We start from the raw sequence: 576716 nt of genomic DNA, 5'->3' as shown, positions 1-576716 counted from the left end.
ACTTTATTGCCTCCTACCTTCAAATCCTGAAAATTACCTTGAATGTTGTTAGCCAAGTGTCACATCACACATTATAGGTAAGGTCAGACTTGTAGACTTGGATAAATATTAGGTATAGTAATTGTTCTCACACCTTATTGCCTCTTAGTGTAGACTCAACAACATTTCTCTGTTCAGTCTTCCCTCAAGTCGACCATTCAGCCATAATCTTTACTAAGGAAAGGAAAAACAATAATCCCAATTACCATTCCAGCAGAGACACTATCATTGGCTATGACTAACACCAGTTAATGGGTGTTAGTGAGAAGCCACCAGATGGACTTTTGACTTGGATTGTATTCCCGCCTAAGGTAAGAAAGACAACATGCATTTGAAATTGTAATCTGTTCACCTGGAACTATCAATGATTGATCTCAAGTTGACAGATTCATCAAGCAGACACTGAAAGCATAACTCTACCCCCACTTGTAATGAAACTCCAACCATGGCTGTCAGCAGTTAATCCTTCAATGTATCTTGGGAGGAAAGCAGAGAATGTGCCGTCTTGTTCTATTGACTGACAGGATGGACACTTCACTAGATAATGTACACAGAGACTGAAATAAGGTGCAACAGCATATAAATGTTTAAAAAACACAACCAAACCAAATTTTAGGTCTTAGGCTACAGATTTTTCTGCTGTTTTGGGTGAGTTAAAATTAGTTATTCCTTCAAATATTTACCTGCAGGATTATCACAATTTTTTTAAAAAGGCACCATTAATGAAACAGTACTTTGCAATCGTTTTGTTCAGAAATGCAAGAGACATCAGTATAAATTTCATGTAAATGCAACATTTAATGTAACAAAAATGATGCTCAGCTCCTTAACTTTTTTGTCTTTCCACCTGAGAACATTTTAATAAACAATATTGATGACAACTTCACACCTTTAAAATCACACTTTTGAAGATGACTGTCATTCGTCAAGGTGACGGATATCCATCCAATAGAATGCAACATGTTTTCACTTTTGTCAGACAGTATCAGCATCAAATATTCCTGGCTCAGCTATAGCATGGACAGAAGCAGAGTAACGGTCCCCTTATGCTGCCACAGTAACTGGATCTTTGCCTCAGCCTTAGTGCAACGCATCAGCATCATTCCCCAAGTAGCTATTCTTGTTCAATCAAAAGTTGTCATTGGGCTTCCTTCATTGCTACCCACCTCCAATACCAATATGGATGGTGATCTGTTCAGCAAGAATCATGTAAAGCTGTGTTGGCTTACCGATGCTATCATGCTATCCTCACTATTTAAAAATGAAGGAGAGAGAAAATAAGGAACTACTGACCGGTTAGCCTAACATCAGTAGTAGGGAAAATGCTAGAGTCTATTATAAAGGATGTGATAACAGGACACTTAGAAAATATCAACGGGATTAGACAAAGTCAACATGGATTTATGAAAGAGAAATCATGTTTGATAAACCTACGCTGTTTTCTAAGGCTGTAACTGGTAGAATAGATAAGGGAGAACCAGTGGATGTGGTGTATTTGGATTTTCAGAAGGCCTTTGATAAAGTCCCACATAAGATGTTAGTGTGCAAAATTAAAGCACGTGGGATTGGGGGTAATATACTGGCATGGATTGAAAATTGGTTAACAGACAGGAAATAGAGAGGAGGAATGAATGGATCTTTTTCGGGGTACCAGGCGGTGACTAGTGGAGTACCACAGGGATCAGTGCTTGGGCCCCAGCAATTCACAATATATATCAGTGATTTGGATGAGGGAACCAAATGTAATACTTCCAAGTTTGCTGACAACACAAAACTAGGTGGGATTGTGAGTTGTGAGGAGGATGCCAAGAGGCTCCAAGGCGATTTAGACAAGTTGAGTGAGTGGGCAAATACATGGCAGATGCAGTATAATGTGGATAAATGTGACGTTATCCACTTTGGAAGGGAGAACAGAAAGGCAGAGTATTATTTAAATGGTGATAGATTGGGGAATGTTGATGTACAAAGGGACCTGGGTGTCCTTGTACACCAGTCACTGAAAGCAAACATGCAGGTACAGCAAGCAGTTAGGAAGGCAAATGGTATGTTGGCTTTCATTGCAAAAGGATTTGAGTACAGGAGCAAGGGTGTCATACTGCAGTTATACAGTGCCTTGGTGAGACCACACCTGGAGTATTGTGTGCAGTTTTGATCTCCTTACGTAAGAAAGGATATACTTGCCATAGAGGGAGTGCAGAGAAGGTTCACTAGACTGATTCCTGGGATGGTAGGACTGTCGTATGAGGAGAGATTGGGTTGACTAGGCCTGTATTCACAAGAGTTTAGAAGAATGAGGGAGGATCTTATTGAAATGTATAAAATTCTGACAGGGCTAGACAGACTGGATGCAGGGAGAATGTTTCTCCTGGCTGGGGATCCAGAATGAGGGGTCACAGTCTCAGGATACAGGGTAGGACATTTAGGACTGAAATTAGGAGAAATTTCTTCACTCAGACGGTGGTGAACCTGTGGAATTCTCTATCACAGAAGGCTGTGGAGGTCAATTCACTGAATATATTTAAGAAGGAGCTAGAAAGATTTCTAGACACAAAAGGCATCAAGGGGTATGGGGAGAGAGCGGGAATATGGTATTAAGATAGAGGTTCATCCATGATCATCCATGTAGAGTACTGCGTTCATGTTTGGGCACTGCACCTCAGGAAGGATATATTAGCCTTGGTAGGGTAGTGCAGCACAGATTCACTAGAATGATACCATGGTTTAGAGGGTTAAATTATGAGGACAGGTTTCATAAACTTGGCTCGTATTCCCTTGAGCTTAGAAGATTAGATCAATGTATTTAAAATGTTAAAAGGATTCGATAGGGTAGATACAGAGAAACTATTTCCTCTGATGGGGGAATCAAGAACAAGGGGGCATAATATTAAAATTAGAGCTGGGCCATTTAGGAGGGAAATCAGAAAATACATTTTCACACAAAGGGTGGTAGAAATCTGGAATTATCTGCCTCAAAAGGCTATGGATGCTGGGGCAATTGGAGCTTTCAAGACTGATGTTGCTAAATTTTTGTGAGGTGATGGTATCAAGGGTTATGGAGCTAAAGAGGTTAAATGGAGTTGAGGTACAGATCAGCCATAATCTAATTGAATGGCAAAGCAGACTCAAGGGGCTGAATGGCCTACTTCTATCCCTGTATTCCTAAGGCCATGCTATTTTTCATGCAAGTTGGCCAAATGGAGGGTCAGCTCAAAAAAGCTAGCATTGGGACACTCCACAGACTGGGAGCAGTTCAAAGATACAAGCAGCAACCAGGTATATAAAGTTTCTAAACCCGCCCCCATCTTTCCCCATCTACCCGACAATGTGGAAAATTGCCCAGGTATGTCCTGTCCGCAAAAAGCAGGACAAATCCAATCCGGCCAATTACCGCCCCATCAGTCTACTCTCAATCATCAGCAAAGTGATGGAAGGTGTCGTCGACAGTGCTATCAAGCGACACTTACTCACCAATAACCTGCTCACCGATGCTCAGTTTGGGTTCCGCCAGGACCACTCGGCTCCAGACCTCATTACAGCCTTGGTCCAAACATGGACAAAAGAGCTGAATTCCAGAGGTGAGGTGAGAGTGACTGCCCTTGACATCAAGGCAGCATTTGACCGAGTGTGGCACCAAGGAGCCCTAGTAAAATTGAAGTCCATGGGAATCAGGGGGAAAACTCTCCAGTGGCTGGAGTCATACCTAGCACAAAGGAAGATGGTAGTGGTTGTTGGAGGCCAATCATCTCAGCCCCAGGGCATTGCTGCAGGAGTTCCTCAGGGCAGTGTCCTAGGCCCAACCATCTTCAGCTGCTTCATCAATGACCTTCCCTCCATCATAAGGTCAGAAATGGGGATGTTCGCTGATGACTGCACAGTGTTCAGTTCCATTCGCAACCCCTCAGATAATGAAGCAGTCCGAGCCCGCATGCAGCAAGACCTGGACAACATCCAGGCTTGGGCTGATAAGTGGCAAGTAACATTCGCGCCAGATAAGTGCCAGGCAATGACCATCTCCAACAAGAGAAAGTCTAACCACCTCCCCTTGACATTCAACGGCATTACCATCGCCGAATCCCCCACCATCAACATCCTGGGGGTCACCATTGACCAGAAACTGAACTGGACCAGCCATATAAATACTGTGGCTACGAGAGCAGGTCAGAGGCTGGGTGTTCTGCGGCGAGTGACTCACCTCCTGACTCCCCAAAGCCTTTCCACCATCTACAAGGCACAAGTCAGGAGTGTGATGGAATACTCTCCACTTGCCTGGATGAGTGCAGCTCCAACAACACTCAAGAAGCTCGACACCATCCAAGATAAAGCAGCCCGCTTGATTGGCACCCCATCCATCACCCTAAACATTCACTCCCTTCACCACCGGCGCACTGTGGCTGCAGTGTGTACCATCCACAGGATGCACTGCAGCAACTCGCCAAGGCTTCTTCGACAGCACCTCCCAAACCTGCGACCTCTACCACCTAGAAGGACAAGAGCAGCAGGCACATGGGAACAACACCACCTGCACGTTCCCCTCCAAGTCACACATCATCCCGACTTGGAAATATATCGCCGTTCCTTCATCGTCGCTGGGTCAAAATCCTGGAACTCCCTTCCTAACAGCACTGTGGGAGAACCATCACCACACGGACTGCAGCGGTTCAAGAAGGCGGCTCACCACCACCTTCTCGAGGGCAATTAGGGATGGGCAATAAATGCCGGCCTCGCCAGCGACGCCCACATCCCGTGAACGAATAAAAAAAAAAAATCATCTCCATACCTTGGGGCCTTCTGGCTACTTCTTCCAGGAGCAGCCAGTAGGCCTCAATGTCTCTGGCCTTATAAAAAATCCAGGAAAGGAAAATTTAGGGCACTCCTCCCCTCATAGGCACAGCGCTCCAGTGGGAACCTGGAGGAGCAAATCGTCCCTTAAAGATCAAATGACTGCATTCAAACAAATTTTATTGAAGTATGAAATAGACTTAATTTAAAACAGAAATAAATAATTTATGTCTCAAAAATTGATCCTTAATTACGGCTGCATGAAATATACTGGAAGAGTCATAGGTTCTGCACATGTAAAGTCCCAGGAGATGTAGCCCACACTAAGTCATAATTAAAATTCTTCACTATGCCTGGGGAATGAATCTTTCCCAGGCACAAAGAAGAGCAAAATCTACCCTTTACTGTTTATCTTAATAGGCAGACAGGGCCTTGATTTCATATTTCATCCTTTGCACCTCTGATATTACAGCACTCTCATTGTACTGCACTGAAGTGTAATTTTAGATTATGTGTGCAAGTCATGGAGTGAGATTAGAACCCACAATTTTCTGACTTAGCTGTGTGATGACCACCAATTGCACCAAGCCAATAAATTTATTATTTCATGAGGCACTGCGGGCCATCATCAGCAGCAGAATTGTATTCCACCAAAATCTGTATCCTCATGGCCTGACATAATCCCTCACTCTACCATTACCAACAAGCCAGGGGATCAACCCTGGTTCAATGAGGAGTGTAGAAGAGCATGCCAGGAGCAGCACCAGGAGTACCTAAAAATAAGGTGCCAAACTGGTGGAGCTACAACACAGGACTACATGCATGCTAAACAGCAGAAGCAACATGCTACAGACAGAGCTAAGTGATCCCACAACCAACAGATCAGTTCAAAGCTCTGCAGTCCTCCACATCCAGTCGTGAATGGTGGTGGACAATTAAACAACTAACGGGAGGAGGAGGCTCTGAAAACATCCCCATTCTCAACGATGGTGGAGTCCAGCACGTGAGTGCAAAAGGCAAGGCTGAAGCATTTGCAACTATGTTCAGCCAGAAGTGTTAAGTGGATGATCCATCTTGGCCTCCTCCCGATATCCCCACCATCACAGAAGCCAGTCTTCAGCCAATTCGATTCACTCCACATGATATCAAGAAGCAGCTGAGTGCACTGGATACAGCAAAAGCTATGGGCCCCGACAACATCCCAGCTGTAGTGCTGAAGACTTGTGCTCCAGAACTAGCTGCACGTCTGGCCAAGTTGTTCCAGTACAGCTACAACACTGGCATCTACCCGAAAATGTGGAAAATTGCCCAGGAATGTCCTTTCTGCAAAAATCAGGACAAATCTAAACCGGACAAATGCCGCCGCATCAGTCTACTCTCAATCATCAGCAAAGTGATGGAAGGTGTCGTCGAAAGTGCTATCAAGCGGCACTTACTCACCAATAACCTGCTTACCGATGCTCAGTTTGGGTTCCGCCAGGGCCTCTTGGCTCCAGACCTCATTACAGCCTTGGTCCAAACATGGGCAAAAGAGCTGAATTCCAGAGGTGAGGTGAGAGTGACTGCCCTTGATATCAAGGCAGCATTTGACTGAGTGTGGCACCAAGAAGCCCTAATAAAATTGAAATCAATGGGAATCAGGGGGAAAACTCTCTTGAGGCTGGAGTCATACCTAACACAAAGGAAGATGGCAGTGGTTGTTGGAGGCCAATCATCTCAGCCCCAGGATATCACTGCAGGGCAGTGTCCGAGGCCCAACCATCTTCAGCTGCTTCATCAATGACCTTCCATCCATCATAAGGTCAGAAATGGGGATGTTCGCTGTTGATTGCACAGCGTACAGTTCCATTCGCAACCCCTCAGATAATGAAGCAGTCCGTGCCCGCATGCAGCAAGACTTGGACAACATCCAGGCTTGAGCTGATAAATGGCAAGTAACATTCGTGCCACACAAGTGCCAGGCAATGACCATCTCCAACAAGAGAGAGTCTAACCACCTCCCTTGACATTCAACGGCATTACCATCGCTGAATCCTCCAACATCAACATCCCAGGGGTCACCATTGACCAGAAACTTAACTGGACCAGCCACATAAATACTGTGGCTACAAGAGCAGGTCAGAGGCTGGGTATTCTGCGGCGAGTGACTCACCTCTTGACTCCCCAAAGCCTTTCCGCCATCTACAAGCCACAAATCAAGAGTGTGATGGAATACTCGTCACTTGCCTGGATGAGTGCAGCTCTAACAGCACTCAAGAAGCTTGACACCATCCAGGACAAAGCAGCCCACTTGATTGGCACCCCATCCATCACCCTAAGCATTCACTCCCTCCACCACCGTGGCTGCAGTGTACCATCTGCAAGATGCATTGCAGCAACTCGCCAAGGCTTCTTTGACAGCATCTCCCAAACCCACGACCTCTACCACCTAGAAGGACAAGGGCAGCAGGCACATGGGAACAACACCACCTCCACGTTCCCCTCCAAGTCACACATCATCCTGACTTGGAAATATATCGGCGTTCCTTCGGTGGGTCAAATTCCTGGAACTCCCTACCTAACAGCACTGTGGGAGAACCTTCACCACACGGATTGCAGCGGTTCAAGAAGGTGGCTCACCACCACCACCTTCTCAAGGACAATTAGGGATAGACAATAAATGCTGGCCTAGCCAGTGACGCCCACATCCCATGAATGAATTATGTTTTAATGGTGTTCAAATTGTTCAGGATTTCCTAGATTCTCCAAACTTTATGCCAATAGTTATAATGCTTAAGGCCTTAGAGGTGCAGAAGAGATTCACTAGAATGGTACCAGCGATGAGGGACTTCAGTTATTTGGATAGATTGGAGAAGCTGGGGTTTTTCTCCGTAGAGCAGAGAAGGTTAAGAGGAGATTTGATAGGGGTCTTCAAAATCATGAGCGGTTTTGATAAAGTCAATAATGACCAACTGTTTTGAGTGGCAGAAGAGTCAATAATCAGAGGACACAGATTTGAGGTGATTGGCAAAAGAGGCGACATGAGAAAACATTTTTTTAAGCAAAGAGTTGTAATGATCTGGAATGCACTGTCTGAAAGGGTGGTGGAAACCAATTCAATAATAACTTTCAAAGGGGAATTGGATAAATACTTGAATGGCAAAAATTTACAGGGCTATGAGGAAAGAGCAGGGGAGTGGGACTAATTGGATAGCTCTTTCAAAGTGCCGGCACAGGCACGATAGGCTGAATAGCCTCCTTCTGTGCCGTAACATACTATGATACTATGATTAAAAAATTCAAAAATATGCTTCAGAGAGCCCCTTTCTCTCCCACCGAAAATAAAAGAATTACATCTTAATTGTTAAATTCAACAAGATAATTCATAAGACCATAAGACCATAAGAGATAGGAGCAGGAGTAGGCCATTTGGCCCCTTGAGCCTGCTCCGCCACTTAATGAGATCATGGCTGGTCTGATTTTTACCTCAACTCCACTTTCCTGCCCTTTCCCCATATCCTTTGACTCCCTTGCTGATCAAAAATTAGTCTAACTCAGCCTTGAACGTATTCAATGACTCAGCCTCCACAGCTTTTTGGGGTAAAGAATTCCAAAGATTCACAACCCTCTGGGAGAAGAAATTCCTCCTCATTTCCATCTTAAACGGGCGACCCCTTATTCTGAGACTATGCCCTCTAGTTTTAGATTGCCCCATGAGGGGTAACATCCTCTCAGCATCTACCCTATCGAGTCCCCTCAGAATCTTGTATGTTTCAATAATATCTCCTCTCGTTCTTCTAAACTCCAATGAGTATCGACCCAACCTGTTCAATGTTTCCTCATAAGACAACCCTTCCATACCTGGAATTAACCTAGTGAACCTTCTCTGAACTGCCTCCAATGCAAGTATGTCCTTCCTTATATAAGGGCACCAGAACTGTACGCAGTACTCCAGGTGTGGTCTCACCAGCACCCTGTACAGTTGTAGCATGACTTCCCTGCTTTTATGCTCCATCCCCCTAGAAATAAAGGCCAATATTCCGTTTGCTTTCCGGATTACCTGCTGCACCTGTATGTTGACTTTTTGTGTTTCATGTACGAGGACACCCAGATCCCTCTGTATCGCAGCATTTTGTAGTATTTCTCCATTCAAATAATATTTTGCTTTTTTATTTTTCCTCCCAAAGTGGATGACTTCACATTTTCCCACATTATATTCCATCTGCCAAATTTTTGCCCATTTGCTTAACTTGTCAATATCCCTTTGCAGACATTTTGTGTCCTCATCGCAACTTGCTTTTCCACCTATCTTTGTATCATCAGCAAATTTGGCCACAAGACACTCTGTTCCTTCATCCGAGTCATTGATATATATTGTAAATAGTTGAGGCCCCAGCACTGAGCCCTGCGACACCCCACTAGTTACAGGTTGCCATTTTGAAAATGACTCTTTTATCCCGAATCTTTGTTTTCTGTTAGTTAGCCAGTCCTCTATCCATGCCAGTATATTACCTCAATATCATGAGCTCTTATCTTGTGCAGTAATCTTTTATGTGGCACCTTATCGAATGCCTTTTGGAAATCCAAATATACTGCATCCATTGGTTCCCCTTTATCCACCCTGCCCGTTACTTCCTCAAATAACTCTAACAAATTTGTCAGACATGATTTCCCTTTCATAACACCATGTTGACTCTCCTTGATTGTATTATGAGTCTCCAAATGTCCTGCTATTACTTCCTTAATAATGGATTCTAGCATTTTCCCAATGACAGATGTTAGGCTAACTGATCGATAGTTACCTGTAAACAGAAGATGGCCTTGTGAATTTAATTCTTCATCCCTGCGACAGGAATTAAATTTTCAAGATAGATTGTCTAACTTCGAAAGTACACTTTAAGATAGCATGAATGAAATACCGAGGAGTATTAAAGCAGCTTTTATGCTTATGACAGTCCTCATTATAGCTTTCTCAACTAGAATGCAATGGAAGAAAAATATACTCAAGCTGGAAAAAAGAATGATTCAACAGCAACTAGTTGCAAGAGGCGAATGGATTGTGAAAGACCAGAAGAGTATGGAGTTTAGCTTCAGCGGGAGTTCACTTGATTCTTATGAGAGTTTGCTGCTACTGGGAGCTCAGTTTAACACTATCTGCATTTTTTGTTTGCTACAGAGGGATGGTGTTGCAGGAAACAATTGTGATGAGTGTGGAGTGTGATATGTGAGACTTTGTGAATCCTCAGTATATTCAGTGGCCGGATATTAGCACCAAGTGTTGGCAAATTGAGTCTCTGGAACAGAGGATCTTTGTGCTTGAGTAATTCAAAGGTATACAATAGTATAGTGTTTATGGTACAGGATTAGTAACCCAAAGGTCGTGAGTTAAAAATGAGGTGCCAACCTGGTCAAGCTACAACTTAGGACTACATGCATGCTAAACAGCGGAAGCAACATGCTATAGACAGAGCTAAGCGATTCCACAACCAACGGATCAGATCAAAGCTCTGCAGTCCTGCCACATCCAGTCGTGAATGGTGGTGGACAATTAAACAACTAACAGGAGGAGGAGGCTCTGTAAACATCCCCATCCTTAATGATTGTGGAGTCCAGCACGCGAGTGCAAAAGACAAGGCTGAAGCATTTGCAACCATCTTCAGCCAGAAGTGCTGAGTGGATGATCCATCTCGGCCTCCTCCCGATATCCCCACTATCACAGAAGCCAGTCTTCAGCCAATTCAATTCATTCCACATGATATCAAGGAACGGCTGAGTGCACTGGATACAGCAAAGGCAATGGGCCCCGACAACATCCCGGCTGCAGTGCTGAAGACTTGTGCTCCAGAACTAGCTGCGCCTCTAGCCAAACTGTTCCAGTACAGCTACAACACTGGCATCTACCCGACAATGTGGAAAATTGCCCAGGTATGTCCTGTCCACAAAAAGAAGGACAAATCTAATCCGGTCAATTACCGTCCCATCATTCTACTCTCAATCATCAGCAAAGTGATGGAAGGTGTCGTCGACAGTGCTATCAAGCGGCACTTACTCACCAATAACCTGCTCACCATTGCTCAGTTTGGGTTCCGCCAGGACCACTCGGTTCCAGCCCTCATTATAGCCTTGGTCCAAACATGGCCAAAAGAGCTGAATTCCAGAGATGAGCTGAGAGTGACTGCCCTTGACATCAAGGCAGCATTTGACCGAATGTGGCACCAAGGAGCCCTAGTCAAATTGAAGTCAATGGGAATCAGGGGGAAAACTCTCCAGTGGCTGGAGTCATACCTAGCTCAAAGGAAGATGGTAGTGGTTGTTGGAGGCCAATCATCTCAGCCCCAGGACAATGCTGCAGGAGTTCCTCAGGGCAGTGTCCTCGGCCCAACCATCTTCAGCTGCTTCATCAATGACCTTCCCTCCATCATAAGGTCAGAACTGGGGATGTTCACTGATGATTGCACAGAATTCAGTTTCATTTGCAACTCCCCAGATAATGAAGCGATCCGTGCCCGCATACAGCAAGACCTGGACAAAATCCAGGCTTGGGCTCATAAGTGGCAAGTAACATTCGCGCCAGACAAGTGCCAGGCAATAACCATCTCCAACAAGAGAGAGTCTAACCACTTCTCCTTGACATTCAATGGCATTACCATCACCAAATCCCCCACCATCAACATCCTGGGGGTCACCATTGACCAGAAACTTAACTGGACCAGCCATATAAATACTGTGGCTACAAGAGCAGGTCAGAGGCTGGGTATTCTGTGGTGAGTGACTCACCTCCTGACTCCCCAAAGCCTTTCCACCATCTGCAAGGCACAAGTCAGGAGTGTGATGGAATACTCTCCACTTGCCTAGATTAGTGCAGCTCCAACAACACTCAAGAAGCTCGACACCATCCTGGACAAAGCAGCCCGCTTGATTGACACCCCATCCACCACCCTAAACATTCACTCCCTTCACCACCGGCGCACAGTGGCTGCAGTGTGTACCATCCACAGGATGCACTGCAGCAATTCACCAAGGCTTCTTCGACAGCACCTCCCAAACCCACGACCTCTACCACCTAGAAGGACAAGGGCAGCAGGCACATGGGAACAACACCACCTGCACGTTCCCCTCCAAGTCACACACCATGCCATCTTGGAAATATATCGCCGTTCCTTCATCGTCGCTGGGTCAAAATCCTGGAATTCCCTACTTAACAGCAATGTGGGAGAACCTTCACCACATGGACTGCAGCGTTCAAGAAGGCGGCTCACCACCACCTTCTCAAGGGCAATTAGGGATGGGCAATAAATGCTGGCCTCGCCAGCGACGCCCACATCCCATGAACGATTGTTGATACAGGTGGAACTTCAACCCCCACATTTGTTTCACCATTTCCCTTAGAATACCAACGGACAAGGTCATAGTCCCTTAACATATCCGTGACTTCAGCTCGCATCAAAAATCTGCGCTTGATCAATGATCAAAAGCACGTGTTCCATATACTGTACAAATGCTTGCCCATCCTATTATCTTTGCTCGCTCGTTTCCCTTTTATATCATTTCATTTATTTTATCCTACGTCTGAGTGAAAATTTTGGCAATGTTGTACATGTTATAGACGGAATATTGTGTCTTTTTCTGTTGTTGGGTAGTCAAGATGGTTATTAATTTATCTAATTTTTGTTCCACCCCTCCTGGTTTTTGAAGAGTCCTGGTTATTAATTTATCTAATTTTTGTTCCATCCCTCCCAGTTTTTGGGGAGTCATGGTCCGATTTCCCTCATTGTTTCTCCACCAGGAGGCGCTACATTACTCCGGCAGCCTACGGCGTAATGACCCATATTCTGACATTGGAAACACATGTCGTTACGATCTTCTGTTCCTCCCGTGACTCCTCGCGTTACTGCCACCACAGCCCCTTGTCGGCCCAATCTACCCGTAACTCCTGAATCATTAATTTACACCGTGTGTGGTCTACTGAATTCATGTGTCGGCACATAATCTCCCTTAAAGCCCCTCTACAGTCAATAAGTTCTGACTCTAGTCTTCCATTTTTCTCTGTAAATCTATCTCTCTCTTGTAATATTTTCTGACTCCGTAGTCCCTGTGCTGACGCAGTCATAGCCACCAACTGTGAGCTCTCCAGCATCGTAAGGGCATCAGTCACACGTTTTTTCAGCCTCTTGTTTTCTTCTGACTGTCTCTTAATTTCCTTTAACTGCTTGCGATTTTCCCCTTCTAATGGTTTATTACATTCCTCACTCTTAAGTGCACACAAATTTGCTGCACACAGATATCTTTTTATTTCGAACTTGCTCCTCGACCCATTCTATGGCTGTCTCATAAGCCTCATCCTTCTCCATTATTTTGGAGATTAATTCGACAGGTTCCTCGGTCCCCTTTAGTTTCTTTATTCAGTTTCTATTCTAACATTTCGTGGACACTTGCCATGATCACTTATACTAAACAAAACCCCACTTCCGGAAGTTGAACAATTTGCGACTGTTGTGGTCGAATTAAGACTGTCGCTATTTAAATATATTTTCCTCTAGATGTTTGACTCTATGCCAACATGAAACATTGATTAGTCACCTCCTGCCTAACTCGCCAATTTGTAACAGATTCAGAGGTGACACCAATTGGTAATCAATGTTTCATTTATTAATAGTCAAATCAAACATGTAAAGGTATCAAATATTTAGACAACAAAGATCAAAACAATATTACCCCATTTGATCTCTGGGCAGAGGTCATAATTAAGTTGGCGACGTGGTCATCTCGAGTTTTCCGACAGTAAGGTAGTCTCCTGACAGTCAGATGTCCTTCTGACTGTGTGTCATCTTCAGACAGCTAAGTGTTCTTTTGACAACTGGTGGTCTGCGCTTATTCCACTGCCCTGAGCTCAAAAGACGTTGGGTTTTTATGTCCCCCCTGGCGAGAAACTCCTACCATATATAGAACAATATTCATAAGACCCTTGTAGATTAACAAAGTTGTTTTTCAAAGAATTCAAGATGGTCAGCTTGTTTTAACATTACTCATTTAACTACAAGATACATTTCAAGATAGTATTGTTTAGCTAGCTAGCCATGGCCCTGGTCTTCTTGCTATCTTTAGATTATTGTTCTGCTTTTTTGGTTCTTTGTTCCTCTTTTATCACCTGGCTGCTCTGTCTAGCAAGGAGAATGACTCGGGTCAGTCACTAGTCAAAGGTTAACAGTTTACAATTCAGCAAAATGTGCTGTACACTCAGCAAAATATGCAGCACAGCCTGCAGAGCATGGTGGTTAGTAGCTTTAAGAAAATGATGTCAATCTTTCCCTATTTCCAATATTCTTATATTAGGAACATAGGAGTCGACCATTCAACCCCTCGAGCCTGTTCCGCCATTCAATGAGATCATGGCTGATTTCTATTCTAACTCCATCCACCTGCTTTGGCTTCATGTCCCTTAATTCCCTTGGCTAGCAAAAATCTATCGATCTCAGATTTAAAATTACTATTTAAGCTAACATCTACTGCTTTTTGTGGGAGAGAGTTCCACACTTCTACCACCTTTTGTGTGAAGAAGTGTTTCCTAACTTCTCTCCTGAAGGTCCTGGCTCTGATTTTAAGGTTATATCCCCTTGTGAAATGGTCGTGGTAGTTGGAGGCTAATATTCACAGTCCCAGGACATTGCTGCAGAGTTCATAAAAACATAAGAAATAGAAGCAGGAGTGGGTAATACAGCCCTTTGAGCCTGCTCTGCCATTCAATCAGATCATGGCTGACCTTCGACCTCAACTCCACTTTCCTGCCCGATCCCCATATCCCTTGATTCCGCTAGAGTCCAGAAATCTATCCATCTCCGCCTTTAATATATTCAATGACTGAGCATCCACAGCCCTCTAGGGTAGAGAATTCCAAAGATTCACAACCCTCTGAGGTAAGAAATTCCTCCTCATCTCAGTCTTAAATGGCTGACCCCTTATCCTGCGACTATGCCCCCTAGTTCTAGACTCTCCAGCCAGGGGAAACAATCTCTCAGCATTTACCCTGTCAAGCTCCCTCAGAATCTTATATGTTTCAATGAGATCACTTCTTATTCTTCTAAATTCCAGAGAGTATAGGTCCATTCTACTTAATCTTTCCTCATGGGACAACCCTCTCATTCCAGGAATTAATCTTGTGAACCCTTGTTGCACCGCCTCTAAGGCAAGTTTATCCTTCCTTAGATAAGGAGACCAAAACTGCACGCAGTACTCCAGGTGAGGTCTCACACCAAAGCCCTGTACAATTGTAGTAAGACTTCCTTACTCTTGTACTCCAACCCCCTTGCTTTCCTAATTGCTTGCTGTACCTGCAGGCTAACTTTTTGTGTTTCTTGTACAAGGACACCCAAGTCTTTCTGAACACCAACATTCACTAGTTTCTCAGCATTTACAAAATATTTTGTTTTCCTATTCTTCCTACCAAAGTGAATAAGCTCACATTTCCCCACATTTTCCTCCATCTGCCACCTTCTTGCCCATTCACTTAACCTGTCTAAATCGCTTTCCAGACTCTTTGTGTCCTCCTCACAGCTCATTTTCCCACCTAGCTTTGTATCATCAGCAAACTTGGATACATTACACTCGGTCCCTTCATCTAAGTCATGAATATAGATTGTAAATAGCTGAGGCCCAAGCACTAATCCTTGCGGTACCCAACTAGTTACAGCCTGGCAACCTGAAAATGACCCATTTATCCCTACTCCCTCTTTTCTGTCCGTTAACCAATCCTCTATCCGTGCTAATACATTACCCCTAACCCCATGAGCCTTTATCTTGCGTAACAACCTTTTATGTGTCACCTTATCGAATGCTTTTGAAAATCCAAATATACTACACCCACTGGTTCCCCTTTATCTACCCTGCTAGTTACATCCTCAAAAAACTCTAATAAATTTATCAAACATAATTTCCCTTTCATAAAACCATGTTGACTCTGCCTAATCATGTTTTGATGTTCTACGTGTCCTGTTACCACTTCCTTAATAATGGATTCCAGCAATTTCCTGACTAATGATGTTAGGCTAACTGGCCTGTAGCTCCCTGTTTTCTCTCTCCCTCCTTTCTTGAATAGCGGTGTTACATTTGCTACCTTCCAATCTGCTGGGGCCGTTCTAGGATCTAGGGAATTTTGGAAGATCATAACCAAAGCATCCACTACCTCTGCAGCCACCTCTTTTAGAATCCTAGGATGTAGGCCATCAGGTCCGGGGGATTTATTGGCTTTTAGTCCCATTAGTTTCTCAAGTACGTTTTCTCTACTGATACTTCAGTTCATCAGGGAAGCCTCCTTGGCCCAACCATCTTCAGTTACTTCATCAGTGACCTTCGCTCCATCATAAGATAAGGAGTTGGGCTGTTTTTGATGATTCCACAGTGTTCAGCTCCATTCACAATTCCTTCAATAATGAAGCAGCCCCTACCAGGACTTGAACAATTTCCAGGCTTGGTCTGACAAGTTGAAAATGATATTCACGCCACATAATTGCCAGGTATGGCCGTCTTCAACAAAAGAAACAAAAGAAAAATACTGCAGATGCTGGAAATCTGAACTAAAAACAGAAAATGCTGGAAATATTCAGCAGGTTAGGCAGGCTCAACAAGAGAAAGCCCACCCACCTCCCCCTGATCTCCAACAACACCACCATTGCAGAGTCCTCCACCAGCAACATCATGCAGGTCATAATAGACCAGAAACTTAACTGGACCAACCATATCAACACTGTGACTACAAAGCAGGGCAGCAGTTGGATATTCTGTGATGAGTGGCTCACCTCCTGACCCATTAAAGCCTCTCCACCAGCTACAAGGCTTAAGTCAGGAGTGTGATGGACTGTTTGTACCAAGTGACTTTCATCATACTTGATGTTCTGCCTGTTTTGTTTACTATAAAATAAAGCAGTTTATGAACAAAAATAAATGACATTTTCCCTAGTATTGACTCGGTCTACCTTCAGAGGGAGATTAAAGAAGTATAGTTGCTTAAAACACGGACATGCAGCCCAGATCACAAGGGAGTTTTATTCTTACACTTCCAGGTTCCATTACTGCAATAGTAGATATACTATAAAAAAGCAGGCATACTGCTATAAAAAAGCAGGCATAGTTAACCAGATCACTTAGTAGAGTAACTGACACTACAGGACCCAAGTAAATACTTATATCAGACCCGAATTTGTAACACGTACCTAACGCCATCAGGGGAGTATCATCGCCTCAATGATTGTAGCAGTTCAATGAGAAGGCCCACCATCACCTTCTGAGGGCAACTAGGAATGGGCAATAAATGCAATCTTGCCAGTGTTACCCAAATCCCAAGAACAAATAAATTAATAACGAATTGTCCACATTCCACAGCATCAGATAGGATGAAGGGTGTTTGGACTGTACTCTCCAGAATGTGATCACTAAAGAGGCAATGCGAGACAGTTCTGGACACAGTGTAGAAAGAGAGTAGTGGAATTGACAGCAGTCATGATTGGGAGTCCCAAATGGTATGTTGTCTCCTTTCTGCCAGGGTGAAGGACATTACAGAATGGATGGAAAAGTGTCTGTGAAGGGACGAGCAGCCAAAAGTTATGATCCATGTTGGAACCAATGACAGATCGAAGTGCATTTGAGGTCTTGCAGAGGGCATTTAAAGAGCTAAACATTACATTGAAACATAAGACCTCAAGGGTAGTAACCTCTGGATTGCTTCCTTTGCCATGCATTGGCCAGGTTAAGGAGAGGAAGATTAGGAAGGTCAATGTGGGGCTCCAGGGCTGCACAATGGAAGGATTCACATTCTTGGAGCATTGGAATGAGTTTTGGAAGAAGAAAAGACTATATTCAAGAAATAGCCTTCACCCGAAGTAAAACAGCACCAATGTCCTTGTGGAGAGGGTAAATAGAGCATTGAGGGAGGATTTAAGCTCAAAAGGCATGGGGTGGGGAAAGAATAGGTTTGAGACTGGAGAAAGAGAGCAGGGTTAATCCATTGGAACAGAAGCAGTAGGTTTAACTAAGATAAATAGTGTGAAAATGCCAGAGATGAAAGAGGTTTTGAGGTAATGAGAGATAAAAACACAGTTGTAGAACGGGCCAGGGTATCAAAAAATTAAATCAGAAAACTAGAAAAATTAATAAGGATCAATATTTCAAAAAGCTGAAGTCAGGATTGAGTGGTATGTAAGTGAATGTACTAAGCATTTAAAAAGCAGACAGCTTTAATTTCTCCGCATTAATAACAACAGAGGGATATGATATGTTTCTATAACATGTGGCTTAGGTTTGGACAAGACTGGGAACATAATATTCTTTGTCATAACATTTTTAGAAAAGATAACGAGGGAAAAATTGAGGGTCGGTGGCAGTTCTAGTAAAGGATTATAGGGAGTATATTGGATAACCCCCGAAACCGGGCACAGAGGTCACAGTGCACAATTAATCAGCGCCCGGTTGTTGAGATGCAGGCAGCACGTAACATTAGTGCTGCTTGGTTATTTACCTGATAGCTGCAAGCGGCCAGGCCTAGTTGCGCTGTTGAGTGGCTGCTCACCAGCAGGGAGGACCCAGATATTGTGAGTGGCTAGCATCACTTAAAGGCAGCCTGCACCTCTTATTTGCAAAATATAAGATACGGGTCCGCATGGAGTCTGAACGGAGATCAGACATCGCACACGTAAAACACAGATGCAGGTCCCGTTCCTATGCTTGCAAACTGCTGAGTTATGTTAAAACATTGAATAAAGATTGCACACTACTAAATCTCACATCCTCCAATCTGCATGCCAGACCTCACCAATTTGTCGATCTGGAGTTTGTATCAGGCCTGCAAGAGAGCGTACACCGAGGTTCTCTGACGATGCACCAGAAGCCTTGGTGCAAGAGGTGGACAGAAGGAGGGGCATCTTATATCCGCAGGTGGGGGAGGGGCAAGAGGCCCTCCAGACACATGCTCCCGTGGCAATGGAAGTTAGTTGGGGACTAAATCAATTCCAGGCGTATAGCACCACGGGCATTGATGCAATGCAGAAAGAAGTTCAATGCTTTGACATGAGTGGTCAAGGTGAGTGAGGTCAACTGTCAAGTAGATCTCCTACCAATTGCATCACTAGCTGCATCCACTGCTCCATGTAATACAACCCCCATCACCCACATACCAACAAACTCTTTCAATCAGTACTCAACTCTTCCAATCACATGCTTCCTATCACCCTCACACATTACCACCCACAACTCACAGGTCACACACACTGGCAGCTATTTAACCTTGACAGGCACATCACCCAATCATCTTGCAGGACACTAGCCAACACATGTCCCTCTTTCTTGCAGGAGAAGATGGCGTAAAACAGGAAGCAGCGAGTGGCAATGGCTCCATGGAACAAGAACCTGCTGTCCTCTCTCAGGATGACAGCATTCCTGTCCCACCTCTGCCACTCTGCCAGTGCCCTTGCTGTTGCCTGTCGGCTAGCCAGCCCAATCTTTGTAAAGTATTGAAACTTTATTATAGGAACATAGGAACAGGAGTAGGCCATTTAGCCCTTCGAGCCTGTTCCACCATTCAATGAGATTGTGGTTCTTCTGTGAACTAACTCCATTTACCCGCCTTAGCCCCATATCCTTTAATACTTCTGGTTAACAAAAATCTATCAATCTCAGATTAAAATTAACAATTGAGCTAGCATCAACTGCTGTTTGCAGTAGACCGTTCCAAACTTCTACCACCCTTTGCATGTAGAAGCATTTCCTAACATCACTCCTGCAAGTACTGGCTCTAATTTTTATGTCCTGATGCCAGGAGTGGGAAATTATAGTTACTAAGGGAAACTTGAGATACTTAGTGGTGAAGGTTATTTGGGTCCTCTTTTGTGAAGACAGAACCAAAGTATGTGTTTAATTGTTCTGCCATTTCTTTGTTCCCCATTATAATTTCCGCCATTTCTGACTGTAAGGGACCTACATTTGTCTTCACTAATCTTTTTCTCTCGACATATTTATAGAAGCTTTTACAGTCAGTTTTTAACATCCAAACATGCACCTCTGGCAAGATTAATTGGCTAGCAATTAGAAATGAGAACCTAGTCTGATATTTACCCACTCTAGCATAAGGATGATTAAACTAATTGTAGCATCCCTACTGCCACCCTGATTGAGATCAGCTAGGTCAGTACAGACCAGGCAATTGGTCTGTATGGCTTAGAACCACAGGAAGTGTTTACCCCCTAAGTCATTGCAAGAGATACATCTTACTCATTGACTTTGAAAAGGTTGCTCTTGTTTATTTTTCTACAATAATAAATTAATACTTCTTGTCTTTTTGTATAATTTTTGTATAATATGTAGATTGTATGGTATTCCCCTACATCAACAACTTGCATTTATATTATGTCTTTAATGTAGAAAAATGTTCCAAAATGTTTCACAAAAGTGTATTCAGCCATAAAAATAAATGCTGATATTACTTCTGAGCTGATCACCTAGTATTATAGTAATCATATGATAGAAAACCAAGAGCAAAGTATCTATTACTGTCTAGGAACATAGGAACATGAGTAGGCCATTCAGCCCCTCGTGCCTGCTCCGCATTTGATAAGATCATGGCTGATCGGTGATCTAACTCCATATACCTGCCTTTGGCCCATATCCCTTAATACCTTTGGTTGCCTTGTCTACTATGATGCAAAACAAATAGAAACATTAAAATACAAATTACGCACTGAAAAGGGTAAAAGAAATCATTATAATTTCCTTATATTATAAATTATATGAAAAATGGTATGATATTGATATACAATTCATGAACTGTTTGGCTAAAGAGACAATTACGTTTCTGTAAAAACTAGATTACTAATATGATCTCAACCTTGAGTTGAGTTACTGCCTTGGACCACAATTCCCAGTATGTTATTATTTAATATATAATTTATGTATAAACACCTATTCTATTTTCATAGATGTACCCATCTTTATCTATGCTAAGTGTAACTTCATATGCTGCTGGCAGTAGAAACAGTAAAGGTGCAAAATCATATCAAGATGGAGACAATGACGGCCACATCTCACAGACTCTGAATTGTTTATTTTAGTCAAACGTTACTGGGGAAAACCGCAGTAAAGCTACTCAAGTTGGATAGTGAGAGGAACCTCGGTCCCAGAGTTCCAAAATACACTTTTCTCTGCTAAACAACCCGACAATACAGTAACAATAGTCGGAATGCATTGTGCTTAATCTTTTAGTTAAACAAAAAACTGGCCATTTGTGAAGACTCTACCACACATATGGAAGATCTGCTGTAAATATTCCATTGCATATCATAGTCTGCCCGCATGGCATCCGCAGCAGGCCTTCATCTTGTCTCAAATTGCATGAAATCCTTTTTTCCATTCTATTATGGGGTGCTAACAATCTTGTTGGACAGCGACTAGGCACAGGGAAGCATTGAATCCACTGGTGATGGATGGTCATCCATAGCCACTGAATAGTTATTATCCCTGGCAAGAGACAACTGATTTTTACACTATACTACCGAGTCGGGGAAAAACAGATGTTTCTTGTCAGATTCTCCACATGGCCTTCTCTGAGCTATCATAAATATGTAAGATCTGAAATAGCAGATGAGGGAATGTGTCAGCCATGCCAGGCACATGTTGACTCTTTTACAAACCTATAACATGCCAGAGTCTTGACAAAGAGGATATATGGCTGCATAATCAGACTATGGATAATGCCCTTGTCAGTCTGAGAACATGCAAATGCACGTGACATGCTAAGACTGCATAATATTTTGAAGTTGGGTTGGGCACATTGAGCAGATAGACTCTCTAGTCAATCTGCCACCACATTGGTGTAAAATCAGCAATTGTCCTGCTCTAGGATGTAGCCCATCCAGAGCTCCATTGAATCATCTTAAAGCCTTTCTGCAGTGGCTTTCCATTCTCACTGAAATTAAGGTTCCTCCCTATGTCTAAAGTACCACCTTGTGGACCATCCTGCAATAGTTGGGCCCTTCAAAAGTTTGCCATATAATTATTCATATAAACATAAACAGAAAAAGAATATCAAAATTTAGTTTAGTAATCATGCACACTTACATGTGCACATTCAGTAATACACTCCCAGTGTGGAGCAGACATTAATATCATGTTATTGCTGTTTTATTATCACTTTTTATCTTTCCACATAATGTTTATGCCTTGCACAAAATTACTGCAGTACACAGATTGCTTTTTTCATATGCACCATTTAGTCATTTTAAGTTACCACCTCAGATTGCAATAGAGCTAACTACAACTGATCACATATTACTTTCACACTCTATTAATATTTTATTTGCCTGTAATATTTCTCAAGTTGAAATGAAAGTCATTTATTTTTCTCACTTATTTCTCTAGTGTTTTGTTTTCCTCCTCTAAGCCAGTCTTTTAATCTAATTTTATATGCAAAGTCAATCCTGCAGCTTTGTGGATGTTCATCCTCCTCCTTTTAATTGCAACACTTTCTGAAATGTTCGTTCCCACGTGTTGCACCAATGGGATTAATATATTGATGTCAAGGGTAATATTTTGTGCCAGTTGCTACAGCAAACTTATTTTTCCCCATGTGTTAAAATTTCATCCATGCATGAAGAATTAATTCATAAAAATATGTAAATATTACACAATGAATAGAAGATTCATTGCAAATATTATAGTGGGTACCAATGTGCGATAAAGGCATAGATCAGAGAGCTACATACATTCCTTTTAACTGAAGTATGCAAAACTGTTCAAAAAATCAACTCCCATTGTACTAGAATCATAGAATCATAGAATCATAGAAGTTACAACATGGAAACAGGCCCTTCGGCCCAACATGTCCATGTCGCCCAGTTTATACCACTAAGCTCGTCCCAATTTCCTGCACTTGGCCCATATAACCTCTACACCCATCTTACCCATGTAACTGTCCAAATGCTTTTTAAAAGACAAAATTGTACCCGCCTCTACTACTGCCTCTGACAGCTCGTTCCAGACACTCACCACCCTTTGAGTGAAAAAATTGCCCCTCTGGACCCTTTTGTATCTCTCCCCTCTCACCTTAAATCTATGCCCCCTCGTTATAGACTCCCCTACCTTTGGGAAAAGATTTTGACTATCTACCTTATCTATGCCCCTCATTATTTTATAGACTTCTATAAGATCACCCCTTAACCTCCTACTCTCCAGGGAAAAAAGTCCCAGTCTGTCGAACCTCTCCCTATAAGTCAAACCATCAAGTCCCGGTAGCAGCCTAGTAAATCTTTTCTGCACTCTTTCTAGTTTAATAATATCCTTTCTATAATAGGGTGACCAGAACTGTACACAGTATTCCAAGTGTGGCCTCACCAATGCCCTGTACAACTTCAACAAGACATCCCAACTCCTGCATTCAATGTTCTGACCAATGAAACCAAGCATGCCGAATGCCTTCTTCACCACCCTATCCACCTGTGACTCCACTTTCAAGGAGCAATGAACCTGTACTCCTAGATCTCTTTGTTCTATAACTCTCCCCAACGCCCTACCATTAACGGAGTAGGTCCTGGCCCGACTCGATCTACCAAAATGCATCACCTCACATTTATCTAAATTAAACTCCATCTGCCATTCATCGGCCCACTGGCCCAATTTATCAAGATCCCGTTGCAATCCTAGATAACCTTCTTCACTGTCCACAATGCCACCAATCTTGGTGTCATCTGCAAACTTACTAACCATGCCTCCTAAATTCTCATCCAAATCATTAATATAAATAACAAATAACAGCGGACCCAGCACCGATCCCTGAGGCACACCGCTGGACACAGGCATCCAGTTTGAAAAACAACCCTCTACAACCACCCTCTGTCTTCTGTCGTCAAGCCAATTTTGTATCCAATTGGCTACCTCACCTTGGATCCCATGAGATTTAACCTTATGTAACAACCTACCATGCGGTACCTTGTCAAAGGCTTTGCTGAAGTCCATGTAGACCACGTCTACTGCACAGCCCTCATCTATCTTCTTGGTTACCCCTTCAAAAAACTCAATCAAATTCGTGAGACATGATTTTCCTCTCACAAAACCATGCTGACTGTTCCTAATTAATCCCTGCCTCTCCAAATGCCTGTAGATCCTGTCCCTCAGAATACCCTCTAACAACTTACCCACTACAGATGTCAGGCTCACCGACCGGTCTGATTTTATTCCAATATTGGAAATTAAATGCTGATCCATGTATGAATTATAATTCCATTTGAGTGTACCACATATCTATTTTGAATTTGCAGCATGTCAGAAATTGATTTTGCTTCGCACTCCCGTCACATAATTGGTATAACCTTCAGATTGTTGGCAGCTGCAGAAAGTTCCTGGCTTACTAGGTTGGCCATTTTGTTATTTTCAGTTTAAAAATTCAAATATTACCATGGTAATCAGATGTTAAGAGTATCTGTATTACTTTATTAATAATAATTATGATACAAATTAGTTAATTTGAACAATTTTAAACAATTTGAATATTTATTTTGCTTTACCTTTTTGCTCTCTGCTTTATTGTCTTTCTTATGCTTACTGTTATTATTTTACATTTTTATTAATTTTTAAAAATTCATTCTTGGGATATGGACATCGCTAGCAAGGCCAGCATTTATTGCCCATTGCTAGTTGCCCTTCTTCTTGAACAATCTGTGTGGTGAAGGTACTCCCACAATACTGTTAGTTAGGGTGTTCCAGGATTGTGACCCAGTGCTGATAAAGGAACAAAGATATATGTCTAAGTCAGGATGGTGTGTGACTTGAAGGGGAACTTTGAGGTGATGCTGCTCCTGTGCACCTGCTGCCCTTGTCTTTCTAGGAGGTGGAGGTCTCTGGTTAGGAAGGTGCTGTCGAGGAAGCCTTGGTGAGTTGCTGCAGTGCATCCTGTACATAGTACACAGTGCAACCATGATATGCCAGTGGTAGAGGGTTTTATTTTACTTATTTTTTAAAAGTTTAACTATATTTCTTCTATGTTCTGGTTTTCCATCCTTTCTTTCTGGATCCAGCTCTAATCCATCTATGTGTAAAAGAGGTCCTGATGGGATAATAATCCAGAGGGTAGTTTTGAGGCCAATCAAGAGACTATATTTTGCCCTGTTCATATCATTGGAGTGACCAGGTCAAAATATTATTGGGCTGACATTTGGAACACCAAATGAACACTGGTGCCTAATATAGAGTGTTGACAGCATTGTAGCTGAGCATCATTGAAACGAGATATCGTGTCAATGGATTAATTGATATTTTATTCCACCAGCATAAAATATTTACTGCTGCGTTAAATTTGCTGGGGAATTCATGAATAGGCGTAAATACTGCCGAAAAGTGAATTATCACTTTGACTGCACCTTTGCGCCTGGTAGTACGAGAGTATTAAATTATCACCAGATAGAAAATTATCTCCTTAATCATTTATTCAATCTCTCAGTGCAAACAACATTTCATAAAATATAGTTCATACAAAATTAATTAGACTTCTAGATTGTGCTGTTGAAAATATCAACCAATCATTTCTTTGGTCACTCCAACATCACAGCAATAAAAAAATTACATCTCACTAGGGATTCCATTGCACATCACTTGAGAGAACTGGAAAAGATGTCATATATAATTTTGTGTAAAGAAAAACAAATATACAAACAATAAAAAGATTAATTGTAAGTGTCAGCAAGAACATGGGAGTTCATTTCACTCACGGAAAATCAGTAACTTACCCCTGTGGGAATAGTGGAATATTAATCTATAAATAATAGGTTCCTGCTGTTCCTGTGAGTTATTCTTTGTAGTCTAACTAAGGGATACGGGCGATATTAAAAGCCGTGATGAATCTTGAGCAATTTCTAATTGACCCAAACTCAGAATTAGCTCGTAGTTTTTAAACATACTTGGCTGGTAGCATTCAACTCTGCATTAAGAATACTTTCTCAAATCTTCCTCTGTGCTCTGGAACTGTGAAGCATTCTCAGTGCAGAACTACATGCTTAGTAGTGCTATTGCAACATTTTACACATCATGCGAAATTATTTGTTTGAATAGCTGTATTTTTAACAATGCAAAACTATTTTATGATTTAAATGTCTACATTTTGCTTTATTGTTTTATTGTACTAGAACAGTTCTTCAATTTTCTGGATTATTCTGGAGTTTGGAGTTAATCTATTATTGTCCATTGAATGTACAGTCGGTCGTGAAGTGTGCCTTTGCAACTTCATTACTAAGGGATTATCGGGATAATCAATTCTAAGGAGATTCCACAGTCACATATTTCTAATCTTCACTGCGTTTGGGGATCATTTCAGAATCAACAGGCACAGAAATTCACATCTAACTTTTTCTACTAACGGAAACGACTAGTAATTTATAAATTTCTTCGGATTACTTGCAATCTTAAATCAAAATAATTTATGACTCCGGGTGTAATTCACAATTCTATTGCTTGAACTGAACTTTATTTCCATAAAACGAAACGTAAGAACAGCTGGAAATCAGAGATTCTGTTAACTCTGATATCTGGTTGATAGAGAATGTGCAATATTTTAAGAACCTTAAGAGGGAAACATAACATACTGCAGTACTAAAGTTAGACGTGCGTAATAGAGGTCTCGGTTTGCAGGCGCTGACTAAATGAAATATCGCAGCGCCAATGGAGTATCTGACTCATTGCAAGTCTTGAATCTCTTTAACCAGCAGATGGTGTGTGTCCGCCTTCTCTATAAGTAAGTATCCATAATTAATATCCATCCAATTTCCCTGATCAATTGCAAAATGCTAAATTAATGCAAACACGATAGTGGAATGGTGGGTGAGGGGAGGGGGGTTACATCCCTTTTGGAGACATGTTAATGTACAGAGTTCGTCTCGAAATCCAAGCGCAGGTCGATTGATCTTGTTAATTTCCCCCAAAACTTTAACATTAACAAGGACTAAAATCAGATGCCAGTGATTTACGCCGTTCATCTGAAATGCTTCGATGGCGTTGCTTTATTTTATTGTGCTAACAATAGTGCACCAGTAAGGTGACGGTGGTGTCTGTTTTGTGCAGACACCATGCTCCCACGTTTTGCAGATCTAATCCAGTAGACAACGTTGACGACGTGAGTCAGCCTCTCTCCCCCCCCTCCAACGCCGTTCTTCCTGGCCATGCGAATTTAAACGACGCAAAAAAGTCCCTCCTATTCCTGTCCTCCGAGCTGATAGTGTTCAGACTTCACTCGTTTAACATAACTGATGGTCTGAATTTAAATACCTCGGGGAGCAAAAGAGCTCAGTTCAGACAAGGCTTCGTCAGAAAGACGTCATCCAGCCATCCACGTCTACAGTATTTGCGACTCCTCAGACCTGCAGCAGCCGGAGTCAGAGCCGGAGTCAGAGCCGGAGGATTCAGCACATTTCCAGTACAATATAATCTCCACCACCCCCTTCATTTCGTGTCTGGTCTGTTTCCAGGAAATATATATTTTTTAAAGAGTGAAAGTAATAAACCAAGCCATCAGCCTGGGAGAGGAGGAAAGCTGTGGGCTGCGTTACTCGGACATCTGGTGCCTTTCAGCACCGCGGACAGAGCACGGATCGACATGGCTCCGATTGTGGTGAGCGGAGCAGGCTTTGGTAAGCTCATCCCTCGGATGGATCCTTATTGATAAGCTTTCTTGTTCCAGATATGTAGCTGCCACTTCTGATTCTGTGCTTACTGATGTTTCCGGTAGAGTATTGCCACCTTTGGGTGTTTATTTATGGTTTGCTGGTGCTCATAGCATGCCTCCTGCTCCGGCTCAGTAAAGCCAATCTGATGCACAGCACTTTGCTCATGAAACATAGAAATGACAAATATTAATGTTAATAACTGTCTAACTGTATTCTGATCGTAACACCTATTCTCCATTCTCGCACCTCACTTGTATGTCTGAATTCGCAGACTTCATTTGCTCTATGCTTCAATTACCTATTCCCCTCTCATTTCTCTTCGCCTCTCTCTCAAAGTTCTGTATTTGTTTGATTCTCATCGCTGCCTTTCCCGATCGCCCGTTCACTTTTCTCGATCTTGCTTACTTCCAGCTTGCTCACCTTGCCCAAACGTTTTTTTAATCTATAATCCATATCTGTATTTTTGCAATCTGCGTATTGGTTAATGTAGGTATGAGGGGCAGCACTAATTGGAGTCAGGCTAATCGGATTCACACCGATTCGTCTTGTTAATTAGACATTAAGTAGAAATGCCGCTGTTTATCAGTTATAATGACAGAACAATGTGGTAAGACGACATTGATATGAATTACCCTATCTATAGGCACTTTGGGAACACGTTTTTTAAATTCTTTACTTCAAACACTGCGAATCTCAATTTAGCCCAGAAGGACTATCGAGAGCCAATATTCTATACAAATCGTGCAACATTGCAAGCTTATTTAATCTGCTTCATTGGACTGCGATACGAAAAAAATAATTCAAATAAAGAATATTTGGCCAGTGTAATGTGAGATGGTCGCTTTAATAAGGCTCTTTAAAATTGAAGTTTGTAAAATGCCCCTTTAACTGTAATGAGATTCATAATCCTATTGAATATATTTGGTTTTTTCCTAGATGATGTGCCGGCAGTTATAGGGATAGTCAGTGCTTTTGGCCTAATATTTACAGTGTCCATGTTTGCATGGATCTGCTGTCAACGCAAGTCGTCAAAAGCCAACAAAACCCCTCCATATAAATTCGTGCACATGCTGAAGGGAGTTGACATCTATCCCGAGAATCTTAGCAGCAAAAAGAAATTCGGGGCGGATGAAAAATCGGACCATAAAGATAAGGACTTCTCAAAAGCCAATATGCCAAAGAACTCTCTCCACTTGGATCTGGAGAGTCGCGATCAGAACGGAAATTTCACCAAAACTCACGCCAAAGTCCGTAGCTCTCCAGAAATCGAGAGCGTCCCACCCAAGATATTCTCAGAAGGTGAGAAAGACAGTATATCATCCGAGACTTCAATTTCAGACAAGTCAACGGCACCTTCTGAAGGACAAAACAATGAGCCCAAACTGGGATCCTTGATGTTCTCCTTAAAATACAACTTCGATAAGAAGGCGTTACTTGTGAACATTATAGAGGCTCACGGTCTGCCTGCCATGGACGAACAGTCGATGACGTCTGATCCTTACATTAAAATGTCCATCTTGCCTGACAAAAAGCACCGAGTGAAAACTCGCGTCCTCAGGAAAACTCTGGACCCAGCTTTTGACGAAACGTTCACGTTTTACGGCATCCCCTACAACCAAGTGCAAGACCTGTCTCTGCATTTTCTGGTGCTGAGCTTTGACAGGTTTTCAAGAGACGATGTCATTGGAGAGGTCCTGGTGCCCATGTCAGGAATCAATCTATCGGAAGGCAAAGTGCAGATGAACAGGGATATCACCAAAAGAAACTGTCGGGTAAATGTTTGAACTGTCTTCTTGCGGGCGGGGGAAGGCGCTCTGCTACTGCCCACACTATTGATGCGATGTGTGCTTTGCGGGGTTTACTTGAGAAAGATAGCTCATCAGTTATTGATGGGAATAAGGGAGAGGTCAGGTTAGTGCTGAAGGCAGCTCTCTAGTGTGGTGCACAAATGAGAAGATTGGATTTTGAAAGGATTAACATGGAGACTGAAACTGGACGAGCTGCATAAACACAAAAATCGCGTTAGACTTTGATAAAATGTAATTTTAGAAACGATTATGCATCTTATAGGTAGAAAATATGCAACCTTTTGTAGCATACAGGAGGAATAGTTTTGATTTTTAAAGTGTACTATTAGTGAGATATGCACTTCTTGGAGCATAATAATTACAATAGTTCCAAAAAAAAACACGTTCTATTGGAAATATGGTCCACAATGAAATTCTCAACTAGTGAGTGTCCCAACTCCAGAACTGAGGAATTTTAACTGATCTTTATTTCATTAAAAAAAAACAAAAGCAAATCAAAAACGAAAGCAAATAATTACATAGAATTTTACAGCACAGAAACAGGCCATTCGGCCCAACTGGTCTATGCTGGTGTTTATGCTCCACAGGAGCCTCCTCCCACCCCTCTTCATCTCACCCTATATTTCATTTCCAGTATGTGCCTGCCTCAATTTAGTACCATTCCAACTCAAAGGCAGCTGTTACTGGGGAGGGAGGGCTTATTCTGCATACTTCTCAAACAAAAGAAAGGGCTTGGCTATATTACAGCAGAGTAATTACTTTAAGGTAAATTCATACTGTATAAAAATATATAAAATAACACTAATGTAACACTGCTCCCAAAATATGTTGAACACATTGATTATAGTATTAGTATCATAAAATAAAAATAACAAAGTAGATTACTAAGAAACACAGCTTTAATTTTCTAGATGGAAATGTTATCCAAAAGAGAATTTATCAGTACTAAATGTTTAAAATATATAGTCTATCATTTTAATGATGGGTAACAAGGTACCAGATAGATGTTGGATCATCTTTTTGTCTCCTGCTGTGTTGGTGTTATCACAGGGGGCACTGCATCTACTGTGCAGTGATAACAGCATGTCTCTGAAAGCCTATTCATATGTGTTTTCTTTTGTTCATTCACAGAAATCAGTGGGTCGTGGAGAATTATTAGTGTCCCTTTGCTATCAATCCACCACCAACACCCTGACTGTTGTTGTACTAAAAGCACGCCATCTGCCTAAAAATGATGTGTCTGGATTATCAGGTAATTATCCAAATAGGGTGACCAGTAATAGTACAGCTGGAACTAAGCAAAATCACATTGATACCAATCAGTCTATCTATGTACCTATGTGCCTATCTTTCTATCCATTTATTGTCTTCAATTAAATCAAAACAGTTACTCACTGAATTATACATATATATAAAGAATGTTTTAAGATTTTGAATGTATTTGTACAATAGTTTCCATTTGTGGGATGCATAGCCTCATTATAATATAGTTTAATCAAATGATTATTTGTATTTTGTGTCTGAAATAAGTAAGTGCAATTCAAATCTACTATGAATATAAAAAATGCAAACAGTTTCAAATGAAAGGGTAGAAAGTATAATTAGAAAAGTTGAAAAATGGTTTTGTCTTGCTTTCTTGCCAGCTGCTGACCCTTATGTGAAAGTCAACTTGTACCATGATAAGAAACGAATATCAAAGAAAAAGACCCATGTTAAGAAGTGCACTCTCAATCCAGTGTTCAATGAGCTGTTTGTCTTTGACATTCCATGTGAGGGGATTGAAAACATCAGCGTTGAGTTTCTGGTCATCGATTTTGACAGAATGATGAAGAACGAGATCATTGGGCGCCTAGTGCTGGGAGCGTCAGCGGAAGGGACAGTGGGAGAGCACTGGAGGGAGATCTGTGAGCACCCAAGGCGACAAATTGCCAAATGGCATTGCCTGAGTGATGGTTAGCAGCCAAACCAAGGGTTGGACCTTATTGTTTGATAGGCAAGGAACAAGCTGTGCATTAACCAACCCAAAGCCTTTCAGAAGAATTTTCAATTTATACTAAATATACATAATTTGTACATTTGATTGTGGTATAAATCGTGATCTGTACTGTATAAGATGAAGTGGCGTTGTTCTCTTGTTTGCTAACAATTTAAAGACATTCAAAGTAGCTATTAGAATGGGTAGGCAAAATAAAACTATTAAATGTATGTTTGCATTTTGTGTGGCTGTTCAAGTTGGGGAAATTGTTTCTGGGGATTAAACTTTTAGGATGTAAGTTTAAAGGAAAAATTTAGAATTCACTGAAAGGTTTTACAATGGAAACCAGTAACACTTTGAGTGAACTAAGAAATATTTGAAGCAAAGCCATTTTAATGTTTATAGCTCGAAAAGCTGAAAAAATTACAAACAGGTCATATGTTGCCTTAACGTTGAAATATATTGGAGGGGAGGGGTCTAGGTGGCACAGTGGATTTGATATTGGCTTTTTATCTCTGGGTTCAAATCTAGCCTATATTGATTAGCTGAAAGTCTCCTCCATTGGCTGACTGTAAAAGTTCTTCATAAAATGAGTTTTGGGAGTCACAATCCAGTTTCCAGTCAATATGGGCCCAACATACAATACTGCTTCTAATTTGGCACTAGTTGAAACCAAATTGTCAATGTCATTCAGAGAGGCTGTAGGAATAGCTGGATATATTGCTGGTGTGGGCAAAGGAAAAACACCATATTGTTGCAATAGAAGGTGCTTTCCTGAGATTGAGGCTGAGGTAGGGTAGAGGGAACTTTACTACAAATTTAACTGTGCTGTACCTGATCTAGAAATGTTTGATATTGATGCTCCATATCTAAAATTGAAAGTGTTCCATTTCCAGCACTAAAATCCCTCACTGCAACAAGCACAGAGTTTACCAAAAAACATTGTTTTTAGATGAGAGTTGAGATATCCTAAGTGACTAGCAACATGAAAAATGGAAAATCACACTGAGAGAATCCATATTATAGTCACATCAGTTTTAAAGTTATTTCAACATGTAGTTTCAGAGATTTTAAATTTACTTGCATTTGCACATTTTGGCATTTTGTGGATGTCTATCATGTGCAAATAGTACCGATTCTTATTAGCAGCTGTAACTGGGAGCTGTTGCAGACTAAAACTTTAACATTGTTTGTTTAATTATGAAATCCTTCACTGACATTTTCATGATGCCATAGAAAAAAAATGGTGACCTTGAAGGAATCTGCTAAAAATGGGGTGTAAAAAAAAGCTAAAATTCACTCATACTCTTAGAAACAATTTAACATACAAAGGAGAAATATAACAGTATTTGTTTTCCCAAGCCTTTGCCAATGCTGCATATTAGTGTGAAATACATGAGTACTTGATGAAGATCAATGGGATGTGGTTTATACCCCAAGAGTGGCTGACCTGTAAATTCGTGGGTAGAAAAAAATGCAAGAAAGGTACAGTCAACACCATGGTCGGTATATATATCCCGTTGCACCTCATATATTTTATTTATATCACATATTAGATAAGCAGCTACAATAAAAAAATATGAATTTTAAATGGAAATTATATAGATTATGGAATGATTTCAATGACATCATGATGATTTTGTGTTCATATTAGTGTCTGTTATGAATCGTAACTAATCATCTCCATTATTCTTTGGAGATAATGCCATTATGTATGATATAAATGAAGTTTTAGGGATGAGGCAAATTTGGTTTAAAAAATAGGCTGCTGAGACAGCAGAATAACCTTGTATGTTTTGCCTACCCTATCTTCTATAGCTTCAGGTTGAAGATTTTGCCATTAATATGAATTTATTTTACTCTATTCAGAAACTACATTATACAACCAACTAGCTTGTGTAAACCATGCTGTAAATGCATTGCAAACCATGCATTTTTTCTGCATGTTTGCTTTAAACTAGATCTCAGTGACAGGTGTAGGAACGCTTGTAATATATTCAATGATTAAAAGTACTATCGATGCAACCCTAAAAGACGCAGGAACAGACTGCGACATTAAAGTCATTAGTCACCATAAAGTAAACCAGACAGAAGAAAAAAGTGATTATAGCTTTGAGAATGCTATTTGATCTCGAATGTCAGTGCATTTAGTGAATTGGATTTTTCTGTCACTGATCCTTATGGTTCCAGGAAAAATCATTGCTTAAAACATTAATGAGCACTCAGTAACATTATTGATCCATTCACTTTGGATCTTAATGGATCATATTTTGAGTTGCCATATGTTGCCATTTATGTTTACTATAGATGGTTTACCTCATATTTTTAAGTTTAGCATTTATATTTTTGTGCTTTTTTTTTAAAAGGAAAAGGGCTCCAAATATTTTTATGCTGCTTTTGGGCACAGACACTGCCAGAGACCAAATTTCTTATCTTTTAATGGACAGATCAAGCTAGGCTCACTTTGGGGATTAGGAATACTTTGTGAAAGGATGATCTGTAGGGTAACATTATATGCATTTTATAGAATGAAAGTAGGGAGAAACATTAGATAAAATATACTTTTGTAGGATAGGAGTAAGTGATAGTGAGTTTACAATGGTTCAAGTGGACATTTTAGCGCAGGTGAATTTGTCTTGGCAAGACTGAACTGGTGAGAACAAATCAGACTGAGTCTGTTTCTGGGTCAATGCATAAAGAAATGTTACCATATTCCAGCCATCTGGAATTATTTTATGAAATGCTGAAAATCTAATGCTAGCATGCCAATTTCATTACTATGCAGGATGGGATTGAAAGTGTCACAACATGGGAAAAGATAGAGCTGCCTGAAGCCACATTAGTAATCATGAGTTCTATTGGTGTTTGTGCAGCTGAAAGGATTCCTATCACTGTTGTAATTTCTCTACTTTCACGTTTAAAAAGTCAGTTTAGAATGTAACCAAACCACAGTATTAGCCTGTTTCCAGTCCCAAAATTAATGGGTATTTATTTGTTGGTTGTCGAATTGGGTTAGATTTTTTTTTACTTCAAATGTCACAGACCCATCAATAAACACACAATTGTGGCAAAGGTCTAATATGTTCAAACACACAAAGTATTGGTATTTTCAATCAACATAGTAAAGAACTTCTGAACACAGTATAATGTTACTTATGGGCAGAATCATATAATAGCAACTTATGAACAACTAGTAACCACAGAGCTGTTTCAGCTTTGGATCTGAGAACATATCTAATCTATGTATAAACCATATATACAATTTGTTTCAAGTTGCCTTTATTTTTCAAAAATGCATAATGTATTTTTACCCCAATTAATTAGTAAATTTTCACGTCATCAGATTTTCAGTTCACAACACTGTTCAAAGCATTGCAATTGCAGTTGTAATTTTTGTAAAATAGTTTTGAATAATCCTGAAAGATGTAACTGTGTGGTTTGAAATGTTGATGTGCTGCAAATTACATACTCAGAAACTCCAGCATTAAATGGTCACAGCAGTATATATAATTACACTGTGTAAATCTGTACACGTAATATGTTTTGTATGTTGCATTACAATGTGTTTACAATCAATTAAATAAAAGAATGCACACATTTGCATCATGTGGTAGTAATGTAAATTACTGGCGACAATTGTATTTAATAACTTCTTTGTGCTGTTGATGTAAGAGTATGGTGCACAAGTATTTTTTTTCTTTAATCAGAAGTTTAAATAATATTGAGAAAAAATTACCATTCTGCTAAGGTCTTGTGCCCATGTGTTTTGTGTGTGTTAACAAGAATAAAGCACTACATGAATTGATTGTTTTATTGCATTAGAAATGTTATTTTTCCATGGATTTCAAATGTTTCAGAACACAATGTTAAGACAAAATGCTGTTCAAATTATTTTGAATACTTGCACAGTAGGTATTAAATATCCTGCTACCAAATACACAAGACATTTACATGTCTGATAGGATTTCTCCATAACTGTGTGTGAGGATTTAAATAAGATTAAGGAGTTTTAAAAAAAATTGCAGTATTTCTTTTAAAAAATGTATTTATAAACAGCAATACAAAATAGGGTGATTAATAGACAAGCAGTATGCTTAATCTTACAAAGATTTAAGTGCATAACAATAAATATTCACAAAGTTTAAACTAATTCTCTTATCCTATCAATGGGTAGGACACTTAAAAATAATGTAGATATATACCACAATATCCGATCTTCCATTTCTGAAGGATATTAAATATTAAGGTTGAAACTAATTTTGTTCCCACTGACCTTGTTATTTCTTAGAATTATAATATTAATAGATACTTCTGGAAATTATTAGGTTTAGTATTACTGCCTAGCCCTCTGAAATGTTTATAATTAAAGCTGATGATATCGTCAGCAAATATTTGTGCATTAGCACATTTTCTTTTCAAATTTTACTGCGCTTCCCATGATAAATGACTTACTCCATGAGAACTGGCTCATAGAAACAGGAGTAAGCCATTCAGCCCCTTGAGCCTGTTCTGCCATTTAATTAGATCATAGCTGATCTGCATCTCAACTCCATTTATCCGTGTTTGATCCATATCCCTGATACCCTTATCTAATAAATATCTGTCGATCTCAGTCTTGAAAATTCCAATTGACTAAGCATCCACAGCCATTTGGGGGACAGAAGTCCACATTTCCACTGACTTTTGTGTGAAAAAGTGCTTCCTAATTTCACTCCTGAATGGCTTAGCTCTAATTTTAAGATTGTATCCCCTTGTTCTGGATTCCCCCACCAGAGGAAATAATTTTTCTGTATCTACTCTATCCAATCCTTTATTATTTTAAACAGCTCAATTAGATCACCCCTCAACCGTCTAAATTCAAGGGAATACATTGCCAAGTTTATACAACCTGGCCTTATAATTTAACCCTTTAAGCCCCAGTATAATTTTGGTAAATCTGCGCTGTACCCCCTGTAAGGTCGATATACCATTCCTGAGGTATGGTGCCCTGAATTCAACACAGCTCTCTATGCACAATTACAGCATAATTTCCCATCATTTCAGAATTCAAAAAAATAAATGAAAAAATGTAGGTCCCTTACTGTCAGAAATGGGGGAAATTATAATGGGGAACAAAGAAATGGCAGAACAATTAAACACATACTTTGGTTCTTTCTTCACAAAGGAGGACACAAATAACCTGCCAGAAATGTTAGGGAACCAAGGGTCTAGTAAGAGGGAGGAACTGAAGGAAACCAATATTAGTAAAAAAAATAGTGCTAGGGAAATTAATGGGGCTAAAGGCTAACAAATCCCCAGGGCCTGATAATCTACATCCCAGAATACTAAAGAAAGTGGCCCTGGAAATAATGGATGCATTGGTCATCATCTTCTGAAATTCTATAGACTTTGGAACAGTTCCAGATTGGAGGGTAGCAAATGTAACCCCACTATTTAAAAAAGGAGGGAGAGAAAAAACAGGGAATTACAGACCAGTTAGCCTAACGTCAGTATTGGGGAAAATACTAGAGTCTATTATAAAAGATGTGATAACAGAACACTTGGAGGGCATTAATGGGATTGGACAAAGTCAGCATGGGTTTATGAAAGGGAAATGATGCTTAACAAATCTACTGGAGTTTTTTGAGGATGTAACTAGTAGAATAGATAGGGGAGAACCAGTGGATGTGGTGTACTTGGATTTTCAGAAGGCTTTTGATAAGGTCCCACACAAGAGGTTAGTGTGCAAAATTAAAGCACATAGGATTGGGGGGAATACACTGGCATGGATTGAGAATTGGTTGACAGACAGGAAACAGAGAGTAGGAATAAACGGGTCTTTTTCCGGGTGACAGGCAATGACTAGTGGGGTACCGCAGGGATCAGTGCTTGGGCCCCAGCTATTCACAATATATATCAATGATTTGGATGAGGGAACTAAATGTAACATTTCCAAGTTTGCAGACGACACAAAACTGGGGTGGAATGTGAGCTGTGAGGATGCAAAGAGGCTCCAATGTGATTTAGACAAGTTGGGTGAGTGGGCAAGAACATGGCAGATGTAGTATAATGTGGATAAATGTGAGGTTATCCACTTTGGTTGTAAAAACAGAAAGGCAGATTATTATCTGAATGGTGATAGATTGGGAAAAGGGAAGGTGCAACGAGACCTGGGTGTCCTTGTACACCAGTCGCTGAAAGCGAGCATTCAGGTGCAGCAAGCAGTTAGGAAGGCGAATTGTACGTTGGCCTTCATTGCAAGAGGATTTGAATACAGGAGCAGGGATGTCTTACTGCAGTTGTACAGGGCCTTGGTGAGACCACATCTGGAATATTGTGTGCAGTTTTGATCTTCTTATCTGAAGAAGGATGTCCTTGCCATGGAGGGAGTGCAACAAAGGTTTACCAGACTGATTCCTGGGATGACAGGACTGACATATGAGGAGAGATTGGGTCGACAAGGCCTATAGTCACTAGAGTTTAGAAGAATGAGAGGTGATCTCATCGAAACATATAAAATTCTAACAGGACTAGACAGACTAGATGCAGGGAGGATGTTCCCGATGGCTGGGGAGTCCAGAACCAGGGGTCACAGTCTCAGGATACGGGGTATGCCATTTAGAACCGAGATGAGGAGAAATTTCTTCACTCAGAGGGTGGTGAACTTGTGGAATTCTCTACCACAGAAGGGAGTGGAGGCCAAGTCATTAGATGTATTCAAGAAGCAGATAGATATATTTCTTAATGCTAAAGGGATCAAGGGATATGGGGAAAAAGCGAGAACAGGGTACTGAGTTAGATGATCAGCCATGATCATTTTGAATGGCGGAGCAGGCCAGAAGGGCCGAATGGCCTATTCTTGCTCCTATTTTCTAAAAAAGAAACAAAATTAAAAATTCTCATTAGTCCTATGAAAGTTCAGTATTGTTGCTGTCAACTCTCAATATCTGGAAGTGAGGCTATGGTTTTCCTACAGCTGCTAGCCTTACATTAATAGCTGTGGAGTGCGATACTCAATTGGCAGATCAGAGTTCATCTAACCATTATGCAGTGCTGCAGGTCACACAAAAGTCAGCCATGAGAACTTCACGTGTGTGCATGCCTGTTTTCTGGGCGGCTAATTTTTAATACTACTAAGTAGACAGGCCTACTTCTAGCTTTAAAGAGATTACATACAAAATTTGGAATGTTCCCAGAAGGAATTTTTCCAATGTAACTTCAGACTGAGCTGGATTTATACTGTAATGAAAACTCAAGTGGGTGTGATATCGTCTCCTCGCCAGGGTCTTTCACAGTTTGACTTTAGTGTGTCTGGGAGTTAAAATCAGGACTTGACTCCTGAGATATATTGCCACTTTTATGTTGATGCTTAACTGAAAATGCTTTGCATCGATACAAAAGTTTCAGTATAGCTGTGCCCTACAATGCAGCAAAGCCAAGTGTGACATTACACTGTGTGTGACATTACAGCCCAGTGGTCCTACTCATACTGATTAGCTGTTATGCTTGTATTAATTCATGCCTTCAGGACTATATGTCCATTTAAAGGGATATTGTCCTCGTTTAAAAGTGTGTGGTAAACTTTTGATTTCTTTAGTTTGTGTAGCAGATAAGTGACTCTGCCACCATCAAAGCACTCCTGCCTTTCTTGTCATCGAACAAGGCTACATAGTGTCTCCTTTAACACTTGAGCATTGTATGAATGCATTACCTATGGTATACTAATTCCGTTTGTGGATTGTAATTAAATTAAAGCCTGTAAGGATTTAATTTTATATTTCTAATATTAAGTTATTTGAGTTTTATTTGCTAAACTAAACACAACCCTTGCAACTTACAAGAGAAAACAGGGAGAAATTAATTAAATCCTTACCATAATTTGCCGCAACTTTTGAATGGCTCTGGCTCTAATGTTGCAGACTTAACAGAGTGCTAAATCTTAATAGATATAGCACAAGTAAAACCCAAGGAGGCATTTGCTGCACATTTTATCCCTCATCTGTTTCAATTGAAAAGTTGGTGATTCAGCCTGCAGACATAAATCTCACCCTTCTTATTTTTGCAACTAAAACCATTTAGATTCCGGAGTGAACACAAAGTTGAGGATATGTGGAAGAGACACATTTTTAATAGACCATTATAAAACCAGGCCATTGACATTTAACTAAGAAATTACAGGCGTGATTTTAGCATGGCAGCGGGATGTCAGCAGGGGATGGGGGCAGGAGGGTCTATGGCTGCATGAGAAACCCGGAAAAAAATTTCCTCGATCGATTGCAACGTAATTGAAGGCCATTAATGTGGCTTCTGGGTTTTGCGTCACCAAGCTGCGCAGCGGGCTCGCTGCACTCCTGAATGACGTGCTGGGAGTTGGATTATTTAAAGGGCCATTGCAAGAATGGCTTTTGAGGGAGAAAGAAGAAATTGAACGACATGGAGCAGCTGAGGAGCAAGCCAGCACCCAGGTTCAGTGATGTCTCACTTGAGGCCAGGGTGAGGAGGAGGACACTGTACCCGGCAGACAGGGGGATGTGCCCTGCCACTGCCACCAAGAAGGCCTGGCTCGAGGTGGCAGAGGAGGTGACCAGCAGCAGGAACATCTCTCGCAGTTGGATTCAGTGCAGGAAGCGCTTCAGTGACCTAACCTGGTCAGGAAAAGTAAATACAATTACTGATACACCTACATTCAGTAGTGTACGTTAACCCTCACACTCTGCCCTGTGAAGACTACTCCATCACATCACTCCTCACACCCACTTAAGGCTCATCATCAACTTACCTTCACCATCTGGAAACTTCCTCCCTTCCCCATTTATGCACCCTCCACTCTCACTCACCCCAATCCTGATTCAATGTGATGAATCTGTCTGATACTCACCCTTTAATGCTCCCTTTCATTGTCAGCTTCACCCAAAGCAATTCATCCATTGGGTGACCCCGTCACCCTCACTCACTCACACATCTGTACTTTCTCTCCTTGTAGGAAAAGAAAGTGCAGAATGCAAGGGAGAGGATGAGGACTGGAGGGGGATCAGCACAAATAATGGCCCACACGGAGGCGGAGGAGGAGATCTTGCAACTCAGTCGAACGGTGAAGTGCCTGGCCATCAGGGATGCCGAGACCGACACCCCACAAACGTCTGGTGACAGAACTTTAACATCCCTCACACACAACATGGATTGATGTTATTAATGATTGACCTGTTGCACACCTCAGTATGCTCATCGCAACATTACTTCTGCGATGATTCTTAATATTGCTGTATGTTCTCTTCCAGGCCCTTCAAGGAGTGAAGAAGCGGACGAGGGTGATTCTTCAGAGGAGTTCTATGCCTTTGAGGGTGCACCGTCACATCTCAGTGAGCCATGCACCAGTGCAGATACTCACACCTCGGTTGGTCCTATTAGAGAGTTAGTCGGACTCAATGGGCCGAATGGCCTCCTTCCACACTGTAACCTTTCTATGATTCTAGTTGGGTTGTCACCTGGTGATTCACCACACACAAGTGAGCACGAGCAGATACTGGTGGCAGGGGCAGCTGTGGAGAGTCCACACGGAGGGCGCACTCGGCTCCAAGCTCTGCTTAGCTTGGCACAAATGTTGAACCCTGGGGGCCATTGTTGAAAAGGAGAATGATCAAGGTACAGCAGCACCTTTGCAACATACTGGAAGAGGTGTCATGCTCAGTTCCCACATTAGCGCTGAGGATGGAGAAGTCCACTTCCAACATTATTGGACCAGTGGCGCAGGTATGTGTGGGAATGTCTGTGATGGAGGGAATGGCAATGTCCATGGTACTTCATGCACAGGTCATAAATGAGTCCATTCAGGCACTGGCAATGGCAGTGTGGACTCTGGGTGAACAACATCCTGCTGCCTTAAACAGGCAGACAGATACATTAGAAGTGACCTTACAAGGCATTACGTGTGTCCTCCAAGCTGTTGTCCAGCGGAGTGGTAGGAGTGATGTGGCCAGGGCCCAGGAGAGGGATGATGGCAAAAGGGGACATGGAAGGAGGAACTCCACTCAAAGCCCTCCCATATCTCTCCCATTGCCCCCCGCAACCAGTACCCGCAATACTACCTCCTCTCCAGATGGCCAAGTCTGTCCCTACACAGGTGCAGGTGGAGCAGTCTTTGGAGGGGCCCTCATGGGCTCCAAAACCCAGACAGCATAGGCCGAAAGTATCTAAGCAGTCAGGGCATGAACATGAGCAACCTGCAAGTACCTCTGCTGCAGCCATAGGGGATGCACCACGTAGAAGTGCCAGGAAGAGAAAGGTTAAGTTTTTGTAATCACCAATCGCCAAGGATGTCTGACGGAAAGTCATGTTTTTCATTTATATTTGGTTTTTGCTAAATTCACATTAAATGTTATGATTCTCACCACCACTGCCACGTCTTGCCCATTCTTGAGTCCCTTTTTTGAAAGCACCCTTTCATGTGCTTCATCATGAATGGCAAGCCTTGATGCCGCCCAGTGGGTGCGTTTACAATGGATGTATGTGTGGTTGCAGGAATGTTTTATGCAAACGGAGTGGGGGGGAGGGACTGGTGTTGGTGGTGCTCGTTCCAGGTGGTCTGAGGACTTGATTATCTTCACTTTGCAGGTCTCCTTATGAGAATCTATCAAATATCAGTGACTCCCTGACATCACGAGTAAGCAGATATGCCGCTGTTCTGCTAATGGGTTCCCCATCTTCCTCCTCCTCCTCCTCAATGTTGATGGCAGACATGGATGCTTCTTGAGCGCATGGGACCTCAGCCATCGGTAACCCTCTCTGTTGAGCGATGTTGTGCAGAATGCAACAAACAACTATTATTCTACACGTTCTTGCTGGTGCGTACTGAAGGGCTCCCCGAGATCGTTCCAGGCACCTGAAGTGCATCTTGAGCATTCCTATGGCTTGTTCAATGACAGATGCGGTGGTGATTTGACTGTCGTTGTACCGTTGTACATCACCGCTGCAGTCCGTGTGGTGAAGGTTCTCCCACAGTGCTGTTATGAAGGGAGTTCCAGGATTTTGACCCAGCGACGATGAAGGAACGGCGATATATTGTCAAGTCAGGATGGTGTGTGACTTGGAGGGGAACATGCAGGTGGTGTTGTTCCCATGTGCCTGCTGCCCTTGTCCTTCTAGGTGGTAGAGGTCGCGGGTTTGGGAGGTGCTATCGAAGAAGCCTTGGCGAGTTGCTGCAGTGCATCCTGTGGATAGTACACACTGCAGCCACAGTGCGCTGGTGGTGAAGTGAGTGAATGTTTAGGATGGTGGATGGGGTGCAAATAAAATAGGTTGCTTTGTCCTGGATGGTGTTGAGCTTCTTGAGTGTTGTTGGAGCTGCACTCATCCATGGAAGTGGAGAGTATTCCATCACACTCCTGAATTGTGCCTTGTAGATAGTGGAAAGGCTTTGGGGAGTCAGGAGGTGAGTCACTCGCTGCAGAATAGCCAGCCTCTGACCTGATCTTGTAGCCACAGTATTTATATGGCTGGTCCAGTTAAGTTTCTGGTCAATGGTGATCCCCAGGATGTTGATGGTGGGGGATTCGGCGATGGTAATGCCGTTGAATGTCAAGGGGAAGTGGTTAGACTCTCTCTTGTTGGAGATAGTCATTGCCTGGCATTTGTCTGGCGCGAATGTTACTTGCCACTTATCAGCACAAGCTTGGATGTTGTCCAGGTTTTGCTGCACGTGGGCACGGACTGCTTCATTATCTGAGGGGTTGCGAATTGAACACTGTGCAATCATCAGCGAACATCCCCATTTCTGACCTTACGATGGAGGGAAGGTCATTGAGCTGAAGATGGTTGGGCCTAGGACACTGCCCTGAGGAACTCCTGCAACAATGTCCTGGGGCTGAGATGATTGGCCTCCAACAAACACTACCATCTTCCTTTGTGCTAGGTATGATTCCAGCCACTGGAGAGTTTTCCCCCTGATTCCCATTGACTTCAATTTTATTAGGGCTCCTTGGTGCCAAACTCGGTCAAATGCTGCCTTGATGTCAAGGGCAGTTGCTCTCTCCTCACCTCTGGAATTCAGCTCTTTTGGCCATGTTTGGACCAAGGCTATAATGAGGTCTGGAGCCGAGTGGACCTGGCGGAACCCAAACTGAGCATCGGTGAGCAGGTTATTGGTGAGTAAGTGCCGCTTGATAGCACTGTTAATGACATCTTCCATCACTTTACTGATGATTGAGAGTCTGATGGGACGGTAATTGGCCGGATTAGATTTGGCCTGCTTTTTTTTGTGGACAGGACATACCTGGGCAATTTTCCACATTGTCGGGTAGATGCCAGTGTTGTAGCTGTACTGGAACAGTTTGGCTAGAGGTGCAGCTAGTTCTGGAGCACAAGTCTTCAGCACTACAGCCGGGATTTTGTTGGGGCCCATAGCCTTTGCTGTATCCAGTGCACTCAGCCGTTTCTTGATATCACGTGGAGAGAATCGAATTGGCTAAAGACTGGCTTCTGTGATGGAGGGAATATCGGGAGGAGGCCAAGATGGATTATCAACTCGGCACTTCTGGCTGAAGATGGTTGCAAATGCTTCAGCCTTGTCTTTTGCACTCACATGCTGGACTCCGCCATCATTGACGATGGGGATGTTTACAGTGCCTTTTCCTCCCGTTAGTTGTTTAATTGTCCACCACCAGTCATGACTGGATGTTGCAGGACTTCAGAGCTTTGATCTGATCCATTGGTTGTGGAATCACTTAGCTCTGTCTATAGCATGTTGCTTCTGCTGTTTAGCATGCATGTAGTCCTGAGTTGTAGCTTCATCAGGTTGGCACCTCATTTTTAGGTACGCCTGGTGCTGCTCCTGGCATGCTCTTCTACACTCCTCGTTGAACCAGGGTTGATCCCCTTGCATGAAGGAGCCTGCAGATGTCTGCAACCACCTGGTGACTCAATCTGAACCCTCATAGGCACTGCTCCTCAGAGAGGTCCAGGAAACTCAGTCTCTGTCTGTACACCTTCTCACATGCGTAGTGCATCCTGCAACTTTGGCCACTTCGTTCTTCCTCTTTCTGCTCTTCTGCAGGTCCTTGTGACGCACCTTTATCTTGCGGAGCTGCAAGTCCTAGAACTGCACGTCGTGCCTGCCGCAGATGGTGTTGTGTCTTCTTCTCAGGTGTACTGCTGAATACATCCATTGCTCCCCTCATCCTGATGGAATCAGTTTGAGGTTGTCCAAAATGTAGGTAAATATGTGTGAACACAAGAATTCTGAGTCTGAGCAAAGAAATCTCAGACTTAGCACAAAGAACTCCCAGCTAAAAGTTTGTATGAGAGAACTGATTGCCCTCCTCCAAAAACTCACCTTTTCTTCACCTGGGTCAATCACTGGTTTAAAGGTCCAAACGGCTGCCGGCTGCAACTCACCTCAGTTTCCATGGCGTGTTTCAGAGGCCACGGGAAACACCTTGAGGCAAAGTTAAAATCGTTTCCCTGCCTCAACAAGCTAAAAATTAAACCCTTAACTAGTTTAAGTATCTTAATTATCACGTTAAACATCGGTCAGCCAGCTTTAATTGCCAATGGGACTTCCGGCTTCCGGGACCGCACGCACACCCAGATGCGTCTGAGTCAAACCCGGAAATCGGTGGCTTGGACTCATTGCCACTCCGAAAATCATCGATTTTCATTGCCTCCCTCCTGTCCCCAACCCACCCGATCTTGAGGGCTAAAATCATGTCCAACATCTTTTTACCTCTTACTTGATTATAAAATGAAGAACATGGAATTCTAATTTGGTTGAATTACCAGTTTCAAGTTAAAAAATATTAAGAAGCGCGGTGCCTGTGGTTTTAAGAACCCGAAATATTGACCCAAGGTGACATCACGTTTCACTGTACTTATGCTGGTGCCTGTAGATGGTGCTAGAAAGAACCTTTTATTAATGCATGTTCATCCTACTTTACTGCACAATAAAATGACCTGCCCTCAAGCACATGAAATATTTATTAGTCAATTTTGCTACTAAAGCTGATGATGGTCTGAATTAATGGATTCGGAAATACAAATATAACTTATAAATCTAATAGGTAGACAATTTCTACTGGTACATCAAAAGTGGTGTCTCAGAAGCATAATAAGATCAAGGGGACAATGTTATTGCATACCACTGACCATTAATTGCATCTAAAAGTAATGTGCAGGACATTAGATAATTTTCTAATGTGCTTATATAAAAATCACAAATTATTTTTAGATTCAGTAATTTGTGATTTTTATATAGGCTTATACATAAGTTTTATGAATCTACCAAATTAAAAACAATTGCATTATCACTCTGTAAAGCTAAAGAATGTTTTTTAACTAAACTGTCATTATAAACCTCCAAATTTAGTAAATTAATTCAACTTTAAACACAATTGCAAAGTATATCCCTCCCCAAGGTATAATGAACTCAGATTTTTGAATTTTTAGAAATAACAAAGCAATAAGAGGCAGAAATTGCGCTGAGCAATATTAGTAACAAACACATGTGTGCATTAGTATGAAGCTTCTTAGTCTGCTATTGTAAAAAATGCAATAGTCCTTTTGAAATAAATGGTTTGATGTCTTTGTTCAAAAAGTACAGAAAGGAATTTCATACAATGCCTTTGTTGCTAATATTGCACAGCATGATTTTACCCCATAAGTAAAAATATAGTGGTGGGGAAAAATAAATATTAATGAATAATAATAATTTTATGATATGCATATTACATTAAATCTTAGAAAAATACAACAGCATGCTGCACTGAAATAAATTTATGACGGATTAAAATATTCAGAGAATGTTTTAAATTAAGAAATAATCAAAATTTCACTGGGTAATTGGCAAGTAAACAAAAACAGAATTAAATAATGAACACTAGATATGTGTAAGTATTTTTTGTAAAGCAGGATGAAGCTATCAGTGACCATAGGTAGATACCAGTGCCTGGTTATATTGTCATGATGTGGAGATGCCGGTGATGGACTGGGGTTGACAATTGTAAACAATTTTACAACACCAAGTTATAGTCCAGCAATTTTATTTTAAATTCACAAGCTTTCGGAGGCTTCCTCCTTTGTCAGGTGAACGATGTGAAAATTGCTGGACTATAACTTGGTGTTGTAAAATTGTTTACAATGGTTATATTGTAGCATGGTAGGTTTAATTAAATAAATCTTCAAAGAAAGAATTAAGTCGGTACAACATGACTTCAAAAACAGAGTGATCAGAGGCATGATGGTGGAGTATATTGGTGCTCCAATGGTCTTTGCCTTGGATTAGTAAGGCAATACGAAATAGGCTCCCAGACAGTGAATTATTGAACTCAAACATACTGCAGGAAGAGTAGGTGACAACTAGTGGATCAATCTCAACTGCAAGGAGTGATCATTTACCAATTCCATTTTGTAACCAACTGCTAGAAGGTATACAAGAAAGCTTACTGTTAGATTATGCAGGTGTGTGCTACAAGAGTAACAGATATCAAAGAATTGTTCTTACGCAATATTTATTTCATGAAATACATTTAGTATGTAACCACACATATTGTACAAATTATAAGTCTGTATCAGAGACTTTTACTGCGGATAGCCACAGATACTTAGTATATTAAGGTAAGGAATCTTACAACACCAGGTTATAGTCCAACAGTTTTATTTGAAAATCACAAGCTTTCGGAGGCTTTCTCCTTCGTCAGGTGAGTGTTGGATTTCTTGAAAGTTACCGCATTTATAGTCAGAGAACAATGCCTGGTGATTACAGATAATCTTTCCAACTGCCCGTTATCAAGGCAATCAAAGGAATTGAATAGTGTTCAGACAGAGAGACATTAGATACAAGACTACTGAATATACAAACGGCCAGAACCAAAGACAGAGAGAGAGAGAGAGAGAGAGAGAAACATCCGAAAGGAAGAGAGAGAGAGAGAATGACCCGTTGTATTAAAAACAGGTAACTTTTTTTTCCGCTGGTGGGGTTACGTGTAGCGTGACATGAACCCAAGATCCCGGTTGAGGCCGTCCTCATGGGTGCAGAACTTGGCTATCAATTTCTGCTCGACGATTTTGCGTTGTCTACGCGTAATCCCACCAGCGGAAAAAAAAGTTATCTGTTTTTAATACAACTGGTCATTCTCTCTCTTTCTCTTCCTTTCGGATGTTTCTCTCTCTCTCTCTCTCTTTGGTTCTGGCCGTTTGTATATTCAGTAGTCTTGTATCTAATGTCTCTCTGTCTGAACACTATTCAATTCCTTTGATTGCCTTGATAACGGGCAGTTGGAAAGATTATCTGTAATCACCAGGCATTGTTCTCTGACTATATATGCGGTAACTTTCAAGGAATCCAACACTCACCTGACGAAGGAGAAAGCCTCCGAAAGCTTGTGATTTTCAAATAAAACTGTTGGACTATAACCTGGTGTTGTAAGATTCCTTACATTTGTACACCCCAGTCCATCACCGGCATCTCCACATCATAGTATATTAAGGTGATTAGCTTGGGGAATGTGTATTGTAGACCCACAGCTCACTCTTTGTTTGAGACGGCTGGGAACGGGTGGGCTGCCTTCTCCCAGAGAGATAAGAGCCCATCTCCTCTTGATGAGATCAAGTACCTTGCCATTGTCCCATGTCGTTAGCATCACTAGCCCATCTCCTCTTGATGAGGTTAAATGCCTTGCTATTGTCTCAGCAAGTCGATGATGTCAGGTCAGGTGCCGGACCAGTCAGGATGTCTTTTAGTAAGCTGATGGACTACGTCTGGCCCCATCACATTCTGTGCTGAGGATGTTTAGTCAGCTCACCACAGGACTTCCTGCTAAACAGTGTATAAAAACACAACTCAAACAAAAGTGCAGCGTAGAGGATCTCTCCAGAGACAACAGGCTAGGTTTGTTAAGGCGGACGAGCTGGCAGGAGCCCAACACCCATTTCGGAAGAAGGCAAGAAGTCTGCAGAAGGCAGAATCTGCGTGATCCAAGAGGGTGGGGGCCGTGAGGACCATGAGAGGTGAGAGGCCAAGGCGTGAGCTCCCCAGATTGGATGCAGGTAATATATCTCCAGTTTCCATTCTGTAAACTGCTGCTTAAACACTGAGTGTTTTAAACTGTTCTTCGTAATAAAATACGTGCCACCATAACCAATTGGGGTCGACTCGAATCTTTTAGAACTAAGAAGTGAATAGCGGAGCAGGGGCTCCCTAAGACCATATATAGATTCCCAATAAGCTTAAGTGATTCAGTGTCTGTGTATTTCTCCCTCCAGTTGATGATAACTCTCTCATGGTTCTGTTGAGGCAAGGAACAATATGTTGGGAATCTTGAACCAATTTGGGGCACGCACATGTGAGAGGGAGTCTCACCGCCAGTACTCCTTTTAAAAATCAAAGCATTGAAAAGAACTATAAGTTACACAATTATTCTATTTGTTATCAAATTTTGGGACGTATCTTTCAACTTCGGCTGGGGCATGATTGCTCGTTTTACGCCTCCCACCAACCCCCCGACCGAAGTTGAAAGTTCTGCCCTTGCAGATAGCCTTTAGCTTTTGGGTGGCCGATCAGCAGAGTGCGTCAGCTGCCCTGCCGTTCTGCGAGAGAAGAGGCCAGAGCCATTTTGAAACGCGTGCCTCATTTAAGTTGAATCGGTAAGTTGTGGGTGGCCAACGATGTTCAGGTGCAGCTCACCGGTTTAGGGGCTTAGGAATTCTAGCCAGCTCTGATGCCGAGCTGGTGCACAGGTAGGTCCTAGGAAGGCGGAAAGGAAAAGCAGAAAGGAGCGAGCCTGAAACAGCAGTGGCCCGCAGCATTTTTGTGGAGTGAGGTGGAGCATTTCTGCTCCTTCTGATTGATAAAAATATAACTTGCAAAACATTTTGGGGCCATTTTCGGAGTAGTCAGCAGCAGTCCCTTTAAGGACCACTGCTTAGAGCACTCAACACCAGGACACATAGGTGAAGGTACACTCTCCACTCATGTGTCCCATAAAATTGCAATCGTGGTCCTAACTACATCGTAGGACCCCAATTTGCATAGTAAAGATGCCTACTGCCTGAAACAGGTGGGCGTTCCAGCTGCCCATGGGAAACCCCCTTAAAAATGGCAGTGACATTGATTTGGTGGGTGTCGGGACTGGGTCAAATGAAAGGAGGGTGTGTTGGTGCTCAGAAGAATCTCTCCTCGATAACCTGCTGCCTTACAGTTCTGGCAGCTCACTATACTGCTGCACCGTGCTCTTCTTCTATCATTGTCTGGTTCCTCATCCCCTTCTTCATCTTTCTGCTCCATTTCTTGTTCCTCAGGCAGCTCCAAGGCAACCCCTCTTTGTATGGCAAGATTGAGGAGCATGCAGCAAATGATAACAAATCTTAAGACTTCATCTGGGCAGTACTGAAGGACTCCTCCCGAATTGTCCAGACAGCAGAACTGTCAATGGTTTGCTCAATGAGAACCCCTGTTGCTGCATGGCTCTCATTATATCAGAGTCTGTACCTGGTTTCCCAAAAGGAGTTATGAGCCAGGTGATGAGGGGATAGCCCTTGTCTCCCAGCGGCCAGCCTGCCACCTGATGGTCTGGACGGAATGGAAGGGGTATTAAGGGCTGGCGTAGTATGAAAGCATCATGATTACTGCCAGAAAACCGAGCACAGACCTGTATGTGTTGCTGCCTATGGTCACAAAAAAGTTGAACATTGAGTGAATGGTAGCTCTTTCTTTTCAGAAACAGAGCTGGTTCCTGATGGGGAGCACACAGGGCTGTGTGCATGCAGTCAACAATGTGGGCAAATCTCAGTGCTCTTTCTTCCTGTTTGTCAGCCTCCATAGGGAAGGTAATGAACTGTTGTTGCCACGCAAACAGTGGATCAGTGACCTGCCAGATGGCTGCGGGCACAGCAAACTGACTGGTGCTGCTGATGTCACCAGAAGTATTTTGGAAGGAGCCCGTGGTATCAAAGTTTAAAGCCACGGTGTCCTTCACTGCCACAGGTAGTGCACTGCATTCCCTGGTGATAGGCTCCAATTCTTGCTCCAACAGATGGCATGACTGGTACATGGTACATGACCGTCTCCCTGTTGAAACGCAGCCGCCTAAAACACTGCTCCTCCGTGAGGTTCATAGTATGTTACAGCACAAAAGGAGGCCATTCGTCCCATCATGCCTGTGCCAGCTCTTTGAAAGAGTTATCCAATTAGTCCCACTCCCCTGCTCTTTCCCCATAGCCCTGTAATTTTTTTCCCTTCAAGTATTTATCCAATTCCCTTTTGAAAGGTGTTATTTAATCTGGTTCCCTTTCAGGCAGTTCATTCCAGATCATAGCAACTCTGTGTAAAAAAATGTTTCCTCATGTTGCTTTTGGTTCTTTTACGAATCACTTCAAATCTGTGTCCTCTGGCTACCAACCCTTCTGTCACTGGAAATAGTTTCTCCTTATTTACTCTATCAAAACCGTTCATGATTTTGAACACCTCTATTAAATCTCATCTTAAACTTCTCTGCTCTAAGGAGAACACTTCTCCACTCTCTCCATATAACTGAGTTCCCTCATCCCTGGTATTATTCCAGTAAATCTCTTCTGCACCCTCTCTAAGGCCTTGACATCCTTCCTAAAGTGTGCTGCCCAGAATTGAACACAATATTCTAGCTGAGTTATAGTGTTTTATAAAGCTTTAGCATAACTGCCTTGCTTTTGTACTCTATGCCTCTATTAATAAAGCCCTGGATCCCATAAGCTTTTTAACAGCCTTCTCAATTGATCCTGCCACCTTCAATGATTTATGTACCTACACCCCCAGGTCTCTCTGTTCCCGAACTCCTTTAAAATTGTACCATTTAGTTTATATTGCCTCTCCTCATTCTTCCTACCAAAATGTATCTCTTCATACTTCTCTGCGTTAAATTTCATCTGCCATGTGGCTGCCCATTTCACCAGTCTGTCTACGTCCTTCTGAAGTCTGTTACAATCCTCCACATTGTTTACTACGTTCCCGAGTTTTGTGTCATCTGCAAACTTTGAAATTATTCCCCGTATACCGAAATGCCGGTCGTTAATATATGTCAAAAAGAGCAATGGTCCTAATACCAAATCCTAAGGAACGCCACTGTATACTTTCCTCCAGTCTGAAAAACAACCGTTCACCACCACTCTCTGCTTTCTATCTCTTAGCCAATTTTGTATCCATGCTGTCACTGTTCCTTTAATCCCATGGGTGTCAATTTTGCTTACAAGTCCATTATGTGGTACTGTATCAAATGCCTTTTGAAAGTCCATATACACAACATCAACCGCACTACCCTCATCAACTCTCTGTTACTTCATCAAAGAACTCAATCAAGTTAGTCAAACATGATTTCCCTTTAACAAATCCATGCTGACTTTCATTTTTTAACCCATATTTTTCCAAGTGCCAATTAATTTTGTCCCTGATTATTGTCTCTAAAAGATTCCCCACCACCAATGTTAGGCTGACTGGCCTGTAATTGTCGGGTTTATCCCTCCACCCTTTTTTGAACAGGGGTGTAACATTTGCAATCCTCCAGTCCTCTGGCACCGCCCCCATATCTAAGGAGGATTGGAAGATTGTGGCCAGAGCCTCCATAATTTCCACCCTTATTTCCCACAGTAACCTAGATTACATCCCATCTGGACCGGGTGACTTTCCTACTGTGAGTACTGCCAATCTTTTAAGTACCTTCTCTTTACCTATTTTTATTCTATCCAATATTGCTACTACCTCCTTCTTTACTACTACATTGGCAGCATCCTCTTCTCTAGCGAAGACCGATGCAAAGTATTCATTTAGTACCACATCCATTCCTTCTGCCTCCACAAGAAAATTTCCTTTTTGACCCTAATCGCCCCCACCCTTCCTTTGACTGCCCTTTTACTAATTATATGTTTATAAAAGACTTTTGTGTTCCCTTTTATGTTAGCCGCTAATCTAGTCACATACTCTCTCTTTGCCCTTCTTATTCCCTTTTTCAAATCTCCTCTGTGCTTTCTGTATTTAACTTGGTTCTCTACTATTTTAAGAACCTTACACTTGTCATAAGCCTCCTTTTTCAGGTATGATGTTCTGTTCCTGAAGATCTGCATCCTGTAAGACCTTCTGTGCCCTTGCCTCCTTCGCCCTCTTACTTGTTCCTCCTCCTCCTCCTGATTTGGGAAACTCAATGGTGAGCCCAGCAATATGCCCATGTTCAGTGATTCAGAACAAGCAAATTCTGTGAAACAGTTCTTGCCCTCAACAAACTCACACTGCAAAAGTATTAAACAGACAAACACTTGCGCCATAATAGCCAAAATCCTGGCCCGATAGCACCCTAGAAGCCTATAGCGACTAACATGAGACTTACCCTAATGAAAGTGAGGATCCTTTTAAGTACTGCTTGTGAAAGCTGCTTGTCAATTGCTCCCGCCATTGATTTGCTGGGCAGGTTAAGGAAGTGAAGTTTCAGGCATGCACGGACACCAATTTAATAAAAGGGCCTTGATTCAACTGCAAGACCCTTATTATCATATTTAAATGATGCCTGCTGTTGTTGCAGGCTGCCGCCGTGGATGCATATTAAGTAACCAGACCAATATGGCATTGCACGCACGTCTGACAATGAATGTCGCACTGCTGATTTCAACTTCATGGTGCCCGTTTTGGACCCCGAAAACGTGCGAGATGCTTTGCAATTTCTCCCCCAACATATTTTGTCTATAAATATTTTTCTTGCCAAATTTATCTTCTTTCCTCTTCTCCTGAAGATGCCTGCTCTTGCTGAGGTTCAGTTCTATAGGTGCCTCACCTAAGTGACCATTACTAATGTATGAGCATTGACACTGAATGTTAATATCTGAATGCATAAAGCATTCGTAACAAGATAGACGAATGAATGGTGCAGAGATAAATGGGTTTGATCTAATAGCCATTACAGAGACGTGGTTGCAAGGTGACCAAGGTTGGAAACTAAATATTCCAGGGTACTTGATGTTTCAAAAAGACAAGCAGAATGGAAAAGGAGGGTGGGGCATGGGGTGTGGGTAGCCCTGATATTAAAGGATGACATAAGGACAGTAGTGAGAAAGGATCTTGGCTAGGAAGATCAGGAAGATCTAACAACCTTTTATGTGGCACTTTATCGAATGCCTTTTGGATAGAGGATTGGTTAACGGACAGAAAACAGAGAGTAGGGATAAATGGGTCACTTTCAGGTTTGCAGGCTGTAACTTGTGGAGTGCTGAAAGGATCAGTGCTTGGGCCTCAGCTATTTACAATCTATATTAATGACTTAGATGAAGGGACCAAGTGTAATGTATCCAAGTTTGCTGATGATACAAAGCTAGGTTGGAAAGTAAGCCGTGAGGAGGACACAAAGAGTGTGGAAAAGGATATAGATAGATTAAGAGAATGGGCAAGAAGGTGGCAGATGGAGTATAATGTGGGGAAATGTGAGATTATTCACTTTGGTAGGAAGAATGGAAGAACAGAATATTTTTTTAAATAGTGAGAAACTATTAAATATTGGTGTTCAGAGAGATTTGGGTGTCCTCGTATAAGAAACACAAAAAATTAGCATACAGGCACAGCAAGCAATTAGGAAAGCAAATGGCATATTGCCCTTTATTGCAAGGGGGTTGGAGTACAAGAGTAAGGAAGTCTTCCTACAATTGTACAGAGCTTTGGTGAGACCTCACCTGGAGTACTGTGTACAGTTTTGATCTCCTTATCTTAGGAAGGATATACTTGCCTTAGAGGCGGTGCAGCAAAGGTTTGCTAGATTGATTCCTGGGATGAGAGGATTGTCCTGTGATGAGAGATTGAATAAAATGGCCCTATATTCTCTGGAGTTTAGAAGGTGATCTCGTTGAAACATAAAAGATTCTGACTGGGCTTGACAGGGTTTCTCCTGGCTGGATCGTCTAGAAATAGAGGGCGTAGTCTCAGGATAAGGGGTCAGCCATTTAAGACTGAGATGAGGAGGAATTTCTTTACTAAGAGGGTTGTGAATCTTTGGAATTATCTACCCCAAAGGGCTATGGATGCTGAGTCGTTGATTATATTCAAGGCTGAGATCGATAGATTTTTGGACTGTAGGGGAATCAAGGGATATGAGGATCGGGTGGGAAAGTGGAGTTGAGATCAAAGATCAGCCATGATCTGATTGAATGGCGGAGCAGGCTCGAGGGGCCGTATGGCCTACTCCTGCTCCAATTTCTTATGTTCTTATGTTGAATATGTTTAGCAGCCCATTTTCCATGGGGGCATCACAACTGAGTGCAATCTTTTACTGACTTGCCTTCCACATATGTGAACTTCCAGAAAAGGGGTGCTGGATGAAAAGCGAAAGTTATAACTCTGCCTGATTTTCTGCAGGACCATTCAGTAAATTGTTGCACCCCTACTTGTAGATCAACTAACTCAGCAGAGACCAAGGATCAAACTTGGAACCTTTCTGCTCTATATCCTCAGCTACACACCGAATAAATTCACTGAGCCATCAGAACAGAAAATCATGGGCAATGAGCCTGCAATTTCTCAATATGCAAGTCTGGTAAACAGGGGTCCCCACCAGTACCAAGATCTCATAAAATCAGCTTCACGGAACACACTTTGCTGATGAACACTGGACAATTAAATATTTTGAATAAACAGAACATAATGGCCCAGAAATTGTGCTGAGCGGCAAATGAACATCGCCCGCTGCTCGTTAGTTATAAACTCACTCACAACCTATTTGCGGGCTTTCGTGCAGGAACTTCCTCTAATGGTGAGATGCAAAAAGTAGAGCATCCTTTCCCGGGCTTCTTTGAGCTGTGAGATCGGGGAAAGGATCTAACTGTCCCTTCAACCAATCAGCTTGAAGCATCCTTGACAAGCCGTGCAGTCAGAACCAGGAAGTGAAAGCTACAACAGCAAATTCAATGTAAAATCAGTTAGAGAAAGCAAAATAAAGAGAGAGCAAGAAATATTGAATTAAAAAACAGATAAAAGAGACAGACAGAAAAAGTTTTTAAAAATGTTTTAAATGCTTTAAATTTTTTAAATTAACGTCCAACAACAATTAAATTGGAAGTAATGAGACTCCATATTTTTAAAAGTTACTTTTCAGTGCCAGGGTGCTTGTTTGGCAGTCATTAAGATTTACAATATTAAAAGTTAGTTTAGATCTAAAAAATCCAGCGTACCTTTTTTATGGAGAGATCAGTTTGTTTCCACCTGGGCAGGAGAGCAAGTTTGCGCTGAACCTTTCATTTCAGCTGGCAAGCTGTCCTTCCAGCACAGCTTTCAAACAATCAGAGAAAATAGGAGACAATTTCTGGATCTCTGCATTTGACTCTGCATGTTCGCTCACTGGAACTTGCTCTTCCATTTGCCCTCAAATAACGGTGAGCCCCTTTAGCGTCGCAGTTATTTTATGAGCAATTTCCAGGCCAATGCTATTGGAAGCAAAACACAAATACAACAGCCATTGAGCAAAAAAAATTGTTTTTATGTCAAGCATGACTCACCACAAAACCAAAAGTACGCACAATGTATTCCATGAGTGTGAAAAGCCAGGAGCTCACGCCCCCCCCACCCCTACCTTGTGGGTGAGTTAGTAGTCCATTTCTTGAAGGAGAACCTATTACAAAAGTGAGCTGCTGCCTACATTGCAAAGCTGATTCTTGTCAAAAACATTTCTTTATAACAGTTGCACCCAACAGAAATTTGCCTCGCCACTACAATTGGTGGTAATGTACAGGCGAAAATGCTTTTACGTAGGAAAAACAAAAACATGGATCATTAGCCACTACAAAATCTGGTTGACAGTTATCAGTTGCATATCTCAAAGAAAAAAAATGCAGATTCCTTATCTTCATAGTTTCCACACTAGGACATTCCAAGAATATTGCAATTTTATCACAATCTTTATTTTCTTCAAGCATTTTTGGACTCAGAAATTTGAAACTATTTAGATGACTTGTATTTTCCGTAAATGATAATATGGAATGAACAGCACAAAAATATAAACTTTGATGTAAATGAAAATGAAACTTTAGGAAAATGAACAGGGATGAACCTTGAGTGTTTTAGTTTTACTTGTGGAATTCTGGAACAGGCATACACTATCCCTATTCTTGTAAGGAGCTGTATTTATCTACTTCATGGATACAAGTAGGCTGTCAAGCACAAACTCACAAGCATCCATTACCTAAGTAATTGTGCATTTTACCACCCAGTCCCATTACTAAAATGTGATTTAAAGGTTTTAGTCCAAATTATTACTCTTCTAATAAAAAAAGTAATTTCCAACCCATTTCATTTTCATCAAACTGCTATATTAAGGCTAGACACTCCACTGGCAAGGCAATTAGAGTGATAAGAATCATAAATTATGCAAATAACTTAAAATACCCTGACCTGATACATTTGCTAAATCCTAAAAAAAGGCATTTGGTGGAGATTTCTGTTTATTCCGAATTAGAAAATTTAGGGCTGACCGATGGGAACTGGGCAGGAGCTTCGAAGTCACATCTGAGGGCTTCCCACACCGTTCCCGTCCCGCACCATTTTAACTCACCAGTTTCTGGCTGTTTCATGCACCTGTCCCTAGCAAGCGGGATCCTAATTAAAAGGTCAAAATCATGCACCAATGATGTCTTTCCTGCCGCCACTGCATTTTAACTCCAAATGACAGATGCCCCGCCCAGTCTAGAACCCGCCAGCAAAGCCTAACGGGAATTGGTGTCTCAGCGCTCCCAAAGCAGTACAAAAGGGGGGACTCAACTGCAGCTCACTGGATCACAGGATCTTTTGCTGTCTGGTTTCCCATATTGGAGGTGCTTTTAGAGCAAGAAAGCAGCAGGAAGAAGGTTCTCTTCCCCTCCAATGGGCGAAGGGTACCAAGAAAAATTAGTCATCAGCAATGGACAGAGGTGGCTGAGCAAGTTAATGCTACCAACATAGTCCCCAGGACTTGGCTGCAGTGCAGGAATAAAATAATAATGACCTCACCTAGCCAGCCAAGGGAAAACTCCCCTCCACATTGTTCTTAGTCTCTGCATAGCCCTGCACCACCCTACTTTAGCCCCAACATTAACAATCCTTCCCTCTCCCACTTCAACTACTTCCCATGCCTCTTGGCAAATCATAGAATGGTTACAGCACGGAGGGAGGCCATTCGGCCCATCGAGTCCATGCCAGCTCTCTGCAAGAGCAATCCAGCTAGTCCCACTTCGCCGCCCTTTCCCCGTAGCCCAGCAATTTTTTTTCCTTCAAGTACTTATCCAATTCCCTTTTGAAAGCCATGATTAAATCTGCCTCCTCCACCCCCTCAGGCAGTGCATTCCAGATCATAACCACTCGCTGTGTAAAAAAGATTTTCCTCATGTCGCCTTTGGTTCTTTGGCCAATCACCTTAAATCTATGTCATCTGGTTACTGACCCTTCCGCCAATGGGAACAGTTTCTCTCTATCTACTCTGTCTATACCCTTGATGATTTTGAGTACCTCTATCAAATCTCCTCTCAACCTTCTACTGCTCTATGGAGAACAACCCCAGCTTCTCCAATCTATCCACGGAACTGAAGTCCTTCATCCCTGGAACCATTCTAGTAAACCTCTTCTGCACCCTCTCCAAGGCCTTCATATCCTTCCTAAAGTGCGGTACCCAGAATTGGACACAATACTCCAGTTGTGGCCAAACCAATGTTTTATAAAGGTTCATCATAATTTCCTTGCTTTTGTACTCCAAGTCTCTATTTATAAAGCCCAGGATCCCATATGCTTTTTTAACCACTTTCTCAACCTGCCCTGCCACCTTCAAAGATTTGTGCACATATGCCCCCAGATCTCTCTGTTCCTGCACCCTTTTTGGAATTGTACCCTTTAGTTATATTGCCTCTCCTCATTCTTCATACCAAAATGTATCACTTTGCACTTCTCTGCATTAAATTTCATCTGCCACATGTCCGCCCATTCTACCAGCCTGTCTCTGTCCTCTTGAAGTCTATCACTATCCTTCTCACTGTTCACTACACTTCCAAGTTTTGTATCATCTGCAAATTTTGAAATTGTGCCCTGTACACCCAGGTCCAAGTCATTAATATATACCAAGAAAAGCAGTAGTCCTGGTACCGACCCCTGGGGAACACCACTATATACCTCCCTCCAGACCGAAAAACAACCGTTCACCACTACTCTGTTTCCTGTCATTACTGCCAATAACAACTAAATGCTTCATTGTGCCTCCTCCTGTTTGATTCACACCTTCAAGCCTTGCTACTGCCCTCACAATTACTTCCCCCTCATGATCAGAATGAGTGCTTTTTCTTTTCATCATGCACATTGGGCTCGATTTTGGGATCGTGTTTCCGGCGGGTTCCCAGCGGGGTGGTCCCGAAAATCCCGATATCCGGTCATGTGACCGGATCGCGACGAAATCCCGGCCACTTCCGGGTACCGCGCTGACGTGCGGGGCTGCGCGCGCAAGCCCCGCTGGTGGGAATCCCGCAGGCAATTAAAGCCAGCGGGGTTCCACTTGAGAGTACTTACCTTGCTCGTTGTGGTCAGTTAATGAGCTGAAGCAGCTGTCAAAAGAGGAAGTGTGGGATTTTCGGTTCAAGGCAGTGAGTTTCCCACACTGGGGGAAACAGTCCCTCCTCAACCAGGCGTGTTGCAGCCAGCAGCCTGTGGCAGGTGCCAAGGTGCGCTCCACGGGGGAGAGCCCTCACCCACGCAGGAGGCCACCGCGTCACATAGGGCAACCCCTGCCCTCCACCACCCCCCGCCAAGCCAGAGGACAGACCGACATGAAACCGCAGCCCCAGTCCGAGGAACCACCCACCTACCCTGCACAACCCCTCAGACCAACACCTGCCAGATGGGTGGTGTGTGGACACCCTCGGAGGACGAAGAGCATGACCAGCCCCAGCAGCCTCGCAGTCCACGCCGTCCGCCGCAGAGACGTGGATCCCCCCAACACGGTGTTGTTGCATGCCCACCTGCACAGCAGGAGGGAGGGCTGCCGCAGAGAGAGACGCATCGCAGAGGGCACTACCCTCGCCACAGGGTCCACAGACCGAGGCGCAGCTCCCCGGACCTCTCCGAGCAGCAGTGCACAGGGAGGCGCAGATTCGCTCGACATGTAGTCGTGGAGATCTGCAGCCTCTTTCATGCCGAGCTGCTCCTGGCTGGCCCCAGCACCAACTGCTTACCTGTCGCTGTCAAAGTCACCACTGCCCTCCACACCTTCTCCTCCGCATCCTTCCAGGGTGCAGCCGGCTACACAGCCGATGTCTCTCAGTCGTCTGCGCGGACGAGCCCTGCAAATACACCTGCACCTACTCTGCAGTAACACGATGGGTGGCATCAGTGGTGGGTCCTCATAGTGATACCCAGGAGCGGCCATTATTGGACACAACGGACAGGATTCGCGGAGACATGGCAGTGGTGGTGTCAATATAATGTGTGCTGTTTGTTGCTCTGAAATTCAATATAGGTAACACCCATGACAAACCCTCAGACACCCTTGTGCACCCCCTTCATGCTGACGACACGTTTGCCTTACGCTGCCTACTGCACATATGTGATGCATGCCCTGTGGCTGCAGCACAGGTGGTGGCAGGTTGAGTGAGGCTGGCCGTGAGGGAGATGCACGGGAGGGTGAGTATGGGATGGAGCAATGGGATTGTATGAGGATTGGGTTGCGTGTTAGTGGCAGGATGAGTACTGGCGAGGTGAGTAGGTGGAGGTAAGATGAGGATGGGGTTTGAGTGGGTATGAAGGGTGATGTGACAGAATAGTGTTGGCGGTGCTGAAGGAGATGTGGGGTGGGGGCAGTGTTGTGGCAGACGGAGTGCAGGGGAAAGACTTCATGTTCTCACTGCGGCTGACCTACTGCGGTCATTGCAGCGCCTCCTGCACTGTATGCAGGTGGGCCATATGTTGGTGGCGCAGGTGACCCCCTCTGCCACCTCGAGCCAGGCCTTCTTGGTGGCAGAGGCAGGCCGCTTCCTCCCGCCCGCCGGGGGGAAGATCTGTGTCCTCCCCCTCCTCCTCACCCCATCTGATGATACCTGGGGTGAGGCATCATTAAACTGGGAGCAGCCTTCCCCCTGGGCTGCTCCATGCTGCAATTTGTTCCATTGGTTGCAGCATCTGTCAGTGGAGGACTGCCCCTTTAACTAGAGAGCCTCCAGCTGACAGATCGTACTGCGCATGCGCAGCCCGCCCGACGCGCAGGCCAGCGCCGTGGACCCCGGAGGAGCAGGTAATTGATTCCGATTAGTGTGTTGCCTGCTACGATCGCGTGGGCAACCCACTAATTTCGCCGAGCATGTTGACCACGCTCCCGGAGGACCACCCGCTGGGAACCCGCAGGCCTGCTAAATTCGAGCCCATTATGTTTAGCTGCCTTAAACATCCCTTTCTTTTCTCTATTTAACTCTCTTACTCATACCCTCAGCGTGACAACCTGCCAGTCATTGGCTATTGCTTATCCTTATCGCTATGTGTTAAGCCTTATCCCTTTCTTTTTTCTAGGTCCATCAGACATCTCGGGCCTTGCAAGCATCCACTCCTGAAGATACACTATCACTCACGCTCACTCTTCCAAACACTAGCACAGAAATCAACACCCCTTTGGTATAGATGGTGAGTTACAGGGGCCTGCACTGGGTGATTCACTGAGCAAAGTGAGCAGGAACAAGTACAGATAGAAAGGACGGCCCGGGAAACAGCTCACCAGAGAGTACGTTTGCACCTAGCTGAAGAGGACAGAGATGCAGAATTAAGGGGCTCAGCCTTTTAAAAGAAAGATGCTTTCTGTGTACCACCAATTGCTCAATGCATTGCATTGCCTCGTAGGAAGCTTCCTCAACCTGGTCTAAGAGTGTGGAGGAGTCCTCTTCCAACTTGTGTAGGGTTCTGATCCACAGATACTTAAATTTTCAGAAAGCCTTTAATAAGGTACCTCCCAATAGGTTATTCTATAAGATAGAATCTTGTGGAATTGGTGAGAAGTTGCTACAGTGCAGCGGGCACAAAGTGAGTAACTTGAGAGGTTGGTAAGTGTGGGAGTTTTAAGGGTTAATCTCTTTTAAAATCTAGTAGTAATTGCTATTAGCTTTTAAGTAAGATCAACTGTTTAAGTTACATTTTAAACTTTAAATTTTTAAGTTTCTGTCAGAGACAAACAAGCAAGCTCCCCTACTGAGAGCTGCTGCAGATAGTTAACCAGTTAGCTGGATTAAACTGGTTCCTGTAGCAGAGCAGTGCTGACTTATCTGAGTCACAAACAGTAGAAATACAGGGGCCTGTGAGTGCAACCGGCACTGAGTGCAGCGGGCACAGAGTGAACAACTTGAGAGTTTGGTAAGTGTGGGAAGTGGGGGAAGGAGGTGCTGCTTTGTCTTGCTTTTCCTAACTTTTGCCACAGAGCGGCGGCGGCCCTGAGCAGCAGCAGACCGAGAACGGGGATAAAAGCAGCAGCAGACCTGCAACAAGAGAAAGCTGCAGTGTGACGTCACAGGTGAGACAGGTAAGTGATTGGTAGTGACTGTGGGCTAAGTTTTAAGTTAACATATAGCATATAACTAAATTTTAAAAACTAAACTTAATTTAGTTAATCTAATAAATTAAACGAGGTAAATAATTTGATTAACACAAAATTCATTAATTAAATAAATAAAATAATGGGAGAACAGGAGATGTGTTGCTGCTGCAATATGTGGGAGCTTGTGGACATTTTTGTCCAGAGCGACTACATCTGCAGTAAGTGTCTGCGGCTCGAGGAACTTCAGCTCCGAGTTGAGGAGCTGGAGTCCGAGCTGTGGACATTGCGAGACATCAGGGAGGGAGAAAGCTACCTGGACCTTTTGCTCCAGGAGGCAGCCACACCCCTTAGATTAAATACTTTGGAATTGACACGTGGTCTGGGACAGGAGGGTATGACTGCGAGTGAGGCAGGTACGGGGATCCAGGAGGTAATATGGCAGGAGCCTCAGTCCTTGCACTTGTCCAATAGATCTGAGGCTCTTGCAACCCTTGTGGACAAGTGCAGGGACTGCGGGGAGGATGAGCAAACTGACCACAGCACCATGGTACAGGAAGCCGTTCAAGTGGGGGGAATAAAAGGGAAGGTGATTGTAGTAGGCGACAGCATAGTTAGGGAGATAGACACTGTTCTCTACATCCAGGAGCATGAGTCCCGAAGGCTATGTTGCCTACCTGGTGCCAGGGTTAAGGACATCTCCCCTGGGCTGGAGAAGAACTTGGAGTGGGAGGGGGAGGATCCAGTTGTTGTGGTCCACGTAGGTACCAACGACATAGGTAGGACTAAGAAAAAGGTTCTGCTGAGAGAGTTTGAGCAGCTAGGGACTAAATTAAAAAGCAGAACCACAAAGGTAATAATCTCTGGATTATTATCTGAGCCACATAGGGTCAACAGGATCAGGGAGATGAATGTGTGGCTCAAAGATTGATGTGGGAGAAGTCGGTTTCAATTCATGGGGCACTGGTACCAGTACTAGGGAAAGAGTGAACTGTTCCATTGGAACGGACTACACCTGAACCATGCTGGGACCAGAGTTATGGTGAATCGAATAATTAGGGAGGTAGATAGGACTTTAAACTAAATAAGCGGGGGGAGGGTCCCGGTGGAGAGAAACCTAGACTGCTAAAGAGAAAAGACAAGGAAGCAGTGCAGGAAAGTGAATGGGGTAAGGATAACCAGATTGTGTCAGGAAGGGACAGAGCGTACAAACAAAAGAGTGTACTAACAAATAGGGTCCGGGTAAGGAAAAATGGTAATAAGACAAATAGGGCCATAGTATGAAAAAATATTAAGATGTCCAAAAATGTTAATAAGACAAATCTAAAGGCACTGTATCTGAATGCACGAAGCATTCGTAATAAGGTAGAGGAATTAACAGCGCAAATAGATATAAACGGATATGATATAATTGCCATTACAGAGAAATGGCTGCAGGGTGACCAAGGCTGGGAGCTGACTATCCAAGGGTATTCGATATTTTGGAAGAACAGGCAAAAAGGAAAAGGAGGTGGGGTGGTGTTGTTAGTAAAGGATGAAATCAGAGCAATAGTGAGAAAGGATATTGGCTCAGAAAATCAAGATGTAGAATCAGTCTGGGTGGAGTTAAGAAGCAGCAAGGGGTAGAAAACACTAGTGGGAGTTGTCTATAGGCCTCCAAACAGTAGTGGTAATGTAGGGGATGGTATAAAACAGGAAATTAGAGATGCATGTAACAAGGGTACTACAGTAACCATGGGTGACTTTAATCTACATATAGACTGGCTAAACCAAATTACCAATAATACTGTGGAGGATGAATTCCTGGAGTGTACGACATGGTTTTTTAGAGCAGTATGTTGAGGAGACAACTAGGGAACAGGCTATCACAGATTGGCTATTTTGCAATGAGAAAGGGTTAATTAATAATCTTGTTGTGCAGGGTCCTTAGGGAAGAGTGATCATAACATGATAGAATTCTTCATTAAGATGGAAAGTGAAGTAGTCGAATCCGAAACTAGGGTCCTAAATCTAAACAAAGGATCTTCGAAGGTATGAGGAGTGAGTTGGCTATGATAGATCGGGGAGCTTCATTGAAAGGCATGATGGTGGATAGGCAATGGCTAACATATAAGGAATGATTGCATGAATTGCAACAGTTATAAACTCCTTTCTGGCGCAAAAACACAAAAAGAAAAGCGGCCCAACCATGGCTAACAAAAGAAATTAAGGATAGTATTAGATCCAAAGAGGAGTCATATAAAGTTGCCAGAAAAGGTAGCAAGCCTGAGGATTGGGAGCAGTTTAGAATTCAGCAAAAAAGGACCGAGAGATTGATTAAGAGGGGAAAAATAGAGTATGAGAGTAAACTTGTAAGGAACATAAAAGCGGACTGTAAAAGCTTCTTCAAGTATGTAAAAAGAAAAAGATTAGTGAAGACAAATGTAGGTCCCTTATAGTCAGACACAGGAGAATTTATAATGGGGAACAAGGAAATAGTAGAGCAATTAAGCAAATACTTTGGTTCTGTCTTTACGGAAGAGGACACAAATAACTTCCCAGAAATGCTAGGGAACCGAGGGTCTAGTGAGAAGGAGGAATTAAAGGAAATTAGTATTAGCAAAAAAATAGTGCTGGAGAAATTAATTGGACTGAAAGCCGATAAATCCCCAGGGCTTGATGATCAGCATCTCAGAGTACTAAAAGAGGTAACCATGGAAATAGTGGATGCATTGGTTGTCACCTTCCAAAATTCTATAGATTACAGAACAGTTCCTGCAGATTGGAGGGTGGGAAATGTAACCCCACTATTTACAAAAGGAGAGCGAGAGAAAACAGGAAACTACAGACCGGTTAGCCTAACATCAGTCGTAGGGAAAATGCTAGAATCTATTATAAAGGATGTGATAACAGGACACTTAGAAAATATCAACAGGATTAGACAAAGTCAACATGGATTTATGAAGGGGAATTCGTGTTTGACAAACCTACTGGAGTTTTTTGAGGATGTAACTGGTAGAATAGATAAGGGAGAACCAGTGGATGTGGTTTATTTGGATTTCCAGAAGGCATTTGATAAAGTCCCACATAAGAGGTTAGTGTGCAAAATTAAAGCACATGGGATTGGGGGTAATATACTGGCATGGACTGAAAATTGGTTAACAGACAGGAAACAGAGAGTAGGAATAAATGGGTCTTTTTCGGGGTGCCAGGGAGTGACTAGTGGGGTACCGCAGGGATCAGTGCTTGGGCCCCAGCTATTCACAATATATATCAATGGTTTGGATGAGGGAACCAAATGTAATATTTCCAAGTTGCTGATGACACAAAACTAGGTGGGATCGTGAGTTGTGAGGAGGATGCAAAGAGGCTCCAAGGCGACTTAGACAAGTTGAGCTAGTGGGCAAATACATGGCAGATGCAATATAATGTGGATAAATGTGAAGTTATCCACTTCGGAAGGAAAAACAGAAAGGCAGAGTATTATTTAAATGGTGATAGATGGGGAAATGTTGATGTACAAAGGGACCTGGGTGTCCTTGTACACCAGTCACTGAAAGCAAACATGCAGGTGCAGCAAGCAGTTAGGAAGGCAAATGGTATGTTGGCCTTCATTGCAAGAGGATTTGAGTACAGGAGCAAGGATGTCTTACTGCAGTTATACAGGGCCTTGGTGAGACCACATCTGGAGTATTGTGTGCAGTTTTGGTCTCCTTACCTAAGAAAGGATATATTTACCATAGAAGGGAGTGCAGCGAAGTTTCATCAGACTGATTCCTGGGATGGCAGGACTGTCGTATGAGGAGAGATTGGGTCGATATTCACTCGAGTTTAGAAGAATGAGAGGGGATCTCATTGAAACCTATAAAATTCTGACAGGGCTCGACAGACTGGATGCAGGGAGGATGTTTCCCCTGGCTGGGGGGTCGAGAATGAGGGGTCACAGTCTCAGGATATGGGGTAGGACATTTAGGACTGAGATGAGGAGAAATTTCTTCACTCAGAGGGTGGTGAACCTGTGGAGTTCTCTACCACAGAAGGCTGTGGAGGCCAAGTCACTGAATATATTTAAGAAGGAGCTAGATAGATTTCTAGACACAGAAGGCATCAAGGGGTATGGGGAGAGAGCAGGAATATGGTACTGAGATAGAGGATCAGCCATGATCATATTGAATGGCGGAGCAGGCTCGAAGGGCCGAATGGTCTACTCCTACTCCTATTTTCTATGTTTCTAATGGTTGTCGATCTGCTTGGTAACCGGTTACCAGTAATGTCCTGCAAGAATCAGTATTACAACCGCTGCTATTTACTATTTTCATTAATGACCTGAATGTAGGCATTGGGGGAATGGTGGATGATACGGAGATTTGTGCGAGTGTTGGGATTGTGGACAAGAATAAACTATTACAAGCGGATCTTGATGCAATGGGGGAATGGGTCAGGCTTTGGCTATTGGTGTTTACCTTAGATAAATGCAGTATTATGCACGTGCACAGGAGCAACATTAAGTAAGTATACTTACACCCTACAGAACTGAAATCATTTGAAAAAAGAAAAAGATCTTGGTATTATAGTACATGATTCTCATTAAGGTGCACAACCTATGCCGTGAAGTGATAGCCAAAGCAAATAGGGAATTAGGCTGCATTGGCAAGACAATTCAATATGAAATGAAACACACCATTGTGTCCATGTATAAGACTTTGGTTAGGACTCTCTTAGAATATGGTGTTCAGTTTTGGTCCCCTCACCTGATGGGTGAGGGGACCAAAACATTGTTCTGTGAATTATAAATGCGACTTCATTTCGAGGATTTCATTTCCAAATCGTTCACCTGAGGAAGGAGGTAGCCTCCGAAAGCTTGTGAATTTAAAATAAAATTGCTGGACTATAACTTGGTGTTGTAAAATTGTTTACAACTGATGGGTAATATACAGGCTTTGGAAAGGGTTCAGAGGAGACCGACAAAAATGATATCCAGTGTAAAACACTTTCGTTACCCAGATAGGCTTAAAAAGATGGGTCAATTTACTTTTGAGATGTATAGACTCTGGGGCGATCTAATAGAGATGTTTAAAATAATGAAAGGGCGAGACTATGATCACATTGACAGGTTGTTTTAATTAGATAACCTAGGGAGGATTAGCGGTAATGTGTATAAGTTATGCAAGGGCAGAACTAGGTTAGATGTTAGGCGGTTCTTTGCCCAGAGAATAGTACACCTATGGAACAAGTTGTCAGCTCATGCAGTGAATGCTGATTCACCACATACCATCAATTTTGTACATTCTGTTAGACAACTATGCTGAGGTCCATCCACATATATACGCTCCTTTCTCAAGTCAGACAGAAGACAAAATTGTAGACAAGTATAATCAAGATCTTATAAGAAAAGTTGAGTAGTTGTGAACTAATCTAATGATGATACAAAGAAAGGCGGAAAAGCAAGTTGCGATGAGGACACAAAGAGCCCGATATTACCAGGGCGGCGGGTTCGCGGCGGGGGGTCAATTGGGTGCGTGGGTAACGCGCCCAGTGAAGTCAGTCTGCCCCGCGCGCAACCGCAGGCTAATTGGATCCACTTACCTGTTGTTCCGGGTTTCCCGCTGCTGAGCTGCACGGTGGGCGGACTGCGCATGCGCAGTAAGGTCTGTCAGCTGGTGGAGCTCTATTTAAAGGGGCAGTCCTCCACTGACTGATGCTGCAAGAAATAGGAAAAATTACAGCATGGAGCAGCCCAGGGGGAAGGCTGCTCCCAGGTTAATGATGTCTCACTCCAGCTCTTATTGGATGGGGTCAGGAGGAGGGGGAGGACAGAGATCTTCCCCCCGGCGGGCGGGAAGAAGCGGCCTGCCTCTGCCACCAAGAAGGCCTGGCTCGAGGTGGCAGAGGAGATCACCTGCACCACCAACATATCGCGCACCTGCATACAGTGCAGGAGGCACTCCAATGACCTAAGTAGGTCAGCCAAAGTGAGTACACTTACTCATTCCCCTACACTCCGTCTGCCACATCACCGCCCCCACCCCACATCTCCTTCAGCACTGCCAACACTACTCTGTCACATCACTCCTCATACCCACTCAAAGCTCATCCTCATCTTACCTGCACTTACTCACCTCGCCTGTACTCGTCCCGCCACTACCACTCAACCCAATCCTCATACAATCTCATGGCTCTATCTCATACTCACCCTCTGATGCATCTCTATCACGGTCAGCCTCACTCAACCTGCCATTACCTGTGCTGCAGCCACAGGGCATGCATCACATATGTGCAGTAGGAAGCGTAAGGCAAACGTGTCATGAGCATGAAGGGGATGCACAAGGGTGTTTGAGGGTTTGTCATGGTTTTTACTTATATTTAATTTCTGATCAACTCACATCCCATATTATATTGGCATCACTACTGCCACGTCTTTGCGAATCTTGTCTGGTTTGTGCAATAATGCCCTTTCCTGAGGATCACAATGAAGACCCACAACTGATGACACCCATTGTGTCACTGCAGAGTGGGTGTAGGTGTATTTGCAGGGCTCTTTTGTGCAGATGACTGAGAGACGTCGGCGATGTCCCCGATGGCACCCTGGAAGGATGCGGAGGAGAAGTTGTTGAGGGCAGTGGTGACTTTGACAGCGATAGGTAAGAAGATGGTGCTCGGGCCAGCCGGGAGCAGCTCGCCATGAAGGAGGCTGCAGATGTCCATGACTACATGTCGAGTGACTCTGAACCTCCATGTGCACTGCTGCTCAGAGAGGTCCAGGAAGCTGAGCCTCGGTCTGTGGACCCTGTGGCGAGGGTAGTGCCCTCTGCGACCCATCTCTCTCTGCGGTTGCCCTCCCTCCTGCTGTTCAGGTGGATGTGTCACAGCATTGTGTTGTGGAGCTCCAAGTGTCAGAGGTGGACGGCGTGGCCGGCGAGGCTGGTGATGCTGTTCGCCCTCCAAGGAGGTCATGACTGCAGCTACGGCGGCCCCCATCTAGAAGATGTACATCTGAGGGGGTCCGCAAGGTAGGTACATGTCTCTGGACTCCGGCGTAAGTGTGCAAGTTGGTGAGTTTTATTGTTCGGAGGAGGGTGGTGGAGGCCAAACTTTGTCCAAGGTGACAGATTGGCCTCCTGCAATGTGTGATGGTCTCCCCCCCCCCACCTATCAAATGGACCATTGCAGCTGCCACAGGCTGATGGCTGCAACACGTCCATTTGAACTGGGAGTGTTTCCCCCAGTACGGGAAATAGTCCCAGTTGTTTGCAAAATCAGCGTGTCAGTGGGGAACCAGGAAATGCGGCGGGTTGGAGCCAGGCTCCCGACCCGCCCCAGGAATCCCCGATTTTCATAGCCCCCCCCGCCAGGAACGCACCCCATTGCGGGTGCTAAATTCGAGCCCAAAGTGTCTGCAAAGGGATATTGACAGGTTCAGTGAATGGACAAAAATTTGGCAGATGGAATTTAATGTGGGAAAATGTGAAGTCATCCACTTTGGGAGGAAAAATAAAAAAGCAAGATAATATTTGAATGGAGAAATACTACAAAATGCTGTGGTACAGAGGGATCTGGGTGTCCTCATACATGAAACACAAAAAGTCAACATACAGGTGCAGCAGGTAATCCGGAAGGCAAACGGAATATTGGCCTTTTTTTCTACAGGGATGGAGTATAAAAGCAGGGAAGTCATGCTACAACTGTACAGGGTGCTGGTGAGACCACACCTGGAGTACTGTGGACAGTTCTGGTGCCCTTATTTAAGGAAGGACATACTTGCATTGGAGGCAGTTCAGAGAAGGTTCACTCGGTTGATTCAGGGTATGGAAGGGTTGTCTTATGAGGAAACATTGAACAGGTTGGGTCTATAGTCATTGGAGTTTAGAAGAATGAGAGGAAATCTTATTGAAACATACAAGATTCTGAGGGGACTCGATAGGGTAGATGCTGAGAGGATGTTACCCCTCATGGGGGAATCTAAAACTAGGGGGCATAGTCTCAGAATAAGGGGTCGTCCGTTTAAGACAGAAATGAAGAGGAATTTCTTCTCCCAAAGGGTCGTGAATCTTTGGAATTCTTTACCCCAAAATGCTGTGGAGGCTGAGTCATTGAATACATTCAAGGCTGAGTTAGACAAATTTTTGATCAGCAAGGGAGTCAAAGGATATGGGGAAAATGTGGGAAAGTGGAGTTGAGGTAAAAATCAGATCAGCCATGATCTCATTGAATGGCAGAGCAGGCTCAAGGGGCCGAATGGCCTCCTCCTGCTCCTATCTCTTATGGTCTTTATGGTCTAATCCTTTAATGTTTAACTGATCCACTGTAGCATACACGTCGGTGATCAAATATTCACACTCAATTTCTTCTTAATAAAATCACTATTATACATTGCCAGTAAATTGCTATTTAAACCTTTAATTCTTATATATTACCACATTTTCATTATCCTGGCATTACCTGGTTTCTTGTAACAAAATTATAAATTACATTTTTTTTCAGAAAGCTTCTCAAACCAGATATCTGCATTTGTCTCTAATTAGCATTCATCAAGCTTAGCAAGAAGATACAACAGAAATTCCATCCATCTGTTTAATTGAATACATAAAAGTGATCCATCTCCTCCAGATTTACATTAATAAAATATCATTTTTATGAACCCAGATCCAGGAACAGAAGATTTGTATATTTTGCTTCGATTAACAGAAAATTGGGAAAACGCTTTTTTGTGGTAAAACAGTACTCGATGAAATTATCTGATGCTGAACACAAACCTTCATTGTCCACTTTTACCCGAACACAATACCTTTCATTTAAGTCTCTGACTACTCACACAGATACTATACATACTCAACATATTGGGACAAATTGTCCTTCTATTGCACTTGGGCATAAAGCATTCCCTGGCCACCTCACTTAGAGGAAAACCGGGTAAGCCCCATTATGGGCGTGCGGTCCTCTCCACCCGATCTTTATGCACTGCACCCAGGCAATCCTTTATATCCTCTTTTAATTGTAGTTTGTGCTCCTTAACGTCAATATTCTAATTAAATATTGTGTCTGAATTTGCTGAAAACGTACACCATAGTAATGGCACATCTACACCATACGCCATTATTATCGTGCCGAAATTCCAGGAAATCATGGTGTGAGTGACTTATGCCATTATGTATGCCATGACATAATTTACTGGGACATTTGTGCTGCTCCACAGAGTCCCTCGCCGAAAAAGTTGAACAGCTAATTATCATAGCTCCAGCAAATTCCGGGTCAATCTTGCTGGAATCAAGGCCTGCTTGTTAATATTTAATCAAGCCTTGAAGCTACTCTTAACAAGTAAATGAACTGTCTTGTAAGATAGTACTCATATCTTTATTTCTTTTGAGGGTGCTTTTAAAAATTCAAGAGGTACTCAGCAGTTTGCAGTAAGTTGTGAAGAGATACTCGCCAGTAATTTCGGCAGGGCTTCTCCGATCCCTCGCTGTAACTTTGGCGGAAATCTTGGAGAAATGTTGTAAATGGCCATTTATACCATTTCACTGGGGTTTATGTCGATCTCCCGCTGAAGTTACAGCGGGAGATCGGAGAACCCCTGTGGAAATTCTACCCCACCATCCTTTCAGATTTGGCTTACAACAATTGGTCAGCATCTGATCTTTTTTAACCTGGGTTGAAAATCCCAAAGAATGTTTAATTAATGTTCTCCATCAAAACTTTCTCCTTTCCCCTCATCTTGTGGATTGATTTTTGGATCCTTTCTATTCAAAGGGAGAGAATAGAATGTCACTAAAATTAGTCAGTTCCATCATACTGGTGGGGTAATTCAGATAGGAGTAGAATTTCTGCAGAGTTTTCCAAATCATCTGCCATTTTCACCGTTTCTCCAGGGTTTCATTCGAGCTCCCGCTAAAGTTCCAGGGGGAGATCAGGAGAAACCCCTGCGGAAATTCCAGGCAATGGCCTTTAATTGCTGGCTTATTAGTAGGTAGTCATATGCATTCCACTGTTAGTTTTAATAATTCCACAAATGAGGCATTAGTGAACATATTTACTAATCTATTAAAACTGATGCACAGAGAATAATTTCAGAGTAGTTGCAGATAGTAAGAAGGTATCCTAATACAAACCCACAAGGGCTGTGAGATTGATTGTATCCAGAACTTGTACTTCTTTGGAGTATTCTAGACAGATTCAACAGGAAGTTGATGGGGTAGGCTGGATGGGTTATTGTTCCTGTGTCCATATAATAATGTGACATCACTCAAATTTAAATTTGAAACTAAAATATTAAATTACTACATTTCAAACATTTGCAAGTAAAGTGGGCTATCAAGTGGCAATAGTACCTGGCCTGATATTAATGTGATTTTATGCTCACCACAGATCTTTGTAAAGTAATAATAAAACTCAGATATCTGTGCACTTAAACTCACACATTCCTATTTTAGCCATGTGAAGAATATTGTTTACCGTTGTAGCTTCTTCACTGCCTTGTCACTGTCCTCACAACCCTGACAATCATTTCATTTCAGCTAATCAATATTCTGTTAATCAGTCTAACCATGTTGGATTTTTTTTTACTGAATTAAAAGTACATGAAATATTCATTCTTTTATCTCAGTTCTTAAATAAAGCTGATGGCATTTTAAAACAAATTAAATCATTGAATAACGCTGTGGGGATTTTCAGTGAAATAAATCAAAGATTATTGCTTGCTATCTGAAGTGTACTGCACAATAGCTGCAAGTCCATCCAGAGAAGTGCTGACATGGATGGTTAACATGGCTCCTTTGGAGGATAGTTGCATCACAGGCCATATTAATGAAACAAAATGAATTTCCTGTCTGCATTAAACGTATCCATTCATTCTTCTCTGTCCCGGTCTTTTCCCAGAATCAGACTTTATCATTCTGGGCTTGGAGCCATTTGCTATGCATAGCAAACTACTTTACAAGCAATAAATAACCTTTAAACATGTCTAAAGTCTTTCCGGCACCTTACACAGACATTTCCAGTACTAATATTTTAAATTTTAGTCAGAAAAGCTGAAAATACAGTTGAGCTACTGATAATCTAGCCCAAAGGAAATTTGAAATTTCTTGGGATTAAAAAGAGCTTTATATTCCTTAAGATGAAAAATCAGAAAAAGATGATAATCTTTCCTCATCCTGGCCATGCTTTTTCCCAACAGTCTCATCTCAACCACTGTGGTGCGTGGGGTGGCCCTCAATAGCAAGTCTCACTTTGGCCTTTTCCATTACCTTCGACACTTCCTCCTCATTTGATTACCTCTTCCTTCCCTCACCCTCCACCTCAGCTTTGTTGCTGAAATATTCTCCCAGCCTCTACACTGAGCAACTCGTTAATTTTAACCTAGTTTTCCCAGATCCCACTGCTCTGACCAACCATCCTTTTCTCCTCAATCTCACCCTCCCTATAAGCTCCCCCACTCCCTCAACCTCTCTATCTCTCACGGCCTCTCTGCATCCAAGGTTTTGATCAGTGACAAGTCAATTTCAGACCATCTTCCCATCTACCACATTTCTCTATCCCACTCCAATCCCACTATTATACTCTACTTCAGCTCTCTCACAAATTACCAACTCATTTCTCTTTGATGAGCCACCCATCACCACACCACTGCTCCTTTTGGCCTGCTTAATCACTCCTTCACCGCTGCCTTAGATACCCTTGTCCCCAGCAAATCAATCACCATCTCCCACTCCTGTCTCTCTCCCAGCACAGCTCCCATCTTCTATCCCTCACGTCATAGAGGGATAAACACAAAAGTACCTGGTACACAACTGGCCCAGTCATAAAACGCCAGATCTCGCTTTGAGAATCCCTACGTGGTCAGTTTTCGGTAAAATATTAAAATGCCTACGTGGCAAAGAAGCAGAATGCAAAATGGTTAGAAAGGGTTAATTAGTTAGTAACTGAGATTGATACAAGTGGCCTGGCCCTCCTGCTGGGCCATATGTTTGCTCAGTCAGCAGGCCTGCATTGTCTTATCAATGATAGGTCTTTGATGTGAGTCAAGGACTGGTCTGAATGTCTCCATGTTTATGGCAGATCAATATAGGGAACGAGCTTAGCCAAAGTTGAAAGACATTCCAGGTTGGGAGATAAGGAACAGAAGGAACAGGGAAGAACATTCCAAGTTGGAAAGTGAGGAAGTTATCCCCTTTGATGTCTAACAGCAGCATGATCAGCACATGGACGATTTATGATTGGCCGGAAATAATGTAACCTCGCATGGCAACCTATGCCCGGCTTATGATTGGTGTTGACCCTCGTTAAGTATGTTCCAACCCTATTGATTTGTATAAAAACGTGTGGATTTCTGTATGTTCTTGTTCTTGCTCTGCCAGCATAGAGGGACTCTATCAGGAGTCCAAATCAATGCTGCAGACTAAGAACCCTGCTATTAAAGATGTGTTGGACTTTAAAATGTATTCGACTTCAGTTATTACTGAACCAGACTGAGGGGAAAGAATCCGGATCGTCATTTGGTGGCAGTGGTGGGATCTTAACGGTCGTTCACAGAGAGTTCGCGGAGTAAGAGGCGGATTGTCTCAGACACGGAGGAAGGAAATGGCGCCCCGATGTAAGTAGTCTTAATTTACTATGTCGGTTTTCCTCCAATCCGTCAGTCTGACGATGAATCGTCCAATCGCTAACACTCGCGTGGTGGCCTTGCAAGATTCAGGTCAGTCTGGCGAATACACAGAAATAGCAGGAAGAGGTCAGTGGTCGAATATCACTGAGGGTCAGCTCCGGCTGAGGGTCAGCGTACGTACTGAGGGAATAACTTGTAAGCGGTAGGTCAGTGGTTAATATCACTGAGGGTAGTCAGGGTTTAAGTTCCTGATGATTGGATATAAACAGGAACTATTGATAAAACTTAGATGCCGAAAAAAAGGCTCAGGAATTAATTTGGAAAAATAACAGAGGTACCACAGCCAAAGAACTAATTGCTTTATGGAGACAGTACTGTTAAAAAAAAATGGATAGAATTAAGTGACTAGACAAATGTTTAAAAGACAGAGACCCGAAAAAGAAAGGTTGTGTTGTTTAAGTGTACTGTCCCTTTAAAAAGCCTGTCTTTGATCAGTATTTTTTTGTCGGTGTTGTGGGCTACGCCCCCTTCTTACTGTGTCTTGTGTGTTTTCTTCCTTTGTGTAATGTATCTGTCTTGTCGTGTGTTTAATTCTGATACTGCTGAATTAAAATTGGAGTTATTGAGGTTAAGTGACCTATTAAATTCTGGTTCTTATAAAGTGTGGGCATGTTAAATTCCAGACATGGGATCTTAAAAAAATTGGCATTTTGAATGTTTATTTTGTGATTGGCTGTGGTTTAAAAAGAGGTTAAAAATTAACGGGATACATTAAAAAACTATCTGGTATCACTGTGATAGGAAAAGTCGGAAAGCTGGAACAGCTCGGAGCGTTGATTATAATCACATCCACTAAAAGTATGTGAAAAAATAGTGTGCAAAAATATAGTATAAAGCAATCCACAAATGTGAGAAGTAAAAAAATCAGTCAAACCTGTGTGAAGTGAAATTTTGAAGGTGGGAACTTAATCTCAAAAGGGAGAAGGATCAAGTTACTCCTACCACAAGAGCAAGTTAATATTAACCCCTTCCATCCCAAGAAGCCAGACTGTCATGCCAAGACCAGTTCAAACAGATAGAAATGACCCAGTCGGTTGAGAACTGTCTGAGGCTTGCCCATTACACAGGTGAACATGAGGTAACAATTGGTATAGGTTATATTAGTAAAATTGTCCCAATCACTCGGAAATGCCAAAGGCTACAATTGACTGAGATATAAGTTTTCACGCGACAGTGAAAAATTGATAAGAAAGGAATGTAAAACAAATCATATGAAAAGGAAGCATAGGTTAGACAATTGGAAGTCCATTACTTGAGCTATGTACTGACACAGGGTACTAAACACCTATCAGTTTTACCCTGCCACAGTATGATAAGGAAGTTCGACAAGTTCTGGGGCTATTCAATTTTATTTGAAATTAATAGTAGAATACAAGATCTGACCAAAGAGGGGAGACCTTCCCTGACAAATTATATAACTCGCATTGAGACTGCTAAGAAAACTCAACAATTAGATCAACAGCTCCTAACTCAAGTGTTAAAACAAAGAGCCACATGGAATGGAGGTGGACATCGTAAAAAGAGATAGGCAAATATGGAGACGTAAAGATCTGTGATAAGTGATATAGCAACTGCCTTTGCCTCCGTTGTTAACACCATTGATTTGACAACATTAGATCAAAAGGTCAGAGATTTAGGGTCTCGCATTAAAGATATATTAAAAGATAAATGAAAATACAGATAAGGAATTGTCTGAGGATCAAATGCTGACCATATATTTGCAAAGGATAGCTACAGTGCTAGAAACACACATGCCCAAACCATTAATAAATTAATGAAAGAGGAATATAACGTATCTTAGTAGGCGGCTACTAATGATATCTGCTTAATGTGGTTACATCTTGAAAACACAGAGATTAGGACTTGGAGTTAGAAATTCCAGTCTGCAGCCCTGCGTACATCTGTATGTGGGAGAGACAGTGTTTATTTCAGACAGGCTGCGTGCTTCAGAGAGCGTGGAACTAGGCAATTTCTCTCTCCTGTTTTGTTTTCTGAATTTGTTTTGGGTATAGGGATTATTCCTTTGGATAAATAAATAATAAATGAAGATTTGACAAATTAATCACTTGGGCTCTCAAGAAGAGCCGCAATGGATTTTCTGTGTTTCTTTTAAAACAGGTGACCCTGGTTTTTTTTTGGGACCACGTGAGTGTTGATGGTGCAGGATTACCAAGAGTAGTTACAAAGTTACGGTGCAACCTTTGCTGGAGAAATTTGGTGCAGGAAACGATCCAGTGGTGTTAAAGATTTAAGACTTTAGCTGCAGACATCAGCGGACACCAAATGTCACAGCGTGGTGATATCAACCTGATTCTCTTCTTTTGAAAACATTTTTATTTGTTTTGTTTTAGCCTATTTGTTGTCTTCCGAGACAGAATGCTCGAGGTGGGGAGATATGGGAATTTCTCTAAAGTCATTGAATTGGGCATGATAAAAAAATCAATCTGGCATAAATATACAATCTAGTGGAAGTCAGGAAAGTGTAGTTGAGAATAGTAAATTGATAGCTTTCTCGTGGAGATATTTGTGTCCTTGCCTATAATGAATAATGAGAAAACTACACTCAATAGCCTGGCCACTACCCTGACATCGGGACCATGCAGGGGGAGATAAGCACTCTAGACACCCCTGATCTTCTTGATAAGATAACCTGAAAACCTAAGAATGGCTACAGTGGACATAAAAGATACAAATATATGTTGCCATCATCTGAAATGGAGATCAGGATGAAGAACATGATTACAAAGGCCTATGGCCTGGTGAGCTATTGCAACCACTCTTTAAACAAACCAGTTGCTTTTACAGGACTGCATCCTACAGGACATATGATGTGTGCCATGGAAAATGTTCGGAAATACCATGAGGAAGAAGAGACTGGCCAGCAGAAAGTTAATATCCAAGAACACTAAGCTCATTCCTATGGGATGCTGCTCGTATGCGGAGATACATGAAGAAGATACATTGAAGAATGAGTCTCAGACAGGCTCAGTTACTTGACAACAGCACAACAGGAAAATGGTTAATGTGGTCCAGGCGAGTGAGAAATCCTTTTAAACGAGGCACTGACACATGGTCCATAGAGAAACCAACTAATTAATGAGACAGTCAGGAAACACTGGTATCAATCAAAAGGACTGAAATTAAAGTAAAGAGGGACACAGTAATTTGGATTTCCAAAATTCAGGGTTAGGTTCCCATCAGTTAACAATAAAATTGGGAGAAACAATATTTAGAAGATATCCGCACGATGGATACAAAATTACAAGATTATGAGGGGCCCAGATAAAGTAGACAGGAAGTACCTGTTTCCCCTCGCAGAGGGTTCAAGAACTAGAGGACGTAGATTTAAGCTGATTGGCTGGAACAAAATTAAAGGGATGTGTTACTAGACATGCTGTCACTGTGTGTCCACATAGTGTTGGACACAGCCTAGAAGCACAGTGTGGGTTTAATAATACTGGTACCAATCGGGATATTAACTGTACCATGGAGGCCCTAGAGGCGGATCTAAAACCCACTTAATTGGTATATGCCGGAGAGGGCGAATACTGTGTTACAACTAATTTGAAAACGTTTAAATATGCCAATCTAACTTGTGATATTTTAAGTCCAGAATTCTACTCCATTTCTGAAGTCCTGGTTTGGATTGGACCTGAGGAACTGGTAGAGATACATCGGCATAACCTCACCACCGTACAAGTTTCTGAGAATGTCAGAAAGGACTTCAAAGCATATCAGGACACATTTGGGTATCTGACACCCCTGTTGTCTAAATACTTGGAAGCATTGCGAATGGAGATACGCCTCTCCCAGAAGGTTTATTATAACCTACAACAGGACAATAACAACATTAAGCATGACATTGACCAAATTAAAGTCACCACCTGGTGAAATGACCTCTGGAATTTGGGACTGAATATACAGATCCATCTTTGGATTAGATTAGTTTCATATGTATTAGTCGTAGTGCAGTTTGTTGTAATGTGCTTCTTGGTTTTCATTGCATGTAATAAATGTAAGCAGAGGATGAAGGGTTTGGCAAAGATAGTAAAACAGAGCCTGGGTGAGAATGTCCCCATTGTCTCTGTGGTTTCAACTAAGAACACATCTTAATGGTACTGGGAGTAGCACCCGCTGGGGTAAGGTGCATGTAAAAGGGAAGACAATTATAGTTCGATAGGATTATCAGATGCTCTGCCTCTCTTCCACCCGGACTGGTGGCCAACACGAAGGGAACCTGGTTAAGATGAGGTACAGCATCTAACGGGATATTGTAGGGAGAATTTGGCTTAAGGGATATAATGGGGAGGGCACCAATTCACAGGTGTAAAATGGTCTGAAAGGTACCATTCAGTCTAGTTAGGCTGGAAACAAAATATAAAGCACCATGGGATATTTGACTATGATAGCCTTTTCAAACTAACATGAATAGGTTTAGCTGACCAAGGACATTCGCAGCTTATTTGAGAGATGTTTAGAAGGAGTCTGTTCCTGAGAACAGATAAGAGTACAAAGGCGTATTGATGAAACATGTCTGTGTTCTATTGGGACTTCTCTAGTTCAAGGGCTAGTTATATTCATTGTTATAATTCTTATAGTTTATTGCTTACTTAAATGTTGCTGCACTGCAGAACCTGCAGAACCAGTGAGCACCGTAATAATTGGTTATCATAAAATGATAAAAGGGGGGAATGAGAATCCCTACGTGGTCAGTTTTCGGTAAAATATTAAAATGCCTACGTGGCAAAGAAGCAGAATGCAAAATGGTTAGAAAGGGTTAATTAGTTAGTAACTGAGATTGATACAAGTGGCCTGGCCCTCCTGCTGGGCCATATGTTTGCTCAGTCAGCAGGCCTGCATTGTCTTATCAATGATAGGTCTTTGATGTGAGTCAAGGACTGGTCTGAATGTCTCCATGTTTATGGCAGATCAATATAGGGAACGAGCTTAGCCAAAGTTGAAAGACATTCCAGGTTGGGAGATAAGGAACAGAAGGAACAGGGAAGAACATTCCAAGTTGGAAAGTGAGGAAGTTATCCCCTTTGATGTCTAACAGCAGCATGATCAGCACATGGACGATTTATGATTGGCCGGAAATAATGTAACCTCGCATGGCAACCTATGCCCGGCTTATGATTGGTGTTGACCCTCGTTAAGTATGTTCCAACCCTATTGATTTGTATAAAAACGTGTGGATTTCTGTATGTTCTTGTTCTTGCTCTGCCAGCATAGAGGGACTCTATCAGGAGTCCAAATCAATGCTGCAGACTAAGAACCCTGCTATTAAAGATGTGTTGGACTTTAAAATGTATTCGACTTCAGTTATTACTGAACCAGACTGAGGGGAAAGAATCCGGATCGTCAGCTTTATACATGAAGTACTACTGTGCTTCACTCTTATCAACTAAAACCGCCTATTACTTCAGAACCATCCTGAAAGGCAACAACAATCCCAGGTTCCTTTTTTCCATGACTTATCAACTCCTCAAATCTCGCCCTTCTACCCTCACTACAAATATTAAATGCAAGGAGCTCAATGATTTCTTTCTCTCCAAGATCAATACCATCCATGCAGCTGCCTCTCCCCCACCTTCTACCCACCTCCACGACCTTCCCCCAGTTTCCCATCTTTTTGTAGTTTCTCACCTATATCCTCCCCTGCCCTCTCCAAGGTCATCTTATCCATAAGACCTACCTTCCTTCTCCCTCCATGCCCTCTCCACTCAATTTTTGACCACTCAACCCCCACTTTGTAAGAATATTGGAAATAGGGAAAAATTGACATCTTTCTCTTAAAACTACTAACCATCATGCTCTGCAGGCTGTGCTGTGCATTTTGCCAAATATGCGGCTTATTTTGCTGAATTGCAAACTGTTAACCTTTGACTAGTAATTGACCCGCGTCACCCTCCTTGTTGAAAGAACAGCTATATGATAAAAGAGGAACAATGACCAAAAAAGCGGAACAATATTAGCAACAAGACCAGGACCTTGACGAGATAGCTGGACAGTGTTACCTTGCAAAGGATCTTGTGGTTAAATGAGAAACTTTAAAGCAAACAGACCATTTTGAATCCTTTTTTTATATTCGGTCACGGGATGTGGACGTCGCTGGTGAGGCCAGCATTTATTGCCCATCCCTAATTGCCCTTGAGAAGGTGGTGGTGAGCCGCCTTCTTGAACCACTGCAGTCCGTGTGGTGAAGGTTCTCCCACAGTGCTGTTAGGAAGAGAGTTCCAGGATTTTGACCCAGCAACGATGAAGGAACGGCGATATATTTCCAAGTCGGGATGGTGTGTGACTTGGAGGGGAACATACAGGTGGTGTTGTTCCCATGTGCCTACTGCCCTTCTCCTTCTAGGTGGTAGAGGTCGCGGGTTTGGGAGGTGCATCCTGTGGATGGGACACACTGCAGCCACTGTGCGCCAGTGGTGAAGGGAGTGAATGTTTAAGGGGGTGGATGGGGTGCCAATCAAGCGGGCTGCTTTGTCCTGGATGGTGTCGAGTTTCTTGAATGTTGTTGGAGCTGCACTCATCCAGGCAAGTGGAGAGTATTCCATCACACTCCTGACTTGTGCCTTGTAGATGGTGGAAAGGCTTTGGGGAGTCAGAAAGTGAGTCACTCGCAGTAGAATACCCAGCCTCTGACCTGCTCTTGTAGCCACAGTATTTATGTGGCTGGTCCAGTTAAGTTTCTGGTTAATAGTGATCCCCAGGATGTTAATTGTGGGGAATTCGGCGGTGGTAATGCCGTTGAATGTCAAGGGGAGGTGGTTAGACTCTCTGTTATTGGAGATGGTCATTGCCTGGCACCTGTCTGGTGCGAATGTTACTTGCCACTTATCAGCCCAAGCCTGGATGTTGTCCAGGTCTTGCTGCATGCGGGCTCGGACTGCTTCATTATCTGAGGAGTTGCGAATGGAACTGAACACTGTGCAATCATCAGTGAACATCCCCATTTCTGACCTTATGATGGAGGGAAGGTCATTGATGAAGCAGCTGAAGATGGTTGGGTCTAGGACACTGCCCTGAGGAACTCCTGCAGCAATGTCCTGGGGCTGAGATGATTGGCCTCCAACAATCACTACCATCTTCCTTTGTGCTAGGTATGACTCCAGCCACTGGAGAGTTTTCCCCCTGATTCCCATTGACTTCAATTTTATGAGGGCTCCTTGGTGCCACATTCGGTCAAATGCTGCCTTGATATTAAGGGCAGTCACTCTCACCTCACCTCTGGAATTCAGCTCTTTTGTCCATGTTTGGACCAATGCTGTAATGAGGTCTGGAGCTGAGTGGTCCTGGCGGAACCCAAACTGAGCATCGGTGAGCAAGTTATTGGTGAGTAAGTGCCGCTTGATAGCACTGTCGACGACTCCTTCCATCACTTTACTGATGATTGAGAGTTGGCTGATGGGGTGGTAATTGGCCGGATTGGATTTGTCTTGCTTCTTGTGGACAGGACATACCTGGGCAATTTTCCACATTGTCGGGTAGATGCCAGTGTTGTAGCTGTACTGGAACAGATTGGCTAGAGGCACAGCTAGTTCTGGAGCACAAGCCTTCAGCACTACAGCTGGGATGTCGTCGGGGCCCATAGCCTTTGTTGTATCCAATGCACTCAGCCGTTTCTTGATATCATGTGGAGTGAATCGAATTGGCAGAAGACTGGCTTCTGTGATGGTTGGGGATATCTTTGAAAAACAGCCTTGTAAAGGGGTATCATGGATAAATGAGTAATGGTAAAACAAGCTGACCATCTGGAATTCTTTGAAAAACAACTTTGTTAATCTACAAGGGTCTTATGGATGTTGTTCCATATATGGTGTGAGCTTCCTGCCAAGGGGGGGATAAAAACCCAATTTCTTTTGAGCTCAGGGCAGAGGAATCATAACGACCACCAGCTGTCGAAAGAACACTTAGCTGTCTGAAGACGACACCGCAGTCAGAAGGACACCCGACTGCCAGAAAACTGCCTCACTGTGGGAAAACTCGAAACGACCACGGCAACAACTTAATTACAACCATTGCCCAGAGATCAAACACGGTAATATTGTTTTGATCTTTGTTGTCTAAATATTTGATACCTTTACATGTTTGATTTGACTATTAATAAATGAAACATTGATTACCAATTGGTGTCACCTCCGAATCTGTTACATCTTTCATGATTCCCATGTTAGTTGACATATTCAGTAATTCCCTTTCGCCATCCCATTCCCATTCAAGACTAATGTAAGGACTTGCACAACACCAGGTTATAGTCCAACAGTTTTATTTTAAATCACAAGCTTTCAGAGCTTACCTCCTTCGTCAGGTGACGAAGGAGGTAAGCTCCGAAAGCTTGTGATTTAAAATAAAACTGTTGGACTATAACCTGGTGTTGTGCAAGTCCTTACATTTGTCCACCTCAGTCCATCACTGGCATCTCCACACCATTCAAAACCGTCATCTTCATGCTTCCTCCATTGTCTCCAAGATTGCTTATGGGAGTGACTGATGCCACTGAATCTGAGAAGATGCCGATGGTAGCTCTGAATTTGTGACAGCTGCCTTAGTGACATCATCAGCAGGCACAGGGGCAACTTTAACATATACAGTGATAATAATGAACTCTATCTCGCCATCACTTCTCTCAATCCCTTAATTGTCTCTATGTCGTCAGACTGCTTGTACAACATCGAGTCTTAGTTGAGTCACGGCTTTTTCCAATTCAATACCAGGAAGACCAAAATCATCGCCTTCAGTCCCTGCACTTGCTTGCAGCTGATTCCATTCCCCTCGCAGTCATTCCATTAGACTGAACCTGACCATTCATGAACTTGGCGTCCTGTTCAACCCAGAGCTCAGCTTTGAACCCCACATTCTATCCATCACTGGGACTGCTTACTTCCACCTCTGTGACATTGCTATTCTCTGCCAACACACCAGCACCTCTCCCATGGAAACTTATTACTGTTACTGAATTCATCATTTCCTACACCTCCTGCCACTTTAAAACCTTCCGGACTCAACACTGATTTCAATAACTTCAGATCATAACCACTGCGCCCATTTTTTCGGACAGCAGGTGCTGGTAATGGTTCTGATGTTGCCATTTCCAGCTACTCCTGACCAATCTTTTGTTTCTTAACCTGTCCCATTACCTGTCCCCCTTGCCTTGCACAATCATCCCTTTTAATTAATCACTCCTGCCCTCCACCCTAGCACAGACCTTCCCTTTTGTTCTTTCCTCCCCTCTTCTACCTCCACCCCACCCCTCCTTTCCCTGGCTTCTTGCTTGCTTAAAAACTTTGGGCACTAAATTGGGCCGTGTAGCACCCGTTGATTCAGTGCTACACGGCCTTTCAAACTTCCAAGATGGTGTCTTGGCTGCGCACGCACGTTTCCACCTTGACGTGCGCCGGAAGCCGTATTGGTATAGGAGTTAGCGCAGGCGCAAATACCAAATGCCGGCTGCATGTAAAGTAAGGAGAAAATGGATACAATCAATGTGCAACGATGATTTAAAGTGATAAACATCATTTTGGCACTTAACGGTCAACTCAACGTACAGTCTTAACCCCGACCATTTGAACGTGTCGTAGAATGCCTGGAGGATCGCCCATCAGCACTATCTAAAGGGGCCATGCAGGATTTACAGGTTGGTGGCTGGATTATTGTTTCTGGCTGCCGAGACATTTGTACCTGTTTTTAGATACTAGGACGTGGGGACATAGCTTAACGTTTAGAGCCAGAACGTGCAGCAGTGAATTTAGGGAATGCTTCTACATGCAAAGGGTGGTAGAAGTTTGGAACGCTCTTCTGCAAAGTGCAGTTGATGCAAGCTCAATTGTGAATTCTAAATCTGAGATTGATAGATTTCTGTGACCCAAGGATATTAAGGGATATGGGGCTAAGGCGGGTGCGCCATGATTTCATTGAATGTTGGAACAGGCTCAAGGGGCTAAATGCCACTCCCACTCACTGCCTTCTGATATGCGCCACCTTCTCCTGCAAGAAAGCAGGACGTGTGTCTGGACGATGTGCCTGTCATGGTTGAATAGCTGCCAACGTGTGTGACCTGTGAGTTGTGGGTGCGCGGCATACAACAGTGATAATGTGTGAGGGTGAGAGAAAGCATCTGATTGGAAGAGTTGAGTACTGATGGAAAGAGTTTGTTGGTATGTGGGTGATGGGGGGTGTAGTGCATGGAGCAGTGGATATGGCTAGTGGTGTAGTTGGTAGGAGATGACCTCACTCACCTTGACCACTTGTGTCAAAGCATTGAACTTCTTCCTGCACTACATCTACACTCATGATGCTGTGTGCCTGGCATTGACTTCGTCCCCCGCTGTCTCCCATTGCCTTTTGGGCATATGTCTGGAGGGCCTCTTACCAGCCCCCTCCTCCCACCTGCAGATATAGGATGTCCCTCTTTCTGACCACCACTTGCACCAAGGCCTCTAGTGTAAAAGCAGAGAACCTTGGTGCACGCACTCTCGCAGGCCTGGTGCAAACTCAGGTCGGCAGGTTGGTGAGGTCTGGCATGCAGATTGGAAGATGTGGGATTTAGTACTGCGCAACCTTGATTCAATGTTTTAACATAACGCAACAGTGTGTAAACATAGGGACGGGACTTGCATTACGTGTGTAATGTCTGATCTCCATTACACTCCGTGCAGATAGCAGACTGTTATTTTCAGCAAATAACAGGTACCTTTACCAGATTTTAAGAGACAATCTCCCTTTAAGAGATTGGGGCTTCCCCCTGCTGGTGGAAAGTGTGAATTGCATTGAATCGACATGCAAGGCCTGGATTTGAACGCAGTTTGGAGGTGAGTACTGAGGCAGGACGAAGTTCTCATCCTGCCTGCGCAGGGGCCACTGGGCACGGGTTAATAGCGAATCACGCTACCTATGGCCAATAATAGGCCCTATCGAATTTTTCCCCTACATTCCTCTGATTCTAGTCTTTTATGCATCTTCCCTCCCTTTCTCCACTTTTCACCCATCAGTGGTGGCAAAGCTTTCAGGTGCCTTGACCCTGCCCTTTGGAATTCATTTCCTACACCTCCTGCCATTCCACTTTTCCTCTTTTAAAAATGTCATCAAAGCCATATCTTTAACTTGTGTCCTTTTATTCCTTACCTGTGAAAACCCTTGGGACATTTTTTAATTAAAGGTGCTATGTGAAGAAAACATGGAGTAAGAAAAGGCCATTCATCCATCGAGACCATTACATTCGATCATGTTCAATTTAACTTATTATGGAGCCCATTTATTTAATCTCTCCAGGGAAAATTCAGCATAAATAGTGCATTAAGTTAATCATCAGAATTCCTGCCTATTTACTCATCCCTACATTTCCTCCAAAGTCTTCCTCTCCCATTCCATGGCTCAACTAGTACATTAAGGGATATGGGCCAAAGGCAGGTATATGGAGTTAGATCACAGATCAGCCATGATCTTATCAAATGGCAGAGCAGGCTTGAGGGGCTGAATGGCCTACTCCTGTTCCTATGAAACCATCCTGTCACATGAATTAATTGGTCATGTCAGTCTATACCCCCCTCCATTTTGTTGGCAGCACTATAATATAAATGAAATGGCATTTGTGCCTCTGATGGCATGAGGTTCAACCTCTGGAAAGGGTTTTCTCTAAGTTAACATGATCAGTCCATTAATACAGATCTGCAGTGCAGGTTTCGCGTTACTGGATGGTAGAGCTCTTCCTCTAACAACAGGGGAGGTCTGCAGTCAGGTGGATTTTTGTCATCACCGCCTGGGCAGTAATCTGGTGGAGCAAATCGTCCATCGTTATAAAACCTGGCTAATTTTCATTCTATTGAGAATGAGGTGGGTTCTATAATGGGTGGCCGATAAACTCTGTCAGATTACCACACAAGTGGTGAAGACAAGAGTCTACCTCATTGTCACAATTACAATGGAACAGAAGTGTTTAATAAAATGCAAGCAATATATCAAAATAATGTGTTCCAATGAGAAAGGTCAGCAAATCTACGAGAAGCAGTTTTGCAATATAAGTTTAGCTATTAATTACAGTGCTTTGTGGAAGTACACATACATTGTCATTTTTCAAAGTATATCTAAAATCTCAATATGTCTTGTGGGCTTGAATTTTATTGTTTATGTTCTTAATAATTATTTTCTTTGTGTGCTTAAGATCATCATTAAGTCTATTTCTAAATGCTAATTTGATGTAAAATTGCTGTATTTTTCCTTTGTCAAGGGGGGTTTCCTGCTGAGGTGTATGAATGCTTCATTTTGGAGTGGTTCATACATCTGATAGATCCTGTGTGTTTGCAGCTCAGTTCAGAGTTGTTAATTGTGAATATTAGTTAGTACACTGAGGGATTGGGTGGCATGCTGAGTTAGAACTTCCACCCCTGGACCTATGATTGAACCTAGTCGAAAGTGATGGGATGAAAATAATCTCTCTCTTCTGCTGTATCATGATGAGATTTACCAGCCTCAGTCTGGTTTCTAGTGGTTACAAGCTCACCGAATTGCCCACTGTTCAATACAAATTGGCAGTAAATTGACATTCTGGCCCCGATATTAGCGGGGAGGCAAGATGGCAGCCAGGGGGCGATTGTGCATGTGGGTAACCCGCCCAATAAAATCTGTCCGTTTCCCATGAGATCGCGCGTCAATTGGAGCCACTTAACATGGCTTCTGGGTTTGCCGTCCGAAAGCTGTGCAGCGGGCAGACTGCGCACCCGCATCACAGGCTGTCAGCTGGAGGAGCTCTATTTAAAAGGGCAGTCCTCCAATGGCTGCTCCTGGAACAAACACCCATACACCACAATGGAGCAGAAGAGGGGAAAGGCTGCTCCAAGATTTAGCAATGCCTCACTCCAGGTATTACTGGATGGGGTGAGGAGGAGGAGGGTTGTCTTCTACCTGGTGGACGGGAGGAAATGGTCTGCCTCTGCCACCAAGAAGGCCTGGCTCAAGATGGCAGAGGAGGTCACCAGCAGCAGCAACAAATCCTGCAGTGGAGATGTTGCTGCTCATTCTCCTACATTCCGTATTTCCACATCACCGCCCCCACCCCCCAACTCATTCTGCACTGCCAACACTACTCTATCACATCACTCCTCACACCCACATAAAGCTCATCCTCAACTCACCTGCACTTTATCACCTCCCCATTACTCATCCCACCACTACCACTCAACCCAATCCTCATACAATGTCATGGCTCTGTCTCATACTCACCCTATGATGCATCTCTTTCACAGTCAGCGGTACCCAAGCCAATGCATTCATCAGTTGGCCACGTCACAAACACTCACTCACGCGTCTGTACTTTCTCCCCTTATAGGAGAAGAGAGGACCGAAGGGGGCCACAACAGATCGTCATCTTCACAGACGCGGAGCAGGAGGCGCTGGAGCTGAGCCACACCCTCAAGTACCTGTCCGTCGGGGACACTGTGACTGGCACCCGACTGGTGACGTCTGGTGACAGAACTTTAACATTCAGCACACACAATATGAATTGATGTTAACATGCCTTGCCATCTTCAGCACCTCAGTATGCTCATCGCAACATGACACATCTGTGATCATGCTTAATATTGCCTTCAGCGGCTGCTGTGACGGCAGAGGGCAATTCCTCAGCGAGCCATCCACCAGCGCAGATACTCACACCTTGGTGGGTCCCAGTCCGCAGTTAGTTGGGTTTGCACATGGTGAGTTACCACACACGTGAGCATGAGCAGACAGTGGTGGCAGCTATGGAGAGTCCGGGGCGGTGGGCGCACTCCTCTCTAGGCTTTGCTCAGCTGGACACAGATGCTGAACCCTGGGGGCCATCCTTTAAAAGGAGAATGATGGAGGGGCAGCAGCACATTTGCGAGGTGCTGGAATAAGTGCCACGCGCACTCTCCACAATCGCGCAGAGAATGGAGGAGTCCAACTCCTGCATGGCACAGGTACAGGAGGAAATCTCTGAGATAGTGTCGCAGGGACGTGAGGGCATCTCTGAGATACTGTCACAAGGGCATGAGGGCATCTCTGAGATAGTGTCGTGGGTAAGTGCGGGAATGTCTGTGATGGAGGGAAGGCTAGCCTCCATCGAGCTTCAAGCACGGCTCACAAATGAGTTCATTCAGGCCCTGACAATGGCTGTTCGGACTCAGGGTGAACAACATTTTGCCGCCTTAAACAGGCATGCAGATACACTAGCACTGGCCTTACAAGGCTTCACATTTGTCCTCCAAACTGTCGTCCAACAGAGCAGTAGGAGTGATGTGGCCCTGGCCCAGGGGAGGAATGATGGCAACTGGAGACATGGAAGTGGGGACGCCACTCAAACCGCCCCCACGTCTCACCCGTTGCCCCCCTATCAACCAGTACCCGCAATGCTGCCTCCTCTCCAGGTGGCCGAGTCTGCCTCTGCACAGGTACACGTGGAGCAGTCTTTGGAGGGGCACTCACGGGCACTGAAACCCAGAGGGCATAGGCCCAAAACATCTAATAAGTCAGGGCATGAACAAGAGCAACCTGCCACAACCTCTGCTGCAGCCACAGGGGATGCACCATGTAGAAGTAGTCGGAAGTGAAAGGCGAAGGTTTTGTAAGCACAAAAGGGATGCACAAGGGTGTTTCACGGTTGGTCATGTTTTTTATTTATATTTGCTTTTCGTTAAACTCACATCAAATATTATTATTGTCACCACTACTGCCACGTCTTGGCCATTCTTGACTGGCTTGTGTAATAAGGCCCTTTCATGAGGTTCACCATGAACGTCAACACTTGATGCCACCCATTGGGTCACTCTACAGTGGGTGTATGTGTGGTTGCAGGACTGTTTTGTGCAGGGAGGTGAGGGGGCTGGTATGGGCTCCTCTCTATCCAGATGGTATGAGGACTGGACTCTTCACACTGTCTGATGTTAGGAGAACCGTTCACAAATCAGTGGCCTCACAAGCAGTCAGGTGAGCTGCTGTTCCACCCATGCATTGCTCCTGCTCCTCCTGCTCCTCCACCTCCTCCTCCTCTTCCTCCTCTTCCGCCTCCTCCTCCTCAATGTGGGTGGCAGATGTGAGATGGGGCCTCCTCAATCGGCACCCTTCTCTGTTGTGCCATGTCCGACTATAATGCATCCTATTCTGACTGGTGCGTATGGAAGTGCTCCCCCAGGATGATCAAGTCACCTGAAGCACATCTTGAGCACCCCAATAGCAATGCTCAATTGTGGACCTGGTGGCGATGTGGCTGTGGATATAACAACGCTTTTGCTCGATGATGGGGTTCCTCAGAGGTGTCATGAGCCACATGTGCAGGGGATTTGCTTTGTCCCCGAGGAGCCAGCCCTTATGGTTGTTCGGTGCATGGAAGAGGGGCGGGATGTTGGATTCCTGGAGGATGGAAGAATCGTGGCAGCTGCCAGGGTATCTGGCGGACACGTGAAGGCATCTCTTGCGGTGGTCACAAACGAGCTGAGTGTTGATGGAGTGATAGCCCTTCCTGTTGATGAACAGTCCTGGCTTATGTGGAGGTGCTCGTCTTGCTATATGCACTCATGGGAAGCCAACCACAGCGTAGATTCCCACTGACCTCTCTGTCTGGCTGAGGTCATCCATGTGGAAGTTGACGTACTGCGAGGCCCTGCGAAACAAGCCTTCGGTGACCTGCCTTATGCTCTTATGTGCAGACGACTGAGAAACCCCGGCGATGTCCCCGGTGGCACCTGGAATGATCCAGAGGCGAAGAAGTTGAAGACAGTGGTGACTTTTACAGCGACAGGTAAGAAGATGCTGCTCGGCCCAGCCGGGAGCAGCTCGGCATGAAGGAGGCTGCAGATCTCTGCGACTTCCTAGCGACTGACTCTGAGCCTCCGTATGCACTGCTCCTCAGAGAGGTCCAGGAAGCTGAGCCTCAGTCTGTAGACCCTGTGGTGAGGGTAGTGCCTCTTGCGACGGTGCTCTCTCTGTTGTTGCCCTCCGTGCTCCTGTGCAGGTGCCTGTGGTGCAGCACTGTGTTGTGGAGCTCCAATGGCGGAGATGGACGCCGTGCCTGCCAAGGCTGGTGATGTTGCTCATCCTCGGATGTAGTGGTGAATGCAGCCATGATGCCCCCCCATCCTGACGGTGTGAGTTTGAGGGGGTCCGCAAAGTAGCTAAATATGTTTGAACAGCAGAGTTTTGAGTGGAAAGTGAGAATTTTGAGTGAAAACACAAAGGTCTTGCAGCCAAAACTTTGTCTGAAGTGACAGAGTGCCCTGCTGCAATAAATGACGTTTTCTCCCCACCTGTCAAATAATCCTTTGCATCTCCCACTGGCTGCTGACTGAAACACGTCTGCTTCAACAGGGAGTGTTTCCCACAGCACGGGAAACACACTGAGGATGCTTCAAAATCGCACCCCTGCCAAAATGTCTAGTCAATCAAGTAGTTTAAGTACCTCAACTATCGGACAAACTATGCAAATTATCATCCTGTTGGCTTTAATTGCCGGTGGGAATTCCACATTCAGGAGAGGCGCGCGCACCCGGACGCATCACTGGGGAACCCGAAAGTCAGCGGGTTGGAGCCGGGCTCCGAACCCACTCGGCATTTCAGCGATTTTCGGAGCCCCCCCGCCCCCAAGGCACCCGCTCCTTCGCCCGAAAATTGGCCCCTCTAACTCTGAAAGGCTTGTTGTTAAAGTGATGTTGTCAAATGATTCAAAAAGTAATTGCAATTAAACACTCGATTAAAAATCTTAATCTGTTAATCTTTGTTTTAATTGTATATTTAATTGATACAATTACTGCATTCGTCTCATTCAAGTTTATTTAATTACTGAAGCTATTATTATTTACATGGAATTACATTAAAAAGTCTCATAAACTGAATTGTTCATTGTGAAAAGTACTTCTGTGATACTGTTTGACAATAGATACAAGTAGCCTTTCTATCCAGTGAACTGTCAGAAAGATTTTTTTTTAAATAAGCTTCGAATTCCCAAATCCTTCACTTTTAGTGCTTCGCTTCATTATGCTTTAATTTACCTTTACTTTCTCTTCTGTCCATTGCTTTCTGTTGAATATCAGTCTATGTTAACTGCGATTCATTTTTTTTGACAGCCCTATTTTCTACTTTTATTTTTAGCTCCCTTATCTTTAGGTAAGGATGGCTCCCTTCCCTTCTCTGCCACATTCGGGCTCTCTGCCCCACCTAACCCAACCTGGTGTCTTTCTGTCTGACCACCCAACCCAAAAAGATACCCCACTCCAACACCAAGTGGCAGCCGCTATTGCTCCCTGACTTTATCACCTGTTCCTATACTTCACGCCACTTGGAGTCGGATGGCTGGTAAGCAGTGGCGATAAGGGCAGGCACCAGAGGATTCATTGTCAGGTTAACTGAAATAATTTTATATTTTTAATTTGAAAACACAAGAGGAAGGTTGGGTGATGTTTGAAAACAAAAGTTGTGAACAGTGGAGCTCCTTTTTTTTGAAACCATAACTACCATGATTAATGCGTTAAAAACATTAATGGCCAAAAAATTTAATGACTTAATTGCAGAAATTCACTGCATTAATTGACAATGCTAGTTAAAAACATAAAACGTCACACTTGTCTAGCAGAGTTTGGCCTTCTTATGTTAAGGTTAATGTTCATTGTTAAGCTCCTCTGTCCCTGGCTATTATATACCTGACCCAGGAATTCTTGATGCTGACATTGGGAAAGTATCCATTCACCAGCACTGACTTCTTTCACCTTTATAGGCACAACAATATACCCTTCCCCTCAAAAAAAATGACAGTATAGAGGCAATCCATCAAACTCATTAACATCTGCAGTGCAAAGGTGTAACATTTTATCATTATGTGCACTCACACACACACACACACACACACACACACACAATTACACTCACACTCACATATACATACACACAAGCAGCTCTCCTATGGCATTGTTCACATAGAATTTTATAGAAATTACAACGCAAAAATGGGCCATTCAGCCTAACCAGTCCTCATTGGTGTTTACCATTCACACGAGCAGTAGTCTTAATCCAGTGTGCCCACCCTGTTCCCATATCCCTTTATCCCCCATTCCTTCAACCACCTAGCTAACCTATTCAAATGTTGACATGGTCTCAGCTTCAATCACTAACTCTCGCATTGCATTCCACAGCCTCATAGCCCTGGATAAAAAAAACGTTCCTTTTGCTTCATGTCCTAAATCTCTTACATTTAATCTTATATCTACTTGAGTTGGAGTATATGCTGTTTTATAATAACAGGGGTGTTTATGCCACATAGGATATAACATCAGGGCCACTGAATAAATCAAATGCTATTTTTACTAAATGGTGTTCTGAGATTTTTGCTGGTGCTTTGAACATTAAATTCCACAAATCTGTCCACCATTCTGTGAAAACAGTAAAAAAGTAAATAAGTCACCTTTATATATATATATATATATATAAATATATTCCTTTACCTATGTATTTCATTTTTATCCCTTACCAGTTTTAAAGCCGAGTATACATATCAAGATGGTATGGAAGATGTACTAGTTGAAGTTAGAAATCCAAGCCCTGAATTCAGGCTTTTGCACTGCATAATTTTTGCGCAGTGGGAGTGTGAAGGAGCAGGAATTTGGGGTAAATCCCATTTCTGCCAGATTTCCACCACTTTCTCACCTCATTCACAAATTCTCATGGAAGGGAGATATGTACATCCCTCCATCGTGACGTCACTTTTAGGGGTGGGACCGTACACCTGCATGAAACAGGCGTACTTGCTGTACAGGTCCATAATGCTGTATTCAAATAGCAACTGATGTAGAAGAAATTACTTGCTAGTTTGGAGAGGCAGACCGGCGAGCAAGCCCCTTGCCATTCATTCCACGTGTTAGGCTGGGTCAGCCCCTTAGGTATTCTTGCCCTCTGTGGTATTCTCTGCCCCTTCAACCCTCCCACTCCAAGCAGGCAGTCAGTGCTAATTTGGGGTTTAACTCTCAATTCTTCACCATTTTCTGATCAACCCCCTCTCCCAGCAAGTATTTATGCAGTCTGCTTGCCTCTCCGTATATAAATTGTCTGATCCCGTAACTTATTGTAGGGTCAGAGCCACGAGATCAGGTAACTCAGCAAAAACCAGGTATCAAACCAAATACCTTCCAGGTCTGTGATGCTCAGTGTCACACTATCTTAATCAACTGAATGAAAATAGCACAAAATACAAACCTACTGGAAAAGTGTGTAAGAAAAATGTGAAGGACTGTGTGTTTAGAGATTGATTGCTATGATTAGTCATCAACTTGTATCATGCGACTACCAGGATGGTAGAAGGTGAACTAAATGCACCGTGGTATTTTTTCGTCTCGCAATTCCAATGCTCCTAATTTTATATAGGGGAAAATCAAGGTACATGGGATAATTGTAGGTTTTTAATACTTGTGTTTATTTCAAATGTGCAGCTTTTCTTGGTGTATTGAGTTCATTTGACATAGAAAGGTTTGCAATGCATTAGAGTGAAAATATTGGGTAATATGATGCAATTTACAATGCATTACATGTCATATATTAGATTTTCAGAGACTAAAGATATGATCCATTGATTTGCTCAATATCAGCTGACAATATTGGCAACTTCAGCACATCTTAGTTCTTTGATACAATTCTCCAGGTCAGATTTTCTTTTTTATTTTGCTGACTAAACTTGGATGGTTCTGAGGCACTGAAATCAGTAAAATGGGGCAATATGGCCTACCACTGCAATACTGCCCCAAAAAACAGGCACCAACATTATCCTCAATTAAAGCCTCCAGTTTTCAGTACTGCCCGCCCAGAGCCAACCCTGCTTCATGTAAATGGAAGCAGGTAGGTATAGCAAAGGTCTGCGCAATATTTTCCCCAATTACTGTCCCAAACTGGACCTCTAGGAACACCACTGTTATATAGGCGGTGTTGTGACTAGCATAGCAATATCTCTGAAGCAGATATTGCACTGCAGGGGCCATTTTAGTTGACGTATCTGAAGTCTTGTGAAATTTTGCCTGGATATTAATTTTTACTTTTTGCTGCTCTGTAGCTTCTCTCGAGACTTATCCTGCTGTTTATTGTGAATGCTGGTGAAAGTTCGTTTTCGGACTGGAGCAATGGATTTCGTAATGTAAATCCCTCTCTTCCTGTGTTATGAAGAAGAGAAGGATAAGGAAATGGAAGAGGCTGTATTGAAGGAACTTAGAGTGAGGTGTCACAGAAACTCAACTGGATCAGCCACGCTTGAAACAATTCTGTAGAATATGATTTCTCTTTAAAGTATGTATTGCAATTGCAGTTACTTATCATAGAATCATAGAAAATTTACGGCACAGAAGAAGGCCATTCAGCCCATCGTGTCCGTGCCGGCCGAAAATGAGCCACCCAGCCAAATCCCACTTTCGAGCACCTGGTCCATAGCCTTGTAGGTTATGGCACTTCAGGTGCACATCCAGGTACTTTTTAAATGAGTTGAGGGTTTCTGCCTCTACCACCCTTTCAGGCAATGAGTTCCAGACCCCCGCCACCCTCTGGGTGAAAAAACCTTTCCTCAGCTCCCCTCTAATCCTTCTACCAATCACTTTAAATCTATGCCCCCTGGTTATTGACCTCTCTGCTAAAGGAAATTGGTCCTTCCAACCACTCTATCTAGGTCCCTCATAATTTTGTACACCTCAATTAAATCACCCCTCAGCCTCCTCTGTTCAAAGGAAAACAACCCCAGCCTATCCAATCTTTCCTCATAGCTAAAATTCTCCAGTCCTGGCAATATCCTCGTAAATCTCCTCTGTACCCTCTGATTGCATCCTTCCTTTAATGTGGTGACCAGAACCAAATGCAGTACTCAAGCTGTGGCCTAACTAGTGTTTTATACAGTTCTAGCATAACCTCCCGCTCTTATATTCTATGCCCCGGCTAATAAAGGAAAGTATCCCATATGCCTTTTTAACCACCTTATCTACCAGTCCTGCTACCTTCAGGGATCTGTGGACATGCAATCCAAGGTCCCTCACTTCCTCTACACCTCTCAGTATCCTCCCATTTATTGTGTACTCCCTTGCCTTGTTTGCCCTCCCCAAATGCATTACCTCACACTTCTCTGGATTGAATTTCATTTGCCACTTTTCTGCTCACCTGACCAGTCCACTGATATTGTCCTACATTCTACAGCTTTCCTCCTCACTATCAACCACATGGCCAATTTTTGTATCATCTGCAAACTTCTTAATCATGCCCCCTACATTTAAGTCCAAATCATTAATATATACCACAAAAAGCAAGGGACCTAGCACTGAGCCCTGGGGAACCCCACTGGAAACAGCCTTCCAGTCACAAAAACACCCGTCAACCATTAACCCTTGCTTCCTACCACTGAGCCAATTTTGGATCCAACTTGCCATTTCCCCTTGAATCTCATGGGCATGTACTTTTTTGATCAGTCTGCCATGTTGGACCTTGTCAAAAGCCTTGCTAAAATCCATGTAGACTACATCAAACGCACTTCCCTCATTGACCCTCCTTGTTACCTCCTCACAAAATTCAATCAAGTTAGTCAGACACGACCTTCCCTTAACAAATCCATGCTGACTGTCCTTGATTACTCCATGCCTTTCGAAGTGACGGTTTATCCTGTCCCTCTGAATTAATTCCAATAATTTGCCCACCACTGATGTTGGACTGACTGGCCTGTAATTATTCGGTCTAAACCTCGGTCTCTTTTAAACAATAGTACAATGTTACCAGTTCTCCAATCCTCTGGCACCATGCCTATATCCAGTGAGGTTTGGAAAATGATAGTGGGAGCCTCTGCTAATCCGCTTAATACTTCCTCTCTCACTATGTTTATCCAATTCAATATTTCACACTCCTACTTAACTGCAATGCCTACATCATTCCTCTCTTCTGCGAAAACAGACACAAAGTATTAATTAAGAACCATACCAACATCTTCCGCTTGCACACATAGGTTACCTTTTTGGTCTTTAATAGGCCCTACTTGATAAAGTAACCGAACATGGGAATGACTTGACCCACGTTCTCCCTTTTAGCAATGTCACAAATGTCATCACCTTATCGGTGGCTGCAAGAAAAAATTATGCCAAATGAAATTGAAAGAAAAGCCGTGATCCTTTCAAACTCAAATATCGTTTGCATTTTATAGTCTGTACTTTTTTTGCAGTGGTAAGTAGAACAATAGTAGTTGCTGACCCTTCTCATTTGAACACATTATTTTGATTTACTGTTTGCATTCTATTAGTCGTCTCTGTTCCATTGTAATTCCAACAGTATGTGTACTCGTCTCCTGTAGAGGATAATTTCGGACAAATGCATTAGAGATAATAAACTGCTTATTCAGCGGCATGACTGATTGCTTCTCAATCAGTCGAGTGTTAAGATCCTGTTAGGTTTGTGGAATGTTTTAAAAAATGATTTGCATTTTATGTAATTCTTTTGAAGATGTGTCAGCAACATAATCCATGTGGGACAGTGCCACTCTTAAAACTAATTCAGCAGTGGCTACTGTATTTTGACCATATTATTTTGTTATGACATTAATAAAAATATATGATTGTGGCAAAAATGATATATACCCTGTTGTGTAGAGGGTGGCATTTTTGTGGAGAGGAAAGTAATAGCAAAGTATTGTAAACATTTCATTATGTAAAATGATAACAGTAAATCGTAGAAATAGCTCATCCTTATTAGCTATTTTTCAAAACATTAACCTTTCTCTTTTAGCAGCTGATTGACTTACTGTGCATTTCCAATATTTGTTTTAAATTTCAGACTTCCAGCATTCACAGTTTTTTTTAAATCTCATTCTCTATATACATGGACTTAGTGCTTCTGCCTATGGTGGTATTAAAACATTAACACATGAACGGCAAACAGGGCCTAATATAATTAACAAAATTTAAGTTCTATTTTAGAATGGTGTTATTGATCATACAGGTATCATAGAATTACATAGAAACTACAGCACAGAAACAGGCCATTTGGCCCATCTGGTCTATGCTTGTGTTTATGCTCCACATGAGCCTCCTCCCACCCTACTTCATCTACCCCGATCAGTTCTAATGATATAGAAACAAAGACATTTTTAGCACTGGAAGAGACCATTCTTGCCTGCTGTGAATTTATAACCCCCTCAGAAACTGATTTTACACAGTTCCATGTTCCTTTCTAAATTGCATAACTTATTTTCCCATTATTTAGCACCCTTGTAAGTTTATTTATAAGTCCTGATTCTGTGATCTGGCATTTCCAGGGGGAACAGCACTCACAGGGAGTGTAACTCAGGAAATCGCAAGCTCACAACTGATGTTTTTCCATTCAGATTGTGGAATCAACCGTATGACACAATCTTGGAGATATTAATGCACATTAATGCACAACTGAGAAGTCAAACAGAAAAACCTGCAGTAATAAGAACATAAGAACATAAGAGCAGGAGTAAGCCATATGGCCCCTCGAGCATACTCTACCATGCAATAAGATCATGGTTGATCTTTGACCTCAACTCCACTTTCCAACCCGATCCCCATATCCCTTGATTCCCTTAAAGTCCAAAAATCTATCGATCTCAGTCTTGAATATACTCAACGACTGAGCATCCACAGCCCTCTGGGGTAGTTCCAAAGATTCACCACCCTCTGAGTGAAGAAATTCCTCCTCACCACAGTCCTAAATCGCCCACCCCTTATCCTGAGACTATGCCCCCTAGTCCTAAGCCAGGGGAAACAGCCTGTCAGCTTCTACCCTGTCAAGCCCTCTAAGAATTTTATACATTTCAATGAGATCACCTCTCATTCATGTGGAACCAACCATTAGCCACTCTTGCAGGTTAGTTGCTACAGGTGACACTCAGTGGTTCAGTCCAGCTGTGGGATGTGCAAATTGCAATGCAGGTTTTTCTGTTTGACTTCTCGGGAACTTATAGCAGATAGGGCCCTTAAAATCATTGTGTATGGAACGAGGGACAGAGAAATGCCTGCTACTGGTCAGAAGAGCAACTCACAACTAAATTGAGGATTTAGCAGAAAGGCAATAATGCAGGAGATGAGTAACAGTTCACCATACACGAAAGGATGTATGAAAGAAGATTTGGAGAAAAGTGCCAAGGCAAGCAAAATGGTTCACTCTCAATTAGCTCACATTGCCACATATGGGCATGATGTCAGTTACATAGAATGTACAGCTCAGAAACAGGCCATTCGGCCCAACTGGTCTGTGCCAGTGTTTATGCTCCACATGAGCCTCCTTCCACCCCTCTTCATCTAAATCTATCAGCATATCATTCTATTCCTTTCTCCCTAATGTGTTTGTCCAGCTTCCCCTTAAATGCATCTGTGCTATTCACCTCAACTACTCCTTTGGTTGTTCCACATTCTTACCACTCTTTGTGTGAAGAAGTTTCTCCTGAATTCCCTATTGGATTTATTGGTGACTATCTTATATTTATGGCCTCTAGTTTTGGTCTCCCCAACAACTGGAAACATTGGGCGCTAAATTGGGCCATGTAGCGCCCGTTGTTTCGGCGCTACACGGCCTCTCTGACATTCAAGATGGTGCCTTGGATGCGCACGCACATTTCCAGCATCACGTGCGCCGAACGCCATCTTCGTATAGGAGTTAACCGTGTGCAAATACCGAATGCTGGAAGCATGTAAAGTAGGGAGAAAATGCGTGCAATCAGTGTGCAACGCTGATTTAAAGTGATAGAAACCATTTTTGACCTTAACGCTCAACTCAATGCACAGTCTTAACCCCGACCATCTGAACGTGTCTTAGAGTGCCTGGAGGACCTCTCACCAGCGCTATTTAAAGGGGCCATGCAGGTGTTGCAGGTTAGTTGCTGGATTATTGCTTCTGGCTATTGGTGGAGCAGGAAGTGTTTTTTGAAGCTCCCTGTTCTTACTGAGAGTTCCTACAGTACATTTGAGCGTGCTTTGGCAGATACTGCCTTACGGGTCGGAAAGTTACAATCGTGGTTGAACAACATTCCTGGCAACCATGGGCGGTCTGCTAGGGCTCCTGCTGGACATTGAGCATGACTGGGAGCGTGCAGAGAGGCCACGCTTAGCAGGTCAAGCTGCGAGGAGACGGAGGACAAGGATGCGCAGGGCACTGAGCAGGAGGCCCTACCCAATGAGGGCCTTCCGGGACCAATTCTCTTACCTCAACATGACCGAGGAGGATTGCATCCGATGCCTGAGGTTCAACAAGGAAGCCGTGACTGAGGTCTGTCAACTGGTGCAGCCACAACTGCAGCCTCAGAGCAGAGCCGAGGACAGCATTGCCTGTGGCTGTGAAGGTCACCATGGCGCTGAATTTCTACAGCTCAGGAGCATTTCAGGCCTCTGCTGGCGACATGTGCAACATCTCTCAGTATGCAGTGCACTGCTGCATAAGGGAGACCACAGACCCACAGTACAAGATGAGGAACAGGTTCATCACCTTCCCTCTCCACAGAGACAAGCAGAACGAGTGAGCACGGGGGTTTGCTTGCGTTGCTGGCTTCCCCATGTTGCAGGGTGCCATTGACTGCACGCATATTGCCCTGCGTGCCCCGCATATCAACTCAGCCGTCTTCATCAACCAAAAGGGCTTCCACGTGCAGTTGGTATGCAACCACATGCATCGAATCATGGAGATCGATGCCCGTTACCCTGGGAGCAGTCACGACACCTTCGTCATGCAGCAGTCCAACGTGCCAGCTGTCTTTCACCCAACTTGGCAAGTCAAAGGCTGGCTACTGGGCGACAAGGGGTATCCCCTCACACCATGGCTCATGACGCCCGGCAGGAACCTACGCACATGCACACAGCAGACCTATAATGAGAGCCATGCTGCCACACGCAACATCGTGGAGCACACAATAGGCCTCCTCAAACCACACTTCCGCTGCCTGGACCAGTCTGGAGGAGCCCTGCAGTACTCCCCTGAGTGGGTGGGCAGATTCGTGGTGGTATGTGGCATGCTGCACAACCTCGCCATCCTGAGAAACCAGCCTTTGCCACCAATGATTGGAGAAGATCCTGAGCCAAAGGTGGAGGAGGAGGAGGCTGAGGAAGATGAGGTTGAGGAGCAGGAGGAGGAAGAGGCTGAGGAGGAGAAAGAGGAGGGGGTGAAGCCGGGAGAGGAAGTGCAGGAAGATGCAAGGGTGCAACAGGAACCACAAGCTTTGTCTGCAAGGGCTCTGCGTGCTCACCTGATCCGTGCCCGCTATCAATAATGTGAACCATATCCCCCAACTCACCGACAGTCCTACAGTCCCCATCTTTCTGCTCCCACAAGACAATCAAATCACCCTCCATCTGATTACACATTGATTTCCCTCTCAGCTCATTGCATAAATATAAACCACCGCATGTGCAGTATGTGAGTCAGAAAATATTATGGGAGGAGGGAGATGTGTGAAAGGAGAAGGAGCATTAGATATGCAGAGACCCCATTCATCAGGACCTCCACGACAGCATTCCAATTGCAAAATCAAACTCTCATTTATCAATGAATAAATGAAATTATGCGAACATAACAGAACTATTCCCCCTTGTGCAGTCCCTTAGTGCCTTTTGTTCGTGTGCCTTTACCTATCCTAGTTTGCCTACGAGGTGCTTCCCCAGTGGCTGGAGCATGGGTATGGGAGGCTGCTGGCCTTCAATGGAGGAGAGTGCAGATGACCTCGAGCAGCTCTGGGCCGGGAGAGCCCGGCTTCAGACTGCACCATCTTAGCATGGACTGCAGCAGTCTGGCCTGGCTGGCCGATAGGCAACAATAGGGGCACTGTCGAAGTGGCAGAGGTGGGAACAGGAATGCTGTCGTGGAGGTCCTGATGAATGGGGTCTCTGCATATCTAATGCTCCTTCTCCTTTCACACATCTCCCTCCTCCCATAATATTTTCTGACTCACATACTGCACATGCGGTCAGCACACACCTGTTACTTGCTCCTCTCCCCACTCCACAACTCAACCTGTTTCCCTTTGTCATTGCAGATACCCAAAAACACGTGGCGGCACCGTCCGAGAAGAAGGAGGAGGAGGAGGACATTGAAGACACACCATCACTCGATCTGACACTTGCTTCCACCAGCTCGGAGACTGCCGTGGCGCCATTGCAACTCGCACAGGGTGGCGCCTCAGCACTCCTGGTGATCAGCTGGAGAACGAATTGCTGGAGTGTTGTGACCCCCTGGAAGCCTCGTTCCACAGTGGTCCCCAGACCCACGATAGCAACAGTCTGAGCTTCCAAGGCAGAGTTTAAGCTTCAAATGCAGCAATCAGACCTTGGATGGCAGATGTTTGTGCTGCAATGGAAGCTGTGACATCATCAGACATTGCTTCATGGTGGGTTCCACAGGTGCACTGATGGGGGTGACCACCTGTTCCATGTTGGAAAGGATGGGCTCCAAGCTCTGCGCAAAGCCCTGTGTCAAGTTGGAGATGGACTCCTCCATGCCCCTTCTCATTATGCGCAGGCTTTCTGGCAGGCTTTCCAGTGCCCCAAGCATTTGTTGGTGTACGCCCATCAGCTGTCTTCTGTGGCCTGGTCCATCGAAGTCCTCATCTGACTCCTCTGTAGCAGAACTAATGAGCGACCTTGCCCTCCGGTGAGCTGGCACCTGTGGTATCTGTTACCCCCGCCCCGGCTCCTGCACACTTGTGCTCGGTGTCTCATCACGTGAAGATCCGGCCTCTAACCTAACCTCTAAAGGACGCACAGTGTCAGTCTCCGAACTGGTGGAAGCAAGTGTCAGATCGAGTGATGGTGTGGCTTCAGTGACCCCCTCTTCCTCCTCCTCCTCGGACAGTGCTGCCACGTGTTCTTGGGTATCTGCAATGACAAAGGGAAACAGGTTGAGTTGTGGAGTGGGGAGAGGAGCAAGTAACAGGTGTGTGCTGACCGCATGTGCAGTATGTGAGTCAAAAAATATTATGGGAGGAGGGAGATGTGTGAAAGGAGAAGGAGCATCGGATATGCAGAGACCTCCTTCATCAGGACCTCCAGCACGGCATGTTGTCATGGCTCCATCAACGGCCCGCCCAATGATCCGAAGCACTGACTCCTCTAGGGGGGTGAGGATGTGTAAGCGTGCCCATCCACCCTCAGGTCTCTCCTGCTGCCGGCTGTTATGCTCCACCTTCTCCTGCAAGACAGAGGACAGTGTGTCAGTGGGTATCCTGCAAGGTGTGTGGTTGATGTGCCTGTCATGGTTGAATAGCTGCCAGTTTGTGTGACCCGTGAGTGGTGGTTGTGTGGCCTGCAACTGTGGTACTATGCGGGTGAGATGCAGCGTGCCGGGTGTAGCATTGCGTTTGGATGGGCAGTGTTGGTGGTGGGTGGGTGACAGGGACTGTGATGCGTGGAGCAGTGGTGCAGTTGGTAGGATGTGCCACTTGACACTTGCATTCACTCACCTTGACCACTCGCGTCAAATCATTGAACTTCTTTCGGCATTACACCCACGTGTGTGGTGCAATGCTTCTGGCGTTGACTTCCTGCGCCACAGCCTGCCAATGCCTGCGGAGCTGCAGACTGGAGGGTCTCCTGCCACCCTGCAGATACATGTTGGCCCTCCCGTACTCCACCCCTTCCACCAGAACCTCCAGTGCATCATCGGAGAAGCATGGAGACCTCTCTCGTGCCGGTCATGCCATACTCGTGGCCATCTTTCCCTTCTCCTAGTAAGCTATGCACCTGCCATTTGAAATGTGCACCTGCACCTTTAAGAGATGCAAGCTGTTGATGACGTGCGTTGTGCACGCCCCATTTCCAACTTCCTCATTCTCCGTGCAGTCTCTCAGCAGCGCGGGTAGCGCTGGCTGCAGGGAGATATGGTAAGTAGCAGGCAGCACGAAGTTCACGTGCTGCCTGCGTAGGGGCCATCGGGCGCGGGGTATGAGCGCATCACACTACCCCCGCCCGTAAACCTGCCCTTATCAAATTTTCCCCGCATCTTCTCTCCATCTACCATATCAAACCCCTTCATAAATTTAAAGACTTATATTAGGTCACCCCTCAGCCTTTTCTTTTTTCGAGAAAAGAGTCCCAGCTTGTTCAGCCTTTCCTGATAAGTATATCCTCTCAGTTACTTTACATTGTTATATATAACTAACAATGCTAATTATCTTTCATTGGTGAAAATACCTATCCAAGGAGGTTGTAATTTGAAGCTGCATTTCCCTGAATAGTTTCACACAAGACTATTGGTAATCTGAATTTAGTCAGTGCCTTGCTGGAAATGGAGCTCAAATGTCAGTTAAGGAAAATATTCCTGAAATGATGACTCCTGACTCTCTTTAGCTTGGGTACATATCTTTTTTGACAAATTTTTCTTTCTTCTACAAAAAATAAAAAAGGAAGAGTTGTATTTATATAGTGCCTTTCATGACCTCAGGACATCCCAAAGCATTTACAGCCAATGAAGCACACACAATTCACACAAGAATACAACAGTCGGTGACACTGTGCCATCACCAAGGTGATTCAATCTATGCTGTCTGGCCAAATCTCACATGATGTTTGAATAAAATGGTGCTGGCAATACCTGACATCGCACAAAAATATTAATGATGCTATTCTCACCTCTCCCAGATACTAAACCCCAGCACTGCCTTAGGCTGTACTTTGTACAGAGACTTGCACACAGAAAGAAATTGTGGATCATAACCTGTCACAAACAGTTTTCATAGAAAAATTAAATTCTGTCATATGTCAAATTTCAGTTAGTGCCATAAGTGAATCCTGTGAAACGAAAATCTCTTGAGTGGCTGCAGGTGATTTTATGCCGTTTCCTTTTCTCTTAATGGTTGTGAGCTTCAGCACTTTAATACATTTAGAATTTACTGCTTGACTAATTCCTGAAATATCATTAAGAGGCTATTGATAAGCAATCATGATGCAGGAAGATAAAACAGCTGTTACTTTACTACTACAGCAACAGCATGATTACCTTGTATGGACTGTTAAACTCTTTATGCAGCTAATGAGTAAATTGTTTTCTTCAGTTGGCCAGTACCTGTGAATTACTCATCTGCCATTCACCCCAGAGATGTGTAGATTTTTTCTGGTGTAACTTAGAATCATTCTCCTTTTGTACTGTGTGAATTAGATACATTTATACCATACTTATTCTACTGAATCTAGAGGTGGCTGAGGGAGAGAGACAACAAATTCAAATTCTTATCCTCATCTATCAGTTCCTCTATGGTCTCGCCTCTCCCAACTCTGCAGCCTGCTCTCCGCTGCACCCAAACTTCTAATGCTCACCCTCTGCTCTTCCAACTCTCGCCTCCTTTTCATTCCCTCCTCTCTCTGCTCCATCTTTTGTCGAAGGGTCTTCAACAATCTTGGCCCAACATTCTGGAATGTTCTCCCTAAACCCCTCTACCTTGCTACCTCTCTTGTCTGCTTCAAAAATCTCCTTAAAACTTACCTCTTTGACTGTGGTTTCAACCCTCCCCACTGCACCCCCCACCAACTCCTTTCACTGTTCAGTGTCTGTTTTCATGGCTGTGATGCACTTTTGAGATATTTAATTGTGTTAAAGGCACTGCATAGATGGCGATTGCTGCTGTGTAGACTTAGTAATCGTCGGTATGTATTTATCCTGTGTACTCTGCAGTATGCCTGTAAAGATATTCCACTTATCCTCAACTGATTTGACTGTGGGTGATAGTGTAAAATGGTTAATATCAATTCAGCCGCTCGTTATAGATCTCTCCCGATTTTTATTTCCATTGGTGTGTGATAATATTGAACCCAGATCATGTCAAACTTAATAATTCCATGATTTTTATCACCTAAGGATACCATGACAACCATGAAATCTCATGGCATCAGGTGAAACATGGGCAAAGAAACCTCCTGCTGATTACCATCTACCGCCCTCCCTCAGCTGATGAATCAGTCCTCCTCTATGTTGAACACCACTTGGAGGAAGCACTGAGGGTAGCAAGGGCACAGACTGTACTCTGGGTGGGGGACTTCAATGTCCATCACCAAGAGTGGCTCGGTAGCACCATTACAGACCGAGCTGGCCGAGTCCTGAAGGACATAACTGCAAGACTGGGCCTGCGGCAGGTGGTGAGCGAACAAACACGACGGAAAAACTTACTTGACCTCGTCCTCACCAATCTACCTGTCGCAAATGCATCTGTCCATGAGAGTATTGGTAGGAGTGACCACCGCACAGTCCTCATGGAGACGAAGTCCCGTCTTCACACTGAGGACACCATCCAACGTGTTGTGTTGCACCACTACCGTGCTAAATGGGATAGATTCAGAACAGATCTAGAAGCTCAAAACTGGGCATCCATGAGGCGCTGTGGGCCATCGGCAACAGCAGAATTGTATTCCAGCACAATCTGTAACCTCATGTCCTGGCATATTCCTCAATCTACCATTACCAACAAGCCAGGGGATCAAACCTAGTTCAATGAGGAGTGTAGAAAAGCATGCCAGGAGCAGCACCGGGCGTACCTAAAAATGAGGTGCCAACCTGGTGAAGCTACAACTCAGGACTACATGCATGCTAAACAGCGGAAGCAAAATGCTATAGACAGAGCTAAGCAATTCCACAACCAACAGATCAGATCAAAGCTCTGCAGTTCTCCAACATCCAGTCGAGAATGGTGGTGGACAATTAAACAACTAACGGGAGGAGGAGGCTCTGTAAACATCCCCATCCTCAATGATGGTGGAGTCCAGCACGTGAGTGCAAAAGACAAGGCTGAAGCGTTTGCAACCATCTTCAGCCAGAAGTGCCGAGTGGATGATCCATCTTGGCCTCCTCCCAATATCCCCACCATAACAGAAGCCAGTCTTCAGCCAATTCGATTCACTCCACGTGATATCAAGAAACGGCTCAGTGCACTGGATACAGCAAAGGATATGGGCCCGACAACATCCCCGCTGTAGTGCTGAAGACTTGTGCTCCAGAACTAGCTGCGCCTCTAGCCAAGCTGTCCAGTACAGCTACAACACTGGCATCGAACTGACAATGTGGAAAATTGCCCAGGTATGTCCTGTCCACAAAAAGCAGGACAAATCCAATCCGGCCAATTACCGCCCCATCAGTCTACTCTCAATCATCAGCAAAGTGATGGAAGGTGTCGTCGTCAGTGCTATCAAACGGCACTTACTCACCAATAACCTGCTCACTAATGCTCAGTTTGGGTTCCGCCAGGACCACTCGGCTCCAGACCTCATTACAGCCTTGGTCCAAACATGGACAAAAGAACTGAATTCCAGAGGTGAGGTGAGAGTGACTGCCCTTGACATCAAGGCAGCATTTGACCAAGTGTGGCACCAAGGAGCCCTAGTAAAATTGAAGTCAACGGGAATCAGGGGGAAAACTCTCCAGTGGCTGGAGTCATATCCAGCATAAAGGAAGATGGCAGTGGTTGTTGGAGGCCAATCATCTCAGCCCCAGGACATTGCTGCAGGAATTCCTCAGGGCAGTGTCCTATGCCCAACCATCTTCAACTGCTTCATCAATGACCTTCCCTCCATCGTATGGTCAGAAATGGGGATGTTCGCTGATGATTGCACAGTATTCAGTTCCATTCGCAACCCCTCAGATAATAAAGCAGTCCGTGCCCGCATGCAGCAAGACCTGGACAACATCCAGGCTTGGGCTGATAAGTGGCAAGTAACATTCGCGCCAGACAAGTGCCAGGCAATGACCATCTCCAAAAAGAGAGAGTCTAATCACCTGCCCTTGACATTCAACGGCATTACCATTGCCGAATCCCCCACCATCAACATCCTGGGGGTCACCATTGACCAGAAACTTAACTGGACCAGCCATATAAATACTGTGGCTACAAAAGCAGGTCAGAGGCTGGGTATTCTGTGGTGAGTGACACACCTTCTGACTCCCCAAAGCCTTTCCACCATCTACAAGGCACAAGTCTGGAATGTGATGGAATACTCTGCACTTGCCTGGATGAGTGCAGCTCCAACAACACTCAAGAAGCTCGACACCATCCAGGTCAAAGCAGCCCGCTTGATTGGCACCCCATCCATCACCCTAAACGTTCACTTCCTTCAACACCAGTGCACTGTGTCTGCAGTGTGTACCATCCACAGGATGCACTGCAGCAACTCGCCAAGGCTTCTTCGACAGCACCTCCCAAACCCGCAATCTCTACCACCTAGAAGGACAAGAGCAGCAGGCACATGGGTACAACACCACCTGCACGTTCCCCTCCAAGTCACACACCATCCCGACTTGGAAATATATCGCCGTTCCTTCATCGTCGCTGGGTCAAAATCCTGGAACTCCCTTCCTAACAGCACTGTGGGAGAACCTTCACCACACGGACTGCAGTGGTTCAAGAAGGCAGCTCACCGCCACCTTCTCAAGGGCAATTAGGGATGGGCAATTAGGGATAGGCATTAAATGCTGGCCTCGCCAGCAACGCCCATGAATGAATAAAAAAAAAATTCCCTGCATTTTATCTGGGCCACCTGCCATTATCAGGTTAAAAGGTGTGCTGTCTCTCATAGCTTCTCTGATGCACTGGGAGATTTATTTTGAGATGGCATATAGTTATTGGGCGGGGGGGGGCAACTAAAATACATTTATCCTGGTGGGCAGTTTATTTTGTGTTGAGCTTTAATATCATGGAATGATACAGTGTAGAAGGGGGCCATTCGGTCCATCGTGTCTGTGCCGGAATATGGGAACAGCAATTCTCTTCATAAATATTGTGAAATTCAGAATATGCTGGGAGTACACAATGGAACAGTCTATATCTATGACATTAGAGAGAAAAATAAGTTAACCTTTTAGATAAGACTCTTCATTAAAGCTTCCTCAAACACTGTCTATAAATAAAGCACAAAAAAAATCATCCTTTGCCTACAAGTTTATACACCTGGTCAAATATATGTTTTCTCCTCCTTTGTTCAGACAGTTCATTATGCTCCCCCTCAGACAGGAAAATGTGCATTGTTATCCAAAGCAAAGATCTACTGAAATAGAAAAGGGAAGCACTGGGGCTTCTGCAACCGGTCTTTGTAGAATGGGCTAAGATTTCATGCAATAGAAGATTTTTACTCACCAGTGAAAATGGTGCTGCTTTGTTCATTTCTAATCAGGTAAATAGTAAAATATTGCACGAGTATAATTTTACTTGCATATGAACAATATAATCTCATTTGGAGAATATGAGAACAAAACATTTATCAAACAAGTTATAGCTCTGTTGCTGCAGTCAATATCTTAGTTCTTGTATGAGGAGCAAGAGACCATGAATAATGTGAAGATTCTGCAATAAGGCCTGATTTTCTGTACAACATAAATTAATTATGAAGTTGAGGGCAATGTAAGTAAGATATTGCTTTGGCAGAACTAATAGCAGGGGTTACTATTATATAACTGAGACCTTCAGGCATTTACTTCTGCAATATTTCTAGGCCAATTGCTGTTATTATTCATGTAACCTTGAGCTACATTTGTGAATTGCACCAAAAACAATAAAAATATATTTCAAGAAGGATAGGTCACATACCGTTTATATGGTAATGTTTCTGCATGTTGTTATGTTCTGTTCTGCTGAGGAAACTGAACTTGCTCGAAATTTGTTTTCACTACAGCAGACATCTGCTACCTAAGGAGCTTTCAGCCAGTTGCTATGAGCACATCACTAAGTGAAAGTGATTTATGTAGCAACATTAAAGGGCAAGTCCTGCATGGGTGACATCATGGGAGAGCAGTATTTCTTCTGCTTCTCATTTATTCACGACAACTATCCTGTGGAAGAGAACTAACTTACATTTGTGAAAAGAAAATTTGTTATATGCCTGCAAAGAAAGGCACATGTGAATTTTTTGCCAAAGGAGGATATTAAATATAATAATAGCAAAGCAGTTTACTGCTTACAAAGGAAGCATGAACCAACGAACATTTACTGTTGTTAAGTGCATAGCACTTATCAAAATCAAACAATTATTTTTATTTTATTTGTTCTTGGGATGTGGGTAACTCGACAGTGCTGCATTTATTACCCATCCCTAGTTACCCTGAGAAGGTGGTGGTGTTAGGTAAGGAATTCCAGAATACTGACCCAGCAATGATGAAGGCGTGACAGCAAGTCAGGATGGGTATGTGCTTTGGAGCAGAACCTGGAGATGATTGTGTTCCCATGCCATTGCTGCTCTTATCCTTCTCAGTGATAGAGATTGCGGGCTAGGAGATACTGTTGAAGTAACCTTGGTGAGCTGCTGTAGTACATCCTGTAGATAGGATTAGGCGAGGTGGCTCATTTCTCAGCCGGCGCAGACACAATGGGCAGAATGGCCTTCTTCTGTGCCGTAAATTTTCAATGATTCTTTGAGATAGTACACATTGCAGCCATAGCATGCCAGTAGTGGAAAGGGTGGATATTGAATCCAGAGTCAGGGCACCGATCAAGTGGACTCCTCTATCCTGGAAGGTGTTGAGCTTATTGAGTTTTATTGCAGCCGCTGGCATCCAGGTAACTGGTGAGTAATACCATCACACTTGAGCCACGGAGAGGCTTTGAAAGGTCAGGAGGTAAGCCACTCAGCACAGAGTTCCCAAACCTCTGCCCTGCTGTTGTAGCCACAATGGAAATGTGACTGGTCCAATCAAGCTTCTGGTCAACGATAACCTCAAGGAAGTTGATGGTGAAGAATTTAGTAATGGTGATGCCATTGAAGGTCTGGGGAGATGGCAGGGCTTTTTTTTTGGTAGAGGTAGAATCATAGAAACATCGAAAATAGGAGCAAGAGTAGGCCATTCGGCCCTTCAGGCCTGCTCCGCCATTCAAAAGGATCATGGCTGATCGTCTAACTCAGTACCCTGTTCCCGCTTTTTCCTCATATCCCTTGATCCCTTTAGTATTAAGAAATATATCTATCTCCTTCTTGAATACATCTAATGACTTGGCCCCCACTGCCTTCTATGGTAGAGAATTCCACAGGTTCACCACCCTCTGAGTGAAGAAATTTCTCCTCATCTCGGTTCTAAATGGCATACCCCGTATCCTGAGACTGTGACCCCTGGTTCTAGACTCCCCCGCCATCGGGAACATCCTCCCTGCATCTAGTCTGTCTAGTCCTGTTAGAATTTTATATGTTTCGATGAGATCACCTCTCATTCTTCTAAACTCTAGTGACTATAGGCCAGTGTGCTGAGAGTTCGGTAAGTGTGGGAGTTGAAGGGTTAATCTCTTTAAATCTAGTGCATATTGCTTCAACTGTTTAAGGTCAATTTAAAAGTTTAAATTTCTAAGTTTCTGTCAGGCTTCAGCAGAGCTGCTGTAGCAAGTTAATTGGTTAGCTAGATTCAATTGGTACCTGAAGGTGGGGCAGGCCTGACTCATCTGAGTCTCAACTGTAGAAATACAGGGGCCTGTCAGTGCGGACTACATGGTGTGCGGATATTACACAGTGTGCTGAGAGTTCGGTAAGTGTGGGAGTTTGGTGAAGTGGGGGAAGGAGGTGCTGCTTTGCCTTGCTTTTCCTGCAGAGCGGTAGTGGACCTGAGAGTAGAAGACTGAGATTGTGGAATAAAAGCAGCAGCAGACCTGCACCAAGAGACAACTACTGTGCGACATCACAGGGACTTAACTCCTGGACCTAAGATAAATAAGAAGCAAAAAGTAATCCAAGTGGGACGTCACCAAGGAAGAGGTAAGTGATTGGCTGGTGAGTATTTTCCTGCTGAATTTGTCTAAGGTTAGAGTTTGTGGATTCTCTGGTCTCTGTTGTGTAGTGGGGGACTGCTGTTCAGCAAGGGCCCTTGAGTATACCTTTTTAATTGAAGTGAAATTGGTGGGATTCATTTAATTTGAATTAATTAGTTAAAGGGTAAGTCATGTCAGGACAGCCCAGCCCTGTGTTATGCTCTTCCTGCTCTATGTGGGAAATCAGGGACCCTTCCGGTGTCCCTGACGACCATGTGTGCGGGAAATGCATCCAGCTGCAGCTACTGACAAACCGCATTGCGGCACTGGAGCTGCGGATGGATTCATTAAGGAGCATTCGCGATGCTGAGAACGTCGTGGTTAGCACGTTTAGTGAGATGGTCACACCGCAGGTAAAGGTTGTACAGGCAGGAAGTAATTGGGTGACCACCAGGCAGAGTAAGAAGAGCAGGCAGGCAGTGCAGGGGTCCCCTGTGGCCGTCCCCCTCTCAAACAAATATACCGCTTTGGATATTGTTGAGGGGGATGACTTATCAGGGGAAGGCAGCAGCAGCCAACTTCCTGGCACCAGGGGTAGCTCTGCTGCACAGGCTGGGAGGAAAAGGAGTGGAAGAGCTATAGTGGTAGGGGATTCTATCGTAAGGGGAACAGACAGGTGTTTCTGTGGCCGTAAACGTGACTCCAGGATGGTTTGTTGCCTCCCTGGTGCCAGGGTCATGGATGTCACTGAGCGGCTACAGGGCATTCTCAAGGGGGAGGGTGAGCAGGCAGAGGTCGTGGTCCACATTGGGACCAACGACATAGGTAGGAAGGGAGATGAGGTCCTGCATCAAGAATTTAGGGAGCTAGGTAGCAGATTAAAGAGCAGGACCTCAAAAGTTGTAATCTCTGGATTACTCCCAGTGCCACGGGCTAGTGAGTATAGAAATAGGAGGATAGAACAGATGAATGTGTGGCTAAAGAGTTGGTGCAGGAGGGAGGGTTTCAGTTTCCTGGATCACTGGGCCTGCTTCTGGGGAAGGTGGGACTTGTACAAGTCGGACGAGTTGCACCTGAACCAGAGCGGGACAAATATCCTTGCGGGGAGGTTTGCAAGCACTGTTGGGGGGGGTTTAAACTAACTTGGCAGGGGGATGGGATACAGAGTGGAGCTACAATAGGGGGTGATGTGCAGCCAAATATAGAGAAAAAAACAAGTCAGCTTGGAAGACAGGGCAAATATGTGAGGGCAAGGCTGGATGGCATCTATTTTAATGCAAGGAGTCTTGCGAATAAGGTGGATGAACTGAAGGTGTTGATAAACACATGGGAGTATGATATTGTTGCTGTCACAGAGACATGGTTGAGGGAGGGGCAAGACTGGCAGCTCAATATTCCGGGGTACAGAATCTTCAGGCGAGACAGAGGGGGAGGTATAAGAGGAGGGGGGGTCGCAATATTAATTAAAGAATCAATTACTGCCATAAGGAGGGATGATATATTAGCAGGTTCCTCTAATGAGGCCATATGGGTGGAGCTTAAAAACAAAAAGGGGGCAAGCACTTTGATGGGAGTGTACTATAGGCCCCCAAACAGTCAGGGGGAGATCGAGGAACAGATATGCAGGCAAATCTCAGAAAATTGTGCAAATAATAGGGTAATAATAGTGGGGGATTTCAACTTCCCCAATATTAACTGGGATACTCAGAGTGTAAAAGGCTTAGAGGGTACAAAATTCTTAACGTGCATCCAGGAGAGCTTTTTGAGCCAGCATGTAGAAAGTCCTACAAGAGAGGGGGCGGTACTGGACCTAATTCTAGGGAATGTGGCCGGCCAAGTGGAAGAAGTGCTAGTAGGTGAGCACTTTGGTGACAGTGACCATAATTTGGTGAGATTTAAGGTGGTCATGGAAAAGGACAGGGAGGGGCCGGAAATAAAGGTTCTAAATTGGGGGAAGGCCGATTTTAATAGGATAAGGCAGGATCTGGCCAAAATGGACTGGGATCAGCAGCTTGTAGGAAAATCCGCATCGGAGCAATGGGAGTCTTTCAGAAGGGAGATTGAGACCATACAATGGCAACATGTTCCTGTAAAGGTCAAGGGTGGTTCCAAGAACTCCAGGGAACCTTGGATGTCAGGGGATATACGAGAATGGATTAGGAAAAAAAGAGGGCTTTCGGCAGATACAAAAGGCTAAAGACAGAGGAAGCCCTAGAGGAGTACAAAAAGTGCAGGGGGATACTTAAAAAAGAAATTAGGAGATCAAGGAGGGGCCATGAAATAACACTGGCGAGCAAAATAAAGGAAAATCCTAAGATGTTTTATAAGTATATTAAGGGTAAGAGGATGACTAGGGAAAAAATAGGGCCCATTAGGGACAAAAATGGCAATCTGTGTGTGGAGCCGGCAGATGTAGGAGGGGTTCTAAATGAATTTTTTGCATCTGTTTTCACTATGGAGAAGGACGATGTAGACATAGAAATACGGCAGGGGGACTGTGATATACTCGAAAATATTAACATCGAGCGGGAGGAGGTATTGGCGGTTTTAGCAGGCCTAAAAATGGATAAATCCCCAGGCCCGGACGAAATGTATCCCAGGCTACTGTGTGAGGCAAAGGAGGAGATTGCGGGGGCTCTGACACATATATTCAGAACCTCTCTGGCCACAGGGGATGTGCCAGAAGACTGGAGAACCGCTAATGTAATACCATTATTCAAGAAGGGGAGTAGGGAAAAACCGGGGAACTACAGGCCAGTGAGCCTAACATCAGTGGTAGGAAAATTATTGGAAAAAATTCTGAAGGACAAAATTAGTCTCCACTAGGAGAAGCAAGGATTAATCAGGGATAGTCAACATGGCTTTGTCAAGGGAAGATCATGTCTGACTAATTTGATTGAATTTTTTGAGGGGGTGACTAGGCGTGTGGATGAGGATAACGCAGTGGATGTGGTATACATGGATTTCAGTAAGGCCTTCGATAAAGTCCCCCACAGGAGACTGGTCAAGAAGGTACGAGCCCATGGAATCCAGGGTGCCTTGGCACTTTGGATACAAAACTGGCTTCGTGGCAGAAGGTAGAGGGTGATGGTCGAAGGTTGTTTTTGTGACTGGAAGCCTGTGGCCAGTGGGGTACCACAGGGATCGGTGCTGGGTCCCTTGCTGTTTGTGGTCTACATTAATGACTTGGATATGAATGTAAAAGGTATGATCAGTAAGTTCGCTGATGATACAAAAATTGGTAGGGTGGTAAATAGCGAGGAGGATAGCCTCAGTCTGCAGGACGATATAGATGGGTTGGTCAGATGGGCGGAACAGTGGCAAATGAAATTTAACCCGGAAAAGTGCGAGGTGATGCACTTTGGAGGGACTAACAAGGCAAGGGAATACACAATGAATGGGAGGACCCTAGGCAAGACAGAGGGTCAGAGGGATCTTGGTGTGCAAGTTCACAGATCCCTGAAGGCGGCGGAACAGGTAGATAAGGTGGTAAAGAAGGCATATGGGATACTTGCCTTTATTAGCCGAGGCATAGAATATAAGCGCAAGGAGGTTATGATGGAGCTGTATAAAACACTGGTTAGGCCACAGCTGGAGTACTGTGTGCAGTTCTGGTCGCCACACTACAGGAAGGATGTGATCGCTTTGGAGAGGGTGCAGAGGAGATTCACCAGGATGTTACCAGGGCTGGAGCGCTTCAGCTATGAAGAGAGACTGGGAAGATTGGGTTTGTTTTCCTTGGAGCAGAGGAGGCTGAGGGGGGACATGATTGAGGTGTACAAAATTATGAGGGGCACAGATAGGATGGATACTAAGGAGCTTTTTCCCTTCGTTGAGGGTTCTATAACAAGGGAACATAGATTCAAGGTAAAAGGTGGGAGGTTTAGAGGGGATTTGAGAAAGAACTTTTTCACCCAGAGGGTGGTTGGAGTCTGGAACTCACTGCCTGAAAGGGTTGTGGAGGCAGGAACCCTCACAACATTCAAGAAGCATTTGGATGAGCACTTGAAATGCCATAGCATACAAGGCTACGGACCAAATGCTGGAATATGGGATTAGAGTAGACAGGGCTGATGGCCGGCGCGGACACGATGGGCCGAAGGGCCTCTATCCGTGCTGTACAACTCTGACTCTATGACTCTAATCTCTCCTCATACGTCAGTCCTGCCATCCCAGGAATCAGTCTGGTAAACCTTTGTTGCACTCCCTCCATGGCAAGGACATCCTTCCTCAGATAAGGAGACCAAAACTGCACATAATACTCCAGATGTGGTCTCACCAAGGCCCTGTACAACTGCAGTAAGACATCCCTGCTCCTGTACTCAAATCCTCTTGCAATGAACGCCAACATACCATTCGCCTTCCTAACTGCTTGTTGCACCTGAATGCTCGCTTTCAATGACTGATGTACAAGGACACCCAAGTCTCGTTGCACCTTCCCTTTTCCCAATCTATCACCATTCAGATGATAATCTGCCTTTCTGTTTTTACAACCAAAGTGGATAACTTCACACTTGTCCACGTTATACTGCATCTGCCATGTTCTTGCCCACTCACCCAAAATCACATAGGAGCCTCTTTGCATCCTCCTCACAGCTCACATTCCACCCCAGCTTTGTGTCATCTGCAAACTTGGAAATGTTCCATTTAGTTCCCCATCCAAATCATTGATATATATTGTGAATAGCCGGGGCCCAAGCACTGATCCCTGCGGTACCCCACTAGTCACTGCCTGCCACCCGGAAAAAGACTCGCTTATTCCTACTCTCTGTTTCCTGTCTGTCAACCAATTCTCAATCCATGCCAGTATATTCCCCCCAATCCCATGTGCTTTAATTTTGCACACTAACCTCTTTTGTGGGGCCTTATCAAAAGCCTTCTGAAAATCCAAATACACCACATCCACTGGTTTTCTCCTGTCTATTCTACTAGTTACATCCTCAAAAAAACTCCAGTAGATTTGCTAAGCATGATTTCCCCTTCATAAACCGATACTGACGAAGGAAATAAGCTCTGAAAGCTTGTGATTTTCAAATAAAACTGTTGGACCTGGTGTTGTAAGATTGCTTACACATATCTGGATCAAGGCTGTGATGAGATCTGGTGTGAGGACAACACAGTGTGCTGAGAGTTCGGTACGTGTGGGAGTTTGGTAAAGTGGGGGAAGGAGGTGCTGCTTTGCCTTGCTTTTCCTGCAGAGCGGTAGTGGACCTGAGAGCGGTGAGCGGCGGGAGAGAGCGAGACCAGAGCGGGGATAAAAACAGCGCGGAGAGAGCGAGAATCCAGTCGGTGAGCGGCGGGAGAGAGCGAGACCAGAGCGGGGATATAAACAGCGTGGAGAGAGCGAGACCAGAGCTTACTCTGAGAGCGAGACTCTGAGACCAGCGGCAGAGTTCGGGGTGACGTCACCAGTCAGAAAGTGATGCGGCACAGGGGAGGCAGCTGATTGGTGAGTAGGTTCAGGTGAGTATTTCTACCATTTTACTGTAAGTAAAGTAATAAGAAAGGGAAGATCTGCAGGTTTTATAGCAGATAGTGTTTTTTTTAGTGAACCTAGGTCCCTAGTATAGTTAACATTTTCTAATTTCAACGTAATTTAAAAGGGGTAACTAAGCTAAGGCAAGTCATGGCAGCAGACCTCGCACCCGTGATATGCCCCTCCTGCAAGATGTGGGAAGTCATGGACACTACCAGTGTCCCTGCCGACCATGTGTGCGGGAAGTGTGTCCACCTGCAGCTACTGACCGATCGTATCTCGGAGCTGGAGCTGCGGGTGGACTCACTGTGGAGCATCCGCGATGCAGAGAAACTCGTGGATAGCACGTTTAGCGAGTTGGTCACACCGCAGGTAAAGGGTATACAGGCAGGAAGTGAATGGGTGACCACCAGGAAGAGTAAGAGATGCAGGCAGGTAGTGCAGGGGTCCCCTGTGGCCATCCCCCTCTCAAACAGATATGCCACTTTGGATGCTGTTGGGGGGGATGACTTATCAGGGGAAGGCAGCAGCAGCCAACTTCCTGGCACCACGGGTAGCTCTGCTGCACAGGCTGGGAGGAAAAAGAGTGGCAGAGCTATAGTGATAGGGGACTCAATTGTAAGGGGAATAGACAGGCGTTTCTGCGGCCGCAACCGAGACTCCAGGATGGTGTGTTGCCTCCCTGGTGCAAGGATCAAGGATGTCTCGGAGCAGCTACAGAACATTTTGGAGGGGGAGGGCGAACAGCCAGCTGTCGTGGTGCACATAGGCACCAACGATATAGGTAAAAAAGGGGATGAGGTCCTAAAAGCAGAATATAGGGAGTTAGGAGGTAAATTAAAAAATAGGACCTCAAAGGTAGTAATCTCAGGATTGCTGCCAGTGCCACGTGCTAGTCAGAGTAGAAATAGGAGGATATTTCAAATGAATACGTGGCTAGAGGAATGGTGCAAGGGGGAGGGATTCAAATTCCTGGGACACTGGAAACGGTTCTGGGGGAGGTGGGACCAGTACAAACCGGATGGTCTGCACCTGGGCAGGGCCGGGACCGCTGTCCTAGGAGGAGTGTTTGCTAGTGCTGTTGGGGAGGGTTTAAACTAAAGTGGCAGGGGGTTGGGAACCTGAGCAGGGAGAGAGAGGAAAGCGTAACAGGAAGGGACAGAAGGTATGGAGTAATAGGTAAAGTGTTAAAAAAGGAAAAAGCAGGAACTAAGCGTCACAAAACAGATTTGAAAGTTCTTTATCTGAATGCACGTAGCATTCGTAATAAAATGGACGAGTTAACGGCACAAATAACTACGTATGGGTATGTCTTGTGGCCATTACAGAAACATGGCTGCAGGGTGACAACGACTGGGAATTAAATATGCCAGGGTATTTAACAATCAGGAAGGACAGGCAGGAAGGAAGGGGAGGTGGGGTGGCTATGTTAATAAAGGAAGGAATCACTGTAATACAGAGAAATGATATTGGGACAAAGCATCAAGATAATGAAACAGTTTGGGTGGAGATAAGGAATAATAAGGGAAAAAAAACATTAGTGGGCGTAGTATATAGGCCTCCTAATAGTTGCAACTCTGCTGGAAGAAGTATTAATCAGGAGATAGTCGGGGCATGTAATAAGGGAACAGCCATAATTATGGGGGATTTTAATTATCTTATTAACTGGACAAATCAAATTGGGCAGAGCAGCCTTGAGGACGAGTTCATTGAGTGCATCAGGGATGGATTTCTTGAGCAGTATGTAACTGATCCTACAAGGGGGCAGGCAACCTTGGACCTGGTCCTGTGTAATGAGTCAGGATTAATTAATAATGTCCTAGTTAAGGATCCCCTTGGAACGAGCGACCACAACATGGTTGAATTCCATATCCAATTAGAGGGTGAGAAGGTTGATTCTCAAACAAGTGTACTGAGCTTGAATAAAGGAGACTATGATGGTATGAGAGCGGAATTGATTAAAGTGGACTGGGAAAATAGATTAAAGGGTAAGACGGTACATGAGCAGTGGTGTTCATTTAGGGAGTTATTTTACAACTTTCAAAATAAATATATTCCACTGAGGAAAAAAGGGTGTAAAAGAAATGACAGCCATCCGTGGCTAAGTAAAGAAATCAAGGATAGTATCCGACTAAAAACAAGGACATATAAGGTAGCCAAACTTAGTGGGAGGATAGAAGATTGGGAATTCTTCAAAAGACAGCAAAAAGTAACTAAAGGATTGATTAAGAAAGGGAAGTTAGATTATGAAAAGAAATTAGCAAAAAATATAAAAACAGATAGCAAGAGTTTCTATAGTTATATAAAAAGAAAAAGGGTGGCTAAGGCAAACATAGGTCCCTTAGAGGATGAGACCAGGAAATTAATGGTGGGAAACATGGAGATGGCAAAAATGCTGAACAAATATTTTGTTTCAGTCTTTACAGTAGAGGACACTAAGAATATCCCAACACTGGACAAACAGGGGACTCTCGGGGGGGGGAGGAGCTAAATACGATTAAAATCACTCAGGAGATGGTACTCAGTAAAATAATGGGACTCAAGGCGGATAAATCCCCTGGACCTGATGGCTTCCATCCTAGGGTCTTGAGGGAAGTGGCAGTAGGGATTGTGGATGCTTTGGTGATAGTTTTCCAAAATTCCCTGGACTCAGGAGAGGTCCCGGCAGATTGGAAAACTGCTAATGTAACACCGTTATTTAAAAAGGGTAGTAGGCAGAAGGCTGGAAATTATAGGCCAGTTAGCTTAACATCTGTGGTGGGTAAAATTTTGGAGTCTATTATTAAGGAGACAGTAACGGAACATTTAGATAAGCATAATTTAATAGGACAAAGTCAGCATGGCTTTATGAAGGGGAAGTCATGTCTGACAAATTTGCTTGAGTTCTTCGAGGATATAACGTATAGGGTGGATAAAGGGGAACCAGTGGACGTAGTGTATTTAGACTTCCAGAAGGCATTCGACAAGGTGCCACATAAAAGATTATTACTTAAGATAAAAAATCACGGGATTGGGGGTAATATTCTGGCATGGGTGGAGGATTGGTTATCAAACAGGAAGCAGAGAGTTGGGATAAATGGTTCATTTTCGGACTGGCAACCAGTAACCAGTGGTGTTCCACAGGGGTCGGTGCTGGGTCCCCAACTCTTTACAATCTATATTAACGATTTGGAGGAGGGGACCGAGTGCAACATATCAAAATTTGCAGATGATACAAAGATGGGAGGGAAAGTAGAGAGTGAGGAGGACATAAAAAACCTGCAAGGGGATATAGACAGGCTGGGTGAGTGGGCGGAGATTTGGCAGATGCAATATAATATTGGAAAATGTGAGGTTATGCACTTTGGCAGGAAAAATCAGAGAGCAAGTTATTTTCTTAATGGCGAGAGACTGGAAAGTACTGCAGTACAAAGGGATCTGGGGGTCCTAGTGCAAGAAAATCAAAAAGTTGGTATGCAGGTGCAGCAGGTGATCAAGAAAGCCAACGGAATGTTGGCTTTTATTGCTAGGGGGATAGAATATAAAAACAAGGAGGTATTGCTGCAGTTATATAAGGTATTGGTGAGACCGCACCTGGAATACTGCATACAGTTTTGGTCTCCATACTTAAGAAAAGACATACTTGCTCTCGAGGCAGTACAAAGAAGGTTCACTCGGTTAATCCCGGGGATGAGGGGGCGGACATATGAGGAGAGGTTGAGTAGATTGGGACTCTACTCATTGGAGTTCAGAAGAATGAGAGGCGATCTTATTGAAACATATAAGATTGTGAAGGGTCTTGATCGGGTGGATGCAGTAAGGATGTTCCCAAAGATGGGTGAAACTAGAACTAGGGGGCATAATCTTAGAATAAGGGGCTGCTCTTTCAAAACTGAGATGAGGAGAAACTTCTTCACTCAGAGGGTGGTAGGTCTGTGGAATTTGCTGCCCCAGGAAGCTGTGGAAGCTACATCATTAGATAAATTTAAAACAGAAATAGACAGTTTCCTAGAAGTAAAGGGAATTAGGGGTTATGGGGAGCGGGCAGGAAATTGGACATGAAGCTGAGTTCGGATCGGTCAATGCCCTGTGGGTGGCGGAGAGGGCCCAGGGGCTATGTGGCCGGGTCCTGCTCCGACTTCTTGTGTTCTTTAGATTTGTGGTTGGGATCAGATCAGCCATGATCTTATTGAATGGCGGAGCAGGCTCGAGGGGCCGATTGGCCTACTCCTGCTCCAATTTCTTATGTTCTTATGTTCTTAAGTGGTTCTGTTGGAAAACAAATTGAGTATCAGTAAGCAGGTAGGTGTCAATGGATGGCATTTTAATGATTCCTTTCATCAATTAGCTGATGATTGGGAAGGGGCTGATAGGGTGGTAATTGTTGGATTAGATTTGATCTTTTTATGGACAGGACATACCTGGGCAATTTTTCACATTGTTGGGTAGATGTCAGTGTCATAGCTGCACTGGAACAGCTTGGATAGTCTGGTGAACACAAAGATATAAAGAATACCAGCGATGCTTGATATCTATGTTGCCTCTGTTTTTACAAAGAAAGGAGAAGGAAGTACCAGAGGCAGACAAAGAGGAACTACTAATGGATAGAAATGGTAATAAAAAGGTTCTTTCAATTTACAGTTTGTAGGTGTTTCTGATCGTGTGAGGGTTGTTCAGCCTTGCTGGTCACAACCGAACTCACTTATTTACGGTCGAAGGTCTGGGCTTACCCTCATGAATCACACTGAGGGATGATGAATAATGCAATCAACACAGGTTTCAGATTTTGAATAGTAAAAGTATGTTTAATATGGGCAGCAAATATCAATGTGGCAAAACCGATGCTAACGTTCCTATATGACTACGAACAAATAGATTACTTCCCCTTGGACTTCTTAAACTAAACCCCTCTGTGTTCCCTTACTCACGGCTGTTAACTCCCAACACCACACTGCTAAGGTTTGGTTGGGACATGTAGAGGTACCTCTCCACACGGCTGTGAGTTGAGTATTCTGCAGGCTGCGGTTGAAATGCTCACCCTGCTGACTTTGGCTGCCGGGTCGAAGTCCTTGGGGCCATACCCGTTCCTTTCTTTGTAAAAACAGAGGCAACATAGTTATTATACCAACTTCCTTCAGTCCTGGTAGTAGAGAGAGCGGCCTGCTCTGCTCTTCTGATGTTGTAGAGCCGTGTGTCTGGTGTCCGTTTGACATCCATTGTTCGACACCCTCCTTCCTGAGGCTGCAACAGTTATACTGTTTTTTCTGGCTGATCTAGTCAGACGGTGCAAAATGCTACGATTGGTCCCCGTAGAGAAAGCTTTGTTTGAATGTGTATTATTTTCCCGCATCTCATCTAGCTGGTATTGGAGGACAATGGGAACAGTTGACTATATGAGGTGTGAACTGTTTTCAGATGGGTTCTGTTGTGCCGACCGACTGACTTAATTATATCAATCGAGGGATTTCATTGTCTCCTTAGCCAACTTGGAGCCGGTGATGATGTAAGGCAATGTCTCTGTTGGGCGGGGTGGGTTTTAGTTCAAAAGCTTGTCCTTTCTGGTCTGGGAACTGTGTTTTAAGCAGGGTCCTTTTCACAGCCATTTTTCCAAAACTGGGGTTTCCCCCTGGCGGATAAAATCTTGGATTCAAAATGATAATCCTACAAGTTGAAAAGTCAACAGGCCTGGATAATCTACAATTCAAAATACTGTAAACAATTTTACAACACCAAGTTATAGTCCAGCAATTTTATTTTAAATTCACAAGCTTTCGGAGGCTTCCTCCTTCCTGGAAGCCTCCGAAAGCTTGTGAATTTAAAATAAAATTGCTGGACTATAACTTGGTGTTGTAAAATTGTTTACAATTGTCAACCCCAGTCCATCACCGGCATCTCCACTTCAAAATACTGAGCAAGGTTTATTTATGAAACAATAAAGGTGCGAACTAAACTTTTCCAAAACTCTTTGGAAACAGGAATTGTACCAAAAAACATGAGGGTGGTGACTATTGGCCAGTTATCCTCATATTGCTAGTAGGAAAACTGATGAATAATATAAAAAGAATAACTAAAAATTTTAAAAATGCAAATACTGGAAATCTGAAATAAAAAATAGAAAATACTGGAAATGCACAGCAGCTCCATCTGTGCCTTTAGCTGCTGGATTATTGCTTCTGAATGCTGATGCATTTGTACCTGTTTTTGGCGGCCTCCTACACTTGAATACCGGAACTAGGGGACATAGCCTAAAAATTAGAGCCAGGACTTGCAGGAGTGAGGTTAGGAAATACTTCGACACGCAAAGGGTGGTAGAAGTTTGGAACGCTCCACTGCAAACAGCAGTCGATGCTAGCGCAATTGTTAATTTTAAATCTGAGATTGATAGATTTTTGTTAACCAAACATTTTAAGGGATATGGGGCTAAGGTGGGTATATGGAGTTAGGTCACAAATCAACCACGATCTCACTGAATGGTGGTACAGGCTCGAGGGGGTAAATGGCCTACTCCTGTTCCTATGTTCCTATAATAAAGTTTCAATACTCCACAGGGAGTGGGCAGGCTAGCTGACAGGAAACAGCAAGGGCACTGGTGGAGTGGCAGGGGTGGGACAGGAATGCTGTCATCCTGAGAGAGGACAACAGGTTCATGTTCCATGGAGCCACTGCCACGTGCTGCATCCTGTTATGCACCACCTTCTCCTGCAAAAAAGTGGGACGTGTGTCGGTGAGTGTCCTGCAGGATGTTTGGGTGGTATGCCTGTCATGGTTGAATAGCTGCCAGTGTGCTTGACCTGTGAGTTGTGGGTCTGCGGTTTGCAACAGTTTTAATCTGTGAGGGTGAGAGGAAGCATGTGATTGGAAGAGTTGAGTACTGATTGAAAGAGTTTGTTGGTAGGTGGGTGATGGGGGGTGTAGTGCATAGAGCAGTGGATGCGGCTAGTGGTGTAGTTGGTAGGAGAAGCCACTTGACAATTGACCTCCCTCACTTTGACCACTTGTGTCAAAGCATTGAACTTCTTCCTGCATTGCATCCATGTTCGTAGTGCTAGGTGCCTGGCATTGACTTCATCCCCTACCGCCTCCCACTGCCTCGGGAGCATATATCTGGAGGGCCTCTTGCCCCCCTGCAGATATAGGATGCCCCTCCTTCTGTCCACCTCTTGCACCAAGATCTCTGGTGCATCATCAGAAAACCCTGATGCATGCTCTCTTGCAGGCCCGGTACAAACACGGATCAGCAGATTGGCGAGGTCTGACATGCAGATTGGAGGATGTGGGATTTAGTAGTGCACAACCTTTATTCAATGTTTTAACATAACTCAACAATTTGTAAACATAGGGATGGGAGCTGCATCTGTGATTTATGTGCGCGATGTCTGATCTCCGTTCAGACTCCATGCGAACCCATATCTTATATTTTGCAAATAAGAGGTGCAGGCTGCCTTTATATAGTGCTAGCCACTCGTGTGTTATCGGGGCCCCCCTTGCTGGTGAGCAGCCACTCAACGGTGTAGATAGGCGTGGCTGCTTGCAGATATCAGGGAAATGACCATGCAGCACAAATCTCATGTGCTGCCTGCATCTCAACGACCAGGCGCAGGTTAGAATCAAAGAATCATAGAAGTTTACAACATGGAAACAGGCCCTTCGGCCCAACATGTCCATGTCGCCCAGTTTATACCACGAAGCTAGTCCCAATTGCCTGCACTTGGCCCATATCCCTCTATACCCATCTTACCCATGTAACTGTCCAAATGCTTTTTAAAAGACAAAATTGTACCCGCCTCTACTACTGCCTCTGGCAGCTCGTTCCAGACACTCACCACCCTTTGAGTGAAAAAATTGCCCCTCTGGACCCTTTTGTATCTCTCCCCTCTCACCTTAAATCTATGCCCCCTCATTATAGACTCCCCTACCTTTGGGAAAAGATTTTGACTATCTACCTTAAGAAAGCACCTCATTATTTTATAGACTTCTATAAGATCACCCCTAAACCTCCTACTCTCCAAGGAAAAAAGTCTCAGTCTATCCAACCTCTCCCTATAAGTCAAACCATCAAGTCCCGGTAGCATCCTAGTAAATCTTTTCTGCACTCTTTCTAGTTTAATAATATCCTTTCTATAATAGGGTGACCAGAACTGTACACAGTATTCCAAATGTGGCCTTACTAATGTCTTGTACAACATCAATAAGACATCCCAACTCCTGCATTCTGACCAATGAAACCAAGCATGCTGAATGCCTTCTTCACCACCCTATCCACCTGTGACTCCACTTTCAAGGAGCTATGAACCTGTACTCCTAGATCTCTTTGTTCTATAACTCTCCCCAACGCCCTACCATTAACAGAGTAGGTCCTGGCCCGATTCGATCTACCAAAATGCATCACCTCACATTTATCTAAATTAAACTCCATCTGCCATTCATCGGCCCATTGGCCCAATTTATCAAGATCCCGTTGCAATCCTAGATAACCTTCTTCACTGTCCACAATGCCACCAATCTTGGTGTCATCTGCAAACTTACGAACCATGCCTCCTAAATTCTCATCCAAATCATTAATATAAATAACAAATAACAGCGGACCCAGCACCGATCCCTGAGGCACACCGCTGGTCACAGGCCTCCAGTTTGAAAAACAACCCTCTACAACCACCCTCTGTCTTCTGTCGTCAATCCAATTTTGTATCCAATTGGCTACCTCACCTTGGATCCCGTGAGATTTAATCTTATGCAACAACCTACCATGCGGTACCTTGTCAAAGGCTTTGCTAAAGTCCATTTAGACCACGTCTACTGCACAGCCCTCATCTATCTTCTTGGTTACGCCTTTAAAAAACTCAATCAAATTCGTGAGACTTGATTTTCCTCTCACAAAACCATGCTGACTGTTCCTAATCAGTCCCCGCCTCTCCAAATGCCTGTAGATCCTGTCTCTCAGAATACCCTCTAACAACTTACCCACTACAGATGTCAGGCTCACCGGTCTGTAGTTCCCAGGCTTTTCCCTGCCGCCCTTCTTAAACAAAGGCACAACATTTGCTACCCTCCAATCTTCAGGCACCTCACCTGTAGCTGTCGATGATTCAAATATCTCTGCTAGGGGACCCGCAATTTCCTCCCTAACCTCCCATAACGTCCTGGGATACATTTCATCAGGTCCCGGAGATTTATCTAACTCGATGCGCGTTAAGCCTTCCAGCACCTCCCTCTCTGTAATATGTACACTCCTCAAGACATCACTATTTATTTCCCCAAGTTCCCTAACATCCATGCCATTCTCAACCGTAAATACCGATGTGAAATATTCATTTAAGATCTCACCCATCTCTTGTGGTTCCGCAAATAGATGACCTTGTTGATCCTTAAGAGGCCCTACTCTCTCCCTAGTTACTCTTTTGCCCTTTATGTATTTATAGAAGCTCTTTGGATTCTCCTTTGCCTTATCTGCCAAAGCAATCTCATGTCCCCTTTTTGCCCTCCTGATTTCTCTCTTAACTCTACTCCGGCAATCTCTATACTCTTCAAGGGATCCACTTGATCCCAGCTGCCTATGCATGTCATATGCCTCCTTCTTCTTTTTGACTAGGGCCTCAATCTCCCGAGTCATCCAAGGTTCCCTACTTCTACCAGCCTTGCCCTTCACTTTATAAGGAATGTGCTTACCCTGAACCTTGGTTAGCACACTTTTGAAAGCCTCCCACTTACCAGACGTCCCTTTGCCTGCCAACAGACTCTCCCAATCAACTTCTGAAAGTTCCTGTCTAATACCATCAAAATTGGCCTTTCCCCAATTTAGAATTTTAACTTTTGGGCCAGACCTATCATTCTCCATAGCTATCTTAAAACTAATGGAATTATGATCACTGGTCCCAAAGTGATCCCTCACTAACACTTCTGTCACCTGCCCTTTCTTATTTCCCAAGAGGAGGTGAAGGTTTGCCCCCTCTCTAGTCGGGCCATCCACATACTGAATGAGAAATTCCTCCTGAATGCACTCAACAAATTTCTCCCCATCCAAGCCCCTAATGCTTTGGCTGTCCCAGTCAATGTTGGGAAAGTTAAAGTCCCCTACTATTACCACCCTGTTTTTCTTGCAGCTGTCTGTAATCTCCTTACATATTTGCTCCTCAATTTCCCGTTGACTATTTGGGGGTCTGTAGTACAATCCTATCAAAGTGATCTCTCCCTTCTTATTTTTCAGTTCTACCCATATAGATTCAGTGGGCGAACCCTCGGATATATCCCCTCTCACTACTGCCGTGATGTTCTCCCTAATCAAGAACGCAACTCCCCCTCCTCTCTTACCTCCTGCTCTATCTTTCCTATAGCATCTGTACCCTGGAACATTGAGCTGCCAGTCCTGCCCCTCCCTTAGCCATGTTTCAGTAATAGCTATAACATCCCAGTCCCATGTACCCATCCATGCCCTGAGTTAATCTGCCTTGCCCATCAGACTTCTTGCATTGAAATAAATGCAGTTTAATCTAGACTTCCCTTGGTCTTTGCCCTGCTTTCTCAGGCCATCTGTCCGGTCATGTTTTGTACACTCTCCCTTACTGCCTTTTGTTTCTGTCACCACTTTACTTCCCACTGACTTCCTGCATCGGTTCCCATCCCCCTGCCACATTAGTTTAAACCCTCCCCAACAGCACTAGCAAACACTCCCCCTCGGACATTGGTTCCAGTCCTGCCCAGATGCAGATCGTCCAATTTGTACTGGTCCCACCTCCCCCAGAACCGGTTCCAATGGCCCAGGAATTTGAATCCCTCCCTCTTGCACCATCTCTCAAGCCACGTATTCATCCTAGCTATCCAGTCATTCCTACTCTGACTAGCCCGTGGCACTGGTAGCAATCCTGAGATTACTACCTTTGAGGTCCTACTTTTTAGTTTAACTCCTAACTCCCTAAATTCAGCTTGTAGGACCTCATCCCGTTTTTTACCTATATCATTGGTACCTATATGTACCACGACAACTGGCTGTTCACCCTCCCCCTCCAGAATGTCCTGCAGCCGCTCCGAGACATCCCTGACCCTTGCACCAGGGAGGCAATATACCATCCTGGAGTCTCGGTTGCGTCCGCAGAAACGCCTGTCTATTCCCCTTACAATCGAGTCCCCTATCACTATAGCTCTGCCACTCTTTTTCCTGCCCTCCTGTGCAGCAGAGCCAGCCACGGTGCCATGAACCTGGCCGCTGCCACCTTCCCCTGGTGAGCCATCTCCCACAACAGTATCCAAAACGGTATACCTGTTTTGGAGGGAGATGACTGCAGGGGACCCCCGCACTGCCTTCCTACTCTTCCTCTGTCTGTTGGTCACCCATTCATTATCTCCCTCAGTAATTTTTATCTGCGGTGTGACCAACTCACTGAACGTGCTATCCACGACTTCCTCAGCATCGCGGATGCTCCAAAGTGAGTCTATCCGCAGCTCCAGAGCCGTCAAGCGGTCAAACAGTAGCTGCAGCTGGACACACTTCCCGCAGGTGAAGGAACCAGGGACACAGGAAGGATCCCCGAATTCCCACATCCCACAAGAGGAACATGACACGGCTCTGGGATCTCCTGCCATGACTTAACCCTTAAGTTAGCTTAACACAACTACAATGTCAAGAGAAAAAAAAAAGGAAAGAAAAACTACTTACCAGTCACCAGCCAATCGCTTACCTGTTGGCTGTGACTTCGTGCCTCCAGCAGCTGCAGTCACGCCCCACAACTCCCACACCCGAATTCAGGGGTTATCGAATTTAACCCCCAGTGACATTAGCAAGTAAGGACATAACTAACAAAGAGGTAGAAACAGAATCCACATGGACTGAGATAACGGATAGAATCATAGAATCATAGAATCATAGAAGTTACAACATGAAAACAGGCCCTTCGGCCCAACATGTCCATGTCGCCCAGTTTATACCACTAAGCTAGTCCCAATTGCCTGCACTTGGCCCATATCCCTCTATACCCATCTTACCCATGTAACTGTCCAAATGCTTTTTAAAAGACAAAATTGTACCCGCCTCTACTACTGCCTTTGGCAGCTCGTTCCAGACACTCACCACCCTTTGAGTGAAAAAATTGCCCCTCTGGACCCTTTTGTATCTCTCCCCTCTCACCTTAAATCTATGCCCCCTCGTTATAGACTCCCCTACCTTTGGGAAAAGATTTTGACTATCGACCTTATCTATGCCCCTCATTATTTTATAGACTTCTATAAGATCACCCCTTAACCTCCTACTCTCCAGGGAAAAAAGTCCCAGTCTGTCTAACCTCTCCCTGTAAGTCAAACCATCAAGTCCCGGTAGCAGCCTAGTAAATCTTTTCTGCACTCTTTCTAGTTTAATACTATCCTTTCTATAATAGGGTGACCAGAACTGTACACTACTCCAAGTGTGGCCTCACCAATGCCCTGTACAACTTCAACAAGATAGGAAGGGATCGGTCACAGTATAGAGGTAAGGAAAGTAAACTGGAGAAAAATATTGACAAAGAGAATTAACAGTAGGCAGTATTTAAAGGAGAGATCAATCGAGTTCAGGAGAAATATATTCCATTAAAAATAAGAACGAACTAGCTAAGCATGAGATGTCATAGATAAATAAAGAGGTGAGGATAAAATTGAATCTAAAGAAAAAGGAGCACACAAAGCACATATAAAATGAAGAAGAGGATGACAAAAGAAAATATGATGAGTTTAGGAAAGAGGTAAAGAAAACAATTAGAAGGCAAAGAGGAAACATAAAATTAAAATATAAGAATATAAAAAGAAATAGTGAAGTATTCTATAAGCATATAAGCAACAAAAGGAGAATTAAGATAGGGATAAGGCCACTAAAGAATGAGTAAGATAAGCTCACACGAGATGATACTGAAATGTCAGGGATACTGAATAGATATTTTGCCTCAGTTTTCACTGAAGAGGTTCGTTGTATCATACTTCACTTTCTTTTCTGCAACAAGGCTACACATGTCTTGGCATTATCAATGTATTTGGCAAGGTCAGTAGCATTATAGGACTTGGCAGCGGAGCAGATGGTCCATCGCTTGCGGCTCATCACCACAGTTGCACATCGCTGAGTTACTGTCATAGAAGGAACGTTCATGCCATGGCCTCTGTCAGAATGTTAATCAGCCTGCGAATCTTTCTACTACTTTACACTAGTCTAATTATTAATGACTGTAGAGGCTAACGAAGAGGTAATCACAATAGTAGAAGGATATTACAACCAGTTACGATACCAGACAAACTAGCCAAACTTAAGGAAGACAAGGCCCCATGTCCAGATGGTTTGCACCAATGGATACTCAAAGAAACTAGGGAGGAGATAGCAGAAGCACTACTATTCAAATATAAAACTTCAACAGAGAAAAGAATAATGCTAGAGGACTGGCGAACAGCAAATGTAATTTCAAAAAGGTAATAGAACTAATCCAGAAAATTATAGTTAGTTTACTGTCAGTGATAGGAAAGATACTAGGATCATTGCTAAAAAGCTGGGGATAACAAAACATCTAGAGATGGAAAATGTAACATGAACAGTCAGAATGAATTTCTAAAAGGAAGGTCATGTTTGACCAATCCTATTGAATTCTTTGAAAAAGTAACAGAAAGAATAAACAAGGGCAATGCAGTGGATGTGGCATACATGAACTTACAGAAGGCCTTCTGCAAAGGGGAAAGTGCAGAAAAGATTTATGAGGATGTTACCAGAATTGAGAAGATGCTGCTATCAGGGAAGATTGAGCAGGCTGGGGTTCTTTCCTCTGCAAAAAAGAAGACTAAGTGGAGACCTTAGAGGTCCTTGAAATCATTAAGGAGTTCAAATGGATGTGGAAAAATTGTTTCCACTTGTAGATGAGTCCCGAACAAGGGGCATAAATATAAAATAGCCACTAACAAATAAAATAAATTTAGGAGGAATTTCTTTACACAGAGAGTGGTGAAAATGTGGAACTTCCTGCCACATGGAATGGTTGAAGCAGATAATATTGATACATTTAAGGGGAGGCTTGATGCATACATGAGGGAGAAGGGAATAGAGGGATATTGGGGACAGGGTGGGAAGAGGTAATTAGAGTGGGAGGAGGCTTGTGTTGAGTATAAACGCCGGCAAAGACCAGTTGGGCCAAATGACCTGTTTCTGTGCTGTAGATTTTATGTAATTCTACGTAATTCTATGATATACAAGTCAGCTTGCCAATAGTTCTTGCCAGACTCTATAGCATAATTGAAACCATTGTATAAGTGGGTATGTAGCTGAGCCATTAGCTAGTACTTCATGTGGTAATATCTTTTAACAAGATCGCTAAAACAAAAAAAAGGTACAAAACAACCTTTATTTCTGTTTTGGAGTTATGCAACACTCTCAGACCCTCATATATACAAACTTATTTCAAGCATTGAGTTAATAAATTGTGTACTATTCAAATACATATGTAGATATATTAATAGGTAACGTGGCACATTTTATATTATAATTTCATGGGAGTCAGAAATAACGGTATAACTTAAAATAATAAAAATGATACTGCTGCTTGACCTATATTGTGAATATAATATAAAATGAAATATAACTCAGTAGTATAAAAGGAGGCACCCTGCTGAGAGAGTTAATGTGTCATCTCTTACACACACATATCAGTTGCTCAGCCTTTCCCTCAAGCTTGTTCTTTTTTTAGGTACTGTATCCTATCTGATACTTTTTTCTACAGGGACATCTTGACATAAATCACTATGGTTGCATAAAGAAGGCCAGCACTTATTGAGTTAATGCATAAGTGCCTCACGGCTACGACCGTCAAGCGGCTTTTTAATTGACAGCAACAAAATGTAAACATAGGAAGCACAGTTTCACAGTGAGAAAGGTTAGTGGCAACATAAACCAAGAAGCAGGAAAGGGACTACTTTCACATTTAGTTATGATAAATTAACTTAGGCTGTTATGCTAAAGTTTAAAGTATGTTGATGGCATTACACCAGTATAGTCACGTCCAGTTCACTTAGCAAACAAATCACAGAAGGACATCCAAACAATAATGACTTGGTCTACATTAAATTAAAATAGTGGTCACACCAGCCAGAACTAAAATAACTGTCAATGACCTTTAACCAAAAGAAAATTGCCCATCTCAATTTTCTTTCACATTTCCTCTTACTTCTCCTGGGAGGAATGACTCATCCTAGGGTATAGTTCCACAGGCCTTTGTCTGCAGGATGTTTGTCTGTTGGACCATTATAAGTAAGTTTGATTATGTCCACAAGGGTTATTGCAACTTTGAATGTGATATGTAAAGGTATCGTTTTTTGCCCCACTAGTTTTTGTTATTTTGAGGAATTTCTATATATTATTTCCATATGTTTGACTTTGTTAAAGTACCTCAGTATTGGGATTGTAATGCTGATTTTAATTTTTGGTGATGGCGGTAAGGAAAAACAGGCAGGGTGTATAGTGGGCATCTGATCCACTATCGCACGTTTTATGCCACTGCTAAAAGTTAAAATTAGCCCTTGCATTTTTTTTCCTTTGACCAAAATTTGACTCTAGACCATGATGGCAACAGAATGAAACCTGTTCACACAGTGCAGCTCACAATGATTGAAAGGAGTCCACGGAAAAGCGGTGTCACTCTGCTCTAAACATAGGAACATAAGAAATAGGAGTCGAAGTATGCTATCTGGCCCCTCGAGCCTGCTCCACCATTCAACAAGATCATGGCTGATCTTCTACCTCAATGCCATTTTCCTGCACTATCCCCATATCCCTTTAATATCTAGAAATCTATTGATTCTGTTTTGAATGAACATAGCAAATCGTATAAGCAGAAGATATTAGCTGGAAAGCAGGATTTTGTGAAATAATCGACAGAGTGGATAAATACCAAGTAACTTTTAAGTGCCAAAGGCACAAGTAACATTCCTGTAATGAGTACTTTATTTTTCATAGACCACCTATCTCTGATGTAGGTTCCATTCATATAAGACTTTGTCATTGAAAAAAAAACTTTTAAGACTGTTTAAATGAACTTTTACTTAGTTTTGTGGTGCTTTCAAGCAGACTTACCAGGGAATGTATTGAGAGGCTGTGGAAGAAAATATATCACAAGATAGGTTTAGATGAAGAAGGCACTTCAGCCCATTTTGTCAGAATACTGATTCGCAAGATTCTCAAAATTCACAGATCCCCCAAAACTCGGAGAAAAACCCTAAAGAAATTCACCTTTTCCCTGAGTATGGAAAACTTTGGCCATTGGCTAAAATCCTAAGATGGAAGGATAGGTGAGAGGTCACCAGACGAATCAACAACACACACACAGTGGAATGTGGGAGAATTACTACTTCAGACATGTCTCTGTTTTAATGCAAAACCTACAGCAGGTAGTCAACACTCAGTACTAATTCGAAAGGCAGTAGGCCATTGAAAGAGGCAACTGCTCCAGACTTGGTGGGGCCATGTCTTTGTTTTAAAGCAAAACCGATCAACACCTAGGACATTGGATACAAAAGGAAGCCTTGTGTGACAAGTTCTAAAAATCGGAATTAACAATGACCCATCGGGAGAAGCAATTGCAGCATGATGAGGGACCATCAAAAAGCCATCAAAGATTCTTAAGGACTTTGTAAGAACTGTTTAAACAGACATGAAGTGTTTTTTAAAGTGACGAAGACCATTGTAAGAGAGGGATATAGAAGTGGAAACTCAAAACCTCTCTTGCTCTCTCTCTCTGGCTCTTGCTTGCGCTGGTGTTCTGCTTCTCTTGTTCTGCCTGTCTCTGGAAGGAAGAGCAGCTTCCAGCTAACAACAAGGCAAGGGGGCAACAGCAAAGCAGTTCGACAGGGAAGGTCAGCAGCTCTAGAAGCAGGCCGACACACAAGAAGAAACCAGAGCAACAGCCCCAGTGACCATCAGATACCTCGCGGCAACAAGGGCCTTACAAAACAACCAACCGAATATTGCCACCAACCAACCGGGTAATATTGGGCCACCGCGACCAAAGAAAGCCAACTCGGGAGAAAACCGAAGATCCACAAAGTTTCCACTCTACAATCTATTTCTGACTTACCTCTGGGTGAATTACTGTCAAGGATTCGTTTGGTGAGCATTATCTCTGGCCCTTTAGAGTCCAACTTAACTAGTACAGTGGGATTGGGAGGGGTGAGGTATCTTTCTACTGTAATTTCCCTCGCGTGTACTGAAGTGTTCCCCATTTTATTAGTGTGTTAAGATTGTTGTGTTGTATTTCCTCTCTTGAATAAAGGTCAAAGTTTCTTGCACCAAAACCAGTTGTCTGCTGCACTTTGTCACAACCCCCAAATAAGTCCAAGGTCTAGAACCCAGGGAGTGGGAGCGATTCGAACCGCTCAGAAGTCAGAGGCGAAGCTGACACACACCACCACCCCCTACACTTCCCATTGCAGCATCTAGTTGTTTTTAAATGAGTTCAGTGTTCTGTCTTCAATTCTTCATGGCAACCCATTTGAGCTGTTGCTCACCTGTCTCTATCCTAAAGTTTCCCTTCACAACCTTGAGCCTGTGCCCTATCGATCTGATGATAGTATACAAAGTGCAGGAAAACAGATAAAAATGCATTTAAATTCTTTCAAAGAATCCAGATGAAAAATGTCAAAGTGAATGGAATATAAAATGGAATGAAAGCTGTTGATTTATGAAAAATTATGCTACTCCTATCCTGATAATTTGAACACAAATGTTACATAAGAAATAGGAGCAGGAGTAGGCCATACAGCCCCTCGAGTCTGCTTCGCTATTCAATAAAATCATGGCTGATCTTTGATGTCAACTCCATTTTCCTGCCCGATCCCCATATCCTTTGATTCCCTTAAAATCCAAAAAATTATCGATCTCAGTCTTTAATAAACTCAACGAATGAGCATCCACAGTCCTCTGGGGTAGAGAATTCCGAAGATTCACAACCCTCTGAGTGAAGAAATTCCTTCTCGTTTCAGTCCTGAATGTCCAACCCTTTATCTTGAGACTGTGCCCCTTCTTTTAGACTTTCCATCCAGGGGAAACAGCCTCTCAGCTTCTACCCTGTCAAACCCTCTCAGAATCTTATATGTTTCAATGAGGATTGTCTGTTAACCAATCCTCTATTAATGCTAATATATCACCCCCAACCTCATGAGTCCTCACCTCTCATTCTTCTAAACTCCAGAGAGTACAGGCCCATTCTACTCAATCCCTCCTCATAGGACAAATCTCATTCCAGGAATCAATCTAGTGAACCTTTGTTGCACCGCCTCTAAGGCAAGTATATCCTTCCTTAGATGAGGAGACCAAAATTGTACACAGTACTCCAGGTGTGGTCTCACTAAAGCCCTGCACAATTGCAGCAAGACTTCCTTTCTCTTGTACTCCAACCACCTTGCAATAAAGGCCAACATGCCATTTGCCTTCGTAATTGCTTGCTGTGCCTGCACGCTAACTTTCTGTGTTTCTTGTACAAGGACACCCAAATCCCTCTGAACACCAACATTTAATAGTTTCTCACCATTTTAAAAAATAGTTCGTTTTTCTATTCTTCCTTCCAAAGCGAATAAACTCACATTTCCCCACATTATACTCCATCTGCCACCTTCTTGCCCACTCACTTAACCCGTCTATATCCATTTGCCGACTCTTTCTGTCCTCTTCACAGCTCACTTTCCCACCTAGCTTTGTATCATCAGCAAACTTGGATACATTACACTTAGTCCGTTCATCTAGGTCATTAATGCAGATTGTAAATAGCTGAGGCCCAAGCATCGATCCTTGCGGCACCCCACTAGTTACAGCCTGCCAACCTTAAAATGAGCCGTTTATTCCTACTCTCTGTTTTCTGTCCTTGAACAAATCCTCTATCCATGCTAATATATCACCCCCAACGCCATGAGCCCTTATCTTGTGTAACATCCTTTTGTGTGGCACCTTATTGAATACTTTCTGAAAATCCAAATATACCACATCCACTCATTCCCCTTTATCTACCTTGCTAATTTCATCCTCAAAAAACTCCAGTAGATTTGTCAAACATGATTTCCCTTTCATAAAGCCATCTTCACTATGCTTAATCCTCAGTGCCCGTTACTATGTCCTTAAAAATAGATTTCAGCATTTCCCAGACTTCTGATGTTAGGCTAATTGGCCTGAAGTTCCCTGTTTTCTCTCTCCCTCCTTTCTTGAGTAGTGGGGTTACATTTGCTATGTTCCAATCCACTGGGACTGTTCTAGAATCTAGGGAATTTTGGAAGATCACAACCAACAGTTACATGGGTAAGATGGGTATGGAGGGATATGGGCCAAGTGCAGGCAATTGGGACTAGCTTAGTGGTATAAACTGGGCGACATGGACATGTTGGGCCGAAGGGCCTGTTTCCATGTTGTAAATTTCTATGATTCTATGATTCTATGATTCAATGCGTTCCCTATCTCTGCAGCCACCTCTTTTAGAACCCTACGATGTGGGCCAGCAGGTCCAGGGGATTTGTTGGCTTTTAGTCCCATTAATTTCTCCAGTACTTTTTCTTTACTAATATTAACTATTTTATGTTCCTCACTCTTGTTAGACCCTTGGTTCCCGACTATTTCTTATACATTTTTTGCATCTTCTTCTGTAAAGACAGATACAAAATATTTGTTTAACGTCTCTGCCATTTCCTTATTCCCTATTATAATTTCTCCTGTCTCAGCCTCTAAGTGACCCACGTTTACTTTTGCTACTCTCTTCTATTTTGCATACGTGTAGGTAGTTCAGCAGAAGTACAAAACACTAAGCAAAAACAAAGCATATCTTACACAAAGGATGAGAAGTTCACAAGATCATAAGATAGATCTGAATGAGGAAGACCATTCAACCTGTCCCAGGTCAACCAGAAAGAAAGATCAAGAAGAAACCCAAGCACTGACCTTCAACTGCGCCATCATTACCAGCATCTTGGGCATCACCATTGACTGGATCAGCCATATCAACACTTCCAAAACAGGGGACAGGGTACTCAGTGATGGGTGGCCGCCCCCGACCCCTCAAAGAATCTCCAAGGCTCAAGTAAGGAGTGTGATGGAGTACTTACAACTTGACAACATTCAGGGCAGATGGGGAGCGCTTTAGTGCAATCCAGCCAAAGTCCCTCGAATCATTCTCATTTGCTGCATGCTGACAGAACTTGCACTATTTTATCATAGTAGCTACAGAACAGGAGGAGGCCATTTGACCCATTGTGCCTGTGCCAGCTCTTTGAAAGAGCTATCCAATTAGTCCCATTCCCCTGTTCTTTCCCCATAGTCCTGTAAATGTTTTCCCTTCAAGTATTTATTTAATTCCCTTTTGAAAGTTATTGTTGAATCTGCTTCCACCACCCTTTCAGGCAGTGCATTCAAGATCATTAAAACCCAATGCGTAAAAAAATGTTTCCTCATGTTACCTCTGGTTCTTTTGCCGATCACCTTGAATCTGTGTCCTCTGATTAACGACCCTTCTGCCACTGGAAACAGTTTCTCCTTATTTACTCTATTAAAACCGTTCATGATCTTGAACACCTCTATCAAATCTCTCCTTAGCCTTCTCTGTTCTAAGGAGAACAACTACTGTTCCCCTCTAAACTGTGTGCATGCGCGGCTGAGCAGCATTCTGTCCGTGCATGTGGTAAAAAGTTCAGCTGAATAAATGCATAATTATATTAACTGTGGTGTGTTCTGTTGTTTAATATTCAAATGGTTATTCTAATTTGTTAGGTGTATGAGACCATGATACAGAATCTAGGCATGCACGTTTATAGGTAGTCTGCATTGCATCGGTTAGACCAATCAGAGTAATTGTTAAGGCAAGGGGAATCATCATCATCATTTACTGAGTTATGATTGGCAGTCAACTGAACAGTGTGTCAGACAAGAACATGTCACATGCAAGTCAAGGTCATTTGGGGCCTGTAGATGTGCTAGCTGATAAGGGCTCAGACAAGCCCATAAGTCACTGCAACACCACACCATCATACCCATGTTTAAGCGGAAGGCAATAGCATCAGCCAACAATGGAGCCAGTACTAAGAAGAAATCCTGTCTTACATTCAAAGAACAGTGGCTAGATGAAATTGTAGAGGCAGAATCTCATGAATCAAGAAGCAAGACCCATGTATAACTGAGGGAGATATTCCAATATAGTGCAGATGTGGGCTTGATCTGCAAATTGTGTGCTGGAGCAAAAATATCAGGTGTTTTCTCCACAGGTAAGAAATGGGCATACGAATGGAAGTTAGATTATATGAAGAGGCATTTATCAAGCAAATCACATGAATCTGCTGTGATAAACAGAAATTCTCACCCACTGGGAATCGGCTTGTGGAATATGTTAACTGAAATTGCTGTTGACAGAGAGAATAGAATGGATCTGATGGTGAGATAGTGATCAAAGCCAGATGAAATAAAGATTCTCATTCTGGAGTACAAATGAACAACAATGATGGTGGATAAGCAGTGGCAAACATTTAAAAAGATATTTTATGACTCGCAACAAAAATATATCCCTGTGAGGAGGAAAGACTCCACAAAAAGGGTGAACCAACCATGGCGAACTAAGGAAGTAAAGGATGGTATCAGGTTGAAAGAAAAAGCTTACAACATGGCAAAGATTACTGGTAAGCCCGAAGATTCGGGAAACTTTAAAAACCAACAAAGGATGACTAAAAGAATAATAAAGAGAGACAAAATAAATTATGAGAGTAAACTAGCAAGAAATATAAAAACTGACAGTAAAAGCATCTACAAGTATATAAAAAGGAAGAGGGTAGCGAGAGTAAACATTGGTCCCTTAGAGGATGAGACTGGGGAAATAATAATGGAAAACAAAGAAATGGCAGAGGAATTGAACAGATTTTTTGTATCTGTCTTCACAGTAGAAGACACTAATAATATACTATTAATAATAATAGAAAATCAAGGGGCAAAGGGGAGGGAGGAACTAAAAACAATCACTATCACGAGAGAAAAAGTACTAGGTAAACTAATGGGTCTAAAGGCTGACAAGTCCCCTGGACCTGATGGCTTGCATCCAAGGGTCTTAAAGGAAGTGGCTACAGAGATAGTGGATGCATTGGTTGTAATCTTCCAGTATTCACTAGATTCTGGAAAGGTCACAGCGGATTGGAGAACCGCAAATGTAACACCCCTATTCAAGATGGGAGTGAGACAGGTAACTATAGACTAGTTAGCCTAAAATCTGTCATTGTGAAAATGCTAGAATCCATTATCGAGGAAGTAGTAGCAGGACATTTGGAGACTCATAATACAATCAAGGAGAGTCAACATAGTTTTCTGAAGGGGAAATCATGTTTGACAAATTTATTAGAGTTCTTTGAGGAAGTAACGGGCAGGGTGGATAAAGGGGAACCAATGGATGCTGTATATTTGGATTTCCAAAAGGCATTCGATAAGGTGCCACATAAAAGATTACTGCACAAGATAAGAGCTCATGGTGTTGGAGGTAATATACTAGCATGGATAGAGGATTGGCTAATGAACAGAAAACAAAGAATCGGGATAAAAGGGTCATTTTCAAAATGACACTCTGTAACTAGTAGGGTGCCGCAGGGATCAGTGCTGGGACCTCAACTATTTACAATATATATCAATGACTTGGATGAAGGAACAGAGCGCCTTGTGGCCAAATTTGCTGATGATACAAAGAAGGTTGGAAAAGCAAGTTGCAATGAGGACACAAAGTGTCTGCTAAGGGATATTGACAAGTTAAGCGAAAATTTGGCAGATGGAATATAATGTGGGAAAATGTGAAGTCATCCACTTTGGGAGGAAAAATAAAAAAGCAAAATATTATTTGAATAGGGAAATACTACAAAATGCTGCGGTACAGTGGGATCTGGGTGTCCTTGTACATGAAACACAAAAAGTCAACATACAGGTGCAGCAGGTAATCCAGAAGGCAAACGGAATATTGGCCTTTAATTATAGGGGGATGGAGTATAAAAGCGGGGAAGTCATGCTACAACTGTACAGGGTGCTGGTGAGACCACACCTGGAGTACTGCATACAGTTCTGGTGCCCTTATATAAGGAAGGACATACTTGTATTGGAGGCAGTTCAGAGAAGGTTCACGAGGTTGATTCCAGGTGTGGAAGGGTTGTCTTATGAGGAAAGATTGAACAGGTTGGGTCTATACTCATTGGAGTTAAGAAGAATGAGAGGAGATATTATTGAAACATACAAGATTCTGAGGGGACTCGATAGGGTAGATGCTGAGAGGATGTTACCCCTCATGGGGCAATCTAAAACTAGAGGGCATAGTCTCAGAATAAGGGGTCGCCCGTTTAAGACGGAAATGAGGAGGAATTTCTTCTCCCAGAGGGTCGTGAATCATTGGAATTCTTTACCCCAAAAAGCTGTGGAGGCTGAGTCATTGAATACATTCAAGGCTGAGTTAAACACATTTTTGATCAGCAAGAGAGTCAAAGGATATGGGGAAAAGGTGGGAAAGTGGAGTTGAGGTAAAAATCAGATCAACCATGATGTCATTGAATGGCGGAGCAGACTCGAGGGGCCGAATAGGAACATAGGAACATAGGAACAGAAGTAGGCCATTCAGCCCCTCGTGCCTGCTCCGCCATTTGATAAGATCATGGCTGATCTGTGATCTAACTCCATATACCTGCCTTTGGCCCATATCCCTTAATACCTTTGATTGCCAAAAACCTATCTATCTCAGATTTAAATTTAGCAATTGAGCTAGTATCGATTGCCGTTTGTGGAAGAGAGTTCCAAACTTCTACCACCTTTTGTGTGTAGAAATGGTTTCTAATCTCGCTCCTGAAAGGTCTGGCTCTAATTTTTAGACTGTGCCCCCTACTCCTAGAATCCCCAACCAGCGGAAATAGAATCATAGAATCATAGAAGTTTACAACATGGAAACAGGCCCTTCGGCCCAACATGTCCATGTCGCCCAGTTTATACCACTAAGCTAGACCCAATTGCCTGCACTTGGCCCATATCCCTCTAAACCCATCTTACCCATGTAACTGTCCAAATACTTTTTAAAAGACAAAATTGTACCCGCCTCTACTACTGCCTCTGGCAGCTCGTTCCAGACACTCACCACCCTTTGAGTGAAAAAATTGCCCCTCTGGACCCTTTTGTATCTCTCCCCTCTCACCTTAAATCTATGCCCCCTCGTTATAGACTCCCCTACCTTTGGGAAACGATTTTGACGATCTACCTTATCTATGCCCCTCATTATTTTATAGACTTCTATAAGATCACCCCTAAACCTCCTACTCTCCAGGGAAAAAAGTCTCAGTCTATCCAACCTCTCCCTATAAGTCAAACCATCAAGTCCCGGTAGCAGCCTAGTAAATCTTTTCTGCACTCTTTCTAGTTTAATAATATCTTTTCTATAATAGGGTGACCAGAACTGTACACAGTATTCCAAGTGTGGCCTTACTAATGTCTTGTACAACTTCAACAAGACATCCCAACTCCTGTATTCAATGTTCTGACCAATGAAACCAAGCATGCTGAATGCCTTCTTCACCACCCTATCCACCTGTGACTCCACTTTCAAGGAGCTATGAACCTGTACTCCGAGATCTCTTTGTTCTATAACTCTCCCCAACGCCCTACCATTAACGGAGTAGGTCCTGGCCCGATTCGATCTACCAAAATGCATCACCTCACATTTATCTAAATTAAACTCCATCTGCCATTCATCGGCCCACTGGCCCAATTTATCAAGATCCCGTTGCAATCCTAGATAACCTTCTTCACTGTCCACAATGCCACCAATCTTGGTGTCATCTGCAAACTTACGAACCATGCCTCCTAAATTCTCATCCATATCATTAATATAAATAACAAATAACAGCGGACCCAGCACCGATCCCAGAGGCACACCGCTGGTCACAGGCCTCCAGTTTGAAACACAACCCTCTACAACCACCCTCTGTCTTCTGTCGTCAATCCAATTTTGTATCCAATTGGCTACCTCACCTTGGATCCCGTGAGATTTAACCTTATGTAACAACCTACCATGCGGTACCTTGTCAAAGGCTTTGCTAAAGTCCATGTAGACCATGTCTGCTGCACAGCCCTCATCTATCTTCTTGGTTATCCCTTCAAAAAACTCAATCAAATTCGTGAGACATGATTTTCCTCTCACAAAACCATGCTGACTGTTCCAAATCAGTCCCCGCCTCTCCAAATGCCTGTAGATCCTGTCTCTCAGAATACCCTCTAACAACTTACCCACTACAGATGTCAGGCTCACCGGTCTGTAGTTCCCAGGCTTTTCCCTGCCTCCCTCCTTAAACAAAGGCACAACATTTGCTACCCTCCAATCTTCAGGCACCTCACCTGTAGCTGTCAATGATTCAAATATCTCTGCTAGGGGACCCGCAATTTCCTCCCTAACCTCCCATAACGTCCTGGGATACATTTCATCAGGTCCCGGAGATTTATCTACCTTGATGCGCGTTAAGACTTCCAGCACCTCCCTCTCTGTAATATGTACACTCCTCAAGACATCACTATATATTTCCCCAATTTCCCTACCATCCATGCCTTTCTCAACTGTAAATACCGACGTGAAATATTCATTTAGGATCTCACCCATCTCTTGTGGTTCCGCAATAGTTTCTCTCTATCCACCCTATCCGTTCCTCTTAATATCTTATAAACTTCAATCAGACCACCGCTTAACCTTCGAAACTCCAGAGAATACAACCCCAATTTGTGTAATCTCTCCTCGTAACTTAACCCTTCAAATCCGGGTATCATTCTAGTAAACCTACGCTGCACTGCCTCCAAGGCCAATATGTCCTTCCGAAGGTGCTGTTCCCAGAACTGCTCACAGTACTCCAGGTGCGTTCTAACCAGGGTTTTGTATAGCTGCAGCATAACTTCTGCCCCCTTGTACTCTCGTCCTCCAGATATGAAGGCCAGCATTCCATTAGCTTTATTGATTATTTTCTGCACCTGTTCATGACACTTCAATGATCTGTGCACCTGAACCCCTAGGTCCCTTTGGACATCCACTGTTTTTAACTTTTTACCATTTAGAAAGTACCCTGTTCTATCCTTTTTTGATCCAAAGTGGATGACCTCACATTTGTCTATATTGAATTCCATTTGCCACAGTTTTGCCCATTCACCTAATCTATCAATATCACTTTGTAATTTTATGTTTTCATCTACACTGCTCACAATGCTACCAATCTTTGTGTCATCAGCAAACTTAGATATGATACTTTCTATGCCTTCATCTAAGTCGTTAATAAATATTGTGAATAATTGAGGCCCCAAGACAGATCCCTGCGGGACTCCACTCGTCACATCCTGCCAATGTGAGTACCTACCCATTATCCCTACTCTCTGTTGCCTTTCACTCAGCCAACTTCCTAACCAAGTCCGTACTTTTCACTCGATTCCATGGGCTTCTATCTTAGCTAACATTCTCTTATGTGGGACCTTATCAAATGCCTTCTGGAAGTCCATAAAAATAACATCCATTGACATTCCCTTGTCCACTACTTTAGTCACCTCTTCAAAAAATTCAATCAGGTTTGTCAGGCACAACCTACCTTTCACAAATCCATGCTGGCTCTCTCTGATCAACTGAAAATTCTCGAGGTGTTCAGTCACCCTATCCTTAATTATAGACTCCAGCATTTTCTCCACAACAGATGTTAGGCCAACCGGCCCATAATTCCCTGGTTTCCCTCTCTCTCCTTTCTTAAAAAGCGGAGTGACATGTGCAATTTTCCAATCTTGAGGTACAGTTCCTGTATCTAGAGAACTTTGAAAGATTATAGTTAGGGCATCTGCAATGTGCTCACCTACTTCCTTTAAAACCCTGGGATGGAATCCATCTGGTCCTGGGGATTTGTCACTCTTTAGTGCTATTATTTTCTTCATTACTGTTGCTTTACTTATATTAATTTTATCAAGTCCCTGTCCCCGATTCAATATTAGTTTTTTTGAGATTTCCGGCATGCTATCCTCTTTTTCGACTGTAAATACTGACGCAAAGTAATTGTTCAACATGTCCGCCATTTCCCCATTGTCAATGACAATATCCCCACTTTCAGTTTTTAAGGGGCCAACACTGCTCCTGACCACCCTCTTTTTCCTAATATAAATATAAAAGTTCTTCCTATTGGTTTTAATATCCCTTGCAAGTTTCTTTTCATACTCTCTTTTTGTCGCTCTTACTATCTGTTTTGTGACCCTTTGTTGATCTTTGCATCTTTCCCATTCGCCAGGATCTGTGCCATTTTTTGCCTTTTTGTATGTCCTTTCCTTATGTCTTATACTGTCCCTTACCTCTTTAATTGTCCATGGCTGTTTTTTTTGGCAAGTAGAGTCCTTGCCCCTCAGGGATATAAACCGATTCTGTATCTCGTTAAATGTTTCTTTAAACATTTCCCACTGATCATCAGTCGTTTAACCCATTAACAGATTTGCCCAGTTTACTGTGGACAATCTCTGTCTCATCCCATTGAAGTCGGCCTTACCCAAGTCTAGAATCTTAGCAGCTGACTCACATTTTTCCCTGTTAAACACTACATTGAACTCGATCATGTTATGATCGCTATTGAATCGATTTTCGAGTACAGTTAAGCCGTTAACTAAATCTGGTTCATTACTCATTACTAAATCTAATATGGCTTGCCCCCCTTGTTGCCTCTAGGACATACTGCTGCAGAAAACTATCCCGGACACACTCAAGAAATTCATTACCTTTCTGACAGTTGCTAGTCTGCTTTTCCCAATCTATGTGAATGTTAAAGTCCCCATTAAGACCACTATCCTTTCTTACACGTTTGTCTAATCTCTGCATTTATACCATCTAGAACTTCAGAGCTGCTGCCAGGGGTCCTATGCACAACTCCAACTATAGTCTTCGATCCTTTCCTATTTCTCAATTCAACCCATAAGGTCTCTGTTGGCTGCTTACCTCTCGTTATATCCTCCTTTATCATTGAAGTGATTTCATCTCTAATCATTAATGCTACACCTCCCCCTCTTCCATTTTCCCTGTCTCTCCTGAAGACCTTATAACCCATTATATTCAGTTCCCAATCCTGACCATCCTGCAGCCATGTCTCAGTAATAGCTATCATGTCATACCCTCCAATTTGAATTTGAACCTGTAGTTCATTTAATTTATTCCTTATTCTCCGTGCATTTGTATAAAGAACTCTTAGTTGGGCCACACACCCTAGCCTGACCTTCAGCTTTGATGCTGGGTTAATCACCTAACGCCTTCTAGTTTTCACTTCATCTGTAGTGTCTGAAGTACACTTTCTTTCTGCTGCTCTACGCTTTTCCCTTTCACTTGTTCTTGAACAACTGCTTGTACTATTTGTATTGTAGATTTCCCCTGGGTCTTCCCCTCTCTTGCTGCTCTCAACTTTACTCCCTTCTGTCTCCCTGCTCAGGTTCCCATCCCCCTGCCACTCTAGTTTAAACCTTCTCCAACAGCACTAGCAAACACCCCTACGAGGACATTGGTCCCAGTCCTGCTCGGGTGTAACCCGTCCCACTTGTACAGGTCCCACCTTCCCCAGAACCGGTCCCAATGTCCCAGGAATCTAAATCCCTTCGTCCTACACCATCCCTGCAGCCATGCATTCATCCGGTCAATGGAACTCATTGTGAGCCAAAACAATGACTACAAGTACTTACTTGCAGACAAGATTGAAACAAAGTAATTGAAAACATTTCAGGACATGATGACTTTCACTCTACAAAATGCAGAACGATACAATGTGGTTTAACAACTCGTGGATATATATGCAATATTTCATGTTCCAAGTGCTGATTATGAGCATGGCTTCAGGCTTATGAATAATATAAAAACAAAATCACCAAACAGCTTGAAAGAAAATCTCCTTGATATGCTTATGTGGATCAAATCTCATCTGTCAAGTGGTAGAGAAGTAAATCTGTACAAAATTATAAATATTGGAAGAGAGGAAGAGACAGAAGAGAAAAACATCCGAACTAGAGACAGTCACTCTCTTCTTTTCCATCATCTGGCCTATCAACTACAGACTCTGGGTCTCAATCAGGATGTCCCCATTCCTCTGGTGACAGTGCTTACTTCTGAAATTTCTACAACCAGTTTTGTTTAATTAAAAATCCTTGACAGCAGGCCATGTTCCATTTATCCATTATTTTGTATATTTGTTCTGTTTGTTATATACCCTGAATAATTTTTTCTAAAAAGATGTTCTATTCAAAGTTGTGATCTTTTTTCACGGTGGCCCACACAGCCCTTTTATTGGTGCACAAACCCAACTTTATTCCGCACATGGCCGAAAAGAATTAGAGGGAACATTGAGAACCCCAGTTTCTCCAGTCTCTCCACATAACTGAAATCCCTCATCCCTGGTACCATTCTAGTGAATCTCTTCTGCACCCTCTCTAAGGACTTGACATCCTTCCGAAAGTGTGGTGCCCACAATTGAACACAATACTCCAGCTGAGGCCGAACCAGTGTTTTACAAAGATTTAGCATAACTTCCTTGCTTTTGTACTCTATGCCTCTATTAATAAAGCCCAGGATCCCATATGCTTTTTTAACAGACTTCTCAACTTGTCCTGCCACCTTCAAAGATTTGTGTATGTGCACCGCCAGGTCTTTCTGTTCCTGCGCCCCCTTTAAAATTGTACAATTTAGTTCATATTGCCTCTCCTCATTCTTCCAACCAAAATGCATAATTTCACACTTCTCTGCATTAAATTTCATCTGCCATGGAGTAAATTTTAACGGGGAGCTGGGAAGAGAGTGGGGGCGGGGAGATTTCTTGACGGGAAATCTGGATATATGAGTTTCCTGGACATCCTTACGATTTTGATGTAAGGACGTCTTTCAATTTTTTTCAGTAGATTTCCTGCCCGTCAGCCAGCCAGATTGACAAGCAGCGGATGCCAGCAGGTAGTTTGGTGCTTGGGCCCCAGCTATTCACAATCTATATCAATGATTTGGATGAGGGGATCAAATTTAATATTTCCAAGTTTGCTGATGACACAAAACTAGGTGGGAATGTGAGTTGTGAGGAGGATGCAAAGAGGCTGCAAGGGGATATAGACAGGCTAAGTGAGTGGGCAAGAACATGGCAGATTGAATATAATGGAAGTTATCCACTTTGGTAGAAAAAACAGAAATGCAAAGTATTTTTAAAATGGTAAGAGATTGGGAAATATTGATGTTCAAAGGGACCTGGGTGTCCTTCTACATGAGTCACTGAAAGCTAACATACAGGTGCAGCAAGCAATTAGGAAGGCAAATGGTATGTTGGCCTTTATTATAAGAGCATTTGAGTACAGGAGTAAAGATGTCTTACTGTAATTATATAGGGCTTTGGTGAGACCACACCTGGAGTATTGTGTACAATTTTGGTCTCCTTACCATAGAGGGAGTGCAACAAAGGTTCACCAGACTGATTCCTGGGATGGCGGGATTGTTGTATGAGGAGAGATTGAATAGGCCTGTATTCTCTAGAGGTTAGAAGAATGAGAGGTGATCTCATTGAAACATACAAAATTCCTACAGGGCTCGACAGGGTAGATGCAGGGAGGATGTTTCCCCTGGCTGGGGAGTCTAGAACCAGGGGTCACAGTCTCAGAATAAGGGGTAGGCCATTTAGGACTGAGATGAAGAGAAATTTCTTCACTCAGAGGATGGTGAATCTTTGGAATTCTCTATCCCCAAGGGCTGTGGAGGATCAGTCATTGAGTACATTCAAAACAGAGATTGATAGATTTCTAGATATTAAAGGCATCAAAGGATATGGGGATAGTGGATTTGAGGTAGAAGATTGGCCACGATCTTGTTGAATGGTGGAGTGGACTTGAAGGGCTGGATGGCCTACTCCTGCTCCTATTTCTTATGTTCTTATGTTCTTAGATCGGGGTGGGGGTGGGGTCGGTCATCGGGTGGGGGGTCAGAAATCGTGCGGGGGGGAGATTGGACATGGGTGGAGTGAGAGATAGTTGGGGGGTGATGTTGGTTGATCGCATGTGTCCGATTGCGGCAGGTAGGCTTGTGGGCCTGGAGGAAACACTCCTGCTCCTCCTGGCCAACAAGCAGTGTGATAAAGGCACTTACCTGTTGACCTGTACCTTCTCTCCTCCTCTTACGTGACGTAAATCAGAAGGCCCGGGTATCCCAGCCCCCAGGAGTTAAAAATAAAAATGCTGTTAAAATGGAGGCCTGCAGCCTCCTTAAAAGATTTTACTGACCGACCCGCTTCCTGAGAGCATGTTGGTCGCCCGCCTCTCAACCCGCCTCTGTTAAAACTGGGAGTGGGCAGGTTGGAGGTGGTTGGGGTCGGGTTATTTTTTTAACAATTTTTACATTCTCACCCGCCCCAAACCCACCCGCTCGTGGGGTTAAAATTTAACCCCATGTGTCTGCCCCTTTCACCAGTATGCCTACGTCCTCCTCAGGTCTGTTAGCATCCTCCACATTGTTTACTACATTTCCAAGTTTCGTGTCATCTGCAAACTTTGAAATTATACCCTCTATATCAAATCCAGGTCATTAATATATATTAAAAAGAGCAGTGGTCCTAATACTGACTCCTGAGGAACATCACTGTATACTTCCCTCCAGTCTGAAAAACAACTGTTCAGCACTACTCTCTGCTTCCTGACCCTTAGCCAATTTTGTATCCACGCTGCCACTGTCCCTTTAATCCCATGGGCTTTAATTTTACTTACAAGTTTATGACGTGATACTTCATCAAATGCCTTTTGAAAGTCCATGTACATAACTTCAACCGCATTACCCTCATTTACCCTCTCCGTTACTTCATCAAAGAACTCAATCAAGTTAAGTCAAACACGATTTTTCTTTAACAAATCCACGCTGACTTTCATTTATTAGCCCATTCTTTTCTAAGTGCCAATTAATTTTGTCCCGGATTATTGTCTCTAAAGTTTTGTCACCACCAACGTTAGGCTGACTGGCCAATAATTGTTGGGTTTATCCCTCTTCCCTTTATCGAAATAAACTTTGTACAGGAATCTGAACTACAGTCATTTCAAACTACCTATGCACCATGATTGGATTTAATGGAATAGTCACTAAGGGATGGGCAATAAATGCTAGCCTTGCCAGTGATGCCCACATCCCATGAATGAATTTAAAAAAAGTGCAAAACTAGGCCAAAATATGACCTGAAATTCCGATTGGGCTTTGGGTGGAACTCGGGCAGATTCTGCTCCATGTTTTCTCTCTGCCATTTTACGGTGGGGGAGCATCGTAAGCAGATCTTCTGTTTGCTTTCCCATGTCAAGGAGACCTGTCTGATGGACTATCCATTATGTGCTTGGTAGGCCTGTCCAAAGCATTCAATGATAAAGACCTTTCTAATCTGTTATGCCTTTGCTTCTAGCCACATCTGTCACTTGTCTTCAAGTTGGATAACTTTTTTTGTATAAGTACCAGATGGTTTTTCCCTAGTTTGTTAAATTTTTGTCTAAATGCTTCAGACATTAGATCATAAGCCCTGACAATACTACACTTTACAATATCATAGTCCATGCTATCGACAGGATTGACATCAACAAACTGCTTAGTGAAGTCGCAAGTCAGCTGGCCCATTCATTTTTGTCCCACTTATGGTGATGGGCTAATAATGCAAATACCCGATAAATCTATCGATATCATCCCCCTTTAAAATTTGGAATTAGATTTGATTTAATCAAACGGTGGACCCTGAGTTCCATGATCTCACTGCAGAAGCATGTTTCTTTCTCCATTTGAGAGCACAACGATGCTCTTTCTCGATCTTGTTGGCCTTGACTTCACACCATTCCCTCTCTTCCTGTGGCCTACGATGCTCCTCCTCCTACTTCCGACGCTCTCACTCTTGCTCTTTCTCAGCCTCCAATATCAACATTTCTAACTGGAATGCCCTTTCGTTTTCTTTCTCCTCGGTCCCTTGCTGGTGCTGTTTCTCCTTAGGTGCCAATCACTCTAACTCAATTTCTGCTTTTGATCTCGTTGATATTTTTAAATATTACTGTTTCTGTTTCTACTTTCATTTCATTGACATTTAAATTTTAATCACTTTGAATCATCTACATCACCAGGGTAATTTAGTATCCCGGGTAACTGCCACCAATTGTTATAAACTTGGGTCTGTTGTAGTTACCTTCTCAGGTTCAGTGGCATCAGCCACTCCCGTAAGCGGTATGAACATATTACTTATATGACAGTTTACTCAATGCCCTATATCTACTTGCACAGTAGTATGATCTAGGAATGTAACGGTTATATCCCCTTGTGATAGGAACTGGATATTTATGTTGTTTTCGCGAATGCTTCCTCAATCTCTCCAAAGGGGGCTGAGCAAATATTTGGTGTGGTAAGGCCTGATAGGAATTGGTAAGATGCTATATTTCATAGTAAGGTGAGCATACAGAATGGCAGTTATGATTAAACTCACTTAATTCAAACAGTACAAGTTATCTTCATGTAATGATGCAAAATAAAGAACATGCCACCCATCAGTGAATCATCTTACAAGATGACTTCTAACTGTTCCTCCAAGCATTTCTGAGTTTCTAGTCTTGGTGAAAGTCCTTGTAGCTTTCTCTTAAAAAAACAGATTGCCTGTACAGCATCCTGTTTCAAACAAGCTGTCTGTCTGCTGGTGTCTGTGACCCTGTGATCTATCTCCTGCTATTAACAGCCAGAAAGAGTACTCTTCCTTACTAAGCACCTGCGACTCATGACTTACCAAAAAAACAGGCGGAATCCCAGTGAAACCAGGTCCTGCCCATTTTTGCAAGCCTCAATCCAAAAGCTGTTGGGTTTCTGCCCTTGCCATAACCAGAATTTCGAGGCCCAACAGTATGTTGAAAAGTTACAAGCCTGTAGAAAATTTATTGGAACACTCTGAAGACTCTGAAGAAAACCTGTAACTTCATTTAAGACATGTATAGCATACTCTGATGTATCTTGCACCTGGCATTTTGCAATAAGAAAAAAAGCGAAAGCTTTCAAAATATCGGTCAACATGCTGATCACAAGCACCACTAGTAAGTTTCCATTAATACACGGGTTTATAAATAACATGCAGAACGCTTTTGATCTGCACATTCTTCTAGTTTTTAAGCAAAACCCACAATAAAGTTGTGTCAGTTATAATTACACAAAGCATTACAGAATATTTTTAATCATTAAGGATTTAGGGATTATCAACTGTGCCTATTCAGACATTCCAAGATTAGCAAAAGAGTGGTGCCAGTAGTTTCTCGATGGCTCAATTGATAAGTGTACAACCTAGTGTGGTACTGAAGTATATAGATCAGGAAGGTTCCAGGTGTGATCCCTGCCCTGGTGATCTTAGCTGGAATTGTGGAAAGAGCATAAAATTGACCTCAGCACTGCTGGATAAGAAGGGGACAGTCAGCCAAGCTTCTGCTCCTGATAGCTGTCATGTGAGCCCTTTCTAACAAGTGTGATTGCACACAGATGATCAAGAGGCGAAGCTTGATGTGGTAGTTGTAGGGGATTCAATAATTAGGGGGACAGAGAGCATCCTTTGTAAGCAGGATCGAGAAATCCACATGGTATGTTGCTCACCTGGTGCCAGGGTGAGAGACATCTCGAATTGGCTTGAAAGGATATTGGAGAGTGAGAGGGAGGATCCAGTCACTGTGGTCTATGTTGGGACCAACAACATAGGAAAGAGTAGACAAGAGGTCCTGTTCAGAGAGTACCAAGAGCTAGTAGCTAAATTAATAAACAGGACCTCAGGGGTTATAACGTCTGGATTATTACCCAAGCCACGTGCAAGCTGGTGTAGGGATAAGCAGGTTAGGGAGGTGAACACATGGCTGAAGGAGAGGTGTGGGAAAGAGGGGTTCCATTTCATGGCACACTGGCACCAGTACTGGGACAGGAAGGAACTGTACTATTGGGACGGGCTTCACCTGAACCGGGCTGGGACCAGGGTCCTAGCGAAAAGGATAAATAGGGCGGTCACAAGGACTGTAAACTAGTAAATGGGGAGCTCAGGTGGAAAAAGTAGTATAAATAATAAGTGTAATAGTCAGAAATTGTGCGTTAGGCACTACAGGTAAAGAGAAAACGAAAAGATGTAAAGTAACTAAATTAGGAGAGAGAAATAAGAAATGTGTGAGAAAAACAACATTAGAGCAGAAGGACAGGTTAGGGTGTGTAGCCCAAGTAGCCGAGACATGGAATATAAGAGCAGGTAGGTTTGCTGGAACTGTATAAAACACTAGTTAGGCCACAGCTTGAGTACTGCGCACAGTTCTGGTCACCACATTACAGGAACGATGTGATTGCACTAGAGAGGGTACAGAGAAGATTTACGAGGATGTTGCCAGGACAGGAGAATTTTAGCTATGAGGAAAGATTGGATAGGCTGGGGTTGTTTTCTTTGGAACTGAGGGGAGATTTAATTGAGGTGTATAAAATTATGAGGGGCCTAGATAGAGTGGATAGGAAGGACCTATTTCCCTTAGCAGAGAGGTCAATAACCAGGGGGCATAGATTTAAAGTAATTGGTAGAGGGATGAGAGGGGAATTGAGGAGAAATGTTTTCACTCAGAGGGTTGTGGGGATCTGAAACTCACTGCCTGAAAGGGTGGCAGAGGCCGAAACCCTCATCACATTTAAAATGTACTTGGATATGTACTAGAAATGCCGTAACCTACAAGGCTACGGACCAAGGGATGGAAAGTAGGATTAGGCTGGATAGCACTTTTTCGGCTGGCACGGACATGATGGGCCAAATGGCCTCCTTCTGTGCTGTAAATTTCTATGATTCTATGATTCTATGAAATAAGCTTTCTTTATACAAATGGACTGAGCATAAGGAACAAATTGAATGAATTGCAGGTGCAAATTCAACTTAGAGGGTAGAGCATGGTAGCCATTACTGAGACATGGCTGCAAGACGGTCAGGACTGGGAACTGAATATAGCAGGTTATAAGGTCTATAGGAAGGAGAGGGAAACTGGTAGATGGGGAAGAGTAGCCTTAGTGATTAAGGATGAAATTACTTCAATGAAAAGAGAGGATATACTGAGAGGTAAGCAGGCATTGGAGACTTCATGGGTAGAATTTAGAAATAGAAAAGGATTTAAGACTGTTGTGGGAGTTTTGTATAGGCCCCCTGGTAGCAGCTGTGAAGTGGCAGAATGTATAAATACAAAGATTAGACAAGCATGTAGCAAAGGCGGTGTGGTTTTAATGGGGGATTTTAACATTCATGTTGATTGTGATAAGTAAACGAGCTCATGTCAGAAAAGCAGAGAAATTCTTGACTGTGTTCAGGACAGCTTTCTGCAACAATATGTCCTAGAACCAGCAAGGGGGCAGGCCATATTAGATTTAATAATGAGTAATGAGCCAGATTTGGTTAACAGCCTAATGGTGCGTTAACATTTATCTAATAGCGATCATAAAATGATTGAGTTCAACATTGTGTTTGAAAGAGAGCAACCCGTATCAGCTAAGATTCTAAATTTAGGTAAGGCTCACTTAAACAGGTTGGGACAGAGACTGTCCACAGTAAACTGGGCAAATCTGTTCATGGGTAAAACGACAGAAGATCAGGGGAGGTGTTCAAAAAAGAATTTAACGTGATACAGAACCAGTTTATACCTCTAAGGGGCAAAATCTACACTTGCCATTAAAAATAGCCATAGACGACAAAAGAGGTAAGGGACAACATAAAACTAAAAGAAAAAGCATACAAAAATGCAAAAAATAGCACAGATCCTAGAGACTGGGAGAGAGACAAAGAACAGCAAAGGGTGACAGAACAGTTAGTAAGAGCTACAAAAAGAGAGTATGAAAAGAAACTTGCAAGGGATATCAAAATCAACACAAAAATTTTTACAATTCTATTAGGAAAAAGAGAGTGGTCAAGGGCAATGTGGGCCCTTTAAAAACTGATAATGGTAATATTGTAAATGAAAATAAGGAAATGGCAGACATGTTAAATAATTACTTTGCGTCAGTATTAACAATAGAGGAAGAGCATGCCGGATACACCAAGGAAACTAATTTTGAATCAGGGACAGGGACTCACCATAATTAACATAAGCAAATTAACAGAAATGAAGAAAATAATGGTATTAAAGAGTGACAAATCCCCAGGACCAGTTGGTTTCCATCCCAGGGTTTAAAGGAAGTAGGTGAGAACATTGCAGAAGCCCTAACTATAATCTTCCAAAGTTCTTTAGATTCAGGAAACAGTCCCTTAAATTGGAAAATTGCACACGTCACTCCGTTATTTAAGAAAGGTGAGAGATGGAAACCACGGAATTATAAATCAGTTAGCCTAACATCTGTTGTCAGGAAATTACTAGAGTCTATAATTAAGGATATAGTGATTGAACACCTTGAACATTTTCAGCTGATCAGAGAGAGCCAGCATGGATTTGTAAAGGGTAGGTCATGTCTGACGAACCTGATTGCATTTTTTGATAAGGTGACTAAAGTAGTGGACAGGGGAATGTCTATGGATGTTGTTTTTATGGACTTCCAGAAGGCAGTTGAGAAAATCCCTCATAAGAGACTATTAGCTAAAGTTGAAGTTCATGGAATTGAGGGCAAATTATTGACCTGGTTAGGAAATTGACTGAGCGGCAGGAGACAGCGTTTAGGGATAATGGGCAGGTACTCAAATTGGCAGGATGTGACTAGTGGTGTTCCAACAGGGATCTGTGTTGGGGCCTCAACTATTCACTGAATTTATTAACGACTTAGATGATGGGATAGAAAGCCACATATCCAAGTTTGCTGATGACACAAAGATAGGCAGCATTGTAAGCAGTGTAGATGGAAGCATCAAATCACAGAGAGATATTAATAGATTGAGTGAATGGGCAAAACAGTGGCAAATGGATTTCAATGTAGGCAAATGCGAGGTCATCCACTTTGGATCTAAAAAGGATAGATCAGAGTACTTTCTAAATGGTGAAAAGCTCAAAACAGTGGAGGTCCAAAGAGACTTAGGGATCCATGTACATAGATCATTAAAATGTCATGGACAGATACAGAAAATAATCAGAAAGGCTAATGGAATTCTAGAGGACTAGAATACAAGTTGGTTGAAGTTATGCTGCAGCTATCCAAAGTCCTGGTTAGACCACACCTGGAGTAATGTGTTCAGTTCTGGGCACCGTACCTCAGGAAGGATATATTGGCTTTGGAGGGAGTGCAGGGTAGATTTACTAGAATGGTACCTGGACTCCAAGGGTTAAATTACAAGGTGAGATTACACAAGCTATGGTTGCATTCCCTGGAATTTAGAAGATTAAGGGGTGATTTGATCGAAGTTTTCAAGATATTAAAGGGAACTGATAGGGTAGATAGAGAGAAACTATTTCCGCTTGTTGGGGAGTCTAGGACTAGGGGACATAGCCTAAAAATGAGAGCCAGGACTTTCAGGAGTGAAGTTAGGAAACACTTCTACACGCAAAGGGTGGTAGAAGTTTGGAACTCTCTTCCGCAAACGGCAGTTGATGCTAGCTCAATTGTTAATTTTAAATCTGAGACTGATAGATTTTTGTTAACCAAAGGTATTAGAACATAAGAAGATAAGAAATAGGAGCAGGAGTAGGCCATACGGCCCCTCGAGCCTGCTCCACCATTCAATCAAATTATGACAGATCTTCAACCTCAACTCAACTTTCCTGCTCGATCCCCATATCCCTTGATTCCCCTAGAGTCCAAAAATCTATCCATCTTAGCCTTGAATATACTCAACAACTCAGCAATCTTTGGAATTCACTACCCTCTGGGGTAGTGAATTCCAAAGATTCACAACCTTCTGAGTGAAGAAAATCCTCCTCATTTCAGTCTTAAATGGCCGACCCCTTATCATGCAACAATGGCCCCGAGTTCTGGAGTCTCCAACCAGGTAAAACAACCTCTCAGCATCTACCCTGTCAAGCCCCCTCAGAATCTTATATGCTTCATTGAGATCACCTCTCATTCTTCTAAACTCCTCAGAGTATAGGCCCTTTCTACTCAACCTCTCCTCATAGGACAACTCTCTCATCCCAGCAATTAATCTAGTGAACCTTCGTTGCACCGCCTCTAAGGGAAGTATATCCTTCCTTAGATAAGGAGACCAAAACTGTACGCAGTACTCCAGGTGATGCCTCGCCAAAGCCCTGTACAATTGTAGTAAGACTTCCCATTAAGTGATTAAGGGATGTGAGGATATGGAGTTAGGTCACAGATCAGCCATAATCTCATTGAATGGCAGAATGGTTTCGAGAGGCTAAATGGCCTATTCCTGTTCCTAGGTTCCTAAGCTTGGTTGGGTGCCCAGAAATCAGGAAATTCCCAGCGAAACAATCTGCTTTTCTCACTGCCTAAACTCACACATGAAGAAAGGGCACTTGAGTGAGTCCATTCAGGAGAGGAGTGGGGGAAAAAATTGGAAGGAAGAATGCTGAAGCACTAAAGGAAGAACTGAACAGCAGTAAGAATGAGAACATTTTAAATTGGCCATAAGTATACAGAGCAAGGATTAAGACTTAAAGACCATGCCAAGATAGATTGAACTAGAGAAGTCGTTTAGCTGCATAATCCAGCGTGGAAATAGTTAGAATACATATGGTAGAATAAATCACTCCACCTTTAAAAATCTTTACAAAATCCACCAAGCTTTTAGTCACCCATTCTGACTCAGTGGCTCAGCATCCGTTCCCTTATCTATTTATAATTTATTTTTCTCCCTCTCTGCGAAGCGCCTTGAGACGCTTTTTTACATCAAAGGCATTATGTTAATGCCAGTTGTTGTTGCTATCCAAAGCATATTTTCTAAATGGCACAGAATTATATGCCATGATACAAGTGAGTTGCAGATTCGTTTTTGTATTTTTTATGTCAGCGCACATGTTGTCAGTAAAAGATCATTGACTGGGCTATCATCTTATAGAGTCCCCTGATGAATCCACAAAGGACATCCAGTTCCCATCAGCACATTTAATTCAATTCTGGCAAGACTATAAATATTGCCCTACAGATGTCTTTGACAGAGAAGGAATACTTTGGCCTGCAGAACAATTACATGTGTCAGGTGACTGGCCCATTTGTGGGAAGTCAATGTGGAAAGAAAGCAGGATGTTAGACAAATGGGATTAATGGTACTGGAGGAGTAAGGACAAAACTACACGTTTGACAAATTATTCCTGTGGTGCACAGCGCGATTGTGCTGATTCCAGTCAATATCTTTTGACCGAGTCCACACCTTTTAGGGTGATCTGACATGACAAAGGACAAACCATCAATTTTTTAGAAATACTGATACAGAGAACTGTATACCATTGGATTACTCAACGTTATAGCATAGAAACATGCCATCGGCCCATCAAGTTATTGCCCCATTTTTTTGTCCACCTGAGCCACCTCATCTAATCCCACTCTTCTGATCGCTCCCCATGCCCTTTAATATTTTTACTTTTCATGCAACTCTCCAAATTATTTTTTTAAAATACTATGAACTCTGCTTTCACATTCTAACCTTCATCTGTAAAAAAATTTTAACTTCCCATTTAATTTTTTTAATGACTATCTTAAATTTATGACTTTTCTTTGATGTCTTACTGGCCGGTAGAAACAACGGCCTCGATATTAACCCCCCTATGATGGACGGGAGAGGTTCGGAGTGGAGAGGTGGGGGGTTAAACTGTCAAATGTGCAAAATGCGACTCCAACCAGTCGCTTACACGGCCATTGCAGTTTTTACAGCAACAGGTTTCGTGGCATCCAAGTGTCCCGTCGTGGAGAGGTGGGACACTTCATTAACATGTTTGAACCAGGCTCCAACAGTGCAATTGGGAGCCCAATTTAAAATTCATTGCTGCTGCACGGGTTTCCCAAGGATCGGGAAACCCAGCAGTGAAAGAGAGGCGAGAGTTGCCGGCTCCAAAAAGTAACTGCTTTTTCCAGCACTCCTTGTGGGCTAGGAGGAGCAGGAGTGCTTCCCCTGGTCTCTCAAGGAAGCCTTCGGCCTCCCCTCTGCTGATCATGGCCACTCTCTCCCTCCCTGTCACGGTGTCCTCTCTTCCCCTTGCAAGCTGCGATCACCGACCTTTCCTCCTCCCGATTGTAGGGGACCGTCCCCAAAGGTCCCCGGCTGCGTCTTTCTGCCACTGGTATTCCCTCCCGGCCGCCGGCCAGGCTGTCAATTTGACCAGCTGCTGGGCGGGAAACGCACAAAAAAAATGATAATGTCCGTTAAGTTCAGCAGGACCTCTGCACTCCCGGCCTTGCCTGGTTCTTCAGCCGATATCGGCCTCCCCAGTACCCTTCCCGCATCCCCGTAAATATCAGGGTCAAATTATCTCCACATACTTTCTCATGATCCTTCAAGATCTTGAAGGCCTCTATCAGGTCACCCTTAACCTTCTTAGCTCAAATAAAAAAAAGTCCTAACCTCAAGTCTCTCTTTTTCATTGTAACCCTACATCCCTGTCAACATTATAGTGAATCTAAATTACAGCATTTTCATTGCTTTCATGTCCTTCAAATAAAGGACAGTGTTAATTGCATGATTTATATCAATTAGTGTTAATTGTATTCAAGTGGTGGGTATCAACTGGGGACTCTCTTGTATCCTTCCTAATAGGAGAACTTAGCTCGGGTATGGTATGTGTGTTTGGGGAATCTCTGTGAATAAAGTCTTGGAAGCAACTAAAGACCAGGCTCTAGTATTCTATCCTTCACCACATGGCTATCCAGTTTTAACAGCCAGAACGGTAAGGAAGCAGGATAATTATATGAAATCATGTTCTCGGAGTGGAGCCTCATCTGTTGGGACCACATGTTGGCAATGTGCTGCCCTTATCCCCAAGATTTGCCATCCATTAATTTTAATGGATGGAACATCGTGGGAATTTGTGCTTCAATTCACAATATGTACTGCTGACAGGTTAGGATCTGCACCTGGAATGTGATTTAGTGCAATTAGACCTGATATGCCAAAAACTGTATCTATGAAGAAAGGTGTTTTTATTACTTTGGCCTAACTATGAAGTGCAAATGATTTTATAAATCAGTTCCAAGTAATGTAGGACCAATATTTATTTTATTTACTTCATGCATTGCAATTGATTGTGGATAGATAGAAGAGAGAAAGAACTTGCATTTATATAGCACCTTCCACGACCTCAAGACACCCTTAAAAGCTTCATGGCTAACAAAGTACTTTTGAAGTGTAGTCATTGTTGTAATGTAGGCAAACATGGCAACCAATTTACGCACAGCATGGTCCCATAAACAGAAATTAGATAAATGACCAGATATTCTGTTTTAGTTATGTTAGTTGAGGGACCATCACAGAACAAAGGGAAAACTTCCCTGCTCTTCTTTGAATAGTGCCGTGGAATCTTTTACATCCACATGAAAAGGGAAACAGGGTTTAACATTTGATCTGAAAGACAGCACCTCCAACAAAGCAGCACTCCCTCAGAGCTGATAGATTTCACTGTAAGTTAATGGTAAATGTATTACAGAAGCAATGAGAATTTTTGTGGTGCTTATTTAGTAGCACAATTTTGAAACAGTTAACATCACTCATCAGACTTTGAAGTATGAGATGAACCATTGTTGACCAAAAAGTTGAAATCTTTTTTTGGCCGATGTCAGGATTTCTTTGGAAACAAAACATTGTCACCTTTCTTCATCAATTTTCTTTCTTTTTTGATCAAGTTTTGTGAAGCAACACATCTGGGCCTGTATTTTCTGCCTCAGACTTCCTAGTGCAAATTAGGAGCATGTACTCAGAAATTCCATAGTACCAGCCTGTGATTTTCCAACCATTAAAATGAATGGTTGAAAAATCATGGGCTGGAGTTACAGAATTTCCTGATAAACACACTTAATGTGAGGCAGCAGCACTGAAATGTAAAATAAAGACCTTGAGGTTCTCGACATGTATTCTCCATTCCTTTGAATTATTTTGAAACTTGAACTACTTTATGGAGCATTAATTGGTCTCCTGTGGTGTTGCTCACAGTGAAAAAGATTGTAATGATAGGATTGTTTCTTCATGAAATACAAATGAATTAAAATATAATATACTTGATGTCCTATGGTATTTCACATGGACATGTAACTGTCTCTGCTTATCTCCCACTCTAATTCTGTCTCTTTCTCTCTATTTGTTGGTCTCCATTCTTTCTGTCTACTTCACTCTCTCTCTTTTCCAGTATGCCTGCCACAAATTTTGCTGTTGTCTTCGTATTCCTGGGTATGACTCCAAATTCTCTTTCTCACTTTATCTCCATTATGTAAGTCTCTCCTTGCCTCTGTGTCATCTCTTCTGCACATCTCTCTGTAAGCTTCTCACAGATAGTGGGCCCTAAAATGGGCCATGTAGCGCCCGTTGTTTCAGCGCTAAATGGCCTCTTGAACATCCAAGATGGCGTTTTGGCTGCGCACGCACGTTTCCAGCGTGATGTGCGCCGGATGCCATCTTGGTTTAGGAGTTAGCACATGCGTAAATTCTGAACGCCGGCAGCATGTAAAGGAGAAAATGGATACAATCAGTGTGCAATGCTGATTTAAAGTGATAGACACCATTTTGGCACTTAACGCTCAACTCAATGCACAGTCTTAACCACGACCATCTGAACATGTCTTAGAGTGCCAGGAGAACACCCGCAAGCGCTATTTAAAGGGACCATACAGGATTTACAGGTTAGTGGTTGGATTATTGCTTCTGGCTGCCGATACATTTGTAAATGTTTTTGGAGGTTTCCTATAGTTGTGTACTGGGACGCGGGGACACCACCTAACATTTAGAGACAGGACGTGCAGGAGTGAAGTTAGGAAACACGTCTACAGGCAAAGGGTAGGAGAAGTTTGGAATGCTCTTCTGCAAACTGCAGTTGATGCTAGCTCAATTGTGAATTCTAAATCTGAGATTGATAGATTTCTGTGAACCAAGGGTATGAAGGGATTTAGAGCTAAGGCGGGTACATGGAGTTAGATCACAGGTCCACCATGATCTCATTGAATGGCAGAACAGGATTGAGGGGCTAAATGCCACTGCCACTTGCTGCCTCCGGTTATGCGCCACCTTCTCCTGAAAGAAAGCAGGAGGTGTGGCTGCGTAGTGTTCCTGTGATGGTTGAATAGCTGCCAGTGTGTGTGACCTGTGAGTTGTGGGTGGGCGGCTTGCAACAGTGGTAATATGCAAGGGTGAGAGGAAGCCTCTGATTGGAAGAGTTGAGTAATGATTGGAAGAGTTTGTTGGTATGTGGGTGATGGGGGGTGTAGTGCGTGGAGCAATTGATGCGGCTCGTGGTGTAGTTGGTAGGAGATGCCACTTGACAGTTGACCTAACTCACCTTGACCACTTATGTCAAAGCATTGAACTTCTTCCTGCACTGCATCCATGTTAGTGGCGCTGCGCGCCTGGCACTGACTTCATCCCCCGCTGCCTCCCACTGCCTTTTGGCCATATGTCTAGAGGGCATTTTGCCTTCCCCCCCTCCACCGCAGATATAGGATGTCCCTTCTTCTGTCCACATCTTGCACCACGCCCTCTAGTGCATCAGCAGAGAACCTTGGTGCATGCACTCTCGCAGGCCTGGTACAAACTCAGATCGGCAGATTGGTGAGGCCTGGCATGCAGATTGGAGGATGTGGGATTTAGTAGTGCACAACCTTTATTCAATGTTTTAACTCATCAGTGTGTAAACTTAGGGACTGGATGTGCATCTGTGTTTTACGTGTGTGATGTCTGATCTCCATTCAGACTTTGTGCAGACAGCAGACTATTATTTTTAGCAAACAACAGGTACTGGCTTACTGTAAGAGATTTGAAGAGACATCCTCTCTTTAAGAGATTGGAGCAATTCCTGCTGTTGGAAAGTTTTAATTTAATTGAATCGATGTGCAAGGCCTGGGTTTAAATGCAGCTTGACTGTGAGTACTGAGGCCGATTGAAGTTCTTGTTCTGCATACGCAGGGGCCATTGGGCGTGGGTTTAATAGCAAATCACGCTACCTACGCCCAATAATAAGCCCAATCGAATTTTTTTCCCCCGTTATGTCTTTCTCTCAGCAGCCTGGAAATCACTGTTGACAAAAATGGTGATGCCAGCAGTAACTGGAAGAGAACTGGCAGGAAAATTGAGAATGTGCCTTACTCCATCATTCTCAAACACTGTACTGTTGATTTGATATTACTGTCAGTTGGAACCCAGTTCTCTATGTTAAAGTGCACTATGCGGAAGCAATATTGCTAGTACTGGTATAATTGCCAGTTAATGGGAGAGTGCACCTTGTTGCTGTCCTGGCGGGTTGCCTATGTGATGTGTTCTTTCCACTCAGATAAAGTGAACACCAGGAGCAGAGGAGTCAGCAGTAGCAATGGAGAGTTCTCAGTTTGCTGTTGTTGATATCAATGGCAGGATAACTAGCACATATTTGGCCAGTTACCGTGGCAATTTTGCTCAAGCCAAAATAATTGCCTCCTTCGGTTTGGGCCACAGATGTGACAGTACTGATATGCTCTGGCAACTCTATCCATGTTCCTTGGGCAGCAGTTATTAATTCTGGGTGGCACTCTATTTCAAATAGGATCTCCTTTTACTGCAACAACTCCTGCAGCAGATCCTCCAGCTCCTGGGGGTCGATTTTCGGATGGCCGAGCGGGTATGTTGGGGGTGGGGGGCTTGTAAAATTGGGGAATCCCGGAGCGGGTCCGGAACCCGGCTCCAACCCGCCCACTTCCGGGTTCCCCAGTGATGCGTTCGGGTGCGCGCGCAGCTCCCGCATGCGGGACTCCCACCGGCATTTAAAGCCGGCGGGATGACAATTTAAATACTTACTTACCTAGTTGACGTACTTGACAGACCTCATTGACAGGAGATTTTGGCAGGGGTGGAATTTTCATGGATCCTTAGCGTGTCTCAGCCAGCAGCCAGTGGGAGATGCAAAGGATTATTTGACAGGTGGGGGGAATATCTCATTTATTGCAGCAGGACACTCTGTCACTTCAGACAAAGTTTTGGCTGCAACGCCTTTGTCTTTCCACTCAAAATGATTAATTTATACCCTAAACTCTGCTGTGCAAATACATTTACCTACTTTGCGAACCCCCTCAAACTCACACCGTCCGGATGGGGGAGGGGGAGCCATGGCTGCGTTCATCGTTTCATCCGAGGACGAGCAACATCACCAGCCTCGCCAGGCATGCCGTCCACCTCCTCCACGTGGAGCTCCACAACACAGTGCTGCGCCACAAGCACCTGCACAAAATAGTTGTGCGACTTCACATACACCCACTGACGGGTGACCCAATGGGTGGCATCAAGTGTGGGTGTTCATGGAGAACCTCATGAAAGGGACTTATTGAACAAGCCAGTCAAGAATGGCCAAGACATGGCAGTAGCGGTGACAATATAATATTAAATGTGAGTTGAACCAAAATCAAAAGAAATAAAAAACATGACAAGCCATCAAACACCCTTGTGCATCCCCTTTGTACTCACAAAACCTTTGCCTTACATTTTCTACTACTCATACGTGATGCATCCCCTGTGTCTGCAGCAGAGGTAGTGGCGGGTTGGGTGAGGGTGACCGTGAAAGAGATGCATCAGAGGGTGAGTATGAGACAGAGCCATGAGATTGTATGAGGATTGGGTTGAGTGGTAGTGGTGGGATGAGTACTGGGGAGGTGGGTAAGTGCAGGTAAGTTGAGGATGAGGTTTGAGTGGGTGTGAGGGAGGGGCCGGAAATAAAGGTTCTAAATTGGGGGAAGGCCGATTTTAATAGGATAAGGCAGGATCTGGCCAAAATGGACTGGGATCAGCTGCTTGTAGGAAAATCCGCATCGGAGCAATGGGAGTCTTTCAGAAGGGAGATTGAGATCATACAATGGCAACATGTTCCCGTAAAGGTCAAGGGTGGTTCCAAGAACTCCAGGGAACCTTGGATGTCAGGGGATATACGAGAATGGATTAGGAAAAAAAGGAGGGCTTTTGGCAGATACAAAAGGCTAAGGACGGAGGAAGCCCTAGAGGAGTACAAAAAGTGCAGGGGGATACTTAAAAAAGAAATTAGGAGATCAAGGAGGGGCCATGAAATAACACTGGCGAGCAAAATAAAGGAAAATCCTAAGATGTTTTATAAGTATATTAAGGGTAAGAGGATGACTAGGGAAAAAATAGGGCCCATTAGGGACAAAAATGGCAATCTGTGTGTGGAGCCGGCAGATGTAGGAGGGGTTCTAAATTAATTTTTTGCATCTGTTTTCACTATGGAGAAGGACGATGTAGACATAGAAATACGGCAGGGGGACTGTGATATACTCGAACATATTAACATCGAGCGGGAGGAGGTATTGGCGGTTTTAGCAGGCCTAAAAATGGATAAATCCCCAGGCCCGGACGAAATGTATCCCAGGCTACTGTGTGAGGCAAAGGAGGAGATTGCGGGGGCTCTGACACATATATTCAGAACCTCTCTGGCCACAGGGGATGTGCCAGAGGACTGGAGAACCGCTAATGTAATACCATTATTCAAGAAGGGGAGTAGGGAAAAACCGGGGAACTACAGGCCAGTGAGCCTAACATCAGTGGTAGGAAAATTATTGGAAAAAATTCTGAAGGACAAAATTAGTCTCCACTTGGAGAAGCAAGGATTAATCAGGGATAGTCAACATGGCTTTGTCAAGGGAAGATCATGTCTGACTAATTTGATTGAATTTTTTGAGGGGGTGACTAGGCGTGTGGATGAGGGTAACGCAGTGGATGTGGTATACATGGATTTCAGTAAGGCCTTCGATAAAGTCCCGCACAGGAGACTGGTCAAGAAGGTACGAGCCCATGGAATCCAGGGTGCCTTGGCACTTTGGATACAAAACTGGCTTAGTGGCAGAAGGCAGAGGGTAATGGTCGAAGGTTGTTTTTGTGACTGGAAGCCTGTGGCCAGTGGGGTACCACAGGGATCGGTGCTGGGTCCCTTGCTGTTTGTTTTCTACATTAATGACTTGGATATGAATGTAAAAGGTATGATCAGTAAGTTCGCTGATGATACAAAAATTGGTAGGGTGGTAAATAGCGAGGAGGATAGCCTCAGTCTGCAGGACGATATAGATGGGTTGGTCAGATGGGCGGAACAGTGGCAAATGGAATTTAACCCGGAAAAGTGCGAGGTGATGCACTTTGGAGGGACTAACAAGGCAAGGGAATACACAATGAATGGGAGGACCCTAGGCAAGACAGAGGGTCAGAGGGATCTTGGTGTGCAAGTTCACAGATCCCTGAAGGCGGCGGAACAGGTTGATAAGGTGATAAAGAAGGCATATGGGATACTTGCCTTTATTAGCCGAGGCATAGAATATAAGAGCAAGGAGGTTATGATGGAGCTGTATAAAACACTGGTTAGGCCACAGCTGGAGTACTGTGTGCAGTTCTGGTCGCCACACTACAGGAAGGATGTGATCGCTTTGGAGAGGGTGCAGAGGAGATTCACCAGGATGTTACCAGGGCTGGAGCGCTTCAGCTATGAAGAGAGACTGGGAAGATTGGGTTTGTTTTCCTTGGAGCAGAGGAGGCTGAGGGGGGACATGATTGAGGTGTACAAAATTATGAGGGGCACAGATAGGATGGATACTAAGGAGCTTTTTCCCTTCGTTGAGGGTACTATAACAAGGGGACATAGATTCAAGGTAAAAGGCGGGAGGTTTAGAGGGGATTTGAGAAAGAACTTTTTCACCCAGAGGGTGGTTGGAGTCTGGAACTCACTGCCTGAAAGGGTTGTGGAGGCAGGAACCCTCACAACATTCAAGAAGCATTTGGATGAGCACTTGAAATGCCATAGCATACAAGGCTACGGACCAAATGCTGGAATATGGTATTAGAGTAGACAGGGCTGATGGCCGGCGCGGACACGATGGGCCGAAGGGCCTCTATCCGTGCTGTATAACTCTATGACTCTATGACTCTATGACTCTATGTGATAGAGTAGTGTTAGCAGTGCAGAAGGAGTTGTGGGGTGGGGGTGGTGATGTGGAAGACGGAGTGTAGGAGAATGAGTAAGTGCGCTCACTTTGGCTGACCGAGTTTGGTCTTTGAAGAGCCTCCTGCACTGTATGCAGGTGCAGGATATGTTGCTGGTGCTGCTGACCTCCTCTGCCACCTCGAGCCAGGCCTTCTTGGTGGCAGAGGCAGGCCACTTCCTCCCGTCTGCTGGGTAGAAGATCTCCCTACCTCCTCCTCACCCCATCCACTAAGACCTGGAGTGAGGCATCATTAAACCTGGGAGCAGCCTTTCCCCTGGGCTGCTCCATGCTGTAATTTTGGTTGTTTGCTGCAGGAGCAGCATTGGAGGACTGCCCCTTTAAATAGGGCTCCTCCAGCTGACAGTTTGTGATGCGGGTGCGCTGTCCGCCCACTGCGTAGGTTTCCAACGGGAAACCCGGAAGCCAAGGTAAGTGGCTTCAATTTACTCGCGATCGCGTGGGGACCCCATCGATTTTACAGGGCAGGGTACCTACGCGCCCAGTCGACCCCCCTTCTGCCAACGCACTTCCCTGGTAATATCGGGGCCCTTATCACTGAATGGGGCCGATCTGCACCAGTCATTTTTTGGTGTACAACCTGAAGTGCAGCTTGCCGGGCTATGGCGAGGGTACAGAAGATATTTACTAAGGTGGCACGGGGAGGAGAAGCTTTAGTTATGAGAAGAAACTAGAGAAAATATCTCTTTTCACTAGAACAAAGGTTAAGCGGAAATCTGATTGAAGTGTTCAAAATTATGCGGAGTTTTGATAAGGTAAATCTGGAGAAACTATTTTCACTAGTTGCTGAGTCAGTCTACTAGAGGGTATGAATTTATGATCATTGCTAAAAGAATTAAGGGAGCAATTAAGAGGATTTTCTTTACAGACAGTTGTTGGGACATGGAATGTCTTCCCAGAAATGGTACTGGTAACAGAATGCAGAATAGTTTTTAAGAGGGAAGCGCATAAGTACTGTAAAAGAAAAAAATTAAAGATATGGGGAAAAAGCACGGGAATGGGATTAATTGGATTGTTCTTTCAGAGAGTTGGAATGGGCATGATGGGCCGAATGGCTTCCTTCTGTACTATAAAATGCTATGAGCCCAAAATTTCACATTTCTTGAGGGGCAAAAGCAGCTTTTTAAGAACTGTTGCCACCAGAAATCCAACCCACATGACCTCTCATCGTGTCCTCGACATTGGAAGCACCATAAAAATATGGCAATCAGCTGGCCTAGTTACAGGGCAAGATCAGTTTATTTGGATTCAGGAGCCACCAGTGCCTCAAGAGCAGTGGTCTTGCAAGTGCAAGTGCAGCAGAATGGAACCCCATCTGCCTGTAGCTGGTCATAGATCTCAACCCAAATTGCGGGGATGGAGCTATTTAAACAAGGCCGGGTTCACCATCCCTGCTAGGGCACATCAGTGTCACTTTCACAGATGTGGAGATGCCGGTGATGGACTGGGGTTGACAATTGTAAACAATTTTACAACACCAAGTTATAGTCCAGCAATTTTATTTTAAATTCACAAGCTTTCGGAGGCTTCCTCCTTCGTCAGGTGATTTTCACATCATGATTTTCACATCGTTCACCTGACGAAGGAGGAAGCCTCCGAAAGCTTGTGAATTTAAAATAAAATTACTGGACTATAACTTGGTGTTGTAAAATTGTTTACAACTTTCACAGAGCCACTGGCCGATATCAGATTGGCACCCAGCCACTCCTACAGTCCTTCCCGGGATAAAGAAATGCTGCCGAGTAATTTATTTTCTTTAAAGGAGCAATACATAAGCATTTTAAAGGTTATCAGTCCTTTCCGAGATCAATTACTTTTCTCTTGGCCGCTTCTGGGAACTTTACTGGGGCCTTGGTAGTTGTCACACCAGCTCTTAGTTGGCATGAGTTCTGCTGAGGCCATTTAAGAGTGGAATGGTCTTAGTGTGAACTTGTTTGCAGTTTCCATTTTCTGTCATTTACCACCAGAACAGTATCACCTTGCCCATCTGCATAGATTTGGTAGCTCATTTCATATTGTTAAAATTTCCTACAAAAGTATAGTTTCAAGACCCTGGTTCCTCCTTTGAAGATCTCCTGAACCAGAAATGTTTCTTTTATTTACACCCCTGAGTCATTTCTATTATTTGTCTTTAAATTTGATGAAATGATTGATTTTAAATCTGTTTTCAAATGAATTCTTTACTTAAAGGCATAAAACACAGGAAAGATCAGATAATGTCAGCCTTTCACTGAAATTATGGATGAATCAAAACAGCTGGAGTAGGGAATTATATGGGTTTTCTAATTCAAACAAAAGGAATTACCGGAGATCAAGTAGTAAATCAATTCAGTGTACATGAACATTTGTAGGACTTAAAAGCTTCAGGGGATAAGAATTCCTCTGGTTTCTATGTGTAGTGACATTGTGGCCTAGAAATTCGATTGCACCTGAAAACAGGCATGCAAGGCGCAGCGGGTCTGTTTACGCGCCTGTTCAAGTGGTTGCAGGGACCATGGGGGGAATGGGGGAATTTTAAACCCTCCCCCACCCCACCTGGTGTCCGCTTTGTGGGGACTTACCCACGCCATTCCCGTCCCAATCTGGCCGACTGCAATTTTAAATTGTAGGCGGCAAGGAGACCCACCCCAAGCTGGTAAGAGTCCTCTTTAATTATAAGATCATGTCATCGGGGCCTGATATGCTATTTAAACCTGAGACCTGAGCAGGGTAGCTGTGGTAGTTTACCCACCAGGTCAAATCTGCCGGGAACAGAAGCCTGGCCCAGAAAACTCCCAGCAAGGTAGATTTTATAAATATCCTTTCCGTTTCCCTGTGGGGCCAGGAGTAGCAGGAGTAGCGGGAGCACTCCTTTTGGGGTCCACAAGGAAACCTTGGGCCTCAGCTGTATCGGGTTTCCCCCCTTTCCCCCTTCCCCAACTGAGATTCCTCTCGCAGCAATCAGATGGTGTTTGTGAGGATGGTGGTTGTAAGGGGAGGAGGGATGGCCCAGGTGAAGTGTCTTGGATGAGTTGTTTGCTGAGAGCTCTGGCAGCAAGGGGAACTGGTGGTCAATACTGCTCCTGCTCTTTTTCCTCTTCATGCTGCTTGGCCTCCTCCACTTCTTCCTGCCCAGGTGATGGTAATGACTGATCCTTCTGTATTGCAAGATTATGCAGTATAAAACACACCATGACAAATTTAGAGACACGGTCAGGGGTGTACTACAGAGCTCGTCCAGAGTGGTCCAGGCAGCGGAACCGTTGTTTGAGAATGCCGATGGTCTATTCAATCAGATTTCTGGTGGTGGCATGGCTCTCATCGTAGGCCAGCTTTACATCTGTACTTGGATTCCTGACAGGAGTCATGACTCATTTCTGGAGAGGATATCCCTTGTCACCAAATAGCCAGCCTATGACCTGATGCCCTGTTTGGAATAGAGATGGGACAGAAGACTGTTGCAGAAAGAAAGGCTGGTGCCAGGAAATCGGGCACAGACCTCCATTATGCGCTGCCAGTGGTAGCAAACAGGCTGCACTTTGAGGGAATGGTATCTCTTTGAGGCAGATGACAGGCTGGTGATGGGGAGCACTGTTAGTGCAGCCTTCGACCCCTTAGACCCTGGGGCAGCCTACTGCATGCGAAGCCTAGTGCTGTCTTGTCCTGCTTCACTTGGTCCATCGGGAAGGAGATGTATGTGTTCCTTCTCGAGGAGAAAGCCTCGGTCACCTAACTGATGCAGCAGTATACAACGACCTGTGAGATACCGCTGACGTCACCTGCTGCAGACCTAGAATGACCCCATTGAGTAAAAGTTAAGGACCAAGGAGACTGTCAAGGCAGTGCTGTTCATGCCCTAGTTTGGGACTGTAGTTGTGGCTGCAGCAGGTGACGCAGCTCTGTTACAGCCTCCTTGTTGAAATGTAGTCACAAGTGGCTCCTTGGTCAGGTTGAGATAGGAAAATTATTCCCTGAAGACCTGCTGTGAGTAGGGCCGCCTGTGCAGTGCCCTCCTCCTCACTCTTCTCCAAGCTGCTCCTGCTCACTCCAGTCTTCTTTTCTGCCTCCCCTCCTCTTTCAGCCACAAAGGCAGGTATACAGACCACTCATAAGTGAAATGGTCACTCATTCCTGCCCTCCACCCTATCACAGACTTCTATCCTTTTTGTTCTTTTCCAGCCCCTCCCCTTTTGCCCTGGCTCTGCACTTGCTTAAGTCATAGAATCATAGGAAGGAGGCCATTCGACCCATCGGGTCCATGCCGGATCTTCGCAAAAGCAACCCAGCTAGTCCCACTCCCCCGCCCTTTCCCCGTAGCCCTGCAAATTTTTTCCCTTCAAGTACTTATCCAATTCCCTTTGAAAGCCATGATTGAATCTGCCTCCACCATCCCCTCAGGCAGTGCATTCCAGATCGTAACCACTCGCTGTGTAAAAAAGTTTTTCATCATGTCGCCTTTGTTGTCAATCACCTTAAATCTATGTCCTCTGGACCCTTCCGCCAATAGGAACAGTTTCTCTCTATCTCCTCTTTCTAGACCCTTCATGATTTTGAATACCTCTATCAAATCTCCTCTTAGCCTTCTCTGTTCCAAGGAGAACAACCCCAGCTCCTCCAGTCTATCCACATAACTGAAGTTCCTCATCCCTGGAATCATTCTAGTAAATCTCTTCTGCACCCTCTCTAAGGCCTTCACAACCTTCCTAAAGTGCGGTGCCCAGAATTGGACACATTGGGCCCGATGTTAGCAGGGCTGCGGGTTCTCAGCGGGGGGGCTATCGGGCGCGTGGGTAACGCGTCCGGTGAAATTAGTCAGTTTCCCGCGCGATTGTAGGATCCAATCCACTAATTGGATTCACTTACCTGCTCCTCCGCGTTCCCCGCTGCTGATCTGCGCGTCGGGCGGGCTGCGCATGCGCAGTAAGATCTGTCAGCTGATGGCGCTCTATTTAAAGGGGCAGTCCTCCACTGACTGATGCTGCAACAAATAGCAAAAATTACAGCATGGAGCAGCCCAGGGGGAAGGCTGCTCCCAGTTTAATGATGCCTCACTCCAGGTATCAATACATGGGGTGAGGAGGAGGGGGAGGACAGAGATCTTCCTCCCGGCGTGCGGGAGGAAGCGGCCTGCCTCTGCCACCAGGAAGGCCTGGCTCGAGGTGGCAGAGGAGGTCACCAGCGCATACGGTAGCATAGTGGTTATGTTACTGGGCTAGTAATCCAGAGGCCTGGACTAAAATCCAGAGTCATGAGTTCAAATCCCGCCACGGCAGCTGGCGAATTTAAATTCAATTAATTCAATTAATTAAATTTAAAAAAATCTGGAATTAAAATACTAGTATCAGTAATGATGGCCATAAAACTACCGGATTGTTGTAAAAACCCATCTGGTTCACGAATGTCCTTTAGGGAAGGAAGCCTGCCGCCCTTACCCGGTCTGGCCTATATGTGACTCCAGACCCACAGCAATGTGGTTGATTCTTAATTGCCCTCTGAAATGGCCGAGCAAGCCACTCAGTTGTAAAATCTCGCTACGAAAAGTCATAATAAGAATAAAACCAGACGGACCACCCGGCATCGGACCACGAGGCACCGGACACGACAATGGCAAAACACCAAGCCCAGTCGACCCTGCAAGGTCCTCCTTCCTAACATCTGGGGACTTGTGCCAAAATTGGGAGAGCTGTCCCACAGACTAGTCAAACAACAGCCTGACATAGCCATACTCACAGAATCATATCTTTCAGCCAACGTCCCAGACTCTTCCATCACCATCCCTGGGTATGTCCTGTCCCACCGGCAGGACAGACCCACCAGAGGTGGCGGTACAGTGATATACAGTCAGGAGGGAGTGGCCCTGGGAGTCCTCAACATTGACTCTGGACCCCATGAAATCTCATGGCATCAGGTCAAACATGGGCAAGGAAACCTCCTGCTGATTACCACCTACCGTCCTCCCTCAGCTGATGAATCAGTCCTCCTCCATGTTGAACACCACTTGGAGGAAGCACTGAGGGCAGCAAGGGCACAAAATGTACTCTGGGTGGGGGACTTCAATGTCCATCACCAAGAGTGGCTCGGTAGCACCACTACTGACCGAGCTGGCCGAGTCCTGAAGGACATAGCTGCTAGACTGGGCCTGCGGCAGGTGGTGAGCGAACCAACACGAGGGAAAAACTTACTTGACCTCGTCCTCACCAATCTACCTGTCGCAAATGCATCTGTCCATGACAGTATTGGTAGGAGTGACCACCGCACAGTCCTCGTGGAGATGAAATCCCGTCTTCGCACTGAGGACACCATCCAACGTGTTGTGTGGCACTACCACCGTGCTAAATGGGATAGATTCAGAACAGATCTAGCAGCTCAAAACTGGGCATCCATGAGGCGCTGTGGGCCATCAGCAGCAGCAGAATTGTATTCCAGCACAATCTGTAACCTCATGACCCGGCATATTCCTCACTCTACCATTATCAACAAGCCAGGGGATCAACCCTGATTCAATGAGGAGTGTAGAAGAGCATGCCAGGAGCAGCACCAGGCGTACCTAAAAATGAGGTGCCAACCTGGTGAAGCTACAACTCAGGACTACATGCATGCTAAACAGCGGAAGCAACATGCTATAGACAGAGCTAAGCGATTCCACAACCAACGGATCAGATCAAAGCTCTGCAGTCCTGCCACATCCAGTCGTGAATGGTGGTGGACAATTAAACAACTAACGCGAGGAGGAGGCTCTGCAAACATCCCCATTCTCAATGATGGCGGAGTCCAGTACGTGAGTGCAAAAGACAAGGCTGAAGAGTTTGCAACCATCTTCAGCCAGAAGTGCCGAGTGGATAATCCATCTCAGCCTCCTCCCGATATCCCCACCATCACGGAAGCCAGTCTTCGGCCAATTCGATTCACTCCACGTGATATCAAGAAACGGCTGAGTGCACTGGATACAGCAAAGGCTATGGGCCCTGACAACATCCCAGCTGTAGTGCTGAAGACTTGTGCTCCAGAACTAGCTGCGCCTCTAGCCAAGCTGTTCCAGTACAGCTACAACACTGGCATCTACCCGACAATGTGGAAAATTGCCCAGGTATGTCCTGTCCACAAAAAGCAGGATAAATCTAATCCGGCCAATTACCGCCCCATCAGTCTACTCTCAATCATCAGCAAAGTGATGGAAGGTGTCGTCGACAGTGCTATCAAGCGGCACTTACTCACCAATAACCTGCTCACCGATGCTCAGTTTGGGTTCCGCCAGGACCACTCGGCTCCAGACCTCATTACAGCCTTGGTCCAAACATGGACAAAAGAGCTGAATTCCAGAGGTGAGGTGAGAGTGACTGCCCTTGACATCAAGGCAGCATTTGACCGAATGTGGCACCAAGGAGCCCTAGTAAAATTGAAGTCAATGGGAATCAGGGGGAAAACTCTCCAGTGGCTGGAGTCATACCTAGCACAAAGGAAGATGGTAGTGGTTGTTGGAGGCCAATCATCTCAGCCCCAGGGCATTGCTGCAGGAGTTCCTCAGGGCAGTGTCCTAGGCCCAACCATCTTCAGCTGCTTCATCAATGACCTTCCCTCCATCATAAGGTCAGAAATGGGGATGTTCGCTGATGACTGCACAGTGTTCAGTTCCATTCGCAACCCCTCAGATAATGAAGCAGTCCGAACCTGCATGCAGCAAGACCTGGACAACATCCAGGCTTGGGCTGATAAGTGGCAAGTAACATTCGCGCCAGATAAGTGCCAGGCAATGGCCATCTCCAACAAGAGAGAGTCTAACCATCTCCCCTTGACATTCAATGGCATTACCATCGCCGAATCCCCCACCATCAACATCCTGGGGGTCACCATTGACCAGAAACTTAACTGGACCAGCGATATAAATACTGTGGCTACGAGAGCAGGTCAGAGGCTGGGTATTCTGCGGCGAGTGACTCACCTCCTGACTCCCCAAAGCCTTTCCACATCTACAAGGCACAAGTCAGGAGTGTGATGGAATACTCTCCACTTGCCTGGATGAGTGCAGCTCCAACAACACTCAAGAAGCTCGACACCATCCAAGATAAAGCAGCCCGCTTGATTGGCACCCCATCCACCACCCTAAACATTCACTCCCTTCACCACCGGCGCACTGTGGCTGCAGTGTGCACCATCCACAGGATGCACTGCAGCAACTCGCCAAGGCTTCTTCGACAGCACCTCCCAAACCCGCGACCTCTACCACCTAGAAGGACAAGGGCAGCAGGCGCATGGGAACAACACCACCTGCACGTTCCCCTCCAAGTCACACACCATCCCGACTTGGAAATATATCGCCGTTCCTTCATTGTCGCTGGGTCAAAATCCTGGAACTCCCTTCCTAACAGCACTGTGGGAGAACCGTCACCCCACATTTCCTTCAGTACTGCCAACACTACTCTGTCACATCACCCCTCATACCCACTCAAACCTCATCCTCATCTTACCTGCACCTACTCACCTCGCCAGTACTCATCCCGCCACTACCACTCAACCCAATCCTCATACAATCTCATGGCTCTATCTCATACTCACCCTCTCGTGCATCTCTTTCACGGCCAGCCTCACTCAACCTGCCACTACCTGTGCTGCAGCCACAGGGCATGCATCACATATGTGCAGTAGGCAGCGTAAGGCAAACATGTTGTGAGCATGAAGGGGATGCACAAGGGTGTTTGAGGGTTTGTCATGGGTGTTACTTATATTGAATTTCTTACCAACTCACATTACATATTATATTGTCACCACTACTGCCATGTCTTCGCAAATCCTGTCTGGTTTGTGCAATAATGCCCTCTCCTGAGGATCACTATGAGGACCCACAACTGATGCCACCCATTGTGTCACTGCAGAGTGGGTGTAGGTGTATTTGCAGGGCTCTTTTGCACAGATGACTGAGAGACATCGGCGATGTCCCCGGTTGCACCCTGGAAGGATGCGGAGGAGAAGTTGTTGAGGGCAGTGGTGACTTTGACAGCGACAGGTAAGAAGATGGTGCTTGGGCCAGCCAGGAGCAGCTCGGCATGAAAGAGGCTGCAGATGTCCACGACTACATGTCGAGTGACTCTGAGCCTCCGTGTGCACTGCTGCTCAGAGAGGTCCAGGAGGCTGAGCCTCGGTCTGTGGACCCTGTGGCGAGGGTAGTGCCCTCTGCGACGCATCTCTCTCTGCGGTAGCCCTCCCTCCTGCTGTACAGGTGGATGTGTCACAGCACTGTGTTGTGGAGCTTCACTTGTCAGAGGTGGACGGCGTGGACGGCGTGGATGGCGAGGCTGGTGATGCTGTTCGCCCTCCGAGGAGGTCATGACTGCAGCTACGGCGGCCCCCATCTCGAAGATGTACATCTGAGGGGGTCCGCAAGGTAGGTACATGTCTCCGGACCCTGGGGTAAGTGTGCAGGTTGGTGACTTTGACTGTCAGGAGGAGGGTGGTGGAGGGTGGTGGAGGCCAAACTTTGTCCCAAGTGACAGAGTGGCCTCCTGCAATGAGTGAGGGTCTCCCCCCCACCACCTGTCAAATGGACCTTTGCAGCTGCCACAGGCTGACAGCTGCAACACGTCCATTTGACCTGGGAGTGTTTCCCCCAGTGTGGGAAACAGTCCCAGTTTGCTCTAAAATCCCACCCCTCCGCACATAATGTCAGTTAATGACCTGAAATACCTAAATAAATACCTTCAAGTGGAACCCCGCTGGCTTTAATTGCCTGCGGGATTCCCACCAGCGGGGGCTGCGCGCGCACGCCGGCGCTTCAGCAGGGAACCCATAAGTGCGCGGGTTCGGGGCGGGCTCCGGTACCGCGCCGGGATTCTCCGATTTTCGGAGCCCCCCTGCCAGGAACGCACCCGATAGTGGGTGCTAAAATAGAGCCCATTATTTCAGTTGTGGCCGAGCCAGTGTTTTATAAAGGTTCATCATAATTTAAAAGCTGTTCATCTCTAACATCTGCCAGTTCTGATGAAAGGTCATCGACCTGAAATGTTAATTCTGTTTCTCTCTCCACAGATGCTGCCTGACCTGTTGAGTGTTTCCAGCATTTTGTGTTTTTATTTCAGATTTCCAGCATCCGCAGTATTTTGCTTTTATATCATCTATATGTTAGCCCACAGTGCTTTCTTAAATGATATAAAGTAGTCCCCCAGTTGCTTCAACATAGGTGGTGTATGGCTGCTGATGACCAGATGAAAGCCCCTGAGGCACTCGTGGATGGCGACATCTAGGAACCTGGGTGGTAACTGCAGCTGCTGGGGGATTCTGAGCCAGATGGCTTCCTGGCACCATGGCGGGCATTGTTTAAGGGATGGCGAAGGAGTAGACATGCTGTCATCCTGAGACAGGGCAATATATGCCAATCCTGTTGCACCACTGCCACTCCCATGGGGCTGCGGCTCATCACTTCCACTGGTGTGTAGTGCGATCAAAGCCCCTTTCCATGCATTACCCCAACCTATCAAAGATGGTGGAGATGGTGGAGTCTAGAGCCATAATAGCTTTAATAAAAGCTGCAAGAAATGGCGACACAGACCCCTGGTGTGAGGGCCCGGCTGCAACGTCCATCGAGCTGGCCACACGCTCCTTGGTAAACTGCAGAATGCTGATACCCTGCAACAGGACACCAACACGGGCTGGATATGGAGTCTTCCCTATTCTCAGACATGGTGCAGCAGCTGCTAGACTCCTAGCTCCTTTCCAATACCTCATATAATTGCAGAGGTGCAGAAAGCAATTTTCTTTTGAAGGCGACATCTCTGTCATCTTCAACAAAGCTAGGACCTGAGCTTGCCCTCCAGCGAGCCTTCTCCTTGGCTGTTCTCTCCACTAGCCCCTACTCCTGCTCACTTGTTCTATGTGATTCATGCTGTGCAGACCCCTCTAACTCACAATCTGTATCACACGGTGCCGATTTCTGTGCCGGTGCTTGAGAGGGATAGAGCGAACGCTGCTGCTTCTACAGGAGAATTGTTCCCTCCGACGGTTGCTCTTCAGGGTCCAAGTCACAGGGAGGACCTAGAAATAGGGAATAAAAATGAGGTTGAACAGTAGCAGATGATTGGCACCCTAATGCAGCACCAGTCTGCCACACTGTTTATATGTGTGATTGCTTCAGGAAAGAGAAAAGTTAAGAGTAATAGATAAATGCCCTGCTGAGTGTGGCCTCTAGCCTCGCCACCGCCGATGCTTCTGGAGCTGCCTGCCCGAATTATCTCTAAGGAATCCTCCTCCATCCGGGTGAGGGCCTGGATGGATGCTGCCCCTCCCCCCATTCTGGTTCGCTCACTAGTCTGGTGAGCCAGCTGCTCCTGCAGAAACACAGGGAATGAGTTAGTCTGTGGTTGTTGTAAAGAGTTCTGCAGATGCGTGAGGCAGCTTCATATAGCGTGTGTGCTGAGAGGAAGAAGCAGGAAGTTGTGAGCAGGTGGCGAGCTAATCATATGCAAGAAAGTGGCTCCAGGGTGAAACGTGAAAGAAGTTAGTAGAGGAGTGAAGAACTTTGCAGTTGCTACCAGGTAAAAGACGGAATGGTGTTTGTGCCTGTTGTGAGGGCAGTAGCAGCAGGTGAGTGTGTGGTCAGAATGAAAAGGAGAATTGGTACAGTGTTTCCTTGTGATTGGAGGAGAAGCATGTGGAGTGGGGGAGGGAAGTGTTCAGAGTGCTGGGTGGGATGTGCTGTGGCAAGGTCTAATACAGGGAAGACATCATTCTCACTCTTGCAGCCTGGGTCAGGTCATTGAAGTGCTTGTGGCACTGAGCCCATATCCTGGGGTTGATGATCTGGGCATTGACATTTTCAGCTGCCACCCTCCAGGCCTGCTGCAGAGTCTGTCTCACCATCATTCTGCCATCCAAGGAGAAGAGGATCTGTCTGCGTGCCCTCACCTGCTCAATAAGGACCTCCACTAGATCCAGGTCACTAAATCCAGGTGTTCTTCCCTGATACATTTTGCAGCCCAAATCTCATGCCTTAAATAGGTGCCGAGCCTGCCACAAATCCTGCACTCTAATCCTGCTGGAAATGCATGGACAGCCCGCCAATGAAATTTAAATGAAGTCTGACCATCAAAATGGCTCGGCTAAAATTTGGATTTGGATATGGCAGGACATGGGGAAAACCTTCAGAGAAACTCGGGGCCTATATCTATTAACTGGATATACATAAAACATAGTTTGTCACCCAGAAATGGATTGTCCGCCATTAACGTTCTGTCTAAATCATAGAATCATAGAAAGGATACAGAACGGAAGGAGGCCATTCAGCCCATCAAGTCCGCACCGGCACTATAAAAGAGCAATCCAGCCAGCCCTTTCCCATAGGCCTGCAAATTTTTTCCTTTCAAGTACTTATCCAGTTCCCTTTTGAAGGCCATGATTGAATCTGCCTCCACCACCCCCTCAGGCAGTGCATTCTAGATCCTAATCACACCTCTAATGATGCAGCTCCTATCTGCATCATTAATTACTAATAAGTTCAAGTGTTCCAATCTTTTTCTAACAGGTTGGCATTGCTGCAAACCATATATAGCAGTAGGTATTAGAAAATGAGTGTCCACTCACCCCCGGGAAAGAATGTATAGCTAATCTTAAGTTTTTTATGATACTTGTACTATTACTGGGCTTTAGGTCTTTGAAAAGAGTAAATGTATGTATATATACATATAGGGTCGCCTCTCCATAGAGGTTCCCCGATCTCCCGTTGCAACTTCAGCGGAAACCCCAGGGAAATGAAGTTTGCACTGATAGTCTGCTGAAGTTACGGTGGAAAATTGGAAAAACCCCTGCGGAAAATCTCCCTCATAAGCCAATAATTGTCGCAGCAGTTCCCTGATCTGCTGCTGTAATTTAGATGGAAGCTTGATGGAAACCCCAGAGAAATGGTGTAAACGCCGTTTATGCGGTTTCCCTGGGGTTTCCACCAATCTTCCACCAAAGTTGTGGTGGACAATCAGGGAATGCCTGTGGAAATTCTACCTCAAAATATATAGATTACTCTGCCTCTTCTGTCTCCCCATCCCCATCATCCATTTTGGAGCTGTGAACAATTTTTTAAAAAAATACAATTTGGAGGCTATTTTTCTAGCCAATGAAGAGCATAGAGGTGGAAACTGAGACCAGTTCAAAGTGTGACATGGAAATTGTATTCTAGTCACAAAGTCTCCTGCTGTTACATAGAATCTATAGCGCAGGAACAAGCCATTCAGTCCAACTGGTCTATGCCAGTATTTATACTTCACACACGCCTCCTCTCACTCTAATTACCTCTTCCCACCCTGCCCCCATATCCCTCTAATCCCTTCTCACTTACGTGTGCATCAAGCCTCCTCTTAAATGCATCTGCTTAAACCACTCCATGTGGCAGTGAGTTCCATGTTCGCACCACTCCATGTAATTAAATTCCTCCTAAATTCTTTATTTGATCAGGTGGTGGCTATTTTTTATTTATGCCCCTTTGTTGTGGACTCATCCACAAATGGAAATGGTTTCTCCACATCCGCTCTACTTAACTTCATAATTTTAAGGACCTCTACTAAGGTCTATTTTTAGTGTTATCTTTTCCAGAGAAATGAGCTCCAGCCTGCTCAATCTTTCCTGATAGTGGCATCCTCTCAATTCTGGTAACATCCTTATAAATCTCTTATGCACTTTCTCCAGTGCTTCAATATCCTTTTTGTAATATGGAGACCAGAACTGCACACAGTACTCCATGTGTGGTCTAACCACAGTTCTATATAAATTTCACATTATCTCTCATTCTATTCCTCTGGAAATGAACCCCAGTACTTCTTTGCACTCTTTGTGGCCTTATCAACATGTGTTGCTACTTTTTGCTCCCAGGTCTCTTTGCTCCTCCACCTGGTTTAATTTCTTATCTTCCAAGGAATATGTGGCCGCCTTGTTCCTCCTACCAAAACGAACCACCTCAGACTTCATGGCATTGAATTTCATTTGCTATTTATCCACCCACTCTGCAATCCTGTTCACGTCTTTTTGAACTTTGGTGCAGTCCTCCATGTTATTAGATATAACCCTTCAATTTGGTATCTTCAGTAAATTTTGAAACCATACCTTCAATTCCTGAGTTCATATCATTTATGTATATGGTGAACTACAGTGGCCCTAGCAGTGAGCCCTGCGGGACATCAATTCTCATTTTCTGCCAGTCCGAGAAACTTCCCTTAACTCTTACTCTCTGTTTTGGAGCCATCTTTCAATCCACTCTGTTACCAGGCCCATGACTTCATGTGCCCTGACGTTTGTCATGAGTCTCTTATGTGGCACTTTATCAAAGGCCTTCTGAAACTCCATGTATATTGCATCCACTGCATTGCCCTTGTCTATTCTTTCTGTTATTTCTTCGAAGGATACAATAAGTTTGGTTAAACATAACCTGCCTTTTAGAAATCCATGCTGACTATTATTTTTATTATATTCTCCATCTCTAGTTGTTTAGTCTTCTGATCTTTTAGTAAAAATTCTAGTATCTTACCAGGTACTAGAATTAGGACGTTAAGCTAATTGATATATAGTTCCTTGGAATGGTTGCATCTCCCGTTTTGAAGATCGTAATTATCAGATAGTAATTTGCACTCCTGCCCCTCTTGGCCTCACAAGGGAAACAAAAAAAGTTATGGCCCCGGCTTCCCTTCCTTGCTGCCTTCAACTGGCAGGAAAGCCACAATAGCTTCCCATTCAAGCCGTGCAGTTAAAATTGCAGACAGATCCCAATTATGTCTTCGGGATCTGATATACATATATGAAGATGGACTCCGCCAGCTTTGGGCTAGTGTCCTTGTCGCCAGCTCAATAGAACAGGTTAAAATTAACGGTCGGCTCCTGACCACTCCAGGGCATGTAAGTAACCTTAGCAATTTTAACTGCCCATTCACCCAGTTTCGCTGGATGGTTAGGGTTAAAATCACTCCCTCTGTGAATAATAGGCAACAAAGAACAAGCAACTTTGAAGAACAATAAACTTTTTACTCCTTGCATTTTATTCAAACTGTGCTAAAGTGGCTAAGAACCATTACATTTAACGTTGCTTATTTCTGTTATCTACACCTAAGTAGTTTCTCAAGGCAATTGTTAATTTGATAGACTTGCTATTTGATGCAGTTACCGATATTGTGGTACACAGACATCAACAGGTAACTTTCTTGTGATTCCTTCCAGGTCTCCTTGCTATCTGAATTCAAAGTGAGAAAGTGATGCTTTAGTTGTTTCATTGGGCCTCGTCTGGAGTTTTGGGCACCGAACCTCAGGAAAGATATATTGGCCTTGGGGGGTAACTCACAGATTCACTGGAATTATACCGGGGCTTAAAGGATTAAATTATGCGACCAGGTTGCATAAACTTTGCATGTATACCCTTGTGTTCAGAAAGTTGAGAGGTAATTTAATCAAAGTGATTAAAATGATAAAGGAATTCAATAGGGTAGGTACAGAGAAATTATTTCCTCTAGTGGGGAAATCCAGAACAAGAGGGCATAATCTTAAAATTAGAGCTAGGCCATTTAGGAAATCTGGAAATCTGAAGCACTTTTTCACACAAAAGGTAGTGAAAATCTGGAACTTGCTCCCCCAAAAAACTGTGGATGTTAGGTCAAGTGAAATGATCAAGACTGAGATTTATAGATTTTTGTTAGGTAAGGGTATCAAGGGATATGGAACAAAGGCGGGTAAATGGAGTGAGGTGCAGATCAGCCATGATCTAATTGAATGGCAGAACACGCTCGAGGGGCTGAATGGCCTACTCCTGTTCTTATGTTTTATACGAACATACAAAATTGACAGGCAGGAAAAGACCAGCTGACTAGCTGGTCCATCAAGCTTGCCCCACACCATGATGCCATATCTTCCCTCCCTCACCCCCCCCCCCCCCACCCCCACCAACCACCAACCCACAACAGCCATGTAATCTCTCGGGAGAAGCAAAAAGGCAGAGAAAAACCCCAGGGCCAATAAGGCAAAAAATACTCTGGAAAATTCCCCTCCAACCCCCTCGTGTGATCAAAACCAGTCCAGAAGATCACATGGACCAAATGTTATCTATAAAGGCCTTCTATATGATGTGATCTCTGGCCCAGTCAAGAACTGGTCCCGCTCCCTTTTGAAGGCATGTAGAGAGTCAGCACCTACCACACCAGTTGGCAATGTGTTCCAGAGGCTCTGGGAAAAGAAAATCCACCTATTATCCAGTCTATTCCTACTCTTACATATATTAAACTCGATATATTGGATCTCCCCAATCTGTTAAACTGGAATCATCTATCATTAGGCACGCTATCCAGCCCTTTAATTATTTTATCGGATAATCAGATGACCTCTAAGCCTATGCTGCTCTAAAGTAAATACACCAAGGTCCTTGAGCCTATCTGAGTAGCTGAGGTTCTTTAAGCCAGAATAAGGTTGAGCTTTCAGCACAAATCAAAGAAAGCAGGATGCGTGCAACTTGCCAAACAACAAACATCTACCCTATCAAAAGGAAAGGAAATAATACAATGAATAGGCTTCTTCTCTTCTGCGCCTAGCAGCATATGAAGCATCCAATTTCTTCCACTGCTTTTACATCCAGCAGGTTGTGCTCTGGGTTGTCTCTGTAATGAAGACATCCCTTTAATGTGGCAAGGTCATCAGCCCGACCAGGGAGGACTGGCTAGATGGGATTGAGTGTCGCCACTCCACTCCGATTGGATGTGGGTACCCCTCTGAATGTCAGCCCAGTATTCAGAGACCGGAACTCTCATCCCCACTCGTTGGTGCAGTAAGAATTGTAGTAATAAGAAATAATGAACTAAAGAAAAAATGCTAATATGCAATACACCATCTGATAATAATATGGTCCTATAGGGTATATAAGTACACAAGGACTTTAAAAAGTGCATTTATTGCATAATGATACATCAAAGGCTAAAACAATCACAGTGTTGCTGTCATGTTAAATATGACCAGGCTAAACATTTGACTTTTTCATTTATCAAGGCTCAGTCATCTGACTCATGAATAATCTCAATATCATCCACTAACAGGTAATACATTTTTGAACTGAAACAGAACTAATGGCTATTGTGACATTAGAGTTATTAATTAAACTTTGTTCAAAAAGCATAGATCAAGTAAAATTTATCTTTAGATCAATATTACAAATAAACAGGGCTGGATTTCACATTTTGAGTTCTTTTCATGTTAATGCAAATCTTTTGATGGGAATAGATTTCATTGTTGTTGGAACATCTATTCGATGATACTGTGCATATGGAGTTGAAACTTATTGGAGTTGAAACTTGTTTATTTTGATGGTCTTGCAGAAATTAAACTGACCCATTTGTCTAATCCTTTCCATTAAGCAATAACCATCAGTGTAGAATTAAACATATTGGAAATCAATTGTTACCTCAGAAAATAATCTCCATAAATATATGGTGCTATTAATCTTCATTATCTAAGAGGAATTATACCATGAGTCTTTATTTTTCTGTCTTGGTCTTACAGATATTTTTCATTAAAATATTTTTTTGATTTTTTTTAAAAATGAGAACTGAAAATGTGACAGTCAAAAATAAAGCATAGTTTTACATTTTAGGTTTATAACAATAATAAATATTTGAATTTATTGTCTAAAACATTCGCCTTCTAGGAATCATATTTCAAGGAATTTTGTGACTGAAAGGCTGTTTCCAGTGGGGTTCCACAGGGCTCATTACTAGGTCGCTTGTTTTTTGTGGTATATATTAATGACTTGACTTAAATGATGAAGAAGCTTGCAGATGTTGCAAAAATTGGCCGTGTGGTTGATAATGAGGAGGAAAGCTGTAGACTGCAAGAAGATATTAATGGACTGGTCAGGTGGGCAGAAAAGTGGCAAATGGAATTCAATCTGGAGAAGTGTGAAGTAATGCATTTAGGGAGGGCAAACTAGGCAAGGGGATACACATTAAATGGGAGGATACTGAGAGGTGTAGAAGAAGTGAGGGACCATGGAGTGCATGTCCACAGATCCTTGAAGGTAGCAGGACAGGTAGATAAGGTGGTTAAGAAGGCATATGGATTACTTTCCTTTATTAGCTGAGGCATAGAATATAAGAGCAGGAAGGTTATGCTAGAACTGTATAAAACACTAGTTAGGCCAGAGCTTGAGAGCTGTGTACAGTTCTGGTCACCACATTACAGGAAGGATGTAATTGCACTAGAGAGGGTACAGAGGAGATTTACGAGGATGTTGCTAGGACTGGAGAATTTTAGCTATGAGGAAAGATTGGATTGGCTGGGGTTGTTCTCTTTGGAACAGAGAAAGCTGAGGGGTAATTTAATTGAGGTGTACAAAATTACGAGGGGCCTAGATAGAGTGGATAGGGAGGACCTATTTCCCTTAGCAGAGAGGTCAATAACCAGGGGGCATAGATTTAAAGTGATTGGTAGAAGGGTTAGTGGGGACCTGAGGTAAATTCTTTTCATCCAGAAAGTGGTGGGGGTCTGGAGCTCACTGCCTGAAAGAGTGGTAGAGGCAGAAACCCTCATCACATTTAAAAAGTACCTGGATATGCACCTGAAGTGCCATAACCTACAAAGCTATGGACCTGGTGCTGGAAAGTGGGATTAGGCTGGGTGGCTCATTTTCAGCCGGCACGGACACGATGGGCCGAATGGCCACCTTCTGTGCTGCAAATTTTCTATGATTTTATGATTCTATGTTGTTTTCATGAATAACCTAATGAATGAGAAATAAGTACTTTACTCAAAGTGAAGTGATGACACCTCAGGGGAGTGCAGTCAGGAGCAAATCCATGGCACCATGGGAGATGCGGCTGCACAGGGGGGCACAAAAAACACAGTTGTTATAGTGGATTCGATAGTCAGAGGGATAATCAGGCATTTCTGCAACCGCCGACGTGAGTCCTGCATGGTGTGTTGCCTCCCTGGTGCTAGCGTAAAGGACATCATTGAGAGGGTGCAAAACATTTTGAGGGGGAAGGTGAACAGCCAGAAGTCATGGTCCATGTGGGAACCAATGGAATAGGAAGGAAAAGGGTTGAGGTCCTGCAGTCAGAGTTTCAGAAGCTAGGGAGGAAGTTAAAAAGCAGGACCTCAAAGGTAGTAATCTCTGCGTTATTCCCAGTGCACGCGTTAGTTAGTATAGGAATAGCTGGATACGACAGGTTAATGCGTGGCTGGAGAAATGGTGCAGGAAGGAGGGCTTCAGATTCCTGGGACATTGGAACCAGTTCTGGGGCAGGAGGGATCTGTTCAAGATGGACGGGTTGCACCTCAACAGAGCTGGGAACAATGTACTCACACGAAGGTTAACTAGCGCTGTGGGGGAGGGTTTAAACTAATTTGGCAGGGGGATGGGCACCAGGATGAAACATTAGAAAGGAGAAACAAGGTACACAGAGGACTGGGAGAGACAAATAGCACTAGAGTAAAGAATAGTTCAGAAATAGGAAGGATCAGCGAGGGGGCAAATGCGAAGCAGTCTAAGATGAGTTTGGAGTGCATGTGCATAAATGCATGGAGCATGGTAAATAAGGTTGGTGAGCTGCAGACACAAGTCATCATATGGGACTATTATATAATGACAATAACAGAGACCTGGCTCAAAGAAGGGGAGGATTGGGTATTTAATATTCCTGGTTACAAGGTATTCGGGAAAGATAGGGAAGGAAAGAAAGGGGGTGGCAGTATTGATCAAAGAAACTATTATAGCACTGAAAAGGGATGATGTAGTTGAGGGGTCAAAGGCAGAATCTATTTGGTTAGAATGAGGGAACAATAGAGGAGCTATTACGCTACTGGGTGTATACTAAAGACCACCAAATAATGGGAAGGAGATAGAGGAGCAAATTTGTAGGCAAATTACAGAAAGATGCAAGAATTATAGAGTAGTGATAATGGGGGACTTCAATTATCCCAAAATAGACTGGGATAGTAACAGTGTCAAGGGCAAAGAGGGGGAGGAATTCCTGAAATGTGTTCGAGAGAACTTTCTTGATCAGTGTGTTTCCAGCCCAACGAGCTGGATCTAGTTTTGGGGAGTAAAGTGGCGCAAGTCAAGCATGTTTCAATAGGGGAGCATTTGGGGAACAATGATCATAATATCATCAGGTGTAGAATAGTAAAGGAAAAGGATAAGGAACAATCAAATGTGAAAATACTTAACAGGAGGAGGGCTAAATTCAGTGAATTAAAAAGGGACCTTACCCAGGCGGATTGGAATCAAAAATTGATAGGCAAAACAGTAGTTGAACAAGGAGGAAATGGCTTCAAGGAGGAAATGGTTCGGGTACAGAGCAGACATATTCCTATGAGGGGGAAAGGAAGGGCATCCAAAGCTAGAGCTCCCTGGATGACTAAAGATATAGAAATTAAAATGAAACAGAAAAAGGAGGCTAATGACAAATGTAAGGTTCATAATACAGTAGAGAACCAAGCTGAATAAATAAAGTACAGGGGAGATCTAAAAAAGAAAATATGAGGGGCAAAGAGAAAGTATGAGAATAGATTAGCAGCTAACATAAAAGGGAACCCAAATGTCTTTTATAAACATATAAATAAAAGGGTAGACAAAGGAAGGGTGAGACTGATTCGGGAAAAAGAAAGGAGATCTTCTTGTGGAGTCAGAGGGCACGGCTGAGGTACTAAATGAATACTTCGCATCGGTCTTCACTAGAGAAGAGGATGCTGCCAAGGTAGCAGTAAAGGAGGAAGTAGTAGTGATATTGGATAGGATAAAAATAAAGTGGAGGTATTTAAAAGATTGGCAGTACTCAAAGTAGAAAAGTTCCCTGGTCCAGATGGGATACATCCTAGGTTACTGAGGGAAGTAAGGGTGGAAATTGTAGAGGCTTTGGCCACAATCTTCCAACCCTCCTTAGATACTGGAGGATTGCAAATGTTACACCCCTGTTCAAAAAAGGGGAGAGGGATAAACCCGGCAATTCTAGGCCAGTCAGCCTAACGTTGGTGGTGAGGAAACTTTTAGAGTCAATATCTGGGACAAAATTAATTGGCACTTGGAAAAGTATGGGCTAATAAATGAAAGTCAGCACGGAATTGGTAAGGGAAAATCATGTCTGATGAATTTGATTGAATTATTTGATGAAATAACGGAATGGGTTGATGAGGGTAGTGCAGTTCATGTGTATATGAACTTTCAAAAGGCATTTGATAAAGTACCACATAATAGACTTGTAAGCAAAATTAAAGCCCATGGGATTTAAGGGACAGTGGCAGTGTGGATACAAAATTGGCTAAAGGGACAGAAAGCAGAGAGTAGTGGTGAGCGGTTGTTTATCAGAAGTATACAGTAATGTTCCCCAGGGGCCGGCATAAGAGCATAATAAATAGGAGCTGGAGTTGCCATACAGCCCCCCGAGCCTGCTCCACCATTCAATAAGGTCCTGGCTGATCTTCCACGTGAACTCCACTTTCCCGTTCTATCTCCACAGAGAATTGTGAACATTTTGGTAGGAAGAATGAAGAGAGGCAATATAAAATAAATGGTACAATTTTAAAAGGGGTGCAGGAACAGAGAGACCTGGTGGTGTACGTACCAAATCGTTGAAGGTGGCAGGACAAATTGAGAAGGCTGTTAAAAAAGCATATGGGATCCTGGGCTTTATTAATAGAGGCGTAAAATACAAAAGTAAGGAAGTTATGCTAAACCTTCATAAAACACTGGTTAGGCCTCAGCTGGAGTATTGTGTTCAATTCTGGGCACCACGCTTTAGGAAGGATGTCAAGGCCTTGGCGAGAGTGCAGAAGAGATTTACTAGAATGGTACCAGGGATGAGGGACTTCAGTTACGTGGAGAGACTGGAGAAGCTGGGGTTGTTCTCCTTAGGACAGAGGAGGCTAAGGGGACATTTGATAGAGGTGTTCAGAAACATGAAGGGTTTTGATCAAGTAGAAAAACTGTTTCCAGTAACAGAACGTTGGTAACCAGAGGACACAGATTTAAGGTGATCAGCAAAAGAGCCAGAGGCGATATTAGGAAACATTTTTTTACGCAGCAAGTTGTTATGATCTGGAATGCACTGCCTGAAATAGTGGTGGAAGCAGATTCAATAGTAACTTTCAAAAGGCAATTGGATAAATACTTGAAGGGAAAAAAATTACAGGGCTATGAGGAAAGAGCAGGGGAATGGCACTAATTGGATAGCTCTTTCAAGGAGCTGGCACAGGCACGATGGGCCGAATGGCCTCCTCCTGTGCTATACTGTACTATGATACTATAATACAATGAAAGGGTGGTAGCTTACCTAACATTGTTCCTCACGCTAGTTAATTGCATGAACAGGCGGCAGAACATCAGGCAATAGCTTAATGTGGAGAGAAGGACACCCCTCTCTCAACCAGTAGGATGGACCTGGCTTTGCTTCAAAAACTGCATGAGCTGAATTAAGTCATAAAAATTCAATGCAGGCAAGGCTTTGTCATTGGATACTCCTTGTGTTAACAGGAGCATTCTTCTAAAAGCATTTGGTGTTCAAAAAAGGCTTTGGAACTTAAAAGTATTCCTAACATTGTGAATACTTTATTGCACCTAGCTACGGTAAGGCAAACTTAAGCCTGTTGTTGGGCAGTACTGCCTTAGCCAGATGGACTGCTGAAGATCAGATTAGATCATGAGGTAAACATGGCTATGATTCAGAAACTGTGGAGTAGATTAATTCATTACAATTCAACATAACCAGGACTCTGATGTGAAATCACCAATATATCCAGAAGGGCAATTGGTCTTATTCAGGTTTACTTCATAGCGCGACAGAGAAGGAATTAATTATTTATAATTGATAATTGAAATACTTTTAGGACAAGCATAATACATGTTTTAGAAGGAACGGCCTTTATTTATATAAATTTAAATGGAAAGTAACACAAAAAGATCCAGAAACCAGCATCAGTAAGACTGTCAATAGGGAGAAGAGCTCTACTTTTGGGATAGGTAGAAACGGGATAGAATTCAAAAAGTGAATATTAAAGCAATCTCAAAACACATCCAGAAAAATAGAGCAAACAAATTATAGAAGGGGAATTGATATAAGTGAGCAGATGAAAGCTGGTACCAAAGAAAAGCAAAAGCTATTCAAATTATACAAAGAATCAGGAAGGGATCATAATTACCTAATTGAACTGAAACTTACCACAAAGTGAAATAGAAATACCAAGATAAAATTTTAAAATAAAATGCTAACAGTGTCGAGGGTAGCATAAGTGCATTGGAGGACAACGTAGTGAGCAAAGCCATTAAAAAAACAAGAGGGTAGAAATTACTTTTGATGATAATAGCAGATGTTTACGCATTGGTATGACATTCCTCTGTTCTCTATTTAACAGAGGAATTAACTTGTTAATGCCTCCATTAAAATGACAGAGAAAAAGTTTTTATCCATTATTATTATCAAAAGTAATTTGTAGCCCAAGAAATGTAACTATCCAAATATACAGAAGCCTGTAGAAAAATAAAGCATTAATTCTTCATTAATTAAAGTGGTGAGACGTGCCAGTGATTACCATATGGTCAAATAGCCCACTAACACTTGCTATTTAGGCTAATATATCAGAAGATTGCTTGAGTGAGGAATCAGAAGGCTGCCAGTAACTATAAAATCCAGCCCAGCAGGAGTCAGCTGAAGAATGGGCAGGCAGCAGGCCCATTGCCCACTCGTTGCCAAAGTAGGCCTTGAGCCATTTTGAGGCCCAAGTTTCAGCTTGCTGGTTGTGGGAGGGCAGGGAAATCAACCGGCTCCAACGTTGAGCTGGCCGATAGTCGGACCATTGAGAAGGGGAAACAATCCTGGAGGAAGCCTCAGATGGGCCAATTGCAGGCCGGAGTTATTTTGTGGGCCTAGGTGAAGCACTCTTGCTCCTCCTGCCCCCATCAAAAAAATCAAACATTTCCTGGGCTGTTTACTGAGTGGCCTCCAGTGGTCCCTGTAAGGAACAATGGTTAGGCTGCTCATCGCCTGGTTCAAATGGGCAGAGCGTGCGCGGAGCATGATCCACCTATTTGTACCTCAAAATTGTAATCGGGGTCCTATGTACGTCCTACCCAAGATGGCGGTGGCCAAAGAAGCTGTTTAAACAGAGCAGTAAGTGACCCTGCACCATTTTCGGGTCCCTATCACTCCTTTTACACTGAGCAGCGTGAGTTAAAATTGGCCCAAATCAGGAGGTGCAATATAAGAAAAATATAATATTGGCAGTGAAGAAAATTCTTAATAGCATTTTATAGTAACGTATCAATATTTATTTAAAGACCACGGCCTTGAAAATCTGCAAGTTTTCCACTGGACTCCCGTGGGAATCTGGCTGATCCCACCATAAAATGGCAGGAATCTTGTTGCATCAGGTTTCCATTGTTTCTGGATTTTTCCAGCCAGCCTTGTAAGGGAGATGCCATTTCACTGGTTAAGTTGGGACCCAGCATTTGGCTAAAGGCTAATACACTGAACGATGTAAGCGCCCCTACCCATATTTACAGCCATCCCCTCGATCTTGCCATCTCACGTGGCGTCTCTACTCCCATCGTGTCAATCATGGATAAGGCCATCTCTGACCACTTCCTTTTATCCCTCTTTCTCCTCCCAACTCCACTTCCTTCTGTGTCCGCCCTTGGAAAATACTCTCCCCAAGTCACTTACAACGGCACTTTCAAATTCCCAACTGTCTAGCCTTTGGCCCTCCATTCACCACATTTCTGCAGCTATCGATCTGCTCAATCACACCCTCAGCTTCACTCTTGATGCCCTTGTCCCCATTAAAACCTTCTCTCTCTCTCACCCTGGTCATTCCCTCCGGTATGGCCCTCATCTCCACTCCCTTAAGTCCAAGGGATGTAGACTTGAACGTTTATGGTGGACAACTGGTTTAGCCATTCATCGCCAGATCTGGCTGGACCACATAAAGCACTATTGGGTCCAGTTCTCCTCTGCCAACACTGCTCACTATTCCAAGATCATCCTGGAATGCAAAAATAACCCCCAGCTTCTATTTTCCAATACAAACCTCTTCTTTGCCCCTTCCACCCTCACCGCCAATGAAAAGTGTGAGGAGCTCATGGACTTCTTTGTCACTAAGGTTGAGACCATCTATTCAACTGCCTCTTCTGCTTCCCTCCCTTCCCCTAGCCCACCAAGCTAAACTTCCCCTAAGATTGCCCCCTGCCCTAGCCTTGAACTCGCATCTTTCTCTAGTTTCTCTCCTTTCTCCCCTCCTGCCCTCTATGAGTTCATCTTAACCAGGAGACCCACCTCCTACCCCCTTGACCCTATTCCCACCAAACTGCTGACCACCCAACTTCCCTTCCTGGCCCCCATGTTAGCTGATATTGTTAACAGTTCCCTCTCTTCAGGTACTGTCCCACTCCCATTCGATGTGCCATTATCACCTCCCTCCTCAAAAAACCCACCCTTGACCCCTCTGTCCTTGCAAACTATCACCCCATCTCCAACCTCCTTTTCCTCTCCAAAGCCAATGAACATGTTGTCACCTCCCAAATACATGCCCATCTTTCCCATAATTCCATGTTTGAATCCCTCCTATCAGGTTTCAGCCCATGCCACAATACTGAAATGGCCCTTATCAAAGACACAATTGACATCCTATCTGACTGTGGCCATGGTAAACTATCCCTCCTCATCCTTCTCAACCTGTCTGCAGCCTTTGACACGGTTGACCACACCATCCTCCTCCAACACCTCTTTCTTCTCCATCATCCAGCTGGGTTGACTGTGCTCACCTGGTTCCTTTTTTTAATTCATTCATGGGATGTGGGTGTCGTTGGCAGGGCCGGCATTTATTGCCCATCCCTAATTGCCCTTGAGAAGGTGGTGCTGAGCCGCCTTCTTGAACAACTGAGTAGCTGAAGCTAGTTTTCTCAGGTGCAAAAGCACCAGTTGGCATGTTTTAAACATTAAATTTAATGTACTGAAACTGACTAGTGTACACCAACATAGGAAGTAAATGCTTCATTATAGTTTTTTTAAGTTAAAGGGTGATTAAGAATCAACCACATTGCTGTGGGTCTGCAGTCACATATAGGCCAGACCAGGTTTCCTTTCCTAAAGGGCATTAGTGAACCAGATGGGTTTTTACAACAATCCAGTAGTTTCATGGCCACCATTACTGATACTAGTTTTTTTTAATTCCAGATTTTTTATTTAATTAATTGGATTTAAATTCCCCAGCTGCTGCAGTAGGATTTGAACTCATGACTCCAGACTATTAATACAGGCCTCTGGGTTACTAGTCTAGTATCAGAACCACTATGCTACCGTACCTGTTCCATTCTTAGCTGTCCTGTCGTAGCCAGAGAATCATCTGCAATGGCTTCTCTGAAGCTCCCGCACCGTTAACTCTGGAGTCCCCCAAGGATCTATCCTTGGCCCCCTCCTATTTCTCATCTACATGCTGCCCTTCGACAATATCATCCGAAAACACAACGTCAGATTCCATATGTACACTGACAACACCCAGCTCTACCTCACCATCACCTCTCTCGGCCCCTCCACTGTCTCTCATTTGTCACACTGCTTGTCCGACTGGATGAGCAAAAATTTCCTCCAACCAATTATTGGGGAGACCAAAGCCATTGTCTTTGATCCCCGCTGCAAACTCCGTTCCCTAACCACCAACTCCATCCCTCTCCTTGGCCACTGACTAAGGCTGAACCAGACCGTTCACAATCTTGGCATCCTATTTGACCCTGAGATAAGCATCTGACCACATATCCATTCCATCAGCAAGACTGCCTACTTCCATCTTTTAACTTCACTTGTCTTCGCCCCGGCCTCAGCTCATCTGCTGCTGAAACCCTCATCCATGCCTTTTGTTACCTCTAGACTTGACTATTCAAATGCTCTCCTGCCCAGCCTCCCAACCTCCATAAACTTGAGCTCATCCAAAACTCTGCTGCCTGTGTCCTAACTCGCAACAAGTCCCATGCACCCATCATCCCTGTGCTCGCTGACCTACATTGGCTCCCAGTCCAGGAACACGTCGATTTTAAAATTCTCATCCTTGTTTTCAAATCCCTCCGCGACCACACCCCTCCCTATCTCTGTAACCTCCTCCACCCTACAACCCTCTGAGATCTCTGCACTCCTCCAATTCTTGCATCTTGCGTATCCCCGATTTTAATTGCTGCACCATTGGCGGTCATGCATTTAGCTGCCTGGGCCCTAAGCTCTGGAATTCCCTTCCCTAAACCTCTCTGCCTCTCTACCTCTCTCTTCTCCTTTAAGACGCTCCTTAAAACCTACCTCTTTGACCAAGCTTTTGGTCACCTGTCCTAATATCTCCTTATGAGCTCAGTGTCAAATTTTGTTTGATAACACTCCTGCGAACGCACCTTGAGATGTTTTACTACATTAAAGGTGCTATATAAATGCAAGTTGTTGTTGTTGTGTATACTGAATCACTTCCAGATTGTGGCAGTGGGGCCCACTGGTGGAGTCCAGACCAGGTGACATAAAGTGACATAAACAAGCGGCTGATGGAAGACTGCATGGGATCTTGAGGGATCTGGGTCATGCCTCCACAGTGTCCAGTGCTGGAGTTCTACCTGCAGTGTTGTTTGCATCTGCCAGCCTCATGCAAGTCCTGTGCCCTCCAACTGACTCCACAAATGCTGGTTGGGTGCAATCCCATGTCACTGCCAGGATTGTATTCCCACGGATTTTCAGGACCAGGAAATGCCATAAAGCTTATTGATCAGAATGTACTGGAATTTGAAATGTACTGTTCAAGAAAGGAGGGAATGATAAACTGGGTAACTAACATCTGTTGGGAACAAACACAAGATCACATTTGTGAGCATTTCGAGATGTATGGGATAATCAAGGACAACCAGCACAGACTTGTTAAAGAAAAATCATGTCACAAATTTAATAGAGTTTATTTGAAGAAGTGACAGGTTATAAATATAAACAGAATGCACAGATGTACAGTAGATGCATTTTCAGAAGGCATTTGATAAGGTGTCAAACAGGAAGATTGTTAGAAAAATTCAGGTGCAGGGAATAAGGGGAGATATAGCAGCCTGACAACTGTTTAGGGTTAATGGGTCTTGCTCAGATTGAAGAGTTGTTGGAAATGGTGTGTTGCTGGGATCAGAGCTGGGTACATTTTTTATTCCTGGTATATATAGAATGGTTTTGGAGCTGGAGAGGGGCAGCACAATATCAACATTTTCTGACGATACAGAAGTAGGGAGTTGGGCAAAAACTGAGGAGGCTCAAGGAGGACATAGACAGATTAATGAATGGGCAGACTGATAGCAAATGCAATTTAAAGTCAAGAAGTGTGAGGTGATGCATTATGGCAGGAAAAGCAAGGAATGGGAGTATACACTCAGTGGAAAGATACTGAGGGATAGGGATGAACAAAGAGAACTAGGGGATCAAATACATAGGCCCCAAAATTCCTACGTTGGAGGAGAGCTGAGAGAGTCCTATAGTGAATTACACATAAAGATAAGGATATGAATTGAGCGAGCTATTGGGATGCTTAGAGGAAGATTCTGGTGCCTGGATAGGTCCCAGGGTACCTTGCACTATGCATGTAGCACAGTCATGCCAATAGTGGTACAATATTCTGTGCTTCACAACTTTCCAATAAGGAAATGGCTGAAGGTAGATGTCCCAGAGAATGTCAGAGAGTTTGATGACATTCCTGATGCTGAAGACCCGGGCCATGATGAACAGAAGCAGGTGGAGTGGCAATAGCTGATAGACAGCTGAGAGACAGATTAATTTGGCCTACCTTCATAGAGGAACATAGTACTATTATTTGGAAGTCACAGACCATCAAAAAGCTGCCTCTTCTCACCAGCTTCTCTATGGTCCAAGTAAAATCCTTGCTCCTCACAGCTAGCCATCACATCCTAATCATGAGCAATAACATCAGCACATTCCTTGTTCCTTATTGTCATACAAGAGAACCAGAGAAACAGTCATAATATTATATATGTCAGTGATTCATTACAACTCTTTACAAAATATTACTTGGTTTTATCACTGCGCACACCCCAGTATGTGAAACACTTCTTTTTTATTCGTTCATGGGATGTGGGCGTCGCTGGCGAGGCCAGCATTTACTGCCCATCCCTAATTGCCCTTGAGAAGGTGGTGGTGAGCCGTCTTCTTGAACCGTTGCAGTCCATGTGGTGAAGGTTCTCCCACAGTGCTGTTAGGTAGGGAGTTCCAGGATTTTGACCCAGTGACGATGAAGGAACAGCGATATATTTCCAAGTTGGGATGGTGTGTGACTTGGAGGGGAACGTGCAGCTGGTGTTGTTCCCATGTGCCTGCTGCTCTTGTCCCTCTAGGTGGTAGAGGTTGTGGGTTTGGAAGGTGCTATCGAAGAAGCCTTGGTGAGTTGCTGCAGTGTATCCTGTGGATGGTACACACTGCAGCCACAGTGCGCTGGTGGTGAAGGGAGTGAATGTTTAGGGTGGTGGATGGGGTGCCAATCAAATGGGTTGCTTTGTCCTGGATGGTGTCAAGCTTCTTGAGTGTTGTTGGAGCTGCACTCATCCAGGCAAGTGGAGAGTATTCCATCACACTCCTGACTTGTGCCTTGTAGATGGTGGAAAGGCTTTGGGGAGTCAGGAGGTGAGTCACTCGCCGCAGAATACCCAACCTCTTATCTGCTATTATAGCCACAGTATTTATATGGTTGGTCCAGTTAAGTTTCTGGTCAATGGTGAGCCCCAGGATGTTGATAGTGGGGGAAATCAGCGATGGTAATGCCATTGAATGTCAAGGGAGGTGGTTAGACTCTCCCTTGTTGGAGATGGTCATTGCCTGGCATGACATGAGCACTGCCAAGTGACTTGATTCTGGTACAAGAAACATGGCACCATGTGATATCCTAAAGGGCAATGCTTGACGGTTGATCTAGGAAATACCCATGTGCTGATCTGTGTTGAGTTACCTGCCCTGTTATTTATCTGAAAATACCCTTGGCTTTGCTGACCCAGTGAGATCATTAAACTTCTTTCGACAATGCAAGGAGGTTGTGGAGGTCTCAATCACAAGCACAGCCACCTCCTTCCATGTGGCCCATGCTGCTACATGTCATGGCTTTTTCTCTAGTACTCCAACTATTCAATCCTCCCCTTTTTCTAATTTGGAATCGCAGCACTTCCACATTAGCCTCACAGAAGTTAGACCCTTTCCCTTGTTTAGCACCGGTCATTTCAATGCCTCTTTGAAGAGTATGCCCAGCCTTTTAACTGCATGCAGCCATTTAAATACTGATGTTGCACCCTTGCTCCACCCCTTTCCTGAATTTTTCAATGTCCCCCAGGTGGGGGGATTCTTGACCTTGCCCCACCAGTATAATTTAAATTAGCTAACCCCTGGATTTCTGACAGGAATTTCAATGGGCATAAGACCCTCTCCACAGCACTTAAGTCACTGGTAATGCAGACCCAGGAATTTTCTGGCCATAGTTTCTTCAAAGTGTGAATACAGGTAGATAAAGCTGTTAAAAGGTCAATGGCATTTTGGGTTTATAAATAGGGGCAGAGAGCATAAAAGCAAAAAATTTGTGACAAATTTGTGTAAGGCAATGGTTCGGCCAAAGTTTGAATAATGCTTATTGTTTTGAGTTTGCCCATTATCGAAAGTATAATAAAGCCATAAAGAATAAGAGATTATTAGCAAAAAGAAAAGTATACAGAATTGGAGGAACCTTGTGACCTGTGTTGGTAATTGGTTAGGAGGTAGGACACAGAGAGTAGGGATAAAGGCAATGTACTCCGATTGACGGGATGTGACAAGTAATGTTCCCCAGGGATCTGTACTGGGACCTCAGCCTATCACCATATATATCAAGGACTTGGATGAAGGAATAGAAGTTTGCAGATTACACTACATTAGGAGGCACAGTAACTTGTGTAGATGGGAGCAGGAAGTTACAAAAGGACATAGACAGATTAAATAAGTTGGCAAAAATGTGGCATATTGACTTCAATGTGGGAAAGTATGAAGTCATCCACTTTGGATCCAAGAAAGACGAATCAGAATATTTTCTTAATGACGAGAGGCTAGGAATTGTGAAGGAGCAATGAGATTTGGTTGTAGATATGCACAGATCACTAAATGCTAGTGGAGAGGTACAAAAAGTTATCTAATGGAATGTTTGTCTTTATATCGAGGGGGCTGGAATACAAAGGGAAGGACATGATGCTTCAGTTGTACCGAGCTTCAGTCAGGCCTCATACGTTCACTTTTGGGCAATGCATCTCATGAATGATATATTGGCCTTGATGGGGTTACAGCGCAGATACACCAGAATGATACCGGGGCTTAAAGGGTTAAATTATCACTGTGTGTTTCAGAAACTTGGTTTGTATTCCCTTGAATATAGAAGGTTGAGGGGTGATCTAATTGAGGTGTTTAGAAGGGTAAAGGGATTCAATAGGGTAGATGCAAAGAAATTATTTCCTCTAGTGTGGGAATCCAGAACAAAAGGGCATAGAGCTAGATCATTTAGGAGTGAAATCAGGAAGCACTTTTTCACACTAAGGGAAATCTGGAACTCTCTCCCTAAAAGGCTGTGGATGCTGAGTCAATTGAAATTTTCAAGACTGAGATCGATAGATTTTTGTTAGGTTAAGGTAGCAGGGCATATGGATCTAAGGTGGGTAAATGGAGTTGAGGTACAGATCAGCCATAATCTGGTTGAATGACAGAACAGGCTCGAGGGATCAAATGGCCTACACCTGTTCCTATTCTCCTATGTTTTCTATGTTACATTGTACAGTGCAGTTTATCCAGAATGATACCAGCTTCTTAAGGCTTCTTAAAATCATGAAGGTTTTGATAGAGTGAAAAGGGAAAAATGATTTTCTCTGACTGGGAAGTCAGTGATGAGGAGTGATCAATTTAAAAGTCTCACTAAGAAAGTGAAGAGGGAGGTTAGGAAAAATGTCTTTATGCAGAGAGTTGTTAGGGTATGAAATGTTTTGTCAGAGGGAGTAATTGAGGCAGAGACCATTGCAGCATTTAAGCGAAAATGGATAAAACTTTGAAACAGAAGAATATGCAGGACTGTGAGGAGAAAGCAGGGCACTGAGCATAGTTTTAGATGGCTGCAGCAAAGAGCCGTTACAGACAAAATGGGCCGGCTGCCTCCTTCTGTGCTCTAAGCTTCTATAGTTCTATGACGGTGTAAATTATGTAGTGCAAGACTTCAAGAGGACATAGACAGGCTGGTGGAATGGGCGGACACATAGCAGATGAAATTTAACGCAGAGAAGTGCAAAGTGACATATTTTAACAGGAAAAATGAGGAGAGGCAATATAAACTAAACGCTACAATTCTAAAGGGGGCACAAGAACAGAGAGGTCTGGGGGTATAGGTGCACAAATCTTTGAAGGTGGCAGGACAGGTTAAGAAAGCGGTTAAAAAAAGCATATGGGGTCCTGGGCATCATAAATAGAGGCATATAGTACAAAAGCAAGGAAGTTATGTTGAACCTTCATCAAACACTGGTTCAGCCACAACTGGTGTATTGTGTCCAGTTCTGGACACCACACTTTAGGAAGGGTGTGAAAGCCTTAGGGACGGTGCAGAAAAGATTTACTAGAATGGTTCCAGGGATGAGGGACTTCAGTTACATGGATAGACTGGAGAAGCTGGGTTTGTTCTCCTTAGAGCAGAGAAGGTTAAGAGGAGATTTGATAGAAATGTTCAAAATCATGAAGGGTTTAAATAAAAAGAAACTGTTCCTATTGAAGGGTCGAGAACTAGAGGGCACAGATTTAAGGTGATTGGCAAAAGAACCAAAGGTGACATGTGGAAAAACTTTTTTAGTAGTTATAATCTGGAATGCACTGCCTGAAAGGATGGTGGAAGCAGATTCAAACGTGGCTTTCAAAAAGGAATTGGATAAATCATAGAATCATACAAAGGTTAAAGCATGGAAGGAGGCCATTCAGCCCATCGAGTCCGTGCCTGCTCTATGCAAAAGCAATCCAGCTAGTTCCACTCCCCCGCCCTACCCCGGTAGCCCTGAAAATTTTTCCATTCAAATACTTATCCAGTTCCCTTTTGAAAGCCACGATTGAATCTACCTCCACCACCCCCTCGGGCAGTGCATTCCAGATCGCAACCATTCGCTGTGTAAAAAAGTTTTTCCTCATATATTTGAAGAGAGAAAATTTGCAGGGCTACAGGGAAAGAGTGGGGGAATGGGACTAACTGGATTGTTGTTACAAAGAGCCGGCACAGGCTCGATGGGCTGAATAGCCTCCTTCTGTGCTTTAACCTTTCTATGATTCTATGGGCCAACCATTGGATATAACGTGTGATTGTACACTGTCGATGGGAATCTGCACTTGATGGGAGTTTAGGATTCTCTGACCCATCCTTCTGTTGAGTATGATTCCCTGCTGGGAATATGGCATCACAGAATCACATTTATAATTTATTTTAGTTTCAAAAGGTAGTTGATAAAGTTTCCCACATGAGGTTTTTAAAGAATGCCATGGTTCATAGAATTAGTGGCAAATTAGCTAACTTGCATGGCAATAGAAAGCAGAACATGATACAAAATGTAGCAGTGAGTCATGGAGTTCTGCAAGGGTCTGGTCTGAGTTCTTACTTCATTTATAAATGATATAAAGAGGTTCTGGTAAGATTACAAAATATGTTGATGACCCGAAACTTTGCAAGTTGGTAACTTGTATAAAGAGGCTAACAGCAATTGAAGAGATAATCAAAATGAAGTAGATCGCTTCAGGAGTGGAAAACAAAATTTCATGTGGATTACTTAAAGGTGATGTACACGAAACAGGTATACAGTGGTAAAAGATTTGCGTGTGACTGTTGGTTAATAAAATCTACAAGGAAATAAATACAAGTGCTAGAGGATCAACATTAAAGGAAATGCAGACCAAAGGGGATCATTCTTTCAGCAGTTAGTCAGCATGTTGGTCAGCAACAGATTCTAATGGACCTTCATTAAGAGGCTTGATCATCAAGAAATGGAAAAGATGGCTAGTTACTGAAAGTATGCAGCAAATGTGAGGCTGTTGACAGCAAATCTAATCGTTAAATGGGATGTATCGCAATGGCATTTCATTGCTCTACCGTAGGCCTTTCTAATCCTGCATAATTCATTTGGAACATTTGGAACCATGTCAATAATTTTAGTGGTCCTTCAAAAGGACGGGAAGTTGTTTTGTTAGAAGGGACAAGTTTCAGGAGAAACATGATTCACATTTCTAATTCTGAGAAGAAAGATCATTATGCATGGAACAGGCTATTTAACTTTGACTGTAACTGCTGCACTGACGTGAATAAGAATAAAATTAATAACCTCCTCTTTGCCGTCGCAGCTGTGGCATGCTAGCTACATCTGCACATGCCAGAGTGAGTGATACCAGCCTGATGTCAGAACCTGGAAGGTCATCAGTTGCAAATAAGGTGTGTGCTGTGGGCTCTTTCACTGCTGCAGGCAAGGCTGTAGGCAAATTTGATTTCAAAACTTACAGTAAATTGTGGCAGATGGCCATGATCATCTCACTTGAATTAAAATCTCCTGACATATTATCAACTTTGAAATAGCTAGGTAGTTACTGTGGGACCCAAATAAATATATTTGGGGTCAGAGGGAGGGATTGAGGGATCGGAGAGGGCCCTGCTTGGCATGGATTCTCTCTTGTTAAGATATGAGGTAAGTCATAATTGCAGCTGCCTCAGCTGTTTCCACGGGGAAAATGATTCTTAGTCTTATTCAACATGGAAACGCTTTATTTATATCACTCACAGCCATTCTTAAATGAATGGAAATTGTGGCCCAGATGTTAACGGGGAGGCTGGGAGAGTGCTGGGGAGCGCGGAAGCACGGGGAAAATGCAGCATGACAGGAGACGTGGTGGCCCAGCCAATTTTAACGGCAGGGCCTCATTTAAATAATCTGATGCAGATTTCCACCCATCAGCTGGCCTAATTGACAGCCTAGGGATGGTCCCCGGTAGTGAGTACAGTATGGAAGCTTCAGGCTGCCATCGGAAGGGGGGCGGGGAAAGCAAACATCGGGACGGGTGAGATGGAGAGATGACCACGATTGGGACATTGTGGGGGGGCGGGTGAGAACATCAGGGCCACAATCCTGACTGGGAGAGGCCGAAGGCTTCCTTGTGAGGCCTGGGGGGAGCACTCCTGCTCCTCCTGGCCCACAAGGAGTGCTAAAAAGTGCTCCTACCTGGGCCAGTCAGCAGCCCCCGCCTCGGATCTGCTGCCAGGAATCCCACAACACGGGTTTCCCCCTCGCTCACTGTTAAATGTAAGTCGTGCCGTCAATTATATCAGCGGGCTGCGATTTTTGAATGTTAATTAGGCCCCCACCTCCCTTTTGCGGGAGCCTCGTCAATGGCCTGATTTGTCTTTGTTACATTTTAAATGGGCGGGAATGGGGTCGGGTTGCTCGATCTCGATATTTTAACCTCCCCCGACCATCTCCTGCCTGTCGGTGGGTGGGGGGAGGGGGTTAAATCGAGGCCAGTAGCTTAATTAAAGCATGAGTGTTTCATTTTAAACAGAGTGGGATGGTATTTAACAACAATTAAAAAATCATAAGACAAGCTTAGGCTAAGGCACAGATACTGATTTGACAGGTAAAAAAAAATTGGTAGAGATGCATCTGGTACTGATGTGTTACCAGTACCAGAAAAATCCTGTACCAGTTGCCGGATTTACCTGACAGCCTTTAAGATGATTCCGATTCAGCTGGAAAATGTGTTACTTGCAATGTGACTAATGAGAAAGGGAGTTGCCATATTTGTATTTCACGTGTGTTCTAACATGTACACCACAGTTACTATGGTGATTGTAGGCTAGGATTAGACAAGTCATCTATTCTTGCAACAGTTAAAAGGTTATGGCTGAGGGCTGCAGTTTCCTAGACTGTCTGCAAATGTACATCGAATTATTTTGCAATTATCATTTGATATTGATTTTTAAAGAAAACAGGTTTTACCTTGAATATGCAAGTATGCAAAACATTTTTTGAGATTGTAGAATTATGGGCTGTAGTTTGCATTTTCACCTTCTGATAACTATGTGCTGAAAAGTGGCAATTGTCCACTGAAATTTCAATATTGGTCTTTTATAAGTGTCTCCATTTTGAAATTAGTCAATTAAGAATGCTATACACATTAACACAGAATACATTATGGATCATGATAAGGTAAATGATACTTGATAAGAATGGAAACAATATAGCTTCTTCCAGTAGTGAGGCTGTTCTCATAACAGCACCAGTGTTGTGAAATAGATTTTTAAAAATCTTTTTATAAACATAAAGGCATATTGCAGTCTAGCCAAGAGCAGAATACGCCCTTTGTAATATTTCCTATTTTAATGGTTTAAAAATAAAATCTTTTTAGCCATATATTTGCCCAGAGTTGTATAAGAAATTTGTATTTTTGCTAAGGAGGGAGAGAGAAAACAGAACTACAGGCCAGTTGGCCTGACATCAGTCATCGGGAAAATGCTGGAATCTATTATTAAGAACGGGGCACTTAGAAAATCAGAATATGATTAGGCAGAGTCAACATGGTTTTATGAAAGGGAAATCATGTTCGACAAATCAACTGGAATTTTTTGAGGATGAAACTGGCAAGGTAGGTTAAGGGGAACCAGGATGTAGTACATTTGGATTTTCAAAAGGTCTTTGATAAGGTGCCTCATAAAAGGTTGTTACACAAGATAAGGGCTCATGAGATTGGGGATAATATGTTAGCATGGATAGAGGATTGGTTAACGGACAGAAAATAGAGAGTAGGAATAAATGGGTCATTTTCAGGTTGGCAGGATGTAACTAGTGGAGTGTCACAAGGATCAGTGCTTGGGCCTCAACTATTTACAACCTATATTAATCACTTAGATGAAGGGACCGAGTGCAATGTATCCAAGTTTGCTGACGATACAAAACTAGTTGAGAAAGTAAGCTGTGAGGAGGGCACAAAGGGGTCAATTTTAACTGTGAAAAACTGGTAGGTTGGGGGCGAGGAGGCATTGAAAATTGCCACCATTTCAGACCCGCCCTCAATCCGCCATTTCCGGTTTTCACCGGGGCGGGAAGAGGGGCGGGCGACCAACTCGCTCCCAGGAGGTGGGTCGGGCCTTAAAACCATTCAAGCAGGCTTTGGGCCTCCATTTTTCTGGACTTCCCGATTTCAACCCTGGGAGGTTGGGATTCCTGGACCATCGATTTTATGCCCCGTGAAAGGAGGCGAGAAGGCCCGAGACTAACAGGTAGGTGCCTAGGAAGGCACAGCTTGTGGGCCCGGAGGAGCAGGAGTGCATCCCACAGGCCCAGAAAGCCTATATGCCCCGATCCCCCAACGATCGCAGACACCCAACCCCCGATCGCGGACCCCCGATTCCCGACCCCGATCCTCCCCCGACCCCGATCCTCCCCCCCACTCCAATCCTCCGACCCCTGACCCCGAATCTCCTACCCCAACCCCCGATTCTCCACCTCGTCGATCGCAGACCCCCGTGATGACCCTCAAGCCGGACAACCCCCCGTGACTGACCCCCGATCCCTCCCCCCATGACTCATGACCCTCATGCCAACCTATGCCCACCCATGCCAACCGATGCCTATCCATGCCCTGAGCCCACCCATGCCCCCATGCCCACCCATGTCCCTTCCCTATCCATACAAACAAAGACTTATCTGCAGACTTACTTGAGCACGTCCACTCCCTGGCTGGTCTCCCATCCGACTGAGACCAGCCTGTCAATCAGGCCAGTCAGTCAGATAGTAAACTGATAAAAAAAAGATGTCCTTACATCAAAATCATAAGGACGTCTGGGAAACTAGTATAATGGGTCCTCATTTCTGTCCGTTAGCCAATCCTCTATCGATGCTAACATATTACCCCCAACCTCATGAGCCCTTATCTTGTGTAACAACCTTTTATGTGGCACCTTATCAAATACCTAGAGTCATAGAGTCATAGAGTTATACAGCACGGATAGAGGCCCTTCGGCCCATCGTGTCCGCGCCGGCCATCAAGCCCTGTCTACTCTAATCCCATATTCCAGCATTTGGTCCGTAGCCTTGTATGCTATGGCATTTCAAGTGCTCATCCAAATGCTTCTTGAATGTTGTGAGGTTTCCTGCCTCCACAACCCTTTCAGGCAGTGAGTTCCAGACTCCAACCACCCTCTGGGTGAAAAAGTTCTTTCTCAAATCCCCTCTAAACCTCCCGCCTTTTACCTTGAATCTATGTCCCCTTGTTATAGAACCCTCAACGAAGGGAAAAAGCTCCTTAGTATCCATCCTATCTGTGCCCCTCATAATTTTGTACACCTCAATCATGTCCCCCCTCAGCCTCCTCTGCTCCAAGGAAAACAAACCCAATCTTCCCAGTCTCTCTTCATAGCTGAAGCGCTCCAGCCCTGGTAACATCCTGGTGAATCTCCTCTGCACCCTCTCCAAAGCGATCACATCCTTCCTGTAGTGTGGCGACCAGAACTGCACACAGTACTCCAGCTGTGGCCTAACCAGTGTTTTATACAGCTCCATCATAACCTCCTTGCTCTTATATTCTATGCCTCGGCTAATAAAGGCAAGTATCCCATATGCCTTCTTTACCACCTTATCTACCTGTTCCGCCGCCTTCAGGGATCTGTGAACTTGCACACCAAGATCCCTCTGACCCTCTGTCTTGCCTAGGGTCCTCCCATTCATTGTGTATTCCCTTGCCTTGTTAGTCCCTCCAAAGTGCATCACCTCGCACTTTTCCGGGTTAAATTCCATTTGCCACTGTTCTGCCCATCTGACCAACCCATCTATATCGTCCTTTTGAAAATCCAAATGTACTACAACCACTGGTTCCCCTTCACCTACCTTGCTGGTTTCATGCTCAATTTGACCCCGCCGCCCCCTTCCCAGCTCGGTTTTAAAATCGAGCTTAAAGAGTCTGAAAGTGATATAGACAGGTTAAGTGTGTGGGCAAGAAGGTGGCAGATGGAGTATAATGTGGGGAAATGTGAGCTTATTCACTTTGGTAGGAAGAATAGAAAAACAGAAAAGTTTTTAAATGGTGAGAAACTATTAAATGTTGGTGTTCAGAGGGATTTGAGTGCCCGTGTACACGAAACACAGAAAGTTAACGTGGAGGCACAGCAAGCAATTAGGAAGGCAAGTGGTATGTTGATCTTTATTGCAAGGGGGTTGGAGTATAGGAGTAAGCAAGTCTTGCTGCAATTGTACAGGGCAGTGCAACAAAGTTTCACTAGATTGATTCCTGGGATGAGAGGGTTGTCCTGTGAGGAGAGATTGAGTAGAATGGGCCAATACTTTCTGGAGTTCAGAAGAATGAGAGGTGATCTACTTGAAAATTATAAGATTCTGAGAGGGCTTGATAGGGTAGATGCTGAGAGGCTGTTTCTCCTGGCTGGAGAGACTAGAACTAGGGGGCATAGTCCCAAGATAAGGGGTCAGGCATTTAGGACTGAAATGAGAAGGAATTTCTTCACATAGAGGGTTGTGAATCTTTGGAATTCTCTATCCCTGAGGGCTGTGGATGCTCAGTTATTGAGTATATTCAAGACTGAGATTGATAGATTTTTGGACTCTACGGAAATCAAGAGATATGGGGAGCAGACGGGAAAGTGGAGTTGAGGTCGAAGATCAGCCATGATCTTATTGAATGGCGGAGCAAGGTCGAAGGGCCGTATGGCCTACTCCTGCTCCTATTTCATATGTTCTTATGTTCTTATTCACAGAGCTTACATGGGGCAATGTGATTTAAAAGATGTCCCCTGTGGAAAACTCTAGCAACCTGTGACTGGCTGTGGCTTGAGAAATGCATATATGTGGTCGTTAATGGGAGTTGGGGGTTCTCAGCTTTCCCAAGGTATGCAACGTGTATGCATGTGTGTTGCAATCTAAACTATCCTGAGGGCTGGAGGAGTTCTCATTTCTCCTGAGGAATGTTTGCATTAAGATTCACACGATGGCTCTCGGATAACTGGAGCAGATCAACTGAGCAGTCAAAAATGATAGAGCGGTTTTCAAATTCTCATGCCTATTTGCTAATTTTCTCCTTTTTATCCACTCTTCTGCTGATGGTGTACATTTCCTTGGGCACTAGTCACCCTTCTGTACCTTGCTCAAGTAGCCATCCTTCATCTGTGAACATTGAGAGGAAAGAGTTGATTTTCTAATTGGCAGATGTTTACAACAAGCAAAATTTAGCTGAACAGAAGCTGGGGAACTGGGGGAGGTAATTCTGTTTAGTCCCTGATGAAAACATACCCCATTGTTAATTCCACTTGGACTGCACGGCCACACTATTCACTCCCACTTATTTGGAGCAGAAGCCTATTTATTCACGTATTCAGCCTGCTAATAAGGTGTTTGACAGGAAAATTTCTGACTTCTTCCCATTCTAATCAGACTTTAAAGGGAAGGGCACCAAAAATCAGCACACTCTTACTGTAACTCCAGCGAGAGGGCACCAGAAAAGTCGGAAATTTGTCCAGGAACCAGATACATTGGGTCCTGGCCTTACATGGGAACTCCTGCTCAGCCTTGAGGGGGTAGATCCTCTGTGCACCCCAAACAAGGCCAGTGGCATAAAGAAAAAAGGAAGACTTGCATTTATATAGCGCCTTTCATGACCTCAGGATGTCCCAAAGCACTTTGCAGCCAATGAAACACTTTTGAAATGTAGTCACTATTGTAATGTAGGAAACGTGGAAGCCAATTTTGACACAGGAAGGTCTCACAAACCACAATGTGATAATGTCCAGGTAATGAAAGGGTACGGTTTTACAGAGTCATGAGTTCAAATCCTGCCATAGCAGCTGGGGAAATTTAAATTCAATTAATTAAATAAAAATCTGGAATTAAAAAAACTCATATCAGTAATGGTGGCCATGAAACTACCAGATTGTCATAAAAACCCATCTGGTTCACGAATGTCCTTTAGGGAAGAAAACCTGCCAGTTTGGCCTATATGTGACTCTAGACCCACAGCAATGTGGCTGATTCTTAATTGCCCTCTGAAATGGCCTAGCAAGCCACTCAGTTGTCAAGAAGGTGGCTCACCACCACCTTCTCAAAGGCAATTAGGGATGAGCAATAAATGCTGGCCTTGCAGCGATGCTCACAACCCATGAATGAATAAAAAAATAATCTGTTTTTCAGTGTTGGCTGAGGGATAAACATTGGCCAGGAGAGAACTCCCCTGCTCTTTTTTGAATTAGTGCCATGGGATCTTTTATGTCCACCTGATAGGGCAGATTGGTCTCATCTGAAAGACAGCATCTCCGATAGTGCAGCTCTCCCTCCGTACTGCACTGAAATGCTAGCCTAGATTATGTGCTCAAGTTTCTGGAGTGGGACTTGAACCCACAACCATAGAATTGGACATGGCCAGGGCAGACACTCCCAATGACAAGAGTTCCCACCTCCCCGACCTCTCAGAAGACTGGTGGATTACAGGCAGTGAAGTATTTACTTTACTTCAATGAAAATATAAATCGGTAGAGATATAAAACGGGCTGTCGATATATTATCACCTGTTTTACACTATTGCACAAAGTCAAAATTACCCCCTTTGACTCTGGCCACTTGTGCATCCCCACTTCTTTTTATACCACCACTGGTAGCTGTGCCTTCAGCTGCCTAGACTCATGCTCTGCAATTCCCTTCTTAAACCCTGCTGCCTCTCCACCTCCATCTCTTCTTTTAATACCCTCCTTAAAACACACATTTCACCAAGCTTTTCATCACCCCTCCTAATATCTCTTGCCTTGGTGTCTAATTCTTTTCCTTACACCTTGGGTTATTTTTCTGTTAAAAGCGCACATAGATGTGAGTTGTTGTTGTTGTTGTTGTTGTTGTTGTGGTGGTGGTGGTGGTGGTGGTGGTGGTGGTGGTGGTGGTGGTGGTGATGGTAGTAATTCACATTGAGTTTCTGAATCCAAGTCATTGATTGGGATTAGAAACAGTTGTGGTCCCAAGTACACCTCTAACATGTACCCATAGTTTTCTATCAATCAATTTCTGATTCAATCCCAAGATTTACCCCGAATCCCCATAGCTTTCAGTTTAACTGATAGCCTTTCATGTGGAACTTTCTCAAAAGCCTTTTGGAAACTAAGGTGCACCACGCAATACGGCTTACCACAATTCATTTGGATGTCACTTCCTCAACGATGTCAAGGAGTTTGGTCAGGCAGAATCGTCTCCCTCTGAAGCCATGCTGACTGCTATTTACTAGATTATAGTTGCACAGGTAATTCTTAAATTTAGTCCTGACAATTGACTCTATCACATAGAAATGAAGTAAGACTAATGGGTTTGTAGTTGTCTGTATCTGTTCTGGGGGTCATCCATCTGCAGCCTGCGACTTCCTGCTGTTGTGGGTGACCTCCTCCTGTGATGGAGTGTTAAAGAGAACAGGACATGAGTTCAACATTGAGAGTAGGGCAGTGTCTTTTGTTCTGACAGCTCCACCCATCGGCTTCTGATAAGCCAGAAACCCACGCAGTTGAAGTGCTGACGTCTAAGGAGATGTAATCACACATGGAACTCTGAAAGGGAGAGTTAACTTTTATGTAACAATTTTTGCAGAGTGTTTACCAGTATGTGTTTTGCCCTCTATCTCAGTGAATGGCAATATTGAGCTTCTCACAGACATTTTAATAGAATGCCAGTATCATGTGTAAACTAAGTGCAGGGAAGGGTTCTAGGTCACAGCTACCTTACCTTTGTTGATCTGGTGAGATCGTTAACATTTTTCTGATACTGTAGACGAGTCCTACTGCTATCTCTCTGCACATTATTTTCACTTCTTGCTTCAGAGGTCTCCTGTCCCTGATCCCAAACAGCTGCTCCTTCTGATTCGGATCTCAGTCAGCAGGACATCGATTTTAGACTCTTTGAAATTAAAAAGCTCATTTTTGGCCTCCATGCCATGGCTGCTGATTCCAGCCGTGTTCCTTCTTCCAGTATCCCCATAGGCCATTTAAACAGGAGTAGGTTTTATATCCTGCTGCTGCATCAGGCCTGCACCTCTCATTCACAATTTCCCTTCCTATCATCGCTCCCCCTCCCCTCGGCCATGTCTTCGAGTCAGGCCATTCTTGGACCAAAATTCTGCCTCACCATATAATTTCATAGTGATCCCCACCCAACCCAGTGTAAATGTGGTGTGCTGCACTTCAGTCCCACGCTCCTGATCTTTGGCCGCCCGGTGGGGAGGGGGACGTGCAGGGCGGCGGACGTCCTCGTGGGCCTGCTCCTGGGCCTGTCCAAGGTGGCCATCAAGAGGTCCAGGTTGCTCGCGGCCCGTGGGGGCGGTCGGTCGGACTGTCTGCCTCTCTTCTGCGGAATCCTCCGCGCCCGGGTGGCCCTGGAGATGGAGCACGCGGTGTCTGCTGGTGCGCTTGAGGCTTTCCGCGACCAGTGGGCACCGGAGGGGCTGGAGTGTATCCTGGACGAGGACAATAAAATTTTAATTTGAGACTTGGTTTTGGTTCTTTTGTTTTTTTGCGTTTAAACACACCCTAAATCCCCCCCTTCTTATAAAAGGGGGGCCTAAAATCACAAAAAAAAAGTCACCCCTGGACTTTTTGTTTGGTTGCATTGAAATTGTTGCTTTTTTCCCCCTTGACACTTTTATTTCTTCATCACAATATTAAACGAAACTGGAACCAAATCACATTATTTGTTTCTTTTTTAGTCACGTTTATTTTTTAGACCCAATGTCACCTTTAATAGTTTAAAAAAAAGAAAAAAAATGTGGTGTAGCAGTTCAGGTTTGGATTGCTTGCCTGTCTCTAATTATTTAAATGAGCTGACCATGTGACATCAGAACAGGGGCAAAAAGCCCCCTGCTCCCCCCTTCCACCTTACTGCCAGCAGGAAAACTGCAGCACAAGCCTGGTAGGGAGTGAGGGGGGCAATAAAATTAGTGGCAGCATATCTGCCTCAGATACTTCCTGTACCATTGCCTCTGGTTAAACGTGAACCACATTTTCTTGTGGAGTAGAATATTTTCTTTGATGATTTGGCATCTGTTCTTTTTGGTAAAGGCATTACAGGTATGTGTTATTAGAGGGCATTCTAAACTTATTGAGTGACAATTTGTTTCCTCATTAGTAATTGTAATAACATTCTGCTGGCTTTACTCCTTATTTGTGCATTCTGTCTGCATTGCCAGAAAGTGCTGCCTTGGGCAATTTTGCACCTGTTAAAGCAAATATTAATGTAGATGAGATTCTAATTAAAGCAATACTTTAGCAACAATCTTAAATCCAAGTTCACTAAAATGGATTGATTGGACCCAATTGATTAGACCCAATAAGTAGAGTTTTTTGCAGTATTTTGAAATGATTAAAAACCTTTTGTTCACTTAATGTCCTTTGTTCCTTTTGAAATCAAACAAATTAGCTTTCAGCAGATTTCTTTATTTAGAAAAAAATATCAGTGTTTATTGGCATTTTAAATCTCAGGGGGAGAAATTCAGGAGCACCCTGTTTTGGCCATCACTCCTCACAAATGGTGAGGTCTGAAGATCCTGGATATTGGGCCTCGGGCCTCATTGGACTGAAGAAGGCTCTACAGTTGTAGGCCATGCAGCTATGTGCTGCAAGATCGGGCCGGCCCACAGATAAGTGATTGGTGGCCGGGGTTGGGATCATGGGGCTCGGGAGTGGGAGGGATCGGGCCTCGCGGGGGGAGCAATTGGGCCGCAGGGGGGAGCAATTGGGGTTTGGGGAGGTAGCAATCGGTGATCAGGGGAGGGAGATCAGGGGTTGGGGAGTGAACAATTGGGGCATCGGGGGGGGGGAACAATTGGGGCATCTGGGAGGGAGTGATCAGGCCTCGGGGTAGCGATCATGGATGGGGAAGTGAACGATTGGTGGTCAGGGAAAGGAAGTTCCGGGGTCAGGGGTGGATCACGATCGGTGGTCAGGCGGGGTCTGTAGGTCGGGGCTGGGGGCAGAGAGATTGGGCCCAGGGGGAGCGATCGGTAGTTGAGGGAGGGAGATTGAGGGGAAGGGAGATTGAGGGGAAGGGGGAGGGAGATTGGGGGTTAGGGAGGGGACCGCGAATGGTCGTGGCCGAGGGGAGGGGTACCGGAGGTCGGGGCCAGAGCCTGGAGGTCAGAGGTCAGGGATCTCAGGGCCTTTAGATCAGCATTCAGGATGGTGATGGTGGTTTTTATGTAGATTGTGGTAAGTAACTTATCTTTTTCTTTAGGATTGGTACCCCTGATGCCTCAGGGCAAACTAATGCTGCAGCGGGGATCTGAAGCAGGTGATAGACCTCTTATTTGCATATGCAAACGGCCTAACGCCTGCTTCAGGTGTGGATAAAGGATGTTTCTTGTTTGTCCTTACCCAATATGGTGGACGGCGGAAGTGTGCATGTGCTTCCTGGCCACTGTTTTGGGGTCTTAAGAGGCCCTGTAGCGGCTGATAGCATTACTCTCACATTAATACACATCCTTAATTTATTTAACCACTTATAAACCAAAAAACACACCTCTAAAAAACATTCCCTTTCCCCAATCTTTTCCACACCTCCTTGTGACCAAAGTTCTCTTCCCTTTCTGCCTCTTTTTCTTTTTACAATCATCCTAATGTATTCCCTATTAGAACGTTTTTGGCACTAGATGCCATGTACCTACACATAATGTAATTAAAGTAATGCAATTGCACATTCTACCTTGCCAACTATACCAATCATTTCTTGTACCTGCATTTCCAGTTGAGCTGTTCCCAGTACTCCACTGCACAAATACTGCAGTCTAGGTTATCTGGACCCATATAATTATGCAAAGCATTTCTTTTTGGCAGTAGCAGTAACCATGATATTAACCTCTCTTCTTATTGAGCTGGACTTCTAATGGCAGGATTTCTGTGATTATCTGATGGGGAATTGGATCTAATTCAATATTTGTTAGTTTCTCGATTTTTGCTTAATACCCATTCCCATAAGGACCGAACAATCCTACAATACAGACACATTACATTCTCCCACCAGCACATCATCAACACAATGAATGCAACACAAGGCCTGCCATGTGCAGCTGCTTGAGTATTAAGTGTCTCTGATGCAGTAACTTTATCTGTATGAGCCTCAATCTTGTGTTCACGCACGTTGAGTATCACAGCCATTTCCATTCTCCCTTGTATCTTTGCTGATCTTTTCCCCATGTTTTGCCCATTTACCCACTGTGAGTTCAGAAGCACAATGTTACTGTGATCTAGTTCCACCTGAAACCTGTTCCCTTGTGCTGACATAATCCTGATTTTACCTGCAAATATTAGTAAAGTTGAACCGCTGACAAGCATGTTCCTGTTTAATTTTCTAAAATTCGCAAATATCCTCTTCCTTCTCCTTCAGATCAAATCACTCCAAATTCTTATATACAAAGAAATGCCCAATTAACTCAAAGAGGGAGGTGTTTTCTAATCCTGATAAGATTTCTCCCAGTCACCCCACAATCCCCTTTGCCTCCTTCTGAGGGTGTTGCAACATTGCGTTTGCTATTTTCTTTTTAGTGAACCCTGCATATTGAATGATTAGGATCTACGGTGCAAAAAGGTTCTGTTCCATCTGCATCTATAATTTTCTATTAATTCTCTTGTCACTCATTCTAGCACATACTGACACACTTTTGGTCTGGTTATGACAATCCTACCTTCCTTTCTTTCAGCACATTTCCAATTCTGAATATTATTAAGCAGAATTAAAATGTATAAAACCATTAATTTTAGTTATGATAGAATCTGTCTTTTATTTGGTTTAGGAAAGTCGCTGATGTCTTCACTGTCATCTCATCATTTTTTTCCAAATAACTATATCAGATCTGTGACTTCACAACAAGACCAGGTCATCAGTGTATCAACAATAACAACAACTTGTATTTATAAATTGCCTTTAATGTAGTAAAATGCCCCAGGGCGCTTCAAAGGAGAGTAATCAGAAAAAAAAATTCACACCGAGCCAAAGAAGGAAACATTAAAACAGGTGACCAAAAGTTTGGTTAAAGTTGTAGGTTTTAAGGAGTGTCATTAGGAAGAGAGGTGGAGAGGCGGAAAGGTTTAGGGAGGGAATTCCAGAGCTTAGGGCCTAGACAGCTGAAGGTACGGCCACCAATGGGACAAAGGAAGTTGGGGATGTTCAAGAGACCAGAACCGGAAGAACACCAAGTCCTCGGAGGATTATAGGGCTGGAGGAGGTTACAGAGATAGGATGGGGCAAGGCCATGGAGTGATTTAAACAAATTACCATGGTGGCTAGTTCTGACGGCGGATTAGCCTGTCTTTTCACTTTACAGATGCTGATTGACCTGTATATTTCCAGCATTTACTGTTTTTGTTACAGTGGTGGTTAATAGTTCGAGTGTGCTACACTCAAAATGAAGTCTTGAACAAACTTAAAACAAAAACAGAAAATGACTATCCTAAACCTGAAATGTCGACAGACTGACTAATTTCTATTGTGGCACAGTGCTGGCTGATTTGCTGAGTATTTTCAGCATTTTCTATTTTGTTTTCAGATTTCCAGCATCTGCGGTATTTTACTTTTTGTTTATCTGGAACAAATGTAGTTACGACTTATCTGTTACTTGCACTGAGAGGTTCAATCGTCCAATACCTTTCTCTATATTACACTCAAAATTACAGAGTAACAGCATCAGAGACCTTCCATAGGATATCAAAAATAGTACCATGCAATATTTTATTACCTAGCTAATTCTAACCTTCATTTGAGCTTAATTTTTAAATGACACAGATGAAAACAAGTAAGTTATTTTGCTTCATTAGCATTTACAGTGAAACATTTGTTAAAGAAAAATGTTTTCTGTAAGTATGAGTATTGTCTGTAAAACAAATACTGATCTTTATTTACCAAGATCAGGTCGTTTCATTTTCTTAGAAATGAACTGTCCATAGCTTGACTGCATAGCACTGGATCTTTGAACATAGTTGATTTAGTTAACAATGTAGTTTTAAGTTTTACTCTATTGGTTAGTATCTGCCACTATTACTGACAGAAAACTCTGCTGGCGAACAACTAAATCACAATCTCCTACCAAATTTAAAGATGCTGATATCTGCAAACATTGGGCACAGGATTTATTCTTTGCCACAAGTGGCAGAGAGGAGAGGCCAGAAACATAAAGCATGAGATTATAAAGGCCATAATAAATATACTACCTTTCATCTCAATCACTCTTAAATATACTGTTTCTCACAGAAGATTCTGCATTTAAAGTAGGTATTCCCGATTGCAAAAACAGAAAATGCTGGACTTCCAACATCTGTTGTATTTTGCTCTTTGCTATTCCTGATCGCAGCCTATATGAACATTTCTTATTGTATGTTTCCATTTTTCATACAATAGCTGCTCTTTTCCCTTTCATCTCCCACACCAGAGTTCAACTTCCCACACCGGCTTTTTTATTTGTTTGCCTGTATGAAATCTCAAGTAGTATTTTTAATTTGCAAATTGCTAACATAATTTTGATAGCTTTTTCCCTGTGGCTGTAAAACTTTGAAGATTCAGCTATGTAATTAAGAATGCAAATACAGGAAATTACTCAAAATCCTTGTAGATTATTTCAAGGATTAATTAATATCTCATCAACAACAACATGCATTTATAAAGCACCTTTAATCTAGGAAAATGTCCCAAAGCGCTTCACAGAGGCATAAAGAAAACAAATGGTGAGCTAAAGGAGAAGAGATTAGGAGGAGTGACCAAAATCTTGGCCAAAGATGTGAATTTTAAATGAGGAGAGGGGAAGGGGTTGAGAGAGGGAATTACAGAACATGGGGCCTAGATGGGTGAAGGTGTGGCTACCAATGGTGGGGCAAAGGAAGGAGACTGCACAAGGCTGAAGTTAGAGGAACTGAGTGTTTAGGGGAGGGTTGTGGGGCCAGAGGAGATTAGAAAGATAGGAAGGGGTGAGCCCATGTAAAGACTTAAACACAAACATGAGAATTTTAAGCTTGAGGCTTTAGGAGACTGGGAGCCAATGTAGGATGGGTGTGATGGACGAGAGGGTCTTAGTACGGAATAAGATATGGGCAGCAGAGTTTGGGATGAGCTGAAGTTTATGAAAGATAGGAAACCACCCAATAGAGCATTGGAATATTCAAATTTGAAGGTGACAAAGGCACAGACATAGGCATAGGTGATACAGGCAACACCAAGGTTGTGAACTGTCTGGTTCAACCTTAGACAGTGGCTGGAAAGGGTATGCATTCAGTGGCAAGGGTACAGAATTTGTGGTGGGGGCTGACGGTCTTCGCAAACTTTAACTGGTGAAAGTTATGGTTTGTTCAACACTGGTGTCAGAAAAGCACTCTGACAATACATAGGCAGTGGAGGAGTCGACAGATATGGTGGAGTGATAGAACTGGGTGTCATCGGCATACATGTGGAAGCTGACCCCATATCTGTGGATGATGTCGCCAAGGGGCAGCATGTAGATGATGAAGAGTAGACGGATCTTTTGGAGACAGTTCAAGGGTAGGAAGAGAAGCCATTGCTGGAAATTATTTGGCTTTGATTGGTTAGTTGAGAGTTGCTTAGCGAGCAGTCCCACAAACTGGACAGTTGAGGAGAGGCGTTGGAAGAAAAAAACATGGTTGACCACGTCCAAGGGTGCAGAAAGGTCAAGGGGGATGGGGGTGGTGAATGCACCACAGTCACAGAGAATGACTTTGGGTAGGGCCTTTTTAGTTCTGTAGGAAAGGTGGAAACCTGATTGGAGAAATTCAAACAGAGTTGTGGGAGAAATGGGCACAGATTTGAAGGGGAGAATATATTCAAGGCCCTTAGAGAGGAAAGAGAGATTGGAGATGGGGCTGTAGTTAGCAACAACAAAGGGATCAGGAATGAGGTTTTTTTGAACAGTGGTTTTGAAAGAGAGGGGAACAGTGCCCGAGGAGAGCGAACCATTTACAATGTCAGCTAGCATGGGGGCCAGGAATGGACAAAGATTTAGGGGTAGATCTTGAAGTCAATGGAAATAAAAACCAGGAGAGACAAAATGGGCTGCCAACTTGCTATCACCCATTTTATACTATCGCACAAAGTCAAGATCCAACCCTTAGTGTTAGGGTGGGGATGGAATTGTGAGGAGGTTAGGCTTAGTGGGCAAGGAGAAGGGGGTGAAACAGCAGAGGCAACTGAAAGGATGGCCTCTGTCTTGGAAATGAAGACATGAGCTTCCCATACTTGCTTTTAGAGGTGTGGGTAGAGGGGACAGGCAAGAGGGATTTAAAGAGATGGGTTGATAGTAGAGATGAATCCTCAAGTTATCTTTGTCAGGATAAGCAATGGCGAACATTTAGAGAAATAATTCATAATTCTCAACGAATATACATTCCCTTGAGGAATAAAAACTCTATGGAAAATGTAATCCAACCGTGGCTAACAAGAGAAGTTAAAGATGGTAATAGACTAAAAGAGGAAGCTTACAATGTTGCCAAAAAGAGTAGTAAGCCTGAGGGTTGGAAAGATTTTGGAAATCAGCAAAGGATGACCAAGAAATTGATAAAGAAGGAGAAAATAGAATATGAGAGTAAACTAGCAAGAAATATAAAAATAGATTGTAAGAGCTTCTATGTGTATGTAAAAAGGAATAGATTAACAAAAGTAAAAGTGGGTCCCTTACAAGCAGAGACAGGAGAAATTATAATGGGCAATAAGGAAATGGCAGAGACGTTAAACAAGTATTTTGTATCTGTCTTCACAGTAGAAGTTACAAAAAACATACCGGAAATAATGGGGAACCAAGAGTCTAATGAGAGTGAGGAATTTAAAGTAATTAAGATTAGTAAAGAAAAAGAACTGGAGAAATGAATGGGACTAAAAGCCAACAAATCCCATGGACCTGATGGCCTATATCCTAAGGTTAAAAGAGGTGGCTGTAGAGATAATGGATGCACTGGTTTTGATCTTCCAGAATTCGCTAGATTTTAGAATGGTCCCCGTGGATTGGAAGGTAGCAAATGTAACCCCACTATTCAAGAAAGGAGGGAGCGAGAAAACAGGGAACAAGAGGCTAGTTAGCCTGACATCAGTAGTAGGGAAAATACTAGAATCTATTATTAAGGATGTAGTAACAGGGCACTTAGAAAATCATAATATGATTAGGCAGAGTCAACACGGTTTTATGAAAGGGAAATCGTGTTTGACAAATGTATTAAAGTTTTTTGAGGGTGTAACTAGCAGGGTAGATAAAGGGGGAACCAGTGGATGTAGTATATTTAGAATTTCAAAAAGCATTCGATAAGGTGCTACACAAGAGGTTGTTACACAAGATTAGGGCTTGTGGGATTGGGGTTAATATATTGGATGGATAGAGTTTTGGTTAATGGACAGAAAGCAGAGAGTAAGAGTAAATGGGTCATTTTCGGGTTGGCAGGTCGTAACTAGTGTGGGTGCTGCAAGGATCAGTACTTGGGCCTCAGCTGTTTAAAATATATATCAATGACTTAGAACAGGGGGCCGAGTGTAATGTATCCAAGTTTGCTGATGATACAAAGCTAGGTGGAAAAGTAAGCTGTGAGGGGGACAGAAAGAGGCTGCAAAGGGATATGGACAGGCTAAGTGAGTGGGCGAGAAGGTGGCAGATGGAGTATAAGGTGGGGAAATGTGAAATCATCCACTTTGGTAGGAAGGATAGAAAAGCAGAATATTTTTTAAAAGATGAGAGACCAAAAAATGTTGGTATTCAGATGGATTTGGTTGTCCTTGTACACAAATCACAGAAAGTTAACATGCAGGTACAGTAAGCAATTAGAAAGGCAAATGGTATGTTAGCCTTTATTGCGAGGGTTTCGAATATTAGAGTAAGGAGGTCTTGCTGCGATTATATAGGGCTCTGGTGAGACCACACCTGGAGTACTGCGTACAGTTTTGGTCTCTTTACATAAGGAAGGATATAATTGCCTTAGAGGGGGTGCATCAAAGTTTCACCAGATTGATTTCTGGGATGAGAGTGTTATCCTATGAGGAGAGATTGAGTAGAATGGGCCTATATTCTCTGGTGTTTAGAAGAGTTTAGAAGAATGAGAGGTGATCTCATTGAAATGTATAAAATTCAGAGAGGGCTTGACAGGGTAGATGCTGAGAGGCTGTTTCCCTGGCTGGAGAGTCTAGAATTAAGGATCATGGTCTCCAGATTATGGGCCGGCCATTTAGGACCGAGATGAGGAAAAATTTCTTCACGCAGAGGGTTGTGAATCTTTGGAATCCTCTATCCCAGAGTCTGAGATCGATAGATTTTTGGACACTAAGGGACCCAAGGGTTATGGGGATAGGGTGGGAAAGTGGAGTTGAGGTTGAAGGTCAGCCATGATCTGATTGAATGGCGGAGCAAGATCGAGGGGCAGTATGACCTACTCCTGCTCCTATTTCTTATGATTTTATGTTCTTATGTAGGATAATCCTAGAGCAGTGGGTCATTCTGCTTGTTGACAGCGAGGCCCAATGGAGCCTGATGTGGTCAAACCAGCTCTGAGAATGAATAACTAAACCAGCTGTTCACTAGCAAGGTGCACGTTAACACCCATTGTACTGGAGTAGTGAAGATGGGATCATAAAAGGGGAAATGACTATAATGGGAAACAATGAAAATTTTGATGGGCACAAATATTGCCAGAAAAGGGATGGAATTTGTTGTAGTGTGTTCAACTGTGATATTGTTTGCTTGACCTTTATAGTAATATGGGGATATTTTCCGGTTGCCATCACTGGTGGTGTTGGAATGGACCTGTGCTAGTTAGTTGGAAAATTGAACCGAGATTGTTCTTGGCAGGATTTTCATCTATTCTGCACCATGTGCAAACTTTTGCTCTAGCCTTAGTGCAGGGCCAAAGGAGATTGCACCAAAAATGGGCAGGAGCTTATTTTAATATTAAGATATATTTTAAAAAAGCATGCAACTTAGCACGTGCAATTTTCATTGATTCTTGTCAGGAATGCTCTGTGTGCTGAGATAACCTTTAGAAAACTGAAATTAAGAACAAGCACATTTTTGGCTGACGGGAAGTCAACATAAATATCTGAAAGTAGAATTGTTTTATTTGTTTTGTGGTCAAGTTGTTTTTGGAGCTGTTAGTGGCCTCTTAATATTATCCATATAGTTGTCATGGCACAATGCTCCTCAGACTTACCTTGGCAGACATCCTGAGGCTATTAACCTTCTCATTTTCTCCACATCCTCTGAATGTCTAGATTGCTCTGACTTTGGTAGCTACCACCCACCTAGCAAACTGGATATTTCCTCTGCTGGGAAGGTGCTCTGGGATGCCAGACAGGACAACCATCCTTTGCTGTACTTGTTCCTCAAGAACCGACAAACATGTCTCAGGAAATGGACATGATAGGTGACTTCCTCCAGTTATTTTACCTTTTGTGCAACAGAAACAGAAGCAGCCCCTTCAAATAAGAGCTGCAGTCTTTAAGAGCAGCAGCTGACCCCAATTCCCCCTCTCCCCCTACTGACAGCAAGCTCCTGCTGGTAACGCCAATTTGGGCTGGAGATTTGCCAATAATAGTTAACGAGGCCGACTTCGGAAAATCCTGTGAGACCATCCCGGTGTGATTTCAGCAGGTGCTACTTTCACTCCTCCGAGGTTCCACTGCTTTAACGCCAGGACTAGAAAAACTGCATTATGATACACAAAGGGCTGATTGAGATGTTAACATCCATTTAACTTCTAGATGTATTAGATGCTCCTCGGTTCTGTAGTTTATCAGGATGCTTTTTTGGAATGCAATGAAAAGAACATTTTAAAATGTTCATCAAGAATCATTGCCCTTAATCTACAAAGCTGCTTATTTTCTTTCCATTTATAATGATCGGGAGCAGAAAAATTTCCCTGGTTGCTATGCAATCATGACAGCAAGATTTCATATGTGAGCTATTTCTAGTGAAATTATAAACATGTTCTAAAGCCTTGCTGATTCATTATTATTCCCTAGATGTTTCATTATTGCTTCCTTCAGGTTGCACGATTTTATGGATGTTGACTACTGATGGGGACCCCATTCTATGGCCGTAAATGTCAGGAAATTACAGACACAATGCCCATGGGAAGCTCACCCACGATTGTTGGCAATGTGCAGCCAGCAGGTAAACTCCATGTCAGAAAATATGTCCTCTAGTGTTTTACATACTATGGATGTCGGGCTTACTAGCCCTGGGTTATCTTTATACTTCTTTTCATGAATTGCATTATGTTCGCCCTCTTCCAATACTTGATCACAACTTCTGTTTACAATGACTTGTCAATGATTCTACCAAGATGTGACCAATTTCACTAGCTACTTCCTCAAATACACGTGAGATTGGGTGCCTTGTCCACCTTTAATGCCCTCAACCTGTCTGTCAGTTCTTTGTTCATTATTTCCATCATTATTAATATTTCATCGTATTGCCTTTGAAGTTCTATTTCTGTACTGGGAAGGCAGCTCACGATTTCCTTTGTGAATAAGGACAGAAAGAATAAATGTTGGAAATCTCCCATCCCTTCAATGTCATGTCATCCATGGAATCCATCAGGGCTCCTTCTGTATTTATGACTGCTTGTTTGCTTCAAATATATATTTATAAAAGGTTTTCATGTTATATTTATATTCCTAAAGCTGAATCTTGTTTTTCATTTTAGCTTTCCTGACCAGTTTTTAAAAATTATTTGTTCTTGCGGCGTGAGAGACACTGGCAAGGTTACATTTATTGCCCATCCCTTGTTGCCTTGAGAAGGTGGTGGTGGGCCTTCTCCTTGAATCACTGCAGTCCTTGTGGTGATAGTACTTCCACAATGTTGTTAGGTAGGGAATTCCATGATTCTGGCCCAGCAGCAATGAAGGAACAGTGATATATGTCCAAGTTAGAATGGTGTGATTTGGAGTTGATGGTGCACTCATGACATTGCTGCTCTTGTCCTTCTCAGTGGTAGAGGTTGCGGTGCGGGGGTTGCTGTTGAAACAACCTTCATGAGTTGGTGCAGTGCATCATGTCCAGCATACATACTGCAGCCACAGCATGCTGATGGTGGAGAGGGTGGATATTGAATCGAGTAGCAGGGGCCGCTGATCAACCAAACTGCTCTGTCATAACAACTGTTCAATCTTTACTTCTTCCAGTTCTGACAAAAGTTCATCGACCTGAAACATTAACTCTATTTCTTTCTCCACAGATGCTGCCTGACCTGCTAAGTATTTGCTGCGTTTTCTGTTTTTATTTTAGATTTCCAGCATCTGCAGTATTTTGCTTTTGACTGTTATGAATGGTGTTGCATTTCTTTAATGTTGTTTCAGCTACACTCACCCAAGCAAGTAGTGACTATTCCATCCTGACTTAAGTCTTGCAGATGGTGGAGAAGAGTTGAGGAATCAGGAGGTGAGCCATTCATTACAGGGTACCCCACCTCTGCCCTATTCTTGTAGCCATGGTCTCGATATGACTAGTCCATTTCAACTTCTAGTCAGTGGTGGCCCTCCTAAGGTACTGATAGCAGGGGCCTCAGTGATGATGGAATGCTTGAAGGTCAAGGGGAGGTGGCTGGGCTTTCTCTTCTTTGAGATGATCATTACTGGCACTTATATGATGCAAATTCCATCTGTCACTTGTCTGTACAGGTTTTGATGTTGTCCAGGTCGTGCTGTAGGCTGGAATGGGCTGATTCATCAATGGAGGATTTGTGAATGGGACTGAAAACTGTGGAATCATCAGCGAACAGCCCCACTCTTCACCTCATGATAGAGGGAACGTTATTGATGAAGCTGCTGAGGATTGTAGAGTCAAGTACAAGTTTCTTAACGCCCTTCACTTTATTCTTATATTCATCTTTACAACTTGTTCTCGGTTTTACCCATAGTTCATTTTTTGTCCTTATCTCTCACATTACTTTCCTTAATGCCCACATAAGTTTTCTTCCTCTGCTACACTCGTTTCCTGATAGTATATAGTTACTTTGTATTCTCAGTAATGTATTCCTGGGAGTATTTTATTATTCCTCTGTATCCTGTCTACTAACAATGTGTTCCAATCCAGCCTTCTTAGTTCCCCCCTTGTCCCCTCAAAACTCACCTTTCTGAAGTAGAGAATTTATTATGCTTCTCCCCTTCTCTATCATAAGCCTGGCTTTAAACTCAGCCATACAGTGATTTATTTTTCTGAGGTGTTTTTCAGCTATAAACTCCTCTACTCACATACACTTTCTAACTAATTGGAGTGGCCTAAATTAGCTCCGCTCCCTGTTTTGCCCCAAGTGTCATTCCCTGCTCTGACCCCCTGTGTTCCAGGACTGTAACACTGCTGTGGGTGGGAATTCTTGTTTGATTGGAAATCCTGATCTCACAAAACTATGGTGAGATTTTCCAACCACAACAGCATTCCATCCCAGAGCAAGAGGAGGAAGGAGCTTGAACCAGGACTGAGAATGGAAGGGAAGAGGAGAGTGTGAATGGGAACTCAGGAAAGGCATGAGGCAAAAGATGCCAGCATGAACGGAGGGAAAGGCAGGGAGGGGTGAAAGGTGCCAGTATAAACTGAGCAGGGGGAAGATTGAAGAGCGTCAATGTGAACTGAGGGTGTTATGGAAGGGTGCTAGTCTGAACAGGGGGGGGGGGGGGGGTGGATGGGGGAGGAGAGTGCTGGTGTGAACCGAAGGAGGAGAAGAAGAAGAATGCCAACATGAATCTGAGAGGTTAGAGGGAGAGAGTATCTCTGAAATATGAAAGGATGGTTAGAGAGTACCTGTGAATTAGGGGAGATAGTTAAAGGGAGTGGAGGGCCTGAATGAAAGGGGGGAGGGAAATTCACTCATAAAGAAGGGGAAAGAGTGAGGTAGCCATTGGGGAAATTATGTTCTGGTTGAATTGGAATAAATCCATTTATTACTTATTTTTCCAAGTTTTTAAATATTAAAATATGTCAATTATTAAGTAAAATTGTATTTAAAATGAATCAGAATGCATCATTTTTAATGTAAAAATTCAATTTTTTGCAGGGGAGCATACCTCTGCCCACCCCAAGGTATGCATGCACCAGTGGAAGTGGAAAGGGGTACCATTTGGCAGAAGTGTGTACAATTTTAATTTCTCTGCCTACACTCCTGCAGATCCAGTATCACCTCTCCTTAACCATTTCAATCATGATGTGGAGTTGCCAGTGATGGACTGGGGTGGACAAATGTAAGGAATCTTCTCCGTGACTGGCCTGTTTGAATAACAACACCTTTTGATTGGTGTGATGCTGTCCCAACATAGTATAAGATATGCGATTTGAGAACCTTTTCACTCATTCATCTGACGAAGGGGATAATCTCTGAAAGCTTGTGATTTTAAAATAAATTTGTTGGACTATAACCTGGTGTTGTAAGATTCCTTACATTTCAATCATGTAATAGCCCAGTATCATGTTTAGAAATGCCGTGTCAGCTTCGTTCTTACCCTTCCTGGCACCCGGGGGCCAATATAATAAAGGAACTCTGGATTGCGGTTACAAAAAAATGGTTGTCCCCTACAAATATCATCTGTCTGATTTTGCAGATAGTCTCACTTTCACAGGTAAACCCCTCTATCCACGGGACTACGGATTGAAAGCCAAATCCAGCCAACATTTACAACCAACTCCCTCATAACTTTCGCACGTCTGAAAAAAGGTGGTGACACTCATCTCGAGGTCTATCTTTTTGTACCTGTAAGCAATCTTACAACACCAGGTTATAGTCCAACAGTTTTATTTATTTTCAAATAAAACTGTTGGACTATAACCTGGTGTTGTAAGATTGCTTACATTTGTCCACTCCAGTCCATCTCCACATCATTTTTGTACCTGATTTGCATTCACAGGGCCCTTCGTGTTATCTAGTTCAAATATAAGCCACTGCCCCAGTAGGCTATATTATTGATTCTTGTGTTTGCAGCACATCGCAGGTACTATCAGGAGCCCTATAGCAGCTGGTTGCTGGGAAACCCGCGCTGCCAAGCACACGCACTCACACACTGTAGGTCCAGTGTCTGCCACCGCTATGTAGTCTGTAGCTAGCAGATCTCATCAGCACTTTGCACTTCTTTTGTCTGTCCCCCCCCCCCCCCCCCGTTTTGGTGACTGCATCACGATGGACGCTGAAAACGACTCGATCAGCAGCAGCAGCAGCTGTCCTTCGGGCGGATCGAGAGAATATAAAGTTGTGATGCTTGGCGCTGGTGGAGTTGGGAAAAGCGGTAGGTTTGAAACTGGCCGATTTGTGCAACTTCTATGTCAGTAAATCCACGTAGAAAGCACGCGGGCGGGCCGGGTTCACTTACTGTTCGCTGGCAATGCCTCTGTCAGGGTCGCAATGATCAATAACGAAGCTTGCAGACGGTAATAGCGGTATTAAAGTCCTGTAAATAAAGGGATTTGCAGTGCGGTGGAACAGTCAGAGAAGCTAATTCAAGTAACCGGCGTGTGTTGTATTGTACAATCCATCCACCTCTTACACAGCGGTGACATTTCAGCTGTGTACTTAGCTCAGAATGATTGTTTGCCATTGCCATGGAAATTGAATACTGGAGCACAGAAACTTGACAGTTCTCTGATGTTTAGAATACGAGGAACTAGTCTGTTCATATTTGTAGAGTTTCTGGTAACCTTGACAAAGACTAAGAAGTACTGTATGTGCTGAAAGAGAAACAACTACAATAGATTTACTCCTGTCCAACCAGTGCATTTTTAGCTGTTGTAAGTTTAATTAGGATATTTGTATTTATGGAGAATTGTAAGTCTATATTAAAACCGAAGCAGAAAACGTCACAGTAGCATTACACCAGTGATGATAGCGAATGATAACGTACAATGTTTTAGAAAATCTACAGACTAAGTTAGAAACAAATGTCCCAATTTTAGCCCGTTCAGTGACATCAGGACATAACTGGTATATAGCCAGTGGGTGTTGTTGAGAGGGGTTCGTGATCCATTGGAATTGGAGTGCTCCAGAGTATATCAAATGCAGTGAGAGCTGCATAGTGGCCTATATTCCTTCTGACAAAGAAAGGATACATTCCTGAAGGACCTCTTTTTATATATAAATTTGGCATTACACTTTCTGCTATGATTTACATTGAACACTATTTCTTATTTCAGAAGTGGTTTGATTAGTTCCCATCAACACATGCTTTATATACTCTCTACTCCTGTATGTATCCTACACAACCTGTCCAAAGATGCCTACCACAATCACCCCAGATAGATGCTATACATGTATGTCCCTTTCACCTATCCACTTAATAACTTCCCACACCTGTACAACTTACCAATGCCTTACTCTTAATGCATTTATTGATGTTTGAATGCATCCCTCACATCTTTCCTTGTTTTTACCTCACGTACAACATTTATATGCTGTCTTGTTCTGAACGTACACTTTTCACCATATGACACCTTGGCCCTGTACAAATTCTGCCATCCAAAAACATTTAGACTAGATATTAGCCTCAAAATTTCAACAAAAATGTATTATTAAAAGTGTAATTTGAATCATGCTGCACAATGACAGTTGGGATCGGAGTGCCTTTAACCTATTGAGCTATTGAGCCAAGGTTGTCAACAATTTCCTCCTCCTCTTTGGACAGAGAGGATCCTGTCCTCCCAGCCAGTGATTGGTTGGTCCAGTTTTCTTCGGATACCTACAATTAATAGCTTCTGTATGGCTGTCTTTGCTGTTAGCCACTCTCCACCCAGCTCCTATATAGGCCTTGATGCTGTCAGTCAACTGGGTCTCTCCCCCCTCCTGATCGTGGCCTTTCTCTCCCCCCACCCCTCCCGATTGCCGGGAACCGTCCCCAGCTGCAGCCTCCTGCCACTGGCTTCCTGTCCAGGTCGCTGGCCAAGCTGTCCATTTGGCTGGTTGCCGGGCGGGAAACGAAACTAAAAAATATTAATGAGATCCTGCTGTTAAGTTCGCCAGGACCTCCACATTATTGGCCTTGCCGGGTTCTTCGGCCATTTTCGGCTTCCCCCGCATCCCTTCTGTAAATATCAGGGCCTAGGTCTCTGACGTAGTGCTTGAACCCATAATCTTCCACATCAGAAGTAAGAGTACTACCACTGAGCCAAGGCTAATAATTGCCTCCTATGAAGGCAGAAAAACCCAAGTTTCTCCAGATTTTTCTTATAATCCGTCCTCTGCTATTTACAGTTCTTCTCTCCTCTGCCTCCACAATTTTAATGTTTCCCTTTGGTCTTGGGCACAGTATCCAATTTTACATTCTGTCAATTTTTCATCTGTCAGTGTTTTGCCCACCTATATATTTCATCTAACTTATTTTGTAGGGCTCCCAACATCAGTCACTAGGCCTCTGGATTCAGCACTCCTCTAATAAATAGCCATTACTTCCCACCTTTCAGACATTTTCTTGTTCATTCCAAGGTTTTACCTTGAATACACATTGGCCCAAATTTTGCTGTCAAAATAATGGTGAGGCCAATGGCACGCACCGTAATTTATACTCAAATAGTGCAGCAACCTCAGGCGATGGGCAGATGCGCAGTTAAACTAAAATATCCAAAAGTTGACGGTGCGCCCTCAGAGGCCGGCAGGTCCCCTGAGGAATTGCCCTCTCCCGTCACTGTGGTCTGTGGGGTGCCAGTCTCGGCATTTCCGACGAACAGGCACTCAAGGGTGCGGCTGATCTCCAGGGCATCCTCCTCCGCGTCTGTGAGGACCAATATTTGTGGTGGGCCCCCTCCAGTCCTTACCCTCTCGTGTGCATTTTGCTCAGTCTTCTCCTAAAAGGGGAGAAAGTACAGACGTGTGAGTGAATGATGGTGAAGTGGCCAACCAATGAATGCATTGCTTTGGGTGAGGCTGACCGTGAAAGAGATGCATCAGAGGGTGAGGATGAGACAGAGACATCACATTGGATCAGGATTGGGATGAGTGGTAGTGGTGGGATCACAAATGGGGAGGTGAGGAAGTGCTCAGGAAGCGACGGTAAGTCGAAGATGAGCCTTAAGTGGGTCATAGAGTCATAGAGTTATACAGCACGGATAGAGGCCCTTCGGCCCATCGTGTCCGCGCCGGCCATCAGCCCTGTCTACTCTAATCCCATATTCCAGCATTTGGTCCGTAGCCTTGTATGCTATGGCATTTCAAGTGCTCATCCAAATGCTTCTTGAATGTTGTGAGGGTTCCTGCCTCCACAACCCTTTCAGGCAGTGAGTTCCAGACTCCAACCACCCTCTGGGTGAAAAAGTTCTTTCTCAAATCCCCTCTAAACCTCCCGCCTTTTACCTTGAATCTATGTCCCCTTGTTATAGAACCCTCAACGAAGGGAAAAAGCTCCTTAGTATCCATCCTATCTATGCCCCTCATAATTTTGTACACCTCAATCATGTCCCCCCTCAGCCTCCTCTGCTCCAAGGAAAACAAACCCAATCTTCCCAGTCTCTCTCTGGGAAGAGGGTGTGAGGAGTGATGTGATGGAGTAATCTTGGCAGCGCAGAATGAGTTGGGGGGGGTGCTGGTGTTGATATGTCCCATGGAATGTAGGAGATTCAATAAGTGTACTCACTTTTGCTGACCTAGTTAGGTCATTGAAACACTTCCTACACTGGACCCAGGTGCAGGATATGTTGCTGCTGCTGGTGACTTCCTCTGCCACCTCAAGCCAGGCCTTCTTCGTGGCAGAGGCAGGGCATTTTCTCCTGTTGGCTGGGTAAAATAGTTCCCTCCTCCTCCTCACCTTTAGCAGCTGAAGTGAGGCATCACTGAATCTTGGAGCAGCCTTGCCCCTGTGCTGCTCTATTGGGTCTTCTTGCTCTTTGCTCCAGCAAAATCCATTGGCTAAATGGGCCTTTAAATTCAGACGCTCCAGCTGACAGCCTGTCATGCAGGTGCGCAATCTGCCCACTGCACAGCTTTCGGACGGCAAACCCAGAAACAAGATTAACGGCCACCAATCGTGTGGGGAAAGGTAAGTTTTTATTATTCGCGTTTGTCACGCACCATTGACCTCCGCACACCCCCCCCACCCCCCCACCCGCTGCCATCCCGCCACCCTTTCAATATTGAGCCCCCTGTTTCCCTCGCTGCAACATTATCAGCTCGCACTTTCAGCAATTACCCATGCAAAAAAATTAAAAACCTAAACCTGAAAGGGCAAGTCTAACTAACGGCAGACGCTGTTAGATGCTCTGCGACAGCAAATTATTGCCCATTGCTTTAAGATCAAGTAACAGCTTTTTTTGCAGAACTTGGTCAGAGGGCTTTAGAAATCAAGTTATACCATGTTATTGCACCTTCCACAGTCCATTTGGGATGTCACTTCCTGAAAAAAGTTAGACAGGATCTTCCCCTTCTGAATCCACATTGGCAACTGTTTACTAAGTTTTATTATACAGGTAGTCAAGTTTGCTTCTGACAATCAATGTTTATAACCAGAATTGCTTCATCTATTACTGATGTGAGACTAATGGGTGTGTGGTTGCCTGTTTCAGGAACATAGAAATAGGAGTAGGCCATTCAGCCCTTCAAACTGTTCCATCATTCAATTATGATGTGGAGATGCCGGTGATGGACTGGGGTTGACAATTGTAAACAATTTTACAACACCAAGTTATAGTCCAGCAATTTTATTTGAAATTCACAAGCTTTCGGAGGCTTCCTCCTTCCTCTTTCCACAGCATTCACCTGAGAAAGGAGGAAGCCTCCGAAAGCTTGTGAATTTCAAATAAAATTGCTGGACTATAACTTGGTGTTGTAAAATTGTTTACAATCATTCAATTAGATCATGGCTGATATGTATCTTAACTCCATCCCTCCACCTTGATTTTTAAAAATTATTAGTTCATGGAATGTGGGCGTCACTGGCAAGGCCAGCATTTATTGCCCATCCATAATTGCCCTTGAGAAGGTGGTGGTGAGCCGCCTTCTTGAACCGCTGCAGACCGTATGGTGAAGGTTCTCCCACAATGCTGTTAGGTAGGGAGTTCCAGGATTTTGACCCAGCGACAATGAAGGAACAGCGATATATTTCCAAGTCGGGATGGTGTGTGACTTGGAGGGGAATGTGCAGGTGGTGTTGTTCCCATGTGCCTGCTGCCCTTGTCCTTCTAGGTGGTAGAGGTCGCGGGTTTGGGAGGTGCTGTCGAAGAAGCCTTGGCAAGCTGCTGCAGTGCATCCTGTAGATGGTACACACTGCAGCCACAGTGCACCAGTGGTGAAGGGAGTGAATGTTTATGAATTACGAACATAGGGACGTACGAATTAAGAGCAAGAGTTGGCCATTCGGCCCCTCGAGCCTGCTCTGCCATTTGATAAGATCATGGCTGATCTGACTGCGACCTCAACCCTAATTTCCCATCTACCTACTATAACCTTTGACTCCCTTGTTAATCAGGAATCTATCTAACTCAGCCTTAAAAAAAAATTCAATGACCCTGCCTCTCTGGGGAAGGGAGTTCCACAGACTCACGACCCTCTGAGAGAAAAAATTTCTCCTCATCTCCGTCTTAAATGGGAGACCCCTTATTTTTTAACTGTAGCCTCTAGTTCTAGTCTCTCCCACAAGGGGAAATATCCCCTCAGTATCTACCCCTTCTAGTCCCCTCAGGATCTTATATGTTTCAATAAGATCACCTCTCATTCTTCTAAACTCCAGTGTGTACATGCCCAACTTGTCCAACCTTTCTTCATAAGATAACCCCCTCATCCCAGGAATCAGTCGAGTGAACTTTCTTTGAACCGCCTCCAAAGCAATTATATCGTTTCTTAAATAAGGAGACCAAAACTGCACACAGTATTCTAGATGTGGTCTCACCAATGCCCTGTACGACTGTGGCAAAACATCTCTACTTTTATATTCCATTCCCCTTGCAATAAATGACAACATTCCATTTGCCTTCCTAATCACTTGCTGGTCCTGCATACTAACCTTTTGTGATTCATGTACTGGGACACCCAGATCCATCTGTACCTCAGAGTTCTGCAATCTCTCTCCATTTAAATAATATCCTGCTTTTAGGGTGGTGGATGAGGTGCCAATCAAGCGGGCTGCTTTGTCCTGGATGGTGTCGAGCTTCTTGAGTGTTGTTGGAGCTTCACTCATCTAAGCAAGTGGAGAATATTCCATCACACTCCTGACTTGTGCCTTGTAGATGGTGGAGAGGTTTTGGGGAGTCGGGAGGTGAGACACTCACTGCAGAATACCCAGCCTCTGACCTGCTCTTGTAGCCACAGTATTTATGTGGCTGGTCCAGTTAAGTTTCTGGTCAGTGGTGACCCTCAGGATGTTGCTGGTGGGGGATTCGCTGATGGTAATGCCGTTGAATGTCAAGGGGAGGTGGTTAGACACTCTCTTGTTGGAGATGGTCATTGTCTGGCACTTGTCTGGCGTGAATGTTACTTGCCACTTATCAGCCCAAGCCTGGATATTGTCCAGGTCTTGCTGCATGCGGGCACAGACTGCTTGATTATCTGAGGTGTTGCGAATGGAACTGAACACTGTAATCATCAGCGAACAACCCTATTTCCAGATTTCCGCTCCCCTTTATGTGAGGAAGTATTTTCTCACACAACCCTTCAATGGCCTAGCTCTAATTTTAAGGTTGTGGACTCTTCCACAAGAGGAAATAATTTCTCACTATCTACTCTATCAAATCCTTTAATTATCTTAAACACTTCAATTAGATCACCCCTTAATCTTCTATTTTCAAAGGAATACAAGCTTCGTCAATGGAACCTATCCTCATAATTTAAACTTTTCAGCCTCTATCATTCTGGTGAATTTACGGGTCACTCCCTCCAAGGTCAATATATCCTTCCTGAGGTGCGATACCCAGAACTGAATGCAGTTCTCCAGATGGGGTTGAACCAGAGCTGTGTGCAGCTGTAACATAACTTCCACCCCTTCGTATTCCAGTTCTCTTGAGCTTAAAGCCAAAATTCCATTAGCCTTTTAAATTATTTTTTTGTACCTGTCTGCTAGTTTTTAGTGATTTTTGTACTTGGATTCCTAAACCTCTCTGCTCCTCCACAGTTCCTAGCTTCTCGCCATTTAAAAAATACTCTGATCTATCCTTCTTAGGTCCAAAGTTGGTGACTTCACACTTTCTTACATTGAACTCTATCTGCTGCAGTTTTGCCCACTCACTTAATCTATCAATGTCCCTTTGCAACTTTCTGCTCCCATTTACACTACTTACTGTGCCGCCTAACTTAGTGTCACCAGCAAACTTAGATATATGGCTCAATATTCCTTCTTTTGCCATAATTTTTGAAAATGAGTTTCAAATTTAGTAATAACTCCCCATTATTCATTGAATCCCTCATAATGACTGTCAACACTTCACAAATGTAATTTTTTGTCTCTCATAGTATAGTAGGATAAAACCCAACCATCTTTCTGGAGTAGGATAAATAACATCATTTGTTTTGAACTCTTTTAGTGTGTCTAGGATCTCCATCTCATATAAGTCAAAGTAGCTATTACGTTTTGGATCATCACTGATTATGGAGGGCATGTTGCTCATCTCTTCCCAAGGAAATATATGTAGCAAGTTATTATTTAGTATATTAACTATGTTATGTTCATCTTCCATTTCAGCTCCATTTACTTCCTTTACAGTTTTCACCTCATCTTTGACTGCTCTCTTATTATTATCATTCTAAAAAAAATTCTTACTGTTATGGTTTGCTCTGCAGCTATGGTTAATTTTAGCTTCCTCTCCAATAACCCCTTTGACATGCTTTTCAGTGTTCTTACAACCATCCTAGTGTCCCCTCTCATGTTTCTCCCTGCAGGATTTGTAGAGTTTGTATTTCTTCCTTATTTCACTTTATTATTTTTGTTGATCCATTTTGGGTCATACTTGTTTAACCTATGCACACTAATCTTTGGTATGCTTTTATCCTGACATGCTCAAATTTAAAGATGTTTAATTTGCCTTCTACTGAACCGTCGTTGAACAATCCCCCCCAGACAATTTGCTTAAGCTCTTCCGCTGTTTCCTTGAAGTTGACCTTTTTAAAATGATATATCTGCTGCTGGTCTTCAGTATTTCTGAATCTTAGATCACCAGAGTAAAGAAACTAGTCAGAAGAGCGAAATAGTAAATGAGGCTAGGATCGCAGGAATATTAAAAGAAATGTCAAGCATTTCTGAAACGATGTTCATGGCAAGCATGTGAAAAAGGAAATGGTGGACCATTGAAAGACCCAAAGGTGACCCGATATCATGTGATGAAGGGATAGCAAATGTACAGAATGAATTATTTTCTTTGTTCGTAAAGGAGACTATTGGCAGTCTCCCCAGCACAGAAGTTGAATTTCCAGGGTGGGGCTGGGGTTTGGAGAAAGCACTAAAAGAAATGGTTAAAGTGATAGGCTAAAGGAAGACAAGGCACCAGAACTGGATGGACTTCATATAAGGTACTTAAAAAGGTGGCCAGTGAAAATTTATCACACTTTATAGTGCTTGTCACATACATGCCATTATCTTTAAGGAATCGTTAGAAATGTCCAAGAATTGGAAGGTAGCTAACATAACACCAATCTTAAAAAGGGGTATGACCCAAGAAACTGCAGGTCAGTGAGTATAAAATCTATTGTGACTTTAGAAGGTATCCTGATGGAGGGGATAATGAAACACTTGGATAGGTATGGTATGCTATGGTAAGAAGGACAAGCATGGATTCATTATTTTAGCTATTGGATTTAGCCCATGCCCCAGTAGAATCCCTTATGTCTGTGTGCACTTCCTTTCAACTTTTTCCATGATGAATTTTTCTGTTCATATTTATAATGGAAAATCCCGATGTAAACATTTCACACTGTAACTACACTGTTCCACCAGTGAAGGCACTGCAGCACTATTATTGGTGGGAGAGTGTAATTATAGTGTGACAACTTTACACAGGAAATTTCCATTACAAGGAATTTATAATGGAATCTAAAATAAGGACAGAATATATGAATTTAAAATGGAGAATGAATTACATCTGTAAACCCTGTTCCAATTAACCCCTGCCCTCTAACTCCACTTCACTTGAAGTCTACACCTAGTCTTGATTCCCTGGGGTAGATTTTCTTCTTCACAATGACCACACACATGGGAAAATGACCTGTAAAGTGCGAAGGTGAGGATCAGAAAGTGGTTAAAGGGCATAAGCGATATGTGCAGTAGATGAAAGGAGACATAATAAGGGATATCAAAGAAATAAGACATATTCGAGACACTGTGTAAGAAGAGCTATAGGGAGCTAGGTATGTAGAATGTAAAGCATCAAAAACTGGCAAAGTGGAGCAGAAAAAAAATACTTTTTATGACTAATGACTGAATTAAGGAGCCTATATATACAAAGCTAAAATTGGCCAGAACTGCTTCATTTTTGTCACAGAGTAAACCAGATACAAAGACAACTGGATAAGTAGGGAAGGTGGGCTCATGGGTGGCATTTGATATTTGATATGGACAAGTGCCAGATAATGAGACTAAGGAACAGAAATAAACTGTAGGAATATAAACTAAATGGCTCTAGGCTATAGAACAGACACAAGAGAGGGATCCAGGGGTATTGATGGATAGCTCATTGAAATCAAGAATGTTGCGTGCAACAGCAGTAAGAAATGCTAGCAAGACCTTTGGCTGGATAGCCGGAGGGTTAGAGCACAAATCTTAGTAACGAGTCTGTTCAAGGCGCTGATACGGCCATACCTGGGGTATTGTGTACAATTCTTGTCACCATAATATAGCAAAGAGATCTAGGCATTGAAGGCAGTACAGAAAAGAGCAACCAATCTGATACTTTGCTTAAGGCATGTGACCTACAAAGAGCTTGAAAGCCTGGGATTCTTTTACTCTGGAGAACAGAAACTATAGGGTAGGTATCATTCAAGATCCTTAAAGGAATAGATAAATTGAACCTCAATAATACATTCTGATTGGATAGATATTTTTAGGGAGGGGGCAATGGAGAATTATTAGTTTTTGGGACTGCAGAGTCATGTTCCTATTTGAACTTGATAATTCGATGATTACTATCAACTAAGGGCGCGATGACTTCCACTCCCTGTATGTTATTTGGATTCTTTACCATTACCAAGTCAAGTTGTGTAGTGCCTATCATAAGCTCCCTTACATTTTGGGCCATGAAGCAGTCAAAGATCATGTACAATAACTTGAACTCTGAACTATTTACATACACGTGAACTGTCATCATTTTGCTTTTTGCTGCCAAAAATCACCACAGAACCGGTGCCGTTTTCCCCTGTGCAGCTCCTACCTACTAATGCACTAGACCAGGACCCACGTCTCTTCTTAATACTGCTCCTAGCATTCATGGCAGGAATTGCAGCCTCTGTATAATGTCGGTGAGAACACTTGTGAGAATGGGAGTGCCTGCCTACAGTAAAAAAGGCTGCAATCCCTGCGATTAGCACTGGGAGCAACGCTGACAGAAGAGAGAGACCTGGTCTGGTGCAGTAGTAGCTAGACTTGAGGAGAAGCAAGACCGTGTGGGTGGGGAATGGATGGCAACGAAAGAAGGCAAATGGATGTCAATGAAAGGGGAAATGATAGCAATGGAGGGGAGAAATGGATGGCATTGAGGGGGAGAGGGAGGGGGAATTAAAGTAATGACAGTGAGGAAAATAGAAGGCAATAGTTGGAAGGGGCAATATACGTTAATGAAGGGGAGAGGGAAAAGGGCAGAGGCTACTAGCAATGTTTTGAGGGGAAGAGGGGAAAAAGTACGAGTGGCACTTTGAGGTGAGAGGGGAAGGAGAGTGCCAGCTTTAATTAAGAGGGAGTAGGGATGGAAAGTGCCAGCATGAACTGGGGAGGAGTGCCTTTGTGAAAGGGTAGGGACTGGATGAGATGTAGCGTCTCTGTGAGCTGGGTCTCTATTGTGTAGAGTGTCTTAGGGTACTGAGGTGACGGGGGTGGGCGGGGGGTGGGTAGATGTGGGAAAGTGACTGTTGAGGTACTTTTTGGATAAATGATGATTTAGTTGGTCTGTTGAAAATCTAAATGCCACCTTGTTTTTCTATTTTTTTAATTTATCAATTGCGAAGTATAAGAGTGCTTAAAATTACCCAGAAAGCATAATTTTTGATGTAAAAATTCAAACTTTTCCAGAGCATTATGCCACCACTAGAAATGCACCATCAGTTTTGTGCCTTCATTTGGATTTCTTCTTCAGACTTTCATGTACCTATCTTTTTTTTGTTCACTATCAATGAAGGAATCTGTTATACCTACAGCTTCAGTCACAAGGCATAGGTGTAACTACTTATTTTGAAATGCGAGGGCTGTTCTTGAGTTGTCAACATTTTGGAGGTTGTGTTAGCTTTTTTTGAAGCTATTGGTCAGCTTTTGCTAGTTTTCTCGGTTGACGTGTATGTACACGTATGCACAACATTCAATTGGTTGAAGTCCCCCATTAAAATAACCTTCCCATTTTCACACATGCTTTCATTCCTTCCTTGGTTTGGTCCCTAATGTTAACTTAGGCATTTTCATATTAAAAAGATCCAATCAAAATAGATTGTTCTGTAGCTTTCCACTTCCTATAGGATAAACTTCAAGTTGCTTGACATATAGGCTACACCACATTCTCAGCTGTCTGCTTTATCTTCCCTGAATGTTGTATATTCCCAGTATGTTGTATTATTACCATCCTCCTGGGTCAGCTATGTTTCTGATATTCCTAATACACTATAATTCCCTCTTGCCATAACAGCTTCAAATTGGGGCACCTCATTGCTAATGCTTCAGACATTCAACTGTATGTACCTTATGGCAAATGTGTCTCCTCTTTTAGCCCTCAGTGTCTGCTTGTTACTGGTAGCTGGTTCCAGTATATCTCTCAATTACTCTGTTCATGTCCACCTGTAATAATCTGCTTTTTGAGCAATCTTATTTAGGATTTAATTTCCTTCCTGCATCTCTTCTGCTGCCTGAACAAGTCCTTGAACGTGTTATCGTCTCCCAAATCCGTGCCCATCTTTCTTGCAACTCCATGTTTGAATCCCTCCAATCAGGTTTCCGCCCCTGCCACAGTACTGAAACGGCTCTTATCAAAGTCACAAATTACATCCTATATAAGTGTGACCATGGTAAACGATCCTTCCTCATCTTTCTCGACCTGTCTGCAGCCTTTGACACGGTTGACCACACCATCCTCCTCCAACGCCTCTCCAGCTGGGTGGGACTGCATTCGCCTGGTTCTATTCTTATCTATCCAGTCGTAGTCAGAGAATCACCCTCAGTGGCTTCTCCTCCCACTCCCACACTGCTACCTCTGGAGTCCCCAAAGCATCTTTCCTTGGCCCTCTCCTTTTTCTCATCTACATGCTGGCCCTCATTGACATCATCCGAAAACACGACGTCATATTCCACATGTACGCTGATGACAACCAGCTCTACCTCACAATCACCTCCCTCAACCCCTCCACTGTATCTCATTTGTCACATTGTCCGACGTCCAGTACTGGATGAGCAAAAATTTCCTCCAATTAAATATTGGGAAGACCGAAGCCATTGTCTTTGGTCCCCACTGCAAACTCCGTTCCCTAGCCACCAACTCCATTCCTCTCCCTGGCCACTGTCTGAGGCTGAACCAGACCGTTCGCAGCCTTGGCATCCTATTTGACCCTGAGATGAGCATCTGACCACATATCCGCTCCATCACCAAGACCGCCTACTTCCACCTCCGCCCCTGCCTCAGCTCACCTGCTGCTGAAACCCTCATCCATTCCTTTGTTAGCTCCAGACTCAACTATTCCAATGTTGTCCTGGCTGGCATACCACCGTCCACCCTCCATAAATGCTGCCCATATCCTAACTTGCACCAAGTCCCGTTCACCCATTACCCCTGTGCTCGCTGACCGACATTGGCTCCCGGTCCGGGAACATCTCGATTTTAAAATTCTCATCCTTGTTTTCATATCCCTCCATGGCCTCGCCCCTCCCTATCTCTGTAACCTCCTCCAGCCCTACAACCCTCTGAGATCTCTGCGCTCTTCCAATACTTGCCTCTTGTGCATCCCCAATTTTAATTGTTCCACCGTTGGCGGCCGTGCCTTCAGCTGCCTGAGCCCTAAGGTCTGGAATTTGCTCCTTAAACCTCTCCACCTCTTTGCCTCTCTCTCTTCCTTTAAGATGCTCCTTAAAACCGACCTCTTTGAACAAGCTTTTGGTCACCTGTCCTAATACCTCATTTGGCTTGGTGTGAAATTTTGTTTGATAACGCTCCTGTGAAGCGCCATGGGATGTTTTACTATGTTAAAGGCGTGAGAAAAATGCAAGTTTTTGCTGTTGTTGTTCCTCAGAAGTCTCATGCTTCCTGCTATGCTCAGGTACAGCCAGCCTCTCCGATACCAGACCTTTTTCTGCCAGAAATTGTCTCAGCTACTCATGAATGTGATTTTTAAAAAATTCGTTCATGGGATGTGGGCGTCGCTGGCGAGGCCGGCATTTATTGCCCATCCCTAATTGCCCTTGAGAAGGTGGTGGTGAGCCGCCTTCTTGAACCACTGCAGTCAGTGTGGTGAAGGTTCTCCCACAGTGCTGTTAGGAAGGGAGTTCCAGGATTTTGACCCAGCTTACTCGCCACTTGGTTATTGCTTCAGATATCTTGGTGAACATCTTGCCTTTATCAAACCCAGGAAGCATATCAGAGAACATTACTTTGCATTCTCTGAAGTTCAGTTTTGAGACAATCCTTGTGTGGCTTATAGGGACATTTTTGTCTTTATTTCATTCAGTGTTCAAATTTGCTAGAGTTAAATTGAACATTGTCTTTCCATAACAAAAGTCAATGTGGAGGACTACAGATACTGATCACAAAAATCCTTCTGGTTCACTCCTGCTGTAAGTTGATCAGTAGTATGGTGGAAGGCTTGCAATGAAGGCCAAGACCTGTACATACCAGGTCCTGAGCTCTGATGTGAGTATCTGCATGGCCTTGTTTGGGGTAGGACAACTGTCTGCCCCAAACACAATCCCCCACATCAGAGGGGGTGTGGTCAGGGGAGGGCACTCCCAAGCTGGGAGTTTTCTCAACCTTGGCCTGGGATCCACCAGTAGGCGAGTACATTGGATGAAATGAGGAATATTGGCTTCCCTGCAAAAGGAAGCGACACCTACCTGGGGGTCCAGGCTTGGGTCTTGACCTAGACCCCAAAAGAAACTTTGAAGATTCTGTCAACAGATTGGCCCCCTTGCCAAGCAGGCCTTTGAATCTTTGGGGCCAATTTTCGGATGGCTGAGCGGGTGCGTTGGGGGCGGGGGGGGGGGTTCCTAAAATGGCGGAATCCCGGAGCGGGTTTGGAGCCCCAAACCGCTCACTTCTGGGTTCCCCAATGACGCGTTCAGGTGCGCGTGCAGCTCCCGCTGCGGGACTCCCACTAGCAATTAAAGCCGGCGGGATGATAATTTAGATACTTCTATAGCTATTCGAGGTACTTGACAGACCTCATTGACAGCAGATTTTGGCAGGGGAGCAATTTTGAAGATCCTCAGCGTGTTTCCGGTGCTGTGGGACAAACACTCCCTGTTGGAGCAGACGTTTTGCAGCCAGCAGCCAGTGGGAGATGCAAGGATTTTTTGATAGTTGGGGGGGGAATACCTCATTTATTGCAGCAGGGCACTCTGTCACTTCAGACAAAGTATTGGCTGCAACACCTTTGTCTTTCCACTCAAAATTATAAATTTATACCCTAAACTCTGCTGTGCAAACACATTTACCTACTTTGCGGACATCCCTGTGACAGTATCTCGGAGATCCCCTCCTGTACCTGTGCCACCATTCCACTCATAGAAACATAGAAACATAGAAAATAGGAGCAACAGTAAGCCATTCAGCCCTTTGGGCCTGTTCCGCCATTCAAAATGATCATGGCTGATCGTCTAACTCAGTACCCTGTTCCCGCTTTTTCCTCATATCCCTTGATCCCTTTAGCATTAAGAAATATATCTATCTCCTTCTTGAATACATCTAATGACTTGGCCTCCACTGCCTTCTGTGGTAGAGAATTCCACAGATTCACCACCCTCTGAGTGAAGAAATTTCTCCTCATCTCAGTTCTAAATGGCATACCCTGTATCCTGAGACTGTGACCCCTGGTTCCGGACTCCCCAGCCATCGGGAACATCCTCCCTGCATCTAGTCTGTCTAGTCCTGTTAGAATTTTATATGTTTCGATGAGATCACCTCTCATTCTTCTAAACTCTAGTGACTATAGGCCTAGTCGACCCAATCTCTCCTCATACGTCAGTCTTGCCATCCCAGGAATCAGTCTGGTAAACCTTTGTTGCACTCCCTCCATGGCAAGGACATCTTTCCTCAGATAAGGAGACCAAAACTGCACACAATACTCCAGATGTGGTCTCTCCAAGGCCCTGTATGATTGCAGTAAGACATCCCTGCTCCTGTACTCAAATCCTCTTGCAATGGAGGCCAACATACCATTCGCCTTCCTAACTGCTGCACCTGAATGCTCGCTTTCAGCGACTGGTGTACAAGGACACCCAGGTCTTGTTGCACCTCCCCCTTTCCCAATCTATCACCATTCAGATAATAATCTGTCTTTCTGTTTTTACAACCAAAGTGGATAACCTCACATTTATCCAAGTTATACTGCATCTGCCATGTTCTTGCCCAGTCACCCAACTTGTCTAAATCACATTGGAGCCTCTTTGCATCCTCCTCACAGCTCACATTCCACCCCAGCTTTGTGTCATCTGCAAACTTGGAAATGTTACATTTAGTTCCCTCATCCAAATCATTGATATATATTGTGAATAACTGGGGCCCAAGCACTGATCCCTGCGGTACCCCACTAGTCACTGCCTGCCACCCGGAAAAATACCCGTTTATTCCTACTCTCTGTTTCCTGTCTGTCAACCAATTCTCAATCCATGCAAGTATATTTCCCCCAATCCCATGTGCTTTAATTTTGCACACTAACCTCTTGTGTGGGACCTTATCAAAAGCCTTCTGAAAATCCAAGTACACCACATCCACTGGTTCTCCCCATTTGTTCTATTATTTACATCCTCAAAAAACTCCAGTAGATTTGTTAAGCATGATTTCCTTTTCATAAACCCATGCTGACTTTGTCCAATCCCGTTAATGCCCTCCAAGTGTTCTGTTATCACATCTTTTATAATAGACTCTAGCATTTTCCCCACTACTGATGTTAGGCTAACTGGTCTGTAATTCCCTGTGTTTTCTCTCCCTCCATTTTTAAATAGTGGGCTGCAGGTGTTGGACTCCTCCATCCTCTGCGCGATTGTGGAGAGTGCGTGTGGCACCTGTTCCAGCACCTCGCAAATGCGCTGCTGCCCCTCGATCATTCTCCTTTTAAAGGATGGCCCCCAGGGTTCAGCATCTGTGTCCTGCTGAGCAGAGCCTGGAGAAGAGTGCTCCCACCGACGCAGACTCTCCACAGCTGCCCCTGCCACCAGTGTCTGCTCATGCTCACGTGTGTGGTGACTCACCATGCGCAACCCCAACTAACTCAGGACGGGGACCCACTGAGGTGTGAGTATCTGCGCTGGTGGATGGCTCGCTCAGATGTGACGGTGCCCCCTCCGAGGCCGGCAGGTCCTCTGAGGAATCGCCCTCGGCCGTCACAGCGGTCACTGAAGGCCCTGTAAGAGAACAGAAGGCAATATTAAGCATGATGACAGATGTTGAGATGCTGAAGTTGGCACGGCATGTTAACATCATTTGCTATTATGTGTGCTGAATGTTAAGGTTCTGTCACCAGCCGTTTGTCGGGTGCCAGTCTCGGCATCCCCGACGGACAGGCACTCGAGGGTGCGGCTCAATTCAAGAGCCTCCTGCTCTGCGTCCGTGAGGACGACTGATGTTGCGGCCCCCTTCCGGTCTTCACCCTCTCTCGTGCATTCTGGGCTCTCTTCTCCTATAAGGGGAGAAAGTAGAGAGGCGTGAGTGAGGGATGGTGACGTAGCCAACCGCTGAATTCATTGGTTTGGGTGAAGCTGACCATGAAAGAGATGCATCAGAGGGTGAGTATGAGACAGAGCCATGGCATTGAATCAGGATAGGGTTGAGTGGTAGTGGTGGGATGAGTACTGGGGAGATGAGTAAGTGCAAGTAAGTTGAGGATGAGGTTTGAGTGGGTGTGAGAATTGATGTGATAGAGTAGTGTTGGCAGTGCAGAAGGAGTTGTGGTCTGGGGACGGTGATGTGGAAGACGGAGTGTAGGAGAATGAGTAAGTGTACTCACTTTGGCTGACCTAGTTAGGTAATTGAAGTGCTTCCTGCACTGTATCCAGGTGCGGGAGACTTTGCTGCTGCTGCTGACCTCCTCTGCCACCTCAAGCCAGGCCTTCTTGGAGGCAGATGGAGTCCACTTCCTCCCGTCCACCGGGTAGAATATCTCCCTCCTCCTCCTCACCCCATCCAGTAAGACCTGTAGTGAGGCATCATTAAGCCTGGGGGCAGCCTTTCCGCTGGGCTGCTCCACGGTCCTATGTCGTTGTTTGCTGCAGGATCAGTCATTGGAGGAGTGCCCCTTTAAAGAGGGCTCCTCCAGCTGACAGCCTGTGATGCGGGTGCGCAGACCGCCCGCTGCGCAGGTTCCGGAAGCCACGTTAAGTGGCTTCAATTTACCCGCGATCGCGTGGGGAACGGACGGATTCCACTGGGCGGGTTACCCATGTGCCCAGTCGCCCCCCCCCCCCACTGCTGCCAACCCGCCTCCCTGGTAATATCGGGGCCTTCGTCTTTGTACCGAGACTTTCGTGGTTGCCCTTAATGGCTAGCCTGTGTTGTGGTGTGGGGAGTCAGCGATGGAGGTTCATGGACGGCAAATCCAGATCTTCAGCCAGGATTGAGTGCCTGCAGATTTTCAAGGCCTCTGTACCTACGGGAAAGCAGCCAATGCTTCTGTTCAAAAACTAATTAACTCGATGTTGCTTTAGGGACTGGAATAGCCTATTTGAAATGTTAATATATGCAGTTAACAGATAGTCAAATAGTCAATTCTAGTCTCTCTGAATGTTGATTTCACTTCAGCCACCTAGACGGAGTTACAATTTCAATTATTATTAGGTGTCAAAAACAAACTTACTATTAGATGAGCAGAATATTTCAGTTCACACCATATTTACTTAAGCTTTAAAATGGTTACCACTGTAATGGCCTGTTCATGCATAAGGGACCATTTGTTCATCAAAAAGGCCTACATTTACATCAAAGAAAGGACATTAATATAATTCACAGACAGTCTCATAGTCCCTCGTTCCTGCCTTGGCTGTGCACTAATGCGAGGGAGCTGAGATGGGCTCTGTTAGTGTCACATCCCATGTAACTTCCATTAGAAACTATTATTCAGAAACTGCTGAAAAGGACATTTGTAAACAATTTTACAACACCAAGTTATAGTCCAGCAATTTTATTTTAAATTCACAAGCTTTCGGAGGCTTCCTCCTTCCTCAGGTGAACGTTGTTCGAAATGAAATCGCATTTATAAATCACAGAACAATGCTTGGTGATTACAGACAGTTTTTTCAACTGCCCGTTGCCTAGGCAATCAGTGTGCAGACAGACAGGTGTTACCTGCAAGGTCTCCGAATATACAAATCACCAAAAAAAACCACAAAAAAAACAGAGATAGAGAGGTAGAAACATAGAAAAGACAGCAACTGACCCGTTATATTAAAAACAGATAACATTTGTTCGCTGGTGGGGTAACGTGTAGCATGACATGAACCCAAGATCCCGGTTGAGGCCGTCCTCATGGGTGCGGAACTTGGCTATCAATTTCTGCTCGACGATTTTGCGTTGTCGTGTGTCTCGAAGGCCGCCTTGGAGTACGTTTAACCGAAGATCGGTGGCTGAATGTCCTTGACTGCTGAAGTGTTCCCCGACTGGGAGGGAACCCTCCTGTTTGGCGATTGTTGCGCGGTGTCCGTTCATCCGTTGTCGCAGCGTCTGCATGGTCTCGCCAATGTACCATGCTCTGGGGCATCCTTTCCTGCAACGTATGAGGTAGACAACGTTGGCCGAGTCACAGGAGTATGAACCATGCACCTGGTGGGTGGTGTCCTCTCGTGTGATGGTGGTATCTGTGTCGATGATCTGGCATGTCTTGCAGAGGTTACCGTGGCAGGGTTGTGTGGTGTTGTGGACGCTGTTCTCTTGAAAGCTGGGTAATTTGCTGCGAACGATGGTCTGTTTGAGGTTGGGTGGCTGTTTAAAGGCGAGTAGTGGAGGTGTGGGGATGGCCATAGCGAGGTGTTCGTCGTCATTGATGACATGTTGAAGGCTGCGGAGAACATGGCGCAGTTTCTCCGCTCCGGGGAAGTACTGGACGACAAAGGGTACTCTGTTGGTTGCGTCCCGTGTTAGTCTCCTGAGGAGGTCTATGCGATTTTTCGCTGTGGCCCGTCGGAACTGTCAATCGATGAGTCGAGCGTCATATCCCATTCTTACGAGGGCGTCTTTCAGCGTCTGTAGGTGTCCATCGCGTTCCTCCTCGTCTGAGCAGACCCTATGTATTCGCAGGGCCTGTCCATAGGGGATGGCCTCTTTGACGTGGTTAGGGTGGAAGCTGGAAAAGTGGAGCATCGTGAGGTTGTCCGTGGGCTTGCGGTAGAGTGAGGTGCTGAGGTGCCCGTCTTTGATGGAGATTCGTGTGTCCAAGAAAGAAACTGATTCTGAGGAGTAGTCCATGGTGAGCTTGATGGTGGGATGGAACTTGTTGATGTTATCGTGTAGTCTCTTTAGTGATTCCTCGCTGTGGGTCCATAGAAAGAAAATTTTGTCGATGTATCTGGTGTATAGTGTTGGTTGGAGGTCCTGTGCAGTGAAGAAGTCCTGCTCGAACCTGTGCATGAAAATGTTGGCGTATTGGGGTGCGAATTTGGTCCCCATGGCTGTTCCGTGTGTTTGGGTAAAGAACTGGTTATCGAAGGTGAAGACATTGTGATCCAGGATGAAGCGGATGAGTTGTTGGATGGCGTCTGGAGATTGGCTGTTGTTGGTGTTGAGTATTGATGCTGTCGCAGCGATGCCGTCATCGTGGGGGATACTGGTGTAGAGTGCCGAGACGTCCATCGTGGAGAGAAGTGTTCCTGGTTCAACTGGTCCGTGGGTACTGAGTTTTTGTAGGAAGTCTGTAGTGTTGCGACAGAAGCTGGGGGTTCCCTGTACGATGGATTTCAGGACGCCCTCGATGTATCCAGAGAGGTTCTTACACAGGGTTCCGTTGCCTGATACGATAGGACGTCCGGGTGTGTTGGCTTTGTGTATCTTTGGGAGGCAGTAGAAGTCTCCCACGCGGGGAGTACATGGGATGAGAGTGCGTAGGATGCTTTGAAGGTCTGAATCGAAGGCCTTGATCAGTTTGTTGAGCTGGTGGGTGTGTTCTTTGGTCGGATCTGCGGGTAACCGTCTGTAGTGTAGAAAAGGACATTGGAAAAGGACAACATGGATTTTGCACTTTTTGTTTTAAAACAACTTGAAGATGAAGTTGGATCTCGTTGCACCTGTTTTCCAGGCAGAAAATGGGGGCCAAGAGGTCCAATTTAGGGGGTCAACCGCCTGCACCTGAACAGCACTTGGAACACGTCCGATGCCATATTGGTTCCGGGGCTATGGAGCTGTCCCTGGTGGCCACCTAAAACAGGCGTTAGGCTTCTTGAATATGCTAATAAGAGCCTAATGCCTGTTTTAGGGCAACACTGTAAATTGGTTTACCCTGAACGTAGCAAGAGTTGGGACTGCTACGTTCAGGATTACCTGGTCTACATGTGGCCTAACCAGTCGTCCTAAAAGGGACCGGTGGTGGCCGCCACCAAAAAAGTAAGTTTAAAAATACTTAACTGAATGTGGAGCCGGGAGGACCCTCCCGGCAACCGGCGAGCTGCCTCTGCGGCTATGTCAGGTGCTGCAGCTAGCCAGTACTGTACTAATGCCTGGGCCACCGGTGGTCGAGGTCGGAGACAGAGAAATCAGTGTTTCCCCACTCTCCCCAATCATTTAAATGTGGCAAGGGTGAGTGGCCGAGCTCCCTGTAATGAGGAAGGAAGGGAATTTTACCACCAAAATTTGGGTGGTATAGCAGGAAAATCCAGTCCATGATCTGCTAAATGAAACTGTCATTAGCTGTGAACACAAGGCAAAGTTGTTGAGGGGAAGACCATACCATAACTCTGCATTCTTCAGAGCCCCTGTGTGAATTGTTATTAACCCCATGTGGACTACCACCACCACCAAATGGCCTGTTTCTGTGCTGTACATGCAATGTAACTCTCTTCCTGCCCTTTTCAGTATCCCTTTTACCCTCCCAGCAATGAGCACCTCTCTAACTCCAGGTAAACTATCATCATCCAATAGGCTGGCCATCTTTCTGAGCACCAATTACCCCAAAAATACAATTTCCCTTTGCCGGGCAAACTTTTTGTCCTAACTCATGGCACAGGTTTGATGGACCGAATGGCCTCCTTCTGTGCTGTAACGATTCTATGATTCTAACTACTCTGAGTTCTTGGGCTTGAATTTCCCGGGAAATTGCGGGTGCGTTGGGGGTGGGGGAGGCTCCGAAAATCGGGGAAATCCCATTCGAGTTCGGAACCTGGCTACAGCCCGCTGACATCCGAGTTCCCCACGGACGCAGCTGTGTGCGCGCAGGCGTCCCGAATCCGGAAGTCCCGCCGGCAATTAAAGCCGGTAGGATGTTAGTTAAAGAACCAAATGTACCTCATTGAGGTACTTAAGGCACTTTACTTGTGACAGATTACGTCGTTAGAACGATTTTTAACTTACCTGGGCAGCTTTCCCACGGCTTCTGATTCACGCCTGGTGAAACCAGACGTGAAGGGCCGAATCAGGGAAAAAGAAACAAAATAAATTAAATAAAAAACCATTGCACGAAGTTAAAACACAAAATCAACCTACCTTTCCACCTTGCTCCGATGTCCGATGTCTCCCTCTCCGATCTCCTCTTCTTCACCCCGACCTCCTCTCCCCCCACCTTCTCCTCTCCCCCCACCTTCTCCTCTCCCCCCACCTTCTCCTCTCCCCCCACCTTCTCCTCTCCCCCCACCTTCTCCTCTCCCCCCACCTTCTCCTCTCCCCCCACCTTCTCCTCTCCCCCCACCTTCTCCTCTCCCCCCACCTTCTCCTCTCCCCCCACCTTCTCCTCTCCCCCCACCTTCTCCTCTCCCCCCACCTTCTCCTCTCCCTCCACCTTCTCCTCTCCCCCCACCTTCTCCTCTCCCCCCACCTTCTCCTCTCCCCCCACCTTCTCCTCTCCCCCCGACCTTCCCCTTTCCCCCCACCTTCTCCTCTCCCCCCACCTTCTCTCCCCCCACCTTCTCCTCTCCCCCCGACCTTCCCCTCTCCCCCACCCCCCCAATCTTCTGTTCCATCGCCAGATGATGTCTCGCTCTCTCTCTTTCTCTCTTTCCCCCCGCCCCCCCCCTGCGTTGCAGCTCCTGACGGCAGTCACCAGCCTGTCAATCAGGAACCTTCACCACCCCCCCTGCTGCCAACCCGCCACCATTTCAAAATTGAGCCCCTTGTCTCAATGATGTGTTTTCCTTTTGCATTTTGGACCAGTATCTGATACCTGTTCGTCATTGGGCAATAATTTGCTGTGGCAGGGCATCTAACGGTGTCTGCCGTTAGTTAGACTCGCCCTTACACGTTTAGGTTTTTACATTTTTTGCGTAGCAAGTTGCTGAAAGTGCGAGCTGATAACATCACAGCAAGGGAAACAGGGCATGTGGGACCTGAGTGAGCAGAGCAAGCAACTGGGTATCTCCTTAACCAGTCAGATTGAAGGATTGTGAAATTAGAAGGGCAAGGACTGAGAAGGAAGTGTAAATTAAATGTCAAATCAATGTCAAATCAGATACTGAAAGAGAAATAAAGAGGGAAAGAAAGATTGGAATAAGAGTGAAAAAAGAGACAGAAAGGAAAAGCAAAACAAAAATGTTTTAATTTAAAATTTTACATTTTTACAATCTCTAACTATAATTAAAACCTGAAGGAATGAGACGCCACACTTGGAATAGTTAATTTTCAGTGCCAGCGAGGTTGATTGGCAGTAATTAACACTTATTTTGTCGTTAAAAGGTACTTAGACTGAAATAGACGAGCCTTAACTTTCTGTGGCGAGTATCGTGTAAATTCAGGAACTTCACGCCGTTCAATGCATTTCAATGGTGAGGCAAACAGCGAGATGCCGTCTTCATGAAGCCAACGGCAGAGCAGTGCCACTCGAACAAGCAACTATTGATACTTGAGTTCAACCGCGCATCTGCCCCTCCCATGAAGTTGCAGTAGCATTTGCGCATAAGTACGGCGAGCACCATTAGCCTCACCGTTATTTTGATAGCAAATTATGGCCCATTATAACTTCCTCATTTTTTTAAGTCATATAGGCTTAGTCACTATCAATCTAAATGTGAAAATACCAATTATCGCATTAATAGAATTTCAGTCCTTTGCTAACAAATAATTGATTCCAACTAAATGTAATTATATTCCTGTTGTTTTTTTGTACCAAAACTAATTTGATAACAGTGGTGCATGAACATTAACTATAGTTTTTCTGATAATTATCGATGTTTTTTTTAAAATGATCGTAGATTGTATGCATTTATTTTAACCAATGCTTGTGCTCTCAATTTGTTTCTGTTTTCATATATGGGCATTTTTTGATGCTTATATACTGCCCTATATACTGTCCGAGAGAAAAACTTAAATACACAAAAATACACAATTACAAGAATGGGAAAAAAATATTCCTAGTATGACCCCTACTCCTTAACGCCCAGTTTCAAAGAAGACAAGAGGCACTTCTTTGAGAAAAAACGACACTCATTGACCTCTGCAAGCTTAACCTACTAGCTTTCTGCAATTGTAAACGATTTTACAACACCAAGTTATAGTCCAACAATTTTATTTAAAAATTCACAAGCTTTCGGAGGCTTCCTCCTTCCTCAGGTGAATGTCAAGAAATCCTCGAACCTCTCGCATTTATAAATCACAGAACAATACCTGGTGATTACAGATAGTCTTTTCAACTGCCCGTTGCCAAGGCAACCAAAGTGTTCAGACAGATAGGTATTACCCACAGGGCCACCGAATATACAAATGGCCAGAACAAAAAAAAACAGAGAGAGGCAGAAACATAGAAACATCCGGAAGGAAAAGACAGCAATTGACCCGTTATATTAAAAACAGTTAACGTTTGTTCGTTGGTGGGGTTACGTGTAGCGTGACATGAACCCAAGATCCCGGTTGAGGCCGTCCTCATGGGTGCGGAACTTGGCTATCAATTTCTGCTCGACGATTTTGCGTTGTCGTGTGTCTCGAAGGCCGCCTTGGAGTACGCTTACCCGAAGGTCGGTGGCTGAATGTCCTTGACTGCTGAAGTGTTCCCCGACTGGGAGGGAACCCTCCTGTCTGGCGATTGTTGCGCGGTGTCCGTTCATCCGTTGTCGCAGCGTCTGCATGGTCTCGCCAATGTACCATGCTCTGGGGCATCCTTTCCTGCAACGTATGAGGTAGACAACGTTGGCCGAGTCACACGAGTATGAACCATGCACCTGGTGGGTGGTGTCCTCTCGTGTGATGGTGGTATCTGTGTCGATGATCTGGCATGTCTTGCAGAGGTTACCGTGGCAGGGTTGTGTGGTGTCGTGGATGCTGTTCTCTTGAAAGCTGGGTAATTTGCTGCGAACAATGGTCTGTTTGAGGTTGGGTGGCTGTTTAAAGGCGAGTAGTGGAGGTGTGGGGATGGCCATAGCGAGGTGTTCGTCGTCATTGATGACATGTTGAAGGCTGCGGAGAACATGGCGAAGTTCCTCCACTCCGGGGAAGTACTGGATGACGAAGGGTACTCTGTTGTTTGCGTCCTGTGTTAGTCTTCTGAGGAGGTCTATGCGATATTTCGCTGTGGCTTGTCGGAACTGTCGATCGATGAGTCGAGCGTCATATCCCGTTCTTATGAGGGCGTCTTTCAGCGTCTGTAGGTGTCCATCGCACGAGAGGACACCACCCACCAGGTGCACGGTTCATACTCCTGTGACTCGGCCAACGTTGTCTACCTGATACGTTGCAGGAAAGGATGCCCCAGAGCATGGTACATTGGCGAGACCATGCAGATGCTGCGACAACGGATGAACGGACACCGCGCAACAATCGCCAGACAGGAGGGTTCCCTCCCAGTCGGGGAACACTTCAGCAGTCAAGGACATTCAGCCACCGACCTTCGGGTAAGCGTACTCCAAGGCGGCCTTCGAGACACACGACAACGCAAAATCGTCGAGCAGAAATTGAAAGCCAAGTTCCGCACCCATGAGGACGGCCTCAACCGGGATCTTGGGTTCATGTCACGCTACACGTAACCCCACCAGCGAACAAAAGTTAACTGTTTTTAATATAACGTGTCAATTGCTGTCTTTTCCTTCCGGATGTTTCTATGTTTCTGCCTCTCTCTCTTTTTTTTTGTTCTGGCCGTTTGTATATTCGGTGGCCCTGTAGGTAACACCTATCTGTCTGAACACTTTGGTTGCCTCGGCAACGGGCAGTTGAAAAGACTATCTGTAATCACCAGATATTGTTCTGTGATTTATAAATGCGAGAGGTTCGAGGATTTCTTGACATTCACCTGAGGAAGGAGGAAGCCTCCGAAAGCTTGTGAATTTTAAAATAAAATTGTTGGACTATAACTTGGTGTTGTAAAATCGTTTACAATTGTCAACCCCAGTCCATCACCGGCATCTCCACATCATAGCTTTCTGCAGTGATAGCTTCATGACTGTCATCCCCCAGTCATCTCCCGTGTACTCTCTTATTGGTTAACTCATTGCCGTATAGGAGAGAGGGGATGAACTCCATATCCTATTGCAGGGAGGATGTTTCCCCTGACTGGGGGATCCAGAACGAGGGGTCACAGTCTCAAGATACGGGGTAGGACATTTAGGACTAAGATGAGGAGAAATTTCTTCACTCAGAGGGTGGTTAACCTGTGGAGTTCTCTACCACAGAAGGCTGTGGAGGCCAAATCACTGAATATATTTAAGAAAGAGCTAGATAGATTTCTAGACACAAAAGGCATCAAGGGGTATGGGGAGAGAGCAGGAATATGGTATTGAGATAGAGGATCAGCCATGATCATATTGAATGGCGGAGCAGGCTCGAAGGGCCGAATGGCCTACTCCTGCTCCTATTTTATATGTTTCTACCTGTCCTATAGGGTTCACAGCTTCCTTTTCACTTCAGCTTCTTTAGTAAATGTAGCCACCAAAATCAATCATTTTGTTACCTCCCTAATCTAGCACATCATCATTCGCTTATTCTGGTTTCTCGTGCAACCTCCTACATAAGGGTTCACAAAAATCTCATCAGAGTACCCAGTACTTTTGATATTCAAGAATTAGACTTCAGTATGGAAAGGATTCAGGCTATAAGTGATATTTGTTTCTGGTAGTCAAGTATCTTCAATGTAGCATGTAGTCAAGTATCTATGCTGAATATTGTCTTTTCTGCTGTTGATCCGTGCCTGCTTTGCCATACTATATGGTATTCTAACTGCTTGTGTAGAAAGAACTGAAGGAAGGTCATCAACTTAATTGTGGCTGTAATCCTCCAAATGTACTATTTTATACCCTGTTTTAACCCATCTCTCTTTAGGAAAATAACTTAACCATCAAGAGATATCAATCCCTATGCACTCAAGGCATGCCGCTAACAGGCTTCCTGTAATTTCATGATTTATTGGATCCCTGTGAGTTACATGTCATTAAATCATCCTCTATATGCCTAGTTTTTGCTGTAATGGTCATATATGGGCACCCTCAATATGAAATAAGCAGATATTGTAAGTAACCGGCGACACTCCTTATAATGTAAACATCTTGCCTTACCTTGCAGGCGGAATAACCCGCTCTGGAGAGTTGGGTCAGTGATTATGCTATTTAAATGAGGCTTTGTTCCTCAGATTTTGGCAGCCATTTGAATTTAGCGGCTGCAGGCTGGTTTTTCCAGGGCTCGGGAAAGCCAGCAGATAAAGCGAGATGGGAGCTGCAGGCTCCAGCAGATAAGTGCTTTTCCAGCACTGCTTGTGGGCCAGGAGCAGCAGGAGTGCTTTCCCCGGCCCTCGTCCCCACCACCGTGATCTGCCAATCACACCGTCCGCGATCTGCCGACCCCCACTCGATCTGCTGACACCCTCGCGATCTGCCGACCCCCCCAGATCTTTATTACTCCTTCTGCTATCTCTATCTCTCCCCCCCCCACCCCCGATCTCTATTTCTCTGCCTGCGATTTGTATCTCTCTCCCCCCCCGAACTCTATCTCTCCCTTCCGCGATCTCTATTGCTCCCTCCGCGATCTTGATCTCTGCCCCCCCTACGATGCCTTCCCTCCCTCCCTCCTCGCTGCTGTGCTTCGAGCTCCATCACCAACCCCGATCTTCTCGATTGCCGGGTACAGTCCCCGGCTGCTGCCTTCTACAACAGGCTTTTCCACCCAGCACTGACCAACCTCTCAACCTGACCAGCTGCCGGGTGCGAAATGGAGTAAAAAAATTCTAATGAGGGCCTGCCGTTAAATTGAGCAGGACCTCTGCCTTCCCGCTATTTCTGGGTTTAACAGATGGTGACACGCTCCTCCGCTCCCTCCTGAAAATATCGGGGCCTTTAACATTATTCAAAACGGAACTGGATAAGTATTCGAAAAGGAAAAATATAAAAGGATATGGAGAAAAGGCAGGCAATGGGATTAGAGTCAATAGTCCTGATTTTAACGTGGGGCAAGAGACGAACTAGCCCTGACTCGTTGGCGTGAGGGCAGAGCCATTTTAACCCCCAGGCCTTGGTAGAAAGTCTCAGGATGGCGGGATTGACGTGGTGACGGGTGGGTGGGAGCAGAAACCCAAGAGAATGGTCCCCAGCAAGGTAAATGATGAGAGGGGCCACAGGCGATCACGGTAGTGAGAAGAAGAAGGGTAGCGTAGGGCAGGAGAGGCCCAAGGATTTCTTTTGGGACCTGGAAGAGCAGAAAACCTTTAAAAAAATTTAAAGCTCATACCTGGGCCTCTTCTGACCCTATATCCGATCCATGGCAGTTTTCCCAGGCACGGTCAGCACTCAGTGTCAGTTCCGTGCCTCATGTGGCCTGAGGTTAAAATTGTGTCGCCATCTGAATTACATCATCGAACCCCAACTTTTAAATATTTATGAGGCCCTCGCCTGCCTGCGTTGAGGGCCTCACATGCCTCCCGAAACTGCAGAGCAAAAATGGCAGTGGAAGGCAGATCGGTACGAAGGTGGAGGTAATGATGCTATTGCGATTTGTACCTCGATGCTGAGAGGATGTTACCCCCCTCCCATGGGGGAATCTAAAACCAGGAGACATAGGGCTCGATCTTTGCACCCGCAATCGGGTGCGTTCGTGGCGGGGGGGCTGCGAAAATCGGGGATTCTCGGGGCGGGTCTGGAGCTCGGCTCCAACCCGCCCACTTCCGGGTTCCCCAGTGACGCGCTGACATGCGCGCACAGCCCCCGCTTGTGGGACTCCCACCGGCAATTAGAGCCGGCAGGGTGCCACTTAAAGTAATTGAACAGGTACTTTAGGTCGTTTACAGTCCTGATTGACCTGATATTTTAGGAGGGCTGGGATTTTGAAATTAACTGAGACTGTTTCCCGTACTGGGAGAAACACTCCCAGTTCAAATGGACGTGTTGCAGCCATCAGCCTGTGGCAGCTGCAAAGGTCCATTTGACAGGCGGCGGGGGGGAGACCCTCACTCATTGCAGGAGGCCACTCTGTCACTTTGGACAAAGTTTGGCCTCCACCACCCTCCTCTTAAAAATAAAATTCACAAACTTGCACACTTACCCCGGGGTCCAGAGACATCTACCTACCTTCTTCGACAGCACCTCCCAAACCCGCGACCTCTACCACCTAGAAGGACAAGAGCAGCAGGTACATGAGAACAACACCACCTGCACGTTCCCCTCCAAGTCGCACACCATCCCGACTTGGAAATATATCACCGTTCCTTCATTGTCGCTGGGTCAAAATCCTGGAACTCCCTTCCTAACAGCACTATGGGAGAACCGTCACCACACGGACTGCAGCGGTTCAAGAAGGCGGCTCACCACCACCTTCTCAAGGGCAATTAGGGATGGGCAATAAATGCCGGCCTCGCCAGCGACGCCCACATCCCGTGAACGAATAAAAAAATGAAAAAAAACCTTGCGGACCCCCTCAAATGTATATCTTCCGGATTGGGGCCGCTTAGCTGCAGTCATGACCTCCTCGGAGGGCGAACAGCATCACCTGCCTCGCCGGCCAAGCCGTCCACCTCTGACACGTGGAGCTCCACAACACAGTGCTGTGACACATCTACCTGCACAACAGGAGGGATGGAACCGCAGAGAGAGATGCGTCGCAGAGGGCACTACCCTCGCCACGGGGTCCACAGACCGAGGCTCAGCTTCCTGGACCTCTCTGAGCAGCAGTGCACACGGAGGCTCAGAGTCACTCGACATGTAGTCGTAGACATCTGCAGCCTCCTTGATGCCAAGCTGCTCCCGGCTGGCTCGAGCACCATCTTCTTACCTGTCGCTGTCAAGTCACCACTGCCCTCAACAACTTCTCCTCCGCATCCTTCCAGGGTGCCACCGGGGACATCGCTGACGTCTCTCAGTCATCTGCACAAAACAGCCCTGCAAATACACCTACACCCACTCTGCAGTGACACAATGGGTGGCATCAGTTGTGGGTCCTCATTGTGATCCTCAGGAAAGGGCATTATTGCACAAACCAGACGAGATTCGCAAAGATGTGGCAGTAGTGGTGACAATATAATATGTTATGTGAGTTGATCAGAAATTAAATATAGGTAAAAACCATTACAAACCCTCAAATATCCATCATGCTCACAACACGTTTGGCTTACGCTTCCTGCTGCATGCCCTGCGGCTATAGCACAGGTAGTGGCAGGTTGAGTAAGGCTGACCGTGAAAGAGATGAGAGGGTGAGTATGAGATAGAGCCATGAGATTATATGAGGATTGGGTTGAGTGGTAGTGGCGGGATAAGTACTAGCAAGGTGAGTAAGTGCAGGTAAGATGAGGATGAGCTTTGAGTGGGTGTGAGGGGTGATGTGATAGAGTAGTGTTGGCAGTGCAGAAGGAGATGTGGGTGGGGGCGGTGATGTGGCAGATGGAGTGTAGGGGAATGAGTAAGTGTACTCATTTCGGCTGACCTACTTAGGTCATTGAAGCGCCTCCTGCACTGTATGCAGGTGCGCGATATGTTGGTGGTGCAGGTGATCTCCTCTGCCACCTCGAGCCAGGCCTTCTTGGTGGCAGAGGCAGGCCGCTTCCTCCCGCCCGCCGGGGGGATGATCTCTGTCCTCCCCCTCCTCCTCACCCCATCCAATGATATCTGGAGTGAGGCATCATTAAACCTGGGTGCAGCCTTCCCCCTGGGCTGCTCCATGCTGTAATTTTTCCTATTTCTTGCAGCATCAGTCAGTGGAGGACTGCCCCTTTAAACAGGGCCCCTCCAGCTGACAGACCTTGCTGTGCATGCGCAGTCCACCCGCTGCGCAGCTTACCAGCGGGAAACCCGGAAGCACAGGTAAGTGGCTCTAATTAGCCTGCGATTCCGTGCGGAGCACACTGATTTCACCGGGCGCATTACCCATGTGCCCAGTCGGCCCCCTGCTGAGAACCTGCCGCAGGAAAGTGGAGTTGAGGTAAAAATCAGATCAGCCATGATCTCACTAAATGGCGGAGCGGGCTCGAGGGGCCAAATGGCCTACTCCTGCTCCTATCTCTTATGGTCTTATGGTCTCTCACTCAACCCATTCTCGTTAGCGGCGGGAGGGGGTGTGAAAATCGGGGCTATTGTTCCTGTTGCAGACTAGCACCAGTTTAGGTGCAATGGGCCATATTGTCTCCTTCTGTGCTTTAATATTTATGATTCTATGAAATGTCAGTGTTCATTGCTTACGTCAATATTTCCTCCACAAGAAAGCTCTGTACCTGTTCACTGACAACTTGTCTAAACTCTAGTAAACAAAGATTGGTGGTTTTTACATCACTGTGATTGAAAGGCTCACTTTGTTGTAGTGAGACTTTTCAGTTTATACTAAAAAAAACTACTTCATTTTAATGAACAACCTCCGCACCAGAGGAGTAGAATGACTCCTCACTAGTAACATGGGATTTTCCAGATCCTGCGACTGGGGCTATTGGAACGACTGGTGCGGCAAAGCAGGTGTCTCTAACAGGGCCTGTTCAATTTACCACCTGTTAGTTTCAATGGATTGCAAAGCAGGCAGGCTCCCTTATGGGTGTACACTCCTCCCAGCCTGATATTCCCATATTTGCTGTGCCCAGGTGCAGGACCAGGAAAATCAACCTCTTACTTTGTTAATGCTTCAAGAAGAATACAAAATGCATGTGGATTATTGCAACTTTAAGGGAAGGCCCCGCCTCTGTGTTTCTTTAAAGTGTAGTAGCTGGCTAGTATTTTAAAGGTTTTTTTAAAAATCCCACAGCGTTATCTTCTTATAAAGTACAGTTTTAATGCAATACTGAAAATTGTCTTCACTGACTTCATCCTGTATTTGACAGATATGACACCAGACATTCATCACCAGTGATTTATCCTAATATCCTTTATCCTTCAGTTTTTTGTTCCCAAGCAAACTTTCAACCTGAAAAACTGCTACAATAATTATGTGAAGGACTACAAAGGTTTAATGGAAAGTTCTACCAACTTAATACACATGAAGAATATTAATGAGGACACCCTGCTGGAAATTAAATCAACTCTACTTTCAAGTCCTGCCTTTATTACACTTGGAGTAATTTGGTACATGAGAACATTGCACCTCTGAAGATATGCGAAATTCAGATGAACTGGTATCAGCTGTACATGATACTAATTGATGTTGATCAAAGACCCCAACATGTTTGAACTAGGATATTGCAGTAAACACAAAGGTTACACTTTTGAAATTACTGCAAAAAATTACTGTAAACATTGTTTTGCATTTTCATCACCAGCTTTGATAATTCCAACTATCTGCAGTAAAGAGCAACATTTGGCTTGTAGCAATTGGCTAACAATTCCAAAATGTAGTAGTGCAGAACCAATGCTTTATTCTGATTGCCCAATGAAGGTTATGCTGATAGGGTTAGATGAAGAGGGGTGGGAAGAGGTTTGCGTGGAGCATAAACACCAGCATAGACCAGTTGGGCTGACTGGCTTGTTTCTGTGCTGTATAATCTATGTAATTCTATGTAATATAATTTAGAGAATTGGCTGCCTTTTCAGCAGCACTTCTGCCAGAAAATCTAAAGGGCCTCTTGGGCTTCCATTGAAAGAGCCAGAGCTGAATTATGACATTTTGGCTTAAATTAGCCTTGCTGCACTGCGGATCCTTCCAAGTGAATGGCTGGAATAATAGCTCATGTGAAGAGATGACATCTAGGTACAGGGAAATTTCGCATGGGCAGTTTTTGAAAAGGTATTACAGATATTTAAATTGTGATTTAAAAAGAGTCAGTGGTACGAAGCACTGTGAGCTGTTAGTTCACACATAATAAGATTACCCTACCTCGCTGAATCTTCTAGGGCCAACCTAATTATTTATTGATGGTGGGCTCACATCCTGGATTGGGCCTGTCACTGGGTGTTTGCTCACTGGGGGACTGATTTCTTGTACAGGGCTGCAGTTGCAATTTAAATGGGAGGGAGTTGCTGTTCCGACACAGAAATGCATAACCTCACAGGAAATGTTGGTGAAAGAATGGTGCAGTGAGCATGAAGAACATCACTATTTAGTCATCTAGTTGTTTAGCTGCAAGAAATGGGAGAAAAGGAATTGCACTATTGGGGCAGAAGTGGACCTTCCACATAGGAGAGCCATTCACAGTCACTGGGAAGAATAGGTTGAAAGGGTAAACATTTTGTCAAAGGAACAGATGAGTTTGCCAAATTCAGGAGATCTGCTAAGGTAAGACTATCCAGCAATTTCCTGGCCAATGTAAATGGATAGAACATGCATGCCACAAAGGGTTTCCTCTCAACCTTATAGCTTGATTGAAGCTGCATGCAAAGCACTCAAACAACCTTGCTGTACTTTCATAGATTTGTATGCATGCACATATTCCTGCAGGACAAACTTTCTAACAACTAACTAAAATCTGAAACTATTTTCACACTTACATTTGTAAAGTTGTGCTCATGAAGGAAGCTTTCAACAAAACCTTTGTGCATGATGTATGTTACATGCTGGCTACTGGGTGACAAGGGCTATCCCTTCAGACACGGCTCATGACTCATAATGTCAGGAACTCGTCACAGCTGCAGAACTAGCCTACAACAAGATCCATGCTGCCATTAGAAATACCATCAAGCAGAGTGTGGGCGTGCTCAAGCAATGCTTCCACTGCCTGAAACACTCGACAGCCTTGGTCGTATTTCCAGATTTGCGGTCGTGTGCTGCATGCTGCATGACTTTGCGATAATGAGGGACCAACCCTTACGACCACCTGGGCAGCAACAAGTGCAGGAGGAGGAGAAAGAGCAGCATGAAGAGGAGGATAAATAAGAACAACATCGATCCAAGAGCACCTAGGGCCCCTGGCTACCACAGCTCTTAGAGAGCAGCTCATCCAAGAATGATGTCTTGATGTCAAGGGCAATGACCCTCACCTCACCTCTGCAATTCAGTTTTGTGTCCATGTTTGTACCGAGGCAGTAATGAGGTCTGGAGCCAAGTGGTCCTGGCTGAACCCAAACTGAGCATCGTTGAGCAGATTATTGGTGAGTAAGTGCCACTTGATAGCACTGTCGACGACACCTTCCATCACTTTGCTGATGATTGAGAGTAGCGCTAATTGGCCAGTTGGATTTGTCCTGCTTTTTGTGGGCAGGACATACCTGCTCAATTGTTCACATTGTCAGGTAGATGACAGTGTTGTAGTTGTACTGGACCAGCTTATCTAAGGGTGCAGCTAGTTCTGCTGTCTTCAGCGCTACAGTCAGGGTGTTATCGAGGCCTGTAGCCTTTCCTGTGTCCAGTGCACTCAGCCGTTTCTTGATGCCACGTGGAGTGAATTGAATTGGCTAAAGACAGGCCTCTGTGATAGTGGGGACCTCAGGGGGAGGGAGGCTGAGCAGGATAATTCAATTGGGGATCCGGCTGAAGATGGTTGCAAATGCTTCAGCCTTGTCTTTTGTACTCATGTACTGGGCTCTGCCACCATTATGGAAGAGGATGTTTATGATGCCTCCTCCTCCCGTTAGTTGCTTAATTGCCCATCCATCATTCATGACTAGATATGGCAGGGCTGCAGGCCTTTGACCTGATCCATTGGTTGTGGGATCATTTAGCTCTGTCTATAGCATGCTGCTTTTGCTGTTTAACATGCATGTTGTCCTGTTCTGTAGTTTCACCAGTTTGGCATCTCATTTTCAGGTACGCCTAATGCTGCTCACGAAATGCTGTTCTGCACTCCTCATTGAACTAGGGTTGGTCATCTGCGTTGATGGTGATGATGACGTTTTTCAAATAAATTTGTTGGACTATAACCTGGTGTTGTAAGATTCTTTACATTTGCCAACCCCAGTCCATCACCGGCATCTCCACTTGATGGTGATAGAGGAGTGAAGGATTTGACAGGCCATGAGGTCACAGATTGTGGTGATATACAATTCTGCTGCTACTGATGGCCCAGAGTGCCTCATAGACGCCCGGTTTTGAGTTGCTAGATCTGTTCTATATCCCGTTTAGCACGGTGGTAGTGCCACATAACATGATGGGGGGTGTCCTTTGTGTGAAGACAGGGCTTGGTCTCCATGAGGACTGTGCGGTGGTCACTCCTACCTTGTTACTGCTTAATAATAAAATAGTTTACACTTGAGGTTGCTTGTATCTCTAGGCTGGAGAAATCTTCTGAAAGCCTATGACTTAGGACATAATTGAGATTGAACCAAATTCTAAGACTGATTGTGGTTAACAGTCACATAATGGTGGTATTTTGCTGAGTTATTAAAGACCTATTTCTTGGTGGGGTTTCCACCTTACTCTGATTTGGTGAATGAATGCCACAATGTTTTGAAGGAAACAGAAGCTTTTCACTGATACCATTCCACTGAGCATGTATTCTTTCCTTTTTGTTTATTAAATTGTTTTGTGTGGTTGTCCACAAACTTCACAGCTGGAGCATTCATCATTCAAAAAGCCAATTGATAGCCATGGATTGGTCTTTTAAGAAGAATCAATGAAAGATAGCAAAATTTTTATTGTTTATCATGAACAACTATGATACCGAATGAGTGTGGGTATAGCAATACAGCAACATTAAAATCCTGTCATTAAAATCCCTTCACATTAAGACATTATATGAATTCTTGTACAACTCTAAGGATTAGTCAGATGTATCTCATAACTTGTAAAAAATGTGTTTTAACTTTTGTCAAAGTCTGAGAGCAAGATGAAAAGGTAATATATACCATTGTAAATAACAGAAAATGCTGGAATCACTCTCGTCAGTCAGCATTTGAAAGAGAAAGATAGGCTACTATTTCAGTTGGGTTTCCCATGGTAACCTGTCTTTTTCTCTCAGATACTGATGGACCTGCTGTGAATTAACAACATTTTCTGTTATTATTTCAGATTTCCAGCATTCATGCTTTTTTAAAATCTCAACAATTAAGTAGTTTCAATTTGAGTGAGCATGCATAACTACAGACCAGGAAATATAATTTTCATTTCACATTGTAATGGATATGAATATATTAAAGAGTCTTTATAAAAATAGCCTTAAAATTAATCTGTGGTATTATTAGCATAATATTCATGTTACAATTTAGCTTTCTTCTCAATATATTTAACTCATGCTAAATGCAAAAAATCAACTTCTGTAGGCAAGCCCACATTTTGAGGGAGAGGTGGCGAGGCGGAGAGGTTTAGGGAGGAAATTCCAGAGGCTTAGGGCCTAGATGGTTGAAGGCACGACTGCCAATGGTGAGGCGAAGGGACTGGGGGATGTACAAGAGGCCAGAATTGGAGGAATGCAGAGTTCTTGGAGGGTTGTCGGTTAGGAGAAGGATCAAGGCCATAGAGGGATTTGAATACGATGATGAGAATTTTAAAATCGAGGTATTGATGGATTGGTAGTCAATGTAGGTTAGCAAGCACAAGGGTAACAGGTGAACGGGACTTGGTGCGGGTTAGGATACGGGCAGCAGAGTTTTGGATGAGCTCCAGTTTATGAAGAGTGGAAGATGGGAGGGCTGGCCAGGAGAGTTTTGGAATAGTCGAGTCTGGAGATAACAAAAGCGTGGAGGAGAGTTTCTGCAGCTGATGGACTGAGGCAGAGGTGGAAATGGACGTTATTACAGAGGTGGAAGTAGGCGGTCTTTGTGATGGAGAGGATGATGAAGCTCACAGATTGTGGTGATATACAATTCTGCTGCTACTGATGGCCCAGAGTGCCTCATAGAACATACAAATAGGACACTGAGGTTGCAAATAGTCTAGTTCAGCCTGAGACAGTGTCCAAGGAGGGGGTTGTGATCAGTGGAGAGGAAATGGAGTTTGTAAATAATGGCTTTGGTCTTCCCAATGTTTAACTGGAGGAAATTGCGGTTCATCCAGACTGGATGTCGGACAAGCAGTCTGACAACACAGAAGAAATGGAAGAGTCGAGAGAGGTATTGATGAGGTAGAGCTGGGTGTCGTCAACAAATGTCATGTCTTCAGATGATGTCGACGAGGGGCAGCGTATAGGTGAGAAATGGGATAGGGCCAAGGCTAAATCATTGGGGGACTCCAGAGGTAGCAGTGCAGGGGCAAGAAGGGAAGCCATTTCAGGAGATTCTCTGACTCTGTCTGGATAGGTAATATCAGGAGAACCCCGTAGAAATTCCTGGGGTGCATGTTCCAAAAAAAATAAAAACTTACAGTCTTCAGTAAATCCCACCAGTAACTTTTGAACTTGAGTCTGTGGTAGAGAAAAAAATATTGAGGAAAGGCTCTCACGGAGATCCTACAAGCTATCGAAACAAATAGCAGCGCAGTGAAATAAGAAACTGAAGAATGTGGTGCACCAGCTGGTTATATTTCTTTCTTTACTTTGATGTCCAAGTTAGCAGAAAGGAAGATTTAAAAAAATATTTTTTTAAATCCACCATCACTAAGCCTTGCCAATATTTGATTAAATTAGATTTGAATACCAGATTCCGAAATCAATCACTTTTTTTTTAACAATACAGCTAACAGGGCCAGTTTAATTTTATCATTAATGCACAGTGCTCCCAGACACTGATGTACATTATGCATTACTTATCTGGCTCTCAAGCTATGATAAAGGTACTTTTATCAATCACATCAGACACTACCATTTGAAACGTTCCCGTGATCAGGTCAAGCTATAAATTTATTTAAAATGTTAAACTACAGGAAATCTTATGAATTGCAACTGGGCTGTTCTTAGGATGGCTTACAATTTGCACAGCACAATTTCAATGCCATAGTGAGTTAATGGTGACACAAGCATAGTGATTTCTCATTGTGAATTGTTACTTATGTTCCCATCAGCCATATATATGATTACAAAGATGCTCTTTACCCTTTCCTTTTATGTGATAGATATTATACTAATGCAGAACATTAAAAAAAAACACCTTTATAATGCCCCTCCTCCTCTTTGTAGCATCCTTTTTTTTGCTGTGGTTCCCAAACTGAGTAATAGAAATAAATTCAATACACTGTGTATAAAAAAGGATCACATAAACAGAATGCATCTTTGAAGTTCTAAAATCAATAAAGTACTCAGAATATTACAGCTAACTGGCATTAAACCATAAGCACATTAAAATGAAATAGATATTTTGATGGATAGGGGCATAACAATAAGTATTTTGGAGCCCTATTTTATTTCAAAGCTATGAGTGAGGTAGAGTACATGCTTCAGCAGTGTTGGTTTTTGTCATATCATATGATCAATTCAGCAGATCCTCAAAGGAAGAACCAGGTTTGTATTGCATAATTTTAAATATAGGAGATGAAATTTTTCTGGCTCATAACTTACCCAGAAAAGATATCACAAGTGCACAGGTGGGAAATCTTGTTTAGAACTCACTCTTATTTTCTTGCTAAAATTGTGGATAACAACAACTTGCACTTCCGTAGTGCCTTTAACATAAAAAAAAACCAAAGTGTTTCACAGAGGCCGAGCCAAAGAAAGAGATATTTGGAGGGGGTAACCATGGAGGTGGATTTTTAAGAGTGCCTTAAATAGTAGAGGGAGGTAAAGGGACAGAAAGCTTTAGGGAGAGGATTTCAGAGCATGGAGTCATGGCAGCTGAAGACACGACCCCCCAATGGTGGGAAGAAGGGAGGGGGAGACACAGAGGCCAGAGTCAGAGGAACAGGGAGTGCAGGGATGGGAGGGCTGTAGGACTGGAGGTAGTTACAGACCTAGGGAGGGGTGAGACCATGAAGGGATTTCTATATGAGGAAGAGAATTTTAAATTTGAGTTAAATTTGGGAGACCAGGAGCCAATGTAGAGGGCAGGGTTGATGGTTGAGCGGAACTTGGTGTGGGATAAGGTACGGGCAACAGTGTTTTGGATGAGCTGAAGTTTACAGAAGGTGGAGGATGGGAGTCTGGCCAGGATAGCATTGGAATGGTTGAATATGGAAATAATAAAGACATGGATGAGGGTTTGAATAGTGGATGGACTGAAGTAAAAGCAGAGGTGGAAAGTGTTCCAGGAGGTGGAAGTAGGCGGTCTTTGAAATGGAGTGGGATATGGCGATGGAAGTTCAGCTCAGGGTTTTAATGAACAGTCTGGTTCAGCCTGAGATAGTGGCTGGCCAAGAAGGTGATTGGAATCGGTGGCAAATATGCAGGAGTTTGTGGGGGGGGGGGGTGCTGAAGATGATGATTTCACTGTTCCTAATGTTTTAGCTGGAAGAAATTGCAGCTCATCGAAGAAGTCAGACAAGCTGTCTGACAACAGAAGCAGTGAGGATTCGAGAGAAGCAGTGGAGAGGTAGAACTGGGTTTTGTCAGCGTACATGTTGAAGCTGATCTTATGTCTGCAGACGATAGTGCCAAGAGGCAGCAAACAGATGAGGAAGAGAAGGCAGCACAGGATAAATCCTTGGGAGACTGTGAGGGTAATGGTGCTGGGTTGACAGGTGGAATTTCACCATCAGTGAGACTTCAGTATATAACCAACAATAATTATTTGTCAAAAATTCGACAAAATTTTCTGCTAGACTTCTGGGCTTGACACATTAAGCTGATTACATTAGGCTTTATGTAGGCTGGTGGTAAAAACCATCTAAGATTTAGTCACAATTATGATCATATGGTTATCCTATTGATCTTATAGTCAATGATACCCAGGTGAGTAAATAGGTCAGAACAGAAAAACTTCTTTCCTATAAACAAATTAAACAGAATTCGAAGCAGAGGAAAATGTTTCTGCTCTGTGGCATTTTAAATGATTTTTTTAAAAAGACTCTTGTACAGAGGCTGATTGACCTGCTGTGTATTTCCAATATTTTCTGTTTTTGTTTGATTTCAAGCATTTCCAGTATTTTTTATATGTAAATGTTTTATTCCTTACAAATGAATTTAATATGTTTTTACACATTTTTCACCAAAAATATATGTCATTGACATATAAATCTGTTCTTTAGTTCAATGTGTAATACCCATTTATAAATCTGGAGTTTAACTCAGGATCGCATTGGATGTAATTGTGAATTATGTGCAATCTGTACTGTGGCTGTAATCTACAATAATTCAAGAGAGTTTCCTAGAACAATACATTATGGAACCAAACAGAGAACAGGATATTTTAGATCTTGCATTGAGTAATGAGACAGGGTTAATTAGTAATTTCACAGTAATGGATCCTCTGGGGAAGAGTGATCATAATATGATAGAATTTCACATTGAGTTTGAGAGTGATATACTTAAGTCCGAAATTAGAGTCTTAAACTTAAATAAAGCCAATTACATAGATATGGGGGCGAGCTGGCTAAGGTAGATTGGGAAATTAGATTAAAAGATATGATGGTAGATAAGCAACGGCAAACATTTAAAGAAATATTCCAATATTCTCATTGAATATACATTCCATTGAGAGATAAAAACTCCACAGGAAAAATGATTCATCTGTAGCTAACTAAAGAAGTTAAGGATAGTATTAGATTAAAAGAAGAGGCCTATAATATTGCAAAGAAAGGTAGTAGGCTTGAGGATTGGGAGAGTTTTACAAACCAGCAAACGATGAACAAAAAATTGATAAATAGGGAGAAAATAGAATATGAAAGTAAATTAGCAAGAAATATAAAAATGGATTGTAAGAGCTTCTACAAGTATGTAAAAAGGAAGAGAGTAGCAAAAGTAAACATTGGTCCCTTAGAGGCTGAGACAGGAGAAATTATAATAGGGAATAAGGAAATGGCAGAGATGTTAAACAAATATTTTTTTTCTGCCTTCACAGTAGAAGACACAAAAAGCATACCAGAAATAATGGGGAACCAAGGGGCTAATGAGAATGAGGAACTTAAAGTAATTAATATCACTAGAGAAAAAGTACTGGAGAAACTAATGATAAATCCCCTGGATTTGATGGCCTACATCCTATGGTTCTAAAAGAGGTGGCTGCAGAGACAGTGGATGCATTGGTTGCAATCTTCCAAAATTCCCTAGATTCTAGAACGGTCCCAGCGAATGGGAAGGTAGCAAAATGTAACCCTGCTATTAAAGAAAGGAGGGAGAGAGAAAACAGGGAACTATAGGTCAGTTAGCCTGGCATCAGTCGTCGGGAAAATGCTGGAATCCATTAATAAGGAAATGATAACAGGGCAATTAGAAAATCACAATATGATTAGGCAGAGCCAACATGGTTTTATGAAAGGGAAATCATGTTTGACAAATTTATTAGAGTTTTTTGAGGATGTAATTAGTAGGGTAGATAAAGGGGAACCAATGAATGTGGTATATTTGGATTTACAAAAGGCATTCGATAAGGTGCCACATAAAAGATTGTTACGCAAGATAAGGGCTCATGGAGTTGGGGGTATCATATTAGCATGGATAGAGGATTGGTTAATGGACAGAAAACAGAGAGTAGGAATAAATGGGTCATTCTCAGGTTGGCAGGCTGTAACCAGTGGAGTGCTCCAAGGATCAGTGCTTGGGCCTCAGTTATTTACAATCTATATTAATGATTTAAATGAAGGGACCGAGTGTAATGCATCCAAGTTTGCTGACGATACAAAGTTAGGTGGGAAGTAAGCTCTAAGGAGGACACAAAGAGCCTGCAAAGGCATATAGACAGGTTGAGTGAGTGGGCAAGAAGGTGGCAGATAGAGTATAATATGGGGAAATGTGAGGTTATCCACTTTGGTAGGAAGAATAGAAAACAGATTTTTTTTAAATGGTGAGAAACTATTAAATAATGTTGTTCAGAGAGATTTGGGTGTCCTCGTACAAGAAACACAAAAAGTTAGCTTTCAGGTACAGCAAGCGATTAGGAGGGCAAATGGCAAGTTGGCCTTTATTGCAAGTGGGTTGGAGTACAAGAGTAAGGAAGTCTTACTACAATTGTACCGTGCTTTGGTGAGACCACACCTGGAGCACTGTATATAGTTTTGGTCTCCTTATCTAAGGAAGGATATAATTGCGTTAGAGGCGGTGCAACAAAGGTTCACTAGATTGATTCCTGGGATGTTCTATGAGGAGAGATTGAATAGAATGGGCCTATGCTCTCTGGAGTTTAGATGAATGCGAGGTGATCTCATTGAAACATACAAGATTCTTGATAGAGTAGATGCAGAGAGGTTGTTCTCCCTGGCTGGAGAGTCTAGAACTAGGGGACATAGTTTCAGGATAAGTGGTCGGCTATTTAAGACTGAGATGAGGAGGAATTTCTTCACTCAGAGGGTTGTGAATCTTTAGAATTGTCTATCCCAGAGAGCTGTGGATGCTGAGTCATTGAGTATATTCAAGGCTGAGATAGATAGATTTTTGGACTCTTGGGGAATCAAGGGATATGGGGATCGGCCAGGAAAGTAGAGTTGAGGTCGAAGATCAGCCATGATCTTGTTGAATGGTGGAGCAGGCTCTAGGGGCCATATGGCTTACTCCTGTTCCTATTTCTTATGTTCTTAATGTTCCACTGGAGTCTATCTCCCCCACTGATAGTCAACCTCTGTTGAATGGATCCCTTCTGTGTTCTTTCTCAAAAGATCCTCTCACGCCTATATTATTTGCCTGTTCCTGCCTTGGTTCCATTTCCCTTCTCAGCTGAACTTGTCATTTTTTGGTTTTCCCTGATAGTTGTGGGGTTTACCACTCAATGATGGAGTCTACCTGCCTCTTCCACCAGTCTGCTTCAATTGAAATTGGTGTATCCTTCTCAGTTGATCAAGTCGCCTTGCCATTTTTGACCTCACGCCTAATACAATAGGCTAATTTCTCTGAAATTTCCCTCAGGAATCTCAGCTTGATTTCTTTTGATCCCTTCCATCACTGAGATCCATGTTCTCCTTACTGGAGAAGAAATGCTAGGTATGTCTGGTGAAATGGGGTTCAAAAACAGAATTACATAGAATTTTACAGCACACCATCAGGCCATTTGGCCTAACAGCTCTTTGCTCCACACGAGCCTCCTCCCACCTTACTTCATCTCATCCAATCAACACATCCTTCTATTCCTTTCTCCCTCATGCACTTATCTAGCTTCCCCTTAAATGCATCTATGCTATTTGCTTCAACCACTGCATGTGGTAGCGAGTTCCACATTCTCACCATTCTCTGAGTAAAGAAGTTTCTCCTGAATTCCTTACTAGATTAATTAGTGACTATCTTATATTTATGGCTCCTAGTTTGGGTCTCCCCCACAAGTGGAAATGTCTTTTCTATGTTTACCCTATCAAACTCATTCATTATTTTAAATACCTCTATCAGGTCACCTCTCAGTCTTCTCTTCGCTAGAGAGAAGAGCCCCAACCTGTTCAGACTTTCCTGATGGTTGTGCCCTTTCAGTTCTGGTATCATCTTTGTAAATCTCTTTTGTACTTTCTCCAGTGCTTCTATATCATTTTTATAATATGGAGACTAGAACTGTGCACAATACTCTAAGTGTGGTCTAACCAAGGTTCTGTATAAGTTTAACATAACTTCTCTGCTTTTGAATTCTATTCCTCTAGAAATGAACCCTCGTGCTTTGTTAGCACTTTTTATGGCTTTGTTAACATTGCTACTTTTAATGATTTGTGAATCAGTACCCCTAGATCCCTTTGCACCTCTATCCCATTTAGACTCTTATTTTCCAAGCAGTATGTGGCCTCCTTATTCCTTCTACCAAAATGCATCACCTCAGAATTATCTATATTGAAATTCATTTGTCATTTGCACACTCATTCTGCAAGTTTGTTAATGTCCTCTTGTATTTTGACTCAGTCTTCCTCAGTTTTAACGATACCCTCCAATTTGGTGTCATCCACAAATTTTGATATTGTACTTATGATTCCTGAATCCAAATCATTTATGTAAATGGTGAATGCCACTTCCCACCTTCCACCAGTTTGAATAACTACCTTTGACGCCCTACTCTCTGCTTTCTGTTTTGTAGCCAGTTTGCTATTCAATCTTCTACTTATCTCCTGACTCCACATGCTCTGAACTTAGTCATGAGTCTACCATGCGGTACCTTATCAAAGGCCTTGTGAAAGTCCATATAAATTACATCCACTGCATTACCCTTGTCAAAAACACTGTGAACTAGTGTAGTGAAACATCTCAAATTCCAAAGTAAGAGTATTTTAGTTGCTGAATTTAATGTTGATTGTCTTGTTTAACTTATTGAAAGGGTGAAATGTTAACATTTACGGATCAAGGAAATGAGGAAGGAAAGAGAAGTCTGAACTTTGGCATCCTCCTGTAATGAAAGGAAGAGGAAATATTTGGTACCAAAGAAAAATTTTGACGAATTTAAAAAAAATACCATCTTGTCATTATTTACTACTTTCCTCCCCAAAGAAGAAAAAATAGTATTTGGGGTTGTGTCGAAACCTAGTTTGAGTTGGTTTTTGCTCCACTCTGTGACTTAGTACAATAAATTCAAAGTAGGTGGTGATCATCACTGAGCCATCCCAACATTCATGAAAATGCCACATTTTATTATGTCTTTTGGGCACTCAACAGAAGCCGACAAGCCACCTGGAAGTAATGAGGCAGTAAATTCATTGTCTTCTCAAAGAAAGCACCATCCCACCCATATATTGAATCTTTTGCCAAACCGCCTGAATCAGTGGAACCAGTATTCATTCACAAGGCAAACCACAAAATAAATGGTAAAAATGGACAGTAATTCTAGCTGGGGCAGCAGATGTATGAAATATATTTACAGCATTAAGCCATGTCTTATTTGCAGTAACTCATCTCCCATATAGAGTTTCAAACTGCCAAAGCCTGAGGCTCCCATAGTGAGTGATTTACTGAAAATTATATGAGCTCCCAGTTGATTGGAACAGTAAATTCTGTAGATGTCCATGAAATGTTTGCAATTTAGCTCCTATTATCCACCATTTCCAGGAAATGCACTGAAATATTACTCAAGCATATGTCATTGGTGAATTGTTGTTTATTGTAAAGTTATTTGTGCCCTTGGTGTATGTTGCACTTTTACCTGAATTTATGGGTTGACGTTAGATGCTGTCATACTGCAGGCAAACAACATTGTTTAGGATCATTTTATTTTCAATCTCTGTGCTTTGTGTAAATTTTACATAGAATAGAATATTAAAAGCCTGAGGTATTTGAGACGAGTCCTGCATTTACAAATTACAAATTACAGTTTATTAGTGCTGTTCAGTCCACAGCATAGAGAAAGACCAAAAGAAAGAAAGAAGGATAGACTTGCAATTATATAGCACCTTTCACAACCTCAGGACATCCCAAAGCGCTTTACAGCCAATGAAGTACTTTTGAAATGTAGTCACTGTTGTAATTTAGGAAACACGGCAATTTGCACACAGCAAGGTCCCATAAACAGCAATATGATAATGACCAGATCATCTGTTTTAGTGATGCTGGTTGAGGGATAAATATTGGCTAGGACACCAGGGAGAACTCCCTTGCTCTTCTTCAAATAGTATCATGGGATCTTTTACGTCTGCCTGAGAGGACAGACGAGGCCTCGGTTTAACATCTCATCGGGACAACCGCCCCCCCGCAACAGTGCAGCACTCTCTCAGGCGTGCACTGGAGTGTAAGCCTAGATTATGGGCTCACATACTCTGGAGTAGGGCTTGAACTCACTGCCTTCTTACTCCAAGGCGACAGTGCTACCACTGAGCTACGGTTGACACTAACGAAATGCAGCAGCTGTATATATGTTACAAGCAGTGGACATTTGGGGCCAAAGATCTAAATCGCTCAGGAAATAAAAGGAAAAATAGTTAAATTTAGAAAGTCGATGCTTGTGTGAAAAATGCACAGTTGTGTGTGTGATGGGGAAAGTCTGGAGCCTCACCTGCCAGGCAAACGCACTAAATCAATAGAGAAAACAAAGTGTAATATATTAGCAAAGAATAGAGATAGGAATACCCTGGATTTATTTTTTGAATGACCAATCTGATGATTGAATGGGCTGGTCAGAGACTTCTGAAATATCGGCTGGATACCAGGGCCTGGTTATTCGGGCATGCCCATTTTTAGGAACGATCCCGGTGCTTGAAAGGTGAGGCCCGAAGCGCACCCGATATTGGTCCTCGGGCCTCGGGCCTCATTACCATCAAGCTGGCAAGCTGCAGTTGATAACTGGCAGCTTGCCAACGAGGCAGGACTGAAGATTGGGCTGCTGCTATGCCAGCAGCGACCCTCAGGTAAGTGAGGAAGAGGGGCAACCGATAATGTGGGTGGCAGAAAATGGGGGTGACTGAGAAGGGGGGGTTGGGTTGGGAAGGAAGCAGTGGCTGGGTGGAGGAGGGAGGTAGCGGCGATGATCGTGGGGGAAGGCAGCGGCGATGATCGGAGGTGGGGGGGGGGGTAGGAAGTAACAGCAGTGATTGGGGGGGAGCGGTGGCTGGCAGCCACCTGTATTCTTTGAATGTGGGGTCAGGAGGAACACTCCTGCTCCTCCCAGCTCCACATTCAAGAGAATGTATTTTAAAAACTTACCTCTTTAAGGACCGTCTGTTAGGCTGCATGTAGACCTGGTTTTCATAAGTGCAGCGTGCGCCGGTTATCTAAAGGTAAACTAATTATTTGCATAGGCCATAATGCCTGATTCTGGGTGGGCACCGCATACTAATTTTTTTGGCCTTTACCAACATGGCGGCCGGCGCACGTCCGTCTCATAATGAATGTGCACTTCCTGTCCACCATATTGGAGGCTTAGGAGGCCGGTTAGCGACCAGAAAATAGGTGCTGCGCGGCCGAACTCCTGGGTGCAAAAGTTGCTATTCTGCTCCTATCCAGTTTGGGAGCTTGGAAATGTGGCAACAGTCAAAAAGAGCTCAGTGGGATAAGTACCCAAACCATGCAGTCTATGACCAGGAGACTCCTTGGAACAGCTCCTGCTCTGCTGGTGTTACTTTGTCGGAAGTGCAGCGGAGATCCCAAGAAACTTCCCAGCCTGTAAACACATAAATAACTTTAAACCTGACAGAATGAAGGACACTTCTAAATATGGCATGAAGTCATTCTTCACACAAGGAGTGGTCACACACAGAATGGATTCCAGGTTGGGTAGTGGAGGTGAAAACCCTGGAACCATTTAAGGAACAATTGGATGCTATGATGAGAGGCCCCTAGGGAATGAGCAAAAATGGACCAAAAGTCTTTGTGATCTTGTGATCTTGTGATGCATTATAGAAGACTAATCCACTGCAGTGAATTTTTACCAAAGAATTTTTACCGTGCATCATGCCCATTTTTGCCCTGCAATGTTTTCCAGGATGTGTTTTTGTACAAGAAGCGCACTTTGGAAGGTAAGCTGTTATCCAGGCAACATGGGCATTCTTTACCTTGTGAAAAGGACCTTTATAAGTCAGCCATGCTTGTGACGCCTGTCAATTATGTGCTTTTTTCATTTGTGAAAGAACAGTTTATTACACTGGCTGGGAATTTCCTCGGAGATGCTCCCATTCCACTACCATAAATTCTGCGGCGATGCGGTGGAAACCCCCTATATGTAAATAGGGTTTCTGCCGCACTTCCACCAAAGTTACAGTAGCAGAGCTGAAACAAATGTAATTAAATTCCTGGCCATTGTCTCTGATACAGTAGCCTATACTTTGCACTATTGCATCAGGTCTAGCATTACAATAGTGCAAAAACCAGCATGTTCTGTCCTGGAATAGATAACAGATTCACCTCAAGCTTTAGAACATAAGAACATAAGAAATAGGAGCAGGAGTAAGCCATCCGGCCCCTCGAGTCCGCTCCACCATTCAACAAGATCATGGCTGATCTTCTATCTCAACGCCATTTTCCTGCACTATCCCCATATCCCTTGATGTCTTTAATATCTAGAAATCTATTGATCTCTGTTTTGAATGTACTCAATGACTGAGCCTCCACAGCCCTCTGGGGTAGAGAATTCCAAAGATTCACCACCCTCTGAGTGAAGAAATTTCTCCTCATCTCAGTCCTAAATGGCCTACCCTTTATTCTGAGACTTTGACCCCTGGTTCTAGACTTCCCAGCCAAGGGAAACATCCTCCCTGCATCTACCCTGTCGAGCCCTGTAAGAATTCCATTAGTTTTAAGATAGCTATGGAGAATGATAGGTCTGGCCCAAAAGTTAAAATTCTAAATTGGGGAAAGGCCAATTTTGATGGTATTAGACAGGAACTTTCAGAAGTTGATTGGGAGAGTCTGTTGGCAGGCAAAGGGACGTCTGGTAAGTGGGAGGCTTTCAAAAGTGTGTTAACCAGGGTTCAGGGTAAGCACATTCCTTATAAAGTGAAGGGCAAGGCTGGTAGAAGTAGGGAACCTTGGATGACTCGGGAGATTGAGGCCCTAGTCAAAAAGAAGAAGGAGGCATATGACATGCATAGACAGCTGGGATCAAGTGGATCCATTTAAGAGTATAGAGATTGCCAGAGTAGAGTTAAGAGAGAAATCAGGAGGGCAAAAAGGGGACATGAGATTGCTTTGGCAGATAAGGCAAAGGAGAATCCAAAGAGCTTCTACAAGTACATAAAGGGCAAAAGGGTAACTAGGGAGAGAGTAGGGCCTCTTAAGGATCAACAAGGTCATCTATGTGCGGAACCACAAGAGATGGGTGAGATCCTGAATGAATATTTCACATCGGTATTTACGGTTGAGAAAGGCATGGATGTTAGGGAACTTGGGGAAATATATAGTGATGTCTTGAGGAGTGTACATATTACAGAGAGGGAGGTGCTGGAAGTCTTAACGCGCATCAAGGTAGATAAATCTCCGGGACCTGATGAAATGTATCCCAGGACGTTATGGGAGGTTAGGGAGGAAATTGCGGGTCCCCTAGCAGAGATATTTGAATCATCGACAGCTACAGGTGAGGTGCCTGAAGATTGGAGGGTAGCAAATGTTGTGCCTTTGTTTAAGAAGGGTGGCAGGGAAAAGCCTGGGAACTACAGACTGGTGAGCCTGACATCTGTAGTGGGTAAGTTGTTAGAGGGTATTCTGAGAGACAGGATCTACAGGCATTTGGAGAGGCAGGGACTGATTAGGAACAGTCAGCATGGTTTTGTGAGAGGAAAATCATGTCTCACGAATTTGATTGAGTTTTTTGAAGGGGTAACCAAGAAGATAGATGAGGGCTGTGCAGTAGACGTGGTCTACATGGACTTTAGCAAAGCCTTTGACAAGGTACCGCATGGTAGGTTGTTACGTAAGGTTAAATCTCACGGGATCCAAGGTGAGGTAGCCAATTGGATACAAAATTGGCTTGATGACAGAAGACAGAGGGTGGTTGTAGAGGGTTGTTTTTCAGACTGGAGGCCTGTGACCAGCGGTGTGCCTCAGGGATCGGTGCTGGGTCCGCTGTTATTTGTTATTTATATTAATGATTTGGATGAGAATTTAGGAGGCATGGTTAGTAAGTTTGCAGATGACACCAAGATTGGTGGCATTGTGGACAGTGAAGAAGGTTATCTAGGATTGCAACGGGATCTTGATAGATTGGGCCAGTGGGCCGATGAATGGCAGATGGAGTTTAATTTAGATAAATGTGAGGTGATGCATTATGTTAGATCGAATCAGACCAGGACCTACTCCGTTAAGGGTAGGGCGTTGGGGAGAGTTATAGAACAAAGAGATCTAGGAGTACAGGTTCATAGCTCCTTGAAAGTGGAGTCACAGGTGGATAGGGTGGTGAAGAAGGCATTCAGCATGCTTGGTTTCATTGGTCAGAACATTGAATACAGGAGTTGGGATGTCTTGTTGAAGTTGTACAAGACATTAGTTAGGCCACACTTGGAATACTGTGTACAGTTCTGGTCACCCTACGAGAGAAAGGATATTATTAAACTAGAAAGAGTGCAGAAAAGATTTACTAGGATGCTACCGGGACTTGATGGTTTGACTTATAGGGAGAGGTTAGATAGACTGGGACTTTTTTCCCTGGAGAGTAGGAGGTTAAGGGGTGATCTTATAGAAGTCTATAAAATAATGAGGGGCATAGATAAGGTAGATAGTCAAAATCTTTTCCCAAAGGTAAGGGAGTCTATAACGAGGGGACATAGATTTAAGGTGAGAGGGGAGAGATACAAAAGGGTCCAGAGGGGCAATTTTTTCATTCAAAGGGTGGTGAGTGTCTGGAACGAGCTACCAGAGGCAGTAGTAGAGGCGGGTACAATTTTGTCTTTTAAAAAGCATTTGGACAGTTACATGGGTAAGATGGGTATAGAGGGATATGGGCCAAGTGCAGGCAATTGGGACTAGCTTAGTGGTATAAACTGGGCGACATGGACATGTTGGGCCGAAGGGCCTGTTTCCATGTTGTAAAAAAAAGAAAAAAAAAAATTTTGTATGTTTCAATGAGTTCACCTCTCATTTTTCTAAACGCTGGAGAATACAGGCCTAGTCTACTCAATCTCTCCTCATACGACAATCTTGCCACCCCAGGAATCAGTCTGGTGAACCTTCGTTGCACTCCCTCTATGGCAAGTATATCCTTTCTTAGGTATTTTAATCAATTGTTAGCGTGCTCTTTAAGCTTCTTCTGTACTATGATCATGAGTTTGTTCCCTTTTTTAAAAACATAGAATGTTGCACTGTGTGGCTTTTCACAAATGTGTCATTTTCAAATGTAAATAAGATTCATGAAAGGTAAGTCTATTAGGAATTATTGTCTGTTCACCAGTCAATTAAATAATTGTATTTTGTTTACTGGCTACTTATCAGAATTAAAGCACAGTTGTATATTTCATTATTAAAGCAAAATGCATTCATTTGAATGGAGAAATATGAATTGCAAAAGAACTTCAAATGTTATAGATTATACACTTAGTGGAATCTCTCAGGAGGCCCTTGTTCCATGTTTTAGTTTCTTTAAAACTAGATTAGAGCCATCCTGCAAGCATGCATTTTGTGTGGAATTTCCTGGCAACAATATGATAAATTTCCACTTGAGTGTCATGAATAGTGTTTGCTGTCAACTGGGGATAAGTATTCAGGTAAACTGCAATCTCAGGGTGGAATTAGCTTTGGATGGTGTGAATTTTTTTACTTTTTGAATCCAGTTCAGATTTTAACACCATAATGACACGGAGGCACAAATTGTCCATCAGATTGACAGAAGCTTGAACATAAACAACATGGCCTGGAAATTGGATTACACCTGAAAGCAGGCCCGCAGGGGATGGGGCACGTGCTGCACACGCCTGTTCATGTGGTCGCAGGGACCATGGGAAATTGGTGCTGGCAGCTCATTATAGTGAGACAGATGTGCAACCATTGCTACCTCGCGCTATTCATTCACTGTGCGCCTGTTTGGAGGAGGTCAGAAATTTGGCTTCATTAACTCCACTTATCGGCAGCCAGCACCTCTTAAAGGGGAGGTGCACTCTGGCTGCAGGCAGCAGGGAATGCTTCTGAAGAAAGAAATGGCTGGAACACCCGCAGATTGGCCCCTAAGATTCTAATTGAGGCTTTGGAGGCCCTGGTCCAGGCAGTGGACTAGAGGAATGAGACCCTGTTTCTCTCCAGGTGTCAGAAAGCCATCCAGGTAACACCTCCATCACCAGTGGCAAGAAGTTGCAAAGGAGGTTAATGCCAGGAACTTAGCCCCCAGAGCATAGCTGCAATGCTGGAAAAAGTTCAATGACCTTACCAGAGTTGCCACAGTGAAAATCTTATCACACACATCAATTACTCTCCTTTCACACCTGCATCCACACTATTCACAACACGCCCTTCCCCACTTCCCTTCACTCTCCTACAATTACTCCATCACACTTTTCTCCACCTTCTTCTTCTCCTACTCACACACGCTGCACCTCCTACTCTCACCACTATTGCAACCCTTACTTCCTCACACCTCACATCTTACACACAACATATGAACTTTCCCACCATGACAGACACATTCTCTAAACACCTCAGAAGGATGTCACTAACACATTCCCTTCCACCTTACTCGAGAAGATTGCGCACAACATGCATCAGGAGGCCACGACCAGAAGAGGCCAACCCTCTTGCACATCCTGGTTCCCGTGGAAGAAAATGTGTTGGCCATCATGGGCAGGGTACAGTCATAGCTATGTTGAGTGGCAATGCAGGAGGAGATAGCACGCAGAAAAACGCTGACGCCCCATGCCACTGCAGGAAGAGGAGGCCAGACCTCATGAAGATGCAGCGTCCCTCGATCTTCCCCTAGCAAGCATGCATACTTTAGAGGGTAGGCCAAAGGAGAAGTCTTCACATGGTGCATCACCGGCCACAAGTGTGCAGGAACCAGAGCAGGGGATAGGATGCCACAGGTGCCAGCTTGTTGGAGGGTGAGATTGTGTATTACCTCTACTGCAGAGGGCTCAGATGGTTTCTTTGAGGGCCCAGGCTACCAAAGAAGGCTGATAGATGTACAACAGGAAATACTGGCTAAACTGGGCAGCCTGCCAGAGCTCTTGCACGCAATAACTCAGATCACGGAGGAGTCCAGCTCCAACTTGTTCTGGGTCTTCAGGCAGAGCATGGTGACCATTCTGTCCAACATGGAGTGAGTGTTCAGCTCCATGAACATGACAGTGGGGCCCACCATGATTGAGCCTCTGCTGACAGCAACTCACACTGCTGCCATGGAAGCTCAGATGTCTGCCACCTTGGCTCTGGGGGCTAGTGTTGACACGGGCTTCCAGAGCTTTACGTTAGTCCTGTACTCTATTGTCATGCAAAGCAATAGGAGTGATGAGCCGCAGTCCCAGGAGAGTGACCATGGCTCCATTGGAAAGGCAACTGCTGTCCTTTTTTTAGGAAGACAGCATGCCTGCTACTCTGCCACCCGCTCCACCAGTGCTCTTGTTAGTGCCACACGGCCAGCTGGGCCAGACTGTCACGGCCCACGCTTAGGTGCTGAAGTCTCCAGCTGGGCATTCAAGGTCTAGATCTGCTCGTGGTCACGCACTACGGCCATTTGAAGTCTCCTCAGTGGAAGCTCAGCAGCCTTCCACCACCCAAACTGTAGCAACTGGGCATACAATTTGTAGGAGCACTAGGATATGCAAACAAGCACACAATGCAGGCACTGAGGGTTTGCATACAGGTGCAGCACAATCAAATTTCTTGGCCCACAAGTTCTAGTCCATGCTCCTTAACATGGGTGAACTATTCTGACTTCATCAATGCTGAGGAATATAGGTAATGGGCCAGAACAAAGGTCACGCAGTTCCTCCCTACTAGGCAATCAAAGATTGGACAGATAGACATTAGGAAGCGCTATGCTATTTTTTTATAAAATTACATGGGGTTGTTTGGAAATACAAACAAAATGAGACAGCTGCAAATGCATAATTTTCTTTAAAAGGGCAAGCACCACCAAAGGCAAATCAAATCTGAATCAGGCTAAATTGTCGTTTTTGCTAAACTAAACGAAAGACGGAAAAATAAAAAAACTGCAGATGCTTAAAATCTGAAACAAAAACAGAAAATGCTGGAGACACTCAGTATGTCAGGCAGCATCTGCCGAGAGAACACAGATCAGTTGACATTTCAAGGATAAACTTTCCCTCAGAACTGAAAGATATTACAGGTGAGGAACATTTAGAAAGGAACAGAAAAAGGGAAAGGAGGAAAGGGGAAAAAATAAGGCACACAATGGCCACACACACGGGAAAAGACTAAGAGGAACTTGTAAGGCACTAAAGTGGAGATCAGAATATAGTTAAAGAGCAGAAATGATATGCTTAGGAGAAAAAAGGAGCCATAATGAGAAATAAAAGACATGTACGAGCCACTGAGTGTGTGAGAAGAGCTAAAGGGGATAACTGAGTAGAATAGGAAGTATGGGGTAAATTTTAGCCCCACGAATGGGTGGGTTGGGGGCGGGTGGGAAGGTAAAAATTGTAAAAAAAATGCAACCTGACCCCAACCCGCCTCCAACTTGCTCACTTCCCATTTTAACGGAGGCAGGTCGAGGGTCAGACAACCAACCCGCTCCCAGGAGGCCGGTCGATCAGTAAAACCTTTTAAGGAGGCTGTGAGCCTCCATCTTAATAGGTTTTTTATTTTTAACTCTTGGGGGCCTTCTGATTCTTGCCAGGAGGCAAGAAGGCCCAGGTCAGCAGGTAAGTGCCTTTATTGCACTGCTTGTTGGCCAGGAAGAGCAGGAGTGCTTCCGCCAGGCCCACAAGCCTACCTGCCTCAATCGGACACACGCGATCAGCCAACCCCCCCCCCCCCCATGTCCGTACCCCACCACGGTCTACGATCCACGACAACCCCCTATGATCTACGCCACCCCCCCACGATTTCTGACCCCCTCACGATCTCCGACACCCCCCACGATCCCTGACTCCCCCATGAGCTCCGACCCCCCATAACTGAACCCCGATAACTACCCCAACTACCGCCGACCCCCATGACTCCCCCAATGACACCCCCAATGACTCCCCCCGACGACACACCCCGATGATCGACTCCCCCGATAACCGACCCCCCCTCCGGATGACCGACCACCTCTTCTCCCGATCTAAGACTTACCTGCTGGCCTCCACTCCCTGGTTGCTATCCCATCCGCTTGACAGCCGGCCTGTCAATCTGGCTGGCTGTCGGGCAGAAAACCTACAGAAAAAAATTGAAAGACATCCTTATGTCAAAATCGTAAGGACGACTGTGAAACCCATACTTCTGGATTTCCTTCAGGAATACCACCAGCACCCCCTCCCACTCCCCACCCTCTTCCCAGCTCCCCATTAAAATTTACCCCCATGTATCTGTCCTTTATTTCTTTTACACCGTTTCTCTGGGGTTTTCGCTGATATTCCCTCAAATGGGAGATCAGGAGAATGCTCACAGAAATTACTAGTGATAAACTTTTTTCTGTGTTCATTAAAGCAAGAGAGGTCAATGCTGAGAAATGCAACATCTTCCTATTTTTGGCCCTTAGTATCATCATTAAGCATCAACAGGTCAGGTGTAGCAAGAGTCAAACACAAGTTAGAGCTCCTTTACTCTGCCAACAATTTAGCTTAACCTGCAGCTTTAAAAGAGCCCTCATCCTTTCTCGCCCCTCCTGTGACATTTCTATTTCTTTAAAGTTATTCTCTTGACCTCACTGTGTGGAACTGCCAATTTAACACCGTGCTGAATTATGGGGAAGTTTTTGCTATGGACCCACATCCAGTAGGATTAGATTGATAATGCCCCAAACCCATTTGTGCTTGCAGCTGGCAGATAGAGTAGATTTCCATGCCTTCAATTTGGCTAGGTTTAATGCCAGATCCCATTGGTGAAAAGACCAATTAACCTACAAATTATCTTCCCAGCTCTGGTTTTGATTCTTATTTTGTTAATGTTTTAACTGGCTTTCTGTAAAATATACTGTAAAGGCATCAAAAAATTGTTTTTCACAAAAAATCCAATGGGCACTGACATATGAATGGATGGATAGATAAATCTATAGACAGACAGATTAAAGGATGGATGGATGAAGGCAGATATGTGAAATGTCAGTGGAGCAAAATGTAGGCCTTATTTATGCCATTTGGGACACTTTAAAGCACTACGGGCGCTAAACTGGGCCATGTAGCACCCGTTGTTTCGGCACTACATGGCCTCTCCGATACCCAAGATGGCATCTTGGATGCGCACCCACGTTTCCTGCGTGACTTGCGCTAGACGCCATCTTGGTATAGGATTTGCGCAGGCGCAAATAAGGAATGCTGGAATCATGTAAAGTAGGGAGAAAATAGCTTCAATCAGTGTGCAACGCTGATTTAAAGTGATAGACAGCATTTTTGGACTTAACACTCAACTCAACGCACAGTCTTACCCCGACCATCTGAATGCGTCTCAGAGAGCCTGGAGGAGCCCCCCCACCAGTGCTATTTAAAGGGACCATGCAGGATTTACAGGTTAGTGGCTGGATTATTGCCTCTGGCTGCCAAGACATTTGTAACTGTTCTTGGGGGTCGCCTAGACTTCAATACTAGGACGCGGGGACAAAGCCTAACATTTAGAGCCAGGACGTGCAGGAGTGAAGTTAGGAAATGCTTCTACACGCAATGGGTGGGAGATGTTTGGAACACTCTTCTGCAGACGGCAGTTGATGCTAGCTCACTTGTGAATGTTAAATCTGAGATTGATAGATTTCTGTGAACCAAGGGTAATAAGGGATAGGAAACATAGGGAACATAGGAACAGGAGTAGGCCAGTCAGCCCCTCGTGCCTGCTCCACCATTTGATAAGATCATGGCTGATCTGTGATCTAACTCCATATACCTGCCTTTGGCCCATATCCCTTAATACCTTTGGTTGCCAAAAAGCTATCTATCTCAGATTTAAATTTAGCAATTGAGCTAGTATCAATTGCCGTTTGCGGAAGAGAGTTCCAAACTTCCACCACCCTTTGTGTGTAGAAATGTTTTCTAATCTCGCTCCTGAAAGGTCTGGCTCTAATTTTTAGACTGTGCCCCCTACTCCTAAAATCCCCAACCAGCGGAAATAGTTTCTCTCTATCCACCCTATCTGTTCCCCTTAATATCTTATAAACTTCGATCAGATCACCCCTTAACCTTCGAAACTCTAGAGAATACAACCCCAATTTGTGTAATCTCTCCTCGTAACTTAACCCTTGAAGTCCGGGTATCATTCTAGTAAACCTACGCTGCACTCCCTCCAAGGCCAATATGTCCTTCCGAAGGTGCGGTGCCCAGAATTGCTCACAGTACTCCAGGTGCGGTCTAACCAGGGTTTTGTATAGCTGCAGCATAACTTCTGCCCCCTTGTACTCCAGTCCTCCAGCTATAAAGGCCAACATTCCATTTGCCTTCTTGATTATTTTCTGCACCAATTCTTGACACTTCAATGATCTATGTACCTGAACCCCTAAGTCCCTTTGGACATCCACAGTTTTTAACTTTTTACCATTTAGAAAGTACCCTGTTCTATCCTTTTTTGATCCAAAGTGGATGACCTCACATTTGTCTACATTGAATTCCATTTGCCACAGTTTTGCCCATTCACCTAATCTATCAATATCGCTTTGTAATTTTGTTATGGGGCTAAGACGAGAATATGGAGTTAGGTCACATGTCCACCATGATCTCATTGACCAGTGTAACAGGTGTGAGGGGCTAAATGCCACTGCCACTTGCTGCCTCTTGATATGCGCCACCTTTTCCTGCAAGAAAGCGGGACGTGTGCCTGGGTGATGTGCCTGTCATGGTTGAATAGCTGCCAGCGTGTGTGGCCTGTGAGTTGTGGGTGGGCAGCTTGAAACAGTGATATCGTGTAAGGGTGAGAGGAAGCACCTGATTGGAAGAGTTGAGTACTGATGGAAAGAATTTATTGGTATGTGGGGGCTGGGGGGTGTGGTGTGTGGAGCAGTTGGTCGGAGACACCACTTGACAGTTGACCTCACTCAGCTTGACCACTCATGTCAAAGCATTGAACTTCTTCCTGCACTACATCCATGTTCATGATGCTGCTGTGCGCCTGGCATTGACTTCGTCCCCCGCTGCCTCCCACTGCCTTTTGAGTATATGTCTGGAGGGCCTCTTGCCCCCCCTGCGGATCTAGGATGTCCCTCCTTCTGTCTACTTCTTGAACCCAAAGTCTCTAGTGCATCAGCAGAGAACCTTGGTGCATGCACTCTCGCAGGCCTGGAACCAACTCAGATCGGCAGATTGGTGAGGTTTGGCGTGCAGACTGGAGGATGTGGGATTTAGTAGTGCACAACCTTTATTCAATGTTTTAACATAACTCATCAGTGTGTAAACTTAGGGATGGGACCTGCATCTGTGTTTTACATGTGCGATGTCTGATCTCTGTTCAGACTCCATGCAGACAGTAGACTGTTATTTTCAGCAAATAACAGGTACAAGCTACCTTTAAGAGATTTCTAAGAAACATCCTCCCTTTGAGAGATTGCGCTCACTCTGGTGGTGGAAAGTGCGAATTGCATTGATTCCACGTGTAAGGCCTGGAGAGGAATACCGATTGCAGGTAAGTGCTCCCTTGGGTCCAGACTTGCGTCTTGCCTGCCCAGGGTCTGTCGGGGGTGGGGTGTTCGCACATTGCGCTACCATCGCCCAGAACGGACCCTTATCCAATTTTTCCACCATTAACCTCAGGGTTTCACTTATGAAGATCAGAAACTCCTGAGTGTGAACACAGAAGCCTGGATAAGGTGCTCAGTACTACAGTGAACATAAAAGAACATAAGAACATAAAAAATAGGAGCAGGAGTAGGCAATACGGCCACTCGAGCCTGCTTTGCCATTCAATCAGATCACGGCTGATTTTCAATCTCAACTCCACTTTCCTGCCCAATCTCCATATCCCTTGATTCCCCTAGAGTCCAAAAATCTATCTATCTCAGCCTTGAATATACTCAACGACTCAGCATCCACAGTCCTCTGGGTAGAGAATTCCAAAGATTCACTACCCGCTGAGTGAAGAAATTCCTCCTCATCTCAGTCTTAAATGGCTGACTCCTTATCCTGCGACTATACCCTCTAGTACTAGACTCTCCAGCCAGGGGAAACAACCTCTCAGCACCTACCCTGTCATGCCCCCTCAGAATCTTATATTTTTCGATGAGATCGCCTTTCATTCTTCTAAACTCCAGAGAGTATAGGCCTATTCTACTCAACCTCTCCTCATAGGACAACCCTCTCATCCCAGGAATCAATCTAGTGAACCTTCGTTGCACCGCCTCTGACGCAAATATATCCTTCCTTAGGTAAGGAGACCAAAACTGTAGGCAGTACTCCAGGTGAGGTCTCACCAAAGCCCTATACAATTGTAATAAGACTTCCTTACTCTTGTATTCCAACCCCCTTGCAATAAAGGCCAACTTGCCATTTGCCTTCCTAACTGCCTGCTGTACCTGCATGCTAACTTTTTGTGTTTCTTGTACGAGGACACCAACATTTAATAGTTTCTCACCATTTAAAAATTATTCTATTTTTCTATTCTTCCTACCAAAGTGAATAACCTCACATTTCCCCACATTATACTCCATCTGCCACCTTCTTTCCCACTCACTTAACTTATCTATATCCCTTTGCAGACTCTTTATGTCCTTCACACTGCTTACTTTCCCACCTAGCTTTGACCTAGTATCGTCAGTAAACTTGGATACATTATTCTAGGTTCCTTCATCCAAGTCATTAATATAGATTGTAAATATTTGAGGCCCAAGCACTGATCCTTGAGATACCCCAGTAGTTACAGCCTGCCAACCTGAAAATGATTCATTTATCCCTACTCTCTGTTTTCTGTCCATTAACCAATCCTCTATCCATGCTAATATGTTACCCCCAACCCCATGAGCCTTTATCATGTGTAACAACCTTTTATGTGGTACCTTATCGAATGCCTTTTGAAAATCCAAATATACTACATCCACCGGTTCCCCTTTATCTACCCTGCTAGTTACATCCTGAAAAAACTCTAATAAATTTGTCAAACACGATTTCCCTTTCATAAACCATGTTGACTCTGCCTAATCATATTATGAAGTTCTAAGTGCTCTGTAACCACTTCCTTAATAATGGATTCCAGCATGTTCCCTACGACTGACGTCAGGCTAACTGGTCTTTAGTTCCCTGTTTTCTCTCTCCCTCCCTTCTTGAATAGTGGGGTTATATTTGTTACCTTCCAACCCACTGGGACTGTTCTAGAATCTAGGGAATTTTGGAAGATCATAACCAATGCATCCACTGTCTCTGCAGCCACCTCTTTTAGAACCCTAGGATGTAGGCCATCAGGTCCAAGGGTTTTATCGGCTTTTAGTCCCATTAGTTTCTCCAGTACTTTTTCTCTACTGATAATAATTACTTTAAGTTCCTCACTCTCATTAGCCCCTTGGTTCCCCATTATTTCTGGTATGCCTTTTGTGTCTTCTACTGTGAACTGTGAATCTGTCCAGTAATTTCAACAGCAAGGGCTTAAAGTGTGCAATCTTCAGACAGTAGCTCCAAATCTACTAGCATTTTAATTTCAGAAGCTGTCCCTTTATTTTGCACTATTTATAACTGTAAAGAAAGTTTAATGGCCACACCTACACATGGCTGAAGTTTTTATAGAGTTGTCCAAAGACTAATTTAATCTTTAATTCCGATATTTATTAGAAATATTTCAACCTATTTTACTTCTTTGGTAGGCTTATTGCACAATTTGTATAATATCCATGATAACCCGTCATGGTATTGATACCTCAGAAGCAGTAATCTTATTGGAGTTACATATATCAATTGAGCTCCAGGCCAGGCTCCTGAATGAAGGCAACATCATAACTACCATTAACCATGAAACTAACTATATTTTCCACCCCCTGTACAAAGACAGGGCTATTTTGTACACTGCTGTGTTTTGAATATTTAAACTCTGGGTAAGGTCTGTCGCACTGCAACAGTAAACCTTTCAAGCAAAATATATTATCCAATTCTGAAAGGAATAGTATTTTCAGGCAGCAGTTGGTGTTAAAGCAGGTGTCTTCTGCAGCTGAGCATGTGATGGCAATGCAATTTGTCAGCAAGTGACATTTTTGCAGATGAATTTACTTTAATTGTCTGAGAGCTTCAGCACCACTAAATATAATGAGGTAGAGTAAATTTGTCAGCAACCTATTGATAACAGTGCTGGCTTCAAAACCAGACAATTAGCTGTCACTCAGAGATCTGCCTACTCAAGTTGTGATAAGTTTTGTCAGTTCTCACACAGTCTTTGGTCTTTACACAATCAGCTGATTTCAATCAGGACAGCAGTAGAGGCACTACAATTACCCTCAGCCCCTATGAGCTAGAGTAGGGAAAAATCAGCCTGGTTTCCTCACTCTTGATCATTATTCAGTGAGCCCTGCTGGAAAGCGTATGCATATGGATGCCAGGTGGAGACAAGATCCTGCTCAGTTATGATGTACTCCATAGTAACATAGCCTGCCAGCATCCATTGTTCAATCTGAGACATGAAGAGTAGCTACTTGGGCCTATTATTGCAAAGTAGCTGGTGCCATTAGAATCGTGCCCTGAGTCTAAATATTAAAAACACAGCAATGTACAAAATGGTCGTGTCTTTGAACGGTGGTGGAAAATATAGCTGGCATCACAACACTATTGCTTTATGATCAATAGTAGTTATGAGTCAACATCTTCTGAAAAGAATTGTGGAGGGAAAAAAGAACATTAGGTTGAAAGTATGTCACATTGGGGGAGGGAAACCCATCTTGCTCATCTCACTCTGCTACTAGTAATATTGTTGATTACAAAGTGATTCAGAGTGACAGTGGTATGGAAAAAGCCACGATGTAAACCACTCCAAGTTTATGGAAGAAGGCAGCATAATGTAAGAGAGATAGGTTGACTTTAAAAGGATGTTACCCATTTTTGTCTTTTCACTATCACTTTTTCTTCCTCTGCCTTTCTTCACATAGCTTAGTATCATGGTTACTCATCTTCAGACCTGAGACTGAAACCAAAAACCTCAGAGAAATAAACTGTGCTTAACCAAAACTGGAAAAAAAGAGAATGAACTGCTCCCCAAATTATACCATTTGTGGTTTCATCCCAGAAAACCCTACATGAAGACGGAGCAAAACATTTCTTTGTCTGAACCATCATTCATTAATGTCAGAGCATGGATTCTAATAACTTGCATCCTCCCACTGCTGACTTTTAGCAAAATCTCATCACCATGATTGGTTGGCCTATCTCCCCTTAAAACAATTGAAAGGGGGATGTTTTCTATTTAACTACCTGTACTGTGGTGGTGAATTTCTGCCAGGGTTCTCCCGCTGATCAACCGTAACTTTGGTAGAAAAGCAGCAGAAACCCTGAAAAACGGTGTAAACGTTAATACTATTTCTGTGAGGTTTCTGAGGCAGATGAGCGCAGAAATTCACCACCATAATGGCTAGAAATTACCGATGCCGATATTAGTGTGCAAACACTTAACACACGCACATGACATTCCTTGTCCCCTAGTTTAATGCAAGTGTTAACTGTTTTTTCCAAGTAGGTTTCACCTCCATTAAATCAGTGGAAAGAGGAATGTTATATACACATGTTAAACTTCCATTATTAATATTTCGCACAATGCTTCCAAGGCTATTATGCACAATAGGCCGTTGTGCGAGCAGCCATTAATCTAGAGTGAGAATTAATCTTTGCTTTGCCAGAAATTTAATTCAACTCTTAATCTTTTGAAAGCTGTTTCTTATTTAAAATGTGCATTTGAAAAGCCAAACTTACAAAATAGTTTTTTTTCTCATCTTCATGTTATAAAGGTTCAATGTATAACTGTTTAAGATTGGATATTATAACCTTTGTGGAAGGGGAGGGGGCGATTTTAATCCTACCTGCCCGGTGGTTGGGAAGTTAAAATCACCCAGGTTACTTACCTGTCGGAAAGCTGCCAAGAGCCTACCATTCCGGATTTTAACCTGCTCTACTGACAAAGGTTCACCAGACTGATCCCTGGAATGGTGGAATTGTCGTATGAGGAGAGATTGAGTAGACAAGGCCTATATTCTCTAGAGTGTAGAAGAATGAGAGGTGATCTCATTGAAACATTTAAAATTCTTACAGGGCTCGACAGGGAAGATGTAAGGAGGATGTTTCCCCTGGCTGGGGAATCTAGAACCAGGGATCACAGTCTCAGAATAAAGGTTAGGCCATTTAGAACTGAGATGAGGAGAAATTTCTTCACTCAGAGTATGGTGAATCTTTGGTACATGGGAACAACACCACCTGCACGTTCCCCTCCAAGTCACACACCATCCCGACTTGGAAATGTATCGCCTTTCCTTCATCGTCGCTGGGTCAAAATCCTGGAACTCCCTAACAGCACTGTGGGAGAACCTTCACCACACGGACTGCAGCGGTTCAAGAAGGCGGCTCACCACCACCTTCTCAAGGGCAATTAAGGATGGGCAATAAATGCCGGCCTCGCCAGCGACGCCCACATCCCATGAATGAATAAAAAAAAATTCTCTACCCCAGAGGGCTGTGGAGGTTAAGTCATTGAGTACATTCAAAACAGAGATTGATAGATTTCTAGATATTAAAGGCATCAAAGGATATGGGGACGGTGAAGGAAAATGACTTTGAGATAGAAGATCAGCCATGATCTTGTTGAATGGCAGAGCGGGCTCGAGGGGTCGGATGGCCTACTCCTGCTCCTATTTCTTATGTTCTTATGTTCTTTACATACATATGTTGGATTGTGATGACATCATCAGAACTCAACTTCAGTTTTAACTGATGGCCTGAGTGGGGCAGCCGCTGTGGCTTTCCTGCCAGGTGAAGACAGCAGGAAGAGGAGCTGGGGCCAGAAGAAACCCAAACAGGTAAGTTTTTTTACTTTCCTGTGGGGCCAGGAGGTGCAACAGTGCTCCTCCAGGTCCCACAAGGAATGCTTAGGCTTCTCCAGCCGCAGACTCCCCTTCCTTTCCGAACACAGGACCTCCGCGAGACGGCCCGGAAGCCGATACTGCCATCTACCTTGTGTCGTTGGGCAGCCTTGGGTGATGCATTGCTGCATCCTGCCAACCTCCCACCCAGAACGGGCAGGAAATCAGTCGGCAGAATTTAATTGACGCTCAGGAGTTAAAATAGCTCGGGCCTCATTTCTGGAACAGCAGGTGAGTTTCCACCTCGCCTCACCACCCATCCCCCCAAAACCCACCCGGAGTTAAAATCGGGTCTCTGATGTTTTTTTGGTTGATGCATACCTCTGTTCATTGGCTGGAGTCCAGCTAGAGTCCGACAGTCCAATCCACTTACCTGCGATAAGTTTAATGAACGCCCAGCAGAACTGTGATTAGTGTGTCCATGCTTTCTGTAATAAAATATTGGAATTTCTGTGTCACTCAAGATGAAATAGCCAATTACATTGTTTGTAGCACTTTAGCCCTTTATTTAACATTGCATTTATAGGGTTATTTTTCATCATGTCCTACTGATTTACAACTTCTACAAATAATAATAGAACATTTAGTCACCAGTAAGTAGACATTTCTTCTCTGTATTAGGCTCTGTAAATTTAGTAAGCTGGAGTTTACTGGGATTCTTATGTAACCTTTAAGGAAAGTAAACAAGGCATTGAATGGAAGAGACAAGGCTAATATAATGATGGAGCATTAGCAATTACACTTAAAGCTTTTCTTTCCTTACTTTCTTTCATCTTTTGACTGAATCATGGAGCATCAAATCTATAATCTAGTTGACCTCTTCCTTGGCTAGAAGACTAGCATCTCTGGAGAAAAGTATATGAGGAATATAAAGACAGTAAAAGTGTAGGTCAAGGATGACAGCTATCTGTCATATTCATTTTAAATTCACTTTGTACTTTTAAAAGTATGACCTTTGCCGGAAAAATAGATTATGAGACTTTGATTTTTCTTCTTCTTTAAAGTGTTAATGGTAGACAGCAAACCACTATCATATGGAATGTTCCTTGTGGGCTGTATTAGAAGTAACCAAAAACCACAATGAAATAGGAACAAAATGTCTTCCAAAACTTTCCATGATTTTAACTGAGAGCAGCTGAGAATCCCTTTAAATACCGCTGGAAGTAGCCTCCTCTCTATTTGTACTGCCCATGGTATGTGGGTGGATTGAGGAGCTGATGGTAGCAATGTGGGCAGAGACGAAAATGGCTCAGGGTCCTGACAATGTCATTTAACCGTGATTTACTTTTATTTATTAGGCCCCCACCTGTTGTGGGTGGGGGTGCTGGTTGCCTAAATCAAAGTCCGCCCAAAAATCAGAATTAGCAGTATCCCAATAGCATGTCAGCTAAAAAAACATCTTATCCAACTACTGCCCTGCTTATTGCTAAAAATGGGGCAGTAGCGAGAGGAAGATTGCCCCCTCCCCCCCATGTATCTAGACCCGATAGCAGATTGCATTATTTTACTGAAGGGTCGATGCATTCAGAAGCTATTCTGGACCTAATCCCTAATAATGATCCAGAAATGGTACCTACAGAAGTTCTAAAAATACTTAACTGGAGGAGAGCAAATTTCAGTGAGTTAAAAAGGGATCTTGCCCAGGCCGGAAACTGCAGTTAAGTGCCTTTCCGGCACAGCTTGTGGGCCCAGAAGAGCAGGAGAGCTTCCGCCAGGGCCAACAAGCTTACTTGCAGCGACCCCCCAATGATCGCGGCCCCTCCCCTCCGATCTCCGAACCCCCCCCAACGATTGTGGACCTTTACCCAATCTCCGATCCACCTCCCAACGATCGCAAACCTCCCCACCCGATCTCGGACCCCCCCAACAATCGCAGATCTCCACCCCTGATCTCCGATCCCTCTCCCAACGATCGCGGAACCCCCACGATCTCTGATCCCGACCCCCAACGATCGAGGATCCCTGCGATAACGCCTGATCCTGACACGCAACAATCGCGGACCCCTGCGATGTCTCCCGATCCCAACATCCCCTGTCTCAGTGACTGACCCCCCATCCCTCCCTCCATGATAGACTTTCCCTCCGTGACCCCCATGCCCACCCATGCCCACTGATGCCCCTGTGCCCACCCATGCCGCCTGTGCCCACTCATACTTCCCCATGACCCCTCCCAATCCATACAATTAAAGACTTACCTGAAGACTTACCTTTTCATGTCCTCTCCCTGGCTGCTCTTCCGTCTGACTGAGACCAGCTTGTCAATCAGGCCGGCCAGTCTTATGGCAAACCGACAAAAATAAAGACGTCCTGACATCAAAATCATAAGGACGTCCGGGAAACCCGTACTTCTGGGTTTCCCATCTGCAATTCTTTCCCCACCCCCCCCTTCCGGGCTCCAGGTCAAAATCATGCCCAATAATCTGGAAAAAAATTAATTGGCACTTGGAAAACTATGGGCTAATAAATGAAAGACAGCATAGATTTGTCAAAGGCAAATCATGTTGGACTAACTTGATTGAGTTCTTTGATGAAGTAACGGAGAGGGTTGATGAGGGTAATGCGGTCGATGTTGTGTATATGGACTTTCAAAAGGCATTTGATAAAGTACCGCATAATAGACTTGTTAGCAAAATTGAAGCCCATGGCATTAAAGGGACAATGGCAGCATGGATATGAAATTGGCTAAGGGACAGAAAGCAGAGAGTAGTGATGAACGATTATTTTTCAGACTGGAGGGAAGTATACAGTGGTGTTCCCCAGGGGTCCGAATTAGGACCACTGTTCTTTTTGATATATATTAATGACCTAGAGTATCGTTTCCAATTCTGGGCACCGCACTTTAATAAGGATGTCAATGCCTTAGAGAGGGCGCAGAAGAGATTGACTAGAATGGAACCAGGGTTGAGGGACTTTCGTTGTGTGGAGAGATTGGAGAAGTTGGGGTTGTTCTCCTTAGAGCAGAAAAGATTAAGAGGAGATAGAGGTGTTCAAAATCATGAACGGTTTTGGTAAAGTAAATAAGGAGAAACTGTTTCCAGTGGCAGAAGCATCAGTAACCAAAGGACACTGATTTAAGGTAATTGGTAAAAGAACCAGAGAGAAGTGAGGATTTTTTTTTAACGCATGAGTTGTAATGATCATGGAATGCACTACTTGAAAGGGCGGTGGAAGCAGATTCAATAGTAACTTTCAAAAGGGAATTGGATAAATACTTGAAGGGAAAACATTTTCAGAGCTATGGAGAAAGAGCAGTGGAATGGGACTAATTAGATAGCTTTTTCAAAGAGGCAGCACAGGCTCAATGGGCCGAATAGCCTGCTATTTATACTATGACCCTATGGGCCCGATGTTAGCAGGGCTGCGGGTTCTCGGCGGGGGGGCTATCGGGCGCGTGGGTAACGCGCCCGGTGAAATTAGTCAGTTTCCCGCGCGATTGTAGCAGACAATCCACCAATTGGATCCACTTACCTGGTCCTCCGGGTTCCCCACTGCTGATCTGCACGTCAGGCGGGCTGCGCCTGCGCAGTAAGATCTGTCAGCTGGAGGAGCTCTATTTAAAGGGGCAGTCCTCCACTGACAGATGCTGCAACAAATAGCAAAAATTACAGCATGGAGCAGCCCAGGGGGAAGGCTGCTCCCAGTCTAATGATGCCGCACTCCAGGTATCAATACATGGGGTGAGGAGGAGGGGGAGGACAGAGATCTCCCTCCCAGCGTGTGGGAGGAAGCGGCCTGCCTCTGCTACCAGGAAGGCCTGGCTCGAGGTGGCAGAGCAGGTCACCAGCGCAACCAACATATCGCCCATCTGCATACAGTGCAGGAGGCGCTCCAATGACCTCAGTAGGTCAGCCAAAGTGAGTACACGTAGTCTTTCCCCTACACTCCGTCTGCCACATCACTGCCCCCACCCCACATCTCCTTCAGCACTGCCAACACTACTCTGTCACATCACCCCTCATACCCACTCAAACCTCATCCTCATCTTACCTGCACTTACTCACCTCGCCAGTACTCATCCCGCCACTACCACTCAACCCAATCCTCATACAATCTCATGGCTCTATCTCATAATCACCCTCTCGTGCATCTCTTTCACGGCCAGCCTCACTCAACCTGCCACTACCTGTGCTGCAGCCACAGGGCATGCATCACATATGTGCAGTAGGAAGCGTAAGGCAAACGTGTCATGAGCATGAAGGGGATGCACAAGGGTGTTTGAGGGTTTGTCATGGTTGTTACTTATATTGAATTTCTGACCAACTCACATTACATGTTATATTGGCACCACTACTGCCATGTCTTCGCGAATCCTGTCTGGTTTGTGCAATAATGCCCTCTCCTGAGGATCACTATGAGGACCCACAACTGATGCCACCCATTGTGTCACTGCAGAGTGGGTGTAGGTGTATTTGCAGGGCTCTTTTGTGCAGACGACTGAGAGACATCGGCGATGTCCCCGGTTGCACCCTGGAAGGATGCGGAGGAGAAGTTGTTGAGGGCAGTGGTGACTTTGACAGCGACAGGTAAGAAGATGGTGCTCGGGCCAGCCGGGAGCAGCTCGGCATGAAAGAGGCTGCAGATGTCCACGACCACATGTCGAGTGACTTTGAGCCTCCGTGTGCACTGCTGCTCAGAGAGGTCCAGGAGGCTGAGCCTCGGTCTGTGGACCCTGTGGCGAGGGTAGTGCCCTCTGCAATGCATCTCTCTCTGTGGTAGCCCTCCCTCCTGCTGTACAGGTGGATGTGTCACAGCACTCTGTTGTGGAGCTCCACGTGTCAGAGGTGGACGGCGTGGATGGCGAGACTGGTGAGGCTGGTGATACTGTTCGCCCTCCGAGGAGGTCATGACTGCAGCTACGGCGGCCGCCATCCGCAAGATGTACATCTGAGGGGGTCCACAAGGTAGGTACATGTCTCCGGACCCCGGGGTAAGTGTGCAGGTTGGTGACTTTGACTGTCAGGAGGAGGGATGTGGAGACCAAACTTTGTCCCAAGTGACAGAGTGGCCTCCTGCAATGGGCGAGGGTCTCCCCCCACCAACCTGTCAAATGGACCTTTGTTGCTGCCACAGGCTGACAGCTGCAACACGTCCATTTGACCTGGGAGTGTTTCCCCCAGTGTGGGAAACAGTCCCAGTTTGCTCTAAAATCCCACATAATCCATTAATCAGGTCAGTTAATGACTTGAAATACCTAAATAAATACCTTCAAGTGGAATCCCGCTGGCTTTAATTGCCTGCGGGATTCCCACCATTGGGGGCTGCGCGCGCACGCCGGCGCGTCAGCGGGGAACCCGGAAGTGCGCGGGTTCGGGGCGGGCTCCGGCACCGCGCCGGGATTCTCCGATTTTCGGACCCCCCCCGTCAGGAACGCACCCGATAGCGGGTGCTAAAATAGAGCCCTATGTCTTTACCCAGAAATAGGAGGAAAAGTAGTTGAAAGCTGACATCAGATTTCTAGGAATTGCAGAGGAGGAGCCGGACAATGTGAATATTGAACAATTTGGTTATAAAAAGATTAGATTATTTAAAATAGACAATTTACTCCCATGAATTTTAAAGTAAATGGGAATGCGTTACTGCCCAAGACATATTTCGCCCTCTGACTTCGGATAATCGACGAGGGTCATGGGCTGATCCTTGTGGTGGCTGCAACTTCGGCTCCACTGCACTTCCTGCAACACAATAGCCAAGAAGAAAATCTAGGCCAATATATTTGACTGCTGATTTAGGGCAATCCTTGAAGTGATCTTGAGAGATCTAGTGGATGAATACATGATAAAGTGTAACTTGTTAAAGGGCAGTCAGTATGGACCCAAGTAATGGGTGTCACATTTAATTAACCTGATTGAGATTTTCAAAGGCGTTACTAACATGTTGGACATAAAATTGATAGATTTAAAATTATTCACAGATTATTCCTTTTTGACACTGAATGAAAATGTCCTGAAACAATTTCTGTAGGGCATTGTTGAAGACAGGAAAAGATAGAAATCCAATGCGTTTTAATAGGTAGGTATTTTTGAACAAGTGCAGATTTTGATTCCTATTTCTTCCTTGAACCTGACTTTTGGATGTAATATGAAACAATGTTTATTTAGGTTTAGTTTGCGTTCAATAGGGACAGAAAGCAGTGGAGGTACTACCGCCTAACCTGGTCTTAGGCGGTCGTGCAAAATGGGCACTATCAAACGGGCAGCCCATTTTACAGCGGAAAACAAAATCAGGCTGAACATAAAACAGGCTGCCGATTGGCTATCGACCATCTTGTACTACCATCCAAGACGGATTTCTCCCCCAGTGATTTCTTAAATTATAGCTCAGGTAGGCGAACAGGAACTAAACATTGTCACATAATTCACAAGCTGTCCAGAGTTTCTTTGATCCTCCATCCTAATTGCATGTTGTTTTTACAGAATGCAAAATATCAGTTCTGTTATTTGGCTACTGACTTTTAAGGATTGAATTGAAAGTTTTTTTTTAATTTACCCTTCTGATCGTTTTCTTTAAACAACACTGTATACAATTGTCTGGATAGGGTTTTCAGGAACTGCATTTAACTGCCCATCTCACAAGGATTATCATAATAAGTAATTGCAAAGAATAAAGACTGCTTTCTGTGGCTTTCTATAGGAAGTCCACAGAAAATGATGAACGACGCTGATTTTTCTTTACAAAGGCAATAACAATACTGGTGCATCCATCTAAATTTTGCTGTAAAGGATATAAAATGAGATCATTCGTTGTGCCCGATTAAGCAAGTCTTAAAATAATTCTAAGAATTTATTACTTGGATGCATTATAAAAATCATCCCTACCTTGTGATCTATCACTTTTTAAACACCGATTGAAAAATATTTATGTAACAGTGTATGTGTAAAATATGTGACCATCTTTAATGAGCCATCTTGTTTACCGCATGATCCCAGCAAAACTGTACCACAATTGATAACTTTATAATACTGGACAAATCATGAAACAATACATCAAGCTATGTCGCTCCGAATAAACAGATGTTCTATATGTGCAAAGTAAATACTTTGATTCATTGTTTGAGAGTTAAGAGCAGGAAGATATTAATATGTAGTGTGATCAATCATAGTACTTTTGGAATGTGATTATATTTTCAATTGTAAATCTGGCATCTACAAATGGAAGTTTTCCTAATTTCCTCCCGTTTGGCTGTTTGTCTGTGCAGCATCTTGATTTCAATGTGAGATGATATAAGAGAGCCAAACATATGAGGTTCGATTTTAAAACGGAACTGCGGGTGCGTTGGAGGCGGTGGGGGGGGGGCGAAGAAAATCGGGATTTCCAGGAGTGGGCAGAAATCCCGCCTCCAACACGCCTAAGAACACGCATGACCCTGAGTCATCTGGGTGTGCGCGTCGTTCCCGAACCCGGAAGCCCCGCTGGCAATTAAAGCGTGCTGTGTGAAACATGCCATGGGGAACGAGTTATGTTTCAGCTGGCAGCCATTTGGACATTTAAATCCCTGTTTGACAGATGAGCATAAAAGTGAGTTATTGCAGCAAGGCACTCAATTCTCTCAGACAACTTTTGGCTGGGAGATCTTTGTGTTTAGAGTGAAAATTCTTGGTTTCCACTCAGAATTCTTCTGTTTACACATATTTACCAACTTTTCGGACCCCCTCAAACTAACACCATCAGGATGGGGGGGCGCGATGGCTGTTTTCACTACTACATCCGAGAATCAGGAACATCATCATCCTCGCCAGGCATGGCGTGCACTTCCGCCACTTGGAGCTCCACAACACAGTGCTGCGCCACAGGGACCTGCGCAAGAGCACAGAGGGCAACAACAGAGGGAGCGACGTCGCAGGAGGCACTACCTTCACCAGAGGGTCGACTGACCGAGGTTCAGCTTCCTGGACCTCTCTGAGGAGCTGTGCATATGGACGCTCAGAGTGAGTCGCCAGGTGATCACAGACATCTGCAGCCTCCTTCATGCCGAGCTTCTCCTGGCTGGGCCTGGCAGCATCTCATTACCCGTCGCTGTTAAAGTGACCACTGCCCTCAACTTCTTCGCCTCCAGATCATTCCAGGGTGCCACCGGTGATATTGTGGGGTCTCTCAGTCACCTGCACACAAGTGCATAAGGCAGGCCACCGAAAGCTTGTTACACAGAGCCTCGCAATACGGCAACTTCCCCATGGGCGACCTCAGCCAGACGGAGAGGGCAGCGGGATTCCACTCTGTGGCTGGCTTCCCACATGCACAGGGTGCAATCGATTGCATGCATATTGCAATCTAAGCACCTCCACACGAGCCAGGACTGTTCATCAACAGGAAGGGGTATCACTCCATCAACGCTCACCTCGTTTGTGACCACCGCAAAAGATTTCTTCACGTGTGCCAGATTCCCTGGCAGCTGCCACGATTCGTTCATTCTGAGGGAATCGAACATCCCGGCCCTCTTCCACGCACCGAACATCCTTAAGGGCTGGCTCCTCGGACACAAGGGATACCCCCGGCACATGTGGCTGATGACACCTCTGAGGAACCCCATCAGTGAGCAACAACATTGATACAATGACAGCCACATCGCCACCAGGTCCTTCATTGAACACGCAATAAGACTGCTGAAGATGTGATTTTGGTGCCTCAATCGTTCTGGGGGATCACTTCAATACGCACCAGCGAGAGTGGGTCGCATTATAGTAGTGTGTTGTGTCCTGCATAACGTAGCGTAGCAGGGAGGGGCACCGGATGAAGAGGCCCCATGCCCTCATCTACTATCCACATCTGCCATCCACAATGAGGAGGAGCAGGAAGAGGAGGAGGAGGATGAACCCATGGGCAGAGCAGCGGATCACCTGGCTGCTCATGAGGCCAGGGAGTCACTCATATGTGAACGGTTCTCGTAAGATCAGAACATGAGAAGAGTCCAGTCCTCACACCACCTGAAAAGAGCAGCGCCAACACCAGCCCCCCACCCCCCACACAAAACAGTCCTGCAACTACACATACACCCACTGTAAAGTGACCCACTGGGTGGCATCAAGTGTCGCTGTTCATGATGAAGCTCATGAAAGGGCACTATCCAAAAGCCAGTCAAGAAAGGGAAAGACATGGCAGCAGTGGTGAGAATGATGACATTTAATGTGACTTTAACAAAAACCAAATATAAATGAAAAACATGACAGTCTGTCAGACACCCTTGTGCATCCCCTTCGTGATCACAAATCCTTAGCCTTTCTCTTCCTACTCCTTCTACGTGGTGCATCCCCTGTGGCTGCAGCAGAGGTAGTGGCAGGTTGCTCATGTTCATGCCCTGACTGCTTAGATGCTTTCAGCCTATGTCCTCTGGGTTTTGGAGCCCGTGAGGGCCCCTCCAAAGACTGCTCCACCTGCACTTGTGCAGGGGCAGACTTGGCCACCTGGAGAGGAGGCAGCATTGCGGGTATTGGTTGAGAGGGGGGCAACAGGTGAGACGTGGGAGCACTTTGCGTGGCGTCCCCACATCCATGTCCCCTTTCGCCATCATCCCTCTCCTGGACCAGGCCCACATCACTCCTACCACGCTGCTGGAGAACAGTTTGGAGGACGTGTATGATGCTTGGAAGACCAGTTGTAAAGTTTCTGTCTGCCTGTTTAAGGCGGCAGAATGTTGTTCACCCTGAGTCCGAACGGGCATTGTCAGGGCCTGAATGGACTCATTTGTGAGCCGTGCTTGAAGTTCAACGGAGGCTAGCCTTCTCTCCATCGCAGACATTCCCGCACTTACCTGCAACACTATCTCAGACATTTCCGCAGTTACTTGCGACACTATCTCAGACATTTGCTCACGTCCCTGCGACACTGTCTCAGACATTTCAGCAGTTACGTGCAACACTATCTCAGACAGTTGCTCACGTCCCTGTGATACTATCTCAGAGATTCCCTCACGTACCTGTGCCACCATTCCACTAATGTAGGAGTTCATCTCCTCCATCCTCTGCGCTATTGTGGCAAGTGGGAGTGGCACCTGTTCCAGTATCTTGCAAATGTGCTGCTGTCCCTCGATCATTCTCCTTTTAAAGGATGGCTCCCGGGGTTCAGCATCTGCGTCCAGCTGAGCAGTGCCTGGAGAGGAGTGCGCCCACCGACATGGACTCTCCACAGCTGCCCCTGCTACCAATGTCTGCTTGTGTGTGGTGACTCACCAGGTGCCAACCCAACTAACTGACTACTAGGACCCACCGAGGTGTGAGTATCTGCGCTGGTGGATGGCTCGCTAAGATGTGACGGTGCGCCCTCAGAGGCCAGGAGCTCGTCTGAGGAATCGCCCCCTCCCATCACTGCGGTCATTGAATGGCCTGTAAGAGAACAGAAGGTAATATTAAGCATCATCATGGATGTGTCATGTTGCGATGAGCATACTGAGATGTTCAACATGCCAAGCATTGTAAAGATCAATTCCTGTTGTGTGTGATGAATGTTAAAGTTGTGTCACCAGATGTTTGTGGAGTGCCAGTCTCAGCGTCTCAGACGGACAGGCACTCGAGGGTGCGGCTGATCTGCAGGGCCTCCTCCTCCACCTCTGAAAGGACCACTATTTGTTGTGGCCCCCCCTCCAGTCATTGCCCTCTCGCATGCATTTTGTGCTCTCTTCTCCTAGAAGGGGAGAAAGTACAGATGTGTGAGTGAGTGATGGTTAAGTGGCCAACCGATGAATGCATTGGTTTGGGTGAAGCTGACCGTGAAAGAGGTACATCAGAGTGTGAGTATGAGGCAGAGACATCACATTGGATCAGGATTGGGTTGAGTGGTAGTGGTGGGGTCACAAATGGGGAGGTGAGGAAGTGCAGGTAAGTTGAGGATGAGCCTTAAGTGGGTGTGAGGAGTGATGTGATGGAGTAATCTTGGCAGTGCAGAACGATGTGAGGAGGGAGGGGTGATGCGCAGCACGGAATGCAGGAGAATCAGTAAGTGTACTCACTTTTGCTGACCTAGTTAGGTCATTGAAACGCTTCCTACACTGGACCCAAGTGCAGGATATGTTGCTCCTGCTGGTGACCTCCTCTGCCACCTCGAGCCAGGCCTTCTTGGTGGCAGAGGCAGGGCACTTCCTCCTATCAGCCGGGTAAAATAGTTCCTTCCACCTCCTCACCCCAGCCAGTAGCAGCTGAAGTGAGGAATTGCTGAATCTTGGAGCAGCCTTGGCCCTGTGCTGCTCCATTGGGTCTTCTTGCTCTTTGCTCCAGCAAAATCCATTGGAGTAATGGACCTTTAAATCCAGACGCTCCAGCTGATAGCCTGTCATGCGGGTGCGCAGTCCGCCCGCTGCGCAGCTTTCGGACGGCAAACCTGGAAACAAGATTAAGGGCCACCAATTAAGTCGTGATCGCATGGGTAATGTAAGTTTTTATTATTTGGGTTTGCCACATGCCCATTAACACCTCCACCCCCCCCCCCCCCCCCCCCGGCTGCCATCCCGCCGCCCTTTTAAAATCGAGCCCATGATCTGTAGACAGGCAGACTGAAGGTGTGAATTTGAAGAGTTTTAATTGATGGAGTGTCAGTTTTTCATTGAAATGGATGTCATCTCTACCTTATGCTTCAGTTGAGAAATGACATTGCAGCCCATCCCTGCACTTGCTCCCATCGATTAACAATGGTGATGCAAGAACACAGGGAAAAGGGCAGCGTAACTTTTGCATTGCTGGAGTTCTCATTGTTTTCATAGAAGAATAGATTCAAGATCTGTCCAAAAATGTGTGACCTGACCAATGACACTAAACACAACAGAAATTCAAATAAGGATTATTTATTAAATCATAATTAAGCAGCCATTTTAATGGCCTTGAACGGATGAGGGGGAGCATCTTATTTTGCTTGGTCTTGATGTCAGCCTCCATCCTTGGTCTCCAAACTACATTTTGCTCAAGTTTTTTCTTAAATATTCCCAGACATCTGTTTGGCAATTTTGAGCATCTGGTCTCCACTGGGATTCAGATCCACAGCTACAGGGTTGCAAAATAAGCTTGTTAACTACTATTCAATTTCAAATGATCTTAAATGATATCATGACTGTCATTTTTGTGCAAAAAAAAGTTGTTAAAAAATTGAAATATATAACTATGTCCATAAACAGTATTCAATACTAACTATTATTAAGATGAAATATTGATTCATATCAGTTGACCAGAAACATTAATAATGCATGCAACATTAAACATGTAAATTTATGATGTTGCATGAAAACCTAGCCAACATGTTTAACAGTTAGAACTACACTGAGTATAATTTTACAGATAATGTATAGCATTTATTTCATTTATTCAGAGTGCAGGGTCCAAGAAGCTGTAAGGTTCTTATATTACATGAAATGTAACCTCCAACTGCTTTGTGCAATAGAAGTACTCTCAGGCAACCTGCAGATTTTCCTCAGCAAAAGAAATCCTTCACGTTTGTTCCATCCCTCTGTACTGAAGGTTTATTTTGTGAAGTGTAAGAAAGGTTTCTATGGACTGTTCTTTGCTTTTTGTTTGCTAAGCTTATTGCTGCAGATACAGCCAAATGTCATTTTTTAATTTCAATAGACACAGTTTTATTAAAATCTATCAAGAGATCCTAAAATTGTCCCTTTGTCCTGTTACAGCAATGACAATGCAATTCATCAGCCACCGTTTCCCTGACTACCATGATCCTACAATAGGTAAGCCACTAAGCTGCTTTATTATTATTTTCTTCCTGAATAGTGAAGGTTATGATTCATTTCTTGATTGCAGCTCCATAGAGAACCCAGGTGGCTCGCTGGTTTATTTTCCAGTCCTTCAGCTCCAAATTAATGGGCTCAAATTGTAGTTTCGACGAGTGACAGTCGGAGATTCATTGATGGAAACTTGTGGGAATACACAGGAGTTTTATGTGAAACAAGACTGTCAGTAACTCAGCCTGTGGCACTGTGGGCTATTAAAGTTGACAGGACTCGGTGGTATTAGTTGGCACCTCTATCTTCAAAGCCATCCAAATAAATCATATTTCTATGAAAACAGAAATACCACTTAAAAATCTGTGTGGATGGGGCTTCAGCTTTGAGTAAGTTCCTCGTACTATCTAGATGTGCAAAACTTTCCAAGCCAAAATCCAAGTTTGCAGAGCATTCCAGTAAAATAAAGAGATGAATACATAGAAAGTAGTGCAATAGCACATATGTGTAAAATGGTAGCTTATACTTGCACATATATCCAAAATCTTTTCAACCCAATATTGCAGTAGTAGTCCCCGTGGCTGTCGGCTCAAATCTCTCCGAGCATCTCTTTTGCTATTAAGTTTGGAAGATGTGCTGGACACTATTGGATAAACCAAACAGTCTATTGAGAGACTGAGGGGGGAGAAATTCAGCTCGCGCCAGTTTGCTAATTGAAATGGGCGGCATGATCTGGATGCATGCCTGAAGGTGTCAGCGATGTGCCCAACTCAAATTTGACATCGGGTCTCATTTGAATGAAACCGGCAAGTTGCAGACGCCAATCAGGCCTCGCAGTGCAACTTGCTGGTTGGAGCCTTAGTAAATTAGGCCGGCTCTGACACTGGGCCATCCCGCAGGTAGGTCCTGGAGGGGGGAAGCGAAGCAGAAGGGGCCCATGCCGGGCCAGCTGCGGCCTGCAGTATTACTGTGAAGACAGGAGGAGCGTTCGCGTTCCTTTTAAGGACTGCTGGTTAGACCACTGAAGACCCAGAACAACTGGGAGGAGCATGTGCAGTGCAGGCTCCATCCATTTGATGACCAACCTTTCATTGGGGTCCTACAACAAACGTTAGGACCCCGATTTGCATATGCAAGGCATGAGCTCACAACCCGAATTTGTTTCCCCAACGTTGACTTTTCACCCATAGAAAGGGCGCAACAATGTTCAATTCTCCCCCTATGAATCTGTAAAGCTAACGTGGTAACAAATTTGACAATACACGTAACTGGACCTGTTTCCTAGCTTCAGCCTGCGTATGGCTCAGCAAGATAAATCAAGGTGAATCAAAATATTATTTTCATTATTATACAGACTCAGTACATAATTCCAGCCATCTTAGAGGATTGTCATCACCAGCATGCAAGATGAGTCTGCACCAGATAGTTTAGTTAGTGGGCATGATTCACCGATGTGGGACATGGTTTGTATTTGTCTGCAAGAAAATTTGTCGTCATCACAAAGACCTCATAGTTGAAGATTTGAGGCTCATTGCCTGCCCCTGTTCAGTTCGAAAGCATTGAGAAGTGCCCAGCTATGACATGGCCAGTTGAATCTGGTTGATAGTTTGTAGGGTTGGAGATTATATGGAGATTTATACGAGCATCTGCTGTCTACACTTCACTCCAGCGATTTAGTAAGGAAAAGTTAAAGTATTCAGGAAAGGTTGTGCATAGAGAGCCGTGCTGTTGGTGGATTAAACAAATCAGAGTGAATTGGCCACATGATTTTGTCATGAAGTCTATTCACCAATTTTTCTACTGCATTTGAACGATGAAGATATGGAGGAGCTATGTTACGGAGGACTGACAACTACGGGAGGAGGGTTTGACGCAATGTGCCTGACACAAGATGCATAGTAGCATGCAGTTGAGAATCCATCAGCTTAGTGTGTGATGAACAATCCCAAAAGGGAGCACAATATTCCACAGCTGAGTAACAAAGAGCAGATGAACTTAAAGTGGGGGCATCTGCTCCCCAGACAGAGCCAGCAGGTTTGGCAATTAGATTATTTTGGGTTTTGAGAGGCACTAGCATTGTGAATCAAATAAGTACTTCAGTTTCATGCACAGTAACATCTTAGCATACTGACAGATCTATTAATTGTTACAAATATACATATAACTGAACATGGTCACAAATGCACATATATACCTGCCTGAAACAATTACATTTCCTTAATACCTAATAACAGCTACAGAAAGAGAGAGGGAGAGAGACTGTCAGACAGAAAGACTTAGAATAAATAAATGTTTACAGCTAGAGTAAAAATCACAGCAAGCTTTTTAAACCCCAGTCTAATAATACTGAGTATTGTCACTATTGCTGACTGTAAGGATTCTGCTTTGTCTGGATCCCTGTGTAATCAGCTATTTAATACCTTATTCTCTAGTATTTTGTTATCTGCAAATGCTATTACTTAAATTCTTAGGAGTAGATCTTGACTTTGTGCGATAGTGTACAACGGGCGATAGCGAAAAATGGGTAATGGCAAGTTAGCAGCCCGTTTTATATCTCTCCTGGTAATCAAAATCGGGAGAAATGTAAAATGTTCAGCCAACTTGCTATCACCTGTTTTACACTATTACACAAAGTCAAGATCTGCCTCTTAGTTATCTCCCTTAGGAAGCCACTATTTTTCTTTATCGAGAAATGAAAGGGGGGAATTTTATGATTCAGTGCTCCTACACAGACCTTCATATGCCAAGAGCACACATCAGGAATTCGGGCGTGTCCGATTCACGGACTGGACGATTTTCTGTCCATTCACTTAATGGATGAAAAATCATGGAGGCTACAAGTTGGGAGGCCTGACCTTTATGCCCCCATTCCCCATTTGCACTGCTATGCTGCAAAGCCCATGTTGGGACTGGTAAACCGTATATTTATCCTTAAGTATTAATACAACTCTACCATTCTTAAATCACCTTTATAAAAAAATCATTCCTTTTTAAGACATTAAAATAGCCTGAATTTGTAGAAGTTGATAGACCAAGTATACAAGCATGTATAACCTTACAATGTATTACCACATTTACTGAACAATACGATGAACAGAAATAGTTGCCTAGAGCTACTGGCCTACTAAGTAGTTTTATAGTTACTTAAAAGAAAACTTTGCTATTATTTATATTTTTAAAGTTACTTTTTAGAAGCATTGTTACTTCATTTTGATCAAACTCAAGAGCCTAGAAATTCGACTGCGTAGTGCCCATTTTTCAGGCGCTAAACAGCCTCCTAAGCCTCCAATATGGCAGGCAGGAAGCGGATTCTCATTACTAGCCGGCAGTGCGCTGCTCGCCATATTAGTAAAGGCCAAAAAATCGGCGTGCTGTCCCCACGCATATGCAAATAAAGGACCCAATGCCAGTTTGAAGCCCCCACTATAAGATTGGTTTGCCGGCTGCACTCAGGAAATGCAGCTCCAGATGCTACCTAACAGACAGTCCTTAAAGGGACCGCCTGTTAGGCCGCAACCAACAGGTTAAGATTTCAAAATATACTTTCCTCAATGGAGCCAGGAGGAGTAGGAGTGGTCCTTTAAAGAACACAGGTGGCTGCCAGCTGCTGCTCCCCCCCCACCACCAATCGGCGCTGCTCCCCCACAGATTGCTGCCGTTACCTCATTCTCCAACCACCACTATCTCTCCCCGCCCATCCCCCCTCCTCCCCTCGCCGCTGGCCACCACTACCTCCCAACCCAATCGCCGCCTTTCCCGGTCACCCCTCTTCCTCACTTACCTGAGGGCTGCTACAACGTCAGCAGAGGCCCGATCTGCAAACCCGCTTCACCGGTGAAATGCCTGTCGCTGAGGCCCGAGGCTAAATATCAGGTACGCCTCGGGCCTCACCATCCAAGCACAGGGATTCATCTCTGCACCGCCCCCCGCCCCCCGCCCCCCCCTGCATGCCCACAGATGGGAGCCCGAATTTCTAGGCCAAGCTAAATATGTACATGCAATAATGAATCAATAAAAAGAAAGAAAACTGCAAATGCTGGACAATCTGAAATAAAACAAAAAATGCTGGAAATACACAACACAGCAGTCAGCACCTGTAAGCAGAAATATGAGCTAATGTTTTACATGTAGAACCTTCATCCACACGAGTGACTAACCCAGTGATATTCATTGGAGGGAATTTTAAACTCCCCCGACGGGAGGGAGAGCCATTTTAATTTAACTGCTGCAAGCCGGATTTGCCAGGGATCGGGAAACCCGGCAGCTGAAGGGAGGTGGGAGTTGACGGATCCAGCAGGTAAGTGCTTTTCCAGAACTGCTTGTGGAGCAGGAGGAGCAGGAGTGCTTTCCCCTTACGCCCCTCAAGCTAACCCTCTGCCACGATCTCCCCCCACTGCGATCATCCGACCCCTCCCCGCGATCTCTCCCTCCCCACGATCTCTCCCCTACCCCCCTCCCCCCGTCGTGAACCCACCCTCCCTCCTTGCTGTCACAGATCGAGCTCCTCATCCCCCCCACCAACCCCCGATCTCCTCCGATTGCTGGGCACCGTTCCCAGCGGTTCCCAGCTGTGACCTTGCACGCAGGCTTTCCCGCCTGGCAGCCGACCAGCTTTCAATATGGCCGGCTGCCGGCAGAAAAAATTCTAATGAGGACCCGTCGCTAAATTTGGCAGGACCTCCGCCTTCCCGGTATTTCCGGGTTTCCTGGGCGCTGACACGCGCCCCCGCTCCCTCCCGTAAATATCGGGGCCTTTACATTTTGTAATATTTAAAAAGGTTAATATTCTCACCGCAGTTTTAGCTTTTATAATTAAATCCAATTTAACCATCTTAAACCAAATCACCTAAACCACAGAAATGGTATTTCCAATATAAAAATAAAAGGAAAACCTATTAATTTGTTGTTATATTTGTAACAAAGATTTGCTAGAGTAAAGCTACACTGCTGGATTATTGCATTTGTTATATCATTTCCAACCAGAATTTCAACGCAACACCTGCTTTGCCAAGTATGGCTAAGAGCTGTCAGTTTCTGCTAGCAGGTTTCGGCATGAAACAGGTGCTGGCCTTCACAGCATGATGACATTAGCAATGCCCGTCGATCCTGGAAACAATGCTATGCGTTTTGCTTTTGCAGCCCATTATTCTCAGTAAGCAGCAGCCAGTGTCGTAATGAGACCAACAACCATCATTGTACGTGCTTGTGTGCTTTGTGTATGGCAATCATATTAACTGTCAAATCATTGGACTGCGCCCATTCATGCCACAAGGATTCAAAAAATTGGGAACAGTGGCAGCTGTCCATTTTGTTTGCATGCTATCTTCCGATAAGCATGAAATTAATGCACCGTGCAAGGTTGTCTATCGATACTGATCTCCTGAAAACAAATAGCAGCAGATTACAGATTGGTTCCAGAAATAAATGTTGCTACTGATTGATATAAATGCAAAGTCAATGCTAATTCACACAGCACAGTGTTCAATCTTTGATCGCACAAAGAATATAAGAGTAGGCAGTGCTGTAAAGACCTAAAGGACTGGAGTGAATAGGTTTTATAGCCTTTAATAATAATTTGTTTCAAGGGCAAGTCTGCTAGTGGCACTGATCAATGTAATAGCAATCTGTCTTGGCCCCTGAATTTGTAGTAGTTATAATTTTGTAGAGAAGTCACAAAAAAAATTTCCACTGAGAGAAGACAGTACTCTAAACAATTCCACGTAGCACTGAAATGAAAGGGGCACCATCACAGGAAAGAATACTTTGTAAAGTGTTTTCTTTGCTTGGGGAGAAGGGACAATAGGCCCATATGTCATCTTCATCATGGTGATATGCTCCAAGAAACACAACAGTACTAGATTGGTTGGATGACGACAAATGACTATTGCATATAAGAATGGGGCAGACATTTTACAATGGCAAAGTGGAGTTGAGTTCATTGTTGTAATCAGTAGGAACGCTACAGAGGGGAAGCCAGAGGCTGACCCTGAAGCAAAGGAGATTCAGTGAAGCAACCCTCATCATCAGCTGGTAATAATTAATGAAGCGTTTGCTTCACAGTCACTGTGTCATGAGACACAAAATGGATCACAAAGAAGCAAACAGGAAGATCAGATCTGGCTTGGAAATACACTACTCACAATGGCACACAGACCCTAATGACCTGAGTCCCTGCAAATTAGTGCCCTTTTAAATTCAGCTTTCAGTCATGTCAGTCAGTCTGTGAAGTCAATCCTGCTAAGTTTTACTCAGCAGGTTGGCAGCTGGGCGGGACCTCTGACCCGGCCAGTTTAAATCGCATCAGGGTCCAAATAACGTCAGCAGACCCCTATTTGAATTACCTCATGAGACGATCACCTCTTTCCGGCGGGGGTGTTTGCAATCTCAGTCGGCTGCAGAGTAAAACTAACGGTCAGCGAGTTTCCAGTGGCGACAGGGCAGTAAGTCCATTTTCCCAATTTTAACCACTCACCCGTCCCATTCCCACCGGGCGGATTGAGTTAAAATCAGGGCCATGCTATTTGGTCATTTATCTCATTCACTGTTTCTGGGACTTGCTTTGTGCAAGTCGGCTGCTGTGTCTACTGATATAAAGACAGTAACTACACTTCAAAAATAATTCATTAGTAGTGAAGTGCTTTGGGACATCTAGAGGATGTGATAAGGAGCTATATAAATACAGGTTCTTTCTTTACAATGGTGTATACCAGTGATGAAATGATACATTGATGCGGTGTGCTTGCAAATAAAAGAAAACAAGTTTTTAATCTCCGAGTCAATTCACATCCTCATGAAGAAAATGCCCCTTTAAGCACAGGAGTTGTTCAGTTCCAGAAAAGAAAAAAAAATTGTTGCGAATCACTTAATGCTGGTTTACTAAAGACAAAAAAAGTAGAAAGAGCTACAAAGCACAATGGAACAAGCGTGGCATAAATTCATGTTTTTCTCCCTGCAGAAGATGCATACAAGACCCAAGTTCGAATCGATGATGACCCTGCATATTTGGACATATTGGACACAGCTGGACAGGTTAATTCTATATTTATGTTCCTTTTAGTCATAAAACAAGCAAAAGCTGCAACATGCTTCAATACAACCAATTAGGTCACGCAGTGTAACAGAGAGAGAAAATAACTCTTAAGGGATTAGGGGAAATTAAATGATTGATGCTTGATTGACAAGGTGGGTAAAGTTCCAACTTTCTCATTATATCCACAGAAAAATAGATTCCAGCATTTTGGCGAAATGCACATGCTGGACTGACCAGTAAGCTAAAGCATGCTTTATATACCTGTAAGCCAATTTTGAAATGATTTCAAACTGGTTATTAGCTGATGTAGTAAGTCACTACTGTTAAAACTAATTAGAAACATTTTACTAGTAGCACAGCTGGAGTCCTGTGCTCCGCTGGAGATAGCACTCCATCTCACAATGCCGACTATGGTGAACCAAGGAATACAATTCTTTGAACAGCAATTTGACAGAAAGCAGCCTCTATCCTGCTTTATTCTGCCTCAGCTAATATCTGCAGGGAATGGGAACAGTGAATACCACCACCAATAGAACCAATTCATTGGCTGATCCATTCCCTTCCCTGAAATCCAGCAAGGAGATCCCTAATGAGATCGGGGGCAATAGGAAACAGTGGCAGTAAAATTGGGTGACCATTAATATATGGTCACCAACGATCCCTGAAAACACAAAAAAGTGGGCCTTACAATTAATTTGCAGCTGATTGCCATTTGAGTTTCCAGTGGAAATGGTACATAAATATTTAGATATTAGGACAACATAGACAAAACCCCAATTTGTTTCTTGTGCCTTTTTATCATCTACTCAGTTCTTCTGTTTTCTCCCCTTTCCATTCTTTTATAATCCTGGCCAGAGATTTCCAATTCTGTGCTTATGAGTCCACAATTTTCTGCTTATTCACTTTGATGGGAGGAGAATCACAGGCAGGCGAGTGCAGAAGCAGAAAACCCTTGCCCTGGCCTCCTGTTTCTTTAATTCTTTAATTAATTTTTCCTTATCTTTCACTGCATTTCATTCTCATTTAATTGCATATTTCTCTTTGCTCTGAGTAATTTTTACAAAGAGTTTTTCCAAAATAAGTGGGAGTTCTGACTGATATTGTATTTACTGGATGTATGGACGTATTTAATTATTTGGTTACCTAATCAGGAGAAACAGAGAAGGAGGTTAATACATTGAAGCCTGAAGATTAAAACATCAAAGTTATTAAGTACCAGGAAGCAGAACAGCAAATCTTGTGTCATGTTCTGATGTAAATTTAAAACAATGGGGATAATTTTAACTTTTATCGCGGAGCGAAAAATGGGTGATCGGGAATCGGCAGTGCATTTAGCAACTCGCCTGATTTTCTTTTCCAAATGGCTGCATTCAGCAAAACCAGCAGACCTTAAAGGGACTGCTGCAGGCTGCCACCAAAATGGTAAGTTTGTTAAAGATAGTTACCTGAATATGGAGCCGGGAGGAGCAGGAGTGCTTGTCCCGATTCCACATTATAACCGTGGGCTGCTGCTGGTTACTACCTGGCCTCAACGACAACCCACCCGACTGCCGCTACTCCTCCCCCCCAACCACTGCTACTCTCCCGATCACCCTCCTCCCGATGGGTCCCCTCCTGGGTGACCCCTATCCCAATTGCCCCCTCTCCCGGTCCCCTTTAAAGACTATGACCGCTAAATTGGGCCGTGTAGCGCCCGTTGTTTCGGCGCTACACGGCCCCTCCGACATCCAAGATGGCGTCTTGGATGCACACGCACGTTTCCTGCGTGACGTGCGCCAGATGCCATCTTGGTATAGGAGTTAGTAGGGGGAAAATGGCTTCAATCAGTGTGCAACGCTGATTCAAAGTGATACACACAATTTTGGACCTTAACGCTCAACTCAACACACAGTCTTATCCCCGACCATCTAAACGTTTCTTACAGTGCCTGAAGGACCCCTCACCAGCGCTGTTTAAAGGGCCATGCAGGTGTTGCAGGTTAGTTGCTGGATTATTGCTTCTGGCTGCTGGAGGAGTGGGATGTGTTTTTTGAAGCTCCCTATTCTTATTGCATTACGGGTCGGAAAGTTACAACCCCGGTGGAACAACATTCCTGCCAACCATGTGCAGTCTGCTAGGGCTCCCATTGGGCATTCAGCATGACTGGGAGCATGCAGAGAGGCCACGCCCAGCAGGTCAAGCTGCGAGGAGACGGAGGACGAGAAGGCGCAGGGCACTGAGCAGGAGGCCCTACCCAATGAGGACCTTCAGGGATCAATTCTCTTATCTCAACATGACCAAGGAGGATTGCATCTGATGCCTGAGGTTCACCAAGGAAGTCGTCACTGAGATCTGTCAACTGGTATGGCCACAACTGCAGCCTCAGAGCAGGGCGAGGACAGCATTGCCTGTGGCTGTGAAGGTCACTGTGGCGCTGAATTTCTACGGCTCAGGAGCATTTCAGGCCTCTGCTGGCGACATGTGCAACATCTCTCAGTATGCAGTGCACTGCTGCATAAGGGAGGTCACAGATGCACTGTACTACACTGTTCCTCAAGGCAGTGTCCCAGGCCCAACCATCTTCAGCTGCTTCATCAATGACCTTCCCTCCATCATAAGGTCAGAAATGGGGATGTTCGCTGATGATTGCACAGTGTTCAGTTCCATTCGCAACCCCTCAGATAATGAAGCAGTCTGTGCCCGCATGCAGCAAGACCTGGACAACATCCAGGCTTGGGCTCATAAGTGGCAAGTAACATTCACGCCAGAAAAGTGCCAGGCAATGACCATCTCCAAAAAGAGAGAGTCTAACCACCTCCCCTTGACATTCAATGGCATTACCATCGCTGAATCCCCCACCATCAACATCCTGGGGGTCACCATTGACCAGAAACTTAACTGGACCAGCCATATAAATACTGTGGCTACAAGAGCAGGCCAGAGGCTGGGTATTCTGCGGCGAGTGACTCACCTCCTGACTCCCCAAAGCCCTTCTACCATCTACAAGGCACAAGTCAGGAGTGTGATGGAATACTCTCCACTTGCCTGGATGAGTGCAGCTCCAACAACACTCAAGAAGCTCGACACCATCCAGGACAAAGCAGCCCGCTTGATTGGCACCCCATCCACCACCCTAAACATTCACTCCCTTCACCACCGGCACAGTGGCTGCAGTGTGTACCATCCACAGGATGCACTGCAGCAACTCGCCAAGGCTTCTTCGACAGCACCTCCCAAACCCGCGACCTCTACCACCTAGAAGGACAAGAGCAGCAGGTACATGGGAACAACACCACCTGCATGTTCCCCTCCAAGTCACACACCATCCCGACTCGGAAATATATCACTATTCCTTCATCGTCGCTGGGTCAAAATCCTGGAATTCCCTTCCTAACAGCGCTGTGGGTGAACCTTCACCACATGGACTGCAGCGGTTCAAGAAGGCGGCTCACTACCACCTTCTCAAGGGCAATTAGGGATGGGCAATAAATGCCGGCCTCGCCAGCGATGCCCACATCTCATGAACGAATAAAAAAAAAAATCACCTTTCCTCTCGACAGAGACAATCAGAACGAGCGAGCACGGGGGTTTGCTTGCATTGCTGGCTTCACCATGGACTGCACACATATTGCCCTCCGTGCCCTGCGTGCGCCGCGCATCAACTCGGCTGTCTTCATCAACCGAAAGGTCTTCCACTCCCTCAACGTGCAGCTGGTGTGCAACCACACGCATCTTGTAGCTCGATGCCCGCTACCCTGGGAGCAGTCACGACGCCTTCGTCATGCGGCAGTCCAGCGTGCCAGCTATCTTTCACCCGGCTCGGCAAGTCAAAGGCAGGCTACTGGACGACAAGGGCTATCCCCTCATGACTTGGCTCATGACACCAGTCAGGAATCCACGTACACGTGCACAGCAGGCCTGTAATGAGAGCCATGCTGCCACAAGCAACATCATGGAGCACACCATAGGCCTCCTCAAACAACGCTTCCGCTGCCTAGACCGGTCTGGAGGAGCCCTGCAGTACTCCCCTGAGCGGGTGGGCAGATTCATGGTGGTCTGCTGCATGCTGCACAACCTCGCTATCATGAGGGACCAGCCTTTACTACGAATGATTGCAGAAGACCCTGAGTCAGAGGTGGAGGTTGAGGCTGAGGAGGAAGAGGCGGAGGAGCAGGAGGAGGAAGAGGCTGAGGAGGAGCAGGAGGAGGGGTGGAGCCGGAAGAGGAGGTGGAGGAAGACGCAAGGTTGCAGCAGGAACCACACGCCTTGTCTGCAAGGGCTGAGCGTGCTCGCCTGATCCGTGCCCGCTATCAATAATTGGAACTACATCCCCCAACTCACCAACAGTCCTACATTCCCCATCTTTCCCCTCCCACAAGACAATCAAATTTCCCTCCATCAAATTGCACATTGGTGTCCCTCTCAGCTCATTGCATGAATAAAAACCATCGCCAAATGCCAAATCAAACTCTCATTTATGGATTAATAAATGAAAATATGCAAACATAACAGAACTATTCACCCTTGTGCATTCCATTAGTGCCTGTTGTCCGTCTGCCTTTACCTATCCTAATGCTCCTATGAGGTGCTTCCCCAGTAGCTGGAGCATGGGTGGTGGAAGGCTGCTGGCTTTCAATGGAGGAACGTCCAGATGGCCTTGGAGGACGACCTCGAGCAGCTCTGGGCCGGAGGGCCCGGATTCACACTGCACCATCTCAGCATGGTCTGCAGCAGTCTGACCTGGCTGGCCGACAGGCAACAGCAGGGGCACTGGCAGAGTGGCAGGGGTGGGAGCAGGAATGCTGTCATCCTGAGAGAGGACAGCAGGTCCGACTGCCATGGCGCCATTGCCACTCTCCCGGGGCAGCGCCTCAGCACTCCTGGTGATCGACTGGAGAACAGATTGCTGGAGTGCTGTGATGCCCTGGAAGCCCCGTTCGACAGTGGTCCCCAGAGCTACGATAGCAGCAGTCTGAGCATCCAATGCAGCAGTCTGAGCTGCAAATGCAGCAGTCAGACCTCGGATAGCAGATGTTTGTGCTGCAATGGATGCTGTGACATCAGTCATCAGACACTGCATCATGGTGGGTTCCACAGGTGCACTGATGGGGGTGACCACCTGTTCCTTGTGGGAAAGGATGGGCCCCAAGCTTTGCGCAAAGCCCTGTGCCAAGTTGGAGCTGGACTTCTCCATGCCCCTTCTCATTGTGCGCAGGCTTTCTGGCAGGCTTTCCAGTGCAACAAGCATTTGTTGGTGTACACCCATCAGCCATCTTCTGTAGCCTGGCCCATCGAAATCCTCATTTGACTCCTCTGCAGCAGAACTAGTGAGTGACCTTGCCCTCCGGTGAGTTGGCTCCTGTGGTATCCGTTCCCTCCGCCCCGGCTCCTGTGCACTTGTGCTCGGTGTCTCACCACATGCCGATCCCTCCTCTAACCTAACCTCTAAAGGACGCGCAGTGTCAGTCTCTGAGCTGGTGGAAGCAAGTGTCAGATCGAGTGACGGTGTCGCTTCAGTGATCCTCCTCCTCCTCCTCCTCCTCCTCGGATGCCACCAAGTGTTCTTGGGTATCTGCAATGACAAAGAGAAACAGGTTGAGTTGTGGAGTGGGGAGAGGAACAAGTAAGAGGTGTGTGCTGGCAGCATGTGTAGTATGTGAATCAAAAAAGATTATGGGAGGAGGGAGATGTGGAAAAGGAGAAGGAGCATTAGATATGCAGAGACCCCCTTGACCGGGACCTCCACACGGCACGTTGTGACGGCTGCAGTGACGGCCCACCCAATGATCCGCAGCACCGTCTCCTCTAGGGGGGTGAGAACGTGTAGACAATCCCATCGAGCCTCAGGTCCCTCCTGCTGCAGGGTATTATACGCCACCTTCTCCTGCAAGACAGAGGACAGTGTGTCAGTGAGTGTCCTGCAAGGTGTATGGGTGATATGCCTGTCATGGTCGAATAGCTGCCAGTTTGTGTGACTTGAGTAGTGGTTCTGTGGCCTGCAAGTATGGTATTATGTGCAGCATTGGGCATGGATGGGCAGTGTTTGTTGGTGGGTGAGTGGGTGATGGGAGGTGTCGTGCATGGAGTATTGGTGTAGGTGGTAGCATGTGCCACTTGGCACTTGCATTCACTCACCTTGACCACTTGTGTCAAATCATTAAACTTCTTGCGGCACTGCACCCACGTGTGTGGTGCAATGCTCCTCGCATTCACCTCCTGTGCCACGGCCTGCCAATGCCTACGCAGCTGTAGTCTAGATGGTCTCCGGCCACCCTGCGGGTACATGGCTGCCCTCCGCTGGTCCACACCTTCCACTAGGGCCTCCAGAGCATTGTCGGAGAATCTTGGTGCCCGCTGCCTTGCTGGTGCAGCAGCTACTCGTGATGCCATTCTCCATTCTCCTCCTTGGCTATGTATCTGCCATTGGAAATGTGCCTGCACCTTTTAAGTAGTGCAGGCAGCTGATGGCATGCGCTGTTCACGCCCCACTTCCTCATTCTCCGTGCAGCCTCTCAGCAGCGAGGCTTGCTGCACGGAGATTTCAGGGTAAGTAGCAGGCAGCACGAAGTTCACGTGCTGCCTGCGTAGGATCCGTTGGGAGTGGGGTGGCGCGCTACTATCGCCCAGAACGGACCCTTATCCAACTTTTCCCCCTTCTTCCAAAATTCAAGATACTCCAAAATTCCCTAGATTCTAGAACGGCCCAAGCGGATTGAAAGGTAGCAAATGTAACTCCGCTCTTCAAGAAAGGAGGGAGGGAGAGAACAGGGAACGACAGGCCAATTAGCCTAACATCAGAAATCAGGGAAATGCTGAAATCTATTATTAAGGACATGGTAACGGGCACATAGGAAAGGGAAATCATGTTTAACAAATCTACTGGAGTCTTTTGAGGATGAAATTAGCAAGATAGATAAAGGAGAATGAGTGGATTTGGTATATTTGGATTTTCAGAAAGTATTCAATACGGTGCCACACAAAAGGTTGTTACACAAGATAAGGGCTCATGGTGTTGGGGGTAATATATTAGCATGGATAGAGGATTGGTTAAAGGACAGAAAACAGAGAGTAAGGATGAACGGGTCATTTTCAGGTTAGCAGGCTGTAACTAGTCGGGTACTGCAAGGATCGGTGCTTGGGCCTCAGCTATTTACAATCTGCATTAATGACTTGGATGAAGGGATTGAGTGTAATGCATCCAAGTTTGCTAACGATACAAAGCTAGGTGGAAAATAAGCTGTGAGGAGGACGCAAAGAATCTGCAAAGGGATATAGACAGGTTAAGTGTGTGGGCAAGAAGGTGGCAGATGGAGTATAATGTGGAGAAATGTGAGATTATTCACTTTGGTAGGAAGAATAGAAAAACAGAATATTTCTTAAATGGTGAGAAACTATTAAATGATGGTGTCCTCGTACAAGAAACACAAAAGGTTAGCATGCAAGTACAGCAAGCAATTAGGAAGGCAAATGGAATGTTGGCCTTTATTGCAAGGGGGTTGGAGTACAAGAGTAAGGAAGTCTCACTACAATTGTACAGGGCTTTGGTGAAACCTCACTTAGAGTATTGCCTATAGTTTTGGTCTCGTTATCTAAGGAAGGATACACTTGCCTTAGAGGCGGTGCAACGAAGGTTCACTAAATTAATTCCTGGGATGTGAGGGTTGTCCTATGAGGGGAGGTTGAGTAGAATGTGCCTATACTCTCTGGAGTTTAGAAGAATGAGAGGTGATCTCAATAAAAAATATAAGATTCTGAGGGGGCTTGACAAGGTAGAGGCTGAGAGGTTGTTTCCCCTGGCTGGAGGGTCTAGAACTCGAGGGCATAGTCGCAGGATAAGGAGTCAGCCATTTAAGACTGAGATGAGGAGGAATTTCTTCACTCAGAGGGTTGTGAACCTTTGTAATTCTCTACCCCAGAGGGCTGTGGATGAAAAGTCATTGAGTATATTCAAGGCTGAGATAGATATATTTTTGGACTCTAGGGGAATCAAAGGATATGGAGATTGGGCAGGAAAGTGGAGTTGAGGTTGAAGATCAGTCATCATCTATTGAATGGCGGAGCAGGCTTGAGGGGCCTTATGGCCTACGCCTGCTCCTATTGCTTGTGTTCCTATGTTCTTACCTGAGGGCCACTGCCGGCGATGCAGCAGCCCAATCTTCAAAGCCTTTTGTCTGGTGAGCTGCCTGTTGACACCCTTTAGGTGTGTGCAGCTCCCCTGTTCGATAATAATGAGGCTAGTAGATGCGCCTCAGGCCTATCCATTCACATACATGGATCGTTCCCTGCGCCCAGTTCACGCAGGCCTGCTGGGCAAATCAGTATTGCAAAGGGGCCTTGAAAAGGCGTGAGGCCCCTTTAAGCCTATTTCTTTGCCTACACCAATAAGGCGGGCAGCGCACTTGCAGCTCATAATGAGCATGCACTTCCTGCCCGCCATATTGAAGGCTTAGGTGCTGTTTTAGTGCCTAAAAAACGAGCCCCATCGAATTTCTAGGTGATAATCTGACAAAATCAATCAGGTGAACAATTACATGCTTTTAATATTTAATAAAATATCACAAGTTTCCTAATTTTGCCTACTTTTAGTGCACTAAACCGTATGGAATCTACTAAGCAAAAACAGGAGGAAATATAACAGAGAACAAGAACTGTGATCATGGTCTGTGACAACCAAATGGAAATCTGCTAATCTTCAGGGTCTCAGGCACGCAGATTACAAAAGCAAGCAAGTTGCAGGAAGGTCTTTGGAATTCTTGATGTATATTTGTGTATGATCAGTAAGGGAGTAATACTGTGTCAGTAATACTGGAGCCAAGCATGCAATTAAAATGATATGGTTTTATATTGCTTTGTTTTTGCTTGGAAAATTCAAATGGCCCAGTATCTCTCTCCTCCCTCTGCTGGGGCGCTAATAAGGCACAGAGTACTTCGTCCGATCTGAGCCGATCTGGATTTGGGGGTTCAGGTCATTAACATGGCCCCCATGTGCCCCCGATGCAAGCCCACTTCCTGGCAGGTGCCTGTTACTAGAATCAGGGGTGACTGAATTTAACTGCTGCTGAGGCCTGTCACCAGGCTTTCTGGCTGGTGTCCAAAAACAGTAGCCGCAAAAACAAAAGCGAAATCCTGCGGAAGCTGCAAATGTGAAATAAAATCAGAAAATGCTGGAAATACTCAGCGGGTCAGGCAGCATCTGTGGAGAGAGAAACAGATTCAGGTCGATGACCTTTCATCAGGACTGGACGATGTTCGAGATTTAACAGTTAATAAGCAAATATAGAGCCAGGGAAAGGAGGGAAGGGACAGAACAAAAGGGAGAAGTCAGTGATAGGGTGGATGGGAGGAGTAATTAAATGACAAAAGGGATGATGGTGCAAAGCAGAAGAGGGTGATAGTGGGACAACTAAAGAAACTAAAGATGGGTCCAGAGGAAGTGTAAATGGTTATAGCAGAATAGCAGAGGGGAAGGGAAGCATGGAAAAACTGGCAAAGCAGAGAAGGTTCCCTGGCCCAGGAATGTGGTGGAAGAAACTTAGGTAGACCCCGGGGATGCAGACCACCCATCAACTGTGTACCAATAGGGGGTCCCCCATCCCAAGTACCAGCCCAAACCCCCTCCACTCCCAGCCATCCTCCATTACAAGCGCTTGCTGTCCGAGAGAAAATAGGGGCAGTGGTTAAGATCTAAAATTTTTAAATAGTTTTAAGGCCAGAAGGTTGTAAAGTGCCAAATAGAAAGATGAGGTGCTGTTCCTCGAGCTTGCATTGAGCTTCATTGGAACAGTGTACAGGGCCGAGGACAGAGAGGTCAGAGTGGGAGTGGGATGGAGAATTAAAGTGGCAAACAAACAGAAGCTCAGGATCACACTTGCGGACTGAATGGAGGTGTTCGGAAAATTGATCACCCAATCTGCATTTGGTCTCCCCATTGTAGAGGAGACCGCATTGTGAGCATTGAATACAGTATAGTAAATTGAAAGAAGTACAAGTAAACCGCTGTTTCACTTGGAAGGTGTGTTTGGGGCCCTGGTCGTTGGGAAAAGAGGAGGTGAGAGGGCAAGTGTTGCATGGAAAGGTGTCAGGGGAAGGGGAACAGGTGTTCGGGGTGAGGGAAGAATGGACCAGGGTGTTGCGGAGGGAACGGTCCTTTCGGAGTGCTGAAAGTGGAGGGGAGGGGAAAGATGTATTTGATGGTGGCATCGCGCTGGAGGTGGTGGAAATGGCAGAGGATGATCCGTTGAACGTGAAGGCTGGTGGGGTGGAAAGTGAGGACTAGGGGAACCCTACCATGAGCTCTAACAGTAACCACAGGGTCTGGAGCATCTGATGGGTCTCGATTAATGTAATCTCTTGGACTGTTTTGCTCACCTTATTGGCCCTGGTTTTTTGGCTCTCCCAGAAGATTGTATGGCTGCGGGGGAAGGGAGGGGGGGTTTAGGAAGTGTCTAGTCATGATGCTTCAGCCATCATGAATATAGGGCAAGCTTGATGGATCAACTGGTCTTTTCCTGTCCGTCATTTTCATACATTCCTTTTTGGAAAGGGAGGCCACTTATGAATCTTGAGGAAATTGAAGGAGGGAATGCTTAGAACGTGTTCTCCTGCCATATTTGCATTCCTGGCCTTTTCTGCATTTGTTGCAAGGACTCTGCCCCCTCAGAGGAAGCCCTGAAAATCCCAGGGCAATGTAAAAGGCATGGAGACGAGGCATCACATGTCTTGGCCCCATCGCTAATGTGCCTGTGAATGGTGCATAGGAGAGGAATTTTGAAGCCTGACAGTCTTCATTCAAAATTCATTCAAGTGACAAAAACCTTAAATGATCCACAACGGACATGAATAGGTAGAATTTTCATTGAATTGTCCCAATCTTTTACATAGAAATACATTGAATTTTACAGCACAGAAACAGACCATTCAGTTCAACAGGTCTATGCCTGTTTTTATGCTCCACTCGAGCCTCCTCCCACCTTACTTCACCTAATCCCATCAACATATGCCCTAACTATAATCTTTCAAAGTTCCCGAGATTCAGGAACTGTCCCTCTAGATTGGAAAATTGCACATGTCACTCCGCTTTTTAAGAAAGGAGAGAAAGGGAAACCAGGGAATTATAGACCAGTTAGCCTAACGTTTGTTGTGGGGAAAATGCTGGAGTCTATAATTAAGGATAGGGTGACTGAAAACCTCGAGAATTTTCAGTTAATCAGAGAGAGCCAGCATGGATTTGTGAAAGGTAGGTCGTGCCTGACAAACATGATTGAATTTTTTGAAGAGGTGACTAAAGTAATGGACAGGGGAATGTCAATGGATGTTATTTATATGGACTTCCAGAAGGCATTTGATAAAGTCCCACATAAGAGACTGTTAGCTAAGATAGAAGCCCATGGAATCAAGGGAAAAGTACGGACTTGGTTTGGAAGTTGGCTGAACGAAAGGCGACAGAGAGTAGGGATAATGGGTAGGTACTCACATTGGCAGGATGTGACTAGTGGAGTCCTGCAGGGATCTGTCTTGGGGCCTTAATTATTCACAATATTTATTAATGACTTAGATGAAGGCATAGAAAGTCTCATATCTATGTTTGCCGATGACACAAAGATTGGTGGCATTGTAAGCGGTGTAGATGAAAACATAAAATTACAAAGGGATATTGATAGATTAGGTGAATGGGCAAAACTGTGGCAAATGGAATTCAATGTAGACAAATGTGAGGTCATCCACTTTGGATCAAAAAAGGATAGAACAGGGTACTTTCTAAATGGTAAAAAGTTAAAAACAGTGGATGTCCAAAGGGACTTAGGGGTTCAGGTACATGGATCATTGAAGTGTCATGAACAGGTGCAGAAAATAATCAATAAGGCTAATGGAATGCTGGCCTTTATAGCTGGAGGACTGGAGTACAAGGGGGCAGAAGTTATGCTGCAGCTATACAAAACCCTGGTTAGACCGCACCTGAAGTACTGTGAGCAGTTCTGGGCACCGCACCATCAGAAGGACATATTGGCCTTGGATGGAGTGCAGCATAGGTTTACTAGAATGATATCCGGACTTCAAGGGTTAAGTTACGAGGACAGATTACACAAATTGAGGTTGTATTCTCTAGAGTTTAGAAGGTTAAGGGGTGATCTGATCGAAGTTTATAAGATATTAAGGGGAACAGATAGGGTGGATAGAGAGAAACTATTTCCGCTGGTTGGGGATTTTAGGAGTAGGGGGCACAGTCTAAAAATTAGAGCCAGACCTTTCAGGAGTGAGATTAGAAAACATTTCTACGCACAAAGGGTGGTAGAAGTTTGGAACTCTCTTCCACAAACGGCAATTGATACTAGCTCAATTGCTAAATTTAAATCTGAGACAGATAGCTTTTTGGCAACCAAAGGTATTAAGGGATATGGGCCAAAGGCAGGTATGTGGAGTTAGATCACAGATCAGCCATGGCGGAGCAGGCTCGAGGGGCTGAATGGCCTACTCCTGTTCCTATATTCCTATGTCCCTATAATCCTTTATTTCCTTTCTGCCTCATGCACTTATCTAGCTTCCCCTTAAATGCATCTATGCTATTCGCCTCAACCACTCCATTTGGTAGCGAGTTCCACATTCTCACCACTCTCTGAGTAAAGGAATTTCTCCTGAATTCCTTATTGCATCTATCAGTGATTATCTTGTATTTATGGCCCCTATTTTTGGATTCCCTCACAAGTGGAAACATTGGGCACTAAATTGGGCCGTGCAGCGCCTGTTGTTTCGGCGCTACATGGCCTTTTCGACATCCAAGATGGCATCTTAGCTGCGCATGCATGTTTCCAGCGTGACATGCGCCAGATGCCATCTTGGTATAGGAGTTAGTGCAGGCGCAGATAAGGAACGTTGGAAGCATGTAAAGCAGGGAGAAAATGGCTACAATCAGTGTGCAACGCTGATTTAAAGTGATAGACACCATTTTGGGACTTACGCTTAACTCAACACACAGTCTTAACCCCGACCATCTGAATGTGCCTTAGAGAGCCTGGAGGAGCCCCCACCAGTGCTATTTAAAGGGAACATGCAGGATTTACAGGTTAGTGGCTGGATTATTGCTTCTGGATACTGAGACATTTGTAACCATTTTTGGAGGTCTCCTCGACTTGAATACTGGGACGCGGGGACATAGCCTAACATTTAGAGCCAGGACATGCAGGAGTGAAGTTAGGAAATGCTTCTACACACAATGGGTGGGAGAAATTTGGAACACACTTCTGCAAACGGCAGTTGATGCTAGTTCAATTGTGAATTCTAAATCTGAGATTGATAGATTTCTGTGAACCAAGGGTATTACGGATTATGGGGCTAAGGCGGGTATATAGAGTTAGATCATAGGTCCAGCATGATCTCATTGAATGGCGGAACAGGCTCAATGGTCGGAATGCCACTGCCACTTGCTGCCTCCTGATATGCGCCACCTTCTCTTGCAAGAAAGCGGGACGTGTGTCTGGGTGATGTGTCTGTCATGGTTGAATAGCTGCCAGTGTGTGCGAGGCCTGTGAGTTGTAGGTGGGCAGCTTGTAACAGTGGTAAGCACCTGGTTGGAAGAATTGAGTACTGATGGAAAGAGTTTGTTGGTATGTGGGTGATGGGGGATGTAGTGTGTGGTGCAGTTGGTATGAGATGCCACTTGACAGTTGACCTCACTCACCTTGACCACTCATGTAAAAGCATTGAACTTCTCCCTGCACTGCATCCATGTTCATGAAGCTGTGAGCCTCACATTGACTTCGTTCCCTGCTGCCTCCCACTGCCTTTTTGATATATGTCTGGAGGGTCTCTTGCGCCCCCCCCCCGCCACCCCACCACCCCTGCGGATATAGGATGACCCCCCCTTCTGTCCACCTCTTGCACCAAGGTCTCTAGTGCATCAGTAGAGAACCTTGGTGCATGCACTCTCGCAGGCCTGGAACCAACTCAGATCGGCAGATTGGTGAGGTCTGGCGTGCAGACTGGAGGATGTGGGATTTAGTAGTGCACAACCTTTATTCAATGTTTTAACATAACTCATCAGTGTGTAAACATAGGGATGGGACCTGCATCTGTGTTTTACGTGTGTGATATCTGATCTCTGTGCAGACAGTAGACTGTTCTTTTAGCAAATAATTCGCACCAGCTACCTTTAAGAGATTTCTAAGAAACATCCTCCCTTTAAGAGATTGGGCTCCCCCTGCTGGTGGAAAGTACGAATTGCATTGATTCCACGTGCAAGGCCTGGAATGGAACACTGATTGCAGCTCAGTACTCAGGCCGGCTGAAACTCGCATCCTCCCTGCGCAGGAGTCACTGGGCGTGGGGTAATAGCGCATCACGCTACCCGTGCCCAAAAATGGCCCTTATCCAATTTTATTCCCCCATCTTCTCTACGTCTAACCTATCAAACCCTTTCATAATTTTAAAGACCTCTATTAAGTCACCTCTCAGTCTTCGCTTTTCTAGAGAAAAGAGCCCCAGCCTGTTCAGTCTTTCCAGATAGTTATAACCTTTCACTCTGGTATTTATGGCTGGAGATCGGGAGAGCCCCCACTGATATGTTAGGTGCAGATATACAACAACAAATTGCTAATAGTTCTTAAAATTGTCTTAGGGTCTTGAATTGCGATTACATTTAAGAAAACGATTAATTGGCATTCGTTCTATTTTAACAACAATCTCTTTAAATATTGAGTGCTCAGAACTGCTGTTAGAGTAGTAAAGATATATTAAGTCAGTATTAGTCAACTTGATTGCAGCAGAATATTGCAGTTGTTTGTGAATGGCAAATAACATGGCACTTCCATACCATCTAATAATCGTCGCTGGGTCAAAATCCTGGAACTCCCTTCCTAACAGCACTGTGGGAGAACCTTCACCACACGGACTGCAGTGGTTCAAGAAGGCGGCTCACCACCACCTTCTCGAGGGCAATTAGGGATGGGCAATAAATGCCGGCCTTGCCAGCGACGCCCACATCCCATGAACGAATAAAAAAAAAGATACATTTTTTGTCATATGCTGAAATCTTCATGGAAGCAGTTATAGAGCACTATAATTGTCTCTAATAACGCACCATAGTTCATTGAGCAAATTCATGAGATGTTATCATAAGCTACCCATAGCAACATTTAAAGAATGTTATGAAAGAAATTACACAGGGGAGTCACGACAAAGGTAGTGAAACTACAGCATGAGCTCAATGTTGCTGCACAGTCTTTGCCTGCACAGGAAGCTTTTCCATGTCCAAAGAAGAACTAAAGCCCCATGATGAAATCATTCTTCTCAATACTTTACACATACTTCTTTTCACTTAATTACTGTGAGACTAACTGTCAGACTGTTCCATACTTATTTAGGCTACTTAAGTTGTCCTGATATTTTCTACTGCAAATAATTACATGTAAAAGATGCCACACAGACATAAACCTCTTAGGAACATAGACATTGCTAGATGAAAAAAGAACAAGGTCCATCTAGCTTGCTTTTTACCATCCTGGTAGTTGCATGATACAACGTTGATCAAGTTGTTGACTAATCATGGCTATCAACCTCTATCAATTAGTTTACAACAGATCCAGACATGAGGTGAGGAAACTCCTAGTGGTGGAAAACTTTGGGAACCATAGGTCCAAAGACAATCTGTCCCTCCCAAGCATGTTACATAGAATCATAGAAAGGTTACAACACGGAAGGAGGCCATTCTGCCCATCGAGTCCGCGCTGGTTCTATTTTATTCGTTCATGGGATGTGGTCGCTGGCCAGGCCAGCATTTATTGCCCATCCCTAATTGCCCTTGAGAAGGTGGTGGTGAGCTGCCCTCTTGAACTGCTGCAGTCCATGTGGTGAAGGTTCTCCCACAGTGCTGTTAGGTAGGGAGTTCCAGGATTTTGACCCAGCAACGATGAAGGAAAGGCGATATATTTCCAAGTCGGGATGGTGTGTGACTTGGAGGGGAATGTGCAGGTGGTGTTGTTCCCATGTGCCTGCTGCCCTTGTCCTTCTAGGTGGTAGAGGTCGTAGGTTTGGGAGGTGCTATCGAAGAAGCCTTGGCGAGTTGCTGCAGTGCATCCTGTAGATGGTACACACTGCAGCCACAGTGCGCCGGTGGTGAAGGGAGTGAATGTTTAGGGTGGTGGATGGGGTGCCAATCAAGCGGGCTGCTTTGTCCTGGATGATGTCGAGCTTCTTGAGTGTTGTTGGAGCTGCACTCATCCAAGCAAGTAGAGAGTGTTCCATCACATTCCTGACTTGTGCCTTGTAGATGGTGGAAAGGCTTTGGGGAGTCAGGAGGTGAGTTACTCGTCACAGAATACCCAGCCTTTGACCTGCTCTTGTAGCCACAGTATTTATATGGCTGGCCCAGTTAAGTTTCTGGTCAATGGTGACCCCCAGGATGTTAATGGTGGGGGATTCGGCGATGGTAACGCCGTTGAATGACAAAGGGAGGTGGTTAGACTCTCTCTTGTTAAAGATGGTCATTGCATGGCACTTGTCTGGCGCGAATATTACTTGCCACTTATTAGCCGAAGCCTGGATATTGTCCAGGTCTTGCTGCATGCGGGCACGGACTGCTTCATTATCTGAGGGGTTGCGAATGGAACTGAACACTTAATCATCAGCGAACATCCCTATTTCTGACCTTAGGATGGAGCGAAAATCATTGATGAAGCAGCTGAAGATGGTTGAGCCTAGGACACTGCCCTGAGGAACTCCTGCAGCAGTGTCCTGGGCTGAGATAATTGGCCTCCAACAACCACTACCATCTTCCTTTGTGCTAGGTATGACTCCAGCCACTGGAGAGTTTTCCCCTGATTTCCATTGACTTCAATTTTACTAGGGCTCCTTGGTGCCACATTCGGTCAAATGCTGCCTTGATATCAAGGACAGTCACTCTCACCTCACTTCTGGAATTCAGCTCTTTTGTCCATGTTTGGCTGTAATGAGGTCTGGAGCCGAGCGATCCTGGCTGAACCCAATCTGAGCATCAGTGAGCACGAGCAATCCAGCTAGTCCCACTCCCCCGCCCTATCCCCGTAGCCCTGCACGTTTTTTCGTTTCATCTTGTATAACTCTTGTCTACGACATAATTTCTTATTTAAATAATGAAACTATGGCCCTGAAATTACTTGGCCATTCCATCAGATTCCCAGTTACACTGGAAATCTGCCAGAATTAACCCAAACGTGACAGTGGCAAAGATATGCCAGGTCCTGACCTTAAGGCAGAGTTTTTGAGATGACCTTGTGCGGGTAGAGCCCCTCTCACTCCATCAGTGTAAGTTGGGGGGGTGGGGAACACGGTGCATGGTCACGGGCAAGGACTTCCTCAATCAGGAGTTCCTACACCACAGCTTTCAGTGGAGACCCGAGAAAGTATCAGTGCAGGTATGCCCGGTCTCACCAGGTGTATCTGGCCAAAACCGGCAAGTGTGAGGAACACCTGGGAGTTCAGGCCAGATTCACAGCTTGGATCTCTGAAGATGAGGGGAGGGCTGGATATTTTTTAGTATAAGGGGGCAGTGGGCACACTCAGATTGTTCTTCCAGGGGCACCCAGAACTCGCCCTCACCCGGGCCAGCCTCTTATGCCGGCATTTCCGTGGTCTTCAGCCAGAGGAATGCTGCAGATGCTCCGCAAAAACTACTGAAGGCCCAGTCCTCAATGCTGCTCCCACTGGCCCTGCAAACTCTGGCATTCAGTGATGTACGCAATCCTAGCATAACTGTCGGGATCCCACCCCTGTGGGTTTCTGGATCCATGTCATTAGGGTAAGGGAGTACTGCACAGGAGTGTGAGTGTGAGTGATTTCCACTAATTCATGGGAGCCTGGGACTTTTTTTTGATCTTTGCCTGCAGCTTCCACTGTCCTTCGGTCCTCACTTCTTTCCCTTACATACCTCGTGCATCTTCTGCACATTCACACTAATGTGAGTTAACCAAAAACTTCTGTTATTTATTTTTTTTAACCATTGCTCATTTTCACTGTTGTTATTCTGTGGTCTTAGTCTTCTCCATATCAATCTCTCATTTTTTTTCTCCCACCATTAGAATTCGATCGATCGAGCATGCACACTTGCCCACTCCTGTTCTTTCAACCCATAAATAATGACATGAGAAATGGCCTAGTGTATTTATAATTCCATTTACAATCAGCCAGTTATGTAGGATAAATATGACCATGAGCTAATAGGATGATTACCTCCTTATGAGCATAACCTGCTCACAACCTCATCACTTGTGAGTTATGGAGGTCAGCTTGCTCACTGAATAAATGCTGTATTCAACATTTATGGTACGGTATTTCCCTATTTAAAGAAAAGGCTTCATTGATTAAATCTGTGAATAATTAAACAATGTATAAATGTAATTACTGGATCATTGCTGGGAGGACGAATGCCATCATGGCCAGTGCGTGATGGCAAACCATATGTTCTAAAGATTCTTGATTACAGTTTTTTTCACTGGATTGATTGATAGTGTCACCCGTTTGAAATATAGTTACGCATCATGCTTAGAAACACATTATTGTGGATGACTACCGCAAAACCATTCTTTATGTTGTTATAAGTGGCCTTATAATTCTTTCTGGATGTCAAGCCTGATAGTGCATAACAGCACAGCTGGTAAACTGTGGCAAAACGTATGTCAAAGAAAACCTCCAAGAAATTTAAAAAACTAAATTATTTGAAAATCTAAAACATTTTCAGCACAATGTACAACAATGAAAAAATAAAAGAAAGCTCTTTTCCTATGTTTGGAAAGTGATTCCAATTCATCTATGAAGTTAATAACACTACCACCAGGAAATAATTGATCTCTGAATAAACAAGAAAATCAATTGAGTTCTGCTATGCTTTCTCCCCCCTCTAAAAGACATAAAATGTTTTATTTTTCTAGCTACACGCTGGAATACACACCACTGCAAGCTGCAGTCAGACAGTGCGTGTGTGGAAACCTGATAAAGCACAACGGGACTGAATTTAACTGTGGCTGCTCAGCATGAACAGGTGGTAACAGCCTGAAAATGGCATTGGGTCACTTACCGCCCCATTTAAATGGCGCTCCCGCAGCTGTCATCTTGGTAGAAGCCTTTAGACGGGCAGCCAGAGCACCTGCCTGTTTCAGACGGGAGGCTATTTTTAATGTGCAAATCAGTTCAATGACATATCTAGGACTCTAGTTACAATTTTGAGGTGCAAGTGGGCAGAGTGTATGCTGCACATACTCCGCCCATTTGTATCAGCATTGAATGGCCTAACCAGCGATCCTTAAAGAGACCACTGGAGGCCACTCAAAAACCGTTCCAAAACCATTTCCTGTTTACCATTTTTGTGGGACCAGGAGGTGCAGGAATGTCTCCTCCCCTCCCTCTAGGCTCGGACTGTCACTTGCCTCTGAGTAGCAGCCGGTTAATTTCCTGTCCTTCTCAACTGGTGAGCTGCGTCTGTCGGCTGCTTAGATTCTCAGAGTTCAAGAGAGAAAATATTTTCAGTTTCAGCTTCCATAAGACAGTGAACCCAAAGTTGCCCACATTGCTCAGTTTTGTTATTTAGTATACTTATCATTTTTTCTCCTGTAAAGTTGCACACAGTAAGTTAGATGATCTGCTGTTTTATAAGGAACATAGGAACAGGAGTAGGCCATTTAGCCCCTCGAGCCTGTTCCACCATTCAATGAGATCATGGCTGATCTGTGACTTATATCCGCCTTAGCCCCATATCCCTTAATACCTTTGGTTTAAAATTAACAATTGAGCTAGCATCTGTTTGTGGAAGAGAGTTCCAAACTTCTACCACCCTTTGCATATAGAAGTATTTCCTAACTTCACTCCTGAAAGTCCTGTCTCTAATTTTTAGACTATGTTCCCAAGTCCTAGACTCCCCAACTAGCGGAAATAGTTTCTTCCTATCTACCCTATCAGTTCCCCTTAATATCTTGAAAACTTCGATCAAATCACCCCTTAATCTTCTAAATTCCAGAGAATGCAACCCTAGTTTGTGTAATCTCTCCTCGTAATTTAACCCATGGAGTCCAGGTATCATTCCAGTAAATCTACGTTGCACTCCCTCCAAGGCCCATACATTGTTCCTAAGGTGCGGTGCCCAGAACTGAACACAGTACTCCAGGTGTGGTCTAATCAGGGCTTTGTATAGCTGTAGCATAACTTCTACCCCCTTGTATTCCAGTCCTCTAGATATAAAGGCCAGAATTCCATTGGCCTTTTTGATTATTTTCCATACCTGTCCATGACATTTTAATGATCTATGTACATGGACCCATAAGGCCCTTTGGACCTCCATTGTTTTGAGTTTTCACCATTTAGAAAGTACATTGAACTATCCTTTTCAGGTCCATGACCTCATACTTGCCTACACTGAAAACCATTTGCCACAGTTTTCCCCATTCACTTAATCTATTAATATTGCTCTGTAATTTTATGGTTCCATCTACACTGCTTACAATGCTGCCTATCTTTGTGTCATCGGCAAACTTGGATATGTGGCTCTCTATCCCATCATCTAAGTCATTAATAAATACAGTGAACAGTTGAGGCCGCAACACAAATCCCTGTGGGACACCACTAGTCACATCCTGCCAATTTGAGTACCTGCCCATTATCCCTACTCTCTGTCCCCTGTCCTAACCAGGTCAATAATTTGCCCCCAATTCCATGAGCTTCAACTTTAGCTAACAGTCTCTTATGCAAGACTATATCGAATACCTTCTGGAAGTCCATATGAACAACATCCATAGACATTCCCTTGTCCATTACTTCAGTCACCTCTTCAAAAAATTCAATCAGATTCGTCAGGCATGACCTACCCTTTACAAATCCATGCTGGCTCTCTCTGATCAGCTGAAAATTTTCACAGTGTTCAGTCACTCTATCCTTAATTGTAGACTCTAGTAATTTCCTGACAACAGATATTAAGCTAAATGGTCTATAAATCTCTGGTTTCCCCCTATCACCTTTCTTAAATAGTGGAGTGACGTGCAATTTTCCAATCTAAAGGAACGGTTCTTGAATTGAGAAAACTTTGGAAGATCATAGTTAGAGCTTCTGCAATATTCTCACCTACTTCTATTAAACCCTGGGATGGAAACCATCTGGTCCTGGGGATTTGTCACTCTTTAATGCCGTTATTCCTTCATTACTTTTAATTTGCTAACGTTAATTATGGTGAGTCCCCGTCCCTGATTCAAAATTAGTTTCCTTGGGGTATCTGGCATGCTATCCTCTTCCTGTACTGTGAACTCTGAAACAAAGTAATTATTTAACATATCTGCCATTTCCTTATTTTCATTTGCAATATCACCATTATCAGTTTTTAAGGGGCCCACACTGCTCATGACCACCCTCTTTTTCCTAATAGAATTGTAAAATTTTTTTGTGGTGATTTTGATATCCCTTGCAAGTTTCTTTTTGTTCTCCCTTTTTGTAGCTCTTACTGTCTGTTTTGTCACCCTTTGCTGTTCTTTGTATCTCTCCCAGTCGCCAGGATCTGTGCTTTTTTTTGCAATTTTGTATGCTTTTTCTTTTAGTTTTATGTTGTCCCTTACCTCTTTTATCGCCTGTGGCTGTTTTTTCTGGCAAGTAGAGCTTTTGCCCCTTGGGGTATAAACTGGTTCTGTATCACATTAAATTCTTTTTTGAACACCTTCCACTGATCTTCTATCGTTTTACCCATTAACAGATTTGCCCAGTTTACTGTGGACAGTCTCTGTCTCATCCCATTGAAGTCGGTCTTACCTAAATTTACCTGATACGGGTTTCTCCCTTTCAAACACAACGTTGAACTTGATCATATTATGATCGCTATTAGATAAATGTTCATGCACCATTAGGCTGTTAACTAAATCTGGCTCATTACTCATTATTAAATCAAATATGGGTTTAAAGGAAGTAAGTGAAAAGCAGAAATCCAGAAGTTGCTGTCCGAGTTGCGTCGCTCGGCCATTCACTTCACAAAAACGGCATCTTGCTCTCTGCCTCACCATTGAAATGCATTGAATGGCATGAAGTTGTTGTATTTTTGCGATAGATACAAATTAAACTCGCTACAGAAAATTAAGTTTTGTCCATTCCAATCTAAGTACCCTTTTAATGATGTGATAAGTGTTAATTACTGCCAATCAACCTCTCTGGCACTAAAAAATAACTATTACAAGTATGGAGTCTCATTCTTTCGGGTTTTAATTGTTGTTGGAGATTTAAAAATGTAAAATTCAAATTTCTTAAGAAAAATTTACTTTTCCTTTCTGTCTCTCTTTTAATCCAATCAGTCTTTCCCTCTTTATTTCTCTTTCTGTACCTGATTTGACATTGAATTCACCCACTCTAATTTACACTTCCTTCTCAGTCCTTGCGTTAATTTCACAATCGTTCAGTCTGATTGGTTAAGGAGATACACAGCTGCTTGCCCTGTTCACTCGGGTCCCACATGCCCTGTTTCCCTCTATCACCTCACACTTTCAGCAACTTGCCACGCAAAAATTTTTAAAACCTAAACGTGCAAGGGCAAGTCTAACTAACGGCAGAAGACGTTAGATGCCCTGCTACAGCAAATTATGGCCCAATTTCTTTCTCTTTTTAATACTTTTTACACTTTGAAGTATTATGCTTGAAGTGTGATATCTGAAGTGTGATGGAAATGTGTTAGATGCAAGACGGTTCTTATTCTGCTCCCACTGAATTCAGAACTGCCAAGGCGGTTGAAACAGTTACTGTGCCAGCGTAATCGCCTCATTGTGGCTTCGTACCAGCTGTCATCACCACACTATTGCACTTGTTCTAGTAGACCGATGGGCAAAAAATATGGATCATCAGGATTTGTTTTACAATTGGTTCCAAATGCAACAGTTGTCACAGCAACACACATTGACACTGTTCAATTATGCTTGAGATTTGCTTCCAAATTGCTATAATAGCAATGTTAGCATCAGGGAACCTATTTGTAACAGAATGCTCTTTTTAAAGTGCAAATGGTTTACTAAATTTAGTCATGGATTGCCTATGAGGCTGAGTACACAGTAAAATAATTAAAACTGCATCTCATGCAGATTTAAGGGCTGGCTTTTGAATGCTAAATTTTCTTTGCAGCTTTCAAATGACACATTTCCCATCATAACAGCTGCAAAATTGCCATTCCAAAAATGTCTAGGTGACAACTATAGTGCGTAACCAGAAAGCCTTTCTTCCTTAATGGCATTTTCAACATAAAATAACTGTTTGTAACCCTGGTGATTGTTTTGTTACTGTTACAGAAACCCCTTAATGTGTTTATTTAACATGACTGGGATGTCCAGTGGTGTAGTACGTTTGTGTATTATCAAGCTGTGCCATGTCTGAATTGTAGGACATGGTTTCGTTTCAGCAGCTCCCTACATGGTGAGCATCCAATCTCAGCCAGGTTACTGAAGTGAAGTGGAGCACCAGTTCTCTCCCTCCCCCCTCCCGAGCTGCTATAGTATTCCAAGGGCTAATAAACCTTAACCTCAATATTCAAGCTCAAACTGTGAGATGCAACTTAATGAGGTAGATTTATTGTTCAGATTTAAGATGTAGTATCGCTGCAGCTAAACCAACATTTGGCACTGGCTGTGAGACCACCAGTAGGAGACAGTCTTATGCTGCTTTGGCTCTACAGCAATTTCTGCAGCTGTACCTGGTGCAAAGCCAAATTTAAAATTTTAAAGTTTAGAAAATTAAAAGTGGTCAGCTCCTTTTTTATAGAAAAAACAAAGTACTGGTCAATGAGCAGGACAAATGTGCATGTGTTTAAATGTGCATGCAGAGAACTCTGCTCTGCCCCAATTTGAGAACGATGTGAGTGCTTGCAGTTTGCTAATGAAATTAAATGTTTGCGTTCATATATAGGCAACTATACTGATGAGAATTTAAAGAGCATGGAGGAAATGCTGGGGACAATTTTCCTATGCTTTGTGCCCAGGAGATGAGTAATTCCTGGATCGAAAGCAGAGGAAAGAGGAAACCCATGATGCTAGTTCTCTGCCCACTTTGTGCTGCAGTTACTTCCAGGGGTTTCCCCAAGGGTGGACGGAAAGCGACTGCTGGTCTCAGGAAAATTTGTATTAAGGTTCGTGTGGGGAAGAGGGTTTCTGGAGGGTCTTGCAGGAGGAAAGCGAGGGAACCTGAGACAGGGGAGGCCATGATTTTCCCTGTAGGGCTTCCTCATCTTCCCGGAAGGTCCGAACTCTCTTCAGCCTGCGGCTAGCCGCTCTGACCTGAGTTAACATCGCAGTCGGGGCCCCATGATGGCAACAGACCCCCATCTGCACATTTAAAGAAAGACCCCACCGGTTTTGGGTGGGCGGTTAGCCACCTGTCCAGAAGCCTGAGTAAAAATAACGGTTGGTGAGATCCTGGCGGCTTTCCAGCAGGTAAGTAACCCGGGGCATTTTAACTGCCCACCCGCTTGGTCTCTGCCAGGTGGGTAAGGTGCAAATCTATTATATTTTTTCTATTGTATATTAAAAATGGTAGCTGGGACACAACATTCCGTTGTAAAATGTAATGAAAACTCATATGGATAATCCCATTATAAAAGTGTCCACATCTATCTGCAATACCTGTTACGCCTGCAGGTGGCTCTGTCTTAGGGTTTTCAATTGTAAACAATTTTACAACACCAAGTTATAGTCCAACAATTTTATTTGAAATTCACAAGCTTTCGGAGGCTTCCTCCTTCCTCAGGTGAATGTGGAAATGAAATCCTCGAACCCTTCGCATTTATAAATCACAGAACAATACCTGGTGATTACAGAAAGTCTTTCCAACTGCCCGTTGCCAAGGCAATCACAGTGTGCAGACAGAGAGGTGTTACCTACAAGGCCACCGAATATACAAACAACCAAAAAAAAAACAGAGAGAGAGGCAGAAACATAGAAACATCCGGAAGGAAGAGAAAGACAGCAAATGACCCGTTATATTAAAAACAGATAACATTTGTTCGCTGGTGGGGTAACGTGTAGCGTGACATGAACCCAAGATCCCGGTTGAGGCCGTCCTCATGGGTGCGGAACTTGGCTATCGGACACCGCGCAACAATTGCCAGACAGGAGGGTTCCCTCCCAGTCGGGGAACACTTCAGCAGTCAAGCATACTCCAAGGCGGCCTTCGAGACACACGACAACGCAAAATCGTCGAGCAGAAATTGATAGCCAAGTTCCGCACCCATGAGGACGGCCTCAACCGGGATCTTGGGTTCATGTCACGCTACACGTTACCCCACCAGCGAACAAATGTTATCTGTTTTTAATATAACGGGTCATTTGCTGTCTTTCTCTTCCTTCCGGATGTTTCTATGTTTCTGCCTCTCTCTCTGTTTTTTTTTTGGTTGTTTGTATATTCGGTGGCCTTGTAGGTAACACCTCTCTGTCTGCACACTGTGATTGCCTTGGCAACGGGCAGTTGGAAAGACTTTCTGTAATCACCAGGTATTGTTCTGTGATTTATAAATGCGAAGGGTTTGAGGACTTCATTTCCACATTCACCTGAGGAAGGAGGAAGCCTCCGAAAGCTTGTGAATTTCAAATAAAATTGTTGGACTATAACTTGGTGTTGTAAAATTGTTTACAATTGTCAACCCCAGTCCATCACCGGCATCTCCACATTAGGGTTTTCAATGTTAAGCTTTGCTAACATTAGTAACTCCATTATACCTCGTACCATAACACCTAGGCCTCAATTTGTACGGGGGTGGGGGGGCAGGAAAGGTACGCGGGTGCCTGATAGCAGGCAACACACCCGGAGAGCTCGAGGACATGGGGGCCCTGCTGATCTTAATGAGTCCTGTCCAACGCCTGGCCAGATTCATTACCTGGCCGGTGGGTGGGAGAGGTAATTTGGCCGCAGGAGGCCGCAGCCGGGGAGCAGTGGGAACAGGACCAGCGGGAACAGTGCCCGGCAGTCAGTGGGAGGAGGGGTTCCAGGGCAATTTGGGATCGCGATCGGGGGGTGGGGGAGTTGGCTGTGGGAGTGGTGCGGTTCCTGCACAATCGGGGATCGGGGGCGGGGGGCAGTTTCCTGCACAATCGGGGGGAGACCGGGGCTGCAGACTCCATTGTGAACAGGGGAAGCCTAAGGACTTCTTGAGGGGCCTTAAGGTGAGCACTCCTGCTCCTCCAGGCAAACAAGGTGTTCAAAGAGAAGGACATTTTTTAAACTTACCTTGGCCTCTTCTGGCCAATCGGTTCCTCCTGCCATGGTGCGGGACACCTCCGGCTTGACGTTAATGTTAGGCCACTGTGTCAATGAAATCATCGGGCCAGACTTTTGCATGTTAAGTAGATCTCCGCCTGCTTTTAGCAGGAGCCTCATCGATGGCCTGAATTGCTGCCATGAATATTATGCCATCCGTGAATGTGAGGGAATCACGATTTTCAAGATTTTAACCCCTCGCCTGACCTTTTCCTGCCCTACCGGGTGGGAGGGTGGGGGGGGGTCAAAATCGAGGTCCTTATCTCTGGAACAAACCTTTGTAAATCAGTGCCTGTCCAGAAATGAAAAAATCTTGCCAGTACAGGTAGGCAAACACTTTTTTTATTAAAAAATAATTACTTCTATTAAAAATAATAAAATCGGGACCTGTGCAGTTTTTAAAATATCAAAGCCTTAATGTGAAAAATATGGCCTCCTCATTTGCTGCAAAATCCAAGAGTGTGCCCACTGAAATTGTTTCTTCCCCTCACCCTTCTCCCTTTCCTCTGCCTTGGTCAAATTATTCATCCATCCTCTAGGCCTGTTTCACATGAATACTCTACTTGGTCTTGACTACACATGTGCAATGCCACAGCAGATCGATTAGTTATGCATTAAGATTCCATTTCAAAATAAATGGAAAACTTTGATGTTAACCTCCCCAGTGGCGTTTTTCCATTGTAAAAGTGTGTACACTAACCTGCAATACTCGTTACATCTATAGAGGTTGCTGTGATAAGCATTTTCAACATTCATATAATGTTATGAGGTATAAAGCTAGTTGTACACTGTTGAATCGAGTATCTTTTACATAATAAAATAGTAAGTTTCAAGCAAGAAAAGACCTTCGGTCCATCTAGTCCACCTATCCACAATATTCCCATGGTCCATTTCTAATAACCCGGAATCACATTTGTGGACAGGAACCTGACTAATTTCCTCTTGAAACCCATTAAGGTTTCTTGTTCCAGTATCTGTTTCACGTATTAACCATCCTTCTGTGCTCAGCATAATGGATTTGCACCAATTTGTGTGCACTATCTCAGAAGTGTTATTAATAGCTGTTCTTTTGTTCAATTTGTATGTAATTTCAATGATGTAATTGTTAAAACTTTTCCAGTTTCAATATCCTGAGTATTTGTTTCTCAGGCCTTCTATTTCAGACCCAGGCTAACAAATTGGGCAGCCTGCTCTGGCAACCTCACTGGCTTTTGGCACCTTTCCCCTCCCCCTCCCGAGAGCACTTGAGAGCTCTGCCAATTGCAGAACCACCACTAAGAGCATTCAGGAGCTTGCCAACCCCCCGCCCCCCCCAGGAGTATCTGTGAACCCACCAACGGCCCCTCCCACCAAACAGGAGCATTTGGGAGCACTTCCATTCCCCGCCTTGGGAGCATTTATTAGCCCACCTGCCCACGCTCAATGAAAGCATTCAAGATTCCCCCAAGTTCCTCCACGAGGACCCATCAGAGCTCCAATCTATCTCCCTACTACTTGAGAACATTTGCGATCCCTCTAACTGAGAGCATTTGGGTATCCTCCAACCCCATTTTCCGTCAAGACTATTCCATAGCCGTCTAAAGTTAAACCCACCGAGAGCATCTGGGAGCTCGTCACCACCATCTCCCTCACAAGCTCATCCTCCTCATTAACAGCATTCTGCAGACCAGTGACTGAAATCATTTGGGACCTTTTCCATCCAGTTAGACGACAACCTTACCCTCCAACCTCACCACCCCCCCATCCACCCGAGGGCATTTTGAAAGCCTACTCCCCCATATTCCACAACCTCACCCCTCAATGATAGATTTTGGTAGCCTTCCTCCTCCCGCCACTAAGAGTTCTCAGAAGCTTTGTCCCTCATCTATCCACTGACAGCATTCAGGAGCCCTCAACCTCACTCTCCGTCACTGAGCCCAGCCTACCTTCCCGTTGAGAGAGTTTCCCTGCTGTTGCTGCAGCTCATCCCCCACCCTGCCACATCTCTTTCCTTTACCCAATGTTCCCCAAAGCCCAACCTCCTGCCTGAATGAGACATAGGAAGGTCAGCCAAAGAGGGTGATTGGGGGTCAGCTGTAGAGGATACAAGGTCAGCCTTAGTGGATTGTTAAGGAATCAGCAAGAGAGTAAGAGATGGGGGGTCTAGAAATTCGGCCGTATAGCTCCCAGGCAGGAAGCGCAGGCTCTTTATGAACCAGAAGTGCAGTAAGGCCAAAAAATCGCCTCTCCCACTATTAAGGGCTGATTTTAACTCTCTGCACCCGACGAGAAAGCGTCAGCAGGGGATTAAAATATGGGCAGTATGGTATTCACCTTGTCCACACCGCACCCTCACCCCACGCCAATTTAACAAGTGCATTTGGGACAGTATCAGAGGCCCTTGTCCCAGGCGGACAAAGACCTCATTGAAATGCACAATTCTGGGCCTGATGATGTCATTCAGACCCCAATGAGATTTTAACATGCAGTTGCATATTTGGTCATCCTCTCCAGGAAAACCTGCTACCATGCAGAAGCAGGCCCAGAAGAGGACCGAGACTGTAAGTTAATTTAATTTTTAAGGCTTCCTTGCCCGGCTTGCACTCGTCCACCAACCATGACAACAGTGTGCCTAATTCAGTCAGCTACACTGATCCAATATTTTTTTTCTGCTACTTAAAATTTCTGCTTAGTAGCTTCTTTCAATAATTTTGAAAAACAAAGGCTTGGATTTTAACTGCCAGTGGGAAACAGCGCTGGCAAGTTAATTCCCCGCCCACCCACGGCAGAATGAGACTCGGCTGATATTAATGGCCAGGCCTCACTTAAATCGCGCAGGCCAAATTCTCGCCCAGACTGAGTGACAGTAAAATCGCCCAGCCAACCGCTGACAGCAGGTAAGTGGCGGAATCAGCTACCGGGCCAGCCTACAGGAGTCCCCGTGACTGTTGGGGACCAGATTGTGGCAGGGGAGGCCTAATGTTTTCTTGTGGGGCCTGGAGGAACAATCCTGCTCTTCCTGGTCCCACAAGGAAGGTGAAAAAAAATGTAAAAACTTACCCTTCTGGGCTTTTTCTGGACCCGATCCATTTTCTCGCTGAGTTGGCCTGGCAGGAAACTCACTGATGCTTCTCACTCAGGCCACGTAGTAAAAACTACAATCTTGTCCCAAAGATGCATATGGTAATAAGGACCCCACTGGCTATGGTCGAGTGTCCTTGCTCAGTTGAGTAGGTGAAAATTGCAGAAGGTTAGCTTTCACCGTCTCCAGGGTAAGTGACCAGGGTGATTTTAACTGTCTACCTAATCGGTTTCTGCCATGCGGGTAGAGATAAAATCACCCCAAAAGGAAAAAAGACACATTTCAAAAACTTATTTGAAGTAAAGTCTGCAGTGAGCGGTATTTAGAGACCGTATCAATGTGTTTTTGTATGAGAGTGGGGGAGACATGGAGAGGAGAGGGATAAAAAGGGGTTGAGGGGGAGAGAGTGTCTTCATCATGCTGATATTCAATTTTCACGAAAAGAAAGTTGAATTTTGATCTAATTAACTTACCTGCTTTTGTTGATAGATGTCAACTAATAATTTCCAACTTTAAGATAGAAATTATAAATTCTAACACATATGAGACAGAGGCGGAGAGAGAGATCGAAACACAAATTGAAAGAGACAGTGTTTTTCTTAAAAGAATTTGAATTTTGAAGCCAAACAAAGCCATACTGAGGGAAATAGATAGGAAGTGAGAATCGAAGGGGAAGGGAGGAGAGAGCAAGGTACAGAAAAAGGGGGGTTGAGAGAGGCAAGGGGGTAGAGAGAGAGGAGGAGGGGTTTGAGAGAAAGGACGGGTTGACAGAGAGCAATGGGGCTGAGAGAGATGGAGTTGAGAGACAGAAAAGGGATTGGAAAGATGGGGTAGAGAGGGAGATATAGAGAGGAGAATTATTTTTTTTCGTTCATGGGATGTGGGCGTCGCTGGCAAGGCCAGCATTTATTGCCCATCCCTAATTGCCCTTGAGAAGGTGGTGGTGAGCCTCCTTCTTGAACCGCTGCAGTCCGTGTGGTGAAGGTTCTCCCTGAAGAGGTTGAAAGAGAAAGGGAGGTTGAGAGAGAAAGGAATTGAGAGGAGGTTGAACAAGACAAGTGGGTGAGAGATAAGGGGCTAGAGAGAAAGGAGTTGAAAGAAAGGGGGTTGGGAGATAATGGCAGCTGAGGGGGGGTTGAATGAAAGAGACGGAGGGGTTTAGAGTAGGGACTGTAATTACAGTGTAACAAATTTGCATAGACTATTCCATTATAAATGATCACATGGGAATTTATAATAGAAATATAAAGCTAAGGACAGGATTCATGACTTTAAAATGGAGATGAAATGCATAACCTGGTCCAATTATGTTCTGGCTTCTAAACCCACTTCATCTGAAGACTACATTTGGTCTTGACACCCTGGGATAAATTTTAACTCCACGAACGGGTGGGTTGGGGGCCAAGTGGGAAGGTAAAAATTGTAAAAAAAAAGTAAAACCCTACCCCAACCTGCCTCCAACTCACCCACTTCCGGTTTTAACTGAGACGGATCGAGGGGCGGGCGACAAATCTGACTGACCCTCCCCCCCACCCCCGACGATCTCTGCCGTCCTACGATCTCTGACCCCCTCATGATCTCTGAGCTCCCCACAATCTCCGATCCCGCCACGAGCTCTGACCACCCCCCTCCCCGATGTCCAACCTCCCTCATGACTGAGCTCCTGATGACCGACACCCCCACAATGACCGCTGACCCCGACGACTCCCCCGATGACCCCCGACCTTGATGAATTCCCCCGATGACCCTCCCATGACCGATTCTCCCCCCGCAATGATGCCTTGCCTCCCCCTGATGATTACCCCTCATCCTGATCTAAGACTTACCTCCTGGCATCTGCTCCCTGGCTGTTCTCTTGTCCGACTGACAGCCAGCCTGTCAAATAGACTAGCTGTCGGGCGGGAAACCTTCTGAAAAAAATTGAAAGACCTCCTTAAGTCAAAATCAAGATTGTAAGGACGTCCGGGAAACTCATACTTCTGGGTTTCCCATCCAGAATATCCTCCCCCGCTCTCTTCCCGGCTCCTCTTTAAAATTTACCCCCCTGTGTGCAATGCAATGGGAGATTAACTAATAATATTTTCTTAAAAATGTTATTTCCCTGTGTACTTCATGTTAACTTTTTCCATTATAATTTTTTATGTCCACACTTATAATGGAAAGTGCTGAAGTAAAACTTGTCGGGTTGCAATTAGACCCTCTAATCAGTGGGGGCACTGTAGTGCCACCTCTGGCAGAAGGGCATAACTACAGTGTGACAAGTTTACATAGGATGTTTCTATTATAAACACGGACACGAGAATTTATATTGAAAAATCAAAACAGAATTATTGATTTTAAAATGGGGCGCAGCCCACATGCCGATTTCTTCTGGCCTGATTTAGCTGATATATGAAAATTGCCCACATAGTGTTTGATTACTCATCTGTAGCAGTCTTTGTTTTGTGTTTTATAAACTTCACAAAGTGAACGAGAGAGAGAGAGACACTGGGATTGTGGAAGAGGTAGAGACTGGTTACACTGTAAAGTTTTACAGGCTTTATGGCCATTGTGGCATTCCTAATCCATATGATGCTGTTCTCTATGGATTTTCAGATTCCAATGGGTCAATTAAAAGCATTCAGGGGCTGACCCCCTCTCCGTAGCCCAGAGGCACTGAGACCAATTATGCAACCACAGCTGTCAGTAATGGGGATCCTGTCACAAATTTGCATTTTACAAATTTGCAAACAGAAATGCAAATTTTTTGCTTTAAAGATAATTGTCCGTGCTGCCACTGGAGTCATTGGCTTAATGCTTCTTAGGCATTCTGTCAAAACTGAGAAGTGGAAGTCTCACGGGAGTAGGAGCTCTGCGACATCGTGGCAAGAGGGTAAGAAAGTCAGACTGAATGCTGACTGCATTTAATGGACAGGGGATGCTGAACAGTTGTATCTCCTCCCTCACTGCTGCACAATCTGACAATTTCCATGTGTTTCAACACTGAATCCCAAAAAAAGAGCTGCCTCACATAAAAATGCATTAAAAAAACATCAAATACAGAGCAGGCCTCAGTGAGGATAAACTTTTAAAAAAACATTCAAAGAATTTGCAATTAAACACTAGAAGAATGACTTTCGTTCCTGCTGTGGTTCAAAATCTGGTCACAATGTGAAGAGACCCTCCAAACAAACGCAATTGGAGGATACCCATATTTGAGAGTTGGGGGCGTGTCCAGTTTTGTGGGCGGAGATTCGATCGGGCGGAGGATTTGATGAGCGGCCGTAAAAGAGGAGATGTAGGTGTATTGTAACTCACATACGCCCAAAATTCTGTGATCTTTTAAGCCACGTAATTGGTTTGCACCCAGAGTACGAGGAAACTCCAGGCCACTATGTTTACTGCAAATGCAAAATTGCATTGCTGATTTTAACTGCCATATCTAAAGTACCCTTGAGCAGCAAGAAGTGCAGGAATATGGTAAATCAAATATTAAACAATTTTGTGCAGCCATACCCCCATAGGTTGCACGCCATAGAGTAAACACCCCAGGTCCCAGGAAATGACAAGATTGTAGCGCTGCAAAAGTGTGGGTCCACTATTCTTCCATGAGGGTAAAGACATTTCAATTATGTAAATGCAGGGAGCTAGTCCAATTTGTTTGCTCGCTGTGGGTCTCCAGTACGAGCTAGGATATATGGCTTAAACATGTTACAGAGGTAGAATGGACTGAAGCCAGGGAGCGATTTGTAAAACTAGGAGGAGGATTTCAATATCAGTGTGTTGGGAGAGGGGAGCTGGGGAGGTCACTAAGGACGGGAGTATTGATGAGTAGGAGTGATGAAGTTTTTGATGAGTTGGAGTTTGTAAAAGTAGAGACTAGTAAGCCAACATTGAAACTGAAGGGGATGAAGGATGGATGAGAGTTTCAGCAACATTGAGGGTGAAGTAAGGATGGAGACAGGCAATGTTACAGAGTTGGAAATAGGCAGTCTTATTGATGGATAGGATGTGGAGTTTGAAGCTCAGGCATCAAGGTTCGAAAACTTGGATTTATAGAGGAACTTGCATTATATAGTGCCTTTGATGACCTCAGGACTTTCATGACCTCAGACTGTGGAACAATTCAAAGAAACCTATGCTGCAGAATTAGTGGGAAGAGAAGCTAAATCACTGAAAGCTGTGAACGATAGGGCATAGATTGTCCACCTTAGTGAAGAACTTAAGAACATAAGAAATCAAAGCTGGAGTAGGCCATATGGCCCCTGAGGCCTGCTCTGCCATTCAATAAGATCATAGCTGATCTTCTACCTTAACTCCACTTTCCCGCCCTATTCCCATATCCCTTGATACCCCTGGTGTCCAAAAATCTGTGAAACTCAATTTTGAATATACTCAACGACTAAGCATCCACAGCCCTCTGGGATAGAGAATTGCAAAGATTCACAACCCTCTGAGTGAAGAAATTTTTCCTCATCTAGATCGTAAATGGCCGACCACTTATCTTGAGACTATGACCCCTAGTTCTAGACTCTCCAGCCAGGGAAAACAGCCTCTCAGCAACTACCCTGTCAAGCCCACTAAGAATTTTATACATTTCAATGAGATCACCTCTCATTCTTTTAAACTCCAGAGAATATAAGCCCATTTTACTTAATCTCTCCTAACAGGAAAACCCTGTTATCCTAGGGATCATTCTAGTGAACCTTCGTTGCACCCCCTCTAAGGCAAGTATATCCTTCCTTAGGTAAGGAGACCAAAACTGTACACAGTACTCCAGCTGTGGCCTCACCAGAGCTCTATATAATTGCAGCAAGACCTCCTTACTCTTATACTCCAACCCCCTTTCATTAAAGGCTAACATACCATTTGCCTTCCTAACTGCTTGCTGTACCTGCATGTTAACTTTCTGTGATTCGTGTACAAGGACACCCAAATCCCTCTGACTACCAATATTTCTTAGTCTCTCACCTTTTAAAAAGTAGCCATGATGTGGAGATGCCGGTGATGGACTGGGGTTGACAATTGTAAACAATTTTACAACACCAAGTTATAGTCCAACAATTTTATTTTAAAATGCACAAGCTTTCGGAGGCTTCCTCCTTCCTCAGGTGAATGTCAAGAAATCCTCGAACCTCTCGCATTTATAAATCACAGAACAATACCTGGTGATTACAGATAGTCTGTAACAACGTAGTCTGCGACAACGGATGAACGGACACCGCGCAACAATCGCCAGACAGGAGGGTTCCCTCCCATTCGGGGAACACTTCAACAGTCAAGGACATTCAGCCACCGACCTTCGGGTAAGCGTACTCCAAGGCGGCCTTCGAGACACACGACAAAGCAAAATCGTCGAGCAGAAATTGATAGCCAAGTTCCGCACCCATGAGGACGGCCTCAACCAGGATCTTGGGTTCATGTCACGCTACACGTAACCCCACCAGCGAACAAAAGTTAACTTTTTAATATAACGGGTCAATTGCTGTCTTTTCCTTCCGGATGTTTCTATGTTTCTGCCTCTCTCTCTGTTTTTTTTGTTCTGGCCGTTTGTATATTCGGTGGCCCTGTAGGTAACACCTATCTGTCTGAACACTTTGGTTGCCTTGGCAACGGGCAGTTGAAAAGACTATTTGTAATCACCAGGTATTGTTCTGTGATTTATAAATGCGAGAGGTTCGAGGATTTCTTGAAATTCACCTGAGGAAGGAAGAAGCCTCCGAAAGCTTGTGAATTTTAAAATAAAATTGTTGGACTATAACTTGGTGTTGTAAAATTGTTTACAATTTTAAAAAGTAGTCTGCTTTTCTATTCTTGTTACCAAAGTGGATAATTTCACATTTCCCCAAGTTATACTCCACCTGTCACCTTCTCGCCCACTCACTTACCCTGTCTACATCCCTTTACAGCCTCTTCGCCTCCTTCTTACAGCTTACTTTCCCACCTAGCTTTGCATCGTCAGCAAACTTGGATACATTACACTCGGTCGCCTCATCTAAGTCATTGATATAGATTGTAAACAGCTGAGGCCCAAGCACTGATCCTTGAGGCACCCCAATAGTTACAACCTGTGAACCCGAAAATGATCTGTTTATTCCTGCTCTGTTTTTTGTCCGTTAACCATCCAATCCTCAATCCACGCTAATATATGACCCCCAATCCCATGAGCCCTAATCTTGTGTAACAACTTCTTGTGTGGCACCTTATTGAATGCCAAGAAGTAACAAACCACATTCACAGTTCACATCTTCATCCTCAAGAGAAGGGGTTGCTGTATAAGTGTTGAGGTATAGTGCTATTCCAGAGTAAAGAAGGGGTAAAGAAGAATTTGCAGGAGATGCTGGAGTGTTCAGCTCAGTGAAGCTTTAGAGAGAGAAAGAGGGTGTAGCCATTGGAATTTTTATGTTCTGTAAAACACCTGAATAACAGCCTGACTAAACTGAAAGATTTTGCAAAGTGAAATATTTTTAATAAGAGTGCAACTTTTTTCCACATTACTTTTTTTTTATTCGTTCATGGGATGTGGGCGTCGCTGGCAAGGCCGGCATTTATTGCCCATCCCTAATTGCCCTTGAGACGGTGGTGGTGAGCTGCCTTCTTGAACCGCTGCAGTTCGTATGGTGACGGATCTCCCACAGTGCTGTTAGGAAGGGAGTTCCAGGATTTTGACCCAGCCACGATGAAGAAACGGCGATATATTTCCAAGCCGGGATGGTGTGTGACTTGGAGGGGAACGTGCAGGTGATGTTGTTCCCATGTGCCTGCTGCTTTTGTCCTTCTAGGTGGTAGAGGTCGCGGGTTTGGGAGGTGCTGTCGAAGAAGCCTTGGCGAGTTGCTGCAATGCATCCTGTGGATGGTACACACTGCAGCCACTGCGCCGGTGGTGAAGGGAGTGAATGTTTAGGGTGGTGGATGGGGTGCCAATCAAATGGGTTGCTTTGTCCTGGATGGTGTCGAGCTTCTTGAGTGTTGTTGGAGCTGCACTCATCCAGGCAAGTGGAGAGTATTCCATCACACTCCTGACTTGTGCCTTGTAGATGGTGGAAAGGCTTTGGGGAGTCAGGAGGTGAGTCACTCACTACAGAATACCCAGCCTCTGACCTGCTCTTGTAGCCTCAGTATTTATATGGTCCAGTTAAGTTTCTGGTCAATGGTGACCCCCAGGATGTTGATGGTGGGGGATTCGGTGATGGTAATGCTGTTGAATGTCAAGGAGAGGTGGTTAGACTCTCTCTTGTTGGAGATGGTCATTACCTGGCACTTGTCTGGCACGAATGTTACTTGCCACTTATGAGCCCAAGCCTGGATGTTGTCCAGGTCTAAGGACCAAACAGCCGTTGGAATAACAAACGCACACTCATTTGGAATGATACTTAAAGGAATCTGCAGCTGCTGTCGTGTAAAGCTGGATAAAGCTTTGGGAGATATTTTTCTATCAATTACTTGTGGGTTTTCCACCTTAATGGTTTTCATAGAATCATAGAATCATAGAATCATAGAAGTTACAACATGGAAACAGGCCCTTCGGCCCAACATGTCCATGTCGCCCAGTTTATACCACTAAGCTAGTCCCAATTGCCTGCACTTGGCCCATATCCCTCGATACCCATCTTCCCCATGTAACTGTCCAAATGCTTTTTAAAAGACAAAATTGTACCCGCCTCTACTACTGCCTCTGGCAGCTCGTTCCAGACACTCACCACCCTTTGAGTGAAAAAATTGCCCCTCTGGATCCTTTTGTATCTCTCCCCTCTCACCTTAAATCTGTGCCCCCTCGTTATAGACTCCCCTACCTTTGGGAAAAGATTTTGACTATCGACCTTATCTATGCCCCTCATTATTTTATAGACTTCTATAAGATCACCCCTTAACCTCCTACTCTCCAGGGAATAAAGTCCCAGTCTGTCTAACCTCTCCCTGTAAGTCAAACCATCAAGTCCCGGTAGCATCCTAGTAAATCTTTTCTGCACTCTTTCTAGTTTAATAATATCCTTTCTATAATAGGGTGACCAGAACTGTAAACAGTACTCCAAGTGTGGCCTCACCAATGCCCTGTACAACTTCAACAAGACATCCCAACTCCTGCATTCAATGTTCTGACCAATGAAACCAAGCATGCTGAATGCCTTCTTCACCACCCTATCCACCTGTGACTCCACTTTCAAGGAGCTATGAATCTGTACTCCGAGATCTCTTTGTTCTATAACTCTCCCCAACGCCCTACCATTAACGGAGTAGGTCCTGGCCCGATTCGATCTACCAAAATGCATCACCTCACATTTATCTAAATTAAACTCCATCTGCCATTCATCGGCCCACTGGCCCAATTTATCAAGATCCCGTTGCAATCCTAGATAACCTTCTTCACTGTCCACAATGCCACCAATCTTGGTGTCATCTGCAAACTTACTAACCATGCCTCCTAAATTCTCATCCAAATCATTAATATAAATAACAAATAACAGCGGACCCAGCACCGATCCCTGAGGCACACCGCTGGACACAGGCATCCAGTTTGAAAAACAACCCTCGACAACCACCCTCTGTCTTCTGTCGTCAAGCCAATTTTGTATCCAATTGGCTACCTCACCTTGGATCCCATGAGATTTAACCTTATGTAACAACCTACCATGCGGTACCTTGTCAAATGCTTTGCTGAAGTCCATGTAGACCACGTCTACTGCACAGCCCTCATCTATCTTCTTGGTTACCCCTTCAAAAAACTCAATCAAATTCGTGAGACATGATTTTCCTCTCACAAAACCATGCTGACTGTTCCTAATTAGTCCCTGCCTCTCCAAATGCCTGTAGATTCTGTCCCTCAGAATACCCTCTAACAACTTACCCACTACAGATGTCAGGCTCACTGGTCTGTAGTTCCCAGGCTTTTCCCTGCCGCCCTTCTTAAACAAAGGCACAACATTTGCTACCCTCCAATCTTCAGGCACCTCACCTGTAGCGGTGGATGATTCAAATATCTCTGCTAGGGGACCCGCAATTTCCTCCCTAACCTCCCATAACGTCCTGGGATACATTTCATCAGGTCCCGGAGATTTATCTACCTTGATGCGCGTTAAGACTTCCAGCACCTCCCTCTCTGTAATATGTACACTCCTCAAGACATCACTATTTATTTCCCCAAGTTCCCTAACATCCATGCCTTTCTCAACCGTAAATACCGATGTGAAATATTCATTCAGGATCTCACCCATCTCTTGTGGTTCCGCACATAGATGACCTTGTTGATCCTTAAGAGGCCCTACTCTCTCCCTTGTTACCCTTTTGCCCTTTATGTATTTGTAGAAGCTCTTTGGATTCACCTTTGCCTGATCTGCCAAAGCAATCTCATATCCCCTTTTTGCCCTCCTGATTTCTCTCTTAACTCTACTCCGGCAATCTCTATACTCTTCAAGGGATCCACTTGATCCCAGCTGCCTATGCATGTCATATGCCTCCTTCTTATTTTTGACTAGTGCCTCAATCTCCCGAGTCATCCAAGGTTCCCTACTTCTACCAGCCTTGCCCTTCACTTTATAAGGAATGTGCTTACACTGAACCCTGGTTAACACACTTTTGAAAGCCTCCCACTTACCAGACGTCCCTTTGCCTGCCAACAGACTCTCCCAATCAACTTCTGAAAGTTCCTGTCTAATACCATCAAAATTGGCCTTTCCCCAATTTAGAATTTTAACTTTTGGGCCAGACCTATCCTTCTCCATAGCTATCTTAAAACTAATGGAATTATGATCACTGGTCCCAAAGTGATCCCTCACTAACACTTCTGTCACCTGCCCTTCCTTATTTCCCAAGAGGAGGTCAAGTTTTGCCCCCTCTCTAGTCGGGCCATCCACATACTGAATGAGAAATTCCTCCTGAATACACTCAACAAATTTCTCTCCATCCAAGCCCCTAATGCTATGGCTGTCCCAGTCAATGTTGGGAAAGTTAAAGTCCCCTACTATTACCACCCTATTTTTCTTGCAGCTGTCTGTAATCTCCTTACATATTTGCTCCTCAATTTCCCGTTGACTATTTGGGGGTCTGTAGTACAATCCTATCAAAGTGATCTCTCCCTTCTTATTTTTCAGTTCTACCCATATGGACTCAGTGGGCGAACCCTCGGATATATCCCCTCTCACTACTGCCGTGATGTTCTCCCTAATCAAGAACGCAACTCCCCCTCCTCTCTTACCTCCTGCTCTATCTTTCCTATAGCATCTGTACCCTGGAACATTGAGCTGCCAGTCCTGCCCCTCCCTTAGCCATGTTTCAGTAATAGCTATAACATCCCAGTCCCATGTACCCATCCATGCCCTGAGTTCATCTGCCTTGCCCATCAGACTTCTTGCAATGAAATAAATGCAGTTTAATCTAGTCTTCCCTTGGTCTTTGCCCTGCTTTCTCAGACCATCTGTCCGGTCATGTTCTGTACACTCTCCCTTACTGCCTTTTGTTTCTGTCACCACTTTATTTCCCACTGACTTCCTGCATCGGTTCCCATCCCCCTGCCACATTAGTTTAAACCCTCCCCAACAGCACTAGCAAACACTCCCCCTAGGACATTGGTTCCAGTCCTGCCCAGATGCAGACCGTCCAATTTGTACTGGTCCCACCTCCCCCAGAACCGGTTCCAATGGCCCAGGAATTTGAATCCCTCCCTCTTGCACCATCTCTCAAGCCACGTATTCATCTTAGCTATCCTGTCATTCCTACTCTGACTAGCCCGTGGCACTGGTAGCAATCCTGAGATTACTACCTTTGAGGTCCTACTCTTTAGTTTAACTCCTAACTCCCTAAATTCAGCTTGTAGGACCTCATCCTGTTTTTTACCTATATCGTTGGTGCCTATATGCACCACGACAACTGGCTGTTCACCCTCCCCCTCCAGAATGTCCTGCAGCCGCTCCGAGACATCCTTGACCCTTGCACCAGGGAGGCAACATACCATCCTGGAGTCTCGGTTGCGTCCGCAGAAACGCCTGTCTATTCCCCTTACAATCGAGTCCCCTATCACTATAGCTCTGCCACTCTTTTTCCTGCCCTCCTGTGCAGCAGAGCCAGCCACGGTGCCATGAACCTGGCCACTGCCACCTTCCCCTGGTGAGCCATCTCCGCCAACAGTATCCAAAACGGTATACCTGTTTTGGAGGGAGATGACCGCAGGGGACCCCTGCACTGCCTTCCTACTCTTCCTCTGTCTGTTGGTCACCCATTCACTATCTCCCTCAGTAATTTTTATCTGCGGTGTGACCAACTCACTGAACGTGCTATCCACGACTTTCTCAGCATCGCGGATGCTCCAAAGTGAGTCCATCCGCAGCTCCAGAGCCGTCAAGCGGTCAAACAATAGCTGCAGCTGGACACACTTCCCGCAGGTGAAGGAATCAGGGATACAGGAAGGATCCCTGAATTCCCACATCCCACAAGAGGAACATGACACGGCGCTGGGATCTCCTGCCATGACTTAACCCTTAAATTAGCTTAAGAACAACTACAGTGTCAAGAGAAAAAAAAAGGAAAGAAAAACTACTTACCACTCCCTTTAAGGAGTTTACTCCTTTAAATTGTTCTCAATTTAGAGAATGTTAACTACACTAGGGACCTTGATTCACTAAAAAATAAACGCTACTTCCTATAAGACCTGCAGACCTTCCCTTTCCTTTTACTTCAGTTACTGTAGATAAGGAGAAATACTCACCTGAACCTACTCACCAATCAGGTGCCTCCCCTGTGTCGCGTCCCGATCTGATTCCTGACGTCACTTCGAACTCGGTCGCAGCTCCGCTCGGCTCCTCTCAGCTGTTCTCAGCGCTCTGAAATCCCGCCTTTTATCGGACGCTCCCTCCGCTCGGCTCGGCTCCTCTCAGCTGTTCTCAGCGCTCTGAAATCCCGCCTTTTATCGGACGCTCCCTCCGCTCGGCTCGGCTCCTCTCAGCTGTTCTCAGCGCTCTGAAATCCCGCCTTTTATCGGACGCTCCCTCCGCTCGGCTCGGCTCCTCTCAGCTGTTCTCAGCGCTCTGAAATCCCGCCTTTTATCGGACGCTCCCTCCGCTCGGCTCGGCTCCTCTCAGCTGTTCTCAGCGCTCTGAAATCCCGCCTTTTATCGGACGCTCCCTCCGCTCGGCTCCTTTGAATGCTTATGTAGACGCTGCTGTAGATTCTGCATCCGTGTTGCCAGCTGCTCCGCGGTGTTGCTTCTTTCTCCCCTTTAAACTTATGCTGCATGCCCTTGAGAAGTGGCCACACTGCCCGATTTCCTGCTTCAGAATCGGCGAGCTGCCTATTGGGAGCATATTTTGCGCTGGAAGCTCACCGACTGTATGATAATGATAGCCGACCCAATAATTGTACAGGTCTCATGCTGACTCCTCCAAGCAGATGCCGCGCACATGCCCCACCCACCCCTCCGCCCATTTACTATAGGCAGAGAAAAATCACTCCTCTACTGTTATATTCTCCTAAGCACCTCATTCTACCCAGAATAGAGAGGGATGTTCTATATAATGTGATGAATTATTTCAATGTGAAGATATTGGGAATGAAGGTTGAGGTCAAGGACTTGACAATGAAGTTAAGTTTGGTAAAGAATGTAACTCTGTTACCCAGAGCTGTGGAACCCAATCAAAAATAATCCATCTACAAATTCACCAGAAAGACTGAACTGTTAACCTATGTGTAGGAGCTCATCAAGGCTGAGCCAACAGAGACAATGATGACTTCTGTTCGAGAATCTGCTATGGATGCCTGCACATCCTAAAACTGGAACCTTTATCAAATTATAATGGTGAATTAATTAAAATATGCCCAAATAGGGTTTACATGGTTCACATTTGGAGGCCAGCAATGCCAATGAAAACACAAATGTGGACATGGCAGAGAGGCAGATGCTTCACAGTGAGACAATGACTTCTCTTCAAGATCTTCTGAAACAATTCTTACTTTTAAATTTGTCACTTGATGCCTTCAGTCCATATTTAAGAATATGCAGCTTTGAATCCAATCCACAAAGGACTAATAATGAGAAAAAGCAACTTTTTTTACAGCTGCTGACACTTTATTTGAAAAATAAATGGCATTAACAATAAGTTTTGATCTCATAACTTAGCAGCTGTTATTATATATGTGGTGTTTTAATGCATAGATCCATCACTTGTTGAAGGGGAGACAGGCATTGGAAGCTTGCACATACTCCTTTAAATATACTACTAAAACTACTTTAGTTATAATTTGAATGATTTCCTGTGGATTATAAAAAAGTGTTGGCGCATCTGAAAGCCATCAAAATTGAGTTAAATCACAGTCCTCTTTCAGACACGCACTGCGTGGCTAAAGAGTTGGTGCAGGAGGGAGGGTTTCAGTTTCCTGGATCACTGGGCCTGCTTCTGGGGAAGGTGGGACTTGTACAAGTCGGACGGGTTGCACCTGAACCAGAGCGGGACAAATATCCTCGTGGGGAGGTTTGCTAGCACTGTTGGGTGGGGTTTAAACTAACTTGGCAGGGGGATGGGATACAGAGTGGAGCTACAATAGGGGGTGATGTGCAGCCAAATATAGAGAAAAAAACAAGTCAGCTTGGAAGACAGGGCAAATATGTAAGGGCAAGGCTGGATGGCATCTATTTTAATGCAAGGAGTCTTGCGAATAAGGTGGATGAACTGAAGGTGTTGATAAACACATGGGAGTATGATATTGTTGCTGTCACAGAGACATGGTTGAGGGAGGGGCAAGACTGGCAGCTCAATATTCCGGGGTACAGAATCTTCAGGCGAGACAGAGGGGGAGGTATAAGAGGAGGGGGGGGTCGCAATATTAATTAAAGAATCAATTACTGCCATAAGGAGGGATGATATATTAGCAGGTTCCTCTAATGAGGCCATATGGGTGGAGCTTAAAAACAAAAAGGGGGCAAGCACTTTGATGGGAGTGTACTATAGGCCCCCAAACAGTCAGGGGGAGATAGAGGAACAGATATGTAGGCAAATCTCAGAAAATTGTGCAAATAATAGGGTAATAATAGTGGGGGATTTCAACTTCCCCAATATTAACTGGGATACTCAGAGTGTAAAAGGCTTAGAGGGTACAAAATTCTTAACGTGCATCCAGGAGAGCTTTTTGAGCCAGCATGTAGAAAGTCCTACAAGAGAGGGGGCGGTACTGGACCTAATTCTAGGGAATGTGGCCGGCCAAGTGGAAGAAGTGCTAGTAGGTGAGCACTTTGGTGAGAGTGACCATAATTCGGTGAGATTTAAGGTGGTCATGGAAAAGGACAGGGAGGGGCTGGAAATAAAGGTTCTAAATTGGGGGAAGGCCGATTTTAATAGGATAAGGCAGGATCTGGCCAAAATGGACTGGGATCAGCTGCTTGTAGGAAAATCCGCATCGGAGCAATGGGAGTCTTTCAGAAGGGAGATTGAGACCATACAATGGCAACATGTTCCCGTAAAGGTCAAGGGTGGTTCCAAGAACTCCAGGGAACCTTGGATGTCAGGGGATATACGAGAATGGATTAGGAAAAAAAGGAGGGCTTTTGGCAGATACAAAAGGCTAAAGACGGAGGAAGCCCTAGAGGAGTACAAAAAGTGCAGGGGGATACTTAAAAAAGAAATTAGGAGATCAAGGAGGGGCCATGAAATAACACTGGCGAGCAAAATAAAGGAAAATCCTAAGATGTTTTATAAGTATATTAAGGGTAAGAGGATGACTAGGGAAAAAATAGGGCCCATTAGGGACAAAAATGGCAATCTGTGTGTGGAGCCGGCAGATGTAGGAGGGGTTCTAAATGAATTTTTTGCATCTGTTTTCACTATGGAGAAGGACGATGTAGACATAGAAATACGGCAGGGGGACTGTGATATACTCGAACATATTAACATCGAGCGGGAGGAGGTATTGGCGGTTTTAGCAGGCCTAAAAATGGATAAATCCCCAGGCCCGGACGAAATGTATCCCAGGCTACTGTGTGAGGCAAAGGAGGAGATTGCGGGGGCTCTAACACATATATTCAGAACCTCTCTGGCCACAGGGGATGTGCCAGAGGACTGGAGAACTGCTAATGTAGTACCATTATTCAAGAAGGGGAGTAGGGAAAAACCGGGGAACTACAGGCCAGTGAGCCTAACATCAGTGGTAGGAAAATTATTGGAAAAAATTCTGAAGGACAAAATTAGTCTCCACTTGGAGAAGCAAGGATTAATCAGGGATAGTCAACATGGCTTTGTCAAGGGAAGATCATGTCTGACTAATTTGATTGAATTTTTTGAGGGGGTGACTAGGCGTGTGGATGAGGGTAACGCAGTGGATGTGGTATACATGGATTTCAGTAAGGCCTTCGATAAAGTCCCCCACAGGAGACTGGTCAAGAAGGTACGAGCCCATGGAATCCAGGGTGCCTTGGCACTTTGGATACAAAACTGGCTTAGTGGCAGAAGGCAGAGGGTGATGGTCGAAGGTTGTTTTTGTGACTGGAAGCCAGTGGCCAGTGGGGTACCACAGGGATCGGTGCTGGGTCCCTTGCTGTTTGTGGTCTACATTAACGACTTGGATATGAATGTAAAAGGTATGATCAGTAAGTTCGCTGATGATACAAAAATTGGTAGGGTGGTAAATAGCGAGGAGGATAGCCTCAGTCTGCAGGACGATATAGATGGGTTGGTCAGATGGGCAGAACAGTGGCAAATGGAATTTAACCCGGAAAAGTGCGAGGTGATGCACTTTGGAGGGACTAACAAGGCAAGGGAATACACAATGAATGGGAGGACCCTAGGCAAGACAGAGGGTCAGAGGGATCTTGGTGTGCAAGTTCACAGATCCCTGAAGGCGGCGGAACAGGTAGATAAGGTGGTAAAGAAGGCATATGGGATACTTGCCTTTATTAGCCGAGGCATAGAATATAAGAGCAAGGAGGTTATGATGGAGCTGTATAAAACACTGGTTAGGCCACAGCTGGAGTACTGTGTGCAGTTCTGGTCGCCACACTACAGGAAGGATGTGATCGCTTTGGAGAGGGTGCAGAGGAGATTCACCAGGATGTTACCAGGGCTGGAGCGCTTCAGCTATGAAGAGAGACTGGGAAGATTGGGTTTGTTTTCCTTGGAGCAGAGGAGGCTGAGGGGGGACATGATTGAGGTGTACAAAATTATGAGGGGCACAGATAGGATGGATACTAAGGAGCTTTTTCCCTTCGTTGAGGGTTCTATAACAAGGGGACATAGATTCAAGGTAAAAGGCGGGAGGTTTAGAGGGGATTTGAGAAAGAACTTTTTCACCCAGAGGGTGGTTGGAGTCTGGAACTCACTGCCTGAAAGGGTTGTGGAGGCAGGAACCCTCACAACATTCAAGAAGCATTTGGATGAGCACTTGAAATGCCATAGCATACAAGGCTACGGACCAAATGCTGGAATATGGGATTAGAGTAGACAGGGCTGATGGCCGGCGCGGACACGATGGGCCGAAGGGCCTCTATCCGTGCTGTATAACTCTATGACTCTATGACTCTATGATATTAATAAAGTTCTGTAAAAAGTAATATAAATATAAAATCAAGGTCACTCATTTTTGGGTTAAACAGAATAATGGATGGAATTCAATCCCCAAAACTCCAGTAAAAATCATGTAATACCATTTAGTAAAAATGGAATTTGATTTAGTCAGGCACAGTAAATCAGCAGCCTTGATTCTCATCCTTATAAGGCATAAATACCCCTCTTATGAAATAACAGGGGGAAAAAAAATGGATAAGGTCCATTTTTGGGTGTAGGTAATGTGATGCACTATTACCCCGCACCCAATGACCCCTGTGCGGGCAGGACACGAGTTTCGGCCGGCCTGAGTCATCACCTGCAATCAGCGTTCCATTCCGGGCCTTGCACGTGGAATCAATGCAATTTGCACTTTCCACCAACAGGGGGAGCCCACTCTCTTAAAGGGAGGATGTTTCTTAGAAATCTCTTAAAAGTAACTGGTCCCTGTTATTTGATGAAAATAACAGTCTACTGCCTGCGGGAGTTTGAACAGAGATCAGACATCGCACATGTAAAAGACAGATGCGGGTTGCATCCCTATGTTTACACACTGATGAGTTAGGTTAAAACATTGAATAAAGGTTGTGCACTACTAAATCCCACATCCTCCAATCTGCACGCCAGACCTCACCAATCTGCCGATCTGAGTTGGTACCAGGCCTGCGAGAGTGCATGCACCAAGGTTCTCTGCTGGTGCACTAGAGGCCTTGGTGCAAGAGGTGGACAGGAGGAGGGACATCCTATATCCACAGAGGGCGGCGGGGGGGTGGGGGGTGGTGGGGAGGGGTGGATGCAAGAGGCCCTCCAGACATATATCCAAAAGGCAGTGTGAGGCAGCGGGGGACAAAATCAATGTCAGGTGCATAGCATCACAAACATGGATGCAGTGCAGGAAGAAGTTCAATGCTTTGACATGAGTGCTCAAGGTGATTGAGGACAAGTGGCTTCTCCTACCAATTGCACCACTAGCCGCATCCAATGCTCCACACACTATATCATCCATATACCAACAAGCTCTTTCCATCAGTATTCAACTCTTCCAATCAGATGCTTCCTCTCACCCTTATACATTACCACTGTTGCAAGCCGCCCATCCATAACTGACAGGCCACACACACTGGCAGCTATTCAACCATGACAGATCCATCACCCAGACACACGTCCCGCCTTCTTGCAGGATAAGGTGGCGCGTATCAGGAGGCAGCAAGTGGCCGTGGCATTTAGCCCCTCGAACCTGTTCTGCCATTCATTGAGATCATGCTGGACCTGTGACCTAACTCCATATACCTGCCATAGCCCCATATCCCTTATTACCCTTGGTTCACAGAAATCTATCAATCTCAGGTTTAACATTCACAAGTGAGCTAGCACCAACTGCCGTTTGCAGAAGAACGTTCCAAACTTCTCCCACCTTTACGTGTAGAAGCATTTCCTAACTTCACGCCTGCATGTCCTGGCTCTAAATGTTAGGTTATGTCCCCTTGTACTCGTATTCAAGTATAGGAGACCTCCAAAAACAGTTACAAATGTCTCGGCAGCCAGAAGCAATAATCCAGCCACTAACCTGTAAATTCTGTATGGTCCCTTTAAATAGCTCTGGTGGGGCTCCTCCAGGCACTCTAAGACACGTTCAGATGGTCATGGTTAAGACTGTGCGTTGAGTTGAGCGTTAAGTCCCAAAATGGTGTCTATCACTTTAAATCAGCGTTGCACACTGATTGCGGCCATTTTCCCCCTACTTTACATGCTTCCAACGTTCGTTATCTGTGCCTGCGCTAACTCCTATAACAAGATGGCATCTGGTGCATGTCATGGAAATGTACGTATGCAGCCAAGACACCATCTTGGATGTCGGAGAGGCCGTGTAGCGCCGAAATAATGGATGCTACACGGCCCAATTTAGCGCCCAACATCACTTCGACACACTGTGACCATCACTATGGGACATCTGCTATATTTTCAGAGATAATGCTACTCAGATATCAGAAGTAAGCTTGTTACTGTAATCTAGATTTCATACTATTAAAGGTATATATATGAACATACGAATTAAGAGCAGGAGTAGGCCATTCGGCCCCTCGAGCCTGCTCTGCCATTTGATAAGTTCATGGCTGATCTGATTGTGACCTCAACCCTACTTTCTCATCTACCCACTATTAGCTTTAACTCCCTTGTTAATCAGGAATCTATCTAACTCACCGTTAAAAATATTCAATGACCCTGCCTCCACCACTCTCTGGGGAAGGGAGTTCCACAGACTCTCGACCCTCTGAGAGAAAAAACTTCTCATCTCCGTCTTAAATGGGAGACCCCTTATTTTTAAACTGTGGCCCCTAGTTCTAGTCTCTCCCACAAGGGGAAACATTCTCTCAGCATCTACCCCTTCTAGTCCCCTCAGGATCTTATATGTTTCAATAAGATCACCTTTTTTTATATTTTTAAAAACTTAATATAAATAAAAACTTTAGTTTTTCTCCTCTTTTTCCTTTCGTCCTATCGTCTCCACTTTTCCTAGTCTGTTTCTTTGTTTTATTTTCAGTAATTTAACCTTGAACTTTTCCCTTATATTATTTATTTTAAGTCTTACTTTACATTATTTCTCCATTTAAAAATGTAATCTTACTTTTTCCTGTGTGTCAATGGGCCTGACCCCATTCCTGATCAGGACCCACTTCCAAGAAATGTGAACACTGGATGAAAATCAGCATTAAAAAATCTTTACAGCCAATCAAGTGCTGGGTTATTAAAGTTTGACCTGTTAATGTTGTGCAAGTCATAATTTCAAACTGATGAAGTTTTTTTGTACAATGCCAAATAATCCAAGTTCCCAGAGTTATCTCGTTAACAGTGCCATAAAGGTTAAAAATTGCTGGAATGTATTAAGAAAGATCATAAGCAATATTATTTTTTAAAAATCAAAAGAAGGGTGCATCTGGTCATTTATTTTCGTTCCTCTTTGCCAATTTTCTTCCCTCCTGTCCTTAGTGCTTGGTACAATTCCAAGGTGCCACCCACCTTATGGTTCCTCGCCACAAGGCAATTCTTCATGTGCAAACCTAGACACTAACGCCCCCAAAATTGTGAGAATCCAATCAAAATTATGTGATTCCACTGCTTGGGCAGAGCCTTACTCAACAGGAGTGCAGATTAGAAAATCAGTCACAGAGTTAGCTTGCCCGATTCATGATGCTGCAGATTTTTCAGCCATTGATTTTAATGCCAGCAAATCAGGAGCTTCATATATCAGATGCACTGATATCCATGTCTGATTTTCAATCAGCTCCCATTGAGCAAGCGTCTGCCCAAGGCGTGCAGTAGCATAATTTTGAGGGTTGAGTCTCAACAGTGAGTGGGGACATCACAGGTGAGTCCAACCCTATACACACTGTTCAGTAGAGGTCACTGGACAGCGTTCAAGTGTAAATGCTGGCAGATTTTCCCCTCATTAACCAAAAAACAGTGAGACCACTTGTAGCACCCTTACCACCACCTAGCTGAGATCAGCTAACCCAGCATAGATCAGGGATCAACCTGCAATCTTTGTACTCTGTATGGCTCTGTTCTACAATATCTAATCCAGTTCATCAGATCACTTCTAATAATATGATTCTAGCAGGATGCTGATCTTTTACTTTTGAAAGTGCATGAGAAAGTTAACATCTCACATTGCACAAGAGAGTCTGATGCTTGTTGTTAATTTCCTACACCTGTATTATCCTCCTATCCTCCCTTAATCTCTCCCTCTACATAAACTCCCCTACTCATATTCACAGCCACCTCCTCGATCTTGCCATCCATTTATGGCAGAGAACTGGTTTAGACATTCATCGCCAGATCTGGCCGGACCACATAAAGCACTATTGAGTCCTGTTCTCCACTGCCAAAACTGTTCATTATTCCATGATAATCCTGGAATACAAAGATAACACCCGGCTTCTCTTCACTATAAATCGTTTCTTAAACCTCTCTCTCCTGCCTCCTCCACCCTCACCCTCCAACAACAAGTGTGAGGAGCTCATGGACCTCTTTGCCTCTAAGATTGAGACTATCTGTTCAGCTGCCTCTGCTGCTTCCCTTCCTTCCCCATGCCAATCAAGCCACACTTCCCCCAAGGTTCCCCTCTGCCCTAGCCCTGAATTCGCAACTTTCTCTAGTTTCTCTCCTATCTCCCCTCATGCCCTCTCCAAGCTCATCTTGTCCATGAGACCCACCTTCTGCTCCCACGACCCTATTCCCATCAAACTGCTGACCACCCAACTTCCCTTCCTGGGTCCCATGTTAACTGATATTGTTAATGGTTCCCTCTCCTCAGGTACTGTCCCTCCTCCCCTTCAAATCTGCCATCATCATCCCCTTCCTCAAAAAACCCACCCTTTGCCCCTCAGTTCTTGCAAACTACCGCCCCATGTCCAACCTCCCTTTCATCTCCAAAGTCCTTCAACGTGTTGTCGCCTCCCAAATCCTTGCCCATCTTTCTCGCAACTCCTTGTTTGAATTCCTCCAATCAGGTTTCTGCCCCTGAAACAGCACTGAAATGGCCCTTATCAAAGTCACAAACGACATCCTATGTGACTGTGACCATGGTAAACTATCCCTCCTCATCCTTCTCGACCTGTCTGCAGCCTTTGACACGGTGACCACACCACCCTCCTCCAACTCCTCTCCTCCTTCATCCAGGTGGGTCGGACTGCCCTCATCTGATTCCATTCTTATCTATCCAGCTATAGCCAGAGAATCATCTGCAGTGGCTTCTCTTCCCGCTCCTGCACGGTTGCCTCTGGAGTTCCCCTCCTATTTCTCATCTACATGCTGCCCCTCGGCAACACCATCCAAAAACACGTCAGGTTCCACATGTACGCTGACAGCACCCAGATCCACCTCTCTTGACTCCTCCACTCTCTTTGATTTGTCACGCTGCTTGTCTGACATCCAGTACTAGATGAGCAGAGAACAGAAATGAGGAAGACTGAAGCCATTGTCTTTGGTCCCCATCATAGACTCCCTTCCCTAGCCACTCCATCCCTCTGCCTGGCCAGTGTCTGAGGCTGAACCAGACAATTCACACCTTGGTGTCCAAATTGACCCCGAGGTGAGCTTCCGACCACATATCCGCTCCATCACCAAGACCGCCTACTTCCACCTCTGTAACATTGCCTGTCTCCGCCCCTGCCTTAGCCCCTCTGCTGCTGAAACCCTCATCCATGGCTTTGATATCTCTAGACTTGACTACTCCAATGCTCTCCTGGCTGGCCTCCCATTTTCCACCCTCCATAAACTTGAGCTCAGCCTAAACTCTGCTGCCATTATTCTAAGTCGAACCAAGTCTTATTCACCCACCACCCACATGCTCACTGACCTATATCGGCTCCCAGTCTGGCAACGTATCAATTTTAATATTCTCATTCATGTTTTCAAATCCCTTCATGGCCGTGCCCCTCCCTATCTCTATAACCTCCTCCAGCCCTACAACCCTCCGAGATCTCTACGTTCCTCCAATTCTGGCCCCTTGCACATTCCCAATTTTAATCGCTCCACCATTGGTGGCCGTGCCTTCAACTGCCTAGGCCCTAAGCTCTGGAATTCCCTCCCTAAACCTCTCTGCCTCTCTACCTCTCTGCCTCTCTACCTCTCTTTCCTCCTTTAAAACGCTCTTTAAAACGTATTTCTTTGATCAAGCTTTTGGTCACCTGGTCCTAATATCTCCTTATATGGCTCAGGGTCAAATTTTATTTGATAATCGCTGTTATGAAGCGCCTTGAGAGGTTTTACTACATTAAAGGCACTATACATATGCATGTTGTTGTTGTTGTTGTTGTTGTTGTAGGTCTGAAATGTTATCAATAATTTTTTTCTTCTATATTTGATATTTATCTTCAGGTAGAATTCACAGCCATGAGGGACCAATACATGCGAGGTGGAGAGGGTTTTATAATCTGTTATTCTATCACTGACCGCCGATCATTCCAGGAAGCTGCAGAGTTCAAGGAACTCATTTATCATGTTCGGCACACGTACGATATCCCAGTAGTTTTGGTTGGAAACAAAACAGACTTGGAAGAGTATAGACAGGTAAGGAAGCTCTTCTTAGTAATAATACTGTTTGCGATGACAGGATCAATGGTAATTCACTATAGATTTGAGGCTTATGGTTTATTTCATTTGAAAAACCACAAAAGAGCTTACGTGTCTATCAGACTGGAATGTTGGAGTATTGGCTCTCTCATTAAAAGGATGAGTTATATTATTGATATAATCCGGGTTAACAAATATCTTTAATTTATATCAACTAAGAAATCACCCAATCTGTCAGGAAAATATTTTTTTTCTTCACCTAGTTTCTGCCTCTTGAAGCTTTCAATAACTTTCCATATCTCGCAAAATATAATCATCACTGTTAACCAACAACTGTAATGCAATGATGAAGTTAAAATGAAGTTAAAATCAGCAACATACAGAAGCCTCGGCCCATCGCACATCTGCCCTCTTAAATTGGATTGTGGGATTTCAGGCCAGGATATTTATTTCCTCATTTCCACAATTGGAGAGACCTACAACATGCGTGTATAATGGAATCTTTAGATCTATAAAGAGCCACCAGCCCATCCTACCCATTTAGAGTGCTACACCAACCAAAACCTGATTGATAAGCAATGCAAAGTGACAGGGACTAGGATTTGATGTTGGAAGATGCACTAAATAAACTGTCTCTATAGACTCTGGGCCAAGCAGACTGGGACCATGCACACATGGCCTAGTTGCCAATTCAGAGTTCTCCCCCAGGAACACAATACAGCCAAAATGCAGTAGGAGGTCCCATTTAACCAACTGACCGTAAACACAAAATTAAAGTAGAACAAGCTGGGAATAGACCCTGTAACGCTCGAAAACAAGGAAACCAGTCAAACTCTCTCGCAAAATCAAGGACAGACACCTGACACCTCGGCACTTCTTTGTCAGGCCAAAAGTGTAGGTGATACAATGATGGCATGGTAGGTGTCTGTGTCATCTTCTGATCCATAGGATGATTTGCTACAGGTTCCTCCTATCTACTGAAACAGTAGAACACATGTCCTTGGGATTTACAACAGAGAAAGCTCCCTGACTTTTTGACCTGGCCTCTCTGAGTGATTAGACTCCAATGAACTGACAATCCTTGTGGAACTAGAGCTCGGCCACCTAAGCAGAATTTGGAGGTGGCTGGAATGGACTAGCCAAGGACACGGGTCATAATAGTGGTAATCCCGCTATATCCGACAAAGGAAAGAAAATAGCTAGAACTGCTCTGTATTTTAATTTGTTTGCTTTAGACTACAATGAGTTGTGGGATGCAGCAAGTCACTTGATACTAAAGATAGTCTCCGGATGTGTAGTTATACTGACAATGAGATTTATATGAGACAATGCCGTTAACCGGGAAATGGAACTGGGAGGTAGCATTGGAGATCACTGGCATTGAAGTGCATAGAGGCAAAGTGTAATTGTAGTTCCAGGACAGAGTAAGATGTTTGTATGTTGATGATACTTTTGAAACCAGCTGCTTTCTGAATATAGATCGATTTCAGCTATTTTGTAGCCATCCCATTTAGAGGGTTACCAAGTTACGTTTGTGTGATCTCAACTCAATTCTCAATGAAATTGATCTATAGCATTAAAGTGTCCACAATTTGGAATGTCAGTCAGAGAACATAAGAACATAAGAAATAGGAGCAGGAATAGGCCAATCGGCCCCTCGAGCCTGCTCGGCCATTCAATAAGATCATGGCTGATCTGATCCTAAGCTCAAATCTAAATTCATGTCCAATTTCCTGCCCGTTCCCCGTAACCCCTAATTCCCTTTACTTCTAGGAAACTGTCGATTTCTGTTTTAAATTTATTTAATGATGTGGCTTCCACAGCTTCCTGGGGCAGCAAATTCCACAGACCTACTACCCTCTGAGTGAAGAAGTTTCTCCTCATCTCAGTTTTGAAAGAGCAGCCCCTTATTCTAAGATTATTCCCCCTAGTTCTAGTTTCACCCATCCTTGGGAACATCCTTACCGCATCCACCCGATCAAGCCCCTTTACAATCTTATATGTTTCAATAAGATCGCCTCTCATTCTTCTGAACTCCAATGAGTAGAGTCCCAATCTACTCAACCTCTCCTCATATGTCCGCCCCCTTAACCCCGGGATTAACCGAGTGAACCTTCTTTGTACTGCCTCGAGAGCAAGTATGTCTTTTCTCCTTAAGCATAGCTTGTGTCAGTCATAGAAATGTTGCAATGGTACAATAAGGATGTTCTCATAAGCTGGGTATGCAGCTTTGTCATTCCAAAGTCTACCATGAATTTGAAGTCTGAATCTACACAAATGATCATCCCAAACAGTTATCCTCCAGAAGTAATTAAGAAGCAGGATTATTGGGCCTGATGTTACCAGGGCTGCGGGTTCTCGGCGGGGGGGGCTATCGGGCGCGTGGGTAACGCGCCCGGCGAAATCAGTCAGCTCCCCGCGCAATCGTAGCCCAATTGGATCCACTTACCTGGTCCTCTGGGTTGCCCACTGCTGATCTGCGCGTCGGGCGGGCTGCGCATGCGCAGTAAGATCTGTTAGCTGGAGGAGCTCTATTTAAAGGGGCAGTCCTCCCTGACAGATGCTACAAAAAATAGAAAAAATTACAGCATGGAGCAGCCCAGGGGGAAGGCTGCTCCCAGTTTAATGATGCCTCACTCCAGGTATCAATACACGGGGTGAGGAGGAGGGGGAGGACAGAGATCTTCCCCCCGGCGGGCGGGAGGAAGCGGCCTGCCTCTGCCACCAGGAAGGCCTGGCTCGAGGTGGCAGAGGAGGTCACCTGCACCACCAACATATCGCCTTCCTGCATACAATGCAGGAGGCGCTCCAATGACCTCAGTAGGTCAGCCGAAGTGAGTACACGTAGTCTTTCCCCTACACTCCATCTGCCACATCACCGCCCCTACCCCACATCTCCTCCTGCACTGCCAACACTACTCTGTCACATCACCCCTCATACCCACTCAAACCTCATCCTCATCTTACCTGCACCTACTCACCTCGCCAGTACTCATCCCGCCACTACCACTCAACCCAATCCTCATACAATCTCATGGCTCTATCTCATACTCACCCTCTCGTGCATCTCTTTCACGGTCAGCCTCACTCAACCTGCCACTACCTGTGCTGCAGCCACAGGGCATGCATCACATATGTGCAGTAGGCAGCGTAAGGCAAACGTGTCGTGAGCATGAAGGGGATGCGCAATGGTGTTTGAGGGTTTGCCATGGTTGTTACTTATATTTAATTTCCGAGCAACTCACATTACATATTATATTGGCACCACTACTGCCATGTCTCCGCGAATCTTGTCTGGTTTGTGCAATAATGCCCTTTCCTGAGGATCACTATGAAGACCCACAACTGATGACACCCATTGTGTCACTGCAGAGAGGGTGTAGGTGTATTTGCAGGGCTCTTTTGTGCAGACGACTGAGAGACGTCGGCGATGTCCCCGGTTGCACCCTGGAAGGATGCGGAGGAGAAGTTGTTGAGGGCAGTGGTGACTTTGACAGCGACAGGTAAGAAGATGGTACTCGGGCCAGCCGGGAGCAGCTTGGCATGAAGGAGGCTGCAGATGTCCACGACTACATGTCGAGTGACTCTGAGCCTCCGTGTGCACTGCTGCTCAGAGAGGTCCAGGAGGCTGAGCCTCGGTCTGTGGACCCTGTGGCGAGGGTAGTGGCTTCTGCGACACATCTCTCTCTGCGGTAGCCCTCCCTCCTGCTATACAGGTGGATGTGTCACAGCGCTCTGTTGTGGAGCTTCACGTGTCAGAGGTGGACGGCGTGGATGGCGAGGCTGCTGAGGCTGGTGATGCTGTTCACCCTCCGAGGAGGTCATGACTGCAGCTACGGCGGCCCCCATCCGGAAGATGTACATCTGAGGGGGTCCGCAAGGTAGGTACATGTCTCTGGTCCCCGGGGTAAGTGTGCAAGTTGGTGACTTTGATTGTCAGGAGGAGGGTGGTGGAGGCCAAACTTTGTCCCAAGTGACAGAGTGGCCTCCTGCAATGAGTGAGGGTCTCCCCCCGCCACCTGTCAAATGGACCTTTGCAGCTGCCACAGGCTGACAGCTGCAACAGGTCCATTTGGACTGGGAGTGTTTCCCCCAGTGTGGGAAACAGTCCCAGTTTGCTTTAAAATCCCACCCCTCCTCACATAATCCCTTAATCAGGTCAGTTAATGACCTGAACAAGCAAAATAAATACTGTCAAGTGGAACCCTGCTGGCTTTAATTGCCTGCGGGATTCCCACCAGCGGGGGCTGCGCGCACACGCCAGCGCGTCAGTGGGGAACCCAGAAGTGCGCGGGTTCGAGGCGGGCTCCGGTCCCGCTCCGGGATTTCCCGATTTTTGGGGCCCCCCCGCCAGGAACGCAGCCGATAGCGGGTGCTAAAATGATGCCCATTGTATTCTAGATAATAATGTCCAGCATATGAGACATTTGACATAATATTATACTTCACTTAATTGTTAAGAATCACTTAAGAATTTTAGATTTAAATTAACAATAAAATCCAATTTTCTATTCTATTTCAGAAATAATGAAAATAGCTTTGTGTTTGTGGCTCTATGTGTTATGAAATCTGTTTCAAAATGTCCACAATTATTTGCTTCATACAAGTAATAATTTTAACAGAGATTCATGACAAAACAAATCCTTATATTGTGTATGCATATATATATATGCTGTGGAACATTATTTGTATATAAATTTTACTGACAACTCCAGTGAATTACTTTAATATTTCAGTCATTGCTTTTCATATGATTCCGCCAGTCATTTAGTTGTTTTCACTACAAGCACTGATGTGTATTGTGTTGTCTTCTTGGCTTGTGCCAGTGGCTGAGTCTGAAGTCATAGGGGTGAATTTCCTCTGGGGTTCTGCCGCTCTGCCGCTGTAACTTTGGCGGAAACTCCACTTACACGCGTGAACAGGCTTTACATCAAAGTTATGGTGGGGCAATGGGAGAAGCCCAGAGGAAATTTACCCCCATAATGAAAGTTGGGAATGTAGAAAGGGTCAAAAATTTGAAGTCAAATTAATTAAGCAGTAATTGAGTAATAATCAGAATTAATTAACCAAATGATAATAATCATTTTGTATTTCATGGGGCATAAAATAACCGTGCATCACTCTGCAAATGTGCTGTGCTCTATAAAGTGCTTTAATTAAGCAGCAATGGATGTGGCTGCATATTGTCTTGTCAAAGTGAGAATAAGTTCAATCAGTTAAGGCTGTGATCAGAAGTCAAACATCCCAGTCTGTTTTCCACCTGGCAAACTTTTACACACAAAATCCTTTACTGCTTTTCAGTCATAATATAAAGGTTTTTTTTAACATTTCGATTCTATAGTTGCATTTTTTCTAAGCATATGTTGCATCACATATAGAGGTCAATTTTACAATTGTGGTCCAGAGCTACATGCAACAATAGCATATATCAGCAATTCAGACAGCGAGATCCTTTACAGCCAATGAAGTACTTTTGAAATGCAGTCACTGTTGTAATGTAGAAAACGCGACAACCAATTTGCGCACAGCAAGGTCCCACAAACAGCAACATGATAATGACTAGATAATTTCTTTTAGTGTGGGATAAATGTTAGCCATGACACAGGGGAGAATTCCCCTGCTCTTCTTTGAAATAGTAGCATGGGATCTTTTACATCCATCTGAGAGGACAAACGAAGCCTCGATTTAATATCTCATCCAAAAGACGGCACCTCCAAGAGTGCAGCATTCCCTCAGTACTGCACTGGAACGTCAACCTAGATTATGTACTCAAGTCGCTGAAGTGGGACTTGAACCCACAACCTTCTGACTCAGGTGAGAAGTCTACCACTGAGCCAGGGTGACACTGCTCCCAGCAATGTAAGTTGCTACTGTCCCCCACCTTACAATCAAGTTTTTCTCCTTCTCTCTTCCTCCTAACACAGTGTACCCTTCTCAATGAGTTCTTTCTCTATCCCCTCAACATATTACAGCTCTCTCTTCCCCCCATATCATCTATCTCTCTTTCTCCACCCCCGATACTCCAACAGAGTGTCTGATAAAAATATAAGGAAACTCAAGGACAACAAAAGATCATTCTATCCATTAAACTTCACCCCTATAGTACCCTGGCTCTCTCAGCCTAGCATCTAACTACATTTTGATTAGTGTATCATCCTCTGTGTGAAGAAGTTCTTTCTGATACCTGATTTAAATTTACTTTTGATTTGTTTATACTTATGGCTTCTGATACTATCAATCTGCCTTACTTTAAAATAATATTCTGTAAACACCTCATCTAAACCAGTTAATATTTTCCTACTTGAGGGAGGTCCCCTGTAACCACCTAATCTCCAGGCTGCACAGATTGAGTTTTTTTAACCTTGCCTCATTGGCTTCTGGCAGGCACAATTCTGCACTGATAGTGGACATTTAGAAAATTGTTCCATTTGTATCATTCTATATGCTCTCCTCTGCACCCTCTCCAATGTTTGCACCTCCTTTTTGTAGTGGGGCAACTAGAAGTATGCACAATTGCCTGGACTTTCCGCAGGGGTTCTCCAGCAGGAGAATGATGAGAAATGGCGTAAATGGCCGAAAGTTACAGTAGAAGATTGGGAGAACCCTGCAGAAATTCTGGGTAAATATTGTTTACAACCTCAGCATAGCCCCAGTAGACTTGCAGTTCTCTGTTCTAGCCATACTTCTCAACAGTTTATTACCTTTTTAAATTGACAGTGATAAGTTTAATATTGATCCAAAGTCCCTTTCTGATTCTTCCTATGTTAATTCCATTTCACTCATTTTATACTTTTATTGCACATTATTTCATCTAATGACCATCCTATTTTACTATTGCTTATAAATTTGATGATCTTGTATTTGGTATCGAAGGCTCACAGCTCAACCTTAAATTTCCATGGCTTCCAGCTTAATTATAAATCTTTCTTTCAGAAGCTTGTGAAAAACCTTCTGAATGTTGAAATAAAGTATACTGTAAGGAATTCAACTTTATTTGGACTTTCAGGCCATAATATCCTCAAAGAAGTCCAGGAAATTAGACAGGGATAACCTTCTCCCTCTAAAACCATGCTGGTTATATCTTATTAGAATATCCCCAATTTTCATCATTCCACCATTGGCTTCAGCTGCCAAGGCCTTAAGCTCTGGAATTACCTCCTCAAACCTTTCCACTTCTCTTTGCTTGTTTAAGACGCTCCTTAAAACCTACTTCTTTGATCAAGCTTTTAATCACCTGTCCTAATCTCTCCTTATGTGGCTCAGTGTCAAATTTTGTCTGATAATGCTCCTGTGAAGCACCTTGGGACGTTTTACTACGTTAAAGGCGCTATATGTACGCGATATAAGTACGCAAGTTGTTGTATTGCTATATAGGTACACCTCCAGCCTCCTGCTTAGAATTGTATTTCCATTAAACTCAAATGCCTGTAGTCGCCTGGATTGGTGGCTATTTTCAGGGTCTTTATAAAGCTTTTTATCCTAGATTATTTTAGATCTCATATTTTAGGTGGCTCACATGGATGAATCCCAACTCCCCAAGCCTCCAAGCTCATCTAGCTCTGAATTTGTTTAATTATCATTGTTTCTTTGACACTAGAATGGCATGTTTACTCAACGAGGCCTGCAAATTGAGACGGACCCCATTTACGCTGGGTTTCTCCACTGTAATAGCTGCATTGCTGTTTCCAGTCGTGTCTGGGGCCTTCTGACAGTGCGTGACCCAATGCTTATTATGATACATGGAAACAAACTGCAATGGCATAGAAGTGTCCAAATCTTGTGATTTAGGCTCCCATTGCACCGAGGGTAGTTGATGATGATATAAAAGAAATGTATCTGTTGCCAACATTAGCTGATACCGGCAGAAGTGCTTTACTTTAGAGCCTGCAGTTTGCAGAAGCTTTGAAAAATAATTGCTGGACTTACAGGAGAGCTTTTGGAGCGAAGTTTTTTGCTGTTTTTTTTCCACCCTCACAAAGAAAGGGGTTTTGATTTACAGTTATGGGATTCCCATTGGGTATTCCCTTGTTGACTATTTTAATGGAGGAGAAGCAGCATAGGAATGAGAAAAGGAGGGTCAGGCAGCATTTGAGATCTTATGTATTCCACAAGAGATTAGCTCCTCTCACAAATAATTTACAGGTCATGTAGATCTTACGAAGACCTCAGTGAGGGGTTGTGCATGAAAAGAGTGTGCTTCACCGAAGAGGATATATGAGAGCTGTGCTACTTTCAGCATGAAGACCTGCAACCAAGATCACCTGCCCAGACAGCTCTGTTAAAGTTAGCATGACTCCCAACTTTTATGCCATCGGCTCATTTGAAGCAGCCGCAGGGGGAATGTGTAATATCACACAGGGTGCCATCTGAGCATGTATTTGTCAGGTCATGGACATCATTTTTAGGAGAGCAGGTGAAGTACTTTTAATTTAGCGTGACTGCCAGGCAACAGCGTGATCGAGCCATACAGTTTTATCAAGCTGCTGGGTGCCCCAAAGTGCAGGGTAGAATAGATGGCACTCAAATAGCATTGCGAGCTCCTACAGTAAACCGCCTGAATAGAAAGGGCTTCCACTTGCTGAATGTACAGATTGTGTATGACCAGATGCAAAGAATTCTGCATGTCAAATGCCAGATTCGCTGGAAGTTGTTATGGTGTTTTTGTCCTCAATAATTCTACCCTTCCTAATCTCTCTCTGTCATGACTGCCACTACTCCATTACCCCTGCCTTCAGTTCGTCCAAATATTTCCATTCAGAACACATCTTGAAACCTAACATCACATCAGACCTTTCTGTCACTAGCAAATCCCGGAACAACCGGGCTGGCTTTTCGTCTTCACCGCCTGGATGGTAATCTGGAAAAGTGGATCATTTTTTTTTATTATTCGTTCATGGGATGTGGGCGTTGCTGGTGAGGCCAGCATTTATTGCCTATCCCTAATTGCCCTTGAGAAGGTGGTGGTGAGCCACCTTCTTGAACCGTTGCAGTCCGTGTGGTGAAGGTTCTCCCACAGTGCTGTTAGGAAGGGAGTTCCAGGATTTTGACCCAGCGACGATGAAGGAACGGCGATATATTTCCAAGTCGGGATGGTGTGTGACTTGGAGGGGAATGTGCAAGTGGTGTTGTTTCCATGTGCCTGCTGCTCTTGTCCTTCTAGGTGGTAGAGGTCGCGGGTTTGGGAGGTGCTGTCGAAGAAGCCTATATGGAATCTGTCCGATTTCTATTCCATTAAAATCAGGATTATGCATCCCTGGTTTGTGCCCAATGTTGTGGTGGATGATCGAGGAAGCATGCAGAAATTTTACCCCAGAGAGTCAGTGAACTCCTGAACGCACAGTGCAGTAAGAAGTCATATTAGAGGGTTAATAGTGTGTTGCTTCCCAAGAATGAGAGGGACACTGGCCTTTTCATTACCTTGCCTGTCCTTGTCAGGTCATTAAACTTTTTCCTGCACTTTTGGAGGTGAGAAAGCTGGCACCCAACAATTTTTCATCCTCTACCGGATTTCATCCTGGAGAGTCTGAAGGTTCTACTCAGTGAACTTCAGGGCTCTTCTTTTCTGTCCCCTTCAAATTGCCTACTCCCTTCTTTGGGTCCCTCCTAAGAAGTTTTTTTTTAACCTGCTTAAATATGCAAATATTAACACATGACCAGAGAAAAATGTAAGTAATATCTTTGTTAAAGAAGGAAGAGAAGAATAAACTGGGTAAATATAGACCAAATGCAGTTATTTTTATCTAAAGTTGTTCTGGTAGCTGTAACTTTAAATTTTAGTTGCTGTGCAGGAAATTCTAAACTGTCAGAAAACAATACATTTAGTCTCGGAGAAAGTTCACCATTAACATGCTTCTCCCGCACCATGCTACTGACAGTTGAGAGTGAATGCTGATTTTTAAAGGCTGCATTTAAAGTTTCCTGTGCCTCCCTGCACACTACTCCCACATTACACAGGAGTTGCATTACACTAATTCCAGTGAGAATACAAATGAGCTAACCCCATTATGGTCGGGTCAGCACTGGACTCCATCAGTGGAGTAAGTACCGGATTAGTAATGTTTCCTTGGGGCAGCTGGGCACAGGCAATTTCAGGGCCCCTACTTTTGCTTGGATCTCTAGGAAAGATTTTGGTAATATACCCACGGTAACCAACAGCAACCCTATTGAATAATGGTTGTCAGATACTGGATTATCTTGCGCCATAAGATTTCCATTCAGTCTTTGACAGTGAGTAGAGACTCACAATAGACCTTGATTACAGTACATGAAGCTAGTTTATTAAATAAATGATGAAGAAGTGACAGTCCAACAGTGATATAATACAGTAATGAGTTCACTGTAATTCTGGCATCTATGCCCCTCAGGAAGGTAAACAACAAATAAATCACAGCTCTAAAAATTAATCTAAACATTAATTGCATTGGGGTCCTATCTAAGTGATTGGCTTTTATTTATGAGGCTCCTGCCTTAGTCAGTCAGCTCATTTGTGGAGCCAATCTGGAATTTTCTCATTAAAGTGGGGGTGGGGGAATCTCAGGGGGGTGGGAGGGGGGGCATGGTCCGGCAGCAGACGGAAAGAATTTTGTGGGGCTCCTCCTGGACCATATATATCATGTAAAAAGCTTTTTGTAAAGTATTTTGGAGCAGCCCGCAGTGGTCCCTTTAAGGACCGCTGGTTTTGTCACTCTATGCGCACTTCCAGTGGAAGAACAAAATGCATTGGGGTCCTCAACGTGTCATAGGAACCCAATTTAAATATATTAATGAGGATCCCATCTGTTTCGGGCGGGAACACTGGCTGCCTAAATCGAGGCCCGCTTGAAAATTGCTTCAGTCAGACCTGGGCGATAAGTGAGCAGTAGTTTTTTTTTTAACATCTTCATCTTGCTACCACCCCATTCACACTGAAAAATGGAGTGGTAAGGTGAGATGAAAATTGCCCCCCGATTTTTCTGACAGTTTAGAATTTCCTGTACAGCAACTAAAATATAAAGTTACAACTACCAGAACAACTTTAGACAAAATAACTGCATTTGGTCTATATTTAGCCAGTTCATTCTTCTCTTCCTTCTTTAACAAAGACGTTACTTAAATTTTTCTCCACTCACATGTTAAAATTTGCATATTTAAGCAGGATAGAAAAATTGTGGTCTGCGCCTCTGCTATCTCCGTTTTGATTTCTTTCAACGGGCTAGCGTGCAGCCATCAGAGCCTGGTGACTTATCCACCTTGATTAAACTAATTTTACATAGAATTTACAGCACAGCAACAGGCCATTCGGCCCAACTGGTGTATGCCGGTGTTTATACTCCACACGAGGGGCCTGATTTTAGCAGGCCTGCGGGTTTCCTGCGGGTTGGGTTTCGGGTGCGTGGCCTCCGCGCCCGTTGAAATTAGTGGGTTGCCCGCGCGATCGTAGCAGGCAACACACTAATAGGAATCAATTACCTGATCCTCCGGGCTCCGAGCTGCTGGTCTGCGCGTCGGGCAGGCTGCGCATGCGCAGTACGATCTGTCAGCTGGAGGCTCTCTAGTTAAAGGGGCAGTCCTCCACTGACAGATGCTGCAACCAATGGAACAAATTACAGCATGGAGCAGCCCAGGGGGAAGGCTGTTCCCAGTTTAATGATGCCTCATCACAGGTATCATCAGATGGGGTGCGGAGGAGGGGGAGGACAGAGATCTTCCACCCGGCGGGTGGGAGGAAGCGGCCTGCCTCTGCCACCAAGAAGGCCTGGCTCGAGGTGGCAGAGGGGGTCACCTGCGCCACCAACATATCGCCCACCTGCATACAGTGCAGGAGGCGCTGCAATGACCGCAGTAGGTCAGCCACAGTGAGAACACGAAGTCTTTCCCCTACACTCCGTCTGCCACAACACTGCCCCCACCCCACATCTCCTTCGGCACCGCCAACACTACTCTGTCACATCACCCTTCATACCCACTCAAACCCCATCCTCATCTTACCTCCACCTACTCACCTCGCCAGTACTCATCCTGCCACTAACACGCAACCCAATCCTCATACAATCTCATGGCTCTATCCCATACTCACCCTCTCGTGCATCTCCCTCACGGCCAGCCTCACTCAACCTGCCACCACCTGTGCTGCAGCCACAGGGCATGTATCACATATGTGCAGTAGGCAGCATAAGGCAAATGTGTCGTGAGCATGAAGGGGGTGCACAAGGGTGTCGGAGGGTTTGCCAAGGGTGTTACCTATATTGAATTTCAGAGCAACAAACATCACACATTATATTGGCACCACCACTGCCATGTCTCCGCGAATCCTGTCTGTTGTGTCCAATAATGCCCGCTCCTGGGTATCACTATGAGGACCCACCACTGATGCCACCCATCGTGTTACTGCAGAGTAGGTGCAGGTGTATTTGCAGGGCTCGTCTGCGCAGACGACTGAGAGACATCGGCGGTGTACCCGGCTGCACCCTGGAAGGATGCGGAGGAGAAGTTGTGGAGGGCAGTGGTGACTTTGACAGCGACAGGTAAGCAGTTGGTGCTGGGGTCAGCCAGGAGCAGCTCGGCATGAAAGAGCCTGCAGATCTCCACGACTACATGTCGAGCGAATCTGCGCCTCCCTGTGCACTGCTGCTCGGAGAGGTCCGGGGAGCTGCGCCTCGGTCTGTGGACCCTGTGGCAAGGGTAGTGCCCTCTGCGATGCGTCTCTCTCTGCGGTAGCCCTCCCTCCTGCTGTGCAGGTGGGCGTGCAACAACACCGTGTTGGGGGGCTCCACGTCTCTGCGGCGGACGGCGTGGACTGCGAGGCTGCTGGGGCTGGTCATGCTGTTCGTCCTCCGAGGGTGTCCACGCACCACTCATCTGGCAGGTGTTGGTCTGAGGGGTTGTGCAGGGTAGGTGGGTGGTTCCTCGGACTGGGGCTGCGGTTTCGTGTCGGTCTGTCCTCTGGCTTGGCGGGGGGTGGTGGGGGGCAGGGGTTGCCCTATGTGACGCGGTGGCCTCCTGCGTGGGTGAGGGCTCTCCCCCGTGGAGTGCACCTTGGCATCTGCCACAGGCTGCTGGCTGCAACACGCCTGGTTGGAGGGAGACTGTTTCCCCCAGTGTGTGAAACACTCTGCGATGAAGGTGAAATCCCACACTTCCTCTTTTGACAGCTGATTCAGCTCATTAACTGACCTCAACAAGCAAGGTAAGTACTCTCAAGTGGAACCCCACTGGCTTTAATTGCCTGTGGGGTTCCCACCAGCGGGGACCACGCACGCAGCCCCGCACGTCATCGGGGAACCCGGAAGTGGTCGGGATCGCGGCGCGATCCGGTCACGTGACCGGATATCGGGATTTTCGGGGCCCCCCCGCTGGAAACCCGCAGGAAACCCGACGCTAAAATCGAGCCCGAGCTTCCTGCCACCCTACTTCATCTAACCCTATCAACATTTCCTTCTATTCCTTTCTCTCTCCTGTTCATATTCTTTTAAACGCACCAAATGTATTTTTCAGAACCAATTACTTTTATACCATTATCTCGATCAATTATTTCACATCTTCCTTTAGTACATCTACATTCTTACTTTCACCATCATTTGCAAAATATTTATTTATTATAATAGACAGCCATATATCCAAGTTTGCCGATAATACAAAGATTGGTGGCATAGTAAGTAGTGTAGACGGGAGCATAAAATTACAAAGAGACATTAATAGATTAAGTGAGTGGGCAAAACTGTGGCAGATGAATTTCAACACAGGTAAGTGTGAGGTCATCCATTTTGGACCATAAAAGGATAGATAGAATCATAGACCCATAGAAAGGTTATAGCATGGAAGGAGGCCATTCGGCCCATAGAGTCCGCGCCGGCTCGATGCAAGAGCAATCCAGCTAGTCCCACTCCCCGGCCCTATCCCCGTAGCCCTGTAATTTGTTTTCCTTTCAAGTACTTATCCAGTTCCCTTTTGAAGGCCATGATTGAATCTGCCTCCACCACCCCCTCGGGCAATACATTCCAGAGCCTAACCACTCGCTGTGTAAAAAAACTTTTCCTCGTGTCACCCAAGATCCAAGAATTTTTTAAATGGTGACAAGCTAGGAACAGTGGAGGTCCAAAGAGAATTATGGGTCCATTTACACTGATCACTAAAATGCAGTAGTGAGGTACAAAAAATAATCAAAAAGGCAAATGAAATGTTAGCCTTGATAACTAGAGGGCTAGAATATAAAGAGGAGAAAGTTTTGCTCCAGCTACACTATGTTAGACCACATCTAGAGCAATGTGTACAGTTCTGGACACTGCACCTTAAAAAGGACATATTGACCTTGGAAGGAGTGCAGCGCAGATTCAGCAGAATGTTACCAGGGCTCCAATGGTTAGATTATGAGGAGATGGTAATGTAGAGGACGGCATCAAACAGGAAATTAGAGATGCATGTAACAAGGGTACTACAGTAATCATGGGTGACTTTAATCTACACACAGACTGGCCAAACCAAATTAGCAATAATACTGTGGAGGATGAATTCCTGGAGTGTGTACGAGATGGTTTTTTAGACCAGTATGTTGAGGACCCAACCAGGGAATAGGCTATCACAGATTGGGTATTGTGCGATGAGAAGGGGCTAATTAATAATCTTGTTGTGCGGGGTCTTTCAGGGAGGGGTGACCATAACATGATAGAATTCTTCCTTAAGATGGAAAGTGAAGTCGTCCAATCTGAAACTAGGGTTCTAAATCTAAACAAAGGAAACTACAAAGGTATGGGGAGAGAGTTGGCTATGATAGATCAGGAAGCTTCATTAAAAGGCATGACGGTGGATAGGCAATGGCTAACATTTAAGGAACAAATGCATGAATTGCAACAATTATACATTCCTTTCTGGCACAAAAACACAAAAGGAAAAGCGGCCCAACCATGGCTAACAAAATAAATTAAAGATAGTATTAGATCCAAAGAGGAGTCATATAAAGTTGCCAGAAAAAGTAGCAAGCCTGAGGATTGGTAACAGTTTAGAATTCAGCATAAAAGGACCAAGAGATTGATTACGAGGGGAAAAATAGAGTTTGAGAGTAAACTTGTAAGGAACGTAAAAATGGACTGTAAAAGCTTCTACAAGTATGTAAAAAGAAAAAGATTAGTGAAGACAAATGTAGGTCCCTTATAGTCAGAAATGGGAGAATTTATAATGGGGAACAGGGGAATGGCAGAGCAATTAAACAAATACTTTGGCCCTTTCTTCAAGGAAGAGGACACAAATAACTTCCCAGAAATACTAGGGAACCAAGGAGCTAGTGAGAAGGAGGAATTAAAGGAAATTAATATTAGTATAAAAATAGTGCTGGAGAAATTAATAGGACTGAAGGCCAATAAATCCCCAGGGCCTGATGATCTGCATCCCAGAGTACTAAAAGAGGTAGCCACGGAAATAATGGATGCATTGGTTGTCATCTTCCAAAATTCTATAGATTATGGAACAGTTCCTGCAGATTGGAGGGTGGGAAATGTAACCCCAATATTTAAAAAAGGAGGAAGAGAGAAAACAGGGAATTATAGAACGGTTAGCCTAACATCAATAGTAGGGAAATTGCTAGAGACTATTATAAAGGATGTGATAACAGGACACTTAGAAAATATCAACAGGATTAGACAAAGTCAACATGGATTTATGAAAGGGAAATCATATTTGACGAATCTACTGGAGTTTTTTGAGGATGTAACTGGTAGAATAGATAAGGGAGAACCAGTGGATGTGGTTTATTTGGATTTTCAAAAGGCCTTTGATAAAGTCCCACATAAGAGGTTAGTGTGCAAAATTAAAGCACATGGGATTGGGGGTAATATAGTGGCATGGATTGAAAATTGGTTAACAGACAGGAAACAGAGAGTAGGAATAAATGGGTCCTTTTCGGAGTGGCAGGCGGTGACTCGTGGGGTACTGCAGGGATCAGTGCTTGGGCCCCAGCTATTCACAATATATATCAATGATTTGTTTGAGGGAACTAAATGTAAAATTTCCAAGTTTGCTGACGACACAAAACTAGGTGGGATTGTGAGTTGTGAGGAGGCTTCAAGGCAATTTAGACAAGTTGAGAGAATGGGCAAATACATGGCAGATGCAGTATAATGTGGATAAATATGAAGTTATCCAATTCGGAAAGAAAAACAGAAAGGCAGTGTATTATTTAAATAGTGATAGATTGGGGAATTTTGATGTACAAAGGGACCTGGGTATCCTTGTACACCAGTCACTGAAAGTAAACATGCAGGTGCAGGTATGTTGGCCTTCATTGCAAGAGGATTTGAGTACAGGAGCAAGGATGTCTTACTGCAATTATACAGGGCCTTGGTGAGACCACACCTGGAGTGGTGCAGTTTTGGTCTCCTTACCTAAGAAAGGATATACTTGCAATGGAGGGAGTGCAGCGAAGGTTCACCAGACTTATTCCTGGGATGGCAGGACTGTCGAATGAGGAGAGATTGGGTCAACTCGGCCTGTATTCACTCGAGTTTAGAAGAATGAGAGGGGATCTTATTGAAACATATAAAATTCTGACAGGGCTGGATGCAGGGAGGATGTTTCTCCTGGCTGGGGGGGGGGGGGTCCAGAATGAGGGGTCACAGTCTCAGGATACAGGGTAGGACATTTAGGACTGAGATGAGAAGTTTCTTCACTCAGAGGGTGGTGAACCTGTGGAATTCTCTACCACAGAAGGCTGTGGAGGCCAAGTCACTGAATATATTGAAGAAGGAGCTAGATAGATTTCTAGACACAAAAGGCATCAAGGTGTATGGGGAGAGAGCGGGAATATGGTATTGTGATAGAGGATCAGCCATGATCATATAGAATTCGAAGGGCCGAATGGCTTACTCCTGCTCCTATTTCCTATGTTCCTATGTTTCTAGATTTCATAAACTAGGCTTGTATTCCCTGCAATAAAAAAGGTTTGGAGGTGATTTGATTGTGGTTTTTCGGATTTTGAAAGGAATTGATAGGGTAGATTGAGAGATTTTTTTTTCTGCTGGTGGGGAAATCTAGGACAAGGGGATAACCTTAAAATCAGAGCCAGGCCATTCAGGAGAGAAGTTAAGAAATACTTCTTCAAGAAAAGGTGGTAGAAGTGTGGAACTCTCTCGCATAAAAATAATTTTAAATCTGAGATCGATAGATTTTTGCTAGCCAAGGGTATTAAGGGATATGGAGCCAAGGTGGATGGATGAAGATCAGCCTTGATCTCATTGAATGGCGGAACAGGCTCGAGGGGCTGAATGGCCTACTCCTGTTCCTATGTTCCTATTATCTCTGCCACACCTTCATCCTTCACAATTAGGTTCCTCCTTCATCCCTGAAAGCTCCTAGCCTATCTTTAACCATTTACTGTTTATATGCTTATAAAAACCCTTCTTATTTCCTTTTATATTATCTGCCAGCCTTTTTTCATATTTTCTTCCCACCCTTCTAAATTCCTTTTTCATCTTTCCACTCCACTTCTTGTTCCATCACGATTTTCAATTGTTAGTCTTAATTTTATCAGGGTTAAAATTTCAGTTTAGATTAGTTATAGTGGCCTAAATTTAGCATCGTTGTGCCTGTTTTACAGGTGTACAACAGCACGACCATGATGGATTGAGCAGAGCGTCAGCCTGCGCTCGATTTACGCGTGCATTTCGGCCTTTATCATCAGGGCTTTTTTTTAAGGCAGCTCTCGTGCCCACCTGAAACAAGCTCAGAATTCTCAGTTCAATATTGAAATGAGGGCCCCGTGCTCATTTTCAGGAAATTTGTTAAGACTAGTCGGAGCTTGCACTAGTTTTTCAGGCTCTGCAGTGGCCCAAAAAGTGGCTCTTAAAGGGACTACTGGAGGCCACTGAAGAAACCAGCAGGTAAGTTTTTTTTAACTTACTTTAATTTAAAGCCAGAGGAGCAGTAGGTCTCTTCCTGCCTCCACATTAATATTGCAGGCCATTGTCAGATCGTATACACTCCCCTCCAGTTTACCTCTGTCCCCCTGGGCTTACTTCTGGGCTTGCTCGGCATCCAAGCTGGCTGAAATTTGAAAGGCCAAGACCAGCGAGCTGCGTCGGGATGTCCAATTGATGCCCGCAGCTCACCAGATTTATTCCAATGAGGCCCGAAGATGAATTTTAGACCACCATTTTGGCATTTGTTATTGGGCGCCATCGAATTTAGCTTCATAATCTCTCTATTTAGCTACAAACCTCTATTCTTTGATGCCTCCTTTTCGCTTTATAGGAATGTATTAATTTTATACTCTAACAATCTCACATTAGAAGATTTCCCACAATTGATCTGCTGACCTGTTTGCCAACTTTTCTGCCCAGTTAATTTGGGTCAGATTCCTTCTTATCTCACTGAACTTTGCCTTTTTCCAGTCCCACACCCTTATCTTTGACTCTGCATTATCTTTCCCATTTTTTACATTAAACTAATTAATCACATTTCCCGATTGTTCTTCTATTCTCTTATCAGTTATTTGCCCCACTTGATTTCCCAGAACTAAATCAAATCATGCTTCCTTCTTTGTTGGACTGGAAACCTATTGATCTGAGAAACAGTCCAGGTTGCATTATAAAAAGTGTTCCCCACTTTGACCATATGCATTACCTTTATTTCTGTCTATCTTGTGATAATTAAAATTGTCCATTGTTATTGTCCTGTTGTTCTCACTGATCTCTCTGAACTCCAGCTCCACTCTTTGGTGGCCTGTAACACATGCTGAGAATTGTACCATTTTCCTTCCTTTTTCTTAACACTATCCATATGGATTCTATCTTTACGCAACCCCGAGGACATCCTTAAATTCTAATATTGTGATGAATCCTTTACTAACTCTGCCAACCTACCAGTCTCTTTTCTCCCTATCATTCCTGAAAATGTTAGAATCATAGAATCATAGAAGTTTACAACATGGAAACAGGCCCTTCGGCCCAACATGTCCATGTCGCCCAGTTTATACCACTACGCTAGTCCCAGTTGCCTGCACTTGGCACATATCCCTCTATACCCATCTTACCCATGTAACTGTCCAAATGCTTTTTAAAAGACAAAATTGTACCCATCTCTACTACTGCCTCTGGCAGCTCGTTCCAGACACTCACCACCCTTTGAGTGAAAAAATTGCCCCTCTGGACCCTTTTATATCTCTCCCCTCTCACCTTAAATCTATGCCCCCTCGTTATAGACTCCCCTACCTTTGGGAAAAGATTTTGACTATCTACCTTATCTATGCCCCTCATTATTTTATAGACTTCTATAAGATCACCCCTTAACCTCCTACTCTCCAGGGAAAAAAGTCTCAGTCGATCCAACTTCTCCCTATAAGTCAAACCATCAAGTCCCGGTAGCATCCTAGTAAATCTTTTCTGCACTCTTTCTAGTTTAATAATATCCTTTCTATAATAGGGTGACCAGAACTGTACACAGTATTCCAAGTGTGGCCTAACTAATGTCTTGTACAACTTCAACAAGACATCCCAACTCCTGTATTCAATGTTCTGACCAATGAAACCAAGCATGCTGAATGCCTTCTTCACCACCCTATCCACCTGTGACTCCACTTTCAAGGAGCTATGAACCTGTACTCCTAGATCTCTTTGTTCTATAACTCTCCCCAACGCCCTACCATTAACGGAGTAGGTCCTGGCCCGATTCGATCTACCAAAATGCATCACCTCACATTTATCTAAATTAAACTCCATCTGCCATTCATCGGCCCACTGGCCCAATTTATCAAGATCCCGTTGCAATCCTAGATAACCTTCTTCACTGTCCACAATGCCACCAACCTTGGTGTCATCTGCAAACTTACTAACCATGCCTCCTAAATTCTCATCCAAATCATTAATATAAATAACAAATAACAGCGGACCCAGCACCGATCCCTGAGGCACACCGCTGGTCACAGGCCTCCAGTTTGAAAAACAACCCTCTACAACCACCCCTCTGTCTTCTGCCGTCAATCCAATTGGCTACCTCACCTTGGGTCCCGTGAGATCTAACCTTATGTAACAACCTACCATGCCGTACCTTGTCAAAGGCTTTGCTAAAGTCCATGTAGACCACGTCTACTGCACAGCCCTCATCTATCTTCTTGGTTACCCCTTCAAAAAACTCAATCAAATTTGTGAGACATGATTTTCCTCTCACAAAACCATGCTGACTGTTCCTAATCAGTCCTTGCCTCTCCAAATGCCCGTAGATCCTGTCTCTCAGAATACCCTCTAACAACTTACCCACTACAGATGTCAGGCTCACCGGTCTGTAGTTCCCAGGCTTTTCCCTGCCGCCCTTCTTAAACAAAGGCTCAACATTTGCTACCCTCCAATCTTCAGGCACCTCACCTGTAGCTGTCGATGATTCAAATATCAAAGAATTTAAAATTCAAAGAATTTTAAGTTCCCAGTGCTGTACAAACCTAAACCACATCTCTGTTATAGCTACTAGATCATATCCCTCCATGGTTATTAATGCTTTTAATTTTCTAAATTTGTTTTGAATGCTTGGTGCATTCACATACATAACACCTGATTCTAACTCCAACTTTTTGGAGTGTAATTCCTTATTCTTTTTTCTGGTTTTCTCATTTAATTCTTTATTATCTCTTGACTCTTCTGCAATGGTATTTGTTATCCCCTATTATTTCAAAGTCTCCTTCTTTCCCTTTCTCCTTTAATAATATATTCTCACTATGTATTTCAGTTAAACCTTCTGCATCTATTCCAACAACTTTATTAATCCAGCTCTCCCTCTCTAGTCTGAAACCTAGACTTTCCCAACCCATGCTATATTAGTTTAAATCCTCCCCTCTGCCCTGTTTATCCTTTCCTTATTTATCCCTTTTTGTGATTTCTTTCACCCTGACACCAGGGAGACAACATACCATTCGGGACTCTCAGTCACAACTGCAAAGAAAATTGCCTATTCCTCTGACTATAGAATCCTTCCACTACTACCACACTCTGATTTTTGTATTCTATCTGCCTCGCACCCTTGCTCCCTTGCCACAATATTTCCCTGAACCACCTTCCTATGAGTCACTCTCCACCTCTTGCTTGTCCAACACTATGCATCAAGTAGACAGTTCCATAACTTAGGGGTTCCCTCCACATGTAAGTCTTGTCTCCCTCTGCTATCTCTGCACATGGTCACCCACTTCTCTCTTTTTACACTATTCTTGTGTCCTGAACTGCCTAGCACTGTGTCTTGGGTGACTACATTCTGATCCAAAAAAACCATCATCCTCTCTGATGCTGCGGAGCGTGGCTAATAATCCTCGAGCAGGAGGTCTTCTGTTTCAGAGACTCAATTTTATGACTCTTGGTGAAGATGTGCTGCCCCTGCATACACTGAGAACCCATGATGGGTCCACATAATTGACATGCATCATGAGGGTTCCCTGTGCTGACATCCATCTGTGTCTAACTTCAGACTTAAACATGCAGGTAATATTAGCCTAAACCCCCAATGCACCAAACTCTTGCAAGAATCAAACTCTTAACTCCTTTCCAACGGCATCTCAAGGCTGAACTCCCTCTAAGGATGACTTCCCGGTGAGGCTAAACCACACACTCTCCTGGGCATTCAAACACCACTGGCCTCTCAGAGCTTCAGATTAATCTCTCACTACTCAGCTCAAATTTCTACTGTCTTAACTTAAACAATAGCTCAACTGCCATGGGAGAAAACAGTTAATCACACAGCATACACAATCCATTAATGGCTGGCTCAAACAAATCCAGTTAAGGTGTCACATAAACAAGTTTAAACAATCCCTGGTATTGAACGGTGAAATGAAGTAAATTAAATTTGAAATATTGCAAAATAAATAAGTGAAGATTTCAGTCATCATTTTCCAGTCACTCCTGCTAAGGATAAAGTCCACATTCCCTTACCACTTGGCACTGTACTGGCCTCTCACAGCTTGAGATTCTTCTCTGTCACTTCTTTAATTTTTCTTCCTATCTGTTTCCTTACTTCTCCATTTTACCATACTGCTTCACTTATTTTCTCTCTTTCCTGACCCACATAGATTCATAGAATCATAGAATTTTACCGCACAGAAAGAGGCCATTCGGCTCATCATGCCTGTGAAAGAGCTGTCCAATTTAGTCCCACACCCCAGCCTTTTCCCCATAACACTGCAAATTAGTCCTCTTCAAGTACATGTCCAACTGCCTTTTGAAAGTTCCTATGAAATCTGCTTCCACCGCTCTTTCAGGTAATGCATTCCAGATCTTAACAACTCTCTGATTTGTAAAGGTTTAGCATGTCTTCCTTGTTTTGGTAGTCAGTGCCCCTATTTACAAAGCCAAGTATCCATATGCTTTCCTAATTGCCTTATCAACTTGTCCTGCCACCTTCAAAGGTTTGTGAATATGCAGACCCAGGTCCCTCTGTTCTTGTACCCCCCTCAAAACAGTACCATTTAAATTATACAGCCTCTCCATGTTGTTCCTTCCAAAGTGCATCACTTCACACTTATCCACATTAAACTGCATCTGCCATGTGTCTGCCCATTTCACCAGTTTGTCTTTGTCCTCCTGAAGTCTATGACTATCCTCCTCATTATTTACTACATTGCCAAGTTTTGTATCATCTGCAAATTGTGCTCCCTATATCCAAGTCCAGGTCATTTATATCTAACAAAGCAGTGGTCCTAATACTGACCCCTGGGGGATCCCACTACATACTTCCCTCCAGTCAGAAAAAGATCCGTACACCTCCTATCCCTTAGCCAAGTACTCAAGTTAACACTGCCCCTTTAATCCCATGTGCTTCTATTTACCGAATAAGTCTGTTATGTGGTATTTTATCAAATGCCCTTTGAAAGTCCATATATACAGCATGTACTGCACTACCTTCATCACCCCTCTCTGATACATCAAAGAACTCAATCAGGTTAGTCAGACATGATTTGTCCTTAACAAATCTATGCTGGCTGTCCCTTATTAACCCATACATCTCCAAGTGAGAATTAATTTTGTCCTTGACAATGGTCTCTAGTAGTTTTCCCACCACTGACATTAAACTGACTGGTCTGAAGTCACTAGGTTTATCCACCTCTCCTTTTTTCAATAGCAGTGTAACATTTGCAATCCTGCAGTCCTCTGGCACCACTCCCATGTCCAGGGAGGATTGAAAGATAGTGGTCAGAGCTTCTACTATCCCTTGCTTCCTTCAGCAATGTAGGATGCATCCCATCAGGACCGGGGGACTTGTTAACTTTGAGTGATACCAACCTATTTAGCACCTCCTTTCTATCTGTTTTTATCCTATCCAATATCTCTACTCCCTCCTCTTCTACTGCAACATTAACTTCATCCTCTTGAAGACAGATGCAAAGTACTCATTCAGTACGTCAGTCATGCCCTCCGCCTCCATAAGAAGATTTCCTTCATTAACCCTAATTGGCACAACTTTATCCTTTTACTTTTAATATATTTATAAAAGATTTTTGAGTTCCCTTTTATGTTACCTGCTAACCTTTTCTCATATTCTCTCTTTCTCCTTCTTATATGCTTTTTCAATTTCCCCCTGCACTCTCTGTATTCTGCCTGATTTTCTACTGTATTCTGTGCCTTACATTTGTCATAAACCTTTTTCTGTTTTATTTTAACCTCTATTTCCTTTGTCATCCAGTGAGTTTTAGCATTGGATGCCCCATCTTTCCTCCTTACAACAACAACTAGCATTTATATAGCATAGTAAAACGTCTCTAGGTGTGTAGCATTGTAAGCAGTGTAGGTGGAAGCATAAAATTACAGAGAGATATTAATAGATTAAGTGAATGGGCAAAACTGTGGCAAATGGATTTCAATATAGGCAAGCATGAGGTCATCCACTTTGGACCTAAAAAGGATAGATCAGAGTACTTTCTAAATGGTGAAAAGCTCGAAATAGTGGAAGTCCAAAGAGACTTAGGGGTCCATGTGCATAGATCATTAAAATGTCATGGACAGGTACAGAAAATAATCAGAAAGGCTAATGGAATGCTGGCCTTTATATCTAGAGGACTAGAGTACCATGGGGTAGAAGTTATGCTACAGCTATACAAAGCCCTATTTAGACCACACCTGGAGTACTCTGTTCAGTTCTGGGCACCACACATTAGGAATGATACCTGGACTCCAAGGGTTAAATTACAAGGAGAGATTACACAAACTAGGGTTGTACTCCTTGGAATTTAGAAGATTAAGGGATGATTTAGTCGAAGTTTTCAAGATATTAAGGGGAACGGATAAGGTAGATAGAGAGAAACTATTTCTGCTGGTCGAGGAGTCTAGGACTAGGGGTCACAGCCTAAAAATTAGAACCAGGACTTTCAGGAGTGAAGTTAGGAAACACTTCTACATGCAAAAGGCAGTAGAAGTTTGAAACTCTCTTCTGCAAATGGCAGTTGATGCTAGCTCAATTGTTAATTTTAAATCTGAGATTGATAGATTTTTGTTAACCAAAGGTATCGAGGGATATGGGACAAAGGGATATGGAGTAGGGTGACAAATCAGCCATGATCTCATTGGATGGCAGAACAGACTCGAGGGGCTAAATGGCCTACTCCTCTTCCTATGTTTCTATGTTCCAAAGGCGCTTCACAGGAGCGTTATCAAACAAAATTTGACACCGCGACACATAAGGCGATATTAGAATAGGTGACCAAAAGCTTGGTCAAAGGGGTAGGTTTTAAGGATTGTTTTAAAGGAGGAGAGAAAGGCAGAGAGGTTTAGGGAGGGTATTCCAGAGCTTAGGGCCTAGGCAGCTGAAGGCATGGCCACCAATAGTGGAGCGACTAAAATCAGGGATGCACAAGAGGCCAGAATTAGAGGAGCGCAGAGAACTCGGAGAGTTGTAGGACTGGAAGAGGTTACAGAGATAGGAAGGGGCAAGGCCATGGAGTGATTTGAAAACAAGGATGAGAATTTTAAAATCGAGGCGGTGCCGGACTGGGAGCCAATGTAGGTCAGTGAGCACAGGGGTGATGGGTGAACGGGGCTTGGCGTGAGTTAGGATATGGGCACCAGAGTTTAGGATAAGCTCAAGTTTATGGAGGGAGGAAGATGGGAGACCAGCCAGGAGAACATTGGATAGTCAAGTCTTGAGGTAACAAAGACACGGATGAGGGTTTCAGCAGCAGATAATCTGAGGCAGGGGTGGAGACATGCGATGCCACAGAGGTGGAAGGAGGCGATGTTGGTGATGGAGCGGATATGTGGCCGGAAGCTCATCTCAGGGTCAAATAGGAAGCCAACGTTGCGAACGGTCTGGTTCAGCCTCAGACAGTGGCCAGGGAGAGGAATGAAGTCATTGGCTAGGGACTGAAGACAATGGTATTTTCACCTTTAATTTTTCTTTGTCACTTTCTGTATTTACTTTAAACTTAATTATATTATGATCACTATTACCCAGATGTTTTCCCACTGAGACACTTGCCCTTCTTCATTCTCCAGAACTGGATCCAGCACTGCTTCCTTCCTCGTTGCGCTAAAAACTTACTGATTAAGAAAGTTCTCTGGTACACATTTTAGGAATTCTTCACCCTTCTTGCCCTTTACACTGTTATTTTCCCAATCTATAGCAGGGTAATTGAAGTGCCCTACTATTACTGCTATATTATTTTTACATTTCTCTGAAATTTGTGTACAGATTTGCTGCTCTGTAGTAAATACCCAACAATGTAACAGCTCCTTTTCTGTTCTTTATCTCTAACCAAATAGATTCAGTTTTTGAACCCTCCAGTATATCTTCCCTCTGTCGAACTGTAATATTATCCTTGATCAAAACTGCCACACCCCCTTCTTTCTTTTTTCTTTCCCTATCCCTCCTAAATACATTGTAGCCAGGAATGTGTAGTTCCCATTCCTGCCCATGTTTAAGCCAGGTCTCTGTTATAGCCATTATATCATAATCTCATGTGGCAACTTGTGCCTGCATCTCATCAACCTTATTTGTAACACTCCTCACATTAACACACATGCATTCCAACACCATGCTAGCCGGCTTTGCTTTTTCCTCCATTCAAATCCTGATCTTCCTACACTATTCTTTATTCTGTTGCTGTTTGTCCCTCCTAGTTTTCTATGCACCTTGTTTCTCCTCTCTGCTGCTACATCCTGGTTCCCCTCCACCTGCCAAATTAGTTTAAACCTTGCCCCACAGCACTAGAGAGGACATTGGTCCCAGCCCTGTTCAGGCTTGTATAGATTCCTCCTGCCCAGAACTGGTCCCAATGCCCCAGGAATCTGAAGCCCTCCCTCCTGTACCACTTCTCCAGCCATGCATTCACTTGCACTATCTTCCTGTTTCTGTACTCACTAGCATGTACTCACTTCTTTTTCTGCTTCTCTTTTCTTACTATTCTATTTTTAACTCTACTGTTAGTTTCTGCAACACTTTTTTTTCTTTATTCCTTGCAGTGTTCACACTATAGTATGATGAATTAACAAGGGAGTGGGCTAGTGGCTAAATAATCCAAAAGGTGGGAGAGAGCAATTTGTGGGCGTTGATGAAGCACAAAGATCAGGAGGGAGAGGGCCACAGGAATACAGTTATATGAAGAAAGAATGTTCTTATGGTTTTTTTACAACAGATTATCTGGTCACTATCAGATTGCTGTTTGTGGAAGAATGCTTTGCGCAAATTGCCTGCTGTGTTTCCAAGAAGTATGTGGCCTTCTTATTCTTCCTACCAAAATGCACCACCGCACATTTATTGTATCAAAATTCATTTGCATCAGGTCATTCTTTCTTTCTTTCCTTCCTCTCCTCCAATTAAAAAAAAAGCTACTTAAAGCCATGAGAGTTGACATTTGTCTTGTGATTAGGAAGTCCTGCATAATATCAGAGTGCTTCCTGAGATCGTCATGTAACTTCCCTTGAGTGTAGATGGCATTTGCCACAGCACAGTGAAGAATCTCATTTCATATCTTGGTTCACCTCAGTCAGGACACAACTGATCAGAAGGTTGATTAAAATGTAGCACCTAGCTAACATGCATCAGGCTCTGTACTTTTCCATTAGCTGAACTGCAGAAATAAGTGAAGAGAAAAGCTAGAAAAACAATGTTAATTTTGTAATAAAAACAGATAATGCTGCAAATACTCAGCCAGTCAGGCAGCATCTGTGGAGAAAGAAACAGAGTTAACATTTCAGGTCAATGACCCTTCGTCAGAACTGGAAGAATTTGAAGATTAAATAGTTTTTAAGCAAGTACAGAGCCAGGGGAAGGCGGGGGGAGGGGGAGGAAGGGGAGGGGAGGAAAGAACAAAAGGGAAGGTCTCTGATAAGGCGGAGGGCAGGAGTGATTAAATGACAAAAGGGATGATGGTGCAAGGCAATGAGGGTGATAATGGGACAAGTAAAGGAACAAAAGATGGGACTAGAGGAGCTGTAAAAGGCAACATCAGAACCATTACCAGCACCTGCTATCCAAAAAAAAAATTAATGTTAACTTTGTGTGACATTATACAACAAAGCAAATTTAATAAATTGACATTATTTGAAGAAATCTATTTTCTGTTTCTTGAACACTTGGGATAGAATAATAACTCACTGATTTTTGTTAAACATTCCATTCAATTGATCTGTATAATTCTAAATAATTAAAGTTCTGGGATTACTGGTTAAATACTGACGGGTGGTGAATGACTCAAAGGCTTTTTATCCTGCACTGAGCAGCCAATTCTACTGTATCTTCTCCTTCATTATATAATGCATGTCTTACTCATGATTCCTGGACGAGTTGATTTATCTTGAGAGATATTTATTACAATCATCTGACCTCTGCTGTCATATGAGTCTATTTACAAAAGCACTTCATAGAGGGGTGCAGTTCTTGTTAACAAGCTTTCAGAAAAATAGATAGCCAGAATAATTGGAAAGCCTGGGTGAAGTTGTGAATGGTTTGAAGGTGATCTGATTATATTTTCTTGTGTCTGAAGTAAGGGAACTTTTTGTTTAATTTAATATATTTCTTTTACTTCCACGGAATTCACAAAAGAGAGTGATAGGGGGCTAAATTGGTTAACCCCCAAAAATGGGTGCAGGGATTGCGGTGCGCAATTAACCCGCGCCCGTTTGTTGTGATGCAGGCAGCATGTAACATTTGTGCTGCCTGCTGATTTGAATGATAGCTGTGTGCAGCCAGCGCTACCTGCACTCATGATTGACTGCATGCACCAGCAGGGGGCCCAGATATCGGGAGTGGCTAGCGCTACTTAAAGGCAGCCTGCACTTCTTAAAGGGGAGGTGCGCTATGGCTGCAGGAAGTGGCGGGAGTCATGTGAAAAGTGATTCCCGGGCTGTGATATTGTGAAGAATGGCTGTGCCTGCAAAATAGTGTGTATCAAGGTTCTCTGATGATGCACTAGAGGCCTTGATGCAAGAGGTGGACAGAAGGAGGGGCATCCTCTATCTGCAAGGGGGCAAGAGGCCCTCCAGACATATGCTCTCGAGGCAGCAGCAGGAAGTAGCTGACGAGGTCAATGCTAGGAGCATAATGCCAAGAACATGGGTGCAGTGCAGGAAGACGTTCAATGATATAACATGAGTGGTCAAGGTAAGTGAGGTCAACTGTCAAGTGGCATCTCCTGCCAATTGCACCACTAGCGTCATCCAATGCTCCACGCACTACACCCCCCATCACCCACATACCAACAAACTCTTTCAATCAGTACTCAACTCTTCCAATCAGATGCTTCATCTCACTCACACATTACCACTATTGCAAGCTGCACACCCACAACTCACAGGTCACACACACTGGCAGCTATTCAACTATGACAGCCACATCACCCAAACATCTTGCAGGACATTCACAGACACACTTCCCTCTTTCTTGCAGGAGAAGGTGGTGCATAACGGTAGGCAGCAAGAAAGACCTGAGGGAGGACAGGCACGTCTACATGTCCTAACTCCCATGGAGGAGTCAGTGCTGGCCATCATTGGATGGGCCCTCAATGCATCCGTGGCCACTGGCGGTGCTGGAGGGATCGATGATGAGGGTCTCTTCATACCTAATCCTCCTTCTTGCTTCCCACTTCTCCCTTATCCCACAATCTTTTCTGACTGACAAAGAGCTGCAGACGGTGTAAGCACGCACTTCTTACCATATCCTCTCCCCTCACCACAACCCAACCCGTGCCCCTTTGTTATTTCAGATACCCAAGAACTGGAACCGTCCCAGTCAGAGGAGGCAGACGACAGTGATGATGAAGAGACACCATCACTTGATCTTACACTCGCAGCCACCAGCTCAGAGATTGACACTGCACATCCTTTAGATGCTAGGATAGAGGAGGGATCTGCACGTGGTGAGACACTGGGGGCACTGGGCGGGCAGAACAGATACCGCAGGTGCCAGCTCACTGGACGGTGAGGTCACACACTAGTTCTGCTGCAGAGGAGTAAGATGAGGACTTTGATGGGCCAGGCTACAGAAGAATGCTGATGGGCGTACACAACCAAATGCTCGGTGCATTGGAAAGCCTATCAGAAAGCCTTCAGACAATGTCAAGGAGCATGAAGGAGTCCAGCTCCGACATGGCACAGGGCTTTGCGCAGAGCTTGGAGCCCATCCTTTCCCATATGGAACGGGTGGTCACCTCCATCAGCACACCTGTGATGCAGCTTCTGTTGATCGATGTCACAACTTCCATTGCAGCACAAACATCTGCCATCCAAGGTCTGACTGCTACGTTTGGAGCTCAGGCTGCTGCTATCGTGGCTCTGGGTGCCACTGCGTCACAGCAGTCCAGCAATCTGTTCTCCAGCAGATCACCAGGATTGCTGAGAGTGGCAGTGGCTCCATGGAACAGGAACCTGCTGTACTATCTCAGGATGACAGCTTTCCTGCTCCACTCCTGCCACTCTGCCAGTGCCATTGCCTGTCAAATCTCAGAAGAAGCCCTGTCTGGAAGCCCAGGGCACCCATGTCGGAAGCAACCTTGTTCAGCACACAATTTTAAATGTCATTAACAGTACTGCATGACCAGCCAGACCACTCTATAGAATATTGCAACTTTCCCCAAGTATAGGAAACTTCCACAAACACGCACAATTGTACCGGCAGCCAGGAGAAATAATCCAGCAACTAACCTGAAACTCCTGCATGCTCCTGGTGGGAGCATGCAGGAGTTACAGGCGCTGGTAGAAGGTCCTTCATGCCCTTTAACTCCTGTTCAGCTGTGGGAGGTTAGGATAGTGCGTTGGCTGGAACGTGGAGTTCGAAAATGCCGCTGCCTGCTTCAAATCAGCGTTGCACACTGATTAACGTCATAATCTCCCTACTCCACATGTTGCCAGCGTCCGTTAAGGGCGCGTGCATCTCGGACGTCATTTTTGGGGCTTAGGAGCCCCAACGGGCGCTACGTGGCCCAATTTAGCTCCCATACTGTTTGACGGAATAGAACACATATGCCCTTCCAAGCAGGAGAAGAGCGAATGGTGCGGGGTGGGGGTGGGGGGGGGGGGGTGATACTGAGAGTGGCTAAGATGTAAGAGGAGCATGCTTACTGCTCCAGCTTCATACACAATGAAATCTGCATCCAGGGCAATCCTCACTAAGCTGAGTGTGGATTGGTGAACAACACACATTCCGAATTAAGCTGCAGTCTTTATGTTAAGTTACTTGTGTCCAGATTTAATTTGGATATCCTTATTGGGATGTTATGATTCAGAGGGGCATTCCTGAATTTGGATTTGGGGAGTAAAAACGGTATATTATGTGCTTCATTTTTATTCATACAAAAAGCTTATTATACATTGATGGTTCAGCAAATTATTTACGGCTTAAGCGATGGACCATCAAACTACAATAAAATGTTAACCCATAGGATTGAGGAGTGTGTAAAAAGTGAACCATATTCAGACCAAAGCTCCCTTTGTATTTATGGAAAATCATTGGCGGCGCATAAATAAAAATGCAAAAAAAATTTGAATTCACAGTAAAATATTAAAATATTCTATGCATAGTAAAATAAAAGAGTGTATTTTACAAATTTGTGCTTCCAGAGCTTCATACATGGAAATACCATATCAGAAATTCAGGTATGAATGTCAGCTGCTCCCTCAAGATTTTCTGTCAAAGAAAATAATTATACTTTTATATAAAAATACATAGATCACACTCAAATTAGAAAGTGGCAAGTAAGATGAAGAGGTTTTGCAGGGCTTGACAGAATAGTAAAAAGTGGACCTAATCTCCATAGCCAATGCCATCATGGGGCCAGTTTAATACTAATCCTCCCTATGCATAAAAATACATAGAAACACAGAAGTTACAACACAGAAACAGGACATTCGGCCCAACCAATCCATGTTGGCATTTACCCTCCATGGTTAAATGCCACATAAGCAAACAGTTTTAATGACATGTACCTACCCTGTTCCCATAACCTTTCAACTCCTCTTCCTTCATCCACCTATCCAACCTAATTTTGAATGTTGACATCGTATCTGCCTCAATGCTAACTCTGGAAGTGAATACTATCTCCTCAGAAATTTCTGTAAAGAGGTTTCTCCTGCTGTGGCCCCTCATTCTAGACCCCTCAAATAATTTTAAACGCTTCTATCATATTGCCCCATAATCTATGTTGTTCTAAAGAAAAAAGGTCCAATTTTTCAAGCCTTTCTTTGTATTTATATTTCCTCATACCAATCAGCAGCCCAGTGTTGTAACTCCTCCAAAGCTTCATTATCCTTCCTATAGTGTGCAGCCCAATACTCCAGGCATTACTGTAATTGAGGTCTTATTCATATAGGTGTTTATATGGGCTTGTCGTTATCTTTTAGTTTTTATATTCTTTGCCTCTTGTGATAATACCTAAAATTACATTACCTTCTTTATGATCTACCAACCTGAGGTGCTGCCTTTAATGTAACCCCAAATCCCTCTGTTCTCCAATAGCACCATGCCAACTTTCATTCAGAGTATAACTGGTGCTGTTATTTTTTCTATCAGGATGCAACGTCTCACACTTTTTGGCATTGAATTCCATCTGCCACTTTTTAGCCCATTCCCCCATATTATCAATATTCCTTTACAGCCTCCTTTGGTCTTCTAAAAGAATTAACTATACCTTCTATTTTGGTATCCTATGCAAATTTCAACACCTCTCCATCTAGAACTATATACAAATCATTGGAATGCACAATGAGCAGAAGTGGCCCCAGAACTGAGCTTTGTGGGTCGCCCCTACCTACTTCTATCCACTCAAAAAAAACTGCCCTTAACTCCTACATTCTGTTTTCTCCTTTCTATCCAATTTGCTATCCTCCTCCTAATTCCATACCCCTTGATCTTCTCTAGTAATCTCCCTAGGATACCTTGTCCAAGGCTTTCCTAAAGTCCATGTATGGCACATACACTGCATTTCCCCATTTACCAAGTCTATTACCTCCTCAAAGAATTTTGTACAGTTTGTTAAGCATGATCATCCCTTTTGAAATCTGTGCTGGCTATTTTTGTTTCTCTTTATCTAGAGATAATTTCATCTTTAATTAAAAACTAAAATTTTCCCTAGCACAAATTTTAAGCTAAATGTCCTGTAATTACCCGGATTAACTGCTTCTCCCTTTTTAAACATGGATATTACTTTGGACGCTCTCCAGTCCTCTGGGTCACATCCTCACTCAATAGAGCCCTGAAATATAATTTCTAGGACCTTGGAAAAATCTTCCCTCATCTTCCTTAGGATTCTAAAATGTATCCCATCGGCTGCTGGTGCCTTTTTTCTGTAACTTAATCAACTTATGTAAAATTTTCCTTTATATATCATAATATCACCCATCTCACTCATCTCACCCATCACCCATCTCACTCTCAACCACTTCAGGATTCACTTCTTCTCCAGTATCCTTTTGCTCAGTTAAAACCGACCAATGCAAAGTATTTATTAAATACTTTCTCCATTTTTTGATCATCAGCTACAAATGGACCATCTGCTCTTCTTAGGAGACACACCTCGCTTTTAACAATTCAAATTTTATTGATATACTTGTAAAATACTTTATTCTGTTTGATATTTTTTGACATTGTTCCTCATACTCCCTTAGCTTTCCTTATCCTGCTCTTAAACCTGTGTGTTTTCACATAGTTTTTTCACTATTATTATTCTTATGGTCCTCATAGGTCCTCCTCTTCTTCAATTTTAATTGGGAGCCGGCAATTTACCTGAGGAAGGAGGAAGCCTCCGAAAGCTTGTAGATTTCAAATAAAAATCGTTGGACTATAACTTGGTGTTGTAAAATTGTTTACAATTGTCAATTTTAATTGGTTTCTAACCTTCTTATTTATCAATGGCATCTTGAAACTTCTAGTAGATACCTTCTTTTTTAGTGAAATTTTCTTATTCTGCACCTTTGCAATCTCTTTTTTGAAAATATCCTCCTGTTGCTCTACAGCCCTGTGTGCCAATTTCTACGTCCACCTTACCTCAGCTGGCTCGCTCTTCATCTTTCTTAAATCTGGCCTATTCCAATCCAGTCTTCTAGTTTTTGGATAGACTTTTCCCCTTTCCATTTGAATCTTAAATCTTATATTATGCTTATTATTCCAGTTTCCGGAGCATCAGGCAAAAAATTTAGAGCAAAGATCTGTATCGCCAGGTTCCTGCCCAACTTGCAATTGGTGCGTATTTCTTGGGTCCTACTGGCTGTGGGTGGGGAAGTCCTGCCTGAAATCGGCAGGAGTATCGGTGCATGCAAGTGACGAGGGAGTAAAGTTACAATGCTTCTGCATAATTTTTCTCGATATTTCCCTGGGTGTACATTGGGCCTAAAAACTGCCCGTGCAAACTGGGTGGCAGAGGTTACATAGTCACCCCTTCTGATTTGGAAAAGGACAGCTGTCAACATCCTCCAAACTAAGGCAGGGCCTTTTCTGTTGTGCCTTGGTGTGGCAGGGTTGTATTGTGGGGCTGGATGCTATTTGGCTTTTGTTTTTGCCAGTAGCCAGTTGGCCATATTTTTTCTTGAAACTTATATTGCTACAAGTCTAAGAAAAAAAATTAAATTCCTCTATAATATATGTCATAATGTTTACACTTTTAATCAGGAGAGCCCATAAATAAAGCTTTTCAGTACAAGCCTGAGTTTTAAGAACAGTTTGGTTTCATCTTAAACTCACCAGTTTACAGCCACAGTGGGTATACTCTCAAAAACTCAATGGTCCAAAATTTGCTGGCAAAATAACAGTGAGTTAAAGGCACACATTGTTATTAGTGTATAAAGAAATTAAATCCATGAACTCACTGAAGATTATGATCATGATTAATAATCAGTTTTTCTGCCCATTTTCTTTAGAGCCTAGATAGTATTTTTGTAGGGAATTCCTTATTTTGTGTGATTCTTGGACACTGGACGAATAGTCAAGCAAAGAAAGTTACCCTCACGGTAGTTTTGGTAATCAAAAGTAATTATTTTTAATGATATTATCATTCATACAAGCATTCTTGAAGCAAAATCAAACCATTTACTTTCCTTTATAAAATCCTGCTATACACTTAATAATTCACAACATTATTATGTAATGACTTAACAATTCATACACACATCAGGCAAATCATTAATACATATACAACCTTTAAACCAAGGCTTTTGCTCATCGGGCCTGAAGGTTGATCAGCTCTTCAGAACTCGAGGTCCTCTTCTTCTTGCATGATGTTCAACTGCAGTGTGTGTTTCTTGTGACTGCCGGGTGGTGAAGAAAAGAGACAGTTTTTCTCTCAAAGTCTTTTTATATTGTATTTTTACCAATAGGACGTAGGATTGGGGGGAGTCATTCTTTTTGTCCAATCGCTCCCTGTTGCTATGCCTCAATCATTAACATACTTCAACGATTGACAGTTTAGGCTTTGATCATGTGACTGGAGACCCTTTGATGTAGAAAAGACCATGTGCTCGAACGATGGGTCGTAAAAGGCCCCTTTACTGTCTCTGTTTATGGCCTTTCATGTAGAGATAGCCCCCTTACATTTTTACACAAAGATATTCTTAATGGTCCTTACGTCTCCATATTTGATTACTTCACTGGTTTCAAATCCATTCCTTATACCATTTGACCATATACTGGATACAATACTATTTGATGTTTTACAAATCCCAGTTCTTTTGATCAGATTACCTGATAGGAATGAGAGGCCCATGCTTTCTTTCACACCTATCATTGCTTTCCTGATCTGAAGCCTTTGATGTATGTCCTTTGTTGCCTTTTCTTACATTACCCCCTGCTGTATTGAAAAGCTTGTGCTTCCAAAAGCCTAAGTGTTTTGAAAGCCTGACAACGCTTTAAGGTCAATATTATCCATCTAGCTTATTTATTTAATAATCTAGATATTTATCCGCAGTACAATGTCTGTGATCCTGAAATTCATACTTCTCCAATGCCATCAGCGTCAGTGAGGGAAAAACAGGATTTGTGAGAACACATTTTACCACATTACAGTGTTTGCAGGATTTCAAATGTCTTTGTTTAAAAGGGTTACAGTTAACCCTTCCCTTCAAATGTCTTTTGTTACAGGGGTTTTGAACCCCACATTTTCTTAGAATAATATGCATGGGCAAGAAACATAATGCCATAAACCATTAACACTTATTCTTAAAACTTAAAACTGGGAGCTATGAAGTGGTGTTTATTGCGACTGCGGGAAATATTAATAGCTGACTGTTCTGGTGCAAACTAGTTAGATATTTTCTTCATTTAGGAAATATTCTGGTCAATGTAGCTCTCAATTTTGTTTACTAAAACAAAAAAAATGTAAAGGATTCCTAGATCTAGCTATTCATGTGAATGTCATATATTTGTACCTATGATTTAATGCTAGAATGTCCTTCTGCTGGCTGGTATAATGTTTTGTGCTATTATCTTGGGCAATACATACAAAGGGTTGAAGAGTTACAGACACGATGGCAGGTTCAGTTCTTGGTCAATGCTGAGTTAACTCGTCTCAGCCAGGGCAGTGGTAGGGATGCTACATTTGGCCTCAACATTCCTCGACTGGAGAGGGAACAAAAAACCTGAGCTCCTGTTTTCTAGTGTCTCTCAGAACCAGAACCTGAACATTCTGTTGTGGTGCTCTAAAGGAGAGGGCTAGGCCCCAGGTTTCACCTGCACTGAGTAGCTTGTATAATAATTTGTGTCATTTTGACTTTTGTACATTAGTTTTCAAATTTGGATTACAGCTTCAGGAAAACCTAGATTTTGGATACAGAGGTTAGGGAAGACATGGGAATTATAAAATAGAGAGCAGGTGGCTTGGAGTAGGCAAAGCAGACTATTACAGGATGAAAGGAAATAAGAAAATACAGGTTGAGGAAAAGGGAAAAAGAACTGGAGCTAGGAGTCATAACAGACAGGTCGGTGGGGTTTGGGGGAGGTATGAAAGGTCAGGGCCACGATCAGGAGGGGAGGCAGGACATAACAGATCAAGGCAGTGATCAGGAGAAGGGGGAGGCATGAGAGGTCGGGACCATGATCAGGGCTGGGGAGGTCAAAGGCTTCCTTATTAGGCCTGGGGGGAGTACTCCTGCCACTCCTGGTCAAAAAGGAGCTTAGAAACAGGCAATGTTTTAAAACTTACCTGGGCCTCTTCTGGCCAGTCTCCTCCCACTCTGTAGCTGCGGCAAGGCAGTAGACAGTGCAGGACTCCTCCTGCGATGAGGTTAAAAATAAGTTACGGCGCTGATGACATCATCGGACTGCGATTTTTGTACTTTAAGTAGGCCCCCGCATGCTTTTAGTGGAAATCTCGTTCAGGGCCTGAATCACCACTGTAAATAACACAGCGGCCGGGTTGCTCGTTCCTGATATTTTACCTCCTCCCCTCTACCCTCTCCTGCCTGTTGAGGGAGGTGGGGATTTAAAATAGAGAACTAAAACTCACCAGAAACTGACCCACTGTTAAAATCGGGGCAAAAAGAGATATGGAGATCCAAAGGAACAAGGAAAAGAAAAGAAGGAAAATGTATATGGCATTTTACTTTCTATTTCCCCGTCTTTCAGTCAGTCAACTATCAGGTAAGGAACTGAATGGAATGTGAGACTTCTGTCAGAGATACTATAGTTTTTTTCATTTGGAATTCAATTTTCAAGAATCCACCTTTTTTTCAGTATGGATTTGAAAAACATAGCCTAAATTTTATTCTTTTTATAGTGCTAGGGCTCGCCTTTGTTATGTACTGATCTATAATTTTTTAAGATGTATTTTGTACCTCCGTCAGCAGCTGTACCTAATCTCTCATTATGCAATAAGGGAAGTGTAGCAGCAAGATTGTCATTTATGCCTCACAGCAAAGTACAAACAGTGGAACTTTCTTAATTTCTCAATGTCATTTAGTCCTTGGCCTGGCAGTATTTGTAAAACCATCTCAGAGGCAGAGTAGCAAAGGATCTCTGATGGTAGGTAGTTTGTGAGCACCTCTGGGACTAGGCCTGCATAACGTTGAAAAACATTGTTTTTTTTTGTGGATTCTAAAGATTCACCAAAAGGACCCCTGTCTTCACCTGTGCCAAGGTTAGGAAAGGGATTTTATGCTTTGTTTGCAAAGATTATTAGGAATATTTAATTTTTCAATCAATCAAAGGAGGGATACGAAGTCCTTCAAATCAGCAGGGAGTGTGGTCATTGTTCACCATCAATAGGGATGCAAGGCAAACTGAAAAATAGATCCCAAACCATCAATATCAGGCCGTTTGTTTCTTTTCACTGAATAATTTCAAGTCTAGGTTGGTCTGTCTGTTTCCTTTAAAAAGAAAAACAGTGCTACTAATATGCAAAGAGGCAAAGAGCCCTTTAGGACATTAGTGCTGCCATTTTTCATACTTTATCATGTTTCTTCACTGTCATAGTTGGTATTAGCTGAATAGGTGCCATATATGCCTTGGACCATAGTGACGGGGTAAGTAATTTAAAAAAACAGTATCTTGCATAGTAATTGGAAATCTAGAAGGAGGTGAGTATGTCTGATTCCCGACAGCCTAATGGCAAATCTTAGTAGCACATAGGAAGTGGCTACGTGGCCCCCTGATACATATCCATTTATTTGATTTGGGGCCTAGTGTAGAGGGTGGTAACTGGTCTCATAGTAATGTGGAATATTTTTGCAGTCACTGAATTTCTGACTTTCCAAACCCAGATAAGAAATCCAAATGAACCCAAAGCCTCATTTAATGTGTAACTCCTGTACCTTGCTGCATCAGTGGCAAAACACCATGGAAATATGCCATAGAATCATCGAATGTTACAGTACAGAAACAGGCAATTCAGCTCATCACGTCCGTGGTGACGTTTTCCTCTGCATGAGCCACCTAGTCAAATCTCACTCTCCCCCTTACTCCCTATACTCTTTAGTAGTCCTCTTTTTCAAGCAACTTTCTAATTCCTTTTTAGAAAATGCGGATTCATACTTCAACAGCAGTTTGTGGCAGAGAGGATTTCAGATTCTAGACACCCTGGAGTCGATTTTGACTTTTGGGCAAGCAACCGGTGAAATGCATTGGCCGACCGTCCATTTTAGTGGGGAAGAGGCCTCCGCAATTTTGAGGCCCTGGCCAAATTGGAAGCCAACAACTTCCAAGTGTCCAGGCACCTGTCTGAAAGAAGCATTATGGGCTAGAAATTCGGCCACCTAGCGCCTGTTCTTTCGATGCCAAGATGGAGAAATGAATGGGTTGGGGGGAGGGCATTCAAAACTTCAACCATTTCAGATCTACCCCCAACCCGCCTCCAACCCCGGGCTTTTCACCGGGGCGGGACAAGGGGCGGGCGACCAATCCGCTCCCAGGAGGCGGGTCGGGCCTTAAAACCTTTTAAGGAGGCTTTGGGCCTACGAATGCCTCGGCCCAATCTTGAAGCCTCAATCCGGCGAGCTGCACCAGGTCACCTGTTTGGTGCCCCACAATATGCCCATCCTTCTGTCCACCTCTTGCACCAAGGCCTCTAGTGCATCAGCAGAGAAACTTGGTGCACACACTCTCGCAGGCCTGGTACAAACTCAGATCAGCAGATTAGTGAGGTCTGACATGCAGTTTGGAGGATGTGGGATTTAGTAGTGTGCAGCCTTTATTCATTGTTTTAACATAACTCCTCAATTTGTAAACAAAGGGATGGGACCTGCATCTGTGTTTTACGAGTGCGATGTCTGATCTCCGTTCAGACTCCGTGCAGACAGCAGACTGCTAATTTCAGCAAATAACAGGTACCGGCTAGCTTTAAGAGATTGGGGCTCCCCCTGCTGGTGGAAAGTGCAAATTGCATAGAATCTTCGTGTCAACGCTGATTCAAAACGCTGCTTGAAGGTAAGTCCTCAGGCCTCACGAAAGTCTCGAACTGCCTGTGCAGGAAGCACTGGGCACGGGTTAATAGCAGATCGTGCTACCCACGCCCGGTTTTTGGGGTTATCCAATTTAACCCCCTATGTGCCTTGAATATGCAGATCAAGGGCTCGATATTGCCAGGGCTGCGGGTTCGCGGCGGGGGGGCTAGGCGAATGGGTAACGCGCCCGGCGAAATCAGTCTGCCCCGCGCGCGATCGCAGCCTAATTGGATCCACTTACCTGATCTTCCGGATTCCCCACTGCTGATCTGCGCACCGGGCGGACTGCGCATGCGCGGTAAGCTCTGTCAGCTGGAGGAGCTCTATTTAAAGGGGCAGTCCTCCACTGACAGATAGGAACATAGGAACATAGGAACAGGCGTAGGCCATTCAGCCCCTTGTGCCTGCTCCGCCATTTGATAAGATCATGGCTGATCTGTGATCTAGCTCCATAAACCTGCCTTTGGCCGATATCCTTTAATACCTTTGATTGCCAAAAAACTATCTAGCTCAGATTTAAATTTAGCAATTGAGCTGGTATCAATTGCCATTTGCGGATGAGAGTTCCAAACTTCTACCACCCTTTGTGTGTAGAAATGTTTTCTAATCTCGCTCCTGAAAGGTCTGGCTCTAATTTTTAGACTGTGCCCCCTTCTCCTAGAATCCCCAACCAGCGGAAATAGTTTCTCTCTATCCACCCTATCCGTTCCCCTTAATATCTTATAAACTTTGATCAAAATCACCCCTTAACCCTCAAAACTCTAGAGAATACAACCCCAATTTGTGTAATCTCTCCTCACAACTTAACCCTTGAATTCCGGGTATCATTCTAGTAAACCTACGCTGCACTCCCTCCAAGGCCAATATGTCCTTCCGAAGGGCGGTTCCCAGAACTGCTCACAGTACTCCAGGTGCGGTCTAACCAGGGTTTTGTATAGCTGCAGCATAACTTCTGCCCCCTTGTACTCCAGTCCTCCAGATATAAAGGCCAGCATTCCATTAGCCTTCTTGTTTATTTTCTGCACCTGTTCATGACACTTCAATGATCTATGTACCTGAACCCCTAGGTCCCTTTGGACATCCACAGTTTTTAACTTTTTACCATTTAGAAAGTACCCTGTTCTATCCTTTTTTGATCCAAAGTGGATGACCTCACATTTGTCTATATTGAATTCCATTTGCCACAATTTTGCCCATTCACCTAATCTATCAATATCTCTTTGTAATTTTATGTTTTCATCTACACTGCTTACAATGCCACCAATCTTTGTGTCATCGGCAAACTTAGATAATTAAGAAAGGAGAGAGAGGGAAACTGGGGAATTATAGACCAGTTAGCCTGACATCTGTTGTGGGGAAATTGCTGGAGTCTATAATTAAGGATAGGGTGACTGAACACCTCGAGAATTTTCAGTTAATCAGGGAGAGCCAGCATGGATTTGTGAAAGGTAGGTCGTGCCTGACAAACCTGATTGAATTTTTTTGAAGAGGTGACTAAAATAGTGGACAGGGGAATGTCAATGGATGTTATTTATATGGACTTCCAGAAGGCATTTGATAAGGTCCCACATAAGAGACTGTTAGCTAAGTTAGAAGCCCATGGAATCGAGGGAAAAGTACGGACTTGGTTAGGAAATTGGCTTAGTGAAAGACAACAGAGAGTAGGGATAATGGGTAAGTACTCACATTGGCAGGATGTGACTAGTGGAGTCCCGCAGGGATCTGTCTTGGGGCCTCAATTATTCACAATAATTATTCACGTGTCAGAGGTGGACGGCTTGGCCGGCAAGGCTGGTGATGCTGTTCGCCCTCCGAGGATCCTGCAACAAATAGCAAAAATTTCAGCATGGAGCAGCCCAGGGGGACGGCTGCTCCCAGGTTTAATGATGCATCACTCCAGGTATCATTAGATGGGGTGAAGAGGAGGGGGAGGACAGAGATCTTCCCCCCGGTGGGCGGGAGGAAGTGGGCTGCCTCTGCCACCAGGAAGGCCTGGCTCGAGGTGGCAGAGGAGGTCACCTGCACCACCAACATATCGCCCACCTGCATACAGTGCAGGAGGCGCTGCAATGCCCTAAGTAGGTCAGCCAAAGTGAGTACACTTACTCATTCCCCTACACTCCGTCTGCCACATCACCGCCCCCACCCCACATCTCCTTCTTCACTGCCAACACTACTCTGTCACATCACCCCTCATACCCACTCAAACCTCATCCTCATCTTACCTGCACTTACTCACCTCGCCAGTACTCATCCCGCCACTGCCACTCAACCCAATCCTCATACAATCTCATGGCTCTATCTCATACTCACCCTCTCATGCATCTCTTTCACGGTCAGCCTCACTCAACCTGTCACTACCTGTGCTGCAGCCACAGGGCATGCATCACATATGTGCAGTAGGAAGCGTAAGGCAAATGTGTTGTGAGCATGAAGGGGATGCACAAGCATGTTTGAGGGTTTGTCATGGTTTTTACTTATATTGAATTTCTGACCAACTCACATCACATATTATATTGGCACCACTACTGCCACGTCTTTGCGAATCTTGTCTGGTTTGTGCAATAATGCCCGCTCCTGAGGATCACAATAAAGACCCACACCTAATGCCACCCATTGTGTCACTGCAAAGTGAGTGTAGGTATATTTGCAGGGCTGTTTTGTGCAGACGACTGAGAGACGTCGGCGATGTCCCCGGTTGCACCCTGGAAGGATGCGGAGGAGAAGTTGTTGAGGGCAGTGGTGACTTTGACAGCGACAGGTAAGAAGATGGTACTCGGGCCAGCCGGGAGCAGCTCGGCATGAAAGAGGCTGCAGATGTCCATGACTACATGTCGAGTGACTTTGAGCCTCCGTGTGCACTGCTGCCCAGAGAGGTCCAGGAAGCTGGGCCTCGGTCTGTGGACCCTGTGGCGAGGGTAGTGCCCCCTGCGACGCATCTCTCTCTGCGGTAGCCCTCCCTCCTGCTGTGCAGGTGGATGTGTCACAGCACTGTGTTGTGGGGTTCCACGTGTCAGAGGTGGACGGCTTGGCCGGTGAGGCTGGTGATGCTGTTCGCCCTCCGAGGAGGTCACAACTGCAGCTACAGCGGCCCCCATCTGGAAGATGTACATCTGAGGGGGTCCGCAAGGTAGGTACATGTCTCTGGACCCCGGGGTAAGTGTGCAAGTTGGTGAATTTGATTGTCAGGAGGAGGGTGGTGGAGGCCAAACTTTGTCCCAAGTGACAGAGTGGCCTCCTGCAATGAGTGAGGGTCTCCCCCCCACCACCTGTCAAATGGACCTTTGCAGCTGCCACAGGCTGATAGCTGCAACACGTCCATTTAAACTGGGAGTGTTTCCCCCAGTACGGGAAACAGTCCCAGTTGTTTCTAAAATCCCACCCCTCCTGACATATTCCCTTAATCAGGTCTGTTAATGACCTGAAATGACAAGATAAATACTCTCAAGTGGCACCCCGCTGGCTTTAATTGCCTGCGGGAGTCCCACATGCGGGGGCTGCGCGCGCACATCGTGCGTCTGTGGGGAGCCCAGAAGTGGGCGGGGTGGTGCCGGGCTCCCGACCCGCTCCGGGATTCCCCGATTTTCGGAGCCCCCCCGCCAGGAACGCACCCGATAACGGGTGCTAAAATGGAGCCCCAAGTGTCAGCCTTGGCTTAGTGGTATCAGAAGTTGCCTCTAAATCAAAAGGTTAGTGGGTTCAAGTCCCACTCCAGAGACTTGAGCACATAATCCAGGCTGACACTTCACTGCAGTGCTGAGGGAATGTTGAGCTGTTGGAGGGACCATCCTTCAGTTTAGACATTAAACCAAGGCCCTGTCTGCCCTCTCAGATGGATATAAAATGTCCCATGACACTATTTTGAAGAAGAACAGAGGATTTTCAGTCCCAGATCCATTAGAAAGGTTCACAGGAGACTGACTAGATTGATTCTAGGCCTTGAGACCAAGTAATGAAGAAAGTCTCATGCGACTAATTTAATTTTGCTTCAGAAAAGAAGATTCAGTTCTTCAAATAATGAAAGGCATAGATAAACTTTAAGTAATGAAGCCTGTTATCTAGGACAATGAGCACAGGGCTAGAGGACACAAGTACAAAATTCATAATCCTTAAGCAAGATTAGGGATTCGAAAAGCTTTTTTTCTCCCCATGGAATAGTGGACATGTGGAGCAAACGTTCCGAGAATGTAGTTGATAAGGAGTCACTTGACGGCTTTAAAAGAAGCTAGATCAGTATTTGTTAAAAAGGGAGACTGGGGGTTATAGAGATTTAAACAGCACTACTTGTGGTAGATTTTAACTTCAGGGTGGTGGACTGGTGGAAAGTGCCAGCAGCAAAGACACCGGAGCCATTTTAAGCCCCGGTTCTCATTTAAATAGAACTGGTGAGCTTCCCACCCCAAACAGATGGCCAGATGCAGGTCATCGGATTCAGGTTAATGCAACATCAGGCGGCCCAGAGGACGCCCGGCCAGCAGTAAACTAAGTCCTAGGAGGGGAAGGGTTGCGATCAAAGAGGGGAGGAAGCCCGGAGAGATGGCAGCCCATATTATTCTTGAGGCACAGAGGAGCTATTCCCACTTGGCTCCAAAGCAGCTTAAATAAAACAAGTAAGCAGATAAGAGTTACTTTTAAGACTTTCAGTTCAGCCTTATGAATTTTGCACAAATTTTTCTCTTTTTTTGTGCTGAATTCTCAGAAAAGTATATTGGCATAAATTTTTTATGAAGCCATTGTCCACTTTGATTGCATGGTGCTTGCAGGCAGAGTGCATTGTTGGTTTGTCCAGAGAACAATGCTCAGGAGGTAAAGCAACTTTTTGATCTTGGTTTATGGGGATTAGTTGGGCCTGGGGTTGGCTGAGGTAAGGCCCTGCGTACTTGTGGTCATTTTGGTTGGTGGTCATTGCCTTTCATGGTCATTATGGTTGTTGTCCTTCATGATGTTGTCATATTTATATTTGCTCCCCTTTTCCCTTTTCAAACACAGATGATGGGTAGGCAATCTGCTAACACGTCTTCTCAAATGTTATTCATCGACAATAGGTTAGTGTTTTGGGTCAGATCCTACAGTTCTGATGAAAAGTCTCGCTTGAAATGTTAACCTGTCTTTCCCTTTCAGGTGCTGACTAATCTGTTGTGCATTTCCAGTATTTTCTATTTTCATATCATTCCTACTCTGTAAAAGCCTAGTAGGTGTGCATAAGAACAGGATAGTGTGGCCTTAATTCCAATCTTCCCTCCCTTGCTTTCACTCTTCACTTCCCACTGACAGCATGGGTAAGATTAGGAACCATGGGAACACACTGTCCCATCATAGTTTGTTGAAGCTGCACTATATTGAAGGACCAATGTAATTTTCAAAGATATTTTTCTCCATTTGTAAACATTGCGATCGGGCCAGTTTTACCGGGTGCATTTTCCCTTGATACAGATAAAGGCAGGAAATCATTTAAATGAAAAGTGCAGTGTGAGAAAAAACACCCGTATCAATACAATCTATTACTGTTTTTTTCCAGAAACTAAGCCAACTATTCCCACTTTTTTTTCATATATTTTCCCCTCTAATTTTTTCCTCTTCTCCTGATATGTTGACTAATGGTGGGGTATGGCTTCACATGTGCCAGGCACTCTCCAACACTTTGCCTAAATGACCATTCTTCTCGTGTGAATCTCGACACTGGCTGGCAGGAAGCCTAGTCATTTTTCTTTCCTTAGACTAGGGACATTGAGACTAATTGTAGCATTCCCAGCCTAGCTGAGATCAGCGAATTCAGCACAGACTTCCTTCAGCCCACTATTGGAGGTTGTGCCTTCAGCTGTCTAGACCCTAAATTCTGGAATTCCTTCCCGAAACCTTTCTGCCCATCAACCTCTCTACCTCTCTCTCCTCCTTTAAGATGCTCTTTAAATCCCACCTCTTTGACCACGCTTTTGGTTACCTCTGCTAATGCCTCCTTCTTTGGTTCGGTGTCAATTTTTGTCTGATTCCGTTCCTGTGAAGTACCTTGGAACGTTTTGCCACGTTAATGGCACCACATAAATGCAAGTTATTGTTGTTGACTTGGAATCAAATCCAATTTGTGTGGTTCAATTCCCCACTAGGCAGCACAATTCCCAAATGAATCATGAGGGGTGTTGACATTGTCCCCTTTAATTTGCATTGTGTAAGTGATAGATTTCAACCATACACACAATATTTTATTTTATGTCAAATGAAACTTTTTTATGCTATAGAAATTAATTTTAAAATCTTTACTGTGCTTCAAATGTTTTGTGCACAGATTTTGATAGAACGGAATTGAATTTTTGTAAAGGAACAATAAAACTCAAAGCTCTACACATATAGCTGTTACTTGCCTCATTAAAAGCCAATCAATTTCAAATGACAAGATGTAGAATAATTGAGGTTTTACTGTTCAAATACTGACTTCCACATTATTATGCGTGGGCATAAAAGCACTTTACCTGAGCGCTCCTTTGAAATGCTTTCATAGTAGTCCAACAAGCTCTAGAGACCATGTTAAATAAGGTCATCTCCGCAATAATACACATTTCAGCTCTTTCCAGGGTTGTCAATTATAAAAAAAGACTTATTTGTTTTGCAATTATGATTAAACATTTAACCATAGACGTTTACAGCAACAGAAGGAGGTCATTCTGCCCATCGTGTCTCTGCCGGCTCTTTGCAAGAGCATTCCAAATCCCACTGCCTCACTCTCTCCCCATACAAACAACAAAGTAGCAAAGACTGAAAAGTAATTAGCTTGGATCACAGCTGAAAATTATATTCATTATATTTTTCGCACAGGTAGCTAATTGTGGGCAATGTTATAGTTTGATACAAATGATTTGGTATATCAGATGACGTGATGGTCGGGTACTTCAGTTGGTCTGAGTGTCCCTGAGCTGTAGCGGCTAAAATTGGCCTATGTTCCCACTCTTCACTACGGTCCAGTGACCCCCTTTTAGAAGTTCATTTATGCAGACATCCGTGAGGACAGAGTGAGTCTCAGTTCTGATCAGTCCCATCATCGATTAGCCCACTGATATTCATGGTCTAGATTCCCAAATTAAAAATAGTAACTTAGGCAAGGTGCACCGCTGCTATCCAATGAGTTATAACCCAAGCATGAGTTGCTGCCTTCAGGGAAGCTAGGAAGAAAGAGTAAAAAAAAATATCCAAAGTATAAACGCTAGTTCCTGAATGCCTTAACAGAGCTTCTGAGTAACAGAGTGACCGTAGTGTTGAATTTCAAAAAGTTTTATTGTCAGTTTTGGAAATTTGATCAGTGACATTTTACTAGTCAGCTAGTGGACAGGTACAAAAAAAGGTCAAAATGTCTAATGGAATGCCGGCCTTTTCTCAAAGAGGTCTGGAATAAAAATGAGGCAGTGATGCTTCAGTTGTACAAAGCCTTGGTCAGACCCCATCTGGAGCATGGTGTTCAGTTTTGGGCACCGAACCTTATGAAAGATATATTGGCCTTGGAATCATAGAATCATAGAATGGTTACAGCACAGAAGGAGGCCATTCGGCCCATTGAGCCCGTGCCAGCTCTTTGTAAGAGCAATCCAGTTAGTCCCATTCCCACGCTCTTTCCCCATGGACCTGCATAATTTTCCCTTCAAGTGTTTATCCAATTCCTTTTTGAAAGCCATGTTTGAATCTGCTTCCACCACCCCTTCAGGCAGTGCATTCCAGATAATAACTTTAACTGCGTAAAAAGTTTTTCCTCTTGTCGCCTTTGGTTCTTTTGCCAATCACCTTAAATCTGTGTCCTCTGGTTCTCAACTCCTCCGCCAATGGGAACAGTTTCTCTTTATTTACTTTATCTAAACCCATCATGATTTTGAACACTTCCATCAAATCTCCTCTTAACCTTCTCTGCTCTAAGGAAAACAACCCCAGTTTCTACAGCCTATCCACGTAACTGAAGTCCCTCATCCCTGGAACCATTCTAGTAAATCTTTTCTGCACTCTCTCTAAGGCCTTCACATCCTTCCTAAAGTGCGGTGCCCAGAATTGAATACAATATTCCAGTTGTGGCCGAACCAGTGTTTTATAAAGGTTCGACATAACCTCTTTGCTTTTGTACACTATGCCTCTATTTATAAAGTCCAGGATCCCATGTGATTTTTTAACCGCTTTCTCAATCTGTCCTGCCGCCTTCAAAGATTTGTGCACATATACCCTTAAATCTCTCTGTTCCTGCACCCACTTTAGAATTGTACTATTTGGTTTATGTTGCCTCTCCTCATTCTTCCTGCCAAAATGTATCACTTCGCAATTCTCTGCGTTAAATTTCATCTGCCACGTGTCTGCCCATTCCACCAGCCTGTCTATGTCCTCTTGAAGTCTATCACTATCCTCCTCACTGTTTACTACGCTTCCAAGTTTGGTGTCATCTGCAAATTTTGAAATTGTGGTCTGTAACCCAAGTCCAAGTCATTAATATCTATTAAAAAGAGCAGCGGTCCTAGTGCCGATCCCTGGGGAACACCACTGTATACCTTCCTCGTCTCTGAAAAACAACTGTTCACCATTAATCTCTGTTCCCTGTCATTTAGCCAATTTTGTATCCATGCTGCCACTGCCCCTTTTAATCCTTGGCCTTCAATTTCGCTTACAAGCCTATTATGTGGCACTTTATCAAATGCCTTTTGAAAGTCCATATACACATCCACCGCCCTCATCAACCCTTTCTGTTACCCACCAAAGAACTCAATCAAGTAAGTGAAACACGATTTGCCTTTAACAAATCCCTGCTGGCTTTCCCTTATTAATCCACATTTGTCCAACTGACTATTCATTTTGTTCCGGATTACCATTTCTAAAAGTTTCCCCACCACTGAGGTTAAACTGACTGGCCTGTAGTTGTTGGGTTTATCCTTACACCCTTTTTTGAATAAGGGTGTAACATTTCTCCAGTCCTCTGGCACCACCCCCATATCTACGGATGTTTGGAAGATTATGGCCAGCACCTCTGCAATTTCCACCCATACTTCCCTCAGCAACCTAGGATGCATCCCATCCAGCGCAGATTCACCAGAATGGTACCAGAACTCAAAGGGTTAAATTATGAAGTCAGGTTGCATAACCTTGGCTTGTATTCCCTTGAATTTAGAAGGTCAAGCGGTGATCTAATTGAGGCGTTTAAAATAATAAAGGTATTAGATAGGGTAGATAAAGGAAAACTATTTCCTCTGGGGGATTCCAGCACATAAGAACATAAGAAATAGGAGCAGGAGTAGGCCATACGGCCCCTCGAGCCTGCTCCACCATTCAATCAGATCATGGCTGATCTTCAACCTCAACTCCACTTTCCTGCTCGATCCCCATATCCCTTGATTCCCCTAGGGTCCGAAAATCTATCTATCCCGGCCTTGAATATATTCAATGACTCAGCATTCACAGCCCTTGGGGTAGAGAATTCCAAAGATTCACAACCATTTAAGAGAAGAAATTTCTCCTCATCTCAGTCTTAAATATCCGACTCCTTATCCTGTAACTATGCCCTCTAGTTCTAAACTCTCCAGCCACGGGAAACAACATCTCAGCATTTACCCTGTGATCTTATATGTTTCAATGAGATCGCCTCTCATTCTTCTAAACTCCAGAGAGTATAGGCCCATTCTACTCAACAAGGGGGGAATAATCTTAAAGTCATTTAGAAGTGAAATCAGGAAGTAGTTTGGATGCTAGGTCAAATTAAATTTTCAACACTGAGATCGATAGATTTTTGTTAGGTAAGGGTATCAAGAGATATGGAGCATAGTTGCGTAAAAGGTCCCTGCAGATGGGATTGCTTGGATTGCGGCACATGCCTTTTCAGTGTCCCAGGGTCCTATACATCCTAATATCCTGTACGTAAAGTGGCACTAGGTGAAAATGAGCTAACACCAATTTTTGGAGGCTCCTAAGAAGTATTATAAAACAGGTCACAAAATTGTAAGAGTACAATCAGTACTTCAGAACTCGGTGGCTGATCGCATGATAAAATATTAATGTTTTTAAATAAAATAAACTGAATCCCACCGGACTCTGAAAATCCCAAAGTGGCTTGACTAATATTTTGGTTGCTTGAGATGAATTTCAACCTCTGTGTTACCAGCAAGAAATGAGCTTGTATGATGAACAGTGAATTCTACTGTGAGTTACAGCATGCATTACCCAGGAAGCCAGGAACTGTTATTTGTAGTGAGAAATGGTTTAAGGAATGCCAACACATACATGGCAGCTGGGGATCTGGGGAATAAAAAAAATAAAATTTTTATCAAGGAACATTAAAATGCAGTACATTTTTTATCAACTTCAGAATGATATTGCAAACCATAGTTTATTTTTCAGATAAATTCAACAGACATTCTCTTCCTCTATTAATAACTCAGGCTTCTATCCAGCTACCTCAGTGCATTCTGGGTTAAGTAGTATGGTTGGGTGGTCAACTTTAAATCACTCACTCAAGCAGAAAATGCAAATCTGTACCCAAGAAGCAGGATATTTTGCTCCATAACATGCTCAAAACAGAAAATTACAGTGTTAATGTGGCCAGAATTAATGTGGAGCAGGAGTTAAAGAAGTATCAATCCTGAATTTAGTCATCTATAGAGAATAAGTGGGCAACTGTTTTGTTAATGCTCATTTGAACTGTATTATTTATCTGAAGTGTTTTTTGTTACATTTAATCTGAAGTATTTTTTTTTCTTTAGCTGACTGATCAATAGAGTGTTATTTGATTGCACATAAACTACTAACATAGTCAGACCGGAAAGAGCCGCCAGTAAACGTGTCCACACCGTGCCTTGCAATGCTGCTGTTGAAACAACAACATTACCTCAGAGAAATCGATAACAGAAAAGAGTTTGATAAAGTGACAAAAGAGGGAAAAAAATAATTTCATCTACAGTATTAAATCGGTAATTAAGCGGAACATGGCAAGAGACCATTTAACATCCAAATTGCTGCTGTGCTGAGCACTACCAAACCATTATTTTTATTTAAATTCTATTCACCGTGGGTAAAATGGAGTTGACAAATACAAGGCAGAAGTGTACAGCATTGTGAACCAATTTTCCTACCAAAGCATGTTCATAAAAGGTCTCTCAAGGTTGTAGCCTTGTTAAAATTATTTGCTTTCTTTCTCTTTCAGTGTAGTATCTCTGATTGCGTGACATTAATTGTATATTACTAATTTAGTTGCAGTGGAGTCACGGTGTAGGCGTAGGTTGTCAGTGACAATGAATCGGTTTGATATTTTGTAATGATTTGTGCATATCCATGCAATGTTATCCTTCAATTTGTATTCATACATGAAAATTGTCCAGGACCATTAGATAATAGTTAGTCAATTAGCAAAAGAAAGTGGTGACTCAGCCCCTAGACAACAGGCAGTAGTTTTATTTTAAACTGTCATACCTCATTAGTCCAAACACATTTGCTTTTAATGAGATTGCCAGTTTAAAATACATCTTCCTCCCCTTTTTTGGTTCAACTTATTTGCATGGCCTGGCTTTCACCCAGATGGTGAATAGGTGGGTGCTCCAGATCAGAGACCTGAACTTCACTGTTTCTGGTTTGCTCATTGTTTCTGGCCTTCAACAATGAATCTGGGCCTTTTGATTATTGTCAAATGGCAGTTAGATGCCCTCCTTCCTGGCCTAACTGAAGGTCAAACTTACTTTCCTGTAGGTTTGAAGATGATGCTGACAGGCCTGTTTTCAGATCCAGAGTGCCAGGGATAGATAAAAGTAAGAAATGTGCTTATACTTATAGGGGTATAAATAGTGAATTGACAGCCCATTTTGCACTGCGCCCGATTTTCCATTGTATTGACATCAATGGAAATGAAAATCGAACGGAATGCAAAACAGGTGGCCGGTTCGCTATCACCTGTTCTGCGCTTCTGTCCAACACAAATTTATACCCCACAGTCTGTTGGAGCTTCCAGAATTTAACATCTTCCCCAACTTTGTGAGAAGATAATTGGAATCTCTCAATTCTTATTTGTATTTCAAAAAGGATTTCAGAGATGAAACATTTACAAAGGCAGATTATGTCAAATGGATTACAATAATCAATGAGAAAGTGATAGCTTTGTTTTATAGTTTGCGCATTGTAAATGTAGTGCTCGCCAGACAAGCACAACGCAAGTACGATTGGAGTGGGTAGTTTTATTGGTAAGAGAAACACTTCTCAGAGGAATACTTCGGAAAGAGGTTAGACTTCAACAATATTGCTCTGCTGCTGTAAAGTTTGATATTTGTTACAACGTGGGTTATAAATTCTTTCGTGAGTCACCAAAAATTCAACATTATGTGAGTTCTAAGGCTGGATTTTCTTCTACTATACTCTTTACTCACATTTCCCACGACATTTAAATGATGGTTGAGAGCTTAGGGTAAGAAAACTGGCCAACTTCCCACAGCACCGCTGAAACCAGTTAAGGCCAGAAAGGGGTGGTGATACTTGAGGGAGCAGCATTGGGAAGGCTGCCAATGACATCGAATGAGGGAGGAGACGACTCCTGCATACTTCTCCTCTTATCTGCTCCTCCTGGAGGCTATTTTGGATTCTAACTGAGCTAGGAACGTAGGAACATAGGAACAGGAGTAGGCCATTCAGCCCCTCGTGTCTGCTCCGCCATTTGATAAGATCATGGCTGATCTGTGATCTAGCTCCATATACCTGCCTTTGGCCCATATCCCTTAATACCTTTGGTTGCCAAAAACCTATCTATCTCAGATTTAAATTTAGCAATTGAGCTAGTATCAATTTCCATTTGCGGATGAGAGTTCCAAACTTCTACCACCCTTTGTGTGTAGAAATTTTTTCTAATCTCGCTCCTGAAAGGTCTGGCTCTAATTTTTAGACTGTGCCCCCTACTCCTAGAATCCCCAACCAGCGGAAATAGTTTCTCTCTATCCACCCTATCTGTTCCCCTTAATATCTTATAAACTTTGATCAATATCACCCCTTAACCCTCAAAACTCTAGAGAATACAACCCCAATTTGTGTAATCGCTCCTCGTAACTCAAATCTTGAAGTCCGGGTATCATTCTAGTAAACCTACGCTGCACTCCCTCCAAGGCCAATATATCCTTCCGAAGGTGCGGTGCCCAGAACTGCTCACAGTACTCCAGGTGTGGTCTAACCAGGGTTTTGTATAGCTGCAGCATAACTTCTGCCCCCTTGTACTCCAGTCCTCTAGATATAAAGGCCAGCATTCTATTAGCCTTATTGATTATTTTCTGCACCTGTTCATGACACTTCAATGAAACATGTACCTGAACCCCTAGGTCCCTTTGGACATCCACTGTTTTTAACTTTTTACCACTACTTGAGTTTGTTAAAATTTCAATCTGAACGACCCCTTTTCCCCTTCTGGTGCTGTGGCAAGTGTCCTTTTGCGGTGTGGTCAGATTTCCCTTGGTGCCAGTGGCAGGCTACCTCCGAATAGCAGAGCTACAGCCGGGAGCTTGCCCTGCATGGGCAATGACACCTACTCAGCAAAACAGTTCGGGGCCATTTTGGAGTTGGGACAGCAGATAGAAGTCCTGCCCCGACTCACCACCAGCAACGAAACTGCCCCAGAGGAAAAATGAGGCACCTGTCTCATTTGCATCATCACTGAAAGCATGGTGATGGCAAAGAAATAGTGACAAAGGTAAAAAGATTTTTAAAATTTAATGCCATTGTTACAAATTTGGGGTCTGCCTTACATATTCTCTCCTGTTAATATCTCCGGTCTCTCCCATAAGCAGGCCTGCATTCCTCACAATCAGGAGTTTACTTTCACATTACTCGAAGGGGTGTAATAATGAAATCCCCTTGCTATATGAGCTTAGATCTCTTGTTACATATCCTTGCATGCGCTCTCACAAATGCTCCAACAATCTTCCGAAAAATGGACTGATTGACACCTTAGTGAGATGACGCCAGATACAAATTATTAAGTCAGTGAATGTGCACAGTAACAGTTATGGCAAATCTCACCTTACTTCAGCTTCACTCCAGTCTCTGGTCATAGTAGAGAAACTAATAGAAATATGCCACGTTATCCTGGTCAGCTATCTATGTAACACTTTCTTTTGATCAGCCCTGTCACTGAATCAGACCTAGGCTTGTTACGGGCCTGGTTTTCTCTCCTCTTAAAGTATATTGACCAAGACTTTACTGGCATCTTTCAGTAGAATTTACCAACTGATCAAATACCCTTTTTGCATTATCCTTTGTGGACAGAAAAGTTGACTGTTTAATCCTGACTCTTTCCCTATCCAGGAAATGGCCAGTAGAACTACCAATTAAATTCAGCTACTGCCCCCCAAACTCCCCCCCTCCCCCATACCACCATCCCTGGGTGAAGAACCGCAGAAACTCCTGCTGTTCTCCACCCTGGGGGATGGTCCCTGGCAATCGGAAAAGATAAGGCCAGACTGTCGGAGGAGGGGGTTTTCGGAAGATCGCGAGGGGCGAGGGGGCAGGTCACAGGAGTGATGAAGATTGCAGGGTGCTCGGCAGATAGCAGGCGGTGTTGACAGATCGCACGGGGGGTTGGCCGATCACGGGGAGGTCGACAGGTCGCGGGGGGCCGGCAGCTCGCGGGGGGGCCGGCAGATCGCGGGGGGGTCGGCAGATCGCAGGTGGTTGGAAGGTCGCTGGGGGTCAGCGGGTCGCGGGGAGTCAGCAGGTTGTGGGGGGTCGGCAGGTCACGGGGGGGTTGGCAGGTCACAGCAGAAGATTTGCTTGAGAGGCTGGTAAAGCACTGCTGGTCCTCCTGGACCACAAGCAGCATCGGAAAAGCACTTACCTGCTGGCTCCTTCAGCTCCTGCCTCCCTTTAGCTGCCGTGTTTCCTGAGGCCTGGGAAACCCGGTCCGAGGCCATTAAATTCAAATGGCTCCCAAAATCTGAGGAACAGAGCCTCATTTAAATATTATAATCATGGACCTGCCTCTCCAGAGTAGGTTACTCAGATGCCCCAAACCCATCGCGATTAAACCGAAAGTAGACGCATTCATGGCGGGTTGGGGTCGGGGTTCACATATTTACTGATTTAACCCCCACCCTGACAAACTCTCCTGCCTGTCAAGGGGGGGGGTTTAAAATATTTACCTTCTCAATATTTACCTTCTCAAAACCTTTCACAATTTTGAAAGCTTGACATAACTTCCCAACTTTTATATTTAATGCCCTTAAATACAAGACCAAGAATTCCAAATGCCTTTACATGACTTACAAAGAATTACAAAGAATGTACAGCATAGAAACAGGTCATTCAGCCCAACAGATCCATGCTGATGTTTAAGCTCCATGTGGGCCTCCTCCCACCTTTCTCCATCTAACCCCATCAAAATATCCTCCTATTCCCTTCTCCCTCATGTGTTTATCTAGCTTCCCCTTAAATGCATCTATACTAGTCGCCTCAACTACTCCTTGTGGTAGCGAGTTCCACATTTTTACCTATTGGAATTGTTAGTGGCTATCTTAAATTTATGGCCCCTAGTTGTGGTCTCCCCTGCAAGTGGAAACGTCTTCTCTACGTCCACCCTATCAAACCTTTCATAATCTTAAAGATCTCCATCAAGTCACCCCTCAGTCTTCTCTTTTCCAGAGAAAAGAGCCCCAGCCTATTCAAACTTTCCTGATAGGTGTAACCTCTCATTTCTGGTAACATCCGAGTAAATCTTTTTTGCACCTTCTTGAATGCCTCTATATCTTTTTTAAGGAGTGGAGACCAGAACTGTTTGCAGTACTCCAAGTGTGGTCTGACCAAGGTTCTGTACAAGTTCAGCATAACATCTCTGCTTTTCAATTCTATCCCTCCAGAAATGAACCCCAATGCTTGGTTTGCTTTTGTTATGGCCTTATTAACCTGCGTGGCTACTTTTAGTAATTTCTGCATCGGTACCCATAAATCCCTCTGCTCCTCTACCCCATTTAGACTCTTATTTGCTAAGGAATATATGGCCTTTTTATTAGTCCTAACAAAATGTACCACTTCACACTTATCAATAGTGAAATTCATTTGCCAATGACACGCCCATTCTGCAAGTTTATTAACGTCTTCCTGTATTTTGTCGCAGTCCTCCTTAGTGTTAACTATACTCCCCAATTTGGTATCATCTGTAAATTTTGAAATTGTACTTCCGATTCCTGAATCTAAATCGTTTATGTATATTGCGAAATATGAGTCCACTATGTGGTATCTTATCGAAGGCCTTTTGAAAATCCAAATATATTACATCTACTGCGTTGCTCTTGCCTATACTTTGTGTTACTTCTTCGAAGAATTCAAGAATAACAACAACTTGCATTTATATAGCGCCTTCAACGTAGTAAAATGACCCAAGGCTCTTCACAGGAGCGTCATCAAAAAAAATTGACACTGAGCCACGTAAGGAGGTATTAGGACAAGTGACCAAAAGCTTGGTCAAAGAGGTAGGTTTTAATGAGCATCTTAAAGGAGGAGAGAGAGGTAGAAAGGCGGAGAGGTTTAGGGAGGGAATTCCAGAGCTGAGGGCCTAGGCAGCTGAAGGCACGGCCGCCAATGGTGGAGCGATTAAAATCGGGGATGAGCAAGAGTCAAGAATTGGAGGAGCGCAGAGATCTCGGAGAGCTATAGGACTGGAGGTAGATACAGAGATGGGGGGTGGGGGGCGAGGCCATGGAGTGATTTGAAAACAAGGATGAGAATTTTAAAATTGAGACGTTCCCAGTCCGGAGCCAATGTAGGTCAGCGTGCACAGGGGTGATGGGAGAATGAGACTTGGTGCGAGTTAGGATACTGGTAGCAGAGTTTTGGATGAGCTCAAGTTTATGGAGGGTGGAAGACTGGAGGCCAGCCAGGAGACCATTGAAATAGTCCAGTCTGGAGGTAACAAAGGCATGGATGAGGGTTTCAGCAGCAGATGAGCTGAGGCGGGGCGGAGACGGGTGATGTTACAGAGGTGGAAGTAGGAGGTCTTAGTGATAGAGCGGATATGTGGTTGGAAGTTCATCTCAGGGTCAAATAGGATGCCAAGATTGTGAACGGTCTGGTTCAGTCTCAGACAGTGGCCAGGGAGAGGAATGGAGTTGGTGGCTAGGGAACAGAGTTTGTGACGGGGACCAAAAACAATGGCTTCGGTCTTCCCAATATTTAGTTGGAGGAAATTTTTGCTCATTCGGACAAGCAGTGTGAGGGGTCGAGGGAGGTGGTTTTGAGGTAGAGCTGGGTGTCGTCAGCATACATGTGGAATATGACGTTGTGTTTTCGGAAGATGTCACTGAGGGGCAGAATGTAGATGAGAAATAGGAGGGGGCCAAGGAGAGATCCTTGGGGGACTCCAGAGGTAACGGTGCGGGAGTGGAAAGAGTAGCCATTGCAGATGATTCTCTGGTTACGACTGGATAGATAAGAATGGAACCAGGCGAGCGCCGTCCCACCCAGCTGGACAATGGAGGAGAGGCGTTGGAGGAGGATGGTGTGGTCAACCATGTCAAAGGCTGCAGACAGGTCGAGAAGGATGAGGAGGGATAGTTTACCAAGGTCACAGTTACATAGGATGTCATTTGTGACTTTGATAAGGGCCATTTGAGTACTGTGGCAGGGACGGAAACCTGATTGGAGGCATTCAAACATGGAGTTGTGGGAAAGATGGGCATGGATTGGGAGGCAACAACAAGTTGAAGGACTTTGAAGAGGAAAGGGAGGTTGGAGATGGGGCTGTAGTTTGCGAAGACAGAGGGGTCGGGGGGGGGGCGGAGTTTGAGTAGAGGTGTGATGACAACAGATTTGAAGGGGAGGGGGAAAGTACCTGAGGAGAGGGAAACATTAACAATATCAGCTAACATGGGGGGCAGGAAGGGAAGTTGGGTGGTTAGCAGTTTAGTGGGAATAGGGTCAAGGGGGCAGGAGGTGGGATTCATGGTCAAGATGAGCTCGGAGAGGGCACCAGGAGAGATAGGATCGAAACTAGAGAAAGATGAGAGTTCAGGGCTAGGGCAGGGGGAATCGTAGGGGAAATTTGGCTTGGTGGGGAAGGGAGGGAAGCGGCAGAGGCAGCTGAACGGGTGGTTTCAATCTTAGTGATAAAGAAGTCCATGAGCTCTTCGCACTTTTCGTTGAAGTTGATCATGGAGGGGTCAGGGGAGAGGGGTTTAAGAAGATGGTTTGTTGTGGAAAATAGATGCCGGGAGTTATCTTTGCTTTCCAGGATGATCTTGGAATAGTGAGCAGTTTTGGCAGAGGACAGCAGGACCCGATAGCTTTATTCGATTCGCTCCATGTGATATCAAGAAACGGCTGAGTGCACTGGATACAGCAAAGGCTATGGGCCCCGACAACATCGCAGCTGTAGTGCTGAAGACTTGTGCTCCAGAACTAGCTGCGCCTCTAGCCAAGCTGTTCCAGTACAGCTACAACACTGGCATCTACCCGACAATGTGGAAAATTGCCCAGGTATGTCCTGTCCACAAAAAGCAGGAAAAATCCAATCCGGCCAATTACCGCCCCATCAGTCTACTCTCAATCATCAGCAAAGTGATGGAAGGTGTCATCGACAGTGCTATCAAGCGGCACTTACTCACCAATAACCTGCTCGCCGATGCTCAATTTGGGTTCCGCCAGGACCACTCGGCTCCAGACCTCATTACAGCCTTGGTCTAAACATGGACAAAAGAGCTGAATTTCAGAGGTGAGGTGAGAGTGACTGCCCTTGACATCAAGGCAGCATTTGACCGAGTGTGGCACCAAGGAGCCCCAATAAAATTGAAGTCAATGGGAATCAGGGGGAAAACTCTCCAGTGGCTGGAGTCATACCTTGCACAAAGGAAGATGGTAGTGGTTGTTGGAGGCCAATCATCTCAGCCCCAGGGCATTGCTGCAGGAGTTCCTCAGGGCAGTGTCCTAGGCCCAACCATCTTCAGATGCTTCATCAATGACCTTCCCTCCATCATAAGGTCAGAAATGGGGATGTTCGCTGAAGATTGCACAGTGTTCAGTTCCTTTCACAACCCCTCAAATAATGAAGCAGTCCGAGCCCACATGCAGCAAGACCTGGACAACATCCAGGCTTGGGCTCATTAGTGGCAAGTAACATTCGCGCCAGACAAGTGCCAGGCAATGACCATCTCCAACAAGAGAGAGTCTAACCACCTCCCCTTGACATTCAACGGCATTACCATCACCGAATCCCCCACCATCAACATCCTGGGGGTCACCATTGACCAGAAACTTAACTGGACCAGCCATATAAATACTGTGGCTACAAGAGCAGGTCAGAGGCTGGGTATTCTGCGGCGAGTGACTCACCTCCTGACTCCCCAAAGCCTTTCCACCATCTACAAGGCACAAGTCAGGAGTGTGATGGAATACTCTCCACTTGCTTGGATGAGTGCAACTCCAACAACACTCAAGAAGCTCGACACCATCCAGGACAAAGCAGCCCACTTGATTGGCATCCCATCCACCACCCTAAACATTCACTCCCTTCACCACCGGCGCACAGTGGCTGCAGTGTTTACCATCCACAGGATGCACTGCAGCAACTCGCCAAGGCTTCTTCGACAGCACCTCCCAAACCCGCGACCTCTACCACCTAGAACGACAAGAGTAGCAGGCATATGGGAACAACATCACCTGCACATTCCCCTCCAAGTCACACACCATCCTGACTTGGAAATATATCGCCGTTCCTTCATTGTCGCTGGGTCAAAATCGTGGAACTCCCTTCCTAACAGCACTGTGGGAGAACCGTCACCACATGGACTGCAGCGGTTCAAGAAGGCAGCTCACCACCACCTTCTCAAGGGCAATTAGGGATGGGCAATAAATGCCGGCCTCGCCAGCGATGCCCAAATCCCATGAACGAATAAAAAAACATGTGTCCAGCCAGATCTGGCGATGAATGGCTAAACCAGTTGTCCGCCATAAACGTTCAAGCCTTCGTCCCTTGGACTTTAGGGAGTGGAGATGAGGGCCATACCAGGGGCAACGACCAAGGTGAGAGAGAGTGATGGTTTTAAAGGGTGACAAGGGCATCAAAAGTGGAGGTGAGGGTATGATTGAGCAGATGAGTAGCTGCAAAAATGTCGTGGCGAATGGAGGGCCAAAAGCTAGACAGTTGGAAATTTGAAAGTGCCATTGTAAGTGACCTGGGGGAGAGTTTTTTTCCAGGGGCGGACACTGAAGTTAGTGGGGTTGGGAGGTGGAAGGGGGATGTGGGTGGAGACAGATACAAGGAAGTTATCAGAGATAGCCTTATCCATGATTGACATGATGGGAGTAGAGAGGCCCCGTGAAATGGCAAGGTCGAGGGGGTGACCATGAATATGGGAGTTTATATGGAGGGAGAGATTAAGGGAGGATAGGAGGGCAGTGAACTCAGAGGCGAGAGATTATGATGAGTTGAGATGGAGGTTGAAATCACTGAGGTTGGGAAATCGCTCGGTGCAGATTCTGAGGGAGGAAAGCAGTGAAGATATCTTGGTGAGAAGCTTGGCGTGGTACTTGAGTGGGCAGTAGAAAACCAGGTTTCAATAAGATTGGTCAAGCAGGCCTTTCCCTTTTGAAATCCGTGCTGACTATTCTTTATTGTATGTTCAGTTTCTAGATGTTACTCTATTACATCTTTGAGTATGGATTTTATTATCTTTCCTACCACTACAGTTAAGCTAATTGGTCTATAGTTCCCTGGACTTGTTCTATCTCCTTTTTTAAATATAGGAATCACATTAGCTGTCCGCCAGTCCCCTGGCACTATTCCCTTTTCTAACTAATTTTATATATATGTAATAGTGCCTCTGCTATCTCTTCCCTAACTTCTTTTAATATGCGTGGATGCAATCCATTGGACCAGGGGTTTTATCCTCTCTTAGTTTAATTAATTTATCAATTATCTCCTCCCTTTCTATCTTAAATGTCTTCACATTTTTTTGATCTCTTCTTCTAATGTCAGGCCCATTATATTAGTCTGCCTGGTAAATACGGAGGCAAAATAATTATTTAATATTTCTGCCATTTCGCTGTCATTGCCTGTGAGTTTATCGTGTATATCTCTTAGTGGTCCCATCACTATCCTGATTTTTCTGTCTGTAGAATACTTTACTACTTTTTTTGATATTCCTTGATAATTTAATTCCATGGTTTCTTTTTGCCTTCCTAATAGTTTTTTTCACGTTTTTTCTAACCTTTTCTTATTCCCTTTTGTTATCCTCTTCTTTGTTGTCTATGTACTTGGTGTATGCCTTTTCCTTTAACATAGAAACATAGAAAATAGGAGCAGGACTAGGCCGTTCGGCCCTTCGAGCCTGCTCCGCCATTCAATATGATCATGGCTGATCCTCTATCTCAACACCATATTCCTGCTCTCTCCCCATACCCCTTGATGTCTTTTGTGTCTAGAAATCTATCTAGCTCCTTCTTAAATATATTCAGTGACTTGGCCTCCACAGCCTTCTGTGGTAGAGAATTTCACAGGTTCACCACCCTCTGGGTGAAGAAATTTCTCCTCATCTCAGTCCTAAATGGCCTACCCCATATCCTGAGACTGTGACCCCTCGCTCTAGACCCCCCCCCCCAGCCAGGGGAAACATCCTCCCTGCATCCAGTCTGTCAACCCTGTCAGAATTTTATATGTTTCAATGAGATCCCCTCTCATTCTTCTAAACTCGAGTGAATACAGGTCGAGTTGACCCAATCTCTCCTCATCCTGCCATCCCAGGAATCAGTTTCAATTTTGCCCTTATTTCTTTATTCTTCCATGGAGTGACATTTCTGGCTATTTTCTTCTTGTTTTTTAGTGGAATATATTTCTCTTGGACTCTATTGATCACCGTTTTAAATGTTTCCCACTGCTGTTCCATTTCTTTGTTTGCCAGTAAATTTTTCCAGTTTATTTTTCCTAGTTCCATTCTCATCCCCTCAAAATCAGCTTTTTCTCAATTTATTACTTTGGTCTTTGTCTTACTTAGTCCTTCTCAATCTTTATCTTAAACCTTATTATGTTGTGATCACTATTGCCTAGATGTTCCTCTGCGCTTACTTCTCTTATCTGTTCTGGTTCATTTCCCATTATTAGATCCAGCAGTGCTTCCTCCCTGGTTGGGCTTTTTACATACTTGGTAAGAAAGAAATCCCGCACACATTGTAAAAAACTCAATTCCCTGTACCTCTTTTCCTACCTCTTCAGTTTATTTGGGGGTAGTTAAAATCTCCCATGATAATTATTCTATGCACTTTACTCATTTCACATATTTGCTTACATATTTCTTCCTCCACCTCCTTTCCACTATTAGGTGGTCTGTAGTATACCCCTATTAGTGTGATCGATCCCTTATTATTTAAATCCATTTTGATTCTGGTTTTATCCTTCTGTTAGTTATATCTCCTTTTTCTACTTCAATTATGTTATCCCTAATTAGTATAGCTTCTCCACCCCCCCCCTTCCTTCCCTAGCCATTCTGATTATGTTATAACCTGCAATATTTAGCTGCCAGTCCTGTTCTTTATGTAGCCATGTTTCAGTTATTCCTACAACATCTGGTTCCTCACTTCAGAGTATTGCCTCCAATTCCCCCGTTTTATTTTGGACGCTCTGTACATTGCAGTACATGCAGTTTAAATCGTCTTTAGGAGTTGTTCCTTTTACTTTTACACTTTTTACCTGATCATTTTTCTTATTTATCGCTCCCGCTGTGTTTATTTCAGTTATTTTATTGGTTCCGAGACCTGGAGTATTTATGGTCTCTACAACACCGGCCTGCACTTTACTCTGGTCCCTTTTTCTTACTCTTCTTACTATCTTTTCTACCTGCACCCCCACCTTTATGTTGTGTTGCACATGGAAAGTGAAGGCTAAGTACAATCTTCGGGTCAAGTAAGAGTGGGGGGGGGGCAATAATTGGACCAAGGTGGAGGAGGGAGGAAAGGAAGGGGGAGGAAGTAACTGGACGAGTATAGAAGGGAGGGATAGGAATAGGATAGGAAGGGGGAGTAAAGAGCAAAGTCTTGGAAATTATATCAGACTCTGAGGCTGACAAACTGTCTCAGCAGGGGTAGGGGTTACATCACTTGAGAAGGCTCTCAGGGTAGTAAAGTCTCTCAGCTGGTGGGGAGAGGAGGTGAATCCATACAGTCTCCCAGTGGGAGGGCTTGGTACAGTCTCAGCGGGAATGGAAGTAAACAGGAAAGTCTCACAATGGCGGAGGGGGGAGGGGGAAGTTTCTCAGTGGGAGCTTGCAGTGGGGGTGGGGTGTGTAGGGAGTGGTACACCATTTCCGCGGGGGAACAGGCTGGTAATGTCTTGAGCTGGGGGAGTTTCTCAGGGAGAGGAGGGCATTCACAAAGGTCGGGCCACACTCCACCAATACAAAGCTAGCAGGAAAGGGATGGGTCGTGAAGGATGTCATTTCTGTCGATGAGCCCAGGAGTTGTGGCACGCTAGTTCTACATTCTGATGGAATTGGGAGGGCCTAGGAAGGTCCGCTCACAGTCTTGATCCTTGACACAGGCACTGTACTGGAGGCTCCGTAAAGGACATTCACGAAGCAGGAAAGGTGTTCTTTGCAGCACCTGATCTAAAATTTCTTTCAGTATCTCTGAATATTACTCAACCTAGCAAAGTGGGGGACGGGGCAAAAATTAATCACTGATGCTTCATAGGTCACTCCACAGCTGGACACAAAATGGTCAAAACAGGGAACTCATTAAAAACATATCTTGAAGGTAAATGAGGTCAGATTCTAGGCCTAATTATTGCTAAAAAATAATTACATTTAAATTAATCCTTTTCATTTCAAATATTATATAAGCATTGACTAGGGCATATTGCAATAACTAGAAAGAAAAAACTTGCACTTATATAGCTGCGAATTATGTACTCAAGACGTCACAAAGTGCTTACAGACATTTTGAATTGTACTCATTGTTGTCACATAGGCAAACACATAAGGGTTGATTTTAACTTGGGGCGAGAATTGGGTGCTGAAGCAAACTGACCCGTTATCCTGGAGCGTGAGGCCCGGGAGATTTTAACTCCTCAATCTCATTTACATACTCCGATTCTGATTCCCACCTGAAGCTGGCGGGAATGATGTCACCACTGGCTGGTGGCAGTCAAAATTGGAGTAACTAATGATTTGGGGGAGGTCGGCAAATCTGTGATCAGGGGACATGGAAGCCCGGGCAGAGGAGGCCAAGGTACATTTGTGGGGCCAGGCAGAACCAGGATGAGATTTTTAAAAAACTGTTGTATACATATTTTACCTAAAATCCCAACATTATTAAGCAATGCTTGTCTTGCCAGTAATTGTTGTAGCATATTACAGGAAAGAGCTGAAAAGGTGTCTCAGTGGTAGCACTCACCTCTGAGTCAGAAGGTTGTGGGTTCAAATCCCACTCCAGAGACTTCAGCACAAAATCCAGGCTGGCACTCCAGTGCAGTACTGATAGAGCACTGCACTGTCAGAGGTGCTGCCTTTTGGATGAGACGATAAATCAAGGCCCCATCTTCCCCATCAGGTGGATGTAAAAGATCCAATGGCACTATTTTGAAGAGTAGGGGAGTTCTCCCCGGCATCCTGGCAGATATTTATCTCTCAACCATTATCACTAAAACAGATTATCTGGTCATTATCTCATTGCTGTGTGTGGGACCTTGCTGTGCACAAATTGGATGCCGCATTTCCTACATTACAACAGTGACTACACTTCAAAAGTATTCATTGGCTTTAAAGCACTTTGGGATATCCTGAGCTTGTGAATGCATAAATACAAGTTCTTTTTCTGTAAATAACCAGTTAATCTATTTTTTTAGTAGTAGTGGTTGAGGGAGGAATGTTGGCCAGGACACCAGGAGAATTTCCTGCTCATCATCATATAGGGTGCAGAATCTTGAACAAGCAGACACGGGCCTTGATTTAAGGTCTTATCTGAAAGACAGCTCCTCTGACATTACAGCACTCCCCCAATACTGCATTGGAGTGTCAGCCTAGATTATGTCTCAAGTCCCGAGAGGAGCTGGAACCCATAACCTTATTACTCTGAAACAACAGTGTTTGGGAGCAGGGTAGAGGAAAATCAACCATTAAGTGCTTTAACATTTCCCAGTGGTCACACTGAATGGGATGCCTCCCAATGACACAGTATGAAAGAGGAGGTTGAAATGGGCAGTCAGTGTTGCCAAGTTATTAGCAGATCTCTAATTGTTGCACCACATTTTGATTCATCAGACTGAACAAACAGCAAGCTCAGGATAAGAAAGAAGAGAAATTTAATTTGTGCAATGGTGGAGCAGCACCTAAAGGAGCAGTGGTCCTAGTGGCACTGTGCTAGGACCACATTATCAGCCCCAGTGTGGCTATGTACTCTCTAATGGAGCAGAACTCACATTGGCTCATGTGTTACAAATGCCTAGTACAATCAGATTTAAACCAATTAATTTTGCCTTTGTTTTGAACTGGGGAGGGAAGAAGCTAATAGATGACCAGGGAAAGTCCCCTTAGCCCTTTCATTTACAAAGATTATGATGCCTGTAATTCCCTCAAACTAGCAGGTATATCGTACACTGGTTTATTTTACACTTTTTTCATGATTGTGCTTTGGTAACACCAACAATTATAATTCTTTTGCACGTGTGTTCTGCACATTCGTCCTATGATACTCTTCAGAAATTATACTACAGACGTGAGGGAACTAGCATCTGTGTAAACAGAACAACCTTAGCATGTACCATATGCCTCACCATTTATTTACACCTGTCAGGATCCTGATGTACTGTATAGTGGAAAGGATTTGTTTCCACAATTTCTAATTGCATTTTTTTACCAGCATCAAACATACAACAAAGGGATTTACCATGTACTCAATGGAACTGTGTTATGTAACCAGTCAGAGAGGACTCCCTACTGGTCTGTAGAATGAATGAACTTGACATCTGTGAAAGCTCTCATTAGACGTCTACAGAATTCAACCACATTGCTTTTTAAAGAAAGATGAATTTGATGTTAATAGAATACACATAACTTTGCGAATTATTAAAAATATCCCAGACTTGGTGTGCATTTCATTGTCTGTAAGGTATGAGGTAAAATGTAGAGTTAAAAAGAAATACTGGAAGTCAGAAATGAAAACAGAAAATGCTGCAAATGCACAGGAAGTCAGTCAGGAATTAAAGGGGGAAGAAAGGTTAATCTTTCTGCTGTGATTGGTGTGAGGAAGATCACATTCAAAACATTAATCCATTTTCTCTGTCGATGCAGGCCTCCAACTCAGTCTCTTATTTAACCAAGTAAATAAGCATCGAGCTGACCAAATTACTTAAAGGACATCTTTCTTTTTTTGTTTTCTGTGCTGAATTCTTTTTTATGTATCGCTTTCGACATACAGGCTGAACTGTGACCAATTTTTGCATAAATTCATGAGCATGTTAAATATGTCACATTTTGCATATATCTCGCCTACATGCAGTTAATGTACTTAAAACATTACAGGGAGAATATATCAGGATCAGCATCGGGTCCTTGTGCTGTAAAATATCAGAATAAAGTGCACAAAGTTTATGGCCCTCTTTTGGAAACAATTTTATTGTTTCATGCGGTAAAATTAATTCTGTAATACAGTAGGGAATGAAATTCTGAAAATATACTGCAGACAATCATTATTTTTCATGATAATATGCTATTTTAGCTTACAATAATGTACTATTGGTTTCCTTTGGACATGATTTTGCTTGTTAATTGTTCCCTGGATGTTTTTTGTTCTTGTACATGAGATTTTATTTTAATGAGACTTTACGTGACTAGACCTAACATTGCACAGTGTGAAATCACATCAACCATCATATCCCGTTCTGTGCTTTGACTGTGCATGACCTCCTTTCTCTTTCTAAATGATTGATTTTCCCAAATGATCAGTGATCGGTATCTCTTGGTCCAACTGCACAGTCCTATGTTTTTGTAAAACATCGTGCTGATTACCCTCAGACATCCTTCTCCTTTACTCATGACTATTCTGGATTTGTATTCTTCAGTTTCCCCCCGCCCCCCACCCAACCCCGCCACTGTTAATGGACATTTTATTTATTTTCTATAAAGGCTCTTATTCATTTAAAGGTTTACTAGCTCAAAAAATGTTTTGGGAAAGAGATGGATTTTTATGTTAACTGGAAACAGCGGGGAGAAATTGGACAACGATGAACCCGTTTTTTGGGTGTGAAAGAGGTGAAACAAGGACCAAAATTGAGTCACGATGTCCCATAAGAATATAACAAACAGGAGCAGGAGTAGGCCATACAGCCCCTCAAGCCAGCTCCATTATTCAATAAGATCATGGATGATCTTCGACCTCAACTCCACCTTCCCGCCCGTTCCCCATATCCCTTGATTCCCCTAGAGTCCAAAAATCCATCCATCTCAGCCTTGAACATATTCAATGACTCAGCATCCACAGCCCTCTGGGGGAGAGAATTCCAAAGACTCACAACCCTCTGAGTGAAGAAATTCCTCCTCATCTCAGCCTTAAATGGCTGACTCCTTATCCTGAGACTGTGCCCCCTAGTTCAAATCTCTCCAACCAGGGGAAATAACCTCTCAACATCTACCCTGTCAAGCCCCCTCAAAATCTTGTATGTTTCAATGAGATCACCTCTCATTCTTCTAAATTCCAGAGAGTATAGGCCCATTCTACTCAATCTCACCTCATAGGACAATCCTCTCATCCCAGGAATTAATCTAGTGAACCTTCACTGCACCGTCTCTAAGGCAAGTATATCCTTCCTTTTGATAAGGAGACCAAAACTGTGCACAGTACTCCAGGTGATTGTAGTAAGACTTCCTTACTCTTGTACTCCAACCCCCTTTCAATAAAGGCCAACAGACCATTTATCGTCCTCATTGCTTGCTGTACCCGCATGCTAACTTTTTGTGTTTCTTGTACGAGGACACCCAAATCTCTCTGAAATCCAACTTTTAATAGTTTCTCACTATTTAAAAAATATTCCCTTTTTCTATTCTTCCTACCATGCTGAATAACCTCACATTTCCCCACATTATACCCCATCTGCCACCTTCTTGCCCACTTGCCTAACCTGTCTATATCCCTTTGCAGACTCTTTGTGTCCTCTACACAGCTTACATTCTCACCTAGCTTTGTATCGTTAGCAAACTTGGATACATTACACTTCGGTCCCTTCATCTAAGTCATTAATATAGATTGTAAATAGCTGAGGCCCAAGCACTGATCCTTTCAGCACCCCACTAGTTACAGCCTGCCAACCTGAAAATGACCCGTTTATCCCTACTCTGTTTTCTGTCCGTTAACCAATCCTCTATCCATGCTAATATATTACCCCCAACTCCATGAGCCCTTATCTTGCGTAACAACCTTTTATGTGACACCTTATCGAATGCCTTTTGAAAATCCAAATATACTACATCCACTGGTTCCCCTTTATCTACCCTGTTAGTTACATCCTCAAAAAACACTAATAAATTTGTCAAACGTGATTTCCCTTTCATAAAACCATGTTGACTCTGCCTATTCATATTATGATTTTCTAAGTGCCCTGTTACCACTTCCTTATTAATGGATTCCAGCATTTTCCTGATGACTGATGTCAGGCTAACTGGCCTGTAGTTCCCTGTTTTCTCTCTCCCTCCTTTCCTGAATAGCGGGGTTACATTTGCTACCTTCCAAACGGCAGGGACTGTTCTAGAATCTAGGGAATTTTGGAAAATCATAACCAATGTATCTACTATCTCTGCAGCCACCTCTTTTAGAACCCGAGGATATAGGCCATCAGGTCCAGGGGATTTATCGGTTTTTAGTCCCATTAGTTTCTCCAGTACTTTTTCTCTACTGATATTAATTACTTTACTCTCGAGCCTGATTGACTGATTGGAACCCCATTCAAATTTGAATCAGGCGACTTTTAGTTGCCCAGGGCACCTGCCTGAAACAGGTAGACTGGCTGATTTGGTTATGCAAATCAGGGTCTCTGTAGGACTCCAATATGAAATTGGACAGCAGCTAAGCAGAGCTTGTGCTGTGCAAGCTCCAACTAGTTCTTCCAGGTCTTGAGCGGCTTAACCAGCGGGACCACTGGAAACCACTGAAAAAAGGCCCAGAAACTTCGGTGATTTTTGTATGTCGTGGAGTTGGAAGGGGTAGGAGTGCTTCTCCTGGCTCCACAAAACAACTGTGGCCAATGCCAGACCTGGCCCACCGTCTCTCAGCATCATCTCCCCTCCATACAGTACCGGATTGAGGGCCGTTACTGATGTCGCAGAAAGCCCAAATTGCTGCTGTTGGATGCCCAATTGGCGCCCTCGGCTCGCCGTTTAAATCCAGATGAGGCCTGATGCAGGATTTGGCACAGGCCTCACATCAGCACGGAGTCAATCATTTAGAAAGAGGAAGGAGCAACTGCTCCGTTTCAGTTGTAAGTCTCATTTCTCCCCCAGTATTTTTCTCTTGGAAATCTAGACACATTTTAAGTTATTGAGTGGATAAGATTGTTCTAATGTCTACTTAGCCTTAGGTTCACTTGATACTTTCCATAAGCATGCATCACCCAAAAATAATTCAGTCAATTTCTTTTTACTTTGCATAAATTTCTTCATTCTCCATGAAATTATCAATTTAAGCAGTCTTACCATTCACAAACAGTTCCCGACTTTTACATCACTGCTATTTTCACTGTTGCTTTACTTGATGCTGGGATTTCCCAATTAAAATGGGCCAGTTGAGAAGTCTGTTTTGTCACATTGAATCAACTTGCAGCCGTCACTGTGATATCAAACCTATCGCTTCTGAAAGCATTACTTTTCATGAAACTCCAAGCTTCACAGACCTCGATGTAATATAGCCAATACAAAGTGGTCTTTCAGTGAATCTTGATTCAGCCGATGAATAAATGCAGCCTAACACTCACCGTTTATTCCATTATCTGAACCTTCTGATTGGATTACTGTCTTGTAATGCACTAACAGTGATCCAATATTCTCTATGAGGTGAATGAGGTAATCAGTAGTGAAGCTAGTTTGATTCTTTGTCTTTTGGCTTCAAATTTAAAGGTTTACCTTTAGGCTTTCTGCTTGGGCTCGGCCAACTCCTCCGTGACCCTGACACTTCTGGAATTTTCCACTGGAAGTGATGTCTGGCATGTATACACCTGAAATTTCCATGGGCGTTCTTCTGATCTCTCGCCCAACTTCGGCAGAAGATTGGCGTAAACCCTAAAGTTACAGTGGGAGATCAAGGAACTCTCCACCCTGGGGAAATGCTCATCTATTATGTCGGCCCAAGTATGGTGGACATATTATAATTACTCTCAAATAATGGGAATACATCATACAACAGATTTCCCGTCATTTGCTCCTTAGCAACACTGGATGTTTGACCTTGACGTTCAGTGTTGCTATGGACGGCTGAGTGGGGGAATTATATTTTAAATCATCCAAAGGGAGTTAAATCAATCATGGGGTTATCGAGTTTACTCTCCAGCCCCCACCACCCCCCCCCCCCCCCTCGATTTGAAACATTTTTTAAAAGAACTGTGACCGTCTTCAGCTACCCCAAACGCCTCGGGAGGCCACCACCACCCCCCCCCCCCACCCACCAACCCCGCATCCCCTCCCCTCCCAGACAGACACCTCGGCAGAGGCCAAGGAATCTGCCTGAAAATGCAATTGACCATAGCTGCAGAAAATTGGCCAAGGTCAGGGGTTCCCCCTTTGGCGGGTGGAAATCCTGCCACAGTGAAGACGCACCAGGATTTCGCAGAGATGGAAAATTCTGGCCTGAAAATTTAAGCAATTCTGAACTCAAATCTAAATATTACACTCCTAACCCCAAACTGACACTAGAGTCTTTCTAGATCACCAGATTACACAAGTGCGTTGCTTAACAATACTGCTTGGTTAAATTAATGTTCTGCATTAGAGTGTTTTCAATTGCATGTTATGTTAAAACCTGAGTATTGGATTTGGTTGGAATATTTTCAAATTTCAGAATCCCTGAAGCCAAATCAGAACTTGAAGCCCGACTTATCCTACATGCTGATTCCTAGGAGGGAATTTTAAATCTCAAGAACAGGTGGGTTGGGGGCGGGTGGGAAGTTAAAATAATAGATTTTTCCATCGCAACAGCAACCCGGCTGCAACGCGGCCACTTCCAGTTTTAACCGAGGCGGGTCAGTCAGTGGAATCTTTTAAGGAGGCTGCATGCCTCCATTTTGCCAAAAATTTTACTTTTAACCCATGGAGGTTGGCTTTCCCTGGCAGTGGGATTTCCGCCAGGTAAACGGAGGTGAGAAGGGCCGGATCCATGAGGTAAGTGCATTTAAGTCACTGCTTGTGGGTCAGGAGGAGCAGGAGTGCTTCCTCCAGCCCCCCCCAAGCTAACCTCTTTACAGAACCTGCGATCAGACCCCGCGATCCCCGGCTCCCCCCTCCACCACCTCTGCGATTGGGCCCCCCAACCAAACCCTGAAGACTCTGATCTCTCCCCAAACCCTGCATCCAAACCTCAAATATCATGATTTCTCCCCAATCCCCCCCATCCAAATCCCGATCGCTTCCCGATCCCCCCCCCCATCCAAACCCCGAAGATCCCGATTGCTTCCCGATCACCCCCCATCCAAACTTCGACTTACCTCCCATCCGCTTCTTGGCTGCTTTTCCACCTGACTGGCAGCCAGCCTGTCCACCAAGCTGTCTATCGGGCGGGAAAACTTTTAAAAATTTTAAAACATGTACTACCGTTAAATTGAGTGGTACTTGCGGGAAACCCTTACTTCCGGATGTCCCGTCCGCAAATCCCGCCGCCACCACCCCCCCACAACCGCACTCTTCCCAGCTCCAAGTTAACACCTAGGCCCTAGTCTCCATATTTTGGATTTACTCCCGGGCACTTCATTTCCCGACGACCGATGTCAGGCTAACTGGCCTGTAGTTCCCTGTTTTCTCTCTCCCTCCCTTCTTGTATTGCAGGGTAACATTTGCTACCTTCCAATCCACAAGGACATCCAAAAAATTGATATAAAGGGAGAAAATAGAATATGAGAGTAAACTAGCAAGAAATATAAAAATGGATTGTAAGAGCTTCTACAAGTATGTAAAAAGGAAAAGAGTAGCAAAAGTAAATGTTGGTCCTTTAGAGGCTGAGACAGGAGAAATTATAATGAGGAACTAGGAAATGGCAGAGACGTTAAACAAATATTTTGTATCTGTCTTCACAGTAGAAGACACAAAAAGCAAACTAAAAATAGTAGGGATCCAAGGGGTAAATGAGAGTGAGGAACTTAATACAATTAATATTACTAGAGAAAAAGTACTAGACAAACTAATGGGACTAAAAGCCAACAAAACCCCTGGACCTGATGGCCTACATCCGAAGGTCCTAAAAGAGGTGGCTGCAGAGATAGTAGATGCTGGTTGGGGATTTTAGGAGTAGGGGGCACAGTCTAAAAATTAGAGCCAGACCTTTCAGGAGCAAGATTAGAAAACATTTCTACACACAAAGGGTTGTAGAAGTTTGGAACTCTCTTCCGCAAACGGCAATTGATACTAGCTCAATTGCTAAATTTAAATGTGAGATAGATAGGTTTTTGGCAACCAAAGGTATTAAGGGATATGGGCCAAAGGCAGGTATATGGAGTTAGATCACAGATCAGCCATGATCTTATCAAATGGTGGAGCAGGCACGAGGGGCTGAATGGCCTACTCCTGTTCTTATGTTCCATTGGTTATGATTTTCCAAAATTCTCTAGATTCTGGAATGGTCCCAGTGGACTGGAAGGTAGCAAATGTTACCCCGCTACTCAAGAAGGGAGAGAGAGAGAAAGTAGGGGACTACAGGCCAGTGAGTCTGACATTGGTCATTAGGAAAATGCTGGAATCCATTATTAAGGAAGTGGTAACAGGGCACTTAGAAAATCATAATATGATTAGGCAGAGTAAACATGGTTTCATGAAAGGAAAATCGTGTTTGACAAATTTATTAGATTATTTTGAGGATGTAACTAGCAGGGTAGATAAAGGAGAACCAGTGGATGTCGTATATTTGGATTTTCAAAAGGCATTCGATAAGGTGCCACATAAAAGGTTGTAACACAATGTAAGGACTCATGGTGTTGGGGGTAATATGTTAGCATGGATAGAGGATTGGTTAATGGACAGAAAACAGAGAGTAGGGATAAATAGGTCATTCTCAGGTTGGCATGAGGGGGTTGTCCGAAGAAAGGTTGAGTAGAATGGGCCTATACTCTCTGGAGTTTAGAAGAATGAGAGGTGATTTCATTGAAACATATAAGATTATGAGTGGGCTTGACAAGGTAGATGCTGAGAGATTGTTTTCCCTGGCTGGAGAGTCTAGAACTAGGGGGCGCATAATCGCAGGATACGGGGTCGGCCTTTCAAGACCGAGTTGAGGAGGAATTTCTTCACGCAGAGGATTGTGAATCTTTGGAATTCTCTACCCCAGACGGCTGAATATCATCAAGGCTGAGATGGATAGATTTTTGAACTCTAGGGGAATCAAGTGATATGGGGATCGGGAGGAAAAGTGGAGTTGAGTTCAAAAATTAGTCATGATCTGATTGAATGGCGGAGCAGGTTCGAGGGGCTGAATGGTCTACTCCTGCTCCTATTTCTTATGTTCTTAGATTCTTATTTCTGGCTGAAAGAATATCAATTCACAGCTGCAAACTGTGGTTGGAGAAAGCCTCTTAAGATGTTACAGAATCTGATTCATTCCTTCCTCAAATCATCAAGTAATCAGTTCTCAGTCCTAAACTCTATTGAACAACCAAGGAACCGGCACACAGTCCCCAAAAACCATTAAGAAAATCCATATAAATCACACAGCTGTGAGATTACTGGCAAAATTTGAAACGTGTTCAAAACTGCCAACACTTAAATGCCAGGGAATTAGATGCAAATCTATCACCAGACAGGAGGCAATGTGAATGCATATCCAGTGCAAAAACAGGCACAACAGTTAATAGAAAACAGTAAAATCATTTACGGCCCCTGAAATAAGTGGGCATTTCAACGTCCGCTGTCTGTAACTTAGGCGGCAGTCCACGGAACAACCAGAAACTAGGCCAGGACCCAGATCAGTTTCCACGATGGTCTCAGTGGGCCCCAGGAACTGGTCAATGAAGGTACGCCTGGTCAACCAGTTGTTGTTGCACCCACCCCCAGGTGGATGAGCCTCTAGGTGACACAAAACACTGAGTGTGACAGGAAATGGCATTACACACTGGGAGCAAGGAATCAAAATGTGGCATGTTGTTCCATTACAACATCATTTTTGTTTGCCACACTGAAGGGTTTAGCAAATACTTGAATTTAGTTTTAAATTAATCCAGTTAAATCTACTTCAAATTCTGACTTTGGATTTACCATTCCTCTTTAACCGATAGCTTATTAAGAGGCGATTTATCAACCAAGTCTCAATTTATTCTTGTTCTTATGTTAATACTGATGGGGAAGGATGTTTGAAATGTTCAGATTTGATGTGCCTCTTTGAATGGCAAGTTTTTTGATGTACTTTGATTTCTCTACCCTTGCCAATATGTTTGCACTTTCAAAAAGTAAAAGTCAAATAGAAAATGCACCAAAGTAGTACATTTGTGCTTTTGACCTTGTTCAGCTAACTGACGCGGCTCTTATTTCTGATCTAGATTTACACTTACTGCTGGTACGCCTAGCAAAGGCATAGCCAATTGTTTGGCATATATCAATGACCTACAATACTGTTTGATATAATTTTTCCCAAATGTGCTATTTCTGCTAAAATCATTCTGTATTTTATCAAACCAACCATTTGACTTTCAGTTCTGTGATGTTTCGCTTCGTAATGAAAACATTACAGGGCTGACTCAGTGGCCCTGTGTTCTGAGTGAGCAGGTATGCAACTGGTGAGTTCTACCAGTGTACTAGCCAACATTTATCCCTCAATCAACACCTAAAAAAATTAATAGAATCTTAGAAAGTTATGGCACAGAAGGAGGCCTTTCGGTCCATCATGTCCGTGCTGGCCGGAAAAGAACTATCCAGTTTAACCTCACTTTCCAGCACTTGGTCTGTAGCCCTGTAGGTTACAGCACTTCACGTGCACATCCAAGTACCTTTTAAATGAGTTGAGGGTTTCTGCCTCTACCACCCTTTCAGGCAGTGAGTTCCAGACCCCCATCACACTCTGGGTGAAAAAGATTCTCCTCAGCTCTCCTCTAATCCTTCTACCAATCACTTTAAATCGATGCTCTCTGGTTATTGACCTCTCTGCTAAGGGAAATAGGTCCTTCCTATCCACTCTATCTAGGCACTTCATAATTTTATATACCTCAATTAAATCTCCCCTCAGCCTCCATTGTTCCAAGGAAAACAACCCCAGCCTATCCAATCTTTTCTCATAGCTAAAATTCTCCAGCCCTGGCAACATCCTCATAAATCTCCTCTGTACCCTCTCTAGTGCAATCACATCTTTCCTGTAATGTGGTGACCAGAACTGCACGCAGAACTCAAGCTGTAGCCTAACTAATGTTTTATACATTTCTAGCATAACCTCCCTGCTCTTATATTCTGTGCCTTGGCTAATAAAGGAAAATATCCCATCTGCCTTTTTAACTACCTTATCTACCTGTCCAGCTACCTTCAAGGATCTGTGGACGTGCATTCCAAGGTCCCTTTGTTCCTCTACAGCTATCAGTATCCTCTCATTTATTGTGTACTCCCTTGCCTTGTTTGCCCTCCTCAAATGCATTACCTCACACTTCTCTGGATTGAATTCCATTTGCCACATTTCTGCCCACCTGATCAGTCCATTGATATCGTCCTGCAGTCTACAGCTTTCCTCCTCACTATCAACCACACAGCCAATTTTTGTATTATCTGCAAACTTCTTGATCAAGCCCCCCCACATTCAAGTCCAAATCATTAATATATACCACAAAAAGTAAGGGTCCTAGTACTGAGCCTTGCGGAACCCCACTGGAAACAGCCTTCCAGTCACAAAAAACACCCATTACCCTTTGCTTCCTGCCACTGAGCCAATTTTGGATCCAACTAGCCACTTTCCCTTGGATCTCATGGGCTTTTACTTTTTTGACCAGTCTGCCATGTGGGACCTTGTCAAAAGCCTTGCTAAAATCCATGTACACTACATCAAACGTGTTACCCTCATCAACCCTCCTTGTTACCTGCTCAAAAAATTCAATCAAATTAGTCAGACACGACCTTCCCTTAACAAATCCATGCTGACTGTCCTTGATTAACCCGTGACTTTCTAAATGATGATTTATTCTGTCCCTCAGAATTAATTCCAATAATTTGCCCACCACTGAGGTTAAATTGACTGGCCTATAATTACTTGGTCTATCTCTTTCTCCCTTTTTAAACAATGGTACAATGTTGGCAGTCCTCCAATCCTCCAACACCACGCCTGTAGCCAGAGAGGATTGGAAAATAATGGTCAAGGCTCCACTATTTCCTCCCTTGCTTTTTTTAACAGCCTGGGATACATTTCATCTGGGCCTGGTGATTTATCTACTTTCAAAGATGCTAAACCATTTAATACTTCCTCTCTCACTATGTTTATCCCATCCAATACTTCACACTCCTCCTCCTCAACTACAATCTCTGCATCGTCCCTCATTTTTGTGAAGACAGACACAAAGTATTCATTAAGAACCATTCCCACATCTTCCGCCTCCACACATAGGTTACCTTTTTGGTCTCTAATAGGCCCTACTCGTTCTTTAGTTATCCTCTTGCTCTTTATGTATTTATAAAACATTTTTGGGTTTTCCTTAATTTTATTTGCCAGTACTTTGTCATGTCCTCTCTTTGCTTTCCTAATTTCCTTTTTAATTTCACCCCTGCACTTTCTATACTCCTCTCGGCTTTCTGCAGTATTAAATTCTCGGTGTCTGACATAAGCTTCCCTTTCTTGCCTTATTTTACCCTGTATGCTCTTTGTCATCCAGGGGGCTCTAGATTTGGCAGTCCCACCCTTTTCCTTTGTGGGAACATGTTTACTCTGAAACCCTTAAATCTCCCCCTTGAATGCCCCCCACTGCTCTGACACCTTCAAGTAGCTGTTTCCAGTCCACTTTTGCTAAATCATTTCTCAGTTTAGTAAAATTGGCCTTTCCCCAATTTAGAACTTTTATTCCTGTTTTATCTTTGTCCTTTTCCATAACTATGCTAAATCTAACTGAATTATGATCACTACCACCAAAATGCGCTCCCACTGATACTCCTTCCATCTGCCCAGCTTCATTCCCTAAAACTAAATCCAGAACTGGCCCCCCTCTTGTTAGGCTTGCTACATACTGGCTAAAAAAGTTCTCCTGAATGCAATTTAAGAATTCTGTGTCCTCTATACCTTTTGCTTTGTTTGTATCCCAGTTAATATTAGGGTAGTTGAAATCCCCTACTATTACTGCCCTACTGTTTTTGCACTTCTCAGCAATTTGCCTACACATTTGCTCTTCTATCTCCCTCTGACTGTTTGGGGGTCTAAGTACACTCCCAGAAGTGTGACTGCCCCTTTTTTGTCCTTTAGCTCAACCCATCTGGTCATATATTTCATTGCTGTTTGTAGTACCTTGCTGTGCGCTAATAGGCTGTCGTTTTTCTTACATTACAACAGTGACTACATTTCAAAAGTACTGGATTGACTTTAAAGCACTTTGGGACATCCTGAGGTCATGAAAGGTGATATATAAATGCAAGTCTTTCTTTCTGACTCTATGCCAATTTCTTTCAGGACTGTAATTCAGCACTCTTTGATTTATAGTGAGCTCAACATCTTGTGCTCATTTTATACACCAGCCTCAGTAAGGTCTCTGATTTGATGCAAAAATGTTTAAGTGAACATCTGGCACCATGCACAGTTTCTGCTAGGTTTGCTCTTTTTCTTTTACCGATTTGGAATCAGATTATCGTAGTATCATAGTAGGTACAGCACAGGAAGAGGCCATTCAGCCCATCGTGGCTGTGTCGGCTCTTTGAAAGAGCTATCCAATAAACCCCCTTCCCCTGCTCTTTGGGAGCAAGGGAAGCTGCGTAGGCACTGGAGCTTTTAAATTGCCTCGATATGTGTTACTTTGATATTTACAATACCTTTTTAATACAGCGGGGGCAATTTTAACCCTGCCCTGCCTGGTTTTCGCTATGCGGGTGAGCAGTTAAAATGCCCTGAGTTACTAACTTGCTGGGAAGCCGTTCAGATCCCGTCAATCACGATTTTCACTCAAGCTTTTGGACAGGCGGCTAAGCTGCTTGCCAAATGCCGGTGCAGTCCTTCTGTAAATATGCAAAACGGAGTCGGATGATATCACGGGGCCCCGCCTGCAATGTTAACTCTGGCCTGAGTGGGGAAGTTACTGCAGCTTTCTCTCCAAGTGAAAGCCAGTCAGGGCCTGCCGGTAAGAAGAAGAGGCCACAAAAGAGAGGTTTTAAACTTTCCTTTGTGGGACCAGGAATGCTTTTACGGGCCCGATAAGGGAAGTTCAGGCCTTGCACTCGGCCCTCCTTCCCTACCGAGAGACCCCCCCCCCCAACAAAGTCTGGCAGCCGTTTCCCTCCCACTTCCCACCCATTCTAGATGGGAAATGGACCAGTGGCATGTTAATGATGCCTTGGAGTTAAAATAGCCCATGCCTGTTTTCTGCTGCAGCGGGTGAGTTTCTAACTAACCTCGCCACCCACCTGCCCAAAACCTGCCCAGAGTTAAAATCAAAATTTTCAGTTGAACATTTTTAATTAATATTTAGTATTTGAAAAATGTTGGCTTCCTTTTTTTAACTGTTAGGTGTAAGTTTTTTTTAAATAGTATATTTTGTGGTTGAGGTTGTACAAGATGAAGAAGTGATTGAGACTAGCAGGCACCAGACCATTCTGCAGATCTTGGCGCACCTGCTTGCCAATGACCCAGGAAAACTGCCTTAGCTTGCTATTGGTCAATAAGATGGAGCTTTGCGATTAGCAGCAAGGACACCTGCAAAATAGGGGCAGCACTATCAGTTAGCAAGATCACCACTACCTTCATTTGTTATGCCACTAGCTCATTCTCGGCTATTGCTGCAATATCCACTAATGTGTTGCCCACATATGAATCAAACATATGATGTGTTGATCAACATGTTTAGCTTCATTTCCTTTCCACTCAATATGCTGACAAGGCTGCCCATGTCGCCACAATAGTGATTTTTTTCAAAGTAAAGGAGGATCACTGATGGCTGCTGTGGGCATAACCTAACCCTGGACGTCAGTAAGTAACCATGTTTATGTTACAGTGCTTTGATTTGTGGAGCCCTTGGAAGATGTCAGTGTGGCACAGCTTTCGATTGTGTGTTGACTGTATCCCCCGCTGAGGTATGGGTCTGCAGGAGATGCAATGAAAAAGCCATAAGTTTGCATGAGGACTTTATGTGGGTGAGCAATAAATGTGGATCAAGTTTATGGCATGTGCCATCTACCTGGTACATAGTAATATTGGTTAGTCTTACCTTGCCAGCGTCCTCAAAGTATGCCACCTTTTTTCACATTTGTTCCCAGGCTAGGTGGGGTACTATCAATAGCATTTGGCCTGGCAGTCACCTCCTTGACAGGCATGGTGGACTACTACCCTCTGTGGAGGATGCCCTGGAGTGCCAATTAGGGAAACCCTCCTTGCATTCAACATCTACTTGATCAGCTTAAGAGCCTCACATTTAAACTTCCTTTATCCCAGTCAGATTTTGAAAGTATAACTCAGCCTGTCTTGTTTCAGCTATCTGACTGAAGCCATCAGCGAGATATAGGTAGGCCAGCGAGACTCCATAGACTATCAGAAGTGATCCACTATGTAAGGTAATATTCAGGAGCCTGTGCAGAGTCCAGTTCAGATTTGATATTTAGTGTAGCATTCCTGGTTGTTTGTTACTCTTCATCTTCCAAGGAAGGACAGTTAAGCTTATAACGACTGTAAATCCACACTGCGTCATTGATACTGTTTGCTTACTGATAATAAATCTATTTGCCAGTTTATAGCCTAAGCCACGGTCTAATAGAGTTATTTTATTCCCTTCCAAAGTCAAGGAAGATCAGCTGATGGTATAAGATATAATTGGTGAGCTGAAATACAGTGACAAGGATTTCTGTTTGACCCCTGGCCTCACTATAAATTACCTGGATATTAAACAGGTGAAAGTACCCTCTAGTTCATTGGGAGAGAGGGAATGGTCTGAGATGCTGAAACTGAGAAAACCATCTGCTGTGAAAAGAGAAATAAAAATGTAACGGTTGTTTATCCTTTTGACCTTGCCTATTATTTCTTTTCCTCCCTCCCCCATACACTAAAAACTGTACCATTTTTGAGTCTTTAAAAAGGCTCCAAATTTTTTTAAATTTACTAATTAGATACTGGTGCAGTTTTTTTGCAGGGGAGGTCTATCTGCTAAGATATACCGAGGTCAAATTTCACCTCAACTGTGGTGAAGGGATTCCCTCATCCCTAATTACAGGCACAATTGGTAGGTTTGCGCCAAGGAAAATTACCAAAGCTTTTTCATATAGTTTTTCTTAGTAAATTTTTTTGCCCTTTCTTCTTATGACACTGAGTCATGCTGGGCTACAGTTGTAGGGGCACCAAATGTCCTCCAGTATCTTGTCCAAGTTGCTGTTCTTCATGGATACTCCTTGATACTGAGTGCTGCAAATCGACTTGTGTGGAGCATTTATTAAAACTGAGCCCAATCCTATCATCAGACACCAATTAGGAGCATGAACACTGGCTGTTCTTTCCCCAGCTAAGTCAATTATTATATCTTTATTGCCAGCCACACTCAGATCAGCTAACTCAGCATGGACTGGAGTTTGAAACTGTAGCCTTCTCAATTTGTATAGCTCCGATATTAATCTAACGCGCCTGGCGTTCCGGTCAGATGCCTGATTGACACGATTTTATGCTGCAGGGTGGTAGATTTACACCTCAGGAGGAATGAGAGAAGAGAGAGGAGCGCTAACAGTATTATTGATAAAATAGAGAAGAGGACAAGAGAGGTTGTAACAAATAGGGAGATAGAGAGAGTAATTAGATGTTGCAGGTGAGAGCAATCAATCTCTTATCAAACGCAAGCTTATTCTTGTGTCCTGTCTGAGAATGTAACAGGGATATTAGAACTCCCTCTCCAGATATGGTTACAGTATTAATTTATTGGAAAGACATGGCCTTTATAGACAGTTAAGAGAATGTTTCATGTTTGGCATGAAAAAAAAAGGCAGGTTTAGTAATAGAGATCATATGGGATTACCATTTGGGGTTAGAGGAGATAGTGAGACCAAGAATGTCAATAGATGAAGATGGACTAAAAGTTGAGGTATTTTTAGTTAGATTTTGGATAGGTACAAAGAAACTGTCCTAAAAAAACTGAAAGAAGCATGATTCTCATTGTTCCATTAAAGGACATGGAGAAGATAAAGATGCAGTTATTCAATTATTACACAGTAGGGTGTTTGGTTGCTGTGTGCACTGATAGTATGTGATCTGAAAGAAGTTAATTAGTGTAGCATGGAATTATCTATTAGAGAGTGGGCAGGGTTAGATTGTGAGTTGAAGCAGACATTGATAGGAAAAGTGAACAGAATGAAAGAGATGAAAGAGCCCTGAGGGACCACTGAGTTAAAGGAAAAAGAGCCAGAAGATGAGCCATCAGTTAGAGTATGGATAGAGCAATTAGAGAGGTAACTAAATATGTAACATAATTTTGTCAATCCAGGAATATAGTCAGTGAGAGGAAGATTTCTTCTGTGCACCATATGTAGTGAAATTATGAACACATTCTTTATAAATGCATCAACAATTTTGCCACAATAATGTAGAGAGAAATTCTTCCCTCTGAATACACTTTTGAAACCAGAACTACCCATGAAAAGGTAAAAGTTTATGAAGCATATATTTCCCATTTTCAAATATAAATATCACACCAGATTTTTAAAATTTGCATGTCTTAGCTACACTTTTATTTGTTAGCAGCCAGTTCATTTAATTTCTTCTTATGCTTGCACCTTAGGAAGATTGAAATATGGATGAGTAGAAGTAGAAATGCCTATGCAAGATTATTGATATTCAGTAATCTTTGTAATGGACCACTACTCTTTTTAACTTAATATTTTATGTTGTATGTGTGTCGTAAAACCTGAGCTGCTAAAAGAAGCAGCCTGTAATTTTTGACATTTTGTAGTTCATTTCATCTGGTCTTGCCTGCTGATTTTCACCCCCAACCCACCCACTAATTGCCTCAAACCCTATCCTGCCCCTTTGTTGAGAGAAAGTGACCGCAGCAATAGAAGGAAAGATCGAAACAGCCATGGAGCAAGCCATGGAGCAAGCAGAAAAAGGTTTTGAAGTTAGCATCATATGGGTGGGGAGTGGTTTTGTAGCAGAGGTATAACGGCACAAAAGGGAAAAATCCTGCCTCCTGTTTGTAAGTTCTGCTCCTCCTGCACTGCTGTGTACTGGTGCTGGTGAAAATGCTGAGTAGCCATATATTAGAAGCAATTAAGATAATCTGAATTTGTTTTTACTTGTATAGTGCATAGAAACCAAAGCATGAACTCGTTAATGTTTTCTGAGGTAACTTTGAAGGCAAAATCTATATATGAGCTGACCTCCTGCAACTACAGTCAGCAAGTACAGTACCATAGTTGAACACAAATCCAGTTTAAGAGAAAACTCAGAGTCCCACAATATGTCAATGACATATTTTGGTAGGAACAATAAGGAGGCCACATACTGCTTGGATAATAAGAGTCTAAGCGGGATAGAGGAGCAAAGGGTTCTAGGGGTACAGATACACAAATCACTAAAAGTAGCGACGCAGGTTAATGAGGCCATAAAAAAGGCAAATCAAGCAATAGGATTCATTTCTAGAGTGGTAGAATTGAAAAGCAAAGAAGTTATGTTAAATTTTGTAGAACCTTGGTTAGACCACACTTGGAGTACTATAAACAGTTCTGGTCTCCATTTTATAAAAAGGATATAGAGACATTGGAGAAGGTGCAAAAAAGATTCACAAGGATGATACCAGAACTGAGAGGATACCCTTGTCAGGAAAAACTGAACAGTTTGGTGCGCTTTTCTCTAGAAAAGAGAAGGCTGAGGGGTGACCTGATACAGGTCTTTAAGATAATGAAAGGGTTTGATAGGGTAGACGTAGAGAAAATGTTTCCACTTGTGGCGGAGTCCAAAACTAGAGTTCATAAATATAAAATAGTAGATAATAAATCCAATAGGGAATTCAGGAGAAACTTCTTTACCCAAAGAGTGGTAAGAATGTGGAACTCGCTACCACAAGGGGTAGTTGAGGCGCCTAGCATAGATGCATTTAAGGGGAAGCTAGATAAGCACATGAAGGAGAAAGGAATAGAAGGGTATGCTGATAGGGTTAGATGAAGTAGGGGGAGAAGATGCTCGTGTGGAGCGTAAATGCCAGCATAGACCAGTTGGGCCGAATGGCCTGTTTCTGTGCTGTAATTTCGATGTAACTCGATGTAACACTCTCGTAAAAAGTCTGCCATCCTCTCCGGCTGCTGCAGCAGCCAAGTGCTGAATTTAATGTATTTACCAATTTTGTCCAAACAGACATCAAGACCTAAGTAGTGCACCAGTGATCATTGCCAGGATTCCTCTGTTACCTGGTAGGGTCCTGTGGCAAAAAAACATTCAGCATCATCATCAGTTTTACCCCTGTTGGCAGCACAATGCTGATGTTACTCCTTGACTGCAGGTCAGGTTCAAGGAAATGGCACAATTCATCAATAGCTTCCTTGCTGAGACAAAAGCATCATTTCAATGGGATTAAAATCGGGCGAATTCTACAATGGGTGGGCGATGTGCTCTGCCAGATTACTGCCCAGGCGGTGAAAGTGGAAATTACCCCTATGGTGCACCTCAATGAGGTTCAGGTAGCTCCATACCCTGCAGTAGACTTGCTACTTGGGGTAATAGCGGATCACTGTGGTCATCCTCCTATGGACTTGAAATTCTCTGGCCCCGATATTTACAGAGAGGCGGGGACGGAGCAGGGAAGGTCGTAGCGACCGGGAAACCCGGAAATGCGGGTAACGTGGAGATCATGCCGAATTTAACAGCAGGACCTCATTTGAATTTTTTTTCTCCATTTCCCGGCCGTCAGCCAGCCAGATTGAGAGGCTGTCGGGTGGGAAAGCCTGTGCTGAAAGGCCGTAGCCGGGGAGCGGAGAGGAGAGAGGGATCGCGGGTCAGGGTGGAGATCACAAGGGGTTCGGCGGTTCGCAAGGAGGGAGGCCGATCACGGCAGCTTAGCTTGAGGAGCCAGAGCAATGGACTCTTGCTCCTCCTGGCCCACATGCAGTGCTGCAAAGGCACTTACCTGCTGGATCTGGCTGTTCTCGCCTCCCTTCAGCTGCAGGGTTTCCCGAGTCCTGGGAAACCCTGTTAAATGTAAAAGTCTGATAAAATTTGAGGCACACAGCCTCATTAACATATTTAAATAACTGACCCACCTCTAGAAAGCAGGTTAGTCACCCACCCCCATCCCGCCTCTGATAAAACGCGTTGGTGGTGGGTTGGGGTTGGGTTTCAGATTTTTGAAATTTTAACCTATCCCTCTGCCCCTCTCCCACCCATCGTGGGTGTTTAAAATTCCTCCCTCTGGCTCTGTTCTACTGCTTCTGCTGTTCCTCCTCCTCCGATATGTTTAGCAAAGTGAGACTCGTGATGCATCCATGGTAATATTTGTACTGAAACAGTTGAATTGCTCCTTATGTATCAGTTCGGCTTAGTTTATAGCACCCTTGCGTTTGAGTCAGAAAGTTGTGGGTTAAAGAACCTACCACAAACTTGACTGCATAAAGTAATGAGGGACTGTTGAATTATCAGAGGTGCTGCCATTCAGATGAGACATTAAACTGAGGTCCTATCTGCTAGTTTAGGAAGACCTAAAAGATCCCATGACATTACTTGAAGAGTAGGGATTTTACCTGTTATCCTGGCCAACATTTGTCCTTCAAACAACAGCACCAAAGCACATTATCTGATCATTTATTTGCTGCTTGTAGAACCTTGTTATGTGAAAATTGGCTGTCACATTTGCATAGATCACGACAGTAACTACACTTCAAAAAGTAATCCATTGGCTATAAAGCACATTTTGAGGTCGTGATAAGGTGCTATATAAAAGCATGCCTGTCCGTTCTTTCTTACAATGTCTACTGTACTCTGTGCTGAACCACTGCTTACTCTCACCACCACATTAAAATAACCTTTAATGCGGGCATCTCTAACTCCAGATGGGCTTGAAGGCAATCATAAATTCATATATTTTCCATTAATTGCCACTTCACAAGTAGAAAAATAAAACATCAATGTGTATTAAACCATTTTAGACCCAGGAGCAATTTTAAAAGCACAGACAAAAAACAGACTATCCCATCAATGCTAATGCTCAAAATGACTACACCTTACCATATGCACTAGTTCCAACACCATCTCCTTTTGTGCTAGCTATGACTCGAGCCACTGAAGAGTTTTCCCCCTGATTCCCATTGACTTCAATTTTACTAGGGCTCCTTGATGCCACACTCGGTCAAATGTTGTCTTGATGTCAAGGGCAGTCACTCTCACCTCATCTCTGGAATTCAGCTCTTTTGTCTATGTTTGGACCAAGCTTTAATGAGGTCTGGAGCCGAGTGGTCCTGGCGGAACCAAAACTGAGCATCGGTGAGCAGGTTGTTGGTGAGTAAGTGCTGTCAATGACACCTTCCATCACTTTGCTGATGATTGAGAGTAGACTGATGGGGTGGTAATTGGCCAGATTGGATTTGTCCTGTTTTTTTTGGAGAGGACATACCTGGGCAATTTTCCATTTTGTTGGGTAGATGCCAGTGTTGTAGCTGTACTGGAACAGCTTGTCTAGAGGCGCGGCTAGTTCTGGAGCACAAGTCTTCAGCACTACAGCCGGGATGTTGTCGGGGCCCATAGCCTTTGTTGTATCCAGTGCACCCAGCCATTTCTTGACATCACGTGGAGTGAATTGAATTGGCTAAAGACTGGCTTCTGTGATGGTGGGGATATCGGGAGGCCGAGATGGGTCATCCACTCGGCACTTCTGGCTGAAAATGGTTGCAAACGCTTCAGCCTTGTCTTTTGCAATCATGTGCTGGACTCTGCCATCATCGAGGATGGGGATGTTCACTGAGGTCACTAATGTCCCATTAGTTGTTTAATTGTCCTTAATTTCAACTTAATTTCAGTTGTCGATCAGAAACCCTGGTATTAATTATATTTTCATTCATTAGAAATTGTCATTAGGATGACACTAACTGCAGCTCATATACACAAAGCACATCTGCCATTTTACCAGTGTCAGGGATGGCAGTAGGAATGATGCCAAGTCACATCTTCAGTTGTGATTGAGCTAGAGGACATGGTTGAAAGGCTGCAATAATATACACGAATGTGATTCTTGCTATTTCTATTTTTTTTCTGAGATATATTCATCACAAATATTTCTTATATTTGTGATGAATAATGAATGAAAATCAGAGTGGCAGGACCATCCCGTTTTGCTTCCATTTCTTTCATGCAATCTGAATGAATTAATACGAACAGATGAAAATCAACCAATCAGGACACACCTGTAATAATACTCATTTCACACTTCTCCAGCAGCTCAATTACCAGTTCATGTTTGAATCACAAATCATTTATACATCCAGCTGTGGAGCCGAGTGAAAGTCGAGTGATGAACTGGTAGCATTTATTTTGCAATGTGGCATATAGATCCTCATTTGCAGCATTTTTCTGAAACAGCACTGAAACTTTTGATCTGGGGAGGTGGCCTAGGAACATACCCTGGACTCAGAAACTTTGTCAACACATCATCATCTACTACTGACCGCTCCCCACTCCTGAGACAAGGCGTGAAAGAAGTTTAGGACATTAAAAAAAATCACAAATGTCAAGCAAAAATATCATGGTTTCTTAAAAATATAAGGGATGTTACATCGATTTGTTTTTTAATTGTGACTTTTTAATAAGAGAAAGTAAATGAGCACAATCACATTAATGAATGTCATGCCCAAATAGCACGAGTCTATCTTATTAATCAGCTGATGTTTAAAAGCTAACCAAGCCCATCCACCAGGAACGGTGTGGGTGCAGGGTTAAGTTGGCGTGAGATCAATTTGGTGCCCCGACATGTTCCCACCTCCTACCATTTTAACTTGTGTGAATTCAAGCACGGGAAGGATGCCCGTCCCAGAGGAACAGGGACCTAATTTCAATGGCAAAGTCGTGCCCTGATAATTATGCTAAGCAAGAACCTGATGCCATATACACAATGGAATGGATGGACGTGTACTTGCAGTCTGCCACTAAGCAGGAGTGATACCAGTGTTAACGGTAGTTATGCAGGTGATAGAGACACAACAATAGCAACATTTCTCACTAATCCTCTCACTGTTATTACAATTGCTTTATGAGTCCAAATTCCAAGAAGCAGTCAAGACTGCTTTTGACTCATTTGGATAGTACGTAAGGAAAACTATTAGGGAGTCATTGCAAGTTCTTATAGAAGGACAATATTCTATGCTTAGACAGGTGGGCCTTGTGAAGCTATGGCTTTTAGCTTCAGGAATGGTGTGCATGCAGGTACACAGGAGCTGTTGAGTGACAGTAATGCCAGCAAGCAGATATCCCTGTTACACTAAGTAATGAACCCCAGCATCAACAGCACAGGGCACTCCTGGGGGCATTCAAATTTGGTAACATTACCTGAACTTGCATACATCAGTGGGGTCAATGGTGGAGTTCACCTGCAGATGTGATTCCGGCATACCTACCAGGATTGTTGACCCACGGGTTTTCAGATCCATTATTTTTATCTTTGTCATGCCACAGGAGGTGAAGTTTTGGGCAGCTTCTTTGTTGGATCATATTTTGCACAGCCCCGATATTCTCAATCCACTCTCAGTCCTCATAGTGCATCTTAGTGAATGACCTGAAGTGCAAAAAGGGGTAATTGTGAGGGGAGATGGCGGTGGGCAGAGTAATAGAGAAAGACATTCTAAAATAATCTTTTATTGAAAAATAACAAAAAGTAGACTTTCCCAAAATGATCACTTTAAGAATGTATGAGTGTGTCAGTTTGATGCAGATACAATTTACAGCTAAGGAGATAAAAGGACACTAAAGCTCAGAGCACTCCACTTCAAGAGCCTCATTAAACTCAGGGTTGTGTTGCTTCCCCTCAGCATCGCTGGCGTATTCAAATAAAACCGAAAAGTTTCACCACAAAGTGATCTTACAGGTTCTCAGAAATGCTTGTGACAGATCATTACAATTGGCCACTTAATCCCTCTCTTGAGGCAGTACAGTATATCTACTGATGGCTCTTAAATTGTTTGATTGCAATCTAAAGTGAGCTTCATGCATTATAAATCATCAAGACCAACCCAGAAGCAGATTTCTAAACTTTCTGCTCCTAATTAAAATGTTTTGAATTCCCTTCATTTGCTTCATTTTAATAGGAATTACCAGTAATATATGAATTGCAATGTAATTTAATCCTGTATACATAAAATTGTGTTGATTTGAAGTAATAACTAAATGATTGTAATTCATGTAACGTAGTGAAGAAAATGAAGATTATATTCAATAATGGTCTTTTTTAATTCACACGAAATCAATAAATTGATTTTGTTTTTCTGTTACTTATTATTCAGGACACAGCACAGTTAAACAGTATGAATAATAAAGCTAACTTCCACAGAAGCAAAGAAATTACATTGAAGAATGGCTTTTTGTAGAAAAAATCCCATATTATTGACATATACAATATTTCCTGAAGGCCACCTTAGTATGCATAATTCAATTCTATCACTTTAAAATTCCACGCTGACTGGTTGAGAAGTCTGAATGCTTTGAAGAGACAATTGCAAGAACTTACACAATGACGGCAAATCCTCTCATTGTTTTATAAACAAACTGAGCGGACAAAAGAAATATAGGGTGTTATATTAGATAAACCCCGAAACCGGGCACGGGGGTCGCAGTGCGCGATTAACCCACGCCCAGTGGTTAAGATGCAGGAAGCACGTAACATTCGTGCTGCCTGGTGATTTCTACGATTGCTGCGGGCAGCCAGCCCTACCTGCACTGTTGAGTGGCTGCACACACCAGCAGGGGGCCCAGATATCGCGACTGGCTAACACCGCTTAAAGGCAGCCTGCACCTCTTAAAGGGACGGTGCATAGTGGCTGCAAGAAGTGGTGGAAGTTAATTGGGAAGTGAATCTGTGCTGCAGTATAATGCAGCATGGTGATGATGGGACTTCTGGAATTTTTAATGAGCAATAACTGGGCTGCTTAATGTTTGCGGGTTTCTTATATTTGCAAAATACAAGATATGGGTCCGCACGGAGTCTGAACGAAGATCAGACATCATACATGTAAAACACAGATGCAGGTCCCGTCCTTATGTTTACAAACTGTTGAGTTATTTTAAAGCATTGAATAAAGGTTGTGCACTACTAAATCCCACATCCTCCAATCTGCACACCAGACCTCACCAATCTGACGATCTGAGTTTGTACAGGGCCTGTGAGCGAGTGTGCACCAAGGTTCTCTGATGATGCACTAGATGCCTTGGTGCAAGAGGTGGACAGAAGGAGGGGCATCCTATATCTGGAGTGTGGGGGTGGGGGAGCAAGAGGCCCTCCAGACATATACTCCCGAGGCAGTGGGATGCAGTAAGGGACGAAGTTAATGCCAGGCGCATAGCACCACGAACATGGATGCAGTGCAGGAAGAAGATCAATGGTTTGACACGAGTGGTCAATGTGGTTGAGGTCAACTGTCAAGTGGCATCTCCAACCAACTGCACCACTAGCTGCATCCACTGATCCACGCACTGCAGCCCCATTACCCACCTACCAACAAACTCTTTCAATCAGTACTCAAGGGACAGAGAGTTCAACGGTGATAATGCATCAGTGAACAAGGTCATATCAGGGAAAAATAGTAAAAAGTTAAAATTAAAGGCGCTTTATCGGAATGCACGAAGCATTTGTAACAGGATAGATGAATTAATGGTACAAATAGAGATAAGTGGGTTTGATTTAGTAGCCATTACTGAGATATGGTTGCAAGGTGACCAAGGTTGGAAACTAAATATTCCAAGGTGCTTGACTTTTCGAAAAGTTAGGCAAAATGGAAAAGGAGTGGGGGGTACCCTGGATAATAAAGACTGACATAAAGACAATAGTGAGAAAGGATCTTGACTCAGACGATCAAGATGTAGAATCAGTATGGGTGGAGCTAAGAAATAACAAGGGGCAGAAAACACTGGTGGGAGTAATTTATAGGCCCCATAACAATAGTTGTACTATTGGACAGAGTATTAATCAAGAAATAAGAGGAGCTTGTAACAAAGGTAATGCAATAATCATGGGGGACTTTAATCTTCGGTTCACTCGGTTCACTCGGTTAATCCCGGGGATGAGGGGGCGGACATATGAGGAGAGGTTGAGTAGATTGGGACTCTACTCATTGGAGTTCAGAAGAATGAGAGGCGATCTTATTGAAACATATAAGATTGTTAAGGGTCTTGATCGGGTGGATGCAGTAAGGATGTTCCCAAAGATGGGTGAAACTAGAACTAGGGGGCATAATCTTAGAATAAGGGGCTGCTCTTTCAAAACTGAGATGAGGAGAAACTTCTTCACTCAGAGGGTGGTAGGTCTGTGGAATTTGCTGCCCCAGGAAGCTGTGGAAGCTACATCATTAGATAAATTTAAAACAGAAATAGACAGTTTCCTAGAAGTAAAGGGAATTAGGGGTTATGGGGAGCGGGCAGGAAATTGGACATGAAGCTGAGTTCGGATCGGTCAATGCCCTGTGGGTGACGGAGAGGGCCCAGGGGCTATGTGGCCGGGTCCTGCTCCGACTTCTTGTGTTCTTTAGATTTGTGGTTGGGATCAGATCAGCCATGATCTTATTGAATGGCGGAGCAGGCCGAGGGGCCGATTGGCCTACTCCTGCTCCAATTTCTTATGTTCTTATGTTCTTATGTTCATATAGACTGGACAAATCAAATTGGAAAAAGTAGTTTGAAGGGCAAGTTCATGGAATGCATTCGAGACAGTTTCCTAGAACAATATGTCATAGAACTAACCAGGGAACAGACTATTTTAGGTCTGGTCTTGTGTAATAAGACAGGGTTAATTATTAATGTCACAGTAAGGGATCCTCTGGGGGAGAGTGATGTACTTCAGTCCGAAACTAGAGTCTTAAGCTTAAACAAAGCCAATTACATAGATATGAGGGGCAAGTTGGCTAAGGTTGATCGGGAAATTAGATTAAAAGGTATGATGGTAGATAAGCGATGGGAAATATTTAAAGAAATATTTCATATTTCTCAATGAATATACATTCCATTGAGGAAAAAAAACTCCATGGGAAAAGTGATCCATCTGCAGCTAATTAAAGAATTTAAGGATCGTATTAGATTAAAAGAATAGGCTTATAATGTTGCCAAGAAGCGTAGTAAGCCTGTGGATTGAGAAAGTTTTAGAAACCTGCAAAGGATGACCAAAAAATTAATAAAGAGGGAGAAAATAGAATATGAGAGTAAACTATCAAGAAATATAAAAACAGATTGCAAGAGCTTGCGAAAGTAAACGTGGGTCCCTTAGAGGCTGCGACAGGAGAAATTATAATGGGGAATAAGGAAATGGCAGTGACTTTAAACAAATATTTTGTATCTATCTTCACAGTAGAGGACACAAAAAACATACCAGAAATAATGAGGAACCAAGGGTCTAACAAGAGGGATGAACTTAAACTTAATATAAGTAAAGAAAAAGCACTGGAGAAATTAATGGGACTAATTTTTTAAATGGGATAAATCCCCTGGACCTGATGGCCTGCATTCTAGGGTTCTAAGAGAGGTTACTGCAGAGATAGTGGATGCATTGGTTGTGATCTTCTAAAATTCCCTAGATTCTAGAATGGTCCCATTGGATTGAAAGGTAGCAAATATAACACGGAGGGAGAGAGAACACAGGGAACTACAGGCCAATTAGCCTGATATCAGTCGTCAGGAAAATGTTGAAATCCATTATTAAGTAACAGGGCACCTAGAAAATCATAACATGATTACGCAGAGTCAGCAGGGTTTTATGAAAGGGAAATCGTGTTTGACAAATATACTCGAGTTTTTTGAGAGTGTAACTAGCATATTCGATAAAAGGAAACCAGTGTAGTATATTTGGATTTTGAAGTGGCATTTGATAAGGTGCCACATAAAAGGCTGTTAAACAAGATTAGGGCTCATGGGATTGGGAGTAATATATTAGCATGAATAGAGGATTGGTTAACGGACAGAAAACAGAGAGTAGGAATAAACGGGTCATTTTCAAGTTGGCAGTCTGTAACTAGTGGGGTGCTGCAAGGATCAGTGCTGGGGCCTCAGCTATTTACAATCTATATTAATGACTTAGATGAAGGGACCGAGTGTAATATATCCAAGTCTGCTGACGATACAAAACTAGGTGGGAAAGTAAGCTGTGAGGACGACACAAAGGGCTCAATTTTGAAAGGGTGGTGGGATGGCAGCAGAGGGGGAGGGTCAATGGGCGCGCAACAAATCCGAATTAAAAAAAACATTCCTTTCCCCACGCGATCGCGAGATAATTGATGCTCATTAATCTTATTTCCGGGTTTTACGCCCAGCAACCGATTGACAGGCTGGCTGCCGATAGGAGCTGCAACGCCAAGGTGGGGGGAGAAAGAGAGGGAGAGACCTCATCGGACGCTGGAACAGAGAGTGAGGGGGACAAAGATGGGAGGGGGGACAAAAATGGGAGGGGGACATCCGACATCATCGGCGGGGGGGGGAGATATCGGGAGACATCAGGGGGTGAGACATCAGAGAAGAGACATCAAAGAGGAGACATTGGGAAGGTGAGACATCAGGGAGTGAGATATCGGAGAGAGAGGCTTCGGGGAGTGAGACATCGGAGAGGGAGACATCGGGAGGTGAGACATTGGAGAGGGAGACATCAGAGAGGGAGAAATCGGGGGGTGGGACATCAGAGAGGGAGACATCGGGGGGTGAGACATCGGGGAGGGAGACATCGGAGAGGGAGACATCAGAGAGGGAGATATCACAGGGTGAAACATCGGGGGATGAGACATCAGAGAGGGAGACGTCGGGGGCTGAGACATCGGAGAGGGAGACATTGGGGGATCAGACATAAGACATCGGATCAGAGGGACGCAGGTGACATTGTTTGAAAGGTCGGTTTGTTTATTTTTTTAACTTTGTGAAATGCTATTTTATTTAATTTATTTAGTTTATTTTTGCCTGATCTGGCTTCCGATTCACGCCATCTGAAGCCGTAGGAAAGCCACCAAGGTAAGTTGAAAATCATTGTAACTACCTACTATGTAACAAAAAAAGTACCTTAAGTACCTCAATGAGGTACATTTGCTTCTTAAAATATCGTCCCGCCGGCTTTAATTGCCGGAAGTTGGCGTGTTGGAGGCGGGTTCATTTTCCCGCTCCTCATTTCCCCAATTTTCGTTGCTCCGCCCTGCCCCCAACGCTCCCACACTTCAAAATTAAAATTGAGCCCAAGGAGTCTGGAAAGGGATATAGACAGGTTAAGTGAGTGGGCAAGAAAGTGGAGATGGAGTATAATGTGGGGAGATGTGAGGTTATTCACTTCGATAGAAAAACGGAATATTTTTAAATGGTGAGAAACTATCAAATGTTGGTGTTCAGAGAGACTTGGGTGTCCTCGTACAAGAAACACAGAAAGATAACATACAGGTACAGCAAGCAATTAGGAATGCAAATGGTATGTTGGCCTTTATTGCAAGGGGGTTGGAGTACAAGAGTAAGGAAGTATTTCTGTAATTGTACAGGGCTTTGGTGAGACCACACCAGGAGTACTGTGTACAGTTTTGGTCTCCTTACCTAAAGAAGTGTAAGGAACCTTACAACAACAGGCTATAGTCCAACAATTTTATTTTAAAATCACAAGCTTTTGGAGATTATCCCCTTCGTCACCTGATGAAGGGGATAATCTCCGAAAGCTTGTGATTTTAAAATAAAATTGTTGGACTATAACCTGGTGTTGTAAGATTCCTTACATTTGTCCACCCCAGTCCATCACCGGCATCTCCACATCATACCTAAAGAAGGATATACTTGCCTTGGAGGCAGTGCAACGAAGGTTCACTAGATTGATTCTTGGGATGAGAGAGTTGTCCTATGAGGAGAGATTAGAGATTGAGTAGAATGGGCCTATAATCTGTGGAGTTTAGAAGAATGAGAGGTGATCGCATTGAAACATATAAGATTCTGAGAGGGCTTGCCAGGGTAAATGCTGAGAGGCTGTTTCCCCTGGTTGGAGAGTCTAGAACTAGAGAGCATAGTCTCAGGATAAGGGGTCGGTCACTCAGGACTGAGATGAGGAGGAATTTCTTCACTCAGAGGGTTGTGAATCTTTGGAATTCTCTACTCCAGAGGGCTGTGGATGCTCAGTTGCTCAGGCTGAGATGGATAGATTTTTGGACTCTAGGGGAATCAAGGGATATGGGGATCAGGCGGGAAGGTGGAGTTGAGGTCGTAGATCAGCCATGATCTTAATGAATGGCAGAGCAGGCTCAAGGGGCCATATGGCCTACTCCTGCTCCTATTTCTTATTTTCTTATGTTCTTATGTTCACAACTCATCCAATCAGATGCTTCATCTCACCCTCACACACCACTGTGCAAGCCATAAACCCACAACTCATAGGTCACATACACTGGCAGCAATTCAACCATGTCAACCTCATCACCCAAACATCTTACAGGACACTCACCGACACACGTCCAGCTTTTTTGCAGGAGAAGGTGGCGCATAACAGGAGGCAGCAAGTGGCAGTGGCTCCATGGAACATGAACCTGCTGTCCTCTATCAGGGTGACAGCATCCCTGTCCCACCCTTGCCACTCTACCAGTGTCCTTGCTGTTGCCTGTCAGCCAGCCAGCCCACACCTTGTAGAGAATTGAAAGTTTATTATAGGAACATAGGAAGATAGGAACAGGAGTAGGCCATTTTACCGCTCGAGCCTGTTCCACCATTCAATGAGATCATGGTTGATCTGTGACCTAACTCCATATACGCACCTTAGCCCCACATTCCTTAATACCTTTGGTTAACAAAAATCTAGCAATTTCAGATTTAAAAGTAACAATTGAGCTAGCATCAACTGCCATTTGCAGAAGAGAGTTTCAAACTTCTACCACCCTTTGCGTGTAGAAGCATTTCCTAACTTCACTCTTGCAAGTCCTGGCTCTAATTTTTAGGCTATGCCCCCTCGTCCTACTGTTCAAGTATACACCTCCAAAAACAGGTGCAAATGCAGCAGCAGTAATCCAGCAACTAACCTGTAACTCCTGCATGATCCCTTTAGAAAGCGCTGCAGGGATGGGTGGGTCCTCCGTGCTCTTTAAGATCTGTTCAGCTGTGCGAGGTTAAGACAGTGCGTTGGCTGGAGTGCTGAGTTCCAAAATTCCTTTTGCCCCTTTAAATTAGAGTTTCACACTCATCCACCGAATATTCTCCCTAATTTACATATTAGCCGGCATTCATTATCAATGCGTGCACGGACGCCTTTACCAATATGGTGTCCGGCGCATGTCACACTGGAAGTATGCGCGCACATTCTGGACGCCATTCTGGGTCCTTAGCAGTCTGTGTCGCACCTACACAATGGGCGCTACGTGGCCCAATTTAGATCCCGTAGTATTTTCTTCATTGCACAAAAATTCCATTATTGAAGACCTTTTAGAACATAAATACCAGATATTGGTCTGAGTAATAAGTGATTTTAAGAAAATGTTTATATTTCTTGTATAAAGAATGGGGGTGAAATTGGGCCATGTAGCGCTCATTTTTAGGTGCTACGCAGACACCTAAGTTCCGAAAATGGGGTCCAAGATGCGCGCGCACACTTCTGATGGGAAGTGCGCAGGACGCCATCTTGGTAAAGGCTTTTGCGCATGAGCACCTGACGACCGCTGGCAGCATACAGAATAGGAAAATGTTTACGCTAATCAGTGTACAATGCTGATTTGAAGGCAATGCTGCTATTTTGGAACTCCACACTCCAACCAATGCCTAGTCTTAACCTTGCACAGCTGACCAGGACTTAAAGGGCATGAAGGAACCCTCCCCCCCTCCCCCTGGCTAGAGCTATTTAAATGGATCATGAAGTATTTACATTTTAGTTGCTGAATTATTTATTCTGGTTTCTGGTGCAATTGTATGTGTTTTTGGAGCTTTCCTCTACTTGGATATAGTTTCAATACTTTACAAGGAGAGTGGTCTGGCTGATTTTGCTGTGCTCTTTGTGCCATTTAAAATATTATGCCATGGTTGTGATATGGGTGTCCTGGTAGGGCTTCCTCTGGGAATTTAACATGACTGGGAGAATGAAGAGAGGCCACACTGAACAGTACAAGCTGCTAGAAGAGGGGGTGGGGGGGGAACAGGGCACTCAGCAGGAGACCATATCCGCAGAGGGTCTTCAGGGACCGATTCTCTTACCTCAACTTCAGTGACGAACAGTGAATCAGACGTCTTCGGTTCACAAAAGAGGTTGTGACTGAACTTTGTCAACAGCTGCAGCCACAACTGCAGCCTCAAAGCAGGGCAAGGACAGCATTGCCCGTGGCTGTCTAGGTGACCGTGGCTCTTAATTTTTATGGCTCTGGCTCTGGCTCTTTTCAGGCTGTTGCTGGAGATATAAGCAACATCTCGTAGTTTGCAGTACACTGCAATATAAGACAGGTCACTGAGGCTCTCTGTACAATGAGAAACACATTCATCTCATTCCCTCTTGCTAGAAACAAACAGGAGGAGTGAGCACGAGGCATTGCTCACATTGCAGGCTTCCTCATGGTGCAGAGTGCACGCATATTGCCCTGCGTGCTCCTCATCTGAACTCAGCCATATTCATGAACAGAAAGGGATTCCACTTCCTCAATAGTGTGTGACCACAAGCAGTGCATCATACAGGTTAATGCCTGCTATCCTGGCAGCAGTCATGATTCGTTCATTCTGCGGCAGTCCTCTTTTCCACCTATATTTCAACCAGCACGGCAAATTAAAGTCTGGCTACTGGGTGACAAGGGCTATCCACTCATGACATGGCTCATGACTCCGGTCAGGAACCCAGCAGGCCTACAACAAGAGCCATTCTGCCACAAGGAACATCATAGAGCACACCATAGGCGTCATCAAGCAACGGTTCTGCTGTCTGGACCACTCTGGAGTAGCCCTGCTGAGTGGGTATCAAGATTTGTCGTTGTATGGTGCATGCTGCACAACCTGGCCATTATGAAGGAACAGCCCTTGCCACCGCCTATCAGGCGAGAATCTGAGGAGCCTGAGCAACAGGAGGAGGAGGAGGAAGTGGAGGAAGAAGAAGGGGGGGCTACAAGGTAGACAGGCCCTGTCTGCCAGGGCTCTGTGTTATCCGATTATTAATGAGCGATACCAGTAACCTCAACAACACCTCCCCATTCACCTACAGTCCTGCACTCCTTACATTTGCTCTCTTAGATGACCATCAAATTGTCCTCCATATAATTATACATTGATTCCTCCCTCAGCTCACCACAGAAATAAAAACCACGATAAAATACAAATTCAAATGCACTTTTATAAATTATCACATGAAATTATGCAAACAAAATGAGATGATTCACCCTCCTGCATCCCCTTAGTGCCTGTCGTTAGTGTTCCTTTACCTTTCCTGGTGCTCCAATGAGGTGCATCCCCAGTGGCTGGAGCATGGGAGGTGGAAGCTTGTAGGGAATTCCTTATTTTTTGTGATTCATAGAATCATAGAATCATAGAAGTTACAACATGGAAACAGGCCCTTCGGCCCAACATGTCCATGTCGCCCAGTTTATACCACTAAGCTAGTCCCAATTTCCTGCACTTGGCCCATATCCCTCTATACCCATCTTACCCATGTAACTGTCCAAATGCTTTTTAAAAGACAAAATTGTACCCGCCTCTACTACTGCCTCTGGCAGCTCGTTCCAGACACTCACCACCCTTTGAGTGAAAAAATTGCCCCTCTGGACCCTTTTGTATCTCTCCCCTCTCACCTTAAATCTATGCCCCCTCGTTATAGACTCCCCTACCTTTGGAAAAAGATTTTGACTATCTACCTTATCTATGCCCCTCATTATTTTATAGACTTCTATAAGATCACCCCTTAACCTCCTACTCTCCAGGGAAAAAAGTCCCAGTCTGTCTAACCTCTCCCTATAAGTCAAACCATCAAGTCCCGGTAGCATCCTAGTAAATCTTTTCTGCACTCTTTCTAGTTTAATAATATCCTTTCTATAATAGGGTGACCAGAACTGTACACAGTACTCCAAGTGTGGCCTTACTAATGTCTTGTACAACTTCAACAAGACATCCCAACTCCTGTATTCAGTGTTCTGACCAATGAAACCAAGCATGCCGAATGCCTTCTTCACCACCCTATCCACCTGTGACTCCACTTTCAAGGAGCTATGAACCTGTACTCCTAGATCTCTTTGTTCTATAACTCTCCCCAACGCCCTACCATTAACGGAGTAGGTCCTGGCCCGATTCGATCTACCAAAATGCATCACCTCACATTTATCTAAATTAAACTCCATCTGCCATTCGTCGGCCCACTGGCCCAATTTATCAAGATCCCATTGCAATCCTAGATAACCTTCTTCACTGTCCACAATGCCACCAATCTTGGTGTCATCTGCAAACTTACTAACCATGCCCCCTAAATTCTCATCCAAATCATTAATATAAATAACAAATAACAGCGGACCCAGCACCGATCCCTGAGGCACACCGCTGGACACAGGCATCCAGTTTGAAAAACAACCCTTTACAACCTGCTCATCGGGCCTGAATGTTGATCAGCTCTTCAGAACTCGAGGTTCTCTTCTGTGGACGAATAGTCAAGCAAAGAAAGTCACCCTCATGGTAGTTTCGTTAATCAAAAGTAATTATTTTTAATGATGTTATCATTCATACGAGCATTCATGAAGCAAAATCAAACCATACAAATGAGTTTCCTTTATAAAATCCTGTTTTACATTTAATAATTGACAACATTATTATGTAATGACTTAACAAATCATACACACATCAGGCAAATCATTAATACATATACAACCTTTAAACCAAGGCTTTTGCTCATCGGGCCTGAAGGTTGATCAGCTCTTCAGAACTCGAGGTCCTCTTCTTCTTGCACGATGTTCAACTGCAGTGTTCGTTCCTTGTGACTGCCATGTGGTGAAGAGGCTGTTCTTCTCTCAAAGTCTTTTTATATATTTTTTTACCAATAGGACATCGGATTGGGGAGGGTCATAATTATTGTCCAATCATTGGACATTTTGTCCAATGTTATTATTCTTTCATGGGATGTGGGCATCACTGGCAAGGCCAGCATTTATTGTCCATCCCTAATTGCCCTTGAGAAGGTGGTGGTGAGCCACCTTCTTGAACTACTGCAGTCCATGTGGTGAAGGTTCTCCCACATCACTGATAGGTAGGGAGTTCCAGGATTTTGACCCAGCGACGATGAAGGAACTATGCCTCAATCACTAACATACCTCAATGATTGACAGTTTAGGTTTTGATCATGTGACCAGAGATCCTTTGACGTAGGAAAGACCATGTGCTCAAACCATGGATTGTATAAGGTCACTTTACTATCTCTGTTTATGGCCTTTCATGTAGAGATAGCCCCCTTACATTTCTACACATTTCTTAATGGTCCTTAAGTCTCCAATTTTGATTGCTTCTTTGGTTTCAAATCCATTCCTTATACCATTTGACCATATGCTGAATCCCAGTTCTTTAAACAGATTACCAGATAGGAATGAAAGGAGCATGCTTTTTTCACACCTACCATTGCTTTCCCGATCCAAAGCTTTTGATGTATGCCCTTGTGGTGCAACTTGGCACAGGGCTTTGCGCAGAGCTTGAAGCCCATCCTCTCCAACATGGAATGCGTGGTCACCTCCAGCAGCACACCTGAGGAACCCACCATGATGCAACATCTGATGGCCAATGTTGCGGCCTCCATTGCAGCACAACATCTTCCATCAAAGGTCTGACTGCTGCTTGCAAGCTCAGACTGCTATTGTAGTGGCTCTGGGTACCATTGTTGAAAGAGGCTTCTAGACCGTCACAGCAGTCCAGCAATCTGTTCTCCAACAGATCACCAGGATTGCTGAGGCGCCGCCCCGGGAGAATGGCAATGGCTCATTGGAACAAGAACCTGCTGTCCTCTCTCAGGATGACAGCATTCCTGCTCTCACCCCTGCCACTCCGTCAGAGCCCTTACTGTTGCCTGTCAGCCAGCCGGGCCAAGATGGTGCAGTATAATACAACTAATTTCTTGTATGTTTTGCTGAAGGTAAATTTATAGGGTTCTTAAGAAAGCAGAAGCTATTTCATTGAAATATTATCTTTATACATGTATTAAGTCTGACGGCATTAAAGATTGGCCTAGTGGTCAAGGTTTTTGTAGCTTCAATGTGTTGTATGACTAATTGTAAACAATTTTACAACACCAAGTTATAGTCCAACAAATTTATTTTAAATTCCACAAGCTTTCGGAGGCTTCCTCCTTCGTCAGGTGAACGGTGTGGAAATGAGATTTTCAAATCCTTCGCATTTTAAAATCACAGAACAATGCCTGGTGATTACTGCCCGTTGCCAAGGCAATCACAGTGAGCAGACAGAAAGGTGTCACCTAAAAAGGCCACCGAATATACAAACCCCCCAAAAAAAAGGAGAGAGAGAGAGAGAAGGAAGACTGTCAATGACCCGTTATATTAAAAACAGATAACATTTGTTCGCTGGTGGAGTTACGTGTAGTGTGACATGAACCCAAGATCCCGGTTGAGGCCGTCCTCATGGGTGCGGAACTTGGCTATCAATTTCTGCTCAACGATTTTGCGTTGTCGTGTGTCTCGAAGGCCGCCTTGGAGAACGCTTACCCGAAGGTCGGTGGCTGAATGTCCATGACTGCTGAAGTGTTCCCCGACTGGGAGAGAACCCTCCTGTTTGGCGATTGTTGCGCGGTGTCCGTTCATCCGTTGTCGCAGCGTATGACTAAGTGATAGAATGCGCACTCACACCCACAATTTCCCCACTTGATGGATTACCAATGTTGTCATGGAGTGGCGGACAAGTGCTTCCCCACAAATGGGAAGGAAAACTGGAGAGATTGTCATCTCAAGCTACTTTTGGGCACTGTCCAGGGGCAAGTTATAGAGAAGGATAGACACAGGATAAAAAGAAAATCACCTTTCTACTCAGGGAATGAAAGAAATGTTGAATCACTGGAGGCAAAAAAATTTAGCACCACTTTGAAAAATTATTACTATTTACATGCGGTGACATGTTACAATATAGGATCGCCAACTCTCCAGGATTGCCCTGGAGTCTCCAGCAATTAAAGATTAATCTCCAGGACAATGCTTCGAGCAACCCAGAAGAAAAATCATAGGGGGCATTAAAAATTGTGTGTTTTTAAAATTTTCTTTGAACTCTTTATTAGTTATAAAAATATTAGCTACGGGAAAAAGGCTGTTTGACTGCCAGTCAAGAATCATCCAATCAGGTAATGAAGAGTGTATCCACGCTCCAATTGGCGTGGGAAGGCGGTGCGTCACAAGTATGGGCGTGTTGGGCGACCAATGGTGTGAGTGTGTGGGCGGGGCAGTTGCAGACAGGCAGTCATGTAATGACACCTCCAGGCTAATGTCCAACCAGAGTTGGAAACCCTAGTTCAATACTAGCTTGAGACCAAGGGCTAAATTTTAACCCCCAAGAACTGGTGGGTTAGGGATAGGCGGGCAATGAAAATGCCAAGTTTTTGGCGTGGGACCACATCCCGGCTCAAATGCGCCCACTTCCTGGTTTGACACAGATGCGTTTGGATGCGTGCGTGCTTCTGTCACCCGGAAGTCCCACCATCGATATTTAAAGGACCAATATAGGCATTTAAACCACTTAAGGTGATTAACTTTTTGTGTATTGAGTTACTCCAAACCATTTTAAATTCTCCTGGACGTGTCTCCCATGGCCTCTGAAACATGCCATGGAAACGGAGATGAGTTGAACCTGACCCTCATTTGGACTTTTAAACCAAAGAATTACATAGAATGTACAGCACAGAAATAGACCATTCGGCCCAACAGGTCCATGCCGGTGTTTATGCTCCATGTGAGCCTCCTCCCACCCTTTTTCATCTAACCGTATCAACACATCCTTCCATTCCCTTCTCCCTCATGTGTTTATCTAGCTTCCCCTTAAATGCATCTATGCTAGTCATCTCAACTACCCCTTGTGGTAGCGAGTTCCACATTCTTAACATTCTTAGGATGAAGAAGTTTTTCCTGAATTCCCTATTGGATTAGTGACTATCTTATATTTATGGCACCTAATTTTGGTCTACCCACCCCCCCCCCCTGCATCTTCTCTACATCTACCCTATCAAACCATTTCATAATCTTAAAGACTTCTATCAGGTCACCCCTCAGTCTTACATAAGAAATTGGAGCAGGAGTAGGCCAATCGGCCCCTCGAGCCTGCTCCGCCATTCAATAAGATCATGGCTGATCTGATCCCAACCACAAATCTAAAGAACACAAGAAGTCGGAGCAGGACCCGGCCACATAGCCCCTGGGCCCTCTCCGCCACCCACAGGGCATTGACCGATCCGAACTCAGCTTCATGTCCAATTTCCTGCCCGCTCCCCATAACCCCTAATTCCCTTTACTTCTAGGAAACTGTCTATTTCTGTTTTAAATTTATCTAATGATGTAGCTTCCACAGCTTCCTGGGGCAGCAAATTCCACAGACCGACCACCCTCTGAGTGAAGAAGTTTCTCCTCATCTCAGTTTTGAAAGAGCAGCCCCTTATTCTAAGATTATGCCCCCTAGTTCTAGTTTCACCCATCTTTGGGAACATCCTTACTGCATCCACCCGATCAAGACCCTTCACAATCTTATATGTTTCAATAAGATCGCCTCTCATTCTTCTGAACTCCAATGAGTAGAGTCCCAATCTACTCAACCTCTCCTCATATGTCCGCCCCCTCATCCTTCTCTTTTGTAGAGAAAAGACTCCTAGTCTAATCTTTCCTGATAGGTATTACCTCTCATTTCTGGTATTATCCTAGTAAATATTTTTTGCACCTTCTCCAGTGTCTCTATATCCTTCTATGTTTCCTACTGATGTTCTATTTCTTTGTCAGTAAATTTTTCCATTCTCATCCCCTCAAAATCATCTTTTTTCCAATTTATTACTTTGGTCTTGTCTTACTGATGTCCTTCTCAATCTTTATCTTAAACCTTATTATGTTGTGATCGCTATTGCCTAGATGCTCCCCTTTGCTTACCTTTCTTATCTGTTCTGGTTCATTTTCCATTATTAGATCCAGCAATACTTCCTCTCTTGTTGGGCTTTTTATATACTGGGTGTGCCAGTGACTGACACATGTGACAGATGTCAGTCACTGGCACACAAAAGGTGAGTTTTCGCAGCAGAGCACTCAGTTCTCTCAGAAAAACCTTTGGCTAGGAGTTCTTTGTGTTTAGACTGAGATTTCTTTGTTCACACTGAGAATTCTTATGTTCAGAAATATTTACCTACATTTTGGACCCCCTCAAACTGACATCAGGATGGGAGGCACAATGGATCTATTCAACAGTACTTCTGAGGAGGAGGCACATCACTATCCGCAGCAGGCATGGCAGGCAGTTCTGGGAGCGGCAGGTTCACAAGAAAGAGGTGCACCACAAGGACCTGCAGAAGAGCAGAGAAGGGACCAATGGAGTGGCCAAGGTCACAGGAGGCACTACCCACTTGAGAGGATGTACAGGCAGAGGCTGAGCTTCCTGGGCCTCTCTGAGGAGCAGTGCCTAGGCAGGCTCAGATTGAGTAGCCAAGTGGTCGCAGACATCTGCACGCTCCTTCATGCAGAGCTGCTCCCAGATGGGCCTGGTATCTGCACATTACCCATCGCACTCAAAGTCACCACTGCCCTCAATTTCTTTGCCTCCGGATCCTTCCAGGGTGCCACCAGTGACATTTCCAGGGTCTCTCGGTTGTCTGCGCATAAGTGTATATGACAGGTTTACATGGCTTGTTTGCCAGGGCATCCCACTACGTCAACTTCCCCTGCGACGACATCAGCCAGACTGAGAGGGTGATAGGTTTCAACTCTCTGGCTAGTTTTTCATGGGTACAGGGCACAATTAATTGCACACATGTAGCAATCTGTGGACTACTACATGAGTCAGGACTGTTCATCAACCAAAAGGGATATCACTCCATCAATGCACAGCTGGTGTGCGACCACCGGAAAAGGTTTCTGCAGGTGTGTGCCAAATTCCCTGGCAACTGTCATGATTCCTTAATTTTTCACGAGTCTAACATCCCGGCTCTTTTCCACGCACAAGACAGACTTAAGGCTGGCTCCTTGAAGACAAGGGATATCCTCTGCAGACGTCACTCATGACACCTGTGAGAAACCCCACCAACCAGGCACAGCAGCGGTACAATGACAGTCACATCATCACCAGGTCTGTCATTGAACAAGTCATAGGAATGCTGAAGATGTGCGTCAGGTGCCTGGATCGATCTGGGGGAGCCCATCAGTACTCACCAGCGAGGGTGTGTAGAATAATAGTCGTATGTTACAACCCGCACAACATCACTCAACAGAGAGGGTTACAGATGGAGGAGCTTGAAAGCGCTCATGAAGTATCCTCATCTGAAGGCAACATTAAAGAAGAGGATAATGAGGAGGAGGAACAGGAGGAGGAGGAGGAGGAGGACTAAGATGGGTAACCCAGAGCAGCGACGCATACGGATGCTCGTGATGTCAGGGAATCACTCATATCTAACAGGTTCTCATAATGAGATCTGCAAAGTGAAGATAGTGAACTACTCAGACCGCCTGGAACAATCACTACCACCAATAACAGCCCCCCACCACAGTTTGCACAAAACAATCCTTCAACCACGCTTGCACCCATTGTACAGGCACCCAATGGGTGGCATCAAGTCTTGCCGTTCTCGATGAAGCACATGAAAGCACGCTTTCATAAAAGGGATTCAAGAATGGGCAAAATGTGGCACTGGTGGTGACAATTATAACATTTATTGTGCATTTAACAAAAAACAAATATAAATGAAAAACATGACATTCCCTTGTGCATACCCTTGGTGATTATAAAACCTTAAATTTCCTCTTCCTAGCACTTCTACTGGTGCATCCCTTGTGGTTTCAGCAGAGGTAGTGACAGGTTGTTCAGGTCCCTGCCCTAACTGCTGAGATGTTTTCGACCTACGACCTCTGGGTTTTGGAGCCTGTGAGGGGCCCGCCAAAGACTGCTCCTCCTGCACCTGTGCAGGGGCAGACTCCGACGTCGGGAGAGGAGGCAGCATTGCGGGTACTGTTTGGGGGGGGGCAATGGGTGAGACGCGGGAGCACTTTAAGTGGAGTCCCCACTTCCATGTCCCCTTTCGCCATCATCCCTGTCCCAGGCCGGCGCAACATCGCTCCTAACACTCTGCTGGACAGCAGGTTGGTGAGGAGGTGCGGCGCTTTCTAAGGCCACGGATGAAGTATCTGTCTGTCTGTTTAAGGCAGCAGACAAGTTGGCGTCCAGAGTCCGCACAGCTATTGTCATAGCCTGCATGGACTCATTAGAGAGCCATGGTTGTAGGACAATGGAGGCTGTCACTCTCTCAATCGATAAGATTCCCGCACTTACCTGCGCCACCAATCCACTAGCAATGGAGTTGGACTCCTCCATCCTATCTGCTATTGTGGAGAGTGTGCGGGACACCTTTTCCAGTACCTCACAAAGGTGGAACTGCACCTCGATCATTCTCACTCTTCATGGACACTATTTGTGATGGCCTACTCCAGTCCTACTCCTCTCCTGTGCATTTTGCACTCTCTTCTCCTACAAGGGGAGAAAGAACAGATGTGTGAGTGAGTGAGGTTGACAGGGTCACTGGATGGATGCATTGCTTTGGGTGAGGTTGCCAATGAAAGAGCCGCATCAGAGCGTTACTATCAGACAGATTCATCACGTTGCATAATGATTGGGTGAGTAGAAGTGGTGGGTCCATAAATGGGGAGGTGAGGAAGTGTACAGAAAGTGACGGTAAGTTGACTTAAGTGGGTGTGAGGAGTGATGTGATGGAGTAGGTTTGGCAAGACAGAGTGAGAGGGGGGGTAATGTAAACCACAGGATGTAGGTGAATCAGTAACTGTACTCACTTTTCCTGACCTGGTTAGGTCATTAAAGCGCTTTCTGCATTGTACTCCCATCCTTGACATGGTGCTCCTGCTGCTCAGCTCCTCTGCCACCCCGTGCCAGGCCTTCTTGGTGGCAGAGGCAGGGCGCTTCCTCTGATCCATTGGATACAGTATCTCCCTCCTGCTCCTCACACCAGTCAGTAGCAACTCAAGAGAAGGAGTTGTTAAAGTGGGGTGCTGTCTTACTCCTGTAATGCTGCATCTCTGAACATTCCTCCTTCCTTTCTCAAAATCCATGATTGCAATGGCCCTTTAAATACTCCAGTCCACAGCATGTCATTCGGATACACAGTACGCCCACTGTGCAGCTTGGAAAAGCGAAACCCGGAAGTTACATTAAGGGCCTTCAATTTAGTTGCGATTATTCACCCCTCCCGCTGAGTTCCCACCACCATGTTGAAATTACGCCCCAAGTCCTTCAGTAAAGATTTTGCCTTTGCTGACTACTCAAAGCAGTACTGAAGGTTCACAGAGTTTACTTTGGTTTCACTAATACCTACCTTCTGGTATTTTTAAAAATTCATTCATGGGATGCGGGCATTGCTGGCAAGGCCAGCATTTATTGTCCATCCCTAATTGCCCTTGAGAAGGTGGTGGTGAGCCACCTTCTTGAACCGCTGCAGTCCGTATGGTGAAGGTTCTCCCACGATGCTGTTAGGAAGGGAGTTACAGGATTTTGACCCAGCGACGATGAAGGAACGGCAATATATTTCCAAATCAGGATGGTGTGTGACTTGGAGGGGAACGTGCAGGTGGTGGTGTTTCCATGTGCCTGCTGCTCTTGTCCTTCTAGGTGGTAGAGGTCGCGGGTTTGGGAGGTGCTGTCGAAGAAGCCTTGGCGAGTTGCTGCAGTGTATCCTGTGGATGGTACACACTGCAGCCACAGTGCGCCGATGGTGAAGGAAGTGAATATTTAGGGTGGTGGATGGGGTGCCAATCAAGCGGGCTGCTTTGTCCTGGATGGTGTTGAGCTTCTTGAGTGTTGTTGGAGCTACACTCATCCAGGCAAGTGGAGAGTATTCCATCACACTCCTGACTTGTGCCTTGTTGATGATGGAAAGGCTTTGGGGAGTCAGGAGGTGAGTCACTCGCCGCAGAATACCCAGCCTCTGACCTGCTCTCGTAGCCACAGTATTTATATGGCTGGTCCAGTTAAGTTTCTGGTCAATGGTGACCCCCAGGATGTTGATGGTGGGGGATTCGGCGATGGTAATGCCGTTGAATGTCAAGGGGAGGTGGTTAGACTTTCTCTTGTTGGAGATGGTCATTGCCTGGCACTTGTCTGGCGCGAATGTTAATTCAATGAAAATTTAAGTTTTATTTAAATTCTTAATGCAGACTGTAAATCAGAGCATTATTCAGGGGTAATATTTATATGCATAGGAAGCCAGCATCAAATAAATGGCAGTGCAGATAACTCTACATTGTAAATTAGAGTTTTTACTGTAGGCCAGTAACCGAGGTAACCATGCTTCAGAAATATCTTATGGCTTAATTGGTGGTGTGCACAAGTGTAACTAAAAGCTTTCAGGTTTGGTTCAAGCAACAGCAGGCTTAACTGATAAATGTCAGTCTTAAACTTTTGAATTCTTTCATGGTAAAACTCCATTCAAAGATGTGAAGAGCTGTTAAATAAGATTTAACAGCTCTTCACATTTTGGAAGGAAGAATGAGGAGAGGCAATATAAATAAATGGTACAATTTTAAGGGGTGACCTGGGGAATCAAATACATAAATCTCTGAAGATGGCAAGTTGAGAAGGCTGTTAAAAAATCATAGGGATCTTGGGCTTTATAAATAGAAGCATAGAGTACAAAAGCAAGGAAGTTATGCTAAACCTTTATAAATCACTGTAGAGGCATCATCTGGTGTACTGTGTCCAATTCTGGGCACCACACTTTAGGAAGGATGTTAAGGCCTTAGAGAGGGTACAGAAGAGATTTACTAGAATACCAGGGATGAGGGACTTCAGTTACGTAAAGAGACTAGAGAAGCTGGGGTTGATATCCTCAGAGCAGAGAAGGATAAGGGTACATTTAATTGAGGTGTTCAAAATTATTAAGTATTTTGATAGAGTAAATAAGGAGAAACCTTTTCCACTGGCATGAGGGTCGGTAACTAGAGGACACAGATTTGAGGTCATTGGCAAAAGAACCAGGGGAGAGATGAGGAGAATTTTTTTTACACAATGTCTGGAATACACTGCCTGAAAGGGTGGAGGAAACAGATTCAATAGTAGCTTTCAAAAGGGAATTGGATAAATACTTGAAAGGGAAAAACTTGCAGCGCTATGGGGAAAGATCAGGAGAGTGGGACTAATTGGATAGCTCGTTCAAAGAGCCAGCATAGACACGATGGGTCAAATGGCCTCCTTCTGTGCAGTATCATTCTATGATGTGCAAAATTACAAGAAACTCATTCTGAAGTACTAACCTGCTTGGCAGGATAGTAAACTTTCATTCCTTCTATACATCAAGGAACAACTCACAGCTTTGTGTCCAGAGGGCACTGTCAGTCAACAGATAAGAACATCTATCAGCTTCTGAAGTTTACTGAGAACATTATGAAATCCAGTTGAGAAGTACACTACTGCACAAGTATTTCCCATTTTGTAGTTGTAGATTTTGAAAAAACTCTGTATTTGCTCTTGCGCCTGCGTGAACCCTTCTATAGTTTACAGGATATAAAGTCATACATGAAAGTGAGTTAGCACAGTGACATCGTTTTGGAGAATCGATATATGGCACATGCATCTGTACCAGTGATTCCCCTTCATCACTGAGTTGCATTGTTTATGCCTGGCAAGTTTGCTAAGGTGAATTGGTTTAAGGGGGAGAAATTGGTCCACTTCGCGCCCGGTTTCTGAGTGAAAAATAGGATTTGGGGGGGAAATCAATTGGAATGATCTTCCAAGTGCCCGTGACACCCCCTCCCCGCTAAAACAGGAGTTAAGCTCCTTGAATATGCTTATCAGGGGCCTAACGCCCAATGCAAAATTCAGCAAAAGCAGGCACGTGCAAGTGCTGCTCAGTTTTTCTGGGTCTATCGCGGCCTCTCCATCCCCCCAGGATCTACCTGTGGGCCGGTTGGGGTCTAAGCTGGTAAATCTTTCAATGGCCCTGACTGGCAAGCTACATCAGGACATCCCATTGTCATCTTCAGCTCGTCGGTTTTATGGAAATTAGGCCTGAAGTCCAATTCGGAGCAAGCCTCTGGCCTCCATCTTCGGGCACACATTCCCTGAAGTCCAATTCTGAGCGAGCCTCTGGCCTCCATCTTCGGGCACACATTCCCTGAAGTCCAATTCTGAGCGAGCCTCTGGCCTCCATCTTCGGGCACACATTCCCTGAAGTCCAATTCTGAGCGAGCCTCTGGCCTCCATCTTCGGGCACACATTCCCTGAAGTCCAATTCTGAGCGAGCCTCTGGCCTCCATCTTCGGGCACACATTCCCAGTGCGAAACCAATTTCTCGGCCTAACTAAATGTTTACTCAAATGATAAATTAATTATTGAGTCAAGCTAAGCTTTGAATAATGATTTTAAAGTGGGATATTATTGTTTTATATCATTACGAACACAGCAACCAGATTAGGCCACGTCACATTTTCATCCCTCTGCTCATCTGCCTGCCCGAATCGGGCGGAAAGAGGCAACTGGTCAGCTGTTGAAGACCGGGCGGCACGGAGGCTGCCGGCTGGCACTCAGGTAAGTCGCAGGGTAAGGGTTTCGGCAGGATCTCACGGTTGGGAAAGGGAGGGTGCCCAGGGCAACAGAGGCCCAAACTTTCCTTTGGGCTCCGGAGGAGCAGTGCTACTCCTCCTGGCCCCACAAAGGAAAGTTTAACACTTATGCTACAGGGCCTCTTCTGCCTGTGGGCCAGGTTTCACCAAGTAGGGCAGCCGTGAAGGGCTCCCCGCTCAGTTGGTGGTTAAAATGGCATTGGGGATTTCTGTAGGTCATAGGATCCTAATTTGATTCAGGTGAGTACATCAGCCACCCGAGAAAACAATGGTGTTGAAATTGCCGTAGGGTGAGAATGCAGCGGGAAATTGACTTGTTCCATTTTAACTCTTGCTTCGCCCAGTTTCCGCTGAGCAGGGGGAGTTAAAATTCCCCCTTTAAGACACTGTTTGGTTAGAAAAGGCACAAGTGGGAAAAGGTCAGGTCAAGGGGAGGATGGTTTGGAGAGCTGGAAACAGGGACAAGCCTGAAGAAAAAGTGGATTAAGGATAGGGTTCTAGCCAGGAAAAGAGAGCAGCCAGAAAAAAAAGGACAGGCAACAAGGAAAAGTGGTGAGGCAGAGAACAGCTGGGGAGAAGATTAAGACTGAACATTAAGCTGGAACAGAAGGTATCAAAATGACAGGGTCAATACAGGATAAACAGTCAGGAAAGATGGATACCAATGCACTGATTGGTGGAGGAAGTTGCAAAATGGAAAAGATAAAGAAAAAAGGTCCACTGTAACTTGATAAAGAAGGAACTTGCATTAACCTTGTGCCTTATCACATCCTCAGGGCATCTCACGTCCAATGAATTACTTTTTGAAGTGTTAATTGTTGTTAAGTAGGCAAACACAGCAGCCAATTTTTACACAGCTAGGTCTCACAAATAGCAAATGAGATAATTGACGAGTTAATCTGTTTTTGATGGTATTCGTTGAGGAAGGAATGATGGCCAGAACATCATCTTCAAATAGTGCAATGGGATCTGTTACAGCCACTTTACCGACAGACTGCACTGAAGTGTCAGATTAAGTGCTCAGATCCTGCAGTGGGGCTAGAATCCACAACCTTCTGACACAGAGACAAGAGTGCTACCAACTGAGCCAAGCTGACATTGAGAAATGAGAAACTTTCACTTCCGGGCAGAAAACTGGTGATAGCATTGGAGTCAAAGGGAAGGTAAACTGGGCGGTGTGAATTATGTAAATGCAAGTCTCTATTTTCAAGTGCTAATGAAACCACTTGATGCAGTACAGACATTCACTATTACTGTTAATACTTTAGGGGATTAAAGCTTTTTTGATAGGCTGTCCTTTAGATATTCTTACTGTATTGTATACAAAGGCCTTCCTATTATTCATTCAGTTAATAGTAGTTTTAATGAAGTCATTTGTCACTGCCAGTTGTAGTGAATGATCTGTATATAAATGCAGATCCATTGTGAAGATTAGAGTGAGGTAATATGATTTTTAACAAAAGATACATGGCAAATATATTCATTGCTTTTCTTAGTACAAAAATTTGCCGGAAACAGCATTAAAATAGTATTTATTACTCTCAGTTAATCAAAGAAGAGATCTGAAATCTTTTCAACCTTTCTGGAGGACATATCCAGATTACTTGCCTCTACTTTTAATCAGTAACCAAGGTATGGCTAATTGGAAGAATATCATTTTTAAAAAAGCTCACTTTCAAGATATGGGGCATGATTTTAGCACGGAGCCAGGAACTGAGCAGACGGGTAAATAATTGCGTGGGAAACCTGGAAATAATTTGAGCATGTCGGAATGTGCAATTGCAACTCAATTGAATGCATTTAATTTTACTTCCGGATTTCGCTTGTCCACGCTGCGCAGTGAGCGTACTGCACACCCGGATGACACTATTTACAGCCCACTATTTAAAGGGCCAATACAAAAATGGATTTTGAAGGAGAAAAGGGGGAAAAACAGATATGGGAGGACATAGAGGAAAGTCAGCACCCGGGTTCTCAGATGCATCACTTGAGGTACTATTGGCTGCTGTGAGAAGCAGGAGGGAGTTGTTATACCCAAGTGATAGGAGGAAGAAACCTGCTTCTGCCATCAAGAAGGCATGGCTGGAGGTGGCAGAAGAGGTGAGCAGAAGAGGTGAGCAGCAAAAGCACGGTGCCCAGGTCTTGGCTGCAGTGCAGAAAACGGTTTAATGATCTAACCAGGTCAAGAAAAGTGAGTACATTTGCTGATTCGCCCACATCCTGTGTTGTGCAACACTCCCCTCTCACTCTGCTGGCAAGCCTACTCCATCACATCACTCCTCACACCTAGTTAAACTTCAGCATCAACTATTCTTCACTGCCTATGCACTTCCTCAACTCCCCATTTATGCACCCACCTCTGCTACTCACCCCAGTCCTGATGCAATGCGATGTATCTGTCTGATATTCACCCTCTGATGCATCTGTTTAATTGTCAGCCTCACCCAAAGCAATGCATTCATCAGGTGAATCCATCACCTTCAGTCACTCACAGGTCTGTTCTTTCTCCCCTTGTTGGAGAAGAGAGCACAAAATGCAAGGGAGAGGACGAGAACTGGGGGTGGTCTACCGCACATAGTGGAGATGTCAGATGCGGAGTAGGAAGCCATGGAAATAAGTGGGACATTGCATCCCTATCCATCGGAGATAGAGAGACTGGGAACCCGCAGATGGCTGGTGACAGAACTTCAGTATCTTTCGCACACATGATGAATTGATTTTATCAATTAGTGATCTGTGACAGACCTCAGTACGGTCTTTGGAAAGATTGTCACTTTTCCGATTAATAATTAATATCGGTTTCTGTTGTCTTCCAGGGCCTTCTCGACTTCAAGAAGAATTAGATGTCGATTCCTCAGAGGAGCTCGTTCCTTCTGAGAGAGCACCGTCACAGGGTATACAGCCATGCACCAGCACAGATACTGGCACTTTAGTGGGTCCTGTTAGCCAGGTAGCTGGGTTGTCACCTGGTGATTCACCACCCACAAGTGAGCACGAGCAGACACTGGTGGCAGGGGCAGTTGCAGAGAGTCTGCGCTGGAGGGTGCACTCCTCTCCAAGCTCGGCTCAGCTGGTCACAGATGCTGAACCCTGGGGGCCATCATTGAGAAGGAGAATGATTGAGGTACAGATTCAGCTTTGCGATGTACTGGAAATGTGCCACGCACTCTCCACTGTAGCGGAGAGGATGGAGGAGTCCAACACCATCACTAGTGGATTGTTGTCCCAGGTAAGTGTGAGAATGTCCGCAATGGAGAGAGTGACAGCCTCCATTGAGCTTCAATCACAGCTCTCAAATGAGTCTGTGCAGGCCATGACAACGGCAGTGCAGACTCTGGATGGCAACATATCTGCCGTCTTAAATAGGCTGACAGATACCTTATCCATGGCGTCAAAAGGCAGAACATCTGTTCACCAGCCAGCTGTCCAGCAGAGTGGTGGGAGGGATGTGGCACTGACCCGGGAGAGGGATAATGGTGAAAGGAGACAGGGAAGCGGGAACTCCACTCAAAGCGCTCCCACATTTCACCTGTTGCCCCACCTTAACAGTACCCAAAATGATGGCCCCCTCTCCCGTTGGCCCAGTCTGCTCCTGCACATTTACAAGTGGCGCATTCTTTGGTAGGCCCCTCAAAGGCTCAAAAACCCAGAGGTCGTAGGCCAAGAGCATCTTAGCAGTCTGGACAGGGATCTGAGCAACCTTTCACTACCCCTGCTGAGGCTACAGGAGATGCACCATGTAGAAGTGGTAGGAAGTGTAAGTTTAAGCATTTGTAGTTCACCAAGGGTATGCACAAGGGTGTTTGATGAAATGTCATGTTGTTAATATATATTATTTTTTGCATTGACATGTTAAATTTATTCCATATCTTGGCCATTATTGCATCCTGTGTGTGAATTCGCCCTTTCATTTGCTTCATCATGAATGCTAAGACATGCGACACCCATTGGGCGGGTGTGCAGTGAGTGTATGCGTGGTTGAAGCACTGTTTTGGGCAAAGGGAGTTGGGGGGGGTGGGGGGGATGGTGGTGGTGGTTTTTCCAGGCGGCCTGAGTATCTCAAATTCTTGATTTTGCACCTCTCATTAAGAGGACCTGTTAGAGATGAGGGAATCCCTGGCATCATGGGCAGCAATGTGCGTTGCTGTTCTGGTAATGGGTTCCCCATCTTCATTTTCCTCTTCCTCATCATCCTCCTCCTCCTCCTCGTCCTCCTCACCCTCTTCCTCTTCTTCAATGTTGCCACCAGCAGAGGATGCTTAATGAAAGCATTCGAGCTCCTCCATGTGTAACCCTCTCTGCTGCGCTTGTTATGCAGGACGCAGCACACCACGATGATTCTGGACACCCTCGCTGGCGAGTACTGAAGTGCTCTTCTCGACCTACCCAGGCACCTGATGCCCATTTTCAATATGTCTATGGCTTGCTCAATGACACACCTGGTGGCCATGTGGCTCCGGTTGTACCACTGCTATGCCTCATTAGTGATGTTTCTTACAGGTGTCATGAGCCAGGAGTGTGATGGAATACTGTCCACATGCCTGGATGAGTGCAGCTCCAACAGCACTCAAGAAGTTCGACACGATCCAGGGCAAAGCAGCCCACTTGATTGGCACCCCATCCACCACCCTAAACATTCGCTCCCTCCACCACCGGCGCACCGTGGCTGCAGTGTGTACCATCCACAGGATGCACTGCAGCAACTCGCCAAGGCTTCTTTGACAGCACGTCCCAAACCCATGACCTCTACCACCTAGAAGGAGAAGGGCAGCAGGCACATGGGAACAACACCACCTGCACGTTCCCCTCCAAGTCACACACCATTTCGACTTGGAAATATATTGCCGTTCCTTCATTGTCGCTGGGTCAAAATCCTGGAACTCCCTTCCTAACAGCACTGTGGGAGAACCTTCACCACACGGACTGCAACGGTTCAAGAAGACGGCTCACCACCACCTTCTCAAGGGCAATTAGGGATGGGCAATAAATGCTGGCCTTGCCAGCGATGCCCACATCCCATGAACGAATAAAAAAAAAGCCACGTTTGCAGGGGTATCCCTTGTCTCCAATGAGCCAGCCCTTAACTCTGTCTCCTGTGTGGAAGAGGGCCAGGATGTTGGACTAGCAAAAAATGAATAAATTGTGACGGTTGCCAGGGAATCTGGAGCACATCTGCAGAAATCTCTTCTGGTGGTCGTACACCAGCTGTGCATTGATGGAGTGATAGCCATTTCAATTTATGAACACTCCTGGCTCATGTGGTGGTCCTCAGATTGCGACATGTGCAATCGATTGCACCCTGCACCCATGGGAAGTCAGCCAGAGAGGTGAAACCAACTGCCCTCTCAGTCTGGCTGATGTCGTCATGGGGGACGTTGATGTAGTTGGATGCCCTGCAAACAAGCCATCTGTTGTATACACTTATGTGCAGACATCTGAGAGATCCTGCTGATGTCACCGGTGGCGCCCTGGAAGAATCTGGAGGCAAAGAAATTGAGGGCAGTGGTTACTTTCACTGCAACAGGCAATGTGTGGCCACCAGGTCCAGCGGGGAGCAGCTCTTCCTGAAGGGGGCTGCAGGTGTCTGCGATCACCTGCCGATTCAATCTGAGCCTGCGTTGGCACTGCTCCTTAGAGAGGTCCAGGAAGCTCGGCCTCTGCCTGTATACCCTCTCACATGGGTAGTGCCTCCTGTGACCTCGGCCCCTCTGTTGGTCCCCTTTCTGCTCTTCTCCAGATCTTTGTTGCATGCCTCTGTCTTGTGCACCAGCAGATCCCAACACAGCACGACATGGCTGACGTGGATGTTCATTTTCCTTCTCCTTAGATGTCCTCTGAAAAACATCCATTGCATCCCCAACCTGATCTTGTCAGTTTGAGAGGCTGCAAAGTTTTCCTAAAGCTGTCTCAACAAAGAACTCTCAGTCTCAATGCTAGAAGAACTCTCAGACAAACACTTGCCTGAGAGAACTGAGAGACCAGCTGTAATGCATAAGCTTTTATAGCGATGTGTCAATCACAGGTTTAAAGAGCCAAATCAACTTCTGTATGAATCTCGCCTCCATTTCACTGGCAAGTGTGAGAAGCCATGGAAGACCCATGCAGGTAGGGTTGAATTTGTTTCAGGTTCAGTATCCACAAAGAATTAACCACCTTAAGTATTTGAAGTAGGCAAATTGCCCCTTTAACGATCCGCCCACTGGCATTAAAAGGGGACGCGACATCCGAGTTTCGAATACGTGTGTTGGAGCTGGGTTGCAGTCCCGCTGAAGTAATCAACAATTTTTACTACCCACCTGTTCTTGGGGTTTAAAATTATCCCCATGCTTTCACAGCAGATTACGGATTTGTCAAGTAATTTTTTGGTAATTTTGCACATTGTAATCTGACCATTTTGTATTAAAGTGCTGACTACACGTAGTTGAGTAATATACACATATTTTAAGTTACTAAATCTCATTGAAGATTTATATGCCTGCCTCACATTAACAATGGCTGATTGAGTTTAGTGTATTTGAAAGCAACTGATGATTGCAAATGGGATGAGTTGTTGGCCCTCATAGATTAGTCTAAAAGACATAAGACAGTCGATATAAAACTGTCCCTAGTTTGATAAATCTGATTTCTCAGAAGCTTAAGTTTGACATAAACCAAATAGAGTTTCTTCTTGTGCAGTGGAGTGTTGAGGCTGGAAGATGGGAATGACAAATGCTGCCTTTTGTCATACCATTGCTTTCTTATTAGTTATAACAAGTAGTCTGGAGTATTCCCATCAAAACACAAGACACTTAGCACTGGAAGTTTGATTTCTACTTGGTTTGAAATTTTGGACAACAAATCCTCACCATGTACGTCTGAAAACCTAAAATATTGCGTGGAAGCAATATTAAGTGCTGAGGTGTCCACCAGAAACCTCTGGCACTGCCCCTTGTGGACTTTCTGGAATCAGGGGAAGGTTCCCTAATTTGCCTTACAATAAAGAAAGAATAGAAAGAACTTGCATTTATATAGCATCTTTCACGACCTCAGGATGTTCCAAAGCCCTTTACAGTCAATGAAGTACTTTTGAAATGTAGGCACTGTTGTAGTGTAGAAAACATAGCAGCCAATTTGCACACAGCAAGATTCCATAAACAGCAATGTGATAATGACCAGATAATCTGTTTTAGCAATGTTGGTTGAGGAATAAATATTGACCAGGACTCCGGGGATAACTCCCCTGCCCTTCTTCAAACAGTGCCATGGGATCTTTTACGTCCACCTGAGAGGGCAGACAGGGCTCGGCTTAACGTCTCATCCGAAAGATGACATCTCTGACAGTGCAACATACCATCAGTACTGCATTGAAGAGTCAGCCTAGATTATGTACACAAGTGTCTGGAGCGGGACTTGAACCCACAACAGCAGTTACAGTGTCACTAGTGGTACATCTACGTTATGCATCCTCTGAAAGTTCAGAGGTCCCTCCCCAAAAAGGAACTTTGTAAGTGGGGATGTTTTAAAAATATTTTTGAAAATACTTGGCCTGGACTCCTAGGTTGGCCTCACTTCCACCCACAATTGGCATGGTATGCCTGGATCATCACAATGAGGCCTGCCTAAGTAACCTCTTTTAACATCTTCCAGTTCTGATGAAGGGTCATTGACCTGAAACTTTAACTCTGTTTCTTTCTCCACAGATGTTGCCTGACTTGCTGAGCTTCTTCAGCATTTTCTGTTTTTAGTCCTGCCTAAGTAAGGTTGTCCAGTTTAGATTGTGACGTTAGTTAATTGCCTGGTGATACATATTAATTGTTTTCCTCAGACATTTGGGCATGGATAATGCCGTTCCAGCACAGCAGTAATGTGTCCATTGCTGTTCAGGTTCTGCACATGCCTAGAGTGTTCCTTGCTGACCATGCACTGTAATACAAAGTCAGCTCAATGCATTAAATATTTGGTACTGCCAGTGCCCAGCAAATGACATCAGGGGCCTGCAAGAACTGGGAGCAGCTGCAAAACAAGACAAAATCTGGCAATAATACCATGTATCGGGTCGATGGCCCAAGATTGCAAGCCATAAATTGTTGCCTGCCAACGTGTTCCACATTTACTGCCTGTCCATACCAATCCCTCACCTTACAGGTGTTTTTTGTTACATCTCATGCAAACAAATATTTCAGTAAGACACAGCTTCAAAATGCCATGTATAATAAAAAAACCTTGCCAAACTCACATCTCAGGTCATTATAAAACAACTAAACTGCATGATGAGTAGTCACTTACTGACACCCAGATTGAAAGGCAGGTTGTGCACATGTCCGTCACTGTGCATGTACTCCTTCAACTTCCATCTTCTCAAGACTGCTTCTTGTACAACAAGATGCCACATTGAGGGCTCCATCCTGACCAGTGGATAGGCCTCCCTGGTGAAGCATAGGTGGTGAAGACACATCTCCTCTGACATGCCCAGCCGGCTCTGACAAGGTCTGTCAATCCATGCTTTGGTAATGGTGGGTTTGTGTAACCCACTTCAGGTGTAGGCAGACCTCCCTCAGATCATTCTTCAGCAATTCCTCCTCATCTTCAAGCTTCCTGAAGGCAAGCAGAATTCCCAGAGGAATACCCATCCTAACAATGTGGGATGTGTATTTGAGAGTAGAACTCCCTTCAATGGTAGGAGGTGAAAAAATAAATTAAACCAATACAAAAATAAAACATGAAATGGTCAAAAAACATGCACCAAATTAAATGTAGCAAAAGCAAACCAAAAAGCCCCAAAATATCTTAGACTCACTCCCAATGCTGCTAAACACACCTTTAAGAGAAATATCAGGAAGTGAGCTACCAGATACAAACAGTTTAAAACAAGCCTTTAGTGATGAATTTATGTTTCAAACAAACCATGAAAAAAACATGGAGGGAAATCTGCATATTTTTCAATCCCTCAGTGAAGTCTGCATGCACCAGCATCGCAAGCCTCTTGAGAACCCAGTGCAACCAAGTCGGAAAATACCAGGGTGCATGCTCCTGGCGCACTTTCAGATGAACCATTCTCGCCATATTTTCAATTTTACATCCTCCCGCTGCTGCTGGGATTATCTTTAAGTTCCTATGTAAAAGGTGGAGTCATGGACGTAATTTATTGACTTTGCATTGCCAGCCGCCAGCCAGTAGCTTCACCTGCTGATAGCACATATTGGAAATTTGGGCACTCCCAAACTTCTGATATGCACTTTCAGCAAACAAGGAGCACAGTTAGAGAATTGCCTCTTACATTTGCCCGTCTCCAATCCTCAGGCACCATTCCTGTTTCCAATGAATCCATCAAAATGCCCGGAAGGTTGTGATTTTATTTTAAGTATCCTTGTGTGCAGCTTGATTCTTTGTCCTCTTTTAGCACATTCAGACTATCCATTACCATCTTATTTATTATTTCTAACATTGTTAATCTTTCATTGTCCATGCCTAGACAACTGCTCTTCTGTATTGGGATGGTAGCCTGTGCTTTCACCATCACAAAAGAGTTGTTTTAATAAGTGAACAGACCAAAACTAAATCCAACAGTTTCCATTCATTGCAGATTTTGGTTTATAATAGCTTGCATTGATTTTTCATATCCGCATTTACAAGTATTCCAATAAATATTGAACCAGGATCTGAATCGATTAAAAAGTAATAATTTTAATCATTTTCATTGACAGATGCCATCTTGATTATATATTACATTAATACAGACAAATGAAGGTAATTCCCCAGAGTACTAGCAGACTCGTTAATTCAACCTCAGACATAAATAGAATATAAAACAATTTTTCACCCTAAAATATAAAGCCCAGGACTTTCCACCTTCCTTCCGCTGATTTTTCAGAGAAACTGGAGCCGGAAATAGCTTGTACATTGTTTCCATTTTCCAGTAGAAGTGATGGATAATATACAATATATATAGACAGGCATATTGTAACAGTATTCAAAATGACAGAAATACATCATTCAACATATTTGCCTTCATTTCCACCATAGCAAGACTGGACATCAGGGTTGACTATTTGTTGCTGGTGTCCAGTGCCGCTATGGATTAGTTGTCCAGAGCCTGCAGAAAACAATCTCCATCCCCCTCCCTCTAGGCAGACTTCCCAGTAGAAGTTAGGAGGGGCAATTCCATCCGGCGGGAGGCCTGGTCCATTTCATTGACATGACACTAGCGAGCCACACGCCACAACAGGCTCCTGTCAGCTCCAGGTCAGCACAATATTGGGCGGCCCAGAGGTTGACCTGGCCAGCGAAAAGGTACGTCTGGCTAGGGTGGGAGAGGGGTGGTCATCGCGGGGGTTGGGGGGGGGGGGTGGGGAAGGCGCCGGAGCCCAGGGGGACAGCAGCCCACTTTATTCTTGTGAAGCTCAGATAATCACTCATGCTCCTCCTGGCCCCACAAAAGTAATTTTACACTTACCTTTTTGGGGTCTCTTGCTCTTAACCACCAGATTTTACTGAGTGGGACGTCCGCAGTGCACACTCCACCCAGCAGGCCACGAAACTTGCTTTGGAGTCCTATGTGCATCATAGAAACCTGATTTGCATAGATTAATGAGACTCCCGCCTGATTCAGGCGAGTGCCTGGGTCACCAAGCGGGTAGATATTGAAGGCATCAAGGGATATGGGGATAGTGCAGGAAAATGGCATTGAGGTAGAAGATCAGCCATGATCTTGTTGAATGGTGGAGCAGGCTCGAGGGGCCGAATGGCCTACTCCTGCTCCTATTTCTTATGTTCCAGGACCAAGTTAAATGATGGTGATGCAGGAAAAGGCCGATAATTTGAACACCTCGATTTTAACTCCACTACTGCCTCATTTCCACCAGACAGAGAGAGTTAAAGTTGCCCCTTGGGAGTCCACCAAAATTATTTAAATGCCTTTGAAGCTGAAGCACAGCCGACGTCATGGGTGTATTCTTATTACAGATGGAAGTCCAATCTCGCAGAAGTTGAACCCAAACTCTGTGATAGTGTAAAATATAGCCTATATTTTCTGGGCAGTTCAAATTGTCTTTTTAAGTACGTTCTTTTATATTGAGCTCAAAATGTAGTATTGACCTTGCGCTGTGCTGTTCGTTGATGCTGGTGCTATGAGCGCATATCGGGAGATAGTGGATGTTCTTTTTTACTGAAAGATTAAAAGAAGCATCGGTGAAATCCTGGAATGTTGTTGCTTATAAAAATCTGGAGAGACACCAGTTGATCGGAAACACAATGAGCTTCACCTTGGATAGAATCAATGTCCGACTCTACCCTTGAAATATCATTACAAGAAAATTATGCCCTACTTAAGCAAACTATTGAGTAACCCTGCTTTCTGAAACTCATTTGTCCTGTCTTAAAGTATATTTTTGGAAAGATGCTACTAACAAGGAAGGCTAAATCAGACTGGAAGGCTCCCTAGTCAGTCTCTTTAGAGAGTGACAAATCTCTGTTTTGTGCCTGAACTGCAGGCTGGACAATCAACAACGTGAGTACCTACATTGACTCAGCTGCAGTTTACATCAGCCAGTCCTTATAAATATTATATTTCCTCGTGACCACAGGTGCAAGGATGGAGGTAGGACCTTTAAAATCAAACTGCAGCATTGACCTCTTTTCAAAATTACCTAATTGCTAATGTGCCGTAAAGCAGTGCGAGCAGGGATTTTAAGTTCCAAAAGCTTTTGTAACAGTGAGGTAAAGGTAAACAGATTTACTTGCCTGTCTGAATGAATCCTACTCAAAAATATCAAAGAGTCAGCGATTGTGCTCATTTTCATAGTTCTTCATCACTGTAGCATTTAGCACTAGTTTCAAAGAAAGCTCGACCATGTGGGAGCTGATCATAGAGAAGCACACTATTGAGGCAATAGAGTTACAAAGGTAAGACTGAGTGGGCCACCGTGAGATGTGTGAGTGAAGCAGGTTTAGTATTTGCAAAGCGACAATCCTGCCCATGTGTGAGCAAAATGTCTTTGATTGGGTCACTGAGGCATGACTGAGGGGTCCATGCTCGGGGAATGATGATTACTTAAGTGTCTAATGCAAACTCCCCTTAAGGCTCAGTGAGTTTATCAGTGATTATCAGGACCATAAAGACCAGGACAGTCAGGTTTGATACTGAGTCAGTGTCAGCGAGGGTGATGGTAGGGGCAGTGCAAGTGGCCTCAGAGCTTTACTAAGAAGGGAAACCATGAGGTCAGACAGGCTCTTTTCACAAATGCAGTGGCACTTATGAATAGGATGGGCTTCCATTCCATCCACATGTAGATTGCATATCACCATCCGAACTATATCATATAGATGGATGGCATATACCCTAGAAGTGCCATGATGCATTTGTTTTAAACCAGTCAACCATCGCATCATTATTACAAAGTATTTCCACCCTAGGTGGATGGATCTTGGAACACTGGAGATGTTGGGGGTTATATTGGATAACCCCCAAAACCGGGCGCGGGTGTCGCGATGCGTGAATAATCCGCACCCGGTCATTGAGATGCAGGCAGCACGTAACATTCATGCTGCCTGGTGATTTACCTGATTGCTGCATGCAGCCAGGCTTACCTGTGCTGTTGAGTGGCTGCTCACCAACAAGTGACCCAGATGTCACGAGTGGCTAGCACCACTTAAAGACAGCCTGCATCTCTTAAAGGGAAGGTGCATTGTGGCTGCAGGAAGTGGTGGAAGCCAATGCAAGGAGTCTAGTGAATGAGGCAGATGAGCTGAGGGCACAGATAGACACGTGGCAGTACAATATCTTAGCTATTACAGAAACATGGCTTAAAGAGGGGCAGGAATGGCAGCTCAACATTCCTGGTTACAGGGTTTTCCAGATGAGATAGAGAAGGGTATAAAAAGGGGGGGAGTGGCAATTTTGGTTAAAGAAACAATTACAGTTGTGAGGAGGGATAATATGTTAGAAGGATCATCAAATGAGGCCATATGGGTTGAGCTAAGGAACAAAAAAGGGGCAGTCACACTACTGGGAGTGTACTATAGACCCCCAAACAGTCAGAGGGAGATAGAAGAGCAAATGTGTAGGCAAATTTCTGAGAAGTGCAAAAACAGTAGGGCAGTAATAGTAGGGGATTTCAACTACCCTAATATTAACTGGGATACAAACAATGAAGGGTATAGAGGGCACGAAATTCTTAAATTGCATTCAGGAGAACTTTTTTAGCCATTACGTAGCAAGCCCAACAAGAGAGGGGGCAGTTCTGGATTTAGTTTTAAGAAATGAGGCTGGGCAAGTGGATGGAGTATCAACAGGAGAGCATTTTGGTGGTAGTGATCATAATTCAGTTAGTTTCAACATAATTATGGAAAAGGACAAAGTCAGAACAGGAGTTAAAGTTCTAAATTGGGGAAAGGCCAATTTTACTAAGCTAAGAAGTGATTTAGCAAAAGTAAACTGGAAACAGCTACTTGAAGGTAAATCAATGTCGGAGCAGTGGGAGGCCTTCAAGGGGAAGATTCAATGGTTGCAGAGTAAACATGTTCCCACAAAGAAAAAAAGTGGGGCTGCCAAATCTAGAGCCCCCTGGATGTCAAGGAGCATACAGGGTAAAATAAGGCAAGAAAGGGAAGTTTATGTCAGACACCGAGAAATGAATACTGCAGAAAGCCTAGAGGAGTACAGAAAGTGCAGGAGTGAAATTAAAAAGGAAATTAGGAAAGCAAAGAGAGGGCATGACAAAATATTGGCAAGTAAAATCAAGGAAAACCCAAAGATGTTTTATAAGTACATTAAGAGCAAGAAGATAACTAAGGAAAGAGTAGGGCCTATTAGAGACCAAAAAGGTAACCTATGTGTGGAGGCGGAAGATGTTGATATGGTTCTTAATGAATACTTTGTGTCTGTCTTCACAAAAGAGTAAACAATTTTACAACACCAAGTTATAGTCCAGCAATTTTATTTTAAATTCACAAGCTTTCGGAGATTTTCTCCTTCCTCAGGCAAATGTTTCAAGATCTCCTTGAAGCCTACGCATTTATACATATTGAACAATAATAAATGGTGTTTACAGACTGCCTCTGCAACTGCCCGTTGCCAAGGCAATCACCGTGTTCAGACAGAGAGGTGTTACCTGCAGAACCTCCGAATACACATTCAATAAAAAAACAAACAGGGAAAAAAAAACAGAGAAAAAAAAAACACAGAGAGAGGCAGAAACATCCGGAAGGCAGAGAGAGCCAGCAAATGACCCATTATATTAAAAACAGATAACATTTGTTCGCTGGTGGGGTAACATGTAGCGTTCATGTCACGCTACACGTTACCCCACCAGCGAACAAATGTTATCTGTTTTTAATATAATGGGTCATTTGCTGGCTCTCTCTGCCTTCCGGATGTTTCTGCCTCTCTCTGTGTTTTTTTTTCTCTGTTTTTTTTTCCCTGTTTGTTTTTTTATTGAATGTGTATTCGGAGGTTCTGCAGGTAACACCTCTCTGTCTGAACACGGTGATTGCCTTGGCAACGGGCAGTTGCAGAGGCAGTCTGTAAACACCATTTATTATTGTTCAATATGTATAAATGCGTAGGCTTCAAGGAGATCTTGAAACATTTGCCTGAGGAAGGAGAAAATCTCCGAAAGCTTGTGAATTTAAAATAAAATTGCTGGACTATAACTTGGTGTTGTAAAATTGTTTACAATTGTCAACCCCAGTCCATCACCGGCATCTCCACATCTTCACAAAAGAGAGGGACGATGCAGAGATTGTAGTTAAGGAGGAGGAGTGTGAAATATTGGATGGGATAAATATAGTGAGAGAGGAAGTATTAAGGGGATTAACATCTTTGAAAGTAGATAAATCACCAGGGCCGGATGAAATGTATCCCAGGCTGTTAAAAAGAAGCTAGGGAGGAAATAGCAGAGGCTCTGACCATTATTTTCCAATCTGAATACAGGCGTGGTGCTGAAGGTTTGGAGGACTGCTGACGGTGTACCATTGTTTAAAAAGGGAGCGAGGGATAGACTGAGTAATTACAGGTCAGTCAGTCTAACCGCAGTGATGGCCAAATGATTGGAATTAATTCTGAGGGACAGGATAAACTGTCACTTAGAAAGGCATGAGTAATCAAGGACAGTCAGCATGGATTTGTTAAGGGAAGGTCATACTGACTAACTTGATTGAATTTTTTGAGTAACAAGGAAGGTCAATGAGGGTAGTGCATTTGATGTACATGGATTTTAGCAAGGCTTTTGACAAGGTCCCACGTGGCAGACTGGTCAAAAAAGTACAAGCCCATGGGATCCAAGGGAGAGTGGCAAGTTGGATCCAAAATTGGCTCACTGGCAGGAAGCAAAGGGTAATGGTCGACGGGTGTTTTTGTGACTGGAAGGTTGTTTCCAGTGGGGTTCCACAGGGCTCAGTACTAGGTCCCTTGCTTTTTGTGATACATATTAATGATTTGGACTTAAATGTAGGGGGCATGATTAAGAAGTTTGCAGATGATACAAAAAGTGGCCGTGTGGTTGATAGTGAGGAGGAAAGCTATAGTCTGCAGGAAGATATCAATGGACTGGTCAGGTGGGCAGAAAAGTGGCAAATGGAATTCAATTCGGAGAAGTGTGAGGTAATGCATTTGGGGAGGGCAAACAAGGCAAGGGAGTACACAATAAATGGGAGGATACTGAGGTGTAAAGGAAGTGAGGGACCTTGGAGTGCATGTTCATAGATCCCTGAATATAGCAGGACAGGTAGATAAGATGCTTAAGAAGGCATATGGAATACTTTCCTTTATTAGCCGAGACATAGAATATAAGAGCATGGAGGTTATGCTGGAAATGTATAACAGACTGGTTCGGCCACAGTTTGAGTACTGCGCTCAGTTCTGGTCACCACATTACAGGAAGGATGTAATTGCACTAGAGAAGGTACAGAGGAGATGTATGAGGATGTTGCCAGGACTGGAAAATTTTAGCTATGAGGAAAGATTGGATAGGGTGGGGTTGTTCTCTTTGGAACAGAGGAAGCTGAGGGGTGATGTAATTGAGGTGTACAAAATTATGAGGGGCCTAGATAGAGTGGATAGGAAGGACCTATTTCCCTTAGCAGAGAGATCGATAACCACGGGTCATAGATTTAAAGTGATTGGTAGGAGGATTAAAGGGGAACTGAGGAAACATTTTTTCACCCAGAGGGTAGTAGGGGTCTGGAACTCGCTGCCTGAAAGGGTGGTAGAGGCAGAAACTCTCAACTCATTTAATAAGTATCTGGATGTGCACGTGAAGTGCCGTAACCTACAGGGCTACGGACCAAGTGCTGGAAAGTGGGATTTGGCCGCGCGGACACAATGGGCCGAACGGCCTCCTTCTGTGCCATAAGTTTTCTATGATTCTAATTGGGAAGTGAATCTGTGTTGCAATGTAGTGCAGCCTGGTGATGATGGGACCTCTGGAATTTTAAATAAGCAACAACTGGGCTGCTTAACATTTGCAGGACTCTAATATTTGCAAAATACAAGGTACGGGTCCACACGGAGTCTGAACGGTGATTAGACATCGCACACATAAAACACAGATGCAGATCCTGTCCCTATGTTTACAAACTCTTCAGTTATTTTAAAACATTGAATAAAGTTTGCGCACTACCAAATCCCACATCCTCCAATCTGCACGCCGGACTCCACCAACTGCCGATCTGAATTGGTACCGGGCCTCCGAGAGAGTGTGCCCCAAGGTTCTCTGCTGATACACTAGAGGCCTTGGTGCAAGAGGTGGACAGAAGAAGGGGTATCTTATATCCTCAGGGGGTCAAGAGGCCCTCCAGACATATGTTGCCAAGGCAGTAACATCGCTCACCACCACCTTCTCAAGGGCAATTACAGATGGGCAACAAATGCTGGCCTTGCCAGCAATGCCCACATCCCATGAATGAATAAAAACAAATGATAGCCACATCACCCAAACATCCTGCAGGAAACTCACCGACACACATCCCGCTTTCTTGCAGGAGAAGGTAGCGCATAACAGGAGGCAGCAAGTGGCAGTGGCTCCATGGAACATGAACCTGCTGTCCTCTCTCAGGATGACAGCATTCCTGTCCCACTTCTGCCACTCTACCAGTGCCCTTGCTGTTGCATGTCAGCTAGCCTGCCCACTCCCTGTGGAGTATTGAAACTTTATTATAGGAACATTGGAAGATAGGTACAGGAGTGGACCATTTAGCCCCTCGAGCCTGTTCCGCCATTCACTGAGATCATGGCTGACCTGTAACTAACTCCATATACTAGCCTTTGTCCCATATCCCTTAATACCTTTGGTTAACAAAAATCTACCAATCTCAGATTTAAAATTAATAATTGAGCTAGCATCGACTGCCGTTTGCGGAAGAGCATTCCAAACTTCTACCACCCATTGCATGGAGAAGCGTTTCCTAAGTTCACTCCTGCAAGTCCTGACTCTAATTTTTAGGCTATGTCCCCAGGTACTAGTACTCAAGTATAGGAGACCTCCAAAAACAGGTACAAATGCATCAGCAGCCAGAAGCAATAATCCAGCAACTAACCTGTAAGTCCTGCATGATCCCTTTAAATAGCATTGGTAAGGGGTCTCACATGCTGTTTAAGACCTGTTCAGCTGTGTGAGGTTAAGACAGTTGCACAAATCTACCGCATAGTCTCCCTACTTTACATGCTGCCGGCGTTCGTTATCTGCACGTGCGCGAACGCCTTTACCAATATGGCGTCCTGTGCATGTCACGCTAGAAGTGTGCATGCGCATTCCAGTTGCCCATTTGGGTCCTTAGGAGTCCCCATAGCGCATATACAATGGGTGCTACGTGGCCCAATTTAGACCCCATTCTCTCCAGCTATGGCTGATGACTTCAGTTTAGAATCCACAAACAGCCATAGATAGAAACATAGAAACATAGAAAATAGGAGCAAGAGTAGGCCATTCGGCCCATCGGGCCTGCTCCGCCATTCAAAATTATCATGGCTGATCGTCGAACTCAGTACCCTGTTCCCGCTTTTTCCCCATATCCCTTTAGCATTAAGTTTGAGGCTTATTTAACCAAGGTCTCAAATTAACTCCAATTCGTTTCAATTTTAAATCCTACTAAAAGCCATGACAGCTCCCATTAATGAGTCAGGAGTAATCATTTTCAGTGCAGGCCAATGATAGATGGCTTATTTCATTAAAGGCTGCAGCAGGTCATGAGATTAGAGCTTACTTCTCATTGGATCTTTTATCTAAACAGTCACAGGAACTCACCCTGTTTTCTTGCTGCACATCATCGGTATGGTATAAAAGCATGAAAAAAAATCAAAGAAGGAGTCAGTTAGCAGACTGTGAGGCTTTTCGGATTACTGTTGATGCATCATATTATGAGTAGTGCTGACACGGAGTTTCTAAGAGAGGTTGGTTCAGTTCACTTGCAGCCAAGTTTCGATGCAGAAGATAGCCTGGTTCTCCTTCCAATGTTTTGCCTTTGCAGAATATGTGAACCACAGTCTGCTGCACCATGATGGCCTTATGGCTGTTTCCAGTATAATGACAGTTTCCCAGATCGTCACTGACCTAATTTCCTATGGAGATCTTCCCCCCATGGCCTCCAACTTCATAGTTCCTCAAACCTGCACAGGCCGCTTCTACCTCCTTCCCAAGATCCACAAACAGGACTGCCTTGGTAGACCCATCGTTTCAGCCTGTTCTTGCCCCACGGAACTTATTTCTTCCAATCTCGACTCTATTTTTTCACTCCTTGTCCAGTCTCTTCCGACCTACATCCACAACTCTTCCGACGCCCTCCGCCACTTTAACAGTGTCCAGGTTCCCAGTTCTAACCATCTCATTTTCACCGTGGACGTCCAATCCCTCTAAACCTCCAGTCTTCTCCAGGATGGCCTGCGGGCCCTCTGCTTGTTCCTTGAACGGAGGCCCAACCAGTCCCCATCCACCACCACCCTCCTCCTCCTGGCTGAACTTGTTCTTACATTGAACAACTTCTCCTTTGAATCCACTCACTTCCTCCAAATTAAAGGTGTTGCTATGGATCCCGTATAGTTCCTAGCTATGCTGGCCTTTTTGTGGGATACGTGGAACATTCTTTGTTCCAGTCCTACTCAGGTCCCCTCCATCACCTCTTCTATCGGTACATTGATGACTGTATCGGTGCCGTTTTCTGCTCTAGCCCAAACTGGAAAATTTCATCAATTTTGCTTCCAATTTCCACCCTTCTCTCGCCTTCACATGACCCATCTCCGGCTCTTCCCTTCCCTTCCTCGACTTCTCTATCTCCATTTCTGGGGATAGGCTGTCAACCAATAACTATGATAAACTCACCGACTCCCACAGCTACCTTGATTACACTTTCTCCCACCCCGCTTCCTGTAAGGACTCTATTCCATTTGCCCAGTTTCTCTGTCTCTGTCGCATCTGTTCTGACGATGTCGCCTTCCACACTAGTACATCCAATATGTCTTCTTTTTTGTTCAACCGAGGAGTCCACTCCACTGTAGTTGACAGGGCCCTCGACCATATCCATCCCATTTCCCGCACTTCTGCACGCACCCCTTCCTCTCCCTACCAGAACCATGATAGAGTCCCCCTTGTCCTCACTTTCCACCCCACCAGCCTCCAAATTCAACGTATTATCCTCTACCATTTCCGCCACCTTCAGCGTGATGCCACCACCCTCCCCTCCCCTTTCAGCATTCCGAAGGGACCGCTTCATCCGCAATACCCTGGTGCATTCTTCCACCACCCCGAAAACCCGCTCCCCTTCCCTCGGCACCTTCCTGTGCAAGCGCAGCAGATGCAACGCCTGCCCTTTCACCTCCTCCCTTCCCAACATCCAGGGCCCTAAACACTGCTTCCAGGCGAAACAGCGATTTACTTATATATTTAGTATACTGTATTCGCTGCTCACAATGCGGTCTCCCTTACACTGGGGAGACCAAATGCAGATTGGGTGAGTGCTTCGCTGAATACCTCCACTCAGACTGTAAGCATGACCCTGACCTTCTGGTCGCTTCCCATTTTAATTTTCTGCCCATCTCCCACTCTAACCTCGGCCTCCTACACTGTTTCAATGAAGCCCAACGGAAGCTTTTGGAACAGCACCTCATCTTTCGATTAGGCACTTTACAACCTTTCGGACTCAACATTGGTTTCAATAACTTCCGATCATAACCATTGCTCCCATTTTTTCAGACAGTAGGTGCTGGTAATGGTTCTGATGTTGCCATTTAGTGATCTCACGATTACTACCAGTGCCACATGCTAGTGAGTATAGGAACAGGAGAATAGACAGGATGAATGAGTGGCTGCAGGGATGGTGTAGGAGGGAGGGATTTAGATTCCTGGGACATTGGGACCGGTTCTGGGGAAGGTGGGACCCGTACAAGCGGGACGGGTTACACCCGAGCAGGACCGGGACCAATGTCCTCGCGGGGGTGTTTGCAAGTGCTGTTGGGGAAGGTTTAAACTAGAGTGGCAGGGGGATGGCAACCTGAGCGGGGAGTCAGAAGGGAGTAAAGTTGAGAGCAGCCAGAGAGGGGAAGACCCAGGGGAAATCTACAATACAAATAGTACAAACAGTTGTTCAAGAACAAGTGAAAGGGAAAAGTGTAGAGCAGCAGAAAGAAAGTGTACTTTAGACACTACAGATAAAGTGAAAACTAGCCGGCGTAAGGCGATTAACCCAGCATCAAAGCTGAAGGTCAGGCTTGGGTGTGTGGCCCAACTAAGAGTTCTATATACAAATGCACGGAGTATAAGGAATAAATTAAATGAACTACAGGTTCAAATTCAAATTGGAGGTTATGACATGATAGCTATTACTGAGACATGGCTGCAGGATGGTCAGGATTGGGAACTAAATATATCGGGTTATAAGGTCTACAGGAGAGATAGGGAAAATGGAAGAGGGGGAGGAGTAGCCTTAGTGATTAGAGATGAAATCAATTCAATGATAAAGGAGGATATAATGAGAGGTAAGCAGCCAACAGAGACGTTATGGGTTGAATTGAGAAATAGGAAAGGATCTAAGACTATAGTGGGAATTGTGTATAGGACCCCAGGCAGCAGCTCTGAAGTGCTAGATTGTATAAATGCAAAGATTAGACAAGCGTGGAAGAAAGGCATAGTGGTCTTAATGGGGGACTTTAACCTTCACATAGATTGGGGAAAGCAGACTAGCAACTGTCAGAAAGTTAGTGAATTTCTTGAGTGTGTCCGGGATAGTTTTCTACAGCAGTATGTCCTAGAGGCAACAAGGGGGGCAAGCCATACTAGATTTAGTAATGAGTAATGAACCAGATTTAGTTAACAGCTTAACTGTGCGTGAACATTTATATCTAGAGGACTGGCCTTTATATCTAGAGGACTGGAGTACAAGGGAGCAGAAGTTATGCTGCAGCTATACAAAACCCTGGTTAGACCGCACCTGGAGTACTGTGAGCAGTTCTGGGCAATGCACCTACAGAAGGACGTATTGGCTTTGGAGGGAGTGCAGCGTAGGTTTACTAAAATGATACCCGGACTTCAAGGGTTAAGTTACGAGGAGAGATTACACAAATTGGGGTTGTATTCTCTAGAGTTTAGAATTGTAAACAATTTTACAACACCAAGTTATAGTCCAGCAATTTTATTTTAAATTCACAAGCTTTCGGAGGCTTCCCCCTTCGTCAGGTGAACGATGTGAAAAAGGTTTAGAAGGTTAAGGGGCGATCTGATTGAAGTTTATAAGATATTAAGGGGAACGGATAGGGTGGACAGAGAGAAACTATTTCCGCTGGTTGGGGATTCTAGAAGTAGGGGGCACAGTCTAAAAATTAGAGTCAGACCTTTCAGGAGTGAGATTAGAAAACATTTCTACACACAAAGGGTTGTAGAAGTTTGGAACTCTCTTCCGCAAACGGCCATTGTTACCAGCTCAATTGCTAAATTTAAATGTGAGATAGATAGCTTTTTGGCAACCAAAGGTATAAAGGGATATGGGCCAAAGGCGGGTATATGGAGTTAGATCACAGATCAGCCATGATCTTATCAAATGGCGGAGCAGGCACGAGGGGCTGAATGGCCTACTCCTGTTCTTATGTTCCTATGTTCCTATGTTCCTAACATCTATCCAATAGCGATCATAACATGATCGAGTTCAATGTAGTGTTTGAAAGGGAAAAAAGTGAATCAGCTGCTAAGATTCTAGACTTGGGTAAGGCCGACTTCAATGGGATGAGACAGAGACTGTCCACAGTAAACTGGGCAAATCTGTTAATGGGTAAAACGACTGATGATCAATGGGAAATGTTTAAAGAAACATTTAACGTGATACAGAATCGGTTTATACCCCTGAGGGGCAAGAACTCTACTTGCCAAAAAAAACAGCCATGGACAACTAAAGAGGTAACGGACAGTAAAAGACATAAGGAAAAGGCATACAAAAAGGAAAAAAATGGCACAGATCCTGGCGGATGGGAAAGATACAAAGATCAACAAAGGTTCACAAAACAGATAGTAAGAGCTATAAAAAGAGAATATGAAAAGAAACTTGCAAGGAATATCAAAACCAATACAAAGAACTTTAATAGTTATATTAGGAAAAAGAGGATGGTCAGGAGCAGTGTTGGCCACTTAAAAACTGAAAGTGGGGATATTGTCATTGACAATGGGGAAATGGCGGACATGTAGAATATTTACTTTGCGTCAGTATTTACAGTAGAAAAAGAGGATAGCATGCCAGAAATCCCAAGAAAACTAATATTGAATCGGGGACAGGGACTCAATAAAATTAACATAAGTAAAGCAACAGTAATGAAGAAAATAATAGCACTAAAGAGTGACAAATCCCCAGGACCAGATGGTTTCCATCCCAGGGTTTTAAAGGAAGTAGGTGAGCAGATTGCAGATGCCCTAACTATAATCTTTCAAAGTTCTCTAGATTCAGGAACTGTCCCTCGAGATTGGAAAATTGCACATGTCACTCCGCTTTTTAAGAAAGGAGAGAGAGGGAAACCGGGGAATTATAGACCAGTTAGCCTAACATCTGTTGTGGGGAAATTGCTGGAGTCTATAATTAAGGATAGGGTGACTGAACACCTTGAGAATTTTCAGTTAATCAGAGAGAGCCAGCATGGATTTGTGAAAGGTAGGTCGTGCCTGACAAACCTGATTGAATATTTTGAAGAGGTGACTAAAGTAGTGGACAGGGGAATGTCAATGGATGTTATTTATATGGACTTCCAGAAGGCATTTGATAAGGTCCCACGTAAGTTAGAAGCCCATGGAGTCGAGGGAAAAGCACGGACTTGGTTAGGAAATTGGCTGAGCGAAAGGCGACAGAAAGTAGGGATAATGGGTAAGTATTCACATTGGCAGGATGTGACTAGTGGAGTCGCGCAAGGATCTGTCTTAGGGCCTCAATTATTCACAATATTTATTAACGACTTAGATGAAGGCATAGAAAGTCTCATATCTAAGTTTGCCAATGACACAAAGATTGGTGGCATTGTAAGCAGTGTGGATGGAAACATAAAATTACAAAGCGATATTGATAGATTAGGTGAATGGGCAAAATTGTGGCAAATGGAATTCAATGTAGACAAATGTGAGGTCATCCACTTTGGATCAAAAAAGGATAGAACAGGGTACTTTCTAAATGGTAAAAAGTTAAAAACAGTGGATGTCCAAAGGGACTTAGGGGTTCAGGTACATAGATCATTGAAGTGTCATGAACAGGTGCAGAAAATAATCAAGAAGGTTAATGGAATGCTGGCCTTTATATCTAGAGGACTGGAGTACAAGGGGGCAGAAGTTATGCTGCAGCTATACAAAACCCTGGTTAGACCGCACCTGGAGTACTGTGAGCAGTTTTGGGCACCGCACCTTCGGAAGGACATATTGGCCTTGGAGGGAGTGCAGCGTAGGTTTACTTGAATGATACCCGGACTTGAGGGATTAAGTTACGAGGAGAGATTACACAAATTGGGGTTGTATTCTCTAGAGTTTAGAAGGTTAAGGGGTGATCTGATCGAAGTTTATAAGATATTAAGAGGAACATATAGGGTGGATAGAGAGAAACTATTTCCGCTGGTTGGGGATTTTAGGAGTAGGGAGCACAGTCCAAAAATTACAGCCAGACCTTTAAGGAGTGAGATTAGAAAACATTTCTACACACAAAGGGTTGTAGAAGTTTGGAACTCTCTTCTGCAAACGGCAATTGATACTAGCTCAATTGCTAAATTTAAATGTGAGATAGATAGCTTTTTGGCAACCAAAGGTATTAAGGGATATGGGCCAAAGGCGGGTATATGGAGTTAGATCACAGATCAGCCATGATCTTATCAAGTGGCGGAGCAGGCACGAGGGGCTGAATGGCCTACTCCTGTTCCTATGTTCCTATTTACAGCTCCTCTAGACCCATCTTTTGTTACTTTACTTGTCCTATTACCACCCTCATTGCCTTGCACCATCATCCCTTTTGTCATTTAATCACTCGTCTTCCACCCTATCACAGACCTTCCCTTTTGTTCTTTTCTCCCCTCCCCTCCCCACCCCTTTCTCACTAGTTCTATACTTGCTTAAAAACTGTTAAACCTTTAACTTCTTCCAGCTCTGATGAAAGGTCATTGACCTAAAATGTTAGCTCTGTTTCTTTCTCCACAGATGCTGCCTGACTTGCTGAGTATTTCCAGCATTTTCTGTTTTTATTTCAGATTTCCAGCATCTGCAGTAATTTGCTTTTGATCCAGTATAATGACCACAGATGCACACAATGATGTTTCTGTGCTCAGATATCACCTGAACATTAATTACATGTTCATGACAGACAAGGCTTACACTGCGTGGAGCCACACTTGATCTTGCAAAATTAAGCGTGAGTTATTTAAACCCCCATTATGATTATGGGACTGTGCACTCCTGAAGTGTTTGCCTCAAAAAAGTCACCAAAACTGTCCCTGCTAAATATGATACTTCAGGCACTCAGTGTGAAATTTAACTTCGGATCCCGTTTTATATTCTTTTCCATTGATTTGACATAATCGGCATGTGTTGACATCTCTCAGGATGTACTTTAAGTAGATCAGTCACCCAGTCCAGATGGGATGCATCCTAGGATGCTGAGGGAAGTAAGGATGGAAATTGCGGAGGTGCTGGCCATAATCTTCCAAACATCCTTAGATCCAGGAGTGGTGCCAGAGGACTGGAGAATTGCAAACCTTGTTCATAAAAGGGTGTAAGGATAAACCCAGCAACTATAAGCCAGTCAGTTTAACCTCAGTGGTGGGGAAACTTTTAGAAACGATAATTCAGGACAGATTTAGCAGTCACTTGGACAAGTGTGGATTGATTAGGGAAAGCCAGCACGGATTTGTTAGCATGTATAACTAACCTGATAGAGTTTTTTGATGAGATAACAGAAAGGTTAGATGAGGGCAATGCAGTTGATGTGGTCTATATGGACTTTCAAAAGGTGTTTGATAAAGTGCCGCATGGTAGGCTTATCATCAAGCTTGCGGCCCATGGAATAAAGGGGGCAGTAGCAACATAGATACAGAATTGGCTAAGTGACAGGAAACAGAGAGTAGTGGTGAACGGTTGTTTTTTGGACTGGAGGGAGGTGTACAGTGGTGTTCCCCAGGGGTCGGTGCTGGGACCACTGCTTTTCTTGATACATATTAATGACTTGGACTTGGGTGTACAGGGCACAATTTCAAATTTTGCAGATGACACAAAACTTGGAGGGGTAATGAACAGTGAGGAGGATAGTGATAGACTTCAAGAGGATAGAGACAGGCTGGTGGCCTAGGCGGACACATGGCAGATGAAATTTAATGCAGAAAAATGCGAGGTGATGCATTTCGTTAGGAAAAATGAGGAGAGGCAATATAAACTAAAGGGCACAATTTTAAAAGGGTTAAAGGAACAGAGAGATCTGGGGGTATATGTACACAAATCGTTGAAGGTGGCAGGGCAGGTTGAGAAAGCAGTTAAAAAAACATATGGGGTCCTGGGCTTTATAAATAAATGTAAGGAATCTTACAACACCAGGTTATAGTCCAACAGTTTTATTTGAAAATCACAAGCTTTCGGAGGCTTCCTCCTTCGTCAGGTGACGAAGGAGGAAGCCTCCGAAAGCTTGTGATTTTCAAATAAAACTGTTGGACTATAACCTGGTGTTGTAAGATTCCTTACATTTGTCCACCCCAGTCCATCACCGGCATCTCCACATCATTTATAAAGAAAGGCATAGAGTACAAAAATAAGGAAGTCATGATGAACCATTATAAAACATTGGTTCTGCCACAACTGGAGTATTGTGTCCAGTTCTGGGCACTGCACTTTAGGAAAGATGGGAAGGTCTTAAAGAGGGTGCAGAAGAGATTTACTAGAATGATTCCAGGGCTGAGGGACTTTAGTTACATGTATAGACAGGAGAAGCTGGGTTGTTCTCCTTGGAACAGAGAAGGTTGAGAAGAGATTTGATAGAGGTATTCAAAATCATGAAGGGTCTAAACAGAGTAGATAGAGAGAAACTTTTTCCTTTAGCAGAAAGGTCAAGAACCAGAGGGCATAGATTTAAGGTGATTGGCAAAAGAACCAAAGGTGACATGAGGAAAAACTTTTTCACACAGCGAGTGGTTATAATCTGCAATGCACTGCCGGAGGTGGTGGTGGAGGCAGATTCAATCATGGCCTTCAAAAGGGAACTGGATAAGTACTTAAAAGGAAAAAATTTGCAGGGTAGGGGATAGGGCAGGGAAGTGAGGCTAGCTGGATTGCTCTTGCATAGAGCCGGCGCAGACTCTGTGGGCCGAATGGCCACCTTCCGTGCTGTAATCTTTCTATGATTCTATGATTCTATGTCAGCACATCTGCTTCTTTCCCACTCTTCCAACCAATTCCCATCATAGCACCTGCCAGCTGGACCAGAGTCCCCTGGCAGGTTTTACTGGTGTATTTTAAGGCGGGCGGGCCTCGCATTTGAGCAAGTTAAAATTGCATTGCGATGCCCATGACATCACGGGGCAGCGACTTGTGCAGGACGAGTAGGCCCCCGCCTGCCTGAAGCAGGCTACTCTCCAGAACGAGCTTTCTGCTCAGTTAAAATGGCATGGGATGGGAAAGTGTTAGGAATGGGGCGCGATCCTCCCCCCATCATTTTAACTACCCACCTACCCCGTTTGCGCTAGGTGGGCTGGGTCAAAATATGTGCTTAAACAATAAGCAATTTGTTACCTTGCCTAGGTAATCAAAAAATACAAAATACCATTGTGTGAACAGAAGAATAAAAAGAGAGGCATAGTCTGCCAGGTGGTTTTTTGAAGTGGGAAGGCTGCGAAGGCAGTCAGGCTTTTAGACAGAAAGCTGCAAAAGCTGATGGCAGCCTCAAAAAGTCAGAAATGCTGGGGGAAAACATCGGGGGCTAAATTCGTTGCGACCCGTTTTCGGGTTCTTAACTGACGGTGGCTCCCAGTGTGTGCCCGAACCAAAAGCCTAAGACCCAACAGAAATTGAGTCTTAGGCCTCATTATAATAATCACGGCGAACCTCCGGAGGCAGCTTGCCCGAGTAGCCAAATGGAATTCATAACAGTGCGCATTATGAGATGTCTACATGGATAAGACATAGGATTTTAGTCGTATTGCTCAAACCATCAACTATAAAATGAAGAGCACTATATTTGGTTATGCAAAGCCTTGGTACATCCACAGTTGGAGTATTATCTCCAGTTTTGGTCCCATTCATGGTGAATGAAATCAAAGCTCTGGAGATAGTACAGAAAGGGCCAAAAGAATTATATTGGACCTTAAGGCTCTTATTTATGAGAACAAGCTCCAAGAGTTAGGGTTATTTACTTCAGGAAAATGCAGACTTTTATGTTTTTAAAACGATGAAGTGATTGGACTCAGTCCAGTTGGATAGTATGACTAGAGGGCATGCATATAAGAACTGTAGGCCAAGAGTTCGGTTAGATGTCAGGGAGTATTTCTGCTCTGAGAGTTATTGTCCTCTGGAACAGACTGCAGAAACATACAGTCCGTTTGGATTTTTTACAGTCCTTTAAAAGGAGCTTGACAAGTTTCTGAGTGAAGTGAGTATTTCAAGTTATAGAGGATAACTTCCTAGTTAGGTTAGGTCATGAGCAGTGGGCTGTTGCAGTTTCCTTGAGAGCCGCTCGATTGCCTTAGGGAATTGGAATTAATTTCCCAATGGTTTTCCGGAATTACTGGCAGGTTTTTTTTGCTGTTTAGCTTTGCCTCTCCTAGGAGATTGCTTGGTCAGTGATATACATGGCTGCACTATGTCTGGATGGGATGGGCTTAATAGACATAATAGCTTTTTCTCGCCCCTCTTTTCAGATGTTCAAATGTTCCTCTGAAAATTCCTTTCACTCTTGGTGCTGCAAGATGAGTTGCAGAGGAATGGTCAGAGGGAGGTCTGCCTAAACCTGAGACGGGTTGCACAGACCAGACATTAGCCAAATGCAGGTCCTAAGATGCCAGCAGAGCTATTTGACCAGGTTAGAGTAGATGTGCCATCACCACCTATTCTTCACCAGGGAGGCAATATCAGGCAGTATCGTTATACACCTCGCCCGATTTTTCTTTCTATTGATTTCAAAATTGAAGGGCCACCTTACCTAGTGCAATCGATCGCAGAGTAGGAGTTTTGAAAAAAGTTAACATTAAAAAAAAATCCTGCAGGGAGTACAATCTGCCACGCTAGAGTGCAGCAGGCTTCTCCAACTCTCCGCCAACCTGAGGTGGGTGACCCTGCAGCAGTAGAAATACCTGTGGAGCCCATCACCAACATGCTAATAAGTCTGATCACAGAAGGTGGGTGGAAGTTCCGCCCTGAAGTCCTTGTGACGAGAACCCTGCCACAGAGGAAAATCTAGGCCAAGAAGTCCTCTGAGGGTAAGGATAAACTGTTGTGCTCTGAATTTTCAGTGTTTAGGTGGATAGATTACATTGAGGACAGCAATGTTATCTTGAAAGGATTGTTAATTGTGCCGTCCAGATTCAGTAACATCTAAAACAAAAGCAAAATACTGCGGATGCTGAAAATCTGAAATGAAAACAGAAAATATTTTCAGTTGCCTTGGTCCTCAACATGTGATGTACCTGCTTGAACTGTAAAGGCTGTTTCTTATACATGAGATTATCATATCATAGTGCAAAGGATTAAGGCAGCAATTTTTAGGTTGCCCTCTTAACAAGCAATAATCACCGGATTTGAATGATGAATAAGCCTAATACCTAATGAGTGTGGTATAGCTCATTGCCAGCTCAAATTCCCTACACCAAAATCGTGACATGTATTCAGTTGCAAGAATCATGGGATCACAGAAACCCCTCAAAATTGTTGGCCAGCATCCCACAATAGCAGCCGGCATAATGCTTTACACTGAACAATACCTAAACTTATAGGATTAGAAAAGTGATACATATATCTATTTACTCATTGAATAATGTGGCGGTATTCACTCCTAAACTTTTGACTCAGAACCTTAGAAGACTCCCTTCTATTTCACTCTTTTATTTTCCGTAAATCACGTTGTCAGTGCCAGCGGAAAAAAATACTGCAGTCCCTCCATTAAAATGAAACTGGCAAATTAAACTGCTGCTCACTCAGCTGTGCTACTCAGACTGTAACTTGGCAGTAAAAGATGATCAATTAAATCTTATTTAACAAACCATAAATTTACTCTTATGATTTCTTTTCCTATGTATATTATTATAATATGCAAAGTACTGCAATGGGAGCTAAATGGAAGTGATGCCTGTCACATTGCCTTGCATAAAAGGAGCATCTTTATCATCTCATATTCCCCCTTTTATACACTTGTTTCACAACATATTTTGGATGATATTTCAGCAATTCAGTTTAGACAATGCACATGCAGATGCTGTCAGTGAAATATATAGATCTTACCACAGCCCACTGTGATCTGAAATTTCTTGCAGAGCCTGATAGCATTGCTGACAGTCTGAAACTGTCTTCTTAGCCTGAGGTGAAAAATGAAAGCATGGCAACTGCATCAGCTCACTCTGCCCTCCAACACTGTACAGGTGGTATACATTCTGCCTTGCTTCAAGCTGCAGCTGGAGCTATCCCCTCAATAAGCCTCAGATTACAGTGAATATTGTTTCATGAACAGAAACACTGAACAAATATAACTATTCCCAAAGGCAAATTGCAAGATATAAAGCAAAATATCTGTCAGTTGAAAAGAAAGAATCAACTTGCATTTGATCTCAAAATATAAGCCTGCGAGATTCTTTGCTTTGCACCTGCCTCCATAATTAATAGTTACTGTGCACCCCTCCACTGTAGATTATTAACCATGGCCCCAATGAGGTCAACTGTGGTTGTGCAAAGCTCGTGGTGCTCGACTGTGAGGTTGTGAGTCCAATTTGCTTCAGGCCGGATTCTGATACCAGGATTTTTAGTGGGTAAGAGGAGGCTGCACTATTGGCAAGCACAAGCCTAATTTTCATGGAAGTGCGATTTTAATTAGGTCCCATACCAAATTCCATGACCTTCGGCCAATTTGTGTCTAATTTGCCCATATAACATGGTGCATTACTAATCCGCAGGCCTTGAATCTTTAGTTGTCTTCTTAAATCTCGGGTATTACTTGCATCATTGAGCTTGACTTTTATGAGTTAGCATTTCAGTATGGGTGCATTTTGTAGTTAGCACTATTTTTTACTTGTGCCACTTTTGCATCCAAGACTTTCCTGAAGCATTTTTCAATACCTATCTGAAGAGATCTGTCTTCTCTGCTACTTCACTGCTTCAAGAGAGAGGATGTGACGAATCTCCAGCTACTCCAGGTTAACCTGCAGACAACTTCACAGCACCTCTCTCTCCTGCGACCTCTACCATCAGGAAGAACAAGAGCAACAATGTTGTGGGAATACCATTTCACACACCATCTTAACTTGGGCATATATCATCGTTCCTTCGTCATTGCTGGGTCAGAATCCTGGAATTCCCTACCTAACACCATTGCGGGAGCATCATCACGCTAAGAACTGAAGTGGTTCAAAGAGAAGGCCTATCACCACCTTTTCAGGACAACTAGAGGTGGACAATAAATTCAGCCTTGCCAGCATGCCCTCTTTCCATGAACAAATAAAAAACAACTGGAAAGGCTCTTTACTGTGAAGTTCACCACTGCATTAAATTTCTATACTACAAGCTCCTTCTAAGTTACCAGAGGTAACATCTGCTAAATCAGCTAGTTTGCTGACCAGCCAATGGTGCTACTGGCAAAGCTTCCTGTGCCTGTTTTTCCTGTCCAGAGAGTCTATTACAATGAGGAGGGAAGGCCAGTCTCACAAAATTTGGTGAGACCATCACTCCTCACTCCCGGCAAAGGCATATCCACGTCACAGGCAAGTGTAGCCCTGATTTTACCAGTCTTAAAAATTTCAGTTCATCCGTGCACTCATCCATGCTTTTGTGCTAACATCTATTGACTACCGCTTTATCTTACAAGGATGTCAAACAACACATCTGGCACAATGTTTCTTGTTAACTGCCTTTAGTACAAGTGTTTTACACAACTGTCAGTTACTAATTAACCCTTACCTTAGTCCAACTGTTGTGCTCTGGAGGACAACACCTATTACACTCATTCAGTAGAGCCTCTTCCACGCCTGATGCATTTGACAAAAATTCGGTGTGACCTATGTCAATTATTATATTCTGGATTTTCAATTGGTTAAGAAAGGTGGTCTTGAAAGCTAATGTTCAACCAATGAATATCCATGTTTTGTTTATGAAAATGAAGTATAGAAAAGATAGATTAAGTTAGAAAAGACATTTAAAAGACAGTAAAAAAAAATTAAAAATTGTACAGAAATTAAATGAGAAAAAAGACAAGGCCAGTTTTTATTTTACATTTTTAACTAAAATTGTATCTCAAGTGTTTATTTTAGCCTTAGTGTTACAGATATGAAGCTATTGATGTGACTTGAGTCACTTTATTACTGTAATGTTAGTTCTTATTTCAACAACAGAATGTACGAGTTAAAAACTAGCTAGCTCACAGAAACAGAAGTTTCCTTGGAATTGCTGGTAGTGTACACTTTAATAAACTGAACACAGTATCACCATCTCTGTCTTTTGTTGTTGGGTCAGTGGACACACTGTCAGACATTCAGACAGGTTGAAGTTTAATGGAACATTAGTATTTTGTTCATTATATTATTCATGGATTTTATTTTCAAGGTTTCTCATGAGGAGGGCATGAACTTGGCAAGAGAATACAATTGCCCATTTTTTGAGACTTCAGCTGCTTTGCGTCTCTACATAGATGATGTCTTTTATGGCATGGTACGAGAAATCCGAAGGAAAGAAGCTTTGCCATCCACTGAAAAGAAGATAAAGAGGAAGGGCAGTATCTGGAGGAAGCTGAGAGGCTCGTTCAAAAAGAAAAAGGAAAACATAATATGAAAGATCCCACTCTTTGTTGAGTGGGCATGTCTGTTATAATCCTAAATCTGTGCATTTGGAATATCAATGAAAATTCTGATATTTAATATATTTAGCTACTTTTAGAATACGGGTGGGGTGTGGGGGTCTTCACCTTGGGACGCTGCTCAGCTACTGAAAAATTAACTGTTTTACACACCTGTATAATGTAATTAAGCTGACTAGATTACAACTATTTAGAACTGATCTCGACTGCATAGAGTGGTTAATGTGCTAAAACGGCTGTAGATTTAGCCAATCAAATGGACTCTTTTTGATGTCATATGTGTCCAAACATGTAAAAGTTTATCTTGTTCTATTTCCTATCCTGGGTACAATTCTTCAAAATATCTATGACTATTGGTCCAGTGTAAGTTTAGAATCCAAAACATCATTTTATAAATGTCTGTGGCCTTTGATGTCTCTGTTTTATCCTTTCTTTCTCTCTTATTTGTATTGCCATGAACATGTGGCTGGGGCACCAATGTTGTTGCAAGTAGGAGATGAGTTTAGATAAACCCAATTACCACCATCATTTAGTAACAAATTGTAAACTGATGGCCTGTATCATAGATATGACAAACAGATATTTTGAAATTCGGTTAACTGTTACGTTGGTCATTAGTGATCTATTAATATTTTACCAACAGTTTTTAATAGGAATTTAGTCATTTTTGAGTTTTATTTTTACTTTATAAAAAAAATCACACCTTTAGATGTATTAGTGTGCAGCAAGAAAGTAACACCACACTTTACCACAGACAAAATCATAACCAATCAATAAAATACCGATTTTCAGTGAAACATATCCTCAATATTTATAGTGCCATCCACTAAAACATTACCAGTAATCAATGCTATATTAAAAGTCTCGCATATAGTGCACACTTTCTGTGAGTGTCACATTTATTTCCTGTCGCATATTGCCTGTCACAATTTTCCCATCACACTTCATTGAAAACGTCCTAATGTTGTTATAAAACACAATATTCTCCGAATCACCACAAGCAACACCTTAGGAGATCTGCTAGTATATAGTTTTGCATCTATAGCACAATTTTGTCTGTCACACTTCATATATCACGCTTGTCACACGTACAAATGTCTAATTCTATTTCATTCTTGTACCCAATTGTCTGAAATTTCATATTCATAAAGCAGCAACAAACTTGGTATTAATCCAGTTACTAAATTATAGGTCTGCCTGGTTTTCGAATGAGGTCTTGCAGATGAGAGTTCAACACTGCAACATTGCAGCAACTGGTGTCACATGAAACCAATTGACAAGTGAATGAGTCGTTATTTATTTATTTCCCAAATTAGACTATATTGCACAATTGTCCTGCTGTACTTTGTGTACTTTAAAACATGGCCCTGAAAATAATTTTTGCATAGACTGTATTGATTAGAAAAATAAAACTCCTTTGCCTTCTTTAATTCTAACTCTCTTCTGAGGCAGACATACATTTAATGTAGTATTGTACTTGATTGATTTTTTGTGGGTGATATGCTGATAAATAAAAGGGTTAGTATTTCTGTAAAAGTGCATTTATCACCATAATTGCATTTTTATTGGAGACATACAAAAGACCTATTTCTCCTTTCATAAACCATTGTCAATAGTTCTCCTTTATCGCACTAACAGAAGTATTCATGCCATGAATGCACAAGGCCAGAGACAGTTAATTGAATATCTTAGCTGTATTACCCCAGAATGGGTTGTGTCAATGCACTGATACAGCCAATCTCATTTAATTACAGGAATGATAATTGGAATATTTCTCTGAATTGCTTTTTGGTAATGCATTGAGCCATTTTCTATTTGTCACGATTGAAAATACCACTCTTAATAGTACTCTTATATTCAGAATAAAATGGTGCACTCAGCAGTTTGGATATTCTTGTTGCATCCAGCAAAATTTATTGTTGTTAATCAACAACTCTGCAATCAGTCTTATAGTGAGCAAATCAGTTTGTGTGCTGTGAGAATTACTGTCTATATTTTTTCCCCTAACTCCTATCCTCTGCTGCCATTAGGAGTTTAGCCAGAATTAAATCAACCAGGTCTGAGTCTTGCACAGAAACAGAATTCTGGTTCCAGAGGGCACAGTGTTTTAATAAACCACCTTCTTATCACAGATATGGTTGCAGTTTTGTATTCTGTGGGCTATGCCTCCAACTGTGTGTTTATGGAGCGCTAGGTGATGGAAGGTTGAATAATGTTATTTACTTCTTCTCATGCAACCTACATTTTCCCCAGCACCCATTGTAAAGTCCGAAAGTATGAAAAATAACCCTTGGTGTCTTATAAAATATACTGGACAAATATATCTCAAAAACAATGTATGTCTCAAACTATTATATCAATCACAAATATCAACCAATAATGAGCAAAGCTTAAAGTTTTCCCACGAGAAAATACATTTAGCCATCATATTAAACCTTTCCACTTCATGGAAAAGTTTAAAGCACCACTCCCTATTATTGCATCAGCACGACAAGTTAATTTTCCATATCTGCCATTATACTGGATAAGATTGTTCTTACAGTGGCATTTCGTGCTAATTATAGGCAGCTTGGTGTCAGGCAGTCATGCCCACTAGGAACTTGCTTGAGGTTGTCTGCACTAATTTCATTTCACACCCTATAATCATAGAGACAGAAGATTTTCATCCTATTAGTCTGGACTGATATCCAACTGAGGTCCCCGACGTGGAAAGACAACCGGTCTCATCCATGGCATCATCGAATCCCTGAGAAGATTGTGCTACCAGTGAGTTACCTTGCTGGCCAGACCACTGAGAAGATAAAGTAGTAAAGATAATGGGTGTTAAATTGGATAACCCCCAAAAATGGCGGTGGGATCGCGGTACGTAATCAACCTGCGTCCGTTCGTTGCGATGCATTCGTGCTGCCTGCTGTTTTAAATGATTGCTGCGTGCAGCCAGCGCTACCTGCACTGTTGATTGACTGCATGCATCAACAGGGGGCCCCGATATCGCGAGTGGCTATCGCTTCTTAAAGGCAGCCTGCACCTCTTAAAGGGGAGGTGCACCATCGTGGCAAGAAGTGGTGAAAATCAATTATGAGGTGAAACTGCGCTGCAACATATTGAAGAATGGCTGTGCCTGTGAGAGAGCATGCACCAAGGTTCACTGATGATGCACTAGAGGCCTTGATGCAAATGATGGAGAGAAGGAGGGGCATCCTATATCAGCAGGGGGTGGACAAGAGACCATCCAGACATACGCTCAAGAGGCAGTAGGAGGAAGTAACAGATGAGGTAAATGCCAGGAGCATAGTGCTAAAAACATGGATGCAGTGCAGGAAGGAGTTCAATGATTTAACATGAGCTGTCAAGGTGAGTGAGTTCAAGTTTCAAGTGGCATATCCTACCAACTGCACCACTTGCATCATTCACTGCTCAATGGACTATACCCCATCACCCACCTACCAACAAGCTCTTCCAATTGGTACTCAACCGTTCAAATCTGATGCTTCATCTCACCCTCATACATTATCACTGTTGCAAGCCGCACAGCCACAACTCACGGAGAACAAGCATGCCGACACATCTTAACTCTCACGGAGGAGACAGTGCTGGCCATCATTGGAAGGAACATCACTGCGGCTGTGGCCACAGGCGGTGCTGGAGAGATCAACGATGAGGGTCTCTGCAGTCCCAATCCTCCTTCTCTCTTCCCACTTCTCCCTTAACACACAATCTTTTCTGATGGTTTTTATTTCTGCGATGAGCTGAGGGAGGAACTAATGTGTAATCATAAGGAGGACAATTTGATGGTCATGTGAGAGAGGAAAGGTAAGGAGTGTGGGACTGTAGGTGAATGGGGGGGGGCGGTGGTGTCGTTGAGGTTACTGGTATCACTCATTAATAATCTGATCACACAGAGCCCTGACAGACAGGGCCTGTCGACCTTGTAGCCTCCCTTCCTCTTCCTCCATGTCCTGTTGCACTTCCTCCTCCTCCTCTTCCACTTCCTCCTCTGCCTCTTTCTCTTCCTCTTCCTCCGCTCTTACTCCTCTTCCTCTGCCTCTTCCTCTTGCTCAAGATAGGCGGTGGCCAAGGGTGTTTCCTCATAATGGCCAGGTTGTGCAGCCTGCAGCATACAATGACAAATCTTGATATCTGCTCAGCTGAGTACTGCAGGACTCCTCCAGAGTGGTTCAAGCAGCGGAAGCATTGTTTGAGGATGCCTATGGTGTGCTCTGTGATGTTCCTTGTGGCAGCATGGCTCTTGATGTAGGCCTGCTGTGTGTGTGTGCATGGGTTCCTGACCGGAGTCATGAGCCATGTCATGAGGGGATAACCCTTGTTGCCCAGAAGCCAGCTTTTGACTTGCCATGTTGGTTGAAATATAGGTAGAACAGAGGACTGCCAGGATAGCGGGCATTCACCTGCATGATGCACTGCATGTGGTCGCACACCAGCTGCACTTTGAGGGAGTGCAATCCCTTTCTGTTCATGAAGCAGGTACAGTCAATGGCACCCTACACCCTGGGGAAGCCTGCAATGCGAGCAAAACCTTGCGCTCACTCCTCCTGCTTATCTCTGGCAAGAGGTAATGAGATGAACCTGTTTCTCGTTGCATAGTGAGCCTCAGTGACCTCCCTTATAATGCAGTGCACTGCAAACTGCGAAATGTTGCTTATATCTCCAACAGCAGCCTGAAAGGAGCAGAAGCATTAAAATTAAGAGCCACAGTCACCTTGAGAGCCACAGGCAATGCTATTCCTGCCCTGCTCTGAAGCTGCAGTTGTGGCTGCAGCAGTTGACAAATTTCAGTCACAACCTCTTGAGTTTTTTTTTATTCGTTCACGGGATGTGGGCGTCGCTGGCAAGGCCGGCATTTATTGCCCATCCCCAATTGCCCTCGAGTGAACCAAAGACATCTGATGCATTGGTCGTCGCTGAAGTTGAGGTAAGAGAATTTGTCCCTGAAGACCCTCCATGGATGTGGCCTCCTGCTGAGTGTCCTGCTCCTCCTCCTTCTCCTTCCTCTTCTACCAGCTTGTCCTGCTCTGCGTGGCCTTGCTTCAATCTCCCAGTCATGTTCAATTCCCAGAGGAAGCCATACCAGGCCACCCATGTCTGGAAGCAACTTTTATCAGCTCTATATTTTAAATGCCATTAAGAGCACTGCTCGAGGCCATTCTCTGTAGAATATGACCTTAGCTATATTACTAGGATTGCTTTAAAATGTAAGTTAATGAATTAATATGCCTGATATGCAACAGCTGCAACAGCAAAAACATACAAACTTCAAAGTCAGTGAAGTGATCAATACAGTAGGTGGTACAAGTTTGACTTCTACCTCTCCAACAAACATGGGACTTAAAATAATCAATTATTCATCATCAATACATGCTTTATGTCAAAAAAAGTGATGGGACATTAAGCTGGTGTCCCATCTTGCTACTTTTATTGAAGAATTATAAGCATTTTGTGAATAATTAATGAGCCCTCCTGAAACTCAGAAAGACGGCACAGCAAGTAAATCCAAGTTATGTGAGCCAAGAGCAACAGACTGTGCTTAATTCTAAGGACTGTTGCTAGTGGTGTATGTGGAATCGGTTGGTGGATCAGAAGACTTTATGGAATATTGGGCCAGATTTTCCTGTAAAAATAATGACGAGGCCAACTGTTATCTCTGCGCAAATCATACAGCAACTTCCGGTGACCACACATGCGCAGTTGAACACAGAAATCTGGAAGTTGCTGCACCAGTAGCGAGGCTCCTCTATGAACTCCGTGAGAATGGCATCTCGCCGGATGGCTCAAATGAATGGAACAGCGTGAAGTTCCTGCATTGACCTGATGGATATGAACAAATCTCGCCAAAAAAAGATACGTCAAGTCATTTCAAGTCTAAGCAAACTTTTAATGGCGTGGTAAGTCTTAATGTCTGCCAAACAACCTCTCTGGCACTGAAAATTAACTTTTACAAGTGTGGAGTCTCATTCCTTCAGATTTTAGTTGTTGGACTTTTTTAAAAAAAATTAACTTTCTCTTTCTGTCACTTTTATCTTTGTCACTTAATTCAATATTTCTTACCCTCTATTTTGCTTTCTGTACCTGATTTGACATTAAATTCACGATTCTAACATACACTTCCTGGTTCTGACTCTTCGCTGCTCATTAACATTCTTCAATCTGATTGGGTAAGAGGAAACAAAGTTGCTTGCCCCGTTCACACAGGTACCAGATGCCCGAGGGTATCGCGCTGGATTGAGAGCCCCATGAGAGGAACTCACCGTGCAAAAGCCCATGAAAAGTCCATGCAAGGGCAAATCTACTGAACAGCGGGCACCGTTCGTTCACCGCTCACAGGAAAATCCAGCTCATTATTTCCTCTGCCCTTAAACTGCAGAGCGGAACAATTAACAAATATTATTTCTTCAGGCCAGACATTTTTAGCCTGTATAAATTCTAATTTATCTCGATTTTAATTCATTGCATAATTGATCTCCTCATTTTTATTAAATCTATTCCTGCTTTTTTATCATTTTTGGGGGGAGATTCTTCAGTTGTTTCTAAAATGGACACAAAAAAAATCTGTGAGCACTGGGGTTTAGACTCCAGAATTGCCCATTCATCTTCTATAACTCATAGTCCCAGGATTACTCGGAAAGGATAGTAAATAATGTGAACTTGGGGCAGAATTAAAACACGTAAGCCCCCATTTTAACCCACCATGGCTTCAGTAACGTGACACTCACTTTGTCCACACGGCACTTGTGTCCGTGTCATTTTAACCGGCATGTTTTTGGATAGCGTGTGAGGCCTCGTCGCAAATAGACAAGGAACTTATTTAAATGCAAAAATCGAGGTCTGATGATGTCATTCAAACCCCAACGCTATTTTAACTAGTTTACAGCCAGGTTGGATCCTGGTGCTGACCTCGCCAGGGAAACCTGGTCCCTAGATACAGCAGGCCCGTGAGAGGGCCGAGAAGGTGAGTTCATTTATTTTACAGGGGTCCTAGTAGGATTGGAGGAGCAGGAATGCCCCACAAGGAAACATTGGGCCTCCCCCAAACACGATTGCCTCCGACCCCCACCCCAGATCCATGTAACTTAGTGCCAGGGGCTGTTCCTGCAGGCCCCCAGCGGTGGCCACCTGCTGTGCTCACCCCCTCGCGTGCTGACCTCAAGTCACTGATTCCTGTTTCGGACGGAAGTCGGGCCTGTTGTATTTAAATGAGACCCGGGAGTTAAAATGGCTTGGGGCTCATGTCAGCGAGCCGGGGCAAGCCTGTTGCTCACCCCACCAACCCCATGCTCGCCGCTCGCCCCAGGTTAAAATCAGGCCTTTACTGTTTCACTGGTGTCGTCAGGAAGTCGTTTAACTTTCCTTTACAATGTATTTACTATTGGGGATTTTTGTTCTGTCTAATGGTTAGAAAACAGTTAAACAAGCTAGTCTGCCAAAAAGATGTTGTGCTTCAATCAGGATTATGCTCAGATAAAGATTTTAACAGCAAGTAAAAACGGTGAATTGGCAATCTGTTGTACCACAGGCCACTTAAACATCCATTTCTAAAGAAAAGCAACAGAAACCCTTGGTGAAAGCAATTTCTACGAGCTGTTGACTCCAAGTGCAATTTAGTAGTGTATTTAATAAATGGAGCATTAAAAAATAGATAATTGAAGAGCATTTTATGCTGAATCAGGGTCTTTTATTCAAATGCTCTCCTGGTTCAGGAATTATATACAATGCGAGGTAATGGGAACATGGTCATCATACAATGTGGATATGGCAGAGCTGGTCATGTGACACATTATGCACATTGGATATGGGTTATGACCATCCCGTGAGTGAAGTTATTTATCTTATCACATGTAACTGACATTTTCTATTCTTAACACTTGCAGGTTGAACCAATGAAGCAAATGGACTGAGGAGTAGCAGGTGACTGTTAATGCAGATAAACGTAATGTGATGCACATTGAAATAGGAAATGTGTACACGTGTGGCATATAGGTGCCACCCCTTAAAGGGAGGATACCATTAAAAATTGACGAAGAGAGTGGCCCACCCAAAACTTGCACTGCTCACTGGTAAGGCCACATTTAGAATATTGTAGGACTTTTGGCAGCATACTTTCAGAATGATATTGACTTTGATGCCATGAAAGATTTCAGTGGTAAATGACAAGAAGAATCCCTGGACTTTGGGGTTTTAAATTTAAAGAAACTCCGTGGAGCTGATCTTGTTGCCATTGGAGTAAAGAATGTTGGTGGCAGACGTAATCTAGGTCTTGAAAATTCTGACAGGCATAAATGCAAGTCAGTTATTTGACGTGCATTTTGAGTTCAAAACGGAAGGACAAAGATTCAAAATTAGCATGCCTGAAGTGAGATTACAGTTTGTTAAAAAAAAATCACAGAGTAACAGAGATATGAAACAGATTCCCAGGAAAAGCAGTTGATGTTATGTTAATTAGCTTCTTGAAAATAATAAGAAAGCATTGGAATAATATTGAGTTGGAATTAAATGAAGTTAAGGCAAGTGTAGTGAGTACATGAGTGGTAGGAGCGGAAATTTGTGTATAAGTGAAATTTAAAGGAATGGGGATAACTAAAGGGGAGTGTCACTATGAGGGGGCAAAAATTCTGAGAGCCTTTAATAAGGCTGAAAAGACACTTCAATCCATTAAAGACTTTGCCAAGGTTGACGGGGCAGGAGATTAAGGAAAGATAGACAAAAATAAGAACAAAAGAACATAAGAGATGGGAGCAGGAGTAGGCCATTTGGCCCTTCGAGCCTGCTACGCCATTCAATGAGATCATGGCTGATCTGATTCTGGCTTAACTCCACTTTCCCATATCCTTTGACTCCCTTGCTGATCAAAAATTTGTCTAACTCAGCCTTGAATATATTCAATGACTCAGCCTCCACCGCTCTTTGGGGCAAAGAATTCCAAAGGTGCACAACCCTATGAGAGAAGAAATTTCTCCTCATCTCCATCTTAAATGGGCAACCCATTATTCTGAGACTATGCCCCCTGGTTCTAGATTCCCCTATGAGGGGTAACACCCTCTCAGCATTTACCCTGTCAAACCCCCTCAGAATCTTATATGTTTCAATAAGATCTCCTCTCATTCTTCTAAACTCCAATGTGTATAGGCCCAACCTGCTCAACCTTTCCTCATAAGAAACCCTTCCATACTTGGAATCAACTAAGCGAACCTTCTCTGAACCGCCTGCAATGCAAGTATATCCTTCCTTAAATAACAGTACACAGTACTCTAGGTGTGATCTCATCAGCACCCTGTACAGTTGTAGCAAAACTTACCTGCATTTATACTCCATCCCCCTAGAAATAAAGGCCAATATTCCATTTGCCTTCCCAATTACCAGCTGTACCTGTATGCTAACTTTTTGTATTTCATGTATGAGGACACCCAAATTCCTCTGTACCGCAGTATTTTGTAGTCTTTCTCCATTTATATAATATTTTGCTTTTTTATTTTTCTTCCCAAAGTGGATGACTTCACATTTTCCCACATTATACTCCATCTGCCAAATTTTTGCCCATCCATATCCCTTTGCAGACACTTTGTGTCCTCCTCACAACTTACTTTTCCACCTATCTTTGTATCATCAGTTATTTGGCCACAGTGCACTCACTTCCTTCAACCAAGTCATTGATATAAATTGTAAATAGTTGAGGCCCCAGCACTGAGCCCTGCGGCACATCACTAGTTACAGATTGCCATCCTGAAAATGACCCCTTTATCCCGACTCTCTGTTTTCCGTTAGTTAGCCAATCCTCTATCCATGCTGATATATTATCCCCAACACTATGAGCTCTTACCTTGTGCAGTAACCTTTCATGTGGCACCTTATTGAATGTCTTTTGGAAATCCAAATATACTACGTCTACTGGTTCCCCTTTATCCACCCTGCTCATTACTTTCTCAAAGAACTCTAATAAATTTGTCAAATATGATTTCCCCTTCATAACACCATATTGACTCTCCTTGATTTTATTTTGAGTCTCTAAATGTCCTGCTACTATTTCCCTAATAATCGACTCTAGCATTTTCCCAATGACAGATGTTAGGCTAATTGGTCTAGTTACCTGCTTTCTATCTCCCTCCTTTCTTGAATAGGGGCGTTACATTTGTGGTTTTCCCACCTGCTGGGACCTTTCCAGAATGTAGAGAATTTTAGAAGATTACAACCAATGTATCCACTATCTGTGTAGCCACTTCTTTAGAGACCATAAAATGAAGGAAAAGAAGCCCATGTGCAGGTTTAAGGTTGCACCTCACCAGTTCTGCCATTTGCTGTGCTAGTCCCTGTGGTGAATGTTAGCAGCAAGTCTCCTTACAGCGAATGGCTCAGCACTGCAATGGACTCTGAATCTGCTCACTCATTGAAGACTCTTCTCCACAGCTTTTGCCAGGTGAGTGTGACAATGCCTACAAACATGGCTGGTGGCACCTTGGCTCTGCTGGCTGATGATCATCCTGATCTGTCTTCTGTGCCACATAAAGCATGGAATGTGGGGATTAGGGTGCTTCTGAAGATCCATCCTGCATAATGTCAGTCAGATCTTTACATGAATCTGTGCCATCGGACCTGCTGTCACAATTTGCATTGAGAATTGACCCTCTGCCTCCATTAAGTCATCTGCCAAAGCAAGGCCTGGTCAACTCTATTTGCAGAAGTAGGTGTGCAAGTAACAGCAGCTGAGCACAGACACCTACCAGGCATTGCAATCTTCCTGCTATCTGACTGGGGAGGCTTTATCTTCTTCCCAGCACCTCACATTGAGAGATTTCCATTGGGAAAGTTAGTGAAGGCTGTAATCATGCTGCAGCAAAAAGATTTTAAAAAAACAATTGGCCTGAAGAAGCCATGAGGCGATTTTCAACTGACAGATGCCCATTTTCAACCTGAAAAATGTGCAGCCAGTAGTTGAAATTCAGGGAATGGAAGACCTCAGCTTAAGGCCTGCCTGATGCAATTCATAGGAGGACCTGTAAACGGATGAGCAACACACCCACCTGTTTCCAGTGGGAGGTGGTTTAAGTATGGAAAATTGGGGTTCCATGCCAGTTGTAGGATGCCTTTTGCATCTTTCAGGTACAAACGGGTTGATCGGACAATGAGCGGCCTAACCAGCGGTTCTTAAAGGGGCAGCTGGTGGCCCCTCAAGAAAAGGCCCAAAAATTTCTTTGGGGGAGTTTTTGTGGGGCCAGGAGGAGCAGGAGTTCAGACCACTGCCAGCACATGCTTGACCTCTTCTGGGATTGACTAGCCCCCTCCCCCCGATCTGGGCCCCATCTGCCATCCAGCTCCACCTAGAAGCCAGCTGATTTCCCGCCCTCACAGAGCTGGCAAGCTGCAGTGGGACACTGGGTTAGCACCCCCAGCTTGCCTGTGGCATTCAAATGTGACCCAAACCCCCAAATGATTCGGGTCTCCCGACACCGGCTTTGGACAGGCAGCACAGCGGATCTGCTAACTTCGTACCCATTTAGGGCGGAAGTCGAAAATTGTCCCCAGTGTGTCATGACAAACAGGAAGTTAAGAGGCCATATTTGGTTCCAGAACAGCAGAAAGCAGTTTCCTTGTGGCCCTTTAAATGTTCTTGCCTGCACTGCTCACCCTGGCAACCCTGGACGTCCAGTTTTATTGCGCGTTGATGAAACTTGGTGTTGCCCTGGCGTTGAACTCGGAAAAATATGCAGAAAGTTTACAGAATGGCACTCCTGTGTCATGACCATGGATATGCTTAACTTTGCCAATATTATAACAGTGATTACACATCACAAACACTTCATTGGCTGCGTAGTGCTTTAGGATATCCTGAGAACATGAACAGCATTATATGAATGCAAGTTCCTTCTTTCTTTGAACATTAAGCTCTCATGCCCACTGGCAATGCTGGCAGAAGTGTGTGTTCTGCTAATGGCACAGACACCTGGCTTAACAAGTCTCTTCACCTTTTTCCTCAGCCTAATGCCCCAGCAACTGTCACATACATGTGTTAGGCTAAGAAAAATCAGCCCCTACAAACATGCACTCTATTGTTAGGATTAGCACCTTGCCATCCTGTCACCAATACAACTGGATTTTTGAAAGGGCCAGATATTGCTGGTTAACAAGCTTAATGGCCAGTACAATGGTAGGTTTTTTAAATATTTCTTGTTGAGGTTGTGTTCCAGATGGTTCAGGATTCTCTCTGGAGTGAAAGACAGCTAAACATTAATGATGTATCTACATGGTTTGCCAGAAACTTGATGTCTGCCTCGCAAGAATAAAATGCGACATAGTGCTATACATCAGCAGCCTCCTCCTGTGTCCATATTAGGTGTCCAGAATAACTTTGTACCAGATGGTTTCAAAGCACAACGGTACATAGTGTAGATAAACATATATCATCAGATTAGCACGTTTTGGTCATTGTGTGGAAATACATGTATTTTCAGTGGTATTTCTCCATACAAGTGTGATAAACAGAGGGTATATCTTAGCACCTTAATGGCTCAGCAAGTTTATATAATGAGTAGGTAACTTTCAGTTGACTAGACAATTCCCAGGCCAATCCCTTGCCAGTGCTGAGTTAGCTGATCTCAGGTGGCGTAGCTTTAGGTGCATAGTTGGACCCAGCACTCCTGGATTAGGGAAGGGAAAACTGGCCAGCCTTCCACTTTCTGGTGAGCCCAGCTGGAATTTCACATTGTGGACATCGGGTCAGGGCTTGGCTGTGAGCCTCCCATAGCGACTAGCGTGCTGACATTCTCATATGAATAAATGGCCGCTCAGGTGAGGTAATGGAGGGTACCTAGTCGATTTGAAACCAACACCTTCAGAAAAGCAACAGAGGAAAATGTCAAGAACATTTTAAAAAGGTAAAAATAAAAAATGGAGATTATATGGCCACGGGTTGGATGCAATATCTATTTAATAGTCAGACCCTCATTAAATAACACAATTTCTTTGTTCAGCCCTATATCTGGATCAAGTATGTATTTGTCTGTAGTTAACCATAGTCCATTCAATCACTTATTCCAATAAGAATTAACTAGAGGTATAAAAAGTTGCCTGTTTCAGGTTGCTTTAACAATTTTCTGTTAGTTACATTCCCGCTAACAAGATAACATCTTCTTATTGCGTCTACACTTATTCTAATTTTATTTTGGTTTATTTATACTGGGAAGAAACATAAAGCATCATACATTATAACATCATATGACACTATTTGGGCAGGGTGTTGATTGAGCTCCTATTAAAGTCTGTTTGCAGCACAGCCCTTTAAAGGCTCCACAAAGGCAATGAATACATTCATACAACAGGCAAAATATCTAAGCAAAAAATAAACAATCAGCAATCAAACATCACAAGGTCAAAATAATTTAATAAAAAGCTATAGAATGAGAAAAGCCTATTTGGCCACCACAGTCATTGAAAGTACTTTGTCACATCAACACATGCGATTTGATCTTTTTTTAGCATGTAAAATAGTGTACCATTATTTTAACAAAGGCTATTCTGCGCAGGCTATTAATGAAAGTGACATTTTCCATCTAACTGCAGGACCAGCAAGCTGCTAAAGACACCCAGAGGCTGATGATTTTCAGTGGTGCTGTTGAAGCTCATTTGATTTTATAGCTCTTAAATCTGATCTGACATTCTAGTGCTGCAACCTGGTTTCAAATTTGTGCAACACAGACCCTGCTTTCTTCAGACCCTACTCCCCTCTCCCCAGACACGCAAATACTTCTTACTTCTTTGTAATCACTTACTGATTGTTGGTTTTTCCCCCTCTAAAATTCCCTGCTATTTTAATTAAACTTTTAGCGGATGTGTGTAGCTGGCGACTAATTTAGTGGTGCTTTTTTATTTGGCTATCAGAGAGAATAATGGTGTTTTTGTACCCTATTCCTCCTCAGTTATCTCCGACTTCACAACCTAGCACATTATAATTGCCTCTCAATGATACTAAGTCAAAGTCAGTTAAGACTATCAATTCTAATACTCAAACCAGGGTGCAGTATCAGTCCTCCCCACTGAAACCACAAGCTCAGTTACCAGTGCTCTTATAGTGCTCAGCAGTCCATATAATCACCAGTTCATGATTTAAAGATAGTGCCCAATTTTTTCATTTGAAGTAAATAATATCAACAAAGATTCAAAAACTAAAATGAAATTAAAGCTACTTTAACATATTTTTATTAACATGCATCAGTTCCAAAGTGCTGCCTGCTTGTAGAGGCATACTGTTCATCATCGTCAAGCGAGCAACAATATTAAATTAACTAACCATGAATAAAATTTGGCTCCCGTTTTTTCTCAGACAGTGGGTTTTGGTAATGGAAGATGGCTGCACCAGAGCCACTGGGAGTGGAGGAGGTGTGGGTTGGTGCTTGTGGTGGGGATCCCCTATTGTTACACGGCCGAAGGGGAGGTCCGCACCCCTGCGGTCTATCTACCTTTCTCCTGCCACATTCCTGGGCCAGATTTTCCATGCTTCCCTCCCCCTCCGCTATTCTGCTGTAACCATTTACATCTCCTCTGGACCCATCCTTTGTTTCTCTACTTGTCCCATTACCACCCCCTTTTGTCTTGCACCATCATTCAGTTTGTCATTTAATCACTCCTGCCCTCCAAAGACCTTTCCTTTTTGTTCTTTCCCTGCTCCTGTTTTCCCTGCCTCTGTACTTGCTTCAAAGCTGTTCATCTCTAACATCTTCCGGTTCTGATGAAAAGTCATCGACCTGAAACATTAACTCTGTTTCTCTCCCACAGATGCTCCTGACCTGCTGAGTGTTTTCAGAATTTTCTGTCTTTATTTATGAGTTTAATATTAGTGCAAAAGCATCTAGATTTCAGTAGGTTCAAATAAATAAAATATTCCTTGCAGCTCCAGAAATGGCTAATCTTTCTTAGTTGAGACGATATTGTTACTTATTCATTGTAACACCAGGGTCTATTTTCGTCTGCCTACTGCCCTGTTTTTCGGTGTGAGGGGGCAGTAATGGGACGTAAATTGAAAAACAAATTGCTGACTTACCGCTGGAGCTCCGCCTATTCTGATTTTAGGACAGCTCTCTATTTTGACGGCCATGCTCCCTCCAGAAACCAGCCGGTGCCTAATAGATATATGCATTGAGGGTCTTATGACAATGATAGGACCCAAACATCATTTTTGCGTCATTCCGCACTATCACCGTTTCTTCCTCAACCACACACAAATCGTGAGCGGAATAGAGTAGAAGGCAGCCACTTGCAGCTACTTAAAGGGATCCTCACCTGCTCTCATTTAAATTCCTACCAATGTTTAGCAGACATCTTGCTGTTAGTTCACAGTTGTATTTGGTTACAGAATCGCTTTTTTACTGCTCGTAGTGGTCAGACAATCTTCACAAAGCTTAAGCGGGGATACTGGCTGTGCTCCTTTTCTAAAAATGGGCATTCCACTGAGGCGAGAGGAAGGGGAGAAAGAGGAGCAGCAGCAACAGGTGGAAGGAACACATGAAGCTGCAACTGTAGGGAGACTACAGAGGAGGAAGAGAGAGTGCAGGAATCATTATTCCCTTCCAATAGGGTATAGGCCCAGAGTTACATACCGCACTTCTCTGAGGAACTGTGTTTCTCTATGGAAGCTGTCACAGACCTGTGCTGCCTTTTGCCACAGATGGCTCTGCATTGCCTGTTGCAGTCAAAGTTTCTAAGGCCCTCAAATTCACTGCCTCTGGCTCCTTGCAGGCTGCAATGCAGGATATCAGCAACATTAGTCAGTCTGCAGTCCGTGCTTGCATTAAACTGGTGACTATGTCATGTTTCCTGGAGCAAATACTTTCCATCACTTTCCTCACAGACAACTGGATGCAGCAGGATAGGGCTCTGGGGCTTGCCCAGATTGCAGGCTTTCTTTAAATCCAGGGCATTATTCACTGCTCACACGTCACCATGCGGACTCCTGCAGACTAGCCTATGGCCTTCATGAATCACAAGGGCAAATGAATCAATCATTTTGATGACCAGGAGATCTGGTCTATCACAAATTGGCTGCACTAATGCATGTGCCTGATTCACAGATCAGTGCTTCCGCCTAGCAAGACTCTGCATGGTGAGCAGAGTCTGTAAAAAGATTATCCTCCAGTGTCATCCTCAAGCATTGTCATAATAGGTAAAGCATGGTAAGATACAAACCAAATCTCTTTACTCTATCCAAATTAGGTGCCTTAACACCAATGTCACCTCACCAGAGTGAATTTCTCTACTTCCATCAGCAGTTGTTCTTATGATCTCTCTGAGTGAGATCACCAATTTGATTCTGCTGTAAGTTGTGCTGTGGCTCACACCTACTAGGAACTGGGTTGAGATTTCCCATCTCAGAGTCTTACAGCCAGCACAAAGACAAGCTTTGGGCCAGATTCAAGCTAGGTCCCAGAGGTGTAAGGACAGTGTACGACCCCCACAGCATCATCCCAACCCCTGACTTTTATACTTTTATTCCAAGAGTAAAGTGTTTAATCCCACTTTGTTCCTCACTTTCATCAATTGCATGGTGGATGTCATTAAAATTGATGTTCTCTATGACACCATCCTCACTAGAATGGTAAACTCTTCTTCTGGTAGACGAGTAGCAAGCTAATTGGTGAGGGCAGATACAGGCGGAATTGATAAATGCTGACAAATGATGTTATCTTCAGCACTGAGAGGACAAGATCAATAATTCTTTTGGGAATGGTGGTCCATGGTGTTGCACACACAATTCTACTCTATAAAGCCATCAAGTTCTCCTCAATTATGCTCAGCTTGTTGGCTTATATCAATAGGCCAGGATTTCAATGCAGAGAAAATTGTGAGTCTAAACGGCAAGACTTATTGAACTGTGGCACATTTAATGCTCTGCCCAGCTGCCTTCAACTGCATTTTTATACGCATATAACAAATAAGTACAGCTATATGGAAAGAGACAAGGGGGTAAATTTTAACTTTGAGCCTGGAAGGGAACGAGGTGGGGGGGGGGGGGGGGGTGGGAAGATGATTGGGTGTGAAACCCGGAAGGTAAGTGGGCGGGTCATGATCTGCGATCCCAACCTTAATGAGGCCAATTAATTTCACTTCCGGGTTTCGTGCCCAGCAGCCAGCCTGATTGACAGGCTGACTGGCTGTCAGGCAAGAAGGCCTGCTGCAGCAGGACGCAGCCAGAGATCGGAGGGAGGGAGGTAGGGATCATGGGACGAGGAGAAGATCGTGATGGGGGGAGGGTGGGGAGGAGTTCAGGGGGCTGAGGGAAGAGACTGGGGGGCCGGGAAGAAGATTAGGGTGCCGGTGGAGAGATCAGGGAGCTGGGAAGAAGATCGGGGGGCTGGGGAAGAGAACGAGGGGCAGGAAAGAAGATCAGGGGGCTGGAAAGAAGATTGGGGGTCGGGGGGAGAGATTGAGGGGCAGGGAAGAAGATCGGGGGGCCGGGAAGAAGATCGAGGGGGCGGGGAGAAGTTTGGGGGCCAGAAAGAAGATGGGGGCCGGGAAGAAGATTGGGGGGTCGGGAAGATGATCGGGGTGGGGGCTGGGGAGGAATTTTGGGGGCCAGGAAGAAAATTGGAAGTCGCTGTTGGTCGGGTGGAGAGTCGGATATAGGTGAGGGTCCACCATGGGGGGAGGTCCACCATCGGGAGGAGGGGGGAAGCGGCCGATCGCGGGGTTCCTGTCAGCCAGGTGAGCTTATTGGGCCTGGATGAAGCACTCCTGCTTCTCCAGGCCCACAAGCAATGCGATAAAGGCAAGCACCTCATGGATCCAGATCTTCCCGCCTGCTTTCACCCGATGTGATTCTGAAGCGATGGGAAACCCGAACAGATAAGGTCAAATTCATTTTAATGTTCCAATACACAAAATATTAAGTACCTCAAATATCGCAATGAGGTACATTGTCCTTTTAAGTATCGGCCCATCGGCTTTAAATGGGGGCGGGACTTCCTGGTGTCTGCTGTCCACACGCATGCACACCTGCCTGGGTTAAACCCAGAAGTGGACAGGTTGGAGCCGGGATGCGGTCCCGCTCCAAAAACATGTTATTTTATTTCCCACCCACCCCCAATCCACCCATTCTTGGGGGTTAAAAGCTACCCCAATAACTCCCTCACTTTATAATGGGTTGAATTGTGGTGTAAAACGCCAGTTCCACGTGTGTATGGAATGCGTTTTCCTCCATTTCAGCAATAGTTTTACTCAGCTACTATGATCTTTATACTGGAGTAAATTCAAAGCAAGGACTCTTCTTTTTTCTATATTTTTTTAAAAAAATAATTTGTTTCGTTTTGTTTAAATAATTTTCAAAGTGTTGGTAAATACACAAATTATAGAAAGTACATGTAATCTCATTTAATGCTGTCTAGTAGCCATGTTGATTCAATTATGAGAAAATGCAGGGACACTTTCCATTTATTTTTGTAAGATAACTCCTGTTTTGAAGCCTTTTGCTGTGCTGCAGTCTCTTATTGTCGCACTGAATGATTAAATGCTCCTCTCCAATCAACTATCCTAATCTCTCCACAACCTATTCCCTGAATACCCTTTACTTTGATATAATTTATTTCAGTTCTTGTCTATCATCACACATTATTCCCCTTCTCAGCCAGCAGTCATTTTTAGGTTTGTATGATCATTTCGTTAACGTGATAACATTTTCTCTGTTATAAAAAATTGTGCCTTTCCAGATGGCTCAGTGAGTAAATGCATCAGCTATTGGGTAATGAGTCCTAGGCAAGGCAGATTCCAAGGTCAAGCCCTGATCTGTGACGATTTAACTAATTTCAGCCAGGGTGACAGAAGCAGTGCTACAATTAGCTTTGATTAGAGAGGGTCAATTCAACCAGAGTTCAATTAACTCCTGGTCAATATCAGTGACTCTTGCCTAAAAGTGCAGATGTGTGAATGGCGGATGAGGGCAGGATCAGACTTGGCTGTTAGGACTCCCATGGTAAATAACTTACACTCACACATGAAGAATGAGGAACTGTAGGCTGTTAGTGCCTGTTCAACTATAGTACAGATTAAGTTAGTGCCTTCACGCCACTTGTCCTGTATATTGGTGATATATCAAATGTCAAAAAACAATTAATAATTCCAGTGATCTCTCTGCCTTTCAGTTTGATGTTAATCTGTTGAGTTTGTACAAAATTATTCAGAATCTTTTGGAAAATCTATAGCCTCGATATTAACCCTCCGCACCCGAGGGAAAGGGGGCATGTGGATGGGTTAAAACACGACAGTGTCCTTATCTCCGCATCCGAGCTGCACTCTCGCAGGCTGCGAGATTTGGCTTCGGGAGGCATGTAAGGCCCTCGATGCAGGCAGAGAGGGCCTCATAAGTATTCCAAAGTTGGGGTCCGACGACATCGCTCAGACCCACACGATTTTAACCCAGGCTGCAGGTCGTGCAATGTTGACCGTACCCGGAAAAGCAGCCGTGAATTGGATTCAGAAGAGGTCCAGATAAGTGCAGCTTTAAATTTTTTTAAAGGTTTCCTTGTTGGACAGGATGATCAGGAATGCTCCTCCGGGCCCATAAGGATTCTTTGGGTGTCCCCTGCCCTAGGCTTCCCTTCCCCTCTCTGTGACTGAAATCGCCTCAGACTTCCCCCTCCCCCCATCACTCATTTTGCTGAGGACCGTCTCCTTGGGTCCCCGGGATGGAATGCTGCCATGCAATTTCCTACTTCCGCCCACCGGACATTACATCATTCCTGCCGGCTGCGGGCAGGAGTCTGATTTGAAAAATTAAAATGAGGCCTATTAGTTAAAATAGCCTGGGCTTCATGCCAGCACAGCCATCTGAGCTTTTCGCTCTCACCAGCTCCCCAATGCTGCATTCATACTCCGAGTTAAAGTCTGGGCTTATGTTAATTTACTAACAAGTGCAACATTCTTCCTGACGTCAGTCTTTATATTAAATGCTCATTCTATTAAGGGTGTCACTCACTTCATGTAGTGGAGTATTTTTACATTATTGTGAAAGACTAGTTATGGAAGACTAGGCGTGATCAATTATTGAGACACACTCCTTTCTCCAAACAAGGAAGCAATGCTACTCCAGCCACTTTAACAGGAGTGAAAACTTAATGGGGCTGAAATTCAAGTTCGGGCGGGCACAAAATAAGCAGTAGCGGATCAGCGGCCTGTTATACACCCCGCCAGATTTCCTTTTCCATTGAAGTCAACGGGATGGAATATCAAGCAGGATATATAATGGGCAGCCGATCCGTTACCGCCTGATTTGCATCCGCCCAAAGTTGAATTTCACCCCCAATGTTGAGTTTGCTCAAGCAACCTCTTAGATTCGCCACTAATAATGCTTTCCTTGCTTTTTTCTAGGTTCATCATGAACAAATTTTCCTTCTTTATTTCACCACTAACCTATAGAACTCCCTACACAGTCCTATTACTAATTTGATTATTCGCAAATAGCTTTTCTGACTTCTGATTGGTCACCTGGGTGTACTTAACTTTAGATCTGAGAGACATTCGCAATAAATTTTAGCTTCCCTTTGCAGTCTCATTCTTCAGATTTACTGTCCTCAGTCACTCCTGTATGCTCATTAATGATTCATTCAGATAAATTAAGAAAATTCAAATCCACTTCGCACAAACTGCAATGCAGCTACTTCACTTTATTCATTCTTCTCTTTATAATTCCACCAATTTGACCTCAGTTGGGGGACTGTGAAATCATTTGGCTCTCTACAACACTTTTTTGTAAAAATTGTAGGCAGAAATTATATATATACATTTTGATATGTGTAACTAAGCCCGCAGTTTTCGATCCGGCATGAAGTACAAGGTAATGCGATTTATACTCACCAATGTCATGAGCGCAGACTCCTATCATTATTGTGGCTGAGCTAAGGGTATGAGAAGCATCCCTGTTTTGCAGCTCGGCCATGGGGAGAAGGGGGAGAGGGAAATGGACAGTCGCATGCTTCTGCAGGATTTAACAGCTTAAAGGGCCAGGCATCATCAGATTTCTCTTTGTTGTCCCCGAGCAAATTATTTTCCATAAAGTGTTTGTGACTTCAGCTGAAAGGCAGACAGCTCCACTGTTTCCTGATGCAGCTAAGGAAATGCTGTTCCAGAATGACAGTCAGATGAGGGAGGCCTATTTAGAAAGTAGCCATGCAGGCTCCCACAGAAAGCTCCTCTGGGGCAGTAAATGGAGGTGGCCGGGGAAGTAACCCCTGACTGCAACATCCCATGCGTGGCCACTCAATGCTGCAAAAAGCTTAATGACCCAGTGCCCTAGGTCTGTCTTATATAATGGGCACACTATACATTACTAGGTGTCACCCTTGGCTCAGTACTCTCGCCTTTGAGTCAGAAGGTTGTGGGCTCAAGACCCACTCCAGAGACTTGAACACGTAATCCAGGCTGACACCCCCGTGCAGTACTGAAGGAGTGCTGCACTGTTGGAGCTGCCATCTTTTGGATGAGACATTAAAACGAGGCCCATCTGCTCTCTCAACTGGACGTAAAAGATCCCAAGGCACTATTCAAAGATGAGCAAGGGAAATCCCCCCGGTGTCCTGGCCAATATTTATCCCTCAACCAACATCACTAAAAACAGATTATCTGGTCATTATCTCAGTGTTGTTTGTGGGACCTTGATGTGCATAAATTGGCTGCTGTGTTTCCTGCATTACAACAGTGCCTACACTTCAAAAGTACTTAATTGACTATAAAGAACTTTGAGACATCCCGAGGTCATGAATGGCGCTATATAAATGCAAGTTCTTTCTTTTCTTTTTTCCTTGCATGTCATTTTTCTGACATATACATTCCTGTGAGTGGAATTTGTTTTTGCAGTTGCCTCTTTTTTGTCTACAACAAGGGACTTCTTTTTCTAAGATCCAACCACAACATTATTTGTTGTGGTTTAATTAAAATTACAGGTTTTAATTAAAAAGGTAGCATGAATTGTAATCATATAATACATATCAAATCTCAATAATATGATACATTATTGAAGCCTTTGAGTGTCTCAGTGGGCACTTTGAAACTTGACAGGATGTCATTTGAATATTATTGCTGCCTTTGCTTGATGAGATTTTTTCAGTAAAACTTATGCCACAATCCCCAACTGCCAGGGGGGAGCTACACTCGTTGAGAGCTTGGGTCAGACAATCGGGGCTACAGTGTTGTCGGCCTATCTCTGACACGTAGGTCCTGATATTGCTTAGTGGAGCCCACTTGCGCCCTTCAGGAGGCCGGAAGACCTTACCTCACTCAGTGTACCAACCTCCAAATTTATGCCTAACCCCTTTGAGACCAAGGAAGTAGGATCTTAAGAATCTGTTTGTCTCCTGCCACCTCAGTGAGATAGAATGCCGTGAACACTTCCCTGGGGAGCTCTTGCAGTGATATCCTGGGGCTGCAATAATTGGCACATTCACTCGCTAAACTCACATATCATGAAATACCATGTACAGTAAATTGGGCACGCAATCCCTAATGTCTCCTTTTATGCCCCATGCCTGCTGCCACCAAGGTCTCTCACTGCTAGCACAGCCTTGCAAAATTGACCCTTATACTATAGTGTTGAAAAGCTATTGTAGTCCTCAAAAGGTTAAAAATATATTTGTCGTTGGTCTTCACAGTGTAATATATGAACAATTTGCCTATAAGTTCAACTCTATTTTCTTCACAAATGAACAACAACAACACCTTGCATTTATATAGTGCCTTTAACGTAGAAAAAACATCTCAAAGCACTTCACCGGACCGTTATCAAACAAAATTTGGCACCGACCCACATAAGGAGGTATTAGGACAGGTGACCAAATGCTTGGTCAAAGAAGTAGGTTTTAAGCAGCGACTTAAAGTCGGAGAGAGAGGTAGTGAGGCAGAGAGGTTTAGGGAGGGAATTCCAGAGCTTAGGGCCCAGGCAGCAGAAGGCACGGCTGCGAATGGTGGAGCGATTAAAATTGGGGATGTGCAAGAGGCAACAATTGGAGGAGTGCAGAGATCTCGGAGGGTTGTAGGGCTGGAGGAGGTTACAGAGATAAGAAGGGGTGAGGCCATGGAGGGATTTGAAAACAAGGATGAGAATTTTAAAATCGAGGTGTTCCCGGACCGGGAGCCAATGTAGGTCAGCGAGCACAGGGGTGATGGGAGAAAGGGACTTGGTGCGAGTTAGGATACGGGCAGCAGAGTTTTGCATGAGCTCAAGTTTACGAAGAGTGGAAGATGGGAGGCCAGTCAGGAAAGCTTTGGAATAGCCCAGTCTGGAGGTAACATAGGCATGGATGAGGGTTTCAGCAGCAGATGAACTGAGGCATGGGCGGAGACGGGCGATGTTATGGAGGTGGAAGTAGGCGGTCTTGGGTGATGGAGCAGATATGTGGTTGGAAGCTCATCTCAAGGTCAAATAGGATGCCAAGGTTGCGAACAGTCTGGTTCAGCCTCAGACAGTGGCCCGGGAGAAAGATGGTGTCGATGGCTAAGGAACAGAGTTTATGGTGGGGAACAAAGACAATGGCTTTGGTCTTCCCAATATTTAGTTGGAGGAAATTTTTGTTCATCCAGTCCTGGATGTCGGACAAGCAGTGTGACAAATGAGAGACAGTGGAGGGGTCGAGGGAGGTGGCCGTAAGGTAGAGCTGGGTGTCATCAGTGTACATGTGGAATCTGAACACATCCGAAATGAAAGTTCTTACCTACTGGTCACTGCCTTCAGCATCAAAAGTCACCTGAGCAGAGTGGGAAGAAAATTAGTACTTAGGCAGTACCATTATATTTAATCATGCAGATAACAATTAATAACTTCACAAAAGTCCTCAGACTTTTCTGCTTTCCCACTCCCAGCTTTTGCCATTCTGGGCCTAGCACAAAGGAAGATGGTAGTGGTTGTTGGAGGCCAATCATCTCAGCCCCAGGATATTGCTGCAGGAGTTCCTCAGGGCAGTGTCCTAGGCCCAACCATCTTCAGCTGCTTCATCAATGACCTTCCCTCCATCATAAGGTCAGAAATGGGGATGTTCGCTGATGACTGCACAGTGTTCAGTTCCATTCACAACCCCTCACATAATGAAGCAGTCCGAGCCCGCATGCAGCAAGACCTGGACAACATCTAGGCTTGGGCTTATAAGTGGCAAGTAACATTCGTGCCAGATAAGTGCCAGGCAATGACCATCTCCAACAAGTGAGAGTCTAACCACCTCCCCTTGACATTCAACGGCATTACCATCGCCGAATCCCCCACCATCAACATCCTGGGGGTCACCATTGACCAGAAACTTAACTGGACCAGTCACATAAATACTGTGGCTACAAGAGCATGTCAGAGGCTGGGTATTCTGCGGCGAGTGACTCACCTCCTGACTCCCCAAAGCCTTTCCACCATCTACAAGGCACAAGTCAGGAGTGTGATGGAATACTCTCCACTTGCTTGGATGAGTGCAGCTCCAACAACACTCAAGAAGCTCGACACCATCCAAGATAAAGCAGCCCGCTTGATTGGCACCCCATCCACCACCCTAAACATTCACTCCCTTCACCACCGGCGCACTGTGGCTGCAGTGTGTACCATCCACAGGATGCACTGCAGCAACTCGCCAAGGCTTCTTCGACAGCACCTCCCAAACCCGCGACCTCTACCATCTAGAAGGACAAGAGCAGCAGGCACATGGGAACAACACCACCTGCACGTTCCCCTCCAAGTCACACACCATCCCGACTTGGAAATATATCGCCGTTCCTTCATTGTCGCTGGGTCAAAATCCTGGAACTCCCTTCCTAACAGCACTGTGGGAGAACTGTCACCACACGGACTGCAGCAGTTCAAGAAGGCAGCTCACCACCATCTTCTCAAGGGCAATTAGGGATGGGCAATAAATGCTGGCCTCACCAGCGACGCCCACATCCCGTGAACGAATAATAAAAAAAAATTCTCCATTATTACAAGGTTAAAGACTGCATATGCCTGCCATGCCTGTCATGCAGGGGATGATCTGTGGCTAATTTCCTGACATAAACTTTGCCTCCTTTTTGATTAAGGGGAGCTTAGCTTGTGACACACTTGACTAGGGATCACAAAATCTGTTGCAAAAGTAGTTCTTAAAGGGTTGCAGCTTGCCAAAAAAGAGGAAGTTATAGATGAACAGAAAGGTTGCCTAATTTATCACAATGATGCCATGGATGCACATTGACAGCACTGTTTCCTTTAATGCTGAAGGTTTAGAAATATTTCTGGATCAAGTGCACCAAAGGACAGTGGTCTTATTTGGGACGGTGGGCCATCGTCCAGTAAAAGTGCAAGTGCCAGTCGCACCAGTTGGAGGAAGGTCTGCACCCTCTTCAGTGCAGTACCCTCATATCCGCCTACAAAAGGGAAGACATTTCCTGCTGTCAGGAGCAAGGTGAAGGTGGGTGTGCTCCTAATTACATGTTTTTGGGAGATTCATCAAGCATGACACAAACCTTAATTAGAAACTAACCAACTTTTGTTGGGGTGGGGGGTGGTGAGGGGGATCCTATTTTAACCATGTAGACAACCATTGCCCTTTTACAATACACTTTAATTGTGCCCAAAGTGCATGGCACACTTTACTTGTAGTTGGCAGTGGTGGATGTAGAATTGGAGGTCCTTCTCTGCTGTTAGAGCATTTCTGAGTAACATGGGGTGATAGCCTGGTTCTCCAAAGAACCATCCTCCCAGTGTACCATTGCTTCCTGGACAATGGCCATTGACATGCTCATGATGTTTCTGCTGGTTAGATACTACCTGAACATTAACTGAGTGCAAACTTTTTCACTTCATAAAGGCCATGTAGTTGACATGAAGAGCCCTGATGCTACAGGGGTTCCATGCGTGATTCTTTGAATTGAAAGGAACCTTGCCATCCAGTGAAAGCTGAGCATTCTGTCTAAGTGATGTCTTCTTTCCACAGGAAGACTGAAGAAGGTTTTGCTCCCTGCCCAGCACAGTGGTTGTCACTTCCCAGATACTTGTGTGCACTGCAGGACTTGATGTAGCAGATGTCTCCTGGGGTAGTTTGGAAGGATGCAGTGGCATGAAAGCTTCGTCGAGTGGTAACCTTCACTTCTATGGGAAGAGCAGTCTCTGATCCAGATGTTGTGTGCTGATCATTGGGCAGCAGATAGCATAACACTGTGGTAGCTTGGCTTGTAAAGTGGAGGTGGAATAAACAAGACTCCTCTCCCATGACCAACTACAGGTTCTGGAGTAGTGACGGGTGCAACCAAAATGTGTTGGGGTTCATTGCACGTGCATTGTTAGGCTGTTCATGAATTCCTCTTTTAAATTATTCCAAAGGTATACCCATCCTTACCTCTTTGTAAGGTGCCACATCAAAACAAACAGAAACCAAAATAATGAAGAAATGTAGTGGAAGGGAAAAAAACCTTAAAAATGCAAATATGTAGGCCTTCTCAGCAAAACCAATTCATGTATGGAGCAAAATGCAGGCAAAGAAATATAAAGGCAAAAACCTGTTACTATTTATTTAAATTTAACTCGCAAAGGGTTAAATTCTCTCAACAGAAATCAATAGAAATGAAAATCGGATGGTTTCTACAATGGGCGGCTGATCTGCAAAGTTGAAAATCTACACCATACCATCAACATTTCTTGGGATCTTTCTCTTTTACAAATCAGTCCTATCATCTTCGATTAATGTTTGAAATCATATAGCAATAATACATTAAAAATCTTACAAATTTCGATTATAAATTCCTTTGTCCACATTTATAATAAAAATTGCCTATGTAAACTAGCCACATTGGAATTACACCCTCCTGCCAGTTGCTGTGAACTTATGTGTTATAATTAGTAAATAATCATACAACTGCTTAAATGAAACTAAACACACACTTGTTTGTTGTGCACTTTCAATGAATGACATTCACCAAATATTTTGCACACCTGGTGCTCTCGGCTCCACAAGAAGGTAGGATAAAAAAATACTTACTGTTTGGTGGTGGGCACTTTTCCATCCAGAAAATGGCGCAACAAGGACCAATTTCTACACCTCGATGTCTCTGGCCTCTCGGTCAGCAGGAATAGGCTGGACAGCCAGTATGTCTGGTGAGTGTACCAGGTCATTATCATGGAAATGAAGGGACCTCCCCTGGTCTCACAAATTTTGGCAGGGTCAGCAGCGAAGGTCCCAGGCAAGCACTTGCTCTGGGATATTTTTTGGAGACACTGAGTTTAATGAAGAGGCAGATTTTCCACAAAGTTTGCAATCCACAGTTGAATTGATGTCCTCTGTCTTATTAGTCCTGGACTCTGTATTAATATTACAACAGTGGCTACACTTCAAAAATACTTAATTGGCTGTAAAGAGCTTAGGGAGGTCTCTAGGATGTGAAAGGCGCTTTATAAATGCATTCTTTCTTTTTAATAATCCAGTAACATAACTACTACACTACCATACCCATCTCGTGTCCCAATTTATGCCTTTTTAACTCTCCACAGATAATCAGAGACCAAATGACTTTCCAACACAAGAGGTGTGAGGTGTTTTTTGATTACTTTGTTAAGCTAACAAATTGCTTTTTGTTTAGTTTCCATTTGGCATACTAACCACCTTTTGTCTGCTTGCTTGTTTTAATCAAAAACTTGTGAGAATATACTTAAAAACTTAAAAGTAACTTTTATTTTCAAATCACTTCCATTAAAAAACGGTCAAAAAACCCTGAAAGCTGACACTGTCCTTTGAGAATGTGTGAAGCACCCTGCCATGAGTTTCAGCTAGTATACAGCAGATCACTAGTTTTATCTGCGCAGTGCTGTTTAACTGCTTCACAGAATTGCAGCATGCCCTGGACCATGTGACACCTCCTGGGCCATCTGCAGTGGAGTCCTTTTCACCGGAGGAGCGAAGCACAGCTTGGGTTCCCTTGGCAATACTCACTGATGCTATCAAGATCTTGGGCTCTAACGTCAATGACTCAGCTTTGTCTGGCTACACCATTGCTGAGAATTGGCTGGACTGGACCTCGTTGTGGAGCTTGAACAACCTGATAGCAACACCTAGGGCTCGATTTTAGGGTCGGGTTTCCGGCGGGTTTCCAGCGGGGTGGCCCCGAAAATCCCGATCTCCGGTCACGTGACCGGATCGCGACAAAATCCCGGCCACTTCCGGGTACCGCGCTGACGTGCGGGGCTGCGCGCGCAAGCCCCGCTGGTGGGAATCCCGCAGGCAATTAAAGCCAGCGGGGTTCCACTTGAGAGTACTTAACTTGCTCGTTGTGGTCAGTTAATGAGCTGAAGCAGCTGTCAAAAGAGGAAGTGTGGGATTTTAGGTTTAACGCAGTCAGTTTCCCACACTGGGGGAAACAGACTCCCTCCAACCAGGCGTGTTGCAGCCAGCAGCCTGTGGCAGGTGCCAAGGTGCGCTCCACGGGGGAGAGCCCTCACCCACGCAGGAGGCCACCGCGTCACATAGGGCAACCCCTGCCCTCCACCACCCCCCGCCAAGCCAGAGGACAGACCGACATGAAACCGCAGCCCCAGTCCGAGGACCCACACACCTACCCTGCACAACCCCTCAGACCAACACCTGCCAGTTGGGTGGTGTGTGGACACCCTCGGAGGACGAAGAGCATGACCAGCACCAGCAGCCTCGCAGTCCACGCCGTCCGCCGCAGAGACATGGATCCCCCCAACACGGTGTTGTTGCACATCCACCTGCACAGCAGGAGGGAGGGCTACCGCAGAGAGAGACGCGTCGCAGAGGGCACTACCCTCGCCACAGGGTCCACAGACCGAGGCGCAGCTCCCCGGACCTCTCCGAGCAGCAGTGCACAGGGAGGCGCAGATTCGCTCGACATGTAGTCGTGGAGATCTGCAGCCTCTTTCATGCCGAGCTGCTCCTGGCTGGCCCCAGCACCAACTGCTTACCTGTCGCTGGCAAAGTCACCACTGCCCTCCACACCTTCTCCTCCACATCCTTCCAGGGTGCAGCCGGCTACACCGCCGATGTCTCTCAGTCGTCTGCGCAGACGAGCCCTGCAAATACACCTGCACCTACTCTGCAGTAACACGATGGGTGGCATCAGTGGTGGGTCCTCATAGTGATACCCAGGAGCGGGCATTATTGGACACAACGGACAGGATTCGCGGAGACATGGCAGTGGTGGTGTCAATATAATGTGTGCTGTTTGTTGCTCTGAAATTCAATATGGGTAACACCCATGACAAACCCTCAGACACCCTTGTGCACCCCCTTCATGCTGACGAGACGTTTGCCTTACGCTGCCTACTGCACATATGTGATGCATGCCCTGTGGCTGCAGCACAGGTGGTGGCAGGTTGAGTGAGGCTGGCCGTGAGGGAGATGCACGAGAGGGTGAGTATGGGATGGAGCCATGAGATTGTATGAGGATTGGGTTGCATGTTAGTGGCAGGATGAGTACTGGCGAGGTGAGTAGGTGGAGGTAAGATGAGGATGGGGTGTGAGTGGGTATGAAGGGTGATGTGACAGAATAGTGTTGGCGGTGCCGAAGGAGATTTGGGGTGGGGGCAGTGTTGTGGCAGACGGAGTGTAGGGGAAAGACTTCGTGTTCTCACTGTGGCGGACCTACTGCGGTCATTGCAGCGCCTCCTGCACTGAATGCAGGTGGGCCATATGTTGGTGGCGCAGGTGACCCCCTCTGCCACCTCGAGCCAGGCCTTCTTGGTGGCAGAGGCAGGCCGCTTCCTCCCGCCCGCCGGGGGGAAGATCTGTGTCCTCCCCCTCCTCCTCACCCCATCTGATGATACCTGGAGTGAGGCATCATTAAACTGGGAGCAGCCTTCCCCCTGGGCTGCTCCATGCTGCAATTTGTTCTATTGGTTGCAGCATCTGTCAGTGGAGGACTGCCCCTTTAACTAGAGAGCCTCCAGCTGACAGATCGTACTGCGCATGCGCAGCCCGACCGACGCGCAGGCCAGCGCCGTGGACCCCGGAGGAGCAGGTAATTGATTCCTATTAGTGTGTTGCCTGCTACGATCGCGTGGGCAACCCACTAATTTCGCCGTTCGCGTTTTCGACGTTCCCGGAGGACCACCCGCTGCGAACCCGCAGGCCTGCTAAATTCGAGCCCCTAATGTCTGCTCCTACATAAATCACAGGACATGCCAAGGGAATGCCCAGCAGCTCGGGCATGGCAGATGTAGGCATTGATGAGGGAGCTGTCTCTGAGGGTGACTCAACATCCATGCTACCCAGCCATACTACTCAAATAATCCAAGCAGAGCCAGAAAGAGGGCAGGGCTAGGCAACCACAATAGTGGTTTGCTCCTTGTTTGCCTCCGAATAACCCATTGGTTATTGGTGTAAAAGAAAGACTTGCATTTATATAGCGCCCTTCACGAACCAAAATGCTTTACAACCAATGAAGTACATTTTTAAAGTGTAGTCAACTGTTGTAATGTAGGAAACACAGCAGTCAATTTGTGCAGAGCAAGGTCCTACCAACAGCAATGAGACAATGACCAGATAATCTGTTTTAGTGATATTGATTGAGGGATAAATATTTACCAGGACACCAGAGATAACTCCCCTGCTCTTCTTCGAAATAGTACCAGAGGATCTTTTACATCCAACCTGAGAGGGCAGACAGGGCCTTGGTTTAACATCACATCCGAAAGGCAGCACTGTCCAACAGTACAGCACACCCTCAGTACTGCGCTGAAGTGTCTGCCTGGATTATGTGCTCAAGCCTCATGGAATAGAGACTTGAACCCACAACCTTTTGACTCAGAGGCAAAAGCGCTACCAACTGAGCCACAGCCGACACATGTGAGGTAAAGTACATTACTTTCTAACCATATCCGCTGCCTTTCAGGCTTCATGCTGCCTTGGGGCTTCACAAAATCAAGGTTATTTAGTTTACATTTGTTTCCCTTGGCTGTCTGTTAATCTTGGATATTCAACATTATTGTAGTTTTAAAGGTATCTGATTTTTCCTCAGCTGAGATACTTATCATTAATATTTCCCAATTAATTTCTATTAGTTCATCCCTCATTCCTTCTGAAATTTTTAAAGTCATATACCTCTGTCATGATCCTTTCTCTTGACAAAGGCCACCAATGCGCTGCTGTTGGGTTTAATCAGCACAAATCGCATTAGTGCTACATCTCTGTAATGAGCAGCTGCTAGTAACCCTTACAAATGTAGTTCTAAGAAATGTTTTTTGGACAATAGTTTTTCCCAATAATGAATATTGACATCTCCAGCCCATTGAAAAATCTTTGAATTAAATTTAGCAATTTCATGGATTTCTCAGGCTGCAGCTTACAAAAGTATCCAGAATAGTTATAAAACAAAAAGACTGGGGGTGAAATTGGTCTTCAGCGACAGGGCAAAATGGGCTATAGCGAATCGGCAGCCTGTTTTATACCCCGCCATTAGCTTCAATGGGAAAGAAAATTGGGCGGGTTGTGAAATGCCACTGGATACTTAAAGAGGCATAAGGTGCCTAAAGATCAAGGAAGCTGCAGCCTTTTAGGCGTAGGCAGAAACTGGCGGTAGCGGGGGTGGGGGATAGGAGGGAAATGGACTGGGAATGTGGACCCTTGCACTGCCCCCCCCTCCCCCCGCACCCATGCTATCCCCACTGGCATTTGCATGTGTCAGGTGGGGAAGGGTTGGCCAGCGGCATTTCCAGTGGGTGGTGGGAAATTGAGGTTGGGGGAGTGAGGCAGCAGCCGTCCTCACCAACCAATCTCTCCTCGTTCTCCGCCACTATCCCACCGCTGGATCACAGAGATGATTCCATGTGTCAGATGAATATTAATTTTCAGGATGTGTGTGAAGCTGGCAAAACTGGCATTTATTGCACATCCCTAGTTGCCCTGAGATGGTTTGATACAACTGAGTGGCTTGCTAGGCCACTTCAGTGGCGGTTCAGAGTCAACCAGGCAGGTGTTAGGATTCTGCGAGTAGCTGTTAAATGGAGCCAAGCAATGGAAGAAAAGCAAACATTTCTGCTGGGGCTATTGTAAGGGCCTCCCTGATCCTCTCCATTAGTGCCAATTGTTAGCCTTTTACAATGACAGCATTTTGGGGGTCCAGTCAGAGCGTCAGTGATTGCTGACAAAAAATTAGTGCAGAACAATCAAACTAAGCTGGCAGTTGTTTTAAGTTGATTTTTATGACTTTTTTCAGGCTGATGTACCTTTCCCAAAGGCAGTATATGATTCATAAAGCAAAACACATTAAGGTGCCATTCAACCTTCTTGCAGCCAGTAAAAATGGTGCACTTTGTTTCTGGCAGTGCTGTCTCTTTGCTATTAGAAGTGCAACACTATCTTCAGAGGCATTGGTGAGAGCTACCTCTTGTAGCAAGTCTCATCCCTGAGCCAGCAGTACTGTGTCATTTACCTAACAGCATTCTGCTGCCAAAAGCAGGGCTGCTATCAGCAACAGATCTGTAATATAAAGTACAGTATAAAATGGACATAGCTTCATCAAAGAGCAGATTAATAAAACACCTTACTCTGTCTCAGTGGTTTGTCAGTGAAACATTACGTATCTCATGCTGGCTTAGGTCTGACATTTCTGGAAAGGAAAACATTAGCCTGCATAGCTGAAACCTAAAGCTGCTGGAGTGAGTCATTTCAAATAAAGCTTAGTTCGTCTGACTTTGCCCCTCCTTTGTCTTGCCTGTTGAGTTCAGGTTGGGGGTTATGACAATGTGTATATAATTACCTTTCTAACAGCAGTGACTCTGGTAGTTACACTAAAGGGAAGATGGGGATGCCCTTCTTGCAACTGCTCACATTACTGAGGATCACAATGCCAAGAAGTAGAGGTAAAAAAATATTGATTTTGCTGTGCTGCGCTGCACAAACAGAAAGTGTTTCCACCAAGTTCACACTTAAGGACCAATTATACCAATGTGTGCTCCTGGTTTGGAGCCTCACGTGTATAGGTAATGACAGGCTCACACATTCATAAATTCGTCCCTTTACTGCCATAAAAATGTAACGTTCTACCCATTGCTCTTAAGGAGAAGTTTTGACATAAATCAACTAGAAGATCTGGTTACATTACTGCAGTTTAGTGCTGGAAGTGAAAAAAGATATTACCGAAAATGGCATTTCTACTTATTAAATTGGTTTGCTGCAATTTAAAAGAAATGCTTGTAAAAATCTCTATTTTAATCAATATTCTCTCTGCGCACTGTTCCAACACAGTCTCCATTTTCAACAATGTCAGGAAGTTGATTTCTAGCTCCCAACTGTAACATAACAGGGTTTGTAGGAAGGATCATATGTACGTTTATGGAACATACTTGATTAAGCCTTAAGTAACTGATTTCAACTGTATCATCTACTCAATAGAATTCAACACGGCTCTCTCCATATGGAAGTAAATGTGTTTCTGGGAAGTTGAACAATTCCATCTCTTTTGTCCAATTAATCTTTAAGAATCTGGATTTTAACTCTCCCCACTAGGTGGGAAGCAGGAGGACAAATAGTTAACATGGTGCAGCTCCATTTACTGCTCTGTTCCCGCCATTTTCCGATTTTAATGCCATTGGTTTTGCAGCAGATGAGGTGCCTGCCAGACTCAGGTGGGAGCCTCATGAATTAATGAAAATCGGGATCTCTGGGACCCCAATTCCATTTTAACCCGGGCCTGAGCGGAGAAGCAACTACGGCTTTCCCACTGGGTAAAACCAGATCGGGTTTTAATCCCAGGTAGATTAAAAAACTTTCCTTTATAGGAGCAGGAGGAGCAGGAGTGCTCCACTGTGCCCCACAAGGAAGGTCTCAATCTCCACTGTCCCAGATTCCCCCACCTTTCTTTCCACAAGACCCTCCCGAAACTCCCTCCCAGTGACTTACATTCTGGCTAGTGAGCCTTCCTTTGGTGCTGCCAGAATTTCCATTCCCGCTCGCTGGCCAGCTGCTGCTTTCTGCTCGTTTCGGATGGGCAACTTACCGCTGGCATGCAGATGAGGCTCGGGCCTCAAACTTAGGCCTGCGCACTGTTCCAACACAATCTCTATTTTCAACAATGTCAGGAAATTTTGCAACCGTGCCGCCTCTTGCCCACCTGAAATTCACTGGGGGTTAAAATCTACCCCTGAGTTATTTAAGGATTTTCATATTTTAATGAAATTGTATATATCTCTTTGGCAAAGTATTCAATGGATTAATTTTATTAGGAGGCACGCCTTGTATAAACAGAGGAGATCCCTCAGGACCAGTGCGGTAAGATTTTTATTTCACCTTACTGAATAACACATAAGCGATGAAAACCATTGAGGTCGCCTATCTGGTGTGATCAGTACCCACTACTGCAGCACATTGTTAATACTCAAGTAACCTGGCGAACCATTCTAGCACACCAGGATTATCACACAGCAACTTTCATTAAATAATAAATATGTAAGATAAACATAGCCGTGCCACCTTGAAACAAGGGCAACACAGAATAAATTTAATGGGTATCTTATTCTTGTTTTTGTTGCACACATAATCAATGATTTAACAAGCTGCAATCACTGCCATTTAAGGAGTTAAACCTCCAAAGTTTATTGCAATGCATATTTAGTGCATTCAAAGTATGAAAAAACATAATTTTTGAATAGATTTCGGAAAGGTATTATCATTCCATGATAATAATTTGACTTCTTCACTGATGTGATTTATAGCTGTATATCGAATTCCATGATACAGCTTCATCTCATAAGAAGCTGGCGGCCAATGGAATAATAAAGAACCATAAAACTCTGTTTCTGCTGATGTACTTTGGCACAAAGTACATACAAACGCACATTAGAATGGATCTATATCAGCTATATGTCTGGAGAGTCTGCTTGTTGACAGGTTTATGCTTGTCTTCTTCCAACACACTGCAGTTGTACAGCTAAATCCTGCAACAGGCTCATTTGACTTCCTGAGCTTTAACTAGGTGACCTCTAATATCACTAAATTCACCCTTAATAGTTTCTGGATCTGGATTGAATAACCCTTTGACTGCTCTGTGCACCATATTCCGTCTTTGATATCTTTTCCTGGTCTTAATTTTCAATTTATCCTTGACAGGATACGATATTGGGGTAGATACATGAGGGAGAAGGGAATAGAGGGATACAGGGCAGAGTGGGAAGAGGTAATTAAAGTAGGAGGAGGCTCGCGTGGAGTATAAACAGCGGCATAGGCCAGTTGGGCTGATCGTCCTGTGCCTGAGCTGTACATCCTATATAATTCTATGTAGATCTTGCCGCCGTGTGATTTTTGAGTGCACAGGCTGGCCGCCCAATAGTTGGGCGAGAGCCGCAATCCATTTTGAGGGGCAGGCCTCATTAAAATATGGTCAGCATAAGCAATATTTTCTTTTATTAATATTCTCAACTCTTATTAATATCACATGAATCTATTTTTATTTTCACATTTTTTTGTAAAGTGAAGTGTTTTCCTTAAAAATATCTGAACTCTAAGGATGCAAAGTACAAGCACATTGCTATCCTGATCTCAATTTTGATCATTACTGTTTGCAACAGATTTCTGCAGGCCATGAGACAGGTTCCAAAACACCTTCACCCCTCAATCCACAGTCACGTGAAAACATGAAAGACAGGTTCCATATAATTTGATTTTATTTGCAAATGTTATGGATGGGACATTTTATCCCACTTGTCCTGACTGATAGGCAAGCTAGATGAAAACAGTCTATTTGTGAGGGGCTGACACAGCAGAGCATTAACTTTATTGACAATGAAGGGAATATTGCTTCCACCTTAACATCTGTATCAAAGTGTTTCATTGTTGTATGCTTATTACTGTTATGGGCCCTTCTCCAACCATAAGATTATGATTAAAAGAACTTAAAATTCCAGGTAAATGTTACCATGGAAATGATACTGAAACCGGGGAATACTTTGACTGGAGGCCATTTTATAGAAGCAATTATTCACAAATTTAAATTAAAAGGAAATCAGAGCAATTTGAGAAATTAGGTTTATGGATTAACTCTCTACCCAGATTGTGCACAGACTTCTTATTTAAATATTTAAATACTCCTAGAGGACTCTAAAATATTTATAAAATATACAGGATTGCAAAGATTAAAATTGCTTGCTTACTGTTTCATGGACAATGCAACTGAAAGGTACTGTATACTTTTGGCATCCTATGATTTGGGTTTTTGCACATGTATGATATTATCACCCCATGTTTAGGGTAATATTGTGAATAATTGGGGGGAGCAACCCTTATCTTGAACTTGGGCTTTCCGCACTGTTAGTGACTGCTACATCTACTGTGAATGACAAATGATTATATAGTGGTGATATGGTCGGATATGTGGGTACAGGTACAAAAATTTCTACACTGCTATATACTATGTGCACTGTGATGTGATATTGTCCTTGGACTCCAGGTTGTCCAGTTTTATCTGGAGAAAAGTCCAGAGCAAGATGTCAGCTAAGATATTCTGGATCAGAGGTGAGTACTGGAACCAGGTAGGGAGAGAAGGTGTCGAGCAGCCATCCAGAAACTCTGCCACGCACATATTTGAGAGAGCAGCTGGAGGCTGGTTTCTGGTCATGGGTTGGGAAAGAGTGGGGAGCAGAAACTGGCTGAGAATGGGGGTCAGAGCATGATCTGGCAGGGTTCAGAACAAGGGGGCATAACTTTAAAATTAGAGCTAGGCCGTTCAGGGGTGATGTCAGGAAGCACTTCTTCACACAAAGGGTAGTGGAAATCTGGAACTCCCTCCCCCAAAAAGCTGTTGAGGCAAGGTCAATTGAAAATTTCAAAACTGATAAGATTTTTGTTAGGCAAGGGTATTAAAGGATATGGAACCAATGGAGTTAAGATAAAATCAGCAATAATCTAATTGAATGGTGGAATAGGCTCAAGGGGCTGAATGGCCTACTCCTGTTCCTATGTTCCTTACTATGTAACAGCATGATGGAAGTTTATCCTGGAATTCACTTGTAACCCAAGTCAAGCAATATTACTATTGTTGTTGCAGTGGATCAGGAGCTGGTGGCATGTCCAGGAGCAATTGCAACAGACACGGGTGAGAGGGATCAAGGCAGGAGCAGGAAGTGAGAAGATGGGCCCTGGGGCTTAGACAAAACAAGGAAGCTTCAGGACATAATGTTGGGGAAGGGAGGTAGCACGGCCTGAAGCTGGAGAGGGAGCATGAAGCTGGAACAGGGAGGCAGTGAATTGAACCTGAATGTCAAAACTGGAGAGACTGGAAGTCCATTGGGGTCTGAGTCCCGATACTAGAGCAGGAAGAGCAGTGGATCTTGAGGCCTATAGGTGGAATGAAGAAGGAATGGAGTAGGACCCATGCCCTGAAGCTGGAGAGACGGCGAGTGGATAAGTAACTTGAGATCTGAAGCTTAAGTAGTCAAGGAGTGCAGCGGGGCCTTGGGCCCAAAGCTGCAGTGGGAAACGTACACTTGATTGGTCCCCAGTAAACACATGATTGATAATGCACTGACTGTCATGTAGTTACTATGGACCAATGAGATTAGAACATAAGAACATAAGAAATAGGAGCAGGAGTAGGCCACATGGCCTCGGGAGCCTGCTCCGCCATTCAATCAGATCATGGCTGATCGTCAACCTCAACTCCACTTTCCTGCCCGATCCCCATAGCCCTTGATTCCCTTAGAGTCCAGAAATCTATCTATCTCAGCCTTGAATATACTCAACGACTCAATATCCACAGCCCTCTGGGGTAGAGAATTCCAAAGATTCACAATCCTCTGAGAGAAGAAATTCCACCTCATCTCAGTCTTAAATGGCCGACCCCTTATCCTGCGACTATGCTCCTTATATTGTATATAAGCAAATAGATGAAAGAAAATATTCCTCACCTTTTTACAAAATGCAACATTTCTTATCATAACAAAGACAGTTCAGGTCTTCTTGGCTCCAGGCCCCTGCAGTGACATCACACTGGGGGGAACCACTCATTGCTATAGGGACTGCGACTTCAGAGCAGCTTGGTAGTTATCAAGAGCAACTCCAGGAAACACATCAGGGATAATTTTGACTTTGGACGATAGTGTAGAACGGGCGATATCGATTCAGCCGATCGTTATACATCTCTCCTGATTTTCATTTCCATTGAAGTCGGATATTGCCCATTGTACAGTCACCCAAAATCAAAATTACCCCCATCACCCTTTTTTAAAGAAAATAGAAAATGAAGGAGTACTTGAACAAAAGTTATCTTCCCTGGGCTTTATTTACCCTTTAAATACATTGATGAGGGGCATCTTCCCCTTTCACTCCTTTTTTCTAAAAGGGTAAAATTAAGAGGTGACGGTAATTCCAGTCACCCAATTACCATAATTCAACCATAAAGCCAGGTGACCTTTACTTCCAGTTCAGATGCACATTACATGGTTTACCTGGTGGAGGTCTACCATGCAAGGTATTAGGATGACCAACCATTTAGAAATGGAGATCATATATACACATCAACATTTTTAATTGAATAATTGAAGTAATGGCCTCTTGGTCACTCCTTTGGAAAGTAGTCAATGGTGGGTGGAATTTGGGTGTTTGGAAGGAGAAAGCAGCAAGCACCAGCACTGAACTTTAAGAACTATTGACAAGACTGAGGGGATCAGATGCGTACATGTGTAAAGTCTAAGAAACATTGTCATGAAAGGCTTAGGGAAAGCGTAGTGAGAAGGGAGAAGAATTGTAGTCTCGGACAGCTGACAGAGTAGGCCTTTGGTAGAAAATTTATTGGATGGATTTCCAAAGGAGTTCGCAATTTTATGAATAAGTTGTATGATTTTTTTTTGTCGATTATTTTAGTTTTCATGTGTTTATTATGTTATAATTTGTATTTTTATCTCTACATAATTGGTAGTTCAGTAAACAACACGGCTGCCGAAAAATTGGTTGACTGATTTGATTGTGGTGCTTGCTGGTTTGTAAATAGTAACTTTGAAAAAAGATTGAAGGATTTGATTTCTGCTGGTCACTAATTCCTCACTGGTACTTTTTGCTACCTGCTCAGTTGTAACACATTTAAATGGGACAGACTCGATGGATCTTTTTCTGTCCGTTTTTTTTTGTATCTTTGTCTGTTTTGTAAGATTTCAGCTCCTTCTTCTCATCCATTTTGTGTTTTTTTTGGCAACAAATTACTGTAATCTGAGTGGGGGGTGGGGGAATTTGAGGTGGAACCCATTTCAACTGGGTTTCCAGCCCTTCCGACTTTGTAGCGAAATTCTGCCTGCACTCCTCCATTGTAACTCAGGACAGGTGAGATGCTATGGCTCTTGGAAATCCCGCTAGTCCTGTCCCTATACGGCCAGCGTTAAATACCCCAACATGAAGTGAGCGTTCTTGCCACACAAAAGACACTTCCTAATGTTCCACTTATCACCAGTGATCATTCTGGTTTCTAGGAGTGAGGCTGCTGATTAAGCGCTAAATAATGCCAAATGAAAGCTGTGGCCAATTTTATCTGGTGGATTTGTGCTAGCTTTAGCACTTGATTAAAACTGCCAAAATGTATTTTATTTCGATTCTTGGCGGAGATAGGAAACTTCCAATACATTAGACTGGACTGGATTCAAATCTAGGTTCGGAGATCACAAAATGACAGGGTACATACAGATGAAGAAGGCAATTGGCTCATCTTAGGTTATCTATCCAGAAACACTCTACAGTCCACCCATCACAGCATCCAACTGATTCTTAAATGATTCCAGAGTTTTTATCTCCCCAACCCTACTCAGAAGTCCATTCCATGTGTTCTTCACTCTTTTGGGTTTATTTTAACTCACCAAATTTTTTTTTATTCGTTCATGGGATATGAGCATCACTGGCAAGGCCAGCATTTATTGCCCATCCCTAATTGCCCTTGAGAAGGTGGTGGTGAGCCACCTTCTTGAACCGCTGCAATCCGTGTGGTGAAGGTTCTCCCACAGTGCTGTTAGGTAGGGGGCTCCAGGATTTTGAACCAGCGATGATGAAGGAACGGCGATATATTTCCAAGTCAGGATGGTGTGTGACTTGGAGGGGAATGTGCAGGTGGTGGTGTTCCCATGTGCCTGCTGCCCTTGTCCTTCTAGGTGGTAGATGTCGTGGGTTTGGGAGGTGCTGTCGAAGAAGTCTTGGCAAAATATGGCGTTAATGGGGCAGCGAAGGCCTCAAAATGTGGCCAGTAGACTTAACATCCCATTAATGCTGATGTTCCAGGCGCCATCATTTTGAAAGGGGCCTACCCCTGGGTGGCAGCATTGCCTACCTGAGACAGGCGGTAGACCACTTACCCATGTAAATCGGGGTCCCAAAGACATAGTTAGGACCTCGATTGCAACTTTAAGGGTCACAAGGGCAGAGTATGCACCACGTATGTTCTGCCCATGTGTACTGGTGTTGATTGGCTTAAGCGACAGGTTCTTTTGCTCAGGAAACACACACAAAAAATGTTGACACTTGTATCCTTGTTGAACCGGAAGGAGTGCTCTTCCTGGCTCCACAAAAATACTGTGGGCCCTGGCCGGCTCAGGTTTCCCCCCCCCCTACCCCCACCCCCCTCGGCCTCACCTTTTCCACCCCGGTTGTATCTGCAGCTGCCACTGGCGTCCAAGCCTGATGACGTTCCTGTGGCCCAAAACCGGTGAGTGACTTCAGAACGCCCGAAATTGCGGCAGCCTTTTCACCGCCAAAACGGGCAGGAAGCTGGTGCAAGCTGCTGATTGGCCAGCCAAAAGTTAAAATCTACCCACTTGTATGAAGAAGCATTTTCGTCGTCAGTCCTAAAATTTCCTTTTTACTTAAAAGGGAATTGTCCTACTGACATGGTAGTTTGAGTTAATTCTGGGCATCTCTTTCCTACGTCATTTAGCATCTTAGACACTTCTAAAAGCTCACCTAATTTCAGGGCTGAAAATCTAGTGTTTTTCTGATCCTCTGATGCTGGAGATCAGCTTAATGGCTGTTTGAACCATCTTCAGGGCTTGATTGACTGTCTTGTGTCTCGAAGACTAGACCCCTACATCTCCTTCATTTTCATCCTCATCTGTTTCAGCACCATTCCTGGAGTACTTATACCACCCAATACGGGTAATTTTAACTTTTATCGGCAGGTGAAAAATGGGTGATATTGTACCGTCAATCCATTTTATACCTTGCCCGATATCTTTTCCAAGAAAATCAGACGAGGTGTAAAATCGGCTATCTTTTATAATTTTATAATATTTTATAATTTTATATTTGCATTAAAAATTAAAATTTCCCCAATATTTCTTCCTATGCAGACAGATAGTTCCCTAACCCCTGCGCCATTTAACTCCCTTAGTTTGAGAAAAACAGGTATATTCACATGTGGTCTCAATTTGGCCTAATGTGTTTTGTAGGCTATTTATAGATCTGAATCTACTCAGTCTGAACAAGATCGAATTCTGGGTTCAGATCTGGAAGTCGCCACTATGTTATTGCATTAGGATTATTGTGAAATATGTAACACATATTAAACCTTATTTTTGCATTAAAAACTGAAATGAGAAAACATTATTGTTTAAATATTTAAAATTGTGCCAATTTAACAATAGTACCATTAAGAGTTTCTACAATATTTTATAATGTCAAAAAGATTCAATATACAAAGAATTTCAGTTCAAAGATACTTTAAGCAAATGCTTAAGATACTGAAGTGTTAAATTAATAGGTAAATATGTCCTTTTCATGCACTGTGTTTTTTCCCCTGCACCATAACTGGATCAGTGTTGTTATTCTACCCTACTCTGCCTTCTACAGATAGTAGTCATGTTATACCTGCAAGGATGTGATGATAGCAAGAAGGCCAGTATCGGTATTTTTAATAATAGTGCTACATTCCTGATTAAGAGAAGGTAAGTATCTGTATCCTCAATAATAGTGTTAAATTCATGATTAAGAAAAGAGAGTAGTGGTGAACGGTTGTTTTTCGGACTGGAGGAAGGTATACAGTGGTGTTCCCCAGGGGCCGGTACTAGGACCATTGCTTTTCTTGATATATATTAATGACTTGCACTTGGGTGTGCAGGGCACAATTTCAAAATTTGTAGATGACAGAAAACTTGGAAGGGTAGTATATAGTGAGGAGGATAGTGATAGACTTCAAGGGGATATAGACAGGCTGGTGGCATGGGCAGAAACATGGCAGATGAAATTTAACGCAGAAAAATGCGAATTGATACATTTAGGTAGGAAGAACAAGGAGAAACAACATAAATTAGAGGGCACAACTTTAAAAAGGGGGGTATATGTGCACAAATCGTTGAAGGTGGCAGGGCAGGTTGAGAAAGTGGTTAAAAAGCATACGGATCCTGGGCTTTATAAATAGAGGTATAGAGTACAAATGTATGGAAGTCGTGATGAATCTTTATAAAACATTGGTTGGGCCACAACAGTCCTGGGCACCGCACTTTAGGAAAGATATGAAGGCCTTTGAGAGGGTGCAGAAGAGATTTACTAGAATGATTCCAGGGATGAGGGACTTTAGTTACGTGGATAGACTGGAGAAGCTGGGGTTGTTCTCCTTGGAACAGAGATGGTTGCGGGGAGATTTGATAGAGGTATTTAAAATCATGAAAGGTCTAGGCAGAGTAGATAGAGAGAAACTGTTCCCACTGGCGGAAGGGTCAAAAATCAGAGGACATAGATTTAAGGTGATTGGCAAAAGAACCAAAGGTGACATGAGGAAAAACTTTTTTGCACAGCGAGTGGTGAGGATCTGGAATGCACTGCCTGAGGGGGTGGTGGAGGCAGATTCAATCATGGCCTTCAAAAGGGAACTGGATAACTATTTGAAAGGAAAAAAATTGCAGGGCTACGGGGATCGGGCGGGGGAGTGGGACTAGCTGGATTGCTCTTGCATAGAGCTGGCGCGGACTCGATAGGCCAAATGGCCTCCTTCCATGCTGTAACCTTTCTATGATTCTATGATTCTATAATTCCTTCCATAAGAACATAAGAAATAGGAGCAGGAGTAGGCCATACGATTCCTCAAGCCTGTCCCACCGTTCAATAAGTTCATGGCTGATCTTCGACCTCAACTCCACTTTCCTGCCCGATTTCCATATCCCTTGGTTCCCTTAGAGTTCAAAAAATCTATCGATCTCAGCCTTGAATACACTCAATGACTCAACATCCACAGCCCTCTGGGGTAGAGAATTACAAAGTTTCATAACCCTCTGAGTGAAGAAATTCCTCCTCATCTGAGTCCTAAATGCCTGACCCTTTATCCTGAGTCTATGCCCCCTAGTTCTAAACTCACCAGCCAGGGAAAACAGCTTCTCAACATCTACCCTGTCAAGCCCTCTCAGAATCTTGTATGTTTCAATGAGATCACCTCTCATTCTTCTAAACTCTAGAGAGTATAGGCCCACTCTACTTAATCTCTCCTCATAGAACAACCCTTTCATCTCAGGAATCAATCTAGTGAACCTTCGTTGCACTGCCTTGAAGGCATGTATATCCTTCCATAGATAAGAAGACCAAAACTGTACACATTACTCCAGGTGAGGTCTCACCAAAGCCCTGTACAATGCAGCAAGACTTCCTTACTCTTGTACTCCAACCCCCTTGCAATAAAGGCCAACATACCTTGTGCCTTCCTAATTGCTTGCTGTACCTGCATGTTAATTTTCTGTGTTCCGTGTATAAAGACACCCAAATCCCACTGGACACCAACATTTAATAGTTACTCACCGTTTAAAAAATATTCTGTTTTTCTATCCTTCCTTCCAAAGTGAACAGCCTCACATTTCCCGATATTATACTCCATCTGCCACCTTCTTGCCCACTCACTTAACCTGTATATATCCCTTTGCAGGCTCTATGTGTCCTCCTCACAGCTTACTTTCCCACCTAGATTTGTATCATCAGCAAACTTGGATACATTACACTCGGTCCCTTCGTCTAAGTCATTACTATAGATTGTTAATAGTTGAGGCCCAAGCACTGATCCTTGCAGCATCCCACTAGTTACAGCCTGCAAACCTGAGCACCTGAATTCTTGAAGAGTTTATTCTGATGTTGGTATTGTTCAACTCGTATCACATCTGCAGAATATGAAGGACAAAACAACCTAGTACTTTATGTGCAAAGATCCAGTTGTAATTTTATATTGAAAAGGCTATGGTAGCTTGCTTTAATTTGATGTCCCATGTCAGCTTTTGGCAGAATAAGATTCAGCTGCCTCAAAGTTAATGTGGCAAAGAGCTAACAGTGCGTAGCATTTTCATTGTCAAGTGCACTTCAAAGTAAAGGCTGGTGAAATATCAAAGCTGAGCTTGTCTTTGTACATTATAATCATTTGTTAGTCCCACTGTACCAAAGAATGTTCACTAATCTTATAACCTGTTTGTTAAGATGTGTTCCATGGAATTATAACAGGCTAGAACTTTTGCTTGCTGCTTTAGATCCATTACAAATCTCTGGGACAGAGTCATTTAAATAATAGGGGTGGCACCCACATCTACAGTGGCATAACTGGATCATCCACATCATGGAGCGCCACCCTGCCAGCTCTGGGAGGGGGACGCCAAGGCCAGTTTGGACGAAGATAGCAAGTTTGCTAAATTTCTATTCACTGAACTCGATTGCCGTTTGCCCCATAATTTGAGCTCACATTCGACCCAGAACAGAACCTATGCCTGATCTCAGCAGCCATAAGTTCCAATAGGCCAATCAGTGTCATCTGTGATGGGGTTCCTGGGAATACCTCCCAGACACATCCCAAATTACAGCAGGTAGAAGAAGCACCTGAAACTCCCCTCACCCCCAGCCCAACCCACAAATTGGAATTTGCTCCCCGCTTCAAAAGGGACAGACACCGAGCAGATCTGGGTTCCCCAAATTTCCAACCCATCCTGGCTGGAATTCCATCAGAATTGTGAGAAATGCTTTGTGCAATTTCTACGCATTTTTTTTCTAGGATATTTATATAGGGGCTGATAGTCCTACCTTCCTAAATGTTAGTAAAAGGTCGGCAAGAGTAAAAAGTGCTGTGGCATAAGTGGAAAATTTATGTTTAATGCTGTATTGATTATTCTTACCCCTCCAAAAATGGATTGTTAAACATTAGTGAAAAGTGAGAAGAAAAAGACAACTACCATGCTTATTAAAGGATTGTTAAAGTCAATCATGGTGAAGTTGTGCAACTGCACAGTCAAATGGAAAGTGAGCTGTGACAAGAGTGACAAAAGTACAAGTTCAAATGGAGATTGTCATTGTGGAGGATGAGATGGGGTGGTTCAAATGAATTCGCTAACTTGCAACAGTCTGAGTTCTAAAAGTCAGCAGCTGCTGGTACTAGCTCACTTTGCCTGGACGAGAAATTCCCTTGTTTTTTTAGATATTGCTAAATTATGAACGTATTTATAAGGAACATACTTGTTACAGATAGGGCAGAGAGGAAATCTTCCCATGCATAACATTTTTAAAATTCATTCATTGGATGTGGGCGTCGCTGGCAAGGCCAGCATTTATTGCCCATCCCAAATTGCCCTTGAGAAGGTGGTGGTGAGCCGCCTTCTTGAACCACTGCAGTCTGTGTGGTGAAGGTTCTCCCACAGTGCTGTTAGGTAGGGAGTTCCAGGATTTTGACCCAGCGACGATGAAAGAACGGCGATATATTTCCAAGTCAGGATGGTGTGTGACTTGGAGCGAAACGTGCAGGTGGTGATGTTCCCATGCGCCTGCTGCTCTTGTCCTTCCAGGTGGTAGATGTCGCGGGTTTGGGAGGTATCATCAAAGAAGCCTTAGCGAGCTGCTGCAGTGCATCTTGTAGATGATACACACTGCAGCCATGGTGCACCAGTGGTGGAGGCAATGAATGTTTAAGGTGGTGGATGGGGTACCACCAATCAAGCGGGCTGCTTTGTCCTGGATGGTGTCGAGCTTCTTGAGTGTTTTTGGAGCTGCATTCATCCAGGCAAGTGGAGAGTATTCCATCACACGCCTGACTTGTGCCTTGTAGATGGTGGAAAGGCTTTGGGGAGTCAGGAGGTGAGTCACTCGCCGCAGAATACCCAGCCTCTGACCTGCTCGTGTAGCCACAGTATTTATGTGGCTGGTCCAGTTAAGTTTCTGGTCAATGGTGACCCCAGGATGTTGATGGTGGAGGATTCGGCGATGGTAATGCCATTGAATGTCAAGGGTAGGTGGTTAGTCTCTCTCTTGTTGGAAATAGTCATTGCCTTGCGCTTAGCCTGGATGTTGTTCAGGTCTTGTTCCATGCAGGTACAGACTGCTTCATTATCTGAGGGTTTGCAAATGGAAGTCAACACTGTGCAAGCATCAGCAAAGGAAGATCATTGATGAAACAGCTGAAGGTGGTTGGGCCTAGGACACTGCCCTGAGGAACTCCTGCCAGCGATGTCCTGGGGCTGAGATGAATGGCCTCCAACAACCACAACCATCTGCCTTTGTGCTAGGAATGACTCCAGCTACTGGAGAGTTTTTCCCCTGATTCCCATTGATTTCAATTTTACAAGGGCTCCTCGATGCCACACTCGGTCAAATTGTGCCTTAATGTGAAGGGCAGTCACTCTCACCTCACCTCTGGAATACTATTGTAACATCATCGCACATTGCTTCAGCATATTGTACATTATTGCTAAATTCACATTAGAAAACAATGTACACTTTTGTAACATTCAATGGCTGAAAACTTCATGGGGGGAACCTCCACCACACACCCCGGAGGACTTTCTGCTATTTTACACTGTACTGGGGGATGCCCATGCCCTAAAGGCATGTCGTGGGTGCCCTCCTGATACCAGAGACTGCAAAATATGATGTACTATGCACCGTCTGGGAGCAGAGTGCCACTGAATGGAATATTGTATCTCTTATGAGCACTTTTGTAAGGCAGTTCCGTGGAAATAAAAAAAATTCTTACTTAGTTTTCTTCAGGGGTCCAGGTCACCATCCCTGTCTGGACCACCGGGACTTATGCCAGTTGGCAACCTGGTATGGCTGGGTCACCAGCACCCCTGAAGGCCCAGGCATGAAAACTCCTCGAATTGGGAATCTCCACCTGTGGCCCCACCTCTCCAAGTCCGCTGGCCTTGTAAGGGGAGGGAAGAGGCTCCATCACTTAAATGTCCTCACAGAATCCCCTACCTTAGGCCAGGACCCGATGTTTCTGGGTCCTGTCCTAATTTCTGGTCCGTCTGGCACATTTCTGCTGGAGTAGTGGGGGTAGTACTCCGGAAGGACCAAGGGTTTCTGGCCATGTCCCAACATGAGACTCTAAACCTCAATAAATTTGTACTACAAAATTTCAAATTGCTCATAAAATATGTGAAGCTGTCATTTTCTGAAGAGTGTGGACACAGAGTGTAGAGTGAAGGACATAGCTGCCAGACTGGGCCTGCAGCAGGTGGTGAGCAAACCAACACGAGGGAAAAACCTACTTGACCTCGTCCTCAACAATCTACCTGTCGCAGAAGCATCTGTCCATGACAGTATCAGTAGGAGTGACCACCTCACAGTCCTCGTGGAGATGAAGCCCTGTCTTCACACTGAGGACACCATCCAACGTGTTGTGTGGCACTATCACCGTGCTAAATGGGATAGATTCAGAACAGATCCAGCAGCTCAAAACTGGGCATCCAGCACAATCTGTAACCTCATGGTCCGGCATATTCCTCACTCTACCATTACCAACAAGCCAGGGGATCAAGCCTGGTTCAATGAGGAGTGTAGAAGAGCATGCCAGGAGCAGCACCAGACGTACCTAAAAATGAGGTGCCAAACTGGTGAAGCTACAACTCAGGACTACATGCATGCTAAACAGCAGAAGCAACATGCTATAGACAGAACTAAGTGATTCCAAAACCAACGGATCAGATCAAAGCTCTGCAGTCCTGCCACATCCAGTCATGAATGGTGGTGGACAATTAAACAACTAACGGGAGGAGGAGGCTCTGCAAACATCCCCATCCTCAATGATGGTGGAGTCCAGCACATGAGTGCAAAAGACAAGGCTGAAGCGTTTGCAACCATCTTCAGCCAGAAGTGCTGAGTGGATGATCCATCTCGGCCTCCTCCCGATATCCCCACCATCACAGAAGCCCGCATGCAGCAAGACCTGGACAACATCCAGGCTTAGACTGATAAGTGACAAGTAACATTCGCACCAGACAAGTGCCAGGCAATGACCATTTCCAACAAGAGAGAGTCTAACCACCTCCCCTTGACATTCAATGGTATTACCATTGCCGAATCCCCCACCATCAACATCCTGGGGGTCACCATTGACCAGAAACTTAACTGGACCAGCCACATAAATACTGTGGCTACAAGAGCAGGTCAGAGGCTGGGTATTCTGTGGTGAGTGACTCACCTCCTGACTCCCCAAAGCCTTTCCACCATCTACAAGGCACAAGTCAGGAGTATGATGGAATACTCTCCACTTGCCTGGATGAGTGCAGCTCCAACAACACTCAAGAAGCTCAACACCATCCAGGACAAAGCAGCCCGCTTGATTGGCACCCCATCCACCACCCTAAACATTCACTCCCTTCACCACCGGCGCACTGTGGCTGCAGTGTGCACCATCCACAGGATGCACAGCAGCAACTCGCCAAGGCTTCTTCGACAACACCTCCCAAACCCGCGACCTCTACCACCTAGAAGGACAAGGGCAGCAGGCACATGGGAACAACACCACCTGCACGTTCCCCTCCAAGTCACACACCATCCCGTCTTGGAAATTTATCGCCATTCCTTCATTGTCACTGGGTCAAAATCCTGGAACTTCCTTTCTAACAGCACTGTGGGAGAACCTTCACCACACGGACTGCAGCGGTTCAAGAAGGCAGCTCACCACCACCTTCTCAAGGGCAATTAGTGATAGGCAATAAATGCCGGCCTTGCCAGCGACGCCCACATCCCATGAAAGAATTAAAAAAAGGATTCAGAGCATATTATTTTGTCATCATCAGTTGCTTTCAAGATCATAATCTTTGATTTATTGCATTTGCATGAGATTTTCATCTGCACTTAACTGGCACCGCAAAATAACTGCAGCCAGTTGAAGGGGGCAGAAAAATCAGCGGGGCAGATGTTCTGCCGGCTTCCAGGCATCCAAAGCCACTGCCATATTTCCTGCTGGAACTCACATCGGTCATACAATACACCCACCCAAATATGGGCAGGCATACTGTAATAATACGTAATGGGAATACATCATATGATAAATTTCCTGTCAGTTGTGGCATAGCAATGCTGGGCATTAGGAACACAATGCATTTCTTGAATCCAATGGTGCTAAGATGGCAGAGAGGGGAATTTAAACTTTAAAAGACCACCTTGCTTATTGTAATGAATCACAGAGTAGACGATTGCACTGGGCAAGACGAGATTTCATTGTTTAAGTAACATTTTTGGGATTGTTTCCAGTGCCGCTGTGCACTGCAGCCACGTCTCTCCCCCCAACCTGAGGTGATTAACCGGGCAGCGCTGCCAGGAGCCCACCAGCATAATGTTAATCACGCTGACTCCAAGAAATCAGCCAGGTTTCGAGGTGTAGGGAAGCAGGCAGGGGTTCTACCCTTCCAAAGTTGCATCACCATGGGGGCTCAGAGGGAAATCTTTCCCTTCATGTCCAGACTTCCTAAAAACACAGGAAAGAAGTGAACTGGGCATTGTTGTAATATTATCATATTGGACACATCATTTAGACTTGCGCCTAGAAAATACTGTTGGTGGAATTAACGGATGACTGCTTAACACACTTTTAAGACATTCCTCTGTCTGTGTATTTTCTGAACAGAGGCATTAACTTGTTTATTTTAAATGGATTAACGCAACTGTTAAAATAGCATATGAACACCGGAAGCATTTGCCTACTAATATCACCCCAACCGCAATTTCTGGGCTGCATTAATTATTACTGAACCTTATATAAACTTTCCCTGAATAATGGCTTGCTCATTATCACTGGCACAAATATTTCAAGATGCAATTTAGCTGTCATCGTCTAAAACTCTGTACCAAGAAGACAAGTGTATTATGGTACAATGATAAGGATACTGTTATAAACATGCTCAGCTTGTATGTTTACAGATCTATTAAAATTGCTGATTTCATTTTTATTTCACTTTGATGGGATTTCTTTAGTTCTATATAATTCTATTTAATTTATCAAAGCTAGGTTTATGTACAGTTATTAAATAATGAGCATTTTACTCCTGGCAATACCACAGGAGATCAACTAGTAAAACCATTTTTTTAAGATAATTGGCAAAAGAACCAAAGGGGAGATAAGGAGACATTTTTTTTATTCAGCGAGTTGTTATGATCTGGAGTGCACTGCCTGTAAGGGTGGTGGAAGCAGATTCAATAATAACTTTCAAAAGGGAATTGGATATATACTTGAAAGGTAACATTTTCAAGGCTATGGGGAAAGAGCAGTGCAGCGGGACTAATTAGATAGCTCTTTCAAAGAGCCGCACCGGCACGAAGGGGCAAATAGCTCCCTTCTGTGCAGCAAGATTTGATGATTAATTTTCTTTTGGTGGCAGTTTTATTTTAATAAACTTTTATTTCAAACAATAATATTTTTATTCTACATCATTCTTATTTTCTGTCACTGCCATTTACTTAAAGGGGAGTGCTGATGGATCTCTGCTCTCCAATCATTGTCAGTACAAATGATATTTAATATGATTATGGTATAAACTTTAGGACAATGTTCCACTTTCCTTTTCCTTTAAGCATGGAGCCTGTAACATGACACCCATAATGGATCATGTAATCTTTAAGGACACTGTATTACAGTACATTTGAATTATAGCACTTTGGCATTTAGAGTAAGGAGGAAATGACTGATGTAAAAGGGGATGATTCCCTTTCTGTATTGTCTTTTGCAGATGAAGTTAAACTCTATTGAGCAGGGGACCCTCAAAGCATTAATCTCCCCCAACTTTCCTGACAGTCGAATATACTGAGTGTGTTCTCGATATTAACAGTTGATCTGGATATAACAGATTTCTCCCTGCCATTTGCTGCACATACACTAGCTTAATGTAGACAATATCTAACAGAGAATGGTTAAAATGTGAAATTTGCTACCACATGGAGTAGTTAAGGTGAATAGCATAGATGCATTTAAGGCGAAGCTAGATAAGTACATGAGGGGGAAAGGAATAGAAGGATATATTGATAGGGTTAGATGAAGTAGGGTGGGAGGAGGCTCATGTGGAGCATAAACACCGGCATAGACCAGTTGGGCTGAATGGCCTGTTTCTGTGCTGTAAATTCTGTGTAATATGTAATTTTATGTAAAAGATCCTGGGACGCTATTCTGGCCAATATTTATTTCTCAACCAACATCTCTAAAATAGATTATCTGATCATTATCTCATTACTGTTTGTGGGACCTTGCTGTGCACAAATTAATTGCATCTTTTCTACATTACAACAGTGACTACACTTCAAAAAGTACTTAATTGGCTGTAAAACGCTTTGGGGTGTCCTAAGGTCATGAAAACGCTATATAAATGCAAGTCTTTCTTTTATCGGTGGTGGTCCAGGTCTTTATGGGAAATGCTGAACTGTATGGCAAAGTAGATGATGAACCTCCCTAGACAAAACACGGCAGCACATTTATTATGTTGCTTTGTCAGAAGAGGAAAGCCTGCACAAAATATGAAGGCGAGAGTGTAGTCAGACCTGCAACAGGGGGGACAGCACAACACTGGCAGAGAATTGATCAATTGTACTCAGGTATAATGTCCCTCGTTATATCAAGGGTTTGGCTGCCTCTCAAATATCTAATCAAAGCAGTGACTTACTGTACTTGAAACCATTCTAGAGCAGGAGCTGCCACCACAGCTTGACCATGTGCATGGCCTCTGGGGTCAATCAGGATTTTAAAACATTTTGTGGAGCCATTTACCACAAAAATAGCACACCGGAAAGCTGCATTAACAAACATTTGACATTTATATTGGTTAAGTGGCTGAAAAGCTACTCGGAAGCATTAAAGGAGCATTGTTACATGCGCATCACGATTGGTTACTATTTTTTCATTTTCAGCAACAAAACCGCATTCTCGGGATTTGCACATTTAAAATAAAAACTGCATTCCGGCAATTTCTTTGTCATTCTTCAACAAAAAACAGGCACATTTTGCCCATTTTTGGGAAATCTAGGAATGTCAGCCCTTATATTGTTAAGTGTTTCATTGAAGCAGTTTTCCTGTCACCGCTAAAGGCACTTAAATACTAATGGAATTAAAGTCTCCTCTCTCTGAGAGTGCTTCAGCCAATCATGCCATTTCGGTTCCACTACCATCCTGTTTTGAAGTACATTGTGCATCACTTTGTTTCTCATTGTCCTATACTGGCTGCAAATTAGTTCATGTCTTGTGAATCACCATTCACTGTTGCATGATATAGTCTATTTATTTCTGCATTTCAACACATTTATAAACAACTTATGAAAAGAAAATATTGTATAGACAAAGACACGATGAGCCGAATGGCCTCCTTCTGTGCTGTAAAATTCTATAAAATCAAGGACTGGCAAACAATAAACAGAGTAATTGTAATTCCCAAATGTCATTAATTTCTTGACTTTGCCTTTTAATTTGCGTGCAGTAATTTAAGTCAGAAATGGAAATTGATTTTTCCACCTTGATTTTAAATGCAACACAGACCAAATTAAAAGACTGAACCAGAAAATTAAAAGCAAGGATATAAATCATGGAATCATAGAATCATGGAAAGTTACGACACAGAAGGAGGCCATTCAGCCCATCGTGTTCGTGCCAGCCGAAAAAGAGCCACCCACCTTAAATATTAGAGAGCTTGCATTGTTCCTTAGTCATTGACTTTTTATTTCCAAATAGTGCTTTAATTTTGAATTTGGGGGGAAGGAGTAAGCGGAGGTGCACAAGCCTGCGCTGGCAGAGGTCCACTATTGCTCCTCTTGGCTCCATGGAAATGAAACTATTAAGAAGTTTTCGCACCTTTGCACGGGCGGCCTCCAACAGTCCCTTTAAGGACTGCTGGTTAGGCCGCTGAAGACTTGGAACCACTGGGCTGGGCACACATGGTACGTGCTCCACCTATTCACTCACCAGTTTTACATCAGGGCCCTAAAACCGGTGTTAGGTGTCCAGTTTGCATATTCAAAGCACCTCACACCTGTTTCAGGCAGGCTCCCTGGACAATTAGAAGTTACTGGCTTCCAACATGGCAGTCTGTGCACTTCCGGGGAAGATCGGGTGCAAGAGATCGCAGCCCAAAATTTTCCTACGAACCTTAATTTTTTGCCCAAATAATGGGCAAAAGGAAGTAGAATTTCTTCTGCAAGAACCAAATATAGAAATAAAAACATGTTTTTAGGAGCATGAAAAAGCCAGCAAATCCATTCATTTCCGACAGGTCTAGTTAAGACCGAAACTAGGATCTTAAATTTAAAAAAAGCTCATGGGATTGGAGGTAATATATTTAGTGTGGATTGAGAATTGGTTAATGGACAGAAAACAGAGAGTAGATATAAACGGGTCATTTTCAGGTTGGCAGGTTGTAACTAGTGGAGTGCCGCAAGGATCAGTGCTAGGGCTTCAGCTATTTACAATCTATATCAATGACTTAGATGAGGGGACTGAGTATAATGTATGCAAGTTTGCTGATGATACAAAGCTAGGTGGGAAAGTAAGCTGTGAGGAGGACGCAAAGAGGCTGCAAAGGGATATAGACAGATTAAGTGAGTGGGCGAGAAGGTGGCAGATGGAGCATAATGTGGGGAAATATGAAATGATCTACTTTAGTAGGACGAATAGAGAAGCAGAATACTTTTTAAAAGGTGAGAGACTAAGAAATGTTGGTAGTCAAAGGGATTTGGGTGTCCTTGTACATGAATCACAGAAAGTTAACATGCAGGTACAGGAAGCAATTAGGAAGGCAAATGATATGTTAGCCTTTATTGCAAGGGGGTTGGAGTATAAAAGTAAGGAGGTCATGCTGCAATTATACAGGGCTCTGGTGAGTCCACATCTGGAGTACTGTGTACAGTTCTGGTCTCCTTACCTAAGGAAGGATATACTTGCTTTGGAGGGGATGCAACGAAGTTTCATTAGATTGATTCCTGGGATGAGAGGGTTGTCCTATGAGGAGAGACTGAGTAGAATGGGCCTATACTCTCTGGAGTTTAGACGAATGAGAGGTGATCTCATTGAAATGTATAAAATTCTTAGAAGGCTTAATGGATTAGATGCTGAGAGGCTGTTTCCCCTGACTGGAGAGTCTAGAACTAGATGTCACAGTCTAAAGATAAAGGATCGACCATTGAGGACCGAGATGAAGAAATTGTCTTCACTCAGAGGTTTGTAAATCTTTAGAATTCTATACCCCAGAGGGCTGTGGATGCTCAGTCGCTGAGTATATTCAAGACTGAGATCGATGGATATTTGGACACTAAGGGAATCAAGGGATATGGGGATACGGTGGAAAAGTGGAGTTGAGGCCAAATATCAGCCATGATATTATTGAATGGCGGAGCAGGTTCGAGGGGCCGTATGGCCTACTCCTGCTCCTATTTCTTATGTTCTCATGTTCTTATCTGAATCCCACCAACCCACCTTCTCACCATTCACCAATCCCATGCTGCTAGACAAGAGCTGTGCTTGAAAGAAATGCAGGCTGGAAATAGACTACATCCCAGATTGTTTCTCTGACCAAACCTCCTTCTCTTTGTTGGTAGCACAGGATCGATGAATTTAGCCAAATATACCTTAACCCTTTCTTTCCCCAGAAAGGCATCTTGAATCCATTTATGTTGTCCACTTCAACAACCTTCCCTGTAAATTATTGTACAGATCTGTTACAAGTTGTGTAAAAAAAAATTCCATTTGCTTTTCCTTCTTACTCCTATCTTCCTAATTTTTATATATGATGATCTTACTGACATAAGGGCAGATTGACCGGTTATTGTGCTTGGCATAGAGGATTGCCTGTGCACAGTGTGCATAGAGGAAAATTGGACGGGGAGGATCGCATGCCCATGATGGAGGTTGTCTAAGATTCCTGTCCATTTAAATGAATAGATGCAATAATAGGAAAATCTACCCGTTATTGTCTAAAGCTGTCCTCCAACAATTCACACAGCAGCAAACTTGCTTTCACCTGGCATGCAGACTTGCTGGCAGATCCCAGGCCTGGGGCAGAGGAAGGTCCTGATCTAAGAGTCCCCTCCCCCTGGCCACGTGACCTCTGACACGGGCGACCTTGTTTGGGGTGGATGGAGGTCCAGCCCAAACAAGGTCCTGCAGAAAGTGGCAACGTAGGCTGGGACCAAGCATATTTAGGTTCCAAGCCTTCTGCTGCATTCCCATCTAACTTAGGGTGGGAGTGCACTGAAAGTAGGGTTGCCAACCCTCCAGGATTTTCCTGGAGTCTCCAGGAATTGAAGATTAATTTCCAGGTCACTGCTGCAAGCAACCCAAGAGAAAAATTATAGGGACATTCAACAAAATTGTGTTTTTTTTTTCATTTTCTTTGAACACTTTCATTTATTAGTTATAAAAATATTGGCGATGAGGGAAAAAAGGTTGTTTCACTAACAGTCAAGATTAATCCTACTGGGTAACAAAGAATCTGTTCCCTTTCTAATTGGGGTAAGAAGGCAATGCGCCTGGAGGATTGAGCAATGGCGGCAGTGTGGGGGAGGGGTGGGAGGTCATGTGATTCCAGGATGGTATGTTGCCTCCCTGGTGCCAGGGTCAAGGTTGTCACTGAGCGGCTGCAGAACATTATGGGGGGGCGGGGGGTGAACAGTTAGAGGTCGTGGTCCATATCGGTACCAACGACATAGGTAGAAAGAGGGATGAGATCCTGCAGGCAGATTTTAAGGAATTAGGAAAGAGATTAAGAAGTAATACCTCAAAGGTAGTAATCTCCGGATTACTCCTGGTGCCGCGCGCCAGTGAGTATAGAAATAGGAGGGAGGATAAAGCAGATGAATGTGTGGCTGGAGAGATGGTGCAGGAGGGAGGGCTTTAGATTCCTGGGGCATTGGGACCAGTTCTGGGGAAGATGGGGCCTATACAGGCCGGACGGGTTGCACCTCAACAGAGCTGGGACTAATGTCCTCGTGGGGAGGTTCACTAGTGCTGTGGGCGGAGGGGGCGGGGGGGTTAAACTAATTTGTCAGGTGGGTGGGCACTAGGATGTAGCATTGGAAAGGAGAAACAAGGGGCACAAAGGATCAGGGAGAAAGATAGCACTAGAGCAAATAATAGTACAGTATTAAGTGGGATCAGACTAAGACATTGTACAAGAAAGTCTAAGGCTAGTTTACAGTGCATGTGTGTAAACACATAAAGTGTGGTAAACAAGGTTGTTGAGCTGCAGGCACATATAGCCACATGGGAATACGATGTGGCGATAATGGAGACCTGGCTCAAAAAGGGCAGGATTGGGAAGTAAATATTCCTGGATACAAGGTATTCAGGAAAGATAGGGAAGGAAAGAACGGAATGGGGGGTGGGTGGCAGTATTGATTAAAGAGAATATTGCAGTACTGGAGAGAGAGGATGTCCTGGAGGGTCAAGGACAGAATCTATTTGGTTAAAGTTAAGAAATAAAAGAGATGCCATTACACTACTGGGTGTATTCTTTAGGCCACCAACTAGTGGGAAGGATATAAAGGAGCAAATTGGCAGGGAAGTTACAGAGAGGTGCAAAAGCCATAGAGTATTGATAACTGGGGACTTGAACTATCCTAATATAGACTGGGATAACAATAATAATATAAGGGGCACAGAGGGGGAGCAATTTTTGAAATGTGTTCAGGATAACTTTCTTAACCAGTACGTTTCCGGCCCAACGAGGAAGGACACATTGCTAGACTTGCTTCTAAGGAATGAGGTGGGCCAAGTGGAGCAAGTGTCAGTGGGGGAGCATTTAGGGAGCAGCGATCATAGTATCATAAGGTTTAGAATAGTTATAGAAAGGGACACAGACCACCCTAAAGCAAAAGCGCTCAATTGGAGGAGGGCCAATTTCAATGGGATGAGAATAAATCTAGCCCGGGTAAATTGGAATCAAAGATTGGCAGGCAAAACTGTAAATGAACAGTGGGTGGCCTTTAAGGAGGAGATGGTTCGGGTACGGTCTAGGCACATTCCTATGAGGCAGAAATGTAGGCCAACTAAAACCAGAGCTCCCTGGATGACAAAAGAGATAGTGAGTAAGATGAAATGGAAAAAAGAGGCGTCTGACAGATATCAGATTGGTAACACAAGTGAGAACCAGGCAGAATATAGAAAGTTCAGAGGGGAAGTGAAAAAGGAAATAAGAGGGGCAAAGAGAAAGTATGAGAATAGATTGGCGGACAACATAAAAGGGAATCCAAAAGTCTTTTACAGACTTGTGAACAGTGAACGGGTAGTAAGAGGAGGGGTGGGGCCGATTATGGACCTTAAAAGAGATGTACTCATTGGGAGAGGGGACGGTTGAGGTACTAAATGAATACTTTGCATCTGTCTTTACCAAGGAAGAAGATGCTGCCAGAGTCTCAGTGAAGGATGATATAGTTGTGATACTGGATGGGCTAAAAATTGATAAAGAGGTACTTGAAAGGCTAGCTGTACTTAAAGTGGATAAGTCACCCGGTCCAGATGGGATGCATCCTAAGTCAAAATGCTGCAACTCCCTACCTAACAGCATTGTGAGAGAACCTTCACCACACGGACTGCAGCGGTTCAAGAAGGCGGCTCACCACCACCTTCTCAAGGGCAATTAGGGATGGGCAATAAATGCTGGCCTTGCCAGCGACCCCTACATCCCAAGAACAAATTTAAAAAAAGGTTGCTGTGGGAAGTAAGGGTGGAAATTGCAGAGGTACTGGCCATAATCTTCCAAAAATCCTTAGATACGGTAGTGGTGCCAGAGGACTGGAGAATTGCAAATGTTACACCCTTGTTCAAAAAAGGGTTTAATGGATAAACCCAGCAACTATAGGTCAGTCAATTTAACCTCATTAGTGGGGAAACTTTTAGAAAAAATAATCCGGGACAGAATTAATAGTCACTTGGACGTGGGTGGATTGAATAGGAAAAGCCAGCACCGATTTGCTAAAGGCAAATCATGTTTAACTAACCTGATAAAGTTTTTTTGATGAAATTACAGAGAGGGTAGATGAGGGCACTGCAGTTGATGTGGTGTATATGGACTTCCAAAACGCATTTGATAAAGTGCCGCACGGTAGGCATCAAGATTGCGGCCCATGGAATAAATGGTGCAGTAGCAACATGGCTACAGAATTGGCTAAGGGACAGGAAACAGAGAGTAGTGGTGAACAGTTGTTTGTTGGACTGGAGGGAGGTGTACAGTGGTGTTCCCCGGGGTCAGTGCTGGGACCACTGCTTTTTTCTTGAAATATATTAATGACTTGGGCTTGGGTGTACCGGGCAAAATTTCAAAATTTGCAGATGACACAAAACTTAGAAGGGTAGTAAACAGTGAGGAGGATAGTGATAGACCTCAAGAGGATTTTGATAGCCTGGTGGCATGGGTGGACACGTGGCAGATGAAATTTAACGCAGAAAAATGCGAAGTGATACATTTAGGTAGGAAGAACGAGGAGAGGCAATATAAACTAGAGGGCACAACTCTAAAAGGGGCACAGGAACAGAGAGACCTGAGGTATATGTGCACAAATTGTTGAAGGTGGCAGGGCAGGTTGAGAAAGTGGTTAAAAAAGCATATGGGATCCTGGGCTTTATAAATAGAGGCATAGAGTACAAAAGTATGAAAGTCATGATGAACCTTTATAAAACACTGGAGTATTGTTTCCAGTTCTGGGCACCGCACTTTAGGAAAGATGTGAAGACCTTAGAGAGGGTGCAGAAGAGATTTACTAGAATGATTCCAGGGATGAGGGACTTTAGTTATCCTTGGAACAGAAACGGTTGCGAGGAGATTTGATAGAGGTATTCAAAATCATGAAGGGTCTAGACAGAGTAGATAGAGAGAAACTGTTCCAATTGGCAAAAGGGTCAAGAACCAGAGGACATAAATTTAAGGAGGTTGGCAAAAAAACCAAAGGTAACATGAGGAAAAACTTTTTTTCACAGCGAGTGGTTAGGATCTGGAATGCACTGCCCGAGGGGGTGGTGGAGGCAGATTCAATCATGGCCTTCTAAAGGGAACTGGATAAGTACTTGAAAGGAAAATATTTGCAGGGCTACGGGGATAGGGCAGGGGAATGGGAATAGCTGGATTGCTCTTGCACAGAGCCGGTGCGGACTTGATGAGCCGAATGGCCTCCTTCCATGCTGTAACCTTTCTATGATTCTGTGATACTATGTGATGGAACCTCCAGGAATATACCCAACCTGAGTTGGCAACCCTAACTGGAAGGCCTGTAGAAATTTGGGGCCACTGGATTTTAGTTTGCTTTATTTCTTACAGCTTTACTAGTGATGTCTTGCAAATAGCTTTAGTAATGATTGTTGGTTTCATATCTTTCTAATCATCCATGCACATACCCAGCTACATTTTAAATCTTTTGCTCCTTTACTGCGATTGATGTTCAACAGACACACACGCGGTATTAAATTTTATTTCAGAGGTTGTTCCCATAAAATAGGTAGAGAATTCCCATTTAGTTGAATTTGTACCCTGATATCAAAACTGAAATCCTGCCACCTTCCCTCACATTACAGTGCCCTCTATGTTGATTCACAGTCCCTGACAGCTCTTGTTTATCACTCTGCTGGGATGTATTTCAGTTTCCTTTGTATGACTGAATGAAGTTGAGATATGACGTTTATCCACTGGCCAGGAAAGGAGATAAGACTACAGCTTTCTAGAAGCAGAACGTAATCAATACTTCACTGCCTAGGTGTCAGTGTGCAATGATAAGAAATAGAAGCAGACCACTGCAGTCCCCTGCAATTTAGAACTATTGTCAATACTACAGAGATCAACAAAATTACAACAGAAAAACTGACTTATCTTCTGACATTGTAAATGAGTTGAATGACAAGATTGTATTATTGGACACTACAGCGTATGTAACATTCTTGGCAGCGTGGCTTTGTTAGACCAAGGTTTAAATAAAAGATGGAGACAGAAGCACAGGCAGAAACACAATAAATTCTCCTCTCTCCTCTCTCGAATACTCTCTCACACTCACAATACTATTAAATACCCCCTGACCCCATGCTAACTGAAAAGACCCAATTTATATTAAAACCAGATGAGACAACCGATTGTCCTGGACGTAGTGCTTCAGGAGTGCCTCACAGCAGGTGCATTGCACCGGAAGTTTAAATGAGATCACCTCTCATTCTTCTAAACTCCAGAGAATATAGGCCCATTCTACTCAATCTTTCCTCATAGAACAACCCTCTCATCCCAGGAATCATTGACACACTAAAGCAAAACTTCTGATGTTTGAATCATTCCATGGGTGCCCTGCAGCATAACCTGGGGAAGGTATCTAGGAAATAACCACAACAACAACTTGCATTTATATAGGGCCTTTAATGTAGAAAAATGTCCCAAACTGCTTCACAGAGGTGTAATAAAAAAAAAGGACACCAAGTTAAAGAAGAAGATATTAGGAGACGTGACCAAAAGCTTGGTCTGAGGTGGGTTTTAAAGGAGGATAGAGGGGTTTAGGGAAGTAACTTTGACCACTTTGATCCAGCAAATCACACTCTGGGTTGTTTCCATAACAAAGACCCTTTTTATGTGGGCAGGTCATTAGCCTGACTCACAGCCCCTTTTCAGGAGGGCCTCCTAGATACAGTGGCGGGTGGGGGGTGGGCAGGGGAGGCCATACCACTCCCATCAGACACAAGTACCCTGCTGGATGTCAACCCAGTATTCAGAGACCAGAACTCTAATCTTCTCACAACAGGACTGTCTGGAGTCGGGTTTGAACCCATAATCTTCCCGACTCAGAGGCAGTAGTGCCACTACTGAGACAAAACTGAATCCAGAAATGCCCCTACTGGTGCAGGCTAATTAGGGAACCTCGCTCTGAATCTGAGCATTTGCTAGGGTTAGTGGTGGAGCTTACCGGCAGGCATGGTCACAGCATGAATGGCTGAATCACTTGCCTGTGGACTTTTACTGGCTTCATATTTCAAAATACTTTTTATAATTTCAATTCTCTTGGTCAGAGGCCCTGCTTTACGCATCTTGGTCCAATATATGGAGCCTTCAGCAGGAGTTCTGACCAATAGCTAATATACCCTGGTTTCGATTACTTAAACACATGTCAGGTCTATCTGCTGCATCCCCTACACTTTACAACAGTGCTATAATTCCCTGTTCAAATAGACAGAACTCATTAGTGCATTGAGAAATTGATCATGCAAGAGGAAATCTTGACCATAACATCATCATGCTGTAGTTAAAAGGTGGGATGAGATTACAGCCTTGAATCACTCCCATGTTTTTTATTACTGTGCAGCTCATGTGCAGTTTTATTCCATTATTAATGATCCTTTAGGTTTTTGTCAATGGTGGATGTCACAGCATCCATCTATGGCTTGGATCTTCAGTGCAATTTAAGCATAATGGCATCCATATTGAAGAGTTCATAATTTTAAAGTCTACTGAACAATAATTACAGGCAAGTGTTTTCCCTTGAATACACTAAGATAAGGTAAATTTCCATTAATCATTTTAGTTGGCATTGGATTGCCATTAGAATATATCTATAACTTTTAATAGATCAGATTTTGGGTTTCTTTCCTTTAGTTGACTCAGACCTACCTTCAAAAGACAAATGAAGCAAATTAAAGATACAGTGGATTTGCTTTTTTATTCACATTAAATAGGATAAATATTAGGTTAAGTATGGACTCCGTAAAATAGTTCAACTGCAGGCCTGCACATTTGATCAGGAGCAAATCTATCAATTTCAATCACACTAGAGAATATTTTCTCAAAAATAGCACAAAATGTGACATTGGGAGAGCCGCGGGCAACAAGTCAGCAGTTCGGTATTTTTTAAAGAATCGTCTTGCTATCAGCCCATTCACGTTGAATTACAGGGCGATAGTGAGATGGAAATTACCCCTGGCGCATCTATGGAAAATGGTATACCCAGTAAGACAAGGCACATCGGCCTCCACAAGGGTGGATATGGGTCCCACTAGTGAGGTTGAGACCAGGCAATCAGCCTCTCCCTGAAGAAGAGGATTTTATTTTAAATTTCTTGACAGACCAGCCCCCTTACCAAAGGGCCAAGTGGACCAAGACCAGGGTCGGGGAGAACTGGGCGACTCGCCACTCAGGCAGGGGGGCATTGGTGTTGCTGGCCAACATGGCAGACGGTCACAGAACATGCACCTGAAGTTACGCTTGCAACTTGTAATAACGTGCCCTCCCATTGACTCCGCAAACTCTGCTGCGGTCGCGCTGAAGGCCACTGGCAGCTGTCAGGATGACGACCTGCAGATTTTTGGCCTATAGGCTCTATTTTCTCTCTCCAAATTAGCCCTGCTCCTCCCATCCTTTACTGCTTGGTTGAAAGGGTAGAAAGGTCAGGCCCTGGGATAGCCGTATGAAAGCTGCCCTTATGTGATCTACCAGGAGCTGCGCTTAAAAGATTTTGAAAGTTTTCTCAAATCCACAGCACATGTGAAGATTGAGCAGGAGAATGAGATTAGACTAAGTGGCTCACATGGAGAAAAACACCAGTCCGGATCTTAATGAGCCAAATTGCCTGCTTCTGTGCTGTAAAATCCAATGATCCACAAACAATCCACCTAAGAACAGGAATGTCTGTTCACTGGGAATTCTTGAATCTCCCAGTAGAGAGACTAATGGTCTAGCAACTATTAAGGGTACTTCACAAATTCAATATTTAGATAAAAGTATAATTGGATAATAACAATCGCAATTTCATTAAACCGTATATGTTTCTTGTTATGGCTTGAGTGCATTGAAACTGCTGTCAGGTCACAATCAATCTTCTGTGCTATTTCAGTCATCTTATTGCTTTTCCTCTCTTTTTTAAAAAAGTGATTTTTTTTTCATTATAACACAAAGAAATATCTTACTGTGTTCACGTGGATATCCACACAAAGGGCCTTGGAGTCACACGATACCTCAATCATGCCCTCTTGTGACATAAACCTTGAAATAGTCAAAAGGCTCAAAACAGTTCACATCAGGATATTCATTACACGTTAGGGTAAATTTACAAAATCACTCTCCTGGCATGGATCATATTGGGAATTCAGGCGCTGATCCTCCACAATTTTCCATCTATTAAAATCGGTGCGTCCAATATCGTGAGGGATGCTCACCCGAATTCTTAATATGTCGTCCTACGTCAGGAACTCTTTTGTAAATTTTATCTCATGTTTAAATAACTAATTCAAACATTCTTGTTGAGTAAATACCTACTCTTTTTGCAATGGTGTTAAACACACCAGTACCAATATTCCTCAATTTAGTGCCTTGGGAACATTCAATTCCCAGGCGTTATGAGGAGGAATTGGCCTTGGTGCCTGTGTGTGATGTTTGAACTTTTAAACCTAATCTAACATTCCTCATAGGTGTTATCTGAGTGGCAGGAGTGCACATGATGGCTGGCTACCATGTGTCAGTATAAGCCTCTTGCAATTGAGATGATCCTCACCTCATGGCAGCTAAGTTCCTTAGATGGACCTGCTGCTGGCTGCACCTCTTCTTCTGCTGGTGCATGGGCATCTTGGCCCTGCTTCCTTTCATCCACATGTGCAGGCTTCTGAAGGGGCTGATGGGAGGGTGGACATGTGAGCCCATTCCTGCCCTAATACTGGCTGCATTGGTTCTGCATGGCCAGTGACCTGTGGGAAAACAGACTGAATTATACAACAACAAAAACAACAAACTGTGTTTATATAGTGCCTTTAACGTAGAAAAATGTCCCAAGGCGCATCACAGGAGCGTTATCAAACAAAATTTGACAGCGAGAAACATAACGAGATATCAGGAGAGGTGACCAAAAGCTTGGTCAAAGAGATAGGTTTTAAGGAGGGTCTTAAAGGAGGAGAGAGGGGTAGAGAGGCAGAGAGGTTTAGGGAGGGAATTCCAGAGCTGTGGGCCGAGGCAGCTGAAGGCACGGTCGCCAATGGTGGAGCGATTAAAATTGGGGATGCGAAAGAGGCAAGAATTGGAGAAGCGCAGAGATCTCGGAGGGTTGTAGGGCTGGAGGAGGTTACAGAGATAGGGAGGGGCGAGGCCGTGGAGGGATTTGAAAACAAGGATGAGAATTTTAAAATTGAGGTGGGAGTCAATGTAGGTCAGCGAGCACAGAGATGGGAGAACGGGACTTGGTGCGAATTAGGCTATGGGTAGCAGAGTTTTGGATGAGCTCAAGTTTATGGAGGGTGGGAGACGGGAGGCCAGCCAGGAGAGCATTAGAATAATTGAATCTAGAGGTAACCAAAGACATGCGTGAGGGTTTCAGCAGCAGATGAGCTGAGGAAGGGGTGCACAGGGGCGATGTTACAGAGGTGGAAGTAGGCAGTCTTGGTGGTGGAGACGATATGTGGTCGGAAGCTCATCTCAAGGTCAAATGGGAAGCCAAGGTTGGAACGGCCTGGTTCAGCCTCAGACAGTGGCCAGGAAGAGGGATGGAGTTTGTGGCGGGGACCAAAGACAATTGCTTTGGTCTTCCCAATATTTAGTTGGAGGAGATGTTTGCTCATCCAGTACTGGATGTCTGACAAGCAGTGTGACAAATGAGAGACAGTGAAGTGGTCGAGAGTGGTGGTGGTAAGGTAGAGCTGGGTATCGTCAGCGTACGTGTGGAATCTGACGTTGTGTTTTCGGATGATGTCGCCGAGAGGCAGCGTGTAGAGGAGAAATAGGAGGGGGCCAAGGATTGATTCCTGGGGGACTTCAGAGGTAACGGTGTGGGAGCGGAAAGAGAAGCCATTGCAAGTGATTCTCTGACTACAACTGGATGGATAAGAATGGAACCAGGCGAGCGCAGCTGGACAACGGAAGAGGGGTGCTGGAGGAGAATGGTGTGGTCAATCGTGCCAAAGGTTGCTGACAGGTCGAGAAGGATGAGGTGGGATAGTTTACCATGGTCACAGTCACATCGGATTCATTTGTGACTTTGATAAGGGCTGTTTCAGTACTGTGGCAGGGGTGGAAACCTGATTGGAGAGATTCAAATATGGAGTTGTGGGAAAGATTGCGGGATTTTGGAGGCGATAAAATGTTCAAGGACTTTGGAGACGAAAGGGAGGTTGGAGATGGGGCGGTAGTTTGCAAAGACAGAGGGGTCAAGGGTAAGTTTTTTGAGGAGGGGCGTGATGATGACAGATTTGAAGGGGATGGGGACAGTAACTGACGAGAGGGAACAGTTAACAATATCAGCTAACATGGGGGTCAGGAAAGGAAGTTGGGTGGTCAGCAGTTTGGTGGGAATAGGGTCGAGGGAGCAGGAGGTGGGTTTCATGGTCAAGATGAGCTCGGAGAGGGCATGAGGGGAGATCGGAGAGAAACCAGAGAAAGATGCAATTTCAGGGCTAGGGCAGGGGGGATCCTTAAGGGAAGTTTGGCTTGACGGGCATGGGGAAGGGAGGGAAGCAGCAGAGGCTGCTGAACGGATAGTCTCAATCTTAGAGACAAAGAAGTCCATGAGCTCCTCACACTTGTTGTTGGAGGTGAGGGTGGAGGAGGCAGAGGAGAGAGGTTTAAGAAGACAGTTTGTAGTGGAAAATAGAAGCTGGGGGATATCTTTGTATTTCAGGGTGATCCTGGAATAGTGAACAGTTTTGGCAGAGGACAGCAGGACCCGATAGTGCTCTATGTGGTCCAGCCAAATGTGGTGATGAATGGCTAAACCAGGTGTCCACCATAAACGTTCAAATCTACGTCCCTACCACTTAAGGGAGCAAAGATGAGGGCTATCCCAGGGGGAACACCAAGGTGAGAGAGAGTAATGGTTTTAATGGGGACATGGGCATCAAAGGTGGAGGTGAGGGTGTGATTGAACAGATCAGTAGCTGCAGGAATGTCATGGAGAATGGAGGGCCAAAGGCTAGACAGTTGGGAATTTAAAAGTGCCTTTGTAAATGACTTGGGGGACATTTTTTCCAGGGGTGAACACAGAAGGAAGTGGAATTGGGAGGGGGAAGGGGGTGTGGGCAGAGAGGGATACAAGGAAGTGATCAGAGATGGCCTTATCCATGATTGATACAATGGGAGTAGAGATGCCACGTGAGATGGCAAGGTCGAGGGGGTGACCATGAATATGATTAGGGGAATTTATATGGAGGGAGAGATTAAGGGAGGATAGGAGGGCAGTGACCTCAGAGGAGATGAGTTGAGATGGATGTTGAAATCACAGAGGATGAGAAGTCGCTCGGTGCAGAGGCTGAAGGAGGAAAGCAGTGAAGATATCTTGATGATAAATTTGGCGTGGTACCTGGGTGGATGGTAGACAACGAGGATTTTAAAGGAGAGGTGAGAGGGATGGAACAAAGTGAGATTCTCAAAGGAAGAGAAGGTGTCAGAGGAGTAGGGGGACAGACCAAAGTGTGATTTGGTGATAAGGGCCACACTGCCGCCAGGGCGGTCTGGGCGGGGCAAGTAGTGGAAGATATAGCGAGGCGGAAGGGCTTCATTAAGGGGGAAGGTATCATCACCTGTCAGCCAGGTTTCCGTCAAGGCCACAATGTCAATGCAATCATCCAAAATAAGCTGATGGATGGCAAGGGCCTTCTTCACAAGTGTACAGACATTCAAAGTAGTGAAGCTTTGAGAGATACTTGATGATATTGGGCAGCTGGGAGATATAGTTCTCATCAGGCTGGTACCCTGGGCCTTGTAATGACCCCAAACCTTCACTACAATATGTTAATTAATCCTAAATTGCATGGTCTAGCGACAGAATGGCTTTCTTCAGTCCAGTTGGGCCTCGAAGGGACCTCAGGTGGAGCAGCATGGCACGGCTCCACTTTACAAGGGTAGGTCGAGTCAGGGTGGCCATTACTGATATGCCCTTGCAGGTGGCTAGGGTAAGTGCAGGTCCTGCTCTGTCACACTTATGAGAGCGACGAGGGCCCTGGGAATTTTGGGGCCTTAGCGTCTTTTTCTGAATCTTTTAACTGATTATTTGAAAAATGTGACACGGAGACCAGGCCTCTCCCCAAGAGAATTACATCTCACCACCGCAATGTGCAAATTAACAGTTGTAGCAAGGGAACTACAGAATAGGGAAAGTCAGCCACAGTTATACTTCTCCACAATAGGCTCTTGTTCCTCTTCTGATCAAAGCATCATTTTGAAGCCTGGATTTTCCGTGTGGGTTCTCTCAATCTCCCACCATAACTTCCGCAGACGATTGGCATAAACCCTGAAGAAAAGGCAAAAATGGCCATTTTTAGCCATTTATACCATTTCTCCAGGGGTTCCACTGAAGGCTGGAGGCCTTGTGATCGCTGTTTTGGACAGAAGGCCCAGAAGCCAATGACACTTCTTACACCGCCCATTTTTCCAGGCACAAGCTCCTTCAAGGGGAGCTCCTGTGCTAGGGTATGTTGGTACTATTAAAAAGACTTGAACCCAGAAATACAGGTGGGGCACACTTTAGGTGTACTAGGATTTGCTTGCATCCTAGCCTGGGGGGAGGGGGTGGAATTGGCCTCAATAAGGGCCAGAGTGACAAACTAGCATATATTATTAATTCAGCAGTCTAAGTCACCAGGCAAACTAACTTGATCTTATTGGATTCTGGTCACAGCAGAACATTATCATTGGCAGCTGCCTCCCCTTAAAACTAATAGCTATCTCCTGACAGCTTTTGTGTATTTGTGTCATTTTCTTCACACAAAAATAAAAGGCTCTGAAATTCCTTGTCTGCCACTCTGCCACCAGAAGTGCAACATAATAGGACTTCTGGCCGACCATTGTGATAGATGCTAACCCCATCTGAAATCCTACTGTTTGCACTATGGGGTTTCCCAGAATATATACAGCTCCATGCACCAGTGTGTCTCTCATGTAGATTGCCCCTTTTACCAATCCCCACATCTTGCCATGTAAGTTAGCCCTTTGAAGCTTAGCCGTCATGTCCAAATATCAGTACAGCTCCTTCTATTTCACTCCACACTTTGAGCTAGCACTCAGTTGAGATAAAATTATTGATGCTGCCTTATCAAATGTATGCATTCTCTTTGCAGGAGAAGTTAGTCCACAATTCTAGAGAACGATAGGCTATGGGTGAAGAAAATCCTGACATCTGGCATTTAACCCAACAGGATGAGGAGGCCATGAAAATCCTGGAGAGTAACTTTTCCTAAGCTAAGGCAGATGGGGAAGTTGGAGTTCCTGTGAGCACAATCAGTTTGTGATGATCAAATGCATACAGCTGCTACAATGGAAATAGACCAGAATTTTTTTTTAAAAACTATTACTTTGAAACAGCAGCATGAGCTGATGAATATATCATCCAGTGACAGCTGAACTGTGCTCGTCTTTGAATTTCCTTTGTACCCGAGAACCATCAAGCCAAGAAGCAGCTGAAGAAGAGATACCAGTCTCATCAACATCTGGCGCTATTGCAGAAACCCACCCATGCTGTCACTTTCACTCTCTCTTCCACTCACCAGTCAAGATAGTCACTGGGGATCACCAAGATAGTGCAGATAAGGAACTGTCACTGGGTGAGTCACTGAGCATTGGGAAGCCAGAGGAGGAATGTTTGGAAATGGAGCACGATGTTGCTGGATGCAGACTTCAGAAATGTCGGCCTAGAAATTCAATCATGCTGCCCCTGTTTAACAGGTGTAAAATGGGTGCCTAAGGGTCCAATATAGTGGGCGTCCATGCCACCCACCATATCGGATTGGGCTGCACAGTAAGCGTCCAAGGTACACATCTGAAACTGCCGTTTGGCCCATTGCATTTACATATCGGGAACCTAACTCCTCTTTCAGGCCCCTTTGTGAAATTGGTCTGCGACCGACCACAGCTTGCGCCATACATGCTGCGGTCAGTTTTTTCAGGCACTCAGCAGCCAAGCCAATGGCCCTTACAGGGACCACTGGAGACTGTCACCAAAAAAATAAGTTTCAAGTTTTTTACTTAGCTTATTGTGGAGTCTAAAGGAGCAGGAGTGATCCTCCTGGTTCCACATTAAAACCGTGGGCCCTGTGGGCCACAGCTGGCCAACACTCGCCCTTCCCCAACTGGCACCTGCAGCTCGCTGGTAATATCTTATTGTGAACAGCAGACCAATTTGCTGTGGTCCTGCCTCAGTTGGGCACAATTCAATTTCCATGCCATCATTCCCCAGCAGTAGAACGAGCAGATAATGATCTCATAGGTCCTTTCATGAAACTAAGAATGCTTACAGAACAACATACTTGTGTGGAAGCATTGCACAGTCTCTCAGCAGAGGTGAGGCTGGTGGGTGCCATGGCAGCGGAGTCCAACGCCATCCTCTGCAAGAAAGAACTTTCTTCAATGCGATAGTGGACAGAGTAGTTCTTCAGGAACATCTTCAAGTGCTCCCCTCCCCCACCCCTCCCTTACCACCACCAACAATTATATTGAATGGAAGCATTGACTGCTGGCCTTCAGACCTTGGGAGATTGTATGGAGAGAGTGAAGCTACCGATCTCCATAAAATCCAGAAAAGCATCACTGGAGGTTTTGAAAATAACCAGTCCACTCTCTCCAGGTTTGAGGGAAATTGTTGCTTCTATTTGCTCTTTTGCAGATCATGAGCCTGCAGTATTCTGTTGAAAGAAAAGAATAAAAGAACTTGTATTTATATAGTGCCTTTCATGACTTCAGGATGTCCAAAAGCACTGCCAATGAAGTACTTTTGAGGTATGGTCACTGTTGTAACAGAGGAAATGCGGCAGCCAATTTGTGCACAAGGTCTCATGAATAGCAATGTGATAATGACCAGATAATCTGTTTTAATAATGTTGGTTGAGGGATAAATATGGGTCACTCTCCTGCTCTTCTTTGAAATAGTGCCATGGGATCTTTTACATCCACCTGAAAGGGCAGACAGGGCCTTGGTTTACTGTCTCATCTGAAGGATAGCACCACTGACATTGCAACTACTCCCTCAATACTGCACTGGAGTATCAGGCCAGATTTTATGCCACAGAAGCAAGAGTGCTACCACTGAGCCATGGCTGAACACAACTGAACTGTTCCCAGATTAGATAGAGGAGCTGGAGGCTACTTTCAATCCAACATCAGCATCTCAGAGATCTCCAGACAATCCACTCAAATGCCTTCACAAGTGGAAAGAGCAGAGCAAAACCAGGCTGCGGAGAAGCCAATGTGTACATCTCATCATGTTGCAGATCCATTTCAGGCCTCAGTGGTTATGAGTGAAGAGCCACTTTCAACCCAACAATTTCATGATACTTCTGAGAAGCTGACATTTTAGATCTCTGATCTTCAGGTGGCACTAGTACATAATATTAGAATAGACATCAGGAAAAGTAGAAAAGTTGCAAGGGTTGTGCACGGTGCAAAATCTTTGTTCATAACTTTTTTTTGTCATTTTTGGTTGATGTGGTGATTTTATGCATTTTTGAAGATATTAAACAAGAAAGTGACACTTTGAACTGTCATTAATATGTTGGTTTTGTGCTTTCCAAATAGGTTGTATTGAATGTGGAAAAGAGGAACTTCATGTAAAGGAAGAGTGGGCAGAACAGAGTTTCTCTATAAAGAGAAGGAGGTTAACACACAGTGATTTAGGCCTCACTGAAGGTGGATATTCTTAACAGCATCTCTCTTGTTGCTGTAGCCATTGGTTCTGCTGCTGCCTCCTCATCTGAGTGACCTTCAGTCTCCATTGTGACACCATCTGCTTCTCCCTCCTCCTCCTCTGGCAAATCCTCCTCAGTGCTTTTTTGGATAGCAAAGTTATATACAACACCACAGTCCACCATTTAGGTGTCAGCCATATAAATGCAAGTTTGTTCTTTCTTTCTTTAGACACCATCGCTGGAGCATACTGAAGTGCCCCCCCGCCCCCCACCCCCCCGGCCCCCACCCACGATCTATCCAGGCATCTGAACCTTTCCTTTAACATTTCTATTGCTTGCTCAATATGAACACTCATTCTCATACGAGTGTCGTATACCTGCTCAGCTGTATTGGTGGCCCTAGACAGTAATATCATTAACATGGAAGGAAGGGGTGTCCTTTGTCTCCAAGGAGCCATCCTGGCATTTGTGCTTCATTCTGAAACCTGGCAGATGGCTAGACTGCTGGAATATAAATGCATCATGGCAGCTGCCTGGATACTTGGCATTGACATGAAGGAACTAGTGTCTAGAATCACAGACTGGTTGCACAATGATGGAGCGAAAACCCTTTCTGTTAACGTAATGATGAATGTTCTCATATGGGGTATATAGAGCCACATACTTGCAGTCTATGGTACCAATGAACCTGGGAAATCACTGTAGGACTGGACAGCATCTTTGTTCAGTTGCTTCTGACCAGTATCTAACCCAATGAAGTTATAAGCCCTGGCAGACAGAGGATTCATGACTTCCTTAATGCTGGTATGAGCTACAAACTAACTGATATCATAGAACTCACCCATCACATTTTGGAATGAACCAGTGGTATAAAAAATTTAGTTCAGTGGTTACCTTCGCCGCTATGGTAAGTACGATCCCATGTGTACACTTGGTCTGCAGTTTTCGTTGCAACAGTGAGAACAGTGATAAGGACTGAAGTGCAGCCTCCGATGGCAACTCCAGAGAGAGATTCAGAAAGGATTTCCTAGAACTATATACCTGTTGGCAGGGAAACTGTGAGAGGGTCTGGATCTTCACTGATGCAGCCTTATTTGACAGACTTCTTATGCAGTCGTGCTGCTCTCCCTCTTCTTCTATTTCAGCTTATATATTAGAATTAATGGCATCCCCATTAGGAACCCCATTTTGCTCCCCTCACCGATTATATGCCAAATTATCTTAGATGATCATTCTCTTCTGGAGGACCTGGATTTGAAACTGAAGACTTCAGATGAAACGGCCAAAAATAATTTTCTAGAATAATGCAGGGAAAGCAAACTTATAGGCAAGAACTCTTTTCTTCCACAAAGCAGCTGCAATGTCCCTTTAAGACTCCACTGATTTCTCCGTCGCCTGGCCCTGCCAGGCAAAGTTGCTTTCTGCAGGCACTTCTTAGGAGGGTGGAAATGACAGAATTTAGTACCAGTGACATTGTCTTGACCTAAATCCCTCTATTACATGCTTATACTGCTTCTTGAGTGGGTGTCTCTCCCTCCCACCCTCACCTCTGGGCCAATTTGGGACACACTTTATATAGGGTGCAAATCTGGAGTATCAGTCCTACACTAATTCCCAAGCCCCCCTTCTCCCCCTCACAAGAACCACCACCAATGTCAGACCACACCCTCCCGTAGCCCAGAAATCTGGGGTCCAAGAATTCTTTTCAGAGTGCAGTTTTTTTTAAACACACGTTGGCCTATCTAAATTTCATACATATAAAATATACAGAGATTGTGCAGTTTGAAACAAGACTGAGATCTGCTCCCATCCCAGTCAATACAGTTTCTTTGTTTTTTTTTTATTTTAAAGGGAATCTGCCTTCATGAAAAAAGTGTTTGGCAATATAACAATGTAAATCATGTTCAACTTATAGAAATAATGTCTTAATGAAAATGACACAATTCTAATCTTTTGGCTTTTAACCCTCCCCGAACAAAAAAAAACACATTTCACAAAGACAAGGAGGGGTAACTTGGGCTTTATGCGATAGTGTAAAACGGGTGATAGTGAATCGGCAGCCAGTTTTATATCTTTCCCAATTTGGAAATAAAAATCGAAAGAGATGTAAAACAGGCTGTCAATTCACTATCATCCATTTTACACTATTGCACAAAGTCAAAATTACCACTGAGGAATATTTTCCGATACCTCCTTGCTAGGGTTGCCAACACTGGTTGGACGTATTCCTGGAGATATCGCCACATGACCCTCCCGCCTCCAAACACCTAGCCCCGCACTCTCACCATTGGTCGCCCGACTCAACCACCTCATGGCACATTGTCTTCACACACCAATTGGAAAGTGAACAATCTCTCCAATACCCGATTGGATGATTCTTGACTGTCGGTCAAACAGCCTTTTTCCCCCGTCTCTGATGTTTTTATAACTAATAAATGAAAGCGTTCATTTTTTTAGTGCCCTAATAACTTTTCTCCATGGTTGCTGTAAGCAGTGTACAGGAGATTAATTTTTAATTATTGGAGACTCTAGGACAATCCTGGAGGGTTGGCAACCCTACCCCCTGGTCATGGTGCAGCCACACATGCAGCAGGCAGCTTATCAGAAAACCACAAGAGTACAGCCCACGATTTGCAATCTATTGATTTCTTGTTTCAGTGGATGGAAAATCGTTGGCTGTATACCCGTGATTTTCTGACAAGCTGTCCACTGCATACGAGGTCCTGTCGATGGTACTGGATCTTGTAAAAATTTTGGTCAGGCTTGGCAAATTCTGCAGAGGTAATTAAAAAGACGCATTCAGAGATCCACATAAACGCATCCTTATGACCTTGGTTATCCTAACATCAAAATATTATCTGGGGACTGGATGCTGATGTAAGGACCATGGGGGCTAAATTGAGCCACGTAGCACCCAATTTGTCTAAGTGCTACATGGACTCCTAAGCACCGAAAATGGCATTCAAGATGCGCTCGCACACTTCCGGCGTGACGTGCGCAGGATGCGGTGTTAGTAAAGGCGTTTGCGCACGTGCACCTATCGAACGCTGGCAGCATGTAAAGTAGGGAGATTATGCCATAGATCGGTGTGCAACGCTGATTTACAGGGACAGGTGTGATTTGGGAACTCAATGCTCCAGCCAACCTCGAGGTCTTAACTTCACACAGCTGAACACTTCTTAAACGGCATGGAGATCCCCCCACAGCGCTATTTAAAGGGATCATGCAGGAGTTACAGATTAGTTGCTGGATTATTACTTCTGAGTGCTGAGGTAACTTTTTTTGGAGGTCTCGTATACTTGAAAACTAGCACTAGGGGACATAGTCGAAAAATTAGAACCAGGACTTTCAGGAGTGAAGTTAGGAAACACTTCTACACGCAAAGGGTGGTAGAAGTTTGGAACACTCTTCCGCAAATGGCAGTTGATGCGAGCTCAATTGTTAATTTTAAATCTGAGATTGATAAATTTTTGTTAACCAAAGGTATTAAAGGATATGGGGCTAAGGTGGGTATATGACGTTAGGTCACAGATCAACCATGATCTCATTGAATGGCAGAACAGACTCAAGGGGCTAAATGGCCTACTCCAGTTCCTATCTTCCTATGTTCCTATAATAAAGTTTCAATACTCTACACGGCATGGGCTGGCTAGCTGACAGGCAACAGCAACGGCACTGGCAGAGTGGCAGGGGTGGGACAGGGATGCTGTCATCCTCCAGAACTTGTGCTCCAGAACTAGCTGCGCCTCTAGCCAAACTGTTCCAGTACAGCTACAACACTGGCATCTATCCGACAATATGGAAAATTGCCCAGATATGTCCTGTCCACAAAAAGCAGGACAAATACAATCCGGCCAATTACCACCCCATCAGTCCACTCTCAATCATCAGCAAAGTGATGGAAGGTGTCATCGACAGTGCTATCAAGCGGCACTTACTCACCAATAACCTGCTCACCGATGCTCAGTTTGAGTTCCGCCAGCACCACTCGGCTCCAGACCTCATTACAGCCTTGGTCCAAACATGGAAAGAAGAGCTGAATTCCAGAGATGAGGTGAGAGTGACTGTCCTTGACATCAAGGCAGCATTTGACTGAGTGTGGCACCAAGGAGCCCTAGTAAAATTGAAGTCAATGGGAATCAGGGGGAAAACTCTCCAGTGGCTGGAGTCATACCTTGCAGAAAGGAAGATGGCAGTGGTTGTTGGAGGCCAATCATCTCAGCCCCAGGACATTGCTGCAGGAGTTTCTCAGGGCAGTGTCCTAGGCCCAACCATCTTCAGCTGCTTCATCAACGACCTTCCCTCCATCATAAGGTCAGAAATGGGGATGTTCGCTGATGATTGCATAGTGTTGAATTCCATTCGCAACCCCTCAGATAATGAAGCAGTCTGTGCCCGCATGCAGCAAGACCTGAACAACATCCAGGCTTGGGCTCATAAGTGGCAAGTAACATTCGTGCCAGACAAGTGCCAGGCAATGACCATCTCCAACAAGAGAGAGTCTAACCACTTCCCCATGACATTCAATGGCATTACCATCGCAGAATCCCCCACCATCAACATCCTGGGGGTCACAATTGACCAGAAACTTAACTGGACCAGCCATATAAATACTGTGGCTACAAGAGCAGGTCAGAGGTTGGGTATTCTGCGGTGAGTGACTCCCCAAAGCCTTTCTACTATCTACAAGGCACAAGTCAGGAGTGTGATGGAATACTCTCCACTTGCCTGGATGATTGCAGCTCCAACAACACTCAAGAAGCTCGACACCATCCAGGACAAAGCAGCCCGCTTGTTTCGCACCCCATCCACCACTCTAAACATTCACTCCCTTCACCACCGGCGCACTGTGGCTGCAGTGTGTACCATCCACAGGATGCACTGCAGCAACTCGCCAAGGCTTCTTCGACAGCACCTCCCAAACCTGCAACCTCTACCACCTAGAAGGAAAAGAGCAGCAGGTACATGGGAACAACACCAACTGCACATTACCCTCCAAGTTACACACCATCCTGACTTGGAAATATATCGCCGTTCCTTCATCATCGCTGGGTCAAAATCCTGGAACTCCTTACCTAACAGCACTGTGGGAGAACCTTCACCCCACGGACTGCAGCGGTTCAAGAAGGCGGCTCACCACCACCTTCTCAAGGGCAATTAGGGATGGACAATAATTGCTGGCCTTGCCAGCGACGCCCACATCTCATGAACAAATAAAAAAAAGTGCATCCTCATGACGAATCGGTTGAAATCAGGAACAAGGTATGTGGGTAACTGGGGGCTTAGTGAGTTTGCATCCTACCACTCCTTAGCACAAAACATTGACATCAGAGCTGTTGAAAGATTTTATTCAGTATTTAGTGATGTAGCTTGCAAGTTATAGAAAAGAAAGCAGTGAGCCACACAAAATGCCAACAATATTAATTTTAATGATGTAGTTTGTTCCTCCTACCTTGCATGGAGATGTGTTATGTCTTGCCATTGTCTGCCGGTGATGAAGAGATGATAATGTGACAACTTCTAAATTATTCTCATGGAGGTAGTTTTCAAACCACTGTGATGTAACCAAATCTCTGAGCAGCTCCCAGTGATGCATTGGTAACCATGGCAACTGGACATCTTCTCTTGTAAATGCCAGCAATAAACTTTAAGAGCTGTTTTGGAGTATTTTGTACCATTCTGTGTAACCCTGTACTTTAAAGTCTATGGTCTGGATATATTTAATATACATGGATTGAATTCTTCAATCCCACAGACATATTTGCAATGTATGAAGTAGAAATTTGTCTGGGCCCAATTTTGGAATATCAGGCGACCGTGACGCTATTTAAAGGCTGTCTGCACCTCTGCACTTTGGCTGCAACTGTCACTGAAGGCTTCTCACAATGACAGGCAAAAGAAAAGCTGCAAGAGACTACTTCTGCTCTTATTT

General features: G+C 44.1%; 2 protein-coding genes across 2 annotated transcripts; both read left to right on the top strand.

Moving 5' to 3' along the window:
* The first annotated feature begins 27412 nt into the window (after nt 1-27412).
* On the top strand, nt 27413-31247 carry syt4 (synaptotagmin IV). The gene is made up of 4 exons (XM_067994335.1): nt 27413-27446; nt 28419-29254; nt 30422-30542; nt 30934-31247. The coding sequence occupies exons 1-4, from the start codon at nt 27413-27415 to the stop codon at nt 31245-31247; spliced, it is 1305 nt and encodes a 434-aa protein (XP_067850436.1).
* Nucleotides 31248-223677: 192430 nt separating this feature from the next.
* On the top strand, nt 223678-500361 carry LOC137328216 (GTP-binding protein Rit2-like). The gene is made up of 5 exons (XM_067994324.1): nt 223678-223783; nt 299262-299318; nt 306268-306341; nt 357979-358170; nt 499825-500361. Exons 1-5 carry the CDS (start codon nt 223678-223680, stop codon nt 500047-500049), a joined length of 654 nt encoding a protein of 217 aa, XP_067850425.1. The 3' UTR covers nt 500050-500361.
* Nucleotides 500362-576716: the final 76355 nt, after the last annotated feature.

Source organism: Heptranchias perlo, chromosome 1 (assembly GCF_035084215.1).
Source record: "Heptranchias perlo isolate sHepPer1 chromosome 1, sHepPer1.hap1, whole genome shotgun sequence".
Lineage (NCBI taxonomy): Eukaryota > Metazoa > Chordata > Chondrichthyes > Hexanchiformes > Hexanchidae > Heptranchias > Heptranchias perlo.
The sequence above is the reverse complement of the archived record's forward strand: the minus strand, read 5'-3'. Positions and strand labels throughout refer to the sequence as shown.

What these genes read in the sequence shown, in the direction of transcription:
- syt4 (XM_067994335.1), top strand. Translation starts at nt 27,413, where the DNA reads ATGGCTCCGATTGTGGTGAGCGGAGCAGGCTTTG. An exon ending in GGTGAGCGGAGCAGGCTTTG is followed by an intron (nt 27,447 to 28,418) that starts GTAAGCTCATCC and finishes GTTTTTTCCTAG; the next exon opens with ATGATGTGCCGGCAGTTATA. An exon ending in TCACCAAAAGAAACTGTCGG is followed by an intron (nt 29,255 to 30,421) that starts GTAAATGTTTGA and finishes GTTCATTCACAG; the next exon opens with AAATCAGTGGGTCGTGGAGA.
- LOC137328216 (XM_067994324.1), top strand. Translation starts at nt 223,678, where the DNA reads ATGGACGCTGAAAACGACTCGATCAGCAGCAGCAGCAGCTGTCCTTCG. An exon ending in CTACCATGATCCTACAATAG is followed by an intron (nt 299,319 to 306,267) that starts GTAAGCCACTAA and finishes TTCTCCCTGCAG; the next exon opens with AAGATGCATACAAGACCCAA. An exon ending in ACTTGGAAGAGTATAGACAG is followed by an intron (nt 358,171 to 499,824) that starts GTAAGGAAGCTC and finishes TTTATTTTCAAG; the next exon opens with GTTTCTCATGAGGAGGGCAT.